The sequence below is a fragment of the Doryrhamphus excisus genome, chromosome 8 (genome assembly GCF_030265055.1).
Source record: "Doryrhamphus excisus isolate RoL2022-K1 chromosome 8, RoL_Dexc_1.0, whole genome shotgun sequence".
Lineage (NCBI taxonomy): Eukaryota > Metazoa > Chordata > Actinopteri > Syngnathiformes > Syngnathidae > Doryrhamphus > Doryrhamphus excisus.
In genome coordinates, this window is record NC_080473.1 from 14,755,063 (window position 1) to 15,255,156 (window position 500,094).

At 38.9% G+C, this 500,094-nt stretch overlaps 2 protein-coding genes, 1 long non-coding RNA gene and 106 other non-coding genes across 112 annotated transcripts; 93 read left to right on the plus strand and 16 right to left on the minus strand.

Annotated features, from left to right (window-relative positions):
* The first annotated feature begins 25,964 nt into the window (after positions 1-25,964).
* Positions 25,965-26,036, plus strand: trnap-ugg (transfer RNA proline (anticodon UGG)). Its single transcript has one exon. It is a non-coding gene; the product is annotated as a tRNA-Pro (tRNA).
* A 262-nt stretch (positions 26,037-26,298) lies between these two features.
* Positions 26,299-26,370, plus strand: trnap-agg (transfer RNA proline (anticodon AGG)). Its single transcript has one exon. It is a non-coding gene; the product is annotated as a tRNA-Pro (tRNA).
* Positions 26,371-27,970: 1,600 nt separating this feature from the next.
* On the plus strand, positions 27,971-28,042 carry trnap-agg (transfer RNA proline (anticodon AGG)). Its single transcript has one exon. It is a non-coding gene; the product is annotated as a tRNA-Pro (tRNA).
* Positions 28,043-29,522: 1,480 nt separating this feature from the next.
* Positions 29,523-29,594, plus strand: trnap-cgg (transfer RNA proline (anticodon CGG)). The gene has a single exon. It is a non-coding gene; the product is annotated as a tRNA-Pro (tRNA).
* A 263-nt stretch (positions 29,595-29,857) lies between these two features.
* trnap-agg (transfer RNA proline (anticodon AGG)) lies at positions 29,858-29,929 on the plus strand. The gene has a single exon. It is a non-coding gene; the product is annotated as a tRNA-Pro (tRNA).
* Positions 29,930-30,825: 896 nt separating this feature from the next.
* Positions 30,826-30,897, plus strand: trnap-cgg (transfer RNA proline (anticodon CGG)). Its single transcript has one exon. It is a non-coding gene; the product is annotated as a tRNA-Pro (tRNA).
* Positions 30,898-31,148: 251 nt separating this feature from the next.
* trnap-cgg (transfer RNA proline (anticodon CGG)) lies at positions 31,149-31,220 on the plus strand. Its single transcript has one exon. It is a non-coding gene; the product is annotated as a tRNA-Pro (tRNA).
* A 1,156-nt stretch (positions 31,221-32,376) lies between these two features.
* trnap-cgg (transfer RNA proline (anticodon CGG)) lies at positions 32,377-32,448 on the plus strand. The gene has a single exon. It is a non-coding gene; the product is annotated as a tRNA-Pro (tRNA).
* An 89,410-nt stretch (positions 32,449-121,858) lies between these two features.
* On the minus strand, positions 121,859-121,931 carry trnam-cau (transfer RNA methionine (anticodon CAU)). Its single transcript has one exon. It is a non-coding gene; the product is annotated as a tRNA-Met (tRNA).
* A 313-nt stretch (positions 121,932-122,244) lies between these two features.
* On the minus strand, positions 122,245-122,317 carry trnam-cau (transfer RNA methionine (anticodon CAU)). Its single transcript has one exon. It is a non-coding gene; the product is annotated as a tRNA-Met (tRNA).
* A 106-nt stretch (positions 122,318-122,423) lies between these two features.
* trnam-cau (transfer RNA methionine (anticodon CAU)) lies at positions 122,424-122,496 on the minus strand. Its single transcript has one exon. It is a non-coding gene; the product is annotated as a tRNA-Met (tRNA).
* A 341-nt stretch (positions 122,497-122,837) lies between these two features.
* trnam-cau (transfer RNA methionine (anticodon CAU)) lies at positions 122,838-122,910 on the minus strand. Its single transcript has one exon. It is a non-coding gene; the product is annotated as a tRNA-Met (tRNA).
* A 326-nt stretch (positions 122,911-123,236) lies between these two features.
* trnam-cau (transfer RNA methionine (anticodon CAU)) lies at positions 123,237-123,309 on the minus strand. Its single transcript has one exon. It is a non-coding gene; the product is annotated as a tRNA-Met (tRNA).
* Positions 123,310-123,436: 127 nt separating this feature from the next.
* On the minus strand, positions 123,437-123,509 carry trnam-cau (transfer RNA methionine (anticodon CAU)). The gene has a single exon. It is a non-coding gene; the product is annotated as a tRNA-Met (tRNA).
* Positions 123,510-123,630: 121 nt separating this feature from the next.
* On the minus strand, positions 123,631-123,703 carry trnam-cau (transfer RNA methionine (anticodon CAU)). Its single transcript has one exon. It is a non-coding gene; the product is annotated as a tRNA-Met (tRNA).
* A 338-nt stretch (positions 123,704-124,041) lies between these two features.
* trnam-cau (transfer RNA methionine (anticodon CAU)) lies at positions 124,042-124,114 on the minus strand. The gene has a single exon. It is a non-coding gene; the product is annotated as a tRNA-Met (tRNA).
* A 106-nt stretch (positions 124,115-124,220) lies between these two features.
* Positions 124,221-124,293, minus strand: trnam-cau (transfer RNA methionine (anticodon CAU)). Its single transcript has one exon. It is a non-coding gene; the product is annotated as a tRNA-Met (tRNA).
* A 2,891-nt stretch (positions 124,294-127,184) lies between these two features.
* trnam-cau (transfer RNA methionine (anticodon CAU)) lies at positions 127,185-127,257 on the minus strand. The gene has a single exon. It is a non-coding gene; the product is annotated as a tRNA-Met (tRNA).
* A 134-nt stretch (positions 127,258-127,391) lies between these two features.
* On the minus strand, positions 127,392-127,464 carry trnam-cau (transfer RNA methionine (anticodon CAU)). Its single transcript has one exon. It is a non-coding gene; the product is annotated as a tRNA-Met (tRNA).
* Positions 127,465-127,570: 106 nt separating this feature from the next.
* trnam-cau (transfer RNA methionine (anticodon CAU)) lies at positions 127,571-127,643 on the minus strand. The gene has a single exon. It is a non-coding gene; the product is annotated as a tRNA-Met (tRNA).
* Positions 127,644-127,768: 125 nt separating this feature from the next.
* trnam-cau (transfer RNA methionine (anticodon CAU)) lies at positions 127,769-127,841 on the minus strand. The gene has a single exon. It is a non-coding gene; the product is annotated as a tRNA-Met (tRNA).
* A 2,051-nt stretch (positions 127,842-129,892) lies between these two features.
* On the minus strand, positions 129,893-129,965 carry trnam-cau (transfer RNA methionine (anticodon CAU)). The gene has a single exon. It is a non-coding gene; the product is annotated as a tRNA-Met (tRNA).
* Positions 129,966-151,152: 21,187 nt separating this feature from the next.
* On the plus strand, positions 151,153-151,225 carry trnam-cau (transfer RNA methionine (anticodon CAU)). Its single transcript has one exon. It is a non-coding gene; the product is annotated as a tRNA-Met (tRNA).
* Positions 151,226-151,320: 95 nt separating this feature from the next.
* trnam-cau (transfer RNA methionine (anticodon CAU)) lies at positions 151,321-151,393 on the plus strand. Its single transcript has one exon. It is a non-coding gene; the product is annotated as a tRNA-Met (tRNA).
* Positions 151,394-151,499: 106 nt separating this feature from the next.
* trnam-cau (transfer RNA methionine (anticodon CAU)) lies at positions 151,500-151,572 on the plus strand. The gene has a single exon. It is a non-coding gene; the product is annotated as a tRNA-Met (tRNA).
* A 322-nt stretch (positions 151,573-151,894) lies between these two features.
* trnam-cau (transfer RNA methionine (anticodon CAU)) lies at positions 151,895-151,967 on the plus strand. The gene has a single exon. It is a non-coding gene; the product is annotated as a tRNA-Met (tRNA).
* Positions 151,968-152,088: 121 nt separating this feature from the next.
* On the plus strand, positions 152,089-152,164 carry trnam-cau (transfer RNA methionine (anticodon CAU)). Its single transcript has one exon. It is a non-coding gene; the product is annotated as a tRNA-Met (tRNA).
* Positions 152,165-152,252: 88 nt separating this feature from the next.
* Positions 152,253-152,325, plus strand: trnam-cau (transfer RNA methionine (anticodon CAU)). The gene has a single exon. It is a non-coding gene; the product is annotated as a tRNA-Met (tRNA).
* A 317-nt stretch (positions 152,326-152,642) lies between these two features.
* Positions 152,643-152,715, plus strand: trnam-cau (transfer RNA methionine (anticodon CAU)). Its single transcript has one exon. It is a non-coding gene; the product is annotated as a tRNA-Met (tRNA).
* Positions 152,716-152,821: 106 nt separating this feature from the next.
* Positions 152,822-152,894, plus strand: trnam-cau (transfer RNA methionine (anticodon CAU)). The gene has a single exon. It is a non-coding gene; the product is annotated as a tRNA-Met (tRNA).
* Positions 152,895-153,016: 122 nt separating this feature from the next.
* On the plus strand, positions 153,017-153,089 carry trnam-cau (transfer RNA methionine (anticodon CAU)). Its single transcript has one exon. It is a non-coding gene; the product is annotated as a tRNA-Met (tRNA).
* Positions 153,090-153,211: 122 nt separating this feature from the next.
* Positions 153,212-153,284, plus strand: trnam-cau (transfer RNA methionine (anticodon CAU)). Its single transcript has one exon. It is a non-coding gene; the product is annotated as a tRNA-Met (tRNA).
* A 106-nt stretch (positions 153,285-153,390) lies between these two features.
* trnam-cau (transfer RNA methionine (anticodon CAU)) lies at positions 153,391-153,463 on the plus strand. The gene has a single exon. It is a non-coding gene; the product is annotated as a tRNA-Met (tRNA).
* A 122-nt stretch (positions 153,464-153,585) lies between these two features.
* Positions 153,586-153,658, plus strand: trnam-cau (transfer RNA methionine (anticodon CAU)). Its single transcript has one exon. It is a non-coding gene; the product is annotated as a tRNA-Met (tRNA).
* Positions 153,659-153,780: 122 nt separating this feature from the next.
* Positions 153,781-153,853, plus strand: trnam-cau (transfer RNA methionine (anticodon CAU)). Its single transcript has one exon. It is a non-coding gene; the product is annotated as a tRNA-Met (tRNA).
* Positions 153,854-153,959: 106 nt separating this feature from the next.
* Positions 153,960-154,032, plus strand: trnam-cau (transfer RNA methionine (anticodon CAU)). Its single transcript has one exon. It is a non-coding gene; the product is annotated as a tRNA-Met (tRNA).
* A 122-nt stretch (positions 154,033-154,154) lies between these two features.
* On the plus strand, positions 154,155-154,227 carry trnam-cau (transfer RNA methionine (anticodon CAU)). The gene has a single exon. It is a non-coding gene; the product is annotated as a tRNA-Met (tRNA).
* A 122-nt stretch (positions 154,228-154,349) lies between these two features.
* Positions 154,350-154,422, plus strand: trnam-cau (transfer RNA methionine (anticodon CAU)). Its single transcript has one exon. It is a non-coding gene; the product is annotated as a tRNA-Met (tRNA).
* Positions 154,423-154,528: 106 nt separating this feature from the next.
* trnam-cau (transfer RNA methionine (anticodon CAU)) lies at positions 154,529-154,601 on the plus strand. The gene has a single exon. It is a non-coding gene; the product is annotated as a tRNA-Met (tRNA).
* A 317-nt stretch (positions 154,602-154,918) lies between these two features.
* trnam-cau (transfer RNA methionine (anticodon CAU)) lies at positions 154,919-154,991 on the plus strand. The gene has a single exon. It is a non-coding gene; the product is annotated as a tRNA-Met (tRNA).
* A 122-nt stretch (positions 154,992-155,113) lies between these two features.
* trnam-cau (transfer RNA methionine (anticodon CAU)) lies at positions 155,114-155,186 on the plus strand. The gene has a single exon. It is a non-coding gene; the product is annotated as a tRNA-Met (tRNA).
* A 122-nt stretch (positions 155,187-155,308) lies between these two features.
* trnam-cau (transfer RNA methionine (anticodon CAU)) lies at positions 155,309-155,381 on the plus strand. Its single transcript has one exon. It is a non-coding gene; the product is annotated as a tRNA-Met (tRNA).
* Positions 155,382-155,503: 122 nt separating this feature from the next.
* On the plus strand, positions 155,504-155,576 carry trnam-cau (transfer RNA methionine (anticodon CAU)). The gene has a single exon. It is a non-coding gene; the product is annotated as a tRNA-Met (tRNA).
* Positions 155,577-155,698: 122 nt separating this feature from the next.
* trnam-cau (transfer RNA methionine (anticodon CAU)) lies at positions 155,699-155,771 on the plus strand. The gene has a single exon. It is a non-coding gene; the product is annotated as a tRNA-Met (tRNA).
* Positions 155,772-155,877: 106 nt separating this feature from the next.
* On the plus strand, positions 155,878-155,950 carry trnam-cau (transfer RNA methionine (anticodon CAU)). Its single transcript has one exon. It is a non-coding gene; the product is annotated as a tRNA-Met (tRNA).
* A 322-nt stretch (positions 155,951-156,272) lies between these two features.
* Positions 156,273-156,345, plus strand: trnam-cau (transfer RNA methionine (anticodon CAU)). The gene has a single exon. It is a non-coding gene; the product is annotated as a tRNA-Met (tRNA).
* A 121-nt stretch (positions 156,346-156,466) lies between these two features.
* Positions 156,467-156,542, plus strand: trnam-cau (transfer RNA methionine (anticodon CAU)). Its single transcript has one exon. It is a non-coding gene; the product is annotated as a tRNA-Met (tRNA).
* Positions 156,543-156,630: 88 nt separating this feature from the next.
* On the plus strand, positions 156,631-156,703 carry trnam-cau (transfer RNA methionine (anticodon CAU)). Its single transcript has one exon. It is a non-coding gene; the product is annotated as a tRNA-Met (tRNA).
* A 317-nt stretch (positions 156,704-157,020) lies between these two features.
* trnam-cau (transfer RNA methionine (anticodon CAU)) lies at positions 157,021-157,093 on the plus strand. Its single transcript has one exon. It is a non-coding gene; the product is annotated as a tRNA-Met (tRNA).
* A 106-nt stretch (positions 157,094-157,199) lies between these two features.
* trnam-cau (transfer RNA methionine (anticodon CAU)) lies at positions 157,200-157,272 on the plus strand. The gene has a single exon. It is a non-coding gene; the product is annotated as a tRNA-Met (tRNA).
* Positions 157,273-157,394: 122 nt separating this feature from the next.
* On the plus strand, positions 157,395-157,467 carry trnam-cau (transfer RNA methionine (anticodon CAU)). The gene has a single exon. It is a non-coding gene; the product is annotated as a tRNA-Met (tRNA).
* Positions 157,468-157,589: 122 nt separating this feature from the next.
* Positions 157,590-157,662, plus strand: trnam-cau (transfer RNA methionine (anticodon CAU)). Its single transcript has one exon. It is a non-coding gene; the product is annotated as a tRNA-Met (tRNA).
* A 106-nt stretch (positions 157,663-157,768) lies between these two features.
* On the plus strand, positions 157,769-157,841 carry trnam-cau (transfer RNA methionine (anticodon CAU)). Its single transcript has one exon. It is a non-coding gene; the product is annotated as a tRNA-Met (tRNA).
* A 122-nt stretch (positions 157,842-157,963) lies between these two features.
* On the plus strand, positions 157,964-158,036 carry trnam-cau (transfer RNA methionine (anticodon CAU)). The gene has a single exon. It is a non-coding gene; the product is annotated as a tRNA-Met (tRNA).
* Positions 158,037-158,158: 122 nt separating this feature from the next.
* trnam-cau (transfer RNA methionine (anticodon CAU)) lies at positions 158,159-158,231 on the plus strand. Its single transcript has one exon. It is a non-coding gene; the product is annotated as a tRNA-Met (tRNA).
* A 106-nt stretch (positions 158,232-158,337) lies between these two features.
* trnam-cau (transfer RNA methionine (anticodon CAU)) lies at positions 158,338-158,410 on the plus strand. Its single transcript has one exon. It is a non-coding gene; the product is annotated as a tRNA-Met (tRNA).
* Positions 158,411-158,532: 122 nt separating this feature from the next.
* On the plus strand, positions 158,533-158,605 carry trnam-cau (transfer RNA methionine (anticodon CAU)). Its single transcript has one exon. It is a non-coding gene; the product is annotated as a tRNA-Met (tRNA).
* Positions 158,606-158,727: 122 nt separating this feature from the next.
* On the plus strand, positions 158,728-158,800 carry trnam-cau (transfer RNA methionine (anticodon CAU)). Its single transcript has one exon. It is a non-coding gene; the product is annotated as a tRNA-Met (tRNA).
* A 106-nt stretch (positions 158,801-158,906) lies between these two features.
* trnam-cau (transfer RNA methionine (anticodon CAU)) lies at positions 158,907-158,979 on the plus strand. The gene has a single exon. It is a non-coding gene; the product is annotated as a tRNA-Met (tRNA).
* A 317-nt stretch (positions 158,980-159,296) lies between these two features.
* Positions 159,297-159,369, plus strand: trnam-cau (transfer RNA methionine (anticodon CAU)). Its single transcript has one exon. It is a non-coding gene; the product is annotated as a tRNA-Met (tRNA).
* A 122-nt stretch (positions 159,370-159,491) lies between these two features.
* On the plus strand, positions 159,492-159,564 carry trnam-cau (transfer RNA methionine (anticodon CAU)). Its single transcript has one exon. It is a non-coding gene; the product is annotated as a tRNA-Met (tRNA).
* A 122-nt stretch (positions 159,565-159,686) lies between these two features.
* On the plus strand, positions 159,687-159,759 carry trnam-cau (transfer RNA methionine (anticodon CAU)). The gene has a single exon. It is a non-coding gene; the product is annotated as a tRNA-Met (tRNA).
* Positions 159,760-159,881: 122 nt separating this feature from the next.
* On the plus strand, positions 159,882-159,954 carry trnam-cau (transfer RNA methionine (anticodon CAU)). The gene has a single exon. It is a non-coding gene; the product is annotated as a tRNA-Met (tRNA).
* A 122-nt stretch (positions 159,955-160,076) lies between these two features.
* trnam-cau (transfer RNA methionine (anticodon CAU)) lies at positions 160,077-160,149 on the plus strand. The gene has a single exon. It is a non-coding gene; the product is annotated as a tRNA-Met (tRNA).
* A 122-nt stretch (positions 160,150-160,271) lies between these two features.
* trnam-cau (transfer RNA methionine (anticodon CAU)) lies at positions 160,272-160,344 on the plus strand. The gene has a single exon. It is a non-coding gene; the product is annotated as a tRNA-Met (tRNA).
* A 122-nt stretch (positions 160,345-160,466) lies between these two features.
* Positions 160,467-160,539, plus strand: trnam-cau (transfer RNA methionine (anticodon CAU)). Its single transcript has one exon. It is a non-coding gene; the product is annotated as a tRNA-Met (tRNA).
* A 106-nt stretch (positions 160,540-160,645) lies between these two features.
* On the plus strand, positions 160,646-160,718 carry trnam-cau (transfer RNA methionine (anticodon CAU)). Its single transcript has one exon. It is a non-coding gene; the product is annotated as a tRNA-Met (tRNA).
* A 322-nt stretch (positions 160,719-161,040) lies between these two features.
* Positions 161,041-161,113, plus strand: trnam-cau (transfer RNA methionine (anticodon CAU)). The gene has a single exon. It is a non-coding gene; the product is annotated as a tRNA-Met (tRNA).
* Positions 161,114-161,234: 121 nt separating this feature from the next.
* Positions 161,235-161,310, plus strand: trnam-cau (transfer RNA methionine (anticodon CAU)). The gene has a single exon. It is a non-coding gene; the product is annotated as a tRNA-Met (tRNA).
* Positions 161,311-161,398: 88 nt separating this feature from the next.
* trnam-cau (transfer RNA methionine (anticodon CAU)) lies at positions 161,399-161,471 on the plus strand. Its single transcript has one exon. It is a non-coding gene; the product is annotated as a tRNA-Met (tRNA).
* Positions 161,472-161,788: 317 nt separating this feature from the next.
* trnam-cau (transfer RNA methionine (anticodon CAU)) lies at positions 161,789-161,861 on the plus strand. The gene has a single exon. It is a non-coding gene; the product is annotated as a tRNA-Met (tRNA).
* Positions 161,862-161,967: 106 nt separating this feature from the next.
* Positions 161,968-162,040, plus strand: trnam-cau (transfer RNA methionine (anticodon CAU)). Its single transcript has one exon. It is a non-coding gene; the product is annotated as a tRNA-Met (tRNA).
* Positions 162,041-162,162: 122 nt separating this feature from the next.
* On the plus strand, positions 162,163-162,235 carry trnam-cau (transfer RNA methionine (anticodon CAU)). The gene has a single exon. It is a non-coding gene; the product is annotated as a tRNA-Met (tRNA).
* Positions 162,236-162,357: 122 nt separating this feature from the next.
* On the plus strand, positions 162,358-162,430 carry trnam-cau (transfer RNA methionine (anticodon CAU)). The gene has a single exon. It is a non-coding gene; the product is annotated as a tRNA-Met (tRNA).
* Positions 162,431-162,536: 106 nt separating this feature from the next.
* Positions 162,537-162,609, plus strand: trnam-cau (transfer RNA methionine (anticodon CAU)). Its single transcript has one exon. It is a non-coding gene; the product is annotated as a tRNA-Met (tRNA).
* Positions 162,610-162,731: 122 nt separating this feature from the next.
* On the plus strand, positions 162,732-162,804 carry trnam-cau (transfer RNA methionine (anticodon CAU)). The gene has a single exon. It is a non-coding gene; the product is annotated as a tRNA-Met (tRNA).
* A 122-nt stretch (positions 162,805-162,926) lies between these two features.
* Positions 162,927-162,999, plus strand: trnam-cau (transfer RNA methionine (anticodon CAU)). Its single transcript has one exon. It is a non-coding gene; the product is annotated as a tRNA-Met (tRNA).
* Positions 163,000-163,105: 106 nt separating this feature from the next.
* trnam-cau (transfer RNA methionine (anticodon CAU)) lies at positions 163,106-163,178 on the plus strand. Its single transcript has one exon. It is a non-coding gene; the product is annotated as a tRNA-Met (tRNA).
* Positions 163,179-163,300: 122 nt separating this feature from the next.
* Positions 163,301-163,373, plus strand: trnam-cau (transfer RNA methionine (anticodon CAU)). The gene has a single exon. It is a non-coding gene; the product is annotated as a tRNA-Met (tRNA).
* A 122-nt stretch (positions 163,374-163,495) lies between these two features.
* trnam-cau (transfer RNA methionine (anticodon CAU)) lies at positions 163,496-163,568 on the plus strand. Its single transcript has one exon. It is a non-coding gene; the product is annotated as a tRNA-Met (tRNA).
* Positions 163,569-163,674: 106 nt separating this feature from the next.
* Positions 163,675-163,747, plus strand: trnam-cau (transfer RNA methionine (anticodon CAU)). Its single transcript has one exon. It is a non-coding gene; the product is annotated as a tRNA-Met (tRNA).
* Positions 163,748-164,064: 317 nt separating this feature from the next.
* Positions 164,065-164,137, plus strand: trnam-cau (transfer RNA methionine (anticodon CAU)). The gene has a single exon. It is a non-coding gene; the product is annotated as a tRNA-Met (tRNA).
* A 122-nt stretch (positions 164,138-164,259) lies between these two features.
* On the plus strand, positions 164,260-164,332 carry trnam-cau (transfer RNA methionine (anticodon CAU)). The gene has a single exon. It is a non-coding gene; the product is annotated as a tRNA-Met (tRNA).
* Positions 164,333-164,454: 122 nt separating this feature from the next.
* Positions 164,455-164,527, plus strand: trnam-cau (transfer RNA methionine (anticodon CAU)). The gene has a single exon. It is a non-coding gene; the product is annotated as a tRNA-Met (tRNA).
* A 122-nt stretch (positions 164,528-164,649) lies between these two features.
* trnam-cau (transfer RNA methionine (anticodon CAU)) lies at positions 164,650-164,722 on the plus strand. The gene has a single exon. It is a non-coding gene; the product is annotated as a tRNA-Met (tRNA).
* Positions 164,723-164,844: 122 nt separating this feature from the next.
* Positions 164,845-164,917, plus strand: trnam-cau (transfer RNA methionine (anticodon CAU)). Its single transcript has one exon. It is a non-coding gene; the product is annotated as a tRNA-Met (tRNA).
* A 122-nt stretch (positions 164,918-165,039) lies between these two features.
* On the plus strand, positions 165,040-165,112 carry trnam-cau (transfer RNA methionine (anticodon CAU)). The gene has a single exon. It is a non-coding gene; the product is annotated as a tRNA-Met (tRNA).
* Positions 165,113-165,234: 122 nt separating this feature from the next.
* trnam-cau (transfer RNA methionine (anticodon CAU)) lies at positions 165,235-165,307 on the plus strand. The gene has a single exon. It is a non-coding gene; the product is annotated as a tRNA-Met (tRNA).
* A 122-nt stretch (positions 165,308-165,429) lies between these two features.
* trnam-cau (transfer RNA methionine (anticodon CAU)) lies at positions 165,430-165,502 on the plus strand. Its single transcript has one exon. It is a non-coding gene; the product is annotated as a tRNA-Met (tRNA).
* A 106-nt stretch (positions 165,503-165,608) lies between these two features.
* trnam-cau (transfer RNA methionine (anticodon CAU)) lies at positions 165,609-165,681 on the plus strand. The gene has a single exon. It is a non-coding gene; the product is annotated as a tRNA-Met (tRNA).
* Positions 165,682-165,803: 122 nt separating this feature from the next.
* trnam-cau (transfer RNA methionine (anticodon CAU)) lies at positions 165,804-165,876 on the plus strand. Its single transcript has one exon. It is a non-coding gene; the product is annotated as a tRNA-Met (tRNA).
* Positions 165,877-165,998: 122 nt separating this feature from the next.
* Positions 165,999-166,071, plus strand: trnam-cau (transfer RNA methionine (anticodon CAU)). The gene has a single exon. It is a non-coding gene; the product is annotated as a tRNA-Met (tRNA).
* Positions 166,072-166,193: 122 nt separating this feature from the next.
* trnam-cau (transfer RNA methionine (anticodon CAU)) lies at positions 166,194-166,266 on the plus strand. Its single transcript has one exon. It is a non-coding gene; the product is annotated as a tRNA-Met (tRNA).
* A 122-nt stretch (positions 166,267-166,388) lies between these two features.
* On the plus strand, positions 166,389-166,461 carry trnam-cau (transfer RNA methionine (anticodon CAU)). Its single transcript has one exon. It is a non-coding gene; the product is annotated as a tRNA-Met (tRNA).
* A 122-nt stretch (positions 166,462-166,583) lies between these two features.
* Positions 166,584-166,656, plus strand: trnam-cau (transfer RNA methionine (anticodon CAU)). The gene has a single exon. It is a non-coding gene; the product is annotated as a tRNA-Met (tRNA).
* A 106-nt stretch (positions 166,657-166,762) lies between these two features.
* trnam-cau (transfer RNA methionine (anticodon CAU)) lies at positions 166,763-166,835 on the plus strand. Its single transcript has one exon. It is a non-coding gene; the product is annotated as a tRNA-Met (tRNA).
* Positions 166,836-166,957: 122 nt separating this feature from the next.
* trnam-cau (transfer RNA methionine (anticodon CAU)) lies at positions 166,958-167,030 on the plus strand. The gene has a single exon. It is a non-coding gene; the product is annotated as a tRNA-Met (tRNA).
* A 122-nt stretch (positions 167,031-167,152) lies between these two features.
* Positions 167,153-167,225, plus strand: trnam-cau (transfer RNA methionine (anticodon CAU)). Its single transcript has one exon. It is a non-coding gene; the product is annotated as a tRNA-Met (tRNA).
* Positions 167,226-167,347: 122 nt separating this feature from the next.
* On the plus strand, positions 167,348-167,420 carry trnam-cau (transfer RNA methionine (anticodon CAU)). Its single transcript has one exon. It is a non-coding gene; the product is annotated as a tRNA-Met (tRNA).
* A 106-nt stretch (positions 167,421-167,526) lies between these two features.
* Positions 167,527-167,599, plus strand: trnam-cau (transfer RNA methionine (anticodon CAU)). Its single transcript has one exon. It is a non-coding gene; the product is annotated as a tRNA-Met (tRNA).
* A 122-nt stretch (positions 167,600-167,721) lies between these two features.
* On the plus strand, positions 167,722-167,794 carry trnam-cau (transfer RNA methionine (anticodon CAU)). Its single transcript has one exon. It is a non-coding gene; the product is annotated as a tRNA-Met (tRNA).
* A 122-nt stretch (positions 167,795-167,916) lies between these two features.
* Positions 167,917-167,989, plus strand: trnam-cau (transfer RNA methionine (anticodon CAU)). The gene has a single exon. It is a non-coding gene; the product is annotated as a tRNA-Met (tRNA).
* Positions 167,990-168,111: 122 nt separating this feature from the next.
* Positions 168,112-168,184, plus strand: trnam-cau (transfer RNA methionine (anticodon CAU)). The gene has a single exon. It is a non-coding gene; the product is annotated as a tRNA-Met (tRNA).
* Positions 168,185-168,306: 122 nt separating this feature from the next.
* trnam-cau (transfer RNA methionine (anticodon CAU)) lies at positions 168,307-168,379 on the plus strand. Its single transcript has one exon. It is a non-coding gene; the product is annotated as a tRNA-Met (tRNA).
* Positions 168,380-168,696: 317 nt separating this feature from the next.
* Positions 168,697-168,769, plus strand: trnam-cau (transfer RNA methionine (anticodon CAU)). The gene has a single exon. It is a non-coding gene; the product is annotated as a tRNA-Met (tRNA).
* A 468-nt stretch (positions 168,770-169,237) lies between these two features.
* trnai-uau (transfer RNA isoleucine (anticodon UAU)) lies at positions 169,238-169,310 on the plus strand. The gene has a single exon. It is a non-coding gene; the product is annotated as a tRNA-Ile (tRNA).
* A 24,997-nt stretch (positions 169,311-194,307) lies between these two features.
* lsamp (limbic system associated membrane protein) lies at positions 194,308-476,827 on the plus strand. 4 transcript variants are annotated; one of them, XM_058080762.1, is made up of 9 exons: positions 194,308-194,518; positions 341,666-341,744; positions 421,635-421,779; positions 424,309-424,396; positions 446,121-446,246; positions 458,366-458,497; positions 462,012-462,132; positions 469,247-469,395; positions 471,999-476,826. In XM_058080762.1, exons 1-9 carry the CDS (start codon positions 194,455-194,457, stop codon positions 472,094-472,096), a joined length of 1,002 nt encoding a protein of 333 aa, XP_057936745.1. In that variant the 5' UTR covers positions 194,308-194,454; the 3' UTR covers positions 472,097-476,826. The 4 variants fall into 4 exon arrangements, with proteins under 4 accessions (XP_057936745.1, XP_057936746.1, XP_057936744.1 ...); XM_058080763.1 differs by lacking the exon at positions 194,308-194,518 and adding an exon at positions 298,929-298,980; XM_058080761.1 differs by lacking the exon at positions 194,308-194,518 and having other exon boundaries at positions 341,335-341,744; positions 458,369-458,497; positions 471,999-476,827.
* On the minus strand, positions 363,703-365,890 carry LOC131134989 (uncharacterized). Its single transcript, XR_009131507.1, has 3 exons — positions 365,822-365,890; positions 364,094-364,130; positions 363,703-363,808 (listed from the first exon to the last, which is right to left on the minus strand). It is a non-coding gene; the product is annotated as an uncharacterized LOC131134989 (long non-coding RNA).
* Positions 476,828-481,773: 4,946 nt separating the features above from the next.
* Positions 481,774-498,346, minus strand: gap43 (growth associated protein 43). Its single transcript, XM_058080766.1, has 3 exons — positions 498,077-498,346; positions 489,671-490,289; positions 481,774-483,029 (listed from the first exon to the last, which is right to left on the minus strand). The coding sequence occupies exons 1-3, from the start codon at positions 498,104-498,106 to the stop codon at positions 482,950-482,952; spliced, it is 729 nt and encodes a 242-aa protein (XP_057936749.1). The 5' UTR covers positions 498,107-498,346; the 3' UTR covers positions 481,774-482,949.
* Positions 498,347-500,094: the final 1,748 nt, after the last annotated feature.

Below are 500,094 nucleotides of genomic sequence, written 5' to 3' on the forward strand. Positions count from 1 at the left end.
AAAAAACATCTTAAAAACTTTACAAACTCATTCACCCTGTACTTGGGACCCTGGTAAAACATCCTCACCCCCTAACCTCGACGCCTGTTATTATAGGTCCACTGTGTACTGAAAGGAACCACTAGATGGCAGTGTTGACACACGGGATGTAATGACCGGCCACAACAGTAGGTACACCTGTGCAGTTTAATTGAAGTGAACATCCGTATTATTTGTTTTACAATATTGAATGGTGCTGAGAGCGGTGTGTTAAATAAAGTAACCAGAACGGTAGCAGTATATTTGATCCATATTTTAAATATGGGAGGATAGGAGAAAAATGTAGTTTGTGTTGTATTGATCTGTAAGTGTGTGTGCACAACTATACTGTGTGTGTGTATAAAACTACTAATATTCATTCATTCATTTTCTACCGCTTTTTCCTCACGAGGGTCGCGGGGGGTGCTGGAGCCTATCCCAGCTGTCTTCGGGCGTAAGGCGGGGTACACCCTGGACTGGTCGCCAGCCAATCACAGGGCACATATAGACAAACAACCATTCACACTCACATTCATACCTATGGACAATTTGGAGTCGCCAATTAACCTAGCATGTTTTTGGAATGTGGGAGGAAACCGGAGTACCCGGAAAAAACCCACGCATGCACGGGGAGAACATGCAAACTCCACACAGAGATGGCCAAGGGTGGAATTGAACCCTTGTCTCCTAGCTGTGAGGTCTGTGCGCTAACCCCTAGACCACCGTGCCGAACTACTAATATGTTTTTTGAAAAATTATTTTTAATTGTATGCAAGGCAAGGCATTAATAGAGCACAATTCATAAACAAGCTGATTCAATATTCATTAAGTACCCCTACTGTGATAATTCCTCTTCTTCAGCACCAAGCATGCCATTTCACCAACATGCTGGCATCTGCAGCATATTTCTTTCCCCCAAACATTCTTATTGCTTCAATTATTCTGGACTCCATGTGTCATTATGAAGGTTGGCGAGATGCCGCTCCTCCTTTCTTACGTCTTTTGTCCGGCTGCCTCACAAGGTTAGACATACTATAGATGCTGTTAACTCCCCACAGCAGAGGTCAACCAAGTCTGGGAGAAAATCAAAGCCAGAGAAGAGTGGCATCTTCTTTGATAAAATCACATTCAGCACCGGAGTGAATGATTGAAAGTTGAGGTGAGAGGATAGAAACCAATTTTTGAAGGAGGAGAGGTTTTAAAAGTTAGTTCATAAGGTTGGAGGAAATAATTAAAACACTGTAGATAAAAAAAAGTCCTTGCCGCAGAAAGTGTAAGGAAGTGGAGGGCTGTGCTTTTGCTACCTGTGTCGTCAGTCGGGACCAACACACCAGAATTCTTCTCTGCGGTGAGGGTCAGTATTATTCTAACAGTAAAATTTAATTCATATTTTTTTGATTTTTTAGATTGAATGTTAGCCACTTGGGCACTAATTCACGGCAAATATTTTTTTTCTCCATTCTAGAACTACAGTGCATTAGTTTTTGTGCAACAACCCAAGAGTAAAGCTTCTTGGGTTACATACCCCACCCACTTGTACGAAAAAGAAGCTCTGAAAACAGGGTTTTGGCGCCCCACCCACGGCACCTGACACAGGACCAGGGGCTACCCCACCACCTTCCCATGAAAAGCCTGGATGGCATCAACTTTCCCCTGGAAGACCCAGAGATCACATCAAGAGATCCACTGTGTCACTGTCCATGGTGCTGAAACATTTTATAATGCCTGCTCAATATTCAGGTTAGTCAGTTTAGTGGTAAATAATATAAAGCAGTGCATTGAATTATTAAAAACTGATAAATTACACAATATTTTGGGTACCGTTTTTGTTGTTGCTCCTTTATTTTCCAAGGACCTTCAGTGATAATTTAGTTGTGTGTCTTCCCGCACAATACAGACAGTTGTCTCTATCCGGGTGCCCAAGGCCTGCAATGAATGAGCAGCTCCATGAAGCAATTACAGCAGAATAGTTCATATCAGATCAGTAACTCCATTTTGATGCTCCTATTTGGCACTCATTTCTTCCAGCTGTTTCAGTGAAATAGAGTGAATAACAAAATTATGCTTCCCTTTCTTTACCAGAAAAGATCAGTTGAGACTGGTGAACCTGTTATCTCCTTGACTGAGCCAGCCAAATTTCTAACAATTTTAGCGACCTAAAGTGAATTTCTCAGAAAGCTTTGATTTATTGAGAGCATGAAATTGGGTGGACTGAGACATTTACCATGCAAATTTGCAGGAAAGTCACTTTACTTAATCATTAATAGGTTTGTAAAAACTATTTCACAGCCAGCAAATTACATACCATCCATTTTCTATGCCGCCCATCCTCACTAGGGCCGTGGGTATGCTGGAGCCTATCCCAACTGAATTTGGGCGAGAGGCGGGGTACACCCTGGACTGGACTGGACCGGACTCACATTCATACCTATGGACAATTTGGAGTCGCCAATTAACCTAGCATGTTTGTTTTGGAATGTGGGAGGAAACCGGAGTACCTAGAAAAAACAAATTACATACCCCAGTCTGAATTTGTTGTGGTTATATGTGGCCAAAATACATTTATATTCACTTTTACACTGCAGAAAAGAGGCACTTACATCACAGTTCAACATCATTTCACGAGTAAAGCACAAAAATATATCCAATAATGTGATTTTGTGTAGTCAACAACAACAACTGTTATGATATAGCACTATTGACTAGCTGTTCAATTCTTTCAACCTTTGGCCTTCACATGCTGTAGTTCTATTCTGTTTTTTCTATATCTTGTATAAAAATACTGTACCTACAATATTCTGTAGAAGAATTGTTCCCTGCACTATAGCACAGATGCTTTTTTGCAGCAGTGACACAGCCTGTTTAAATAATTCACAACGTGTTCTACAGTTTTGCTATGCACTGTCTCTTAGTGTAAGTATAGTAAACGTTCACAGATATAATATATTGGATGTATGGGAAAGCACTCACCTCCTATGCTATCTGAATCATTAAGTGTTAAGTGTTAGCTCGGAACGCATGATCACAAATGTCCTATGGCATTCCCTAATGACAGTGTTCTTTCCTTAAGGCAGGGGTGTCCAACGTGCAGTTCTAATTGCGTGTGGCTGTTTTTTGATTGCTTCACGGCACATTCTAACAAGGAAACTAATAAAAAACCCAACAACGCAAACATACAAATCACCAGTCATTTTACAAAACAAATTATTAAAAGTTGCAATCTAACAAGAAAAAGTTGGAATTTGACATGAATAATGTCAGAATATTATGAGGAAAAATTATGTCATTTTAGGAGCCTAAAGCTGAAATATTAAAGAAATAAATTTTTTTAAAGCCATTATATTATGGGAATTTTAAATAAGTGGAAAACGTTCTAAAGTTATGAAAATAAAGTTGAAATATTGTGGGATTAAATTTAAATTTACAAGAAGAAAACTGAAATTGTTGAGAAGTTGGAAATATTGAAAAAAAAACACAGAAAAGAAAAAAAACAGCTGAAATTTTACAAGAATAAAGTCAGAATATTAAGAGAAAAAGGTTGTATTCTAATGAGGTGAGGGAAAAAAAGGTGACATTTTATGAGAATAACCTCACAACATTATGAGGAAAAAATAATACAATAGATTTAGTAGTAGTAAAGCTCACATGCAGTTTTTTTCTTGAAATATGTATAGGTTGTGAGTTGACATGCATCTTGCATCTACTCTTTCACCCCTGTACAAGTTTCCTGTGGAGCATTTATGTTGGTGCACTATTATAAATATCACTGCCATCCATCAATATGTTGAGCTACCCAGGCAACCAGTAAAGCAATGACGAGATATCATGCCATTTTATAGACTCCTAGTTGTATAACAACAGTTTTTCCACGCATGGGATTTCCCTTGTCATTCTTTCAAATCAAAATTCAGAGTGAATAATGTCTCTTTTATCTTCACAATATGAAGGAACAATCATAATAGCAGATTAAATGTGCGCCGTTCATGAACCCTCCACTGCTTAAAATACTCTGGTAGATTATTACACAAAAGATATATTATAGCTGCTGAAGGATCACCTCAGGGACGGTTATTAAAGACTTGCTGACACGCTTGAAGGTTCAAGGAAGATCAGCCCATGCAAAGTCCTTCATGTCGAATCATCAACCTTATTCATGACTGAAAGTGAGAGTTCAGAGGTCAGCGAGTTCAAAGCGGCCTGATTAGTCACTCCCAAGAAAATCATACAAGGCCTTGCAAAGGTGAGTCAGGTATGAGTCAGGTATCCTAGATGTCCCCTTTGTGAAAATATCTTTTTGATACAGCTTTTATCCTGGAAAATCGTTTTACAGCTGTACCTAATGATGTTGCCGTGATTTAAATCTTGGTTGAAGCTTTTTTTTTTTCCTCATAGAAATCTGTTTAGCATAAGAAGAGCAGAAAAAGTACACACCAAGGACACTAGAAATAAACTGTCAACTCGGCATCCTCTTCTGGAGTATACACGGGGTTGGCGTAGCGTTCTGCTTCATGATGTACTACGCTATGCTACATTCATTTCCGTGCGAGTCGACAGTTCTTATTCATTCATCTTCCTTGCTAAATATACAGAAGTATTGTTGATACCAATACTTTTATAATAGTTATTTAGTTAGTCAGGAGATTTAGAAGATCTGTGTCCGTATCTCTATTTGGCACGCATGGGTTTTCTCTGGGTACTCCAGCTTCCTCCCACATTCTAAAAATATGCATTTATACGTAGGTTAACATGTATGAATATGAGTGTGAATCCTTTACCCCTCCACCATACCCTATTGAGGCATAGAAAATGAATGAATGAATGAATGATTCATAATCAAAATAAAACATAGGATAACAGCTTTAGGCAAACAAAAGATTGTATCAACAAACATATCCGTTGACTATTTAACAAGATATACACACAACAGTCAAAGGACCTATTCCCTGACATTGTACGAGGTATCAACATTGATATAATATGAACTATGGTAATGGTAATGGTTTTATTTCATTTGAACATGCATCAGATTACAATTGAGTGCATCTCATAATCAGTTCACAGTTCCACATGTCCAAAAGGAGTAGGAAGAAGCAAAGCTTATTAAATCCTACCCCTCTATCTAGTACTTTTTACTTTTACTTTTTCAGTAACTGTTACATTTGTTCACTTCCTGCTTTCCTAAAAAAAACTTATTTTTTTAATTTTTAAAAATTTTTGATTTCATTTCAAACTTATTTTTTTAATTATTTTTCTTAAATTTTTATTTCATTTATTTTTTAAAATTTTTTGTCACGTACCAAAGTACGAGGTGATATGACCATACAATGACATAATGGGTACCATAGTAACTGTCAATATAGTGATATATATATAGCACATCATGTCCAAAAGGAGTAGAAAGAGGCAGAGCTTATTAAATCCTACCCCTCCATCTGGTACTTTTACAATCAGTAACTGTTACATTTGTTCACTTCCTGCTTTCCTAAAAAAAACTTATTTTTTTAATTTTTAAAAATTTTTGATTTCATTTATTTATTTTAGTCACGTACCAAAGTACGAGGTGATATGACCATACAATGCCATAATGGGTACCATGGTAACTGTCAATATAGTGATATAGTATATAGCACATCATGTCCAAAAGGAGTAGGAAGAAGCAGAGCTTATTAAATCCTACCCCTCCATCTGGTACTTTTCCTCCCACTTCCCACTTTCCTAAAAGATTTTTTTTCAACTTTATTTTATTTTTAATGTATTTATTTTTTTGTCACGTATCGAAGTACGAGGTGATATGAGCATCCAATGCCATAATGGGTACCATAGTAAGTGTCAATATAGTGATATATATAGCACATCATGACTGGTCCAAGACTCTTCATCCTTGTATTTAGCAAACATCAACTGCTTGTATTGTTTCTTGAATTGGCTCATCGTTGTGCATTGTACAACTATAAAATATTTGTTCAAGATAAATATAATGTAGTATTTACATATAAAACACATAAGAGGGGGTTTCAATGTGGTATGGCCTGCATAAGTACAGATACTATACAGTGCAACTAGTGTAATATTGTAGACTTGTTCTGTGTCGTTATTGTTCGCAGCCACTAGATGGCGGAAGTGACCAGACTAGGCGCGCACAAACCGGTTGTCAGATTCTACTTGTTTGATTGTTGTGCGGTTCGGGTCGTCCGTTTCACTTTAACAGACAGTTTATTGAGGGCAGACGGGTGGTGATATCTGCGAGGTCAACACCTCTGTCCGGGAAGTTTGATCTGATTTACGGCGTATGGCTCCCTTTGCGCTGTGTTCCTCTTTGGATTTCAAGGCAATATGCTTCCGACTCACACACCTGTGTGTGTGTGTGTGCACGTGCGTGTGCGCGTGATGGAGGCGGAGCAACGCCATTGGTTGTTGAGTATTCATTTGAATAACAGCTGTTGGTTGCTGCCTGACATTTATCCTAAAATAAAATAACAAAAATAAAAAGGAACTTCACAAACAACACTATTAGTATACATCTATCTAAGTGCTGTATCCCCCTGAGTGCTGTAAAAACAACAATGCATCTTTAATTTAACATTTTAATTAACTTACTCAGCAACCCGAACAGAGAGAACATATAAAAAAAAAAACAGATAGGGTTACATTTATCTGGATGGCACCGTGCATATGAATGGACACACAGTTCAATACATACTCGATGGAGGTCCACAATTTGTGGGGGTCAGGATCCGAGACCCCCTGCAAATAGAAGCACCCATAAAAATCCATATTATTGCACTAAGCCCTATAATATGCCTAACAAATTTGTTTCAAATTTATCATTTATTGTGGTTAATTGGTTTCAAACCCTGCTGTGATTAGTGGGATTATAAATGGAATATTTTCATAGTGGGCTGCACGGCGGACAAGTGGTTATCCCCCAGGCAACACAACTAGGAGACCCGAGTTCGATTCCACCGTCGGCTATCTCTGTGTGGAGTTTGCATGTTCTCCCGGGTTTTCTCCGGGTACTCCGGTTCCCTCCCACATTCCAAAAACATGCTAGGTTAATTAGCCACTCCAAATTGTCCATAGGTACGAATGTGAGTGTGAATGGTTGTTTGTCTATATGTGCCCTGTGATTGGCTGGCCACCAGTCCAGGGTGTACCCCGCCTCCTGCCCGAAGACAGCTGGGATAGGCTCCAGCACGCCCGCGACCCTCATGAGGATAAGCGATAGAAAATGAATGAATGAATGAACTTTTGACATTTCTGGTCATTGCACCTATGGCCCCATGGTGGGTTATTTAGCAGTCACACTTGTTACAACACTGTACAACAACCAATGTGAAATGTTGGTGAAAAAGATTGATGAAAACCAAATTACATTGAATTAAAATAATAATAATAATAAAAATTTGACTGTATTTCACTCTATGCATGCAGTGAATCTCTAGAAATTAAATTAAATTAGACTTAAACTAGTGAAATGTGAGGATAAGCGGTAGAAAATGAATGAATGAATATTTTCATAGTTACAGCATATACAGTAAAACATTCTATTAGAGCCTCCATTTTATCTGAGGACTGGAACACAAGCCATCCCAAGGAGAGCGGACATTGTCAGTGTTGTCGCTGTATCTATGGACGGAACTAGCATAAGTGCATAAGTAGCATAGTTGTGCATAGTAGTAGAACTAGCATAAGTACACATATCATGTGTATCATTGCGCCACGAAAACGGTTGCACACATCACAACCACATAAGGATGGTGAATGATGAGCAAAATACCCCAAAATGTGCAGTTCCCCTTTACTGTTCTATTGGTATTTTGAATACATTTGCTCACACTGACCAATGCTCCAGAAGATTTCTTATATACATATATATTTTTAGTTAGAAATTTCAACATCATAATCACCTTTGAGAAAGCACTGCTATCTTTTTTTTAAACCTTTATCTCATCGGGACGGAATATTTTATTCATTCCTGTTTATTATGTGACCTTGCACTCATCCCAGTCGTGATTGCACTAATAGGGCTGATTTGGCCCATTTCAAAGAACTCAAGGGTGAATCAATTAGCTTCTTTTGTCTCCCACGGGATGGCAGTACCAAGAACGTTGTCGGCCCTGACCGACATGTTGGATTGGATTCAACAGGACTCTGATGCTGGCAAGCAGCCTGGATGGTGTGAAGTGCCAGCGAAAAGGAGGGATGAGCAGGGTGCCGGTGTGTGAAGGGGAATAAATGGAATAATGGAGGAGAGGGCATGCAGGGAGAGGCTGTGTGGAGATACAGACTGGAACATGAATTAGTGAAAGATTAGTCAGTATCTCAATTAATTAGATATTCAGCTCTGTCTGCTCTCTGCATTTGTAATGTATGTGTTCTGGGCTGGCTTGTTGCCGAAATCTGCTTGATACAGTGAAGCTCAGATTAGGGCTGAACCATTTCAGTAAACTAAGCTTATTGTGTGGTTTTTACAAATAATATGATGTAATCATTTTTAATGCAGTGTATGACCAAATAATATTTATATATTTTATAAGAAATATTTTCCATAGGCTGAAATGTAATTTATTATAAGTCATGCAAGTCATGCTCATTACACAACCGTAAGAACTTTGGCCTCTGTGCACTGTGCAAGTCATTTTAAAGTCAAAGGTACTCGGACAGAATTTTTTTTGCTGACATCAGCCTGATGTTGAACATCAATATCGGATCGGGACATCCAGAGTATGTCACACCTTTACTTTTTGAGAAGTACTGTAACTATGGCATCGGTACGCTATTCTGGTGGTCATAACTAGTCATAACTGCAATACAAGGATGGTGCATTAGAGGGCAGTAACTCTTCATTCATTCATTTTCTACCGCTTTTCCTCACAAGGGTCGCGGGGGGTGCTGGAGCCTATCCCAACTGTCATCAGCCAATCACAAGGCACATATAGACAAACAACCATTCACACTCACATTCATACCTATGGATAATTTGGAGTGGCCAATTAACCTAGCATGTTTTTGGAATGTGGGAGGAAACCGGAGTACCCGGAGAAAACCCACGCATGCACGGGGAGAACATGCAAACTCCACACAGAGATGGCCGAGGGTGGAATTGAACCCTGGTCTCCTAGCTGTGAGGTCTGCGCGCTAACCACTCGACCAACGTGCCGCCCAGCAGTAACTCTTATTCAGTGGAAAAAGCACAATAGCCCCCATTTAAAGGGATAGTTCCGAATTTTTCACACAAATTTGGATGACACCACCCATAATTAGTGAAGTCTGTCAACAGCGACTACCCACTTCGTGTCTTGAGCCGAGTTCTGTCGAGCCGTGTCTCTACTTCCAAATCGGATTCGGGTCCAATATTTAAAAAAGATAATTACTGTTTATTATCAACTCCTATAAAGTTGGGGTCGCAGCCAGCAGTGGACATGCCTGGAGACGGGCCGTGAGTGGAATGCATTAAAACAGACTGTTTTGGCAGGAATCACGAAATTCAAAGAAATACAGCTGAATAGGTACAGATTCTGGAAAAACTAGAACGCGTTCTGTGCTGGTTATTGTGTGTAGCTGCTCTACAGGAGTCCAAAACTCAATAGAAAGGTCAGAAAAATGAGCATAATAGTAGGAATAATATTTAGGATCCATGGCTTTGTCTGCACTTATCTATAGTTTTATATTCTGAATTTATGTACGCGAGGTTATACTAAATCATTTATCAAGCATATTTAGCAAGTGTCACTATGAGAAGTATTTATCTTGTCTGATGCTGTGGTGTTTTACCCTGAATGCTTTATCAATGTCTCACAAAATGTTTTACAGGGATTGGTGCCTTGGTCAGGGAGAACCTATTAATTATTTTAATGATAACGAGCAAAGGTGTGAGTACAGGATGAGTTTTTTTTTCTCATTTTGTCATCCACTATGAAAAATGAAGTAGCCTGAAAAAGACACGAACACTCACAAAAAGAAGAATCCCTGTATACCTGTATGAAGACCTAAAACACTGTACAAGACAAAAAAAAATGAATCACTCACCATCAATATTAGCCCTGAGCAGTGAGTGTAAGTTGTATCATGTTTGACGTGGGTGATGAATGCAGCCCATCCATCCCACACCTTCTATGTCCTCTCTGCACAAAAGAAAACATTCCCTTTTCATCTGCCACCTTTCACCCCGAGGTGATGACACATAAAGGTTATTTGATTGCTTGAAATTTCAATGTAATCAAATACATTTGCTGCACAGTGTTTGGGTTTTATACAATGGATGGTCCAGAGGCGACAGACTATATTCCTTTGTATGAACCAATTACTGTCTCTGTGCTATTAAAAATTCCAACCATTTTAATCTTATTGCAATGAATATAAATAAAGCTAAAGGCTAAACAAGGCAACCGTATTGTGATGGGATTACACAACATTACAATTGTGGATTTATGACTTCTGACTAGCAGCAGAAGGGGCCCTGGCCATCTTGAAAGTAAAGTCAATTTTATTTTCCAAGTAGCGCCAGATCACGACTCAAGTCTAATAACGGGTTTGGATTCTGACAGGCCTCAGTGGAGGATCCTGGTTTTATTTTCTGTTTTTAAGAGAATTGAGAGACTTGTGCGTCAGTGACACATTTAACTGTCATGCATTTAGCCCGAGAGTACTTAAAAGCTTTTCCAAAGACAAATATGTCAAAGATGTTTGGATCTGGTTTCACAGCAAACAATACCCCTACTACTGCGGTTTTATTGGTATCAGCACTTTGAGATTTGAGCACCGGCTCCTGTGTGGAGTTGACGTACGGTCTCGAGGGAGTGCACAACCCTTTTGCTCCCCTCGCTTCTGCAATAGCTGTCATAGTGACCAAATGATAGGCTTTTGTTGACCGTCCTCAGATTGTCAGGGAGGCAGATGCACAAATCACATAGCTGACAGTCAAGGCGAGTACAAAGAGGCTCCAAAGTCTGTGTGTAAAGGATTTTTTAACACTGACTTCAAAGAGCGACAGATTTAACCTTTCCATCTTGTTAAAACATTGCACCAACCTAGGTAGGTGTGATTTCCGCGCCTGAATATGTTTAGTGTTAATTTGGAATTTCAATCAAGTTGAATCAAATTTTAAATCAATAGAATGTCAATGGTAGTGTGACTGCAAAGGGATGGAACATTTCCTGCTGCATATTGCAATACTCTGAATTGCAATATGAACTGAATGGTAACAAAGCTGTCAAACGTTAGCATCTTCAATATTTTCATTTATCGCTCTATCAAATCTGTTTCATTGTTGTATTAAGTGTACTTCAATTCAAACCGATTTAATCAGTTTCTTATCACAACAGCACTTTTCAGAGGAGACACAGCTTTTACAAAGAAGAAAAGATTGTGCATAGAGAGATTTCACACAAATTCATATTCTCCCATTCTGTGTGGAAGTGGTATACTTTTGGCTTCTTGCTTGGTTATTATTATTACAAATTAGCTTGCTGTATATGCTATGAGCATGGGCTGTTTCTTATTTCCCTGCGGTGATCCCATAGCCTACACAATGTGGTGTCAACAAAGAATAATAATTAATAATAATTAATAATAATTAATAATAATTAATAATAATTAATAATAATTATTAATAATTATTAATAATTAATAATAAATGATAATAATTAATAATAATTAATAATAATCCTGTGTCTTTTATTTTTCTCTTTATTTTAATTGGTTTTATTTTTTATACTTTTATTCCTTTGCTTCTTGTTTTTAATATTTTAATATCTATTTTACTATTTCATTTATTTTTTTGATCTTTTAGTTTTGGATTAAATTCAATTTGTACTTTTATTTATTGTATTTATTTTTACTCTTTATTTTACTAGTCTGTGCAGCACTTTTGTTTATAAAATGTGCTATACAAATAAAGTGGATTGGATTGGATAATAGAAGTGTATAAAGGTGACTATGTACCACTGTTGAAAAAACCCACACTGTTTATTTTCACTATTTTCTGGTGGTCCATTGCGTATCTGCATTCTCTAAGCCTCCAGATTAAGCAGTCGTGCTGCTCCCAGGAGGAGGTAGCAAACGCCACGGAATGTGAGAACACTCCTTTTGTAATAATGATGACCACATAATTTGTTTTTGTCTGAATATAAAGCGCCTATTTTCATTTTCCTGAGATTGATTTAACCGACGACGATGTGGAGTTTTACTGAAAACAATCATCTTTTGTTGATAGGGTTTGTGGAAAGGATGCAGAATAAGCACGCCACAAAAATCTGAGAGACCCGAGAGACCCCAACGACAACATTAATACCACAATAAAGTTGAATTAAATCAATTACTAACTACAAAAATTGATGTCAATTTGCTATGGCATAGAAAATGCATAATCAATACCTGTCCCGTCCTTCTATTTACTAGCAGACACATACTGGTTAAAATAATGCCGTCAAAAGTGTAACACTAATCACTAAATAACTACTCTGTTGCTATGTAGCCAGGGAACACAATAAAGCCAAAGATAGATCAAGATTTCTGTCTGTTTGTGCGTCAGGAAAAAGAGGAAAACCAGTAATTTGGAATACAATAATAGAATACATCAATAGATGAAGAAAACAAAAAGCTTGCTCTGACTTAAACACAAAAGTGTTTGTGTTGTGTGCCGGTTTGCTTGTTAATCAAGCCAGTGAACAAAAGGATGTCTGGGTGTGTGGAGCTCTCTTCACAGTACATGCCTCAAGTGATCTCTGCTTCCAGGAACATCATGTAATTCTGAACGATTTGCAAATGTGGGTGGGTGTGGGGGGGTTAAACTCACAGTCGTGTTGTTTATCATTAAATTAATGAGTTATTATTTCATCAATACAAAATGCATTGCCCTTCACTCCCTGGCATTTAACCCTTAGATGCATAAGTGGGTCAAAAATGAAATATCTTTGTAATGAAAATTTTTATTATTTCATATTCCAGGTATTCTTCAAAAAACACCTTTTTGATATCATGCCATTCACATTTTTAACTTACCTTTTATACATTTTAAGAAATTTTTGTTTTTGTGTTACTACCCCAACCTTCCACAAGTGGGTCGAAAATGACCTGGTCAGGTTGTTTTCTTGAAATATCTTTGTAATGAACTTTTTTTTATCATTTCATATTCCAGGTATTCCTCAAAAAACACATTTTTGATATCATGCCATTCACATTTTTAACTTACCTTTTATACATTTTAAGAAATTTTTGTTTTTGTGTTACTACCCCAACCTTCAATAAGTGGGTCAAAAATGACCTGCATGCATTTTCTATGGAACCTTTGATTCTTATCAACTCCTAAATATAATACTAAATATCATACAAGTGATTATTCATAACCAAAGTGGCAAAATTGGCATAAAAACGCAATGATTCTCATAAGGGTCATTTTTGACCCACTTATGGAAGAGTGTAGGGTCCAGTCACTCATGCATCTAAGGGTTAAGCAGGTTCAGCCAAATATATATACGTATATGAATATATATATATATATATATATATATATATATATATATATATATATATATATATATATATATATATATATATATATATATATATATATATATATATATATATATATATATATTTGAAGCTGTGGTGGAGGGCTGCATGTGAAGGCGGACTTCAACCGTTCTGTTATGACTTCATTATTTAACTTATTTTACTTATAAATTTCAGAACGGCGGAACTTCACATGCAGCCCACCACCACAGCTTCAAATAATCTCAGAGGCAACTGCAAATATGTGATACAAAAAAACAAACCAGTATCACAAGGTCACAACATTTAAGAAAAACAAAGTAGCAAACAAAAATAGGCAAGAATTGCTGGGTGGCACATAAATAGTTGCTGCAAGTCTGAGCTGCCCCATTTAGCCAGACTAGAGTTAGTCCCACCTTGCATGAAACATCTTTTGAGACAACCTGAGCAGTTCAGTTGCGATCAATTCAATGCCCTGAGAATTGCAAGTCGTGACTTCCATGCGAAGGTAAAATAAGAACAGACAGAAATGGGACGAGCAGAAGCAAGTGAATTTTTCACCTATTGTTGAAAATCTGGGGCTCAAATTGAACCTGCAAACTTGCTGACTTTGGAGATAGCATCAGATGCAGGACAGCGGGCGCGTAAAATGGAAGAGCGGAAAGTCGAAACAGTGGTATAAAGTTTTTGACTCCCAACACTTGCTTCTCCTAGCATTATACCAAAAGCAACTGCTGCTTCCCACAAGTATTTTATCACAGAAGACGTATCTAATTAGATGTTTGCAGAACTATAGATGCTGATTCGCTGTGTGAATGCACACAGACATAGCAATGTCACGCTCCGCTGGGTTCTGTTTGATGGGCTCTACTAGGGGTGCCAATACCCGGAAAAATAAATAAGGGGACACCTTGTTAGCAGGCCGGCCGACCCGACTGTGACCCCCTCTCTTTTAACTATTTAAACTTGAAAACCTGAAACAAACTTGATATGCTGTTTCATGGAAATTATGCTGGTCTATGCCGGTCAGTTCTGATCTATGCGGGTCCACCAGCTAAACCAGCATAGACCAGCGCCTATTTTCATTTTCCTGATATTGATTTAACCGATGACGATGTGGAGTTTTACCGAAAACAATCATCTTTTGTTGATAGGGTTTGTGTGTGTCTATGCTGGTCAGTGCTGGTCTATGCTGGTCCACCAGCTAAACCAGCATAGACCAGCACTGACCAGCATAGACCACCATCATTTCCATCAAACAGCATAGACCTTCATGGAAATTATGCTGGTTTAGCTGGTCAGCTGCTGATCTATGCTGTTCCACCAGCTAAACCAGCATAGACCAGCACTGACCAGTATAATTTCCATTGCTGGTCTATGTTGTTTTTTTCAGCAGGGTGTTGTCTAAAAAAAGTTCTTTATGTCTCACTGAGAAATTACTCTTTTGGTGATTTTGTCTTATATTAAAAATGACCTATTATGCTCATTTTCTGCCCTTTGTATGGAATTGTGGACTCTTATAGAGCAGCTGCACACAATAACTTGTACAGAAAATTTTGTACATCTTCCAGAAGGTCTATGCTATGGTCTATGCCAGGGGTGGACAAACTACGGCCCGGGGGCCACATCCGGCCCGCCAAGTGTTTGAATACGGCCCGTCCGTTCTTTCCAAAGTATTTCATTTAAACTCAACATACGAACTGGCATCATGGCTTGAGCCAATAGACCAACACTGACCAGCATAGACCAGCCTGGAAATTATTCTGGTCTATGCAAGTCAGTGCTGATCTATGCTGATCCACCAGCTAAACCAGCATAGACCAGCACTGACCAGTATAATTTCCATGCTGGTCTATGTTGTTTTTGTCAGCAGGGTGTTGTCTAAGAAAAGTTCTACATGTCTCACTGACAAATTACTCTTTAGGTGATTTTGTCTTATATTAAAGGGGACCTATATTGCTAATTTTCTGCCCTTGGTATGGCATTGTGGACTCTTATAGAGCAGCTGCACACAATAACTTGTACAGAAAATTTTGTAGATCTTCCATAAGGTCTATGCTATGGTTTGTGCAGACCAACACTGAGCAGCATAGACCAGAATGGAGATTATGCTGGTCAGTGCTGGTCCATCAGCATAAACCAGCACAAACCAGCATACACCAGCATGGTCCACCAGCAACTCCGGCACTGACCAATATAATTTCATGCTGGTCTATCCTAACTGCCCCTTTAAGATGACTCTCTCAACATGTGGAACGGCATCAGGGTCAGTTGTAATGTCTGCGGCGGACGGTGTCAGGAGATTCTCCAGCACTACATGCGACCTACCAGTGACTTTAAAGAGAGGCACAGCTGGGAGGGGACCAGCAGAGCATGATACACCGACAAGGTTGTGCGCCTTTACAGCTACCGACACGCACTGCCACGCTTCCAGAGGTTTCCTTGTTGGCTGGAAATATCCCACCAGTGAAAACACTCGACTGGCATTAACATCAACTAGTCATGGCTCAGCACAAGCAGGAGCTTGTCACATCAGGAGATGGGACCGTCCGTCTTGTTCTTATGTGACAGACTCCACTCTTTTGGCCTTATTCACTGACGATACAACAGCAGCCATGCAGTCAAGTAATATTCTTATGACGTTAACGGCCTGTCGTAACATCCGCTGATGTCACTTGTAAACAAACATTTAGTGGACAATTTGCACCAAAAGCTTCACAAAGGTCGAAAAAAGGGAGCTTCAACATATCAAACCTTATTAGCCACTTGAAACAGCACTATCACTATGTATGCTGTCCAGGGCTTGTTCCCATTGCCATGACATTTAAAAAGTGCAAAAAATCATAGCCCGAGATGACCTGAGTACTACAGCTGTCTTTACCATTTACTTTGAGTAAAACCCTTGGAGCCAAGCTTTGTACTTCTGAGACACTGATGGTCTATCCATTTTCTGTACTGCTTATCCTCACAAGGGTCGCGGTTGTGCTGGAGCCTATCCCAGCTCTCTTTGGTCGAGAAGCGGGGTACACTCTGGACTGGTGGCCAGCCAATCACAGGGCACATATAGACAAACAACCATTCACACTCACATTCATACCTATGGACAATTTGGAGTCGCCAATTATAACCTCGCACACACATGCAAACTCCACACAGAGATGCCCGAGCGGGGAATCGAACCCGGGTCTCCTAGCTGTGAGACGGTGCAGCTTAAACGAATATAATGAATAGAATAGGATGATTGGATGAATGTATCCAAACTATGGACTTTGTATGCGTCAGCTTTAACTTTAGATTCTATCAACACAAATTTATTGATTAACTGAATGACAATGCAACATATTTGGAAATTGCAGTTTGAGCGGCTGTACAATTTGATTTATTTTAGACGACTGGGATCGATACGATCTGCTAAATGAGGGATAAGCGCTATTATTGACATACAGACTAACATAAACATATGTCCTGCTGTGTGGCTTCACTATGAACCATGTGGTCTTTCGGAGCTGCCGGACACACAAATGCGTCAGGTCTGATTATGTTCCGCTGTGTCTCTCTCCTTGCCTGGGTTGATTCCGTCTGTGTCGGTCAGGGTAATCGGGGGTCTGGTGGACTGTATAATCACTTCCTGCTTGTTACTGTGGCATAGGTTTTTCGGAAACAATGTCGCAGAGCCAGAAAGTAAGATAAAAAGACAATGGCGATAAAACAGCCTGTGATGAGCATCACCAGTAGTCTTTTTCTGGTACAACCTCAGATAAAGAACTATGGGGCACCGAAGTAAAACAAACCTCCATCACAATCATTTAATGAAGGAAGAAATTGGTTTTTAGAAGAGTTTATTGTATCCAAGACTCACCCTCTAGTCTGTTCTGCATGGAAGCACACTAATGACCATCGGAGTGACTGCTTAACACAGACTGACACGTGGACCCGGAAAGAGGCGTGCGATCAATATTAAATCAGCAAACAGAACAATTAAAACCAAGGTTTGAGGTACAGAGTCCCATTTGTCTGTCCCTGACTCATACTCTATGAATCAGAAAGTAGGCTTCCATTTAGAAAATGAACAGAGGATGAAAAATTGTATGAAACCACAGTGCTAACATTTTTACCCCATTTCAACTGTTTCAGAACTGGCGGTTGATTACATTACATTAAGTGTACAGTCATTTTTCATTAGTTCCCTTCTTCTATTTTCAAATGTGTTTATAAAGATGACATGGCCAATTATGGAAATCATACAAAGACGTCATCTATCGCTGTCTTCACAAAGGAGATCACATACTGAAGGTATGATTGACTCAGTTAGATCAATATCTCAGGTTTCTAGCCTTTGGATCAGTGGAGAACAAATAGTTCAATAGTTGGAACTCGTGGGTACTTGTTGGGCACTTGGTTTAAAGTTCACTCCCAGATAGTTTGAATGCCTTTCAGACGTTGATAAGTCCTCTCTATTTCCAGCTGTGGCTTTTGCAAAGACCGGCAGCATGAACAATTTGCAAATCTTTGATCACATTCTTTAGAAGTGGAAAAAAAGGACGTCATCAAATTATCTTATGATTGCCGTGAGAATACCAAAATTCAGAATTTTTATCACAGTTTATTTTGCAAAAGAGAACCCAAGAGCAGACCTATAATATCTTGATCAAGGTGACTTGTCGGCAAGTTTCATGTTACACAGCACTTCAGAAGGTGTATGGTCAAATTAAGATGCTCCTGAAGACTTGTGGCATATTGATTAAGTGGCACATCAAGCAGGCATTCTGTATCATGATGCAGGTGGAAAACTGCTGTACGCTTCCGAAAAAGTGTCTTATACATAAGGATGGGTACCCTTCACATTTGGTAACGGTTTTATTTCATTTGAACATGCATCAGATTACAATTGAGTGCATCCCATAATCAGTTCCCAGTTCCACATGTCCAAAAAGAGTAGGAAGAAACAAAGCTTATTAAATCCTACCCCTCCATCTGGTACTTTTACAATCAGTAATTGTTACATTTGTTCACTTCCTGCTTTCCATAATACAGTTTAAGGTTTTTTTTTTTTGTTTTTTTTTAAATGTACCTCATTCCGAAGTACGAGTTGATATGAGCATCCAATGAATAATGGGTACCATAGTAAGTGTCAATATAGTGATATATATAGCACATCATGACTGGTTCAAGACTCTTCATCCTTGTATTTAGCAAACATCAACTGCTTGTATTGTTTCTTGAATTGGCTCATCGTTGTGCATTGTTTGATTTCCTTACTCAATCCAGTCCATAGTTTGATTCCACATACTGAAATGCTATGGCTAGCATAACGTAGTCCTAGCATATAAGTGTTTCAAATGTAGTTCTTCTCTCTTGTAGAGAAGTATTGGATGACATTTTTAGGTAATTTGATATTTTTAGCCTTATGCATTATTTTAGCTGTTTGAAGATGAACTATATCAGCAAGTTGAAGTATTTGTGATTTTAGAAATAAGGAGTTAGTATATTCTCTGTAGGCGGCATTATGAATTATCCTTACTAGCCTTTTTTTGCAGTACATTTAGCGAGTGAAGATTGCTTTTATAGTTATTACCCCATATTTCCACACAATAAGTAAGATATGGTAGAACCAGAGAGCAATAAAGAGTGTGGAGTGATTTCTGATTGAAAACAACATAACAACATAAGGATGGGTACCCTTCACATTTGAATCGATACGGTACCAACGCCGAAGCGATGCTAGAGAAAAGACTGCATCAGGATAATGAGTGCAATGAGTGTAATTCACGCAGCATAATGTAATTCAATTGCATCTTGAGTGATTCCAAATAGTATAAAAGGTTAAAATGTACACTGAAGAAAAATCAAACGCTCCACTGGAAATGACATTTACTGTTATTGCTTAAATCAAAGAGATTATGTTACAGATTACACGCTGATTTAATAAACACCAGAGGCAAAAATAGCAGTGCAAACATTTCTTCAACTCGTCTGACTCAGTCACAATGTCAACTAATTAGCCGCCTGCTTCTGTCGACATCCTGTCCGCCTGGCTGTCTCCTTTGATTTCACTTAGTTTTGGGGCATTTGCTGGTGTTTGCATCACTTGGTGTTTCACTAAGCGGGGAATGATATGGCGGGGACACAATGTTACTGAATTTTCTGTATGTGCTTGTACATGATTTAATTTCAATTTCAATGATACTAATTTGATATATGTGCAGGTGTAAATGCAATTTGTCAATGTTGGCTTATTTTATATGGAGTCATTTTACTACCGCAGCCAAAACCTACATATAACAATGTGGACATTGTAATTATAATATTATAATGTTATGCTGTTGGAAAGCAGAGAGAGCTATACAGGTGTAAATATTCTCATTCATCCAGGTAAGTGTATTATCAGGGCATTCAATCGATCCCAAGTGATCAGTTCATAATGAAAGACTATACGGCACACACACCAATCAGACTAGATAGGACAGCTCTATAGTCTCTACTGTCAGCTGGTGCTAAATCAGTTATAGAAGCCTACTCTGCTATTAGACGAAAGGGTTAACTGAACGTCTGCTGTAAAATAGACAAAATAGACAAAATAGATAACCCATCCATTAGCACTCTCTACAGGAGCAGCGTATCCTTTTTCCAGATATCAGCATTGTCTACCAAATAAAGGAAGACAAGGAATTTTGTCAGCAACAGATCACGAGCAGCTTTCCACCTTATCCCTCTGTGACTTCGCTCATCCTAATTGGCTGCCATCTCTAATGCCTTTTGACGACACAGCGACATATCAAACATTGAATATAACACGTCTTCTGCTAGTGATCATTAGTTTAACTTCCCATCCCATTGAAGACTGCACGGTTGAACAAATGCTGTATCTTATCTGTTAAATTAGGTTGACCAAACTTCCTGTTTTTTTTTTTTTGTACAATATGTAATTTGACAATGTGTGCTTTGAATGTGCTTGGAGTGTCTACATGTCAGTTCGTTTTTTTACTCTGTGGGAAAAAAAGGGGGTGAAACGATTCACAGAGTAATTTGATTACCTCTGTTGCAAAAAATGTTTTTTCTGCTTCGAGGAATTTGGACGCACTTACGTCACCCACTCTATTTATTGAGGAAGCGGAACAATAAAAAAAAAAACGACAAGGTGACGAAAGAGAAGGAAAACAAAAACATACAGACAAAAATGTGGAGAGCATGGGAGCATTTCAGAATAAACAGCAAGTCTGACGTGTGTCCATTGTATCCATGTATCGTCTTCAGCCGAAGAACCGAGACCAGCTAAATATCAATGAGGTTAACGTTAATATACCAACAACATAACGAGAGCTAGCTCATCTTAACTATGACTACTCTCGAATGTGTGACTATAGTTTATCTCAATGGTAATGTAGGCTGCACGTAGGTCGAGTGGTTAGCACGCAGGCTACACAGCTAGGAGACCCGAGCTTCGATTTTCCGCTCGGGAAATATCTGTGTGGAGTTTGCATGTTCTCCGGGTACTCCGTTTTTTTCCCACATTCCAAAAACATGCTAGGTTAATTAGCGACTCCAAATTGTCCATAGGTATGAATGTGAGTGTGAATGGTTGTTTGTCTATATGTGCCCTGTGATTGGCTGGCCACCAGTCCAGGGTGTACCAGGTCTCTCGAAAGACAGCTGGGATAGGCTCCAGCAGATGATAAGTGGTATAGAAAATGGATGGACGATGGTAACATGACTTCACACTTTGGTTTATTTCATCTTGAAAAAGACAGTACCGCTAAAAACATTTTTAAGAAATTGAATGATCATTTAAGAAATGATCTTATATTGTCTGTCTGGACTGTTCTTGAAAATACATCTCTTTGTCCAATTCTGTATTTATTACCATCCCCACATTTTGAATCCCAAATTTTTTGCACAATAAAAAGGTCACATATTCTGTAAAGTGAGAGTGAGACACGTATTCACTGTGGGTCTGCTGCTTCCTTGCATTGTGTACTTGTCTGCTCATTTCCTCTCTCCTTTTTGGTATTCAACACAGGCTATGAGCAGGTGAAACCCCACTATTCAGTCAGGTGCAAAAAATTGGCCTCTAAATCACACCCATTTGCAGACTTTTTTGCGTTTGTGGCCCCGGTTCTATCTCATCCTTGAATCAGATTGCCCTGTGACATGCCATCTGACGGTGAGCCTGATTGTGTTTTTGTTCAGTATATGTTCTAGCATGATACTTTCATGCCAATATTCTATTTGTTCATTTTGTTGGATGCCACATTTGTTGATTGTATGACTTAATAACGGCATAACTTAAAGTAATAATCTTAAATCTAAGGATGGTGTTGCATACAATGGTGTCAGACATATCAGCACACTTAAAATGGTTAAATCTCTTCAGGAGTATACTGTAGTATAATCAACCAGTTAATAGACTTAGATTAGTTTTTTGATGTCAGCTTGTATCTTGGTGGGTTTTTTTTTTCTTCTTGTGACGATCTCAGAGCCTGTGCTTCGAATGTGATTGATGTTAGTCCTCAACGACACAATCTGATCTTCAAAAAACAATAGTGTTTCCCCTGAAGGCAACACATGCATTCATACAGTGTAGACGGCTGTATTGTGATCACATAGTCACAGTTACATGTCACGTTCTTTCAGAATTGAAGGCTTAAGAAAGACTCCTACATAAGCCACATGGACAAAATATCATTCAATGTCATAATTCATTAATGAAATTCTAAATGCAACCATGTGTGAATAATATCAATACAATCAGGCCATTTAGTTATAAGATACATGCTTTTTCTATATGGTTTTCTTGGGGGAGTCGACCATGCCTTTGTCATTAGCAGTCCCTGTGCAGACGCCTCATGTCCCTCAAAGTGAAAATTCTAGAAAAGCACTTAAGGACTTTCACAACATCATCAGCTTGCTCCATAATAAACACCCATAGGCTTTCTATGTGTTCCCCGAGGACTTAAATCACACACTTTTACACCTGATAGACCACAAGTTCCACCGGCATGTCTCCATAGCAACCAAGGTTTTACAGCACACGGGTGTAATCAAACAGACGTGATTTGTATAAGGATTTGTGTCGCCACTGTGTAGTAAGAATGTGACGCAAAAAAACGCTATACCAATACACATCATTGTCTATATGCTTGTGTAATACACAGTAATAGTACTAGAATAGGAACGTGGCAAGAATAATTAATCATTATTTTTTTCATGAAGCATTGAAATTGCACTTTAAAATGAGAGCACCAATAATGAAAAATAAGGGGAAAAAATCATGTGTACCCTAAAACTAGGTCATAAATAAATAGGTAACTACAAAATAGACTTTTACCCTGTTCCTGGTTGTTTACTCTGTAAAACAACCAAAGTAACCTTCACATCCTGTAAATATGCAGGGTGCTTTGTGGTAATATGCTGCAGCATCGATGTAGTACTGTTGTACAATGCCACCGTTTGACAGTGTAAACATTGCACCATGTTGTCTGTTTTTTATGAGTTTGAAATGATCCCCAAGTTTTGACAGCTTCTGTCGTTTCCAGTCGTTCCCTTCTTCTTGCTGTTTTTATTTCAGCCATCTCTTTCCATCGCCACTTTGTCCATCTTATCTGTGCTGGAACTAATTCTATTTATTTAAAGTTTGGGTCAGTCCGTGTGGTCCAGATTTGATCAATTTTATTCACTCAAACAAATCATCAAAGCAACAACTGATTGAATCAAGTAAAAAAATATGCACTGTTAAATAAGGGAATTGAAAACTGTTATCATTTAATATAGATAACTGAGAACAAAAACAAAAAGCTTTATTTCTGGTGTGTTGCTGTGTGGTTTAGGCACGTGCAGTTAACGCTTGAAGGCTTCAAACATGCTCAGACTATGAACATGAACGCGAGGAAAGAAGGAGGCAAAGGGCATTTTGATGTCTTCTGAACCGCAGTGAAATATTTCATCCCTTCACACAACACAACTTTCTGTTTCCCTTTCTTTCTTTCTTTCTTTTCTTCTTTCCTGCGAGTACGATACATCCATCCAAGTTAAAAGAATAATTGGTCCCAAAGAAATTGCAAAATGAAAGGCAGGGACCGTCGTCCATAAATCATAATATGTCACCTCTGCCTTTCCCCCCCACATAGAGACAAGTTAACTGCAGGCATCCATGGAGCATCAGACATGACGGACTTTAAAAGGGACCTATTATGCTTTTTCCACTTTTCTGACCTAAAAATGTTTTTAGAATGTTGTATTCTTGTGTTAAACCATACCAAAGTTTAAGATCATGAGTTTTGCGCATTTGGAAGTGAGTCCTGAAAGAAGTTTGGGTTGGCTCAAAACGGTCGGTTTCTAAAGGCGTGGTAAAACTGCCCCTTTGTGACATCACAGAGGGACAGATAGTCTTATATATAAATTCTCTGCCCTACCCCAAGCTCTGTTCCTCTGTTTACTTGCTAGCAATGCCTCGTACGGGAAAGCCAGATTTGTTTCCGATTCCTAAAGACGCCACCATCAGGCACAAATGGTTGCAGTTCCTGATTCGCTACTAGCAAAAAAATGCATTTTAATCTGTCAACGGCATTTCATACTGGACTGTTTTGTGAACATGGACTAGTCGACAAACTTGCTGAAGCCCTACGCCTTTCCAACATTACTTGGTCGTGTGGAAGAGTCAGAAGGCCAAGCGGTAAGTAACAATTTATCAGTGTCAAAAGCGCTTGAGGAAGCAGGGATGCTAATAGCCTTTTCCCACCACAATTAGCGGCTCTTCTCGAGTTTTTTACACACTGGTAGTCCCGCAAAACACATTAGACATTACATATGCTGCAGAAAACCTAATGCTAAAATGGTACAGCTACTTACCATCTTAAAGTAACCTCTTTTCTTGAGAAAGACTGTCCAGTCTCTACCTCTAGATCGGTTTCAGGACCCAACACATATGGCTGTGTGGAACTCTATGCACTTGGAAGTATGACCAACCACAGCAGAGTGGGCGTGCCTGGAGCATCGATGGACGGAATACATTAAAACAGACATTTTTCGTGGGAAGCAAAATACAGCTGAATAGGTGCAGATTCTGGAAGAACTAGATAGCTTTCTGTTCCGGTTTATATTGTGTAGCTGCTCTACAGGAGTGCACAACTCAATACAAATGGCTGAAAAATGAGCATAATATAAGTGCTATTAGGAGTGTCATTAAAATTTCTTAAGATTGAATGTAAAATGATTTCTTGTTATGCGAGAAACCCTCACATATTTGAGGACAGGAGATTAAGATAAATGGTATTGGTACCATAAACATATTTATACTGTGCTTATCTGTAGCTTATCAGTAGCTGACAGTTGTCACTCGGTCACAAAGATGACAAACTGCACAACCTCTGATTGTTAAAGTGAATTGGTTTCTTTTTGTGTATAAGAATTAAACTTTTTTTTAATATTCAGTAAAACATGTCAACAAAAATATAATGTTCCTCTCAAAACATGGAGTTTAATCAAATGACCATTTTACACGTTTTGTGAAATGTTTCTCTCTAATATTGGTATACGAGGGATGTAATTATTTCCGGACTGTCAATTGTGTTTGTGTTATAATTGACATTTTATGGTCATGAGGTTTTTTCCGTTACGTCTCCCGTAGTGTCACCATATGCCATAACTGACAATTTGAAAACAATTATTCATTTTGCTCGATAGATGAAGTGATCCATTTGAATGCTCTGCAACACCTCAACCTGAATACATAGATTACAAACATTTTAACCAATTCTATAATACATTCCCTCATTCGGGTTTATGTTTTCCTGTGCCAATATTTTTCTCTGCTCTAATCTGGCTATTTAAGTAGACATGATATGATGCTGTACAATTTTGCAAATGGGAATATGCAAATAGATTCATGAATCAACATTTCCACTGGTTGTTGATAAAAATGCAATTATGTTATGCCGTTTAAATATACAACTGTCTCCCATTCTCCTTTTGTAATCACCTTTCAATCCTTCTTCTAAATGAAAGTAGTATTCTCTTAAAGGTGCAGCATTTTTGTCTTCAAAATAATATTTTTGCCAATGAAAAATATAAAAATAGCACCACCAGCTAGCATATGTTACTAATAGTGGTTTAAGAGAACAGGTTTTTAGATTTTCAAGTGGGCCCTGATTTGGAAAAGTTTTGGAACCCCTGGTCTAGGGGTATGAATCTTGATTTGGGTGTGAGAGGTCACGGGTTCAAATCCTGGACCAGCCCAAGCTTGACATTCTTACATTCTTGGATAGCAGTTTATTAGCCAGTCAAGGGTCTCTGCTGGTCATTCTCAATGACTGGAAGTAATATTTCATTTTCCAGATATCTAGGAAACAATTTATTACAATCTATTCTGGATAACTGAGGCAATACACTAGTGAAATTTCATCTTCCAGACATCTTCGAAACAATTTTTGGAGCAAGTGGGGTCATGGTAGTATATGTAGGGCTCGTTGGTCTAGGGGTATGATTCTCGCTTTGGGTGCGAGAGGTCCCGGGTTCAAATCCCGGATGAGCCCAAGCTTTACATACTTTCACAGTGACTGGAAAAGGCGGTTTATTTGCCAGTCAAGGGTCTCTACTGGTCATTTTCATTCACTGGAAGAGGCTACAGCAGGGCTCAGTCAAGGGTTGAATGGGGTATGTTCCTGCTTCCATTCAACTTTGTGGTGTATGTTATTCTGGATAACCGAGGCAATACAGACACACTAGTGAAATTTCATCGTCCAGACATCTACGTAACAATTTTTGGAGCAAGTGGGGTCACAGCAGTACATGCAGGGCTCGTTGGTCTAGGGGTATGATTCTCGCTTAGGGTGCGAGAGGTCCCGGGTTCAAATCCCGGACGAGCCCATACGTTGCAATCTTATGATCCATGATCAACTTACTACATTTGTAGTTTACTATAACCTTCATAACTGAGACTTTACAGACAATGCTCATTAGCGGCTTGACAACGGGAAGAGCCCATTTGATCCAAGTAAAACTTTAAATCATAAAATGACAGTTTTTGAGGGCGATGATTTTTGACAAAAATCATAAGGGGTATGTCATTTTTTTTTCAACTTGCTTCTAATGCACTTTTTTGGACAAAAAAGGGCAAAACCTCACACACACTCAACAGGGGCTCCAGAAACACCAAAAAACTGCATAAAATGCCAGTGTTTGAGGGCGATGATTTTTGACAAAAATCATAAGGGGTATGTCGTTTTTGTTTTTTTTTCCAACTTGCTTCTAATGCACTTTTTTGGACCAAAAAAAAGGGGGAAACCTCACACACACTCAACAGGGGCCCCAGAAGCACCCAAAAATAGCATAAAATGCCAGGGTTTTAGGCCGGTGATTTTGACAAAAATCATAAGGGGTTAGCATGTCGTTTTTGGGGGTTTTAACGGGTGATGCCTTTTTTTTTTTTTTTTTCAATTTACTTCTCATGCACTTTTTTGGAACAAAAAAAGGGGGAAACCTCACACACACTAAACAGGGGTCCCAGAAGCACCCCAAAACAGCATAAAATTGAGGTGTTTGAGGGCGATGATTTTTGACAAAAATCATAAGGGGTATGTCGTTTTTGTTTTTTTTCCCAACTTGCTTCTAATGCACTTTTTTGGACCAGAAAAAGGGGGAAACCTCACACACACTCAACAGGGGCCCCAGAAGCACCCAAAAACGGCATAAAATGCCAAGGTTTTAGGGCGGTGATTTTTGACAAAAATCATAAGGGCTTAGTATGTTGTTTTTGGGGGGGTTTAAGGTGTGATGCATTTTTTTCCCCCTTTTTTTTCAACTTGCTTCTAATGCACTTTTCTGGTAAAAAAACAAAAAAAACAAACAGGACGGCGATTTTTGACAAAAATCATAAGGGGTTAGTTAGTATGTTGATTTTTGTTGTTTTTTTTTATCAAATTGTGGAGTTATGGAGGTGTCTGATGATTTTTGATGACAAAAAAAGATTTTGGACAAAAAAAGGGGGGGAACCTGACACACACTCAACAGGGGCTCCAGAAACACCCAAAAATGGCATAAAATGCCAGGGTTTTAGGGTGATGATTTTTGACAAAAAATGTATGTCGTTTTTGGGGGTTGTCAGGGGTTAAGACCCTATTTTTTTCCAAGTGAAATTTCATTTTCCAGACATCTACAAAACAATTTTTGGAGCAAGTGGGGTCATGGTAGTACATGGTAGTACATGCAGTACATAATTTCACAGTGACCGGTAAAGACCGGTTGTATTTGCCAGTCAAGGGTCTCTACTGGCCATTTTCATTCACTGGAAGAGGCTACAGCAGGGCTCAGTCAAGGGTTGAATGGGGTATGTTCCTGCTTCCATTCAACTTTGTGGTGTACTCTATTCTGGATAACCGAGGCAATACAGACACACTAGTGAAATTTCATCGTCCAGACATCTACGTAACATTTTTTGGAGCAAGTGGGGTCACAGCAGTACATGCAGGGCTTGTTGGTCTAGGGGTATGATTCTCGCTTAGGGTGCGAGAGGTCCCGGGTTCAAATCCCGGACGAGCCCATACGTTGCAATCTTATGATCCATGATCAACTTACTACATTTGTAGTTTACTATAACCTTCATAACTGAGACTTTACAGACAATGCTCATTAGCGGGTTGACAACGGGAAGAGCCCATTTGATCCAAGTAAAACTTTAAATCATAAAATGACAGTGTTTGAGGGCGATGATTTTTGTTTTTTTTTTTTGTTTTTTTTAACTTGCTTGTAATGCACTTTTCGGGTCAAAAAACATGGGAAACCTTACACACACTCAACAGGGGCTCCAGAAGCACCCAAAAATGGCATAAAATGGAGGTATTTGAGGGCGATTATTTTTTGACAAAAATCATAAGGGGTATGTCATGTTTTTTTTCAACTTGCTTCTAATGCACTTTTTTGGACAAAAAAAGCGCAAAACCTCACACACACTCAACAGGGGCTCCAGAAACACCAAAAAACTGCATAAAATGCCAGTGTTTGAGGGCGATGATTTTTGACAAAAATCATAAGGGGTATGTCGTTTTTGTTTTTTTTTCCAACTTGCTTCTAATGCACTTTTTTGGACCAAAAAAAGGGGGAAACCTCACACACACTCAACAGGGGCCCCAGAAGCACCCAAAAATAGCATAAAATGCCAGGGTTTTAGGCCGGTGATTTTTGACAAAAGTCATAAGGGGTTAGCATGTCGTTTTTGGGGGTTTTAACGGGTGATGCCTTTTTTTTAATTTTTTTCAATTTACTTCTCATGCACTTTTTTGGAACAAAAAAAGGGGGAAACCTCACACACACTCAACAGGGGTCCCAGAAGCACCCCAAAACAGCATAAAATGGAGGTGTTTGAGGGCGATGATTTTTGACAAAAATCATAAGGGGTATGTCGTTTTTGTTTTTTTTTCCAACTTGCTTCTAATGCACTTTTTTGGACCAGAAAAAGGGGGAAACCTCACACACACTCAACAGGGGCCCCAGAAGCACCCAAAAACGGCATAAAATGCCAAGGTTTTAGGGCGGTGATTTTTGACAAAAATCATAAGGGCTTAGTATGTTGTTTTTGGGGGGGTTTAAGGTGTGATGCATTTTTTTCCCCCTTTTTTTCAACTTGCTTCTAATGCACTTTTCTGGTAAAAAACAAAAAAACAAACAGGGCGGTGATTTTTGACAAAAATCATAAGGGGTTAGTTAGTATGTTGATTTTTGTTGTTTTTTTTATCAAATTGTGGAGTTATGGAGGTGTTTGAGGGCGATGATTTTTGATGACAAAAAAAGATTTTGGACAAAAAAAGGGGGGAAACCTGACACACACTCAACAGGGGCTCCAGAAACACCCAAAAATGGCATAAAATGCCAGGGTTTTAGGGTGATGATTTTTGACAAAAAATGTATGTCGTTTTTGGGGGTTGTCAGGGGTTAAGACCCTATTTTTTTCCAAGTGAAATTTCATTTTCCAGACATCTACAAAACAATTTTTGGAGCAAGTGGGGTCATGGCAGTACATGCAGGGCTCGTTGGTCTAGGGGTATGATTCTCGCTTCGGGTGTGAGAGGTCCTGGGTTCAAATCCCGGACGAGCCCAAGCTTTACATAATTTCACAGTGACCGGTAAAGACCGGTTGTATTTGCCAGTCAAGGTTCTCTACTGGTCATTTTCATTCACTGGAAGAGGCTACAGCAGGGCTCAGTCAAGGGTTGAATGGGGTATGTTCCTGCTTCCATTCAACTTTGTGGTGTACTCTATTCTGGATAACCGAGGCAATACAGACACACTAGTGAAATTTCATCGGCCAGACATCTTCGTAACAATTTTTGGAGCAAGTGGGGTCACAGCAGTACAGCAGGGCTCGTTGGTCTAGGGGTATGATTCTCGCTTAGGGTGCGAGAGGTCCCGGGTTCAAATCCCGGACGAGCCCATACGTTGCAATCTTATGATCCATGATCAACTTACTACATTTGTAGTTTACTATAACCTTCATAACTGAGACTTTACAGACAATGCTCATTAGCGGGTTGACAATGGGAAGAGCCCATTTGATCCAAGTAAAACTTTAAATCATAAAATGACAGTGTTTGAGGGCGATGATTTTTGACAAAAATCACAAGGGGTTAGTAGGTGTTTTTTTTTGTTGTTTTTTTTAACTTGCTTGTAATGCACTTTTCGGGTCAAAAAACATGGGAAACCTTACACACACTCAACAGGGGCTCCAGAAGCACCCAAAAATGGCATAAAATGGAGGTATTTGAGGGCGATTATTTTTGACAAAAATCATAAGGGGTATGTCATTTTTTTTTTCAACTTGCTTCTAATGCACTTTTTTGGACAAAAAAAGGGCAAAACCTCACACACACTCAACAGGGGCTCCAGAAACACCAAAAAACTGCATAAAATGCCAGTGTTTGAGGGCGATGATTTTTGACAAAAGTCATAAGGGGTTAGCATGTCGTTTTTGGGGGTTTTCACGGGTGATGCCTTTTTTTTAAATTTCTTTCAGTATGTTGATTTTTGTTTTGTTTTTTTTATCAAATTGTGGGGTTATGGAGGTGTTTGAGGGCGATGATTTTTGATGACAGAAAAAGATTTTGGACAAAAAAGGGGGGAAACCTGACACACACTCAACAGGGGCTCCAGAAACACCCCAAAATGGCATAAAATGCCAGGGTTTTAGGGTGATGATTTTTGACAAAAAATGTATGTCGTTTTTGGGGGTTGTCAGGGGTTAAGACCCTATTTTTTTCCAAGTGAAATTTCATTTTCCAGACATCTACGAAACAATTTTTGGAGCAAGTGGGGTCATGGCAGTACATGCAGGGCTCGTTGGTCTAGGGGTATGATTCTCGCTTCGGGTGCGAGAGGTCCCGGGTTCAAATCCCGGACGAGCCCAAGCTTTACATAATTTCACAGTGACCGGTAAAGACCGGTTGTATTTGCCAGTCAAGGGTCTCTACTGGCCATTTTCATTCACTGGAAGAGGCTACAGCAGGGCTCAGTCAAGGGTTGATGTTCCTGCTTCCATTCAACCTTTGAAGTGTACTCTATTCTGGATAACTGAGACAATACACTAGTGAAATTTCATCTTCCAGTCATCTTCGAAACAATTTTTGGAGCAAGTGGGGTCATGGCAGTCCATGCAGGGCTCGTTGGTCTAGGGGTATGATACTCGCTTCGGGTGCGAGAGGTCCCGGGTTCAAATCCCGGACGAGCCCAAACACTGCAATCTTATGATCGGGTATACTTAAGGGCCTTTAAGTCACAGTCAGAGGTTGGATGGGGTATACTTTCATGCTTCCATTCAACATTTGTAGTTTACTATAACCTTCATGACTGAGACTCTGGTTTTTGACAAAAATCATAAGGGGTTAGTATGTTGTTTTTGGGGGTTTTAAGGGGTGGTGTTGATTTTTTTTTTGTTTTTTGCAATTTGCTTGTAATGCACTTTTCTGGTAAAAAAAAAAAAAAAAAACACAGGGAAACCTCACACGCTCAACAGGGGCCCCAGAAGCACCCAAAAATGGCATAAAATGGCGGTGTTCGAGGGCGATGATTTTTGACAAAAATCAAAAGGGGGTTAGTATGTGTTTTTTTTCAACTTGCTTCTAATGCACTTTTTTGGACAAAAAAAAGGACGAAACCTCACACACACTCAACAGGGGCTCCAGAAAGACCCAAAAACTGCATAAAATGCCAATGTTTGAGGGTGATGATTTTTGACAAAAATCATAAGGGGTTAGTATGTCTTTTTTTTTGTTTGTAATGCACTTTTCGGGTCAAAAAAACATGAGAAACCTTACACACACTCAACAGGGGCTCCAGAAGCACCCAAAAATGGTGTTTGAGGGCGATGATTTTGACAAAAATTGTAAGGGTCGTATGTCGTTTTGGGGGTTTTTAAAGGGTGATGCCATTTTTTTCTTTTTTTTCAACTTGCTTCTAATGCACTTTTCTGGTAAAAAAAAAAAAAAAACAGGGAAACCCCACACACACTCAACAGGGGCCCCAGAAGCACCCAAAAACGGCATAAAATGCCAGTGTTTGAGGACGGTGATTTTTGACAAAAATCACAAGGGGTTAGTTAGTATGTTGATTTTTTTTTTTTTTTATCAAGTTGCTTCTAATGCACTTTTTTGGACAAAAAAAGGGGGAAACCTGAGGCACACTCAACAGGGGCTCCAGAAACACCCATAAACGGCATAAAATGCCAGTGTTTGAGGGCGATGGTTTTTGACAAAAATCACAAGGGTTAGTATGTCATTTTGGGGGGTTTTAAGGGGTTAAGATCCTATTTTTTTTAAATGAAATTTCATCTGCCAGACATCTAGGAAACAATTTTTGGAGCAAGTGGGGTCATGGTAGTACATGCAGGGCTCGTTGGTCTAGGGGTATGATTCTCGCTTCGGGTGCGAGAGGTCCCGGGTTCAAATCCCGGACGAGCCCAAACATTACAATCTTATGATCAGGTATACTTACACAGTGACTGTAAGTCACAGTCAGAGGTTGGGTGGGGTATACTTTCATGCTTCCATTCAACATTTGTAGTTTACTATAACCTTCATGATTGACACTCGACAGACAAGGCTTATTAGAGGGTTGACCACGGTAAGACCCTATTTGATCCAAGTAATCTTTTAAATCATAAGCGGTTAGTATGTCAATTATTTTGTTTTTTTTTCTATTTGCTTCTAATGCACTTTTCTGGTAAAAAAAAACAAAAAAAAAAACTCACAGACACTCAACAGGGGCTCCAGAAGCACCCCAAAAATGGCATAAAATGCCAGTGTTTGAGGGCGATGATTTTTGACCAAAATCATAAGGGGTTAGTATGTCGATCATTTTGGGTTTTTTTTTAAACTTGCTCCTAATGCACTTTTCTGGTAAAAAAAGAAACAGACAAACCTCACACACACTCAACAGGGGCCCCAGAAGCACCCAAAACTGCATAAAACGCTAGTGTTTGAGGGCGGCGATTTTTGACAAAAATCATAAGTATGTCATTTTTTTGTTTTTTTTTCCAACTTGCTTCTAATGCACTTTTAAAAATATGGTTCCTTTTTTCCAAATATTATTTTTACAATTATTTTTTTATTGTAAAATATTTATTGCACGATTAAAAAACAAATATTTACAGGCCTAAGTAATAACCTATTGAGTGTTATTGACCTGTCACAATATTTTAGGAACCTTATACAGTTTATGTACTGTTTATAGGACAACGGTGGGCCGCGGACATTTTTTAGATTTTCCAGCTCGCCCTGACTTGGTAAAGTTTTGGAACCCCCGGGGCTAGGTCAAACAGTCGTCATGTACACTTGAAGACAGTTCCATTATTTCAACACAGTCACTTTAATTTCACAGAGCATTAAAGCCCCCGAAAAGAGTAATGATATGCAGGATACAGCCAGAATTAAACCCAAGAATAATGGGCTGACTTGATGCTCCTGGCCGGCTGTGTGTGAAGCTGAATTATTGGTACCGGGAGAAAACTCCTGCAAGCATGGAGGAAAATATGCAAACTCTGCATGGAGAGGTCGGATTCGAATCCAGAACCAACTGGCTATGAGGCAGATGTGCTCACCACATGCGTCACCGTGCTGCCCTGAAGATAATATTTTAATGGTAATTAGTAATGCAGTAGCAATTCAAAGTTGCACTAGATCTTCCTCCTTGCTTTGGATGCTTTCTACTGCTCCAATGCTTTCCACTGGCAATGCAAATGCAAGGTACATATGTGTAAGCTTCCGGAATACATAAATATAGACAAAATAACCACAAAGTACGGACTCTGTGTGTGACTGAAAGCGTATCTAATGTAGAGCATAAATTAGCCTTAAGTCCAAAACCATCTTGTGTGCCGCTCATGTCGAAGTGACAGCATGAGAACTTTATAAATTATTCGTGTGCACGTTCCAGCAACTGCATATAAACTTTCAGTGCTTGGTAAATGCAGATTTTTTTTCTGCACTCATCAGTAATGCTCAAAACTCATCTGGGAATGTATAATTAATGTTTTAGAGGATATAAACCTACTCCTGAGGAGAATGATGTGTTTATGAAACATCTCCTTAGTGTTTATTGCAAAATGCTCACCTCAGCCCTAGTTTAAGTAATAATGAGGTATTTCAGACGATAAAACATTTACTCTGAATTATGCAGTAGATTACTAAAGGATTAATGTGTGTGTTCGTGCTTGTGTGAATTTATACTAATAAGAAGTACATTTTTGGCAGGTGTTGTTAGTTGGATTATGGAATTAATTCACAGAATTTATACAGTAGAATTAGATAATGATATACAGATATTGAATGAGGTTGAACCGAATATGGTTAGCGTGTAACTTAAGAGATCTAATTAACAAAAACTTGTGTTTCAGTATTGTAAATGAATGGGGTCTTATTATGTGACACTCGGGTCAAATTTTAATCATTTTATTCTCAAAGAAGTCTAGCCTGCAACCACAATATCTGAGTGCACTCTCAGTGGACATTTCGCCAGAGTAGTTTTATGTCTAATTTAGAGCTTAGTCATAATTAAATTGGAGAAACCCAGGGGAAACTGGATTTTGTTGTTAATACTACACAGATCACTGGTTTATGTGGATTACGTTCGAATTCGGTATGTGTAATAGTACATTAGTCATCCTTTGTCTTTTGTCTTCAGTAGAGACACCCATCCCTTTTTTTGTCTGTTTTGGGGTGAGTCGAACTACCGTACTTGTTTACGTCCCATAAAAGTGAAGAAAGCATGTGACCTGAGAAAGCAGGGTGCCAACTGCGAAATTTTCATAAATAAAAAAATAAAATAAAAATAAAAATAAAAATAAAAATAAAAATAAAAATAAAAATAAAAATAAAAATAAAAATAAAAATAAAAATAAAAATAAAAATAAAAATAAAAATAAAAATAAAAATAAAAATAAAAATAAAAATAAAAATAAAAATAAAAATAAAAATTAGGAAAGCAGGAAGTGAACAAATGTAACAGTTACTGATTGTAAAAGTACCAGATGGAGGGGTAGGATTTAATAAGCTTTGCTTCTTCCTACTCCTTTTGGATATATGGAACTACGAACTGATTATGGGATGCACTCAATTGTGATCTGACACATGTTCAAATGAAATAAAACCATTACCATTACCAAAGTCCATGCTCCTTTTCCACCAGAGAGGTGATGTTCCATGTCCGCAAAACTAGATCTGGTCACCCAATCAACCAAAATTAAACCACCATGGGGTGTCCTAATTTATTCACATGACTATGTACTATAAGAAGGAAGTAACCTTAGTATGATAAACAGTTGGAAGATGCCCTGCGGCATACAATGTGGTCATCTGCAAGCATACATTTTTATTTTAATTTAAGTAGTTGGAAATGACAGATGTATGCTGGAAGCAAAACACACAAATTGCTTTATGCGGTACATTAGAAGCCGCCAGTATTTTGTTTCCTCATCACTCTCCTGTTGATGCTGGTCGTCTATGTTGCACTGTAGTCTAATATTGTAGATTAAGCCGAGCCCAGGAGGAGAAACGGGAACGCTGATTTGAGGCTCTGCTGGTATGATGATAACACTCATTTTGGCAGTATTGTGTGCTTGGCCTCAGTACCTGGAGGGGAGCACTGAAACGACACAGGTAGGAGGCTTGGAGCGAGAAATGGATTAGCAAATTACCATGTTGTGATTCAGTTTATTTTACTTTTGCAACTGTTGACCAAGACAAGACAAAACAATTAAAACAAGGCATGGGTTAATAAGAGAGGCCCTAGCTGAATAAATTAGTCCCCACATCCCTCATCTCATGGGTCTTTCAAATTAATTGGCACTACTGTGATAATTGTTACTTTTACCAGCAAAACCTCATGTGTTCTTTCTGCCGTTGTCTACAGAATCAATGTTTGATGTCAGTGTGTAGCTATGGTACTATTTGACAGCAGCAGGCCTGAAAAATGTCAGAAAATCCACCCCGTCTTGGGTTTGGTGCACCTCCCGGGCCAGAAAAGTGTTGTTTCAGAACCTTGAAAAAACTGAATTTGCGACAGCTGTACAACTGAAAAATGGACAAAAATTGACCTGAATTCCAATGGCTAGCCAACGTTGTGTGATAATTTAGCAGGCTGATTCTGCATAAATATTAAGTTCAAAACGCCAATTCACAGATGAAACGAGACTGAGCTTTTATTAGGGTTGGGTACAGGGGCGTGAAGGGCGCATGAATGTATGTAGTGCCTTTTGTAACAGTGTTGCAGACTCTTTGTTGTGCCCTGGTGGACCTTGGACAGCTCCATTGACCGATTTACAAATGTACTTGGGCTGCATGGTGTGCGAGTGGTTAGTGCGCAGGCCTCACAGCTCGGAGACCCATGTTCAATTCCACCCTCGGCCATCTCTGAGTGGAGTTAGCATGTTCTCCCCAGGCATGCGTGACTTTTCTCCGGGTACTCCGGTTTCCGGAGTACCCGGAGAAAAGTCACGCACATTCCAAAAACATGCTAGGTTAATTAGCCACTCCAAATTGTCCATAGGTATGAATGTGAGTGTGAATGGTTGTTTGTCTATATGTGCCCTGTGATTGGCTGGTCACCAGTCCAGGGTGTACCCCGCCTCTTTCCCAAAGACAGCTGGGATAGGCTCCAGCACTCCCCGTGACCCTCGTGAGGATAAGCGGTAGAAAATGAATGAATGAACAAATTAAATTTGTTTGTACCCTCGAAAGAATTGCGGCCTTGGTTTGGAGTTTCACCTTCACTAAGCTGTCTTTCAAACGTCGATATTTTCTATCGGCCAAAAATTGGTTTAAATTCCAAATTTTCCCACAACATAATTTTCTTCATTGTTCACTGTCATATTCATTGTTGAGTAGTACATAATACAACCCATAGGGGGCATCACAAAAAAAGAAATTGTACTTAAAAAGAAAACAAAACTTATACCATTTGTTTTTTTTTAACAAACAAGCATGAAATAGAAGTGGCAAAACATTTGCATTTCATGAAGTCATTAAATTCAGCTCATACTACTCTCTATGATAAACAGACTGCAGCATCTTTGAGAGATAAGGATGTCAGTATGTGTTTATTTGCAGGAGCTCACAGAGGTCACGTAGACATTTGGCGAATCTCGGTTTACCTTTGCTTTGCTGCTCTTTACTCTGACATATCTGTGAAAAGATGGAGCACATTTTTGTAGACACTTGGGATGGAAAATAAAGTGCCTGCACACAACAAGGTCACCATGAATACAAATGTGAAATTCCTGTGAATCTGATTTAAAACATTTATTGAATAAATCAGATATACAGGGCTCCTTCAGTGAGATTATTCCTTAACTTTTGTCGGAATTAAACTAGTGAAAGAGAGAAAAAAGTCACCACGTTGGAGGCATGCCATCATTAACACGTCCATGTGCAAAAGGGCAAAGTTTGAAGGGCAAGGTGTGGAAACGTGTGAGATCATTTACCTTTGCTTTTAGTTGACTTGGTGGCCGGGCTCAGTGACATCCAGAGGGAAATGCAGCGGGCGTTCTGGGAAGCAGAAACACTATCTCGTAGCTGCGATAATGATTCCACCGATTAGTGATATGCGGCATCCTTCACTCAGTCATTTCTCTTCCTCCGGTGTCTCTGTCCACTTAAAGTTAAAAATACAGACCCGTTCTGAAGCCATTTCCAAGTAACCTCAACTAAACTCTGATACTTGCCCTCCAGCCTTACTGCTGATTGATATGGAAAATGAAACCTTGTGAAAGTGAGCTGTGGATTGGACCTGACAGCAGCTTAAAGCAGTGGGCCACGAAATGAGAAACTGTACAAGGAATATATTGTAAAGAGGACGTTTGTTATATGTTCATACTATTTTTTTATTGTGTTTGATGCTGTTTGCTACTCACTATTACAAGATATAATAGTTATATATTGCATATAGATGAGGCTGGTGCCTGTGGAATGTTACTACTACTACTACTCCTACTCAGTGTGGCAGTGGTTCAGGATATAGAGCAGGAACGCCGTTCAATCCTTGCTCCATCCATCCAGTCATTGTTACTGTGTCCTTGGGCAAGACACTTCACCCACCTTACCTCCAGTGCTGCCCACACTGGTAAATGACCACAGGCATGAATTGGCCACCATGGTTCCGTTTTTGGGTACCTTAAAAGCACGATATAAAATCATTCCATTATTATTATTACTCTGGCTCTGAAGAGATTAAAAAAAATGGAGAATATATTACAACTGTGATTGGCAGGCGACCAGTCCAGGGTGTACCCTGTCTATCACCCACAGTCACTTAGGATAGGCTCCAGCATAATCCAGTGACCCACTGTGCATACTGTCCTATGGAACAAACAACCGAGGTGCTGAAACCTCAATTATCAAGTTCATTTTCATTTATAGTGATGAATTAATCAATTTATTATCGTCCCAGGCCTAGATTACACAAGACAGTTTTTTTTCCGAATGAGAAATCGTGTCACGTTTTAATCTCGTGAGATCCGCAATTAATTTCAGCACCGGTTGCAGTCAGCAGTTCACATACAATCACAATGACAACGAACGTCATATTAATTTTGATGTTGGTTTATTTGCAGCTGGTTGTTTCTAATCGTTTTTTTTGTTTTTTTTTAAAAACAGCACCCATTGAATGGAACAATACAATGAGTCCAAGAAACTCAGCAACTAGGAAGAAGCAAAGCTTATTAAATCCTACCCCTCCATCTGGTACTTTTACAACCACTAACTGTTACATTTGTTCACTCCCTGCTTTCCTAAAAAAAAAAAATAATATTTTTTTTAATTTTTGATTTCATTTATTTTTTTTAATTTTTTGTCACGTACCAAAGTACGAGGTGATATGACCATACAATGACATAATGGGTACCATAGTAACTGTCAATATAGTGATATATATATAACACATCATGTCCAAAAGTAGAGTAGGAAGAAGCAAAGCTTATTAAATCCTACCTATCTGGTACTTTTACAATCAGTAACTGTTACATTTGTTCACTTCCTGCTTTCCATAATACAGTTTAAGGTTTTTTTTTTGTTTTGTTTTGTTTTTTAAATAATGTACATCGTACCGAAGTAGGAGGTGATATGAGCATCCAATGCTATAATGGGTACCATAGTAAGTGTCAATATAGTGATATATATAGCACATCATGACTGGTTCAAGACTCTTCATCCTTGTATTTAGCAAACATCAACTGCTTGTATTGTTTCTTGAATTGGCTCATCGTTGTGCTAGATCATCAGTTCAACCAAGTCTGCATCAGTATAACTCATTTGGATGTGTCACCACTTTCATGAGGTCTTCTTCATGGAAGAAGAGACAGTTACCCTCACCCTAAAAATGAAATAATCCAGGAACAATCCAGGAACTACCCAAGTCTGCCATAAAATGTCATGGAAACTGCAGGAACACGAGCACAACTCAATGAAGTGAGAAGCTGCTTGACTGAAATACCAATGAATACAATCATTAAGGGCGCTAATTTAATGTGACATTTATGCTCATGATGTGTTTTGCAGGGTGTGCAGACAAGCAGGTGTGTGCACGTCTTCCTAATCGTAAACAACATCACTTAATTCGCCTGCAGTCCTGAACGGAGACTTTTCTTGACTGACATTTGGCCCGTTCTTGCTCATTACTTACAGACTTTAAGGATTTTTGACCAAAGCATAACGACTGACTTTCCTGAAGTGCTAAACAAATCCAGTGCATACCCAATGGATAATATAAAAGCTAATTAAAGTAATTAAAATTTTCTTGTCTTTATCGGATGGTGTTTGGCCCCTATTTTGCTGGGGTAGTTTGGCGGCGTTTTAAGTGTGAAGGAAACATTTGTTTGCAATGTCCTTTTGTCAGAAGTGTTTTGCAACATTGTCTTTCAGCCAGTGAAGTAAAACCTAATCCTTTCTGTTTTCACCTCCAAAATGGAATACAATACCAATTTTGGGTGGATTTTTTCATTAGCAGTCTACCAAAGTTTTAGAGCCATTTGGTCGCAGCTAATCAATTGGATTTAATTGAAATGACATCTCTGAATGGCGTGCTCTGTTTATTTAGTGTATCGTCTTGGAAAGGTAACCTATTAGACCCGACGGACCGCAGAAAGTTTCAAACAGACATTTCATATCACAAACATTAGTGGACATATGTTAAAAACAAATAAATAGTCCAAAACCAGCATATGTCACAAATAATTTCTTAAAGCAGAATCACTAATTTAGGATTTAATAAGCTTTGCTTCTTCCTACTCCTTTTGGACATGTGAAACTGTGAACTGATTATGGGATGCACTCAATTGTAATCTGATGCATGTTCAAATGAAATTAAACCATTACCATTACCATTACCATTACAATGTTACTGTGTTAATGTCATTCACATAAGCAGCCCCCCAATGACACACTCAGGTTTAAGGTTTCAGCTATACATTCATTCATTTTCTACCGCTTATCCTCACTAGGGTCGTGGGCGTGCTGGAGCCTATCCCAGCAGACTTTGTGCGAGAAGCGGGGTACTTTCAACTATACAGTACTATATAATTTATTAAAAATGTAAAAAAGAAATCAAGAAAAATTAATTGCTTTTTGATAAGTGTGCATGTCATCATCTTATTGCATGAAAAGCTACTTCACATGGAACCGTTGTTTAGATTGGTTGTAAGTTCAAGATCAGGTTAACATGCAGATGAGTTGAAAAATGTTCTTCTTGTATAGAATTGGTATTTGCTACGAATCAATATAAACAAGAATCGTAGGTCAACAGTTCGATTCCACAACACTCATGCAACCTTCAGCTTTAACAAAAACAGAAAACATTGCAGAGGAGAAAGTATCTTTGCAAAGTTTACAAGGCTTATACTGTATGACATATGCATTATCAGTTGAATACAAATTCCTGAAATATTTTAATACATATTTGAGCGAGACACACACCAGTCAGATGGCGGTACTTGAGCTGTCTTACCCTCTCTGACTGGTGAGTGTCCTACATAGCCTTTGGGCGTAGTACCTCATCTCGGTGGCGATATTGGCTTGAATGATGCCATGGGCGGATCGACACATTTATCAGGTCTCCTGATGACATAGTGTAGTCACTCATTCATTTTCTATCACTTATTATTCACTTATTGTTTTACATTCGCGCCTATGGACAATTTACAGTCCCCAGTGTACTTAATATGCATGTTTTAGACCCGTAGCAAACCCACACATGCAAACTCTTCACAGAGAGGTCAAAGCCATATTTGGCTGTGAGGCATATTTGAGCACCACACTTCTGCCATAATGTAGACACGAATTAATGAATTATGCAAATATTATGAATTAAGATTACATTATAGGAATATTTAAACTTCATCGCCTTCTCTTCAAATTTTGTAGTTTTTTTTTTGCTACAAATGCTGTATGGTAGGCATGCAATGTATTATATTCACCAAGTTGTGAATATGTTCCAGATCACAATATATTCAGTCATTGATTTTCTCCCAGCTGTCTTGGGGCGAGAGGCGGGGTACACCCTGGACTGGTCGGCAGCCAATCACAGGGCACATTAAAAATGTCATTTATTTCACTAGTTTAAGTCAAATTCTATTTAATTTCTAGAGAGTCACTGTACGCATAGAGTGAAATACTGTCAAATATTATTATTTTTTTTTTAAATTGAATGTGATTTGGTTGTTGTACGGTGTTGTAACAAGTGTGACTGCTAAATAACCCACCATGGGGCCAAAGGTGCAATGACCCCAAATTTCAAAAGTTCATTCATTCATTCATTTTCTATTGCTGGGTGCTGGAGCCTATCCGAGCTGTCTTCAGGCGAGAGGCGGGGTACACCCTCGACTGGTGGTGGTCAGCCAATCACAGGGCACATATAGACAAACAACCATTCACACTCACATTCATACCTATGGACAATTTGGAGTCACCTATTAACCTAGCATGTTTTTGTGGGAGGAAACCGGAGTACCCGGAGAAAACCCATGCACACATTGGGAGAACATGCAAATAGAGAGTGGAATTTTGAACTCAGGTCTCCTAGCTGTGTGGCCTGCCTTCAAAAATATATATTATTTTTAAAATGATAAGTAATTTTTGTTTCGATCTTGATCAGGTTTCATGTCCTCTTTTCCCCCTAAAATGCCCTTCTGCATGCATATTTTCTAAGAAAATATATTGTGCGGTTCACAGAAGTGAACTCTGACATTATCCGAGTAATCTAAAGTCGACAGACACATTTGAAAGCTGATCCAGTTTACCGCTTCTCCGTGACTACATTAACATCACCAGCTTGTTGCACAGTGAAACCATTCGAAGGAGATTGAGATCCTTTGATATTTTTCTATTTCGGAAAGTGTCTGAGTTTTTTGTGTGACATTCAATAAAAGGACTACGCAACTGTATAAACACATAGATTTGATTTATTGATTATGGTGTTGCTGTTGTGATTTTTGATGTGAATCAGGCTTAATGAGCTGCCTCCTTGCACTCCATTTTATTACTCACACACACTTTACACTGCTTATTAGTCAGTATAATCTTTAATTTCATAGTCAGCAGTGAAATTTTAACCTTCAGGGTTTATTTTTGTATTTTTTAAATGCCTCACCACAAATTAAATTAAACAATTACTAATTAGGCTGCACGACGGTCGAGTGGTTAGCGCGTAGACCTCACAACTAGGAGACCAGGGTTCAATTCCACCCTCGGGCATCTCTGTGTAGAGTTTGCATGTTCTCCCGGTGCATGCGTGGGTTTTTTCCGTTTTTTTCCCAAAAACATGCTAGGTTAATTAGCCACTCCAAATTGTCCATAGGTATGAATGTGAGTGTGAATGGTTGTTTGTCTATATGTGCCCTGTGATTGGCTGGCCACCAGTCCAGGGGTGTACCTCGTCTCTCGCCCGAAGACAGCTGGGATAGGCTCCAGCACACCCCGCAAGCCTCATGAGGAAAAGCGGTAGAAAATGAATGAATTACTAATTAATTACTAACACAAATTGTTCTTTTTTCATCCATGAATGTGATCTTTATATGAAGGCTGCTTAGTCATTAGTTATCCTCAAAAGGTGATAAACCAATGGATATTGTGAAGGCTGGATGAGGACACGTACAGTCAGATTTGTCACCCTCATCCATCAGTGGCAGACCAAAATGACCGAAGAAACCTCCGGTGTTGATTCTTACAGGCATTCAATGGTTCACAAGTAGCTGATAATGTTGTGAGGAGATGGAATGGGATTTCTAAATGCTATATCCGTACCAAGCTGTCTCACTGCCGGCCTGCATATTACTGTTGAGTGTGTCCTCTTTGGTTGCTGGAATAAATAGCACCATGCCAAGCCGAGTGTGGATATGTGAACATGAGTCATTGCATGGGTTTGTGTGTTGGACACTCAGTAAAATATGTTTTTTTATATGGCTGAATATGTTTGACTTGCAATGAGATTTACATCTACTTAATACATAATCATTAGGATACGGGATGGATGCCTCTCTGTTTTTTATACAGTATCACTTGCAGGCCCACGGGTTGCAGGAACTTGTTATTTTCCAGTAGAAAATAATGCAAATAGCGAGAGTCAATCAACAAGCCAAGGAAAATCACATTTTCTTTGTGGTTTGTTTTTACAGGGTCAGACAAAATGACCATCCATGCACGCTAACCACTCGACCGCCATGCCGCCCTACGTCCAACATGAGGTTGGACGAGGTGAGGTGAAAAAAAAATATATCCCATTATGTGTGGAAGTGGTACATTTTTGTCTTCTTCTGTTTCGAGGAAATACATTTGACACTAACCGGTTAGCTTGTTAGCTAGTGGCCATCTCAAATTTCTGCAGTATAAGAACTAAATGATAGGAGTGTGAAATTTGCTTTTGGGGGTGCTATTGTCATGTCTGAAGGGCTCTAATTTTTAATTTTTAATTAAGTTTGTTTCTGTCGGCTTTGTCCTTACAGAGTTGCCAAAACTGAACTTTTTGATCCGCATACTGTAGCTACAAAAATCTTAATGGTTTGCAGTCATCTATAGAACCAATTAACTACTATAAAGAAGGGACGACTGCAGTTTTTGACTGTTTATGTTTTACATATACATATTTAGGGTTGAGCCTCGTCCATTTGCTTCATTGCAGCAAAAGCGAATATATACATCTGCAAGAATTATCATGGGCTAAAAAACATTTCATGCAGCATTATGTTGAGCTTTTTTGGTGGCCCAACTTGCCTCCATTTTCTTGCTGATATTCCCTCCAGGATAGAAGTTCAAGCCAATCACTCTGATCCACTTCCAGAGGCAGCACTTAGCCGTGGTTATTATTCAAAAATATACAGCTGACATTAGCAAGATAATGTCGACATCAGACATGGGCAAACTACGTCCCGTCAAGCTTGGACGCTTCCAAATTATTTTAAACCATTAACGCTGAAGCTGTGGCCAGCAATAAGATTCGCAATGCTATTTTAAATTAAGTCTTGAACTATAGAAATTATTCTCGTGGTTTCACTGTAATTGGGAATGTACTATATACATATATATATATATATATATATAGTATATATATATATATACAAGAGCCAGGAAATGTTGAAATGATCTCACAACAGGCACAATAATAACATCCATCCATCCGCTTATCCTCACGAGGGGGCATGCTGGAGCCTATCCCAGCTGTCTTTGGGCGAGAGGTGGGGTACACCCTGGACTGGTGGCCAGCCAATCACAGGGCACATATAGACAAACAACCATTCACACTCACATTCATACCTATGGACAATTTGCAGTCGGCAACTAACCTAGCATGTTTTTGGAATGTGGGAAGAAACCGGACTACCCGGAAAAAAAACCCATGCACAAGGAGAACATGCAAACTCCACACAGAGGTGTCCAAGCGGAGAATCGAACCCAGGTCTTTCCGATCTCCTGACTGTGTGGCCGACATGCTAAGCACTATCCACCGTGCGACCCTAATAATAACCTAATAATGATAATTATAACACAGGCTACACTTGGGGCCTTAATTCAAAATTCAATCAAAAATGACCCATACTAGAATCAATGCATTTTTATGACAATTTTGTCATTTTGGTTACGAATAATCACTTCTATGATATTTAGTATTATATTTAGGAGTTGATAAGTTAATAAGAATCAAAGGTTCCTATTGGATTCCATAGAAAATGCATGCAGGTCATTTTTGACCCATTTATGGAAGGTTGGGGTAGTAACACAAAAACAAAAATTTCTTAAACTGTATAAAAGGTAAGTTAAAAATGTGAATGGCCTGATATCAAAAACGTGTTTTTTGAGGAATACCTGGAATATGAAATTATAAAAAATTTCAATACGAAGATATTTCAAGAAAACAACCTGACCGGGTCATTTTTGACCCACTTATGCATCTAAGGGTTAAGGTCCACTGGCGAACACATTTACTATTACACACATGAACAAGAATTTTATTTACATCTTAAATGGCTTATTGAGTCTTATTATGGCTACTGTATTGGGTAATAATACTAGTAAAATGCCATTTAATACCGCCATTACAACACATTAATCATTTTACTGCTTTTCATTGTGCTTGGTGTTTTTAAGGGTGAGATTTCTCACACCAAGCATGTAAAAACTCAAAAGGTTAATGTGCTTATTAGTCTGTGATTGCTTGGAGGGTCCCAGTTCTGATTCATAAAACTAAATTAGAAATAACATAGCTTGATCATGGTGAGCCAGTTTAGATAATTAACATGAACTATTCCCAATTATTGTTTTTCATTTCATACTGTACGATTGCCGCTATTGCAATTTTTAGAGTCGAGTGAAATATATATCATAGTTGTATTACGATAATTATACCACTTTTCAATTTTTATCCCATTTAATTTCTATCATTACTAAATTTTAGATTCTGACAATATATTTGTTAAGACTGAATTTAAGTTTAAATGATCGATATTGTGGCGCTATAATCTACACATGGTGGACGAGTGGTTAGCACACAGAAGACCTGAGTTCGATTCCACACTCTCATCTCTGTGTGGAGTTTGCATGTTCTCCCCGTGTGTGGGGAAAACCATCCACATTCCAAAAACATGCATGTGGCGTGCAGGAACAGAGGGCAAGGCTTCAGGTGCAATGTCTGAAGGGGTACGTAAAACGTGCCATGAACTGTGTGATTGGTGCTGCATAAACCATCCCATTCCTTGTAACAGTTACACACACTTATCAAGTAAAAGCTCTCCTTTGCGTCAGCTGCTCGACTTTCACAACTTGCTTCATATGACCATGACTTGTCCAGAATACTTATACTCTATACATCTGTCCCTTGAACTATAAAACACAAAAAAATCACCATGTAACCGTTTGCATGGCATCCACCGACCAAACAGCACAGAGCCAATATTTAGGGGTGACTCCAATCAACCTTGGCAGGTGTGGATAAACGGACAGATGGGATAATGTATCCGTGTGTGTTTCAGTCTCACTGTTTTTCAAGGGTAAACATCTTAAACCTCTAAATTGAAATCCATATCATTCTTGAGGAATTATTACTTAAGGAAAAAATGCACATTTTTATTAGGTAAATTTATTAGAAACAGTATGACTCCTAAAATAAATGGCCTCATTTAACAAAATTAAATTTGTTTTTGTTTTATCCTTGATTATGTGTATTAGTTTCTAGTCAGCAGCAATATTGCTATATAAATATGAAATCCCGCGGGACTGTGTTTGTTTGTATTTTTTTTGTCAGCGGACTAGTGCATGCAATGTTATTGCTTAATAGATTTGTACATAGTTTCAATACTTATTTATATGGAAATGAAAGGTAGCTCAGTCTGCATTTTATGTAAAGCATTTATTTTGAATTGATAAGTAGTCAAGCAAGGCACCTTCACTGCTAATCCTGTTGTAGAATACAATAAGAAAGAAAATAAGAGAGATCCTTTACATGTTTTATGAATTCATCTTTCTTACCCTTGGGGTTTATTCATATCAGTGCCAACTTTATTGAGTCTTTCCTCAGTCGCCCAAATCTCTCCAAGAACTGCAAGACTCTTTCATTCCCACATGAATCTCAGAGGAAGACGCTTTCAAATTCCGAATGTCTGCAACCCGCTGTGGAGTGATTGCTGCCGTTGAAAACAGTCCCAGGTATTTTTTTGATATTGGTGGATTCTTTCCCTCGTACTACGCGATGTAGAATATACCATTCTTGCTTTGTTTTTTTAAAAAAAGTGTCATTGCAACTTTCCATGTCCAAGCAATCAATCAGTCTCAATACGCTTGTTAAGTGTAATGCAGGATTCGGATGACAGAATTCACACAGGACGTCACCATCAGAGAAATATGTAATGTATGGCAGGTATACCAAGACGGAGGCAACATCTAAAGGTAGAACCTTCTAGGAATCACAGCTGCCTATTGTTAAAATAGTATCGTAAAACCTGTCAACACTGGACATATTAGGTTTTACCCAACCCTAAACCGTATGTTAACATAACTTCATTTCCACGATGACTACTTTGTAAATAGTTTTAATAAATAATAATACATTTTATTTTTATTTATAGCGCTTTTCAAGATACTCAAAGACACTTTACAGAAGAATGGAGTTGAATAAAAGCAAGTAAACAGAGTAAAAGATACATAAAAATACAACATTCATTGGTTAATACACAGTAAAAACATGAGTAAAAGCGGGGCGGGGCACAGCAGTATAAAAAGTTAGACATTAAAAACAGATTTAAAGAGGTGGGTTTTTAGTTGTTTTTTTTTAACTGGGAAGGTCAGGGCAAGCACGGAGTGAATGGGGCAAAGAGTTCCAGAGGGTGGGGGCAGCGATGGAGAAGGCTCTATCTCCCCAGGTTCTTGGTCTTACAGGGGAGTGCCAGGAGGTTGGAGTCTGATTGTGTGGATGGAGGAGGTCTGTGAGATATGGGGGGGTCAGATCGTGGAGGGCTTTGTAGGTGATGAGAAGAATTTTGAAGTGAATGCGTTGGGGGACGGGAAGCCAGTGGAGGTTTTGGAGGACGGGGGTAATGTGTTGACGGGAGGCGGGCAGCGGAGTTGTGAATATATTGTTGATATTTGTTGAGGGTTTTGGACGGTGTACCGTAGAGAATACTGTTGCAGTAGTCCATTCTGGTTGGGATGAATGCATGGATCAGGGATTCAGCGGCAGAGAATGTAAGTGATGGACGGAGTCGGGCTATGTTCTTAAGATGGAAAAATGCAGTCCGGGTTAACTGTTTGATGTGGGGTTCAAATGAAAGGGTGGGGTCTAGGAGGATACCAAGGGGATGGAGTGAGGGTGGCGCTGTCAAATTGAAGATATAAGTTATGGGTGGCTGTTGTGATGTTTTCGGGACCGATGATGATAATATCTGTTTTGTCACTATTAAGTTTAAGAAAATTTTGTTCCATCCAATTTTTGATATCAGCTAAGCAGTTGGTGAGGGTGGAGTTAATGTTGGAGTTGATGGAGGTGGTAGAAATGTATAATTGAATATCATCGGCGTAGCTGTGGAAATTGAGGCCATGTCGACGGATGATATTGCCAAGTGGAAGGATGTAGAGGATGAAGAGAAGAGGACCAAGCACCGAATCTTGGGGAACACCTTGAGGTAAAGGTTGTTGCGTTGTCTATGAAGATGACGGACTACAAGTGATAAGAACTGAAGGACATATAAAGAGCAATTAGAATGACAAAATAACAAAGAATGTAGTCAGACTAAATAGCCCACTGGCAATGACATTGTTGTATCACAGTCGATTGCACACTGTGCTTTGTGAATTTATGAAAAGTGAAAACCGCATAAAACTTCAGTGTAGTTCACCACAAATAACTGATTTCCCCCCCCCCCCCCCCTCGTGATGGTACTGCCTAACAACAGAGAAAACGGGGATGTGTCTGAGGCAGATGTTATTAGACAATCAAAACGAATCCCTAGACCGCGATCAAAACTTCTCTTTGATTCAATCTGTTCAATAGTTTGTGGTATAAATGCACAACATCTGCAGTGAGCCACAGAAACTGCTCACACAAAGGCTGAGCGAGGGCCCCTTTATGGTTCCTTGCAGATTTTAGGTTACATTAATTTCAGTAGCTCGTGACACCTGGTGGGATTTCATTATGTGCTTGTGTCTTACAATAGTTTAAGGGAAGTATCATGCAGGCTCTCTGCTCTTCTTTTGTCTGCCATTGCGTGTATTATATTCCATATTTTTAAAAGATTTCCCTTGACCCACCAGGAATGAAACTCACAGTATTAGTCTTTCTCTGCATTCCGCCAATGGAATGCCATTAGTTCATGCGGCTTTGAAAACATTACCTGTAAAAGTTTGCATGTTCCACCAGAGACCATTACTCGGAAGAAAGTTTGTCCTACTCCCATGGTGTGTTTTTTTTTTTTTTGGTCTTTCACAGACGCGATTGTAGCTGCCACTATAAACTCTCTATGGAAGAACAGCAGTAATGTGAAAATTTAGAATTTGTGGCCAGAAAAGTTTTATAGCAACTGTTACACCTCTTGATTTTGATGAGTTTGTGGAATTTTTAGAGCAGTGTTGTACGTATGTCTCAGTAATAGTGGTACCATGTGTCAAAAAATTGCTGCACGGTGGACGAGTGGTTAGCACGGGTAGGAGACCCGGCGTGGGTTATCATCGAGTACTCCGGTTTCCTCCCACATTCCAAATACATGCTAGGTTAATTGGCGACTCCAAATTGTCCATAGGTATGAATGTGAGTGTGAATGGTTGTTTGTCTATATGTGCTCTGTGATTGGCTGGCCACCAGTCCAGGGTGTACTGTGTAGGTTCAAACTACGGTGACACTTTTAAAAACACTTAAATACAGATATACAGAAGAGACAGAAAACAATATTCAAAGTTACTCGCAGCAAGGACAGTGAAACAACATACCCAGTGACATGCCGCTCCACTCTTTTTATTCTCCTTTCGGGGGTCCCCACTACATGGTCGTGCAACTCTGGGGGGGGGGGGGGCAGTTGCATGAGCTGTATTTGTTTGTCTATGTGTATGTGTGTATATGTGAGAGTAATTACTTTTATTGTTTTATGAGTTATTATATTGACACATTCTTGCAGGATTAACATGAGCATCTGCAGGGTTGCTGTTGGCGCATCCAGGCACCTCCAGGACCTGGGGGTCGCTGGGGGTCTCTGATCAGGGTCACGGGAACCTTCCTTTCCAGCACATTTCAGCACATTCAAACACTTTCTATTGTCTAAGCACATGGATATAAGGGTGATAACTAACACTGTATTCATTCTATCTACATTTTATTCTAACATGTACCCCGCCTCTCGCCCAAAGAAATCTGGGATAGGCTCCAGCATGCCCGCGACCCTTGTGAGGATAAGCAATATAAAAAATGGATGGTGTCAAAAAATCAGTCATTACAAGACTACACTGGTCCCACAGGAACAACTCTTAAACTGACAAACTTAGTGCCTGAGTACATCATCCCCAAGTCTTATTTCATCTCTTCAGACATTTATCATTGTGTGCAGCCTCTCAAACACAGGGACCTGATAACATGAGCACAAGAGACAAATACTGTATGGGTTTTGACCTTGAAATGACCAGGCACCAACAGCCTGAACAACAGGCTAAAGTACCTGCCAGCCAAACAAATCATGCCAGTGACTCACTGTGGACCCCTGATGAAGCTAAATGAATACTGCACTATTTCATCCTCCTGTAATAAACTGAAGTCGGCCTGGAAAAATATTTAATAAACACCTTTCAAAGTGTCTAAAACCTCAAATATATACCAGAAAATGTAATTTATTCAGTTCATGTCTAGGTTTGTTTTGGAATTGACTGAGATTTAATGTCAATATTTTGGCACTCAAAAATATAGTCACTTTAATTTTGTTCAAAAAACTTGTTTCTTGATATCTCTTAGTCCTTTTAGAACATTTTTCAAAAACAAGGATGAGAAAAGATATAAGACATGAGATCTTGTATGATTTTTAATGATGCTCAAGGAGTCTTGCTTTACTGCCGCTGCTACTATACCACTTTTAATTTCTATTTGATGTGCTGTGTTTTCCTCTTTTATCCCTTTTCTGGTTCTTTTTCTTGTTTGTTCTCGGACACCTCAGTCACTTATAGTGTACATCTGATATGAATTTCTATGTGCCTGAAGTTACATCTTCAGGCCACACATACAGTATCTAAACATAAATGGTCAAGACCCAAGCAAGATCATGCTCCTGACACTTGATGTTTAATTTTACGGCGCTTGGTAAAAAAAAGTTTAGACTCCCCTGTCTTCTACAGTATCCACCCAGACATTTTCTTCTGCTTACTGGGTCTCAGCAGTCTCAGTATGGGAGACATCCCAATCCCCAGCCACCTCCTCCGGTTCCACTACGGGGACAGTTTGAGGATATAACGCCTCCAGTATATCCTAGGTCTGCCCCGGGGCCTCCTCCTGGCTGGGCATGCCAGGAACCCCCCCACCGGGGAAGCATCCAGGAGACATCAACTGGCTCCTCTCGATGTGAATTAGCACTAACTCTATTCTGAGCTCCTTCCGGCTGACCGAGCTTCGCACCTTATCTCTTAAAGTGAGTTCCAGGCACCCTACGGAGGAAACTCAATTCAGCCGCTTGTATACACAATCATGTTTTTCTGGTCACCACTGCTGCAGCTCTGAAGACCCTATGGAAAAAGTCAGAAGTAGAGAGGGCCCAGGAGAGGGGCGAGCTTCTGGTCGTTATACTGTAGTTACAAGGAATCTCTTTTGAGACTTAATTAAAAAGACTTGGTTTCCTTCACTGATTTAAATGGTAGATTTTTTTGCTGAATGTTGCCGTTATATAGAATTTTCAAACAGTAAGAGTAATTATCTCGGGAAAAGAAACCAACTTCTTGCAAGAGATCACCAAGCACATTTGTCGGACACAAGCAGGACTACGTTTCCCAGTTATTTCTGCAGTGCCGCCAGGAAGCTCGTTCTGCCATACAAAGCTTCATCCATCATCATTTAGTCGCCAGTCATATGACATACAATGGTCGGGGGAGCTTGTCGCTTATCATCTTCACAATTGTAGGTCAAACATGACACAAAATTTGTCTCACAACGTCTGCCTTCAATAAGCACAAGCGAGACGGCAAAACAAAATAAATTATGTACTATAAACCAAATTACATATTTTATTTAGTTGACATGTTGTCGTGCACAATATTGTCGAATATGCATTTTCAGCAAGTCATAGGATTTGACAATGTCTCATGTCCTGCGATTGGTAGGGTGTACCCCGCCTGGGTCAGCTGGGATAGGCTCCAGCATACCCCCGCGACCCTAAAAAGATAAGGCTGTAGAAAGTCATGGTGTATAATAAATATTTCTGCACCATTAGATTACTATCGACATGCCGACCGTTACTGGCAGACTGAGCTGGATCAATGTTTGAATGAATGTGATTGGTTGTTTGTCTATTTGAAATAGAATATACCAAGAATCAGATGGGATAGGCTCCAGTATACCCTGCAACCCCATTTGTCATCACGCTTCTCCTGACTGCACGCCACTGAACCGCTGAGTTTTGCTGTGCCATTTCAAAACATAGTTTGCATGTTTGCGTTCTCGCATTTTTACACACATACATTGGAGTACTTCACACATACTGCACAGTATTGCTGTGAAGAAACACTCCACACATCTCTCAACGCTGTGACCGCAAATATTGAACAGATGGAACTAAAGCCACAGTCAGCAAAGTGACCTGTTTTGTTCACTGGCTATCTACTAAAGGAGCATTTAAATGTAAATAAAACCCAAAGCTAATGACTGCACACAGTCAGGCACACATCTGGTAAAAACAGAACATCCACATAAGTAAGGTGAGACTGGGCTGCATCAGGTTTTCCAAAAAAAAAAACAAAAAACGCATTTATTAAAAACAGAAAAATGAATAAACTTTGCTTTGGTTTTGATTTTCTACAATAAAAGCTCTGATAAAACATTTCACTGTTCTCAAATATCTTACTTTTTATTTTTCTACACAAAATAAGATGAAAAATAAATAAACAAATCAAGAATAAAGAAAATCAATCAATCAGCAATAAATAAATAAATATAATAATAACAATAAAACGGCAAATAATAAAAACTTAAGAAACCACATATAGTTGGTGGGTAGACAAATGATTTTTTTCAGATTAAAATGAACAAAGCATTATTAGAGCCCTGTAGACATGACAAAACACGACTATAGTCACATTTATACTTTTTTTTATTTACAACATATTGCGCAACTGCAGGGTCTTGAGACACATGCTAACTCGCAAACTTGAGAGCTAGCGACCTAAACGGTAGCCTTGAAGTTATTTCCTTTAAACTTAAATAGCCAAAAACTAACCACTTCCACACTAATAGGGAGGATAACTATTAACAGTTATTTAACCTTTAACATGAACATTAATCAAATGTAATAATTTTTTCTGGGTACATGATACCATACAGCATCCATATCAAACTTGCGCGGGCCGCACTAACATTAAACTTTCATATCAAGGCGGGGGCCTCAAACTAGTGTCCTGGCCGCGTGTTTGAGAACCCTGCAGTAGAGCATCCATCCATCCATTTTCTATACCGCTTATCCTCACGAGGGTCAAGGGCATCCTGGAGCCTATCCCAGCTGTCTTTGGGCGAGAGGCGGGGTACACCCTGGACTGGACAAGCAATGGACAATTTGGACCAATTAACCTAGCAAGTTTTTGGAATGTGGGAGGAAGCCGGAGTACCAGGAGAAAACCCATGAACGGGGAGAACATGCAAACCTAATATTTGGCCCAAGGGGGTGAATCGAATCCAGGTTTCTTTGCTGTGTGGCCTGCATGCTAACCACTCGACTACCGTGCAGCCACCAGCAAAGCATACACCTAAAAAAAAAACATGATAGAAATGCTCCTAAAAGCAGCAGACTCAAAGGATATCAGTCTTTAAAGACTCAAGACAGAATATTTGACAGCATTATAGAGCAACCAATGTGAAGTGTTTAACAAAAGCTATCTTTAAACTCACACATTTGTCCCCGCGATGGCGAGCCAATAAGTAAACAGTCGGAAACAGGTGGGATGTACTGTATGTGTAAACTGTGCAAATATACATTTTTGCAATGTTCAAAACTAGCTATGAAGGCAACACAAACACACAACACCCAATGCAGACAGTATGTATGAAAGTGTATCCATTTCACAAGAATGGGTCATATTTTTGTTTTTTTTGTTCTCAAGTAATTTCTGTAGCCTCTTGGATCTTAAGTGAATAATCATAATGCCCAAAGTGATGTCAGCAATTCCTTCGCCCACACTGTCCATGCCTCCTTTTTCTCTCATTTATGCTTCCTTCCTACTCTTTTTGCATTTTCTTTCTGCAGCTGTGTTATAATTTAGACTTTTCTGTTCTGCAATGAGAACTTCTTCTCTGGAGTTCAACATCTTGTAGGACCCTCGCAAATACAGGAATTCATTATTACACTATTATGTATCGTCACTTGGGATACAGGAGTACCAAATAATGCCACAACTGCTTCATGGATGCGGGAAGTGGTGACACCAATGTGTTTAATTATAATAAACCAAGGAGGAAAACTACTAACTTGGATAACGCACTTGGCAAAAAGCATACAATGCTCCAATAAAGGAAGAAAGCTACCGGCTGAACTAAGTAGATCCTTAACTCATCAGCACCAGGTGCAAAGAAAGTGCCAAAACAAAAGGTAAAGGTAAAGGTGCTGCCCATGGAACAGGAAATAAAAAGAAAACAGAACAGGGTCCAAAAAGTCTTGGCGGGGTGTGAAAGAATTCTTTAAACAGATGTGTTGAAACAGCATTGTTCAGCATCTTAATCTTAATTAATCTCAGGATCAAACTGTGCAGCTTCTCTTTCCCAGCAGTATGCTGAGTGCACACTGTGAGTCGGCTGTACAATTTCCAAATTGCTCCCCACAAAATGTATGGAATGACTAGACTAAGTGAGAATTGATCTGTAAGATCAATAAGATGCAGGCATTTGTTTCAGGAAATGTGTGCTCATCAGAGTAGCGGCCATTAATTTGACATATGAAGATTTAAATGACAGTTTTAATCTTTTTTTTTCTCCAAAGAGATCTTTGTTGTGGTTTCATTAGAGTCAATAAGTCACCGTGGAAGTTTTTGTTTTCTACTTGAGGAAACACAATCTATCTTTCCCGACATGTAAATGAATCTCACTGAAAACTGAGTTGGAGCAAATTGATCAAACTGCGTTATGTTGTCATAATCCCTTCTTTTAATTAATGGTAATGGTTTTATTTCATTTGAACATGCATCAGATTACAATTGAGTGCATCCCATAATCAGTTCCCAGTTCCACATGTCCAAAAGGAGTAGGAAGAAGCAAAGCTTATTAAATCCTACCCCTCCATCTGGTACTTTTACAATCAGTAACTGTTGCATTTGTTCACTTCCTGCTTTCCATAATATATATATATATATATATATATATATATATATATATATATATATATAATTTTTTTTTTTTAATTAAAGTAGTGACATTGGTCTGCTGATGTGACCAAAGGGTGAAATAATTTGGCTTCATGTTGCCAACCAGTATCTTATACTGGACAGTGAATGAGTGATGAGGAAGGAGAAGATTGAGTGTGTTTGCTCCTATATTCACTTGGCTTTGTCAGAAGGAAGAAGATCAATATAATATTACCGTTTGTGCATGTTTAAAAAGGCGAAACGCCTCCAAGTGTCCAAGACAAGCACAGGTGGGGAGTTTCATTATTAGTTCTCGTATTTAATCATTCGATTACTGTATTTTATGTCTTTCATGAGGCTGCACAGTGTTTAAGTGGTTAGCGCGCAGGCCACACAGCTAGGAGACCGGAGTTTGATTCCACCCTCGGCGATCTCTATGTGGAGTTTGCATGTACTCGGGTTTGCTCCCACATTCCAAAAATATGCTAGGTTAATTGGCCATAGATATGAATGTGAGTGTGAATGGTTGTTTGTATTTATGTGCCCTGTGATGGGCTTGCAACCAGTCCAGGGTGTACCCCCCGCGACCCTCGTGAGGAAAAAGCGGTAGAAAATGAATGAAGGATTACTGTATTTTATGTCTTTCATGAGGCTGCACGGCGTCCAAGCGGTTAGCGAGCAGGCCACACAGCTAGGAGACCCGAGTTTGATTCCACCCTCGGCCATCTCTGTGTGGAGTTTGCATGTACTCCGGTTTCCTCCCACATTACAAAAACATGCTAGGTTAATTGGCCATAGATAGGAATGTGAGTGTGAATGGTTGTTTGTATTTATGTGCCCTGTGATGGGCTTGCAACCAGTCCAGGGTGTACCCCGCCTCTCGCCCGAAGACAGCTGGGATAGGCTTTTTGAAGTGATTTTACCCTATAAACTTCCTATTAGCTTGTGTATGAATTGGACTTCAGAAATAAACTCGCCTTGCCTTGAAAGAGTCACGACTGACATTTTTAAGAGCCTAACCCTTTCATCAGCCCGTGTCACTTGAAGTTTTCTCATTTAAAGATATGAACGTATATTTGCAGTCCGCGAGAAAGTCAGGGATGACAATTTTAAAGTCACTTTCTTCCTTGATTAAATGCCCGTGTTCGCTGAGCAAGTACAGATTTGTTTTGTTTCTGCATAACAATCCGCCAGTAATTGCACACCATTTTCCCGTTTTTTTTATTCCAGTCAGCAAGTTGAATAATTTCTGAAGATTCCTTTTTCACTTCAGGCATGGGTTGGTCAGCAGAATGCAGAGTGCACTTCATGGCAGAATAGACTGTACGACTCTTTGTTGTGAAATTATAACAGAGAAAAACAACATTGGGTACAACTGAAGAAGGTATTGTTTACTGATAAGACCCCATCTGTTTACTGTCAAGTGAGCATGTGGGGGATTGTTTTTTTTGGACGTTCCTTGCTGAAACAGACTGTGTTTGTGGATGGATGGTGGCACCTTGCCCAAACAAATCCACAAAATTGCTGATGTTTGTGACAAGATTAAATAGAATGGAAGAAATCCTACTTCTTCTGTAAGATTCACATTTCAATTTCTGACAAAGAGGGTGTTTTTCTCCGAGGTGATCACATATCACAGAAACACAAAGCTGGTGGGCCCTTTCATGGCTGTCACTATTTTCTCTCATATCCTGCCGTACCTCATTTCTACATCACTGTAAGTGCCCCCGGTGGTGTAGTTATTTCTTATCACTCGCTGCTTTCCTTTTGCAGTCCAATGAAAGTGGGATAAACAGATGAGGGTTATACTGTTTATGTCATTCCACAGAAAGCCGTCTTCCTTTTGGCTTTTTGGATTCAGGCAAATGTCTCGTGTCCGTATCCTTATCCTGATTTAAACATGCGGACGACAATGGTGCTAGCAAGGTGTCTGTTTTTTACCCTAAATTGTTTTGTTATGGTACGTCACTTTGTTAAAGAAGAACTTCCGTCAATGTGAAGTGCTTGTTGTCAGCTGTTTTATCTCTGTAAACTGACCAATTTGCTACCATGTCCACAACTGTCTGTCAATGTGACATTCCAATAAAACCTACATCCCCACTACTCAATTTGCGGGGGCAAAAAAAAAAAACTGCTGTCAAATTGTAGCTGTCATATTTGTGTCAGTGTACAGCATGAAAACATGCATAATAGTTCAGTTTCAAGTATTTACTTGTAACCAACTGACTGAAATAATTGATTAAAAAAATTAGATGGCAATCTGATTGACGACATTTTTTATTGATTTTCGCAAAAATACAGAAGAATTAATACACTATTTCCAAAAATTCTGTTGAAATTAAAGTTGAAATGAAGTGCATTTGTTGCTACATTCTTACAAAAACTACTTACAAATTTTTTTTATCGCAGTTAATTGGTACCAGACCTGACCGTGATGAGTGAATTTACAATATTTTTGTAGTTACATAATAGAAAACTTTCAAAAAATTATATATTTTTAATTATAAAATCCCTCTAACCAACACATTCTGGCCCACTCATCTTTGCAGAATTGTTGTAATTCAGTCACATTTGAAGGTTTTCCAGCATGACGCAGCTTATAATGGCCATGCCAAAGCATTGCAATAGGACTCAGTATTCAGTATTTTGACTAGATCACTCCACAGCTGATGTGTCGGAACCATTCTCCTGCTGCAGAACCCAAGTTGGTTTCAGTTTGAGGTCACAAACAAATGACTGGACATTCTCAGTCAGGATTTTTTTGCTAGACAGCGGAATTCATGGTTCCCTTTATCACAGCAAGTCTTCCAGGTCCTGAAGCAGCAAAACAGCCGCAGACCATCACACTACCACCACCATATTTTACTGTTGGAATGACGTTTCTGAAAAGCTGCATTACTTTTAAGCCAGATGTAACTTTTGGCTTGTGTTGGGGATTATAAAGATGTTTTCTGGCAAAAATGAGATGAACCTTAATGCTATTATGTAACTACAAAAATATTCCAACATATTCCAAATAGGTAAATTCACTCATCACAGTCAGGTCTGGTACCAATTAACTGCGATAAAAAAAATTTTGTAAGTAGTTTTTGTAAGAATGTAGCAACAAATGCACTTCATTTCAATTTTAATTTCAACATAATTATTGGAATTATTGTATTAATCCTTCAGTACAGGGATGGTTTTCGCCTTGGAACTTTGCCATGTAGGCTGTTTTTGTTTTGTTAACACTGATGTTAACTGACACAACTGAGGCCTGCAGTTCCTTGGATGTTGTGGGAGTCTTTTGTGACTTCTTGGATTATTTTGGCTGCGCCTTAGGGTCATTTTAGTTGGTCGGCCACTCCTGGGATGGTTCACAAGAGTTAAATGTTTTTGCCATTTGAGGATCAAGGCTCTCGCTACAGTCCCATAGCTTTAGAAGCGGCTTTATAACTTTTTTCAGATTTTAATTAGTTAAATTAAGTTATGTTTTAACATGGGGAAATCACTTTTTCCCAACGAAATTTCGGCCCAAATTTTGCTCCCAAATCTGTACTGAGGTGGGACTCATCCCTAATTTTGTCCACACTTGCAAGGACAGAAGTTTGCCTGACGGGTGATCACATCGCGACCCTCAAACTCACCACACCCTGCCACCCTTACCCCCAAACGCCAATCTAAAGCTTTTCAAAGTGTCACCCTGGCTAGACATTTTTTGAGGCACGTTTTGCAAGGTGCAAAGCTTACATACATATACACAATATGTGTGTGTATATATATATATATATATATATATATATATATATATATATATATATATATATATATATACATATATATATATATATATATATATATATATATATATATATATATATATATATATACTACATATACACACACAGCCCTGGAACCACTTTCAAATTAACCTAGCATTCGATTAGATTGAACGCCACCTCAAGCAAAAGTGGCAGGACAATTTCAGGACAATTTGCATCAGATAGCAAAAGTGTTTTGGCTCCTCCACATCGATATACACAAAACAGCAAAATGTACTCTGACAGCGCCATTACCATCAGTCACACCTGAAAGCGGCGAGGCAGGGACCTCATCATGAACATTTTATTTAAATCAATGCATGCAGACCTCACTCATGTGTCTAATGGTTCTGGTGATAAGATGCCTTTGGACTACACAGTTAAGTGTAAAGATTATGGCTCTATTGCCACAACGGATTGACGAGTAGCGTGACGGATAATTGTTAATAACATTTACACACGCGTGTATTTATAAAGATCTTTAAAATAAAGTAGGCCACTGTGTAAAAAATGCACCGTACTGTATCTTGGCAGTGTCATACAGTATAAAGACATAACATCCAAATGCCATAGAAACATACAGTACATACATTCAGTACATAAATTGTCACATCAAACATTATTTTTACTGAAACACAGTAAAAATGGTAATGGTAATGGTAATGGTAATGGTAATGGTAATGGTAATGATAATGGTAATGGTTTTATTTCATTTGAACATGCATCAGATTACAATTGAGTGCATCCCATAATCAGTTCCCAGTTCCACATGTCCAAAAGGAGTAGGAAGAAGCAAAGCTTATTAAATCCTACCCCTCCATCTGGTACTTTTACAATCAGTAACTGTTACATTTGTTCACTTCCTGCTTTCCTAATTTTTTTTTTTTTGTCATGTACAGAAGTACGAGGTGATATGAACATCCAATGCCATAATGGGTACCATAGTAAGTGTCAATATAGTGATATATATAGCACATCATGACTGGTTCAAGACTCTTCATCCTTGTATTTAGCAAACATATTGTTTCTTGAATTGGCTCATCGTTGTGCATTGTTTGATTTCCTTACTCAATCCATTCCATAGTTTGATTCCACATACTGAAATGCTATGGCTAGCATAACGTAGTCCTAGCATAGAAGTGTTTCAAATATACTTCTTCCCTGAGATCATATTTCTCCTCTCTTGTAGAGAAGTATTGGATGACATTTTTAGGTAAAAAAAACATCATTGATGCTGCCAAAAAATGTCACCTGTTTTATGGGGCCGGCTCTACAGTGGGGCTTAACCCCCCTCAAATAAAAATTTTACAAGTGAAAAAAATCTCATCTCTGCCCAGATCCTGCGCATCATTGTAAAACACTGACTTTCCATTACAGTGATGGAGATATAAGGTTCACGCCCAACATTTTGTGTGTTCACAAAATGTTGTGAGTTTACAAGTACGTTAAAAATCCCATGCCCCACACTGCAAGAATGTAGTGTATGCCTCCTCTCACTTGTTGCAAATTAACGCAGCGTGTGCCTCATTCGCAACTACACAAAGTGGATAACATCGCTTATTAATTAGGTTTTTGCACATCATTATGTCTCCCAAGGGTAGGACAGGCTCTTCTGGTGGAAATGTGCCAAGAAAAAGAAAAAGCATCAACATTGAACTAAAAATAAACATCATACGAGAAACACCACCAATATCGGCCGCACTTTGTGCTCTTAAACGTTTGACTTTTGCGACCATGATTGAGGATACAGATGGAATCCTTGAGTATGTTAAAAGATCTGGTCCTATGAACGCAACAACTAAGCAGTGCAGCAGTGATCTTATTATTGGCTGAGAGACCAGAATGGCCTGGAAACCAGAATCAATACCCAATGAGGCTTATGTTGATTCAGGAGACGATGAACAGATTGCTTTACATTTTTTCCTGGCTTTCCTTCACTTCTTCTTAGCGACCAATAAGCCACAGGAATATAGCCAAGGAATTGGTCAATCTTTTTAATTAGTGTTTTATTTCATTGTTATAATTAATATTAGTTTTTTGTATGTCAGGTGTCCGTCATGTTCTGTGTAGACTGAGTGTGAGTCAGTTGATTTTTTTATAGACTCAACTTACAACAAAACTGAGCTTATATCACAGCCTTGTGAAAGTGAGAAGAACGATAACAGTCATACTAATACTTTAGAGTGATACTTCATCCCATTGGGGAAATGTAGGTATTTCTCACAACTTACACAGTACAATATACACAATACAAGAATAATAAGAATAAAATATAAGATAAAAAAATAAATAAGAAAAAAAAAACCTTAAACTGTATTATGGAAAGCAGGAAGTGAACAAATGTAACAGTTACTGATTGTAAAAGTACCAGATGGAGGGGTAGGATTTAATAAGCTTTGCTTCTTCCTACTCCTTTTGGACATGTGGAACTGGGAACTGATTATGGGATGCACTCAATTGTAATCTGAGGCATGTTCAAATGAAATAAAACCATTACCATTACCATTACCATTACCATAAAAACAATTTTTAAAAACTACAATGACTGATGTTACTGCTCCATCGCCGTTCTATACAGACTCGATTGCAAATTACATTAAAAAGGTACCCGTATATAAAATGTAGCATTTCTTAGCATTATTAAGCCAATCGAAACTCTAACCGACTATTTTTTGTCCATGAGAAATAATGGAAATCCAATTAATCTGTTCCAGAAAGCCAAAAGTATTAACACAAAACAAATGTAAGGGCAAAATTTTGGTGTACATTTTTGACATTAGTTGAAAACTGGGGCATACGCTACCCGAGCAACCACTAGAAACCAAGTTTAATAATGGACAGAAAAAAATGTTCTAGAGTCAACCTGTTGTCATCATAAAACCAGTGTTAACTGTAGAGATTTGGCTACATAAGCTGTCTGGGTTCCTCCCGAGTCAGCGCAGTGCACAAGTGTTAGTTGGCCATACACAAATAACCATTAGTCCAGTGTCTGGAGAGAACAGCTGACAGCTGATAATAGACTAGACTGATGGAGAGGACAGAGGAAAGAGAGGAAAGAGAGGCAGATGACAGTGGAGGAAATGGTAAAGACTGATGCTATCAGTCAAGGGGAAGACGAGCATGTGATTGTGTGGAAAAACAAGTGAAGGATTGCTGTGTCGCATCATCTCCTGGTGATGCCCTGTCATCCTTGACTGATACTGTCAAAAACCTAATTGCTGTGTGCACTTCACTCTGAATTCCAACAATCATGGGTATCCAGTTGTCATTGTGCACTTCATTGTTTTCACTCTTTTTCACCCTTTGAGAGTAGACTTTTTTTCCATTTTCTATACATTGACTTATTAATGACAAAGAGAGACTCGAAATATCACTGAAGACTTTCAAATGCCATGTCAGAGTAGCCTTGGAAACTGGAGTGTGCCAACAGACTTGAAAAATATGCAATTTTTATGAATAACTACTGAACTAATATTGATATCATTATGAGTCCCATTGCTAATCTTATGTTTTAATGGTCAAGGAATCTAAATATGTCGGTAAAATAAATGTAGGACAAATATGGTGTACATAACAGTGGGAGGAACATATCCAACAGCTTTTGGTAATGGTAATGGTTTTATTTCATTTGAACATGCATCAGATTACAATTGAATGCATCCCATAATAAGTTCACAGTTCCACATGTCCGAAAGGAGTAGGAAGAAGTAAAGCTTATTAAATCCTACCCCTCCATCTGGTACTTTTACAATCAGTAACTGTTACATTTGTTCACTTCCTGCTTTCCATAATACAGTTTGTTTGTTTTTTCTTATTTATTTTTCGTCTTATTTTTTATTCTTATTATTCTTGTATTGTGTATATTGTACTGTGTGAGCTACTTATGAGAAATACCTACATTTCCGCAATGGGATGAAGTATCACTCTAAAGTATTAGTATGACTGTTATCGTTCCTCTCACTTTCATTGGAATTGTGTGCATTTTCCTCTTGGAACTTTTACAATCAGTAACTGTTACATTTGTTCACTTCCTGCTTTCCATAATAAATTTTAAGGTTTTTTTTTTTTTTTAATAATATACCTTGTACCGAAGTACGAGGTGATATGAGCATCCAATGCCATAATGGGTACCATAGTAAGTGTCAATATAGTGATATATATAGCACATCATGACTGGTTCAAGACTCTTCATCCTTGTATTTAGCAAACATCAACTGCTTGTATTGTTTCTTGATTTGCCTCATCGTTGTACATTGTTTGATTTCCTTACTCAATCCATTCCATAGTTTGATTCCACATACTGAAATGCTATGGCTAGCATAACGTAGTCCTAGCATAGAAGTGTTTCAAATGTACTTCTTCCCTGAGATTATATTTCTCCTCTCTTGTAGAGAAGTATTGGATGACATTTTTAGCTAATTGGTGGTTTTTAGCCTTATGCATTATTTTAGCTGTTTCAAGTTCTCATTTAAATCTAGCGAGTGCAGTTTATATTCCGGTGCACTCAATAATGTTGACATTGCGGGAAATTAGCAAACAATATGTCAAAACTGGATTGATGAATTTTTCATAGGTCATTTGTGGGAACAGCCTCCTTCCCCCATGTGCATCGTTGTGGAGGGGACGTAAACTGTTTACAGATGGTGTCAATTAAGGTGGAAAAGGTGATGCATGTTCACAGATGGAAGTGATTAATGATACCTCGTGATGTTGATGAATGTTTTACTGATGAAGACTTAATGTGCGGTCTGACAGAGATGCTTCTGGCGCCTTATATGCTCATCTATTTAATGCATCAGATCCTGCTCTTGTTGGGTCAACACATGGTTGTAACAAATGTTTATAGAATGTCAATCCTGTTGCTTTCAAATGGGAGTTAATTTTTTCGACTGCCAACCCAACTTTCCCTCACTCACTTAAGCAGTTGTGCAAAACATGAGATTATTTTTAGAAATTACATATCTGCCTCATGGCATAACATAGTGAGAGCTGCTTCTAATGAGTTTACCTAATTCAGCAACAAGGGAGACACAACATTCCAAACAGTCAGTATGATGCAGTGCAGTTCCACACCACTTTAGGCTACAACCACAACAATTAGCATCTAATTTACTCTCTGACAGTGTCTGACCATTATTATCTTCGTAAAGACAGATTGAGTATTGATCACATCGGAGGGTGTTTTGAGGGTCGAACCAGACCTGGGAAAACTACCATATCAATGCATTAAGACTTTTAACTTTATTAAAAAAAATAAAACATTTAACACCGAAGCTGCAGGCAGCAATAGGATTTGCAATGCTATTTTAAAATTACTGTAAGTCTTGAACTACAGTTATCCCTCATTTCTCGCAGTTAATTAATTGGTAATTGGTTAATTGAAGACAAGGCAGGCAGCTCCAGCGTAAGTGACGCACAGGGACACAGAGGCAAGCTCAAAGTGCTACAAAAAAGGGAGATTTTATCATTTAAATGTTTTTTTTAATACCTTCATGTTTGGCTGTTTGTATGATTTTTGCTATTTTTTTTGCTTGATTGCAATACACACATTGTAGAGGTCATCGGAGAACGTTCACCTACAGTACATTCACATACCGTAAGTAAGGGGTCTCAAACTCAATTTACCTGGGGGCCGCTGGAGCTAGGGTCTGGGCGAGGCTGGGCTGCATCAGGTTTTCCAAAAAAAAACAAAAAAAAACAAAACGCATTTATTAAAAACAGAAAAATGAATAAACTTTGCTTTGGTTCCGATTTTCTACAAGAAAAGCTCTGATAAAACATTTCACTGTTCTCAAATATCTTAATTTTTATTTTTCTACACAAAATAAGAAAGAAAGAAAGAAAATAAATAAACAAATCAAGAATAAAGAAAATCAATCAATCAGTAATAAATAAATATAAGAATAATAATAAAATAATAAAAACTTAAGAAACCACATATAGTTGGTGGGTAGACAAATTATTTTTTTCAGATTAAAATGAACAAAGCATTATTAGAGCCCTGTAGACATGACAAAACACGACTATAGTCATATTTATACTCTTTTTATTTACAACATATTGCGCAACTGCAGGGTCTTGAGACACATGCTAACTCGCAAACTAGAGAGCTAGAGACCTGAACGGTAGCCTCCAAGTTATTTCCTTTAAACTTAAAAAGCCTAAAACTTACCACTTCCACACGGAGAGGGAGGATAACTATTAACAGTTATTTAACCTTTAACATGAACATTAATCAAACGTAATAATTTTTTCTGGGTACATGATACCATACAGCATCCATATCAAACTTGCGGGGGCCGCACTAACATTACACTTTCATATCAAGGCGGGGGCCTCAAACTAGTGTCCTGCGGGCCACATTTGGCCCGCGGGCCACATGTTTGAGACCCCTGCCGTAAGTGAATACTCCCCTCATGTATTTTTTTTTAACAGTGTCAAATTTGCCGTCCCCTCAGAATAACTCAATACACAGCAATTTATGTCAAAAACGCCAGCAACAAAAGTGAGTTCGAAATTGTGTTCAAACTTTCACGAGTTTCAGTCTCCTGACAGGGTCTTGAGCATGGCGTTCACTAGAGATTCACAGTTTGCCTCTGCAATCATCTTGACATGGTGAAGATGGTGGACACTCACTCCACGGATGCTCAATAGGGTTTAGTTGTGGAGACATACGTACCTGGCCAGTCTATCAGCTACACTCTCAGTTTATTGAGCAAGGCAGAGGTTGTTTGGGAGGGAATTTACAGTATTTGTTGAGAATGTACAGTATATGTACAGCTGACAACTTACCAGACTGTCAGAGTACATATGTCACAATCTCAAACTCACCTTATTCTGTTATGCATAGTCCATTGTAGGTTTGATACTTCATTACAAATTCATGTGTGCAGCATCTGTAAGATGGTTGACTTGGCGACTTGGTTATTTTGATGTCACATTTATCATATGGTATGAATCAGAGGTGCGACATCTGCTAATGATGCTCTGACCCCGTGGATTCAGGTTTAATACTGCCCCTGGTCTGGGAGTCTTCAATACAGAACCTGTCAAAATAAATAAAGTAGATGACTGCGCATCTCTTATCACATTTTAAGAACTACATCTCAGTCAGATTTTTCATCTCGGTTGTAGTCCCACCGGCTATAGAGAAGGTTATTATTCTCAGTGCTGGGACACATCGCATTTATTTCTTGGGTTTCTGGAGACATGCAGCAGCAGATCTGAAGAATGTGATTTGGCACCTGCTTCAGGCAATAAGGCAAATGACAACCAATAAAAAGCTGTGGCAGCTGTTCAGTAGCTGTAAACCTGCGAAAAAGCAAATTATCTCACAAAAGAAGAAGCGGGGAAAGCAAGACAGTAAGTTATCCTCTGATCCTCTGAGTATTTGGATGAAATGCATAACCAAGGAATATCTCATTATATGACAAATTATGATATCAATGTGGCAAGCCATACACCTGGATTTTTGAAATGTAGACTATTACATTTATTCATTCATTCATTTTCTACCCCTTATCGTCACAAGGGTCGCGGAGGGTGCTGGAGCCTATCCCAGCTGTCTTCGGGCGAGGGGCGGGGTACACCCTGGACTGGTGGCCAGCCAATCACAGGGCACATATAGACAAACAACCATTCACACTCACATTCATACCTATGGACAATTTGGAGTCGCTAATTAACCTAGCATGTTTTTGGAATGTGGGAGGAAACCGGAGTACCCGGAGAAAACAATGCACGGGGAGAATATGCAAACTCCACACAGAGATGGCCGACGGTGGAATTGAACTCGGGTCTCCTAGCTGTGAGGCCTGCGTGCTAACCACTTGCACGCCATGCGGCCTAGGTTACTACTTAATACATATTATTTTATTTGGTTGGTATTAATAACTTAAGCGGGACTTACATCCGTGTTACCAAACACAGGCATGCAGACCTCACAGCTAGGAGACCAGGGTTCAATTCCACCCTCGGCCATCTCTGTGTGGAGTTTGCATGCTCCGGGTACTCCGGTTTCCTCCCACATTCCAAAAAAATGCTAGGTTAAGTGGGGACTCCAAATTGTCCATAGGTATGAATGTGAGTGTGAATGGTTGTTTGTCTATATGTGCCCTGTGATTGGCTGGACACCAGTCCAGGGTGTACCCCGCCTCTCGCCTCAAGACAGCTGGGATAGGCTCCAGCACCCCCACGACCCTCGTGAGGAAAAAGTGGTAGAAAATGAATGAATGGATGAATCTTTATTTAGTAAAATGTCTCTTGCCTGCATGCTTACATTTGTGTGTGTATATTGGATCGGATTTCAGCTTTTATGTGTTGCCTTGCAGAGTTCCGAGTGCTGGCACGATGGCATTTAAACTATTAGTAAAGGCGCTATTATTTATTCAGCTTACAGGTCCAGGCCATGTAACTTTAAATATAAAGTTATATATACATTAAATATATTTAAATAAATAAACAAGTCCCTCCATAACATTGTTCATTTTTACTCAGGCACTGTTCAGGCGAACTTGGCTTCCACTCCACATAACTCAAACCCTGATTAATAGGTCCCCAAAGAACAAAGATAACAACGATCCGTAGCTATTCACTTTTCAGATGCCTTCACAAACACATTCAAATAATTGAGTGAACCATAACTTTTCCATGGGGATAACTAATGATTAGCTTCCACTTGTACTTTTCCAACTGTATCTACGCTTTCTTCCGTAATGCATTTCCTATACTGTGTGTTTACGTGTCTGTGTGACCGCAATCTAAAAACAGCTGTCAAGAAACAAGCAGAATTTGAGAAGCGCTTATTAGTTCCTGAGGGAGAACACTTTCTATTGGCTGACTACATGGTGGCTGAGGACTACCAGCCATATAATGAGGAAAAATCAAACAGGCAAGAAATAATTTGTGTAGTTCTGTCAGTGGATTTTAAATGATACTATTATTGTTAACCAAATGGTATTCACCAAAGGGACTTTTTGAAGAATACAAATCTCTCTGTAATGATGATTTATAAACAACACAGATGAATGGGTACTAAGCACATTTGTCTCATATTTTTATCATGACACAAATACAACGTGTATATTTTATTTCTTTGAACTGACGATCTGCTTATGAAAAAAAGAACACAGTTTTTCCTTTGCACATCGCAGTTTGAAATTTGCAGCTCCTTTCTATCATGGGTTTTGATAAATATATTAATAAATCATGCTGTTTCCTGATTGAGTATGGCCTATTATTATTAAAAAAATACATTCTTATGCAAATGTTATCAATTTTTGCAACCATAAAATGGCTTAATCAACAAAGTTACAAATTTAAGGCATTCAAAGCACGCATTCAAAACACGCATTCAGACGTTGATAAAATGTATTTTTTTGTCACAGGCTACGCTTATCCTTGCTAACGTGTGTGATCGCTCACTCTCACTTCACTTTCTTTTTATTTATTTTTTTCACTTTCTGGCATTTTTGTTTACACATTTTGCCTGGCTGTCACTGCCTGGACTCTCAATGTATACTGGTTATGCAGGACACATTTCTATAATAAAAATATTGAAATTGTCGTTTTGTTACAATTGTCATCTTGCGTTATTTTGAACAAGATTTTTCAGTGCTCTCAGCAACTTTGCCATTACATTAACAGTTTTGCAATGTTCTCTGTTCATGTTCTGCGGTTTTTTGAAAAAAGTTAAATAAATAAGTTAAGTAAATAATTCATAAAAATTTATTAATTGTAATAAAAAGAATTGTAGACACAGCAGCTCACCGCCACAGCTTCAAAAATCCTTTTCATAGTTTTCCAGCTCTGTATTTATTGACAAATGAATGTATATTTTTATTTATTTTTACTGTGGTTTTTTGCCTGAACAGAAACGCACAACTCGTTTGGAAGTTGTTTTCCCCCTTTTACTGTCTGCAGTGTTTTGTTATTGTTATTGAAAATGTAATCCTGCACCTTTCCAATCGCTAATGTACTCTCTTTGCAATTTAGTCCTCCAATGGCACCAGAACAGCAGGTTAATTACAATCAAGTTTCCCTTGTGTGCTACCTGAGGGCTCTAAAGGAGTATATGTGTTTGTGTTTATTGCTGCTTAGTGGCGATTTGTACTTTTCCACCAGGGATTTGTGGGTATTATCATCTGTGCTCATATGTACATACTCCACTTATTGAGCGGGTGCTTCCTGTGTAAAGTCTTAATAGCAATGTTGTGTAGTGCTGAGAAGAAACTGCTGAGTAAACATCAGTGGCTAATTAAACTGCAAATGTATTTTTTTTTAAATAGAGTTGTGGAGTAAATCTGAATAGTGTCCAAATACAACTTCTTCACTTCCGATCCGATATCGTTATTGCAGCATTGATTATTGAACAATATCAATGTCAATCAGATGTCAGCATGAATTATACATATAGTGGAACCTTGGTTAGCATCAGTAATTCGTTCCAGAAGGTCTGACTCTTACCAAAACAGACACTGCCTGGATCAATGGCTCTCTGTGACATCACAGTGAGCTAAATTGAGTGGAATAAATTAAAACAGACCACTTTAAAAATCCAAGAAAATGCAGCTGGAATAGGTGCAGATCTGGAAGATCTGGAAAGCGCTCTATCGTGTGTCGCTGCTCGGTAGGTCCGTTTTGAGAAAGCGGTTCAAACAGAGTGGGGAAGAAGAACAAAGAAAGAAGCCACAAACGTACCACTTCCACACAAGCTGGGAGGTGAACGTTTTTTTATTCACTATTATTTATTATAGTATATTATTTATTTATTCACAATTTATTCACAATATTGGAATGGACGATTGTACATATACGTAAATGAATGAAAAAGATACATAAACATGCGTAAACGTGCATGCGTGTGCGTGTGTAGAGTAAGAGAAAGATCGAGCAAAAGGGAGAAAAAAGGAGAGAATCCTGACGACATTTAAAAGGACATTTCCCTCTTTAATCTCTAAAGCTGTTACACCTTAACACTACTTTTTTGTGTAACCTCTACTAGTTTCCTGGAAGCACAGCCGCTAATGCAATCTGTTTCCATTCAATACATCAATCAATAGAAAAGGTGCAAGCCTGCTTTTCAGTCTTCAGACCCACACTAGCCATATATTAGTCACAAAATATGCATATTTAAGCCAATTGTACAGACATTTTGTCAGATTTAAGTGTTTAAGCATAAGCCATTGAGACTAATTTGTGAATGCAGTATTCTACATTGGTCACTAGGTGTCAGTAATTGTTTGACGAGAACACCACCGAAGCCCCAGATTTGAACAACCAGCTTTTATTGCATGTTTATATTATCACACAAAAATAATAATTGACAATGACAATAATCATCATAATAACACAGGGATTATTTCCTGTGTAGATGTCGCTAATAATGTTAAGAATAGCAGAATAGTTTAAAAGAGTTTAAAAGACCATAAACAGCTTTTCTATGCCACAACTCCAAAACTATTTTGTAATATAAAATAAAATAAAATAAAATAAAATATTTACAAAGAAGGAATCTTACTCCACGAAAATTCACTCTGTGGTTTGTTCTGGAACAAATTAACTGCGATAAACAAGGTGTACTGTGTACACAAAATAAACGGTAAACAAAAAAATAAATGGAATATGAAATGATAAACTCGACAAGAGTTTTCTACAAGATTCAGATTGTTAATTGTATTAAGTAGTTCCACTACTTGTTTGTCGATATTAAAAAAACTCTACCTTGTGGAATACTTGCCGTCTATTTGAACCCACAGTATGCAAAAGACAACAAAATCAAAGCTGGAATTCCTCAGTTCACAGGTTTTGGACAGGTGCGATACTACAGTGGAATCAAACTATGGAATGGATTGAGTAAGACCCTCAAACAATGCACAACGATGAGCCAATTCAAGAAACAATACAAGCAGTTGATGTTTGCTAAATACAAGGATGAAGAGTCTTGAACCAGTCATGATGTGCTATATATATCACTATATTGACACTTACTATGGTACCCATTATGGCATTGGATGCTCATATCACCGAGTACTTCGGTACGGGACAAAAATAAAATTAAAAAATAAAATAAAATTTAAAAAACTATAAAAACTATATTCGGAAAGCAGGAAGTGAACAAATGTAACAGTTACTGATTGTAAAAGTACCAGATGGAGGGGTAGGATTTAATAAGCTTTGCTTCTTCCTACTCCTTTTGGACATTTGGAAGTGTGAACTGATTATGGGATGCACTCAGTTGTAATCTGATGCATGTTCAAATGAAATAAAACCATTACCATTACCATTACAGTGTGAACATGCTCAAAGGCGCTCAGAAGTACAAGGATGTTCAAGTCAATTTATGTGTATGCTCAAAACACTTGAAAAATTAGGGGTGACATTGGGTTCCAGGAATACGTTCACTCGGATATCTGATCCTTTGGCCCTTATTTGTAGTAGTCAGTTTGCTATGGCAAATATTTCCTCTTAGATTTCTGCATGAATATCGATATAACGTCACATCCAATAATGCTGACCAGAAGGCTGCGGGAGAGTTAGTGACAGAAGGTATGAGCGCCAATACAGATGAGCTAGGACGTCAAAGCCAATGTTATTGAAACAAATGTTGATGCATCACATAAATAATGCTGGTAATATTTTTCACGAGACAAGTTATTAGATTGCAAACATGTCAATCACTTCTGGGAGGGCTTGTTACAGAAGAGATATTGGTCTTTTACTTACTGGTCACTGCTGTGTAACTGAATGTCATGTACTGTTTATGCTGGTCTACCAACTGTCCTGCAAACTGAGTAGTTTTAATATTATTGTGATTTTGAACTGGCCTTGCAGTTCACAGAACTCTTATTTCATGGTCTCTTCGTGGTTTCATATTATTGTTTTTTTTTATTGTATTCAAGGTGTCACCTCGTTTACTGAAAACAACCACCATCCAGCTGTTTCTAGCACTTATCCTGTTAAGCGTGACAAGGAGGCTAGAACCTGAGTGCGCCAATGTTAACATTTATATTTAATGTATTCATTTAATTAAGTAATTTCTAGAAGAGCAGTGTAATGTAATTGCATTGTGTATGCTTATGAATTGATTATTGAAATGAGCTCACCTGGTTTGGGAGATGTTGGCAATTTTTTTTTGTTTGTTTAATCATGATGACGCTCCTTTGCATAGTATAATTGTGTTGCAAATGCCATTTTTATGATGAGAAGCCAAACTTTGTATCCGCTTCTTCTTTGTTGGTGCTCGCCGACTTCTTCTTCGTTGGTGTTTGCAACTATTTCTGAAGTGAGCTTCAAAACTAGGAATCAAAATAAAACAATATGAATGATCCCGGAAGAATCGCTAATGTCTCGGTTCACTGATGCTCGAGACTCGATGCCCAACCCTAGTACCAGGAGTTGTTATGGTGATGACATGTGGTGTTTTTATTTATATGTTCCTATACTTATAAATTAATTGTAACAATTAACATGGATGCTTCTTGCCCAGTTTCAAACTTTGCAAGGGTAAAGTGATTTAATTCTTAGGAAGGTCTACTATGTGAAAGACGTTCTATGTTCTACCCAACAAAGCTAACTGGCAAGTTAGAAGTGGTGAGATGTACTGTATGTGTAGTTCTGGTCTTTTCTATCATTACAGAGTCTACTGGAATATGACAAATCTATTTCAGACCCCTCCGCTCACCCATTTTGACTGTGCATTATGCAAATATTCTCAAATAGGAACATTTTACAACCACCTATTTCAGGAGACATAAAACTTAACAGGCAGAGGACTCACACACTGAGTAATTCATGCCGGAGGCAACTGATCCTATTAACAGATTGGTATTTTACAAAGAAAATGTGCACATTCTGAAATACAGTGGGGGGAATAATTACTTGATCCCTTGTACATTTACTCCCGTACAAAGCCTGTGATTTTAGAGACAGTTACAGCCTATTATTAAAGACGATATAAAAATCGATAGGATTCAATCACTATCTCTCGGAAGCTACATGCGACTCGTGGGGTAATGATGAGTCTGAGAAAAGTGTGGGGTCAGCCCAGAATTACGCTGGAGGAGATGGTTAATGATCTCAAAGGAGTTGGCTGTAATGTATTGAAATCCTGCAGTTCCCCTGCTCAATAAAAAAACACGTGCAAGCTCGTCCAAGGTTGAACACCTGAATGATTCTGAGAAGATTTGAGCGTCAGCCGCTGAAACCTTAGGGATTCGGAGAGAATCAGTAATGTGTGCCAACATTGATGTCCAACTACAAGAAACATCCATCAATAAGTGTGCTTAAAACATTTATTTCACTCAAATATACATTTCGATACATTTCTTTGGATTTTTAGTTGATATTCAATGTTAAAATAAATGTATAAAAATGAGTGACAATGTCTTTGTAACCGACAACATGCTAATGGTCATTTTTTGTGTTATATCATACTCATCACTACACAATATGAGTGAATGTTATTATTGTGTTATTTTTGTGACTTTGTCACATTCTTGGCTATTCTATGCATTCACGGCTGTGTTTTTTTTGTGTGTTTTTTTTTGTATTTGGTTGCCAGAAAGGAGTCGGCACAGCCAAGATAGCGGCACTTCAGAAAACTCATTGGGGGACATTTGAAATTCACAACTTAATTTCAGAAGTTGGCGTTTGGTGGATGACAGTAATGTGAAAAAAGTTTTTATTAAGTGAGTACTTTAATTTTGCTATTGTTTTTTTTTTTACAAACATTGATGTCATAAACAATGTATTATGTATGCTGGAGCCTATCCCAGCTGTTGCCAGCCAATCACATAGCACATATACACAACAGCTCACATTCATACCTATGGACAATTTTAAATTTTTTGACCAATGGTCAATTAACCTAACATGCATGCTTTCGAAATGTGGGAGAAAACCCACGACTGGGGACAACACGAAAACTCCAAGTGGAGATTTGAACCCAGGTCTTCCCGATCTCCTGACTGTGTTGCCAACATGCTAACCACTCGTTGACCGTGCGGCCCAAACACTTGTAAAAAGATGTAACTGTATTTTGTGAAAACGGGACTGAACCCAATTAGACTTTATTATTATCCATCCATCCATTGTTTATGCCGCTTATCCTCATTAGGGTCGCGGGTATGCTGGAGCCTATCCCAGCTGTCTTGTGTGAGAGACGGGGTACGTTATTATTATGTGTCACTGATTTGTAGTGCAATATATTTACATTCCAGCCAGATTCATCCATGTAGTTTTGTATTGTGCCGTTAATCAGGAAAACATCACACCCTGTTCTGGAAGTGTGATCTAAGTAATTAGATCACATTAAGTCTTGTAATTTTAATAAGGATTTGCAATATTCAATGTACCATGAGAGAAAATGAGACAGCAAGATCGGCAAGAGGAAGAGTGATTGTCAACAAAATCAGGCAATGTTGGATTCTTAATCGAGTCACATCTCCTATAATGGATCTCATAGTCCCAAAGCACTAATTAGCTGTTTTGACTGCCTTGTTTCGGTGAAACGCACACAAGCCTCATAAATGTTCATCATTTGTGTCTGGGTGTGGTTAAAGCCTAAAGCTATTCTAAAAATGAGACTCTTGCCTACACTTACATTTTATTACAGTTATCACAATCTTTAATCCACCGACTGAAGTTATCTAAAAGCTGAATGTTATCTAAAGCTTTTTCCCCAAAGAAAGATTAAATCATAGATTAAACCACAATAATTTTTGGATTTTTCTCATTGAGGTCTTTGCATATAGTCCTGCATTGAATGAAAGAGAAAGGTTAACAACTGACATTTGTAGAACAGAAGTAGAACAGCGCAGAACACTCTCGCCACAGGGACTTTGAGCTGACACCAAATGACTTTTCTAACATTATCTAAAGCCGACAGGTTGACTATCATTAGCCACTGAGCACAAGTTCACAGGACAAGAGAAAGCTAATGACTGCATAAAGTACATATTCAACCGTCATCATTTCTTCCATGAATCTACTTCAAGACTATTTATTTATTGAGATCGAACTGTGGATCGACTTGATGATATAGGCTGGACAGCTTTGTACTTTATGTAGGTACTGCATTGTCATCCATCTTCCTTCCTTGGATAGATACGATACATGCGGTCATGAAAGGCTTTACGTTTATTGAGGCGAATCGGTTTTAGATATGACTGTGATAAGTGAATTTCCGCAAGGATTCTTTCTTTATGAATGGAATATTTTGTTGTTAGAGCATAGAAAACCCGTTTACAACCCCTTTGTCAGCTTTATATTCATATTACCTGATATACATTAGTATACACAATAAGCCATTGAAGACATAAATAATGATAATGGTTTTATTTCATTTGAACATGCATCAGATTACAATTGAGTGCATCCCATAATCAGTTCCCAGTTCCACATGTCCAAAAGGAGTAGGAAGAAGCAAAGCTTATTAAATCCTAGCCCTCCATCTGGTACTTTTACAATCACTAACTGTTACATTTGTTCACTTCCTGCTTTCCATAATACAGTTTACGTTTTTTTGTTTTAAATAATGTACCTCGTACCGAAGTAGGAGGTGATATGAGCATCCAATGCCATAATGGGTACCATAGTAAGTGTCAATATAGTGATACATATAGCACATCATGACTGGTTCAAGACTCTTCATCCTTGTATTTAGCAAACATCAACTGCTTGTATTGTTTCTTGAATTGGCTCATCGTTGTGCATTGTTTGATTTCCTTACTCAATCCATTCCATAGCTTGATTCCACATATTGAAATGCTATGGCTTTTTAACGTAGTAACGTACATAAGACTCATGCTTGTGCGTGGTGCGAAATTAAGGAAGTGATGTCGGCGGTTAGGTTGAGTTCAATCTTGATATACAGTAAACCTCGGATATATCGGATTCGGATATATCGGAAATTTGCTCACAACGGACAGATAAAAAAGAACCAATATTTCTGTAATGCATTTCCAATAAAAAAATCATTGCATACATCGTATTTTTTATAACGGATTTCGCCTATTTCGCATATACCGGATATAAATCCGATATATGCGTAAAACGGACATTTTCCGGTATACGCATATAACGTATTTCGCTTATATCGGACAAAACCAGTGGGAACAATTGAATCCGATATATCCGAGGTTTACTGTATTTTCATATCATCTGGGAGAAGCTGGATTATTCTTGGTTGCCTGCCACTCACACATGTGGACTCTCATTGAAGCTTTGTTTTATTTTTGGTCATTACAGCTTTATTGTTCTGTATTTTATTCTCAAGTCAATCAAAAGAAACAATCTGACTATCACCGAACAAGACACATAAGTTGAAACATCAAGACTGGGACAACAAATACTGATTTTCCAAAGATTTTTTGGACTGATGCAATGAGAGCGACTCTTGATGGACCAGATTGATGGGACACATAGCTGGACCAGTAATGGGCACAAAGCTCCACTGGTATTCAGACACCAGCAAGGTGGTAATGGTTCTGACATAAGCTGGTATCATTAAATATAAGCTAGTTGGAGGTTTGAAGACGGACTTAAAATCAACTCCCAGAATGACTGACACTTTCTTCAAGCGGTATTACAGAAAAAAAAAAAACCCTTTCATGAAAACCATGATTATTATGCGTGACAGCGCTCCATCACATGCATCAAAGTACTTCACCGCAAGGCTTTCCAGTAAAGGCCTGAAGGATGAAGAATAAAGACACGGCCCTATTCCTTACGTGACTCAAACCCTATTGATAACTTGTGGGCTCTTCTTAAACGGGATATTGACCATGGAGGAAAACAGTTCGCCTCTATAAACAGCGTCTGGGAGACTGTGGTTGTTGATGTATGAATAGTTGATTGTCAACATCGAAAAATCGCTATGAATGGAAAGATTGTTGTAACGGTTATTGACAAGAAGGGTGGCTTTAATGGTCACTGGACATGAGCAACCACTTTTTAAATGCTTTAACTTGATATTACATTTTTTTTAAACAAATGTGTTTTTGTATAATTTGAAACAAGGCTATTTTAGTATAACAAAAAAAGTGTATTACATCTGATCTTGACAGCTTACAGCAATGACATTCCATACAACATAAGAGATCAGAGATGTGTAAAAAAAAAAAATACACAAGACGATGGCATGTTGCGACACTGACCTGATGAAGGAATGTGATGAATCCCATGCAAACTGCATTAATTTGAAAAGCGTATTGGTCGAATGAGTGATTTTAGCTGATGATACAAGGAGCTGGGACCAAATTATATTGCGAGGAGGATGTAGTTCATGCTCGATTAGATTTGTATTTTGGAAAATGGGGTGTGACAACTGTCCTAAATGGACATCAGTAAGTATTGATGTCTTTGTTCCTTGAGAGATAAAAAAGAGATAGGCAGCTAAATTGTCTTCAATAATCAATCAAGTGTGTGTGTCGCATGAGTATTCTGTAGTCGTAGTAGTAGTAGTAATAGTTCTTTTTAATTATTCCAAAGGAAACATTTTAACAGATATATTGGTTATAGGTTAATGTGGTCAATTCAGAATGACTTTTTTTTTCTTCTTCTTCTTAATTTATTTCAGACATGCATACTATGTTACATTATTGTTTCTCACATATACACTTACAATACAATACACTTTCAATATCTATATCTATATCTATATATATATATATATATATATATATATATATATATACATACATACTCACACACCTCATTACTACACATGTCTGAAAAGGAGCAGGAAGAAGCAAAGCTTATTAAATCCTACCAAGGGGTACGATTTAATAAGGATTTTAATAAGCTCCACGCCAGAGCAGTTACCAATTCAATAAGTCATTTTTTTTTCCACACATATAATCACAGAATCTTACATAAGACAAAACAACAAAAGAAGAGAGGGAACATCGGACACCCCAGCAAAACCACAGGACATTGCCGAAACACACCACCAACCCCGCCAGCCAACCCACCTGGCCCCGACCCCCCTAGCCCCAGAGTGCACCCACCTAGTGCCCAGCACCCCAGCAGTCCCCGCACATCCCGCTGCCCTCCAATAAGAAGCCATTTTGGGTTCTCTCCGGGTACTGCGGTTTCTTCCCACATTCCAAAAACATGCTAGGTTAATTGGCCACTCCAAATTGTCCATAGGTATGAATGTGAGTGTGAATGGTTGTTTGTCTATATGTGCCCTGTGATTGGCTGGCCACCAGTCCAGGATGCACCCCGCCTCTCGCCCAAAGACAGCTGGGATAGGCTCCAGCACCCACTGCGACCCTCGTGAGGAAAAAGCAGTAGAAAATGAATGAATGAATTTAAAGATGATTACCATGAATAACACCAACAGGTGAAATTAAGGTGAAGGTAGATGGAGAGTTATTGTCTGTTTGGTAGCAATCAAATACCTTTGCTATTTAATCTCTGTAATTATACTAATATTGTGGCAAACCCTCTTTAACAAACCCAACAGAGATTCTCACACACGTCAATTAGAAATGTATTCCCATGGGATCACTAATAGCATCACATGCAGGCATTGTATATTCAGCTCCCAATCAGTGACTGTTGTTTATGTCCAGTAATTGACTGGCAATCACGGGGATCCGCTGTATTCATGTTTGTCTTATGAGTGGCAAAGTGTACAGATAGTAGGCCTCGAGGAGCGGACTGAGGATGTTGCAGGCGGTGCGGTTCCCCAGCTTAAATTTAAATTGAAATGAGTTTCTTGACCGGCTTGCCAGGGTTGATGTTGTTGCAGGTCAAACTGAAGTCGACAAACAGCATCCTGACATTGAGTCAGAGTTTTCCGGGTGGGTCAGAACTGCGGGAAGGGTCAGTGAGATGTCGACGGTCGATCGGTTGGACCTGTAAGCGAACTGGTATGGATCCAGGGTGGGAGGGATTGCAGACTTTGTTGTGGGTGGGCGAAAGTTTTCCCATTCAACAAAACTCAAGGTCCTTGCCCTTCAGATATGCTCCAAACAAATAAAAGAATCAAGTTTACCATCACTACTTTAGAACTAGCTATAGTTCATGGAAAGCGGTGCTGATTGTATCTGTCACTTGATATCTTCATTCTTTTGTGTTTTGTAAATAGTCAGTGGGGATAATACATTGTCACTGTCTCACACACACACACACACACACACACTCAAGGAAACCCAAGTCTATGCCTGCTTCAATCAATTCTTCACAAAGCACTGCTCCTAACCCATCAATCACCTCAGTAACCTCATCTTAATCTGCATTGGGGCTCACTAGAGGGGCATTCGACTGGGGCCTGGTCCCATAGCATTGCCTGTACGTTCCAGGACAGTTTCTCCCTGAATCATTTTTTCGCATTCTGTTCCATGTGCAGAATTCCCTGATTGATTTCAACCCATTGATCTTTTTTTTACTCTATGTCCATTTCTGGAGCTAAATAAATAATACATGTTTTTTTGCAGGTAATTTATTTTGGATTACCATCTTTGCACTTTCTAATACACTTTACAATTTCTAATAATGAACGAATCTACTGTAGATCAGGGGTCTCAAACACGCGGCCCGCGGGCCAAATGTGGCCCGCAGGACACTTGTTTGAGGCCCCCGCCTTGATATGAAAGTTTGATGTTAGTGCGGCCCGCGCAAGTTTGATATGGATGCTGTATGGTATCATGTACCCAGAAAAAAATTATTACGTTTGATTAATGTTCATGTTAAAGGTTAAATAACTGTTAATAGTTATCCTCCCTATCCGTGTGGAAGTGGTAAGTTTTTGGCTATTTAAGTTTAAAGGAAATAACTTGAAGGCTACCATTTAGGTCGCTAGCTCTCTAGTTTGCGAGTTAGCATGTGTCTCAAGACCCTGCAGTTGCGCAATATGTTGTAAATAAAAAGAGTATAAATGTGACTATAGTCGTGTTTTGTCATGTCTACAGGGCTCTAATAATGCTTTGTTCATTTTAATCTGAAAAAAATAATTTGTCTACCCACCAACTATATGTGGTTTCTTAAGTTTTTATTATTTGCCGTTTTATTGTTATTATTATATTTATTTATTTATTACTGATTGATTGATTTTCTTTATTCTTGATTTGTTTATTTATTTTTCATCTTATTATGTGTAGAAAAATAAAAAGTAAGATATTTGAGAACAGTGGAATGTTTTATCAGAGCTTTTATTGTAGAAAATTGAAACCAAAGCAAAGTTTATTCATTTTTCTGTTTTTAATAAATGCGTTTTTTTTTGTTTTGTTTTTTTTGGAAAACCTGGGCCCAGTCTCGCCCAGACCCTAGCTCCAGTGGCCCCCAAGTAAATTGAGTTTGAGACACCTTCTGTAGATGCTTCACTGACAATCTTCCATATGACTGGGATGTGGTACCCAGGTTTTAATGCAGAGACAAACTTTGCTGTATATTGTACATTTGGCAAAAATATATTTGCTTTCATTATTTTCGAATAAGAAGTGTGAGGCAGGTAAGAAATAAAGAAACATAAACACAAGAGAGCAAGTCCATGGTAAAAATGCTGCCCAAAGTAAACTGATGTCTGAGGTTTCTTTGATCCATCTGTATATTTGCATATTCATCTGCATATATACAACTTTTGGGCATATTGATGAAAGGGATCCTTTGTTTGGAGGCTATACGTATAAAATTAACACAAATAGCCAGGAGGACGATAATTCACTCAGGAGAGACACAGGAAGTAAGATAATGTCTCTAATTCTTCTCAAGATGTACGCAGGCAACAGCGTAAACATAAGTCATCTTTTCATACTTGTCATATGCCAAAGGTTGTGGAAAATTGAAATGATTAGCTCCTAGCAGAACCTCATGAATAACACGCACACTTTTCAGTTAATCTGCTTTTTCCAGTCATCCTCTGTGTGAGAGCCTCTCCTGTAGGCTTATTCAGTCCACCAACGCTGAGCACAATAGAGCTTACCCACAGCTGCACTGATAAGGACCTTTTCATGGTTGAAAGAACATTGGTTTCTTTACATCGTCATTGAGCCTCTTGCCATCAAGTAAATAGAACTGTGTGATGATAGACGAGCTGTATCAATAGACTACTGGAGACTATTATGTCAGATGCTTTTCTGGTCCAATATTCATTTGTGGTGAAGATTCAGCCACGTTCTGTTGAGCGGAACTGCTTTTCAGATGGTCATTGCATTGTTTATAGAGCAGCAATATCAATCACGTCGTTTCCTAGATTATTTGTGAGAACATACAGTAAACCTCGGATATATCGGACTCGGATATATCGGAAATTCGCTCACAACGGACAGATAAAAAAGAACCGATTTTTCTGTAATGCATTTCCAATAAAAATTCATTGCATATATCGGATTTTTTATAACAGATTTCGCCTATTTCGGACAAAATCTCCAGTCCCGTTCCAATGCATTTCCATTAAATTTCCCTCGCATATATCGGATGGCCGCTTCGTGGCGCTCTGATTCGCCGAATCGTGACAGGCCGCTATACGACGTCATTTGCAGCGTTTGCAGCGTTGCCTGCGCGTCCAGGTACATTGGAAACATAGTCAAGGAAGTGCCTTTTTATAACGGATAAAATCCGATTTACGCATATACCGGATATAAATCCGATATATGCGTAAAACGGACATTTTCCGGTATACGCATATAACGGATTTCGCTTATATCGGCCAAAACCAGTGGGAACAATTGAATCCGATATATCCGAGGTTTACTGTATATTCAATGCAGAATATACCATGTGTGGGTGCTGGGGGAGTGACTGCTGTGACTGAAGGTCCTCAGGTTTGATTATGATATGTTTTGCTGTGATTTTGTGATGGTTAAAATGCAGACATTCAATTTAAAACTTATATGTTTCACTTGTGAAATTCAGCATTCACGGTGTTGCAAATTTGCAAATATCTTTTCTTAAAAAAATAGACCATGCTATCAGAAAACACATCAAGTAATAGTTCTAAGTTGTGGTGTCCAGACCTGGAGCTCAACACTCTAAAAACAGTGGAGATGGTTGTGGACAATAGGAAGAACTCTCCTGTCCCCATCACCCTTTATGACTCTACGATTGACATTGTGGAGTCCTTCCGCTTCTTTGGTACCATCATCTCCCAGGACCTCAAGTGGGAGGCGAACATCAGCTCCCTCATCAAGAAGGCACAGCAGAGGATGTACTTCCTACGGCAGCTGAAGAAATTCAGCCTGCCAAAGACAACGATGGTGCACTTCTACACCTCCATCATTGAGTCCATCCTCACCTCCTCCATCACCATCTGGTACGCTGCTGCCACTGCTAAGGACAAAGGCAGGCTGCAACGTGTCATTCGGTCAGCAGAGAAGGTGATTGGCTGCAATCTCCCGTCCCTCCAGGATCTGTACGTCCTCCAGGACCCTGAAGTGTGCAGAAAGGATTGTGGCCGATCCCGCTCACCCCGGACATAGACTCTTTGAGACGCTCCCCTCTGGCAGGAGGCTGAGGTCCATCAGGACCAAAACGTCATGCCACAAGAACAGTTTCTTCCCGTCTGCTGTCAGCCTCATCAACAAGGCCCGGAACCCCCCCCATATTTTGTATTTTCATTTTGTATTTTCATTTTTTAATAGATGTGTCTGCACCTACTTCACCAAAACAAATTCCTAGTATGTGTTTGATCATACCTGGCAATAAACCATTTCTGATCCTGATTCTGATTCTGACTCTGCTGGGTTCTGTGTAAAAGGCGGATAAATCTTGCATCTGTGACGACTTATGTTTTCCTTGTCCTTACGTAGGCTCGCTTGGGGTACTGCTCCTTAGACTGTCAAAAAACATGTGTCCTGTCTGTAGGTGTGAATGGGAGTGTGAATGGTTGTCTATGTGTGATCCGGGTAGGTGAAGCACTGCTCACCTGTGCTTCTGCAAATCAGTATATATTTACTTTACTTAATTATAGCTTAAATTAGACCTATACCGGACACCGGACAAAAAAACAAAACCATAAAACCTACTCTGTGAACAATGTGGCCCAGTGTAGAAGAAATTTGTGAATCTACAGCTACGTAAGGTTCTTGTCCTCCAGAATGACCCCTTGATTTTGTTACTGCTACTATCAGAGCTGAATTATCTTAGACAAACAACTGAACAACTACTGTATGTCTCCCGAGCGCTCCTGCAGCCTCATTTCATTTTGTCTGAAGAACTCGGTTCCTGGGCTGGAAGACTCCTCGGCAATAACTGCTCCAGACAGGTCCACGATTGCACTGATTTGCCTGCCAACAAAAGCTGTCAAGTTGATTTCCCCTGCACCGTTCAACACCACTGAAGGTTGTTTGTTAAGAACAAGCATGTACAAACATGTTGTTCTACATGTACACACTTAATGCTCCATTATAGAAAGTTTGAAATGAATTACATCAATTAACTAACAGACCAGTCTGGATTGTGGAAATTGAATAAATCACATTTAATGTAGTGACAACAAAAGTTCTAAATGGCTGTGTTTGAGAGCACTTGTTTCATAATACAGCAGACTGGAGGAGCGTAGAATATGTAACAGTTGCCAGCTGTGTAAGAGTACATTGATAATACATTGTACATTGACAGCTTGGGCTATGAGCTAGACGGTTGGTGCTCTAGACTCTCATTCTACGGACACTGGTTCGAGTCCCGGGCGAAACGTGGGGCTGGTTGGACCAGTTGGGTGACATATACTGTCCACACAGCAAAAACATAAAGTGGACCTATTGTGCTCATTTTTCGACCCTTTGTATTGACTTGTGGTGTCCTATAGAGCAGCTACACACAATAACCCGCACAGAAAACAAGGATGAAGAGTCTTGATGAAGAGTCTTGAATCCTCGTACTTCGGTACGAGGTACATTATTTAAAAAAACAAAACAAAAAAATTCTTTAACCGTATTATGGAAAGATAAGATAAGATAAGGTAAGATAAGATATGCCTTTATTCGTCCCTCAGTGCGGAAATTTGCATTGCATAGCAGCAAGAGTACAGAATCAGTAGAAGCAGTACAAAATACACAATATAGAAAAATAAAAATATAAACAACCCAAGTATTAACAAAATCAACAGTTTTTTTCCCAGAGTTATATACAATACAGTATGTAGATAATATGAAACGAGATGAGATATATGACCATATATGACCATATACACTGAGATCTTGCTAGTGAGTTAATATGAGGCATTCTGGAAATACTTCACATAGAACTTAGTATATTGAAAGCAGGAAGTGAACAAATGTAACAGTTACTGATTGTAAAAGTACCAGACGGAGGGGTAGGATTTAATAAGCTTTGCTTCTTCCTACTCCTTTTGGACATGTGGAACTGGGAACTGATTATGGGACGCACTCAATTGTAATCTGATGCATGTTCAAATGAAATAAAACCATTACCATTACCAGAAAACGTTTTAGAATTTGTAGAATCAGCACCTATTCCAGCTGTTTTCCAGCAATTTCTCTGGGAATTCTTCACAGATCCCCCGGCCGGTGCTGGGTAAAATAACCGGGTAGAGTGAAGTCAGGACTTCTCTGCTGAGGCCGTTTCGTCCGCGACCCAACCCGAGATAAACGGGACAATATGGAAAAGATACATTGCCCCCCTTAGGGGAATTCAAATATACATGTCGTGGAACTTGCACTGTAAATGTAACTCAAGTATAGCTTGTAGCAGAAGCAGTTCTATAAAGTTTTTCTCAGCAGCTTGCTCACGGGCAACATAAAGTTGACAGAAGACCCGAGTTTCATTTAAATTACCTCATTAAAATCTAGGGGGTTTAGTACCAAAGTGCCACGCAAACACAGTGAGCTCCAGCAGCAAGTAAATGGTCTGTACTCCCCTCCCATAGTTTGAACTGCCCATCTCTCGCTAGACCTGCTGCGGATAGCAGCTCCTCAAATTATGCTATAATGCTTTGCACTGAATTAAACTTTAATTGGACTCATGCAGAGAACACTAACAACAACTCCCTCACACTTTTAACCTCTCACACATACTGTAGATGTGAACCGCTGCCGACTCACTCTAAATCATTTAGTGCCATGTGGATCTGCTGTCAGCCTCAATCTGTAAGCAGGACTGAACTGTGACAGCACTGGAGAGTGATAGAAAAAGTAATTGTCTTTCCCAAGCACCAAGGACAGACTGGCTATTAGATTTACTGGGTCAGGCTGCCAACTAATTACACCAATACATTGGGGATAAATCAATAAATTAATACCATACCACAAACACTACAGAGAGAAGATGCGGTAATTTCCCCATTCCAGTGATGTACTCAACCTAATGTGTTTTTTCTGTTACTGTTATCTTCTTCTATCATCCTTCCAGCTGGCTGCCGCCCAGTTAATTCCTGTCAAATGGCATGACACATTAGATCACTAACACATCTTCTCGAAGATTTTTCAATAGATTTCAAGGTTTGGTTTCCTGCTCATTTACATTCAGAGCGCATTTCTACCAGGCAGCATCAGCTTGGCACTGTGCTGCTCGGGAGTATTGTTTTGCTTCCAGACTATATATATATATACAAACATATGGATACTATATCTACTCAGACGGTCTAATAGCTGTGAGACTGGTGTGAAATGTGATTTGACAAACATGGAATCCGGTTTACCAAAAAAGAGAAACCTTTATTTAAATAGGCCCGGTTTGCATCGCTTGCATGGTCTATTAATCTGGGAATATTTTCTGCTCCGCTATCTTTCCTTAAAACCCCTCAAAATAGCCTCTCTTTCAGACAGGAATGTTACGCATCGATTCATGACTGCCCGTCAGCCCACTGCCCACTGGACTTGTTCATGCATCAGAAGCATTATACGTAGCACCACGTGTGTGCTCCACACTGATGCTCACCACCTGATGTTCCTCAATGCATGCCAACTAATCCCCAGCTGTAGGATTTGTTGCCAATCTTGGATGCTTTGGTGTGGAGATTTTGTATTACCGATATTTGTTGTCCTCTTTCTAACTATAGCTACAAAAAAAACATATTTTGGTGATGTTATCAGATGGTGCATACGGTTGGGAATGTGCATGTGATGCTGTCGGGGCACATTGATGGAAGATCACATTTTCTTTTTATTCTGTATGTACAGTATTTGTGAAGGAAATGCTGCTGTCAAAAGCACTGAAAAGCACCATTAGTAATAATTCAGGGTGTCACAACTTGACATGACAAGCGTTATTGGGTCTATGAGATGAAAAAAAAACATGCCAAAGTTCTGAAACCAATGCACACAGTGCGCCCTCTTCCCGCCTGTTTGGAAGACAGAGACAAGGAAAAAATGCAACCATTATGACCTGAGAATCGAACATTTAAAGAGGACAAAGGGCACGAGAAAGCTAACTATTTAAAAGCCACGTATTTAAATACTGACTATAGTTTTTCTTTTATTTGAGGAAAACCGACACATCTTAATGGAGGTCGGAAAAATGATCAAGTTAATTTTCATTTGTCATGTGATTCATTTATTTATTATCACTAGACAGTTACATACACTCTTCCACACTATGTGCATATGCTAATGGACGCTTCTCCACCCACTCAGACAAAGACACTATATGACTAAAAAACGGCACACTCCGTTCCAGCCGTTGTTCTCTGGAAAAAAAAAAAAAAACATGCCAAAGTTCTGAAACCAATGTACACAGTGCGCCCTCTTCCTGCCCGTTTGGAAGAGAGAGACAATGAAAAAATGTAACCAATATGACCCGAGAATCGAACACTTAAAGAGGACAAAGAGCACCAGAAAGCTAACTATTTAAAAGCCATGTATTTAAATACTGACTATAGTTTTTTTCATTTGAGGAAAACAGACACACATCTTAATAGAGGTCGGAAAAATGATCAAGTTAATTTTCATTTATCATGTGATTCATTTATTTATTATCACTAGACAGTTTCTTATTCTGAATGAGAAATCGAGTCACGTTTTAATCCCGAGACCTTGTGACAACCCTATTATCTACTCAACATAATGAAACTTTCAGAAAAATTCCAAAACCGTTGAGTAGACTCAAATAGTAAGGTACTAAATTTCTAAAGCAACAGCTTGAGTTGTTAAATGAAAAGAGAGTTATTTGTCTTTATATCCTCAGCCTTGAGCACATTGTAATTTGGATGCCAAAGTTGTAATGAACCAATTCAATCTTGCGGGTGTTTCTCTTGCAATGTAGTATTGCACTTTTAAAGCTTTATGTTCTCTTCTGAAGAAGTCTCATGGTTGCTTAGAATTTACAGGCAATGTCGCCACACTGTCTCAAAATGCCAGCATTTTTCCCCGAGTTGCTGCTCTGCGTGAACATCACCCCAAATCAATTGCCATTGTCCGAGTATTTAATATGTTAAACCAGACGCTGTCACAGATGTCATCTCACATCTAATTATCTGATTGTGGGATTCAATGACACAGTGTGAATGCAAATACGGTAATATTATTTTCTCAAAAAACGGTGATATTTTCGCTGGATTCCCTGTGAAAGGCAGAGGCAAATAGATATTATTATTGTGGTAATCTTTGCATAAATTAGGTTAAGTTCATTAATTAAGTTTTCCATCAATCTAATATTTGCCAATATTTTTTGGACGATTTCTTGAAATCAGCTACAAATGTTCCACTCAATGTACCAAATATCACATTGAGATGATACAGTGTAACAGCTCAATGTATTGTGAGCCTAGCAACTTCACATAAAAGCCTTCCGGACACACACATGTTCATGCATGCAATATGCCTCCTCCACTGGACCTTGCACCAAGTTGTCGGACTAGAGCTGTTTTATGTAGTCTGACCACCAGTGTTTGTCCAACCTGGTCTTTGAGCATGAACTGATGAAGCCTGCTTGGATGAGAGGGCAAACATCTTCCACCTGAACAGTCATGTTGCAATCGATTCAATGCCCTGACAATACAATGACCTGGATGAATGGCAATATTCACCGGAACACACACTCACTTAGATATGGAAAATTACTGGGAGCTACAAAATAGATGCATTGCTTTCCCTCACAGCAACTTAATTCATTTATTATGAACTCCTATACCCACTAAAATGTTGTTCGCAGTAGTCAGGAAGTACTTGGGGGAATGTGACCAATCAGATGAAATTAGGTGGAATAAATTAAAACAAAACGACAAAGCTAAAAAAACACAAATCCAAGGAAATATAGCTGGAATAGGTGCAGATTCTGGAAGATCTAGAAGTTTTCTGAACGGGTTATTGTGTGTAGCTGCTCTATAGTAAAAAAAAAAAAAAAAAAGAGCATAATAGGTCCCCTTACATTGAAAATCTATGAAATTGAGTGATCATTGACTACTTCTACTAATGCGGTCCCTAGTAATGCAGTCCCAAGTACGAGGCTACAAGGCTAAAGAGAATAAACAGACTTTACAGCAGCTTTTAATAGTTTGAATGGAAGAGTAGCAGTGTGGAACCATTCTGAGTGAGTCAGATTTAGTCAGAAAAAATACAAGCAATCGTCATCGACAATCTTCATATATGCTACACATGGAATTCCAACTACAGGTCACTGATGTTTCCAGTTTCTGTACAGTTAAGTGCTTTAACGCTTGGGGCATCGTTTGAGTTACTCAAGCCTCTGTGTCCGACAACATTCTCTTTCTCATACACAATTAATTGATCAGAAAGTAAATATTATACTTTGCTGCGTCAAATATTGGTTGTTTTCTAAATTTCTTTGTTGAATGGATAATCATATGTCAATATTTGTTTTGTTTTGGAATAGAAGACAAAATCTTGAACTTGTAATTTTCTGCAAAATTGCTGTGTAGCATGCCAATGTCATAGCTTCTCATAGTATATCATAGGTTTCATTAAATGGAATTGTACAATTGCAATTAGCACAATTGTGTCCGTGGCTGCAGAATACAGACAAAAAAATGTTCAAAATGGAATGGGCAGCCTTCTTTTGATGATATCTGGACTGCTGATGTAGACCCAGAAAGCAATGCTTGTGCAGCCAACCTATCCGTGTTTTTGTCAGTGTTACAGAGTATTTGGGGATGTTTTCACTTCTTTAACTTTCTTCAAGTATATGAGCAGCAAAACACTCATATATCAAACCTTCTCAGTAGAGTCACGTGTAATCAGCTGGGGGAATCTGGCAGGACAGACACCATAGGGATAAAGTCACTAGAAATAGACAGACTTTTATTCAGGGCAGCGAACAGAAAAAGCAAAATGGAGCAACATAGCGAATTAACAGCAAAGTACAAAAATCATCTACGCTTACTGTAATTCATCTATACTGTAATTCTAACATCTGGAGGTCACAGAAACCACATGTCCTATTAAGGAATTTGGAGTTGTCAGTACTGTCCTGTCTCACACTCTAGTGTCAGGTTTTTAAAATAGGGCATATGGATAGAGACATTTTTACAGCTCATTCTATACATTGCTTAAGGCTTAAATGAAATATAGGTCTATCTACCTACCTACTAAGGATTTCAATAGGGCTATATATTTTACAGTGATTAATTCGTGTTACTTTTGTCTGTCACTTCCTCTATAGCTACTGTATATCATTCGCAGAGGTCGCCAAGACGTCAATCATGATCCACCGGTCAATATTTGCGACTTTTTCATTCTATCATGAGAATATTAGAAACCAAAAAAAAAATTTTGTCCACTGAGCACGTCCGTATACTTCACGGCCGATGGTACCGCTGCGCACACACCGGCTCGTCTCACCACACAATCAACAAGCACCGAGTGACAAGTGTGCAGAGGTTGAGTGAGGGGAAGTGAGAGACCACAGCGATGTGCCTGCACACACAACATTAATTATTGCACATTAGTATGGCTCACAATTTGCCTTGGCTACCTCAAATTCGAGGAACAAATATAACTCTATAGATGTGCACCGCCAAAAAAAAAAAAAAAAGCTGCAGCGACACGGCTCGCGACACAGGTCATTAGGGCTGACTGCTGCAACACATTAACCAGCCACTCTATGTTCAACCACCATCGCTCGACCGCGGCAATAAGCCAAGTAGAGTTGTGGTTTGCTCGTGAAGTCAAAGCCAGTAGCTTGTTGGTGGTGGTTGGTGACTACTGACCAGGTGGTTGAAAATTTTTTGTTTGCAAATTGTTTTTTTGTATGATTGGATAAAAAGAAACACTGAATAATAACAAACATGTTTTTCTCTGTACGATCTATGAAATTGCAGGTAGAAGAGAAACTGTACTTAAAATGTATGCAGATGGTAAGAGAGAGCCGACCTCAATGGTTGGTGCTACTGCATTTTCATATGCAAGGCCCATTGCCTTTATTTGTCAAAGAAATAATTCCCTGACTAGATGTTGGGAGATTTGGGTTTAAGAAGGATGATCATCGCCTTGGGAAATCTAACCATTTTATGAAGGAATTACTAAAGTTGTTGCTGCCGAGAACAGTCAACTCATACAGATGTTGTCCTCACATGCACCAAGGCTGCCATCTTTGTTCAGGTGCCAATTAATCATATTCTCTCTCATTATCAAGCAGCAGCTCAATGATGCCAGGACGCTGGTGGTTGCTATTGTCACTAATGACGAGAGAGCTTATAGAGATGATCGGTAATAGCAAGTGGGTTCATGCATTCAGATCTGTTTCTTATTTTCCATAAGACTAAATAGATTATTGTGGTTCAGTACACCCACATCACATTACTTTTCAGTAGTTTCATTCTTCATTGCACTTTATTGCCCCACTCCTCATTAGCTCTTTAAACTAGCTTTACATTTTCTTCCTTCACACTGACTATGAAGAGTTGTTGACCGGATGACCTTGTTTCCCGAGAGATGTCCTGCACAAACCGGAACCACAGCGGGGTGGGCGTGCATGCAGGCGGACCGTGGATGAATACATTAAAACTGACCGTTTTTACGGGAACTATGAAATCAACAATAAATACAGTTGAATAGGTGCAGATTCTGGAAGAACTATAACGTTTTGTGTACTGGTTATCATGTGTAGTTGCTCTATAGGAGTCCACAACTTAATATAAAGGGCCGGAAATAAAAAATGTAATTTTTAATTAAAACTAATTCACTCAGAATGGTTCCGCACTGCTACTCTTCCATTCAAACTATTAAAAGCTGCTTGTAAAGTCTGTTTCTTCTCTTTTGCTTTTCTTCCTCGTACTTGGGACCGCATTAGTAGTCAATGATCACTCAATCTCATAGGTTTTCAATGTAAGGGGACCTATTATGCTCATTTTCCTCACTATAGAGCAGCTACACACAATAACCCGCCCAGAAAACTTCTACATCTTCCAGAATCTGCACCTATTCCAGCTATATTTTTTACATAGGGCCGGAAATAAAAATAATATTTCCCATTTAAAATAATGTGCTGGTGTCTTCATGTTGAACCAAGAATACTGTAATTACATCCAAAAATAGATAACAAAACTAAAATAACACATATGTAAACATAAGCAAAACATTTTTTCAAAGTCAGAAATTTAAATCACAACATATAACCACGTCATTTTTAACATGAAGGGGAGCACATTCAGATGTATAGAAATCTATAGATTAGTTTATAACCAGAGCAGTCCTCCCATGCTAGCTATTAAAAAAAAAATACAGCCCGGAGGCGAGCCATAAAATATGCCCATTATTTTGCAGTCTGTGGGGTGTATGTTACGTGTCTGTCCATCTCGTCCTTGTTGAGATTCTGAAGGTGCGGTGCATGTGTGTAAAGTTGTTGTTAAAGAGAGGATAACCTATTCTGGTGAAGCACCTAACTCTCTGGAGGTTCATGCGACTTGAGCTGTGTGTGGTCAAAGTACAGTTAGCGAGAATTCTTTCTAAGCTGTCAGCAGTCTCCCTGTATAGTCAAAATGTGTAACAGAGAGAAAAGAGCAGCCCTAAAAGCTGCTGACAGTTTAGCTGACAGCAAATTCTCCTGACTGCATGGTGGTAGTACTATTGTATTGCTCGTGGAACAGTCAAGCTGAAACAGAAGTAGAAACCAAATATTGTTAAAGGGAATATGACTGTAAGAGCTCTATATCGTGCTGCATATTTGCAATTACAGTACATTTCAGACGTAGGGAAGCTTTGAGCAACTCCTGCCATGGCAAATGAAACATAGACTGCATTATTCACTGTTGTGAATACTAAGTATTTCTTCATAAACTGAAACAGAACATTCATTCATACATTCATTTTCTACGCAGGGTGCTGGAGCCTATCCCAGCTGTCTTCAAGTGAGAGGCGGGATACACCCCTGGACTGGTGGCCAGCCAATCACAGGACACATAAAAAAAAATCTTAAACTGTATTTTGGAAAGCAGGAAGTGAACAAATGTAACAGTTACTGATTGTAAAAGTACCAGATGGAGGGGTAAGCTTTGCTTCTTCCTACTCCTTTTGGACACGTGGAACTGGGAACTGATTATAGGATGCACTCTATTGTAATCTGATGCATGTTCAAATGAAATAAAACCATTACCATTACCATATAGACAAACAACCATTCACACTCACATTCATACCTATGGACAATTTGGAGTCGCCAATTAACCTAGCATGTTTTTGGAATGTGGGAGGAAACCAGAGTACCCGGAGAAAACCCACGCATGTACAGGAAGAACATGCAAATTCAACCCAGAGATGGCCGAGGGTGGAATCGAACTGTGTGGCCTGCGTGCTAACCACTCGGCCGGAACAGAACATGTGATACTTTATTTTAGTATGCAAATTGGACAGAAAATAACTTGAATTTTTACCTGCTACGTCTACTATACTTGTGATACTCTTTTCAGAAGATCCATCCATCCATCCATTTTGCTCCGCTTATCCGGGTCCGAGTCACGGGGGCAGCAGTCTTAGTAGGGAAGCCCAGACTTCCCGGTCCCCGGCCACCTCCTCCAACTCTACCGGGAGGACACCAAGGTGTTCCCAGGCCAGCTGTGAAACATAATCCCTCCAGCGTGTCCTAGGTCTGCCCCGGGGCCTTTTCCCGGCTGGGCATACCCGGAACACCTCACCAGGGAGGCGGACTAGATGCCCAAACCACCTCAACTGACTCCTGTGAAGGAGAAGTGGCTCTACTCTGAGCCCCTCCCGGATGGCTGAGCTCCTCACCCTATCTCTTAGGGTGAGTCCAGCTTTTCAACTTTTCAGAAGAATGACCAATTATTACATGAATAATTTTTGGGGTCAAAAATCTGCACATTTTCAATCTAAGGGAGAAGTAGTGAGTGTCAAAGTCACTCAGTTCATCACAACCAGTAACTTTTTACATCTTATTTGTGCATCACAGTACCCCAATGTTGAATTAGCTGCTCTTTTGTTTGGACGTCTGTATCAATTTGCCATCATCTAAAGTTGTTTGCAGGTACTCAGGGTTTAGTACAAGGTCAACCTATGAGCTCCGTTGTGTTTGTTAGGTCCCTTCCCCCAGGTGCCAATAAGTTCTCTTCCTTACACTTTTTTTTTTTTTTTGCTGAGAAAACAAAAGCAATTGAAGCGCGATAACAGTCGGGTTGGATTGTTAACATCCACAATTGCTTCCAACAAAATCCCCTCAAATGGCTTCACTGACGCAGTCATCTTTCTCTACTCAAAGGTGACAAGACTGTGAAGTTTGAAGTCTCCAGAGCACTTTTTGGCAGACAAGACGATAGTTTTAATACTGCAGTTAAGAAATAATACATTAAAATCTAATGTGTGACTTTTAAGAGATTTATTCATTTAGTGGTGTGTGTGCACCCAGAGATATTTCTTTTCTCCATTGCTAAATAGCTACATAAAATCCATGTTACCTTCATCATCTCCTTCCCATTTTTCACATCAATTAATGTATTTTAAGTAATGTTAGTAAAAGGTTATTGAGTACACAAAGGACCACATAAGACTCTGGTTATGATAATTAGTATGGTTATGGTAATTAGTGTGAAGAAGATGAACTATATGTGTAAAGTAAATGCCAAAAACGGTGTTGAACACAGTCATTTTCCAAGGGGCTACGCTTTGTTCAGAGGGCAACCAGCCGGGACTGTAACGACTGTGGGACAAGGGTCATAGGCCTTGTAGTGATGGATTTCCGTCCAACATTTGTTTTCCAAGCTGCATCCGTCGCGGCTGAATAGAGCCTATAGGTCAGGGCCAGCTGTGTCCTATATGATGATGACGGATGGGAAGATGGGAAGGGAAGCCCAGGCACAACTTGTTGGAGGCTGGAGGTGACCCTACTGAGAGCTGGTGCTCAATGAGAGCAAACCACAGGTAGAAGGACAGATACGGGGTTATTCGTAATGTCTGAAGGGTTCGGGTTCAACCCTCAGCTTGTGTCTGATTCAAAAACAACATTAAGTCTGATCTGAACAGTACCTGTACTTAACGTCAAATTATACAAGACGTCTTCATGAAGGGACCGCATGTCAATCACCATCTAAAGAGCTTTCCACACTGGATGTATTTTGCGTTTTTGTAGATTCCGGACCTCTGCCTCATACTGTTTAAGAGGACTGAATCTCTTTGACGCCATCTCTCATCCAGGTACTTTTAATGGTAATGGTAATGGTAATGGTAATGGTAATGGTTTTATTTCATTTGAACATGCATCAGATTACAATTGAGTGCATCCTATAATCAGTTCCCAGTTCCACATGTCCAAAAGGAGTAGGAAGAAGCAAAGCTTATTAAATCCTACCCCTCCATCTGGTACTTTTATAATCAGTAACTGTTACATTTGTTCACTTCCTGCTTTCCATAATACAGTTTAAGGTTTTTTTGTTGTTTTTTCTTGTTTTGTTTTTTTTCTTCATTCTTCATTTAACTTAGCATGCATATTTTTGGAGTGTGGGAGGTGACATCATTTCATTCCCATTATGTCAATTGCCACAATTTTCGGTGTTTAACAATGTATTTATCGGTAGATTCTGCAGCAATCACAGGTTCCTATGCATTGCACACATTTGCCATTTCTGGTTACCCTTAGCATTTTTTATTCTGTGATTGTTGTCTTTGTGGAGACACTGCCTTGTTGAAGAAAATGACAAAGAATTACAAAACATTTTGTATGGAAGTTTAGTCCATTATTTTGTTATTATCCGTATTAAGAAAAAAACTACCTGCCCACATGCACACGCAAAACTTTAAAATATTTTTTTTTCTAAATTATTTAAATTATTTGTACAAATTACTGTTTACGCTGTACATTGTTCATATTTGATGTCATCTATTTATTCTCCACATTATTATTTATTATTTATTATTATACGGGAGCCAGGCAACGACATTTTGTTGGCAATTTCACTGCTGTGTTATTGTGCAATGACAATAAAGGTATATCTGTCTATGTTTTTAGACTTTGACGTGGATGCATGGCAGGTCGCAATTAGCACGTGAACCATAGTTTGTTTGATAGAATCCCTCATTTCTTCATATTTTGTCTTTCTCTCCTGACAGTGATCTGGTATCTTTTATGTGTAATACTGGATGAACTGGAAAGAGCAACGCTAGACTGTATGTATTCTTTTTTAAGCTAGACACAACATTTTGTGACCCCAAATGTTACCTCTGAAGACGTCCTCTCACAATACCCAAACCATGTAATTTCTGTTCTTAAATTAGTGTGACGAACATGTTTGGTGCCACTCAAGACTGTGACATTGATTTGGTACCTTTATGGCCATTTATGTGTTGGTCTTCTACTTGTACCTCTTCTAACTGACTCTGTCGTTTTTCTTGTTTAAATTCCAGCAGTCTCGCAACTGGGCGCAGTTATAAGACATGCCACATCCGTGTTTAATCACACCTTCGATGTCTGAGCGCCACTCGATGATTTTTCCTGCCAGAATCTTCACGCTAAGTGAGTTCTACTCTTCTGCATTTAGTCATATTTAGTGTTTTTAGACTATTCCTGTGTCATCCTGTTTGGCTACAGTAGTCAATTTTGTGTTATTACTTTTTCTTTATACTCCTTTTCCCACTGCGCACTCTTAGTTTGCTTACATGGCACTGTCGGTTTTTTGTTCCTGTTGTTAGAGGCTTCTCATTAAAGACTGTTGACCGTTGTCTTTGTATCTTGGGAGCCAATCTGGCTGTGCGTAGATCCCGATGATGCAGTCCTGGTGTTTTATTTTATTTTTGTTGGTACCAGTCTTGTCTGCAGAAACCTGACTGTTCTCCAAAACCCGAGTCAGTGCAGCGAAAGTGTTGAACCACTCTTTTGCCCTTCAGTGCCTGACATTCACTTTTCATTTTTCTGTGACACAAATCTTGCTTCATGTTGACATTGACACTGGTATTTGGGATTCTGAGGACACTTGAGACACAACAAACAACTAGTCCCTTCTGATTTATCAGTGGATGTCATCTTATCATGTTAGGGTGAAAGCTGACATATTTGATGGTAGAGATGCTTGCAGCGAGTATATAGATTTTAAGCTTCAGTGATCTGCTGTGAAAACTGATTGTGCTATTGCAGAAAAACAACCCTCAAATTTGAAAATGGATGTTTCACATCATCCAAAAAAAAAAACCGACTGTATGTGGCTGTTTGTTTTAGCACTATATTTATTTTTATCCGCCAATTTTCTGTACTGCCTGCAGCCCATCTCAGTTGACTTCAGGCAAGAGGTGGGGTACAGCCAGTCAATCACAAGTTTAGTCGATTCTATTTATGATCATTTCGATTTTTTTTTGCTGCCCCTTTTAGAAAATAGATTGACTTTTAACATTATTGTCTGTGAATTCAAGCGTCTGTGAAAGCCGTAATTTGTAGTTAATTTGTTAGATGTGGCCTTTGAGAGCTGTCATAGCACGACAGCTTCTGACAGGTAAACGTCATTGTTAACAAAAGTGAGATGAGTGGTGGGAGTTGATGAAAGAGAGTTATTCTAAACACAAACTGAGGAAAAATCCAACAAGTTATTGTTGCTGACTCATTGGCAGCTTGCAGCAGCTTTATGGATTTCAGATATTGTTGCTCCAGCAATGTGGAGCAGGTTTAACATAAGTGATGCTGATGGTTTCTGCTCCAATGTTTGCTGTGGTTCAAAAAATATTCAAAAAAGAAGTTCTACAACTAATCACACTTAAAATGCCATATAGTCAATCCCTCATTTGGTTTCATAATTCAGAATTGGATTGAATGTAGGATTGCGTCATAACAGAATATTTTAACGTCACATCTCATAACATTACTGATGTCTAGTAAACAGTATACTACAAGTAACTTGCTTTCAATATTTGTGACTAATAGGCCATAATCAACCAGAAAACATCAATCGCTAATTAATTTATTAATTCGTGAAGAAACGTGATATCATTAATATAGCAGAGGAAATATGCCATTGTAAAATTTAATACAACTTGTTCTTGTGTTTATTGCAGTAAATGTGTGGGAGGACATGAAGTGAAATTGGGGGTTCAGAGTTGGGTTTCTGCTTGCATGGGTTATGGCCATAACTTGTTGTAAGATAATTAAATCATGCAATACAAGACTGTTGTTCCGGCAATCAACTCTGGTGTTTCTCTCACTGAACATTAAAGTAACAGTGACAATTTTCATATTTTGAATGGGTCTTCTTAATGAAGGAATGCATGGCTCCGGGGCTATTTGCAGCCGACAACTTTTTTTTGGCTCTCAATAATTTTTTTTTGGTATTCAAAAAAAATATTTAACAAGAAAAAAAAAACAAATTAACAAACAAAGGGAAATCAGTAGTAAAATATTACATGAATAAAATAAAAATATTAACGGAAAAATAATTACCTAACAAGGGAAAGTTGTTATTTTATGAGGATAAAATAATATGAGGCAAAATAATATTGTTGAAAAATCATAATATGAGAAACAAAATATAAAATGCTAGAATAATCCTGTGCAATAAACCATGCAGTAGTAGCGTAGAGTTAGAAGTTGTTTTTATTTTTATTAATATGGGAAACAAACTTTTGAGAAATTAGGTGAGGGGGAAGTCATATGTGAATAATGTTTAAAAAAATGACAGAATTATATAAAGTTATATTGTGTTTATATCTGTATTTACAACATATTGATGGAAAATTTCATTCTAGAATTTTTCAGTCCATTTTTCAGACACCCCTGTCTGATTTTAGTTGATTTCATTTATTATTTTTGGAAAAAACTTTATTGAGTGAAGCCGTAAAATCCTAACTGCAAAGCAGTGCAGAACAACTATAGTCTTTTATGTGTACAAATAGCGTATCATGTTGCTTTCAAGCACGACTAAGGCTATGAATGGATGTGATCCACAAAGAGCGACAACCATAGACAAGAGGTCAGCAGAGCGAGAGGCACAGCACAAATACCCTGAATATGTTTCACATATTGTGACACTTTGCCAGAGATGACTCTGCAGCCAACAACCAACACCAGCGGAGACAACAGTGGCAGCAGAAGAACCAGCATGGACACAGCTGTAAAGGTGGCGGTGGGGAGATATTTTCTCTTTTGGACAGATGAGCGACAATGCACACCGCTGTGAAAATGACATTGGTTTCTTGGTACTGCACTTTCTAACCAGAAAAGCGACAGTTCACTTAGCACCATCTTCTCAAAGTTAAAGAAAGAAACCAAATAATTGATTCAGTGAGTCTTTGTTAACATTTTCAATGTACCCTCTCCATGTAGAACATTCATCCACTGTTTTGCTTATTTATGCCACCTACTCATGCGGCTCACCAGCTGTCCACCGACACATCCTAATAAGGACTCGTTGAAATAGATGAGTGCTAAGGGACAGCTATCTGTGTGCTAGAAGTGTGAGAAAATGCTCCCTTACTATTCTTTCCTTCACTTAAAACCGACAATGTGAGGTTAAGCTGACATTTCTTTTTATAGCCCAGTTATGTTTTGGTTCCGAAATATTGGACTGTTAATGGATCACAGGTGAAATTATATGAAGATAGCAATAATTCCAGCAAACTGCAAATAAGATCATTCAATGTACTCTGATTCAGGATATATCGGAAATTCGCTCACAACGGACAGATAAAAATGAACCGATTTTTCTGTAATGCATTTTTTTGTAATTCATTGCATATATCGGATTTTTATAACGGATTTCGCCTATTTCGGACAAAATCTCCAGTCCCGTTCCAATGCATTTCCATTAAATTTCCCTCGCATATATCGGATGGCCGCATCGTGGCGCTCCGATTCGCCGAATCGTGACAGGCCGCTATACGACGTCATTTGCAGCATTTGCAGCGTTGCCTGCACGTCCAGGTACATTGGAAACATAGTCAAGGAAGTGCCTTTTTATAACGGATAAAATCCGTTTTACGCATATACCTGATATAAATCCGATATATGCGTAAAACGGACATTTTCCGGTATACGCATATAACAGATTTCGCTTATATCGGACAAAACCAGTGGGAACAATTGAATCCGATATATCCGAGGTTTACTGTAGTTGGTTCATCTTTGAAAAAAGTAGAAACAGGCTTTTTACTATAGTTTAGTCATTTCTTGGCCCATTCCTGCGGACAGAACTGGTGCAGCTGAGTCATATTTGTAGGTAGCCTTGCTCATACACGCCTTTTCATCTCTGCTCACAATTTTTTTTTTTTATGGAATTGAGTGCATGGCTTTGTGATGGCCACTCCAAAAAGCATTGACTTTGTTGTCCTTAAATCACTTTGTGACTAGTTTGGCAGTATGCTGAAGGGCGTTGTTCCTTTGGAAGACTCATTTGTGGCCAAACTTCAACGTAATGGCTGATAGCTTGAGATGTTGCTTTAATATTTCCACATAAAGTTCTTTCTTCATAATACCATCCACTTTATGAAGTGCATGAGTTACTTCTGCAGCAAAACCAACCAAAAACATAAGTTGGGATGGTGTTCTCAGGATTATAAACGTGTCCTCCTTTTTTTCTCCAAAATGTAACAATGGTCATTACGGCCAAACAGCCACACCAAAGTATATCAATTTTTGGGATGTTGCTTTGTGGCATTGTAGCCCTTGATAACACAAGAATAACTAGACTGTGGATAATGACACACTCTTACAACCTTCAGCCATGGTCCTCACAACATCTTTAGTGTTGGTTCAGGAGTTGATCAGTACATTTCTGACCAAAATTTGGTCATTTCTGTGACATAAAACCCATCTAATTCCTGAATGGTATGATGTCTGGGCATCCCCATGTTTGGGAATCAAGTAACTCCAACCACTTCTGCTGATCATTGCAAACATCTTCTAGGGCTCACTTCCAAAAGTGCAAACCTCATTGTTATGCCTTGTAATTGTGGAAGCCTTGTAAAAAGAGCCTATGAACTTTGCGTTCATGCACAGTAAGTCCGGGGTCTCCAGCCAATAGCTCATACGCTGCCAGTAACTCCTAAACATTTTTTAACTGGCGCTCCCAAATACTTTATTCATTTATTATCAACTCCATACAACCATCCATCTTCTATGGTGTGTATCCTCACGAGGGTCGCGGGTATGCTGGAGCCTATCCCCAGCTATCATATAGACAAACAACCAATCACACTCACATTCATACCTATGGACAATTTGGAGTCGCCAATTAACCTAGCATGTTTTTGGAATGTGCCGGTAGTTGGGGTTCCCCTGCAGTATTGGATATGTGCTAAAGTACTACGACTTTCTTAGTGGACTGAAGTGTAACTGCTTATTGAGCAGGTTTTAAATACCTGTAAGCTTAGAAAGGCCCCCAGAGTGAACATTAAAGCGGAGAATTAAAGAGATTAGTTACCAGCCGCACAGTCAGTATCCTATAATTGTTCTCCACACGTCACATTTTTTTTTTTGGAATTTGTCATTGCCTTTTAATTTTTATGGCATTAAGTGTCACAGAAGAATGCTATAACATACATTCATATTTTACAATATTTATTATCCTAAATTCTCCCTTACAAATGTTTTAAACCAGACATGTAGAGAAATAAACCTGCACCTGCCACATATTTGTGCTTCTGCGATATTAATAATTTTTAGTGTGAGTATCTTCATAGAGGAGGAGAACGTGAACATTACCCTCTAAGTGCAGCACTGGTTATTCCATCCCTGCCATTTTAGTCCATATTGAAGTTGAAGTTGCTCCCAGTGTCAAAGCTCGCACCTGCTGTGTCAAAGTGAGCTTGACGCTTGAATGACTTTCAAATTTCAAAGGTTTTGCCTGATAAGGTAGAGAGAAGTGCAATCAGGTGAAAAATCAGCTCCATGCTAACAGCAGAGGCAGGAATAGTGAGATGAGTTGGTGATTTGGAGCAGCTGAGAAATGCCCGCAGAAGTCTGATTATTTGTTGATGAAAGAATAGTTTTGTGGCATAAGGCCGAATAAGATATAGGCAGAGGAATATTGAACTTTTACCCCTTAAATCTCAAATATATGTCATGGTTTTATTTAATTAGAACATGCATCAGATTACAATTGAGTGCATCCCATAATCAGTTCACAGTTCCACATGTCCAAAAGGAGTAGGAAGAAGCAAAGCTTATTAAATCCTACCCCTCCATCTGGTACTTTTACAATCAGTAACTGTTACATTTGTTCACTTCCTGCTTTCCATAATACGGTTTAAGGTGTTTTTTTGTTTTGATTTTTTTTTGTTTTTTTTAAATAATGACCATCCAATGACATAATGGGTACCATACTAAGTGTCAATATAGTGATATATATAGCACATCATGACTGGTTCAAGACTCTTCATCCTTGTATTTAGCAAACATCAACTGCTTATATTGTTTCTTGAATTGGCTCATCGTTGTGCATTGTTTGATTTCCTTACTCAATCCATTCCATAGTTTGATTCCACATACTGAAATGCTATGGCTAGCATAACGTAGTCCTAGCATAGAAGTGTTTCTTCCATGAGATCATATTTCTCCTCTCTTGTAGAGAAGTACTGGATGACATTTTTAGCTAATTGGTTATTTTTAGTCTTATGCATTATTTTAGCTGTTTGAAGATGAACTATATCAGCAAGTTGAAGTATTTGTGATTTTAGAAATAAGGAGTTAATATGTTCTCTGTAGGCGGCATTATGAATTATCCTTACTGACCTTTTTTGCAGTACATTTAGCGAGTGAAGATTGCTTTTGTAGTTATTACCCCATATGTGAAAAAACATGTAAACGTCCGTCAAATATAAGCATAATATATATATATACACATCCTGCAAAATACTGTATGCGACAAAAAATATCTTGCCGAGGTGGTGCGTTGTGAGGCATTTGGGGGGCGGGCAATTGGCAGGATGTGCTTAGTTATTGATGCTTGCGATGTGATCATGGGTCGGGCGGCAGCTAATGTGACCGTGACGGGGGTGAAACCCATCGGCGAAGCACAGAAAACCTCGCAGGCGGGAGTTGACGAACAGCTGCGACCAGCCACACCAATGAGCAAGACAGCCATATCCAGAGTCAATTGTACGAATCTCTGAAGGTTTGGATTGACTGTGTTGGGAATTTGGGGGTATCAAAGTAGTTCAGAGGAAAAGCGTCCAGTTTTGACAGTTTCGCTCTGGATGTGAATGTGTTGCCCACTGGTGCAGCCCCGCCAGCCTCCCGCGTGTCACGACAATAAGGTGGTAAGAGCCCGAAATGTGGTTGAATTCATCTGACTGCCTTTTTGGGACTGCTGGAGCGCAATCAAGCTGATCTCACATCGAAATTCTCTTTAAAGAAGACAGCTGATTCTCTCAGTTTCACCAGTGATTTTGCAAAAGTACTGTTACATTTGTTCACTTCCTGCTTTCCATAATACAGTTTATTTATTTTTTTTAATAATGCACCTTGTACCAAAGTACAAGGTGATATGAGCATCCAATGCCATAATGGGTACCATAGTAAGTGTCAATATAGTGATACGTATATATAGCACATCATGACTGGTTCAAGACTCTTCATCCTTGTATTTAGCAAACATCAACTGCTTGTATTGTTTCTTGAATTGGCTCATCGTTGTGCATTGTTTGATTTCCTTACTCAAAACTGCGCAGTGACTAGCTAGAGCTAGCGCACTGCTACTATTTACATCCATTCTCGCTGCCAGTCAGTATAACGGTGCATGTGTTGTGAGAATCATTTCACTGGCAGTCCAAGCTCTGGTATTGTTGAAGAGACACACTATCAACCGATTGCTTGACTGGCTATGCCTGGTGCATGTCTCGCCAATCGATTAAACAAATGATTTACGGCTGATTATGGATACAGGAGGCTGCGACTGACACAGGCGCATCTCTTCCTTGTCAAAGCGGATATACGACCGTATCCGGTATATCTTTCACAACCCTAGGATAAAAGTACAATTTTCGTTTTGGGTTGTTTGGTTCAAATTCCTCACATGCTACTATTTAGCCAAATAAGGAGGGTACAAATAAATCACAAGGCATAAAATTTACATTTAATTGCATGAGAACAACACAAAGAGTCCTTAGTCAGTCGGAAAAAGAAAGCTAGACAGCTGTGAAGCTTTTCATCCTGATGCCCAGATTAAACCGGTACTTGAGCTGCTTCCTGAAAAAGGGAGCAGGCAAAACAATTCAAAGAACTGCATAGGGAAATACTGTAGGAGAGGGCCATCGAGCCATTGATTCACTCGCTCTGTCAGTGAAACCAAATACCCAAACTAAGGAAACACGTGCAGTATATTCATGTTGTTGCATTCAAACATTAGGAAAAATGTTGCAAAGAATATATCTCCAATGATTCACAAAGATAATTATCTTCCAGAACATAAATGTTACACTCACACAAGTTAAAATGTTTCTATCAGTTTCTTTTTCACTGCCTTCTGAGAATCATAGTCAATTGTGTCAATAAACCGTAGGAAGAAGGAATCAATGCTCCGTGGTCTACCGTCTGCTAGTATCACCAAAAAAAGAACACTGTGATCTTGAACACTCATGAACATCTGTTATCTATTTAAACGGGCGTGAATGCAGATCAACGTTGCCAATCAGTGTTCTGTTTAACATTAATTGAGTGCAATTTGCTCAGATTTAATCTGGCATTGAGGTAAAACCACATGCCTTGCAAAAGCAACGTCAACAACAAGGTTTTATTTATTATCAATAAATCAGTGCACACTGTGCTGTAGTGTACTTATTGAAGTTGTGTTCATGACTGCTTGAATGGTTGACTTGGCCAGTCTAGAACCTTCTACTTCTTCAACAACCGATGTTGTGTTGGCAGTCATTACCTTTCTGCATAATGAAGGATTTCCCAATATGGTTTCTTTCTTTGAATTGCCAGGTTAAAAGGTACTCTTATAAAACCAAGGTGTAAATGAAAGATGAAATGTTGCTAGTTCTTTGTTTTTTGTTTTTTTTTAAATACATTTGTTTGTCCAATTCTCAGTTTCTGCCTCTGTTTTCCTTTATGGACATCTAATCTACCCAACACCGAGCCTCTCCATGTGGATTTTGAAATGCAGGTAAAAGCAGCTAATATGATAAATGCGCAAGTCCAGTTTTCCTTTAGGGTCTTTGCGTGGATGTTTAGCGTGCAACACACCAAGCCGCCCCCCCTGTCACATTTGGTTTGCAAGCCTGCCCCAATGTTGTTTTTGAAGTGTGGCAAATTACAAAGCTTTTGTTTTTTTTTTGTTCTTGTTTGAGTCTGTGTGTTGACAATATGGTCAACTAGTGTGATGAATTGCATTTGTCAGTTGCAGCTTGCTCGGTCACAAAGCTGCTTACAGGTTTAACCCAACAATCACAAGAAAGGCTACATCGGCACTAGACCTCAATTTAAAAGCGTATACACTTGTGTGTGTGGTTTTTTTTTTGTTTAAGTGAAAAAAGTTGCATTCAGCACCTTTAAAGACAGATTGTCATAAAATTGACATGTTCTGTAAAATGTTGGCTGTTTGATTTTTTTTCTACCATGATGGCACATAAATACAAAACAGGCTGCTCAGGGAGTCTATAATGACAACATACAGTTTTAGTCCAACGTTTACATACGTATCTCATCATAGGCATGAATGACACATTTATTTTGGTCCTTTAAATAATTATTTCAACCATTCCTTTTTCAGGCTGGAATTGCTATATCTGTATATTATACCTTGAGACACATTCATTTTTAGAAGAAAAATTAGTTTCACAAGGTTGACTTTATTTTGGCTCAGAATTATACAAACAGGCTCAAATGGATGGATGAATGGATGGATGTCGTTGCCTGGCTCCCATATAATAATAAATAATAAATAATAATGTGGAGAATAAATAGATGACATCAAATATGAACAATGTACAGCGTAAACAGTAATTTGTCCAAATAATTTAAATAATTTAGAATAAATAATAATAATTTAAAGTTTTGCATGTGCATGTGGGCAGGTAGAGGGGCTTATACATATGCATACGTTTATCTTTTATTTTTTTAATAAGTGGCGCTAAAAGTTAAGATTATGGTTAGCTTCTAATTAGTAATCATGGTTGACTCCGATTGATAGTTCTTCATGACAGTTATTAGTCTGGCAGCCCTCACTGAATCGAATTCATTGCTCAGGACATTCGGAAAGTCAAAGGGATGGTCAACTCACATTTACTGTTACTGCTTTATTTTTTATTTTTTATTTTTGCTGAAATTTTCATTATCAAAACAAAACTCACCAAGCATCTGTCAGTTTCAGATTCACCGTCTTTGATTTCTTTTACAGTATGAATGATTGAATCAAAAAATACAACCTGAAAAGGGAGACCTCCCCTCTGCTCATGTTTCCTTTGCAAATGTCTACTTTTAATTTTAATTAATATTTTTAATTAATTGAATTAATTACTTTTAATTTAATTAATCATTGCACACTCTTTGCAAATCCTATGAACTTCATTTCCCTCCTCATACATCAGTGTGTTTGCTATATGATATATTTAACTGAAATGGCAGATCCAAACAACCAGTGATTTATAACAGAAAGTCTTGAAAATTACCAGCGGTGCCCAAACATTTTTCATACTACTGTAATTATATTAAATTAGGCAATTATTACACATAATTCCTCAATAGTTGTGTTCATGGGTACTGGTAGAATGTCAATCCAAATAGCTACATAACAGTCATGAGGACAAAGTTCATGTATTACATCCAGTTAGCATTTGCTATCAAACATTACCGTACTAAAATTGAAAGCGGTTATGCAAAAGACAGCCAAAGTCAAGGCAACATATTCAAAAGGTTTCAGCAATGGGCACACTACCATATGATCATAAATAACATCTTTTTAAAAGGTATATGTAGAAACACTGATTTCTGTGGTGGAGTTCACGACGTGAAGCAAACAATACACTTTTTTCTATATTTATTTCTAACTAGCAGCTGCAAGTGAACAGATCACTTTTGTTACAGATATAGGCATCGTCCGCTCTGTTAGTTTATCCGTATTTTGAATAATAAAGATGAAAGTTGCATCTCTGTGTGTACCTTGCAATGCCGCGGGGGAGCCAACCTACACTTGCGACCGGCTGCAAACATCATTTTAGGGAGCCTCAGTTCAGCCTTACAGGTTATACTTGCCTCCTCACAAGTACGAGGGAGGATTTTCTGACATAAATGACGGCGCCAGGAGGCTGTAGGAGAGCCTGTCTTTGCTTTCTGATTGTGAACCCAACCAGCACCCCTCTGGGAAACTTTGATGCAGTGCTGTTTGTGAGAACCCGACCAGAAGAAGGACACACTCGCTTCTCTTCCTGAATTGTCAGGTGAGGGCACGGGTGTGCGTACGCTCCTATTTCCCGCACTGACCTTGTTTAAGCCTACAGTACCAACACCACCAACTGAAACTCATCCACTTCATCACAGTCGCCCAAAGCAATTTTTACACTTTTGTTACAACGCCATCTGGCCGACCAGTCTTAACTCGGCCGTGTTGCAGCGTATTCTGAAAATCTGTGAGGAATAGAACCACTAAAAGGCTTGCTGACAAACTCACAAGCTGACAATTTATTTACTGCTAACACCTTAAGAGGCATTAAAAGGCAGACAATCAGCACTCGGAAAACACAGTCATTTGCTTTGGCAGTCAAATTCACATCCATAACATAACGCATAACATCCAAACTTGCCTTGACAGGTAAACATAAAATCAAATTTGTGTGCAGTTGAGTCAATTTAGCCATTTTGTTTGTATTTTAGTTGTGAGTTATGAAATGAAAACAAAAGATAAATGTGAGCACCTGTTGGACTTGCAGTTTGGTATGTTTGTGGATACCAGTTTTTGTCAGCTTGTATGGCACACGCATTATGAAGGTTAATTCAATCCAATCCACTTTATTTTTTTTGCATATTTTATAAACAGAGTTTCCAAAGTGCTGCACAGACTAGTAGAATTAAAAGTAAAAATAAAATATAATGAAGGTACAAATTGAATTTAATCCAAAACTAAAAGATCAAATAAGAAATAAAATAGTAAAATAGATATTTAAAAAATAAAAAAAAATTAAAAACAATTTAAAAAAATGAAAAAAAAGTAATTAAAAACAAGAAGCAAAGCAATAAAAGTATAAAAAATAAAACCAACTAAAATAAAAAAGAAAGAACTAAAAGACACATGACCTTTTGACTCACTCCGAGTTAAAAGCCAGAGAATAAAAGTGGGTTTTAAGATGAGACTTAAACTTTCGATGTTGGGGGCCTTTTTTACTTGGGAGGGGAGAGTTCCATAGCTTGGGGCCAACCACAGAAAAGGCTCGGTCCCCCCTGGTCTTAAGTCTTGTCTTGGGCACCACAAGTTGGAGCTGGCCCTCGGACCTCAGTGACCGCGCTGGAGAGTAAATTTGGATGAGGTCCGAGATGTATTTGGGGGCCAGCCCATTCAACGCCTTAAAAACAAACAATTAAATCTTAAAGCGAACAGGTAACCAATGCAGGGAAGCCAGGTTCCTGATTTTCTTCTAGCACCCGTTTTGTTGTGTTTTTGCAACATTGTACCAAATGCGTGATTCGAGGTTGGGTCTAATCTATCCGGGGGTCTGTCAACTGTAGCATCTTCAGGCAGATAACGTCTGAGGTACACCCTCTTATCTCTTTGGGCTCTCTCAGGTCCATCTAACAGATTGCACTGTACTCCGGCCATAAGACAAGCCCCATTGAAGTAATTAGTTTTCTGTCAGTTGCTTAACTGCAACAATACAGCAATGCAGTGACTTATTTAGATACAAGAGGTGTCACAGTGTCAGAAGATATCTCAACACAATCCACCTCCAGTGCTATGAACAGACTAGACTACCATATACTGCAAGCTGGAGGTGACTTGGCTGGCATGAAGATGATCACTTACGAGCCATGCAGCTTTGCACTGTGAGCCTAAAGCTATGGTCAAGGACACAGAGCTGCCTGTCACAGCAGGGTGGGAACAGTCAGGGAGAAAACAAGCATTTTTCCCCCCAGAGGTGAGCCGCAAGAGTGGCCGTGTTTTGAATTCTGACATTTTTAAGCAGTCAATGAAATTGGATGTATTCAATTGAACAAACATATAGTGATGTATACACTTGAATAAGCATAACAGTAAAGAATACAACTTAATCTTCAAAGTGACCGTGATTAATTCCATTCCACCCGTTAAAGTCCTCCAGCTGTCTATATGTCCATAAAAGATTCTGAAAGATCCTCTCTTAGGCGTACGTTGTGCAGCCACACTCTTGGTCACCAAAATGCATTTCTTTCCCCCGGGTTCCCTAAAATCTAAAAATCAGGCTAGCATCCTACATAAAACACATGAATATATTTCCCAATGTTTACAATAATCACCCTAAATGTGTTGATTATGTATTCAGAAACTGGATGAGCAGACAGGTGTCAGGAAGTGTATATAATAAGCAAAGTAAAAGTGATGGACAAAAATGGCCCACTCACTGAAGGCAGTTTAAAAAGGTGTTCCGGTATGTTTTATTCAGCATTTTGTGATTGTAAAACTTTCTCTCCTTTGATCACACTCGTTCATTTTACTGCATCCTCTCATGTTTGCTAGTTGTATTCATTACAGTATATACAGCCATCAGAGGAATATGGACCCTCCAAGATAAACACTATATAAATCGCTGCTTGTAGGGATCAGCCATTTCAGTGAAATACTGTTGTTACAAAATAAAAATGAAAAAAAAACAAAAAACAAAAAACCTTAAACTGTATTATGGAAAGCAGGAAGTGAACAAATGTAACAGTTACTGATTGTAAAAGTACCAGATGGAGGGGTAGGATTTAATAAGCTTACACTTACTTAAGCTGACACTTACTATGGTACCCATTATGTCATTGGATGGTCATATCACCTCGTACTTCGGTACGAGGTACATTATTTAAAAAAATAAATAAATAAATAAATAAAAAACTTAAACTGTATTATTGAAAGCAGGAAGTGAACAAATGTAACAGTTACTGATTGTAAAAGTATCAGATGGAGGGGTAGGATTTAATAAGTTTGCTTCTTCCTACTCCTTTTGTACATGTGGAACTGTGAACTGATTATGGGATGCACTTAATTGTAATCTGATGCATGTTCAAATGAAATAAAACCATTACCATTACCATTACCAAATACAGCATATAGCAAATGAACACAGTGATAGAAAGAGATAGAGTTTATAGGATTTACAGAAAGTGTGCAATAATTATTTAAACAAAAGTAGGTAGGTGCCTAAATTTGGGCACGCCAACAAAAAAAATCAATATTTAGTAGATCCTCCTTTTGCAGAAATAAATGCTTCCAATGAGGGTCTGGATTCTGGTTGAAGGTATTTTTGACCATTCCTCTTTACAAAACATCTCCAGTTGAGTCATGTTTGATGGTTTCCGAGCGTGGACAGCCCTCATGAGCATTGTTGGCAAGAATCTGCTGATACTGACCCATGCGACCTTCAACTTTAACAAGATTCCCAGTACCTGCACTGGCAACACAGCCCCACAGCATGATGGAACCACCACCACATTTTACTGTGGGTAGTAAGTATTTGTCTTGGAATGCTGTGTACTTCATCCGCCATGCATACCGCCCCATGTTATGTCCAAAAAAGTCAATTTTAGTTTCATTGGTCCGCACTACCTTATTCCAAAACGACATGTTTGCACCTGTCTACTTTTGTTTAAATAATTATTGCACACTTTCCTTTCTTTAATAGAAATTGCTGATCAAAACAACATTTAAGGAAAATCGTGAAAATTACCAGGGGTGCCCAATTTTTTTCATAACAGTCTGTGTATGTAATATACAATATTTTTATATTACTAAAAAAAGAGTATTCGATCATAAATTCATACTTGCAAAAATCATCATCATTATTCCAAGCATGATGATTATGTTCTCTCAACTTCACAAATAGCCTTCTGTTAAATAATTGTTCATGCAATTCAAAACCAACCCCCTGATGCTGTATCATTTTGTTTATTGGCACAACCTTAGCTCATTTCATTTTGTTTGGGAATTTATCAGCTGGAAATATAATGTAATTAAAGTAAATCTATTACTAAATCTATCTAATCTACTAAAAGTATTGTCAACCATCTGTCCGGTCTCTGTGCTTTGGATTTAGGATCAGTTGGTAAAAGTTCAAAGGAGGAGTTCTTCAAAATACATCGCCTGGTCTGCGGCGTAAAAGGTCCAAAATTTTACAAAATTTTCGAACATGGCTTCTGCTGACGTTTTGTGTGTGATGTCATGACAGATGTCTCCACCACATTTCATGACTATCTGTGAAACTTGTGGTACTGTAGCAAAAGAGTGATTTGAGGCCGATTCCCAGTGAGTTTTGGGGGTCCATATTCAGAAAAATATAAAATATGATCTCTGGTCAAATGCCTAATGACAGCTGCAATGCTTTAGTATGCAATGCAATGCTGAATGCTTCTTCTAGAGCAGGGGTCGGCAACCTTTACTATGAAAAGAGCCATTTCACCCACTTGCCCACTAAAGAAAAATAGCCTGGAGCCGCAAAACGTTGTATGTTTAAAACAACATTGGAGGGAAAAAAAAAAGACGAGTTGGAGTACTCTTGCTAGTACTGGAGATAAACTTTTGTTTTTAAATGAGCTCTAATTTATTTTTTAGAATTGTCAAATAACTCATTAATAATAATTAATAATTAATAACTCAAATAACTCAAAGTATTACTCATTTCCCTTCATGTTAACCTGTCAGAGAGAACTGGATAGCATCCTGTCTGCTCATTCAGTCACCAGTCAGAACTCAGTCAGGATGCATTCATGGTCTCACACAAAGTTGGATTTTTGTAAACTCATAACGAAGATGTGCATTTTCACCACTCGGGTGCTTAAAAAATATTCAAGCATTGCAAAGGGAGCCGCAACAAAGAGACTGGAGAGCCACATGCGGCTCTGGAGCCGCGGGTTGCTGACCCCTGTTCTAGAGCATCTTTTCTAGTAAGTCTTTTCAAGGACTGCAAAAGCAAATGACACATGAAACTCTTGTGCAACCATGGCAATGTGAACCACAGATACACGTGGCTTCCTCTCTTCAGGTGTGATGGTGCTTCACAATCTTTACCTCAGCTCAGATATGAGCCGGGTTGTGAGCCACATGATAATAGCCTCAACAGAAAAGGCCAGTAGTGAGAGTCATGAAATTGCAGCTAGGGATACAGCCTGGGGTAGAAGCACTGTTCTATGGTGTAGCATTCTTTCATATCAGGTTAATGTCGGGATGAATTTGTTGACATGATTATTTTATTTTTAACAATGTAGTTTAGCATTGTGTGACACAATACACGAGTCTAACCTCCATCTTCTGCCCTTCAAACCACAACAAAACATTCTGTACAACATGCCACTACCACTTCCCGTATGCCGTTTATGAGATTTATGAGCGCATTTAATGTTATTTATCACAGATATTGACAGTTTTTAGATGACTGTGTGGAGAATTGTGTGTGGCAAGAAAAAAACAAAAAGCAAGTTTTTTACTGAACTGGGACTCACCAATATTCCACTCTGAAAGGAATTAAAAATAAAATGCGGTAACATGGATTTATTTGTGCAACTTTTACTCGAACTGTATGTGTACAATTTATTAACCCCATGGAACAAGCAACAGATCTGCTTCTTGCCTCAAATCAACTCTCCTTTCCACATCCTGTCTGAGCTGCTTGCTCACTAACGCCTAGCTGAGGACTCAAAGAACCCGGGCACTTGTGACTCGAGACTCACTCGCCAACTCCGCCATGAGGGGGCCAACAAATTAATGGTGAACCTGACATGGGCTCATGGTTTCAGCAAGTCATCCAACCAACAGCAGATTTTTGGAGAAATTTCCAGTGTTTTCTCCACCACATTCATAGAAAGTTATGACACACATGCCATTGTGTGGTTTGTGACTTTCTTTCTGCTCCTCTATGTCCTGCAAGGCCCTTTGAGACTCTCAACCATTGACAGTCTACAATATCCGAAGCTCCACAGTAGAACTCTAACTGTATTAAACTGTCAAGATGTCAATGGGCATTATGCAGGCCACAGACGTCGAGGGGTTTAACATACCGCCTGGCAGAGTAGAGGCATTGTGGAAGACTTGAGTGTCTTTCTCACTTTCCAGTTCATTTTGCATTCATTATATCATCTTTCTGTATTCTTATTGCTTTATTGTACATTGTATTGATTTCAATTCCATGCCTTATTGAAAGTTCTTAGAAAATCGCTCCTAATATATTATTATCAACACTCAATAAGTTGAGCTTTTGAGTTCTGTGCTTGTTCGTTGTGTTGATTAGCTCTTCAGGTATTTTTAAACCACCATGTGTTTTCACACAATTCAGGAACATTTGCAATTAAGATGGTTTTAAAGAACTTCTCAGAATATGAATTACATATTATGATGAATTATCTGAATTTGACATCATACATACAGTACATATAATGCCATTCTGTTTCATTATGTTTTAAAAATTACACAAAATTAAAATCAGTTCTGGCGGTGCGAGGTCGGTTGGTTGATTTTTGTTTCAATGCAGATCCAGTAGCTCTGAAGTTGGTAACCCGAGATTGAAGTGCAAACTGAACACTCGTTTTGTTGCAGTTACAGATTCGTTTGTTTTGATAAACGTTTCCACAACGAAAGCGCGATGCTCACCAGTCCAATTCATATGAAAAAGAAACGAAAAACAATGGCATCATAAAGAAACAAAGCAAAATGACATTATATGAAAAAAAATGGCATTACATGTACTTTTCAAAAATAAAAACACTTTTTTTTCTTTACTTTATTTGCCTTTTATTTAACCTACAAATGTGTCAGATCATTTTGCCTGACTCTGTATATTTATAAAAAATAAAGTGTTTGGTAATTCAAGCAAAGTTTTCCGGGTGATTTTATCTCACCAGCCAAATTAGACGAGAGCAGACGAAAAAAAAAAAACACTTGTGAAATGGAGCGCATACGAAACTACGAAAAAATATGAAAAATACGAAAAATACAAAAATTTACGATTGCAACGTGCATGCTGCAACATTTTGATAGGAGTGTAATATTTGACCATAGCCAAACAGGCAGAGTATACCTAATGTTGTGGCCAGTTAATCTGTTACTGTTACCACTATCTATGCACTGCCAACTAAAAACTAACAAAATAGTAAGTAGTAGTAATATATTAGTAGGTTGCACAGCTGTTTTATCATGACTTCATGGAATTAGACAAAAATACATTTGAAAGAAAAAAGCAGTCATGCTACCCTTGATGCATAAGTGACTTACATAACACAAGCTAGCACAGAAAATGTAGACACCTCCCCTGGTGCGCCGCCACACCCATCTCGTCAGAGTCCAGTCCACCAAATTACCAAATTGGCTGCGCACAGTGGTGCGCTGGACAAAATTCCCACTGTGTGGCTCGGCCACCCTGTGCCACTAAATTAGAGCCTAATGTCTGTACCACAAAATAATTACAGTGGAATTCTATATTGCACACAATGCATGCCCTTTACAATAGTCGACAGTATGGTTGTATGGAACCTTGGGATAGAAATATAATAGTAAGAAGAACTATTGTATTGAACAAAGGCCAGCAGCTGTTGATTGATCCATTGACTCTGTAGCTATAGTATACCATGCTATGCTATGCTGCTGTATGACAACATTCAGACTGCCTTTGTTGTACTTTGTTGAGGAGGTCACAAAACCCATGAACTGATGCCTGACTAGTGCAGATGTTATGCGCTAACGATGGATCTGCGCGATCGATCGATAGCGCTGCGCCCGAGATGGATCCATTGTTAGCGCAGAAATCGATGGCAGCGCTAAGCGTTGTTACTTACAAGAATCAACAAGAAGTCGATGCATGCAAATTTCAAATCTTTGATTAATTGTCAAGCAGTTCACTTTGTTACCGTTCTTGGCGGGGGGAGTGTGAACCCTAACCCTAACCCCCTAACCCCCTAACCCCCTAACCCTAACCCTAACCCTAACCCTAACCCTAACCCTAACCCTAAACCCTAACCCTGTCATTGTATGCAATTAGCAGGTCAACGGTTGTCATTATATCGTCAGCGCAGTGTCAAAGCATCGGTCTCCAGCGCAAGGCAGTTATATCCATCGTGAGTGCAGAAATCGATCGATTTGTGCAGATCCATCGTTAGTGCGTAATACAGACATTGTTTGTGTTAAGAGATACTGTATGTAAGATGTGGTGAGGTTCCTGGCTATTTCTCCAAATATATAGTGTTTCCTACCTTCCTTATCAAAGTGCTGATACTTGCCACTTTCTTTGGCACCATGGTAGGTTATTTTAGAGCTGTACTCAGTAAAAACGCGAGAGACTCGTTGGGTAATTGTGTTAGTTCGCAAATAACTAAAATAGATTAGATCTTGCACCAGGCTCTCCGATCAAGACTGACTGGTGTGCGTCCCACTTCCTCTTGGAGCATCAACTGATGAAGACTGGTCGGATGAGAGACGAAACATCTTCTAAGACAACCGGAACAGTCCAGTTGCTATCGATTGAATGCCCTGAGAATACAATGACGTCAATGACACAGAATATTCATAGGCAATTCCATCATTGGTGGTGCAGAGTTTGTAAAGACTGATGTTGACAGTAAACAGAAGTCCAACAACTCCTTGTAATTGTTAACGTTAAATCCTGTATTGCCAGAGCACTGAAGATATGTAAACCCAAATATGCAAAATCATCACGTAATTTTTCTTGAAGGTATTGTGGGACGCTGTATGAATACGACATAATACTATCTGGACGGTGACTCTCTCGGCAAGCTTTTAAAAATAAAGAGGTTACTCTATTAGCGTTATTAGACAAGGCTTGATAAATGATAGATTAGCATAATGCAGGGCGCCATAATTTGCTGTCATGAATGAATAGCCAGTCTGAGCACTCTGCAGCTCTCTCTCTGTTATGTCGGTTGATCAGAAGTACTTAGACAAATGTGTCAGACTCAAAATAACAATTTCCTGCCTTCAGTTATTGTGAAATTTTAAAATTCCACAATAACCACATAGGTGATATTTACACACAACAAAGAGAGAGTATCATCAATATTCATACATGTCCGTGCACATAAAAAACCCATATTTTAGAATAACATCAGACACAGGTGTCAATGTGAACAAATTATTGCTTCTATCCATAAAACATGTGCATGATTGTTGCGTTCCCGTGCTCAAGATAATGAGTTTGATAATGCCTCTTTTAATCAATTTACTGCAACATGACTGCAACCAGTGGAGAATCCGGCTCATCTTTTCTCGAGATGTGTCTGTACATTCTGTCAGACATTCAAAGCCGAATGGGCCGCCCCTGCATTCTACCCGTGTGTCTTTTGTGTGAAAGTTTAGGCTGCCTGTTACACTTTGTGTTATTAAGATACACAACATTTAGCAGACTCAAACACATCTATTGGCAGAGCTATGAAAAAAATCTTTCTTCAAAACCAATCATTTAAATCTTTTAGTACTGACCGTTGGTCTTGGCCGTGTTGACTCTGACATAAAAGAACACTTGTTTCTTGGAGACTTGGGCCTCATCAACAATTCAGCTTTGATGATACTTCAGATAACCTTCACACTGCTTCTGTGTTTGAGCTACAGTGGAACCTCGGTTATACTGTATCTCTATTCCAGAAAGTCCAACGAAACCCGGAACGTTCTCAAACCCAATACATTTTGAAAATGATCCATGCAAATGTAAGTAGTCCGTTCCAGACATCCAACATATTTTACTTACGTTGACAAAGGGATAAATAAACATTTAAGTATTAACATAACATAACATAGCATAACATTTACTTCGGTACGAGGTGCATTATTAATAATAATAATAATAATAATAACTATTATGGAAAGCAGGAAGTGAACAAATGTAACAGTTACTGATTGTAAAAGTACCAGATGGAGGGGTAGGATCTTTGCTTCTTCCTACTCCTTTTGGACATGTGGAACTGTGAACTGATTATGGGATGCATTCAATTGTAATCTGATGCATGTTCAAATGAAATAAAACCATTACCATTTCCATTACCAAGTCACTTTTATCTTGACTGATTACAGATTTTACGATTTTATGATTGTTGACAAAGACGGCTATTTGGCAGCTATGAGGGGGGAGGACAGATCCACTTGTACACCACCTTTGTGGCTTGTTTTGCTATGCATCATAAAGTCAATAGTGTTTCTCAACGTCATCAAAATGGAGCCGGACCAAAATGTCACGGACGGGCTTGGTGTGCTTTGGGGTTCGACCCCAGGATGCAGAGAACAGGATCATATGCAGGTAAAACGTTTAATTTAATGATAATAATTACAGCAGCAGATAAAGCAACACAGGAAGCAGACGGACAAACAATAATGATCCCACATTGGGAGAAGCACACACCTGAACTAAATAGACAGCACAAATTAGGGACAGGTGCGGGTCATAAGCACAACCAAGGCAGACAAGGCAAAACAGGAAGTCAACTACAAAACAAGAGCATCCAAAAACGGAAACTAAAGCCCAGAGAGGGAACATAGACAAACTTTTGTGAGTTCTTTTCCAGCCTTTAAATTTTTTGCAGCGGTAGATAAGATCCACAAGATTGTAAACAAATTAGAATTGGCCAATCATCAAGCCTCCACAACAACAGGCTTTTATTGCAGGCTTGATTTATCTCACAGTCTTATAATTAGTCTTATTATAGTCTTATTCTTATTTATTTATTATTTGGTAATATGGGTCTAAAGGTGACTATAGGGTTGTTATATAATGTCTAGAGGTCTCTAATAATGTATTTAGTATTTAGAAGGTGGTAAAGATTTTTTTTCTGCAACGACAAAACTATTCCATTTATAAATAAGGAATCCTTCCTTGCCTACATTCACTTATCACGGTTGGGTCTTTGGGTCTGGAACCAATGAACCTCAATAAACAAGGGATTACTGTAGTAATAAACAGGCAATGTTGTCCATCAAGTTTTAAAATGAAGCCTTGTAGCCAGGAAATGTAACTGATGTAGAAGGGGGTGATAAATATAAAGTACTATTAAACCAATGCAGGTCCATTTTCAGAAATAAAGTTACCACCTTTGTTTTAAGACACACATTTGTAGTCAAATCAGGAATCAGAAGAAAGGCTGTTAAAATCTAATCAGTTGACTTTATTGTTGCAACGGTAGCAGTGGTTGATGAAACACCTGCTATCTGCTTTGAATGTAAATTATATAATATCGCGTTTCAGAACATTCGATGGCACATAAGGCTCTTTCTGGGTGTAATAGTAATTATTTTTCCCAGAAGAGTGGATACAATTTAGATTGTTTGTGATTACTTCCACAGACCATATGTATTGATTTTCCAAACAGCGCATTTTCCTGTTTCAGACAATGTTTGTTTCTTTTTTGGCTTTTTCCTGATTACCGAGTCGCCACAGCGGATCTTTTTGATCCCCATATTGACTTTTGATACTGCTATTTCAAATGGTTGTAACTTAAAAATGGTAATAGATATTGGCATATTGTCAATGATAAAAAACATCAGTATGACCCAAAGTTTGTGATGGGAGTAAATTCACTTGTGTAATTTTCATATTATGACGTCACCGGGCTCTGAAATGGTATGATCCCTTTTTCCACCGTACCCAACAAGCTCTTCAAAATGTCTGATCCACTTGCCTGTCACGAAAAAACAGGCATCATCATTATCATAATTTACAGGGGGATTATTGAACACTGCTGTGTTCTACAAAATATTTCCTGCAGCATGTTCTCTCCTCTGGGATGTCCCTTCCTGCAAACCAGACCACGGTTAAGCCCCCAAAATAGGCTGCTTTGTGGACTTTCATTGTGTGTAGACGTTTATGCATTGCATAAATACTAGTGATGAGCTGGATACTTGCATTTTTGCCATACATGAGTAGGAAACAAGTACATTTCATCACTATCCATATTCATGTTTTAAAAAAATGCTCATTATGTATTCACTCTTTACATTCTGTGATTGGCCAGTCCCGAGATGGATTATGCAAGTGGTGGTCACAGAGGATTTGGTCGTACTGTATACGACTCGTTGTGTCACTGCTGGTGTTTTTTTTTTCCGTCTGCTCTGCAGGGGTATAAATAGGGGTATTCATTCCATGTGAAATTTGTTTAAGATACCTCTTGGATTGCCTGAAGTCTCCTCTCAGTGTCGCGTCCTTGGTCCCATCGTTTCAGTGTTGTCCCATAGCTGATCCGTAGATAAATTGCTGATGTCCTTCCTTTCTTATTTTCTGTCAGAACCAATGCCTGGAGCTGTTCTTGCTAATGTGTAACAAATGTCTCTGAACGTCCATCCTTCAAGTGCTTGTCTTCATTAGGGTCACAAGTGAGCTGGAGCCTATCCCAACTGACTTCAGTCAAGAGGCAGGGTACACCCTGGACTGGTAACCAGTCAATCACATGGCATATAACCAATCGAACCCGATCATTTGTATAACACATTTAAAAAAACAGATGATGCTTGCACAGTTAAAATTAAAATAATAAATATATAAAATAAATATAAAAAAACTGATTGCATAACTCTCAAGCTGCTTTAAAAGACAAGGAATCAGATAGTAGTTATTGTTTTCTCCACGATACACCCAGCTCACGAGGCAAAATTATGTAATATTGGGTTCATGAGGAAACATGAGACCTTTACCTTTGCGTTAACTGCAATGACACTACAATGACTGACAAATATGAAGTAACTTTGATCAAATGTACAATTGCTATGGCTTATACTTGGAGTCGCCAATTAACCGAGCATGTTTTTGGAATGTTGGAGGAAACTGGAGTACCTGGAGAAAACCCATGCACAGGGAGAACATGCAAACTCCATACAGAGGGTGGAATCGAACTCGGGTCTCCTAGCTGTGTGGCCAGCGTGCAAACCACTGCTCCACCATGTAGCCATGAGTTATTGAGATATTAATTTGAATGCACATTTTTTGGGAAATCATTAAAACAAGCGCTACAATCATTGAAACAATAGCTGGCTTATAATGAGAGAAGACATTAGGATATTTCATAGAGTTGTTAAAAAAACTGAAAACTTTTTTCGTGGGTGTATTAAAAAAACAAAAAAAACAAATGGAAATCAGAAATTTTCTAGCAAAGTCATATGCCGAAACGGATGGGTTGCATTTACTTGAAATAGTCAAGGAGGACTATTCACTGCCAACAGGAGAACAAGAGCTCCAGTGGTCATTAACATACAATACTGCTGGGGATTTGTACCCTTGCTGCAAGTGATACACTAACGGGGGGTCAGAGACACAGTGGCTAGTGTGCGGCAAAAATGTAGGAATAATACATATCCATGCACGGAACATCAGCTCTTCAGTTGATGTTCATTCATTAGAAAACTATAAAAACTGCCCAAAATGAGTTTGCAATGCCTGTGGTTTTTAGAACTCCACTGGGATAGCAGACTCGTAGAGGGATTTGTGTACTTATTTATTAACCACTCATTACCCGAGTGCAGATTAAACAAAGGTATTTGGAGTATAGTGCCACATCCATTATTACGTAACACATCTACAAACTACAGGAATTCAATGTGCGGTGATTTTGTTTGACCATTTTCAACCATATTCTTTCTCAGTTGCTCTTTTGGAAATCTGCCCAAGGCCAGTCTGGCATTAATTGTCTGCTGGGTGTCTTTGAACACAAGCCTGATTGTGTGCAATGCATATTAAAATAGGTTAGTTTTGATTCATAAAGGAATCCTTAAATTATGTGGGAGCAATTTGCACAGAGGTTTGACGTTTGCATATGAACAACACCACTATTATTGTTATAGAAATATATATGTTTGTTTTAAACAGTCAGTCTGTCACTATGGATTCCCAGTCATATGTGATACTAATCTTTTGCAGATAGCAATACTTTGTTTTAATTAACCACAGTTTTTCGATTTGCTATTTTTCATGAACAGGAACACATATGACAGGACACAATTTAGGACATTTTAGGCATTCTGGTTCTCCTAATTGCAAGTTGCCCCTTTGTTCATTCAGAAAAAAATATCAGCGCCAACCCAGATCGTTAAAATTAATATTCCATTACAAACACATATTTCTACGCACAGAGCTATAAATCTCCCTAATCATCTTAATAGGTAAGTCTTGATGAAACCAGAAGTGCATAAAATGTTGCATGATAGTAAAGAAAGCAAAAGTCTGATTTGTCATAACATTACCGGCCTCTGGGAGTGTGTATTAAAATTTATATTTGTGTTCAAACACAAACGACTGATTTTCATAATGAGTTATCATGCAATGATTGTACTTCTATCTGTAGTGTACTCTTCCAAAACAAAGTGCAAATGAGTGTTGTTTGACAAATGCACCACTGAATAATAGAGACATATGGTAATTTAATAAAGGCATTTGAGTTTCTGCCCCAGAAAAGACTTTCGAAAGCAACTCTCAGATACATTATTTTTGCAGTGAAACTGTATATTTTTAGTTGACTGAATGAATAAACTTAATGTATTCATTATTTAAAGAGAAAGGAATGTGCCTATGTATCACTACCGCCCATATATGACAACTGCTCTAAAATAACTGTAATATGTAAATGTAATATGTGTTCTCTATCTGGAATACTAAAGTTGTACAATAAAATAATGTAGCTGAAGTACCATACCAAGGTCCAATTGCATTCAGTGACTGGTGCTCATCTATGTAACATTACTGACACCTAGTGACCAGTGTAGAACACAGGGTCACATGTTACATATTTGAATATGTCTTCTGAATGCTTAGTACTGCATTTGTATTTTAGCACATTTGAAAATGTTTCATTTACCTCAAAAATGCATTGCACCTTTGCAAAAGTTATTTTGTCATTTATTTAAATCACAAATGTGACGGGCCTCGTAAAAACTTTTAACCGGGTCAAGCCAAGTATAACAACTTCAAGCTCAAAACATAGATGACTGTCAGGTTTAGTAAACCCAAACATCAAAATTTGGTCTGGCATTTTTCTGCAGTCTTTGGTAGCTGACAACAGTTGAAAACTTTTAACCGGGTCAAGTAATGGTTCAGGTCAACTTCAACAAATTCATGCTTGAAATCTCAAGGTTTGAAAAACCGAGAAGTCTACTCTCTGGCTTTATGATTTTAAAACACCTGCCTCATGTGAGGTTCGAACTCACAGCCTTCAGATTATGAGACTGATGCGCTGCCAACTGCCCCAACGAGGCTGGCTGACAACAACCTAAAAGCTTTTAATCGGTTCAAATCAATTTTAACAATTCAAGGTTTGAAAACCAGGACGTGAACTCTTGAGCTTTATGATTCTAAAACACCTGCCTTGTGTGAGGTTCGAGCTTACAACCTTCAAATTATGAGACTGACGCGCTGCCAACTGCGCCAACGAGGCCGGCTGCGAAAAGCTAAAAACTTTTAACAGGGTCAAGTCAATGGTTCAAGTCAACGTCAACAAGTTCATGCTCAAAATCTCAAGGTTTGAAAAACCAGGAAGTCAACTCTTGAGCTTTATGATTCTAAAACTCCTGCCCCATGTGAGGTTCGAACTCACGACCTTCAGATTATGAGACTGACGCGCTGCCAACTGCGCCAACGAGGCTGGCAAAGGACAGCTAAAAACGTTTAATCGGTTCAAGTCAATTTTAACAACTCAAGGTTTGAAAAACTAGGAAGTCAACTCTTGAGCTTTATGATTCTAAAACACCTGCCCCGTGTGAGGCTCGAACTCACGACCTTCAGATTATGAGACTGACGCGCTGCCAACTGCGCCAACGAGGCCGGCTGACAACAGCTAAAAACTTTTAACAGGGTCAAGTCAACGGTTAACAAGTTAACAGTTAACTTCAACAAGTTCATGCTCAAAATCTCAAGGTTTGAAAAACCAGGAAGTCTACTCTTGAGCTTTATTATTCTAAAACTCCTGCCCCGTGTGAGGTTTGAACTCACGACCTTCAGATTATGAGACTGACACGCTGCCAACTGCGCCCTGTACCAACAGCTAAAAGCTTTTAATCGGGTCACATCAATGGTTGAAGTCAATTTTAACAACTTCATGCTCATAATCTCATGGTTTGAAACACCAGGAAGTCTACTCTTGAGCTTTATGATTCTAAAACACCTGCCTCGTGTGAGGTTCGAACTCACGGCCTTCAGATTATGAGACTGACACGCTGCCAACTGCGCCAACGAGGCTGACAAGCAACAGCTAAAAACGGTTAACCGGGTCAAGTCAAGTTTAACAACTTCATGCTGAAAATCTCAAGGTTTGAAACACGAGGGAGTCTACTCTTGAGCTTGGTGATTCTAAAACACCTGAGCTTGGTGATTCTATAACTCTTGCCTCGTGTGAGGACCTTCAGATTATGAGACTGACGCGCTGCCAACTGCGCCAACGAGGCTGGCAAACAACAGCAAAAAATTCTAACCGGGTCACGTCAAGTTTAACAACTTCATGCTGAAAATCTCATGGTTTGAAACACCAGGAAGTCTACTCTTGAGCTTTATGATTCTAAAACACCTGCCTCGTGTGAGGTTCGAACTCAGGACCTTCAGATTATGAGACTGACACGCTGCCAACTGCGCCAACGAGGCCCTGTACCAACAGCTTTTAATCGGGTCAAATCAATGGTTGAAGTCAATTTTAACAACTTCATGCTCATAATCTCATGGTTTGAAACACCAGGAAGTCTACTATTGAGCTTTATGATTCTGAAACACCTGCCTCATGTGAGGTTCGAACTCACGACCTTCAGATTATGAGACTGATGCGCTGCCAACTGCGCCAACGAGGCCGGCTGACAACAGCTAAAAACTTTTAACCAGGTCAAGTCAACTTCAACAAGTTCATGCTCAAAATCGCAAGGTTTGAAACATCAGGAAGTCTACTCTTGAGCTTGGTGATTCTAAAACAGCTGCCTCATGTGAGGTTCAAACTCACGGCCTTCAGATTATGAGACTGACGCGCTGCCAACTGCGCCAACGAGGCCGGCTGACAACAGCTAAAAACTTTTAACGGGGTCAAGTCAACGGTTCAAGTTAACTTCAACAAGTTCATGCTCAAAATCTCAAGGTTTAAAAAACAGGAAGTCTACTCTTGAGCTTTATTATTCAAAAACTCCTGCCTCGTGTGAGGTTGCGCCAACGAGGCCACGTGTGAAGTTGAAACTCACGGCCTTCAGATTATGGGGCTGACGCGCTGCCAACTGCGCCAAAGAGGCCAGCTGACAACAACTAAAAGCTTTTAATCGGTTCAAGTCAATTTTAACAACTCAAGGTTTGAAAAAACGGGAAGTCTACTCTTGAGCTTTATGATTCTAAAATTCCTGCCCCGTGTGAGGTTCGAACTCACGGCCTTCAGATTATGAGACTGACGCGCTGCCAGCTGCGCCAACGAGGCCGGCTGACAACAGCTAAAAACTTTTAACCTGTCCAAGTCAATTTTAACAACTCAAGGTTTGAAAAACCAGGAAGTCTACTCTTGACCTTTATGATTCTAAAAAACCTGCCTCGTGTGAGGTTCGAACTCACGATCTTCAGATTATGAGACTGACGCGCTGCCAACTGCATCAACGAGGCCGGCTGACAATAGTTGAAAACTTTCAACGGGGTCAAGTCAGTGGTTCAAGTCAAGTTCAACAAGTTGACAGACTGACGCGCTGCCAAATGCGCCAACGAGGCTGGCAAGCAACAGCTAAAAACTGTTAACCGGGTCAAGTCAAGTTTAACAACTTCATGTGAAAATCTCAAGGTTTTAAAAACCGATAAGTCTACTCTCTGGCTTTATGATTTTAAAACACCTGCCACGTGACTGTTAGCTTTAGTAAACCTGAAAATCTAAATTTGGTCTAGCATTTGTCCGCAGTCTTTGGTAGAAAGACTAAATATCCATGGTTTCAGCAGGTGGCTTGGTAGAAGTTGAGTGTTTCTATATTTATCTATATTTTATACATGTGATTTATTTATCTTTAAAATAAATTATTGAACCTTCACGGCCTAGCATCATAATAAGTAACTTCCACCACATTTTGATGTAGGTGAGAAAATACAGTATATATGTAAATTTTGAGTGTGTCAATCCACCCTAACAAATGAGAAATTTCACATAAAAAACAGACCATGAGTGGAGACTACTTGGCTCGTGCAGTCATCTAAAATCCAATATTTTTTATGAATTCTGATTATTTTGATATTTGCCTCACAGGAGGAACTTAATGAAGATGCATCAACTTGGAACAACCACAGAGCCCGAGTCCACAACTCACAATCACCTCATGGATGTCCCCCCTCCCCATTTCGCATGCAGTCCCACATCTACAATGAAGCAGAGACTGTTCGCACCCTGTGGACTTGGATAAGGTTCAAGTCTGCCTTGAAGAGTGTGTTTTCAAAGACTTAGCATGTGATGAATATGTGTTTGATGTCTGTGTGGACTTGACGTCAGGGTGCAATCTCAAGATAACAAATGATGTGTATGAAACAGTTTACCTCTACATTAAAACAGAGAAATGATAAAGTTGTAGTTTTATATTTCATTAATATTATACTCACATATTACATTTCCGACATGTTTTCTAGAGTGATTTCAGGACAATTGCAAATTTACATAGTGATTACAATTATTCTAGAATCGATAAGTTTTAGCCTTTGACGAATGCATGTATAGTGTATATGTATATGCAATATTGAAGATGTACAAAATATATATTCTTTGGTGTCCATTAGGAGCGGTATAGAGAATGGATGGATGGATGGATGGATGGATGGATGGATGGTGTCCATTGACTGCATTTTTGGTTGTTTGAAGCATGTTAGAAGCGAATAAAGGTTATGACTTTATTGAATTATATATGCAAATATTTAAACAATCACACCACACGAAGCTGCACTTTTTTCTAACAGCAATTTAATAAAACTTGCAACGACAAGGAAATTTAAATAACTGTAATGTGATTTTTTGATAGATGGTGCTGAAAGTCGGTTAAATCAATGTCAAAATCAAAACTGCTCTCTTCTGGTTTGTTTTCTTCTTACAGAAAAACAACTGAACAGTCGTTTCACTCAAGTTCTGTTTTTCAAAATCCTTCTGGACAGTCACTTTCTGGATCCCCCTCCGTTTGTGATGCGTGCCAGTACAAATGTTTCTGAAATTCGACAAATTGCCACCATCCCATCTAAATGTTTGTTTGTTTCTTCTGAGCATTCTTGGGAAGGGCATGATGCTCTTTCTCAGGCATGACCCACTTTATTTCTCATGAGCGTTCACTTAAGTCTCTCAAAACCTTGGACTTATTCCTGTCGGATTCTTCTTCATTTCATCTGCAGCATCCAAAAACAGCCATACGATCAGTGTAGGATGGCAGAGTTTTATGATACTGGAATCAATCTAAAATTAAGATAGATTTGTTGAATCCTGAGGTTAAGTGCATTATGTTATCTTTAATGCTGCCAACTGCGCCAACGAGGCCCGCTGACAACAGCTAAAAGCTTTTAATCGGTTCAAGTCAATTTTAACAACTCGAGGTTTGAAAAACCAGGAAGTCTACTTTTGAGCTTTATGATTCTACAAAAGTGTGAGGTTCGAACTCACGACCTTCAGATTATGAGACTGACGCGCTGCCAACTGCGCCAACGAGGCCCGCTGCAGCACCTTTACCCGGGTCAAGTCAATGGTTCAAGTCAACTTCAAACTTTTAACCGGTTCAAGCCAATTTTAACAACTCAAGGTTTGAAAAACCAGGAAGTCTACTCTTGAGCTTGATGATTCTAAAATTCCTGTCCCGTGTGAGGTTTGAACTCACGACCTTATGAGACTGACCCGCTGCCAGCTGCGCTAACGAGGCCGGCTGACAACAGCTAAAAATTTGTAAGCGGGTCAAGTCAATGGTTCAAGCCAACTTCAACAACTTCATGATCAAAATGTCAAGGTTTGAAACACCAGGAAGTCTACTCTTGAGCTTGATGATTCTAAAACTCCTGCCTCGTGTGAGGTTCAAACTCACAACCTTCAGATTATGAGACTGACGCACTGCCAGCTGCGCCAACAAGGCCGGAGGACAACAGCTAAAAACTTTTAACCGGTCCAAGTCAATTTTAACAACTCAAGGTTTGAAAAACCAGGAAGTCTACTCTTATAATAATAATAATACATTTTATTTGTATAGCGCTTTTCAAGATACTCAAAGACACTTTACAAAAGAATGAAGTTGAATAGAGCAAGTAAACAGAATAAAAGACACACCAAAATACAACATTCATTGGTTAAAAAAGCAGGGCGGGGCACAGCAGTCAGATATAGAAGGTTAGACATTAAAAACAGATTTAAAGAGGTGGGTTTTGAGATTTGTTTTGAAGGCGGGAAGGTCAGGGCAAGCACGGAGTGAGTGGGGCAAAGAGTTCCAGAGAGTGGGGGCAGCGATGGAGAAGGCTCAGTCTCCCCAGGTTCTTGACCTTTATGATTCTAAAAAACCTGCCTCGTGTGAGGTTCGAACTCACGACCTTCAGATTATGAGACTGACGCGCTGCCAACTGCTCCAACGAGGCCGGCTGACAGCAGCAAAAAAATTGTAACCGGGTCAAGTCAATGGTTCAAGCCAACTTCAACAACTTCATGATCAAAATGTCAAGGTTTGAAACACCAGGAAGTCTACTCTTGAGTTTGATGATTCTAAAATTCCTGCCCCGTGTGAGGTTCAAACTCACGGCCTTCAGATTATGAGACTGACGCGCTGCCAACTGCGCCAACGAGGCCGGCTGACAACAGCTAAAAACTTTTAACTGGTCCAAGTCAATTTTAACAACTCAAGGTTTGAAAAACCAGGAAGTCAACTCTTGAGCTTTATGATTCTAAAACTCCTGCCCCGTGTGAGGTTCGAACTCCCGACCTTCAGATTATGAGACTGACGCGCTGCCAACTGCGCCAACGAGGCCGGCTGACAGCAGCTAAAAACTTGTAACCGGGTCAAGTCAATGGTTCAAGCCAACTTCATGATCAAAATGTCAAGGTTTGAAACACCAGGAAGTCTACTCTTGAGCTTTATGATTCTAAAACTCCTGCCCCGTGTGAGGTTTGAACTCACGACCTTCAGATTATGAGACTGACGCGCTGCCAGCTGCGCCAACGAGGCTGAGTGACACCAGCTAAAAACTTTTAACCGGTCCAAGTCAATTTTAACAACTCAAGGTTTGAAAAACAAGGAAGTCTACTTTTGAGCTTTATGCTGCCAACTGCGCCAACGAGGCTGGCAAACAGCAGCTAAAAACGTTTAACCAGGTCAAGTCAAGTTTAACAACTACATGCTCAAAATCTTGAAACACCAGGAAGTCTACTCTTGGGCTTTATGATTCTAAAACACCTGCCTCGTGTGAGGTTCGAGCGCACTGTGTTTATGTGCTCTTATGTGTGCTCTTAATTCTCCAACCAAGGAGAATTGTATGTAACTTTATTTAGTGATTCCATATTGTTCAGGCTGTCTTAAGTCAGATTGTGTGTTTTAGACTTTTCATCTCATAATTTTGACTTTCTCATCCTATAATTTCGACTTTTTTTTTCATCTCATGATAATGACTTACCATAAGGATACCTTTTTCAGTGGTGGAAACGGGCTTCCATAAGAAAAACCCTTCCTTGTGTGAAATTATAACTCAGAACCTTTAGATGAGACTGACGCGCTGCCAGCTGCACCAACAAGACTGGCTGTCAAAAGCTACAAGACATCCAAAAAAAAAACATTTTAACTTGGTCAAGTCGATTTAAACAACTTAATCGATATAAAAGGATTCAGGCTGTGAGATTGACGTGCTGCCAGCTGCACCAACAATACTAAGATGATTAAGAAACCAGAAGGTGTCAAAAACAAATTGGGTACTTGGTGAGGACAAATTAAACCACTTAGTTGATGCAGTTGTCATTACATAAAATTATTACTTGTCTGTGTGTGAATCTTGGCCCTGTGATTGGCACACGGCCAGTCCAGGGTGTATCCCAGATAGCTGGGATAAGAAGAATGATAATCCATGTCCCAAGAACCAGATATTGTTGCCAAATACCAGGCGCCCTCCTTAGACCTTTGAAATTAATATGGATTAATGAGAAGCTGCTATATTTATATTGTTTTGTTCAGCTATATATGTATGTGTGTAAATGCATTATCAGGATGCAGTATCCGTCTCATCCATAGCGGTCATCAAGAGCCCCTTTAAAGTCAGTTCTGACCTTGCCAATGAAAAAGGTGGGTATTTCTTAAACAAGAGGTGTGTTGCACAAAAAAGATCTGTCAGTGAGAGACTCCCAAATGTAATTACCGTTCTTTGTACTTTTTTCAACAACGTTGTTTAGAACTACACGTACAAATTTGCTGAGGGCTCCCAGGCTGCGAAATCTTTAAACTTGTTTAGTTTATAAGCAGAAATGAGTCTGTAACATGGCCAAAACAGTATTTGGTTTCTGTTCATTTTGCATTCATTTCATTTTTGCTAAATGCATGGCTGCATTAGACTCTTATCTCGAAGCTGCAGTAATTACAAATATTCAAATCATTGAAAATTATTGCAAACCTAACTTGTGATAATGTTATCACTTAAATGGTCTTTTGAATGCAAAATATATGCATGTTTGTCGATGAAATGTGCCAGGTTTGCAAAACAGGCACTATGATTACAGCAAGGGAAGAACGAGTACACTATTATCTGTATCTGTTCACCCATCTAAATTATCTGGATATGTATTCATACTCAGAGTGGGTGGGGCATAAACCAGGAGTGTGGTTTCATCAGAAATGTGCAGGGCTTGAAACTGTACTTTATTTTATATCTGGAATTGACGTGGATTGATCAGAAGTTGCTATATGTATTGTTTATTATTCAGCTATTTGTGTATGTGTGGAAGTGATCTTTGACCCTTTATTCTTTAATTATTCATATATTTCATTGAAATGAGCTGTGTGAAGTTAAAAAATGGCAATAAATATAACAATAACTTGTCAGCCTTGCTGACTGTATTTTTCTCAAACAAACTGCATTCAGTACTACAAGCAGTTTTCCAGCATTCCATGCAGAATGTACCTAATGTTGTGTCCAGTCAATGCAGGTCGTGTTACTTTCAACCGGGTCAAGTCAAGTTAAACAAGGTTTGAAACACCAGGACGTCTACTCTTGAGCTTAATGATTCTAAAACTCCTGCCTCGTGTGAGGTTTGAACTCACGACCTTCAGATTATGAGACTGACGCGCTGCCAACTGCGCCAACGAGGCCGGCTGACAAATGCTAAAAACTTTTAAACAGGTCAAATCAAGTTTAACAACTTCATGCTCAAAATCTCAAGGTTTGAAAAACTAGGAAGTCTACTCTTGAGCTTTATGATTCTAAAACACCTACCTCGTGTGAGGTTCAAACTCATGACTAAATACAGCTGGTACATACGTATATGTGCAGATTCTGGAAGATCTAGAAAGCTTTCTGTGCTGGTTTTCCTGTGTAGATACTTCATTGGATGAAACGACTCTATCCAAACGGCCAAAATGAGGACAATAGGTCCTGTTTAAGCAATGTTTAACGTTATACTAATTTTTTACTTTGATAAATCGCTTTTTTCCCAATCCTTGTTGACTTGGTAGGACGCTTATAAGATACTGTTGAGCATTTTTTTGTTCAGTTGTACAGTTCCACCTCTTTGTGTTGTTTGCCAATAAAGAGAAAGAACAAGTGTGTGTCTGTTGGAGTTTCACGTGCAAGACAATTACATTTTATATACAACTGATGATGATAAATGTCCTCTGACAGTTTAACAAACAAGCTGAGCCACAAATATAAAATGATTAATTATTAAAGGTGAATTAATCAAAATTGTATTATGGATTTCTGATTAATTGTATGCCTTAGTGGGATACATGCTCATTTGTTCTTAATTATTTATCCATGTTTATGTAAATGTCGTATGCATATTGAGTGATTCATGTGAAGAAATAGTAGTTCTCTGAAATACAAAGGATGACAAAGCTGGGTCATTTCGCTGGCAATATTATTTAGTCTATTAAGCTGACATCAGCCATGTGTTGTATCAATTATTTGTGGCACCTGCATACTGGTGGATGGGTGGATTTTTGTCATAAAAGTTATATATTACAGTCATGACAATGGTTTTCAGAGAAAAGATACAGTGTCGGGCAGCCATGGGACTTTGAAGATAAACCATTTTTGTTGTTGTTGCTGAATTTGAATTGTTGAATTTAAAATGGGATTAGGTAAGGACACAAACCTTTGTGTTTTCCAGTCCATTATTATAAGTACTGGAAAATCTCTTAGTCAATTCTTCTTTTCAGTGTCTTCCAACTTGTTTTTCTTCTGCATGACAGGTGTGACTTTGTGTCTGGACTTCCTTGTTTCTGCTACAATCTGTTTCCTAATGCAATGCCAGGGACCTAATTTGCTATTGCCTTTAGCGTAGTACAGTATTTACCTCAGCATACTGGGGTCAAGTAGAGTACTTACCCATGTATGTATGAAAACAGGTTCCAAAATGTTGTACACGTGTTGTTGAACTTTAAAGCAATTCAATTAAAATGTTGATGGGTTTCATTAACTTGGTGCAGCACTGCTGTAGTCTTGGGACAGTGTTATATAATAATATCATTTGTATGAACATGTTACTGTCCCAGCAGGTCAGACGAACAAAGACAAACACTGTGAGCCATGCAATTGCTGCATTCTCATATGAAACAAAATCTTAGCAATCTCTCCAAAAACTTGCAAAATTGTGCTGAAAACTCTTGTGATGTTTACAGGTGATGACACAGAAAGCAACATGGCGACAGCCGACCTTGCTGGATGTCGTACTGGGGTGATGTCACAGCTCAAGAAGCTACAGAACATGGGGCTGTCTTTCAAGGTTATTATCTTAGAGTGAATGCAGAGTCTCAGCACACCTGAAGATACACAGGTGCGTAGGAAGCAGGAGTAGCCAACAAAGTGTTCAAAAAGAGGTTCCCGCACACTGTGTCGCTCTCATTCATTAGTTTATTTAGGTAACGTTTCGGTCCGTTTGACCTTCATCAGACATATTAGATCCCATCTTCCGCCCTACACACATATATGTATGTCCCCGATGGGTGCAGGCAACCAATCCGGCGACCTGTTTTGATGAGTATCACCTGTCGAAGGGCAATAACATTCATTTAACAGGTGTACAGATTTTAACATAATATGAAGAACATTTTTTTAATACATAATTCAATTCAAACACAACTCACGAACACATGTACAAACAGGGGCAACCGTGCCAATGATTTAAAAACAGTTTTATGAATATCTTTAATAAAAAAATCAGTAAATACTCAACATCTTTTATAGAAAGAGGAGGGGGGAGGAAAGAAAACCCAAGCTTAGGTTATTATCTTGAAAATGAATTTTTATTTTTATTTTTATTTTTATTTTTATTTTTATTTTTATTTTTATTTTTATTTTTATTTTTATTTTTATTTTTATTTTTATTTTTATTTTTATTTTTATTTTTATTTTTATTTTTATTTATGACATTTCTCTTGGGGAATGTATCTGTACCCGTTTAACCAGCCTTTTACAGCCAATTATCTTGCAGTTCATTAATTAACCTTTTTGTGAAGGCTACAGGAGTGTGGCTACAGGAGTGTAATTTGTAAAAAAAAAAAAAATCACAGAAGGACATATAACTGACAACGCCTCATTTGGAAGAATTTAACTGTTAAACACGAGTCGGGGAGCGAAACTGAGCGATATGCATGCTCGGGACATTGAGAATGTGTTTGCAACATCAGGCTTTCTAGGACAGTGATGAATGGGATCAACAGCAGCGTGTTAGTTCAGAGTCAACATCAGAATGCGATGCTATGTGTGCATCCTTTCCGAGTGACAGTACGCCACCCACAGTACACACACACACATGTCCACTTACGGATGCATGAACATAAATCTGACCTCCCTGTTGAGACTCCCTGCAGAACGAACTGGCTGCTTAGATTTGCAGCCCCATTTTTGGGAACGTTATCCAGCATTCATGACTGTAGCTGAGGGAGTGAGCGCTTACTTTGACAATATTCCACAGTACCGGAGGCAACGGCATGTTACCTTTTGGTTTTACCTTATCAGCACATTTTCCGGTCATTTTAGTGTGATGAATAAGGTAACAGAGCCGTTTGTGACATAAATCAATGTTTGGTTTGAAAGGGCTCAGCATATTGTATTCTTGTTTTAATTCACATTTCAAACATAAAGTAACATTCTAATTCAGTATGCATGTTTCTATGGCATCATACATTATTTATAGAAACACATTTTCTACACCCTTGACACTCAGAACGTTTACATGTACTAAAAAAAAAAGTAGCATTAAAGCAATAATTGGCTGAAAACCAGCTTTTGAAAATAAATGTAAACACCTAAAAGATTGACAATACACATACAAACATTTGCAATCAAAGGGAGCTTTCTACACACGTGCCGGTTTCTATAATGTCATAAATTATATGTCCAATTTTTGTTCGTGATGAGTAGTCAACAACAATAACAGCAGTAGATGACATTAAAAGTAGTCAGTCAAAACACTGTAAAGATGATTTAATGGTGATTTAAAGCAAATTTCATTTAAACACAAATTTAAAAACGAATTAAAATGCTACCAACAACACGAAAGAGCAATGGAAAGTTAATGTAATGCGTCAGACCAAAGGTTTTTAGTTATGCCAGCTATTAGCGTCATTCTTTTTCTCTACCTACATAGCTGAATAAAGCAGGAGCTGAAATGACCCCAATCACCCTCTATTGTATCAGTACCGATTTATTTGGGGGAAATCTGACTCATTTGCATGTGTGCATGCATGTAAATATAATAATTAAGAGAGAGGTCGGCCACAGAGGTCGCCAACCCATCAATTGCAGTGACTTGCTGCTGTCTGGCTGAGCTGGGGCCTCAACAGCCTGCAGATGGTGCTTTTTGAGGTACAGTGATGGTTGGATATCGGGTGTCACATTGAACACATGCGATTGTCATGTTGGCGGCACGATGAAAAGGACTGTCGAACCACAGTACAAAGAAACCATCCCAAACGTTGGCCCGCCCGGGGATCACACATAGTTGTGGGTACGGCTATTTTGGTTCCTTGTTGGAGGCCAGCAGGGATTGCTGGGGTGCTGGGCATTGGATGATCTAATCTTAGTTCATCCAGTACTTTTCTACAAGAGAGGAGAAATATGATCTCAGGGAAGAACTACATTTGAAACACTTCTATGCTAGGACTATGTTAAAATAGCCATTTCAGTATGTGGAATCAAACTATGGAATGGAGTAAGGAAATCAAACAATGCACAACGATGAGCCAATTCAAGAAACAATACAAGCAGTTGATGTTTGCTAAATACAAGGATGAAGAGTCTTGAACCAGTCATGATGTGCTATATATATCACTATATTGACACTTACTATGGTACCCATTATGGCATTGGATGCTCATATCACCTCCTACTTCGGTACGAGGTACATTATTTAAAAAAAACATTTAAAAAAACTTAAACTGTATTATGGAAAGCAGGAAGTGAACAAATGAAACAGTTACTGATTGTAAAAGTACCAGATGGAGGGGTAGGATTTAATAAGCTTTGCTTCTTCCTACTCTTTTTGGACATGTGGAACTGGGAACTGATTATGGGATGCACTCAATTGTAATCTGATGCATGTTCAAATGAAATAAAACCATTACCATTACCATTTAGCATCCCCAATGACATCTTTAAACCAAACGTTGCACTATAAAAGGTTTATGGATAAAGTTTGCAAACTGATTTGACAGTATTTTAAATACTATCAGAATCAGGACGTATCCTGATGGAGATATAGTATGATACCACCGACAAACAGTTTTTTGTCATGCTTTTCACTGTCCATGTTGTTAGTTTGTGTAGTAGCGTTCCATCCAAACCAAACCATTGTTCATTGTTAGACCCACCTGTTCTAACGGTCCTTTTCCACTTTATTGATGCAGAGCTTAGATTATGTCTTCACCCAATACTAGCAACACAAATGCATCAGAGATTGAACACAGAAAAAAAATCCAGAAGGCTGTGCTTTGTGAAAACGATACGTGTCCAGCAACAGTCCGACAAACACGTTTATTTATGTACTAAAAAGTCAATGTTCAACGATATGTCTAAATCCTCATTGCAGTGAAGATGCTCACTGATGTATGCATTTGCATCGAAATGTATAGAAGGTCTGAAATTTCACTCAATGACCATCATTCACTCCATAAGTAAGAAGAAGACTTGAGTGAACCCAAACCAAAGACACAACACAGATCTTGTGGATAGAAAACCAATATGTATTGGAAAGGCTGACTGCAGGGATGATCTGGGGAATGACTGATCAAAATGAAACCCTCCTCTGTGAAAATGTTGGATTATATAGGAATATAATTATTGCACAGCAATTCAAATCCAATAAATGTGTAATGCAAACAGTTTAAGTTGATTATATCTTTCATTTCTATGCATTTTTAATCACCTTTTTCACATTCATCGTAATTTGAGTACAGATGAGCTCAATACAAATGTATGCAACCATTTTATTAGTAAAAGCAGAAGTCACAGACCATTATCAATATCATATTCAACGCATTAAATCACGTCCATCATTACATTGAATATGGAATAAGAAGCAGACAAAATGCATCATAATTTTCATGTAGGAATCTTTTGTCAGATCCAACCAGCATCCACTGAATACTAACATCTCGGTGCTATTTCAAAGGCTATGACCTCGGTCTTCAAGCTGCAAAAGAGTAAAATATTCGAGTTTGTATTTTTCTATACTTTCTGGCTCCCTTTATTCAACCCATGTTGCCTGCCGCCCGCCACGTGAAAATATGACTTGATCCTGAGGACTGCCAAACGTATTTGAGGCATATTCATCATAGAAAAAAGTGTTTCTGAAAAGCTAAATGAAACGTTTTATTGACTTGGTGATTCAGGTGTTGGATTGTTGGCAGTGCTGTTCAAATGATGCTGATTACGAGTGTGCTGATATATTGATCAACTTTTCAAGATTGTTTCAACAATTATTAATTTCTTTACCAAGGGTGTCACAATAAAAACCCAGCTCACAAGACGAGACGATGCATGATACAAGATGAGACTGTAACATTCATTTTAAGAGATGTACAATGAAAAAATATGAAAAATATAGAACAAATAACCGTTATAATATACTGTATAATAATAATACATCATCCATACTATTGCATTATTATGCCCCACCCCGCTTTTACTTATGTTTTAACTGTGTATTAACGAATGAATGTTGTATTTTAATATATCTTTTACTCTGTTTACTTGCTTTTATTCAACTCCATTCTTCTGTAAAGTTTATGGAGTATTTTGAAAAGCGCTATACAAATAAAATGTATTATTATTATTATTATTATTATTATTATTATTATTATTATTATGCAATATTTCCTTTACATTTTTTTATTTATTGATAAGACGGTCCCTGAAAAATAACCCATTTCCCAAAACACTGTACCCCATTTTCTTTATTTGGACTATGTGCTAAGCTTTTCTCGAATTGACAAATCTCATCACGAGACATCCCTACTGTGTACTCATAAAAACCCTCTATATTGTAGTTTTTGTTGAGATACCATTATCAAACAACTCTAAAAGTTCTACAATATGTAGCAATATGTACCTGCTAAATATCAAATACGTAACTGTGTCATGTCCTTCAAGTTTATGATAGCTGAGTTCCATCATTAATATTAGCTACTTACAGTATGCTGTTGATGACAGAAGTAGTTTCCTGCCAGAGAATCCTTCCCATCCTTCCCCTCTTATTATATTTTGATGAGCCGAGCATGTTTTAGATGCAATTATTTTTTTCGACTTAGCCCTCAATTTTCTGAGGTGCTTTACAGTAAATTCCTACTGCAATGGAATCCAGAGAGACACTTTTGAAGAAAACGAGGAGGCTCTGATAATTCTCTTTAATTAGATAATTGATGTGCAGAGGAAGGTTTCAATTTTTGCTCTTGCACCTTCAGTTGGCTTTCATCCACTGGTATGTGTGTGTACGTCTGTGAAAGAGAGATACAAAAGTTGGTTGATTGTGTCTGTGTGATTATTCATTTCATTGATAGAAATTGAGTTTTTATTTTTTTTAATGGTTTTATATGCATGCTATAACCATGTAGTAACAGGTGCATTTTTCATAACATGTAATACTTACAATATTTTGGCTAATTTTGGTCCTCTTAGGCATTACTGGAAATCCCTTGTACATTGATTTCACACCACAACATACAATTACCTGACACTACACCTTCCATCAACTTTTCCAAATTCATAAACAAATGTAATGATATTATTGAACCTGCAAAGGTTGAATCCGTGTGGGTGGGACAGCTGACTGAATGACAAAGTCATGTTTTTGCTTGCAGGGACACTCATTAAATCGAAAGTAGGTGCTGTTAAGGCAGATTTGAAGTAAATCACATACCTGCTCTGGAGTGAGATTGGTTCTGTCTTGGAGGCTGGAGTCCCCCGAGGGAACACACCCACCGGAGGCATAAATATGGGAACTCTGTACCAAAAGATTCAGAGCTGAAGAAGCCTTTCGGATTAAAGCTGAAACGTCTTCAATAACAAGAGGTGTCCTCCTGTCGCCTCCATTGCAGATTACCATGACCTGGATAATAACAATCGACAGAGTCGATCGCAGTTACAGCTGCATACATACAGTGCACTTGTTTTTTTACTCCAATTTAGGGACTAATTTACTTTTCTGAGGAAAATCCTCCAAAACTCTCAACTGTATTTCCTCTCTATATTGGTGTCATCGGCAATTTCTTGCAGCAGACACACATTTTTCCCTTTAAAGAATCACCATGAAAAGACAACAGGGTCATCTGCGTTCACCACTACTAGCACTCTTCATTGTTGTGAACTTTGCTTGGAAAAGAGAAGTACTTTAACAAGAAGAGAGGTGAAGCAGCAGCAGGCAAGTGAATCTTACAGAATTTCCGAATTTCACATGTATAGTACAAGGCGGCACTTTGGTCAGACTTAATGCTCTTGCATTTAATAAACTCTGCAAAGCCATTATATTAAAAGTGAATGGTATGAAAGGTGCTGTGAATGATAAGTTGGGGATAGTACTTCATACACTGCTGGCTTCCTTGTCTAAATGCTTCATTTGGCTCTGAGGTCAATTTGAACCTTGGATTAAGCGTTAATTACAGGCCGAATGAAGTGTGAAATAAAAATCAATGCTGTCCTGCACACAGGTTCTTGGTAACACATAATATCGAGTTATGCTCATGTTTATGTCATGTAACTATATACATTTAATTGATTATGTCTCAGCAACCGAGAGATACAAAAACTATAGCAATATAAAAAAGAATGTCAGTTGAGCCAGTTTATGCTGCTCTCATCGGTGACGTTAACATGGTGAGCGCTTTTAAGTTTCCTTGTCATTTTTCTAATTGAATCGTCTTCTTTTCTAAACACAAAAGACTGATGAGTCTTGAAAGACTATTTATTATTGTTATTTCTTTCTCGATATGTTGACCTTTCGACAAGCAACTCAGCAGTACTAAACTAAGCTAAATTATATATTTTAATACAAGGATGAAGAGTCTTGATCCAGTCATGATGTGCTATATATATCACTATATTGACACTTACTATGGTACCCATTATGTAGTTGGATGGTATTTAAAAACAAAAAACAAAAAAAAACCTTAAACTGTATTATGGAAAGCAGGAAGTGAACAAATGTAAATGTTACTGATTGTAAAAGTACCAGATGGAGGGGTAGGATTTAATAAGCTTTGCTTCTTCCTACTCCTTTTGGACATGTGGAACTCTGAACTGATTATGGGATGCACTCAATTGTAATCTGATGCATGTTCAAATGAAATAAAACTATTATCATTACCATTACAATATATAATATAATTTTATTGGTACAATTGTTTTGGAAAAATTGCAATGTTTTTTTTGGAAATAATCAATTATTAGGGGTCTCACAATAAATCCAGTGCACGTGACGAGATGGTACATGAGACTGGGTTTGACAAAACATTACATTACATTTCAGAAATTTATTTTTTATTTGTCACAAAAGAATACTGTTTCATTTTGTTAAAATTAAATTAATGACTAATTGTATCTGCTACTACTAACTATTTATGTTGATGTGTAATTAATCAGTTATGGGTTGTGTATGGGGACTTGACCAGACAGATTTTTTTTTCATGGCAGACACTATGAGGGCTAGTATTGAAAATGAATAATATATATTGTCATACTTTGCCATTTACCGTGACTAGAATTCCAACCACAGTCCCCTGTGCCAAGTGCTGATGTTGAGACCCACTACACCAACCAGCCGCTAAAAAAATGAACTTTTACATTATGCATACAGAAAGTGCTAGGGACTAAATGTAAGTTCCTTTTTGGCTAAAGTGCAGCATTAATAGTTCCATCTTGTAGTTGGACAATGCCAGTTCACTGTCTACATGTCTGTCTATTTACGTCAGGGCTGTCTGGCTGTTCTGTGATAGTTACAATTTAAAAAAACAACTACTTTATACATCCAATATATTTAAATACTTTGTATTTTAATTAGTTATTTGTATTAGTGTTTTAGCTTTTACATCCTAAACAGTAGGGATGAGCCGGGTACTCATTATTATTATTATTAAGCCACTAATTGGAGGCATCTAGCATCTGCATGTATGGCTAGGGTAAGCTGGCTAAAAATTACACCCCTCTTACTATATTGCAGCATACACCTTGCAATCCCATTTTTTTATAATAAAATACACTGTTTAACACAGCAGCACGATTGTGCATCAGTCACTGACTGTTTGTTTTGGGGTTTTTTTTTGTCTGCTTGATTGCTTTGTATCGGCGGCATCTAGCATCTGCATGTATTGCTAGGGTAAGCGGGCTAAAATATTCCACCCCTCTAACTATATTGCAGTAGACACCTTGCAATCTTATTTTTTAAAAATAAAATACACTGTTTAACACAGCAGCACGATTGCGCATCAGTCACTGACTGTTTGTTTTGGGTTTTTTTTGTCTGCTTGATTGCTTTGTATCGGCCTCATCTAGCATCTGCATGTATTGCTAGGGTAAGCGAGCTAAAATATTACACCCCTCTTACGATATTGCAGCAGACAACTTGCAATCTTGAACTTTTTTCCATAAAATACACTGTGTTTTTAACACAGCAGCACGATTGTGCATCAGTCAGTGACTGTGTTTGTTTTGGGGTTTTTTTTTCGTCTGCTTGATTGCTGGTGATATAAAGTCAGTTGGAAAAGATAATTCAGATGGGTAAACAGGATACAGATACAAATAGTGGTGTACTTGCTCATCCCTACAAAACAGCATAATATTGATGTAGCTACAAGTAGTAAGGTGGTGACTTCTTCGGTTTACATTCTGCACAGTTTTCTTTCTTTCCTGTTTTTTTCTTGTTCTTTCCTTTGTTTTTATTTGTTGTGCTTCCACACCAAATACTATACCCCACTATACCTTTATGAACCCTGCTCGTGCTGAAACAGATGGGGTCTGATTGATTATTTCATTAATTAAGACATGTAGCGCTTCAGCTTCAGCATCATGCATACATCTCTCGGGTCATGTATCGCAATAGTTTTGATACAAATGAAATCCGTTTCTATCCATCTGTGTATGGAAATTTAGTAAGAAAAACACACCGTGCAGCTAGCAGGGTGTTGTTCACTTTCCTATACTATCTTATATATATATATTTTTTTTTTTTCAATGTACTATCACCCTGTCATGCCTCTTAAATAAAGCTTGATAAGCAGTGGCACTTATTTATATGGTAATTCACCAATGAAAGACATCACACATAGACCTACTTAGGATGCAGTAGGATGGAAATTAGATCTGTTTGGTGACTCTTTGTGTGAGAGCAGATGAATGCGCATGTACTTTTTTTTTTTTTTTAGCTTAAGCTTCACTTATTATATGTCAGGTTTATTGTTTGGCATAATTTACTTTAAGATAACATTTTCCAATTGCGACACTGAGTAAGACATAGGTAGGGAACGCTACAAATGAAGTCGGCTTATTGATCATGGTCTCTAATGTGTCTGTCAGTTTTAGTTATCACAATATTGAGAAAATGTATTTGTGATGTGTAATCGCTGCCTTCATCAGTAATTAGTGCTCAGAGACAGTACATGCTCATCTTTCACTCACAAAGGCAGTGACAGGAAAAAAAAAACTTTATTTTAACATAAAAGTAGTTTTTATTTTATAAAAGGCTCTTTGCAGCCATTAGTTATTTTCTTTGCTTAATGCATTCTTTTTTCAATGTGATTTTTTATTGCAATGAAAATGAGTCAGACACACAACCAATACTATTTCAATCATTTATTGATGATAAAGGTTCCCGATTAGCCTACCTACTCCAATGGATTTGAGCTGTTTAGCAGTGTTCAATTAAGAACCAAATACAACAGCAGGATATCCGTACAAGATATTTATCAGACTACCATTTGCTACAGACACGTTGCTCTCTCTCCAACTTTCTTCAAAGAAGCAGAATCTATTTTCCTTATCAGTTCAACAATAAGTAGGCAGAAGTGAATGAATGGAGGAAGACATGCATAAAAGATGAGGAAGGCACTGAAATAGATTTTGCGCAAGCGTGTTTATTTGACAAAGGCTTGGCATTTGGTGACCAAAGGGTCCTTCCAAATAAACAGTGATTTGAAAATGTGGTTTAGGGCCTCATAAACAATGATAGGAGTTGGAGGAAAGATTAGACAGAATGTTCTGATGGGGACGGATAAAAGGTAATGTGAATGCAAACTATAAAAAGGGAAGTGAAGCATAATGGTAATGGTTTCAGTTTATTTTCAAGATGCATAGAAGGCAACATTGTGTTCTATCTCATGTTTGCAGTTACACATTTATACTTGTCTGAAGAGACATAGGGAGAAACAGAGCTTATTCCATTCTACCTTTTCTCATGTGTTCATCTCTTGTATTCAATATTTGTGGTTGGAATTTCACTCCAAAGTCAATCCCAGCCATTTTTCAAAAGCTGAATTATGGTTTCATGGGCTTTATAGACATGATATATACCAAAAAAATATTAGACTCATCTTTCATCAGAAATTTCATCAGTATTCTCTCCAGATTGTCCAGTAAGTAGAAGGCATTTTCTGATTCTTACACCTTAGAAAGCAAAGAGATCATGAAGAGAATTCAAATATGGTGGACTATAATAAACACATGGGTGGTGTTGGTCTGGCACTCCCTTTGGCTACAATAATCATCACCACAGTACAATAAAGTGCTATAAGACTTTTGTTTATCACTTAAGTAAACCTTATTTTATTCAGTTAAGAGCATTTTTCTTACAAACATTCATTCATCATTTAACACATCAAACACATCATCAAAGCAAAACATAAAAAACCCCAAAAGGTACATGTACATTCAGAGTGAATGGAGTCCATAATAAAAATACTTGAAATGATTACAAGGAATCAAATCATCAAAGTGGAGCTGTGATAACTGATTATTCCACTTGAAAGGTGCAAAAATCTCAAAAGCAATCTTCCCAACCTCAGTCCGAAAGTGGGATGGTAAGCGGATATTAAGGGATTATGAGCACACGTGGATTGACTGAATAGCTTAAAACTAAGCAAGTTTGTTTAATAAGCGAGAAGAATATGAAGAAAGACCTTAGAAATAAACAGTAAAAAGTGTTGCTTTCTTCTCGGAGTCCAGGAAGTCCAGCCGACATTCTGGTACAATTGACAGCGGTGGGTCATAAACCTATCACCAGTAATTACTCTCACAGCAGCATGATAAAGCGTATCTAGTGGTTTTAACTTTGGTGGGAAACCATGCAGAAACATGGACATTGTTGTTGTAGACGTCTTTACTTTTCCAAGTTAGAAAAATATTGTCAGATTTCCAGCTCTGCAAGGGACACAGTCAGGCAAGTCAAGACAAGGTGAACTTAAACGTACTTCAAACTCCAGTTTTATGTTCGTCTGCGGGACCATTAAGTTTTTGATCATTTTAAGGCTTGTAAACCTGAATGCTTGCATCAGTGCTCTGAATGTGCGATTTGATTTGCAAAGTGCTGCAATGAATTCAGTTTGTATTTTATTTTTTTTTAATAATGTTTGTATATGTTTATTTCATTATGTTCAATACACAAATTCACTTCCGGGGAACCATGCAGAAATCTGCGCAAAACATTCCAAAAGCTGTGACTATTGCCCGAAAAGTTTATGTCACCTCGGTGGTTGTGTGCGTATGTGCATCCTCATGTATATGAATCTGATTGTTTTGATGGACCAGATGGTCCGAAAATTGAGAGACAACTTAAAGAAAAGAAAACATTGAACTGAACTATGGACTCATGGAACTATGGTTCCATTTGAATGAATTCCATTTGCCATTATAGCTCCCAATCAGACAACATACTTAAATCAGGTCTTTGTCACATCTTGGCCACAGTTTTGCTTTTAATCCTGTAGTCACGTTATTCGCCTTAGTTGTCTTCCGCTTTTTCAAAGTCAGGTCGAGGGGTCAGCAGCCTAAGACGAGACGCACAGGCCTGCCTCTCTTCGGCTGCTTTGTACAGATCCTGCCAGTCAATCCTGGGGCATTCCCAAGGCCAGCTGAGAGACAGAGTCTCTCCAACTTGTCCTGGGTCTTCCCCGAGGAATGCTACTTGTGGGACATACCCTGAATATTTCACCACGAGGCGTGCAGTGGGCATCCTGACCAGATGCGCCGTAATGGATAAATAACGAGTATCTCGTTCATCCCTAGTTTACAGACCAAAATTCAACGATTAATTAATTGATGGGAGTGTGGCGCCATGAAACCATGGACCATGGGTAGTTTAAATAAGATCAAGGTTAGGGTTATCTCAATATCCCAATGCAGAGAAAGACACCACAATTAAAGAATATGTGTTTCATACAAAAAGTGTTCCAGCATGGGGTGAAAATACAACATAAAATGCAGAACAAAAAACACTACAGAAAAAATATGAGCGGAGTGAAAAGACACAAAGTAATAACAAAAGGCGCTGCTGAAAAAACGACAATCGAGAAAAAAGACTACACAATAGGTAGAGTGGAAAAAATACAACAGAACCAAAGAACAGAATGACCAGCAATACATACAACACAAGATAAAGCTACACATGTAAGGCAGTGAATGAAACTGATGTGCATGGAACAACGATCTGGCGTCAAAGACATCCAGGCGCCCGGCTTAAATACCACAGGTGAGGCAGGTGTGTGCAGGTTGCTCCTCCCGTTCAGGCAATGGTAATGGTTATGGTAATGGTTTTATTTCATTTGAACATGCATCAGATTACAATTGAGTGCATCCCATAATCAGTTCCCAGTTCCACATGTCCAAAAGGAGTAGGAAGAAGCAAAACATATTAAATCCTACCCCTCCATCTGGTACTTTTACAATCAGTAACTGTTACATTTGTTCACTTCCTGCTTTCCATATTTTTTTTGAATTTTTTTTTTTTTTTTTTTGAATTTTTTGGAATTTGTTTTGAATTTTTTTGGGGGGGGGTTCTTTTGATTTTTTTGGAATTTTTGGGGAATTTTTTGGAATTTTGAATTTTTTACATTTTTTGTCACGTACCGAAGTACGAGGTGATATGACCATCCAATGACATAATGGGTACCATAGTAAGTGTCAATATAGTGATATATATAGCACATCATGACTGGTTCAAGACTCTTCATCCTTGTATTTAGCAAACATCAACTGCTTGTATTGTTTCTTGAATTCGCTCATCGTTGTGCATGGCAAGGCAGTGCACTGCAACAAAATGCAGAAAGACGGCAGAACCGAACAGAACCTTGACACGAATATTGCAATTACATTGGATGCTATGGGCCAGGAAAAAAATCATCATTGACAGTCAACAGTTATTGCTGTCCCCTAACACTCTGCACATATTATTTACCAGCAAATAAAGTGAGAACGTAGACACTTGGACACTCCTCCAAAGGTCTAGCAGCCAGCATCAACAAATTATGACAGCAGAATAAAAAAGCCAATAATAATCAGAAAAGGGGGATACTGACCGAGGGTGAAAAATGAATGATTCTCACACAGAAATTGTGTTACTCTTCATACATTATTTTCTTCCCTTCCAGTGTAATTAAATGTCAGCAGTAACTAATGATGTGCTGCAGACTGTAAGTGCACTGGTTCTCAATAGCACTTGTGAATGCATGTTAATGGAGTGGCGGCACAAGCTGCACTGAGATTGATTAGCTGTTAAGACCTTTGTGGCGAGGACACAAAACACCATCAGACTTTTTAAGATGGGAAAAGCTTAGTGCGACCAGCCTGTCAGGAAGAACTCAGGAATAATATTTTTACTTACATGTTTTGCTCTGTCTTGACATCCCCAGGGGCTGCAGGGTAGATGAGTGGTTAGCATGTAAAACTATAATTACAAAATTATAAAAAATTTTTAAGTTAACTGCTGATTACATCATAGACAGTGGTTAACAGCTAATTTCAGGTTCCTGTTTCCATGTAGTGGTAATTTATTAGGATTCTAACAATCATTCATTCATTTTCTACTGCTTTTCCTGCACGCCATATTTTACCCTAACTGGAAAATGTACTCAAACCAAGGCGGAAATTTGGGGGTAAATTTTCAACGTTAACCTCAAAACATGCTTACCGTCCCATACTCTAACCAAGGTTCCAAGGACCTTTCCATGATAAATGATTTTCCGCAGTATGGGATTCAACATTAATAAATTGACTATTTTCATAGAGCATAGAAAATGTGTTTATGCATTCTAAATGCTATTTTTAACATTTTTGCATGTTAGCATGTTGTAGGAATCTCTGTGTAAACTTCTCTATGTGCAGTTTATATGTTCTCCTAATGCAGGTACTAATATTGCAGTAATATTTGCTAAACCAAGGACATTAACCCAGACCCTCGCTCCACTTTGCAACCTCCCCAGCACAGACTGGCTCTCTACCCTCGATGAACTGGTCACATAAAACAACAGGAATTTCTATCTTCTTCATGACAGGCTCGCTCCGCTAAAAGCAGAACCGTATTCTTCACCAATGCTGCACTCTGGTTCGCCCTCCAAAGGACGGCAACTTGAATGCTTCCACACAGAAAGTGGTCTCACTCTACACAAGGACATGTACAGCTGCCATTACAAAGACTGTCTGAACACCTCAATCCTCCCACTATACAACTCTAATCTGTCCTAAGAAAGGCAATTTAAAAGCACTACTTTCTCTTCCTGACAATGTTATGAGCTTACCACACTCACTTCCCACTCATATGGACTCATCTGCTTTTTTTTTTACTTTCTACTTTCATTTTTTTACTTCAAAAATTAAACACATTCGACAGCAACTTTTTCTTTCCTGCAGCCACAGTCTATCCTTCCTGTCTACCCATTCCCACTTGGGCATTCATTTTCGTTTTATGTTTTTTAATCTATATTTGTACTGCTTTTACTGGTACTTTTCTTGTTTTGTACGGTGTGCCAGTACACATCAAGCAGAGTAAACTCTTGATTGGCAGACAGTCAATCGCAGGTGACCTATGGCGGAACCTTGGTTATTGTCATTTGTTCTTTCCAGAAGGTCCGACTCTAACTGAAATGGATGATAACCAAAACAAATTTTCTCAAAAGAAGTAATGTAAATCCAATGAATCCATTCCAGAAAGCCACAAATGTTAACACAAAACAGGTATTTTTTATAGTATACTTTGAAATGCATCTACTATAAATGATGAATGAAAGATATCAATGAATATTTACAGTAAGGTCACTTATACCGTAATTGAAGAGGTACTTCTTGATCTGACTGTTCCCAAAGACACGATATGGCAGCGAATTCAATAATCTTCATCTTTTTCCTTGAGTTATTTATTGAATCCAATAATGTTTCTCAGCTCAGTAACCCAAAATGGAGCCAAAGAAAGTTGCAGGTGCCAGCATTTGATAAAGAAGGTGAGAAGCACTTTAGAATTCAATAAATAACCCATGACACAACACAAAAGGTGGTGATCATGCTGCTCTTGCTGCCATGTTGTATCTTTGGGAACAGTCACGTCTTCAGTGAAGGTGAAAGTAACCTTTAATATTGATTTATCCTTTTCAGTTGTTATTTATCTACATTTAGAATTGTTTTATGCATGTAAAACTAGAATTACAAAACTAGAAAATTACTTTTGTGTTAACATTTTTTTAAAGTTAACTGCTGAATGACATCATAGGCAGTGGCTAACAGCTAATTTCAGGTTCCTGTTTCCATGTAGTGGTAATCTATTAGGATTCTAACAATCATGTTTTGTGATAACAATACATAAAGAACACAGATGGACACACACAGTGTATTAACAACACGACAAGATGCACACCATATTTTACGCTAGCTGGAAAATGTACTCAAAAATTTGGGGCTAAATTTTTGACGTTAACCTCAAAACATGCTAACCGTCCCATACTCTAACCAAGGTTCCAAGGACCTTTCCATGATAAATGAATTTCCGCGATATGGGATTCAACATTAATAATTTTATTGTTTTCATAGAGCATACAAAATTAGTTTATGCATTCTAAATGTTATTTTTTAACATTATTAGATCCCTGTAGGCCTGAAATAACACGCTTATAGTCTTTACACCCCTATTATTCATTGTTTACAACACATTGCACAACTCTTATGCTAGCAAGTTACCAAGCTAACAAGCTAGCGAGCTGAACAGTCTCTAATTTATTTATGTAGGAGGAAACGCTCCCCCATGCTAACCATATCACCAGCTACCGACAGCACATCAGTCATTTGCAATTTGATTATGCGGATAGAGCAGTTATACTGTATCAGCACATTGTTTTGTGGCACACAGCTTTTAGATTTATGAGAAAAAGAGACAAATCACAAGATCGGTGGCTGCAGCTATGATTTGACATTTACCAAAATATAACATTGTAGTATAAATTTAAGGCTGTCAGTGACATTCAGGAAGCTTGGATCTTGAACCGATGACCATCACAGACCAGCATACTTTGTTATTCTGGTGAGACCAGCATACCAGTTCAAAAGCTGGTAGCTGGTCTATGCTGGGTTTCCTGCAGGGAAGATAAAAAATACAAATTTGATAAGAAGGTATGCAAATGATTCAATCCATAGTGCAAAGTCAATTCTTTTAATGTGAGTTTTTTCACCAAATTCAGAGGGCTTTATTAATCTTAAAACAACTACAGTGAAATAATAGTCTTTATACGGACTAGGAATGTGCATATACATTTTTTATTAACTGTTAGTTTTATAAGGTCAACATCCCCTTCACCTTTTCTTTATTTCATTGCATCAAAGTGGAAAGACACTCACAAACGCCAGGCAGTCACTCTAAAAGGCCCCAAACATTGAAATATTTCAAGTCACTGCAGAATTTAAGGAGTGACAAAATAGTTATGTCTCATTTCTACCTCTCACAGTACTGAAAGGAGTACCAGGGGCAGACTTCATAAAATAACTAATACTTGACAGCATCATGCTTACTTGGGTACCTGTGGTGACACCAATGATCTGATGTGGACTAAAACATTTCAAATACTTCAAGAAACTAACATTGATTAAACAGGAAATTTCCCTCTCGAATTGAAATGAAGCCATTCAGAAAAGTAGGCGCAAACGTTCTTTGGGAAGGAACGACATCAATAAAGAAAACCTACTGCATTACACTGATCGAAAGCAGCTTTTTAAAATGCACGTAAACACCTTCATGTAATTGCCTCCAACTCTGTATATAGTTGGAACACATGGACTCTTTGTTTGGAAACCAAATTCATCCTACTTGTGTCCCCTTTGATTGATCGATCACCGGAGTGGGCTTTCTCCACATGTGTCAGTTTGGCTGCCATTGCTGTGTCTTTGCAATTAAGGAAGACTGATAAAGCATTAAATACGAAGGAAAAGGAAAGAGAAAAAAAACTACTTTAGATGTGTCAGAATCCAGAGCTTGTTGGAATATGCCGGCTGGCCTCTGTACTAAAATACGAGCTTTCGCAACATAAAATTTGAGACACAAAAAAGTCATTTTTTAAAATGTACAGTAGATATCGATGTTTGTTCTATTATTGTCAACTTCATTATTAACGCTGAGCTGTGTGAAACAACAAAAACTGTCTAGTTTAGTTTGTCTAGTCCAGCTATAAAACATGCATATCATGAAGCATTTCTCAAACTTATGCTACTTCCATCAAAAACAGCACCATTGGGATGGCCGTATCTTCCAGCACAAGATTTGTGCTCCAATCCTCAGGTAAAAAATGCTGACAGCAAACAAACATCTTGTTCAGTCTTCATAGTAAAATTGAGAGCTAGTATCCACTCTCAGTTATGTAAATGGAACACTGTTGGTATTTTCTTTTTTTTTTGTTTTTTGTGTTTGGGCTTTAGCATCAAAATAAGTAAGTTCATGACATGCATTGTTAGCTTGCTCATACTAACTTGTTTTTTGTTAGTAGAATGCACAGAAACGGGGAAAAAAATATGTGTTCATTTTTCACTTAACAATTGTGAATGATGGGCAAAATTCCAATTACTTTAATTCAATTCAATGAAGTGTTAAAATACGTAGTTTACGTAATTTATTTCAGCCCACTGGTATGTAGATATGTAGGTGTCATGTCATGTCATGTATTATTCTGCCACTTATTAATTTTATTGTATCGTTAGTAAGCAGATAATGTAAGTTAGCCAAGCTTTTCTTTTTTTTTTTGCCGTGTGTGTGACCAATGGCGATGGTCCAGGAAGGACTCAGAAAAGAGCCATTGCTCCTTTACATTGAGAAGAGCCAATTGAGGTTGCTCGGGCATCTAGGCGGTTGCCTCCTGGATGCCTCCCTAGGGCAGACCTGGGACACGCTGGAGTGATTATGTCTGTGAATGCCTTGATGTCCTCCCGGTGGAACTGGAAGAGGTGGCCGAAGACCAGGGATTGTGGGCTTCCCTACTGAGACTGCGACTACTGTGACCCACTATTTTACGATGACAGAGCAGGAAAGGGCTGAGAAGAACTTTACTGTGAAATGTCATGTTAAGAACCATGTCATTCATTAATTCCACTGATATTTGTATACATTGTTTTTTATTCTCTTGGTAATGAGTGACAAAGTACATATATTTATACCGTATTCTGTATATTTTGTATTTTCATTTTTTAATAGATGTGTCTGCACCTACCTCACCAAAACAAATTGTGTTTATGTGTTTGATCATATAAGGGAGCAATACTTTTTCTCAAAATATGGGAAGATTCAGTTTTTCAAGAGATGACGTCAACCCTCCTGGTGGCTGTCTCTCGCAGGTCAGACCAAGTACTATGTCAGGTCTCTGGTTGCTGTAACGGGTCGGACTTTTGTCTTGTTGGTCATCTCTGACGACATCACACACTATAAGAACACATAACAACGCTTTTTTGTGCATCTGCCTCACAGTCAAGAAAGCTGGGTTCAATATCCATGTGGGGTTTGCATGCCATCCCCATGCTTGCGTGGCTTTTAGCTGGGTAATCCAGCTTCCACCCACATCCTCAAAACATGCATGTTTGTCAGTCGTAGCAAGTGTTATTTACTTTGCTGCTGTTTTCCTGGTAAAAAAGCAGCATTAGTCTCTTGGACGCATGCTTAATAAACTCAGTACGAGAACCCCATGGGGCTGAAGCTGAAGTTGTTTGAGTCAGTGAGAGACAAGAGATCACTAAGCAAACTGGTCCCCATCATGGACAATCCCTGTAATCCTCTCCATAACACTATGAAACAGAAGAGGAGCTTTTTCTGCAAAAGACTCAGTCAGCTCTCTGCTCTCGTAAACAATGGTTTTCGGTCATCCCTCATTCCGTGCACTATAACACTCCATTGTGTGTGAGGTGACACCACCATTATGTACAATAGATTCCATTTATACTGTATATCCAATTGTGTACACAAAGAACAAATGGACTGTGTTGTAAATATTCAAAAAGGTTTCAAAGTCAGCAATAAAAACCAGAAATATATCGGGCCAATTGAATTGATCTGAAGAGGAGGTTTTTGTCTTTGTGTGGGGCTCTATTAAGTCGAAATACTGCTTCATACTGTTGGAAACATTTTAAGTGGGAACCTTTGGATATTTTCCCAAACACATAAAACATTGTATGCACTTCTATATGAAACACATACACACAGTCAGTTACAAATATGCCCCCTTGAAATAATCATTGTCGGTTATATCTAGTCTGTTATTGTGGGGAAAGATAGTGTGCATGGTTTTCTGGTTGTTAAAATTGACTTGACCAGGTTTAAAAGTTTTTAGCTCCTCTCTGCCAGCCTCGTTGGCGCAGCTGGCAGTGCGTCAGTCTCATAATCTGAAGGTGGTGAGTTCGAACCTCACACGGGGCAGGAGTTTTAGAATCACCAAGACTTCCTGGTTCTTCAAACCTTGAGTTATTAAAATTGACTTGAACCGGTTAAAAGTTTTTAACTGTTATCCGCAGGCCTCGTTGGCGCAGCTGGCAGCGCGTCAGTCTCATAATCTGAAGGTCGTGAGTTCGAACCTCACACGGGGCAGGAGTTTTAGAATCACCAAGCTCAAGAGTAGACTTCCTGGTTTTTCAAACATTGAGTTGTTAAAATTGGCTTGAACCGGTTAAAAGTTTTTAACTGTTATCCACAGGCCTCGTTGGCGCAGCTGGCAGCGCGTCAGTCTCATAATCTGAAGGTCGTGAGTTCGAACCTCACACGGGGCAGGAGTTTTAGAATCACCAAGCTCAAGAGTAGACTTCCTGTTTTTTCAAACCTTGAGTTATTAAAATTGACTTGAACCGGTTAAAAGTTTTTAATTGCTATCTGCAGGCCTCGTTGGCATAATCTGAAGGTAATCTGAAGGTTGTGAGTTTGAACCTCACACGAGGCAGGTGTTTTAGAATCATAAAGCTCACTACCAACTGCGCCAATGAGGCTGGCTGACAACAGCTAAAAACTTTTAACTGGATCAAGTCAAATTTAACAACGTCACGGTGTTTTAAAATTGACTTGAACCGGTTAAAAGTTTTTAACTGCTGTCTGTAGGCCTCGTTGGCGCAGCTGGCAGCGCGTCAGTCTCATAATCTGAAGGTCGTGAGTTCGAACCTCACACGGGGCAGGAGTTTTAGAATCACAAGCTCAAGGGTAGACTTCCTGGTTTTTCAAACCGTGAGATTTTGAGCATGAAGTTGTTAAAATTGATTTAACCCGGTTTAAAAGTTTTTAACTGCTGTCTGCAGGCCTCGTTGGCGCAGCTGGCAGCGCGTCAGTCTCATAATCTGAAGGTCGTGAGTTCGAACCTCACACGGGTAGACTTCCTGGTTTTTCAAACCTTGAGATTTTGAGCATGAAGTTGTTAAAATTGACTTGACCCGGTTTAAAAGTTTTTAACTGCTGTCTGCAGGCCTCGTTGGCGCAGCTGGCAGCGCGTCAGTCTCATAATCTGAAGGTCGTGAGTTCGAACCTCACACGGGGCAGGAGTTTTAGAATCACCAAGCTCAAGGGTAGACTTCCTGGTTTTTCAAACCTTGAGATTTTGAGCATGAAGTTGTTAAAATTGACTTGACCCGGTTTAAAACTTTTTAACTGTTATCCACAGGCCTCGTTGGCGCAGCTGGCAGCGCGTCAGTCTCATAATCAGAAGGTCGAGAGTTCGAACCTCACACGGGGCAGGAGTTTTAGAATCACCAAGCTCAAGAGTAGACTTCCTGGTTTTTCAAACCTTGAGATTTTGAGCATGAAGTTGTTAAAATTGACTTGACCCGGTTTAAAAGTTTTTAACTGCTGTCTGCAGGCCTCGTTGGCGCAGCTGGCAGCGCGTCAGTCTCATAATCTGAAGGTCATGAGTTCGAACCTCACACGAGGCATGATTTTTAGAATCATAAGGCTCAAGGGTAGACTTCCTGGTTTTTCAAACATTGAGTTGTTACAATTGGCTTGAACCGGTTAAAAGTTTTTAACTGTTATCCACAGGCCTCGTTGGCGCAGCTGGCAGTGCGTCAGTCTCATATTCTGAAGGTCATGAGTTCGAACCTCACACGGGGCATGAGTTTCAGAATCACCAAGCTCAAGGGTAGACTTCCTGGTTTTTCAAACCTTGAGTTTTTGAGCATGAAGTTGTTAAAATTGACTTGACCCAGTTTAAAAGTTTTTAACTGCTGTCTGCAGGCCTCGTTGGCGCAGCTGGCAGCGCGTCAGTCTCATAATCTGAAGGTCGTGAGTTCGAACCTCACACGGGGCAGGAGTTTTAGAATCACCAAGCTCAAGGGTAGACTTCCTGGTTTTTCAAACCTTGAGTTTTTGAGCATGAAGTTGTTAAAATTGACTTAACCCGGTTTAAAAGTTTTTAACTGCTGTCTGCAGGCCTCGTTGGCGCAGCTGGCAGCGCGTCAGTCTCATAATCTGAAGGTCGTGAGTTCGAACCTCACACGAGGCATGATTTTTAGAATCATAAGGCTCAAGGGTAGACTTCCTGGTTTTTCAAACATTGAGTTGTTAAAATTGGCTTGAACCGGTTAAAAGTTTTTAACTGTTATCCACAGGCCTCGTTGCCGCAGCTGGCAGCGCGTCAGTCTCATAATCTGAAGGTCGTGAGTTCGAACCTCACACGAGGCAGGAGTTTTAGAATCACCAAGCTCAAGGGTAGACTTCCTGGTTTTTCAAACCTTGAGATTTTGAGCATGAAGTTGTTAAAATTGACTTGACCAGGTTTAAAAGTTTTTATCTGCTGTCTGCAGGCCTCGTTGGCGCAGCTGGCAGCGCGTCAGTCTCATAATCTGAACGTCGTGAGTTCGAACCTCACACGGGGCAGGAGTTTTCGAATCACCAAGCTCAAGGGTAGACTTCCTGGTTTTTCAAACCTTGAGATTTTGAGCATGAAGTTGTTAAAATTGACTTGACCCGGTTTAAAAGTTTTTAACTGCTGTCTGCAGGCCTCGTTGGCGCAGCTGGCAGCGCGTCAGTCTCATAATCTGAAGGTCATGAGTTCGAACCTCACACGAGGCATGATTTTTAGAATCATAAGGCTCAAGGGTAGACTTCCTGGTTTTTCAAACATTGAGTTGTTAAAAATGGCTTGAACCGGTTAAAAGTTTTTAACTGTTATCCACAGGCCTCGTTGGCGCAGCTGGCAGTGCGTCAGTCTCATAATCTGAAGGTCGTGAGTTCGAACCTCACACGGGGCAGGAGTTTCAGAATCACCAAGCTCAAGGGTAGACTTCCTGGTTTTTCAAACCTTGAGTTTTTGAGCATGAAGTTGTTAAAATTGACTTGACCTGGTTTAAAAGTTTTTAACTGTTATCCACAGGCCTCGTTGGCGCAGCTGGCAGCGTGTCAGTCTCATAATCTGAAGGTCGTGAGTTCGTACCTCACACGGGGCAGGAGTTTTAGAATCACCAAGCTCAAGAGTAGACTTCCTGGTTTTTCAAACCTTGAGATTTTGAGCATGAAGTTGTTAAAATTGACTTGACCCGGTTTAAAAGTTTTTAACTGCTGTCTGCAGGCCTCGTTGGCGCAGCTGGCAGCGCGTCAGTCTCATAATCTGAAGGTCGTGAGTTCGAACCTCACACGAGGCATGATTTTTAGAATCATAAGGCTCAAGGGTAGACTTCCTGGTTTTTCAAACATTGAGTTGTTACAATTGGCTTGAACCGGTTAAAAGTTTTTAACTGTTATCCACAGGCCTCGTTGGCGCAGCTGGCAGCGCGTCAGTCTCATAATCTGAAGGTCGTGAGTTCGAACCTCACACGAGGCAGGAGTTTTAGAATCACCAAGCTCAAGGGTAGACTTCCTGGTTTTTCAAACCTTGAGATTTTGAGCATGAAGTTGTTAAAATTGACTTGACCCGGTTTAAAAGTTTTTAACTGCTGTCTGCAGGCCTAGTTGGCGCAGCTGGCAGCGCGTCAGTCTCATAATCTGAAGGTTGTGAGTTCCAACCTCACACGAGGCAGGAGTTTTAGAATCACCAAGCTCAAGGGTAGACTTCCTGGTTTTTCAAACCTTGAGATTTTGAGCATGAAGTTGTTAAGATTGACTTGACCCGGTTTAAAAGTTTTTAACTGCTGTCTGCAGGCCTCGTTGGCGCAGCTGGCAGCGCGTCAGTCTCATAATCTGAAGGTCGTGAGTTCGAACCTCACACGGGGCAGGAGTTTTAGAATCACCAAGCTCAAGGGTAGACTTCCTGGTTTTTCAAACCTTGAGATTTTGAGCATGAAGTTGTTAAAATTGACTTAACCCGGTTTAAAAGTTTTTAACTGCTGTCTGCAGGCCTCGGTGGCGCAGCTAGCAGCGCGTCAGTCTCATAATCTGAAGGTCGTGAGTTCGAACCTCACACGAGGCATGATTTTTAGAATCATAAGGCTCAAGGGTAGACTTCCTGGTTTATCAAACCTTGAGATTTTGAGCATGAAGTTGTTAAAATTGACTTGACCCGGTTTAAAACTTTTTAACTGTTATCCACAGGCCTCGTTGGCGCAGCTGGCAGCGCGTCAGTCTCATAATCTGAAGGTCGTGAGTTCGAACCTCACACGGGGCAGGAGTTTTAGAATCACCAAGCTCAAGGGTAGACTTCCTGGTTTTTCAAACCTTGAGATTTTGAGCATGAAGTTGTTAAAATTGACTTGACACGGTTTAAAACTTTTTAACTGTTATCCACAGGCCTCGTTGGCGCAGCTGGCAGCGCGTCAGTCTCATAATCTGAAGGTCGTGAGTTCGAACCTCACACGGGGCAGGAGTTTTAGAATCACCAAGCTCAAGAGTAGACTTCCTGGTTTTTCAAACCTTGAGATTTTGAGCATGAAGTTGTTAAAATTGACTTGACCCGGTTTAAAAGTTTTTAACTGCTGTCTGCAGGCCTCGTTGGCGCAGCTGGCAGCGCGTCAGTCTCATAATCTGAAGGTCGTGAGTTCGAACCTCACACGAGGCATGATTTTTAGAATCATAAGGCTCAAGGGTAGACTTCCTGGTTTTTCAAACATTGAGTTGTTAAAATTGGCTTGAACCGGTTAAAAGTTTTTAACTGTTATCCACAGGCCTCGTTGGCGCAGCTGGCAGCGCGTCAGTCTCATAATCTGAAGGTCGTGAGTTCGAACCTCACACGGGGCAGGAGTTTTAGAATCACCAAGCTCAAGAGTAGACTTCCTGTTTTTTCAAACCTTGAGTTATTAAAATTGACTTGAACCGGTTAAAAGTTTTTAATTGCTATCTGCAGGCCTCGTTGGCATAATCTGAAGGTAATCTGAAGGTTGTGAGTTTGAACCTCACACGAGGCAGGTGTTTTAGAATCATAAAGCTCACTACCAACTGCGCCAATGAGGCTGGCTGACAACAGCTAAAAACTTTTAACTGGATCAAGTCAAATTTAACAACGTCACGGTGTTTTAAAATTGACTTGAACCGGTTAAAAGTTTTTAACTGCTGTCTGTAGGCCTCGTTGGCGCAGCTGGCAGCGCGTCAGTCTCATAATCTGAAGGTCGTGAGTTCGAACCTCACACGGGGCAGGAGTTTTAGAATCACAAGCTCAAGGGTAGACTTCCTGGTTTTTCAAACCGTGAGATTTTGAGCATGAAGTTGTTAAAATTGACTTAACCCGGTTTAAAAGTTTTTAACTGCTGTCTGCAGGCCTCGTTGGCGCAGCTGGCAGCGCGTCAGTCTCATAATCTGAAGGTCGTGAGTTCGAACCTCACACGGGTAGACTTCCTGGTTTTTCAAACCTTGAGATTTTGAGCATGAAGTTGTTAAAATTGACTTGACCCGGTTTAAAAGTTTTTAACTGCTGTCTGCAGGCCTCGTTGGCGCAGCTGGCAGCGCGTCAGTCTCATAATCTGAAGGTCGTGAGTTCGAACCTCACACGGGGCAGGAGTTTTAGAATCACCAAGCTCAAGGGTAGACTTCCTGGTTTTTCAAACCTTGAGATTTTGAGCATGAAGTTGTTAAAATTGACTTGACCCGGTTTAAAACTTTTTAACTGTTATCCACAGGCCTCGTTGGCGCAGCTGGCAGCGCGTCAGTCTCATAATCAGAAGGTCGAGAGTTCGAACCTCACACGGGGCAGGAGTTTTAGAATCACCAAGCTCAAGAGTAGACTTCCTGGTTTTTCAAACCTTGAGATTTTGAGCATGAAGTTGTTAAAATTGACTTGACCCGGTTTAAAAGTTTTTAACTGCTGTCTGCAGGCCTCGTTGGCGCAGCTGGCAGCGCGTCAGTCTCATAATCTGAAGGTCATGAGTTCGAACCTCACACGAGGCATGATTTTTAGAATCATAAGGCTCAAGGGTAGACTTCCTGGTTTTTCAAACATTGAGTTGTTACAATTGGCTTGAACCGGTTAAAAGTTTTTAACTGTTATCCACAGGCCTCGTTGGCGCAGCTGGCAGTGCGTCAGTCTCATAATCTGAAGGTCATGAGTTCGAACCTCACACGGGGCATGAGTTTCAGAATCACCAAGCTCAAGGGTAGACTTCCTGGTTTTTCAAACCTTGAGTTTTTGAGCATGAAGTTGTTAAAATTGACTTGACCCAGTTTAAAAGTTTTTAACTGCTGTCTGCAGGCCTCGTTGGCGCAGCTGGCAGCGCGTCAGTCTCATAATCTGAAGGTCGTGAGTTCGAACCTCACACGGGGCAGGAGTTTTAGAATCACCAAGCTCAAGGGTAGACTTCCTGGTTTTTCAAACCTTGAGTTTTTGAGCATGAAGTTGTTAAAATTGACTTAACCCGGTTTAAAAGTTTTTAACTGCTGTCTGCAGGCCTCGTTGGCGCAGCTGGCAGCGCGTCAGTCTCATAATCTGAAGGTCGTGAGTTCGAACCTCACACGAGGCATGATTTTTAGAATCATAAGGCTCAAGGGTAGACTTCCTGGTTTTTCAAACATTGAGTTGTTAAAATTGGCTTGAACCGGTTAAAAGTTTTTAACTGTTATCCACAGGCCTCGTTGCCGCAGCTGGCAGCGCGTCAGTCTCATAATCTGAAGGTCGTGAGTTTGAACCTCACACGAGGCAGGAGTTTTAGAATCACCAAGCTCAAGGGTAGACTTCCTGGTTTTTCAAACCTTGAGATTTTGAGCATGAAGTTGTTAAAATTGACTTGACCAGGTTTAAAAGTTTTTATCTGCTGTCTGCAGGCCTCGTTGGCGCAGCTGGCAGCGCGTCAGTCTCATAATCTGAACGTCGTGAGTTCGAACCTCACACGGGGCAGGAGTTTTCGAATCACCAAGCTCAAGGGTAGACTTCCTGGTTTTTCAAACCTTGAGATTTTGAGCATGAAGTTGTTAAAATTGACTTGACCCGGTTTAAAAGTTTTTAACTGCTGTCTGCAGGCCTCGTTGGCGCAGCTGGCAGCGCGTCAGTCTCATAATCTGAAGGTCATGAGTTCGAACCTCACACGAGGCATGATTTTTAGAATCATAAGGCTCAAGGGTAGACTTCCTGGTTTTTCAAACATTGAGTTGTTAAAAATGGCTTGAACCGGTTAAAAGTTTTTAACTGTTATCCACAGGCCTCGTTGGCGCAGCTGGCAGTGCGTCAGTCTCATAATCTGAAGGTCGTGAGTTCGAACCTCACACGGGGCAGGAGTTTCAGAATCACCAAGCTCAAGGGTAGACTTCCTGGTTTTTCAAACCTTGAGTTTTTGAGCATGAAGTTGTTAAAATTGACTTGACCTGGTTTAAAAGTTTTTAACTGTTATCCACAGGCCTCGTTGGCGCAGCTGGCAGCGTGTCAGTCTCATAATCTGAAGGTCGTGAGTTCGTACCTCACACGGGGCAGGAGTTTTAGAATCACCAAGCTCAAGAGTAGACTTCCTGGTTTTTCAAACCTTGAGATTTTGAGCATGAAGTTGTTAAAATTGACTTGACCCGGTTTAAAAGTTTTTAACTGCTGTCTGCAGGCCTCGTTGGCGCAGCTGGCAGCGCGTCAGTCTCATAATCTGAAGGTCGTGAGTTCGAACCTCACACGAGGCATGATTTTTAGAATCATAAGGCTCAAGGGTAGGCTTCCTGGTTTTTCAAACATTGAGTTGTTACAATTGGCTTGAACCGGTTAAAAGTTTTTAACTGTTATCCACAGGCCTCGTTGGCGCAGCTGGCAGCGCGTCAGTCTCATAATCTGAAGGTCGTGAGTTCGAACCTCACACGAGGCAGGAGTTTTAGAATCACCAAGCTCAAGGGTAGACTTCCTGGTTTTTCAAACCTTGAGATTTTGAGCATGAAGTTGTTAAAATTGACTTGACCCGGTTTAAAAGTTTTTAACTGCTGTCTGCAGGCCTAGTTGGCGCAGCTGGCAGCGCGTCAGTCTCATAATCTGAAGGTTGTGAGTTCCAACCTCACACGAGGCAGGAGTTTTAGAATCACCAAGCTCAAGGGTAGACTTCCTGGTTTTTCAAACCTTGAGATTTTGAGCATGAAGTTGTTAAGATTGACTTGACCCGGTTTAAAAGTTTTTAACTGCTGTCTGCAGGCCTCGTTGGCGCAGCTGGCAGCGCGTCAGTCTCATAATCTGAAGGTCGTGAGTTCGAACCTCACACGGGGCAGGAGTTTTAGAATCACCAAGCTCAAGGGTAGACTTCCTGGTTTTTCAAACCTTGAGATTTTGAGCATGAAGTTGTTAAAATTGACTTAACCCGGTTTAAAAGTTTTTAACTGCTGTCTGCAGGCCTCGGTGGCGCAGCTAGCAGCGCGTCAGTCTCATAATCTGAAGGTCGTGAGTTCGAACCTCACACGAGGCATGATTTTTAGAATCATAAGGCTCAAGGGTAGACTTCCTGGTTTATCAAACCTTGAGATTTTGAGCATGAAGTTGTTAAAATTGACTTAACCCGGTTTAAAAGTTTTTAACTGCTGTCTGCAGGCCTCGTTGGCGCAGCTGGCAGCGCGTCAGTCTCATAATCTGAAGGTCGTGAGTTCGAACCTCACACGGGGCAGGAGTTTTAGAATCACCAAGCTCAAGGGTAGACTTCCTGGTTTTTCAAACCTTGAAATTTTGAGCATGAAGTTGTTAAAATTGACTTAACCCGGTTTAAAAGTTTTTAACTGCTGTCTGCAGGCCTCGTTGGCGCAGCTGGCAGTGCGTCAGTCTCATAATCTGAAGGTCGTGAGTTCGAACCTCACACGGGGCAGGAGTTTCAGAATCACCAAGCTCAAGGGTAGACTTCCTGGTTTTTCAAACCTTGAGATTTTGAGCATGAAGTTGTTAAAATTGACTTGACCCGGTTTAAAACTTTTTAACTGTTATCCACAGGCCTCGTTGGCGCAGCTGGCAGCGCGTCAGTCTCATAATCTGAAGGTCGTGAGTTCGAACCTCACACGGGGCAGGAGTTTTAGAATCACCAAGCTCAAGGGTAGACTTCCTGGTTTTTCAAACCTTGAGATTTTGAGCATGAAGTTGTTAAAATTGACTTGACCCGGTTTAAAACTTTTTAACTGTTATCCACAGGCCTCGTTGGCGCAGCTGGCAGCGCGTCAGTCTCATAATCTGAAGGTCGTGAGTTCGAACCTCACACGGGGCAGGAGTTTTAGAATCACCAAGCTCAAGAGTAGACTTCCTGGTTTTTCAAACCTTGAGATTTTGAGCATGAAGTTGTTAAAATTGACTTGACCCGGTTTAAAAGTTTTTAACTGCTGTCTGCAGGCCTCGTTGGCGCAGCTGGCAGCGCGTCAGTCTCATAATCTGAAGGTCGTGAGTTCGAACCTCACACGAGGCATGATTTTTAGAATCATAAGGCTCAAGGGTAGACTTCCTGGTTTTTCAAACATTGAGTTGTTAAAATTGGCTTGAACCGGTTAAAAGTTTTTAACTGTTATCCACAGGCCTCGTTGGCGCAGCTGGCAGCGCGTCAGTCTCATAATCTGAAGGTCGTGAGTTCGAACCTCACACGGGGCAGGAGTTTTAGAATCACCAAGCTCAAGAGTAGACTTCCTGTTTTTTCAAACCTTGAGTTATTAAAATTGACTTGAACCGGTTAAAAGTTTTTAATTGCTATCTGCAGGCCTCGTTGGCATAATCTGAAGGTAATCTGAAGGTTGTGAGTTTGAACCTCACACGAGGCAGGTGTTTTAGAATCATAAAGCTCACTACCAACTGCGCCAATGAGGCTGGCTGACAACAGCTAAAAACTTTTAACTGGATCAAGTCAAATTTAACAACGTCACGGTGTTTTAAAATTGACTTGAACCGGTTAAAAGTTTTTAACTGCTGTCTGTAGGCCTCGTTGGCGCAGCTGGCAGCGCGTCAGTCTCATAATCTGAAGGTCGTGAGTTCGAACCTCACACGGGGCAGGAGTTTTAGAATCACAAGCTCAAGGGTAGACTTCCTGGTTTTTCAAACCGTGAGATTTTGAGCATGAAGTTGTTAAAATTGACTTAACCCGGTTTAAAAGTTTTTAACTGCTGTCTGCAGGCCTCGTTGGCGCAGCTGGCAGCGCGTCAGTCTCATAATCTGAAGGTCGTGAGTTCGAACCTCACACGGGTAGACTTCCTGGTTTTTCAAACCTTGAGATTTTGAGCATGAAGTTGTTAAAATTGACTTGACCCGGTTTAAAAGTTTTTAACTGCTGTCTGCAGGCCTCGTTGGCGCAGCTGGCAGCGCGTCAGTCTCATAATCTGAAGGTCGTGAGTTCGAACCTCACACGGGGCAGGAGTTTTAGAATCACCAAGCTCAAGGGTAGACTTCCTGGTTTTTCAAACCTTGAGATTTTGAGCATGAAGTTGTTAAAATTGACTTGACCCGGTTTAAAACTTTTTAACTGTTATCCACAGGCCTCGTTGGCGCAGCTGGCAGCGCGTCAGTCTCATAATCAGAAGGTCGAGAGTTCGAACCTCACACGGGGCAGGAGTTTTAGAATCACCAAGCTCAAGAGTAGACTTCCTGGTTTTTCAAACCTTGAGATTTTGAGCATGAAGTTGTTAAAATTGACTTGACCCGGTTTAAAAGTTTTTAACTGCTGTCTGCAGGCCTCGTTGGCGCAGCTGGCAGCGCGTCAGTCTCATAATCTGAAGGTCATGAGTTCGAACCTCACACGAGGCATGATTTTTAGAATCATAAGGCTCAAGGGTAGACTTCCTGGTTTTTCAAACATTGAGTTGTTACAATTGGCTTGAACCGGTTAAAAGTTTTTAACTGTTATCCACAGGCCTCGTTGGCGCAGCTGGCAGTGCGTCAGTCTCATAATCTGAAGGTCATGAGTTCGAACCTCACACGGGGCATGAGTTTCAGAATCACCAAGCTCAAGGGTAGACTTCCTGGTTTTTCAAACCTTGAGTTTTTGAGCATGAAGTTGTTAAAATTGACTTGACCCAGTTTAAAAGTTTTTAACTGCTGTCTGCAGGCCTCGTTGGCGCAGCTGGCAGCGCGTCAGTCTCATAATCTGAAGGTCGTGAGTTCGAACCTCACACGGGGCAGGAGTTTTAGAATCACCAAGCTCAAGGGTAGACTTCCTGGTTTTTCAAACCTTGAGTTTTTGAGCATGAAGTTGTTAAAATTGACTTAACCCGGTTTAAAAGTTTTTAACTGCTGTCTGCAGGCCTCGTTGGCGCAGCTGGCAGCGCGTCAGTCTCATAATCTGAAGGTCGTGAGTTCGAACCTCACACGAGGCATGATTTTTAGAATCATAAGGCTCAAGGGTAGACTTCCTGGTTTTTCAAACATTGAGTTGTTAAAATTGGCTTGAACCGGTTAAAAGTTTTTAACTGTTATCCACAGGCCTCGTTGCCGCAGCTGGCAGCGCGTCAGTCTCATAATCTGAAGGTCGTGAGTTCGAACCTCACACGAGGCAGGAGTTTTAGAATCACCAAGCTCAAGGGTAGACTTCCTGGTTTTTCAAACCTTGAGATTTTGAGCATGAAGTTGTTAAAATTGACTTGACCAGGTTTAAAAGTTTTTATCTGCTGTCTGCAGGCCTCGTTGGCGCAGCTGGCAGCGCGTCAGTCTCATAATCTGAAGGTCGTGAGTTCGAACCTCACACGGGGCAGGAGTTTTCGAATCACCAAGCTCAAGGGTAGACTTCCTGGTTTTTCAAACCTTGAGATTTTGAGCATGAAGTTGTTAAAATTGACTTGACCCGGTTTAAAAGTTTTTAACTGCTGTCTGCAGGCCTCGTTGGCGCAGCTGGCAGCGCGTCAGTCTCATAATCTGAAGGTCATGAGTTCGAACCTCACACGAGGCATGATTTTTAGAATCATAAGGCTCAAGGGTAGACTTCCTGGTTTTTCAAACGTTGAGTTGTTAAAAATGGCTTGAACCGGTTAAAAGTTTTTAACTGTTATCCACAGGCCTCGTTGGCGCAGCTGGCAGTGCGTCAGTCTCATAATCTGAAGGTCGTGAGTTCGAACCTCACACGGGGCAGGAGTTTCAGAATCACCAAGCTCAAGGGTAGACTTCCTGGTTTTTCAAACCTTGAGTTTTTGAGCATGAAGTTGTTAAAATTGACTTGACCTGGTTTAAAAGTTTTTAACTGTTATCCACAGGCCTCGTTGGCGCAGCTGGCAGCGTGTCAGTCTCATAATCTGAAGGTCGTGAGTTCGAACCTCACACGGGGCAGGAGTTTTAGAATCACCAAGCTCAAGAGTAGACTTCCTGGTTTTTCAAACCTTGAGATTTTGAGCATGAAGTTGTTAAAATTGACTTGACCCGGTTTAAAAGTTTTTAACTGCTGTCTGCAGGCCTCGTTGGCGCAGCTGGCAGCGCGTCAGTCTCATAATCTGAAGGTCGTGAGTTCGAACCTCACACGAGGCATGATTTTTAGAATCATAAGGCTCAAGGGTAGACTTCCTGGTTTTTCAAACATTGAGTTGTTACAATTGGCTTGAACCGGTTAAAAGTTTTTAACTGTTATCCACAGGCCTCGTTGGCGCAGCTGGCAGCGCGTCAGTCTCATAATCTGAAGGTCGTGAGTTCGAACCTCACACGAGGCAGGAGTTTTAGAATCACCAAGCTCAAGGGTAGACTTCCTGGTTTTTCAAACCTTGAGATTTTGAGCATGAAGTTGTTAAAATTGACTTGACCCGGTTTAAAAGTTTTTAACTGCTGTCTGCAGGCCTAGTTGGCGCAGCTGGCAGCGCGTCAGTCTCATAATCTGAAGGTTGTGAGTTCCAACCTCACACGAGGCAGGAGTTTTAGAATCACCAAGCTCAAGGGTAGACTTCCTGGTTTTTCAAACCTTGAGATTTTGAGCATGAAGTTGTTAAGATTGACTTGACCCGGTTTAAAAGTTTTTAACTGCTGTCTGCAGGCCTCGTTGGCGCAGCTGGCAGCGCGTCAGTCTCATAATCTGAAGGTCGTGAGTTCGAACCTCACACGGGGCAGGAGTTTTAGAATCACCAAGCTCAAGGGTAGACTTCCTGGTTTTTCAAACCTTGAGATTTTGAGCATGAAGTTGTTAAAATTGACTTAACCCGGTTTAAAAGTTTTTAACTGCTGTCTACAGGCCTCGGTGGCGCAGCTAGCAGCGCGTCAGTCTCATAATCTGAAGGTCGTGAGTTCGAACCTCACACGAGGCATGATTTTTAGAATCATAAGGCTCAAGGGTAGACTTCCTGGTTTATCAAACCTTGAGATTTTGAGCATGAAGTTGTTAAAATTGACTTAACCCGGTTTAAAAGTTTTTAACTGCTGTCTGCAGGCCTCGTTGGCGCAGCTGGCAGCGCGTCAGTCTCATAATCTGAAGGTCGTGAGTTCGAACCTCACACGGGGCAGGAGTTTTAGAATCACCAAGCTCAAGGGTAGACTTCCTGGTTTTTCAAACCTTGAAATTTTGAGCATGAAGTTGTTAAAATTGACTTAACCCGGTTTAAAAGTTTTTAACTGCTGTCTGCAGGCCTCGTTGGCGCAGCTGGCAGTGCGTCAGTCTCATAATCTGAAGGTCGTGAGTTCGAACCTCACACGGGGCAGGAGTTTCAGAATCACCAAGCTCAAGGGTAGACTTCCTGGTTTTTCAAACCTTGAGATTTTGAGCATGAAGTTGTTAAAATTGACTTGACCCGGTTTAAAACTTTTTAACTGTTATCCACAGGCCTCGTTGGCGCAGCTGGCAGCGCGTCAGTCTCATAATCTGAAGGTCGTGAGTTCGAACCTCACACGGGGCAGGAGTTTTAGAATCACCAAGCTCAAGGGTAGACTTCCTGGTTTTTCAAACCTTGAGATTTTGAGCATGAAGTTGTTAAAATTGACTTGACCCGGTTTAAAACTTTTTAACTGTTATCCACAGGCCTCGTTGGCGCAGCTGGCAGCGCGTCAGTCTCATAATCTGAAGGTCGTGAGTTCGAACCTCACACGGGGCAGGAGTTTTAGAATCACCAAGCTCAAGAGTAGACTTCCTGGTTTTTCAAACCTTGAGATTTTGAGCATGAAGTTGTTAAAATTGACTTGACCCGATTTAAAAGTTTTTAACTGCTGTCTGCAGGCCTCGTTGGCGCAGCTGGCAGCGCGTCAGTCTCATAATCTGAAGGTCGTGAGTTCGAACCTCACACGAGGCATGATTTTTAGAATCATAAGGCTCAAGGGTAGACTTCCTGGTTTTTCAAACCTTGAGATTTTGAGCATGAAGTTGTTAAAATTGACGTAACCCGGTTTAAAAGTTTTTAACTGTTATCCACAAGCCTCGTTGGCGCAGCTGGCAGCGCGTCAGTCTCATAATCTGAAGGTCATGAGTTCGAACCTCACACGAGGCATGATTTTTAGAATCATAAGGCTCAAGGGTAGACTTCCTGGTTTTTCAAACATTGAGTTGTTAAAATTAGCTTGAACCGGTTAAAAGTTTTTAACTGTTATCCACAGGCCTCGTTGGCGCAGCTGGCAGCGCGTCAGTCTCATAATCTGAAGGTCGTGAGTTCGAACCTCACACGGGGCAGGAGTTTTAGAATCACCAAGCTCAAGGGTAGACTTCCTGGTTTTTCAAACCTTGAGATTTTGAGCATGAAGTTGTTAAAATTGACTTAACCCGGTTTAAAAGTTTTTAACTGCTGTCTGCAGGCCTCGTTGGCGCAGCTGGTAGTGCGTCAGTCTCATAATCTGAAGGTCGTGAGTTCGAACCTCACACGGGGCAGGAGTTTCAGAATCACCAAGCTCAAGGGTAGACTTCCTGGTTTTTCAAACCTTGAGATTTTGAGCATGAAGTTCTTAAAATTGACTTGACCCGGTTTAAAAGTTTTTAACTGCTGTCTGCAGGCCTCGTTGGCGCAGCTGGCAGCGCGTCAGTCTCATAATCTGAAGGTCGTGAGTTCGAACCTCACACGGGGCAGGAGTTTTAGAATCACCAAGCTCAAGGGTAGACTTCCTGGTTTTTCAAACCTTGAGATTTTGAGCATGAAGTTGTTAAAATTGACTTGACCCGGTTTAAAACTTTTTAACTGTTATCCACAGTCCTCGTTGGCGCAGCTGGCAGCGCGTCAGTCTCATAATCTGAAGGTCGTGAGTTCGAACCTCACACGGGGCAGGAGTTTTAGAATCACCAAGCTCAAGGGTAGACTTCCTGGTTTTTCAAACCTTGAGATTTTGAGCATGAAGTTGTTAAAATTGACTTGACCCGGTTTAAAACTTTTTAACTGTTATCCACAGGCCTCGTTGGCGCAGCTGGCAGCGCGTCAGTCTCATAATCTGAAGGTCGTGAGTTCGAACCTCACACGGGGCAGGAGTTTTAGAATCACCAAGCTCAAGAGTAGACTTCCTGGTTTTTCAAACCTTGAGATTTTGAGCATGAAGTTGTTAAAATTGACTTGACCCGGTTTAAAAGTTTTTCACTGCTGTCTGCAGGCCTCGTTGGCGCAGCTGGCAGCGCGTCAGTCTCATAATCTGAAGGTCGTGAGTTCGAACCTCACACGAGGCATGATTTTTAGAATCATAAGGCTCAAGGGTAGACTTCCTGGTTTTTCAAACATTGAGTTGTTAAAATTGGCTTGAACCGGTTAAAAGTTTTTAACTGTTATCCACAGGCCTCGTTGGCGCAGCTGGCAGTGCGTCAGTCTCATAATCTGAAGGTCGTGAGTTCGAACCTCACACGGGGCAGGAGTTTCAGAATCACCAAGCTCAAGGGTAGACTTCCTGGTTTTTCAAACCTTGAGTTTTTGAGCATGAAGTTGTTAAAATTGACTTGACCTGGTTTAAAAGTTTTTAACTGTTATCCACAGGTCTCGTTGGCGCAGCTGGCAGCGTGTCAGTCTCATAATCTGAAGGTCGTGAGTTCGAACCTCACACGGGGCAGGAGTTTTAGAATCACCAAGCTCAAGGGTAGACTTCCTGGTTTTTCAAACCTTGAGATTTTGACCATGAAGTTGTTAAAATTGACTTGACCCGGTTTAAAAGTTTTTAACTGCTGTCTGCAGGCCTCGTTGGCGCAGCTGGCAGCGCGTCAGTCTCATAATCTGAAGGTCGTGAGTTCGAACCTCACACGGGGCAGAAGTTTTAGAATCACCAAGCTCAAGGGTAGACTTCCTGGTTTTTCAAACCTTGAGATTTTGAGCATGAAGTTGTTAAAATTGACTTAACCCGGTTTAAAAGTTTTTAACTGTTATCCACAGGCCTCGTTGGCGCAGCTGGCAGCGCGTCAGTCTCATAATCTCAAGGTCGTGAGTTCGAACCTCACACGAGGCATGATTTTTAGAATCATAAGGCTCAAGGGTAGACTTCCTGGTTTTTCAAACATTGAGTTGTTAAAATTAGCTTGAACCGGTTAAAAGTTTTTAACTGTTATCCACAGGCCTCGTTGGCGCAGCTGGCAGCGCGTCAGTCTCATAATCTGAAGGTCGTGAGTTCGAACCTCACACGAGGCAGGAGTTTTAGAATCACCAAGCTCAAGGGTAGACTTCCTGGTTTTTCAAACCTTGAGATTTTGAGCATGAAGTTGTTAAAATTGACTTGACCCGGTTTAAAAGTTTTTAACTGCTGTCTGCAGGCCTCGTTGGCGCAGCTGGCAGCGCGTCAGTCTCATAATCTGAAGGTCGTGAGTTCGAACCTCACACGGGGCAGGAGTTTTAGAATCACCAAGCTCAAGGGTAGACTTCCTGGTTTTTCAAACCTTGAGATTTTGAGCATGAAGTTGTTAAAATTGACTTAACCCGGTTTAAAAGTTTTTAACTGCTGTCTGCAGGCCTCGTTGGCGCAGCTAGCAGCGCGTCAGTCTCATAATCTGAAGGTCGTGAGTTCGAACCTCACACGAGGCATGATTTTTAGAATCATAAGGCTCAAGGGTAGACTTCCTGGTTTATCAAACCTTGAGATTTTGAGCATGAAGTTGTTAAAATTGACTTAACCCGGTTTAAAAGTTTTTAACTGCTGTCTGCAGGCCTCGTTGGCGCAGCTGGCAGCGCGTCAGTCTCATAATCTGAAGGTCGTGAGTTCGAACCTCACACGGGGCAGGAGTTTTAGAATCACCAAGCTCAAGGGTAGACTTCCTGGTTTTTCAAACCTTGAGATTTTGAGCATGAAGTTGTTAAAATTGACTTAACCCGGTTTAAAAGTTTTTAACTGCTGTCTGCAGGCCTCGTTGGCGCAGCTGGCAGCGCGTCAGTCTCATAATCTGAAGGTCTTGAGTTCGAACCTCACACGAGGCATGATTTTTAGAATCATAAGGCTCAAGGGTAGACTTCCTGGTTTTTCAAACATTGAGATTTTGAGCATGAAGTTGTTAAAATTGACTTAACCCGGTTTAAAAGTTTTTAACTGCTGTCTGCAGGCCTCCTTGGCGCAGCTGGCAGCGCGTCAGTCTCATAATCTGAAGGTCTTGAGTTCGAACCTCACACGAGGCATGATTTTTAGAATCATAAGGCTCAAGGGTAGACTTCCTGGTTTTTCAAACCTTAAAATTTTGAGCATGAAGTTGTTAAAATTGACTTGACCCGGTTTCAAAGTTTTTAACTGCTGTTTGCAGGCCTCGTTGGCGCAGCTGGCAGCGCGTCAGTCTCATAATCTGAAGGTCGTGAGTTCGAACCTCACACGAGGCATGAGTTTTAGAATCATAAGCCTCAAGGGTAGACTTCCTGGTTTTTCAAACATTGAGTTGTTAAAATTGGCTTGCACCGGTTAAAAGTTTTTTACTGTTATTTGCAGGCCTCATTGGCGCAGCTGGCAGTGCGTCAGTCTCGTAATCTGAAGGTGGTGAGTTCGAACCTCACCCCAGGAGTTTTAGAATCAAGCTCAAGAGTAGACTTCCTGGTTTTTCAAACCTTGAGGTTTTAAAATTGAACCGGTTAAAAGTTTTTAACAGGTGTCTGAAGGCCTCATTGGGGCAGTTGGCAGCGCGTCAGTCTCATAATCTGAAGGTCGTGAGTTCAAACCTTACACGAGGCAGGAGTTTTAGAATCATAAAGCTCAAGGGTAGACTTCCTGGTGTTTAAAACCTTGAGATTTTGAGCATGAAGTTGTTAAAATTGACTTGACCCGGTTTAAAAGTTTTTAGCTCCTGTCTGCCAGCCTCGTTGGTGCAGCTGGCAGCGTGTCAGTCTTATAATCTGAAGGTCGTGAGTTCGAACCTCACACGGGGCAGGAGTTTTAGAATCACCAAGCTCAAGAGTAGACTTCCGGTTTTTTTAAACCTTGAGGTTTTAAAATTGACTTGAACCAGTTAAAATGTTTTAACTTTTGTCTGCAGGCCTCGTTGGCGCAGTTGGCAGCACGTCACTCTCATAATCTGAAGGTCGTGAGTTCGAACCTCAAATTTAACAACTTCATGGTGAAAAAACGTTTGAAACACCAGGAAGTCTACTCTTGGGCTTTATGATTCTAAAACAGACTGTCAGCTTTAGTAAACCCGAAAATCAAAATGTGGGCTGGCATTTGTCTGCAGTCTTTGGTAAAAAGACTAAATATCCAAGGTTCGAGCAGGTGGTTTGGTAGAAGTTGAGTGTGCCCATTTTGTTCACCAATGAAGTCTACTCGTGGGCTTCATGATTCTAAAACTCCTGCCTCATGCGAGGTTCAAACTCAAAACATTCAGATTATGAGACTGCCAGTTAAGACTTCGCTCTATGTACTCCTTCCCTTTCGTCTGTGGAAAAATTGCTTGATTTGGGTTTTTCAAACAACTCTGAAACAAATGAACAAACGAGGGTGGGGAAAAATAAACACAATGTATAATACTGTGCATATTGAATTAATACCAACTGCAAATGTGAAGCAAACGTCTTTCCTTATTGTATAACTGGCATTGGATACGCGTCTATACAATACAATCTATCATGTCACATATTGTTTTCCTTAAGAACATGGTTACATTCTCACAAAAGCTTTTTTTTTTAATTTAAAACAAAACAGTACAGTGTAAGTATATGGATTATTAATTGGCAAACTTTGTTAGCTAAGAAAAAATAAGCAGAACAGGTGGTTTGGACTACTTTTTCCATTATTCATGGAGATCTTCTGTTCACACATCGATGGTGCTGGGTTGCACCTGCAAGAGGGTGAAAAATCCTTACAAAGCATGGATTTAATTCCTTCTTTCCTATATGTTATACATACATCTGTTCTCAGTTTGCCAATTTCTTGTGCATGCATACAGTGTCCTCTGGGAATGTCTGCAGTGTTAACAGTGTGCTCCACCCAGAAGGAGGGCTTCTATGATATCAACATGTAGCCCCTTTAATACACACTGCATCATTGTTAATGGATCTGTCCATCCATTCTTCTCAGTAGGGCCATGGGTAATCCGGTACCTAGCCTAGCTGACTTTGGGCACATATAGACAAACAACCAAACGCGCATATTTTGGAGTGTAGGAGGAAGCCGAACAAAACCTATGCAAACATGGGGAAACATGTAAACTCAACATAGAGATGTTCCAAGATACAAATCCGGATCTCCTGACGTCAACATGCTAACAACAAGGCCACCTTGGTACCACACTGTAATGGTAATGGTTTTACTTAATTTGAACATGCATCAGATTACATTTGAGTGCATCCCATAATCAGTTCCCAGTTCCACATGTCCAAAAGGAGTAGGAAGAAGCAAAACTTATTAAATCCTACCCCTCCATCTGGTACTTTTACAATCAGTAACTGTTACATTTGTTCACTTTCTGCTTTCCATAATACAGTTTATGGTTTTTTTTTTTATAATGTACCTTGTACCGAAGTACGAGGTGATATGAGCATCCAATGCCATAATGGGCAATCCATTCCATAGTTTGATTCCACATACTGAAATGCTATGGCTTTTTAACGTAGTTCTAGCATAGAAGTGTTTCAAATGTACTTCTTCCCTGAGATCATATTTCTCCTCTCTTGTAGAGAAGTATTGGATGACATTTTTAGCTAATTGGTTGTTTTTATCCTTATGCATTATATGGCTTATGAACAATGGAAATTGACGAGCAAAGATTTTTGAGTTGAATCTAATAAAATAATTTCACTTTTTTTTATTGCAAATGTCAATCTTGCAAGAGTTTGGTATAAGTGTATTTAGCAGGCTATGTAGGCGTACATTGTAATACAATATATGAACAATGTATACTGGCATTAACAAACATAATATTGTTATTAACAGGTGTATTATATGGTGTAGTTTGCATATTTAACAATGAGGTCTTATGAGCAAGTATCAAAACATCAATAATGTTATCAAGAGTCTGATATGCCTCTCTTGCCACGGTGTAATACATAATATGATTGTCATTCAAAGCAGAGGCATTCATAATCAGTTCAGAATCGTCATGGGGTTGTCACCGTGGAGTTACCTGCCGAGCTCGAGCTGCACTGCACTTTACATCCCTTTGAGCTCTGTGATGGAAATGATCTCTCTTTAATCCCATTGTTTTTCTATCACCATAAATAATGCAGTGGTAATGTGTTTTTCAGTGGAACCTTTTGGGGTCTGCTTGACTCAGAAATTTAAGTATTTAATCTAATTGAGTATACAAGTCAATATTTCATAATATTATAACGGGAAATGAATATTCATATCAAAAAGTCTGTAGGTTTTCTAAAAAAAACTGTTTTCTCCCTTGACTACAGAATATACAAAGATCTTTAAAAACTTGAAAGAAATGGAATGACACACTGAAAAATGTTTTTATTGATTTATTTATTAAATCATTCACTGTGTAGCTTGTTCAGAGTCACAGGTGCGCTAGTGCAGACTTGGTGCCAAAAGCTCTGAAGTCAGTCAGTTGCAAGGTATATACACACAAATAATAATCAAATAATAATCACACAATAAATGAAAATGAGTTAATTTTACGGGCCTCAATATATTTCCATGTCAGCCTGAGCACCATGCCACATTTGTTCCATAGAACAACGGCACAAACCATTTTGTGAGCCCCTTTGTCAGTAATACAGTCTTTTTGTCTCAGTGGGTTGTATCTGTACGTTACATATAAGTATAGGCAATATATATGTAATAAGTAATATTGCTAGATCCAGGTTCCACTCACTATTGGAACATCTTTTTGTGGAGTTGGCATGCCATTTTGTTTTTGTTTTTGTAAGCTCTTGTGTCGAGTTACCTCTGTTTATTGTGGCACCGGCTGCTGAAGCCCAAGCTTCAAATAGATTTAGCAACCTCCGACACTTTCTTATGAGGAGCTGGTGATAGTCAGTGGAGTGAAACCAGACAGACTAGAGGAGTCAATCAATGTTTGAGTCCCCTCTTCACCTCATTCAAGCCTTACACAACTACAAAGCAGGTGAAGAATGTCCAACACAATGTCTGTATATGTGTGGTAGGTGTGTGTTCGTGTGCAGACAAATCACTTGACAGAATTTAATTATCACTGCTCTGTTTGGACAAACACAGTGGCACGGAGAGATCCCACAGACGCAGTAATGGCAAGGAGAATCCGAATGAGGAGAGTTGAACAACATTGTTTTTATGGATGAATGTGTGTTTGTTTCAATATATGCACGTCCTTTTTAAAGTACAGTAAATATCTGCTTTTTGCAGTCATATTCTTGGACCACCGGCGAATGGCAAAGGAAATGCAAGTAATTAAAAATGTTAATCCTTCTTCCGTGAGTAGTTGTTACATTCCTAAAAATGTCTAATTTTGGCATGCCTCGCTCCTACCTCACCAAATCGTTGGCATGCTCCTCCAATTTTGGATCAACATTTGCAATAAAAGTGACTTTTGTAAAAAAAAATTCTCTCATCAATTGTCTTTGTTCACAATCCAGGTTGAAGCCATAAATATGTTTAATAATGCCCTTTCAACTACAAAATCTATTAGGTATTTACCACTAATGGTGATGATGATAGGTGGCATGGCTCACAGCTAGGAGACCAGTGTTCAATTCCAGCCTTGGTCATTTAAAAAAAAAAAAAAAAAAGCTGAATTAAATATATTTTTACGCTGTGCTGAATGAATGAATGAATGATTTTGAATATCAAGATGAAGAAACAGGTTGCACAGTGGTCGAGTGGTTAACGCACAGGCCTCACAGCTAGGAGACCCGCGTTCAATCCCACCCTCGGCCATTTCTGTGTGGAGTTTGCATGTTCTCCCGTGCATGCGTGGGTTTTCTCCGGGTACTCCGGTTTCCTCCCACATTCCAAAAACATGCTAGGTTAATTGGCGACTCCAAATTGTCCATGTGAGTGTGAATGGTTGTTTGCCTATATGTGCCCTGTGATTGGCTGGCGACCAGTCCAGGGTGTACCCCGCCTCTGCTGGGAGGCTGGGATAGGCTCCAGCATCCCTGTGACCCTTGTGAGGAAAAAGCAGAAGAAAATGAATGAATGAATGATGATAATGAACAGATAGAATCCAAGCTGGTAACCATTCATAATGGACTAAACCAATAAGCAAATTTCCTAAAAATAATTGTATGACTGTTTTACATGATAATTACATGTTGTTTTATGCAAAGATTTAGCTATTTGCAAAAAGAAGCACACTTTTAAGCAACATCATCACAATGTAAACCGAGTGGAATTACGTTCAGAATTTGCTCTCCTGGTTAAACAGATGTGCATCGTCTTTGTCCAGTCCTTGATGTTGGCCTCTTAAAACTTTCCAAATTGAGAGTTTCCCGGTTGTCCTCTCGCCCAGCTTGTCATCTGTCAGAGTTGAAGCTGCTCCCTCGTGGCCAGTCAATGACAGAACACACACCCTTCCCATATCAGATGAACCGCACACAAACTGACCTCCATTGCCCGTCTTTTTAAAGGAGGGAAATACATTCAGCCACGGCACCTTCACTGCACTACTGTCTGGCTCATCTGACTTAGAGCGCTATTCCATGATCTCTAAGTGAATATTCCAATTCTGAGAGTGACTGAGAAAAGTAATAACACACCAGTCGTGAAGGTGCAACATATATAGTTTTTATTGTGCTCTAATCAGTTGAAAAATGGTGCCACCATAACATTTGAGAATACCTAATACAATAAATGCAATCATGGCTTCTGTTTAGGTGTCCAGTGAAATTGCACGGATGTCATCTGACGGCGTATTTAATATCATATCATCTATCATATTATCTGGGAATTGCGATGATTGTCCTTGATTCACGTTTTTCTTTTTTTATTATTGTTGCTCAATGACAGCATGCCTGTTTAGTTCCATTCCCAAGATTCTGAAAATTAAGAAGCAAAACTATTATTACTTTACTTTTACACAAAAAAAAACTTTTATTCAAAAATTATTGTTTCAATTGTTTGTGGTTTGTTAAATTTGTTGTTTTTTTAAATTGTCTAATTCTTTAAATATGAAGCAATTAAATTGGAGGACAAATGGTCATTCCCATTTACAGTATTAGCGGCAGCTTTTCTTTTCCTGTCATTGTGCAGTCAATCAATATTGTGGCAAGAAACGACTTGGAAACGTGCAAAAATTCTAGCTAAACAAATGCCTTTCAAATCCTCACCCTCTATCACCTACTACAAAAAGTTGCCTAGATGTGACTATGATATTTTTGTATATATTTTTTTTATTTTGTAAATATTTAAAGGCAAAGCTTTTGTGTTATTAGTTATTAATTTCCCTTTTTCTCATTACATTATGCCGTTTACTCTTCCATCACAGTGAGCTTAGTAGAGGTAATAGAAGAGAGAGTGTTATTTCAGCTATAATTATTACCTGTTATTGGTATCGCAAATATACAGTAAATTCTGAATTGTAGGAGAAGGCATTCATGGATTCCTGTCAGGAAATAATGTAAGCCGACCATTTGCAGCGTTATTATTATTATTTTTTTGTTAGTGCACAAATACTCAACTAGAAACTCAAACCAGACAAATTCAACAAAATGCAAAGTTGAATAGCAGTGAGGCGTACAAACATATTCAAGGGTACAAAATGTACACATGTGCAAGGTCATTTAAAGAAACTCGCCTGGTGTAATTTCGTGGTGAAAAAAAGATTTCTATATTGTTCAGGCCGCTGGGTTGTGCCAGCATTTCTCTAAGCCACGTCAACATAATCAACACTCCTTGTCGACTTACAATAACACAACTTGGGTTCTCTATGCTGCAAGTTTTGAGGCTTCAGGTGAGAGGCGAGGTACACCCTGGAATGGTCGCCAGCCAATCACAGGGCACATAAAGTCAAACAACCATTCCCACTCACATTCATACCTATGGACAATTTGGAGTATCCAATTAACCTAGCATGTTTTTGGAATTTGGAAGGAAACCGTAGTAGAAAAACAAGAAAACTTACGCACACACAGGGAGAACATGCAAACCTGAGCGGGGAATCGAACCCAGGTCTCCTGGCTGTGTGGGCCACAGCTAACCACTTGACCATTGTGCACCATATAAAAACATAAACAGGTAAAAGGTGTTTAAACAGTGGTTAAATCAAGGAGTGATCTACTGTATTGCTTGAAAATGAAAGTAAGCAGTATACAACAATAGGCTGAAGTTTTAGTAAAGAGTAATCAATGATCAAGTTGTTCTTTTAGGAACTCAATGCTTATTCAACAGACCAGTGCCCTGCAGTAAATTGAGCTCCGCCGAGCCTGACAGAGATTAAAGAACATTCCAGGACAAAGAAATGGGAAGGAAGAAGGAAACCCTCCACAAGACAAGGCTTTGTCTCTTATTGACTGTAGTTGATCTGGGTTACTTGACAGGAGTCCTTTGTGATTTAAGTATGATGAAACGGAAGTGCAGGTCTAAATGAGGTAACACTTTCTCGGTGAAAGTTCAGAGAGAAAGTAGTATGACATTCATGGAAACATGAAAATGGGGGTGACTTAGTACAGCGCTTATAGTATGTAGCACACTTTATAGCGGTAAAAGTGCTTTTCCGGTAATGGTTCCTCTCACTAATATGTAAATATTATGTATTTATTTTTCATCACTGCTTCAATAACCTCCAGTGGACCAGTGGTCTATCGCTTCACTTCTTCTCCAACTCTCTGATGCTGATGCTAATGGAAGAACAAAACAAAATGGAAATTATTCATCACACATTTATGAATTTAATAATATTGGTTGTCATGCCAAAGTGAGAGAAAACAATGATTGGTTATTTGTCTTGTAGAGTCTTGTTGAGTCTTTACATATACTAAAACAACATACCTGTTGTGGCCATTTTTTATATATATACTGATCAGAACAGTGAATGTTGTTATTGTGTTATTGTTATGAATATGTCTTTCTTTTCTTTGCTGTGTGTCAATGTGACGTCACAGGCAAGATGTTGGTCGTGGTTTCAAACTTATTTTGATGAAATAAGCACTTGTATGTGTATCTTAACTTTAACTTTAATAACAAATGGAATGTTTTTTGTTGTTGTTTTTTTTTACACTCAAGTCTGAATTGCTGACCCAAGTAAAAACAGTTGTTCATGAGCTATTTTTCTGGGTTCCTGTCACTCTCAGTGCAGGCAGGTAGCAGTGGGGAGTGGAAGGCAAAACTATTCAAGCAATCTGAAGACTTACCAGGAAAGCACTGATGCAGTGCTTGTAAACATCACAAGTGACAATATGGAGCAAGAAAACAGAAGAGGGGGTCTGAAAAAGAGCAGGTAGGTGGTTGCTGGAAATGACTTGGCAAACTAACATCAAATAGAGAGGACACTGCTGAGACATAAAGCAAGGTTTTTGGACAATGTTCCGACAAAAAGATAGTAAAGTAATTCCTTGTTTATTTGGTTCCAGACCACGTAAGTGAATTCCTTGGTTATAAATCAATAATTTCATAGTTACTCCATAGAAAACCTGTTTGACAGACCTTATAATTAACCTGAAATCTGAGGTCCAGTGACATCTGCCCCCTTGCAAATCATGCTTTGTTTCATCCACTTGACGTGGTGGACATTTGATCCCGTTTGGGGGAGCGAGTATCACACCTGTAGAGGATGCTCCTCTGCCATGTGCTGACTCAACGAGGATTGATCCATATCCGTAACTGTACTCGAAGTGGGTGGGGAATAAACCAGAAGTGGGTGTGATTTAACCAGAAATTTTGGGGGCTGGATGGTGGTCGAGTGGTTTTAACGCAGGCCGCACAGCTAGGAAAGCCAAGTTTGATTCCACCCTCGGCCATTTTTGTGTGGAGTTTGCATGTTCTCCCCGTGCATGCGTGGGTTTTTTTCCAGGTACTCCGGTTTCCTCCCACATTCCAAAAACATGCTAGGTTAATTGGCCACTCCAAATTGTGCAGCATATTTTGCTTTTCTTCACACAGTAATCGACTCTTAGCTGCTGGAACTACATTTTCTTGATTTTTGACTTAACTGAGGTGTGATTTTTCTCAAGCTGTTGTGCTTCTCGTGAATTCCTGCCTCACATTTTGAAAAACCCGGCTGTATTTCATTGGATGTTTGAGCTTAATTGTTAAACAATTCATATAGTTGAATTGAGAATAAATACATAAATGCAACCAGTGACATAGTGGAGTATACAATATAATTCAGTTTTCTAATATTAATTGAGGGGCTGCACGGCGGTGAGTGGTTCGCGCGCAGACCTCACAGCTAGGAGACCAGGGTTCAATTCCACCTTCGGCCATCTCTGTGGGGAGTTTGCATGTTCTCCCCATGCAACCAGATACTCCGGTTTCCTCCCACATTCCAAAAACATGCTAGGTTAATTGGCCACTCCAAATTGTCCATAGGTATGAATGTGAGTGTGAATGGTTGTTTGTCTATATGTGCCCTGTGATTGGCTGGCCACCAGTCCAGGGTGTACCCCGCCTCTCGCCCGAAGACAGCTGGGATAGGCTCCAGCATGCCCCTGGGACCTTTGTGAGGCTAAGTGGCAGAAATTTAATAAATTCATGAATGAAGTCAAAACTTTGTTTTATTATTTGTAGTTATAGAGTTTGTCAGGAAGATGATTACCTGTCTATCAAAACCCATCAACTTTTATATCACGTCCCACAACAACAAAGTCAATTCGGAAAAGGTCATGCCAGTGTTTTTTTCATCTGTTGTCTGTTATATTGAGCTTATTTGACAATCATCATTAGCACCAATGCACTTTTTTAAAATACAATTTCAAACTTTGCAATGCTGTCCATATTGCTTGTCTTCTTGAAATTCTACTTGTGCTGTCTTATATATATTTATGACTCTATTTTTTTCTGGTGGTAATTTGTAGTCATGTACAACTGCACAGCATCATTAACAGGTTTAAGAGGACCAGTAATCATTCGGTTGATCATATATTGTGAATGTTTTTTTTTCTTTGTAAGGACGTTATTTTTACAACTGCATCTTGTTGAAAAGATGTTTGCTATGCACCGGCACAGATGTGCCTAAAAAGTGTCAGTGCCATGTTTTTCAGTTTTTGCTCGTCAACAAGCACAAAGTCTTGCATGACATGGAGAGACAGACAAGATTGATTGTGTAATGATGACTCAGCACCTTGTTGGGTCACTGTGTCCTGTACCCCAGACAAAAGCGATACAGAAATGCTGTACAATACAAGTTGGAAACATGGGAGAGTAAGACATACTAATAAATATAACCTTTATTTTGACCTGAACATGTTATCTCACTTTGATAACTCTAATTAAATGCAGAACCGCAAGTGATATTATGCAATCTTTACCATTAGGGCGCATTAAAGGTTGTTTAATGAAACCTGGCTAGCAGCCAGTGATGCTTTCAATGGGGCGGGGGGGTCAATGCTTAGTGACTCAGCTCTCCAAGTGACTGAGGGTGGGTGACACTAATATAAAAATATGTGAAACAATTAGTGCAGTTGCTCTGAGTCTGAGAGCAATTATCCTCTAATAAGCAAAGGGCAAATTTCTCAACAAGAGAGCAAACGTCTCTGGTGCCTACTTCAAGCACTTTATGACCATTTGGTGGTATATACTTTTTTCTGTTATAGTACAGCTTTTTGCCGTAAATCCTACCGTGTGCATGTGAAACTTACCTATTCAGTCTGGACTTTCAGGACTATGGTGGATCAACATGCACCAAACACTTCATGAGAGGTGCTCATTAAAGATTTCCTGTGACCCACTTCCCCTTGACTGAGTGTAACAAAACCTGGCACAGTTATTAGTCTATATCTGTCTCTGCATAGGTACTACCAATGATGACACAGTTCTCCCATCATTTTATGCAGCTGTGAAAACCCTGCCTGGAGAAGTCTGCGAGTATCACAATCCATTACTTGAGTGTTTCAGAGGTTCTTACAATTAGAACATGACTTCCTGGCTGGAAAGAGGTGATGTGGACAAGATAGCAACTAGATCATTGTTTTGCAGGAGGCTGTAAGGGTGTACATCAATGGATATTGTGCAGAAGTTGATTTATTTTAAGGGTTCAACTCGTACTAAGACACAATTTTAAGTCTTGGGAACCGTGTTAATCAGTTAATTTGCTGCATCAGTAGTTTACAATATTGTTCTTTCTTCATCAATCCATCTTTTTTCACTTAGCTGAGGTCAGGTTGCGGGAGCAGCAAGCAAAGCAGGGAAAACCAGACCAGATCCGGTGGATCCCGAGGCGTTCCCAGGCCAGTTGAGAGATATCGTTTCTATAACATGTCCTGGTCTTCCCCGAGGCCTCGTCATCGTCAAGTTCAATAACAGGAATTTCAAGACCGCCCTAATCCGGACACAAACTTTAATGGTACCAAAGTGGCAGCCACAAGTAAAGGATGGTGCCGTTATTAATGGCAGACTTTGTGATCGGGGCGCTATCTCCACTCCAATGCTCGCCTATGTCGTACAATGGGATATTCCCACTAAATATCCACTTCATCTCATTGAACACCCCCCTTGCTGTGTGGCCTCTCAAGTACAGGAGACCTCTTTCTATTGAAATACTTCCATTATCACGCATCGCTCTATATTAGTGCACATGAAAGAGAAACAGATATGGGTTCAGACCTGCAAATCACCATAAGAGATAAACCACCTTTAGATATAATGCTCAACAGTGTCGTGCAGAAATCTTTAAAAAACAAATAAATACATAATAAAAAAGTATTGAATGAGCGTCATTATATTAACATATATATATATATATATATATATATATATATATATATATATATATATATATATATATATATATATATATATATATATATATATATATATATATATATATATATATATATATATATATATATATATATATATATTTGAACGCACAGTGTTTTGTCTCTGCGTCACTATCATTTCCTTTTTGGTGCTGTTTACTCTTTTCCATTTTGACTGCATGGCGGACGAGTGGTTAGGGTGCAGGCCACACACACAGCTAAGAGTTCAATTCCACCTTCAGCCATCTCTGTTGCATGTTCTCCCCGTGCATGCGTGGGTTTTCTCCTTGTACTCTGGTTTCCTCCCACATTCCAAAAACATGCTAGGTTAATTGGCCACTCCAAATTGTCCATAGGTATGAATGTGAGTGTGAATGGTTGTTTGTCTATATGTGCCCTGTGATTGGCTGGCGACCAGTCCAGGGTGTACCCTGCCTCTTGCCCAAAGACAGCTGGGATAGGCTCCAGCATCCCTGCGACCCTCGTGAGGATAAGCGGTAGAAAATGAATGAATGATTTTTTTTCCATTTGACTTTTCGCTGTGGGCGCAGGGAGCTCACCTGTGGGTTATTGGCAATTAGTATTCTATTTAAGTTCAACTTGGGCTTCTGCTAGTTGGCAGATCATTGTCTCATGTGAGATGTTTGGACTACTGTCCTGCGTGGTGAGCGTTTATGTTGTCCTGACTGTGTTTCCGAGCCTTTCTGGTGTTGGTTTGATACTTTATTTCCCTGAGATTAATGCTGCTCCTAATGAGCTCACTTCCGTTAAATAAAGAGATTGACTGCATCAGCCATCATGTCTGTGCATTCTGGCGTCACTCTTCATGAAATGATAGTGACAGACAAAAAGATGAACATCATAAAGCACTGTCCTCCTTTTTCCATAGTGTTGTTTGTCATGCACTACTTTATACAATAAAAGACAAAAAATGGGTCAATGAATCCCGCAAGACTTGAAACAGTAATTCTTGAATAGAATCTAACTGAAGTGCAAAATATGTATGTTTCAGGAAAACAATTAGACTGCAACACAATCAGTCATTTGATCTATGTTGGGAAAGTACTCCGACAAGACGGATGGAAGCAAAAGAACTAACAAGTCTGCAGAGACCCAACTGAATAATCCTTCCGAGAGATATCCTTCTTTTCTGTTCAGTCAGGCCAGCTACTGCATGGAGGAAAACCAGGTAATAGATCAATATGATCATACTTTTGTATGATCATCATACTTTTTTTTTTTTTTTTTTCCAAGATGGCGGCGCCCTGTCCGGCTGCGGCTGCTTTGGCTCCTGGTAATACAGACACTTTATCAATAATTTCGCCACATAGATCAGTGTTTTCAGCATCAAATGCCCAGCGTAACAGTACTAGAATAGTATACGACAGACAGGCTATCCTTCGTCTGAGAAAAATCAGCAATTTGAAGCCCATAAACTTTGAAAGCCTTGATCTGCTACGCCAGTTAGGAATAACAGATCACAGTACAGACCGCCCGTGGAGACATCGAAGGCGATGCGAGAGGAAGCAGAAGCGGGGTTGTCGTGGTGGACTTACAGCTAAGCTAAAAGCGAACCCGTTCCGACCAGCGCTTCCATCAGTCTTGCTCGCCAACGTACGCTCCCTGGAAAACAAATTGGACTACCTGAAATTGGACTTAAGCACCAAACGGGAGACAAGAAACTGCTGCATCCTCATCCTCACCGAGACATGGCTCAACTCATCTGTCCCGGATTCCGCCATTAGCCTGGACGGGCTCACAACATTCAGGTCTGACAGGAGCCATGCACTCACGGGTAAAACCCGGGGGGGCGGTGTTTGCATCTATACTAATAACAGTTGGTGTAACAACGCTACCCTGGTCTCCAGTCACTGTTGTGTGGACATTGAGTTTATGATTGTGAGATGCAGACCTTTCTACCTTCCCCGAGAATTCACCAGCGTCACCATTGTTGCCGTCTACATTCCACCTGATGCTAACTGCAAGCAAGCCCTGAATGTACTCTACCTTGCCATCAGCGACATGCAAACCACACACCCGGACAGCGTGTTTATTGTTGCTGGAGACTTTAACCAGGCCAACATGAAGACGGTGCTTCCGAATTTCTACCAACATGTGGATTTTGCTACTAGAGGTGAGAATACTTTGGACTTGGCTTACACAAACATCAAGGAAGCCTTCAAAGCCGTCCCCCGCCCACACCTTGGCTCCTCAGATCACAGATCTGTTATGCTAATTCCAGCATACCAGCCCCTGCTCACCAGGGGAAAGCCTGCTGTGAAGAAGGTGAGGGTGTGGCCAGAGGGAGCTATGTCTGCACTGCAAGACTGTTTTGAGTGCACCGAATGGGACATGTTCAGAGAAGCTGCAACATACAACCAACACACCAATGTGGGGGAGTATGCTGCATCTGTAACAGGCTATATACAGTGGTGCATGGAGGAGGTTACAGTCACCAAGACGATCATCACACGGGCCAACCAGAAACCTTGGATGACTCAGGAGGTGCGTGAAAGACTAAGAGAACGCAATGCTGCGTTTAAATCTGGTGATGTGATGGCACTCAGATCAGCAAGGGCACATCTGAACCGTGCCATCAGAGTGGCAAAGCGTGCCCACAGCCGGAAGATCCAAAGCTTCTTCCAGGACTCCGGCAACACCAGACGACTGTGGCAGGGCATCCAGACTGTCACTGACTACAAAGCCAGACCTGCATCCTGCCAGAATGATATCAGCTTCCTCAATGAGCTAAATGACTTCTTCGGAAGGTTTGAGGCTCTGAACAATAACCCTGCGAGGAAGGCTACCCCCCACCCAGATGAACAGGCAGTCAAGTTTGACACTGCTGCTGTGTGGAGAGTCCTGAGGAAGGTCAACGTGCGGAAAGCTGCAGGCCCAGACGCCATTCCAGGACGGGTGATCAAGGAATGTGCAGACCAGCTGGCCCACGTGCTCACAGACATCTTCAACACCTCACTGGCCCAAGCTGTAGTCCCCCCGTGTTTCAAGTCCGCCACAATAATTCCAGTGCCCAAGAAACCATCTATTAAATGTCTGAACGACTTTCGGCCTGTTGCACTCACATCAACCATTATGAAGTGTTTCGAGAGGGTGGTTAAGGACCATATCACCTCCATACTCCCCCCATCACTCGACCCTTTCCAATTCGCGTACCAGCCAAACCGCTCCACTGAAGACGCCATCTCCACCGCTCTCCACCTGAGCCTGGAGCACCTGGAGAAGAAAAACACCCATGTACGGATGCTGTTCCTAGACTTCAGCTCAGCATTCAACACGATCATCCCCCAGGACCTGGTACGCAAGTTGGAGCCGCTGGGCCTCAAGACCTCCCTGTGCAACTGGCTGCTTGACTTCCTCACAGATAGAACCCAGTATGTCAGAGTGGGCGACAACACATCCAGTGTCATCTCCCTGAACACCGGCTCACCCCAGGGATGTGTTCTGAGCCCCCTGTTGTTTACCCTAATGACCCATGACTGTCGCCCCAAGTACAGCAGCAACCATATCCTGAAGTACGCGGACGACACAACAGTTGTGGGCCTCATTCAGGACAACAACGAACTGGCTTACAGGGAGGAAGTGCGACACCTTGTGGATTGGTGCAAGGCGAACAACCTGATCCTGAACGTTGACAAAACAAAGGAGATCATCGTCGACTTCAGGAGATCCAGACCCAGCCACACTCCACTCAGCATCAACGACACAGCCGTAGAAGTTGTGAACACAACCAAGTACTTGGGGGTGCATATCACGGACAACCTCGGCTGGTCACTCCACACCTCCGCTCTGGCGAAGAAGGCACAGCAGCGACTGCACTTCCTGCGGCGGATGAGAAGAGCCTCCCTCTCCCCTCCTATCCTTACCACCTTCTACAGAGGGACTATCGAGAGCCTGCTGACCAACTGCATCTCCGTCTGGTCTGGGAGCTGCAAGGCCTCGGACTGGACGTTACTGCAGAGAGTGGTGAGGACAGCGGAGAAGATCATCGGGACCCAGCTCCCCCCCATTAGGGAAGTAGCAAACAGCCGGTGTGTATCAAGAGCCCATCGGATCTGCTCTGACCCCACACACCCCCAGCATGGACTGTTCTCTCGCCTGGCATCGGGGAGAAGGCTCTGCAGCATCCGCTGTAGGACGACCAGGTTCAGAGACAGCTACTTCCCCCTGGCCATCAGACTGCTCAATGCCAAATAAGCCCCTCTATCTTACTTACATTATTATTATTTATTTTAATTATTTAAATTATTTGGGCAATTTACTGTTCACGCTGCACTTTACATTATGTTGTTCACATTTGGTGTCTATTTATTCTCCACATTATTATTATTGTTATTATTTATTATTACTTATCTTCTTTTGTGTCTGTTATATGGGAGCCAGGCAACGACATTTCGTTGGCAATTTCACTACTGTGTTTTTGTGCAATGACAATAAAGGAAGTCTATCTATCTATCTATCTACAAGCATTCCCCAACAGGATATTGACATCATAAACATTGGCATGTTAAATGCACACATTTTGACAGATGTATGAAGTAGTCAATGACATGCAGTCATACAGGTGATGATGATAAAAAAAATAATATTATATTGCACCTTTAGGTTGAGAGAGTGGACCGGGAAGTCAGGGCTTCCCTACTGAGTCTTGTGTCCTCACCACCTAGAACCGGATAAGTAGAAGAAAGACAGATAAAATAAATACTTGTTAATAGCGCTGTATGATTCCCATCATTTTTTGCAGATTTCTTGAAAAAATGCATGGCAGAAACCTCAGATAAGGCTGCCACAAGCATTTCTTCTCGGCTTAGTGCACAAGCCTACCATCTGAGTGCGCTTTTGGCACATGCCAGTTTCTTTTTGTCAGCATGTAGGCAATAGTATAATGTTGCAGAAACATTTATTACACAGTGTGACTTTCGACAGTTTAATTATTTTAATTGAAGTGAGACATTGATAGTCGCTAATAAAATCATCCTAAAGAGGCTCAGGCATGGGTGAGCTGCAAGGAGCTCGTCAGTGCCACCCTCCGTCGAGAGGAAGAGCCAATGTTTTTGTTTGTTTTTGGTTTTTTTCATGGTAGCACAAGCTAGAGAGCAGCAAATTGATTAAATATATTTTTATGCTGTGCTGAATGAATGAAGGATCAGGCTGACCATGGTGGACGAGTGGTTAACGCGCAGGGCTCACAGCTATGAGACCCGAGTTCAATCCCATCCTCGGCCATCTCTGTGTGGAGTTTGCATGTTCTCCCCGTGCATGCGTGGGTTTTCTCCGGGTACTCCGGTTTCCTCCCACATTCCAAAAACATGCTTTATTTAGGTTAATTGGCGACTCCAAATTGTCCAAATTCTCCAAATTATTTCCTCGCTAGCCTTTTGAATGTTAAGCTGCTGTGTGATGAGTTTTGCATTCGTTGGAAGACGACACTGTGATGCAGACTGTTCTATTGGTCAATGACATCTTGCCATTTCCAACGGGTTAACATTGTAGACATCGAGTGGTTAGCACGCAGACCTCACAGCTAGGAGACCCAGGTTCAATTCCACCCTCGGACATCTCTGTGTGGAGTTTGCATGTTCTCCCAGTGCATACGTGGGTTTTTCTCCTGGTACTCCGGTTTCCTCCTCCCACATTCCAAAAACATGCTAGGTTAATTGGCGACTCCAAATTGTCCATAGGTATGAATGTGAGTGTGAATGGTTGTTTGTCTATATGTGCCCTGTGATTGGCTGGCCACCAGTCCAGGGTGTACCCCGCCTCTCGCCCGAAGACAGCTGGGATAGGCTCCAGCAACCCCCGTGACCCACGTGAGGATCAGCGGTAGAAAATGAATGAATGAATGAAGATGAAGGATCAGGCTTCACAGCTAGGAGACATGAGTTCAATTCCATCATCGGCTATCTCTGTGTGGAGTTTGCATTTTCTCCCTGTGCATGGGTGAATGTCTATATGTGTCCTGTGATTGGCAACCAGTCCAGTACGTACATTGCATCTCGCCCAAAGACAGCTGGGATAGGCTCTAGCATACCCGTGACCAGAGTGAGGATAAGAGGCATAGAAACTGATGGATGGTAACCTTGTATGAATTGTTGGTTTAACACTGAATCCCACCGTCCAGAGCTTAGTCTCAATGACTCATTCCTCTTCATTTTCAGTTAATTTTGTAGACATTGTTGTAGAACTGCTGCTTGCAATAGAATACTGTTCACTGTGGATTATAGGCCCAGTAAAACTCAACAGCATGCTTTCTCTGGAACGGTAAATGCTTTGTACATCATGTCGTTTGACTACTCACTTCAGGGGCACTTTTTATTAAGACAAATTCATTAGGGAAACATCCCCGGGTTTTTAAAGTTGAGAGTTACTGTGTTGCTGCTGAGGGCTCAGGCGTAATGAGAAAAACAGCCATAAATCAAACTCTCTCAGCAGAGTCTAAGGTAATCAGCTGTGGGTCGGGGTGGGACAGAAACCTCTGGGATGGAGTCACTAGAAATAGACAGAGAGATGTTTTTTTTTTTTTTTTTAATTCAGGACAGCGCAATGGCAAAAAAGTAGAGCTGCAAGACTTATTAGCAGCTTAGTATCACTGACTTGCAGAGTGTGAAACCACTTCTGTGGATTCACTTCTTGATGTCATGTGCTGGATTTATACTATTGAGAAAATCAATCAATTACTTTATATAGCGCCAAATCACAACAGTTATCTCGTGGTACTTTTACACATGGAGGTCACGTACATAAATGAAAAACAGAGAGCCAACTCCCTCAGGGGAAGAAAGCTTGAACAGAACCCAGACTCTGTGGGGCGGCCATCAGTCTTGACCGGTTTGGTTAAGATAGAGTAGAGGGATAGATGGTAGATCAAGCCAGGAGTCTTAGTCTTAGTCCAAGGAACATAGGGAAGTGTCACTGATACATGAGTGTATCGGGGGTCAGTCCTAGCTATACGCGTTTGCATAGAGGTAAGTTTTGAGTTGAGTACCATAGCAGTACCATATGGCACGCGTCTTGATATTGTCTTATTATTATGGTAATGATAATGGTTTTATTTCATTTGAACATGCATCAGATTACAATTGAGTGCATCCCATAATCAGTTCCCAGTTTCACATGTCCAAAAGGAGTAGGAAGAAGCAAGGCTTATTAAATCCTACCCCTCCATCTGGTACTTTTACAATCAGTAACTGTTACATTTGTTCACTTCCTGCTTTCCATAATACAGTTTAAGGTTTTTTTGTTTTGTTTTTTTTAAATAATGTGCCTCGTACCGAAGTACGAGGTGATATGAGCATCCAATGACGTAATGGGTACCATAATAAGTGTCAATATAGTGATATATATAGCACATCATGACTGGTTCATGACTCTTCATCCTTGTATTTAGCAAACATCAACTGCTTGTATTGTTTCTTGAATTGGCTCATCGTTGGGCATTGTTTGATTTCCTTACTCAATCCATTCCATAGTTTGATTCCACATACTGAAATGCTATGGCTAGCATAACGTAGTCCTAGCATAGAGGTGTTTCAAATGTAGTTCTTCCCTAGATCATATTTCTCCTCTCTTGTAGAGAAGTATTGGATGGCATTTTTAGGTAATTGGTTGTTTTTAGCCTTATGCATTATTTTTGCTGTTTATTAATACACAACATGAGTCCGACTGTCCTTTTACCAAAACCAGAAGTCAGCTGGTCGCCTGGCTATGATGTCATGAGCGGTTGACTCTGTACATCTTTGTTAACTAACACAGTTACGCCACAAAGCTCGGCTTTTCTTATTGATCAAGGCTGCAAAATAATCAAAAATTGAGCCAAAGAAAGTTTCCAGTATTTTGATAAAGAAGATTAAAATCAATGTTTCAACAAATTCATGTCAATATAAGGTTTCCCCTTTCAATTGTCATTTGTATGCATTTTTGGGAGTACAAAAAAGATTAATTGGTTTTTCATCCTTTCCGTATGTTACGGCATGAGTCTGCAAGGAATCGATGATGGTAATTGAGTTTCCACTGTACATGTGTGTCTACTCCACAAAACTCAAAATACATAAACTGACCACCAAAATCAGAAAGGTCATTCCCTTTATCAAAAAAAGCTGTTCAACTTTTGGTATTTTCAAACAATCAAGGACATAATAGTGGGTTGTAAGAGGTTAAATATATTTATTAAAACCTCTTTGGGGAAGTAAGTGCCCATCACACACAGAGGGTGGTTCGACTGCTTTCCTGAGGCTGTATGTTTCAAAAGCTGACCTGCTGTGTACGATATTATTGGAGGAAGGTGACCTCAGCACTTCAACGTGATATTCTCAATCAAATCCAGTATAAACATAATTAAGTTCTTGAGCCTGACTGGCACGGATGTTTGCAAAGGGAGCACTCCCTCACACTCCCTGGATGTTTGACCTATCTCCACTTGGCATTTTTTGACATCCTTGGGTGACCTTTATATGTGCTGTCTATCTTGTTAACATGTTACAAATAAATGTTGATATTTGTCACAATTTGAAATTAAACTTTGTAAAAATGTTGTTCAACCTGAATAAAATGGTTTATGGCTTTCATGTCCGTCACACGTGCTATTATTTGCTGACAGTAAACATAACTAATATGCTTGTGTGTGTTACGTGGGGCATGACTTCCAATGTTAGAGCAGGAAGACGGCAGAATGTATAGATTCAAATGTTAGCTATCCCAAACCAAGGCGGACAGCACCTTTTACTTAAACTTTCTGACTCAAACTAGTACACACAAATTTACTACCATCTGGAAACTTTTGTGGCAATATAGTACAACAGTGGTCCAAATGTACAGTTATTAGACATGTAGACATTTATTTTACATGGAATATTTAATTTCCCAAATGTTCAAAATGTCGACCTTCAACCTTGCAACAATCTTCATATCTGTCCGAAACACTCTGACACACACTCTGACACAAATTCTAATCTCCATCCTCATCATGAATCTGTAATGAAATCTTTCAATGCATTCACTGTGTGGGGATTATCTCCAAACATGTTAAGGTGAAACAGATAATGAAGTAACTGTGACCCTACTTCTGGCCCTCCCTGTATATAAAAATGCTATTGAATTATCATACATGTTTTTATTGTGTGTGCTTTTTTTCATAAATCACTGAAACAACCTCGGACTTGCCCACCAATGATCACCAAAACAAAATAAAATGAAACTGTTCACAGTACTAGTCAAAAGTCGACACACAAAAAAGATGTATTCAAACCTTTGGAGAAGTTGTTGGTGCCGATTTGTCATCCTACCCCAGGGCAGCTGTGGACATCCCCAGTGTGCGACTGCTGAATGAATATATAATCCGTTTTTCGCTGTACAGTGCTTTGGGTGTCTTGAAAGCCGCTATGTAAAACCAGTATTATTATTTTCATATCTAACATTCTCATTGGAGCCGCAAAGTGAACAAGTGGTTAGCATTTTTGAATGTGGGAGGAAACCGCAGTACTTGGAAAAACATGCAAACTCCACACAGAGATGTCCGAGGGGGGAATCAAACCCGGTCTCCTAGCTATGTGGCCTGCACGCTAACCACTCAAAACAGCGAGACAGAAAATTTATGGATGGGTGGATGTTCTCAGCGGAAACACCAGAGATTTTGCTGAGTCTCTGTCCTTGGTGCTGAAAATGAGGTGCAAAAGTGTGTGGGACTACAGTGGAGTGAGACTTAAAATAAGACTGACAAAGGAAAAAGCAGTACTCAGTATTGCCTTCAATTGTCCACTGAAGTGATTACTGGACACGCTCATCTGTGCGAATTGTAAATGTGTTAAATGGGACCTATTATGCTTTTTCAACTTTTCTGACCTATAAATGTTAAAATGTTGTATTATCGTGTTAAATGATACCAAAGGTTCAGATAATGAGGTATGCATATTTGGAAGTGGGCCCTGAAAGAAGTTTGGGATGGCTCTGAACCCTCAGTTTAAGATTTTTTTCTAACACTGGCTTTGTGAAGTGACAGTGAACTGGGCTTCCTTATATGGGCATGCGCTGTAGACCAGATAAGCCTCCCCACGGCTCTGCTTCGAGGCAAGCTTAGGCAGGAGTGGTTGCAGTTTAAATTGTTTAATTAATACCTTTGTGACATGTTGGTCAAAAACCATTATTATATGTGTAAATATGGTATATCCATATCTGTAATGACATACAGAAAATTGAAATGCATTAATCTCTCCTTTAACACTTATCCTCGTTAAGGTCACAACTGAGCTGGAGCCTATCCTAGCTGATCTAGTAGGATATGTGAGCTACACATGCTAGACACTAGTCTGTTGTGCTGCCACAGACTTAAAATCCAGATCAAAATAAAGAATGTATCAAGACACTTTGAGGTCAAAGGCTTTGAACTTTAGTGTTCAGTAAGACTTGAGTGCGCTCCACTCTTTGAAATGAATGATGTTTTTCTTTAATGAAGGCATGTAACGGGGAATACACCATATTAAGAGAATGATTAGAAATATACAGTTATTTTTCCTCCTTCAACATTGGTGTGGTGTGTGTCGTAATTCAGAACTATTAGTGTCCCAAGCTAATGGGGACCCATTTTGTTACACATGCATGAACCTCTCATCCATCCATAAAATAATTTCTCATTAAAAACAATCATCACTGGAAAGTAGGGTATATTAACAGAGTTAATTTCCGGAAGATATGATTCAAACTAATTATTTCTTGTGTTAGTTATGTAATGTCATTTTTCAGAAAAAAACGACATTACATGTTTAATATAGTAATACATTGTCAATATTGTAGGTATTCCCAGCATGAGGCTCCTGATTGAGAATCAGTCCATGCAGCTGAATAAAGTAGTGATCTTAGAACATTCTCAACAGATACTCAACCTTTGGATTGTCATTGCCATGAGTGCAGTGGGTCTATTGGTAGTATTCTGCACATTGCATGGCATGTTTGAGCCCAGGTTTTTCATAAGTTCTGTTGTCATTACATTGAGCAGGCGACTGAACCCACAGTTGGCTCCATTGTTCCATCATTAATGTGTCTTTGAGTTGCTTACATTCCTTTTATGGCAGCATACAGAATTATTATTGAAGCGTTGTAAATTTCACTCTCATTAATCACAATTTTAACATAATTGTGTAATGGCAATCCAGCCTGAAGAAGCAGGCAATCCTATTTCTACACAAATAATTAATGAAAAGAAATCAAGCATATCTACAGTGAATTATAGAACTTCCAAATGTTTGCTGATCCAAATAACCAGTATATAATAACCAAATAACCACTGTATATGTGCTCAATTTTATTGCATTTTTCTTGTTTCAGTTTCAATTTCAGGCTGTACAGTACAGATAAATTAATAGATATTATCAGTTTCACTTAGATTTTAAATCCGGGATGTGAAAACATTTCTCTCTTTTTGGGGGGTGGGCGTGTGGGGGAGCATGACCGAAAATGTTTTTTTTAACAGGGATTTTTATTTGGGATTATTGTGCCCGTTGCGAGATAATTCAAACCTGCAATAAAATCCTGTTGTTCCAGCAATCAATGCTGGTGATGGTGTGTCCCACAGAACATTACAGTAAAATTACTGACACCTCATGACTAGTCATTGAATGCATCTTTTGAAGGCCTTATATGTGTATTTTAGTTAATAATTGAGAATGTATAAGCAAAAAAGAGTATAACATTCACTTAATATGCATATGTTTTGACAAATCATAGGCTGTTTTCAACCACTAAACGACATGATTCATTAATTAATTCAACATTGATAAACTGTGATAGTGTGAAGCCATGAAATCCAATGTGGTGAAGTACGATTATATGTTGCTCAGCTTAAAATGCTGAAGATTAAACCAGCGAACTAATGTACTGTAGCAAAGGAAGGGTAGTATGGACAAAAGAGAAAACCGAATTGCATGGGACATCTAGGTCTTAAGTACTTTTGGGGACTGGCCAGGTTCACCCATAAATGCCAACAAACTCCACCTACCATGAACTAACAATACGGCAGACTATGACAAGAGGAAATATTACTTACACCCACACAGCACACCCAACTAGAATGTGGTTCCGAGATATTCATCTTTTCTGTGGGTTCTTAAGATGCGTAACATCAAACCTAATAATGACTTGCTTATATTGTGTTTTATTATAAGCAGATTAAATAGGATGTATATTTCTTTGTACTCCTGTTTTGCATTCAAAAGCAGTGAAATATAACCATATGAATCATATGCAAATATTATGTTTTCATCTCCATTTTAAGCGTTAGTTTGGTGGGTGCATGATGCAAAAATTGAATTTTCCATGAAACTTTGTAGAGTGCTGAGGCAGGGGTCAACTCAAGGAAAAAAATACTACATATATTGCATTAGCATTATGTGTGTGTCCTTGATTTTTTTCACAGCATTGTTCATTGATCCTAAAGACAATACTAAGGTACATAATGAAGTACATTAGATTTCTGCTATTCATGGGGGGTTCCCTCCCCAGGACCATCAGTGAATGCCAAAAAAAAAAAAAACGAGACTGACTGATAAAAATATATATATAAATATATATTTAATTCTGTTGGATTGACTTTGATGTTCTCCACAATTTCTGATCAACATTTGCAATAAAGGTGACTGCTGTTGGATTAGATTCAGTTCCTAAAAACCCTATCCTTCTCTTTTCAATTGCTATTGCTCAATCGGACACAATTCAGGTTTATATAAGACATATGGGACGAGTGGTTAGCGTGCAGGCCACACAGCTAGGAGACCCGAGTTCAATTCCACCCTCGGCCATCTCTGTGTGGAGTTTGCACGTTTTCCCCGTGCATGCCAGTGTTTTCTCTGGTTAACTCCCACATTCCAAAAACATTCATTCATTCATTTTCTACCGCTTTTCCTCATGAGGTACGAGGGGGTGCTGGAGCCTATCCCAGTTGTGTTCGGGTGAGAGGCGGGGTACACCCGGACTGGTGGCCAGCCAATCACAGGGCACATATAGACAAACAACCATTCACACTCACATTCATACCTATGGACAATTTGGAGTCGCCAATTAATCTAGCATGTTTTTGGAATGTGGGAGGAAACCGGAGTACCCGGAGAAAACCCACGCATGCACGGGGAGAACATGCAAACTCCACACAGAGATGGCCGAGGGTGGGATTGAACCCTGGTCTCCTAGCTGTGAGGTCTGCATAAGCGGTAGAAAATGAATGAATGAATGAATAAGACATATGTCTTTGGACACTCATGGAAAATATGTTATCTGTTACAGAAGAGCCAAATACACGGGCACACATCAATCATGAGAACACATTGCTGAAACATCGAAAAACAGGAAAAGGACTGCCCAACATCTGATTAAAAAGTAGATGGACAGTTTGGGGAAGCTTTACACAGTGTTTCGAATGTCCTGTCATCAATACAAAATCAATGCAACCCTGGACGGAAATAAATGTTGTAGCTTGTGGAAATGATGTTCCAGCAAATACACAACATAATCAAAGATAAAGGTGGTCCACAGAAATAGTCACTGAAAAAATATATGTGTGACCAGACGGTGTAGAATTTGACGTTGAACCAAATTAGGAATACACAGCTTTGGGAAAATGTATGTTGACTATTGCGGTGACACTCATAATAAGACGCAAAAAGTCTATGGTGGGGCGGCACGGCGGTCTAGTGGTTAGCGCGCAGACCTCACAGCTAGGAGACCAGGGTTCAATTCCATGCTCGGCCATCTCTGTGTGGAGTTTGCATGTTCTCCCCGTGCATGTGTGGGTTTTCTCCGGGTACTCCAAATTGTCCATAGGTATGAATGTGAGTGTGAATGGTTGTTTGTCTATATGTGCCTTGTGATTGGCTGGCCACCCCGCCTCTCGCCCAAAGACAGCTGGGATAGGCTCCAGCACAACCCCCGCGACCCTCGTGAGGAAAAAGCGGAAGAAAATGAATGAATGAATGAAGTCTATGGTGACCGCTCACGCGCACGCGCACGCCCCGGGAGAGCCGGGTTCCGGTAGAGGTCGCTAATATCTCAGTATATGTGTGTGTGTGTGTGCGTGTGTGTGTGTGGCAGCATCGCAGGAAGGAGTGACAGTCTCCGTCCACAGTTGGTCTTTCCGTCTCTCCTCACGGCTTCGGCTGCAACGCTTTTTCCCTTTTGTGGAAATTAACCTCGAAGCGTCTACTGTTTGAGCACTGAGCTTTTGGACCGGACCAGAGGACGTCATGGCTTACTTGTGGATACACACCGTGTGGATTCCCGGGGTCGCTTTCCTCTTTGGATTTCAAGGCAAGGGAACCTGTTATGATATACGTAGCTGCATTTTAATTTATTCGTGGAGGAAAGTCATTAGTACGATGGTTGGTTGGTTGTGCGCCTGCTTGTGATGCGAGTTGAGAAGTGGTTTGAGTTCATGCAAACACACCTGTCAGCTATTTAGCGTATGAGCTAGTGTGATGCAAACAAAGTTGCTGGGTTGACACGTACAGTAGTGTGTGTGTGTGTGTGTGTTTGTGTGTGTTTGTTTGTGTGACTATGCATATCACACCACTTTTGTCATTTCCTCTCCAAAGCAAAAGGGTTGTCCTGCAGTATGTCCGATTTTTTTTCTTACAGGACCAATGCCATTTCGCTTTGCGAAATAGGATTTTCTGAGAAAATCAGACTCTCACTTTCACTTCTGACGTCTGCAACACATGTCATTCGTGACCTCTTATCATATCCGTGGACTTGCTTTTATGCTGTCGTGATTCTGTTTTTGTCGCTCTTGTGTGTGTGTGTGTGTGCTGCATGATGCATACTGTGCAAGGACTACAATGAATAACTTAAGTGAAAGCTGAACCTCCTCCTGGCCACACAATCCAAATTTGGATTATCACCCCAATATGTACATTTAATACATACCTGCATTTCACATGTTTTTGGTAATGGTAATGGTTTTATTTCATTTGAACATGCATCAGATTACAATTGAGTGCATCCCATAATCAGTTCCCAGTTCCACATGTCCAAAAGGAGTAGGAAGAAGCAAAGCTTATTAAATCCTACCCCTCCATCTGGTACTTTTACAATCAGTAACTGTTACATTTGTTCACTCCCTGCTTTCCATAATACAGTTTAAGTTTTTTTTTTTTAAATAATGTACCTCATACCGAAGTACATGGTGATATGAGCATCCAATGCCATAATGGGTACCATAGTAAGTGTCAATATAGTGATATATATAGCACATCATGACTGGTTCAAGACTCTTCATCCTTGTATTTAGCAAACATCAACTGCTTGTATTGTTTCTTGAATTGGCTCATCGTTGTGCACTGTTTGATTTCCTTACTCAATCCATTCCATAGTTTGATTCCACATACTGAAATGCTATGGCTAGCATAACGTAGTCCTAGCATATAAGTGTTTCAAATGTACTTCTTCCCTGAGATCATATTTCTCCTCTCTTGTAGAGAAGTATTGGATGAAATTTTTAGCTAATTGGTTGTTTTTAGCCTTGTGCATTATTTTAGCTGTTTGAAGATGAATTATATCAGCAAGTTGAAGTATTTGTGATTTTAGAAATAAGGAGTTAGTATGTTCTTTGTAGGCGGCATTATGAATTATCCTTACTGACCTTTTTTGCAGTACATTTAGCGAGTGAAGATTGCTTTTATAGGTATTAGCCCATATTGCCACACATATTTCTTTGTTTACCTTGAAAAGTGCTAAACATTATTGTAATGACAGCTGAACCTAGAACATTGTCAACTGTACTTCAGGATAAAAAAAAAAAAATCAAGATTTTGGTGACGGCCACTGTGACTTCCCATCCAGTGTCCCACCACCCAGCGGAAAGCAGGAAGTGAACAAATGTAACAGTTACTGATTGTAAAAGTACCAGATGGAGGGGTAGGATTTAATAAGCTTTGCTTCTTCCTACTCCTTTTGCACTCAATTGTAATCTGATGCATGTTCAAATGAAATAAAACCATTACCATTACCAAAGCGCTCCACAATGAAGTGAACCCATTATTCATTCACTCCTCAGTCACACACTAGTGCTAATCTATATCTGTAGTCACAGATACCCTGGGGTACTCTGATGGAAACCACACATTCATTCGCACTGATACACCGATGTGGGCAGCACAGTGGCAAGGTGGATGATAGTGACTGGGTGCAGGGAGAAAACGAGAACTCTTTATTCAGCATCAAATTATTTACTCTATTGTACTTTTCTTTGTCTTTTTGTCATGAATTTTAGAAGGACTAACCTCAACATGTGTCTTTCAGAGAAGAAAAAAAATATGCAGTACACTGTTGGATGTATCTAACATTACCAAGTATTTCAGTGCCATGCCAGCAGGAGATAATATGGCACTGAGCTAGTCGATAACTGTCGGTAGCGACGTGGATGATTAAATAGAAGCAGTATTGATTGAAGACTGTGCTAAAGCAATCTTGGATTGTATTTTTTTACAATCGGCTTTTACATTTTGTAGTATACGACCCAAATAAAAAATGTGTTTTCTCTCCTTAGACCCAAACCCTCTAGGTCACCTATGACAAAATATTTTTTTTTGCTTGGCCAAGAGTCCACTCCAGCCCCAAATTATTAGAGGGGATTTTGTGTAATACTGCTGACAAATACACAAAAACAACAAAAATACTGCAAGAGGAGCAATGAGCTTAGAGCAGGATTGTTTTAAATGCCTTTATGTTTTGTCTACTTTTATAATTAAATGGCAGCAATAAATCAGTCCTCAACTAGGAGCTTGCATGGGCACAGGCAATGCACAATGATGGATTGCGGCCTGTGTTAGAAAGCAAATGGTGTCTAAAACGGGAGTGTCAATGTGATCGAAACACATAGAAGTACTTTCCTTGGATTACCTCGTAACAGCACAAATGCGGTGATACACGAGATGTGCTGCCAGGCGAGGCAGTGAGGCTCTGCCTCTTCTGTCGTGATGAAAATGTAAAAAAAAGAAACAAAGCATAACAATTGTCCATTGAATTGTTATAAATGTAGTTGTAATGTTTTGTAACTGTTTTTAAAAATGTTCTTAAGTAAAATTCACAAAAATTTCCTGATCAAATCTGAGATCAGGGTGCGCCGAGTGCACAATAATCCCTTGTTCATTGTAGTTAAGACCTGACCGTGATAAATGACTTTCCGAAAAGTATGATTCCTTAATTATAAATGCAATATTTTTGCATTAAAAGTGTAGAAAACCTGTTGATGACCTTCTGAATGTAGTTTTTAAAGGAGACTAATTGCACATTTTTCGGCCATATGTATTGAGTTTTCCATGTTGGCTAAAGATAAATGTCAGTTTATTAGAAACATGTTCCTTTTTAACCTATACAGAACTTAAAAAAATAAACTTCAGACGTTATTTCTCAGTTCGAGCAAGAGGTGTTAATTGGTTGGCTTCGGTTTCTCTGTGTTCTGAGAAAGTTGTTTTTGTGTTCTGGTATCATTCTCAGTCAAAGCCATATCGGCAAATGACCAAACGTATGGAAGAAAACCTGTATATATTTAGAGGAATGAGCTGGAAAGGAGGGGAATGACGATCAGTGATGAAGATCAACAGAACAGATGTGCGTTCATGAAAGGGTATCAGGTGGGAACTGTGAGGATGCAAGGAATAGTTGTGAGGAAGATGGAAGAGTTTAAGTACTTTGAATCAACTGTTCAGAGAAACGAATAGTGTGGAAAAGAGGTGAAGACTCGAGCGAAGGCAGGGTGGAGTGGGCGGAGAAGAGTGTCAGGAGTCCTTGGTGACAAAAGAGCTGAAGATGCTTAGATCTTCGTTGGGAGGGACGAGAATGGGCAGAATTAGAAATGAGCAGATCAGAGGAACAGGCCAAGTTAAATGCCTGAGACACAAGGTTAGAGAGGACAGACTGAAATGGTTTGGCCCTGTGGAAATGAGGGAGTGCGATTATATTGGTAGAAGGATGCTGGAGATGGGGCTGTCGAGGAGGAGACGAAGAGCACGCCCAAAGAAGAAGTTTCTAGATGTTGAGAGAACATTGAGGTGATAGAATAGAATTGACAGAGGAAGATGCAAAGGGCATGTCATCTGATGTGGCCACCTTTCATGGGATAACCTGGAAGTTAATCTAGAAGATCTTCTTCATGCACTTCACCGATTCGTAATAAAGTCGTATATCCAAAACACAGCAGCAAATCTGACAAGTACAATTTGTCAGAAGGCCCAAAACATAACATAGACTGTAAAATCCATGCAATCAGCGGAAACACTCAACATCAAAGTTATCAGGAAAATGAATATCAAGCAGATTGAAGGCTTTTATCAAACATTCAAGATCACTCAGTGAGTACATCAATTAGAATACAGTAGTACACGAGCGTCTGGACTCATCGTATATGCCTTTTATTCCATTTCCCCAGTTTGGAGATTATTATTGACTACTCCAATAAAACTGTCACATTTTACAATCGTTTTCTCAATCGATCTTGTCTCAACAGCTTTGCATGTGGCTGTTGCGGAGCATGTATCACTTTCAGTGGTTTGTATCTGCTGCTCCTATTTATAAAGGGATGGCATAGTCCTTATGAGGCAGAGAAAACGTACACATTCTTTCCCTTGCACCTCCACTTAAATGCTTTCACGGTTGGTGGCATTTAATACATTTCTGTAATACTATCAAATGTCATATTAGATTTTCATTGAGGTGCATGGCTGTCTTTATGTCTATCTTTATAGTAATATATATATATAGTAGTGAAAGGCATGTTTGTGATGCGAGGAAATTACTAGCTTCCTGCCTGTGCCGCGCTGAGCATTTTAAATATTCCAATATCCAACCAACCAGGCAAGTATTACACTCTGCTGTTTGTTGATTGGACAACAGAGAATTGTTACCTCTGTGTAACAATTACATGGGTGGAATGGTGAGGGATGAAAACAAAAAGTGCAATTAAAGAAATACTTTTGATTAAGGAAATCATTTCATGACATTGTGTTGCGTGTTTACTGATAACGCCGACACTCAGCCCCACTCCATTTGTAATTATCTACACTGTCTTGCTGCTATTGTGTCACACGATTTACACAGCTAACACAGCTATCGGTGTTCATATCTTTAGCTATTCATTCATGCATTCTCTTTATCACAAATCCAGTGCTGGGAAAGCTTGGGACTTAAGCTTGTTTTATGTTTCTGTGTCGAGGATTGCTCCTTCCTCTACAAACCCTCGGTGTGACATGCCATAAACATCTAGCCTTGCATCCTGGCGACATGAACCGTAAAAGCTGTGATTGGTAGCTTTTGGAAAACATCATTCAAAGGGCTTTCAGTATATTTTAACTCAGATTAAAAAAAAAAAAATCCATAAATCCATAAAAATTTAATGCGCCTGTGTCATGACCAATTATGCAAATCCATTTTTAAATACCACTTGACCTCATCAGGGTCACCGGTGAGCCTATTTCAGCTTATCCTGGGTGAGAGGTGGCGTAAATCTCAGAGTGGTCACCAGTCAATCACAGGGCACATACGTATAGACAAGCATTCAGGGGAGAACATGCAAACTCTGCAGCAATACCATCCAACAGATTTAAACCCACATCTCAAGAAGCAGATGATACCCCGTATTGACTCTTGGTGTCTGACTCATGATGATGTATGTTGGCCCACCTTCGCAAATTGCGACCTATTTAAGTCATATGCGCACTGCACTATAATATCTTAAATCACTTAGCATGTTGCAGCTTGCATTGCGAATAGGTCAACATTTCCAAAAGGAGTTGGAATAGGCGATGTTATTTTTGTTCGTCTATCATATATTTAGTTTTATAAATTGTTTGTGTTGTGTATTTTGTATTTTTTTAATGTATTTTTTTCCTTTTGTCAGCCATAGCTGTTCCCTCTTTCCCTTCTTATTAGTGACTTATCTTAATGGACAATTTTTGTCACAAACTGTAGATTCTTATAAAGTGTTTTGCACATCATTTCATTATTATTAATTATTTTATTATTAAAATATTATATTCATTATTGACTATTAATTGATTTTCCAATTAGTCTTAATGGACAATTTTTGTCACAAACTGAAGATTCTTATAAAGTGTTTTGCACAGAATTTCATTATTATTAATTATTTTATTATTAAAATATTATATTATTATATTCATTATTGACTATTAATTGATTTTCCAATTAGTCTTAATGGACAATTTTTGTCACAAACTGAAGATTCTTATAAAGTGTTTTGCACATCATTTCATTATTATTAATGATTTTATTATTAAAATATTATATTATTATATTCATGATTAATTATTAATTGATTTTCCAATTAGTCTTAATGGACAATTTTTGTCACAAACTGAAGATTCTTATAAAGTGTTTTGCACATCATTTCATTATTATTAACTATTTCATTATTAAAATATTATATTATTATATTCATTATTAATTATTAATTGATTATCCAATTAATTAACATCTATTTTGGTATTGGATTAATTGTTTTGTGATTTTAAAATGTAAATTTCCTCTGTTTTCAGCTGGTCAAAGGGGAACCGATGACTCAGTTAAATGAAGCAACAAGCTTCAGATTCATAAACTAAGAAAATAATTGCTAGTGCCTAGTGTATTGTCACAACGGACAATTTTTGTGATAACGTCGTGTTGATTATTCGAAAAGTTGAAAGTTGGATTAGCTTTATAGGGACCACAGACAGGGAGAATCCCCCCTCCAGGATGACCAGGCTGCAATGTATGTTAAGTGGGCAACGTATGACACATAATGAATATTTACAAAGTTAATTCAAATAACATAATACTCTAGTTCATAGATGTAGCGACATCAGTAGAGTTAGTCAGCCGCGGGTCTTGGGATGATCCGCAGCCAAAGCGGGGGCCCTCCGTGGCAGCACCTCAGATGTTATACGATGAGTTGTCAGGGTGAGTTCCAAACAGACACAACCTCAGCTTCGATCATCATTAGCTGCCCCTCATCTCCAGCCAGAGAGGGAGTCTCTCTGTTGTTTTCCATTATGACGATGTATGTGAACTGTAACAATTAGTCAGCATTGCTTCAAACAAAAATTACTTGTGAGGATGTTTTAACGAATTATGAGATTGAAACTTTTAATAGGTTAAGTTTTCAACCATGCATTAATTAAAGATACTCTTATACAAATCTGTCATTCTAACAGCACCACCCAGAACTGTAGGGTTACTGTAGGCTTCATTCTCATTGAAGTGAATTTCTGAGAAAATTATTTGTTTTTGTGCGCTTTAGGTTCTACCTCATTAAGTCTTTCAGGATAGCTGGATTTAAATGAGTCAAGTGATGGTGAACAAATCCTGTGTGCAAATTGCTGGACAGCTGGGCAGGCGGCACTCAATGCAATGATCAGAGCCAAATGCAGTGATGAGATTCAGTCACACAGTCAGTCTTTCTTTTTTTATTTGCAACTGGAAACGTTTCAAATTTAATCTAATTTGGACTGTACTCCTGGACATATGGGCCATATGGAGATTTTAATACAAATCAGCATAGTTTTCCAAGATCAGAGGCAGAGACATACATGTATTAGACCGGTCTATGTGGAGAACATTTCGGGCACATAATATTTATTAAGAGCACTTTTACCGATGCTTGGTAAATGTCTGATATTACTATATTGAATTTTGATTTACGATAAAATGTAACTCCAATTAACTTCAGAAGACCAATTAGAGATCTTTTATTATACAGTATGTTGTGGAGTTTTAAGTCTGAGCTCTGAAAAATGTGTCCTAGTCCAAATTTGTCCAACCACAAAACAGCATGATGGATGACTGCATTGTAAATCCCGAACCATTTAGTCATATACATTCTGGGTGTCTTATTCTGTAAAAAAACATGTAAAATTCAACAGGATTTATTGAGTTTGTCTGTCAACACACCCTGGTACAACAATGTCAGATGTTTAACGAACTCCTGGAAATGAGGAACCAAGCACATTTAGCCCGACTGTACCACACTTTTACAGCAAAAATAAGGTAAATTATTCTTGGTGGACTTTTAAAATTGTGGGTGTTAAATAATTGCATATGTTAATAGTAGGCCTTTATGCATCCATCCATTTCCTATACCGCTTATCCTTATTAGGATCCCAGGGGGTATGCTGGAGCCTATGGACTGGTCGCCAGCCAATCACAGGGCACATATAGACAAACAACCATTCACACTCACATTCATACCTATGGACAATTTGGAGTCGCAAATTAACCTAGCATGTTTTTGGAATGTGGGAGGAAACCGGAGTAACCGGAGAAAACCCACGCATGCACGGGGAGAACATGCAAACTCCACACAGAGATGCTCAAGCGGAGACAAACATTATTGCTTAAAATTACCTGCTTCTTTGAAATCTTTAGATTTCACTGGTGGTTATATTTACAGCTAGATACTGTATACACTATATGCAATTTCATGGAATTCATCCAATTCATTAAATCCAACAAGTAACGTTTCCACACAATTTAGCAGCTTAAAATACAATTGTGAAAGGTGTGATCAGTAGTTGCGTTACTGCTATTGTGGTACATAAGCGTCGCGACACAACGAATACATGTGACGGTGTAACAACTTTAGCATTTAACATTTTCTGTTAAATGCTTTTTTTACATTTTGTTTTCCTTCTCTTTCATTGCCTTGTCGCTTCCTCTCGAAGTCACTCTTCCAGAGTCTTCAAACACCCGCTTCCTTCTTCATCCTTTACGTGGGTGAGGTACAAGCGATTCCTCAAAACAGGGAAAAAAAAAAATATCAAATTTTTTGTAATCAAGGTATTTGAATAATCGTTGCAGTGTGCAGTCATGTGAAGAAATTAGAACACTTAATGCCGTACCTCTTCTGAACCGCTGCATACGCAAGCGTGAAAATATGTCAAAACATGCACCACTGCTACGTTACCGGTGCTCTTATTTCTCTGACAAATACACTTTGGTGTGCCGTCAGGGCCTGCAAAGCAAAGTCTGAGTTGAAGTCATGTGTTAAGAGCCACATGGTGATATAGTTTTACTGAGAATTTTTGAGCATGCAGGAAAAATAATGCATTTGTAACTTGGCTTTACAGTCTTCTGAATCACTAGCTCTTTACTATTTTGTGCAGTTCACTAAGATCTTCCCACAAGCTAATATCAGGTCAGATTGTGTAATGAATGTACATACTGTATATTGTGCTTATTTTACTGTGAAGCTACTGGATACATTTCACAAAACATGACATGAAAATAAATTTATATTGATCAATATATTTCATGTTTTTTATCATGACAAGTGAGGATGTGCCTCCCCAATTTGCGCCACCCTACCTTCATCCCGTCACTTCAGTTATAGCTCCATAGCCTGAGTCATGGTGCAAATAGTGTACCGTTTGCCAAATACACATTTTGGTCTAGTCTTAGCCATGCTGCCTTAAAATATCATAAGATATCCATGCATGTTCATATCACAAAAACAAGGTTCGTGTGTCGACTTTTATGTATGTCACATTACATTCGATAATCATGACCATTATTCCTGGTCTCATATTGTATTCAGTGATACCCTGCTGGAATATGTCATGTTTACTGACTTCGCCATTGTTGTAGTTAATGAGTACAAGGTATTGCTACTGTAGGCATTTCTCAGGAAGAAAAGATGATTGGTCCTTGTTCACAACCAGGATAATGCCCTTGAATAGGACTATAGTGTATCATTTGATACATTCGATGAACCCACTGAGAATGAAAAAAAATAAACCTACTCAGTATTTTGTATGAAAACAATATGGACACATACTGAGTTAAATATTAACTAGCATCATTCAGGAACCTTTCAGATTTATTTGTGTGCGTGTGTGTGCGTGCGCGTATGTGCAGCATCTACTGAATAGCTGAATGGAAGCAACATCTGGAGTTATTTTGAACATCATAGAATATTCTACGTGCCTTGTGTGTATAACCTCAGCTGTAGTCTGGTAAGAAAGCAGGATGGTGTATTGTTTCTTCCTCTTTGTCACTTGCTATCAGGTTGGACCGGTGTCATTTGTGGCAACACAGTGCAAAGGTGGTTAAAACCAAGAGGTTTTGGTTTGAATTTTTGACTTTTCTGTGTGCATATTTCCTTTGCTTTTATGAATTTTGCCTGGTTAAACTGGTTGTACAGCGGCCAGGAAGTGCAAAACATCATAACGAATTGTAAATTTTCCATTCTTCTGTGTCGAGGGGCCAGCAGTCTCAGTAGGAAAGTCCAGACTGTTTGGTCACCGGTCTGGAGGACACCAAGTGAATAGGCTTGACTTAACTCCAGTTGTCCAAGGACTGAATGGTTCGTAGCAATGTGCCTTTCCAAGTCCACAAATACCGGTTGGGCAAACTCCCATGCACCCTCCAATACCCATGCAAAGCTGTAGAGCTGGTCCAGTGTTCCACGACCAGGACAAAAACCACATTGGACTCCCTGTAGGTGCAGTCCGACCTGTCTCTCCAGCACTCTGGAATATTGTTTTCTTTAAATGATAAAGTTTAGGCAGACCAAAAACCACGCTCTATGGCCACACCAAACTCGTCCTCACATTGGTCTACCGGTACCCGTCGACTGCTTCTGGAGTCCGACAAGCCATTCATGCTCCATAAGACTTCTTCAGCTTGACGTCGCCACGACTGGCACTAGCCATCTTGCGGCCACAGTTCCGATTGGCAGCCTGAGCAATGGAGGCACAGAATACAGCCCGTTCTGACTTAATATCCTCGTCCTCGCACCGGATGCAGGCGAAGCTCTGCCTTCGCTGAGATTTGAAGGCTTGACAAACAGTAGACGGGAGACATTCCCAGCACACCTTCACTACATGTCAGTCCAGCCATCCTCCCCTGCCATCTAATCCAACTCATCACCAGGCGGCGATCACTTGACAGCTCAGCCACTCTCATCACCCGTGTGTTCAAAACATGCTGACGATAGGACTACAAAGTCAAGGGTGTCCTGGTGCCGGGTGCGCTTATGGACATCCATATGTTTGAATATGGTGTTTGTTGTGAATGAACAAGCTGTGGTTAGCACAGAAGTCCAATAACATCACACCACACTGGTTCAGCAGGGATACTCTTCCCAAACCTGGAGGCGTACAACTCTTACATTGTACCTGATGCCTGGTTGTTCCAGCTGGTAGTTGAACAATACTTGCATCCAATAAAAACTTTATACATATATGTAAAGAATTTTTGTGTTTTTATTAGTTATTAAAATCAACATTTTTGTTATTTTTAAGTTACATTATGCCTTTTTGATAATTTTTCTACTTTTGCTTGGTTTTGTGTTATTCTATTTCTGGGGAGTGTCTCCAAGCCCCTGACCGGGTTGCAGTGTGGAGGTTTTATAAACCCTTTTTAATATGTTTTTATTTTATTTGGGCAAATATATGAAACATTACAGTGCATTTCTTACATCAATCAAAATATAACTTTCCATTATTTACATTTGTATTCAACTATCTGATCACAAGCCCAAAAAGGAGTAGGCTGAAGCAAAAGCTTCTAAATACCTACCCCTTTTTGCAACATATAATCATGTTCATGCCACAGTCTTGTTTTCCCCTGTTATTATTATTATTGTTATTATCATTATTATCATTATTGTTATAATCTTTATCATTATTACCATTACTATTGTTATTATTATCACCATTATTATAATCATCATTAAAATTACCATTTTCATCATTATAGTTGTAACAAGTTTTGGATTTTTTAAAAATGATTTAATTTTACAGACTTCATTGCTTATTGTAGAGTGCTGTATCGTTCCATCTGTTGTTTTCTGAAATCCGCAGTATTTATGCTTTTATTGTCAATTTATTAGCCCACTTTTACCCCATAAGTGTAACATTTACATATCGTTTTCTGGATTGCATGTGAAAAAAAAAAACAAGAACTTGAGACTGTGTCTGAACAGGTGACCAACTCAAACATCAGTTTCTTCTTGTTAAGCCCTACCTTGAGGTTTTTAGACGTGCTTTTAGTTTGTGTGTGTCTAGTCTTGTGCATTAAAAAACAAGAACCCGTCATACCTGCATACATGTTATTCCTCATACCTGAATATCCCACTGACAATTGATTTGAATTTAAATTTAAATTACATTAAATATTTTACTAACATTGTTTGACGCGACTTGGAAAGTTCATTATGAATAACAAAATACTTGACTATGAATTGTGACTTACTTTTTTCTTACACTTCACAAGAACAAACATGGCAGCTATGTTGTGAACAGAAGCTGCGGGTAATTAGTTTGCTTAGTTCATGAGTTGTTACCGGAGAGGTCAGTGGACCGAGAGCCTCTTTTTGACAAGTTTTCATATGACCTGTCAGTCTACCTGTACAAGCTTACTTTCATCTGTCAATTTCTCCTGCTTCTTTTTTGTCAATCCGGTCTCTCACACACACACACACACACATTCCTACCTTACATGAGGGGATTCAGCTGTCATACTAAAAGGGTGACAGTTTGGAAATATACTGTAATAATAGCTGTCAATCTACCACATGCTTGCCACTTACTTTTTGACTTCACACTCAACACTTCAGACATTAACCTTTTTCCATCATACGTGAGTACACTGCTGAGGTACTACATATCAGAACATTTTTAAAAACATTTTTAAACCTGCTTATTGTTTAATATAGTGTATTGGGTCCACATTTCTCTGTGAACTGGGTAGTAAAGACTTGGCTAAAATTAACCTTCCTTTTATGTTAGCTTTCTGGTATCATCTCTTATGTATTAAATCAGCTATAAAATACACTAAAAACACTAAGTTACCATCAAATTAGCTTCTCGTGTCTTGGTTACCTTCTTAGGCTTCATTAATACTTTTGGTGTGGGCATGTAGGCTTTTTTTGTCACTATACCCCTCGATTTCAATTTCCAAAAATGGTAAAATGAACCTCAAAAGAATCATATTAATAAATGTAATTATTAATTAGTTAATTAATTAGTTTTATTTATTTTCTCATTTTAGTATTAATCACTAAAGAAACATCTATAGTGTTCGGGTGAATTTTGACCCATATATATTCATGTCAAGAAAAGGTAGAAAAAGTGATTGTTTTCAGCAACAAAACTTTAGTATAAACTGAAATCAAAAAGCAGAACAGGTCCAGATCTTGGTTCACATTTTTTCCATGATCCAAATTGTAAATGTGAAATCAGCCAATCAAATGAGTGAATTCACCTCACATGTATACTGGAAAAGCGGTCAAAATGAGAATCCCCTGAAGCTTACATGATGAGAAGAGGAGCTGGTTGTCATTGTGTTGGCTAATTGTACACTTATGATTTCAGTTTTGGCTCAAAATATTGCTTTATAGTCATATTATTATAACCCGGTCGAATCCGACCATAACAATACAGTGGTCATAATTTCAACCAGATCATTTTAAAATGTAGTAAAAATTATTTTTTTGGTTTTATTTGGTTGAAATAGAGTTTCCTGACAAAGTCAAAAAGCCCTGATGCAATAAACAAATGTTATGTGATTCTTTTTATGCATTAAAATGTAAAATACAAGAAGAGGGTTAAAATGATTTTTGATTCATTTGGATAAAATGAGTTCTACTGCTGCAGGTTCCTACAGCTTTTTAACAAATATTAGTGTTTTTTAATTGTTCTTCATTGCATCACTTTATATGTCGCTACTGGTAATCGGACACTCCCTTCTCTTAAAGTCCATTATCTATAGCAGATGTGGATTTTATTTCAGGTTTACTGCAATTCAAAATCCAGACACTGACACAAAGGTGAGAAACCCAGGTGGGAAAGGAACTTTAGGAGCGTTTATCCGTCTGGATATCTATGAAGGAATCTGCAATCACCCTTCCCTGAAGCGCTTCTACTCCAAGAGTGGTTCACATGCCTGCAGTGAAGAAAAATGTGTTCAACCTAAACTTAGAGAAAATAATAAGTAATCAATAATTCTCAAGTTGCACTTGATGACTCTCTGCACAGTCTTCCCAATGATAATTAAACCAATGGTTCTCTATAGGCCACAATATATACCTACGCTGAAAGAAATTGTTTGTACAATTAAATGTGGCTATCTTTACTACCTGGAAGGTTTTTTTCATCGTTTTCACATTCTCGTTACTACTGTAGATAATTTGCAGTACCTTGCTGTATTTTGATTTAAAACATGACCAAAACTTATTTTCTAGGCACATTGATTTAGCCCAGGTGCTTATGTGACTTCCGTGAACGGCAGCATTTAACACTTAAATCTCAGTTGACAGCAAAGGTGCATCTTGTTGAGTTTTCCTTGCCAAATTGAGAGCTAGGCATCAACTCTTCCATCTGTGAGTGACGCTGAGACGAGCGGCTAGCGAGGCGTCATGTTTCTCTGCCGGATAAATATTGTTTTTTTGTGTTTTCTGTTATACAGTAAACCTCGGATATATCTGATTCAATTGTTCCCACTGGTTTTGTCCGATATAAGCGAAATCCGTTATATACGTATACCGGAAAATGTCAGTTTTACGCATATATCGGATTTATATCCGGTATATGCGTAGATCGGATTTTATCCGTTATAAAAAGGCACTTCCTTGACTATGTTTCCAATGTACCTGGACGCGCAGGCAACGCTGCAAACGCTGCAAATGACGTCGTATAGCGGCCTGTCACGATTCGGCGAATCGGAGCGCCACGATGCGGCCATCCGATATATGCGAAGGAAATTTAATGGAAATGCATTGGAACGGGACTGGAGATTTTGTCCGAAATAGGCGAAATTCATTATAAAAAATCCGATATATGCAATGAATTTTTATTGGAAATGCATTACAAAAAAATTTGTTCTTTTTTATCTGTCCGTTGTGAGCGAGTGATTTCCGATATATCCGAGGTTTACTGTAATAACAATATCACTGCATCTTGGTTAATATACAACTCAGTTATGTAAATGGCTCACTGTTGTAGTTTTTATTAATTTTATTTTAGTGCTTTAGCGTCAAAATAGGTACAAAGTTCATTGTCAGCTAGCTCAAATAATTCGGTTTCTCTTGTTAGAATGAAAACCAATAGGGAAATAAATATTTGTTGATTTTTAAGCATAAGAATTGGGAATGATGAGCGAAATTTGATGGGAGTAAGATTTAAGAACATATTTTGGTACAGCTGCACCAGCTGGGATGTAAACATAGACATAGACTAGACATAGACTTTCTTTATTGTCATTGCACAATAACACAGCAGTGAAATTGCCAACGAAATGTCGTTGCCTGGCTCCCATATAACAATAAATAATAATGTGGAGAATAAATAGATTACATCAATTTTGAACAACAATGTACAGTGTAAACAATAATTTGTACAAATAATTCTGAATAAATAACAATAATTTAAAGTATCTGTGACTTACACAGCGTAGAATACAACAGCATTTTGCATTAAAAAGCCATTTCTTATCATAAAAGCATGGTACCATATACCTGTATGTATATGGGGCTAATATATGGATATGTATGTTATGGCTGTTGTCTGAATGAAATAAAGAAACTGAATTATAGAGCCCGGAGCTTCTGCAAATGTGCAAATTAGGCTTTAATTAACAGGGCTAATGAAGTGTGCCAGAGAGATTGGAGCCCTTTCTGCCCTGAGTTATCAAGCGCTTTGCAATAATCTTGGCAAATTTGAAACTACGTTAATGAATAATTTACTCACACGTAACAATGTCTACGCTTATAAAATGTTTAACCATTTATTTTCAGACTACATTTAATTAAGGAATGGTTTTCAGGTGGGCAAAAACAGTGAAAGATGAGTGAAAAGAAAGACAGTTGGTCCTACTTAGGAGCAGTGCTGTGTTCAGACCTGGCAAGCTGGATGTTGTTTTCACAAGAGGTCCCTAAACCGTGGATATAAAAACTGATTTACAGGGGATTACCTTTTGGACACGATCAACAGGGGGTGGGGCAAACATAATCCAGACACAGTTGATCAGTTTGCTAAAACAAATGATGATATACTGTATATCGGATAAACAAACACTGTAGAAATGTGCAGTTAGCTCCTCGGCAACAGTGCACTGGATGCAGTAATTTATTGTATTTACGATCAAAATCTGTCAGTCTCAAATTCTTGTTTTTTAATGCACAAGATTAGACACATGTAATCCAGAAAATGATATGTAAATGTTACACTTAGGGGGAAAAAGTGGGCTAATAAATTGACAATAAAAGCACAAATACTGCAGATTTCAGAAAACAACAGATGGAATGATACAGCACTCTACAAGAAGCAATGGAGTCTGTAAAATTAAATAATAATAAAAAAATCCAAAAATTGTTACAACTATAATGATGAAAATGGTAATATTAATGATGATTATAATAATGCCCCCCCCCCCCCCCCCCCCCAAAAAAAAAAATGTTTGCACTACACTTTGATTTTTCACTTTTGTCACTTTTGGGAATGCAAATGCCTTCTACTATCTTAAATGGTTTGTTGCCGTTATAATCCTTGTACCCCAATGTATGTGTGTACTCATAATAATACTGCATGAATTACATTACACATATACTGTACATACTCTCACATACGTTTCCACTTCTTGTTCCTGTCTGAACTGTTTGTTCACTAACACCGAACCAAGCAGTCGAAGAAGCCGTGAACTGGCAAACCCGGACTCACTTGCCAAGGCCACCATAAGGGAACCGACAAGTGAAGAGTGAACCTGACGAGGGCTCACGGGTTTAGTGAGACGGGCATGTGGACTTGTTCCACATATGCAAGTTTTTCGGGTGACATATGTGAAATTTGTAGAAAGGTGCTTTATTAAGTTTGGTCAATTTTCTTACTGATATAGTTAATTTTGAAACAGTTAAAATAATACATAAGGCTAAAAATAACCAATTAGCTAAAAATGTCATCCAATACTTCTCTACAAGAGAGGAGAAATATGATCTGAAACACTTCTATGCTAGGACTACGTTAAAAAGCCATAGCATTTCAGTATGTGGAGTCAAACTATGGAACTTCGGTATGAGGTGCATTATTAAAAACAACAAAACAAAACTTAAACTGTATTATGGAAAGCAGGAAGTGAACAAATGTAACAATTAATGATTGTAAAATTACCCGATGGAGGGGTAGGATTTAATAAGCTTTGCTTCTTCCTACTCCTTTTGGACATGTGGAACTGGGAACTGATTATGTGATGCACTCAATTGTAATCTGATGCATGTTCAAATGAAATAAAACCATTACCATTACCATTACCATTTGTTTAAGGGTCCGAATTGCCAAATCCAAATGTATCGCTGCAATGGGCCAACCATCTCAATGAGGTATTTGCTTAGTGTGTATATACTGTCTATGGAATCGACGTCTCAAGGAATTGACTTTACCATCACTACTGTATATGGCCACTTAGAATATTGACGTGGTTCAGAATCAGATCATTCTCTTGGTCTTAACTAAAAAAAAACCCTTCTTCCATGCCTCTATTTATAACCACTCACTCCACGTATCAAGCATTAGAGTATGAATAACAGCTGAACACAAGGGAGCAGTTAAAGTCCGGCCGTCAAGTAAAAAAAAATGATTCACGTCACATTTCTGACAGTTACAAATATTTTAAAGTGTCCTGCAACTGAATCACTGTGGGGGAAACACGTGGCACCGGCAGGCACTCCGTCACAGAGCATTGCCGCACTTCTTTTTTTCTCCAAAATTAAACACTCGTAATAAAAATACCCATAAAAAGTAAATCTGTAAGACAGTTGGTTACACACCACTTTTATAGTAGGAGAGTACCTTTTCATAAGATACAAGCATAGACAACATGGTTAAGCAGTCAAAGAGTTAAGATATTCATATGAACATGTTTATTTGTTTTAATGAAATTGTAAATGCAGCGCACATGATAGTTATTTAGTTAGATAGCTTAGTTTGCCACAAGCCTTAAAAAAACAAAACTAAACATAATGTTATTTCCTTTTGTATTAGTATATTGCCTAATGTTAGGGAGGGGAAATGTGGTGTGTGTGTAATAGTATTACACACACAGGAAGTGGAAATGACACTTTCAAAGTAAAATATTTCAAAATTAGGGTATCCGTGTATACTGTATAGTATGCAATGGGTGGCACGGCGGTTGAGTGGTTAACGCGCAGACCTCACAGCTAGGAGACCAGCGTTCAATTCCACCCTCAGCCATCTCTGTGTGGGGTTTGCATGTTCTCCCTGTGCATGCGTGGGTTTTCTCCGGGTACTCCGGTTTCCTCCCACATTCCAAAAACATGCTAGGTTAATTGGCGACTCAAAATTGTCCATAGGTATGAATGTGAGTGTGAATGGTTGTTTGTCTATATGTGCCCTGTGATTGGTTGGCGACCAGTCCAGGGTGTACCCCGCCTCTCGCCCGAAGACAGCTGGGATAGGCTCCAGCACCCCCGCGACCCTCGTGGGGAAAAAGCGGTAGAAAATGAATGAATGAATGAATGAATGTATATGCAATAACATGGATAATTCTTACAAAGTAGCTCCAGATAGATCTCTGAGATGTTCACAAACTCTCCTCTATTTTCTATCATTCAACATGGGACTACCCAGCATGCTGTGCGGGCACTGAATAACATTATAATAGTTATTATGTATCGTGATATACTTCATTGCTTTAAATGTGTTATTTTGTTACTCACCACACATGTATGTAAATATGTCGTTCTGTTTGATGACCACCTATAAATGGACCGCCAATCAGCCAAATTTTTTAAGCCAATGTGGCCCACGAATCAAAAGATTTACCCTCCCCTGGCTTATAGGCCGGTGTTCAGAACGATAACTCACTCCTACTTACTTATATTTACTGTTCCTTACATAAGTATCAGCAGGAACCCTGATTGTTCACAACAGCAGTGAAGACCTTGAAAGAAGCCAAGTTGACCCTTCAGAAAAGCCTTTTTGAAATAAAATGAAATTGACATTTTATACCTCAATATACCCCATAATCCCCTTTTGAGAGTTCAAGCTGACAAGCAGTAGGTTGGGAAGTATTTTTGAAAACACGTGCATGCACATATACAGAGTGATTCATATATCTGTATTTGTTCGCTCAGTCTTGAAAGGCCACATGTACTGTGTGGACACGACTTTTGAGGCAAGTGATGCCGCATTGTTGCCAAGATTTAAAGCAATACCGGTTCTAGATGTGCACCCTATTTTACCATATTTAGTTTGTCCTAGATGTCCTTTTGTCTTCTTGGTGTGTATATAAGGCACACACTGTGTGTAAAACAAGCCAAAATGGACGTCTTACCAAGACAACTACGAACTGTAAGTAGATGGGTGGACGAGGTGACAGTTCTGCAGTGAGCAAGCAGGTGACTGTGGCTTAGCCACTGTTCACTTTGAAGCAGGATGTGGGTCAGAAGGTTTTTGTGTGGGTGGAGGTAGCAGAAGTAGTGACCACGGGAAATGAGACCTGCACAGCTGACAACTGAAGAAAATGGACTAAAAGTGCCTGACAGGCAATTTACTAAAATTCAGAACATGGATGTTTCAAGCACATCTCTGTGTGGAGTTTGCATGTTCTCCCCGTGTGTGCGTGGGTTATCTCCAGGTAATGCATGTTTTTTCTCCAAAAACATGCATGTTAGATTAATTGAAGACTCTAAATTGTTTCTATATGTGAATGGTTGCTTGTCTTTATGTTCCCTGTGATTGGCCTGAGGAAAAAGTGGCATTAGAAGATGGATGGATGGAAGTTAACAACTCATCATTAACAACATAGGTCATTTAAAACTATCAGTGTTTGTATTCTGCTAAAATACAACATGTTTTTTTTTCTGAAAACGCTATCAGGTACAGTACATCAATATTGGTAATGGTAATGGTTTTATTTCATTTGAACATGCATCAGATTACAATTGAGTGCATCCCATAATCAGTTCCCAGTTCCACATGTCCAAAAGGAGTTGGAAGAAGCAACGCTTATTAAATCCTATCCCTCCATCTGGTACTTTTACAATCAGTAACTGTTACATTTGTTCACTTCCTGCTTTCCATAATACAGTTTAAGATTTTTTATTTTTATTTTTTTAATAATGCACCTCGTACAAAAGTACGAGGTGAAATGACCGTACAATGACATAATGTGTACCATAGTAAGTGTCAATATAGTGATATATATAGCACATCATGACTGGTTCAAGACTCTTCATCCTTGTATTTAGCAAACATCAACTGCTTGTATTGTTTCTTGAATTGGCTCATCGTTGTGCATTGTTTGATTTCCTTACTCAATCCATTCCATAGTTTGATTCCACATACTGAAATGCTATGGCGAGCATAACGTAGTCCTAGCATAGAAGTGTTTCAAATGTACTTCTTCCCTGAGATCATATTTCTCCTCTCTTGTAAAGAAGTATTGGATGACATTTTTAGCTAATTGGTTATTTTTAGCCTTATGCATTATTTTAGCTGTTTGAAGATGAACTATATCAGCAAGTTGAAGTATTTGTGATTTTAGAAATAAGGAGTTAGTATGTTCTCTGTAGGCGGCATTATGAATTATCCTTACTGACCTTTTTTGCAGTACATTTAGCGAGTGAAGATTGCTTTTGTAGTTATATATTGAGACTAACATAATAAATTTTGAGACGCTAGTCAGGTTCCAAGTTCTAATTTGTCATCCAAGTAGAAATTAACCACTATGGGTGTAGGTCATGCAGTTAAGTCGCATTGTTGGAGAACTACATCTTGCTAAACAACAATCATCCATCAGAAAAATTGTGGTTAATTACATTTAAAATCTCCATCGTAGGCCAAATTTATATATAATATAAGTTTGTATGCCACATCGTGCTATGTAAAATCTAAATCTATTTTATTATGTTTTTTTTTTTTCTCTCTGATGAAGTTTATGACCACATTTCACTGTAATTATTTTCTTTTTGCATCCATTCTATCAAATTTTAAATTAGGTAGTTTTTCCAAACATTTACTTAATAATTGATTATGTAAACTACGGGGGTTGTTCATACATTTTAAACAATTTGGCCTTCAGTGTTGTTCAATGATAGAAGTGACATTTTGACATCAATTTCGGTGTCACTATTCATTGACGTTACATTTGTTAGTTTGCCCTTCAAATGTTTTTAACCGTGGGGAACATCCGACTCATTTATCATTGCTGTCTGATTGTAGCCTAAGTCAAAGCAGTGTGCCCCCCCCACCCCCACCCCCACCCCCCAAGCTTTGCTAAAGCCATTAGCTTCCAGCTAGTTGATTAAATGTGGCCATTGATTTCTAGAGGAAATGAGTCAAGTCCAGCATCACCTGATGAGAGCTGCCAGCTCGCAAATGGGCAGAGAAAGAAAGCTTGTGGGAGGTAAAAGTCAACATTAACAATTGTAGTATGAGAGTTTAATGTCAAATACGGACTCATACTGAGAGACATACAAGTTATTGTTCCTGACTCAGTGGCGGCTCGAGGCAGTCCGAATGTTGCACAAAATGCTGCTCCAAATGAAATATTACATAGATATTGCCCTTAAATTGTTTGATTTTACATTGAGCGCTCCTAGAAAATGAGGTAATTATTTGCGCGTATACTGTTTCAAATCACTTCACAATAAATTATGTCTCTTTAAAATATAAATAATACAGAAATAATAATAATAATAATACAGAAATATTTCAATATTGAACAAAGCAAAATTTGTTCTCAATCAGAAATCACTCCACACTCTTTATTGCTCTCTGGTTCTACCATATCTTACTTATTGTGTGGAAATATGGGCTAATAACTATAAAAGCAATCTTCACTGGCTAAATGTACTGCAAAAAAGGTCAGTAAGGATAATTCATAATGCCGCCTACAGAGAACATACTAACTCCTTTCAAGGAGTTAGTATTCATGAAACAATACAAGCAGTTGATGTTTGCTAAATACAAGGATGAAGAGTCTTGAACCAGTCATGATGTGCTATATATATCACTATTTTGACACTTACTATGGTACCCATTATGGCATTGGATGCTCATATCACCTCTTACTTCGGTACGGGACAAAAAATAAAAAAAAATAAAAAATTAAAAAAAAATGGAAAAAAATGTATTATGGAAAGCAGGAAGTGAACAAATGTAACAGTTACTGATTGTAAAAGTACCAGATGGAGGGGTAGGATTTAATAAGCTTTGCTTCTTCCTACTCCTTTTGGACATGTGGAACTGGGAACTGATTATGGGATGCACTCAATTGTAATCTGATGCATGTTCAACAATGAAATAAAACCATTACCATTAAATGAAATTATGATGCACCCCCTTTTGTGATACTGAAAACAATATTTATATATTTCCTCTGCAAGGGACAATGTAAATGGTGTTGCTGCCGTGTGTTGCTCAGAGCAAGAAGCCAGACTTGGTGCCCATGATGTTCACGTTATTGATGTCTTTTATTCTGAATTCACGTGGTAGGCATCAGGTAAGGCTCCGCTTGTGGATCTGAGCCACAAACATGTGACAAGACACAGCAGGCGGCAGACCAGAAGAGACACAACATCGACTGACAAGGTTGCACATGAACACCGCTACACATTGCCGGGGGTTACCCATCTGTCTGTTAGAAAGACCCCCACCATTGAACCAGCTGCTTGGCATTAAGAGCCTCTAGCAATGGTGAATGACAAGAAGCAGCCTGTCACAACAGGAGAAGCCAGGATGGCAACTGTTGAGAGTAAAGTATCATAATCTTCCCCAAAGGTGAAAATAAAAGACTGGACTATGATGGGAGTGAAACATGACAAACTGGCACATGTGGGTCTTTGGGTCTTCAGCTGAGAAGTGAACTACATGAAGAAGAATGCGAGGTCGGTGAGATTGGCCATGAGGAGAAATTGCAATTGGTCATTCATCAAATAATTCAAAAAAGCACCCATTCGATTTTAACACACCGTCCATATCTTTGTACTTTATTGTAAACACAAGATGTATTTGTAATTAAGCCTCTTCCCACCAGCTGTACAGGAACTTATTTCTTGGTAACTGTAGTTCCTGGACCTAAAAGGTTCTTGTGGCCCTTCGTGTTTACACAGTAGCAAGATTCCCAGAGCATTTGTGTAAATCATGCTGTGACGCTGCTGAAGCATCATGCTTGACTGGGTTGCACTAGGTAATGGTAATGGTAATGGTAATGGTTTTATCAGATTCCAATTGAGTGCATCCCATAATCAGTTCCCAGTTCCACATGTCCAAAAGGAGTAGGAAGAAGCAAAGCTTATTAAATCCTACCCCTCCATCTGGTACTTTTACAATCAGTAACTGTTACATTTGTTCACTTCCTGCTTTCCTAATATTGTTTAAGGTTTTTTTTTTTTTTTTTTTTTCCATTTTTTTAATTTTGTAATTTTTTGTTCTTTACTGAAGTAGGAGGTGATATGAGCATCCAATGACATAATGGGTACCATAGTAAGTGTCAATATAGTGATATATATAGCACATCATGACTGGTTCAAGACTCTTCATCCTTGTATTTAGCAAACATCAACTGCTTGTATTGTTTCTTGAATTGGCTGATTGATCCCCAGAAATTCATTTTCGTTCACCCTTTCAATGTCCGCTCCGTCTATTTGTATTTGCTGGTGCGTGTCCTTTCTGCTGTTACCAAACAGCAGTTAGTTTTACTTACTTTTAGTTTTACTTAGGTTCAAGGACAATAGAAATTTAATGTACTCTTATTTATAAACAATGGTTATCAAAAGTGACTCTGCTTGGTATTTTCCCATCCTTGCTTCCTTGTTTAAATTGAAGGGGATGATAAGACGTGTTTTTTATATGTATTTATCAACAAAAATAACCACTATAGACTTGACTCAACAGTTCTTCAGCGTTCCCCATGAAGACATGGGTAAACTATGTGCAATGCGTTGGAGAACGAAAGCTGTTAATTAAGTCCAATCTGGATAAAAGATAATCACTGGGTGTTTTTCACAACAAAGCAATGTGTTACCTATGTAGATGTACACTATAGAATGCTAGCAACATATTGGCTATTTGCATTAGGCGGTGTTCCTCCCAGCGGAACTGATGTGCTGTGGATGGTTATGGATCAGGTCTAAATGCGTGTAATCCAACTGAGCCCTGGGGTAGGTGCTTAAGAGAGGGGAATGAAGCAAAACTTCAATAAAGAGGCCATGCAAAGCTGATTGCACTTCACAAATCATTAATTGAATGTGCACCATTGCAGTATTGTTCTTCACGTGGGTTGCATTAACCTATTGTGACAATGGCCAAGAAGCCATGGCATGGAGCGGGAAAGGGGGAAGAGAGACAGGAAATAAGGTAGCAATATTACAGATTTACTGCCTTCCTTTAGATTGTTATACGGGATGTTGTCCTTTTCTCTCCTTGGCTCATCCATTACATATATATATTCCACTTTTTTCACACTGACCAGCAATACGAAAACAGTGCAACGTTCCCAGCTTTTATTGGCAGTGTGAAAGGAGCTGTAGATATAGTTCTTTGCCTTGGTTTTTAAAAAAATATATATTTCATTTGCATACATTGCTTGCTGAGGAAAATGTGCATCTGAAAAATCTGCATTGCTTCAATAGAGCGTGTACATGTAGAGATCATACGTGATCATACTGGGATCATGTACTGGGTTAAGAAAAGAGCTAGAACTAAAGAATGAGAAAAATGTCCAGCACCTGATAATGGGAGACTTTCTGACATGTTCCACATTACACAATGCATCATTTCCTCTGTATTGTCATGTCAGCCTTCAAAGCAATCGCTGGTGTCAGTGGGCCACAAGGTGTTGCAATCCTGTAATGATGGTAACCTTTCCAAATAGTCAGTTTTAGCCTTCTTTAAAACATGCAAGCAATATTTATGTGTATCACATTAATTGCCCTATCGTCCCTTGTTGATGTCTAGACTAAAGCAAACCTCAATCATTACATTTTCCCAATGGGCTTTTAGGGGCAATTGTAAACTCATTCAGCTACTGGCTTCTGTCTTTACCCTGATCTCTCCATCACCGTTTTGTTCCATAATAAGTGTGAGAATCTCTGCATACTCCGGCTTTCTCCCATTGTCCAAATACATGCATGTTGCCTGAATTGGAGATGAAATTTGGGGATTGAAGAGAGGCTTCTGGAGCTGAATGTCAAGCTAGAAGGTGGGTGGGGGGAGCTAGCGCAGAGTCAATAACAGACATGATAATGAGCATATCAAATAGCAGTTTCTTCTATCTTTGTATTTCTGTATTTGCTTGATGCAAGCCTATATTTTGAGCCTTTATGGGCAAGGAGCGGATTTTCCCAACTTGGTTATTTTTATTTTTATTTTTATTTTTATTTTTATTTTTATTTTTATTTTTATTTTTATTTTTTTTATTTTTTTTTTTTTTTTACTCAAAGAACTTGGTTCTTTGAGTAATGAAAGGAGACAAACAACATCCGTTTTGGATTTAATAACTTGTTGACAGCCAGAATGCATTATTTTAAGCATTAAAGTAATTTCTCAATGAAAAACTCATCGCTATTTGCCAATTTATATCCCGATGGTGACTGTTTAAGTCAGGCACACCAGCTGTAACATTGACTCAAGCAACTCACACAGTGATTCATCAAACCTACACGCTAAATATGTTTTATCACAGAAATGCAGCTCAATGACCTAAGAAACAAGTTTAATATCCAAAGACAATGGAGAGCAAAATTGATTATTTCCCAAGATTGATGTGTCCTTCAGGGAAAACCCCATTTTAACAAAGCAGTTCAGAGTGACTTTGAGAATCTACAGGAAAAAAAAGCATTGTTTTGATGTTGAATTTAGATATTCACACATTACGTCTTTGTATACATGAAGTGTTTACAAGAAGCTTAAATTCAATTTTGCACAGTTTCTGCCACACAAGAAAAGCGTGCTTTGCTGCTGTTTTGTTGGCGGCTCAACCTGAGTCAGGAACAACATGTGCTATCTTTAAAATGATCATGGCGCACTCTGTTCTTGTCACATCTAATCACAGGAAGTTGATCAGCTCAAAAGGTCAGACTAATGTGTCTGACCTAAAGTCACTGGTCATGAATCTCAATCCCTTGACAACATTTGAGGTTCTGTAGGAAAAAAATAGTATTTTCTCCAACCGGTATATCATTTTAATGGAATCAAAAGCTCGACACATCTTGTATGCAGTTTAAAGAGATGGGAAATGTGCTCAGTTATTGGTTTTAGCAATTCTTTGGAGCTCCATTTGACATCATTGCATTTATTGTCTGACTGGTGTTTTTTGGGGAGCCTCAATTTCTCAGAAATAGTCAAGCACATCATATAAAATGTGGTTGTTATGAGAGCTGGAGCATAAGGAATAATACATTACTTCCTGTTGTGTTTATTTGTCTGTCTATGCACCAATGTGGTATCCTGTTTGTTTTATGCTGATTTTATGGTTGCCTTGTGATGCACTGTTGAGTTTATTATTTTATGCTGCTTGTCACACTTCCACTGTCATATTTCCTACAAAAAGTGATGCACACAAAGTGGACTTGGACCATGCAGTGAAAGATTTGACCACAGCGGCAGAGTAGCAAGTGACAGTAGTTCATGTTATCGGTTATTCAATTCATATTTCTGCAATGCAATCTGAATAATGATCCTCGGTTGAGGCATCAGTGCGCTCCTTCCCCTGCAAATTTGCCCTCATAATGTGACATGCACCTCCAAAAAAAAAAAAAAAAAATCTAACCTTGCACTGAGGCGACGTGGACCATAAAGGCCGTGATTGGTCAGCTTGCGGTACATTATTTCCTGTGTGTTAATGACTCGTTCAGAGGGCATACTGCCCACCTCCACCAACACCTTCTCCACCACCTTTGCGTTGATTGTTGTAACGCGTTCTCCCCTTCTCTCTTTGATATCATCATTTGTTGCAACAAAGGAAGCAAATAAGCTAAATAGTCGAGGATACGTGCTTGCTATTACAGCTGGGGTGTCCAAAGTGGAGTACTATTTAATTTATTCAGGGTTTGCATGTCTGTGGCCCTATTTAACTTTTGGTTTCCATGTGTAAATTGACCATACAGTCATCCCAAAATTTGTGGTTTTTCAACAATTAATTAATATACATAAACAACGCATCACTGTATTTGAGAAAGTGATTATCTGCCTCTATGGCTGTGTTTACACTAGTAATACCAATAGTAGTACTACGTCTGGACCTCAATAAATCAATTTGGTGAACTGAGCTTTCACACTAAAATTATAACACTTAGCCCCAAGCACAAAAGATAAGCAATATAAAATATTTCTCAATTGATGAATTATTATCTGTTGTGTGTTTTCATTAAAATTCCAAATGTGTGAATGTGGAAGAATTTTGAGAGTATAATTAAAATAAAATCCCCATCCTTTATAATCTCTATGGTAATGAATCACATTAAAACCGGTGTTTGTATTCTTTTAATTCGATTTTAATTGTAGTTTATCAATTCCTAATATATTTCTCTTTGTCTATATACAATGGATTTTTAATCACAGGTAAAACAAACCTTCTTCTCCAATTAATAATGCAGGAAATGGGGATGGGGGACTTTTGCACGTGTACAATGAGTTGCCAGATCCTCTATTTGGCCCCACTTGTCTTTTTACGTGACCATGTTCTTTCTTGTCTCAATATTCAAAAGCTGAATGTAATAGAATGCATTTTATCTGTTGCATAATCTTATCTGTGCTCGTGCAGCGTTGGTTTTCACACCTTGGACTCCAGATGAGTGTTCCCATCGCATGCATTGGAAGCCATATCAGTTTGGATCGTGTGTCTGATTGCTTTCAAATACATTTTCAGGATGCTGAAAGGGTTTGTTTATGGCAGGGGTGTCCAAACCTTTTCCACCATGGGTCACAGAAAATATTTAAAATACTTTTGCGGCCACATTGATACATTTTGTACATTTGACTTTCCCAAACCAATCCAATGTAGGTTAATGCATTGTAAACTAAACGAGATTTATTATAAAGCATTGACAAAGAGATGATAAAGTAAATGAGTGGAATATGTAATAATATATATTATAAATAATTCATTTTATTTTTAGAATATGCAATATATGCAGTACCCAACAAGCTGCTCCACTTTGGACACCCCTAATGTATTCAATTGTGTCATGTAGGGTCCAAGGAAAATGATGGTCAAGAAGCCTCTTTAAGTCATCAAAGAAAGCTCTGATACATAAAATACTGTATGCGTACCGTATATACAGACATGAGTATCAGTATATGAATGGCTCGCCGTGCTCAGTTGTCTCTGTTTGGTCGTACTCTGTGCACAGACTGACAGGAGAAGTTGACATGAACATGGTAACAAGTCTACAGAGACTCCTCCAGAATATCCCAGAAGAGCCACTGAGGTTTCTCCGTTTTGTCAATAAAGAAATTCTACACGTAACATGCAGCAACCGCATACTGGATTGTGGAAAGTAGCATCTTCACAGGTCTGATCACAGTTCAGTTATATTTACACATTATAGAGGTATGTGAATGATTTTAAATAGACTTATTCTTCTAAGACATTTGAATAGGAAATCGATATTAAAGACAATATAAAAACTATGTGTCATTGTTTTAGATAACCAAAGTGAATTAATGCAAGGATAAGATCAGCATAGTAGGGATGCTTGTTTTGCAGTGCATCGCCATTTTTGGCTTAGAATTGATATCATGATTCACTAAGATTATTTTTCTTAAGCCTGTCCTTTACCCTTCTCATATCATGATTGGTTTTTCAAAAATATATTTGTTTTGTGGTTGAAATATGGCCTACCAGTAGAAAACATATGCACATTGAGGCAAATTGTATGCATTTGCTGTTTGAATTAAGTATTTTCAACCATACAGATTGGCTAATTGAACTAAAACACATATATAAGGTATTCAGACGATGCATTTAAAGACACTGTCAATGGTATGTAGTATTCTCCACTGGCTATCTCACAAGAATCCCGAATAAAAACATGGGCTACTGTTGGGAAGGGCTAGGATTAAATATAAGCTCTGTGGTTGAGTGTCTTCTTGTGATTCGAATGATGGAAGTGGGTTTTTGACTGGACGACCTGTCCCAGATAGCTAAACAAGTTGATAGATGTACTTGACTATTCCTCTGAATAAGCACAATAAGAAAAAAAAATCTTCTATCCAAGCCCCCCCAACATCCAGATATAACTTTTGGTGAGGATTCTCTTGCTTGTTCGTGTTTCCTGATTGCTGAAGAAGTCTTGCCCACAGTCACTTGAGCATCAAGAACAATCACAGCTTCATTGTCGAACTTTACTTTGCTTAAAGAGACAGCCAGTCATAAGTTTGTCAGGGAAAGTTGTGTTTGAAAAAAAAAACTGCAGGGAACCCCGCAGGGCCTTTTGTGCAGTCATATTGGATCTGTTGGGTTGAGAGATTCTGAGGATTTCGGGACTGCAAAATGGCAGACCCACCACAGACATCTTTAAAATACAATTCATTTGGATCAGGTTTTAAAAAAAAACTTTCTTATTGAATCTCCCCAATATAAAGTTGTGTTTTTTCAGATAAATGCCGATACTGTACCAGAAGTTTTTTTTATCTATTTGAAGTCATTTTGTGCAAATGCATGATTTAACCTCCTCTCAAAAATACATTATGGTTTAAAAATAGAATATATTTTTAGTCATCACACCACTGGCAGTGTGGTCATCAGTATCATAATATTTAACAACAGCTCTATCTTTTAATAGTCCACTTCACAGAGATGACAAAAAGAGATACGGTGAATGTGGAGGAGTGGGAGAGATTTAATCCTGTGTGCTCCATCCTCCCATTCTCTCACTTCACGGTTAAATCCTTGTTGCATGAAGAATAGTGGTGTGACAGTTTAATAAAGTTAAAAGGTTTCTGCTTTGCCGATTCAAATCCACACTTAAGGCTGTCATGGTCAGATATCCATCACAGCTGCGGCTGAAGAGTCGGGAGCAGCTTAGTACACTTTTATTATTTTGTTAAATGTTATTTTATTGAGGTCATTATTTTTGCCTGATTTTACATTAGTTAGAGCAGACACAGTTAGGTTAAAACCATTAATTTCAGCAAAACATTATATTTTGAAGGAAAGGAAGCTCGTAATTGCACACAAATTACAGTAAACCTCGGATATATCGGACTCGGATATATCGGAAATTCGCTCACAACGGACAGATAAAAAAGAACCAATTTTTCTGTAATGCATTTCCAATAAAAATTCATTGCATATATCGGATTTTTTATAACGGATTTCGCCTATTTCGGACAAAATCTCCAGTCCCGTTCCAATGCATTTCCATTAAATTTCCCTCGCATATATCGGATGGCCGCATCGTGGCGCTCCGATTCGCCGAATCGTGACAGGCCGCTATACGACGTCATTTGCAGCGTTTGCAGCGTTGCCTGCGCGTCCAGGTACATTGGAAACATAGTCAAGGAAGTGCCTTTTTATAACGGATAAAATCCGATTTACGCATATACCGGATATAAATCCGATATATGCGTAAAACAGACATTTTCCGGTATACGCATATAACGGATTTCGCTTATATCAGACAAAACCAGTGGGAACAATTGAATCCGATATATCCGAGGTTTACTGTATAACTGAAGCACAAATTAAGTGAAACAATTTGAAAATACATTTTTTTTTCTTCTGTGTGTCTGAATTTAAATTTGAGGAAAATGACAGGAGAGTGACAGGTATAGCACGTTTTGCGCATTGCTCCTCATTTCTCAGCGCACAGCAAATCCATGCAGGGCACAAAATAAAATCTAACCTGAACTCATTCATTTTCTACCGCTTTTTCCTCACGATGGTCGCGGGGGGTGCTGGAGCCTATCCCAGCTCGGGCGAGAGGCGGGGTACACCCTGGACTGGTCGCCAGCCAATCACAGGGCACATATAGACAAACAACCATTCACACTCACATTCATACCTATGGACAATTTGGAGTGGCTAATTAACCTAGCATGTTTTTGGAATGTGGGAGGAAACTGGAGTACCCGGAGAAAACCCACGCATGCACGGGGAGAACATGCAAACTCCACACAGAGATGGCAGACGGTGGAATTGAACCCTGATCTCCTAGCTGTGAGGTCTGCGCGCTAACCACTTGCCGCTGTGCCGCCCCCAACCTGAACTGAAAATGAAAAAGTTGTTCTGTGCCAGTTTGCAATGCAACTCAGTGAGTGACAACAAAGATGGAGACTCCCTAGCCAATAATGTGATTCTTTTTGCACGTATTTATTGACCCAACCAATCAATTAATTAACAGTTGTTTTACAGTGGAAGTAAACAAAACTAAATGCTGCTTCCTAACTCTGGATTTATGCAAAATGAATGGTTAGTACCCCATTATTGACTTTTATCTCTGATTTTGATGCACTAGTGTTTTGTTTTGTTTATTTTTTTGCTTAACAACTTATCCGCCTGCTGTAGCCTGACCGTTACCATCACTTTTTGGTGCTTGGATGTTTGTGAATCGGAACTTGGATTGTCTAGTGTCTGGCTTGGATTTGGTGTGGGAGACCACTTGAGTTTGTCTGCCAACTCACCAACAAGACAAATACTGGCTGATTAGCCACAGCTACCAGCAGGCTAACTCCAATGGCATGGAAACAGATGTTATGCTTGAATGTTTTTATTGTTGTTTTTTTTAAGGTTAGTGGTGCCGATTTTCCAACGACTGTATTTGGCTAATTTTTAAACAACTTGCTGATTGCCATTGTTGAAAGTCACTATACGGCAGCAGAGCTCTGTGCTCTCTGCACAGTTTCTCCCACTTAGAAATATGTTTAAAATAGCCGTAAAATAAGTCAATATCATTTTCAACTAAACATGCAAGGTATGTTATGGTGTGTAATTACTTTGTAATCAATATTAAGCTGTGCGTTTGGATTTCCACTGAGCGTTAAGTGTTTTTGTGAGTAACACTCTTTCTCTCTGCAAGTTTGGTGTACACACATATATACAGTATGCCTGTTAGATAAAAACATAATATCAATTGAATATTAATAACACTCCTGTTCAAGATTGTCAAAGGGAAATCTTCTGCCAGCTCAAAAAATAGAGTGACAAGTCACAATTTAATAGAACTTGCATGCCAGGAGATAAATAAATACAAGTGGAACAGATGATTCTCAAGAAAATGTCTGAGTATTTATGGTAAAATATTAGTTAATATAGGAAACCACATATGCAGTCCTCCAACTGTGAGTGACAGAGAAAATAAAGACTTTAGAATTACGTAGAATTACGACAGCTTCTGCTTGGCAACAGCTGTTCAACTGTGTCGGAAAAAACACCGGGAACACCGAGGTAGGTTGAATTGCAAGGTTTACTGCGCGTAAAGCACTTAATGTGCGGTTGCAATTATGCTTTGCGCACTTCCACTTCCATATTACGTGTATTATCATTCATAGTGATGCCACAGTTCACTATCACCATATTTTCCATGGAGACAGCTTTTCTCCGAAGTAGAAATCTTGCCATGTTTTAATCTTGTGACACCCCAAATAAGTCATATGTAAAAAAAAATATTTTTTTAATGATATTTCTTACTCTGAACTTAATTTTTAATGCTATTAATGTCTGATCTTTTGGAAGGTATATCTACATTTCTGTGTTGACTGAGTAGTTTAGATGGTAAATTCCAGACAGAAAACAACATTTAAAACGGCACCAAATGCTCGTGCTGGCTGACATTTGGCTATGTTGGATGACTATGGTGGCTTTGTACCTTTTGTTTTACAGAGCGATTTTGGCTTATTGAGCTGTGTGTTAGTGGTTTCTTTCAAAGTACGGTTATGTGGAGCAGTTTTGAATTATAAACCATGTTTGCTACTGTGCTAAGAAGCATGTACCTTGGTTGAAGGGCCTTTTCTATACAAATGTGCTACTTGTGTTTTTGCCTGGAGGCTCCATGAGCATGGAAAAAAAACAGCCTGAGGAAATAAAGCAGCCTATGCTCGTACTATTGTATTTACGTTGTATTTATTGAGACTTTAACAAAATTCATGAAAATAAAGCAACTCAGAACTTATACAACCATTTTAATATTTACCATTTTACCACTGCATTGCCAAATTATTTTATTTTAAAGTCAAAAAACTTTCATAATAGTTGAGTTTATTTCGAACATGATTAGCAAAGTCACATTTATCATGACTAACTGTTCCTACACAACACCATGCAGGACTGTATTGTGTGTAGTACATGTTATTATATTCTACCTAGTTAGGAGTTGCCATTTTTATGGTTATATCCACATGATACAGATATTAAAAAAAACAAAAAAACATGTGTTTTGACCTTTCACATGCAAAGGCAAGTTTTTTCTCCTTAAAAATGTAGCTTTTTCATTTCTGTCAAACAAATTACCTTATAATTGTAAACATTATTGAGCAACAGAACATAAAGTTCTAGATTTATGGCTGTTTTGGTTTCATTCATTCATTATTCACCGTTGTTTTGTATTATGCATATGTTAAACTGCAACAGAATTCCACATTGCATATAAACAATGTACTCACCAGTGTTGATAGTGTGTAGAATTACAGGAGGTAAGATTTTTTTAGCCACATTTTTTGACATCTACGTATGGACAATGTTCAAAAGCATTCAGTCACAAATATATAGCATGAGCTTTTATTCTTGTCACTTAAACAGAAGCAAAATAATGCAATCATTCGTGCATACATATACCACATACTATGCAGTGAGACAAGAGGTGACAGGACAGGATGATTGGGCAATGAAGACGGGGTTCGGTTTGGTACTAATACTAATACTACTGGTACTAATACTTATTTGTTCCCCCCCAAAGAGTATTCTTGACACATAAAATTCAGAAGCCATTAAAAATATCACATTGAACTTGACTGCACTTTGCTGCTTATGTCATGAAATAAGACATTGTTACTTTTTAATTTGTTATTCTGATTCCATTGTCAATAGTCGGAGTATGGATGGTTTGATGTTGATAATATATTGGAGGTGTAAAACTCCCAATTTGAAGGGATGTCATAAAAGGAGAGGAAACTAAATAGAAACAGCAACTTTGCCCTTTGGGATTGATTTGGACAAACCATGTTGATCCAAGGAGCCCTCATTGATTCTAAAGTGTCATAACTTCACTGGTTCAAGGCAGCAATCCACTTATCTGTGGCTAATCTGCCAGAACAAGTAGGAGATTTGGTAGAGCACTCGGGTAGCAGCAACACTCGCCCCTGTCATATAAACATATATTTAGTTTTCAATGTGAATTATATAAAAACACATGGATACTTTATGTAGGTATTCCTTCAAGTAACTATTTACAATTAGTCAAAGCTTGGTTAGCATCATTAATATTTTTTTTTCCATAAGTGGTCAAGTAAATCCAATTAATCCATTCCAGAAATATATGAATATTAATACAAAATAGTTTTGTATAGTTTTCCATGCAGAAAACACTTATACAAAACGATTGAAAGGGATAAATGAACCTTTAATGTCTCTTTTACCTTGGTTGAAGGTGTGATTGTTGACTCATATGGCGATGCGGCTGCAAGCTCCACTAGAACACGACCTTTGTGGTGTGCATTATGAGTTATTTTGCAGCCATTTCCAAAAGAAAATCAGAGACTTGTGGTGTAACTGTGTTTGTTAGCAAAGAACTACAGAGTCACTTGCTGATTTCCGGTTCTTGTTATAGTTTATAGGCTGCTAAAAACCTTGTGTTCCATAAAGATACATTAAGAACACAGTTGGACGAATGCAGAGTATTAATAACACAAGATCTGTGCCATAATATGCGATAACCCAAAAATGTATGCAAACCAATGCAACATTTTGCTGTAATTTTGCAAGTTTCCACTGTAGTTTATTTGGTTTCTGCTTCAGGGCCCCTCTGACAGTCATGTCATTTAAAGTTAAGTGACAATAAAAAATATATATATGCAGTATGTACGGCCAGTGAGCTGAAACTCAGCATTCAGTTGAGAGCCCCAATTATTGTGTTGCATTGAATAAGGTCATTGTTGAGCTACAGTCTGTCCCAAATGACTGTGGGCAAGATGCAGGGTACACCATTGACTGGTCACCAGTCAGTCAAAGGCCACATATAGCAAATATCCATTTTCAGCGATGGGCAATCTGTAGTCTCTAATTAATCTTGCATGGATGTTTTTTATACTTTGAAGCAAGCCAGGCTTCCTGTAGAAATCTCAGCCTTGCACAACTAGAACCCGGAACTTGCTTTCTATTAGGCAGACTTTTTTTCTCCCTCAATCTCAAAGTTGTGAGCCAATGTCAAATGAAGTAGTGACGAAATACCCTACTGGGGGTGAAAAAACCACTTTGTGGAGGAAGGTCGTTTTTTTTTTGGTCACTATCCAACCCGTGTATGCCTACCCAAAAGTCTTGTCTCATTTCTTGTTAAACCACAGTCCGATAAAGTTACTGCATGACTGCAAACATTGCATTGATTCGTCTGTTGATCACACAATCCATCATTCCGTCACTTGTGAACACTCGGCATACTAGAGTCCTTCCAAATCATCATCAAATAGCAGAAATTAAATCTTAAAGCCACTTAAATGGACACCGTGTGCCTGTTTGCTCCATAAAGTACAGATGATGAACAGAGCTGGGCAGGGCAGCTTTGGCGTTCACCAAACTTTTACCCCTGGTAACCCATCAGCACCACAACTCACCCACCAGAGTTTAAATCTCAAAATCTTCTAACCAATGAGGATACATTTATTGAATCTATTTGAGCACGAATACCCATGAAAGACACACCACAAAGGCAACGATTAGCAGCAGCGTTTTTTTTAAGAATGCTCAATGTTTACCCTACAAACTTAATCATGTTCAAGGTTTTTTTGTAATCAATCCACGAGGCAACTTACAATCCTTTTTTTTTTTAGATTTGTACAGCCCACAGCCATAAAAGAGAATGAAACAATCACAATCACCATTCTGCTAAATGTAATTATGTGTCTGCGTCAAATGCCTCCAGGTCTGCGTGGTGGAGCGAGGGGAATATTTATCACAGTTTTCTTTCAAGTCATGTGTTTTTAGCTGATTAGAAGAGGACATACAGACCTTTTTTGTTCATTTATTTTCAAAGATTGACTATCTGAAGGTATGTACGCATAATTTATAGCAGGCGTCCATCTTTCTATTGGGCCCTCAGAATAAAATAACTCAGTTCAGTATAGATTCCTGGACTAAATAAGTAAAAACAATCTGTTGAATGGTTTCCTGGACAGTATAATGACAAACCCTTATGAAGTATTATTTTAATATCATGAATATCATGGAGGTGGATTGTTTTATTGTGAAAATCAGACACCACCCAAAGTTCTAGCTGATTTCCTTCAAATTCGTTTTTCACTGCATAGCACAAGCACAGACAACATTCATTGAGGATATAAAAGGATGACTTATGCAACAGCCCCTGAACACTCCCAGTTTCTCTTTAATTGCCATTGTTCACTCATTACAAAGAAAGCTAACAAGCTAAATACAGTAAACCTCGGATATATCGGATTCAATTGTTCCCACTGGTTTTGTCCGATATAAGCGAAATCTGTTATATGCGTATACCGGAAAATGTCAGTTACGCATATATCGGATTTATATCCGGTATATGCGTAGATCGGATTTTATCCGTTATAAAAAGGCACTTCCTTGACTATGTTTCCAATGTACCTGGACACGCAGGCAACGCTGCAAACGCTGCAAATGACGTCATATAGCGGCCTGTCACGATTCGGCGAATCGGAGCGCCACGATGCGGCCATCCGATATATGAGAGGGAAATTTAATGGAAATGCATTGAAATGGGACTGGAGAATTTTCCGAAATAGGCGAAATCCGTTATAAAAAATCTGATATATGCAATGAATTTTTATTGGAAATGTATTACAGAAAAATTGGTTCTTTTTTATCTGTCCGTTGTGAGCGAATTTCCGATATATCCGAGTCCGATATATCCGAGGTTTACTGTACATACAACAATGGTTTTCCACACGCAAATTGCAGGAAATACATATTTTCAAAGGGAATGTTTGCAGCACAGCAGGAGCTGCAGTGTTGAGACTCTGTCTCTATGGTGCACAGCGGATATCTGTGGCTGTGTGTCGTACAGACGGCACAGTAAGTTCCCACTCGGCGTCCTTCCCATCCCGCTTAACCTTGACAAAGTCACCGATAAACATGGCAAGTATCACATGGCAGACAAGAAATCGAGGTGCATGATGCACACACATACTGGGTACATTGTATTATTTTTTTAAAGCCCCACGGCCCACTGAAAACGGCTGTGCGACCCACTTTTTTGGGTCACAACCAACCAGTTGAGAATGGCCGGCAGACAAAGCTCCCACAAGTCCTTATCCTGACTGCACCACACCGCACCTTCCTTACGTTCCAATCTTTGGTGCACACCATCCTTGTGCCTGAAGTCAGCTGAAATAGGCTGCAGCTCACCCATGACCCTAATGAGGACAAGCGGTATAGAAAAATGGATGGATGGTTGGTCACCGCCATGCCACATATCTGATTTGTGGCACTTGGAAGCAAAGCGATTACAAATTGAACCACACTGTCAAACTCCAACCTTACTCATTATGGTAGCCTATGTGCATGATTAGAGTGTTTTTAGCGTGAAGCCTTTGCTGTCCCCATGATGTCCAATATGCTTTACTAATAACTCCTTACAACAATCTACAGTAGATCTAAGGCTTCACTGATTAACAAGCACAATTTCTCATTTAGCACTGTGAGATTAATCAGGTTATTTCACCAACCAAGAAAAACTCCTTGAGCTTCAATTAGATGATCACAGAACCTCAGGTCACTCTTAGTCGTACGCACTCTGCTTTAGAGTGAATAATTTACAGTGCTGATTTCAGACCTTTCATGTACATTGTACTTGGTACTTGGTCCACTTTTTTTTCACTTCTTAGTCGTCGCTACTGTGAGCTTATTTATTCCATCTTTTTACATTCTACTTTGGTTGCTGTCTGTCTCTCAAAGACACACTTTCTCTCAATTTAGCCATATAGATGAATACACACACACACACACGCAGTCGGGTACCCATGGGATGTTCTTCCAAAGGGACATGCATGTTCTACAGTGCCAAATGAGCTCTCAGAAGCCAACATGTCAGTTGATGCTGAAGTTTAGAGGCTCTGGCCTAGTAGAACTCACATTTAATCAAAGCGAGGCTCAGATCAAATATAACTTTCATTTAGAGAGCAAACATTCACACAGATTCACATTCGCACTCTGCAGCCAATTAGAGGTGCATTGTTGTTTTGTGGTTGTTGGAGATTTGTATTAGTGTTGGTGCAAAAACTGAATCAATCACAAAATAGAAAATCACAAGGGATGATCTGATCGGCCACCAATCAGTATCTGACGATTTACGTTGAACAATATGTGATCAGTATATGCTGATCAGTACCTTTCAAAACCGATCACCGACTGTTCATACTATTTCAGCCTGTGTTGGCTAATATTTTGATTACATTCCCTCCACCTTTCCTTTACACTGAGCGACAGCAAACCAATGGTAATGGTAATGGCAATGGTTTTATTTCATTTGAACATGCATCAGATTACAATTGAATGCATCACATAATCAGTTCCCAGTTCCACATGTCCAAAAGGAGTAGGAAGAAGCAAAGCTTATTAAGTCCTACCTCTCCATCTGGTACTTTTACAATCAGTAACTGTTACATTTGTTCACTTCCTGCTTTCCTAATATAGTTTAAGGTTTTTGTTTTGTTTTTTTTTTTTAGAATAATGTACCTCGTACCGAAGTACGAGGTCATATGACCATACAATGCCATAATGGGTACCATAGTAAGTGTCAATATAGTGATATATATAGCACATCATGACTGGTTCAAGACTCTTCATCCTTGTATTTAGCAAACATCAACTGCATGTATTGTTTCTTGAATTGGCTCATCGTTGTGCATTGTTTGATTTCCTTACTCGATCCATTCCATAGTTTGATTCCACATACTGAAATGCTATGGCTTTTTTAACGTAGTCCTAGCATAGAAGTGTTTCAACCAAAACAAACATGTCTGCTGTTTGGAGCTTGTGGATCACTATGCCATTTGTGAGCGTGATGTAAAGTTTGCATCCTGCAGCACATGACACGAAAAATATCTTATGGGGGTAGAGCATTAAAAGGCTTTAACTTCAATCCAGCATTTGAAGAACAAACACGTGGAGTATGGTGAATTTTCAAGGCTCACTGTGTAGCATCAGTTAGTCAAATGGCAGCTAACTACTAGTTGCGTTACAAGTAAACATATGGGTCAGCAGGTATAAAACTGACATTCATCAGTTGTATGAATTTTTTTTAATATGTAGCACGGTGCCTTGACGTGACACTCCAGACAACGGGAGAACATTGAGTACATACATAAGAAAAAAAAAAAAAACTATGAACGTTAGCAGACAAAGATGAAGATCATTAAGAAACAAATTAGTGATGGATGGAAGAACGCGGCATGCTGCTAACTGAATGCTCAAACGAAATGTGTCCTCATTGACCTTATTGTGAGAACTACAAGTCATTGCTGCAGGTATTTGCATAACTAATCAGTCAAGGGTTTTACTGCCGGCATTGTGAACTCTGATACTCACACATTTAATTTAAATCACAAGGTGGTAAGAAAAGATGCACACTTTGGCTTGGGGTTATTGTATTAATCACGAAAGGCTTACATACTGTGAAGCAATTAAATGTAATTGTGGACTTTACAATGTACAAAAGATTACTTTAAAGTCAATGTCTCCATCTAATATGCATATGAACTGAATATTCATATAAATATTAGCAAATATTTTTGGATAGTAACTGGCAAATACACTGTTTTTTTTTTACACTGTTTTGTAATTCATAGCTAATAATTAGTTTATGAGAAGCCACTAATGCTTCAAATATACTTTATCCCTTAATGTGGCCCTTACACATTTTTTTTGGCGGACTATCAGTGTTTAAAAAAATTCGGGTAGACCCACTGATTGTGGTGGGAAATGGCTATTATCAACCCCAGACTCGGTGAGCTTGTAATTTGCACCCAGCTCCCTCTATAATGCTACACAGACAATCGCTTTTGTTAAGACAGTGATAAATTGTTACTTAGAGATTACTCTGACTCTTCGACACAACCAAGTAACATTAAAAAGGTGTCTGGCTTCAGCAAGTTTGTTGGCTAGTCCAGCTGCATAACGGCCCATGTTCATAAAACAGTCCTGTGTGAAATGCCGTTGACAGATTAAAATATTTTTCTTTTGTTTGGGAATTTGGAACTCCAACCACTTGTGTCTGATGTTCGGAATTGTGAATAAATGTAGCTTTCCCTTAAACCTGAAGAAACACTTCCTGGGAGACATTGCTAACACCGAGAAGCAGAGCTTGAGGGAGGGCATAGAGGGTATCAGACCTACAGTGCATGCCCATATAAGGAAACCCGGCAATCTATGACATCACAAATCGGTAGTTTTAGAACACCTGCTGAAACCAAGCATTCAGAGCCATCCCAAACTTCTGTCAGGGCTCACTTCCAAAGGCGCAAACCTCATTATCTGAAACTTTGGCATCGTTTAACACGAGAATACAACATTCTAACAACATGGGCAAAAAGGTAGAAAAAGCATAATAGGTCCCCTTTAAATGGTTATAACCTAAAATGTGTTTCTCTCTATTCCGACCGTAGTGCAGTGAAGTCAGAGGGTTATTTGGGAAAGGCTGTTGCATGTGATTTGGCTTGGCGTTGTTTCATCCAACTTTCCATTTGCCACACTCAATTAGGACACAGGTAATAGGCGGCCTAATGTGTAGCCTTAATTTTTATGCCAATGAGTGCATGTTTGTTTTGTTATGACCAAGCTGTTCTATTTTCTTTGTTTATGCAGCGGCATGGTGCTATGCAAGACAATTTTTAGAAAGTATAAAATCTTTATTCCAACCAAATGCGTCTATGCAATACTACAGAATATTGTTTATGACTGCGATAAGAAACCATGTAATATGGTTAAAATTTGCAGCACATAAAGTTGATAAGACAACTCTTTCCACTGAGGTCCGCATTCCGATTAATCAAAAGATGTGGCGGCCTTTGTGAGATTCTTGATGATGTCTACAGGATAAAACCAATGCAGTGTACATATATACAAAGAAGTTATGTTTTTAAAGAGAAAACGGCCTGCATCTGGCTTTGTGTAATAAGTCATAAGTATATTACTATTGGCACCAGGATAAATATATTTTTTTTATGTCTTTGCAGTGCACTTTTTTCAAATGTATGCATATTTAAATTTATAAAATGTACACATTTTATTTATATTATTTATAGTACCGTGACTATAATATGAACACAAATACTATTACTTTTGAAATTTTTTGTTCATTCTTTATTTCGAATATCATCCAAAGCACAACAAACCAAACATAAATCAACACAAATAAAAATACCTATGTACATAAAAAAACATACACACGTTCGAAAGGGAACGGGAAGAAGTCAATACTTCTACCAGAATGAAAACCCCACATCCAAGCACCCAACATGAGGCACCCAACTACGTGCCAAGAGCAACCAGTTCATTACTAGTCATCGTATCGTACATAGTCCTGTACAAAAGAAAAAAAGAATGAATTACATTGTCATAGACTAATGATACATGTTAGAAGCTTAGACAGAATCAAAGAATTGATTAGAATTATTCATTTGCCTTTGTTGATTTAAAATTCCCTTTATTTGATTAATAGACACAATTTGCAGATTAAATACTTTTACTTTTGACTCTCTGGGCATCGAATGCTAATTCCTAGTTAGTAATTAGGCTCTATGACTTTGTGACCACGGGCCTGTTCTTAGCTCCCAGCATGTCTACATGATTAATCACATCTTCGTCCGCCTTCAAATTATGTTCTTTTGGAGAAGATTGTCCAATCACGCAGTAACTGATAGAGCAACGGAACGTAATAGAACACAGAGAAAAGAGAGGGTGAAATGGCTGAATGGTCAGTAAAAGTAACATATTCCCTACCCTCGGTGATCCAGGTAGGCTGCACTATGGGGGCAGCTGTGTTTCATCCCTCCTGTGGGTAGGCAGGCATGTTGGAGATTTGCACGGAGCTCAGCGGACCAGAGTGAGTCCAGTGTGTCCGGGCAGTGTGTGTTGGGGTTAGAGTGCCTCCACTGGGACACATTTCCTGCTATTAGTCCAGGCTTTTTGGAAGGAAGAAAAATGAAACGAGAGTAAGACGTGGTCGGGAGAAGGTGCTTATTTCAAGATTCCTGAATGTGAATCATATGATTCTGCAGTGTGATTACATATATACTGTATTATGTGTGTCAGGTTGTAGACGTCTTCTTTTATTATCGTCACTGCACCTGTCCCCACTTCCCAGATGGATGCTACCCAGCTGCTTAATGATGCCAGATTTCCCACATGGGCTCTGGCTAGACCAGCAGTTTGTGTGCAGTGACAGTCTTGTAAAAGCACTGACACACTTGCCTGCACGCACCTTCTTTATGCTGGAGTGCTGTGTAATTATACAAACATGGCACCCTTGACGGCTCAAATTAGGCTCACTATAACATGTAAGACTTGATGATGATGATGATGTGAAGGTGAAAAAAGATGCGCTGTGGTACCTCGTTTTCCATAGGATTCGGTTTTCACTGAAAATTATTGTCAAAAATGTCTCTTTTTTTACATGCTATCTTGGTCAAATATTCATTAATTCATTCATTTCATGTATGCTTATATACCTACCAAGCATTGATCGACGTGCTAAACCAGCGTTACTTTATTTCCATCCCGTATGAAGAAGAATGCAAAAAGAGGGGGTGCGCAAGGAACTACACGGTACCAGATCCTCCCGACCTCTTTGATGGCCACGTCTGGCCATTTTTCTGTACTTGAAACACAAGAACATCATTCATATTATAGTCACGGCCTATCCCAGCTGTCTTTGGGCGAGAGGCGGGGTACACCCTGGACTGGTGGCCAGCCAATCACAGGGCACATATAGACAAACAACCATTCACACTCACATTCATACCTATGGACAATTTGGAGTCGCCAATTAACCTAGCATGTTTTTTTTTGGAATGTGGGAGGAAACCGGAGTACCCGGAGAAAACCCACGCATGCACGGGGAGAACATGCAAACTCCACACAGAGATGGCCGAGGGTGGAATTGAACCGTGGTCTCCTAGCTGTGAGGTCTGCACGCTAACCACTTGTGCGCCGTGCCGCCCTTGGTCAAATATTTCATCTAACAGAGTCATTCATAAGAAACAACACTCTAGCATCACAGCCACACGGAGGTATACCAGGTCTGCCCGCTTATCATTCCGTGAGTTCTGAAAGAAAGAATACCGCCCACCGGTGACTCTTTTTATAAGTTATTAATACGCTGCGTGAGTCCAGCAGTGTTTATAATGTATCTTTATTACAAAATGTGCCTGCGAGTATTTTCTCAACTCCCACCTGGAAGTCATTGTCGCCCAGCCGTTGAACTTTGTATTGTTTTTCGCATTTATTATTTTTCGCTCTAAAATGTGATGTTTGAAATTGAATACTTGGACTTACATTATTTCTTATGAGAAAACAGTTTTTTGACAGAACATTTTTTTCCAGATAGGCACTTGGTGTTGATGATGTATAGTCTTAACAGTATTTGAGTATTTGATTCATTTCAGTGGACTCTGATTCGTTGATTATCAACCGTAATTAAGATTCTGAACATCGTAAATTCCGGACCATTGAGGACAACTGAATAGTAATACCAACTGAATTTAAAGAAGAACAACAAAAAAAAAAAATGCATCTGTAAGCCACAGGTGCCCACATTGTACACATCGTACCATGACATATTTACACACACCACACACCTTGCAATCCTACGTACACTCAGTGTTCCCAGCATCACTTATTTACTCTGATAAGTGAGATGTGAGGCACTTTTTTCATCAGCGGAATCAGAATCGTACACTTTATCAAACGTACTTAAGATTTGTCAGATCAAAACATGATAGCTGCATAAGACTTCAAAACATGGTTTTAGCGTTCACTTCACCATTCCATCTCTGTGTGGAGTTTGTATATTCTCCCCGTGTGTTCATGGGTTTTTTTTCCGGGTACTCCGGTTTCCTCCCACATTCCAAAAACATGCTAGGTTAATTGGCCACTCCAAATTGTTCATAGGTATGAATGTGAGTGTGAATGGTTGTTTGTCTATATGTGCCCTGTGATTGGCTGGCGACCAGTCCAGGGTGTACAGGTGGGATAGGCAGGGAAGACAGCTGGGATAGGCTCCAGCATGCCCGTGACCCTTGTGAGGATACAGAAAATGGATGGCTGACGTTTGCTTAAATATGCATTTGACTACTAATCTGCTGTATTCAACCACAAAACAGCATAATTTATTAATACATTTTTTAAATAACCGTAATAGAGTGAGTCGTTAAATTCAAACTGCAAAGTTGCGAGTTGCTTTACAAACATATGACCATTTATCAAGAGATCTCATTACATATGAGGAGACCACTGAAGTCTAGCGACCACAGTCGTTTTCAAATGTGAGGCTAGTTGGAAAGCGAGAGAAACTGGGGGGGCATTTCCCACACTTTTTCTTTTTTTTTTTTTTTACAAACACAGAGCTATGTAGTGTGAAATTGCCAAGTGGTGTCTGTTTAACTACACTGTGACTGTGAGTCCCGTATCCATGGTAACTCAATCATGGTCGTAAGAAGTTATACCAGCCACCAGGGACATCTGTTTCTTAGTCTGACATTACATTTTATGGGTGAATTGCTACGGTACCCCTTTTGTTAAATGAAAGAATTGTTGCCAGGTCTAGAAAAATGTCCCTCATCCATGTCAGCAATTTATTGCAAAATAGCTGTAACCAAATTAGGCAATCAAGACGAATTGCAGTTTGTCCTGGAAATTAACAACATACTTTTAAAGATGTTCATTAAGAGTCATTAAGGGTTGTTTTATCTTCTTTTATCTAATAGTAAAGAATCCCTTTTTTGCACAGTTAATGAAGATACACCTCAAAGCTATAAAAATAAATAATACCGGTCCAGGGTAATGCAGCAAAACCGACTGCCAAGTGAGGAGCAGCAAAGAAATCGCCTTTCAGGTAGTATTTCAGAGCCGGAGATCCGAGTTTACTGCTTGTGAAATGTAACAACATGAGTGGGAGGTGAAGATATACAATGTTATTAATGTGGCCCCGAAGAAAGGTGCAGTCCCTCCTGTCTCTCACGGTGTCACATTTGGGCACAACTCCTGTAATCACCTGGCGAGAATAATAGCTCAATAATCATTGAAAGTCATTGAATTGCAAATTGCATGTTTTTGTTATATTCTTATTTAACGATATTTACCAAAGCACATGCACATTGGCATGTGCAAATGTGGACAGATGGAGGCACATATACTGTACATTGCTTGTGAAATGGGTCTCTTTTTTCTTTTTTTTTTTTTCAAGAAGAAACTGTGGTGAGATTTACCGCTTATGCAGCTCTGTGAGTTAATGAAGGACTGATGGGACTACAGCTTCACTTGTCCCCATTAGAATGCACTCTGTGTTGTCATGAGTAGGAAGTGTTCCCTTGCCAAAACCTCCTACTCGCCTTATGCAATAGAATGAAATCTGCTAATTAACAGTCAGTTAGCTGCACATTTCATTGATATCTTCTATCTATCGATCTATCCGGCTATATATTTATCTATGTTTATCTATTTATCTCTGTATATATGTTGCTTTGTGTCTATCTATATTGTTTCTTTCGTTTACCTCTCATGCTTTAAGAGAGCAGAGGACTGTAACCTTGAGTGTGTTTCCAGCATAGAAACTGAGACTACTTTCTCATTCACAGTGTGTGCTGCAGTAATGTCTGTCACAGCCCATTTCCCACTAGAATAGGAAATGCCGACTGACACACAGCCCGGGATTAACATTAGTGTGTGTGTGTGTGTCATTTATTATTGTTATTATTATTATTATTATTATTGAAGTCTAGCAGGAGTCATGCAATAGTGCAAAAAAAAAGCCAAATCTTAAAAAAATATATTCTTATGGCATTGGGTATGCAGTTGTGGAACTGTTGGTCTTCCTGGTGAAATACATAAAGAAATACATTGCGACGTACATGCAAAAATGGACAAAATTGCAACAGACTCACATGGCCCGCACGTATTTTCAACCCAGCACGGAAAGCACGTCGGAAGAAAAATGGGATGCAAATTATTTTCTGCGTGCACGCAGGAAAACCTCGCACTGTGTGGCCGCAATGCAGAGAAGGCGTGCATGACCCTTACGTACGTATGTCGCAAGTTACAAATACATTGTGTACATTGCCTGGCAACAGCGGGGGTACTCCTCCATGGACACACGGCGGCTGCACACATAGCATACCCAACATGAATGCACCTTTCCCACCCATGAAGGGCGGCTCTTCCTGCTTTACACGCATGGTCAGCGCCACATTAACCGTGAAACATAGCTTTAGAATTTTGAGTTCGGCTTATAGACAATAGGAGCAAAAAGAAAAATGTTGAGTCCACTTGAGACAATATTTATTACATTCATATGTCATAGTTATTTCTATTACATATTTTCACATTATTATATTATATTTTCAAATTATTCTTATTTGTAATTTAAAGAATGGCAGATTTTTATTTCATTTTGCATTTTAATCCCTTACTGTACTGAAACACACGTTAGGCCGTCTACATCCACAGTGCCATTTTTAGAGGCCCAGTGAAGTACATTAGGCAGATAAATCCTGTCGATTATGGGCAGCGGGTGATTGTGGAGAAGAGGATATGAAATCTCCCTACATCACCACATCTGACACACTGAATGTCATTTTAATCAGTCAGTCACAGTCTGAGCCTCCCGTCTTTAACCTCCTCACCCTTATGCTTCTTTATCTAAGTATCTTTGATTTTAATGCAAAACCAATGTAGTCATATCTATCGGTGGCAGAACTTGACTCGTTAAATTGGCTTCTCATATCTGTCACTGCCATCCTGCATCATTCCAGGACGTATAGTACATAAAACAGGACTGTCAAGTATTTTTTTCATGTCGGCATGGTGATATTGGGGCGTCATGAAACCTCTTAACAGAATATTCTGTACTAGAGCTGCAGATAACAATTATTTTCTTCGTCAATCTGAAGCTCGTTTCAATTAATCAGGTAATTGGTTAGGCTCTAGATGGACAAAATCAATATGAACCAAACACAGTTCATGGTTTGGTCTGCTTGGGTCTGCTTTGGTAAGATTTTCACACTTTGCACGGTGATCGAGTGGGTAGTGGTTCGCTAGGAGACCCAGGTTTGATTCCCTGCTCGGGCATGTCTGTGTGGAGTTTGCATGTTTTCCCCGTGCATGCATGGGTTTTCTCCGGGTACTCCGGTTTCCTCCCACATTCCAAAAACGTGCTAGGTTAATTGGCCACTCCAAATTGTCCATAGGTATGAATGTGAGTGTGAATGGTTGTTTGTCTATATGTGCCCTGTGATTGGCTGGCCACCAGTCCAGGGTGTACCCTGCCTCTCGCCCAAAGACAGCTGGGGTAGGTTTCAGCACCCCAGCAACTCTCGTGAGGCCAAGCGGTAGAAAATGAATAGATAATTATTCGTAAGGACATTTTGCAGAGTTTATATCAGGAAATGTAGAACAACCTAACCCTCAAGATAATCCTGAAGTTTGTTAGCGGATGCCTTTGAAGCATAAACAGCAGGTGAAATTACAGCTTTTACTGCTAAAAGGAACTTGAAAAAATGATGAAAATTAAAGAAATAAGTGTTAGAGATGTTTTTTTGGGGGGCGGTTGATTTGGCATTCTCGGTTGCGGGCGGGTTTCCTTCCTGGGTCGGCTGATGTGTGGTCCCCGTCATGGGGGAATGTTGTCATTCGGCCCGCCGGCGCTCTGTCTCCGGCCAGTGGGGCAGGGCTTGCTGGGTGATGGTTTCGAAAAGTGTAAAATATCCGACCCGTGGCAAATCCCTGAATGCATCTATACTGTGTTCTGACTGGTGATTGGATGATTAAGGGAAGGGGTAGAGGTGTCAGCGTGTGCGGGTGAGACATGAAATTTACAGTATGTTGAGTGTGCTACCCTCATGGTAAACTATCGAAAACCATGAATCCATCCCGATGGATCGTGTTCGATGCCAATGGCGCTGGTTTATTACCTGTGTACTTAATCTGGATAAATATTCCAACCTTAAGTACATCTATAGTCTATGATATTCTATGATACTCTACATCTTAAAGCACCATGTAAAATAATCACGAGTCTTTGGGAAATTACCTGAAAATACAAGCCCCTTACAGATTCCCTGTGTCTCGTATACAGAACAGCAAATTCATTACAAATGTTCACCAGGCAATTTTCCAACTGTGGCGGTAGAGCCACAGCCGAGCCCCAGCAAAGATGCTCCGATTGAGTGTGTGGTTGAACACCCAAGAATGACTCCTCCAACCCTCTTGTATTTAAGCAGCGTCGCTCTCTGACAAATATTTATGAGTCACACCAGACGCTGGCGCAGATGTCGTCACGCGTCTGATTGCATGGGGTTGTATAGCTGATAGAAAGCGTACACAGCTTGGGCAATATTATGCTTATCGGTTTGCTATATAAAAGACACCATATAATGTACATTGTGAATGCACCTCTCACAGTTCAGTTTATCTTATTATGAAATAAAAATTAAATTGATTTTAAAGCTAAATAGATGTACTGTCTTCTGAAACTAATAACATTAACTCAATCCGCAGTCAAAGCATCCTTAGTTTCATTTCTATAAAATTGTCCCTTGAGAAGATATACTGAATAAAAACAATATGTCTGAGGTGCACTCCCTTCCTTGAGATACTGTACATGTGAGATCTCTAGGAGATACAACTTTATACGTGAAGCTTGCCTTGAAACAAAATACTGTTGACTCCAAACATCATATGACACCGCCAGAGCACATACTGCATTTATATAATGCAAAAATACATTGAGTAATCATCCTAAAATGCACAAAATTAACCTTTTTGAGGCTAAAGACCGACTCGAGATCCTTATCACAACCATTATACTTACACTAATATACACCAATTTAAATATAATATTTAGATATTATGTAAACCAAGTAAACCAATCCATCAATATAAATCCATCCAGAATCAGTGGTCCCCTTGTCCTTGTTTCCATGCAACTGGGCGGCCCCATCTCCAGCTGTGTTCCTTATGTCCAGTTTACTGTGTAATCTTGTTTTTGGTGCTGTCACAGCAGTAAACCCAGCTTCACAAAGATATGATGTTGGAAAAGGAAGCCAAGCTTTTTTGTGGCAGTGTCAGGATATTCTGCCTTTATTCCACTTGAAATGTGCACCGCGGTGACTCGTCGACTCTCGTTAACAACTGTGCCTTGACATGCTCTGCTATTTCTCTGAAGTTTCCCCACCTTTTTGACTGTTGATTCTGCAGAAACCTCACTGCAAATGTACTTAGCAGCAAGGAAAATCAACTCCTGGCCTAGCTTTAGCAATAACGGTTAGCCACAAAGAATGATGCTTTCAATGCAAACACATTAGTTGAAGTGTTGGCCTTCATTAATTGCTTCTGTCCTTCATGTTCATGTTCTTTTTCTTTCAAAATGTTCCAAGGCCTTGTCTTTTAATGAAGGATGCTTGGTGTCAATGTGGCGGAGCAGTTTTGAGGGTTCCGTGGCTTCGTTAGCTAGTCTCTCATCGCATCGGTGTGGTGTGTGGGATTCGCCTGCTGCGTTCACACTGCAGGTCAATTCAGATTTACAGTACCATACAGACGACGGCCCTCCGTCATGAGGGATGCCCGCTGCAACATCTGCACCTAACCATCCACCGTTTGATGAAAAAGCACCCCAGATCATGATGGACAACCTGGTCATGACAGTAACGTTGGAGTCCATCTGGACTGTCAAGGTTAAATTTTTTCTCATCACACAATACAACGTTTTTTTCCACCTTTCAATGTCCAATGTTTGATGCTGCCTGGCAAAGCCTAAACAGGCACTTTTGTTGCAACTTGATGGTTATCGCGCTGCAGTTGGCACCAGTAAGGGCTTTAATTTGGGTCGAGGACCACCTTGTGTCTCGACGGACAGCCAATCAGATCCTCCGGCTCAGCACAGGTGTAATTTTTGGGGGTCTACCACTTTTTTTGTTTTGTAATGATCAGGATCTTTCAAAAAATGTAAATGACTGATGACTGTGGCAATGGCACGCTACTGGATGGTCGCGATCCATGCGATGATGGTATTGGTAAAATGAAAAAAGGGCCTATCTCATCCCCTATTGATGTCACAATCCGCACCGTTGCTTATGTGACAGTTCTTTTTTTCTTTTTTCTTTAGTTCTATTTCTTGTGGATCATTTTTAATTTGTTTATTATTTATATTTGTTTCTCTATATTTTACCCTCCCACATACTCATGAGACACAGGAAAAATTAACCTGACCATTTTAAGGAATGCTGCTACAGTCTGACTTGTTAATCTGTTAATCTGTCATTTTTTTCCCCCCAGTAAATCTAATTCTTGAAGAATATTCACAAGAGTGGAGAGAATTTCAGTATTTCACTGACTGTTTTTGTGATATGCAAGCATTTATTACAGAGGTTATGCCCAGACCAGTCGAACCTGCTGGGTGCTATCATTGTCTTCGATGTTGTGTTAGGAAAATATATGACATTCCTGCTCCTGGAGTAATCCTTATTGACGGTTATGGCGTCTTACTGACACTACAACCTCACATTTGCTTAAGGAATCGGTTATTTTTCTATAGGCTGTTCTGCTTTGCATAGGGTGCCATAAGTCATTGCACTGCTAAAATCACAAGAGAAGAAGAGCATAGGTGATTGTTTACACCAGCAAAGAGACAAATTGACGCGATGACGCAACTCCTGAGCACAAACCCCCAGCAGGTAGAACCAGATTAAGTAGCTGTATTGTAACACTAAAACCCCATTTTTATTTTCAAAATGTCATGAAATTACAGTGTTAAAATAACCTTGTTTATCACAGTTTATTGGTTCCAGACACAAGTACGAAAAGTAGACCTGTAAACAGACCTGTAAACATTTTACTAGTTAGAGCAAATAAACCTGTTTATGACTTTCAAAATATGATTTTTTTTTACCATTATTAGAGCCTCGTAGGCATGGAATAACACATTTTTAGTCACCTTTACACTTCTATTATTCTTTGTTTACAACACATTGCTCAACTGTAATGTGTAGGCTACGGGATCACTGCTGGGACACCAAGCTAACTTGTTAGCCTCTCCAATTTACTTATTGTAAACATCAAGTATTTCACATAGAGTAGGGTAGAAGGACTAAGAAGCCAAAACTTTACCACTTCCACACAGAATGAGAGGATATGTGGGAGGAGAACTATGTTGTGTCAGCTATGCCATGGATGACTACATGCAGTGAAGGTAATATAATATAATGCTCCTATTGGTCAGAATACTACACTCTTAAAAATGCTGGGTTAAAAACAACCCAATATGGGTTTTCCCAACCCAGCGCTGGTTAAATATTGGACCAACCTCACGTTAGGTTATTTTAACCCAACAAGTTGGGTTGGGGCGGCACGGCGGTCTAGTGGTTAGCGCGCAGACCTCACCGCTAGGAGACCAGGGTTCAATACCCACCCTCGGCCATCTCTGTGTGGAGTTTGCATGTTCTCCCCGTGCATGTGTGGGTTTTCTCCGGGTACTCCGGTTTCCTCCCACATTCCAAAAACATGCTAGGTTAATTGGCGACTCCAAATCATAGGTATGAATGTGAGTGTGAATGGTTGTTTGTCTATATGTGCCCTGTGATTGGCTGGCGACCAGTCCAGGGTGTACCCCGCCTCTCGCCCGAGGACAGCTGGGATAGGCTCCAGCATCCCCCGCGACCCTAGTGAGGATAAGCGGTATTGAAAATGGATGGATGGATAGGACAGTTTACTTGATATATATCACAAATTCTTAACCCAACAATTGGGTTGTTCATATGACCCAACGCTGGGTTCATATTTACTACACTGCTGGGTTATTTCAACCCAGCAAATTGGGTTGCGAATATACCATATATATATATATATATATATATATATATATATATATATATATATATATATATATATATATATATATATATATATATATATATATATATATATATATATATATATATATATATATATATTTATTTTTATTTTTATTTTTATTTTTATTTTTATTTTTATTTTTATTTTTATTTTTTAACATAATGGAAATCCCAACCCAGCAGCAAATAACTTAGCACCCAACAGAGATAACCCAGCGAATTGGGTTCTCAGAACACCCAATTCAATAAAAATTACCCAATTAAATGACCCAACAGGCTCAACCCAGCGGTTGGGTCAAAAAACAACCCAGGATTTTTAAGAGTGTACATATAACTTGTTCTGCCTCTGATTAGCAGCATAACTACAAGAGTAAAAGCAGATGGCATTTAAACACACATTAAAACGGAACGTAAGAGCTGTGTAAATCTTATCCATTGGACCCGACAGCTATGACAAGTGACAGCTATGGGCATGTAGCGTTCCTCTACCTTCATAGCTAAACCAGCCAAAATTACTCAAATCGTCATCGAGGCGCACAGTGTTAGGCCAACAATGGAATGAAATGGTGTGAAAAATGGAAAGACTGAACTATTTCAGGAATCAGACTATTTCCGCGCATGTAAATGTACAGAGTGTTCCCCAGCATTTGGGCTCCAGCCCATTTCATGTGTTTTCACTGCGCTTAAACAGTGTTCTGTTACCGCATCTTCTTTATTGTGTGTATTTACTGCAGCATGACCAAGCACGCAGTGGGCTTGGACTTTGTGGATTATTTTGAGTCTGTCGAGTACGTCTCAGAGCGCTCAGATGAGCCAAAACAGGCCAGACTTTAGGTGTCAAGTGGGCTCAAGCGCAACACGAATTGACTAGTGAGAGTGATTTGTTGTTGTCTCACCTCAAAATGAGTCGGGGTCATCCAACGTCAAATCATTAGTTCCGCTTGCTGCTTTTCGAACACACACACTAAAAAACTTATGTCTACAGCTATATTGCTATTTTAAAAAAAACAACAGTGTTATCTCATACAGAAATCGCACTGTAATGTGTCTTGATGTAAGAAGATGCGGAACAGTTCTGAAGCTGTTTGTAATGAAACATTCATTAGGCTTTAATGTCTTCTGAAAATCATCGGTGTGTAATTGTACCGCAATGTCAATGACAATCACAGCTGCTATTTTGCCACGTGATGTATCACTGCCGCCTTAATTGTTATATTTTCAGTGTTAATATTCAGTCTGGAACATAATGAGCAGCAACTTTTCAATATCAGCCGAATGACAACCGAACGTCTGTTGTTCGCCGTGTATGTAAATAATTAGCACATGTAGATGAGCGATTTCGTGATCAAGCAAGTTTTAATATGAGCTGTCACTTCAACAGTTTCGTTCAGTTCCCGCAGATTGCTCTCAGCCTCGTTGGGCCTGGCGCTGTCACTCGAATGAGGAGTGAGGAATCAGGAGGAAGTGGAGGAAACATCTGTTGCTACGTGGATAGATACGTAGATTTATAGCGTTCCCTTGATGATGCACAAAAGACTTGGTGCAACTTAGTTTACATGCAATATAGTAAAGACCTGTAAACAAACTTTGGCGTTAAGGACGTCATTTGTTTGCTCCCATAATTCCCGTAGCTTGTGAACAAAAGTTATAGAAAAAAAATGTTAATTAAAATTAATGTAACCCTCATCAAACAGCTCGGAATAAAATCAATGCGCTGTCAGAGAGAAAGGATTTTTCCAGTGGTGGGCCATCAGGGCCAGCAAGCTACTCTCTGCTGGCCTACACATTATCCGAAGCACTGACCTACATTTACAACTTCAATAGTAGTATTTGTTGCATGAAATTATCCAGTACGTACGTATATGTGGGGTTATTTTGTCCAATAAATTTAATCTTATATGTGTTTCCATGCCGATGTAATAATCTGCCCAGCGCCTTCAGAATAGGGAGTGCTCACCCATGTCACGTTACGCTCACTCAATCCTATTAGCAATGGCGGTGTTTCTTTAACCAGTCAGATTCGCCTCACAGGGCCAACTTGCTAGTCCATAATAATGTACATTCTCTGGTTGATCAGAGTAAAGCTGTTCGATTAATAGAATGTAACAATCTGGAAAGAAGGACTGATTATCAACCTTTGTGGTAAGTGTGATTTTATTATATTTTTTAGGTTTTCGTGATGTTATCTATGAATTATTGCTTCGGAACTACAGTAAACCTTGGATATATCAGACTCGGATATATCGGAAATTCGCTCACAACGGACAGATAAAAAAAGAACCGATTTTTCTGTAATGCATTTCCAATAAAAATTCATTGCATATATCGGATTTTTTATAACGGATTTCGCCTATTCCGGACAAAATCTCCAGTTCCGTTCCAATTTCCCTCGCATATATCGGATGGCCGCATCGTGTCTTTCTCCTGGCTCCAGATTTAGGACAAATATAAAAGTGAGTGACGTCAATAATACTAGCACAGCAGTGAATGAGATCTTAACCTCACTATTGGAAATAACGTAGGCCTGACGGGCGTAACAGGGCCTAGCTTAATTAACAATTTGTTATGTTCAGAGTCCAATAAAGTTAAATTCTCATTACCTTACGTCTCTTTTCATTGCCCAATCCAGGTACATTGGAAACATAGTCAAGGAAGTGCCTTTTTATAACGAATAAAATCCGATTTACGCATATACCGGATATAAATCCGATATATGCGTAAAACGGACATTTTCCGGTATACGCATATAACGGATTTCGCTTATATCGGACAAAACCAGTGGGAACAATTGAATCCGATATATCCGAGGTTTACTGTACTTAGATAATGGCTATATTTACACACAGTCAAATAACCCTATCAATGTAAACACCAATAACACTTTGGAAAAACCTGAATATTACCTCTGGGTTAGTCCTTTTCTAATCTGACTATTAGGTCATGTATACAGGATATACCCTTTGAAAGGAATATTGATTTGTGTTCTGCGTATGTTCCATCCGAAAGGAATCTTGGGTCTTTCACAGGAAGTATTGAATATGAAAACATGGCAGCACACAAAACTGCACATTTTTGGAGCGAGGAGGAAACTAACCATCTCATTAATGTAGTGAAAGACAGAAACATGTTCATGTGCTTTATTGACAAGTAGTACCGGTCCCGGGTATTTCATTATACACCTTGTTCGTGTTGTTTTTGTATACAGGAAGACAAACCGAAAATGACACGCATTGCATCATGGCGTTCTCCATGCATCGCTGTTTTGATCGGGATATACAGTTACCATGTAAACCGGAATAACCCTGTTTGCTCAGGCATGTAAACGGGTTATCCCGAATGTTTCACAAACCGGAATATTGACCTTAACCGGAATATTGACTTCATGTAAACATAGTGAATGTTGTTTTTAAAAGGTTTTGGAGTTAAAGACATAGACACACCCTCCCCACATTCTCTGTCAGAACCCGGTAACACCTTTGACAAAGGTGGTGCAATTAAGGGTAGATGCTCCGTACCATGGGGATATTGATTGGCCGAGGGATCTATCAATGACAATGTAACCGTCTCCCTCCCGATTGCCGCATCCCACCTCTCAGGAAAAATAGGTTCTAATAAATGTCTGACGAATTGGGTGCAAGAGGCAATGGGACGGGCTCGAGTAACCTTAGTGGAGTGGTTGTAATATCACTGAAGACAAGTTTGCCATGGGTACATTCTTCAGGCTGTTGAAAAGTTGATTTGATAATATTGTTTATGGGATAGGATGTTGCTGTGAAGCTGTTTGTCATTTACTTTACGGCCATTCGATGCCCCATTTGAGTGTGGGCATTGTTGTACTGTTGTATTGTTGTTCAATTGATAAGGTCAGTCCAAAGAGCGAAGGTTGCAGTGTTTTTGACTATTCCCTCTGCAACTAGAACATTCTGGAATTTTATTTTTTGCATGAGGAGGGATAGTACAGTTGGTCACCCCGTTAGCACTAGTTTATTTAAAGAGGGTATCCATTGTTATTTTCCAGTTTGAGTCTAGAACTCCATACTGTATTAATCTGTACCAGCTGCTTCACTGGTTTTCATCAACCAATTTGTCAACGGGTTCCTCATTTTCCGTCTTCTCTTTTCTCCTTGCATCTTCTTTTTTCATTCCATGTTCTTTCTCTCTTATCTCTGTCCCCTTTCTCCGTTTCCTGGTCTGGTCCTCAGCCCACCCTTGACTACAAATCACCAGCTAAATTGTCTTACATTTGTTTCCAGCTCCACCACATCTTCACTGTGGGGACGCTCTTGACAATCGGTCGTTTCTGTGCGACAAAAAAGACACTCATGCTCTTTTCAGCCTTGACTAATCCTCACACAAGAGTCCAGCCTTGTCCCTCTTTTGCCTGCTTTGAACACATCGCCAGTCCTCCCCATCTTGCTCTTACTTCATAGCTCTATGCTCTGGCTCAGAGCCTCCTCACTCATTCAATAAGTACTTGTGTACACAAAACCAATTCTGCAGCCGTGAACATGTTGTTCCCGCAGTCAGTTAGTGGCTTTTGTTCCTGAATCTTTAATCAGGATAAATGTGTAGCCAGTAGCAGGGTTGCTATTATATTTGAAGTTTATACTTACAGTGTTACAGCGATTATTTGAGTAAGCTGAGCAGACTTTGGATTTATTTCTTCATATAACATAACACTAACAAGTTTTTGAAAAAAAAGTGTTTTTTTTTATTTTTTAATATATCATCTTCTATTTGGAAAACACTGAAAAAGACAAACAACATTAACAAGCTTTTTCACTGATTAAAAAAACAGCAGGCCATTCCCAAGCCAATGATGTTAATGGAGAAACAAGAAAGGAAAAGTCAACCAAGGTTTTGACAGGAGCTACTTAAAATATGGTTATGTTGTTTCCAGGCATACTAATGCGCCAAACAACTTGTTCCATCATTTATGTAGGAAATATCCAGAAGCTCACACAGTGTCATTGTTGCTGCAATTCCCATTCCATTGCACAACGATGAGCCAATACAAGCAGTTGATGTTTGCTAAATACAAGAATAAAGAGTCTTGAACCAGTCATGATGTGCTATATAAATCACTATATTGACACTTACTATGGTACGAGGTGCATTATTTGAAAAAAAAAAACAAACAAAAAAAAACCTTAAACTGTATTATGGAAAGCAGGAAGTGAACAAATGTAACAGTTACTGATTATGATTATGACCCATTATGTCATTGGATGGGCATATCACCTCCTACTTCGGTACGGGACAAAAAATTAAAAATAAAAAAATAAAAATAAAAAACCCTTAAACTGTATTATGGAAAGCAGGAAGTGAACAAATGTAACAGTTAGTGATTGTAAAAGTACCAGATGGAGGGGTAGGATTTAATAAGCTTTGCTTCTTCCTACTCCTTTTGGACATGTGGAACTGGGAACTGATTATGGGATGCACTCAATTGTAATCTGATGCATGTTCAAATGAAATAAAACCATTACCATTACCATTACCATTGTGGAAAACTGGATTTCTAAAGCAAAACAAGCCTCAGCCAAACAGACAGTAAAAACATACTGTGGCCTGTCACTCACACACCAAACCACGGCACTGTCTTCTTGTCTCCGGAAAACAAACTCCAGGATCACACCAATGGTGGCTGCGTAGGCTGTTCGTTTTGTGTGTTCTGTAAAATGTTTCATATTTTCCTCTTTTTTTTTCTTTTTTTTTTTAAGAGCAGTGTGCACCATTCCACCGCCGCTATGTGCCTTAGCTCTCATTTAATCCAGTGTTGTTTGATCTTTAAATATCACATTCAATGCTCAGATGCATTATCGAATATGTTGCGCTCAGCAACCAACCCCCCCACCCCGCATTTGTCCTGCATTGTCCAGCGGGCACCCTCTCATGCAGAGAAATACATTTTGAAGTCGTTTTCATGTCAGTCGAGACACCGCTGTACTTCATGGTCAGTGCTACACTACAGAGGAATTTTCTCCAAGGCTATCGTCTGGTGAGAGCAAAAAATAAGCAATTTCCATAGTGCTGCCGTTTCTTTGGGATTACATTTGTGTGCAAATTGAGCCAACAAAAAGAGGAGGAAGGGTGAAACCAGAGAAGCAGAAAGTGGTGCAAGATAGTGTAAGACGAACAGAGAAAATTGTAGATTCTAAATATACTGCATCAGTTATACTAAGATAATACTTAATTTTGTTGACCTTATTACTTTAAAAAAATGTATGGTATCATTATAAACGAATGGTATGTTTATTGTTGTAGTGACCTGATTATGTGTAAATTTAAAAAAGCCATTTTTTAAAATCTATTTTTACAGACACATCTCAAATACTGGTGGGCGAGTGGTTAGCATGCAGGCCTCGCAGCAAGGATACCCGAGTTCAATTCCACCCTCGGCCATCTCTGTGTGGAGTTTGCATGTTCTCCCCGTGCATGCGTGGGTTTTCTCCGGGTACTCCGGTTTCCTGCCACATTCCAAAAACATGCTAGGTTAATTGGCGACTCCAAATTGTCCATAGGTATGAATGTGAGTGTGAATGGTTGTTTGTCTATATGTGCTCTCTGATTGGCTGGCGACCAGTCCTTGTGAGGATAAGCGGTAGAAAATGAATGAACTGAAATACTTTCTGCTAGCTTGGTGTTGATGCTATCCTCTGATGTTGTATTAGCATTTGCAATAAAATTGACTGTATTCGATTAGATTCATCTCCAGAACCCTCCCTTGCTCTCTTCAATTGCCATTGTTCACTCACTAGTGACACAACTAGATTTAAGCTCTAAATATGCCTCAAAAACTTCTTAAAATATTTAAAGTATACACACATGTTGATACTCACTACTAATGAAGTGAATGGTGAATGGATGTGTTTGCATCCCGTCAGTGACATGATGAGGTAGAAAGGCTTTACAGGATTTGAGTGCACACCATCGTCTTCTTTCTGTCTTTGTGAAAATACCAGAGCTAATTTTCCTGTTTGAGCGCCAAAATATTTCCACCCTCCATATTCCTCTTTTCAGCTTTCAATCCCAATTTTATGCCTCTCTAGTTTTCTGACTTGTAGTGATATATACCATGTTTCACAAAGCCCAGATAAGGGTTTTTCTCTCCCTTCCCGAAATTCACCTTGGGTTTTTGATGACGACTGATGTGACATGGCTTGCTGGAGCTTGAAGCTGTTACAATGATCCACTCCACTGAGTTGTAGGATGCTATTGTGAACCTCAGATTAATAGCAGTGACATGAACATACCCCTCAGTCCTGCTCATATCTCATCGGGTCTGCTAACATTGAGTGTAGTCCAAACACTTTGGTCTGATAGGTTCGAGTGGGCCTGTGTGATTACAGTGGACAAGGCTGGGTTCACCTTTATTTGTGTTGTCTGTCACTGCTTTGTCCAGCCGTGTATTCACCTTTCAAAATGGTTTTACCAAGCCATAGTCGGACATTTGCAACTAAATGGAATTGTTGCCCATTTGAGTTTTTCACTTTCTGTTACAGTTTCAATTATTAAAGACTCTTGTCATCAATTGAAGTAAAAAGTATGCGGTGACTGATTTTTACAAAACTATGCTGAGACCAGCCATGTTGTTTGGTCTAGAGACAGTGACACTGAGGAAAAGACAGATGCTGAGGTTCTCATTGGGAGTGACCAGGATGGATAGGATCAGGAAGATGTTAGAGGCCCCTAGAGGTCAGAGAGGCCAGACTGAGACATGTCCAGAGGAGAGATAGTCAATATATTTGTAGAAGGATGTTGCCAGGTAGGAGGCGTAGAGGAAGACCAAAGATGAGGTTTATGGATGTAGTGAAGGAGGACATGAGGGTAGTTGGTTTGAGAGAGACAGATGCAGAAGACAGGGTTGGATGGAGGAGATTGATTTTCTGTGGACCCCTGAAGGGAAAAGCCAAAAGAGAAAGAAGAAGAAGGGTGGCTGACTTGAGATTCTCACAAAATATACTGTATTTAAGTACAGTGTTTCCCATTAATTAACTTATTGGTTGCCAATCATCAATAAATGTGGACCGCCACAAATAGATTTAGAGCTACCTGTTCGCCCTCGCTCATAAACACATTCATAAACACATTCTAAGAAGACGGCACAGGAGGGATCAGTTTAGTGACTTTGTTGCTATGATGCTATATTTTAGCAAATAATCAGAGCACTTTAGATACTCAAAAAAACGACTCGTAACAAATCAAGTCAAGAGACTTGATGACTTTTGCATCAAAAAGGTCTTCTATGAGGAGCTATAGACTGGAAATGAACAATTCCACTACCTCTATAGGTATAACAATGATATCTAACATCTGCCATCTTTTTCTGCACCAGCACCAATCCCAAATCTGAGGGGGTTATTCATCGGCCGTTGTGTTCCACTTTTGTATAAACTGGTGTCAAACACTTGCAATGCAATGCTACGCAAAACTGTGATGGAAGCACATCCTCTGTTGGCGAGCATATAACCTTAGAACCATGTTCCATTTGCTTCTTTGAGATATGAAACATAAAGCAAAACAACTTCATGTGTTATCTTGAGACTTGATACATACGAAAGAATGGCAGGTACTGCAAGCATGTGATATAAAAGAAGGTGACTCTTGTTGCAGCTGATAAAGACAAAAGACTGTTCATGCCTCACTATTCCACGACTATAAATCTGAAAATTTTCACCTGAAAATTTCATCATATCTCATAGTTGAAAGACAACAGAAGCAACAGAACCATTACCGTGGGCCACGTCTCCTCTTGAAAAATGCTTTAACACATCGGCATACTTCAATGTGATTGTGATGCTTGGAGGACATCGTTTTCTTTCAGCGAAAGCACAGACACATTAATGTGACCTTTCTGTTCTGCTCTGACTTTATTGAACAAATATTTTGCGGAATATAAATAACTTATATCATTAGTCCAACTGATTTAAAGCTGTCACGATGCATTAATGTGTGTGTGTGTGTGTGTTCTTGTTCTGAAATGCTAAATAATATTTTTCAGTTTCTGTCGCCTTTCTCCAATTTGTCCTCACCCTGAAAAAAAATAGCACAGCATTTTGGCAGTTTCAGCAGTCATTAATATGATTTCCTCCATCTTTAATACAGCATCCAATCCAGCAAATTTGCCCCAAGCATGTTTTAATAGCTCTGGATTCAAAGAAAGGGTATCAGTATGCCAACACCCTACTGGGTTATTGTATCTGTTTACCGTCTAGTATGAATGTGTGGTATCTCCAGTATGACATTTTTCCTGCAATAGGTTGAGTTACGACCTCTGCCCAGGGAAGTCATGTTTTTACCGCCATGCATGTGTCAGTTGATGTGTATTTCTACGTGTCTACAATGGAAATAAGTCATTAAGTTAAAATACATCAGTTATGGAGATATATAAATGAATAAATTTAGCATAATTAGATGCTTCTATGTCTGAGAAATCCTATTAAATTTGATTATAATTTGTTATGCTTACAGTATAAAGGATTGTGTTAGGCTGTGGTTTCTTTAATCCACGAAACATTGCAGCAGTGGATCAAACCTTACGACTTTTTCGCCATGTTGGGGTGGTGGGTGTTTGTGAGGGAATGATGTCATCATGTAATTTGCATAAAGATACAGGGGAAGGGGTACCAGGGAGGGTACCACCACTTAGAGGGGCATGACGCACACACTGACTGCAGCAATTCAAAGCTATATAAAAATATACTATTTGAAAAACTGTTTTTTTTTTCTATTTCGGAGTATTTTTGTCTATTGCTCATTTTTTTATCAACAATTCACAACCGATTAAAAATCTGAATAAAGGCTCAGTGTCTATGATAGGTATTACAATCTGGTTTTCTACTAATCTTTTTTTTGTACTCAAAACACTTTTTTGAACTATTTTTTGGGGCATGTTTCTGCGTGAGGTGCGAACTCTCGTTCGAACTAACTATACTTTGAAGAACATTGTGTTGACTCTTGCACAGAGTTTGAGTTCAGCCCAACACCAAAACTGGTACACAGGTTATTGTGTGTAGCTGCTCTATAGGAGCCCACAACTTGATACAAAGGGTCGAAAAATTTGCATAATTGGTCCTTTTTAAAATCAAAACTATGTAAAATTTATCCTTGCAAAGTACAAACCAATCATTTATCAAAACAAATAATAACAATTAAATAATGTAGTGTTTTTATGTCAATGTTAAACCTTTAGATTTCATGAGATTCCAGTCAACAGTATCCTGTTTCCATGAAATATACCCAAACGTATTATTTTGTTGCAGGTTTTTCTTCATAAACTGAAACAGAACAAGTTATACTTTATTTTGATATGCAAAGTAGTTACAAAATAATGTTAATATTTGTGTGTTATGTCACACGTTTTTTTTAGCCCTTTCAGGATAATGTCCCAAAAGTGACTATGACACTTGCATGCAATTGTAATGGTTGTTGTAGCAGAAAGGAAAAACACTTTGGCAGAGACAAAACATGAATAAAGGTCAGCAACAAAATCAGTCTAAATACTAAATAGAAGTGTCCCAACACTGTCAAGTCTTCTTATTTTCTAGCAGACCAAGTATAATGTGTGTTTAGAGGCGGTGTCACGATGCATACCGCCATTTACGGCCAGTTTTAAGATTCAGCGACAGCCCCATTATATTATGTTTATATGCGAAGGCAAACAGGTAGCACCAAATCTTGAATCTAATTAATGTATGGGAAACACTGCATTTTCTATACTGTCACAGAGCTCCTCCTATTGGATATGACCATGAAATTACTTGTTTGAGTGTTTATACTTTCTAAGGACTTTCTGCTACATCTGCTTGTAGATGCAGGAGTAGATTGTTTTTCCGGTGAAGCTGCTACTGCATTGATTCTGGGAACAATCCACTTGAGTTGATGACGGCTCCCGTGCAAGGAAAAATGACACAACTTTTGAGCATGGTGATGAATAAATGTGTGGTTTTGGAAATGGAACACCATTGCCAATTTATGCTGTTATGATTTCTATGTGAATAGACACTTGATTTGATTCATGTCTGTACATGTAATATGTTGTACATTTTCGCCTTCCTGCTGGGTGTGTGCCAAATAGTTACCACGTTGTGATGAAGTGTTGGAACGCGTACTTTTTTCATTCAAAAGATAAGGCACATTGCAGTTGTGATAATTGTAGAACAGCATTACCCACCTCTGCGAATTCTCTCTATATAAATTTACTTTAAGGATTATACGACAAATTAATAGGCAAAGGCAGAGAGCACTTTCTATACTGTATGTACGGTATTGCAATATGTGTGCAGTTCTTTTAGTGCAGGGGTCTCAAACCCAATTTACTTGGGGGCCACTGGAGCTAGGGTCTGGGTGAGACTGGGCCGCATCAGGTTTTCCAAAAAAAACCAAAAAACACATTTATTAAAAACAGAAAAATGAATAAACTTTGCTTTGGTTCCGATTTTCTACAAGAAAAGTTCTGATAAAACATTCAACTGTTCTCAAATATCTTACTTTTTATTTTTCTACACAAAATAAGATGAAAAATAAATAAACAAATCAAGAATAAAGAAAATCAATCAATCAGTAATAAATAAATAAATATAATAATAATAATAAAACGACAAATAATAACAACTTAAGAAACCACATATAGTTGGTGGGTAGACAAATGATTTTTTTCAGATTAAAATGAACAAAGCATTATTAGAGCCCTGTAGACATGACAAAACACGACTATAGTCACATTTATACTCTTTTTATTTACAACATATTGCACAACTGCAGGGTCTTGAGACACATGCTAACTCGCAAACTAGAGAGCTAGCGACCTAAACGGCCGCCTTCAAGTTATTTCCTTTAAACTTAAATAGCCAAAAACTTACCACTTCCACACGGATAGGGAGGATAACTATTAAAAGTTATTTAACCTTTAACATGAACATTAATCAAACGTAATAATTTTTTCTGGGTACATGATACCATACAGCATCCATATCAAACTTGCGCGGGCCTCAAACTAGTGTCCTGCGGGCCACATTTGGCCCGCGGGCCGCGTGTTTGAGACCGCTGTTTTAGTGGAAAAAAAATTATGCTGCAGGATGCCACTGCTTTATGGAATTACAATGCAGTAAATTTAATTTCTTTCATAATCCACTAGGTTGAACAGATTTCTCGTTACTAGCACCTTGACTTAGTTAATATTGGAATGAGTGCTTGATTAAGTTGTGTGAAAGAGCGGATTGTTTCATTGTTGCAAATGGAAATAGTTTTCATTCCTCATTCCTAATGTGTCCGCACTATGTTGCATGCTACCATTACTTTAATACTTGAGGATTTTCATAGTTGTGCCCAAAAATATCATACAGTACCTTTATAACTCCACTAAGAGAAAACAAGCTAACTTACTGAAGATAATAAGACACATTACATCCCATTTATGCCAAGGCCCGTGGAAGAGCAGCCACAATTTTGGGCTGGTTGTGTTTCCAACTGATGGTCCATCCATTTATTTACCCGAACTGTAGCGGTAGTTTGATAAATCCAGCTTTCATACCGCAGTGTCTCATGGGGACATGCCACAGCTGTGTATAGACTGTGATGTTTTGATATTAAGGGTCATATTGCTTGCAGGCTTTGGCCTTGTGTCACAAATGGCTTGAGGAAGGGATGGGATGCACAGCAAGTGAGCAGGGGGGGTCACGGGGAAAAAAGACAGAAGCGCTGTCTAGGCAACAATATGTATGCACATAGATACAGATACATTTGCATAGTTTGCTGCCGGACTCCCCACTGAAGTAAGAGGAAATATGACATCGCAATGTTTAACCATACAATGGATCAATGATACCCTCTTGCTGTGTGTTGTTGTTTTTTTATGATTAAAATACAGCCGTTATAAATGCTATTTTACATGTCACGCAGGAGCAGAAAATTGGGCGGGAGTTACAGAAGAAGAAAAGAAGGTAGAAGAAAAGAAAAATTATTGCACAGTCGAGTGGTGAAGTTAAACTGAACGATGCGGCAGCATAGCTAGTATCAAAAGTGTGGACTCACTTTGACTTTTATATTTGGGATATAAGATAAATGTTTAAAAAATGTTTAAACATAAATGTAATTGTAATTTTTTTATTGTAATAATATACAACAGGCTAAGTTAGGAGTCACCAAGGTTTTTTTTCCTGTGAGGAATACTTACAAAATGAAAATGGCTGAGAGATACGCATTTTTTTAGCTTAATTCAAGCCAAACAAAGACGAATATGCTTGTTTTACCAGAACCTGAACAAAATGCTGGAATCCACCACTTGTGTTTTGTATTTCACAATGCATTTATTTCTAGTTTTCTCACATTATCAATTGAAAAACCTGAATGTAAAGCAAGTTTATCCATCTCTGCTGGGTCCCTCCAGTCGCATCCGCTGCCTTCTGAAATCTGATATCAGTGTACACAATGCCCGTTTCAAGCGCGTCACATTATCCAGAATTCTGCCTGACGGAGGACCACATTGCGAGCCTCAAACTCACCACAACCACACCCCAAATGCTGCACCAGGGTGCAAAACTTGTATCACTCTCACAAAGACAGGAAGTCCCACACATGGCAGACATGCTTGTTTTGGAAGCTGCAGCGAGGGCGGAGCTAATCGGCATTTCAAAGCAAGTATCGGTCGATCGGTGATCGGTGGTCGATCAGTGATCGGTGGTCGATCGGTGGGTGATCGGTGGGTGATCGGTGGGTGATCGGTGGGTGATCGGTGGGTGATCGGTGGGTGATCGGTGATCGGTGGCCGATCGGTGATCGGTGGCCGATCGGTGGCCGATCGGTGATCGGTGGCCGATCGGTGATCGGTGGCCGATCGGTGATCGGTGGCCGATCGGTGATCGGTGGCCGATCGGTGATCGGTGGCCGATCGGTGGGTTTTAACCCATTCTTTGGGTTATATGCTGCAAAATATAAACCCATATTCAATACCGCTTGTCCTCATGAATGTGGGAAAAAATAAACCGTGAAATTCTTTTTTTTCTTTTTGTTTCACGCTATTACCGTATCAAGATATTATCATTATCATTATCAGTATCTCGTGTGATACCCAGAGATTCCCAGCTCTACTCAAAATCCAGATTCACTTCTAAGGGTTGAAGAGTTTCTGACTTCAAAGCTTCTGCTGAATTTGTGCTGGTAATCCCACATATAGAGACAGGAAGTGGCAACTTACCCAACGCTGCATGCATGGAAGGCAGGTGTCTGTTCTAGACAATTTATCTATAGCAACAGTTGCGGCTATTTCCTATGACCCCCCCCAACCCCAGAGCAGCATCTATTTTTTGAATAAATAACCTTTTGACAGTTTGCATTGGCTGTTGAAATGACATCCCCTTGCCACTTCTTCACTTCTTTACTCTTCACTACCCCTGCTACTTTGACTCTGGTACTTAAGAGCTTCAAAGGATGCCTACTTATCGGTTAGCTGCAATGCTCAGTTTCCACACCAGGTTTACATACTGTATATACTACACCATGGATGGATCTCATGTATTTTATTGCAACTTGCCTCACTACCCTATTCTTTGTCCCTCGTTCTTGGAGTGTTTTTTTTTTTTTGATGGAAGTTTTGACTCAAGGAACTAGGAGCTTGGAAGTAAAGGTACAAGAGCCACTTTTTCATTACTTTTATCATACTGTATGATAGTGTAATTTCAAAAAAAACACAAATATATATTTTTTTCTTACTGAGGTTGTTTTGTGTACATGAAGCTAACAGTGGAGATAATAGGCAGACTTATGACTTGACTGGACAAGGGACGTTATCTATCAGAGCAAGGACAGGGTTTTTTTCTGTCAGTCATTACTCCGGTTTTTCATTTTGTTTCCTCACTGCTTCTCTGACCTTTACGAGCCCTCATTGGCTTTTGACACTTCTTATGAAGACACTGTTGAATGTGAGGAAGTTACAGAACAGTATGTTAGGTGTTAGAAAATGAATTTGGTGTGGGAAGATATACTTTGTTATCCATTGGGGATAAATAGTGCAATCTTTTGTTTTATTCATGTTTTCATTTGTTATGGGAGCAGTGTGCTTCATTTTAAGCCATTATTATTGTTACTCTTTTAGATTCAGTTGAATAGCACAGTGCAATGTGATGTGGCAAATGCCAAAAATACATTCTGTCATTCTGGCTTAATTTATCTGGATTAACTTGACGAAATTTTAGGATTGATTTTAAGATTTTATTGTTTGTTTTTAAGGCGTTGAATGGGCTGGCCCCCAAATACATCTCGGACCTCATCCAAATTTACTCTCCAACGCGGCCACTGAGGTCCGAGGGCCAGCTCCAACTTGTGGTGCCCAAGACAAGACTTAAGACCAGGGGAGCCTTTTCTGTGGTTGGCCCCAAGCTATGGAACTCTCTCCCCTCCCAATTAAGTCTCGTCTTAAAACACACTTTTATTCTCTGGCTTTTAACTCGCGAGTCGTATGGTCCTGTGTCTTTTAGTTCTTTTTTTTTAATTGTTTTTTTATTTTTTATACTTTTATTGCTTTGCTTCTTGTTTTTAATATTTTAATATCTATTTTACTATTTTTTTTCTTAAATTATCTTTTAGTTTTGGATTATTACTTTTTATTTTACTAGTCTGTGCAGCACTTTGGAGTGAATTGGATTGGAAATATAGTTCGCCGCTGCAACCAAACACATTAGTGTTATTTTTTTAATGCAATTTGAAAACGTTTTGAATTGTGTAATCTTTGACAACTTCTCCAATGTCAATGTTGTCCCTATAACCAAGATGAAAATAAAAAAAAAAAACCTAGCCTTTACAGGCATACCTTAGCTTTCAATGATCACCAAAGAAAGTTCTGCCTCATCATAGTCCCAGAAAACAAAACCTGAACACACTTTTCCAGAAGCGCAATCCCAGGAATAAAGCAATATTTTGTGTTTTTTAGCTGAAGAAATTCACCAAACAAATCCGCTTCATGCATGGCCGCACAGGGATTTTTTTAAAAGTACATTTATCTGGAAAAGCGTGAGCCATTAGCTGACCATTTTGTGACCATTTACCGCCATGAATATTCACAGACAGCAAATTTGCATTTAAATTTATACTTCTCTGATCATTTGGACAAGGACTGGTTTTGAACTATTGTAGAGAATAATAGGAAGGTAATTGTCACTCCAGGCAGTGTGTTGGTCCAGCTATGACTGTGTGAGCCATCTTTTCATATTTATTTCAATTTTGTGGCCCTGGGAGAATGATATATTGCACATGTGGATGTAAAAAACATGTGTCACACGGCTAATAGATAATTATTACATTATTAGATCTGCTACTTAACCTGCTCTAGTCTATAAAAATGCAACTTTAAGTACATCATACACGTGTTTTCAGTCGGTTTTACAGTTGGTCCCATATCAGCAAAAAAAAAACATCAGATTATATTGGCTTGGATCTAAAAGTCGTCCGTGTGGCAGACATTTTTGTTAAATTTTTTGCAAAAGATCTTGCAACTGAGTGCAAAACTTGTCATGCACGTTTTCTCGTGGTGGCACAGAATATGACCAACCTCATTGCACATTTGCAGCAGCATCACAAAAAAAAAACCTATAAAAAATTTACATCAATATCTCTATCAGACAATAGTCAAGCTGCAATATTGGTGATATATTGCAAGTGAAAAGTTGTATCAAGACACTCTTAATATTATCTTGGCTAACTGGTATTAAATATGTCTTACCCAGTATTTTTAATAGTTTATTAAAAAAAATCTGTCACTGTATAGTTCAGCAACACATGCAGGAGCTGTACGTTTTATCATTTTTTCTTCAGCATATTGTCTTACCCAGCATAAGTGTTGCTGATATTATGTTGTTGTACCTAATGTACCATATCTAATACGTCAAACACTTCATTTGTGTATAGTAAAATGTGGATAAAATGCATCTCCACCTTTAAACTGTCAAAGTTCCAGCGTCAAGGCGAGATTATGATGAAAATTATTCGAATTGTGGGATCTCTGAGACCTAAATAAGACAAAAATAAACAAACAAAAAAGAACATGTCAAAGTGTATATAACATAAACAGTATTTAATACACACATACAAACAAAAATGCATGTAACACATGACTTTATAAAGTTTGCTTGGAGAGGTGGATTTATAGTCATTTAAATAGTCATTTAAAGCAATCCAGAGATTGATTCGATCTAATCAATTCAGGAAGACCACTCCACAGGGTCGGAATGGCAACGGTTCGATCACATTTTGATGAATAATTTGATTGTTCAGGTCACAAGGTTGTCTAGGGAAGTAACCGGTAAGAAATACAACTGGGAGATATCGTTGATGCAACGACACGTGGGCTTCACAGCATCCTAAAAAGGTGTCTAGTTTTGATTGGCATCCATTGCAAACATGTGGGTGTGTGGATAATGCGAGACAAATGGCACACGACAGTGTTGTTAAACAGGCTTCTAGATGTAAGCAATATGACTAATACCCGTATGAATAAGCATAAAGAACACAAAGAAAAGCATCATATTTAAAAGCAACCGTGAAATTGTTTCCTTGACTATCACGGTCAACAGTAAAATAAACATTCTGCAAAGTTTATGGTGTACATGTAAAAATCTTTACTTCAGTCGTTCCTCAAAGCCTTAAATTAAATGATAAACTTCAGTTTGAGTTATGAGTGGAAAAAGTTAGGGCTGTATTAACTAAGGATTTTCATTGTTGAATTTTGTTTGTTAGATTTTTTTCCATAGTTGACTAATAGCCATTTCTTTTAAGAGCAGCGCTAATTGCGATCACGACACATAAATAGATCTCATTTATGACTTTTTCCACCCACCTCAAAGAAGCAGGCTAAAACATTCAGATAAACAAATGAACATTTGTTGTTAAAGATGTCATTTAATAGCCAAATTTCTTGCATTAAAATTCAGTGTCGGGATGTGAAATTATGTTGACATAACAGCCATATTACCCGTTTCAAATGATCTCGATTGATATGTAAGAAGTTGATGACAGAAGTTGGACTTCACATCCTGGAGTCATCTTTAACCTTTTCAGAAAACTGATTATTTTGTTTTCTAACCATTATGAGCCAATTATGTACCACTGAATCGAATCGTTCAACAGTTGACTATTTCTAAGACACTCCCATAAATAACACTGTTTTTATTCTTTAAACACTTTTAAACTGAAAAAAAAAAAAAATTGATCCATGGAGGAAAGGCATTTCTGATATCGGTATATCACTTTTTGACCAAAGGGTGGTTGCTTTGCTTTGCTCTCGTGGTGCTGAGCTCTGCACCGTGTCTCTCAAAGTAGAAAGCACACTGAGCAGTGATCTGTTAGAAGTCTATTGATCGGCCCAGTAGTCAAAGAGATGATTCCAAAAACATAGCCGTTTATGTTGAGACTGGGAGCTATACGCTTAGTGACTTAGTGCCGGATGTATTGGAGCTAGATAAAACTCTGCACTGTTAAAAATAAAATCACAAATTTCATGGTAAGATGAGACAATAGCTCATCTAGAGCATCGTGGGAGGAGGATGTCGTCGAAATTGACACAAAACAGATGATTGAGAAACATATCTATATCTTTTTGCAACCAGCTGTGGCGATCCTGGTCGGGAGCTGTCGCTTTCTCTCGCCCTGGACGCGGTCTATCGTCTATCGGCGTTCATGCAGGTTTCTGATTGTGGGTTTGGAACGCCGACCTCCACCATACCAAGTGCCCAGAGACGTTCACGTGATAGATGTGGCATAATTCTGTTCACTCTACTAACAATGCTGGCCTGTTTTGGGCCTTCATGAAGGCCTCCAAAACCAATCCTCAAATTATGAGTATTGAGCAATGTGTATTTGGACCAAACCATGTACAATGAACCGTGACAGCATCACAACTCATCATTATCTCAACTACCCAAGCACTAAATCAACAATAAATCCACAAGGTATAATTAAAAAACCCCTACAAGTAGAAATACACATACATTACTACCTCAAAGTTTAGGTTGACTGTCAGTATGTTATATACTGCATGTCTGTATGTCTTATTGGGCTTCTTGAGGGTAGCTATGTCTACTGACAGCAGGACAACAAATATTTAATAAGGTTAAAATGAAACAAAATAGCAACTTCTCCCAAAGGCTTCCGACTCTGATTCATTTTTCTGTCTATATTAGTTTTGCTTTCCCCCACTAGGGCATACTTAGAATTCACATTTGTATGTGACCACATCCATCTCTGCATCTATACTGAGAGTGTTTTGTTATGTACAGTCATCCTTCATTGATCGCAGTTAATTGGTTCCAGATGGACTGTAATTAAGGGAATTTTGTAGGATTCCTTATTTATTTAGTGGGATTCCTTATTTATTAATGGAATATTTTCTGACTTAAAGATTGTTATTTATTTTTAATTATGATTATGATGATTATTATTGTGCTCTGGGGCTTGTCTCACACCGTAAATTACATTACCGACACCTATTGACCAGAGTAAAATACCGCAATATCGAAATTTGAATGCATCTTCTTCTGCTTCAAATGTGTATTTTAGTTAATTTAGCATTTTTTCATGGTTGAAAATGAAAATGTAAGCAAAAAATACTGAACATTTGTTTAAAAATGTTTTGACTTACACTAAAACTCGATTTACTTACTCATTCATAACCATAAGTGAAAGGCTGTCAAATTTTAATTCATTGTTGTAAATTGTTTTTGTCAATGGCTAATAAAGGAAACTAAACCTACGGTGTGTGTACATGGGGATAAAGGATTGACGGACTATCGGCACGCCAAGAGCTGTGTAACACATCTGTCAGTGTAATGAATTAATGTGCACTTGTTCAAAGTGTTTCACTTTGATAAGTCATTTTTATTCTAGAATTGCATTGGTTCAGGTGGACATGCAAAAAAGAAGCAACTCTCATTGCCAATTAAACATCTGTCCCCTGTCAATGTCCTTCTGATGTTCTCATTTGCAGCAAATGCTTAATATTCAGATGCTGTATAAAATAATTTCCATGACTACGGTTGTGGGATTTGAAGGCCACCAATGGCCCCTCTTCCACAGCCCATCTGAGACCTCAGCATTAATATTTATAAAAGAATTTGAATAATGTGAATTCAAATGACAAAACGCAGTTTTGAAAACAGAGCAGTGGAACTGACAGGGATGTTAGAAATACAAGTGACAGTAGGATATTTCTGACCTGAAATCTGACTTTGCCAAAAGTCCGGGCTCGGAGTCATTCCGCCCGAAAGGAGTAAACAAGTAACAACAAACAAAATATGTGCTCTGCACTCAATAACCGATGGAGAAGTGACCAAGCATCAAAGTAAATGTACTAGAGGACTAGGTCACTTCCTATTTTCCTACACTGGGCTCTAACTTCGTGGCGCTGCACAGAGTGACTGAGCATGGCGCACCCCAGGCAGCGGTAATTTGGTCCAGCGCACCTCTGTGCAGCCAATTTGGTAATTTGGTAGACTGGTAGGGAAGGTGTCCACATTTTCAGCTTGCCGCAGTGCGCTGAAAGCTCGCCAGCTCCGACCTGGTCTATTATTGGCGCAGCAAAGCGCACCCTGTACAGTGGTAAATTGACTCACACACCACCAAAAAGTGTTGGGCATATTGAATGTACCATTACAGCAACCGCTATTTAATGTAATTATTTAATGCCACTTGCGCCGGTGGGAGGGATGGCGGCGTGGGTGCGCGGCGCTGCGCTACTCACGAAAATTATGAAACGCCCTGGCCACACCCCGTTGGCGCAGTGCCTGGTCTATAAAATTAGAGCCCACTGTATCTCAAGTCAGTTCAATCTCGTAGTCCCTCTCTGCTCCGCATGTGATGCAACAGCAGAGGCTGTAATACATACAATTTCCCACAAAGTATAAAAGGATGGTGATGAATGGAGCATTGGAGTTCCAGTCCCAAAGGATCACGGAAAAGAAAATGAGATTAGGTGCCACTAAGGTGAGTGCTACTCTCAAGAAGAAAGAATGGAGAAGGAAAAAAATGATGACTGTACAGCGAGTAAAGGATGTCTCTTGGGGGAATATGTGAGAAGATATGGAGTGTATGTTCTCTGTGAGGCTTTGCTGCCATCTGTGTGGATCTGCCAGACAGCAAAAGTACATCCGATTGTCTTGATATTTCCCCCAGAGATATGGAGTTGAACCTTGGTTAGCGCCATCAATCCGTTCCAGAAGGTCTGACTTTGCTTGCTAACCGAATCCATGTTTCCCATCAGAAATAATGTAAATCCAATTAATCTATTCCATAAAACCAAAAGTTTTTATTCTGTATTCCCGTAATGGAGCCAAAGAAACCTGAAAGTGCCAGCATTTGATAAAGAAGAAGAAAGAAACTTTTGAATTCAAGATACATATAACTCATCGGGAATAATGATATCTGTGTTGATCTTGCTGCCACGTCGTGTCTTCAGCAACAGTGATTCATGAAGGTTAAAGTAATGTGAATTTTTTTATTTATCCCCTGTAAAAACTATAATTTTAAAACCGTCAACATTTTTGACATTCAACCACTGACAGAGCGGACTTTCAGTTCTTGTTTCCATGTTGTGGCAAGCTAATAAGATACTAACAAGGCTGCTTTGTGATTAAAAATACATTAAAAACACAGTTGAGCGCACACTGTGTATTAACAACATGACGAGGTGCGTTCCTTATTGTACACTAACAGGAGAATGTACGCAAACCGAGATTCCACCGTCCACATTACACCCCAGGAACAACATTTGTAGTTTTTTTTTTTGCGATTTCTGTCCTGCTCGGCCTTTCATAACTGATTGGTTGGCGCAATTATTCTGTGTACTGCAAATTTTTAGGATTTTTACCCGTTATTCACAATCCTTTCCTTATGTGAAACATGAACACATATTTATTCCCCTTTTCTGTGCAGTCTAGCACGAGAAAACAAGTTATATTAGCTGGCTACTAACGGCTATCATAGGAAATACTTATTTTGACGCAAAAAACTCACAAAAACGGCAACGGTGTACCATTTATATAACGGACTTGTATATTAACCAACTTAGAAAGATATTATTATTATTGTAGCAGGTAGGTAGGTCAGCTGACAAAAACATCGCTAATGCCGAGAGTGGTAGCAGGAATATATAATAATAATAACACAGGAATAGCAGCATACCAGGAAGTATCTGCGGGAGAGTCCTCTGCAAAACTGCATTGCTTATAGATAGATAAGACCAGAGAATACAGTGACCTGGATGAATGATAATATTCACAAGCATAGATGTATACTTTGTATCTACAATCTATGTAATAATAGCAGTTGAGGCAGCAGTAGTATTCAAGATTCCACTATAAATGACGACGATGGTGATAGCTGGGTTTGCTTGAGAGATAAAGAAGAGTATCACAAGTGGATCCGATATTTTGATGAGCTGGTATCACGGAGAACGGCATGTGACAAATTCAGAGCCTGGTGATGACATAATATGCAAATTAGAATAGTGAATTTTAATATTTTATCTCTAACCATTTTCAAGCTACAACCTTTTGAAACATTAATGTCAAAACTGAAAATAAAACCCTCTGGGGCCTGAGGGATAATTTGTGACAAGGTACGAGGATGTTCTGCTGTAAAAATGGCACAACTGTGGTGAAAACGTCGTCCCATCAATATTCCGTGTTGGAGGGGTAGTATCAGAGCTGCAATAGAGGTTGGATGAAGTTTTTTTTTTTTTCCCCCACACCCAACATTGTTGAATTAACCATCAGTTACTTACAAAGTATATTTTAACATACCAACATGACTACTTAAAATTGTCAGAGTCATTTAATGTGAGACAACCTTTGATGGTTTAAGTAGCTAAACAAACAAGTCAACAAATATGTGACACAAAACTGCACGGTGGAGGAGTGGTTGGCGTGAGGGCCACACAGCTCGGAGACCCAGATTCGATTCCCCGCTCGGGAATCTCTGTGTGTAGTTTTCATGTTCTACCCGTGCATGCGTGGGTTTTCTCCGGGTACTCCGGTTTCCTCCCCCTAGGTACCTCCCAATGACGGCATTGTTAGCTGTCTTATAGGAACTTGTTTTTGCTCGTTATAACGCACACAAAAAGGATTGTGGATGAAAAAAGTGCAATTTTCCTTTAAATGTTCTGCACAATTGAAGAGACTAGTGTGAGGCAATTCGATTTTCAGATATGTGGCATCTCTTATAGCTAGGAGACCCGAGTTTGATTCCACCCTCGGCCATGTGTGGAGTTTGCATTTTCTCCCGTGTGTGGGTTTTCTCCAGGGACTCCGGTTTCCTTCCACATTCCAAAAACATGCTAGGTTAATTGGCCACTCCAAATTGTCCATCGGTATGAATGTGAGTGTGAATGGTTGTTTGTCTATATGTGCCCTGTGATTGGCTGGCCACCAGTCCAGGGTGTACACCACCTCTTGCCTGAAGACAGCTGGGATAGGCTCCAGCATGCCACGACCCCAGTGAGGATAAGCGGTATTGAAAATGGATGGATGGATAGGACAGTTTACTTGATATATATCACAAATTCTTTATTCTTGTACATTCTGGATCTGATTTGCTCCTGAAAAGGGACACAAGCACATAAACAGATTGTATGACACTAAAATAAGACTAATAATTCCAGGTTGACTCTTAGAATTCTGGCTGAAATATACTGTATATTCTGGCCCACCCTGCCAATTTTGTTAATGTTACCCCCAAGTCAAAAAGTGCCCTAGGAGACAGCATAGTTGTTACAATATCCCGCTTGGCTGGGTGCTATGTAAAAAAAATAAATGTTGGATTAATGTTGTATCCGACGCGGCAGTTTGGCGGCTTCCACAAATATTGCAGAAAATTGCATACTATCCCGAAAGGCTGGAAACTCCTGTTCTTGCGTGCCCTGGATACTTATAATACATGGTACATTTTATTATACAAGTATAACTGTTGTTTCCAATGTTCAGCAACTTCATAAAACGATTGGAGAAGAGCCAGAGAATGTTGTATACACCGGTGTATATATGTACCTGGTATTTAGGAGGGATAGAAAAACTCACATTTATGTGGTTATAGAAAGAAAACAAGTCCAACAATATTATGGTAATGGTATTATTTCATTTGAACATGCATCAGATTACAATTGAGTGCATCCCATAATCAGTTTCCACTTCAAAAAGGAGTAGGAAGAAGCAAAGCTTATTAAATCCCACCCCTCCATCTGGTACTTTTACAATCAGTAACTGTTACATTTGTCCACTTCCTGCTTTCCATAATTATTTCCATTTATTATTGTATTCAATACATATTGCTGTGATGACCAAAAGACAGAAAATGAACATTGCAGCCTTGACTGTTGTGTTTCCCTCGTGTGTAACTAACTGTCTAAGATAAATACATGTTATTCACGCTTTTAATGCATCACAAACGTCCTTTTTGAAGATTTCATCCCAGCAGCACAAAAGTAAAGAGAAAAAGGTGGACTTTATTGGGTGTTGTGTCACCTGAATAAAAATGAGCCATTTTCTTCTTCTCTTTATCTTCATCTTTTGTGGCAAAGAGAGTGTGTCTTCAACACAATGTACTGTGCATAATGAGTTATTTAAAGCCTCTTCAGATTGACCACCCCGCTAGACGCTGAATTTATGTCCTTGTCCCAACCTTCGCAAAGAAGCAGAATCCATTTTCTTTATCATTCTGCACAGGCACAATGAGATGAAAGGAAGAAGTTACCTGAATGAATGGAGGAGAACAGAAGAAAAACAGAACACATGCCCACGGAAATGCTTTTTTTTTTTCTCCCCAACAATAGCTTGGTCGTTATAGGAGAGACGGCCTTAATGCATACATAATACGGGAAGATTTAGTTTTGACCTGATTAAAAAAAAAAAAAAAAAGCCAGGGGCCTGATATCTAGTGTAAGGAAATGAGTGAGTGCTAATGCAGGAGAGAAATGGATTCAGAGATGAAGGTGGTTTGTTGAATGATAGAAATGATATGTTTAATTTGATTTTCTGTGATTTGATACATTTAAAAAGAGACAAAGAAAAAAAAACTAAGATAATGGTGACAAAGCAACAAATAGATGACGATGATGTCTTTTGGAACAGAACAAGTACAATAATTTAATTGTGGTTAGCGTGCAAGCCACACAGCTAGGTGACCCGGGTTCGATTCCCTGTTCATGGATCCCTGTGTGGTGTTTGCATGTTCTCCTTGTGCGTGGGTTTTCTCCGGGGTCTCCTCCCTGGCTTCCTCCCCCATTCCAAAAACATGCTAGGTTAATTGGCCAAATTGTCCATAGGTATGAATGTGAGTGTGAATGGTTGTTTGTCTATATGTGCCCTGTGATTGGCTGGCCACCAGTCCAGGGTGTACCCCGCCTCTTATATAGACAAATAGACAAACAACCATTCACACTCACATTCATACCTATGGACAATTTGGAGTGGCCAATTAACCTAGCATGTTTTTTTTGGAATGTGGGAGGAAACCGGAGTACCCGGAGAAAACCCACGCATGCACGGGGAGAACATGCAAACTCCACACAGAGATGGCTGAGGGTGGAATCGAACCCTGGTCTCCTAGCTGTGAGGTCTGCACGCTAACCACTCGACCGCCGTGCAGCCCGCGTCTGTATTCATTTAGCGTTTTTAATTTGATGTTGTTCCTGTCTTTGTTTTACATGACACATAATAAAGTAAATCACTATAATTTACATATGTTGTGCTGATTTGTTGCTCTTTTGAGTGACTAGCTAGCACGCCGATAATTTAGATAGAATTAAGATCCATTCACATCTTCAGTCATGCTAAGTTACGGACCGTACACAACAGTCATTTCGCCGACAGCCCAGGCTCTTGCACTATTAATCTAATTAATTTATAACTATTAACCACAATTATTGATTAGTCGATCCGGGAGGCTGCAGACCCGCATCTCTTGCTCCACAAACCCCATACTTACAGCCACCCCCCTCCCCACAAAGCTCATGTGGACCGGCTGGTCAAACTCCTATAGACCCTCCAGTAACCTTCATGCCGCTCCACAAGCTCCACATCATCTCTATACCACTCTTCTGTAGTAGCAGCTCCACCATTTGATGACATCCCCTTCTCTTCTTAGCACTGTGTAATTATCCTGGAGTGTACGTGTGACGTTGTAGGTTTGACATTAGTTCAGCAGTTACCCTGATTCCAACCAAACCCTCCGGGTGAACATTTGCTCCATTTGAAATCTCAATGACAATTCAGAAAGTAAAACGCTCTTTCTTTCCATCATCAAAAGGAAATTGGCCGCGTGGGCATTCTAGATGCAAATTGGAATTCATTCCATAGACTGTACCCACTGAACATGTGGGCTTTGTTGTAAGGCCGGTTGAGTGTAAATGTTATAAATGTACATTGTTGCATAATCATTTGGTTAATGCAATGTGTGATCATTGCTCCTAGACACAGAACGCACATCACAAGCTTAGGATACTGGGATTTACATTTAAAGAAATACATAGTAGAACAAAAGTGCACTTGAGATTTCAGCAAAGATAAAAAGGAAAGTTATGATAATTATACTGACATTTGCCCCAGTGGAGGAAGGTCGGAAAATCTATGCGGAAAATGTATTATTATTATTATTTGTACAAATTACTGTACAAATTACGCTGTACATTGTTCATATTTGATGTCATCTTTTTATTCTCCACATTATTATTTATTATTTATTATGTATTATTACACGGGAGCCAGGCAACGACATTTCGTTGGCAATTTCACTGCTGTGTTATTGTGCAATGACAATAAAGAAAGTCTAAAATGAACAGAAACACCCCTCTGTAGTGACAATAACACGGTCCAAATACCTCTCTACTGTATGTGTTCAACTGTAGTGGATTATTTATTTACACTAACTGACGTGACTGCTGCAATAAATTAAAAATGCATCATTGATGGAATTTGTCGAGATCAACATCTGACAGCCTCTAAGTCCCGTGAACCACTACTTGTAGTGATAATAGGAAGATTTGGAGTATGAACTGTGAAATTACTGCTTTATCTGCCATTTCCCTGTGCGCTCAACTAAGAAATTACATCAAATTACTCATTTATCAGCCTCACTTTAGATTATGGGAACTCTCAAATTCCCTCAGTGTTCTAGTTCCATTGCCTTCATTGTGTTGAAGCTAAACTATACTTACACATTTTACTTCTTTTACTTTGCTCTTAATGGCATTCATGGAGAATTTTCCCATCAGCCAAAAATGTTTTTTTGTTTGTTCATTGAAAACCTTGTTGAAAACTAAGTATGCCAAGTTAAAGCAGTGGTTTGAATGGTAATTCCAACCCATCCTTACTGTGCCAAGCCTTATGCCTGGGTGACCTTGATGAAAACATTGTCACTGTCATCATGCCATGTGCAACAAAAATACAGAATTAACTTCAAGAGTACGATACATTTAAAAAAATACTAATATTTGTATCATTTTTTGTGCTTTTCTCTCTGTTCTAGGTAAGTGTTCCCAGCAAATTCAGGACAAAAATAATGAAAGCTGTGTAGGAGAGTATCTACTATCTTCAGCACAGCATGCTCTCTATCCAATGGAATAAAAGGTAATAAGAAAGATAATCTACATAAACAACATGCGTCCTCAAGATTGATGGACTTCTATATTTATAGTTACATAGTCATAGCTCTACATTCTGATCCAGCACCAATGCATCAAAACACTGGATATGAGGTCACCAAATGTGAGGGAAACTAGTCTATGGTCAGCAAAACAAAACAAATCTGAAATATGATAATGGTTTTATTTCATTTGAACATGCATCAGATTACAATTGAGTGCATCCCATAATCAGTTCACAGTTCCACATGTCCAAAAGGAGTAGGAAGAAGCAAAGCTTATTAAATCCTACCCCTCCATCTGGTACTTTTACAATCAGTAACTGTTACATTTGTTCACTTCCTGCTTTCCATAATACAGTTTAAGGTTGTTGTTTTTTTAATAATGTACCTCATACCGAAGTACGAGGTGATATGAGCATCCAATGCCATAATGGGTACCATAGTAAATGTCAATATAGTGATATATATAGCACATCATGACTGGTTCAAGACTCTTCATCCTTGTATTTAGCAAATGTATTTTATTTATTAATGTATTTTATTAAATTTGATTAATTTTTTTTAGTTTTTAAACATTTTTTTAACTTTTTTATTTTTTGTCCCGTACCAAAGTAGGAGGTGATATGAGCATCCAATGCCATAATGGGTACCATAGTAAGTGTCAATATAGTGATATATATAGCACATCATGACTGGTTCAAGACTCTTCATCCTTGTATTTAGCAAACATCAACTGCTTGTATTGTTTCTTGAATTGGCTCATCGTTGTGCATTGTTTGATTTCCTTACTCAATCCATTCCATAGTTTGATTCCACATACTGAAACGCTATGTTTTTTTAACGTAGTCCTAGCATAGAAGTGTTTCAAATGTACTTCTTCCCTGAGATCATATTTCTCCTCTCTTGTAGAGAAGTATTGGATGACATTTTTAGCTAATTGCTTATTTTTAGCCTTATGCATTATTTTAGCTGTTTGAAGATGAACTATATCAGCAAGTTGAAGTATTTGTGATTTTAGAAATAAGGAGTTAGTATGTTCTCTGTAAGCGGCATTATGAATTATCCTTACTGACCTTTTTTGCAGCACATTTAGCCAGTGAAGATTGCTTTTATAGTTATTAGCCCATGTTTCCACACAATAAGTAAGATATGGTAGAACCAGAGAGCGATAAAGCGTGTGGAGTGATTTCTGATTGAGAACAAATTTTGCTTTATTCAATACTGAAATATTTCTGGCCACCTTATGTTGTATATTTGTAATATGAGGTTTCCAGCTAACAATTAAATACACTCGGTAAACTGTTAAAAGCTTTTATGCGATTTATATCCTGTTTGTTAGAACTCACCTGGTTGTTTGGACTTTAAAAATCATGTTGTTTTTGATGCGACTTTCATGTCGCGGATGTCATGTACACGTCACGTACAACCGAGGCATGACTTTGTTCTGTGCAGTCAGAAGATTTTAAATCAGAAGTCCAGTTCACCTCTGATTCTTCACATAAAGTCTGGTAATCACGTAAGCGTGTGCCCTTGGATCCACTTTCAGCATAGCTAAAGTAATTTATTCCGCAGAGTCATTAATTGTCACAATCGAGACTGGCCTGTTGCATTTCTTTGTCAGAAAGAGAGGCGAAGGGTTCTTGAGCTGAGTGTTTGTCTGCTGGCTGAAATGATTATGAAGGGTCTTTCTCTTCCTGCCAGGACATAATGAGCTCTCTCACATTCACTCGAACCTCCACCCAGAACCTTCTGAAGGACGTACTTTGCAAAGAAGCACATCAATCTACCTGCTTACTTCTGTTGCTCAGAGTTGTGGAACTCTCGTCCCCGTACCGAGCTGCTCCCTTGACTCGCTGACACTCTCCTCCATCAGATGCATGCTTCACGTTGTTACAGTACAAGCCGCTCCATCAAAGCATCTGACTTGCATAAACAGAATGCTAACCTCCCACACTCGCTCACGAGGAGGTAGCGACAAGTAAACAGAGAAGTCAATCACCGGGGGGGTTACTTTAATTCCAAAAAAAAAAAAAACATGGATGCAGGATTGTATTATAACTGAAAAATGTCAGTGAACTAAAACGGTGAGAAAAATTCTCTCGGGCAGAGAGAAAGTAACAAAAGTCCAAATCTTTTTTAAATTGCCATGAAGTATGCTTCAAGTGTTTATGAAATGTTGGCATTTCAATGTTATATTAAAACTCATCCACTCATCCTATTCCTCAACTTGATATTTAAGTCTATATTATTATAAAGTTTATTCAAGATGGCAAATGGACCCACAGTAAATTTAGCTTATTATTTCATTTTGTTTTATTATATGAAGTTATAATCCTGTCTGTGCTGTCATTTGTGCAGGTAATATTCAAATATGCTACTCAGAGCTTGACACTCATATAGATACAGTATATTATATCAGATATAATTATGAAAACTGTCCTTCAAATGACATTAATCGCATTTTACATTTTGACAGCAGAAATTAAAATGGATGGATAAAAGGGCAAAACGTCACGTTTCCAAACTTTAACTGCCATGTCGTTTATAGTAATACTGATACTTTGTTGCTGTTTTAATCGAAAGTAATGAATCTGACAAATGGTGATGAACAGCATGCTATGCGGCGAATATTAATACCCATCATTCCCGTCATTCGGTAGGTTGATTATTGGCAGCAGCCTGTCAGTTAATATAAATGTCAGGTCAAACCAGATTAAAATGTTGCAAATTACTTTATTCTTAGACGCTCAAATTAGATGGGCATTTGTTTTTTTTTGTTGTTTTTTTTTTTTATCAAGTATGATGTCTCATTTCCTCAAATAGCAAAGTATATAACATGTTTATTAGTTTCCTTGTCACTGCTGCTGAAATAAATACCAAAGACAGTCCGTCTCCACATGAAGCCGATCAGTCCAAAGACACAGGTTTGCTATTGTGAGATGTTCAGAGGCAAATAACTCAAACTTCACCTAATTAACAAATTATGATGCATTCTTTTAGAATTGTTTTAACTGGAACCATTTGGGCAACCGAACTGAGAATCAAAGAGGTTGGGCAAACAGGGCACATATAAGCAAACAACCATTCACACTCACATTCATACCTATGGACAATTTGGAGTCACCAATTAATCTAGCATGTTTTTGGAATGTGGGAGGAAACCGGAGTACCCGGAGAAAACCCACACATGCACGGGGAGAACATGCAAACTCCACACAGAGATGGCCGAGGGTGGAATCGAACCCTGGTCTCCTAGCCGTGAAGCTAGCCGTGGACAGCATCATGGAGTAAGATATTTGCCAGGAATGGCAGAGTTGTTTATAGCAAAAAAAAAAAAAAAAAAGAGCTACAGGAGACAGGAAAGAGTTGAAGGATCCAGTCAAGGAAAGTTTAGCGCCTCACAAGAAATCCCTCAGCGGTTAAGGCCTAAACCAGCGCATAATCTTAGATTTAGCCTGAGCCTGCGTAAGTTGAGAGCTTTATCGAAAAGGAAACCCACTTTCATTGCATGTCTACCTCACAAAACTAAGAGAATTTGGGTCCTAGCCGGATCACTAAAAGCCCCACCCATTATTGTGTTAGTAATTGCTATGTTTTTAGTAGACCGATAAACACTGTTGATTAACGACGTCTTTGATTGTGGAAGTGGTAGTTTTTCCATCCATTCAGTTTCTATGTCGCTTACCCTCACTAGGGTCGCAAGGGGGTACGCTGGAGCTTATCCCAGCAGTCTTTGCACTCCAGTCAGAGTACACTCAACCAGTCAATCACAGGGCACATATAGACAAACGACCATTCACACTCACATTCATACCTATGGACAATTGACAATGTAGAAGAACCAGGGCCAAATTCTGGGGAAAAAAATTGTGTAGCGCTGCAACTAATGATTATTTTGTTTTTCCATTAATCTGAAGTGTGTTGTTTTGATTAATCAAGTAATCGGTTAGAGGCTGCATGGCGGTCGAGTGGTTAGTGCGCTGACCTCACAGCTAGGAGACTAGGGTTCAATTCCACTCTCGGCCATCTCTGTGTGGAGTTTGCATGTTCTCCCCGTGCATGGGTGGGTTTTCTCCGGGTACTCCGGTTTCCTCCCACATTCCAAAAACATGCTAGGTTAATTAACCACTCCAAATTGTCCATAGGTATGAATGTGAGTGTGAATGGTTGTTTGCCTATATGTGCCCTGTGTTTGGCTGGCTGGCGACCGGTCCAGGGTGTACCACACCTCTCGCTTGAAGACAGCTGGGATAGGCTCCAGCATCCCCCGCTACCCTTGTGAGGATAAGCGGTAGAAAATGAATGAATGAATGAAAATAATCGGTTATGACCTAGACCAGTAGTGTCAAAGTGCTGCCTGACGGGCGGCCATTTGACATGTCGTCAGAAAAAGACCTGAAAAAGACATAAGAGATCATTTAATAAAAAATAAATAAAGAATAGAGTTTATCTGCCTATTAATCCTTGCATTGACTGACATTGGCCAGTCGGTTGAAAAGGAAAGAAAACATAAAGGACACAAGCAGAGGAGGCAATGTTCATTCATTGCAGAGGCTGTGGGGGTGGAGGGGGGGGGGGGTCGCTTACTGTCTGAATGTAAGTAGCTGTCAACTCCAACTAATGTAGCTGCGTAAATCACCCAGAATAAACCAAATACAGCACCGGGGTAGAGACGTTCTTCACAGGATTTATCGTGCTGCTGAACGATGGAACAATTAACTGTTTCATAATATATGACCAGACTTTCAGCAATGTGATGTCAAGTGTGAAATGCTGCACAGAGAAACAGTGAATGGCAAACGACAAGACAACAAACAAGAACAAGAAAGCAGGGTGATGCATAAACATGTCTCTGTTTGGAAGCGATTTCAACTGATTTGTCACGGAAGCTAATTGAAAATACTTCCATAAGGGTGCGGAGCCATATATACTGTTTACTGTTGAGGTGTTTACTATACTAACGCATCTTCAACACAAACACACAGTCATGACATGTTACACACGGCTACCAACATCAGCACTCTGAACAGAGAGTAGGATTTAAAGGCTTTCGGGGGAAGCCTCTCCTCTGATACTACCAGGTTTCAAAGGAATGATGTTTGCTATTCATGCTCAACTGCCAGTGGGTGTAGATCAATGACGTGCAGCGAGGTTTTTTTTTTTTTGCTGCTGAGACACTGACTTTTTATTTTAAACTTGAAATTCTTGTTTTCCAGCCATTTTTAACACGGGTTGCTCATTATGAGCTATTCATTCATTCATTCATTCATTTTCTACCGCTTTTCCTCACGGGGGTGCTGGAGCCTATCCCAGCTGTCTTCGAGTGAGAGGCGGGGTACACCTTGGACTGGTCGCCAGCCAATCACAGGGCACATATAGACAAACAACCATTCACACTCACATTCATACCTATGGACAATTTGGAGTCGCTAATTAACCTAGCATGTTTTTGGAATGTGGGAGGAAACCGGAGTACCCGGAGAAAACCCACGCATGCACGGGTGGAACATGCAAACTCCACACAGGGTGGAATTGAACTCTGGTCTCTGAGCTGTGAGGTCTGCACGCTAACCACTCGACCGCCGTGCCGCCCTAGGTTAATTCAGTGAGTTACTAGGGTGCTGGAGCCTATCCCAGCTGTCTTTGAGCGAGAGGCGGGGTACACCCTGGACTGGTGGCCAGCCAATCACAGGGCACATATAGACAAACAACCATTCACACTCACATTCATACCTATGGACAATTTGGAGTCGCTAATTAACCTAGCATGTTTTTGGAATGTGGGAGGAAACCAGAGTACCTGGAGAAAACCTACGCACACACAGGGAGAACATGCAAACCTGAGCGGGGAATCGAACCCAGGTCTCCTGGCTGTGTGGCCACAGCTAACCACTCGACCATTGTGCGGTCGTATAAAAACATTCATTCATTCATTCATTTTCTACCGCTTTTTCTTCACGAGGGTCGCGGGGGGTGCTGGAGCCTATCCCAGCTGTCTTTGGGGCGAGAGGCGGGGTACACCCTGGACTGGTCACCAGCCAATCACAGGGCACATATAGACAAACAACCATTCACACTCACATTCATACCTATGGACAATTTGGAGTGGCCAATTAACCTAGCATGTTTTTGGAATGTGGGAGGAAACCGGAGTACCCGGAGAAAACCCACGCATGCACGGGGAGAACATGCAAACTCTACACAGAGATGGCCGAGGATGGAATCGAACCCTGGTCTCCTAATGAGCTAGTCACTTTGGGTAAAAATGTTTTCAAATACTTAATCTCATTTTTTTATATGTATATAAAACTGAAAACCAGTCCTTCTTAATTTTTTATTTTGGTTTTAAGAGTCTATCTGTAGAAGTGTAGCATCAAAAAGCAATCCCCCAACATCACCTTCATGGTGCGCCGGAGTGCTGTGCGCCTCACCTATGACATTTTATGACAGTTTATTGTCCGATTAACAATCATGATGTCAATATTCAAGACATTATAAGGATGTGGAAAGTCATGGTGTATAATTAGTGTTTCTGACAACAATATATTGGCAACATGCTGACAAACAGAAATGGCCACGCGCCACACTAGCCGGTTTTATGGAGGGTTGCACAATCAGGGTAGGCGTGGCTTGTGATTCAGTGATTTTTACTTAAGAAAATGATAAAACCCCCGGACGCCTCCCTGGTGAGGTGTTCCGGGCATGCCCAGCCGGGAAAAGGCCCCGGGGCAGACCTAGGACACACTGGAGGGACTATGTCTCACAGCTGGCCTGGGAACCGCTTGGTGTCCTCCCTGGAGCTGGAGGAGGTGGCCAGGGACCGGGAAGTCTGGGCTTCCCTACTAAGACTGGTGCCCCTGCGACCCGGACCCGGATTAGTGGAGGAAAATGGATGGATGGATGGAAAATGATAAAACCGATTGTAATTATACATCCCTCCATTCATTTTCCTTACCCAAGTCAGGTTGCGGGGGCTGAAGCCTAAACGGGGAAGCCCAGACTTCCCTCTCCCCACCAACTTCACCCAACGCTTCCCAGGAGATGCAACCTTTCCAATATGTCCTGGGTCTTCCCCAAGGTCCCTTACCAGTCGGATATGCCCTGATCACCTCCCCAGGAGAAATCCTAGACTAGATGCCTGAGCCACCTTTACTCCGAGTTTCTCCCAGATGACAGTGCTGCTCACCTTATCTCCAAGAGAGAGCCCAGCAACCCTCCAGAGAAAACCCATTTCGGCTTCCTGTACCTGTGATCTTGTCCTTTCTGTCACCACCCAAAGCTTGTGATCATGGGTGAGGGTAGGAACGTACAGTAGATGGACTGGTAAAGTGAGATCTTTACCTTCCGGGTGAGCAAAATCTTCACCACAACCGACCGATGCAGAGTCACACCAAACTTCTGTCGGTGCAGGATCTCATCCCTGACCCGAATATGGCACTCCACCTTTTTCCGTGTGAGTGAGAACCATGTACTCGGACTTGGACGTGCTGATTATCATCTTGGCCGTTTCACAGTCGGCAGCAAACTGATCCAGCAGGAGCTGAAGATCACGGCTGGATGAGGCCAGCTGGGCCACATCATCTGGAAAAAACCGAGACCCAATCCTGGAGCCACCAAACCGGATGGCTGCACTTAGAAATTCTGTCCATAAAAGTAATGAATAGAATTAGAATTATACAATACATTTATGAAACAGTTCAATGGGCAAATATGGATATTTACTTTACTTTTGTTTTTTTTTATTTTTCATGATGACTCACCTGCCTTTTCTGATCGTTCGTCGTTGTCGATGTGTTGAATCCTTTCCCCTGCTCTGCCTTTGTCTTCCACTGTTTTGCCAACAAGTTTCAAAGCTTGTTGTTTTCCCTCTTTTTTTTTGTTTCAACCTCCACAAATACACAATCACCAGCTGCTTGAGCAGCTGCACTCTGCCATTTCTCTCCTTTTTCGTCCTCCCACATTGGCTCTTTTTGTCCTCAACACAAAATATTTCAATATCATACTACACATGCACACACACTTGCATGCAATGTATTTCTTTGTCAGAACAAGATTAAATCTATTAATATATAATTATAGATTAGTTACTTTTGCACAGTTTTATAGAATGCAAGACCTGTATAAAACGTTTGGTTTTTCATAAAGATAATCGTGCAAAATTTCAATTACCAATGAGTGGAAGCCATGTATGTCAACACCTGATGTTCCTCACTATGGTTGCGGGTATGCTGGAGCCTATCCCAGCTGTCTTCAGGTGAGAGGCGTGGTACACTCTGGACTGGTTGCCAGCCAATCACAAAGCACATATAGACAAACAACCATTCACACTCACATTCTTACAATTCAGAGTCGCCAATTGACCTAGCATACATTTTTGCAATGTGGGAGAAAACCCATGCATGCACGGGGAGAAGATACAAACTCCACACATTCATACCTGAGCGGAGAATCGAACCCAGGTCTCCTCGATGTGTGGCCTGCATGCTCACCACTCAGTCATATATATGTATGTGATATATTCACATTCAAAAGTAGCCATTGGTACTTGGATCTTCACCAGACACAATAAACTTTACAATAAACTGTTGGAAAGTCCAGACATTTTTTTTGGCGAACGCTACACAGAATCAACATATTAATCTGACTGTCCTCCTAGTCCACAAGCATCAAGGTGGTCGCTTCCAGTGTGTTTAACTCATTGCAGACCTGGCAGAAGGCCAGCCTCACGTTGGCATGGAAGAGATGATGTCACCGTCCAAAGCAGTAAAAAGATAATTGGTGTGAGGAACACTGGCTGCTCTGATATAGAGCCAGTTTATCTTTTTTTGCTACTCATATTTTCCAAAACATACACGGAACTTCAGGGAAAAAGAGTCTACCATCTGCAGTAGCAGCATGGATCATGACACATAATCATAATCAAATATGATAGAGAAAAAATTAGTTTTATTGTGATTGATGAAAGAAAATGTGTTTATATATGTTAAAGACCATTATTTCTAAAATCACAAATGCTTCAACTTGCTGATATAGTTCATCTTCAAACATCTAAAATAATGCATAAGGCTGAAAACAACCAATTAGCTAAAAATGTCATCCAATACTTCTCTACAAGAGAGGAGAAATATGATCTCAGGAAAGAAGTACATTTGAAACACTTCTATGCTACGACTACGTTATGCTAGCCATAGCATTTCAGTATGTGGAATCAAACTATGGAATGATTGACTATTGGATTGAGTAAGGAAATCAAACAATGCACAACGATGAGCCAATTCAAGAAACAATACAAGCAGTTGATGTTTGCTAAATACAAGGATGAAGAGTCTTGAACCAGTCATGATGTGCTATATATATCACTATATTGACACTTACTATGGTACCCATTATGGCATTGGATGCTCATATCACCTCCTACTAATTTTATTTTATTTTATTTTATTTTATTTTATTTTATTTTATTTTATTTTATTTTATTTTATTTTATTTTATTTTATTTTATTTTATTTTATTTTATTGTTTTTTATTGTTTTTTAATGTCTATTTAACTTAAATTATATTAGGAAAGCAGGAAGTGAACAAATGTAACTTACTATGGTACCCATTATGTCATTGGATGGTCATATCACCTCATAGTTCTGTGCGAGGTAGATTATTAAAAAAAAAAAAAACCTTAAACTGTATTATGGAAAGCAGGAAGTGAACAAATGTAACAGTTACTGATTGTAAAAGTACCAGATGGAGGGGTATGATTTAATAAGCTTTGCTTCTTCCTACTCCTTTTGGACATGTGGAACTGGGAACTGATTATGGGATGCACTCAATTGGAATCTGATGCATGTTCAAATGAAATAAAACCATTACCAAAATTGAAGGACCGCACTGAGAATTACCTGGTCTCAGAAAACTCAAGATGGGTCGTGACATTGACCCAAAACACACAATCAAGACAACAAAGGATTGAGTCAAGAAGAAACACATTACGATCCTGAATCAGACAAGCCAATTTCGTACATAAATCCCACAGTAAATCTGTGGCGGGATCTTCAAGTTGGAAATCTGTAGCCTTGAAACCTTCAGATGGTATCTGTAAAGAGGAGTGAGGAAAACACTCAGCATTAGTGAAGGTGGTGCACTTGTGTGGGGTTTGTATTCTCTATCCTGCTGTGACAGCCATATGGTTAGAAATTAGTCTGATAAAGTGTGTTTTATCTGTAGTATTAGATTTATCCCCTTAATCCAATTACATTGTGTGCTTTTAAGGGCGGGTGTTGTTTAGCTCATCATATCAATCACGTTATCTGTATGAATTTAATATTGTGTGTCAATTATGGCATTTTTTACTGTATTTTATCAATAGAAAAATAAATGACCGGACATGAGATGTTTATATCAACATCTCCAAATGAACTGAAACTTTAAATCAAACTAAAGGATACCATTCATTCATTCCTTTTTGGGGTGCTGGAGCCTATCCCAGCTGTCTTCAGATGAGAGGCAGGGTACACCCTGGACTGGTGGCCAGCCAATCACAGGGCACATATAGACAAACAACCATTCACACTCACATTCATACCTATGGCCAATTTGGAGTGGCCAATTAACCTAGCATGTTTTTGGAATGTGGGAGGAAACCGGAGTACCCGGAGAAAACCCACGCATGCACGGGGAGAACATGCAAACTGCACACAGAGATGGCCGAGGGTGGAATCAAACTCTGGTCTCCTAGCTGGCTCCTAGCTTTTTTCATCCACAATCCATTATGTGTGCGTTACAATAAGAGAAAACAAGTTCTTATGAGACAGCTAACAATGCCGTCATTGGGAGGTACCAATATTTTGACTATGAAGCCAAAACAAACTTATATCTTGTGATCATGCATTAAGTACATTGATGATAATGTAATACCTACAGTATATTTTGATGATTGAAAACATCACCAAAAATTATTTCCAAGGCAAATCGATTTCACATAGCCAAGAAGCTATCGCAACTTCCATCAATGACGGCAGTATAGATAGAAACAGGCAACACTCACAGTGTCCTCTCTCATTGGGATGGCTGTGTCTTCCAGCACAAAACATGTGCTTGAGTGAAATTGAGAGCAAAAAAAAAAAAAAAACACTGAAAAGCTGAAAAATTATTTTACTTGTTGGAACGCACAGAAAATGTTTCACGGATTTCTATATTCAAGGATTGTAAACATGGGCAATTTTTTTTTTAAAGTGCAGTTTTCCTTCTCACATCTAACATTAACCATGTTGTTATGAAGAATGTGAGGTTGCATTCAAAGACACCACAAGTTGAATTATTGAGTTCACAGTACATGTTTATTCTGGAATTTTTGTACTTCTGTTGTAAGACTTACGTAAGTGAGTGATAAGAATATCTAGTTATTTTTTTTCTTTGGATTTCTTTCTTTTTCTTTCACGCATAATAAAGACTTTGTTGTGATGTCCGGAGTTTCCTTGAATGCACCTTGCAGTAGTCTTGTGACAATGCGGAAATATTGTTCTGAGGATGAACGGACGGGATGTGTGTTTTTGAGTTGGAGATACATATATGGTTTTGGAATGATGTGTTCAGGTGTGAGCTGTGTTTAGGTCTAAAGGTCTAAAAGAGCGTCAGACTGTGGGACACTGCATTGTGTGTCCATCTGCCATCATTGCTTGCCATATTGCACAGGCATTCATGCCACAAAAAAAAAGTAATTAATTAAATAAATTTGTTACCACTGTTAACACATTATTTTAGATAGCCCTAGTTTTCTTTATGGTTTACATTTCCATTTTACATGGAATGTTTTTTTTTATTTTTTTTATAGCTGTCATGTCAGGATGCAATGTGCATTGTGAAACTGACACTGCAATAGTTGCATTTGCCGTAGGAAATAATAACGTGACAATATGGGATTTTTATTGTACTCCCACATTCCCAGTTGAGGAACGCAGTTGATATTAAGCAGGCCGATCCTAAAGGGACACTATCCTTCTCATTTCAGACGCTTTTAAAATTATATTGGATCCCGGTGGGGCACTACAGTAAGTTCCTGGTTTAGGAGTGGCATCAAATTTTAAACCAGTTATAGCTTGAAACAGACTAACAACATTATAAACATATACCTAAGTCAGAGGAGCAGAAAATGTAGGATGGGCCACTTCAAATATCATTTTACGAATCTTGCTTGTGCATTGTTTAAGTTCCTTACTCAATCATTTCCATAGTTTGATTCCACATACTGAATAGTCATATCAATCAAATATTATTGAAAATGGTAGGAAATATATTCCTTATTGAGTCATGAAAACATTAGTTTTATCTCCTTTAGATTATTGCTCAATTATTTGGTCAAATACAAAAGAGACTTAAGGAAACTGTACTTTTTTAAAATTTTGCATGTTCTCCTCGTTCATGCGTGGGTTTTCTACGGGTACTCCGGTTTCTTCCCACATTCCAAAAACATGCTAGGTTAATTGGCGACTCCAAATTGTCCATAGGTATGAATGTGAGTGTGAATGGTTGTTTGTCTATATGTGAAAAAAACTGTATAAAAACTGAGGCATTTTTTCCCCATAGGAATGAATGTAAATCTAATTAATCTGTTCCACACACCCAAAAATATTAACAAAGAATGGATTATTATAGAGAATAATTATATGTTGTGACCCAGGTTCGATTCCCCCCTCGGGCATCTCTGTGTGGAGTTTCCATGTTCTTCCCGTGCATGCGTGGGCTTTCTCCGGGTACTCCGGTTTCCTCCCACATTCCAAAAACATGCTAGGTTAATTAGCCACTCCAAATTGTCCATAGGTATGAATGTGAGTGTGAATGGTTGTTTGTCTATATGTGCCCTGTGATTGGCTGGCCACCAGTCCAGGGTGTACCCCGCCTCTCGCCCGAAGACAGCTGGGATAGGCTCCAGCAAAATGAATGAATGAATGAATCCCCAATCCTTATGTGAGACATAAGCACATCGGTCTTTAGCTTTTCTGTTTTTTATAATGACAAAAAACAGCTAAAAAAAAGTCACAGCTAAGAATGCACGGAACAGGAAACACCTATTCCGTTTATAAAACCTTCTGAAAGAACTCAAAAACCGCCAACAACACACCATTTACACATTATGTGACATGCATGTTAATCAAGCTACAGCGACATATTATTGACGCTGTTTTGTCAAATAACTATTCCAATGCATCTTGAGAATTGCATGCTCCACGTGTTCTTCTCTATGTGCTTCTTCAGCTGTAAACCCGATTGAAAGGAACAAAGAAAAGACCCACTAGGGCAGACCTGGGCAAATTAAGGCCCGCGGGCCACATCCGGCCCTTTGTACGTCCCTGTCCGGCCCGCGTGAGGCCAATCATAAACACCATAAATTAAACTTTTTTTTTAACTTTTATTTTGAAATTTTATTTTGAAAAGCGTTACGTCGCTACGTATGCACGTCGTAGACGTAGCACCTTCACTCGCGTATACACGTGTGTGAGTGAAGGTGATGCTGTTCGCGAGGTTATCCCCAAGATGTCGGCACACCCCAAGAAAAGAAAAGTTGATAACGAATGCCGTATTTTCAACAAAACATGGACTTCCAAATATTTCTTTACAGAAAGTAAAGGCAAAGCAGTGTGCTTAGTCTGTGGTACACAGGTTGCTGTGTTTAAAGAATATAATTTGAATCGCCACTACACCACCAAGCATGAAGATAAATACAGAAATCTGTCTGGTGAAGAGCGTGCAAGGGAGTCTGATGCATTGCTTGCAAAACTACAAACCCAACAAGGATTTTTCACTAAACTTCACACTCCCAGAGATGCAGCCGTCAGGACAAGTTATGTCATTTCTCACAAAATCGGCAGAAAAAGTAAGGCGTTTTCCGACGGAGAGTTTATTAAGGAGTGCTTATTGGACTCTGCTGCGCTGATGTGCCCAGAGAAAAAAGGCGCATTTGAGAACGTTTCACTCTCCCGACGCACTGTAACGAGGCGGATTGAGGACATCGCGGGGAACTTAGAGCTATTCAAAATATTTAATTTAAGTATTTTACAATGAAAGAAAGTTGGTGGCCCTCTGACACAATTCAGGCTTCTCATGCGGCCCCTGATAAAAATTAATTGCCCACCCCTGCACTAGGGGAACGCTTGCTCTGAATGGCCTATCACTCGTGGTCAAGAGCTCCGTACTGTGATTGACTATACTGTAATGACGCGTGCATCGCCTTATTCACGTCTCCTCACAGTCATAGTTGTTCACATGTTGGACCATGCAAGCGGTTGACTTTAACGATGCTAAAATGCTGCTGCAGTGAGATGATGAGATCAAATGTGTTATTTAGAGATCAGAGTGGTAAGCTTTCACTTGGATAACAAAAAAAAAATGAAGCCGAGTCGATGGACCGACATTGAGGGCTTGACACTCTGAAAGGACTTTTAAAGGAATACTGTCTGTATTGAACAGAAACATGTGAGGCAGCTTATTGGCCACGGAAAACTTTTCTTTTTAATGAATTAGTTTAGGCAAAAGGGCATTCTAGTATATATACATATAGACAAACAACCATTCACACTCACATTCATACATGGACAATTTGGAGTCGCCAATTAACCTAGCATGTTTTTGGAATGTGGGAGGAAACCGGAGTACCCGGAGAAAACCCACGCATGCACGGGGAGAACATACAAACTCCACACAGAGATGGTCGAGGGTGGAATTGAACCCTGGTCTCCTAGCTGTGCTGTCTCGACCGCCGTGCCGCCCTAGGTTAATTCAGTGGTTCTCAATTATTTTCTGTCATGCCCTCCCAGGGGACAGAAATGTTTTCACTCTCCCCCAATTTGAAATACAATTGAGAAAGGAATAATATTTATTGATTCATCTGTACTGTACAGACTTAACTCAAAACTGAAAGCAGGGTAATGCAACAGAATGGAGAGCTGTGAATATTTAGGAGTCAGATTTATGTAAATGTTGGCAGGCTTGGGTTAATTACAGACTGTTAATTGTCCATAGGTATGAATGTGAGTGTGAATGGTTGTGTGTCTATATGTGCCCTGTGATTGCCGGGCGACCCATACCGGGTGTACACAGCACCAAAGACAGTTGGGATAGGCTCGGGATCGAGGTATATAGGAAAAGATTTCATGGAAAAGGTTTAATCAAGAAGTGAATATTGTGAGAACTATGAGCAGTAAGGATGCAACAGCTGAATGCCAAATAAGCCCCTTTACCTGCCCACATGCAAAACTTAAATTATTATTATTTATTCTAAGTTATTTAAATTATTTGTACAAATTACTGATTACGCTGTACATTGTTCATATTTGATGTCATCTATTTATTCTCCACATTATTTTTAATTTTTTATTTTTTATTTTTAATTTTTTATTTTTAATTTTTTATTTTTAATTTTTAATTTTTTATTTTTAATTTTTTATTTTTAATTTTTAATTTTTAATTTTTAATTTTTAATTTTTTATTTTTTATTTTTTATTTTTTATTTTTTATTTTTTATTTTTTATTTTTTATTTTTTATTTTTTATTTTTTATTTTTTATTTTTTATTACATGGGAGCCAGGCAATGACATTTAGTTGGCAATTTCACTGTTGTGTTATTGTGCAATGACAATAAAGAAGGTCTATGTCTGTCTAGTATGGGATACAAAACCGAGTAGTACATGCGGCACTTGAGGTAATGAGGAACTTTAAAATAAAATAACTATCATTGTGTTCAGACTGTTACTGTTATACTTACACATTCTCAAAATTTGTCCAAATTGCATCGCAGGGGCCATTTTCTGCCCGGTGCTTGCTCTTTATTGGCACGTGACTTTTTCTACAATTTGCTTTGTCAGCTAAGTTTTTATAGCTTATTGGACAATGCACTGACCTACATTGGTTTGGTTTTATTCTTAAGGTACACATCAAAGTGTCCTACAAATTTTGTATATATAATATATATATATATATATATACAGTCCCTGACAAAAGTCTTGTCGCTTATCCAAGTTGTAGGAACAACAAATAATAACTTGACTTGTAGTTGCTCAATTGGAATCAGAAATGACTTATATGAAAGGCAAAGCCCTCTAGATTATGCTTTTTATATAAAAATAAAGTTTTGTACCATTCATTGAGTTTTATCATTTAATTAGGACATAAAGGTCAGATTTTGCTTGGACAAAAGTCTTGTCGCATACAAAAAAATGTAGAAATAATACATATACTTAATGTTGAATACACAAATATGCTACAATAACATCAGAACATAAAGTCATTGTACCTTGGAAAAAAGAATTAATATTGTGTATGGCTTCCATGAGCTTGGAGGACTGCATCCATACGTCTTGGCAATGACTCAAATAACTCATCTGGAATGGCCAAGAAAGCAGTCTTGCAGGACTCCCAGAGTTCATCAGGATTTTTCGGCTTCATCTTCCAAGCCTCCTCCTTCATCTTACCCCAGACATGCTCAATAATGTTCATGTCTGGCGACTGGGCTGGCCAATCCTGGAGCACCTTGACCTTCTTGGCTTTCAGGAACTTGGATGTGGAGGCTGAAGTATGAGAAGGAGTGCCATCCTACTGCAGAATTTGCCCTTTCTTGTGGTTTGGAATGTAATGGACAGCGAGAATTTCTTGATATGATGTTGCCATCAACAGCCAACAAAAAAATCGTGTTGCATTTGCCAAGGCCCACAGCTTGCAGAAAGGATGGACAGTGGAAAAGTGGCAGAAGGTTGCTTTTTCTGACGAATCATCCATTGAACTGCATCCCAATCGCCGCAAATACTGCAGAAGACCTGTTGGAACCCGCATGGACCCAAGATTCACCCAGAAAACAGTCAAGTTTGGTGGAGGAAAAATCATGGTTTGGGGATACATCCAGTATGGGGGTGTGCGACAGATCTGCAGAGTGGATGGCAACATCAACAGCCTGAAATATCAAGAAATTCTCGCTGCCCATTACATTCCAAACCACAAGAAAGGGCAAATTCTGCAGTAGGATGGCACTCCTTCTCATACTTCAGCCTCCACATCCAAGTTCCTGAAAGCCAAGAAGGTCAAGGTGCTCCAGGATTGGCCAGCCCAGTCGCCAGACATGAACATTATTGAGCATGTCTGGGGTAAGATGAAGGAGGAGGCTTGGAAGATGAAGCCGAAAAATCCTGATGAACTCTGGGAGTCCTGCAAGACTGCTTTCTTGGCCATTCCAGATGAGTTATTTGAGTCATTGCCAAGACGTATGGATGCAGTCCTCCAAGCTCATGGAAGCCATACACAATATTAATTCTTTTTTCCAAGGTACAATGACTTTATGTTCTGATGTTATTGTAGCATATTTGTGTATTCAACATTAAGTATATGTATTATTTCTACATTTTTTTGTATGCGACAAGACTTTTGTCCAAGCAAAATCTGACCTTTATGTCCTAATTAAATGATAAAACTCAATGAATGGTACAAAACTTTATTTTTATATAAAAAGCATAATCTAGAGGGCTTTGCCTTTCATATAAGTCATTTCTGATTCCAATTGAGCAACTACAAGTCAAGTTATTATTTGTTGTTCCTACAACTTGGATAAGCGACAAGACTTTTGTCAGGGACTGTATATATATATATATATATATATATATTATTATATATATATTATTATATATATATATTATATATATATATTATTTTTATTTATTTATTTATTTTTTTTAGAAATACCTGCCAGTAAAATATAACTGTATTTGCATTTTTCATATCTATGGAAAATTTGGAGTCGCCAATTAACCTAGCATGTTTTTGGAATGTGGGAAGAAAACCCATGCATGCACGGGCAGAACATGCAAACTCCACACAGAAACACCAGAGGGGGGAATCGAACCTGGGTCTCATAGCTGTGCGGCCTGTGCGCTAATCAGTTGTCCACCGTGCAGCCACTTGCAAAACCCAACCCTATAAATAACATAATAAGCCAAGTATGGGTACTTACCACTAAAGATACGTACAATAAGTGATCAGAAGGTCTATTGCAGAGTTGACATTTTAGTATTTAGTTATTTCTGGCCATGTAATGATGATGACAAATATTAATCCGACAGTCAAACTTGTTGATCACTGATATCAGGCATCATAACGTAATCCTCAAAAAGTACTTTTTGAGTCATTCCAATTGTGATCTCCACCACCCGGAGTGACCTTTTCAGAGAATGACCAGCTGTGTTTATTTTGTAAAGTCACTTCTTTTCACTGACGGCCATATGGTCAGCGTGTCACACACAATAGTTACCTTTGACACTTAATAACCTTTAGCGGGGTTATTTCCACCACATCCAGACAGGTAAACGTAACAATGAGGCAATGCTGTTTTGCGTGTCTGCAACTGTTCCTCCGCACGTTGGCTTATGTTCTTATATTACACTTTTCTCCACAATCTGTCTTCAGTGGCAGTCCACTAAAGAAGCTCATTGGCATTGCAAAATACCCCCCCTCCTGCCATGATGTGTGCGTCTGCCAGTGTTTGAGAGAGGATTGAAAGAAATGAATGTGTTAGCCACCGAGAGGGGTCATGCATTATTAAATGTAGCATAAGCGTGGCGTTGCGCGCTGACATCTTTTTTTTTTTCCCCGTGTATTTACCGTTCGTAATGTATTTGTTGATGTGAGCTGATGTCTTTTTATTCAGCTCCATATGTTTTGTATAGTAGTGGCAGGTTGTTTTTTTTTTTCTGTAACATGACTTAAGTAGACAACAAAGATACACATTTGTTGTCGTACACTTAATCAATTCATGCATGCACTTTTTATCTCTCTGAAGGATGCTTTTTGTGATTTGGCAGGCTTTTAGTCACACCAACATTCATCTACAAACCCGAGCACCTGTTCATGCATAAAATGTCCTCTCTGCTGACAGATTACTTAAAATGAACCTGTTCCACTTTTATTGAAAGTGTCTGTCCATATGATATTATACGGTAGATACACGGAATAGGGAACATTATGTTTGCACACATTTTTGGGCTTGCGCTTACTTAAAATACTGTCAATAGTATCAGATGATGGGTGTTCTAGCTAATAAAACACCCCTGATAAGAAGTATTTATTGGTATCTTTAGTGTATCTCAAAATTCCAATGCCCATCCGGGTTGTACTCTTTGTGTAACCTGGGGTGACAGAGCCTTCTCCATTGCTGCCCCCACCCTCTGGAATTCTTTCCCCCCATTCGCTCCGTTCTTGCCCTGAAAAAAACAACTAAAAACCCACCTCTTTAAATCTGTTTTTAGTGTCTAACTTTTTATTCCTGATTCTAAGTATATTTTACTTTGTTTACTTGCTTTTATTCAACTCTAGTTTTTCTGTAAAGCGTATTTGAGTATTTTGAAAAGCGTTATACAAATAAAATGTATTATTATTCATTCATTCATTCATTCATTCATTCATTCATTCATTCATTCATTTTCTACGAGAGGCGGGGTACACCCTGGACTGGTGGCCAGGCAATCCCAGGGCACATATAGACAAACAACCATTCACACTCACATTCATACCTATGGACAATTTGGAGTCGCTAATTAACCTAGCATGTTTTTGGAATGTGGGAGGAAACCGGAGTACCCGGAAAAAAAACCCACGCATGCACGGGGAGAACATGCAAACTTCACACAGAGATGCCCGAGGGTGGGATTGAACCCTGGTCTCCTAGCTGTGAGGTCTGCGCGCTAACCACTTGACCGCCGTGCTGCCTGTATTTTTATTTTTATTTTTATTTTTATTTTTATTTTTATTTTTATTTTTATTTTTATTTTTATTTTTATTTTTATTTTTATTTTTGTTTTTGTTTTTGTTTTTGTTTTTGTTTTTGTTTTTGTTTTTGTTTTTGTTTTTATTTTTATTTTTATTTTTATTTTTATTTTTATTTTTATTTTTATTTTTATTTTTATTTTTATTTTTATTTTTATTTTTATTTTTATTTTTATTTTTATTTTTATTTTTATTTTTATTTTTATTTTTATGTACAACCCAAAACAATTTTTTTTGTTTTGAAAATTTGGAAAATGTCCTGTTTGTCATCAGGCCATTAAATTGAGTGCCAACAAGGTACTGTGCTGTATATATTGCCAAAAGCCAAAGAAAAAGCAAAACAAATGCACATGAGTTAATCCTCTGACACTCGTTGAGTCTGAAGTTCCAAAAAAATGGAGTTCTTGCATTTTTAGAGGGCATTAATTTTGTCTCAAAATTAGGGGTTAAATTCTAAAACCTAACAATCGTTTGACCTCAAGTTCCTGTGTTGTTCTGTTTTTCTGATCATTTTCATGACGTTTTTTTTTTTGTTTTTTTTTGCTTTTGGAAATTGAGGATAGTATTTTGTAATATAACATTTTCAACTACACCAGTTGCATTTCATCAAAAAACACTATATTGACTGCTTTATATAACGATTAATATTGAAAAAGGTCACTTCTCATGTTGTTATATGTGAAAAGGAATTGCCCATCCCCGGTGTAGTAGTTTATTGATTTAAACATTTTCATATTTCACGGTATATCCAGAAACTGCATTCAGCCAAGCTGACTTAAGGGGAAAAAAAACACGTCTACGTTATTAGTCTCTGTTCGCAGGAGAGCTACTGTATTTATTCTGTATATTTATTACTCAAAATCCTATTGACCCGTGTTAACCCACCTACCAAGATATGATCACCTCTGCTTTTTTTCTCAGTCTGATAGAAGTTTGTTGGAAAAACAAGCAAACAAAAAAAAATGGTTGAGTCATTGTCCTTTTAGTATTTGTGCATTCATAGCAACATGCCCAAATACTATATATATATGCATGTGCATGCTTGCTTCGATCAAACTCACCTTTGCTACCCGCAGGGCTGGAAGGTGATCCTGTAGTTGAAGTGTCCCTTATCAGAGCAGTATTGCATACAAGCTTTGGGACATAGATTATATGAGAATAGTGTTAATTAATCGATACCGTGGTGGTGCATATGTGCTTTGCATGACTGATTCACAAGGGTTAATGTCCATCACGCAAACAAATGGCTTCTTGTGGCAATATTCATATTAAGATATGCCTTTAAGAATATTAATCTTAATTCATATTCATGTATGTTCATGCAGTCGAGGCCAGATAAAGCAATTAATATACGTATGTAAGTGGTAAAATATGTTCATGAGGTTTTATAACATGAATGTTGACCATGATTTATGTTTGTATCTACTAGTACACTGTCTGCTTTCTTATTTAAGTCTGTTTCATTGTGACTTACTTCATAAAATACATACATTTTGTGCAGGAACAAAGAACATCTATGAACATTGATGACTAATAAATAACCAGCTGATGCAACATTAACAAAAATATATAGAGATCTGCCACAAAATCAGACGTTTAAGGCCGCAACAATGACAAAAAAAGCCAGCGAAATCCTGTAGGGACTGAGTTGTTCCTCTACTGTTGCATAATTTTTGGTTGAAGGGGTGCAGCAACACAATACAAAGTGGGAGGCTCTACTGACATCCAGTGGCCATTATGTGTCACTGCATGTTCTCATGATAACTTGTATTAAACCACAACATCTTTGCAAAGGTTGGGTGCTGTGACAATTTCCATGATTATTATTATTTGGGTATACAAAAAAAAGAAGTTATATTTAAATTCCAAGTTAAAGATACAAAAAGATGTGTCCAATTGTTATTTTACACAACAATTAAGGATATCTTACCGTCCCCTTAATCCTTAGATGCACGAGTGACTGGACCCTACACTCTTCCATAAGTGGGTCAAAAATGACCCATACTAGTCTACATACTAGTCTACTCTACTACTCTATAGAAAATACATGTGGGTCATTTTTGAAATTATAAATTATAAAATTATAAAAGGTAAGTTAAAAATGTGAATGGTATCATAGCAAAAACATGTTTTTTGAGGAATACTTGGAATATGAAATGATGAAATATTTTCATTACGAAGATATTTCAAGAAAACAACCTGACCGGGTCATTTTTGACCCACTTATGGAAGGTTGGGGTAGTAACACAAAAAGTAAAATTTCTTAAAATGTATAAAAGATAAGTTAAAAATGTGAATGGTATGATAGCAAAAACATGTTTTTTGAGGAATACCTGGAATATGAAATGATGAAAAATTTTCATTACGAAGATATTTCAAGAGAACATCCTGACCGGGTAATTTTTGACCCACTTATGGAAGGTTGGGGTAGTAACACAAAAACTAAAATTTCTTAAAATTTATAAAAGGTAAGGTAGAAATGTGAATGGTATGATAGCAAAAAAATGTTTTTTGAGGAATACCTGAAAATATGTAATGCTGAAAAAATTTTATTACGAAGATATTCCAAGAGAACAACCCACTTATGGAAGGTTGGGGTAGTAACACAAAAACAAAAATTTCTTTTTTTGCATAATTTTTGCACAATAAAAACATATCTATCAGATTCCTTGAACATGAGCACCAAATTGGGTTAGGCTATGTCAGCTACCTGTGATAGCGATGCTATATTTTATATTTTAAATTTATATTCTCGTGCTATGCTATGCTATATTAGCTATGCACTCAAAGTAAATTACCATAATACAAATTTGGAATTATTTAGGGATAGGGATATATCATCTTGTAAAAACAGATACACATTGATAAGGCAGGCACTGCATCTGTTCCCACAGTGAAATATTGTGTGTGTGTGTGTGTGTGTGTGTGTGTGTGTGTGTGGATGCAGAAGGTACTGACACTGTCAGAAGTGAAGTGATGAAGGCGTCTTCATTCAGCGCACAGATGAGTTTGAGTACACATTGTAGTCATTATACACAGCTCAACAGGCGTCTTTGAAAACTACTTCTCACACACACACGTGCACAGAGGAGCTCATTTTTTTTTCCTTTTATCCGTCTGACGTTTCTATAGCAACAGGAAGCAGGCTCAGAAGTGAGACAATAGATTCAGGCATGTCAAGTTACAATTCTAAAAAAGAGCACAATTCTATTCAAGAGTTTGATGTATTCTCTTTCATATGATCGCTTCCCGAGTGCTGTATTGTGACATTTCTTTCACAAATATAATGGAAATATTGAATTGATGGATACTGTATAAAACCAAACCCGCAACCTTCAGGTTGAGATACCGATACTCTACCATCTTCAAATTCAGTTCTGTCTTTTTAAAATGAGTTTTCCCATTAAAATATTATTGTGACAACCATCCCCATGTCAATATGGGTCTCATTTCAACCCAACATGATAATGGTATGATAATGGTAATGATAATGGTAATGGTAATGTTTTTTTTTCATTTGAACATGCATCAGATTACAATTGAGTGCATCCCATAATAAGTTCACAGTTAAAAGGAGTAGGAAGAAGCAAAGCTTATTAAATCCTACCCCTCCATCTGGTACTTTTACAATCAGCAACTGTTACATTTGTTCACTTCCTGCTTTCCAAATAAAATAAAATGAAATAAAATAAAATAAAATAAAATAAAATGAAATGAAATGAAATGAAATGAAATGAAATGAAATGAAATGAAATGAAATGAAATGAAATGAAAATAAAATAAAATAAAATAAAATAAAATAAAATAAAATAAAATAAAATAAAATAAAATAAAATAAAATAAAATAAAATAAAATTTTAATCACGTACCGAAGTAGGAGGTGATATGAGCATCCAATGCCATAATGGGTACCATAGTAAGTGTCAATATAGTGATATATATAGCACATCATGACTGGTTCAAGACTCTTCATCCTTGTATTTAGCAAACATCAACTGCTTGTATTGTTTCTTGAATTGGCTCATCGTTGTGCATTGTTTGATTTCCTTACTCAATCCATTCCATAGTTTGATTCCACATACTGAAATGCTATGGCTAGCATAACGTAGTCCTAGCATAGAAGTGTTTCAAATGTACTTCTTCCCTGAGATCATATTTCTCCTCTCTTGTAGAGAAGTATTGGATGACATTTTTAGCTAATTGGTTGTTTTTAGCCTTATGCATTATTTTAGCTGTTTGAAGATGAACTATATCAGCAAGTATTTGTGATTTTAGAAATAAGGAGTTAGTATGTTCTCTGTAGGCGGCATTATGAATTACCCCTACTGACCTTTTTTGCAGTACATTTAGCGAGTGAAGATTGCTTTTATAGTTATTAGCCCATATTTCCACACAATAAGTAAGATATGGTAGAACCAGAGAGCAATAAAGAGTGTGGAGTGATTTCTTATTGAGAATAAATTTTGCTTTGTTCAATATTGAAATATTTCTGGCCACTAGAATTAAACCCAGTCCGCACCTTCTCTCAAAATATTTACAGTAAGACGGCACCAAAATAATGTGGCCTATTTGCACACTTCTGGGGTAAATTGTATGACTCCCATATTGTAAGTACAGCATTTCAATAGGAAATAGTAACCACTTGGAGCAGATAAAGTTTTATTGCAGCCACTGTTTCAGAAAGCAATAAGTTATCGAACCCCATCTAGAATACTAAGTGAAAACACTGGTCGGGGAACTGTAACTTTACTTATAGAGAATATCCAAGCAAAAAATGATGTACTGTATTTTGGATTCCCAGGACAGATAATTTATCTTGTGTACCAAGGGAAACATAAATCATGAAGGATGCAGACACAAGGCTTCCCATAGAAACAAAAAAAGAAGACTTGTAGGACCGCAAATAACCAGCAGATGTCTCCCTTTTCCCAAGGAACTGACAGCAGCCCCCATGCTGATCTTCATCTTTTATTCCCTGTTATCAGAGAGAAGTCTTATCTAGAAGATGAGGTACTGATAAACGCCTAAGTCTGCCTGCACTTAGCCGGCCCAATTTGATGGATGGGGCTGATCACAGATCTCCTGATGAAAGAGGTTGGGAAGTTTTCTGATCCATTTAAATCTGCCAAGTCCAAATCATTTCCCCTCTTGTCTGTTTATTGACTTTATGGGAGAAAACGTAGACTCTTTTTGTTTTCTGAAAGAATTTCAGCAATTACCGATTGCTCTGTACTGATAGACCCTATAATAACACGCCTCATTTTAATATTTGTAATTATTTTGGAGTTATTAGTTAAACGATCAGAGTTATGAACTTAATGATGATGTTTTGGCTGGAGACTACTTCCATGCTTATCCTTTCTTCTTGTGAAGGAATGTTAAATAATGCATTCTGGCTGGTTGGACAGAGCTAAGAGAGATATTTTTTATGGTTTTGGCTCTGCAACCCAATTACATCAACACAACAGTCACATTGGTTTTCTTATTTTTGAAAAAAAACAAGTCTCAAATTTAAGTCTGAAAACTTCAAATATGTCAAACTGCATCATATTTTGATGTGTTCAGCTGCCTCGACTGTGTGTGCAAATACACAGATCACTAAAATCATCCATCAACCTGTTTTTATTCTTTTCTTTTCTTTACCGCCAAGAAAGGTGCAAAACACTTCCTGTGTGCCAGTTGCCGTTGACAACTAAAATAAGTCTCGGACTTGCAAAGTGTCCTTCGGCGATGCTGTGATGAAAAGTTCAATTGACTTGAGACAAATCGGTGTAGTCAGCCTGTGGCTCTGTGTGAGGGAAACAATTGGCAGTTGATCGCGGTGGCGTGGTGTGAGATTGTGGTCACGTAAAAGTCAACTCATTTCCTTGTCTTTTTGGCGGGGGAAAAAACACAATAATAAAGAGAATATCGAATAATTATAATAATCTGAATGAAAAACAATGAATAAATAGGAAATATATCACATTGAGTGGAGCAATCTTTCAGTGGGCATGATGAAGTTCAAGTTCAAAAACACTATTTATCCCCAAGGGGCAATTTAAAGGACATATAAGAATAAGAACATTTGTTTTTTTTTACAATATTCCATACAATTTTCATCACATCTAGACTTGTACACATCATATTTGTGCATGTCACTGGCTTACTGATGCATACAAATATGTTTTAATGCATCTGTTGTAATGCAAAACATACAACTTCTTTATGGAAGGACAGCAGTGACAAGCATCTTCCATCTTACGTATACTCCACCCTAACAAGATGAGGACCTCTGGTATTTAGGGAAGGCGGTCAAGATGTGGTCAACAGTCCAAATTCTTAGTCCTATGACCCCTGCTGGGATGATGAAGTTGAGTAAAGTACTGCAAGCAACTCCCGTATTACTTTTTTTTTCTTAATTTTATAGTTCAGTTAGCAAGAATAATGACCTCAGATTTATATTAAAGTCATTACATCTTCTTCTTTCTCTTTGGGCTTTTCTCTTCAGGGGTTGCCACAGAAAATTAATCTCCTCCATCCAAACCTGTCTTCTGCATCTCACACCAACTACCCTCATGTCCTCCATAAACCTCCTCTTTGGTCTTCCTCTACGTCTCCAACCTGGTAGAATCCTTCTACCAATATATTCACTATCGCTCCTCTTCAGTCTGGACTCTCTGACTTCATCTCCAATGTCTCTAACTTAATACATGTTCACATGATCCTATCCATCATGGTCACTCCCAATGAGAACCCCACCATTCTCATCTCTGCTACCTCTGGTTCTGCTTCCTGTCTTTTCCACAGTGACAATGTCTCTGACAATATAACAATACAGTAAACCTTGGATATATCGGACTCGGATATATCGGAAATTCGCTCACAATGGACAGATAAAAAAGACTTGATTTTTCTGTAATGCATTTCCAATAAAAATTCATTGCATATATCGGATTTTTTATAACGGATTTCGCCTATTTCGGACAAAATCTCCAGTCCCGTTCCAATGCATTTCCATTAAATTTCCCTCGCATATATCGGATGGCCGCATCGTGGCGCTCCGATTCGCCGAATCGTGACAGGCCGCTATACGACGTCATTTGCAGCATTTGCAGCGTTGCCTGCGCGTCCAGGTACATTGGAAACATAGTCAAGGAAGTGCCTTTTTATAACGGATAAAATCCGATTTACGCATATACCGGATATAAATCCGATATATATGTAAAACGGACATTTTCCGGTATACGCATATAACGGATTTTGCTTATATCGGACAAAACCAGTGGGAACAATTGAATCCGATATATCCGAGGTTTACTGTATAACATGGTATTCTAAAATTATATTACTGGCGACATACTGAGAAACAGATTCTGTCAGATGCCGTGGTCCGACTCAGATGGTAGAGAGGAGATGCTCACGGTGCCCTTATATTTACAAATACACAAATAAATTCAACATCGTCATTCACCACCACATAATCTGATGACTATGTTGTCGGCGATGCAAATTATTGTCAGACATTTAATGCAAATGTCGCCATGTGCCCGCTAACACGAGCAACCCATTGCATTGCAACATTGAGAGTTCCGTGTGGGAATGAACTGCAGCAGATGAGCGCAACGGAAGAATGGCAGCGTAATGTATCAGTGCTTCAATTGCACATCGCAGCTCTATGGATGCACTTAGTTGGTAATCTCATTCCATTGGGTGTTCCACGGTTATAGCTGACCCTGACCTTTTAAGCAGTGGCGTTCCAAAGTATTCCACCTGGGTGTTATTTCTACTCTCCCTGAGGGCGCCTCGGGGGCCTCTGTGCTCCATCACTTGTTTTTTTTTTGTTTGCTGTTTTTGCACAGGATGTCGCATAGCCTGCAGTACGACCACACCATCAAGTTCATTTTTTTTTTTTATTGTATTAGTACTGGAAGCAATAAAGTTAGAGTTTAAGTTTTGCTGATGTGCTGTATGTGTCGCTTTCTTCTTGCTGTTGAAAAGCGAGGCCTTACAAAACTATCTGACCCCACAATATTAACCAGTGACAGCAGTACAGAACGGGGTGATGCATGGCTCGGGCATGCAATCACGCTTGAGCCGTGTGAAAGGACTGTGAAAAAGGCCAGAACTCCAGTAGCAAATGGATGCACCCTGCCAACCTTCTGTGTGAATAGAGGTGGAAAGTGTGCTTGCAAACAACAGGTCCTGATTGAAGTCAAAGAGCAAGGTTTTCTTTGTAACCCTCTCGTGAACCCACCTATTTTCCAGTACTATTTTTTTATACGTCACAGTTTGTCCATTTGTGGGGGAAAAGTTGCTATTCTTGTAATAATATTCTTTTAATAGTATTTTTTTGTTTATATTTTCACAATGTGTGCAGAGGGCTATTAAAAAAAAAAACTGTAACAAGCCACAAATGGCCCCTGGGACACACTTTGAACACCCGTAATCTAAACATTTAATTTCAAGTGCATTTCTTATTAGTCATTTATGTGACTTCCCGAGCTCTAAATGATTAGGTTTGTTTGTGCGTCGCTCAGATGAGTGCATTCATGATATGCAAATGTCTTTAATCCTGAAGTGTTAATATGGTTCGTGTTTGCCAGTTATGTAACCTTGTGATTGTTTATGGAAGCCTAACATTTGTGCATATTTCTTTTACCGAGTAATGTGAGCACCCGTTTTTTTTTTGTTTTTTTTTCCTTTGTTTGGAGGTGCACGATGTTCCAGGTTTTTTTATGAACTACACAACCAACCAATTCCCAAAGATTAGCTGCTCTGATTATGAACCCAACACATCTAGACCCGTGTCATTTAAATACACTGTAGTGGGTGGTGCATTAAAGTATTATGTGCTTTTATGTGGGTAACAGCACGGCTAATAGAGTGGCTTAAAGTTCTAGTCATATAATTAGCAAGGATTAATGGTTTGGTCTATCATTAATTTAGTCAGTGAATAGCACCTCATCTTTGTCTTACCAGCCATTCAGAGCTCAGAAAGACATGTTTTGTGTATATTTTACAAGGTGCCTAAGAAAAATGTAAATACTTTGTTTTTCCATAACAAAGCAAGGCAAATAAAGCCTACTCTGAAAGACCGTCATTTGGTTTGTTATTTTCTGTGATACCATGAACGCACCAGTTGTTTTCGATATATTATATTCAGCCATCTTGAATCACACACCCAACATCGAATCTTGTAATACAGTCGTCCCTTGCAGTATTGTGGTTCGATCATCAGTCCCTTTAAATCAGGGGTCTCAAACATGCGGCCCGCGGGCCAAATGTGGCCCGCAAGACACTAGTTTGAGGCCCCCGCCTTGACATGAAAGTTTAAAGTTTGAAAGTTTGAAAGTTTGCGGCCTGCGTAATAAAAAATTATTACGTTTGATTAATGTTCATGTTAAAGGTTAAATAACTGTTAATAGTTATCCTCCCTATCCGTGTGGAAGTGGTACGTTTTTTGCTATTTAAGTTTAAAGGAAATAACTTGAAGGCTACCGTTTAGGTCGCTAGCTCTCTAGTTTGCGAGTCTCACCCAGACCCTAGCTCCAGTGGCCCCCAAGTAAATTGAGTTTGAGACCCCTGCTTTAAATATATATACTTTATTTTCTGACAGGAACAAATTCATAAATGATTGTTGTTTTGCTGCCTATTATTGGTCAAAACACATTGAAATACAAGTGAAATGTAGTATTCTGGTCTGTAGGCGGCAGCAATGACAATAAACATTGAAGCATTACCTTAAATTATATTACCTTAACCCCACACTGAATCTGTTGCGACCACCAGACGCATTCCACAATATTGAAATCTCTGAAATTATTTCCTGTCAGAATGGTTTCAGTTTTTAGACAATGCGGTTTTACACACAAAAAGGGTTAAAAACTGAGGTACTCGGGTATTGTACAACTTAAATCACTCATTAGAGAGTAAACCCATACCGAGGCCTGCTTGAAAAAGTGAAAAAAGGGGGAGTATTTGTGTTTGTTTGCAAGCTATTTCCTGGTTCATTGATGACACACAAATCGGCAGCGGTAAAATCAAATGACTGTATGACTTTTTCCAGACAATGGTTTTGTATTTTTTTTTAAAACTGCGATTATTTATTGTTTTACTTCTGTGGATGCTGTGGAAAAAAAACTATCGATGCACTTATACTTTTACACAGTAGACTACATACAGTACTAGCATGCATTTATCTGTATTGTGTATGAAAAGGAACCTGATTTGGGATGTCTCGATACCATCTTTTCATGTCTGATACTGACACTGCTCCATTTGATATCAGCCGATATCAATCTGATACTGATGCAAACCGTTTTTTTCTCATTTCTTATTCTTGCAATAGATTTGTATGCACGTGCTTGGCACAATATAGACATTTTAAAACCACCATGTTTAAACTGTGCAACAAATAGTCTGCTCCCCCTGAAGGAATTAATCAAATTGCTCATACCTCAAGTTTTGCAATATTGCTGCTGCTTTTACTGAAACTTTAAATGCACATAACTTTTAATAGCATTTTTGATTGGTCCTCGGACCCAGCGGCACCTTTCAAGAGTTCAAAATAAAATTCAATACAAATAAAGTGAAATACGTAAAAGTTTACATTATGAAAAATGTATTGGAATTAAAAACTATAATGAGATACTTCACAAAAATTAGCCGCAATGATGACAATAACTTACATTATTATACCCTAACATACAAATAATGGCATATTGCTTCTGAAGATACTCATAATTTAACATAAATGAAGGTACATCACCATGAGAGGCAGATTGTTTTTCAGAAAAATGAACATTTAAGCGATCTCGGCTGTCAGTCGGCTCTTCCTTTCACTTTCACGGCTGCGTTGAAGAGTCTGTCACTCTCCAGACTTGTTGAAAGTGCACAGAGAAATCTGCAAATATGGAAATGACACAAATGATTACCGTGGCTCACTTTTCTTCTGAGCTCAAGTCCACTGTAAAAAAAAAAAACAAAAAAAAACTCTCCATACTACACATCGTTATGCTTTTGCAAATATTGCATGATGTGGTGTTGAACTTTTCATTACCGCCGCTGCCTATTGATGCACTTTGTGTGGCAAAAATTGCACCCTTTCTTCTTAAACTCCACACAGCTTGAGATGACAGCTTTTGGGGATGTGTATGTGAAGCTAGGAGGTTCAGGAACATAATCCGGGCTTTACAACTGTGTTAGGGAGTTAGTGTGCTCCAGTAAAGTTTACGGCATGTCAGTCGTCAGCATTTGTGTGATAATTTGGCTGCTTGGATTTGATCAGACGGGTTATATATATATATATATATTTTTTTTTTTCTTATATTCGATCCAGTAAACCGGGCCAATATCGGACTAGTCTGCAAGGTTCTGTTCTCCACAATGCCTTACTTACTAGAGAAACATTTTGTATTTTGCCTTTTATAGCCCAGCACTTTTTAATTGGCCGGAAGGGATCAGGAGCTCACAGTTTACATCCCCCCTTTTACGATTTTGCACTGAGGCTGTGAACAGTCTAGACAAGAAGTATCAAGTTCACCATACATGAGTTGAATGTCATACTGAAACAGTCCTAAGTACTAAGTCCTAAGCATAATATACTTGCAGTAGTGTCCCATCAGTTGTCCTGTTAATTCAATCATTTCTGCTCAATGCGTGTGTTTTTTTTTAATGAAAATTGTCCATATTCCGGTCTGCACGGCGGTCTAGTGGTTAGCGCACAGATCTCACAGCAAGGAGACCTGAGTTCAATCCCACCCTCGGCCATCTCTGTGTGGAGTTTGCATGTTCTTCGGGTACTCCGGTTTCCTCCCACATTCCAAAAACATGCTAGGTTAGTTAGCGTCTCCAAATTGTCCATAGGTATGAATGTGAGTGTGAATGGTTGTTTGTCTATATGTGCCCTGTGATTGGCTGGCTGGCGACCAGTCCAGGGTGTACTCCGCCTTTCGCCCGAAGACAGCTGGGATAGGCTCCAGCACCCCTCCAGCACACCTAAGCGGCAGAAAATGAATGAATGAATGTCCATATTCCTACTTTTTGAAAGCTGCTTTAATGCAAACAGTAACATTCGTGCACAGAAAATTGTAAGGAGACGAACCTTGGACTGCAATGGGCAAGATGATCTGTCTGAAGTCCAAAGTGGGTTCCCTCATTGAGTTATCGTTGGTCGATATGGAATAGCCACCCACGAAAGCTTTAAATAACCAATCGGGATCTTAGCTAATGCAGAGTTGACCCAACTATATCAACCCAATTGTGTTCAGATTCCGGATACTTTTCTGTTTGTGTTCCAATGGCACAACATATGAGGTGTTCCAGGACTGTTGATGTTGTTAGCATTCTTTGATATGAGAAGCATCAGACACTGCAAGCTATTGATGCGGTGCCAGACAATCAATCTATCCATCTACAAAGAGATCTCGCCGCGTTTGCTTTGTTCGGTACACCATGACAATGTAGCTGCCCTGAGCATCCAACAGTTCCCATCCGAGAAGATCAACATCGTGGTAGAGCAACCTCCCCACCCACGACCTGGATGCGGAAGCTTAATTGGATCATCAAGGGGAACTGTTTTGAAGATGGTGATGACATCAAGATGGCCGTGATGATTGAGCGGCAAGCGAAACCACGGAAGAAGTCCATGAAGGCATGACGGAGAAAGCAGGGAAGGTGTCTTGGACTTTAGAGGAAAATTAGTAGTTTGGATTTGAAATCAATATTTTTGACAATAGTACTGGAACCTCTGACACACACTCTTGAATATCATTTATATTTTCACGTCTTGTCATTGATGGCCCAAGTGTCCTGATTTTCAGTCATCTTCATCTAAGCAGTCTAAACACATGGACCCATACTCTCCTGAACAAATATCGATAAATGTTTTTAGACTTTTATCGTCCTTTCACTGTTCAAGAGTGTATTTCTTATGTTACCTATTAATACACAACGGTCTGGGTTGGCGAAAAACCAATTTACTGCATTCCTCCATTCTCTCGAGTGTTGCCATCGGTTTGACTTCTCTTCACCGTGATGTGTTCATGTCAGACTCTGTGCTTGGCATTGGCTTTTTTCCGTTTTTGAAAGGCTGACAGTAGAAGAGCTTAAACCTTCACGAAGGCTTGGTGAGGGAACACCGGGAAATCTCTATCATCTGCTTCCTCTCAGTTATGCTCTCTTCTTCTGCCTTTATTGCTATCTCGGAGCAGTGATCTCATCTCATCCGTCCATCTAATGCTGTGACCGTCTCTCAGCTCTCGCTCAGTCAAATGCTGTAGCCATCACTCAGCACTCTCCACAACTCCTACCGCCTCAAATGTCACCCCCAAAATCCCCTTATTTCTTTTCTAAATGGCGGCGTCTCACACCAGCGATGATGAAACGTAGTAAATACCACCGCTGGGGAGTATGGATGCCACGTTGCATCAACCTCACCTTGTATGTATATGACACAACTATCATCTTTCAGGCTGAGAACTATTTCTATTAATAGAGATGTCTGACAAAGTCAAGTGTAACAGATTGAGGTTTGTTATTTATTTTATTTTACTGCACCATTAAAGTATTAAACTATTGTGCTTTTTCCACTTTTCTGACCTATAAATGTAGTTAGAATGTTTTTTCTCGTGTTAAACCATGCCAAAGTTTCAGATAATGAGGTTTGTACATTTGTAAGTGAACCCTGAAAGAAGTTTGGGATGGCTCAAAACGCTCAGTTTGAAAAGGCGTGGTTTAACCGTTCCTTTGTGATGTCACAGAAAGCCGGACTTCCTTATATGGTTCATAGTTAAGAAGCACTTGTGACCAATCACAGCGGAATGGGTTAGGGAATAAATTAAAACAGACAGTTTTGTCAGGAAGCACAAATCAAAGGAACTACAGCTGGAATAGGTGCAGATTCTGCAAAATCTAAAAAGTTTTCTGTGCGGGTTATTGAGTGTAGCTGCTCTATAGGAGACCACAACTCAATACAAAGGGTCAAAAAGTGATCATAATAGGTCCCCTTTTAAAGGTCCAGTAATGATAACACCCTTATAAAACAAAGTTTCAAACAAAGACATCAACATGTACGGTATGTTATCAACTTAATCCAAGTCGAAACAGACAGACGATTCTACATGACACGATTGCCATTTACTGTAAACGAGAAAGGAAAGGAATTGAGCTTTCCTGATCAGACTTGATTGGATTACAATCTCCATGCCAATCTCCCACTGGCAATGATTTGAACCCCGCAAGACCTTGTTTGTGAAATTAATGAAGCTCCAGTCACAAATTATGTGAACTGACTATGAACTGGAATAGATTAGATATCATAATATGACGCTGATAGTTGAGACATTAACATTCTTTAGTTTTTATTATATTTATTCACAAATTCATTTTAATTGATCGAGTCAATTGGTTTGAGACATGTTTTTTTTTTTTCAATAATCTGTGCTAGGAATTTTGGATACACAAGTACCCAAAATATTTATATCTTTATGATAATTCTGTAGTTATTTAGTATGGAGTAGGAGTTTACAAAATATGGCTTTAAAAAAAATCCTTCTCCCTTTCCGCCAAAGTGCACAAGACAATATTTTTTGGTAAATCAACTCGGTGAGACTATGATGCAACTCTTTGTTCCAAATGAACAGCGACATGAAAAATGTGTGTATAAAGTGTAACAAAGTGTGTATATTTTTTTTCCACAAAACTTAAGCCGACAAAAATATATGCTGGTTTAAGCGAAGTGACAGTATAATGTAGACTTTGTGTAGTATAATGTGTGTATTAATTGTCTGGATAGCAGATGCATAACTCTATATACTCTGTATATTGAACATATCAGTTCAATATAACCAAATGCAGTATTCCCAGTACATGTGTACATCTCAGACAATATTGCTTTGAATGCCATCTAATGTATCATTCTTTTATAACCCTTTCTATGACTTCTCTTTCTCTTTTTATAAAAAATGGAATAATCCGGCCTTTACTACATCAACTGCTAAAAATGAGTCTATTTTACTGCGATATGAGATGAAATACAGTTCTTATCTTTTTAATTATTTTATATAAAGTTACAAGAAGTGAAAGCTGCCTTTTTGGTGTTCCTCAACAGAAGAGATGTAATTATGCCATCAAAAGCAGGAAACATCCATTTTTAATCTCGTCTTTTGATCAGTCTGATTGCAAAAGTGTTTTATCATTTTAGCTTTGGTTCGCTCTGAATGACCAAGTGCGTGAACTTATAAATTAAATATGGATCTGCTTGTGCAAAATGCTCTTGAGCAAGACTTTCCAAATTCCGTCGTGACATCTTGTGAACTTATTCATACTTGGGTGGCACAAGATGACATTGAAAAATTTGGAGTCATAAAGAGTACGATAAGGTTGAAGCTGATGCCGAATAGCTTATTCCATTCAGTCCAGAGGTTATCCCCTTACCCGAACCCACTACAATATCTGCAGTGTTATCTTTGCACATCAAAAACTGGCTGTGTTTCTGCTGTTTTTAGGTTTCATAGTACTTGCTGACAGACTGTGTCCAAAACAACCGGTATTTTTCTTCTGTTTAAAAAACAACACATATGTTCCGCAATTAACAAAGCTATTAGTCCAATGGTTTTACAATATAATTACAGACTTTTAATGATTTAACAATAGTTTCTGTACTTCTTCACCTGCTAAAAAGCAGAGCGCATCAATAATGGATGAAGACACAACAATGCAGACTCTCAAGCAATCCATACAGTCAGTGTCTCCTTATCGTGATCTATGTAGCTACATGGCGTGTATTGGCAGGGCAGTCAGAAGACTGCACTCCTGTGTCCTTAGATCAGAGAATGATACATTCGAGCACAAAAACGGGTAAACACAGGCTGAACATAATGTCAAAAGAGTGGCCCTCAGCAGAACTAAAGCTGAAAAGTCTACCTTTCAGTCAAACCCACAATGGACACTTTTACAAATAATTACAAAAAGTGCCTATGAGAAAAATATCACAAATGTCGGCATTGGTAGAATAAAAGTTCATTAGTAATAACAAGGATGACTTCCAGATTGCAGGTCTATTACCCCAGTTCAATTCCATCCTCGGGTTTTCTCCGGGGACTCCAGCTTCCTTCCAAATTCCAAAAACATGCTAGGTTAATTGGAGACTCCAAATTGTCCATAGGTATGAATGTGAGTGTGAATGGTTGTTTGTCTATATGTGCCCTGTATTGGCTGGGCACCAGTCCAGGGTGTACCCCGCCTCTCGCGCGAAGACAGGAAAAAGCTGTAAAAAATGAATGAATGAATGAATGAATGATAGAAGAGGCTGGGATAGGCTCCAGCAACGCCCGTGACCCTCGTGAGGAAAAAGCGGTAGAAAATGAAAGAATGATAGAAGAGGCTGCACGGTGACTGAGTGGTTTTGCGTGCAGGCCTGAGTTCGATTCCACCCTCGGGCTATCTGTGTGGAGTCTGCATGTTCTCCCTGTGTTTTCTCCGGGTACTCCGGTTTCCTCCCACATTCCAAAAAGTGTGAATGGTTGTTTGTCTATATGTGCCCTGTGATTGGCTGGCCACCAGTCCCTGCCTCTCGCCCAAAGACAGCTGGCATAGGCTCCAGCATACCCGTGACCCTTTTGAGGATAAGAGACCATTGATGTACTATGAGTATTTTTTTTAACAGTGTGATGGTATGCGTTTTAATTACAGTGAAATGATGGATGGTTAAAAATTTTCATGGTGCTGTCACTGACATTGTTACAGTGTATAATAGAGCCTTTAGTCATCTAATTGTCTATATGTGCCCTGTGATTGGCTGGCCACCAGTCCAGGGTGTATCCCGCCTCTCGCCCAAAGACAGCTGGGATAGGCTCCAGCACCGTCCGAGACCCTCGTGAGGATAAGCGGTAGAAAATGAATGAATGCAGGTCTATTAGTCGTGGACTGGATGTCCACCCACCCATCCGGTTTTTATACTGGTTTTTATGTCCTGATGTTGTTTAGACAAAGGAAAATCAGCTTTAAAGACAAATCCATCTGTATATCCACATTGTCTATGTGTCTGCAGTAGCAGTCTGTTTGGTTATGAATCTGTCTCTGTGTCATCTTGATATTAGATATATATTTCTCTATACTTTCCGCATCTTGGATGATAATACACTAAGCCTCTCTTAGCTTTGTAGTTACCAAATTAGCACAGGTTGCAGAACGGCTCATTAAATACATTTTTGTGTTCAAACAGTTTTTTTTAGGACTACTGTGGGGAAATTGATCATTTTGGTTGTGACTTATTCACCAGCTCTTATTCTTGCTGAACGTGTTGATAATCTTTTCTACATTTTTCAGTAACTGCAGTTCAAGAAGGAATGGTTCATACATTTTTCTGTCTATTTCCTGTGGTTTCTTATCTTATCTAGAGAGCACTCTTACTTTGTTCATCTGTCTCAGACACTGGCTTAGCTCCTTCTGAGTTTTTTTTTTTTTTCCTCAGGTGATAGTAGTCAGTTTGAGATGAGGTCTGCACTTCTCCAACACGTTCAATTTCCCACATAATTCTTACCAAAATATAAAATACCTTTGAAGAATTGCCCAGAAAAAGGGTGGAGTGCATCTCTCGGTCAGGGATGAGATCTTGCCCCAAGTAGAGGAGTTTAATACCTTGGGGTCTTGTTCATGAGTGAAAGAAGGATGGACCGTGAGATGGACAAGCAGATTGGTGCGGTGCAGACTCTGCATCGGTCTGCTGTGGTGAAGAAGTAGCTGAGCCAAAAGGCAAAGCTCTCAATTTACCAGTCGACCTACTTTCCTACCCTTATCTGTGGTCTTGAGCTTTTGGGTATTGACTGAAAGGACGGGATCGCGGGTACAAGCAGCCAAATTGAGTTTCCTCCATGGGGTGGCTGGGCTCTCCCTGAGAGATAAGGTGAGAAGCACTGTCATTCGGGAGAAAGTCAGAGTGGAGCCGTTGCTGCTCTGCATTGAGAGGAACCACATGAGATAACTCACTCATGTGGTCAAGATGTCTCCAGCACAGTAATACTGTTGTCAGTAAAACAGTTACTAGTGGTTTGGGCACTGGGGGCAGGTGCCGGGTCATGTCGGAATATGAAGTTCTCCATCTCCAAATAAGGTTTTCTTCAGATTGAAGTATGAGGTGCGGTAATATTCCCTGGTAGAAATATACATTGATAAAACAAAGTGGACCAAAACCAGGGGAAACTTCACACTGGGCTTTAGGCAGCCTTTGTCTTCCAGACCCGAGGATCTTGATTTCCAAATAAGAGACAACATTTGCTTTTGTCAGCGAACAGGACCTTAGACACTAGCCAACAGACCAACTCTATTTATCCAAAGGTCAGACGTTATTTTTTAAAATTAATATTCATATTAATATTAGCAAAGAGTACTTTGAGACTGAGTAACCAAATACCACCATACACATGGATTTGGGGGTTTTCTTTAACTCTACGCCAGACAAATCTAAATTAAGACCAAAAATATGTTCACTGTATGCACAATGAACCTACAATAATTTGAATTGAATTATATTACGGAAGAAAATGAACTTTTACACAACATAATAATATTTTGACATGGCTCTGTAAAAGTATTTTTCCTATCTTTGGAACAAGAACGGCCTCTGTCATTTGTAAGGGAAATGAAACTCATGAAAATTAAACATAATCAATGCAGTCCTCAAGTATTTAGCATTAGGTATTCAGCAAAGCATTAACTGAAATCAATAATTAATCACACTAGCATCACAAGCAGCTCCGGTGTACTTTTCATACGTTTATGATTCATTTGCAGCGGCGCCTCAAGTTCAACGCGGTCACCGGTCACAATCACGCACACATGCAGTACAGTCGGTCCATTCCTTTTTTATTCGATAACCACCACGTTTCATAATAGAAATCAATGCAAACACGTCTAAATAATCTACAAAGTCAAAACCAATGACACCCTCGCTCCCTCAATAGTACATTGTGTATATAATCATGATATGTCATTTATGTGATGTCATTGTTAATGATACAGGGGGAAGAGGAGAATAGTAAATATGCAAAACCATGTAAATACTGAAAGTACATGTTTAAGAAAAGGCTGTTTAGTTGTTATAACAAAATGACAAAGTATTGTCATGCATATGCATGTTTTACATTAAGTATATAAGAGATTGAGTAAGGAACTCAAACAATGCACAACGATGAGCCAATTCAAGAAACAATACAAGCAGTTGATGTTTGCTAAATACAAGGATGAAGAGTCTTGAACCAGTCATGATGTGCTATATATATCACTATATTGACACTTACTATGGTACACATTATGTCATTGGATGCTCATATCACCTCGTACTTCAGTATGTGACAAAAAATAAAAAAATAAAAAAATTAAAAAACTTTAAAAATGTAAAAATTTAAAATTTTTAAATTTTAATTTTTTTTTAATTTTAAAATAAAAAAATAAATTAAAAATGTTTTTAATTAAAAAAATTTAAATAAATAACCTTAAACCATATTAGGAAAACAGCAGGAAGTGAACAAATCTAACAGTTACTGATTTAAAAAAAACTTAAATTATGTTAGCATAAAAAATCAAATTAAAAAAATTTAAAAATAAAAAAAACTTAAATTAGATTAGGAAAGCAGGAAGTGAACAAATATAACAGTTACTGATTGTAAAAGTACCAGATGGAGGGGTAGGATTTAATAAGCTTTGCTTCTTCCTACTCCTTTTGGACATGTGGAACTGTGAACTGATTATGGGATGCACTCAATTGTAATCTGATGCATGTTCAAATGAAATAAAATCATTACCATTACCATTACCATATCCTGATTAACTATGCTCATCAGTACACAGCATTGTGGTCTCATGATTGTTTGGATTTTTAAAGTTTTCCCTTTGCTTTCTTGGGTTTCTGGAGCTTTTTTCCACAGCCTCAAATTACATACAGGACAGTGTGTTCACTGAAATTGTTCATATATGTGGCTGCGACTTCTATCTGCCAGCTCCGTAATAGACTGATGATCAGACCAGATACACGCTCTCTTCTCCAAAACCAACTAGCACAGGCTAATTTTCTCAATAAGCTCACCAGATGGGTTTAGAATGTCGATTGTGTGTGCGAGAGAGAGCGAGGGACAAAGACAAACTGAGACAATCTCGGTTTCTCAGCTGCAAAGCTCGCACTGTCACGCAGGCATGTCCGCTCAGTGCTGTAACACAATCAGCAAGACCAGTGCTGAACATCTGTGGAACATATGAGAGCCAAATCTCTTCACTGGGATACGGTGACCATGGACACTCTACCATATGGACGAGCTCGGGTTCTCTAATGAGGCCAAATAGTGATTGATGTGAGCAGTCACAACGCAACAATCTGTGCATAACCAACTCGGCAAAGGATGCTCGGTCACGGCCAAATGAACAAATGAAGCATCATTCCACTGTCAGTGAAGATGTACAACGTCGGTTGAAAGCACAGATTAAACCGTTTTTGCAACTCTTATACAAACAAACACACACACGGCATCTGGTTTTGGAACATGAAGTTTACACTCCTGTGAATAGACTTTGACGAGCTATTAATATTGCAAATATTATCTTATATACAGTACATTGTTTAAAGTGTGTTAGTTAATGCTGCTGGGAACGGGTTTCATTCCCGGCTATTCCTCGCTGTGCTAACCCCTGATGGGAAAAGGCAAAATATATCCATGATTGTTGTTGTCATTTTCATAATTAATTATATTAATCAGAATCAGAATTTAAAAAAAATATTGCCAGGTATGATCAAACACATACTAGGAATTTGTTTTGGTGAAGTAGGTGCAGACACATCTATTAAAAATGAAAATATGAAATTTAAAATATAAAATATACACAACAAACAGTATAAACAGTATAAAAAATTAAAAAAAATAACAGTATAAATATATGTACACAGTCTGTTTTTTGTTTGTTATTCTGGAAGAACTTTCTGATTGTTATTTCAAGATTATTTAATTTTATTGGTATGTCTCAGTATTGGTATAATTCAGGCATGTGATTGGAAAGTCATGCCTAATTCTCGAAATAATCTGTTTTTCTGATTAGCTTGCTACATAGCACTATGCATATAATTATATTGTACACTTTACCTTGTGACAATCATATATTCCAGCCAAGTAATAAGGCCACCTTGCCTTGGGGCGTGACTTGTATTATTATTCTAATACAGTTGTCCATCACTACATCACAGTTCGAATTTGGCCGCTTCACGCCATCACATTTTTTTCTGAAATATATCAATTAGTACTCAATTGGTGATGAAACTATGGGAGACAACTAGTTGTTCACCGTTTTTTGTGATATCAGTTTCCTTCTTGCACATACCGTTGCTGATGTTGCAAGCAACTCTTCACATTTCCATCCATCATCCGCATATTGTTTTTAACAAATTATCAGCACTTTATTTTTGCACCATGGTTGACTGAAAATTCAGTATATTGTAGCCGCTTTGATTGATGATCACAAAAAAACATGCACTTGGAAAGAATCATCTTTGTCCCAAAGAGTTATTGTCTTTGGAAAATAACACCGTCAACAACTTTAAAATAGATAGGTCTAATTCATCACTGAAGATATTTACATTAACATTTAAAACGGGATTAGATTGCTGCAGAAATCACAAGGGAAGAGCTTTTCATCACATCATGATGTATTCTATATTCTCTGGAAGAGAAGAATTATTATGAAAATATGCTAATAATTTTTACTGCATCAACCGCTGTAAGTCACTGCGGCATTGTATTTTTGCATAACTGCTTTGGCTAAGCATTTTCTGTTTAGCCCTTTTTTTTTGCAATGTATGGTAGCCTCCACGGTCGTAGAGTATTGACCTGTGTGTGATACTTTGCAGTCTTAAATGTCTGATTCTGTGGCAAATCTGTGCAAACTTTGCAATGTTTTGAAGCTTACTTTTTTGTCTCCCAAACCGAAGGTTGGAGGTTCGATCCTCTCTCGCTCCTTGATCATGTTGAAGTGTCCTTGGGCAAAATAGCGAATCCCCAGTTGCTCTCCATGCTGTGTCATCAGTTGGTAAACGTGCTAGCAATGTCAAAGCGATTTGAGTGTCTGGAAAAGTGCTATACAAGTGAAAGACCATTTACCGTCAGCTGTTTTAAGAGTTCTGTCGAACTGTTTTACGGATTTTGGGTTACTCAGGTGAGAAACACTATTGAATTCAAGAAATTCAACTCCTTTCACCCTGCCGCACAATTGTTTCAGCGACTACCTTCTGGGCGGCGATACAGATGTATCAGGGCACGGACAAACAGACTAAAAAACAGTTTCTTTCCTCAAGCCATAATCTCCTTCAACAAGACCATGTAACCAAGGCAACCAATTGTCATCTACAATGTAGACCCTTTGTTATTTATTATTATTTATTCTTCTAATTTCTATATTTTGTACTGTCATACTGTCTTGCACTGAAAATGGAGCTGCTGCAATTTAATTCTACTATATGTAAAAGGACAATAAAGGGCATTCTGATTCTGATTCGGATTTTTAAATAATTAATCGCAAAACAGGAAAGTCCTGGTAGAGTCCAAAGTGCTCTGAACCAAGCATTCCACCGTGTAGTCCATGGATTTAAGCCATGGTTGACTTTCCTGTCCTACGGAAGATACAAGAACCACATTGGTAGAACATCTGTGGGAAGTTGAGCATGGATGCGTTCAGCTCATTATGTGTGTGCACTGAGAAAAACGGAAAATACACGTCAAGATAAAGCATCTCATCAAACATGTTGTTAAAGTTACCACGCTGCTCCCAGATGGAACTGAGTACGATGCTAACTTGCTAATTGGGTCAAATTATTAAGTTTCATTCATGTTCATGTTAAAGGTTAAATAACTGTTAATACTGTACATTTGAATCTGAAAAAAATAATTTCTCTACCAACTGTATGTGGTTTCTTACGTTTTTCTTATTTGCTGTTTTATTATTATTTTACTTATTTATTACTGATTGATTTATTGTCTTTATTCTTAATTTTGTATTTATTTTTTTATCTTATTTTGTGTATGGAAAAATAAAAATTAAGATATTTGAGAACAGTGGAATGTTTTATCAGATATTTTGGTGTGGAAAACCGGAACCAAAGTACTGAAAAAGTGTAGGGTATAGCAGAAGCAAAAGCATTGAAGATAGTTTTTTTTTATTGATTTTTTTTCCAGTTTTTAATGAATGCATTTTGGGGTTTTTTGGAAAACCTGATGCGGCCCAGCTTCACCCAGAACCTAGCTCCGGTGGCCCCCAGGTAAATTGAGTTTGAGACCCCTGCCCTATTTCCTCTTTGGTTGGTTGCTATGTTTATTAAAATAAAACTAGTATGACTCATGTTGTCATGGCTCAGTTGTATAAATTTTTCATGATTTTTATTAAATATTGATTTGTTTTTTTTCTGTGAAGTTTTCAGTTTTTCTGCAAACTCATCGACGCTTATTGGCTTCCACTACTGTTTTTCAAAAGCTTCTTAGATCAGACCGATGGTTAAAAAACAAGAGGTGTTGGCACAGTGGCTTGCAGGTAACTCCTCACTAAGTAAGATCCTGTTCTTCGTTGGTGTAAAAGTACAAGGCTGACAGAATCTTCAAAGTGTTGAGGATCAAAGAGTCCCCCTCTGCTTTTTTGAGTGATGGCGGTGGGATTGTATCCACAGGGTTAGCAAGGGTTTGCCTGCGTTACACCTTTTTTTTAAAATTTCTTTCTTACGAGCTCCCATGGTAGTGTGTTTCTTTCTCATTGTTCCTCCCTTCTTTTCCAGTTTCAACTTTACATACTGAATCTTGCATCATCGCTCCTTCTTCTCTGAAGTTTCCTTGCTGACAGGAACGGAAACCAACTTTCCAATTTACCCTGGTATTTTCAACTACAACCTTGCGTAAAAAGGTTCTTTTAGCGGCTTCCAGGCAACCACTAGGATCTTTTTCAATAGTTCCTGGAATTATTTGGCCATCTGTGCGCTGATTTTTGGAACACACTTGTAGTTTATCCAGTTAGCTTTCATGTTTAAGGCAGTCTGCAACTGCAAACCTCGTTAGGAATTCTGAAAAGTTTCATTTCAAAATGTGAGGCAACAAGAAGAAGACGGATGATGGCAACTTAACACAGCCGACTTTGTGGAAGAATAGTTGACAAGCTGATGTATTTAAATGTAGGATGCATTTCATTTTACCACTTAATTCATTTAATATTAATCTTCGACGCAGACTCACCTGTCAATAATGGTAATGGTTTTATTTCATTTGAACACGCATCAGATTACAATTGACTCCAATTGACTCCAATTGACTCCAAAAGGAGTAGGAAGAAGCAAAGCTTATTAAATCCTACCCCTCCATCTGGTACTTTTACAATCAGTAACTGTTACATTTGTTCACGTCCTGCTTTCAATAATACAGTTTAAGGTTTTCTTTTTTTTTTCTTTTTTAAATAATGTACAGTAAACCTCGGATATATCGGATTCAATTGTTCCCACTGGTTTTGTCCGATATAAGCGAAATCCGTTATATGCGTATACTGGAAAATGTCCGTTTTACGCATATATCGGATTTATATCCGGTATATGCGTAAATCGGATTTTATCCGTTATAAAAAGGCACTTCCCTGACTATGTTTCCAATGTACCTGGACGCGCAGGCAACGCTGCAAACGCTGATATATCCGAGGTTTACTGTACCTCGTACTGAAGTACTCGGTGATATGAGCATCCAATGCCATAATGTGTACCATAGTAAGTGTCAATATAGTGATATATATAGCACATCATGACTGGTTCAAGACTCTTCATCCTTGTATTTAGCAAACATCAACTGCTTGTATTGTTTCTTGAATTGGCTCATCGTTGTGCATTGTTTGATTTCCTTACTCAATCCATTCCATAGTTTGATTCCACATACTGAAATGCTATGGCTAGCATAACGTAGTCCTAGCATAGAAGTGTTTCAGATTTAGTTAGAATAATTGTTGTCATTCTTGTGACAAAAATGTTTTGATTTGGCAGAATGACAGAACGTCAACATCTACCGCAAACATTATCCCCATTAAATTAAACGTTTGCGTCATTAAATCATGGTCATTTATCATACAGATAATATTACTTCTTCTTCTCCGTCTTTCCACCATTTGTCTGTTTTAGTTTTGGAAAGTCCTCCTGCCGCCTCTTAACAGTTTTTCACCTTGGGATCTCTCTTAAGGTCTAAGATGCTTTCTGAACTACTTTCATCTTACCAACAGGAAACTCTATGACAAATCTTAGAATGACATCAGATCTACTTTTAGCTCAAGGAGCTTTGTGAATTTGGGTCCTGGACCTTTGATGGAAGAACAGTTGTCATTGCTTTTGTCAGAGAAAGGCAATTTTTTGCAGCGTAGTGGTGCAAAATAAAACAGATGTGTCCAAATGTGCATTTGTTGATGTACCAGAACAAAACAGAGCAGCGTGAAATTGTGTGTATGAATTGTTGACTTAATTGGTGTTCATAAATCTGATGACAGAAGAAGAAAAAAAAAGCTGTTGTTGTGGCTGGACGAGTCTGTTAAGGCCTAAGATGCTTTCTGAATAAACTTTTATCTTACAAATGGGGAACTCTAAAACAAATCTTCAGTGAGCTTGATTTTTTTTTTTTAATGACATCCCTCAGAGCTACACTTTTAGCTTCAGGATGGTTTGTGAATTCAGGCGGTGGACTTTTGGTGGAAATTGGTCTTCTCAAAATGAAAATATTTTTTATTGTCTTTGTCAGTGAAAGGTTCCACAAACTAGACGTTGTTTGCAGTGTAGTAATGCAAAGTAAAACAGACGTGTCCAAATGTATATTTTCTGATGTAACAGAACAAAACAGAGCATATGTATAAGAGTTTTTGAGTGAATTGGTGTTCTGATGGCTGGAAGTTCTACTCCAAACAAACAACAGCCTCCTGCGTAGGGGAAGAATGTGTCAAACCGTTTGTCCCCAGGGTGAGAAGGATCAATTATGATCTGACTAGCACACCTCCGAGTGCTGGAGTCCTGCAGCCAATCACCTTCTGAGCCCAATGAGCTACCGTCTGTGGTTGCCGTCCTTGGCTGTGGCCCCAGTGTACCACATGGTGATGGAGGAGGTGAGGATGGACTTGATGATGGCCGTGTAAAACTGTACCAGCATCTTCAGGAAGAGCTCCATCTACTGGGTCTTTTTGATGAGGGACCTCATAGTCGGCTCCCATTTAAAGTCCTGTGTTATGATGGTTTTGACTTTCCTAAAGTCCACGATCATGTCCACAGATTGCGACTGTACCAGGACACCAGTCGATCTAAACTCCCTCCTATAGACCAGACTCATCACTGTCCAAAATGAGCCTAAAGAAGGTGGTGTCACTCGCAAACTAAATCAGTTTTACAGACTGATGGCTGGAGGTGCAGCAGTTGGTGTATAGGTAGAAGAATAAGGGGCAAAGCACACAGCCCTGGGGGCATCTAGCCTTGATGGTCACAGAGACCGAGGCCGTTTTCCCCAGCTGCACATACTGCCTCCAGTCCGCCACACAATGCCGAGTGAATTTTCCTGTTTGTTCAGATACGTATAACGGAAATATGTCTTTTTTTGTTCACATACAGTACATGCTTCATGTAAGACTCTAGGAGTGAAAAGCTGAAGCCCGAAGCTGTTATGACTTTTTCATGTTTTCTCACACATTCAAAGCAATCTATACTGTCCTAATTTATCTTGGAAATATCGGTAATGTGACTAAAGTAATCCCAAAGGTGCTTATCTCATTTCATCTGCGTCTATCTCAGCATCACAGAGTCGAGCAGAGCCTATCCTCGCAAACCATCTTGAAATGCACTCGGCAAACAGGGACTGTGGCTAAACGTAATGTTGTTTTTCAGACGGGGGGGAACGCTTAAACAGCTGGGAAATAGCTGAACATTGAAAAGTCAGCGAGAGGGGTGGCGGAGGTGGTGAGCAGTTTGCAAAAGACAGAGTAGCAAGAGGGAGCTCGAGGGAAGTCATAAATAAATGAGGCTCAGCCACCGAGCTGACTGAGAAATCTGTCTGCTTGGATGCAAGGGAGTTTCTGACTTGGTACCCATGGATTATCTGCGAATGTGCTACTTCAGCTAAAACAGAGTACAGAGAGAGAGAATTTTGGGCATACTTTATGATTTCTGGAACACTGCAAAGATATGATCATATATATTTTGTAAAGTCATAAATGCATATGGTGGTCTCATTGTTTTAACAAGTGGTTAAACCTGGAAGCATCAATTGTCACTTTAGCAGGCAAATCGCAAAGAACCTACCATAAATTAGGTATGTAAACAAGCTAACAGCCCCTTCTATCAGCTTCCCTCCCAATATAATTATGAGTGTATTACGGCTATAAAAGCAAACCAGACACACCCTCCCTCGCCCCCAATCCACTTCACCCATTTTCACTGCTGACATATAATAATCAGAGCATGAACCATGAGCAAATTTTGATTATATGCAATTTCATGCATTATAAAGCCATTTGAATTCATGCAGATCCGAAAATATATATATGCGCCTACTCCAATACAAATATGTCAATTTTATTGTCTTTTTTTTATTTAACTTTATGGGTCTCAAGGTATGGTGGATCAGAATCAGGAAGCAAAGATGTGCGAGAGAAAAGTAATGGAAGACAAATGAAAGTTAGGCAATATTGTGAGTCTGTTGTTATAAGAATTTAGTAGAACTTAAAGTAAACTGGTACCTTAAAATGAGGACCACCTTAAATGATGTATGATTTGTGCAACTTCCATCCATCCATCCATTTTCTATACCACTTATCCTCACTAGGGTCGTGGGCATGCTGGAGCCTATCCCAGCTGTCTTCGGTACACCCTGAACTGGTTGCCAGCCAATCACAGGGCACATATAGACAAACAACCATTCACACTCACATTCATACCTATGGACAATTTGGAGTCACTAATTAACCTAGCATGTTTTTGGAATGTGGGAGGAAACCGGAGTACCCGGAGAAAACCTGTTAGAATAAAATGTAGATAGAATGAACATAGCGTCAGTTATCACCCTTATATCCATTTGCTTAGATAATAGAGAGTGTTTAAATGTGCTGAAGAAGGAAGGTTCATGTGACCCTGATCAGAGACCCCCAGTGACCCCCAGGTCCTGGAGGTGCCTGGATGCGCCAACAGCAACCCTGCAGATGTTCATGTTAATCCTGCAAGAATGTGTCAAGATAAGAACTCATAAAACAATAAAAGTAATTACTCTCACATATACACACATACACATAGACAAACAGATACAACTCGTGGAACTGCCCCCCCCCCACCCCCTTTAGAGTTGCACGACCATGTAGTAGGGACCCCCGAAAAAGAATAAAAAGAGAGGCGCGTGAACTGCATATTCACTCTCTCCTCGCTGCGAGTAACTTTGAATATTGTTGTCTGTCTCTTCTGTATTTCTGTATTTAAGTGTTTTTACAAGGAGTTTGAACCTGACAAAACCCACGCATGCACAAGGAGAACATACAAACTCCACACAGAAATACCCAACCAGGGAATCGAACCCTGCCTGCTAACCCCGCCATCCACCGTGCTTCCAATTTGTGTGATTTTTTGTGAGAATTACGCCTCCAAATTCATAGCCTGGGAATGTCATTATCTTGCAAGACATCTGCTAAATTGCACAAGTCTTCAGCAAATCTTGCGACTCTTCCCCTCAGTCGACCCGGTGCTTTTGTTAGGGTGCTTGTTCCTCTTGGCTTGATAGGATTAATGAACATTTTGTGAACAAATGGCTTTTGGCTTTTCTGTGACTGATGCTGTTCATTTTAGTTCCATCTGTGCTGGTTGGCAAGAAGGACTACTGAGAGAAGATGTACATGGTCTTGAGCTCTATGGGAAGTGTATTGAAAGTTGTCTAAATACAGTAAACCGGACATATTCAATTGTTCCCACTGGTTTTGTCCGATATAAGCGAAATCCGTTATATGCGTATACCGGAAAATGTCAGTTTTACGCATATATCGGATTTATATCCGGTACATGCGTAAATCGGATTTTATCCGTTATAAAAAGGCACTTTTTAGACTATGTTTCCAATGTACCTGGACTGGGCAATGAAAAGAGACGTATGGTAATGAGAATTTAACTTTATTCGACTCTGAGCATAACAAATTGTTAATTAAGCTAGGCCCTGGCAACGCTGCAAATGACGTCGTATAGCGGCCTGTCACGATTCGGCGAATCGGAGCGCCACGATGCGGCCATCCGATATATGCGAGGGAAATTTAATGGAAATGCATTGGAACGGGACTGGAGATTTTGTCCGAAATAGGCGAAATCCGTTATAAAAAATCCGATATATGCAATTAATTTTTATTGGAAATGCATTACAGAAAAATCGGTTCTTTTTTATCTGTCCGTTGTGAGCGAATTTCCGATATATCCGAGTCCGATATATCCGAGGTTTACTGTAGTATTACTGCACAATTTGCCATCAAACTTTGAGCGACCCTTAGATTTAGACACTTAAGACCAGTTCCAAAAATGCAAGAATTGACATGTTGCACTTTTGGATCTTAAAGAGGTTCTAAGTGCAACTTCAAACTGCAAAAAGAAAAAAATCGGGCGAGACCTTTTTTTTTTTAATTTCTTTATTGCTTAATCCTCGGTCCACGTGAAGGTTGTTACAAGTGCTAAACGCAGTCCAATAATCAGATGACATCTGCAAGATAAATAATAATGTCTTTCAAGGCCTTGTCTCCTTCAGTGCCACAAGATTGCACAAGAATTTGCGCCGGAGCACCAAAAAAGGGCCATTAAAGATGGAAGAACGTTTTTATCGCTGATGAAAAAAAATAACCTTGACGGTCCTGTTGGCTTCCAACATTACTGTCATGACAAGGGCATCCCACCTGAGATGTTTTTCAAACGGCACAGTGCAGGCAGCGCCATCATGATGTTGGTGTGTTTATCTTGGCTTTGTGACGATGTTGCAGCAGCCATGATATTTGGTCTTTGGGAATTGTCATGTCAAAAAACACATCTTCAATGAACCTTGAATATTCTTTTATGCATCATTTATATGTACGTATTCATATGCATTTTGAATTAGTTCTGTGTGTAAAACTAAAGTTACAAAATTTCTGGCTTTCTGGAATGGATCATTAACATGATTTCTTAGGGGAAAATTGATTCGGTGAGCAACCATTTTGAGCAGAGTCAGACCTTCTGGAATAAATTGATGGTTCCAGAGTATATACTCAGTATAAACTCAATTCATTTTACAGAGTCAAGTTCTTATGAATCACTCACGGTTACTCCATTCACTTGAATCACTTGTCACAGAGCGTATTTGCAATGAGTCGCACATGCTCAACAATTTCCATTTCTCGTGACTTGTCCCGCATGTTACCTTGTAGCTGCGTATCAGAGGTGAGCAAGTGGACGATTTAACTGAGACAAGTAGACTTGTGTCCTGGTTCAATAAAAAACAGTTAAAAAGTTTTGAACGTTTGCTCAAAGTCAACAGAGACAAGCTCTACCTTACCTGATGAAAGATGAAAAGAACAAGCAGTATAAAAAATTGATGGATGGGATAATTTTGCAAGTAAAAAAAACTCCTTATAACAGTATTAGTTCTTTTTCCAGGATGGAATAATAATGCATCTTCAAAAACTTTGATTTTATAAGTGATGCTGAAGGTTCCAGAATATTTTTTCAACTTGACAAGGCCAAGCCCTATCAGCTTTACTCTGCTTATTATGGTTGACTGCTGGTGGCAGTGTCTCTTTGGCAGCATCATTTTTTTTTTTTTTTTTTTTTTTGTGAGCACTCACTGGATCAGCAAATGCCCCGAAAATGTGAAAGTCCAAGTAACTCAGTAAAAACCTAAAATTTACTTGAAGAAGACCCAAAATTCTCAAGGTCATATGAAATTTGTAGATGCCAACTTTGACGAGCCTCTAGTGATATCTACCGATTCTAGCCAGAATGATATCAGAAGCTTGTTGATGGCTACAAAAAAAAAAAAAAAATGTCTGGTTGAGGTGAAATTTGCCAACTGATAATTAACAAAGTATTAGTGGTGGTGTGTGCATATATTTGAATTTGAATCTATTCTATAATCTTTGAATCTACAATTTTCTATCTTTTGTGACTCAGGGGTGCAACTAACAATTATTTTCTCAGTCGAATAATTTGAAGCTTGTTATTTTTGATTAATTGAGTAAATGGTCAATCCTGAGAAATTGAGTTATTAAATAAAATTAAGTAAATTAATTAATTTATTTTAAGATAATTTATCTTGCCTTGGCTCTAAAGGACATAAGGCCATCTCCATGGACCTTAGTATCCCAGTTTCAACAATGCATAATATTATAAGAAGTTTTCCAAGCATGGAAGTGTCACAAACCTCCCTAGATGTGGATGTGAAGGGAAAAGAAAAATCAATGACAGAAGCCATAGAAGCTTGGTGCGATTTGTGGAAAAAAAAAAGCATCACGTAAAATATCCAAAGACCTGCAAGCTGACCTGAAACAATCTGGGCTAATGGTTTCTACTTGCACGATTCGCCGCACCCTAACCCAAGCAGGACTTTATTGCGAAGGCAGAGGAATACCCCATTACTGAAAAAGAAGACATAAAAAAGAACATCTGATTTTTGCCAGAGAGTCCCTGAACAAACCACAATCCTTCTGTGGACAGACAAAACAAAAAAATAGCAACTTTTTGGCAATGCACACCAACAATTTTATTTCCAGGCAGCAAAACGAAGCTCACAGGGAAAAGAACAGCCTCCCAACAGTTAAGCATGGAGGAGGATCCAAAATGATTTTGTGCTGCTTTGCTGCATCTGGTACTGGAGGCTTTCACCGTATCACAGGAATCATGAAATCAGAGGATTACCCAGGGATTTTAAAACATAATATGTGCTACCCAGTATAAGAAAGCTAGGTTTGAGTCGAAGAGCATGGGTTCTCCGACAACATAAAGAACTAAAGCACACATTTAAAAGCACTCTGGAATGGTTGAAAAGGAAAAGTGGACTGTTGTAAACTGCCCAGCGTTGAGTCCTGATCTTAATCCCATGTGTGAGCTTAAATCTGCCATCGGGAAAAGGAATCCTGCAAACACTTGCTTGCAGATTGAAGAAATTGCAAAGAAAGAGTGGATGAAAATACCAGCCAAGAAGTGCAAGAAGCTTCTAGATGGCTACAAAAAGAAGAAAATCATGCATCTATTTCCACCTCTCAAAGTATGTGTGTGATCTCTCAAACCCGTAGTGTCTGCTCGATGGGGTAAGATTTGACTTAGACTAAATTTAGTCCCGTCGCTTCATAGCGATGTCAATAATAAATTGCTTGTTAAAAATGTGAAAAGGAAGTGTGCACTGCAATCAAATATGCGTTGAAAATGCCAAATATAATTGCGCTCCTTTAACTTCAAATCACGGTATAATTATATTTCCTTTCTTGCATTACTTTTACTGTTCGACTTTTGAGAAGTTTTATGGTTTCATGTATATTTTAACACATGTCTGTAGCAGACTCAGTGGATTTCATTGATGTTATTTATGGGCCAGCGAGTGCTGCAGTAGTGTTTGTTTCCTCCCTCTTGCTGCCTCAGTTCTCTCCTGAATTGTAATAATGATTTTAGCAAAGAGACTTAAATATGAGTGGCATGCTGACCGCACACTAAGAGAACAAAGTGGGGAATGTTTTTGAGTCATAACTTAACATTTTATTATAGCGTACTAGTGTGTGATTTGAACTTAGTTGTAATTTCCACCCCTGTGGATGAATGGTCATTAATAGTTAAAGCTAGGAAATGGTCTTCTTTGTTAATTTTTTTTTAGCATTTTTCTTGTGGGTAGTCATAAATGTGTGGCATATTTCAGTGGAAGAACACAAGCTTGCTAGGAGTTTCCTATTAATACTATAAGAGTATTTATGGACGCATATAGTGCTATATACAGTACCTACTGATTAATTTATCCCTTAAGACTAGGTATGTTTTTTTCACAGAGCAATCCTGCAAAATCGGCACATTGTACTGCGTGTTCAGGCCATCAGAAATGACGTGTGCTATCAAGTTTAGCTCAAAAACAATTTTACATAACGAAAGAGAAACAAGTTCTCCGTGCTGGTCGCTGGTTTCCTGTGTAGTTCGCTACAAAAGTCAACATAAATGTGCTCTCATGGATCCGCATGTCTGGGAGTGAGTGTGAGAGGCAGCCTTAAATCCATGTGGGTTTTGTGATGATTTTGTGTCTCGCGTCCCTAGTGGCCATCATGGCCGCCAATGCCTGGTAGGCCCCGTCAAGAGTCTGCGTCTTGAGTCTACACCGAGAGCCAGCCCAGAAGCAGTCATGCTGAACATGTGACAGCGTAGGTTGGGATCTGAGCTACTGCTTTGTGATGCACACAGCATCAATGCTGGTCAGAGTCCACTTCCATATATCAATCACCAGGTTGTACATCCCCAGAGATGTGTCAACAGGTTCAGTGACCTGCACAGTCAATAGATTTTATGAGTGAATTAATACCACTACGCGTAAATGACAAGTAAAACCACATGGTAGTCTTTAAACTCCGGACTATACCAAAATAGGTTATTACGTAACAAAGACAAATCACTCTATCTTTATCAAAGGTGCCATCAGAGACATTTTTGAAAATGTAAATTTCCCAAACATCGAACCGACAGCACTCATGCTCCTCCATTTTCAAATCGCCTCTCCACAACTCACCTTGCCCTCCCAACTATGATGATAACAAATGTATTCACACTCCGGCCTATGTGCAAACTTCGCACATTCCACCTTAAGTAAAAATGTGCATACACAATTCCCCCTCATGTCACCCCCTCACCACGGCTCCACTTCACTACTGAAGGTCAATGCAAAGTGACTCATGAATGCGGCGTCCATATTTAAAGCGCCTTGATTGCATTGTTACGTGGCTGCTCTCATTCCGAATCACAGCTGTTAAGAAGATGACAAAGGCGAAGAAGCGAAATTACGCAGTAATGGAGGTGGAAATTCTGAAAAAAAATATAACAAACTGATGATGCAATGTCAGCAGACATTGCGTGCAAATTCGGAACAGCTGAAGCAAGACTGAAGCACTTGAAATTTAAAAAAATCAAAATTTAGAATGAACACATGAACTGTTCAGATGCTGAATTTTGACTGAAATGCTGTGGAAATACGCTAAAACGTAGAATGAAAGTAAGAGTAAATTGGTAGTTTGAGCTCAAATCAGGAATGGAACCAACCCTCTTTGGGTCGAGAGCCAAGCACTCGGCCCGGTGTGCTAGACAACTTTTCTTAAGTCGCAATAGTGTATGACAAATTCCTTGTTGTACTTGAGCAATCCATAATTACCCGTACAATGTGTGCAGTTTCTTCCTGTTTCCGTGTTTTTTATTTCAATATTTTGCACAATAGTTCCATTGTCAGGACTGATCAGTGTTGGGTGCCAAAGCAGAGTGCGCTCATTCTTTTGGAGACTTGAGTTGTGGCCAAGTGTTAAATATCAGGGAATGCCAGGGGTCAACTTTGTCAGAGTTGAACTGAGGCTAATGTGATCACAGTTTGGATTGACAACAGAGACGTCGGTTGGCAGCAGGCGTTGCATTTAGTGTGTCAGAAATGACAAAAAAATCAATCACAAGTGGTAACATCCAGTTATTATTCAAACTGCGTATCAGTTGAGCTGCATTTGTTTTTAAATCACTTTTGACAGAACCGTGAATTTTAACATGGCCTGGATCACTACCTGCTTACTTACCTATCGTTCGGTAAATGAATGCAAAAGTAAGCTACAAAGAATTGCACATTTCAAACGGTAAAAAACAACTTTCATTTTTCTGCACTGCATACTGAAATAAAAATAATACAACATTAATACCACGTTATCAATCAAAACTACATGTAAGTATTAAAGGGACAGTTCGGATTTTTTTGACATGAAGTTGTATGACATACCCATCAGCAGAGTAGTAAATCAATGGGCATTTACCCCCCACCCCATCACAAAAATACCTCCATGCGGGCCTGTCCATCTTGTGTATTTGAAGAGGATGCTTGCATGTTCTTCCTCTGTGGAACACACAAGGCATTTTTGTGATGCAAATGTATTACTCTTTTGAACACATATTGTTTTGAGAACCCCAGCGACTACCTGGAATTACGTTCTTCATCACTGAAATCCGAAATTGAAAATCTGAACTATACTTATACTACTGCTGTGATTGAGGACAAGTAGTGATGACTGATTGTGACTTTATTTGTACCTAATGATGTGTCTCATGGTTGCACTATGGTTGATGCTTGATGGTTGCATCAATCTTCGAAGGTCTAAGTTCGGCTAAATCAAGTAAACTTAATAGATTCAGTTGTTGACCTCTGATTTACATCAACACATGGTACTGCAGTTTGTTGTAGTACTGTAGTGTATCTGACTTTGTACAGTCAAGAAGTGCAAAATTACATTGTATGGTATTCCATGTGTGAATATTCTTCTTTGACTTATTCAGCTCCCATCATGGCTTGTGCTTGCATGCTGGGTGTCATGAGGTCCTGCTTAACACCAAGGAGATCCATTTCTATCAAGGGAAGGAAAAAAGTACATCTATTTCAGTTGGTATAGTGAAGTCACATTAGAGCTATTATGGCAAATACTGGTTTTTATGTAATAACTTACCAGTAATGACTTGAATTCTTAGCATGGATACGTTTTTGGCATTTTTACTGCATGTGAATTATTACTGGTTTTGTGAAGATGAGGAGATAAAATATGGCACATGGGGATTTATACAGAGGACAAGAAGATAAGGATGTGTTGCAGAAGAATATTGAAATGGAATTTACAGGTAGGTTCCTTCCTCCTTGCTTCTGGCTTCTTAATTTAGAGAACAGGACTAATGTAGATTAGAGAACTGAGATTAGAAGGAAGGGCCTGCAGATAGGCCTTTGGCTCTTGAGTCCTCAGAGAAAACCGAAGCCGGGGAGTCCATACCAAACAATGAGGCAGGTCTACATTATTCATCTCAGGGAATGGAACACAAAGGCAGTGAGTGTGTTTGCCCTTCAGGCCTTTTTATATTTATAGTTTTACATGGAGTTTATCAGGAAGTAGCCATAGGTTTTAATCATTTTGGGGTAAGAACAATGCATGACTGCTATGTATTAACCCTCGGTCCATCTACAATTTTGGAGATGCCAAAAAATAACAGGAGCTGGATGATAAATTACCCAACATCCTTTCGTCATTTGAGGTCATGTACAACAGGAACATGGTAAACAGGTAAACAGTTGGTGGGAACCTTTACGTTAAACACACTGCTTAATCAGTCAGCATTATAATGATGGCTGATGATAAATGAAGTGGGAATTAGCTATAATTATTATAGTGCTTTTAATTATTCAATAACTTATTTTATTTTTTTTATTATTTTACTCATTTTCTTTTCACCATTTTCACATATGTTATATGTTTGTTTGCTTTTTTCTTTCTATATTATTCTTATTATAATTCTTATATTTAATAATTTAATTTAATAATTTAATTTTATAATTTTATAATTTTATAATTTTATAATTTTATAATTTTATAATTTTATAATTTTATAATTTTATAATTTTATAATTTTATAATTCGTATTATAATTCGTATTATAATTCGTATTATAATTCGTATTATAATTCTACTATATGTAAAATCACAATAAAGGGCATTCTGATTCTATATTAGCTTGGCTATATTGTAAATCACACCTCACCTCAATATACTTCAGAGTTTAAAGTACTCTGAACTTTAATGGAAATGAATGGTATTGCAGATCACTACTCAAAACCAAGCTTTTTATGCTTAATTATGTCAAGTATATGTTTTTCTGTCTCCGCTCTTGGAGTATTGTGTCCTTGCAGACTCTGCCTACCCCTTTATTTCAAGTCCGGTCCTCATCGACATTTCGTATCTAAGGCTGTACACCCCTTTGTAGTTTCCCCTTGATTTAAGGAGAATTGGGACACCGCTTGATTCTCGTAAAACCCTGTGGTAAGGGGTAAGATAACGGGTAAGGGGTAGAATTGGGATTTAGCCTTCATCTTTGATAAACACTGCAGTTCTTTCTGTTCAGAGGGATGAGCATCTTGGAACGATCAGTACTCTATCCTTGGAATTCATCTTGTTACTCCTTGAACATATTACCGCTACGGCTAAACCATTCCTGCGCACCAAGATCTTTGTATGCCTGAACTCTTTGATAGAACTGCGGCGCAAGAGGACAGATGACCCTGAGAGACCAGCTCAAAGCAATTCTTTTCCAAGAAAATTGAGAGAGATGTGGTGGGGTAACGAATGTGCGCAGGCTTTCCGTGCTGTGGAGATGGAAAGCATTCAGGGGCAGAAAGTTGAGGTCAGACTGTGGCAATTTACAGATGTACTGCGACTGACAAGCTAGCCTCTTAGGGAATAGCATTTTATTTGACTACACCTGAATACAATATTTTAGGTCATTTGCAACTCAATGAGGGAGCAGCACAACAGCGGTTCATTTAGACATCTGCTCACATGTGAAATCAATCACATGGCACCTGGAACTGTCAAGGTTAGTTATGTATGTAAATGGTTGTTGTTGATTCATGTGTAGGTCGTACCATTGCATAAAAAAACACTTCCTTTATCTTGACTTGATGCCTTTTTTATTTGAGAAGCAAGATATACATAAAACTTTCCATTTGTTTTTAAGCTATATCAATTAATTTCCACCTGCACATGGTGTGTGCATGCCCATATAAGGAAGTCCACCCCTCTGTGACATCACAAAGGGGCAGTATTTACGACGCCTTTTGAAACCTAGCGTTTTGTGCCATTCCAAACTTCTTTCAGGACCCACTTCCAAATGTGCAAACCTCATTATCTGAAACTTTGGCATCGTTAACACAAGAATGGAACATTCAAATTTGCAGTTATAGGTCAAAAAAGTGGAAAAAGCACCTCTGTGACATCACAAAGGGGCAGTATTTACGACGCCTTTTGAAACCTAGCGTTTTGTGCCATTCTAAACTTCTTTCAGGACTCACTTACAAATGTGCAAACCTCATTATCTGAAACGTTGGCATCGTTTAACACAAGAATGTAACATTCAAATTACAGTTATAGGTCAAAAAAGTGGAAAAAGCATCATAGGTCCCCTTTAACACTATACAGTGCACATGACTTGTCAACAATTTCAAGGCTATGACTTTGGACTTGACAACCTGTGAATTGAGACTAGAGTTGGCCTTTCATGTCTCCACTTGGAGACTTTATTTATTTAGATTTATTTACTCGGGACTTTCAAAAACACTGACTTTCTCCTACTTGTGTTAGCAACCTTTGAACCAAAAGCTAGTTTGGTTTAGCTTTCTGCTGACAACAAAATGAGCAATATGAAAGGCCTCAAGCCACTGGTCTTTATGCTGCATAAACTGTATATTTTTGTTTGTGTACGGTCATCAGGCATACTGCTGAGTATGTGACCAGCCATCCCTTTTTTGCGTATACATGCACTTTGCTGCCAATACTGTTAGGTTTTGATGGAAAATGCCATAGTAAATTATGTACAGTATCCACTCCTTTTACCATAAAGTCCGGATAAGACTTTTTTGAATTAGTTTTCCTATCCAGAACATGGCCGTACTCTGTGTGTATGCGTGTGTTTGTGTGCCTGTGGTGGGTGTCTGGTTTGCTGACACAGCCTAATGTGATATAAAGCACAGTTGGCTTATACAGGGCCAAGGATTGCCTCATTGATCTTCTATGGCTCACAAGAACTGAGTTCCATTTGTTTTCATGTGAAGCTTAGCACAGTAGAGGTGGATGAAGAATCAAAATCCAATTATAGACCTCCCTCTTGTTAAAACTCTCCTTCTGTTTGGCTTTCATTGGCAAGTACCATTAATCTTGGACCTGAACATGCAGAATGTGTACTCTATATACAAATAGTTGTATGGAATCTATATTTACAGTGGTTTGCTGCAGAAATAACAATATTTAGACATAAAATACACCCTGTAACGCAGGGGTCTCAAACTCAATTTACCTGGGGGCCACTGGAGCTAGGGTCTGGGCAAGGCTGGGCCGCATCAGGTTTCCCCCCCCCAAAAAAAACACATTCATTAAAAATATACAAACTTTTTCAGTGCTTTGGTTCTGATTTTACTACAATAAAAGCTCTGATAAAACATTCCACTGTTCTCAAATATCTTAATTTTTATTTTCTGCACAAAATAAGATGAAAAATAAATTTAAAAAAATCAAGAATAAAGAAAATCAATCAACCAGTAATAAATAAATAAATATAATAATAATAATAATAAAACGGCAAATAATAAAAACTTGAGAAACCACATATAGTTGGTGGGTAGACAAATGATTTTTTTCAGATTAAAATGAACAAAGCATTATTAGAGCCCTGTAGACATGACAAAACACGACTATAGTCACATTTATACTCTTTTTATTTACAACATATTGCGCAACTGCAGGGTCTTGAGACACATGCTAACTCGCAAACTAGAGAGCTAGCGACCTAAACGGTAGCCTCCAAGTTATTTCCTTTCAACTTAAATAGCCAAAAACGTACCACTTCCACACGGATAGGGAGGATAACTATTAACAGTTATTTAAACATGAACATGAATCAAACGTAATAATTTTTTCTGGGTACATGATACCATACAGCATCCATATCAAACTTGCGTGGGCCGCACTAACATTAAACTTTCATATCAAGGCGGGGGCCTCAAACTAGTGTCCTGCGGGCCACATTTGGCCCGCGGGCCGCATGTTTGAGACCCCTGCTCTAACGTGAAGTCTATCTTGTATGAAATGTTTCCCACTGGGATTATTGCATCATACACTGATCATGGACTTTTTCAATGACCAATGTGAATCTTCCAGAACTATGGCCATATAGTGCAATTCCATATAAATAGTCTTTATCTTTATAGTCGTATTTTTGATATAACTATTTCATTTGATCCCATTATATTGTCAACATGCAATATGTTATTTTGTCCCCATTATCCTGCTAGCCTGGCTAAAGGCCTGTTGAAGATATAAGGATTTCACAGAAGACGCTGATTATTAAAAGTACCTCTATGAAATCCTAGCTGGATTTTTTTTTCTTTGTCGCCTCCATAGCCCTCCATAAACAAACATTACCATCGCTCTACAGTTACTTCACAGGAACTCTCTTTTCATGTGCATATGCACATCATTTTGTCTGATCAAGCTATAAAGCCACTGCTTTGCATTCTGCTAAAGCTGTTGGAGAGTCCTCCATATAACTCTGGGTTATGTATCATTTAATATGCCGGTGCTGGAAACGGGGCTTAGCAGCATTGTCTTGCAACTTTTCATTCTGGCTGCTGTGCAGAACTAGGTTTCAACTCGTACTTTTGAACGCCAGAAGAATTGATACTGGTACTAATGGTAGTAATGTTATATACTAATGATTTGCATGCAGCTTTAGATAGTAAGACAAGTAGTTAGGGTTGTCTTCAAATATTGGACTATTTGACGATTTGATTCAGAGGAGTCTAATTTATTTATCAGACAAATATGTGATCAAGACTGTATCAGTTTTCTATATTGAGAAACCCACAGCTGCTGCTGAGCATACATTTTACATAGAATGTATTTGTTTTAGCTATAAATAACCAATTTATATGCACAATAGGTGTAACAATTGGAAATTACGTAAAAATGTCCAACTTGTTAGCAGCTTCTTACATATCATGCAACAACAACCAACACGAGTATCATTTAAAAAAGGTAAGGCTGTTACACCAACTTGATTTTATGTCTCAAGTGGGAATTTTAATCCAAGAAATGAGACTGCTCACCAAATGTGACTCCATTCGATTTAATTCTATGGTTATATGTTTGTTGTTGTAGATATTAATCCTATATTATAAAATAATGATGCCAATTATATGACAATGTCATTCTTAAAGTGTTCTAAATATGTAAATAAGCACATCATATCTCCAAGCATGCTGTAAGGCACTGGCAAAAATAAAGTCAACAGAATAAAATGTCAAATGTATTTATTGTTTAGACACAGAACAAAAAGCTTGTTGAATGAACATCATTGATGGATGCAAATGTATTTTACATAGTATATTTTATATGTATAATTTTCATGTTAAATTCAGAAAAGTTTTAAAGTTTTATTGTATACTCTGTGATGACAAGAAAACCCTAACCAATGTCAAGAAACTATCTATCTATATAAAATATAACCATGAAACACACGTCTTAATCTCTTGTCCGATTAATATAACACAATAAATCGTGCAAAGTTCCTTAAATAATGACACATCTCCTCCAAGCACAGATCAGTATAGAACTATTTGTGACTATTTTATCTTGGAAAAGTAAACAATCCCATACTCAAAATGTCATAACACCCTAGGGGTAATCGTACATTTCAGATGCAAGTGAGCCCTGAAAGAAATTTAGGATGGCTCTGCATGGAAGTCCTCAGGAGCACTTGGGAGTGTGACCAATCACAGCGGAGTGGTCGTACCAAGAGAGTGGTATGAGGTTGAGTAATAAACAGACTGTTTGGTTCGGAAGCAGGAAGTCCATGGGAACAATGCATAATGTGGAGCAGAACCTGGACGATGGGGAAAATCTTTCTGTGCAGGTTATTGTGTGTAGCTGCTCTACGGGAGCCCACAACTCAATACAAATGGCAGAAAATGAGCAAAATAGGTCCCATTTAAGATACTGTTTCTGAACACTTACCATGTTTGTTTGTTGACTGTTTCAGCCTGTTTCTTTGAAGTGAGAAAATGTCACAAATGAGATCTATTTAGTTGCAGGGATCCCCATTGGCTGTGCTGTTCCAAAAAAAAAAAAAAAAAAAAAAAAATTGACATTAGTCGACTAGACTACGAGTAAAATGTAAGATTGGACTATGAAAAGGCTTAATCAAAGAAAACCCTAGAAGTGGTTAATGATGGATGGTACTCTGGTTAGCTTTGTAGCCTCAAAGCAAGACGGTTCCATGTTTGAATCTATCTGTTTAAAAGCATGTAGCAATCATCATCTTTCATGTGTTCTTTGATTCCCAAAGGATGCCATTATCTATCAGTTGTGAATTTGGATGTAATGTTCCTTTTATCTGTTCTCTGCGCTGTAAACACGGCAAATTCCAACATGATCTGATGAGATCAAGTCCAACTGTGTTCGTAATATATCTTTATTAGAAAATATGTCCGTTAGCTTTTAAAGCAGATGTCATTATTCCCTATCTATGTCACTTTTCTATGATGTTGTCACTGGTTGAGGTTGTAGTTCTTTGCCAACCAACACAGTTACACCACCAGTCTGTTTATTTCCTAGTGCAAAATAGCCCACAATCATGGCCTCCTTTGTCAACAAACAATGTTCATTTATCCCTTTCATTTGTTATTTCGATGCATTTTGAATGAACATCTTTGATGGATGCAAATGTATTTTATAATTTTATAATTTTAAAATATTGTATAATTTTCATATATGTTAAATTCAGAAAAGTTCTAAACTAAGTTTTATTGTATATATATTATGTGCAATGACAAGAAACTATCTATCTATATAGAAATATAACCATGAAGCACACGTCTTAATCTCTTGTCCAATTAATAATACACAATAAATCGTGCAAAGTTCCTTAAATAATGACACAACTTCTCCTATTTCGATGCATTTTGAATTTTTTTTCTGCATGTAACGCTATACCTGTTCTTTATTAAAAGTTTTTTGTGTTCATAAAAAACTTTTTTTAGATCTTTGAGTTCAGCTCATGAAAAATGGGAGCAAAAACAGTGTTTTGTCTATGTTTTTGTTGAGTATTATAAAAAAATATACTAATATTAATAGTTTGGAATGTTGTACACCGTGTCTTATGTGTCAGCGTGAGGGTGTATGGGTCACTGTCAGAAGGGTAGACGAGATTATATTAGGGTGAGTTTTGTATCTGATGGACTGCAACCTTCTACCAGAGGGGAATGTTGAGGTGGGAAGAAGTGTCACAATCTTTCCTGCTCAACCTAATGTCCTACAGACATGCAGGTTGGCAGACTACAGCGTATCATTCACTCTGCACAGAAGGTGACTGTTCGCCGTGTGCCAGATGGTAATGGAGGAGGTGAGAATGAAATGATGACTGCTGTGGAGTCATCGTTGCTGGCAGGTTGAACTTTCCACCACAGGGTACAATGTACCTCCTCTGTGCGTTCATTTATACAGCTTCCCCTTTCTGTTCTACGGCTTCATCTTAAGCCCGTGCGCGGGGAATGATGAGAATGGAAACAACTGGGTCAGGAGTCAGCAGAAAATAATGTATTTAATATGCCGTGCAGATAATGAGACCAAAAATACTTCAAAGTTTTTTTGTTTTTTTTTTAGGGTAAGTTACATTACACTCCATACCAATTAAATGCTTTTCTTACTTTTCCGGTTAGAACTGGATCAGACTCAATAGCTTTAAAATTTATGTAATCTCCCCCACAAAATCATAATTAGCTTCAGACAGTCTCATACACAAGAGCATTCAATGTTTTTTGGCATTGGGATACAAAGACTGCTTTTTTTATATAAGTGAATGCCTTCGAGCATAAAGCTACTTTTAATGCTGATTACGATGCTGGGACAACACTCAGTGGGAAATATAACATTTGAATTATCTTAGTATTTGAAATGGAACAGTGTTCATGTTCATGTTTGAATTATATTTGGAAATATATTATATTATATTTGTTACTATCTTCTGAAAAGAATTTTTTTTTCTGGGAATATCTTTTACAGATATGTAAATCATAAAAACACACCATAAAGGAGCATTATTAGACTTATACTTACCACTATATTGATGCAGGCTTCCCAGCAAATGTATTCCCAGTAAAAGTAGTAGATGAGTGTTTTACCTACCTGTTATGCTGCTATTTTAGTATGTACCATGAGATAAGATAGTGTTCTGCATAATAATGATATCCAGATGTGTAGAGATTTTTTTTCTCCCTCTTTTCCCCCTTGCAATATTTTTTGGCACATTATTTTCATTCCATTGTTGATTTATTTTGAAATTGTTGGCTACATTTTCCTTTGTAGAGGAGAAAAAAAGCAATGTTGAAGAAAGACATAAGCCAATTTGCAATTTTTGCAATGTTTACTTTGACACTTTAGTCATTCAGTCATACCTTCATAGCATTATTAATAGACCCCCAGTAGCATCTGCTCCTGTTAATCTTTAGTATGTTGTTTATCGTTGCTCATCTGCAATATGATTTGGTTAATAGGGAAAATCTAAAGCAAGTGATAGTCAACCCAGCTGGAGGGGAATGACACCAAGTGTGGACTTAAAGGGGAACTACACGTTTTGAGGAATTTTCAATCATATGTGAAACATTGTAATGCCAGAAAATAAGTTAATCTGAGCTAGCTAACAATACACGTCATTGGGACACACCTATTTTGACTACAAAGCCTTCTATATAAAAAAAAAACATCAATGTTTTATTGTTTTATATACATGTTGTGATCATGCATGAACACGTACATTGATAATAACATTTACTACAGTATATTGCCAAATTTTGATGATTTTAAGCACTACCGGAACGTCTTTCCTGGGCGCATTCATTTCACGAACCCATTGATCGGAACTAACGCTACTTCCGTCAACAGGGTAAAACGTCTTGTCCCACCAGCAGAGAATCATTTTGCTGTGAAACATACACACACACACACACACACAAAGGAGTTACTTACAATGTCTGCTCTCATTGGGATACCAACCGGTGGAATAGCATCAGTAGTATCTTTCAGCACAAGATGTGTGCTCCCTCCCTAAGGAGTAGCTTAAGGCATTGTGAGTGCGGCTGAGACGTCATTCACAAAGCCATTAGCGAGGTGTTGTGATACGCCGCCAGAAATGTGGTACCCTTTGTTAGCTGCTACAATCACAATATCGCTGTAGCTGGGTTAATATACAGGGTAGTTATGGGAATGGGACACTGTTGATGTTTTTTTAAAGGTTTTTTTTTTTTGTTGGGGCTTAAGCGTCCATGACATACATTGTTAGCTAGCTCGTATTGACTGCTTTTCTCATGTTATAATGCACAGAAAAGGGAAAGAAAGTGTTTACGTTTCACATAAGGATTGGGAATGATGAGCAAAATTCCCCAAAAAGTGCAGTTGCCCTTTAAGGCATCTAGATAGCTAGATAGGTAAAAGAGTGCAGCATATCATGAAAAATAATTTTGTGTTGTGTGGGGATATTGTGAGATGCAATGCAGACGTAAGCCATTGTGACTATTTTTATTGTTGTCGGTGGAAGTGATGGTGGTGGTGACGGGTGGCAATAATAATGATAAAGATGGTTGCTGCTTATTTTTATGCATGTTTTGTGTTGTTTTTTGTTTGTTACAGGATGTTTTATATTTTAAAAAGAAAAAACAAACAAACACACACAATTACTATTTTACACAGTTATTATTATTTTGGTGTTGTATTTGTGTTTCTTCTCTTCTTGATTGTTTTGTGTTGGTTTTTATCTTCTTGGATGTGGTGGAGTTTGTGTTATTTCTTGTTATTTTGCTTTGTTAATTAAATAAATTGAAAAATAAATGAATAAACACAGTACATTGGACAGCAAAAAAATGTAATTTACCAAGAATTGTTTGTTTCTTTTGGGTTTTTTCCTGATTACAGAGAATACTAATGAGAATACTAATACAATTAATCCATTACCATTACCAACAAAGAATGCAGAAACTCATTCAATAGTGTTTGATGGTTGTGTCTATCTTTAAATGATCTATGAGTGACTAAAGGCAAGTTCCATAATGTGAATATAAACAAATATTGTACAATAATTGTTTGTTTATCACGGTTAATTGGTTCCTGTGTGAATTTCTGCTAAGTAGGATTCCTCATTGATACATATTTTTGTAGAGTATAGAAAATGTGTTTACAACGTTCTAAATAAAGTTTCTAACATTATTAAAGCCCTCTAGACATAAATTAACACCCCTATAATATAATCGTTTTACCAAATATAGTAAACAATATAATATAAAATGTGCCATATAAGACTAGTGCTTGTGTGTTTTGCTATAAATGTGTTTCCTAGGGTGGGGAGCGGCGGGTGGATAGGAAATAATGTGAGTGGTTGCGAGTTTAATTTTAGCTTGGAGTGGGTTAGGGTCGCAACAATAGCTTTTGTTTATATGCTAGTGTGTCTCACCGCACATCACAGTAACTTTACTGACAACCAGTGTAGTATACCACATATCATTCAAAGTGTTTTGGCAAATTCGGGATGCCTTTTCTATGAGTAGCCATTTCTATGCTTAAAAATGCTTAATTTAAGCCAAACATATGTAAAATTCACTTCAGCATGCATAAAAAACTATTTCATTAATAAAAGAAAAGAAACATAATCTTTTTAATGAAATAATAACATTTATGGGCTGCACAGTGGTCGAGTGGTTAGCGTGCAGACCTCACAGCGAGGAGACAAGGGTTCAATTCGACCCTTGGCCATCTCTTTGTGGAGTTTATATGTTCTCCCCGTGCATGCGTGTGTTTTCTCCGGGTACTCCGGTTTCCTCCCCCATTCCAAAAACATGCTAGGTTAATTAGCCACTCCAAATTGTCCATAGGTATGAATGTGAGTGTGAATGGTTGTTTGTCTATATGTGGCCTGTGATTGGCTGGCCACCAGTCCAGGGTGTACCCCGCCTCTCGCCCAAAGACAACTAGGATAGGCTCCAGCACCCCCGCGACCCTCGTGAGGAAAAAGCAGTAGAAAATGAATGAATGAATAACATTTACGGGGCTGCACGGTGGTTGAGTGGTTAGCGCAGCTAGGAGACCAGGGTTCAATTCCTCCCTCGGCCATCTCTGTGTGGAGTTTACATGTTTTCCACGTGCATGCATGGGTTTTCTCCGGTTTCCTCCCACATTCCAAAAACATGCTAGGTTAATTAGCTCTCCAAATTAGCACTCCAAATTGTCCATAGGTATGAATGTGAGTGTGAATGGTTGTTTGTCTATATGTGAACTTTGATTGGCTGGCAACCAGTCCAGGGTGTGCCCCACCTCTTGCCCGAAGACAGCTGGGATAGGCTCCAGCACCCCCCAAAATGAATGAATTAATAAAATTTACAGTATTATTAGTTGTTGCAATGTAGTTTATGTGCACATATGAACTGATTTATTCCTTAATTTACTGCAATTAAACAGCTGCAATTATAGGGGTGCTTAGGACCTTTTGAAGTGGGCTCAAGTCACCCTAAAACGGCTAAGCAGACTCCCGTATTTGTACTGACCACTCCTACAGTACATCGGGGGACCTCGGGTGGAGCTGTTGTCCCGACCAATCGGGAGCATCTTAGGCAGACGCTGGATAATCAGAGAGAGAGAGAGACGGAGGGAGATCTCAGCACTTTAGGAGAGTCTTTACGCAAAAAAGCATTGAACATCAGTGGGCTATCAAGCGAGGACAACAGTGCACGACTTCCCCCGTTGAGTACTGCATTTATTGGACTCTGTTGGACTGTTTTTCTGGGAGTTCCGGACAACAACTCTCATTCCTTCCTTTACTCTCTTGGATGTATAGCGGCTGAAAGGAACGCTGCACGGCTTGTGAAAATGCTCGTCGGACGCAAATCGTGCTGGAGGCAGTTGCAGGCTGCTTTTTTCAGACTGCTATGCCTTATTCCCACAGGATTCCCCGTCCGGAGTGTGGATATGCAGCGGGCCACCGACAACATCACTGTTCGCCAGGGCGACACGGCCATTATAAGGTAGGAAGACCTTTTCTAACTTTGGCTGGCGGATGCAGCGATGCATCCTTTAGCTATCGCTGTTTATACTCATCAGTTAACAGAGATTGTTTTTTTTTTTTTTTGCATGATCATTATGCAACCAGTAGAATTATTGTGGTATTATTTGGATGTGCATCGAACTTTTTTTTTCTCATCAAACCTCCCCTGCTGCCGGTTGAAGCAAAGACTACCCAAAGGGTTCCATTAGGAATATATAGTACACAAACTGGATGTCACATTAATCATAAGGAAATATCTTTATAAGACAAATTGTGATTGCAGGAAAAAGCCGATTAATTTACAATACATGTGTCATCTGTGAAGTACTGTATTGTCGACTTCACTGTTATTTGTAGTACATTTTTGTCCGTGTAATACACTGACATAATCACTTCCTAGACAATACAAGCTGCCAACGCTTTTGGACAGATGTCAGGGATCACGTGATATATTTTTTATTATTTATTTACTTATTTGTTTTTACAAACATTATACTTCCATGCTTTTGCACTCCATTCACTCCAATGTAGTAAAAGTCAAGATTTGGCATAATTGAGCACTAGGTGTGCATGTTTATTTTAAATCCAATACATGTTCAATTTAATCTAGACTATTAATATTCATTGCTGATTTGAATGCGATTTTAAAATTGGCCACATGGGGTCCCAAAGTACAGGAACTTGATTATTTGCATTTGCACTCAGGAGAGGCTGCTAGCAATTTACAGTAACTCCATCAATCTATGTTCTGTTTTGTTTTGCCTTCATTAGAGTTGGATTTGAGCCAGAGTATAATTTAGCTGAATTTGGGTGAGGGGGAACACTCTGCACTCTTTAACACCCAATCACAGGACACATATAGACAAAAAAACAACAACCATTCATACTCATATTCACGCTTATGGACATTTTAAAGCAGGGGTGTCCATTCTATCGATTCTCTGCTTCTTAAAAAAGTGATTGGAGTGCATCGTGGGTCTCTCCTTAACCAGTAGAGTAGTATTTTGGTAATGGTAATGGTTTTATTTCATTTGAACATGCATCAGATTACAATTGAGTGCATCCCATAATCAGTTCCCAGTTCCACATGTCCAAAAGGAGTAGGAAGAAGCAAAGCTTATTAAATCCTACCCCTCCATCTGGTACTTTTACAACCAGTAACTGTTTTTACAATGGTCTTGGCAATGTGACACTGATGAGACGGTAAGCTCCAGGAAGTACGCTGTCAATGCAAACGTGTGTCTATATCGTCTCATTTATGTCTAAGATGGCTTATTTTCGATGTATTGGGTAATACTAGTGTAAAGGTGACGAATCAAAGGTACGAACACTCAATGTTTGAATACATGTATCATTACATATCTAAATTCATGTACAAATACGAAGCCGCATAAATTATTAGATTCATGAATGTAACCTTTTGTCACACAGTTGAAGCCTGCAAAATTTTGGTTACAACAAAATATTATGGTCATGGTAATGGTTTTATTTCCTTTTGAACATGCATCAGATTACAATTGAGTGCATCCCATAATCAGTTCCCAGTTCCACATGTCCAAAAGGAGTAGGAAGAAGCAAAGCTTATTAAATCCTACCCCTCCATCTGGTACTTTTACAATCAGTAACTGTTACATTTGTTCACTTCCTGCTTTCCATAATATAGTTAAAGTTTTTTTTTTTTTGTTTGTTTTTTAATAATGCACCTCGTACCGAAGTACAAGGTGATATGAGCATCCAATGCCATAATGGGTACCATAGTGCGTGTCAATATAGTGATATATATAGCACATCATGACTGGTTCAAGACTCTTCATCCTTGTATTTAGCAAACATCAACTGCTTGTATTGTTTCTTGAATTGGCTCATCGTTGTGCATTGTTTGATTTCCTTACTCAATCCATTCCGTAGTTTGATTCCACATACTGAAATGCTATGTTTTTTTTAACATAGTCCTAGCATAGAAGTGTTTCAAATGTATTTCTTCCCTGAGATCATATTTCTCCTCTCTTGTAGAGAAGTATTTGATGACATTTTTAGGTAATTGGTTGTTTTTAGCCTTCTGCATTATTATGGAGCTGATATGCAATCGCTGGTAAAAAAAAAAATGTATTGCATATTTATGTAAAGTTGTTCCTTGTGTTTTTTTAGCACCCATATTGTAAAACGTGAATATAAAATATGGGGACAGAAATGCAGGAAGGGTATGTGGAACCCTTCGGCTTGTAATTTGTTGAACTGAACCGTGAATTTGATTCCATAAACCAGGTTGTGTAAAAGCTGAGGGAATATTGATGACCCCGGGGTGCAATATGGCCTCTGCTCCTTTCGAGCAGACTGTGGCTGCACAGGTGATACTGGGGTAGAGGTGGGTGGTGGTGTGTGGTGCTGGAGTAAAAAAAAAACTAACAAAAAAAACAGTCTGTAAGTGCTTTGACAGAGCCTACAGATGCGAGGCTAGCTACTGAAACCAAAAAGGCAATGCGATTCAAGCAGGGGCTCTGAGCTGTGACGTGCTGAATGAATAAGCAAATAGTTGATTTCCGTTGTGCTTAAAACTTTCCAACAAGCAACACTACCGCATCTTTACATCAGCCACCAATGTGGCGCAATTGTCACATTTAAATGATCAGTATGTCTTACAACAGGGGTCTCAAACTCAACTTACCTGGGGGCCACTGGAGCTAGGGTCTGGGCAAGGCTGGGCCGCATCAGGTTTTCCAAAAAAAAAATACAATAAAATACAAAAAATATACAAACTTTTTCAGTGCTTTGGTTCCAATTTTCTACAATAAAAGCTCTGATAAAACATTCCACTGTTCTCAAATATCTTATTTTTTATTTTTCTACACAAAATAAGATGAAAAATAAATAAATCAAGAATAAAGAAAATCAATCAATCAGTAATAAATAAATATAACAATAATAATAAAACGGCAAATAATGAAAACTTAAGAAACCACATATAGTTGGTCGGTAGACAAATTATTTTTTTCAGATTAAAATGAACAAAACATTATTAGAGCTCTGTAGACATGACAAAACACGACTATAGTCACATTTATACTCTTTTTATTTACAACATATTGCGCAACTGCAGGGTCTTGAGACACATGCTAACTCGCAAACTAGAGAGCTAGCAACCTAAACGGTAGCCTTCAAGTTATTTCCTTTAAACTTAAATAGCCAAAAACTTACCACTTCCACACGCATAGGGAGGATAACTATTAACAGTCATTTAACCTTTAACATGAACATTAATCAAACGTAATAATTTGTTCTGGGTACATGATACCATACAGTATCCATATCAAACTTGCGCGGGCCTCACTAACATTAAACTTTCATATCAAGGCGGGGGCCTTAAACTAGTGTCTTGCGGGCCACATTTGGCCCGCGGGCCGCGTGTTTGAGACCCCTGTCTTACAATATACGGTATTTTATCAAAGCTAAATAAAAAAAAAATTAAAATAATGTCTGTCACTTGGAAAGATTTGCATATAGGGAATGCCTCTGACTGACCTGTCGTTGATGACAAAGACTATAATTGTGTGGGAGCCTATTCGTCTATAAACCAGCTTCATATGTAGAGCCTTAGCTGTTCTTAACCTCTTAAATCTCTGTGCTGAAGAAGGCTGTCAATGGTTTAATCTGACAATGATTATTGGTTTTACAGGCAGGCGCTGTATTAGACTTTGATTAACATTTTCACACATGTGCAGTGTGAAGTGCTTTTGAGAATCCATGAGGATTGCGTAACTATTTGAATAGTGCGTCTGACTCGAAAGATTACAGAAGGTCTTCTATTACTCGACGAGCTCCTCGAACATTCTGATCATTTGAATCTGCTTATCGTGACATCTGCTCCTGGATAGCATGGTCGCAAGCCACAGCATATTAAATCCAGACTGTATATCCCAGCAGTTGTTTTCCCACATAAACCAGGGAAAAATTACATGTTTTCAGTATTGCGTCAAAATGCAAAAAGGAGAAAAAGGAGCGAGAGGCAAAAAATGTAAACAAAAACATGTTATCACGGTGAATTACATGTAATCACAGATGAAAATAATAATAATAAAGAATGTATCTACAATGAGAAGGGAAAATCTCATTGTGGTAAATGATTAGCTGCATAACGACAACAATGACTTCATAAAAAAAAAATGGGCCATTATTAAAAAATAATAATATACAGTCAGAAAACATATATTTCTTTATTACTATGTTTTTTATCATTAGAATATTAGCTCTTAAACTTACCAACAAAATTATCAGATTGCTATAATGTATGTATGTTTTTTACAGAGGTGTTGAAAATGTTTCCCCAGCTACTTTGATGCTAATGCTAGCATAGCACTTGATTTCAGACAATGGTCATCACATTGATAGCCCGTCAATAGCAGCCGTCACTGAAATTTTGTCAAAAACTAGCGGAGAGAATTGTGAATATATTACCCAATTTGTTTTTTTTTTATTCAACTACACAACTACAACTACAGAAAAGTATTCAAACACAATAAGGATTCTCGTTATCGGCAAAAATGCATTATCCAAAACAGATACCCGTTCATAACGAGTATCACATACACAAAAGCACAATATGTATACGAAAAACTGCAATGAAAGTCGTGGTAATTGGATACTGGGGACAAGTCGACTGAAGAAAACTGAGGGGAAAAAACAAATAGATTTTTGGACTTCCCGGCAGAGGGTAACGGTGCTAGATAATTTGTGATGTTGGACCCCAGGGAGTCTCCCAGCAACTCAAATGTGAGTGATGTTTTTTGGCGGTAAAGGGTCTCCTGTCACTCAGTCAGCATTTTTCTCCTTCTATGGTTTTCGTTTGTAAGAAGTTTGAAGTGGAAAAACACACCAATCGAGAGCTATACACAAACAAATGAATGAGAATAGTTGGAGTTAGGGTGGGAGAAAGAGGGTAGGGGGAGGGACACAGTATTAGTACAATCAGCACAATAATCCCTTCTGGTGTAGCCCAGGCCAACGTCGGATTTCCAATGCAATTTCATTTTCGCTCATCCCACAGTGGGCGTGCTGAGTGGCTGCCAGTTGAGTCATTATCGTCTTGTCCCAGTTTTGATTTGGGACAGTGGCGGGAAGGGGACAGTGCTCAGGGATGTTTTTTTGTGTATAATTTCCAATCCTACCAAGTTCCGCACAAAGTTTTGTTGAATAGTTCTCAATAGTTCCGAAGTCTTTCATCTTGGTCACTAGGATCTGACACTCTACAGTCCAAACTCATAAGTCTCAACCAAATAGAATAGTCCGACGCTATATTTTAGGTCCCTGTCCATTTGTTTGCTGTTTGGATGTTCTTCTTGCACACACATGCACACACACTACACAATGCATCATGTATTTTTAGGGAAAAAAAAATCCATGAATAACTCAACAACCTGAAATGTTTTTGTCACAACTCAATATTAAACCATCAGTGCTACATAAAAGCAATTCCACTCAATTTAACTATGTTGTTGTGCAAGAAAGAAATACTCAAAGTGCATACTAAGTACTTCAAATGCTCAGCAATTCCTTACAGTGACTGGCTACTTATAGGCAATGCAGTGAAGTTAAAGAGTACGCTCTTAGAAAACCTCCTCTTTAATTACTGGGTTGCAACCACATGACCGAGGGGCAGTTTGTGTCAATTCCGGTGTTCAGATGGAGAGCAAACATTGAATATCTTTGTACAGTGGTTGGCAGATTCATGTTTTGAAAGGAAAAATGCAATTCTGGTAATTGGAAGGACATGTGGCTTAGTAATGCCTTTAAAGGAGATGCTTTTTTCCACTTTTCTGACCTACGAATGTTGTTAGAATGTTAGATTCTCGTGTTACACAATGCCAATTTGCGCATTTGGGAGTAAGCCCTGAGAAAAGGTTGTGATGGCTCTGAACGCTCGGTTTAAGAGAGAGGCTCACTGTGACATCACAGTTTTCATCAAAGACTTCCTAGGTCCAAACTGTATGCCTGCCCCCCTCCCCACGCTGCTGCACTATTTTGTTTTGGGAGTATAACCAATCACATATGTATGTATATGTATGACCGTTGTATGTATGACCGTTTTGGAAATCTAAGGAAATACAGCTGGAAGAGGTGTAGATTCTGGAAGATATAGAAAGCGTTCAGTGCGGGTTATTGTGTGTAGCTGCTCTACAGGAGTCCAGAACTCAATACAAATGGCTGAAAATGAGTATAATACCACTACCCCTTGAAAAAGGTATTGGTATTTTTGAAGTACATAAAGAATGAGCTTCATACCGTCAGGTACCAGGCTACCGTCTGGTACTTGCTTGTGGTGCTGGCTGCTCAACATTATCATCATTGTCCTCCTCATTGCACTTCCTTTTGGCAGAGGGGATCACGCTGGCAAAGTACAGGTCATGGTTGGGTGGGACAAAGTCTGGATCCGCCACATCACCGTGTTCCTAATCATACTAATAGCAGGGTGGGTTGGCACAATCACAGCCATCTCCCTTAGACGTTAAACAGCAGATAGCCGGGGGCTGTATTATGGATGTTTATGGCATTCTCAGTTGGTTATGACATCCCATGTATTCTACCCCTGCCTGCATTGTATAAGGCACTATTCTATACTTCTGCACAATATGGAAGCGAAAATCCATGGCCGTACAAGGCACGTAGCTCCAAAACACGAGCGTGAATAAGAAATGAATCGGTACTGAGACAAAAAGAACCAAGCACCAGCTAATGGTCGACAAGACAATCACTGAGGACTGCAGGGTCAGACTTCTGCACTGCCTGGATTGACTACAAGAAAGCCTATGACTCAGTGCCAAACAAAACGAGAGCCTTTAATAAGGACACAATGAAGCCGTGGAAGAGGCCCACTCAAAGCCGGTTGCTCACATACCGCGCCATGCTGTGTTTTCATTGTAATAACTTACTATTTGCTAGTTCTAATACTTCTACCACCTACTGCCGGTTTTCAAGTTATGTACCGATGTCGTCGCCCACACATTACCATTATTCATGTCTACCTTTTAAAAATTCATCACTTATCAACAGCCTTCTTGTTAGCATCTACCGTTGGGTTTGTAGAGCATGCCACCTGACCCAGAAGCATATGGTGCACTTCATTTTGCCGTCATTGTTTGATAAGTACCCCTTTAGCCGTGCGAGTACTGTGATGCGCTCAGTATTTCAACCTATGGATGTTCTCTCATCACTCAAGAACAGGCGGCGTCAGAATTGTGAAATCAACTCTCTTACTATCCAGATGCATAATATTATAATACAAATATTGATGCAGTTTGTGTCAAAATTGTTAAAATGAAAAACATGAATTTTGAGTGTATTACAGTGTTTTAATTACATGTTAGTTGCATCTCTGTGAAATAAACTTATATAGATACAACTGTTGTCCGTTACTTGAGACTATTATACAGCATTTTAAAGTAAAATAAAGATATATATACAGATATACACAGTTTCCCACTTCACCTCACACTTCCATGCAGGATGTACAGTCACAAGTCTTCATTTTGAAATCATTTTGAAAATGTCCCAAGTAATGTATTTAGTTGTAATTTGATATATTGCATGTTTTGAAATCAGCTACATTGTATTAAGTTAGTAACGCAATGCATATTTGTATATTTGTCTTATTTCCGCTGTAGATAGAACCCCAAAAATCCCATATCGGCCGGGCTCTACTACTAACTACCCGTATGAGAACAACTAGTGCAGATAGTGTGAAGAAATGACTTTTATCAGACTCTTTAACAACGTATACGGTCTTACAAACCATCTTTCATAAATGCATTTTTTAATGCCTTCGGGACATATGAATTGTTTATATGCCTGCAAAGAATTCTATAAAAAATACATTATATAGTGCAGATCATAGCGTCTGGCTTTCTGGTACATAATTATTATTTGTGGTGCTCAGAGACAGTGGAACATATGCTTTTATTTTCAATTCTAACTGACTTTATAAACCTTATTTTTTCCAAAGAAGTCATGGCCAAATACACCAAAAACTACAAATACATGGTCAAAAATGGCCGCATTGTTGTGCTCTTGCTGTCTAGATTGTACTGTGTACAAATGTGTACTATAAAAACAGACTTTTGTCTTTTCGTGTTGCTTTTTTCATAGTACAGTAAACCTCGGATATATCGGATTCAATTGTTCCCACTGGTTTTGTCCGATATAAGCGAAATACGTTATATGCGTATACTGGAAAATGTCCGTTTTACGCATATATCGGATTTATATCCGGTATATGCGTAAATGGCATTTTATCCGTTATAAAAAGGCACTTCCTTGACTATGTTTCCAATGTACCTGGACGCGCAGGCAACGCTGCAAACGCTGCAAATGACGTCGTATAGCGGCCTGTCACGATTCGGCGAATTGGAGCGCCACGATGCGGCCATCCGATATATGCGAGGGAAATTTAATGGAAATGCATTGGAACGGGACTGGAGATTTTGTCCGAAATAGGCGAAATCCGTTATAAAAAATCCGATATATGCAATGAATTTTTATTGGAAATGCATTACAGAAAAATCGGTTCTTTTTTATCTGTCCGTTGTGAGCGAATTTCCGATATATCCGAGTCCGATATATTCGAAGTTTACTGTATGTCATTTATTTCAAATGTAGTATTAGTTATAATTTGACGCAAACGTGTTACTTGTATATTACCGTGACCGTGACCCCAATTCCATCTGTTCATCGATCATTTTATATTGTCAATCATTAGGTGATCTATGCTAATCATTGCAGCAGTCACACCCATATTGCAAATGTTGATCTGAAATCGACAAGAGAATGTCAACATCAAACTAGCAAGTGGGTTTGGAGGAGGAGTGGTGTGAAAATTTAACATTTTTATGGGCGTCCCAATTACTTTTAATTATTTGCAGATGGTTTTGGAAGGCGACCCCTTCAAAGATCTGGGATCTACTTTATCATGATAAAATAATTTGACATTTTGTAAATGAAGCGTATTTGAGAAAAACTCACATCGGACTTACTCCATGCGTATGTTTGGTTTTTCTTCTAACTTTCCCACCCAAGTGAGCAAAGTGCTCTACCTCAGGCTGTCCCACAATGCTCATTGGCCCGGATTTCAAGTACCAGTTATGGCTTTTTGAGCCATATCTGTGTCATTTTTTCATCTCATTGTGATGAGACTACACATAAGAAAGTTTTTATAAGAACAGGGATTTTCAGCTTTATGTCAGCCTACTTCGGCGCACTTTGAGTGGGAGTAGCGACTAGTACGTCTGCCTGCATATGTGGTGATCTACTTAAACCGTTGAATAAACCCACTCCATCGAACATTTACTCAATTAAAACTGGTGGTAACAATATCAGTAGAAAATAATGAAAATAATATTTCCAATGACGGTTGATGATTGTCACACACTATGATAGGGTATATTTGCATTTGAATTATCACATTGGACGGTGGTTATTAATCATTATATGTGAGATACCAACTGTAATGTAATTAATGATTGACTGTTGTGTATAGTTCATGCCAAAAAGAAAATAAAAATATATGTACGTATATATATGTATGCATATATACACAGTATATATGTATATGTGTGTACATATGTATATATATACATATATACAGTATATATGTATTATATATAATTATATATGTATTTTTAGTTATGAACAGTAACATGGGATCATACTAATTTACACAATAACATGACATTACTTTGTCAACATGGTGGCGGATTTACAATTCTCTGCTTCCTGTATCGCGGACTGAGGAGCGAACGCTTTCATTACATAACATGTCTCCAGCTTAGCAAGCTTAGCTGTGGGATTTCCCAGTAAATGTGAACTGTTTTGGTGTCTTTCCATTTATATAAAGGGACATTATACAGCGTATAACTAGAAAGGATGGATCACATTACAGTCATTGCGCATGTGTGCGCATATTTTTTCAAAAAAAGGCACCCTGAACACGCTAAACATGCTCATCGTGTTTTTTTCATTATTTTATGTAATAAATATACAACTCTGAGGTAAATGCACAAAACAACACATGATGCCTAATTGACAATAATATGCGAATGTACCAGGGAATAGTTGCGTCCCTTCGTTATGCACTGTGCCATAAAAATCCAAGCGAGCGTAAAACGATATTTATCACCTTTCTCAAGACCTTTCTTGATTATGAGTCCAAAAGCAGATTGACACGGTACCAAAACAACAGCTCTATTTTTAGTCCTAACTTGTTGAAACCAGTATAGTATAGTGACGTGATTATGTGTACTGATTTTAGTGTCATGGTTTAAGTTGTAAGCTTAAATTTGCTGATTTTTGCTTCGGCAAGACTGACTCAATAAGCAAGGTAAAGGTAAATATAACCTTTAAAGTGCACAGAACTACACCAAAGTTGATGTCGCAGTTTCTCATAAATAAATTATAGCTGTGCATGGCCAAAAGCTTTAATGGTTTATTCTATTGACCCTTTCTTAGCCGCTTATTCTACATGGATTTGAGAGACCACTGGTACAAAAGAACAACAACTAATAAGGCCAATCACATGAAGTGTCCCATATGTGCCACTCCTACATCATAATACCGCACCTCAATACATGACAAGCAAGCGGTGTCACATACTGGAGGCATCCGGGACAAGGAATACATCCTTGTCATCAAAGTCCTTTGTTGGCTTTTTGAATTTTCACAAATTGGACCCAGAAGGTCTACTGCATAGTTATTTGCAACCATCAAGTCAGATTTGTTGCATCCACACGTCAGTGTTCTGTGCTGACCTGTCTGCATAATATAGCAGTGCAAGCTCCGGTAGGTACGTATGTACACTAGTGAGGAGGAATACCTAGTACACAGTATGTGCAATGGAAAACAAAATGAGAAGCAATATTTATCCATGCATGAACGAGTGATACAAATAGGTATATTTTGATTCACAGCGATGTCTGCCCGTCTTCATGACATCAACCGTGTCGTGCTACAAGTCACATATACGGCATTCTGATATCAGATGAAAATGACCAGAGTTCCACACACAAGCATCCAAACAGAAGACAGAAGAAACAGAAATTTGCAAAACGGGGTATGCGGTGTGAAAAAATTCAAAGTTCTGCAAAGGTTTGTAAGATCACAATGTAATGTTCAGTAGTGTAACAAACTACCACAACTAACTGACTAAGCAATAAAACCAAATGATAAAGAGGGGCTAAAGACTTTAGATCGGGGATGCCTGCACTTTTCCAGCCTGGAAGCTACTTTTTATGACGACCAATCCCCGAAGATTGAACATAGAAACATAGAAAATATATATAGAGTATATTTACGATCTTAATAATATGAGTATTTATGTACGTTGTTGATATATGTGCAAATCGGATTTTATCCGTTATAAAAAGGTACTTCCTTGACTATGTTTCCAATGTCCCTGGACGCGCAGGCAACGCTGCAAACGCTGCAAATGACGTCGTATAGCGGCCTGTCACGATTCGGCGAATCGGAGCGCCACGATGCAGCCATCCGATATATGCGAGGGAAATTTCATGGAAATGCATTGGAACGGGACTGGAGATTTTGTCCGAAATAGGCGAAATCCGTTATAAAAAATCCGATATATGCAATGAATTTTTATTGGAAATGCATTACAGAAAAATCGGTTCTTTTTTATCTGTCCATTGTGAGCGAATTTCCGATATATCCGAGTCCGATATATCCGAGGTTTACTGTACCTCTTACTATAAAACAGGAAAACATTTACCGTAATAGACTGTGTTTTCTTAAACTTTGAACCCTGCAGCTTATGTTCTCATCTCGTGACATCTCCTTTACTTTAGAACTATGACTAATTGTTTAAATACTGTGCCAGTAAGTAAATTAGGAGCCAATCACGAGATATAAGTGAACTCACAACGAGCTTGTCAACCCATTGGAAATTGCAGGAGGTCATTACTCAATATAACAGTCTGATTCATGGTGATTGTGACCGATGTAATGGGCACCCCTGCTTTAGATGAACAAGACTGTAATAAAAAATTGCATGGAGCAAATATCTGTCTGAGCAAAACGAACAAGAACAAGTTTATTTTCCACAAATAAGCTTTTGTGTCTTGTTTTGCTGACTTACCGACACCTTGAATGTAAGAATAATGATGATTTGATCCATTAACTATTCATCAAACATACACCTTTTTGCAGAAGACAAAGACACATGTCAGTTCGGTTTGTGACACACGAGTTGACACGAAAAAACAATCCTCTTCATATCTGGTTTAGCAAGTGATAAAGACAGATATGCAGAAAAAAAAGAAAGGAAAGACATTGATCCCTGAGTGGGCGGAAATGTCAGGGTGCTCTAGGCAATGCGTTTTGTATATGTGGGGGCTGCTGTTTGTGTTGTTTTTCCCACGTGTGTCCATTGTTCAAAAACACCTTATTTGATACCGCACCCCACCATTTATTTCCCTGCATTTATCCAGTATTTTTCTCCCACTCTATTCTTACCATATATTCTGTCTTTGTTTGCTATCGATGCATATTATATACTGTATGCAGTGAACCATATTCCCATTTGAAGTCATGTGATGTGGATTTTTTTTTTATTGCATGAGAAGCAGAATTTGTCATACTCAAGCTTTGTCAATGGCCTCTGTTCTTGTCCCCTGGCTTCCTCCAAGCAGAAGCTCCTTAATTGACAGCTTGGTCAGAGTCCCATCCATTGTTCCAGAACAGGGCTCGGCAACAATACACTACACTATATGAGTGAAGGCTGACTCTGTGTCCCCAATGTATGTGTATGCACGCTCACATTCAATTACAGGGCTTTACCAATTTGTGTTAGCCTGCCAGGTGCTTGAGTCTGACCTAGAAAAGAATGGGTTGACTGAGAGAGCCATAATTAAACTTAGTCATAAGGAAAGTCACTTCTGGGACATGAAGAGTTCCATCCTCCACACTATTACTGGGCAGGAAGAAGAGATCCTACCAATTACGACCCCTCATTTCAGCGCTGTTAAAGCTGGCTCAGTCACCGCTGCTGCTGAGGACGGTGTTTTTTAGCATGTAGCCTTCAATACACAAACACACCTGGAAGTCACTTATTTCTTATTATGTCTAAATTATTTTAAATGGAAAATGCACTTTTTTATCTGTTTTTATATCTTTTGAATTCACAGAAAGGCATGTTTTTGTGTCTCACCTAAGAATTGTGGATGATAAAAAATAAAAAAAGGTATCAGAATGCAGGTGGTACTTGTGTTCCGTTCCTAGACTGCCATCTAAATTTGCTTTTAGTGCCGAGACTCATAACTAGCCACGTATCCATGGACCCAAATATTCCGCTTGCATTCGGTTTATTTGCTCAAATGGAAAGAATTTAACCTTTGTATGCACCTCATTCCGAAAGAAAAGTGCCAATCCGAATCCAAACAGAGGTGGAATATTCCATTCCCCGATCCCATTGAGGTATCTTGTACCCACTCGAACAGAAAGTTGTCAGGGTGCGTTCTTCTTCGTCATGTTCTATTGGTTATGGGCCGTTGGGAAGCAGCTTTTGGTGTCCATCTAAACGCTTCAAAAATCTATTCAAAAGTCCAGTTTTCCTTCAAAAATAATATATATCTATATAAAACATGTCCTGAGTTTAATTATAAAATATTAGCAAGATTGAATATTCTCTTTTCCTTTAAATTTATCCCTTGTGCGTTCTTTCAGCACATATTCAAATATGACGTAACACGCAGCTGGAGACGTTCTTCAGTTTTAAAAATTGAGGCAATCAATCGGAACTGGACTGCTGCGGAAAGTTTGTCATTGAATCCAAACTACACGGACGAAAAACCTGCAATACGGAGTTATTCCAATCAGCGAAAGAAAAAATCGGGGAAGCCATCATCACGTGATGTTAATGTTTATGTTTTACTGGGCATGCCCCATTGACTGTTGTGTATGATTTTTTGTAGATCCGATATTAGAATATTCCTTTCCATGTATACCATTGTTTTGGGAAAAGTCATTTGGAAAGATTCCATTGGGAAAGAGGAAAAACTCCTCATGTAAACGTGGCTACTGACCACTCACAAGGTGCAAGCTGGTCCTCGTTTATGGTGTTCCGAGTTTTTCCCTTTTGCGGTTACATACAAAGTTAAACAGTGTGTGAAAGTCAAATTAGATGCTCTGTGGTGAAATTAATTGTATTTGTCTGATAAATATTACAGCTACAATGCTAATGATTAAAATGAAAACTTACTAATGTTAAAAAAATGTTTCTGTAATGTACTACAACAGCATGTAATTTATGAGAGTTAGCTTTTTTTTATACGAAACACACACATTGGTTTTCTAATGTGATTTTAAGTTAGGATTATGTGCTCCATTTTATATATAAAGGCTGTTATGCAAATCTCTTGCATCATCCAGTATTTTTCTCACCATTAAAAAGAACCCAATAAGAGGGTACACTCATGCAGAAAATGTTTTATTCCTTGTGGTTATGCAGTAGGAAGGTTCCAGCCAAAACAAAAAAACAGTTTTGATATTCCTGCTGTGGTCTCATTGCGTGCCTGCAGGTCGAGATTACTGCCAGATGCATTGGCCATTTTGACAATTTCCCTAAAATCGGACTAAGCTCTTGTAACACAGCACATCATATGTGCCTTATTTGGGCTGTGATAATCCGTCCCCGCTTACACAGGTGACTACAGATTGTGAGTGACATTATTTGAATGGAAATATTTGATACGTTTGTCGAAACGCGTTTGTAAATAATTAGATATGAATGCCTACACTGCAAATATATGTGTGCATGTTTGTTTTATACATCTTTTTCAGTATGTGTAGCAACATCTTGCACTTTAGGAATGTTTGTGCCATATACTGTTGATATACGTATCCTACTGAGATCATTGGGCAAAGGCGGGTGTTGAATCCATGTGTTGTTTTTGTGTGATGTGCTTTAAAAGGGAGCTTTGAAAGAGAGTTTACAACCCGTGTAGCAGGCGATATACATTGTGCATTCTTTGTTGATGTATGCATTGGATGGGATTATCTTTGAAGAAAGAACATACAGTATTTGCACTTCAGAACAGTTTTGGTGAAGACATCTTTGTTGTAACTGATACTAGTTGGGACACAGTTCTTTGTCTTTACTGAGCCCCGTGAGATCATTTTTTACAGAATCTCATTATGCTGGATCACATTTTAAGCATGCTTAGGCTCGGGTAGACATTGTCCTTTCATTTGCTGTACTATAAAGGGATGTGAAGTTTTTATCAATCCCTTTGGTATAACATCCTAATTGGCTTGGTGTGTTGTATCCAGGTCAGAATACAGCAGGGACAAACTGAGTGGGCAATCTAGCCTTCAATCAGATAAGCTTAAAGGCTTTTGGGAAAAAAAAAGTTGAACTTTTGTATAGGTATGGCCTGATACCATTTTTTTCATGTTTAATTGATACTGTCAAGTTCCAGTCCAAAACCGACCTTCTTTTTTCCTTACATGATATACTATTAGATTTGTATGCATGTGCTTTTCTTCATATTGATATTAAAACACACAATGTTGAAACTGCCACAAATATTGTGCTCAACTGAAGACAGAAATCCAATTGCCCACAACTTGACTCTCATTGTTCAATAGTGCTGCTGCCTTTGTGTGGTTGCCATATTTACCCATCTGGCCTCTCATTTGTGATTCTTCGCAACGTGGAAAAAATCCCTGACTACTTTTTGTAATCGAGGTATTAGTTTTAATATAACCATTTTATGTCTGACATTTTTAATGATTTCTTTTGTGCTTCCTCTGGAACAAAAGGGAGTGGTGTCATCTGCAAATAATACCAAAGTCATTCATAACTTGTCAAAGATGTCATTGATGTACAAGTTCAACAGTTTTGGTCCCAGTATTGACCCATGGGGTACTCCACAAGTAATATTTAAACTTGCAGATGTGTGTTCTTCTAGCTTTACATATTGCTTCCTGTCAGTAGGTTTTGACCCAGTTCAAAGCTAATCCTTACCTCTCTAATTTAGTTATTAGGTTGTCATGATTGATTGCGTCAATGGCTTTTGTCAGATTCATGAATACTGCGGCTGCACTTTTTCTATGATTTATAGCATTAGAGTTTTACTCCGTAATTTCAATCATTGGCATTGAGGTTGAAATGTTGGCTCTGTATCCTTATTGACTTTCTCCTAGTAAGTCATTCGTATTAATAAATTTGTCCAACCTGCTATTGACTGTGAGCTTTTTTCATTTCTATGAGGGAATTTTACAGTCAGAATGTTACATTACTGATGTCTGTCAGCGGTTGTGCAATGTCATTGATTGCACATTTTATAGTTTCTATTTCGATTCCATGACAATCAGTTGATGTTTTTGCTTTGCAGTCATTGACAATATCAATGATTTTTTTTTTTTGTCACATCAGTGAGAAACATGGAATTTGGATTCCTTTCTATTGTTTCATCATTTTTCCTGAATTTTGAAATTCCTTCTTCCAGTTTCGGACTCATGAATGACGACTTCCTGTATAGTGTGTTCTTCTTCTTCAGTTGTTCAGTTCAGTTGTTTGTCCACAAACAGAGCCACGCCTCCCCTCGTGTCGTTCCTGTCCATGAAAGTCTTGCGAATTCGCACGGATCACGGTTGCCCCCTACACTACACGCCATACGCTTAGCTGTTTGCGGTCCAGCAGGTGGACTGCAACTGTTTCAGTGATCACACGCCCAGGTCCTACATTATAGTGACCTACATGCAGTAGATATTATTGAACTAGGTTACTGCTAATCAACGATATGCCCCGAGCATTGTCAGAGAGTGTGTGTGTTTGTGTGTGTATACACGTGCAGAAGAGAAAATTGACTGGGTGAAATTTGGATAGATAGCTAGCGGCTATGTTACTCAGTCTGCCAACTTGTTGTGTGTGTGTGTGTGTGTGTTTTCAATTACAGCAGTTATACGGCTGTACTGTCAACCTGTGTAACTAGTAAACCTGATCCTTATTAATAATCTTTAGGGCCCTATGAAATCTGTTTCATTTTTTCCAAATTCTGTTTGTTTTGTTTTAATTTTTGAAATCCCAAAATGCAAAAAATCTTACATTTATTGATGCGATGCAACATTGGCCAATTTTGCCCAGTACTGTATCTCAGAGAAGGATGTGACTAACTGTTCTAATGGTATGTCAGCCTCTGCACACATCCTCAACAAACTGTAATGCAATGCTTGTGGTTAAAGAAGACATAATCACCAATGCAATTTCAATTGCAATATTAATAAGCAAGTAAGTAAGATTACCTTATTTTGCTTACACAATTACACGATAGGCGGCAAAAGCACTTTTTTTTACCCTCTTATCTTGACTTTTTATTGGACCAGTGTTCTGCTCACCATATACTGTACACAAAGCCCTACCATTGATGGTAACACTGTGTGCCATTTGGTGCAGCAGAAATTGAACAGTGGTTGTGTCAGTTCCGGTTATGCTCGGTTCCGGTTACTGAAAATTCCTACTGTGTTCAGTGTTTACATTTAAATAAATATTTGTTTAAACTTGAGACCTGAAATATTTGTTATCATTGTAATTTTGTCATATAAATTGAGGGAGCAAAACAGTATCGGCCATCGGCTAAGGGTGATGGGAAAAAATTGGTAGCGGCATCGGCCAGGAAAAAAACCATATCGTTCAATCCCTACTCAAAACCGCCAAAATACTATATTACACGTTATCATGAATGTACCTGTTAATACATGGTTACAGCATGTACTTGTTCAGCGGGGGGTAATTAGTTCATACCACTTATCCTCAGCTCCTTCTGAATCAAATCGCCACATTTGGTGACCCTCGACGTGAGTAATATGTCGGCCGATGGAATGACGACACGTGTGCCTTAATTGAGTTCAGCCACATCATACGTATATAAGGAAACCAGTTTTAAATTAAATCTTTAAATTAAATGTGCATCCCTTTTGAAGGAATCAAATGGGAACTCTGTGACTGTGACTGTGACTTTTTCATACCGCGGTATACATTGAGACAGTTTTTTATATAAACATCAAAACAATAGCAACCATACGGGAGCATTGCTTGTGGTATGAGAAGCTCATACAGCTAAGCTAAATCATCCACAATCCATATGTGTACACACCTGTTCCGCTCACAAAGCCTGCTATTAAAACCCCCCAAAAAACCTCCAACAACGTTTTATGGTTTTATGTACATGCTGTGACCATGTAGTAACAGGCACATTCACGATAAAGACACAAATTTGTATTCATGTCTTACATAAAGATTGTGCATGATTGGTGATGCAAAATTCCCAAAAAAGTGGCATTTTCAAATAAGAGGTAGTCCTGCGCGACACTTTCGGCTTTTTCCTGATTATGGAATCACCACAGCGGATTTTTATTTTTTTCATCCGCATACTGATTTTGACTTGAGCACTTTATATTCTGAATGCCCTTCCCGACGAATACCAATGATGCTTACTAGTGGAGATTTGAACCTGGGGTGATTGCTCCGAAGTCCAAAACGCTAACCACTACGCCACTACTCCTGCGCTACACATTTTTCTCTAAATGCAACATGCAACTAATGTAAGTACACTGGGAGAAACAATAACGTTGCCATGTGATGTGTACCCTTTTTGCGTCACAGTACAACACAATTATTCACGTCTCCTTCCCTGTGACTGTGTTATGCTAATGGTAGTATAATGGCCTGCTGCTGTTTGAGTGGCTAGCTGAGTTTCCCTGAATCTTATTGCCAGTGAGCTGTAATTGTTTTGGCGTCGTGTTAGTGTGACATAGCGGTTGTCAGCATGCATTCATGTTAAATTGCACTGCATGACATGTTGTTCTTTGTGGGAATTATGACGGGGATTAATAAAAGGGAGGATGTATCTGTTTAACCTTTTTAAGGGCTGTTGAGTTGTTTTTTTTTTTTATAAACGTTTGTAGACTTCATCTATTCTGTTCTAGCTTTCATATGCCACCAACTTGCACCTCTCATTCCCTCCCTGTCACAGCCTTTGATGCATATTTGTTTGATTATTTTTCCTTTTTTTGTTTGAGACTGAAATTATTGAGAGTAGTGAGGAGAGAGTTTGTGGCATGTTTTTATGTTTTTTATGTGGGTGGCGAAATAAGGCTGCCACCTGCACATTGTATTTTGCTCACAGGGTACTATATTTTTCTCCAAATGCCCATTAAAGAACGTAAGGCATGAAAGCTGCTGCTGCCATTACATCGTAAGGTTCATATTGGCTCTTTAACGTCCTTAGCCTTTTTTTTTTTTAGCGCTTAAAAAAGCCTTTAAAAAAATCATAGACCAAGTAATATAAGTAAGAGCTTGGTACGCAAGTGAAAGTTATGCTGGAAAATATTTTCTCCCTTTTTTGTTGAGAATTGAAATGTTCTACTACCGAAAGGGATGTCTTTTGAAAAATGGCTGGGATTAAATGAGTTAAAAATAAAATAAAACAGACAAATTACATTAGCATGAAATGACGTCCGAAAAACGGAAATGACACAATACATTACCTCATATGTCAACAGTCAAACGAGGAGCCGTCATAACCTGAAAACTGTTTTAAAATAGTCCTACTATAAGTTATGTGCCAAAAAGAAATTGTGATTCATATAGCTGTGTGGAGGGCGGCACAGTGATCGAGTGGTTAGCGTGGAGACCTCACAGCTCGGAGACCAGGGTTCAATTCCTCCCTCGGCCATCTCTGTCTACTGTTTGCATGTTCTCCCCGTGCATGCGTGGGTTTTTTCCGGGTACTCCGGTTTCCTCCCACATTCCAAAAACATGCTAGGTTAATTGGCGATTCCAAATTGTCCATAGGTATGAATGTGAGTGTGAATGGTTGTTTGTCTATATGTGCCCTGTGATTGGCTGGCCACCAGTCCAGGGTGTAACCCGCCTCTCGCCCGAAGACAGCTGGGATAGGCTCCAGCACCCCCGCGACCCTCGTGGAGTAGAAAATGAATGAATGAATACAGTGAAGAAAATAAGTATTTGAACACCCTGCTATTTTGCTATTTCTCCCACTTAGAAATCATGGAGGGGTCTGAAATTTTCATCGTAGGTGCATGTCCACTGTGAGAGAGATAAACTAAAAAGAAAAATCCAGAAATCACAATGCATGATTTTTTAACAATTTATTTGTGTGATACAGCTGCAAATAAGTATTTGAACACCTGTGTATCATCTAGAATTCTGACCCTGAAAGACCTGTTAGTCTGCCCATTAGAAGTCCACCTGCACTCCATGTATCATCCTGAATCAGATGCACCTGTTTGAGGTCGTTAGCTGCATAAAGACACCTGTCCACCCCATACAATCAGTAAGACTTTAACTTGTAACATGGCGAAGACCAAAGAGCTGTCCAAAGACACCAGAGACAAAATTGTACACCTCCACAAGGCTGGAAAGGGCTACGGAGCAATTACCAAGCAGCTTGGTGAAAAAAGGTCCACTGTTGGAGCTATCATTAGAAAATGGAAGAAGCTAAACATGACGGTCAATCTCAATCGGAGTGGAGCCCCATGCAAGATATCACCTCGTGGGGTCTCAATGATTCTAAGAAAGGTGAGGAATCAGCCCAGAACTACACGACAGGACTTGGTCAATGACCTGAAAAGAGCTGGGACCACCGTTTCCAAGGTTACTGTAGGTAATACACTAAGACGTCATGATGTGAAATCATGCATGGCACGAAAGGTTCCCCTGCTTAAACCAGCACATGTCAAGGCCCGTCTTAAGTTTGCATATGACCATTTGGATGATACAGAGGAGTCATGGGAGAAAGTTTTATGGTCAGATGAGACCAAAATAGAACTTTTTGGTCATAATTCCAATAAGCGTGTTTGGAGGAAGAAGAATGAAGAGTACAATCCGAAGAACACCATCCCTACTGTGAAGCATGGGGGTGGTAGCATCATGCTTTGGGGGTGTTTTTCTGCACATGGGACAGGACGAGTGCACTGCATTAAAGAGAGGATGACTGGGGCCGTGTATTGTGAGATTTTGGGGAACAACCTCCTTCCCTCTGTCAGAGCATTGAAGATGGGTCGTGGCTGGGTCTTCCAACACGACAACGACCCGAAGCACACAGCCAGGAAAACCAAGGAGTGGCTCCGTAAGAAGCATATCAAGGTTCTAGCATGGCCCAGCCAGTCTCCAGACCTGAACCCAATCGAAAATCTTTGGAGGGAGCTCAAACTCCGTGTTTCTCAGCGACAGCCCAGAAACCTGACTGATCTAGAGAAGATCTGTGTGGAGGAGTGGGCCAAGATCCCTCCTGCAGTGTGTGCAAACCTGGTGAAAAACTACAGGAAACGTTTGACCTCTGTAATAGCAAACAAAGGCTACTGTACCAAATATTAACATTCATTTTCTCAGGTGTTCAAATACTTATTAGCAGCTGTATCACACAAATAAATTGTTAAAAAATCATGCATTGTGATTTCTGGATTTTTCTTTTTAGTTTATCTCTCTCACAGTGGACATGCACCTACGATGAAAATTTCAGACCCCTCCATGATTTCTAAGTGGGAGAAATAGCAAAATAGCAGGGTGTTCAAATACTTATTTTCTTCACTGTAGCTGTGTGTAAATATTTTACACTTTCCTGAATTTCTTGTTTTTCTGACTTCCATATACTGTATGTTGCCTGTAGAGAAGAGTTTATTACAGCCTCATATGGAATTAACAGTAATGATAATAATTCTACTGAAGCAATGGGCTAGGAGTGTCACAAAAGGAATCGTACATCCGCTTGTCATGGTTTGAGTCCGGAACCAATTAGCTGTGATAAACAAGGTGTTACTTCATGAAGGAAAGACAAATAATCACAGCTCTGCGGTCAGTGTCGCCACTGACGTGAAGTTAGATTTTTTTGGAAGATTCACATCCAGGAGTGTTTGGAGGGGGTGAAGCCAGCCGCAGTCACCTTTGCTGTCTTTGTGCTGCTGGACCATAATTCAGGCTTTAGTCTTCTTCTCTGCCATCCCTTCTTTACTTATTTCAGTGACTCCCTAGAGGGTACATTTTAAATGTAAGAAAATTGACTGCATCTCTTCGAGCAAAAGCTTCAGCTTGGCAGTTAAAATTAGTTTATTAGTTATTTAAACCAGAATAGCACTAAACTACAATTTGATTATATTGAATGAAACAGGATATTTGACAGAGCCGTAAAATGTTTGTGCATATACATTTTCCTGTAACACTGAAAGATATCAACTATGTAATTTCCATGGGTATATATTGGAAATAGCATGACCTGAAAAAAAGAAAATCCATTATGTTAAAAATAAACCTACCATACAAATTTGGGACTTGACATTTTCTTCTTTTAGACTGTAAACACACAAAATCATCAGGGTATCAAATAATTATTTCTCTCACAGCCAACAATCCATAACTACTCCTGCAAATATAAACCTCGGTATTAATAGTAATGCACTCCTGAGCTGACCCATATGTGTTCTGTCTGTGGCCAAATCTGCCAAAAAAATGAAAAAACGACCCGATAGAGGACTCAACTGTGCAGGATGACACCCGTTGTTTTATGAGTACAAAAGTAAAAAAATAGGACAAGGGAATAAGTTATCTATTATATACCCTGAAATTGATTTCTAACCTATTTCCTCTCCATAGCGGCATGGTGCCATGTTGAAAAAGTAAATACTGAAATAAAAGCCTTCTAAAATTATGCTTGCAGATGTATGTATGCTTTCCCCTGTGATGATCTTTAACCATCCTTTGCAATTATCCACGCTGAGTATTTCTTCCAGGCCTGCCCTTGTCGCTTGGCTGTGTCCACCCACTGTGGCCGTAACTACCGGATGTCAGTTTGTTAATGAAAGGAGGAGCCTCTGTAGCTGTAGTGATAGGTGACGGACCCTGGCCTTTCACTCTGCAGGCTCTTATAATTGGACAAATAAATGAAAATATTAATATGTATTTGTGAGTTTTTTGGGGGGGGCAGGATTTGAATGTACATTTTCACAACTATCGTATTTTCCGCACTATAAGGCGCACTTGAAAATGAAAATGGATGATGTGTCTTTTAATGGAGTGCGCCCTATATGTGTTCCAAAATCTGTAAAAATGCTGTTTTTTTTAAGTGCTGCGCTTAAGTGCTCCGCTTAAGTATAAGAGAACTACACGTAATACACACAGCACGTATCCTAACGGGTCCAACAACACTGCTACTATCTCTCCTGTGAAAGTTAAGTGAAGTGAATTGAGAGGGTTAAAAAGTGACGTTTGCCCCGGCGACTACGGACTACCTAACAACGACAGACTCCGACAATGATGAGTGGAAACCCACTGGCAAAATTGACGTGATGACAGTGGTTACACACCACAAGTTGAATGGACTATCTAACAACGAAAGACTCCGACAAGGATGAGAGGGACATGTTTGAAATTGACATGGAGGACGCGCCGGGCGAGTGGAGCTTGGGCTAAGAATAAAGTTTTTTGTGCAGCGTGTAATGCTAGGGGGTCAGTACATACTGGTCACCTGTACATTATTTAAAAAAAAAAAAAAAAAACCTTAAACTGTATTATGGAAAGCAGGAAGTGAACAAATGTAACAGTTACTGATTGTAAAAGTACCAGATGGAGGGGTAGGATTTAATAAGCTTTGCTTCTTCCTACTCCTTTTGGACATGTGGAACTGGGAACTGATTATGGGATGTACTCAATTGTAATCTGATGCATGTTCAAATAAAATAAAGCCATTACCATTACCATTACCCCGTAACTAAGTTGAGAGTGTTGCCACCCAAACGGTTCAGGCAGTAGGAAGAAACCTTTTGTTTTCGTTTTTGGCCCAAGATCCCCTAATTGAGACTGCGCCAACGCAGGTGCGGAAAATACGGCAATTAAATGTGGCTTTTTGGTGAGTCACATAAAGCGGGCAATTTTTTGTGTCCCTTTTAGTCTTTTAGGCTTTCCGCCCTGGAATGATAAACTGCTTTTATTTATTTATCTAGTATTTTTTACCCAAAAAAATAGCTTTATGAATTAATGTGACCTACCTCTGAAGAGAGGCAGATTGCCAAGCCGGAAGCAGAGTGGACCGCAGAATTAGGACAGACAAGAGGAACAGCAAAGCTTGAGAGTGAGAAAAAATGTTGGATTTCGTGTGCCTTGCTGAGCTGATATTGATTAGATAGTTCTTTCATTAACCGGAATAGATGGAAGGCTGACTTATTGGGGCATATGGTTAGCTCCAGCACTGGGTCAGATCATAGATTGCCCTCATTAACACGAGACGCCGCTGGTTGCAGTGATCACAGGCTCAGTCTAATGACATAATCTACTTAACTGTATATCAAAGTATAAAACGGCCAAAATATTGGAAACACTGACTGATATTTTGTAAGATTTTCTTGAGGTATCAAGGTTGGAAAATAAATAGCACACATTCATCTCAAAGGGTTTTGTTGAAATTGAAAAACAGGACCAACATTCTCTTCAATCGTTGGATGAGCTTCACAATCCTGTATTGTAAACTTCAAGCTATACTGTAGAAATCCTCCCCTGAGGACTCTAAGTGGGTTTCGAATAGAGAATCTTAAAGAACCAAATTATAGAATGAGAACCAGATTGTTTATTCCTGACAACAATACCTAATACAGACATCCGGGCTTATCTGCAGTCCCTGTATGCCTACAAGTAAGCGGGTCTTATTACAGCGCAGCTGCAAAAAAGCACCCTTCCTTTCCCTGCCCGGCCTTTTATACACTCGAGAGTGGAGTCCTGAGGCTGGAGTCCTGGACCAATCAGCTTTCGCCACTGCCCTTGCTTGAACCGCTTTCTGTTTCTCTTTTCGTTTGTTCGCTGTGGCATCAAGGCATCTTTCCTTTGCAGAGGTCATATGCGTACTTGATGTTTCCACCTTAACCGTCAGATGTCACGTTAGTCCTCTTTTTAGTATCCTTTGTATTTGTGAGACTATGTGTTTGCTTTTATCTTTAGCTAGCAAAATTTAGCAAATACCTTCAATACTAAATGGAGTTACAGAAAATAAAAGTGCAGTAATCCCAGATCCCAGATCAGATAAGTTTTTGTGTGGTAATATTTATAATCGAAAGCATTTTTAGTCAGCATAGAACATCTGTTTACAACCTTCTAATTACATTATAAATATAACATTGCTAGAGCCTTCCAGACATGAAACAGCACCCCTATAGTCACCTTGACACTCCTATTACCCAAAGGAGTTGACGTCATAGGAGTCAATAAGCCATATAAGGCACAATATATATCATAGACACATAGGTAGACTTCTTTTTGTTTTTTTTTGAGGTGGTTATTGTCTCATCAGTGTAACATTACTGACACTATTTGTATTTTAGTTTAGTTTACTTATACTAGAATGTAAGTAAAAACTATTCACACTTTTTTTTTATTTTACATTGCCATAAAATAAAGTCTAGTAAAGTTCTGAAAGTTGTTTTTAGTCTCCTTAAAATAAAGTTTGCATTTCAACTAAATGGCAACACAAACATCATATCATGAATATCCGCCCCTGCTGCTTTTTATTGCGTTATCTCATTGGAAGGCTCTTTCGTTGTCTCCTACTCCATTAGCTGTCCATTTCTTTATATTCTCGACTGTACAGCCCTTTACCCTGGAGCTTTATGTCCTCCAACTGTCACTCCGCCTTTCAATGGGTCCCGTTGTACTATTGTAGCATGTGTGGGGGGAAGTAGACAGTGATTCTGTCGAAGGGAGGCATGGCAGAGCCTGCCCATTGTGACAGAGAAGAAGGATGGAGGTGTCTAAGCCATTACTGGCAAGGGCTAAGTGGTGCCATGCTGTCCTACTGTCTGGCCATCTTAGCGCTTGGCTCATCTCCCTCCCAAGTCATTAAAGTCTCTGTCTTAGCTGTGAAATAAAGGCCCTATCACTAAGGGACAGTCAGGTCCATGTTCCATCACGTTTATTGCCCCTTTATCACAAGGCTCTTTGTCCTTGTCCCCGTTCACAGCTGACGCAGTCATAACCATGACAAACATGTAAAGTGAATAAAATCTCTATTGAAAATATATAGCGACTTCACCTCGCTGGTTCCCATCCCATATCGACTCGTAATTGCTTTTTTGCTCCCTGAAGTGGACCATAAGGCAAATACTATATAAACACTGTGTCTGCAATACGGTATTTTCCAGACTATACGTCACTTGGGAGTGTAAGTTGCATCAGTCAAAAAATGTGTCATAAAGAGGAAAAAAACACAAGTCGCACTTACCAGTATTTACGATCATCAAAGCAAGCTTTTTTGTAGGAATCTCATGGAGCCTCTCCTTACAACATTAAATTCACAGAAGAAAAAAAGAATACCAGAAGGAGCAAACTTGACACCGACAAGAACACACACTAAAGCTACAGAACCTGAAATACGTCATTTTGTAAATATATGGATACATATATAATACACTGTAGAAATGTACCAAACAGCTGTATTTTAACACTACAAATTCTTTTTTTTAATACAAAGGGAATATGGCCATATAGACATGAAATAACACCCCAATAGTCACTTTTCCACTCCGGTTATTCTTTGTTTACACCACATTGCGCGGAGTACGGGAACACTGCAGGGACATAAGAGACAAAAATAACAAAATTTTACCACTTCCACACAGAATGAGAGGTTAAATGCATTGACTTCATGACGTTTTGACCAGAATACTACATATACGTAACTTGTCTTTAACTATTATTTGACTAATAATAGGCCAGCGATCATTTTTTAATACATTTTTGAAAATAGATTGAGGCGAGTGATGAGACATCTGTGTGTGTATAAATATATATATATATATATATATATATATATATATATATATATGGTGTATAAGTCACACCTGATAGGAAATCACATGAGCTACTGTATGTCAAGTGGGACATGCTGACGCTGTGTTTTAATTAATGAGTATTTAATATGTCACACCAGACGATGGCACATGCACTGATTTCAGGATGAGCGATTGCGCTCAAAAATAATTTACAGTTGCAATAACATAACGCTGCCATCATTAGGTTCTGTTTTAAAGTTCTGCACGTCTGATGTGGCTGTTTTGTGGCATACTTTTTGTATAAGTGACTGTGGGTCCAGTTTGGCGAAGGTGGTTGTTCTGTGCCCCAGTGTACCAAGCGAGGTTTAAATATAGCGGATACCAGCTGGCCAACAGTCTTGAGAGTCATGCTGGACATCCAGTTTGGGCTTTTCGCTCGATGGCTAGTGCTCTCAACTCAAAATTCCGAACACGAGACTGGCTGGACCAGGCATGTTTCAGATATATAATTGGATGTGCTTCGCGTCGGCTTAAGCTCACCTTTGGGACGAACAAAAACAGACAAGGTGGGCCAGCTACTCCCGTGCAATATCATTAGACCACATAAATCATTTTTTGGTTATTGAGTGGAAGTTGCAACTTCATATTCAATGAAAAATGCATTCCCAGCAGGTGTAATGGCCGGGTGTCCCAACACTATTTCCTTGATGAGTATTCCATTTAAACCTTAGGCTATTTCTGGGACAGCAGTGTAGTAATACAGCATCATAATTAGTAGATAGCTGATTACTCTCTGCTTGACCCAAGCTTGTTGGTGCTCTTCTGGGAACAGGAGGAGGGGCAACAGTAGAGGAAGGAAAAGAGTAATTGTTGGCTGGAGAGCAAACCCTGCACTGGTGTATGAATGAGGTGATTAATATGCAAGGAATGGAATGCCGCCCCAATGCCAAGCTTGGAAGGACTAGGAGTTGTTCATTTACTCCGTGTGTGTGTGTGTGAGAGAGAGAGAGAGAGAGAGAGAGTGAGTGAGATAGAAATAGCCAAAGCAAGCTCATAGATTCTCAAAGAAAGCCTCTGTTGAAGCAAGGCAGCAGTATAAACTGACTCACAACAACAGAAGGGAACTGAAAGACTTTCTTCACTTTGAAACTTCATGTCGGGAGTCATTGAAATTACAGTGGGGGACACATATTACATTTTTCTCCCTAAATGCTTCATGGTGATTTTGCCTTCCTCTTTTCTTAAGTTTTGTTTTACTTTATTGGTAGCAGAACATTGCTGACCTTTTCTTACTCAGACTAGTTATAACAATATTATTAAACAGGGGGCTGCATATCTTTTCCTAAACACGTTGTACAGTAAACCTCGGATATATCGGATTCAATTGTTCCCACTGGTTTTGTCCGATATAAGCGAAATCCGTTATATGCGTATAGCGGAAAATGTCCGTTTTACGCATATATCGGATTTATATCTGGTATATGCGTAAATCGGATTTTATCCGTTATAAAAAGGCACTTCCTTGACTTTGTTTCCAATGTACCTGGACGCGCAGGCAACGCTGCAAACGCTGCAAATGACGTCGTATAGCGGCCTGTCACGATTCGGCGAATCGGAGCGCCACGATGCGGCCATCCGATATATGCGAGGGAAATTTAATGGAAATGCATTGGAACGGGACTGGAGATTTTGTCCGAAATAGGCGAAATCCGTTATAAAAAATCCGATATATGCAATGAATTTTTATTGGAAATGCATTACAGAAAAATCGGTTCTTTTTTATCTGTCCGTTGTGAGCGAATTTCCGATATATCCGAGTCCGATATATCCGAGGTTTACTGTATTCATTTTCCAGTCGAATTAGCAGTGCACTCAAAAGACTAACACCAAGTACAGTCTTACCTGTCACCTTTGTTGCACCCAACCGTGTTGCAGAGTAGAGCTCATGACCACGGTGCCTTGCTCATAACCCTATCATATTGCTTTCATTTGGACAAATGAAACCGCAGCACCAATAACACACTTTTACACATTCACGATAACATCCCGTCAGCATCAAACTCAGTTGTCTTTATCAAACATACAGTATGCTGTCACTCAGTTCTGTAGGAATATTTCAATACCTCTGACTTCAGCTATTTGTGATAAAAAAAAAACCACACTTTTTTTCTAGAATGCATGAGGCGCGGACTGACTTTGCCGCTACAGCTATCAACATGTAAAATTCTTGATGTCAGCAATGCACATATCCTACTCTCAACAAGCAAACAACATTTCACGTTGTCTTTGGAATACTGTGGGTTTACACGTCTCCCTGCATCTGACGACCGTGCTGCACTGACACACACGGTGTCTATTTGTACATGCCACAAATCTACACGTCAGCATCTGATGCTGACAGGAAAACATGCAAAAATATGCAAAAAAAAAAAAAATAGAAACATTACACACAAATATTTTCTATGGTCCAAAAAAAACCATGAACACTTTACTTTGTGTCCATGCATTCACTCAAGTATTTTGAAACGTCATAATTGGCTTGTCAATCAACCTGAACACAAATCCTCACAGAAGCTGTTTCGCTAATCTACTTTATTGATCAACTAAGCTGTTGATCAAGTGGACGTTTTTCATTTAAATTGGTTACATTAATGGAGATTCATAATGACAGTAAAACATTACCGCATATGAGTATTGATCAAAGTTATGATATGGCCCAAAACAAAATGAAAGCCACGCCATAAGTCTAAAGAAGATTGTCATGCCATCTATAGGAAGTGGAAGATCTATGAAGATCTATGCTAAGATCTGCTCAGCAGCATTGTTTTGCAAACAACACTGACATTGAAACAGGAGTTGGGAACAAGCACAGATTCATTGATTATGCGGTCTCTCTTCAAAAAGCAAGACTTCCAGACATTAGAATACCCAATACCCATTGCACGTTGGCATTCAAATATTGATTGTGCAATTGGCACATATAATACATTCTGAAAACGGCATACTAAAACATTCAGAACCCCCTGCAGTCATTTATTTTTGTTGGGTTGGTACCTTATCTCAGTGGAAACATGAAAATGTGTTAGAATACTCCTGCACACCAACTCTTGTTGGGGTTTTCAGACTGAAAAGCGCTCATCCATCTTTTATGCAGTGCAGTGCACATGAACATCTTAAAATGGTCTCAGTATGGTGTTTGAGAATACCAAATGATGATCTACGCGGATCAACATATCCTACACTTGTCATCTGTTGGTAGCGAAACTGAACTGATAAGAAGAGTCCCGTATTCATTATGCAGGGGGCAAACAATGCGCTTTTATTTTGAAGGCTTTAGGGCCTAAGATCGATAGATCTTGCAATTGAAACTATTCCCTTGGTCTTTATACTTACACAGCACTATGGTTTTGGAGGGTTTGATTTTTGATGGAAATGATAACCAAAAATATGTCTCGCTTTTTGTACGCTCCTCCTGGAGCCTATCCCAGCTGTCTTGAGACAAAGCATCCATTTTATTTTTTGTCTGTTAATTTATAATATTTGTTTGTTTAATTAATTTTATTCAAAAAACTCTTCACGTTGCAGTTGCATTGTTAAATCCTCTTGAGAAATTAAAGTTCATTGCTTTTGATACGGTGTACTCGCATTATTATTATGCCATATATTATTATTGGATTGATATAAAAAAATGGTCTCAAAGTAATGTTGACAATAATACGATATATCTGCATTTATTGTCCAGTAAAATGTGTTGTCCTGACAGGTCTATGTAACATTAAAGTGAAGTAAGATAACAGTCGTTAAGTTAAAAGTGGGTGGGGGTTGGTCTGACAATAATTGTCAATGACGTGTGATAAAATTCACGGCTGGTGAGGAACCGACGCCTTGTGTGCAAATTAAGTGATGTATCTAAGAAAATGTAAAAAAGTGTTGGAATCATTCAGAAAATAAATTCAGGACAAATATGAATATTTGTATTTTATCATTTTTTTTTTTTTTTTCATCATGACAGGTGACGCTTTGCCTAAACTGCTTGCCCTGACCGCAGGTCACAGCTAATTGTTCCTTTTTTGAATACCATACAAAAATGCCAGATGATTAAGACTTTTGGCATTTAATACAACTCACATTGCGTGTGTGTGTGTGTGTGCGTGTGTGTGTGTTCTGCCCCATTTGATGTGTGAAACATCTTCAGAGGAGTATGAAATATGTGTCCCAGTGGCTGGCTGGCTGGCTTTGTAAATTTTGATGTGGATTTTGCAGTAACAGCGATGAGATTAAAATCTAAATCGCTGGCCCAAAGGCTAAAGTAACTACATATTTGACCAGGGTTGACCCCCACGCATGTAGCCAAAGCTGCTTAGAGCTGATGATACGACGGAATATAATCACAAGGGGATACTTAAAGTACATCAGTGTGTTAAGTGTCGTGTATAATTTTCCAATAAATAAAGATTATATTCCACTTTGATTAGTAATGCCATACAAACTATCATATGAACATTATTTTTTATTATATTATTTTATATATATTATATATTTTTCATTATATTATTTTTATCATTATTATATTTTTTAAATTTAGTAATGCCATACAAACTATCATATGAACATTATTTTTTATTATATTATTTTATATATATTATATATTTTCTATTATATTATTTTTATCATTATTATATTAAAAAAAAAGATTAACGACACATCTTTTTAATCAGGTTTTTAACTAATATTTTTAAACTTTTCTTATGTTTTTATCTTTTTAGTCCTATTTTATGCTTTTAGTTTTTAGCTTTTAACTCCAGTATTTCCTCAGGGGGGGTCCTCCACACTGGGGGCTGTGTCGGGTCTGCTGAGGGGGTGCCATCCTTGGGTCCCCTCGACCCGGCCGGCTGGGGGTTCCTCCCTTTAATGTGGAGGTCCGCCCCTCTGTCGGAGTCGGAGGGCCCGGGTGTGGACGACCCCAAAGGTGGCGTTCCCTTGATCCTCAGTGCCATGCCATGTCTCCCTACTGTGTGTGATTGTTGATTGTGTGTGGGTGTGTGTGTGTGTGTTGTATGGAGGGTGGCAGGGAGGGGCTTTCTTAGTATTTGTATTTCCATTTAATTGTGGTAATTGTTTTTAATTATGTAAAGCACTTTGTGTTGCATGTCTTTGCAGGAAAAGTGCTATACAAATAAAGTTGATTTGATTTATTATTGGATTTAATCCATATGTGCGGCAATGTTTTCAATACATGAAAACAATCAACATCTTAACCATACTGTTGTAAATTACTCACTTTAGATCGGACTAAAGCAAATAAAATCCACTTGATCTTGGGTTTAAATGAATAATCCAATCATGGTCTGGGTCATTACAGTCAAGGCAGATGGAAAAGTGTCAGGTGAGCGCCGTGTAACTTTCACTTTCAAGGACACCGCTCCAATTATCCTCTTAGTGGAGGAATCTATCAATAACGGTGAGGAATCACCTCATGGTTTAGAAGGAAATATGTTGGAGCAGAGAAACGACAATGCAGCCCATTTCCTCTTTCTTTTAGCCATCCATTGTTGAAATTGATTGTTCTGCATTGGTCATTCCCAAAGGAGCCATTTGGACATTGGGTTCTTCAATAGTCTTATTCTTACACACACACACACACACACACACACACACAGATATGATGTATAGCTTCTATGACCGAGGAAGCACCTTTGGTAGTTGATTTATCCCATTTTCAAAAATTAATCATTTTTCACTTAATTGCGCATGTGCATGAGTATGCTAATCACTGAACATCTAGTCCCATCACATACTGATAGTTGGCGAGCTACGCCCTTACATTCAAATGTGCACACACACACACACACACGGTTGTTAACATATTTGCTGCTTATTAAAATGTTTCAGCTGTCAGTCCGCTGCTTCCCTGCCCCCTTAAGGCTTTTTTTTTTTGAGTATTTTTATCCTCTCCAGGACCATGGAGGACCACACACTATCAGTTAATTAACAATTTAGCCAGACCAACACCCTTGTAATCATCTACTTAGCGTTGAGGGACTGACACCAAGGAGGATAGGAATCGGCAGAATATGGCGATGAAACCAAATGAAAAATAAAATGACCAGCAAGAGAGAGACACAAAAACGGGCACACGTATTGTACAGGTGACACCTGGTACTGCACAAAAACTTGACACACAATGTGAACTTCAGAGTATTTGTGTGTTATTTCTAGAGTTTATCATCGAAATTCGGATTTGGAACTGACACTGATTCAAAATCAGAAATATGCCGTAATGTCCAGGTTATGCGTTACTTTCTGGATTTCTACTAATTTATGTTTGAACTGTTTTTTTTTGCTTCTGCATAAGGCAAAATGTATTACTGCTGTTCCAAAAGAAGACATTGTTGTGCCTCACACAGTTTAAATTCGGGTCCATTCACTACTGTTTCTGTTACGTGCATTTTGGAGCACGTTTCTGACATTTTATTGTAAGTTTAAGGCATGTATAGTGATAGAAGTAGATGACATAGCCATTTATATCAAAGCGATACTTTACTTACTTAACTTTTGCTTGTTATGTCATGGTATGTTGGTATTCTATGGTTTAATTGTGTGGTTTGGACCTTTGGAAAGGACAGTGAGTGTGTCTGTGTGCATTTGTGTGTGGGTGTCGACCCTGACGCCGTGCACATCCGACATAACTCTATTACTCATAGCTCCCTCGAGGCTGAAATCAATCATTGTCGTCAATAAAGACTGTACCAGAAAGCACCCATCAGCCTCGGGGTGTGGTCGCAGTGTCAGAGGAGCTTCCCAATCAAAGATGTTCTTTTATCACTGACCGCACCTCCAGAACTACTGGATGTCAGTCAGCCTTTAATCCTCTTATGCAATCGGTGCTTCCCATGCTTGGTGGATAAAGGCTCACTGTACAGCCGGCCAGTGGAGACAGACAACACATTCCACAGACAGATACATGCATAGAGCAACATTTTGGCATTGTTGGTCGTAGTAACAGAATTGGCCAATAAAAATGCAATCTGGAAAAATTGGAATTGCATTGGCCTACAGTTTATTGAAGATAATACAGCAATACAAAAGTAAAATGATCAGGTTAAGAGTTGTTACATCTGATTTAAAAACAGTGACAATGTCCAATGCTTTCGAGTTCTTTAGTTCCAAGAATTTCAACAAAATGATGAAGGGGGCTCAGGTCCTCCAATTTCAATTTATCTTGAAGAACGCCTTTTCACCCCAGTTCTGTGTTGATGGTAACCTATAATTTAAACCATACCCATCCCTATCTGTGGGTTGTTTTTATTGAATGGGTATACAAAACCAACTTAACGACAAGTTTCCACAAGATTATGCAGAGGGACGCAACATGAGTAGTGGTATAACCCATCCAAACATGCTGGATGTTGCAAATGTGGATTGATTTGTTGGTTAAGTAAGGCATCTAATTATTTTTACACTGCATGTATTTATAATTGTGTTTAACAATCATGGAAATGTGGATTTTCCAACCCTGGCAAGTGTTGTTTTTATGCAACTTGTTATGCTGCCATGTTTGCATGGTTCTTTCAGGACAATATGCTACCTGTGAAACAATTTCGACGCAGGACAAGGTGAAAATTAGTGGGGAGATTCCAAGAATAACAGTGAATGTTTCTGTAAATGTGTTGGTTCTGGCCAATAATCAGTAAAATTCATCAAACCTGGAGCTGAAACTCTGTGTTTCATGTTGTTGTCAACTGCTATGAGAGTCTTCTTCAACTGCTGTGAGATGTGATGGGAGTGAAGAAGCCTCCCACCCGTGCCCACCACTACGACCGAGATGCTTGATCATGTACTCTCAGATATCACAAATGCATCACTGTGAGAGGTGTTTCAGTACATTTCTGTACCACTGTGACATTTAAAAATGGAATGGAATAATTTCGTAGTTACAATCTTGTAAATACCGTTTTTACCGTTACTAGTGCCCTCAAGACATGAAATAACACCCCTATGCGCTTGTGTTACCCAATATAAGAGACATCCATCTGTTTTCTATGCTGCTTATCCTTGCTAGTGGGTATGCTGGAGCCTATCCCAGCTGACTTTGAGAGGCGGGGTACACCCTAGACTGGTGGCCAGCCAATCACAGGGCACATATAGACAAACAACCATTCACACTCACATTCATACCTATGGACAATTTGGAGTCGCCAATTAACCTAGCATGTTTTTGGAATGTGGGAGGAAAGCGGAAACGGGAGAAAACCCACGATGGTAAAGTGTCACTGTGGTGTGGGCTACATCCGCAACAGTAGCCCGTATTTGCAGGGCTCTACATTAAAAACAAAATTGACTTGCCCATGGGGAATCCTTAAGGTGAGAACGACTTGCCCGAACTTGCCCCATGTAAAATGAAAAGACTGCCATAATTATATCATCTAATACCGCGGTCTAAATAAACAATTCTGATTGGTCCATTTCATGATTTGCAAGGATTGGTTTGCAAATTACCACCGGAATTACGCAGTCCGTGTTTTACCAACACCCAACAAGAACCGCTTTAAAAAAAAAAAAACTCTTGGCAGTATGGCATGCCAAAGTACACTTACCCGATGGGAATATCACTGATTGGATTTACTTGCCCAAATTTTGTTTTAACTTGCCCCGGGCCATCGGTACATCGTTATTGTTGAGCCCTGATTTGGCATTTTTATTAGATTTGTTTTTTAAATGTTGAATTAAATTCTGGTTTTCTGGTCTGTTTGTCGCCTCCTGAGACACTTTTGCACTGCACAAATTGCTCCTACTTTTGTCTTCTGTTCGTGTGCAGGAGCTGCACTGTTTATATGACACAGCGCTAGGCTAATTGACTCATGTTTTAACAACTGCATTAGGTTGTTACTGTGCTACCGTTTTTTGGGGTTATGCACGTTTTGGCCAATATCACACCTATACCGAAACGGATCATCCCCAATTAAATGGCATTGTTTGTATTTTTATTTAATTAAGCTTACACATTTATTAAGTGTTGTGGTTGGTGAGTGTACAAAGACTCATGACATGCAGCAATATGTGTTATACTATGCTGAGATAACTGCATTGTATGCAATTACCAGAATTGTGTTCTGCTTTAGTAAACAGTTTAACCTTTAGAAAGGCAGGAAGAAGTTGCACTGCTGTTGCATTATCACAAACATAACCATTACTAAAAAAAATAATACATATAAAGCTATTCCAAACTGGACTACAATATACTTCTCTTAAAATACTGACACATTTTAACATTTGAACATTTTAAGGTCTAATAAGACCTGTCACCATTAACACATTTTTTTTACACACCACACATTATAACCATTTCATGCACTTGTACGCTTCGCTGTGCTCAATTTCCATCTACAATCCTTATGTGAAACATGAACACACGCACACGTCTTTGCCTTTTCTGTGCGTTCTAAAAAGAGAAAAAGCACCAAGCAGTTAATGATGCACGTAATGGGACACACCTATGCTCACTATAAAGCCCTGCAAAAAATACAAATCAAAAATCAACTCGGAAAACACCAGCAATGTTCCATTTATGTAACATGACCTGAATATTAACCTAGCTAATGCTTGTAGGCGCTAATGCTGAGGAGCTAAGTAGTTCTGGCATAATGACACAGTGCTGAGTTGCATGGTTAGCAGTGTGGAGAGTAGCAGTGAAAGCCATAAGTTGTGGCTGACAGCATCTCCTGTGTGAATGTTTTTTCTGTGTCATTGCAGTGGTCTTCTACTACACTGACCAGTAATGGTAATGGTAATGGTAATGGTTTTATTTCATTTGAACATGTATCAGATTACAATTGAGTGCATCCCATAATCAGTTCCCAGTTCCACATGTCCAAAAGGAGTAGGAAGAAGCAAAGCTTATTAAATCCTACACCTCCATCTGGTACTTTTACAATCAGTAACTGTTACATTTGTTCACTTCCTGCTTTCCATAATACAGATTAAGGTTTTTAAGTTTAAGTACGAGGTGATATGACCATACAATGACATAATGGGTACCATAGTAACTCAGGAACGTCAGGAACGTTAAATTGATGACGCAATAGCCACCAAGTATCTGCCACTGCTCATGTTTGAGTGTATGTGATGGTCGTATCTTTGTCTGAGACATCTTATTTTCTATTATTCTGAAAGCTATTTTGAGTGATGCAAGTGTAAAAAATACTATAGGGGTGTTATTTTGTGGCTAGAGGGCTCCAATAATGCTAAAAACCACATTTAGAAGGTCTTAAACAGTTTTTATATGCTTTCTATTCACTTATTGCGGTTGGATCTGGAACAAATTAGCAGTGTGGAATAAACGAGGGATGAATGTTGTCATTAAAGTTAAATTTAAGCTTGCCAGGTCAGTGTCACGATTACTGTCAAATTCACAAATGCTGAAAGTTTGGCCTCATTGGAAAGTACATCTAAGTATATGTACTGCATGTGCTGGGAAGTCATATGCATGATGATTTACACCTCCACCGTCCAATGTGGTTTGACTCACAATTGATTTTGAGGCGCCTCTTTCCAATTTCATGAGTTCTGCATCAATTTCAAGATATTTCATATGTGCGTATCATGGATTTTGAATCAATGCAATTGAATCAATAATGAAACAATTCAAGTACCAGAACCTTCTCATCAGTGTTATGAAGGCACTGACTCATTTACAGAGAGATTTTTGCTAAAGCAGTTGCATGGTAACGTAGACCATGACCACGTAGAGAGCTAAGGCTTCCTGTAGGGACATTTAACATCTCTTTATTTTCAATTTCTATGTTTGCATTTTGTGCACGGAGTTCTGCAGTAGAGTTATAGAGAAGGCTTGGGTTAAACCTACACAAATGTCATGGCACATGAAGAGCAGCAAGCATATTTCATATTTGTATTGTAGAGTGCGTGTTATTTCGGCCTTCAAATTGACTGTCCCTATCTCCATTCCTATAGCTCAGTCATTGCATTATTTTTGAAGAGGATTGTGGATTGTGGAGCTATTACTCACACAAATTCTTCACTCAGCATTAGTGTTTTATCTCTGTCACATTCACCGATAGACTGATCAGGAGCATCATGTTTCATGTGATTTTTTTTCTGCTGCACTCGGAAGCACCAGTCAACTGAAGTGTACAATGTAATATATGCATGTCTTACATATGAAGATATATGCAATGTAAGCGTTTTAGCATATAGTTTTAGGACTTTTTATTGATCGCTGGTGGTAATGTTTTATTAAGCGCAAGGAAGGGCGGAAGCTGCTGTCCCTCACTGTTTATTCACCCTCTTTCAGTTGACCTTTTACGTTTGTTATTGACATGGCAAGACAGAGCTGGGCCGATCTAATCTGGCATCCAATAGGTAAGATTTTATATGGCAACCATTGGTGATTTACATTTATCATTGTCTTTAGTTTGTATGGTAACGTGTCACCCAATTTATATGGTTAACTAATTACAAACCAATATAAAAAAAAAAATACAATTACACTTGTGACAAAATAAAAATCCTGTAAATCAGTGAAAACAAGAAGTAAATAAATAATAATTGTAACAATGATAAATAGATAGCAAAAACAATTATTTATATAACAAAATAATAATAGTAACAATAATACATAGATAGGATTAATGAATTATAACAATTCAAATAACCACACACTTTGTATTGTTGCACATATTTACAAGTATACGCAAAACTAAAATAAACAAACATTATTGGTTATTATTTAAAATAAAATTAATGAGGCGTTACTGCAGGGGTCTCAAACACGGGGCCCGCGGGCCAAATGTGGCCCACAGGACACTAGTTTGAGGCCCCCGCCTTGATATGAAAGTTTAAGTTAGTGCGGCCCGTGCAAGTTTGATATGGATGCTGTATGGTATCATGTACCCAGAAAAAATTATTACGTTTGATTCATGTTCATGTCAAAGGTTAAATAACTGTTAATAGTTATCCTCCCTATTCGTGTGGAAGTGGTAAGTTTTTGGCTATTTAAGTTGAAAGGAAATAACTTGAAGGCTACCGTTTAGGTCGCTAGCTCTCTACTTTGCGAGTTAGCATGTGTCTCAAGACCCTGCAGTTGCGCAATATGTTGTAAATAAAAAGAGTATAAATGTGACTATAGTCGTGTTTTGTCATGTCTACAGGGCTCTAATAATGCTTTGTTCATTTTAATCTGAAAAAAATCTGAAATTTGTCTACCCACCAACTATATGTGCTTTCTTAAGTTTTTATTATTTGCCCTTTTATTATTATTATTATTATATTTATTTATTACTGGTTGATTGATTTTCTTTATTCTTGATTTGTTTATTTATTTTTCATTTTATTTTGTGTAGAAAAATAAAAATTAAGATATTTGAGAACAGTGGGATGTTTTATCAGAGCTTTTCTTGGCGAAAATCGGAACCAAAGCAAAGTTTATTCATTTTTCTGATTTTAATAAATGCGTTTTTTTTTTTTTTTTTTGAAAACCTGATGTGGCCCATTCTCACCCAGACTCTAGCTCCAGTGGGCCCCAGGTAAATTGAGTTTGAGAGCCCTGCGTTACTGCATATTTGAATCAGCGTGAGCTTTTGATGATATAAAAATATTCACAGAATACAGATACCGATGACCCCTGCTTCATCAAACTAACATCAATCTAATCGTTATGTTTTCGTATTTCATATATGTAGCTGCGAATTGTCTATCAACTTATATTAGCAGAGCTATTGCTTAATATTATCAGCTTTATCGGTACGACATCATGATTCCTCATATCAGCTCGATAATTTTGCCGAATTTGTAGTATTGTTAAAGGTTCATATGCGTACCAATGCACTCCTTTTGCCGTTTTATCATTGTTGACGTTGAACTCAGTTGAAGTCAAACATTCACTCCCCCTCTTCTTTCCGACTTATCCTCTTTTTTCAGCTCTTCTCACCTACTTCCTATGCAGCCCCTCCTCATCCTACCTGTCCTGGGTGAAGCTTACTCATTTTTCCTTCCTTTATCACCTCGCTTCCTCCTTTTCTCCCCAGGACTGTGGACCCCCTTTGGATTTGCTCTGCAAATTCCTGATTCCTGTTTCCATCGTTTCCTCTCTTGCACGTCAACACTCATCATCAGTACAGGAGTGTGAGATGAGACACGTAAACATGCACACACACTTGACTTCTTGCCTTCTCTCACCTGCGGCTATATTCACACGAATAGTTTTACAGACATACCCCCCCCCCCCCCCCCCCTCTGGTGTTGAAGGAGGCATGAAGTCCTGACCTGTGGGAAACATTGAATATGATATGATGATACAAATGAAAAATGGCAGTCTCTTTTTCACCTCAGAAATGTGTAGCACGAGATCCTGCAGATGACATGTTGAAAACAGCGTCTGCCTCTGATGTGAATTATATCCGGCAGCGGAGACTGGCACATGCGTGGCACGTCGTCTCGGATCATTGGTTAGTGGTAATGTATAGTACATGCAAAAGGAAACGAGTTTCCAATGGCATCATCTAGATACAGTATTTTTTGGACTATAAATTCCTCTGGAGGATAATTTGCATTGATTTAGAAATTTCGCAAAACATCCATCCACTATGCCGCTTATCTTCACTAGGATCGCGGCGGTATGATGGAGCCTATCCCACCTGTCTTCAGTCAAGAGGCAGGGTACACACTGGACTGGTCGCCAGCCAATCGCAGGCAGCCAACAGCATCCATCCATGCATTTTCTATACCGCTTATCCTCACTTGGGTCGCGGGCATGCTGGAGCCTATCCCAGCTGTCTTTGGGTGAGAGGCGGCAGTGAATCACAGCACCGAGGAGGAGATAAGCAACAAGGCAAGGAGAGCAAGGAAGGAACAAGCAATCACTATGCTGGACTTAACCTCTGAGAGCCTGGTCTTGCATGCCATCAGCTTTCCACTCTCTGATTTTATGAACAGTTCTTGAAAAAATCTCAATTAAAAGCCAATTAGAAAGACTTCAGGAACATATAGAATTATTATTTTGGAGGGATGTGTGAAGCTGCTGCCAAACAATAAATAATTGGGACATCCAAACTGTGTAATTGAAATTCGACACCATTTTTCTGCAAATTATTCCTCTACTTCTTCATATTACGTCTATTTTTTTTTTTTGGCCGCTAACTCCTCTCTTATTGCTGAACTGATTCAAACCAATATAATGTCAAAATGTTCAGCTTTTCAGGACATGTTGGCCATCTATCATATTTTCTGTGACAGTATTCCCTTTGAAAATTAATGGGCAATTTATTTGGGTCCCCCTACTGCTATTGTGCCTATTCTACAGGGTAACATGGCTCAGGAGGCAGAGTGGTTGATTCCCAACTCAATGTTTTCTGGATCGATTTATTTCATAATTATACAACAACAAGCATTCCCTATTTTATTCCAACTTTTCAAAATGTTCATATTTTATGTGTGGAGTGGTTAGCGTGCAGACCCTGGGTTCGATTGCCCACTCGGCCATCTCTGTGTGGAGTTTGCATGTTCTCCCCATGCATGTGTGGGTTTTTTCCGGGTACTCCGGTTTCCTCCCACATTCCAAAAACATGCTAGGTTAATTGGCCACTCCAAATTGTCCATAGGTATGAATGTGAGTGTGAATGGTTGTTTGTCTATATGTGCCCTGTGATTGGCTGGCCACCAGTCTAGGGTGTACAGCGCCTCTCGCCCAAAGACAGCTGGGATAGGCTCCAGCCTGCCCGTGACCCTCGTGAGGATAAGCAGTCCAAAAAATGGATGGAAATTTTCTAAAAACTCTCCCATTTTCTGTCCCATTCGAAAGTGAATAGACAATTTCCATATCACCCCCTATTGGTGGAAATAAATTTTACATTTAACATTTTACTTATTTTGTGCATGACGACATGGGTCGTAGTGTGGTCGTCTCGCTCAACCTGATGGTTGCTGGTTTGATCCTCAGTCGGTGAATGGATTTCAACACATTTCTCGGATATTTCAACATCCATTCTACCTTTCAGTTCAGCTTCAGCATTTCGATATTCCCACACTATTTCCCCCTGAAATTTCTTCATCTCGTTGTAGTTGTAATCCACATGAGTTCCATATTTAACCGTCGTGCTTTTCTCATGCGCGACTGTAAGAAACAATAATAATGGAACTCGACAGCAACGTCGGTATTTTATGTTTTCATTTACATACATGTCAGACGCCAAGGTTTAAACGAGTCGTGTCAGCAAATAGAACGGCTGCATCATTAGATCACTGTCAAATGAAAAGAGTGCATATCCGAGCTGTGTGTCTCTGTGTTTTTTTGTTGTTGTTTTTTTTTATAGCTGCGGCTGTTCTATTATTGCTCACACTTTTAAGAAAAGTCTGTTATGATTTGAAAAATATGTGTGTATACCAGGATGGTAGTCAACAATCTTTTTTTTGCATAAGTTAGCCACTTTGATATACGATATATACCATGACATTTGTTCTTCCTTTCGTCCTGAGTCAAGAAGGAAATGACATGTGACAGCACAGCAGCAGCCTTTCACAGGTTGGTCACAGGCTTATTGATTTTTCAACGTCCCTTCCTTCTTTCCAGCAGTGCCCGATAGAAGTTGTCAGACCCTTTCATCGTTGGCGTATGCGTTCTTACGTGTGCGCTATCACAGTGCAATTGTTGAAGGTGAAGCTTTAGGATTATGTGTACAATGAAATGTTCAGTGCCAGTGCTTGTCATCCCATTGAAACGTATGTACTGCAGACAGAATACAGACACTGTCAGCTGGTTCCAGCTACAATTTAAAGGACATTTTCAGACTGATATCACCCAGTCAAAAGTCTAAAGTCTTTAGTCACACAGGGTTCAAAACCTCAATAGAGAGGATTCATTAATTCATTCATTTTCTACCGCTTTTCCTCACGAGGGTCGCGAGCGGTGCTGGAGCCTATCCCAGCTGTCTTTTGGGTGAGAGGCGGGGTACACCCTGGACTGGTCGCCAGCCAATCACAGGGCACATATAGACAAACAACCATTCACACTCACAAGCATGTTTTTGGAATGTGGGAGAAAACCCACCTCCACACAGAGATGGCCGAGGGGTGGAATTGAACCCTGGTCTCCTAGCTGTGAGGTCTGCGCGCTAACCACACGACCGCCATGCCGCCCTGGCTTGAGCTTGTGAAGTTAAAATAATTAAAAATATTATTTTAAACTTGTATTGATACTTGTTTTGTATATTTCTTGGGTATACCTTTTGGTAGTTAAGTTGCTGTGTGATGATTTTAATCAAAACTGACACCGTGAATCAGATTGTTATATTGAGTAATGACCTCCTGAGATTTCTGATGGGTTAACAAGCTTTGTCAGTTTTTTAAATAAGGAGTTCCCTGGTCCTCATGGCGTGGACATAAGCAGCTTATAGTCCGAGGCTGTTTATACACTAGGATACACTAGTCTTGAATATTTTCTATTGTATTTAAACGTCAGTTATAAAAGTCATCATCGTAATGGTAAGGTAAAATAATTTTTTTCCATGAAAGTTCAATACTAAGCTCGCTTTAATCAAATAAAGATTACCTACTGAGATTACCTACACCCACCTTGCAAAAATGCAAAATGGTTCATTCCGCCTGGGAGGACTCATGAAGCAATTAAGGGTTGCTATTGCATCTTATTGTGAAGTCACTCATTGGAACACATTGCTCTGAGCAACGTACCATAATGTCCCCAAAGAAAATAAAATCAGTTTGCCAGACAAAGCAACGGAAATCATAATAGTTGCTTCATTTTTTATTTGGGGGCGGGGGGAATCATCTATATGCCTGTCATCTGATATCCAATACTGTGAATTTAAACTTAAACCAACATAATTCACATACCATAGGAAAACATCTCAATGATAACTACACTACAGAGTGTGTTTATGGGGGCAGCGGGGGTGGATTTCAGGTGGGAGTGGGACCCCCCTCAGGTTTATGTAGGGGGCCCGGAATTTGCTACTAAACCCAAATAGGCAACCATTCACAAATGTATTTAATTCAATTGAATCGAATTTGAACAAATTAATTGTAGTCAAATCAGCCTTGATAATAAAGAAAGTCGAGTGTCCATAAGTACAAATTATTTAAGCATATTTAATTAAATATCAGCTCTGTGAGGCACCATGTCTCTGACTTCCTCATTAACCTTCCATGTTCGGTAAGATGGACAATAACCTTTTCACAAGTGAATCAGGTAATGCACTTTGCCATTCTGTTATTATTGGAGATTGTGTGCGGAATGTTGTTATGCTAGGTTTCTGCAAGGCTTATTATTTGCGCTGAACCTGTGGCCGCGGTTACCTTATTAAAGTACATCGGTCTGTTTACATCTGTTTAGGCATGTCATATCTATGTATGCGCTTCGAAGCCATGCATTAAAAGAACATTGAAACCAATTTAAGGCAAGTCCAGTTTATTTGTAGAGCACAATTTGTACACAAGATCAAAGTTCTTTACAAGAAAAAAAATGCTAAAATCAAAAATCATTCCATAAAACACAAAAGTAAAACTTAATTAAAACTGTAGATGCAATACTTTCTTGTCATATGGACAGCTAAATAGAAATGTTCTCAACCAAGATTTAAACATTGCCACAGCCTCACCGCGTTTTTAGTCCTGACTGTCGTATTTCCTGGTTCTTGAATATACTGCAACTGTTAGCCGTTTAGAGCCCATTGAGAAAAGTGTGACACTTGTCTAGCCTACTGCAGATGAAGGCATGGATTAGTCTCTGTAAATCTGGTTTAGACATTATTCCCTTGATTTTGGCAGTGCTTTTTTTTGGTGAGAAAAAGCCGCTCATGTCATTGATTCAATGTGGCTGTTAAAGTTCAAGTCTTAGTCCATTATTAAACCAAGATTTCTAACTTGATTAAATTAGATTTAAAGAGAGTTTTCAGGTAACCGATGCTACCTTCTCTGTGTTTTTGTGGGCAAGAGACAATAATTTCAGTTTACATGGAGAACATTGTTTTGGATTGCATAATTTTGATAGGACACATTGTAACTGAGTATTAGCTGGCCGAAAGGAATCATGTACACATTGAACAACAGGGGTCCCCAGGACTAACCCCTGTGGGACACCTCACAGATCATAACCAGTTTACCACTTCCAACAATGCACATCCTGTCCTGTGCGGATCTATAAATCAGCGTTTATTGTCAACTCCTATACAATTAGTGGCACAAACCGGAACCCTATCTATGCACTGGCGGTGTGACCAACCACAGCAGAGTGGGCGTGGGTTGTATATTGACGGTTTTTGTGAGAACCACGAAATCCGAAGAAATACAGCTGAATAGGTGCAGATTCTGGAAGCACTAGAACGCTGTCTGTGCAGGTTATTGTGTGTAGCTGCTCTACAGGAGTCCAAAACTCCATACAAAAGGCTGAAGAAATTAGCATAATAGGTCCACTTTAAGTGTATTATTGCAGACTCGCTATCGGGTTAATATTACAGTAAACCTCGGATATATCGGATTCAATTGTTCCCACTGGTTTTGTCCGATATAAGCGAAATCCGTTGTATGCGTATACCGGAAAATGTCCGTTTTACGCATATATCGGATTTATATCCGGTATATGTGTAAATCGGATTTTATCCGTTATAAAAAGGCACTTCCTTGACTATGTTTCCAATGTACCTGGACGCGCAGGCAACGCTGCAAACGCTGCAAATGACGTCGTATAGCGGCCTGTCACGATTCGGCGAATCGGAGCGCCACGATGCGGCCATCCGATATATGCGAGGGAAATTTAATGGAAATGGAAATGCATTGAGCGAATTTCCGATATATCCGAGTCCGATATATCCGAGGTTTACTGTAAAATATTTATTTTATTATTTAAAAACATTCCAAGGTTTGCTCACTCCTTTGTCGAGTTGCACAAGTATCTGTGTAAATGGTATTTTACATTGGCCGATGCTCCTAATAACAAACAAAGGTTGTATGACTTTGCTCAATGATAGCCGTGCTCTGGCTTTTTTTTATCTCGTTCCTTTGAAATCAATACTCTGACATTACAGCAGTCCTAGCGCGGTGCAGGGAATGTCCCAGGCATTGTAAAGATCTGTCAGCGGCTGTTCCTCATGGTACAGGAAATCACCAGAAGCAGCAGAGAAGCCATACTGTCATTTATATCTGTAATGCCCCACAGGAACCTGAGATGAGAAGGGGAGAGAAGTTGAAAGGTCATCCCTCTTGAGAGAACTAGACTATCACAGGGATTTCACAACCAACCTGACCGGGAAATGACTGCTTCTGGCAGGCCGCTTCCTTATGTGGATATAGCTGGCCAGATATCAGTAGGAATTATGACGTTGGCTTCGGAAATTTGAATTGAAAGCAATCGAGTTATGCCTTCTTAAATATGCTGCAGTACACTGACTATTGGTAAAGAATTTGTGGATGAGTACTTCACCTAAAATGGAAAGTTTAGACGTCAGTGACCTGCACACATTATTAGTATGTTTACTAACAAACATTTCCTCTCTTATCTTCTATGTCCATTGGGGAACGTGTGTGCATCATTCACGTGAATGTTCCAATCCTTGCACAAAAACGCCTCACCGCAGGTAAGTGAAAAGTTGCTTTCTGTTACGATGCTTTTCATTTATACTGTATGTCTTTCATTCATTCATTCATTTTCTACCGCTTTTCCTCACGAGGTACACCCTGAACTGGTCGCCAGCCAATCACAGTGCACATATAGACAAACAACCATTCACACTCATAGTCATTTAACTATAACCACGCCTGTTGAATTTTATTACAGTAAACCTCGGATATATCGGATTCAATTGTTCCCACTGGTTTTGTCCGATATAAGCGAAATCTGTTATATGCGTATACCGGAAAATGTCCGTTTTACGCATATATCGGATTTATATCCGGTATATGCGTAAATCGGATTTCATCCGTTATAAAAAGACACTTCCTTGACTATGTTTCCAATGTACCTGGACGCGCAGGCAACGCTGCAAACGCTGCAAATGACGTCGTATAGCGGCCTGTCACGATTCGGCGAATCGGAGCGCCACGATGCGGCCATCCGATATATGCGAGGGAAATTTAATGGAAATGCATTGGAACGGGACTGGAGATTTTGTCCGAAATAGGCGAAATCCGTTATAAAAAATCCGATATATGCAATGATTTTTTTTTGGAAATGCATTACAGAAAAATCGGTTCTTTTTTATCTGTCCGTTGTGAGCGAATTTCCGATATATCCAAGTCCGATATATCCGAGGTTTACTGTACCAATGTTTTTTTTTGAATGACATATATGTATAGCAGATGGCAGGCTGTTAATTTCAAACAGTTCTTTGAAAGATACTTCTTCCAGGATATTAACCAGAATGTCATCAGAATGTATTATAGAAGCTTCTGTAAACATGTTGATGACAGAGACGGTCACTGCCTCACCTCATTTCTTCCATGTCTGAAAAAGAGTGAGTGATTTTGACAACAGAAATCATCAAAATGATTGGATTTCCTCACACAAAAATAATTGCAAAAATATTTTATGGCACAGACCAATGGACACTGATGTGATGTGAAAAAAATTATACATTTCTCTATCTATGTTTTGCATCAAAATAATTTTTACAGTGTGGGTATTCAAAAAAAAATAAGTCGATGTTGAGCATAATGCTGTATAACATTCAGCTGTTTCCGTGACATTTAGTTAGTTGCAAAGGCCAGAAGAAAAAATGTTGTCAGACATCAGTCAGGGGAGTTGCAACATATTTTCTCGGATATATATGCCTATATATTTTCTTGGATATATACGACCGCTGTGGAACCTCCAAACTAAAATGGTGAAACCAAGGTAGATCTGTTAGCCCTCAATTCCAAAAGATATTTATGTTATAAATAAAATACAAATACAAGACCTTGCCACAGTGAAGTATGATGTTGCAGCATCCTACACCTTAGTTAAATTGTCGGAGTACAGTACTTAACGGTATATAATAGTACAGTCACACATTATTTGGTTAAAATAGATTAAAGATTAAGTCGGCATATACGTATTATTTTTTCTAATTTTGATACAGATCTCAATGCAACTCAGCTTCTGGGAGGTTCCATTTGTATATCTGACAGTGCGGACTACTCAATGTGTAATATTTGTATTAATTGCTCAATACATATTTTTAAGTCACATAAGAATGACGGTTCTCATTGATGTTCCAAATCTCAAGCTGATGCATAGATTTTTGATTGACGACTACGTGCCTAGGCATCGCCTCTCACCTGAAAATGTTGTGACGGCCAACGCGTGCATGTGGACAGAGATGGGATTTGTGCTGTGTGCTCCATGCTCATGCATGCATTCATGTCAGCGTTTTCCCGCGACACTTGGCAGCATGCTGATGAGTACACAAGTCCGGGATGGAAGTGCTTCACCACCAGAGCAGAGCTGTTCATTTAGATAAGAGCAGCAGTGTATTTAGGACATGAAACAGAGGGTTTTTGGCCAATATCACAGGATCAGCAACAGTCCTGGATTTGCCCGTATTTCTGAGGGAATTTAGTCGAGAAACTGGGACTAATCCTGCTTGTAAAAAGTCACAGGTAGAAGGATTAGGGAATGTTTTTGTTATCTTCCCAGCATAAAGGAATTATTGGCAAAATGACATATCTCTAAGTGTCTCTTTGTGTTCTGGTGAGTGAGCTGGATTTCAAACAATCGGTGGAGATAGCTGACCTTCAGTTAACACGCTGTATGCTTAGGCTCACACGCTGGTATTTAAACCATTTGACGGCAGATCAGAGCAACTCATAGCGGCAGGCATCTGATTCACTGAATCAACAAAAAAAAAAAAAAAAACGCTTCATTCATCTTCACACATCCTCTATCCTGTCTCTTAAATTTGGCAACAAAACAAGCTTATGGCGCTACTAAAGGTAAGGCTTGAATGGCGACTAAAAAGTCGTCTATTTAAAGATAATCCTTTTTAGCCTCTTTCAGATGCTGTTAAATGTTATACAGATAGAAATATCTCCATGAAAACAATCGAACAACATGAAGGGGAAATGATGACATTTATTAATGTTGCTGCAGAATAAAGATACATCAGTGTTCCGCTCCTTATTCTGTTCAGCGTTGTTTAGGGACTCTTCCTACGTCACCGCTACCCAAGTCTGTGAAACTTTGCATCAAATACACTATTCAATTTGTTTTTATTTTCTTAACATTTTAAAATATGACATTTAGAAAGTCCCTAAATTGTATTGCGTTACTGTTTATGACATAATAAAAAAATATGCACAAGTTGAATAATGATCGATTTCATGCTGATATAGCATGGGTGCCCATTACATTGATTGCAAAGGTAGTGTAGGTCAATCGCATGTGTCACCCATATCGAAAAAAATGTCAGCAGACATTTAAAATCTCCTCCTGATTCACTGATACGCCTCCGCGGCAAATAAGTGGTGAACATTTTTCACATTTTGTGGAAATATGGGGTAATAACTACAAAAGCAATTTCACTCGCTAAATGTACTGCAAAAAAGGTCAGTAAGGATAATTCATAATGCCGCCTACAGAGAACATACTAACTCCTTATTTCTAAAATCACAAATACTTCAACTTGCTGATATAGTTCATCTTCAAACAGCTAAAATAATGCATAAGGCTGAAAATAACCAATTAGCTAAAAATGTCATCCAATACTTCTCTACAAGAGAGGAGAAATATGATCTCAGGGAAGAAGTACATTTGAAACACTTCTATGCTATGACTACGTTATGCTAGCCATAGCATTTCAGTATGTGGAATCAGTCATATCACCTCATACTTTTACAAATTACAAAATTTAAAAATAAAAAAAAAAAATTAAACTATATTAGGAAAGTAGGAAGTGAACAAATGTAACAGTTGTGCCAGAGTACCAGATGGAGGGGTAGGATTTAATAAGCTTTGCTTCTTCCTACTCCTTTTGGACATGTGGAACTGTGAACTGATTATGGGATGCACTCAATTGTAATCTGATGCATGTTCTAATGAAATAAAACCATTACCATTACATTGCTGAGACCTTTTTAATATGTTGCCTTGACTTTGGCTGTGGGCCACGCGGTGGACTAGTGGTTAGCATGTTGGTCACGCAGTCAAGAGATTTGAAAAATCTGGGTTTGAATGTCTGTTGGACATCACTGTGTGTGCGTGGGTTTCCTTCCATATTCCAAAAACATTAATTAGCGACTCTAAATTGTCCATAGGTGACAATTGGTCATTTTAAAGTAAGTATTGTTAAGTAACTTTTGTGGCATTTGTGTTCCACATCTTTTCATTTTAATGCCAGAGATAAGAGAGAAACCTGATGTTTGTGACATTTTTGAGAGGGCACCTCGTGACTTCAGCGTACACCAGAATAGCAGTCAATTCCTGCAAGCGCATATGTCCACTGTTACGTAAGTGGTTCCACCAAATGTTCTGTCTGATTTAACCTGGCATTGCTCCCTGTATTAATCCTGCAGATGGCCTCCAATCACACATCTCGATGCCATGAAACGCACACATTCAAAGATTATTTTGGTGCGCTCAACTATAAAGACTCTGTCCCATAACAATTCTGTCATCAATCATTGTCATATGGTGGAAAATGAACATTTTTGGCCATGGATGGTAGATAACAAAATGGTACTCGAGGACTTTAAGTCACACTTTTGGGGGCACATTTATTTGATAAAATAAGAGACCATGGCAGACATTTCATTTTAAAAGGCAAGTTATAGTAATAACCATAAAATGGAGAACAACAAGTGAAACAGCTGTGTATTAATGTAATGTGTACGTGTTAATGCATGTATATCAAAACATGCAATGTTGTTAGAGCTTTTTTTCATAGTCGAAATAGCAATATCCCAATGACAGCATTGTGAGCAAGCTGATATTAACTCATGTATTTTCTCATGTTGTAATGCACACAAAAGGGAAATAAATATATCTTCATGTTTCACAAAGTGATTGTGAATAATGGGCAAAATTCACCAAAAAGGGCAGTTTCCTTTATAAGTTTGCCTTAATGACTGAAAGCACCGAAAAATGGCTGCATTTCAACATCCAGTTTGTATCTTTGAAAAGGCCAACTTCCGCCCATTGCCTCATCACAACAGCTCCACATTGCGCATTGAAAGCCATTGAAAGGCATTGAAAGGCATTGAAAGGGTGAATCATAAGGGATCATAATAGCTGGAAAAAAATATACAACATAAGATGGCAAGAAATATTTCAACATTGAACAAAGCAAAATTTGTTCCCGATGAAATATCTCTGGTTTTACCATATCTAACTTATTGTGTGGAGATATGGGGTAATAACTATAAAATCAATCTTCACTCGTTATATGTACTGCAAAAAAGATCAGTAAAAATATAGTTAATTTTCAAACAGCTAAAATGATGAACAAAGCTAACAAAAACATATAAGGTAAGATTTAATAAGCGTTGCTTCTTCCTGCTCCTTTTGGACATGTGGAACTGTGAATTCATTAATGTGATTTATTGTGATTTATTCCATTGTATTTTGATGCATTTTCACATAAATGTAAACATTACCATATTTGGATCATCATCATCTTGTAAAACTATTATTTTGAAGTATTCTGTCTGTCTGCCATCACACTTTGAAGTCATGGAAAAGGAACTTAACTGAGTCCCATAAGCGGAGAGAGAGCCTGACATGAAATATATCAGTATATAACATGTCATTGTTGCCTTTTGTTGTCAAAATGTTGTCATGTTGCGTATGGTGCATTCCGTGAATAAAGGCGGATGAGATGTCCGCCTGCCCAACAGCCAGAAAAAGCCAAAGACTCAATCATAACTGTACCATAGGCAGATGAAAAAAAAACACCAGAGACCTTTTAATGGCAGACTTTGGCAGATGTAAGGCAGAGATATTCAAAGTGTGGTCCAGGGGCAGTTTGCGACCACAGTGTAGAAATAAAATAAAATAAAATAAAAACAAGAAAAGTACAGCAACAACAAATAATGTGAAGAGAAAATGTTGACATAATGATAATAACACAATATATATGACCTTTTTTAATCAGTTTCATTTGAGTTAATTATGTGCACTTTACTTAAAAAAAAACAAATACAGCTTCAATGTAATTCAGTCATAATGTTATGAATATAGGGTCACCGTATGCACAGCTGACCAAAGTAGTAACACATTTTGACCATATCTGACTTCATGTGCGATCCCGAATCGTGCTGCGGGAATGGCTGGAGATTAGCCCTGATTAAAAAGGGAAATCAGTTAACTTTAGCACCACCCCCACATCCTATTCAGTTTCCCTCCTAATTAAATGCAGCCATGTGGAGCTGGGGCTTGTCAAGCCTGACACTCTCTAGGGCCCCTGATGTACTCCAGAAGCCTGCATATCAAATATGTAAACCAATTTCGATAGCAGACTGATGGAATTAATTATGTCCCGCTTGTTGAGTGATGAGGCTACATGAAAGTTAGTGTTGGCAATTATTTTTGACATTAATGGAGCCGGGTTGTAATTCTTTTTTTTTTAATATATGTGATTAGTTGAGTAGACTTGTGTAGAGAAACATGTCAATATTTTGTCACTTTCTTTCTATCAGCGTGCGACATTGTGTTGCAGACCAGTTATGTATTAATTATTAAGACCTGTCCCTTTAACGAGGTTGGTTAGAAAGCAACCTGAAATGGCTGGTTGCAATCATGTGACGTAGAAGTAGTTCCTGGTCTAACAGTGAAAACCCCCGGAGCTGACACACAATGTGACATCACATATTGGCGTGGAACAGATACCTAACCCGAGTCCACGCCCTGCACGAATACACAACCCCCATTTTATGACCTGGATCAAGGGCCGCAACAAAAGTACGTAGATACACCTTGGGGGCCACTATAGGTAAATGTTTGGGTGAGGCTGGGGCATAGCAAACAAAGACCCAAACCAAAATGAAGACGAGGAGTTGCAGGTTGTCCTCCACCCGGAAGGAGAAGGACAGGATGATGAGTTAGCAGCTGGGGCTTCAATCGCCTCTCAACTTCTGGGCGCCAGAGGTGCTCCAGGTCACCTAATCAACCAACTGCACCTCCAAGAGGCCCCTTGGGGCCGTTACACACTAAAAAGGAGCGCTATAGCAAAATGTAGGAGGACATGTTCCCTGCACTTTTTCAACCGGCTGTAGTTGTTCATTGTTCATTGTCTTCGGGCGAGAGGCGGGCTACACCCTGGACTGGTGACCAGCCAATCACAGGGCACATATAGACAAACAACCATTCACACTCACATTTGGACAATTTGGAGTGGCCAACTAACCTAGCATGTTTTAGGAATGTGGGAGGAAACCGGAGTACCCGGAGAAAACCCATGCATGCAAACTCCACACAGAGATGGCCGAGGGTGGAATTGAACCCTGGTCTCCTAGCTGTGAGGTCTGTGCGCTAACCACTCGACCGCCGTGCCTCCCCTCTGTAGTTGTTATCATCCACAATTAATGTTACGTTATACGATATTAAATGGAGTTTGTCGAGCACTAGGACCGAGCAGAAAATGATTGCTCATTTCCCTTTAGACCGCCCACAAGCTCAACGATTGGCTTAGCCCTTTTTGTACTAACGTATAATTGGTCGTCTCTATTGTTACTTTGTGAGCGACTGGGACTTGCACTATGCATTATGTGTAGGTCAAACAGGTGAACATATACAGTAAACCTCGGATATATCGGATTCAATTGTTCCCACTGGTTTTGTCCGATATAAGCGAAATCCGTTATATGCGTATACCGGAAAATGTCCGTTTTACGCATATATCGGATTTATATCCGTTATATGCGTAAATCGGATTTTATCCGTTATAAAAAGGCACTTCCTTGACTATGTTTCCAATGTACCTGGACGCGCAGGCAACGCTGCAAACGCTGCAAATGACGTCGTATAGCGGCCTGTCACGATTCGGCGAATCGGAGCGCCACGATGCGGCCATCCGATATATGCGAGGGAAATTTAATGGAAATGCATTGGAACGGGACTGGAGATTTTGTCCGAAATAGGCGAAATCCGTTATAAAAAATCCGATATATGCAATGAATTTTTATTGGAAATGCATTACAGAAAAATTGGTTCTTTTTTATCTGTCCGTTGTGAGCGAATTTCCGATATATCCGAGTCCGATATATCCGAGGTTTACTGTACAAAGTCACCTGAAAAATACATTGATTGACAATGTATCATATGTTCTATAACACATAACCACATACAGTAAAAAAAATATATCTCAGTTAGCAAAAGTAGCCTGTATTTGTAGCCCGCGACCATGCACGTTCACCCTTATTTGCACGTAAATATATTTTAAAAATCGATTTACCTCACCGACGCATCACCTGTGAGTGCACTCGTTCCAGATTGTGGTTCATCACCTTGCACTCCGTGGCAAAATGAAGTCTTTAATTGAGAGCAAGCGAGTAGCATGTCTGTGCCATTTTGGCTCCACTCCAGCCAGCAGCCTGTGAAATCGACTCTATTTCACACCTGTATTTCCACATCCAATTCACAGACCTGAAGAAAATAGCATGTCATGCCTAATGACTCGGCACCTTCTCTTTTGCTCGCTGAAAACACCTGAAAATATACGTATACATTTCCTTATTCATGGCATTTCTTGTTTTTCCGTATCACTGTACCTCTGTTATGGCTCAGAAGCGCCAATCATTGGCAGCTGAGGCAGCAGCGACGCACAGACAGGGGGGGACCGAAAGAGAGATGAAGCGAGGTGTCGGGGGGGAAAGTCGCTGAGGTGATGCTCTGATTTATTTTTAAATGAGTCTGAATTTCTGCAGTCATTTGTTTTGTTTAGTTTGTTAGGTGCTTTTAAAAGACGGAGCATCGCACCTCAGTCGCTGTACCACAGATAGATGGATGGTGGATCCGAGCAAATAATCAGTTACTTTCTGCTGGCTGCTGGGGTTCTTTAATCAGAGGGCCTTTTTTTGCCCGCATCATCTTTTTTTGTTGTTAGCCTTTTGCTTTATAAGTTATTTTTCAATTCGAATACCTGATCCCAAAATGTATGGAATTTTTTTCGTTTTTTTTTGCAAGAGGCAAAAAGCGGTGATGATGCAACTACACAATCAAAGAGATCATGTTTGGTGTAGTTTTATGCTGTAAAAACGGCCAAAGTGCTGTAGCAAATGTGAAAATTGTAACTAGTTCTTGGTGTTATATTTATAAATGTATTCATAAATAGTTTTTTTTTTTTTTCATGGGGCTGCGCAGTGTGCGAATGGTTAGCGTGTTCGATTTCAATTTGTTCAATTTCCTGCTCAGGCATCTCTGTGTGGAGTGCATGTTTTCTCCGGATACTCCGGTTTACTCCCACATTCCAAAAACATGCTGGATTAATTGGCCACTCCAAATTGTCCATGGGTATGAATGTGAGTGTGAATGGTTGTTTGTCTATATGTGCCCTGTGATTGGCTGGCCACCAGTCCAGGGTGTACCCCGCCTCTCGCCCGAAAACAGCGAAGTGTTTTCACTTCCTGCTACAGTGTGGCTGTTTTTACAGCATAAAACTACACCAAACATGATCTCTTCGATTGTGTAGTTGCATCATCACCGCTTTTTGCCTCTTGCAAAAAAAAAATAAATAAATAACTTCACTGGGGTCCAGCATACCCGCGCCCCCAGTGAAGATAAGCGGTATGTTTTTTACATGTAAGTCCATCATTGTGTTTTTGTTGTGGCATGCATGTTTATATATTTTGGCTAAATATATATGGCTAAAATTGTGTCAAAGTGAAAATTCTGCTTGAAATGTATCATCACAAAAATCATGAAGAAATCCAAGTTGGAGTTGGAACAAAAGCGGGTATTATGTAAATGATAGAGCAGGAAAAAGAGGCAAGGATTTGTGCTTTTACAGACTTATTTCATTCCTCTCGGGTTCTCCTTGTCTTCTTCGTAGATGCTAGTGCCAAGGCAAGATGAAGTTTTTTAATTTTTATTCATCAGAATTTTCAGCAGATGTTGCAACCTGATTTTTAATGTTTGAATATGTATATAGTTATTCGAGTTTAGTAAAGCGTTCATCACATTCTGAAGAATATTTCACTTTTTTTGTAACACTTGCACCCACTTCAACATGGCTGCTGTATTTTATCATATTTCATTATTCTTATTTCTAACCGAGCGATGAAAACGTTTCAGCCTGCAGCATTTTTTTTACATGTTAATTATTTACGAAGACAAGTTCTTGTGAATTGTTCCCATGTGTCCATTTTTTAAGACGTCTTTATCTTGGCGTGCTATATGACAATTTCATATTTTTGTTTGTTGTGCTGCCTCTCTTTGCCTCAGCTGCTATGACAGAAATAGATTATCAGTGAAATGAAATTATTAACATTCATAGGCATGACGTGAAGTGAGTTGCTTGAAGGGCATTTTTCCCATCATCCACCATGCTTATGTAAGACATGGACACAGTATATATTTTCTGGGCCTTCTAAACATGTAAAAACAGCTAAATAGAGACATGAAATTATCGTGCTATATTCATGCTGTGACCATGTAGTGACAGGTACATTCATGGTAACACGTAATACTTGAAGTATTTTTAGGTATTTTGGTCCTTCTAAGCATTGTTTCCCATTTTTGTGGATTTATAGATACGTCATTTTAGCTGTTTTTATATCTTTAGAATGCATAGAAAAAGATGATGGGCAAAATTCTCCCAAAATAGTGTAGTATCTTACCTAATATCCCCAGGAGCTGCGGACCATCCTGAAGTATTTCTTAGTCCTGTTTTTGCCGCCACTTAACTTCCAAACTGCAAGGTAAAAGGAACTATGTTGTACAGAGTTATGCTTTATTTATTTGAATAAAGCAGAAAAGATGCTTATACAGTTTTACTGATTCTGCCATCTGGCAAGATTATCATCAGCACAGCTTTTCTCCTCGAACGCCATTATAGGAGAAGAAAGTGGAAAGTGTGAATTGTGAAAGTCAACCCACTGCTACACATTTAGAAAATTGCAAGAATTTACATTTTGCACTGTTGGATCTTACGGAGGTTGTAAGTGGAGCTTCAAAATGCAAGAAAGAGTGAGACAAAAACAGTTTTGAGTAAGCAATTTATTACAAACTGAAATAGGCTGTTCATCTGATGAAAAGTTTAAGCAAAAAAAGCTAAAGAAAATGTGTGGGAATGTCACTCCTAGTGGTGAAGACGGTCTGATCCCATGTCTGGAACTGATGTCCATTTTTGTAAACTTTCATTGCCTTCATTGAGAACATGCACGATGGTCCAAAAGAGTGATGTTATTCTTATTGAAAAACCCAATCATTACCATACAAATAAGGACCTTCAGTCATGAGAGATGCCCCACATAGCCAGTTGCCGTATGACGCCCCTGCACAAACTGAAGCTCCACTGTTTCATTGAAGGAAAAAAGCACCCAAGATTACTATGCCATGTGGAAAACATCTCAGGTGGGATCTCCTTGTCATGCCTGTAACGTTAGAAGCCATCGGTACCATCAAGGTGGCATGTTTTTCCTCATCTGACAAACTTTCCTAACTTTCAGTATCCCATATTTGGTGCTCTTGTGCAAATTCCAAAAAGGCAATTTTGTGCCGTTGAAGGAGATGAGGCCTTTGAAGATGTTTTTTTTGTTGTTGTTCTTAAAAGTCTTCTCTCGCAGATGCCGTCTGATGGTTATTGGACTACGCTCGGCACCAGTAACAACCTTCATTTGTGCCGATGATTGTCCCATGTCTTGACGGACAGCCAGTCAGATACTGTGGCTCAGGGACGGCAACATTTTTTTTTATTTTGAGTCTGCCACTTATTTTTTGTTTTATAACGCTCAGGGTATTTTGAGAAGTTTCATAAGACGGTCTTTCTGTAGCCAACCTCAGCAGCAGTGGCGTGCTGCGAGATGCCTTGCTTATGCAGCTCAGACAATCCGACGGTGTTCACTGAGAAAAATCATTTTTGGCATTGCCATTAAGAGATCATGACAGAAGTGACATTGAATCTGAATTCTTGACAATATTTCAAAGACTATGGTCTTAAGTTTTAATCAGCTGATGGACTTAGAATCTTGGGACCTCCAGTCCAAAATGTAAATTCTTACAATTTTTCAGCTGGTCTTAAAATTGTGATCACGAGTGTGTTTTAGTCAAAAGTCTAATGGGAGGAAAGCCTCAGTAGCTTCTACTTGATAAGAATCTCTTTTATGGACATGTGTTTTCCTGACCTCCTCTCTTTAAAAATGCATCGAAATTGGATGGTTGATTGGTCGATGATTGTTTCTGTCTTTCACTTGCCCACATGCTGATTATTATTACTTTCCGTGCAGGGAACCAGTTGAAATTAGCTGCCAGTGAGACAATAACCACACAATACTTTGTCGGGAAATAATTGTTATCCAATAGGTATTCACAGTGAAAGAGAATGATACGTTATATATGTTAATATATGAGATCCTAAATGAATGTTTAAACATGTTTTTCACCGCACTAGCTTTATAGAAGGAATGGCCGACGACAGGTCGACATCAATAAATTCCCATTTGCTGAACCAAAATGATAATTCCAATGCTCAACTAAAACAACATTTTGTCGAAATAATGCCACCAATTTTCCAACAGACGATGTTCATTCAGTAACATTACTACTGCAGTTCAATACTACAGTAGTTTGGTAGATTTGCATTGTTTGTTACATCCAATACATTCAATACCTAGTATTGTATTTTATTTAGGGATGTTCTATCATATTGGTTGGCCGATAGCAAAATGAAACATGTTTAAGAGATTTGATATTTATTTTGGGCTGCACGGCAGTCGAGTGGTTAGCGCGCAGACCTCACAGCTAGGAGACCCAAGGTCAATCCCACCCTCGGCCATGTCTGTGTGGAGTTTGCATGCTCTCCCCGTGCATGCGTGGGTTTTCTCCGGGTACTCCGGTTTCCTCCCACATTCCAAAAACATGCTAGGTTAATTGGCCACTCCAAATTGTCCATAGGTATGAATGTGAGTGTGAATGGTTGTTTGTCTATATGTGCCCTGTGATTGGCTGGCCACCAGTCCAGGGTGTACCCCGCCTCTCGCCCGAAGACAGCGAAGTGTTTTCACTTCCTGCTACAGTGTGGCTGTTTTTACAGCATAAAACTACACCAAACATGATTGTGTAGTTGCATCATCACCGCTTTCTGCCTCTTGCAAAAAAAAAAATAAACTTCACTGCGGTCCAGCATACCCGCGACCCCAGTGAAGATAAGTGGTAGAAAATGAATAAATGAATGATATTAACTTCAAGCTAAGTGTGTTCAATATGTATCTGTTTCATGTGTAGTGGTTAGCGTTCTTTGGAGGGGATGCCTTGGGTTTGAATCACAACAATTGAATCATCGGTATTCGCCCAGAAGGGCATCTGGAATAAAGGGCTCAAGCCAAAAATCAATATGTGGATTCAAAAAAAAATAGATCTGCTGTGGCGACTCCGTAATCAGGAAAAAAACGAAAAAACAAACAATGTATCTGTTTCATAAGTGTCATAATCTTTTGTATGTAAACATATTTTAAGCACTCACGGTAACTCTGTCAATTGGTCGCTGCACTAGGTTGACATTTGCAGGAAAGTTATGGCTTTTATTGTCACGTAAATCCATCATTTTTGTAGCTTTGAAGATATTTTAGTGCCAATAGATCAGACTGCTGGGGATTGTATAGTTATAAATACATCAACTTGTATTAACTACCCTTGAATATCACTAAGTAAGGTAGTAATATGTCTGGTTTCTCCAATTTCCATGAGATGAGCCTCTTACCCGACGCTGCTATAAACCTGAATATAATTTCAGCTCCCAAGGTTAGTTTGCAGTGATTTATCTGACTTGGCACAAGATGCCATGGCTCTTGCAGAGTATGTGCTATTTTCACACATGCCAAGCTTTGGCAGTTTTATTCCCTTTGGAAGGTCTGAGCATCAGAATGCCAACCGGGGGCAGCTGAGTCCATGCTTGTGTCAAATACCGCATACACATACCGAATACAGCCGAGGGTGTGGGTGGCTGAGATGAACCATTTTAGGGACAGTGGAAGAGCCGCAACTTCTAAGTCGAAGCAAATATGCACAAGCGCAGCATCTGACAGCCCACCTCTGCCTGCGAGGCATTCCTTTTCAATTTACAGTGCAACAGTCACAGGTTATTATAAGCTATCGCACAAACACAACATTCACTGAGAAAAACGGGGCAATCACTCTTTCTGGCAAACAGAAGCTCCCTCCGCAATCGTTAATATATTTCTATTACTGCTGTCATGCCTCGAGCTCGAATTAGCCACCACCTCCATGTCAACACGCGTATGAATAGTAGTGGATCAGTCTGCCAGTCGGGCGGCGCAGCGGTAACTAATTACACGAAACTTCAACTGGACTCAAGCAATTTTGTCATAACCTTTTATTATGATATGACCGTACATTTAACCTATTATGGCCATTATGGACAGATTCCGTTTAAAGTCCACCATAGTCTGTTCCATGATGCTGGATGACTTCCAAATTCATTCATTCATTTTCTACTGCTTATCCTCACAAGGGTTTTTATTTTTATTTTTATTTTTATTTTCTGCCGCTTTTTCCAAGAGTCGCGGGGGGGTGCTGGAGCCTATCCCAACTGTCTTCGGGCGAAAGGCGGGGTACGCCCCGGATTGGTCTCCAGCCAATCACAGGGCACATATAGACAAACAACCATTCACACTCACATTCATACCTATGGACAATTTGGAGTGTCCAATTAACCTAGCATGTTTTTGGAATGTGGGAGGAAACCGGAGTACCCGGAGAAAACATGCAGACTCCACACAGAGATGCCTGAGCAGGGAATCGAACTATCGAACACGCTAACCATTCGCACACCGTGCAGCCACATGGAAGAAAAAAAACTATTTATAAATAAATGTATAAATGTAACACCAAGAACTAGTTAGTTAGTGCAACAAAGATGCACTTCTGCTACAGTGAGGCCGTTTTTACAGCATAAAACTACACCAAACATGATCTCTTCGATTGTGTAGTTGCATCATCACCGCTTTTTGCCTCTTGCGCAAAAAAAACCAAAAAACACTCACACTCACATTCATACCCATGGACAATTTGGAGATGTTGGAGGGAGCCGGAGTACCCGGAGAAATCCACATACACACAGGCAGAACATGCAAACTCCACACTGAGATTCCCGAGAAGCATCCACAACTTAAATAAATAGTGGCATTGAACACAATTTTTCTTCACAGGTTATTAACACATTAACTTTGACAGCCTGATTCATAAATTAAAGAGATGCTTTTTTTGGCCCACTGTTGTTTAATTAGATTCAGGTTGGTGCAAATCTACATATCTTAAATTAAATGAATTTGACTAATAGATTTTATTTTAAAATGCTGTTGTGAGAGGATGTTTGGTCCTTGTCAGCCCTGGGTCTTCTGTCTTCTGACATTCATATCAAGTAATCCTTAATGTCCTCTGTGTGCATACAAATAACATTCACTAATCCACAAGTTGGCAAAAGAGTATGACACCACCCTAGAGTCAGAAGGTAGAAAATAAGAGCTTTGCATGTCTCCTTCATTATGTGTTTGGAATTAAGAAGAGTCTACTGTATATGAAGGGATGCTGCAGAAAAAATCATACAGAGAATTATTTACAAATAAGACAAGATACGGTATCAGGAAACAATGGACCTTTGCAAATTTGTGTTTTTCATTCTTTCAGAATTCCTAGCTTATTGTGGTTAATGGGTTCCAGACCCAACTATAAGTGAATTTTCACGAAAAATTATTCCTTATCTATAAATCTTAATCGTTAGAGCACGGAGAATCTGTTTTAATATGAGTTTTAACATTATTACAGCCCTTTTCAGAAATGAAATAACAGCCATTTAGTAACCTTCACACTCATATTACTTAATAATATATATAATCAGAGAAAATAAGCCATTTGAGACATAAATAAATCTTAAGATAAGATAAGATATGCCTTTATTTGTCCCTCAGTGGGGAAATTTGCATTGCACAGCAGCAAGAGTACAGAATCAGTCAAGCAGTATAAAATACACAATATAGAAAAATAGACAATATAAACAACCCAAGTATTAACAAAATACATATCAAAATACATATTTTGTTAAATAAATCTTGTGCTTGTTCGTGTGTGTTCCAGACGTGTGGACATGATGTGACAGGTTCAGAGTCGGGTTTTAGCTGGATTACGTCTGCAATAGTAGCCTGTGTTATTATTATGATTACCATACTAATATTATGGTTATTGGGTTATAATGATTGTGCCTTTTGTGAGATAATTCAAACCTGCAACAAAATCCTGTTGTTCCAAAGATCAATCATCCGAAGTCCAACGCAGCCCCGCACACAATGAAAGTTCCTCCTGCACTAAAAGTGCTACGTAGTGTGTGCATGCTCCAAAATCCTTACTGCGGTGATACTCATCCCCAAACTTTGCCTACACTTGCAAGTACAGTGCGTTGGGACCGGGGCTTTCGTTGGATGATCAAAATCACGAGCCTCAAACTCACCACACCCTGCCAAGTGTTCGGCCCCCAAATGCCACACCAATATAAAGCTTTTCAAACCTCGGTGAGACATTCTTGAGGCACGTTTTGGAGGATGTTTCAGCGAGGGCGGAGTTAATTGGTGGAGGGGAACTGCGTTTTAAAGCAAGTATCAGCCGATGTAGATACAGTCCCTTTTTCACCGATATCTGTAGCCGATCGATCGGCGCACCCCTAATCTTGATACATGTTCCCTTTCTCGTTCCCTGTTGTGTCTCTCATATTGTCTTCGTCTCCTCTTGCATTATGATCAACTCGAAGCCGCTGCAGCCTCGAGGGCAAACGCTTTTACTAATCAATTCAGGTTGAGGCAATTTAGCAGAGACATCTGTGTCAGTGTGCCCCAGCCTCTATTATTATCAGCACATATTTGCCCTGTGTGCTTTATATTTAGCATCAAGTGCCAAAAGCAGCCATTGAAACCATTAGGTGCAATTAAATGAGGTCAGCAATGGGTGAAGGTCCACTAGATTGTTGCCAAGCACACAGAGCTGCGTATGATGTGATCCACTTGGTGGACTTGAAGTTATGTGTAGGGATCGACCGATATGGTTTTTTTCCAGCCGATACCAATACCGATTTTTTTCCACCACCCTTTTTGACCCACTTATGGAAGGTTGGGGTAGTAACACAAAAACTAAAATTTCTTAAAATGTATAAAAGTTAAAATGTGATATAATAGCAAAAACATGTTTTTTGAGGAATACCTGGAATATGAAATGATGACAAATTTTCATTACAAAGATATTTCAAGAAAACAACCTGACCGGGTCATTTTTGACCCACTTATGGAAGGTTGGGGTAGTAACACAAAAACTAAAATTTCTTAAAAATGTATAAAAGGTAAGTTAAAAATGTGATATAACAGCAAAAACATGTTTTTTGAGGAATAGCTGGAATATGAAATCATGAAAAAATTTCATTATGAAGATACTTCAAGAAAACAACCTGACCGGGTCATTTTTGACCCACTTATGGAAGGTTGGGGTAGTAACACAAAAACTAAAATTTCTTAAAATGTATAAAAGGTAAGTTCAAAATATGAATGGCATGATATAAAAAACATGTTTTTTGAGGAATACCTGGAATATAAAATGATGAAAAATTTTCATTACAAAGATATTTCAAGAAAACAACCTGACTGGGTCATTTTTGACCCACTTATGGAAGGTTGGGGTAGTAACACAAAAACCTAAATTTCTTAAAATTGATAAAAGGTAAGTTAAAATGTGAATGGCATGATCGCAAAAACATGTTTTTTGAGGAATACCTGGAATATGAAATGATGAAAAAATTTCATTACGAAGATATTTCAAGAAAACAACCTGACCGGGTCATTTTTGACCCACTTATGGAAGGTTGGGGTAGTGACACAAAAACTAAAATTTCTTAAAATGTATAAAAGGTAAGTTAAAAATGTGAATGGTATGATCGCAAAAACATATTTTTTGAGGAATACCTGGAATATGAAATGATGAAAAATTTTCATTACGAAGATGTTTCAAGAAAACAACCTGACCGGGTCATTTTTGACCCACTTATGGGTTAAACACGCCTTTAAATAGCATTATCAAGTTTAAAATGAATAAATATTCAACCATGTGCAAAACATTTCTGTCGTAGTTTAAGTTTATCTAGCATCGATGTGATGACTGCTCCTCCGCAGCGTGACGCGAAATGTTGTCAAAAAGATACTGAACTTGAACAACATTTCAAACACTGAAATCATCACCAAGCAACAAGAAATCAGCAACGCTTATGGCTCACACACAACACCTCCACTGGCCAGCCTGTGTCGTGTTGTCTGAGAATGAGGGATGAATAATTGAAACCCACTAGTCTGGTTCTTTTACAAGCTTTATTGGTGTGTAAGTTACTTTTGGGCTTGCAGTGCCGACGAGGCAGCTGTAATTGTTTATTCTGAGTGGAGTAAGTGCTGGTGTTCCCTTCATCTCATCGCCATTTTATGACACACACGGACACACTGCTGCTTTACACAATGCAAGCACTCGGGAAGTTAGAATCAGCTGGAGTCTGCTTTGTATTTTTCTGGATGCCTATTCACCTCTGCAATTAAGTCCCCATGCTTTGATTTTGGAACCAAAATACTTGTTTCGAGGTGTTGTTTCTTCACATTTTTTTGTACCGAAGCTCTAACAAATATGAATTGATGATCTTTTCTTGGCACATCACAGCAGATACCACGGAAATATTCCTCCTTGGGGCTGTAATCAGTTTAGAGGCATGTGGGCAATGTGATTGGTTGATTATATTAACCTTTTAAAACTGCCAGACCCCAGTACAGTGGGCAGCGTGCTTGCATTTGTGTTGCTGTGGTAACTGCTATGCAACTTTTGTATCAATATACAAATATACTGAAGTTTAGAAAAACAGATCACACAGCGACTCCAAATTGTCAAAATGATTTGTGTACATTTACATGCTAGGGACAGTATACAAGCTATTAATGCCAGTTATATTTTCTAGGCCCAACACAAAAATATGTATGCATTTTAAATCATCATTGTAAACAATATAAAAAAATTTCAGTCACATTTTTTTTAATTAAATATTAAAAAAAGACAAAAAAATTATTAATATATATTGAATTAAAAGTTACTATATGTAGTGTTCTGGTCATTAGTTGTCAGTATTGACAGAAAACATTGGTAATGAGATATTACATCACTTTACCTTCACCTGCATGTGGTCAGTCAAGGCATCTCTGACATGATAGAAAAAAAGTTATCCTCCCATTCCATGTGGAAGTGGTAAATTTGTTGCTACTTATTTTGTCTTTTTCACCTACTTTCTTTTAAACCCTTTTAGAATGAATAAATTGGAGGCTAACTAGTTAGCTCGCGAGCATGCTATGCAGCCGCTGCCTCCCCTTTGTGTCCGTGCGGTGATCCAATACCCTGTGCATTACAGTTGAGCAATGTGGTGTAAACAAAGAATAATAAGAGTGTGGTGTTATTTAGTTATATCGTTCTACAAAAATGTAGAACGTTATTGACAGTCATTATTCCCAGGGTTTAGTGGGCTACATCCGGCCCCCGGGCCTTCAGTTTGACACACATGCTCTAAGTGCCATTTGGTCTGGTGATAATTTGCAGGGTGTGAAGGGTTGCCTGTCTTTTTTTGTTTACCAGCGACCAATAGAGTGTAGCTGGGCTAGGCTGTAGCCTCCAACTATTCTGTGGTAGAAAACAGAGGGATGGATCCTCCAGGATGCCATGGTAATAATAATGCCCTTTAATATCAGTTCGGGGGCATGTTTCCCGTGGCATTTAACGGTTCTGACAGCACCGTCCAAGTTCCTTGACCTAAAGTTAGATGTGAATGTAAAGAGGTGTGGCAGCTTTGACTAAGCCTCACAGGCTGCTTTTTGTAGTTTAATAATTGGTTCTCTCAGGAAAGGACATCAATTCGTCATTTGTATTTATTGAAACGGATATGTTTATATGTCCTACTGTGTATTACATACAGGTATTATTAGTATTTAGTGTCTAATTACATTTTTTTTTCTGGTTTAAATCCATATTTATGTGCTTCGTTAGAACTTCAGATAATGGAGCGATAATCCAGATTTTGAACCCAATGCACAGAGAAAATAGGCCAACCAACCAAAAATAATCAGCATGCTTTGAAACACACATTAGTATGGATTATCCCGCTTATATCATATTCATGCATTATGTATTTTTCACTGTAATAGACTAAAATTAAGCGTCATTAAAAAGAGGGAAAACAGTGTGGGATTACTATTGAACTCGTATTTAAAAGAGTCCACTATCTTAATGACCGATCCCTGCATGGTCACCGATGTAGGTGGTAGAGGTGTCCGCCGAAAGTCATCAATCCCAAACTACTTTGTCTTACTGTGTGTGCCGACGGTTACGTGCACAGCAGTCAATATAAGCCTGCCATGACTGCAATGTATTCCCGATCGTTCCCCTCAGACATACAACCCATGACTGTGGAGAACATCTGCAGACGTTGTGTCTGAAGTGAACAGTGCGAGAGCATCGTCCCTGGGGAGTCCGTCTGGGACAGTAAGTGGAGGTTCGGTGAGGTTTGACCATAGGTGAGGTGTGAACTGCTGACGCTGGTGTGAACTGCTGGTGTTGGTTATGGAGTGGGAGGTGCAGTAGGGCCAGAGTCAAACCTGAGATTCAATTTGTGGCCTACTCCTGGTCACCAGAGGTTTGTTCCAGTTTGTTTTTGTAGTCCTTGTTGTAACTCCTAATCTAAATTGAGGTCACCCATGGATACTTCTCGTCTTTCTGAGTGGACACCCTTCTTCACTTTCTTCTTCACTATTTGAATCAAGGTAATATGGTATTATGGAGGGAACGTTGATAATAATGAAGAAACCACAAGTCTAAATTGCTTTTTGCATTCTTAATTTCCGACTTTTTTATTCTCACAAAAAATACATGATCTGCATACACATCCTTTTCTGACAGCAACCTTACCCCATATTGATGCAATCCATTATACAAAACATGGTTGCACTTACTTCTTTTTCAAGGTAGAATGAGCTCCATCACTAGACCAGAACCATTCATTCATTCATTCATTCATTTTCTACCACTTTTTCCTCACTGTTTTCAAATCTTATTTGTTTTTATTTGACACTTTTCTGCCATCACCCTACTTGTGTTTTGCCAACTGTGAATTACGTTGGTTTCTCAACTTCAAATGTCCTATCTATGTCATTGTAGGGTCACATCACCTTGTACTTCGGTATGAGGTACATTATTTAAAAAAAACAAAAAAAAAAACTTAAATTGTATTATGGAAAGCAGGAAGTGAACAAATATAACAGTTACTGATTGTAATAGTACCAGATGGAGGGGTAGGATTTAATAAGTTTTGCTTCTTCCTACTCCACTTACTATGGTACACATTATGTCATTGGTTGGTCATATCACCTCGTACTTCGGTACGAGGTACATTATTTAAAAAAAAAACAAAAAAAAACCTTAAACCATATTATGGAAAGCAGGAAGTGAACAAATGTAACAGTTACTGATTGTAAAAGCACCAGGTGGAGGGGTAGGATTAAGCTTTGCTTCTTCCTACTCCTTTTGGACATGTGGAACATATCACATCAATTTGCTGTGAAATATAATATTCAATAAGGGGAACTTTATTAGTATGTGCTATGCTAATCGTTTTGTTATTCCAAAAGTAATACCTTCCTGATAATTCTGGTTTATCAAGAGAATTAATGTTTACAATAATATAGCTATTGGCGATAGGATCTATGTATGATAAAGTCTGGGAAAAGGACACTGAAGGCATCACTTGCCTCTTTGTACCGCCACAGTGCAAAACCACAAAGCAGCATTCAATTGGATTTCACTGTAAGTGAGCATGTGGGTCCATTTTCTCCCAATGGAGTCATGCTTAATGGGTCCTGGGGAACTCCTCGTGGTAAGATAGATGCTAGGATGCTTCATTTACACCACAGCAGTCATGGCTGACAACCACAACATCACGAGGGTTGGAGAGAGTGAATGGAAAAGGAGAGAATTTTCTGCGATGATGGAGACAGCCGAGAGTAGTGATGGAAGCGGGAAGAGACACTAAGTTAATGGGCCATAAGAGATACTCTGGGGACATATGATAGATAGATAGAAATAGACTGGAGACTTTAATATCGTCTTATATACGCACCTGATATTGGTCTATTTATAGTATTCTGGTGTGTGTAGGAATATTTGTCCATTTGTCCAGAAGAATGAATCAACTGATTATGAAGTGTGTCGGGCTACCTTTGTCTCAGACCAGGGGGGCAAAAACGTAGAGTGGTGGGTGGTGCAAATGCGTCTGCTGACATTCATCCCTGTTACAGTCTCCCGCTTGCATTTGTCACAGTTTCCGCTTCAAGCTATGATTGATCATGCACACCAACGTACATGAAAGGAACGTAGTCATGTCATTGAGATCACTCCTCGTCAGTTCATAATAATTGCCTCTTTTCAAAACAGAAAAAAACTGGTCTGTTAATAGGGGTAAATCATTTATTTCATTAAATAACTTAATTTACGTACATTTAACGATCCTAGTTCCAGATTAATCAGCACTTTAATTTAAACAGCAGAAAGGACACGCACCAGCAAATACAAATAGACGGTGTGGACATTGAAAAGGTGAACGAAAATTAATTTCTGGGGATCACAATAGATGAAAATATGAGCTGGAAACCTCATATTACAAATATACAACATAAGGTGGCCAGAAATATTTCACTATTGAACAAAGCAAAATTTATGGTTCTACCATATCTTACTTATTGTGTGGAAATATGGGCTAATAACTATCTAATAACAATCTTCACTCGCTAAATGTACTGCAAAAAAGTAAGTCAGTAAGGATAATTCATAATGCCGCCTACAGAGAACATACTAACTCCTTATTTCTAAAATCACAAATACTTCAACTTGCTGATATAGTTCATCTTCAAACAGCTAAAATAATGCATAAGGCTAAAAATAACCAATTAGCTAAAAATGTCATCCAATACTTCTCTACAACAGAGGAGAAATATGATCTCAGGGAAGAAGTACATTTGAAACACTTCACCTCCTACTTCGGAATGAGGTACATTATTTAAAAAAAAAAAAAAAAACCTTAAACCATATTATGGAAAGCAGGAAGTGAACAAATGTAACAGTTAGTGATTATAAAAGTACCAGATGGAGGGGTAGGATTTAATAAGCTTTGCTTCTTCCTACTCCTTTTGGACATGTGGAACTGGGAACTGATTATGGGATGCACTCAAATGATCATGTTCAAATGAAATTAAACCATTACCAATTTACCGTGGATACACACCATATCCAGCAGAGCTCCCTGAGTCCAGGACCACCACCTCTAGGAGCAGGCCTTGGGCAGATCATTTAGCATTTAGCTCCCTTTCTGCAAGCAGACAGGTCAATGTAAGCATCACCTTACGCCCAATCGATGCTCTCTTGCTGCTAGAAGTCTATTTCTCGTGTATTGAGGTATTAGTTTTGTTGAGGTTACACTGTCATCACTCATTCACTAGATAATATACATACTGTATATACTTTCTTCCCGAGGGAAATCAATATTGGAATTGAATCTGCAAACGCTGGCAACACTTAGTGCACTTACCAAATTGAGGGCATTTTTTTAATCTTAAAGAGAGGCATTATAAATTACATCGAGTGATGCAGTGCTGTTCAATACCACGATAAAGTACGCCTAAATACCAGAAAAACATTTTGTGAAATGAATATATCACTGACAGCATCAATCAACACAAAAATATAACCTTACTTGTTAGAATACTTGGACAATCAATAACGTTTACTGCATGTTTTCCTACTGGTCTTGTTGACCTGTTTTTATTTTTTTCTATAAGCGGGAAGTATTGGATAAGGACAATCTTCAGTAAAGTAAAACATTATTTTCTGCTCATTGCTGCTTAAAAATTAAAAAAAAAAAAACCTAAGTCGGTGTTTCTGGTGCTAGTCTACCCTAATTAGACTCATTTTGGTGTGTGTATTTTATAACCTGTGGTTCTGTAAAACACGTTTTAAACGATTTTCTTCAAGAGGAACAGACAGATATTTAAAAGGTAGGAAGGATTTTTAATAAGTCTACTCTGACATGACAGATAAAGTACTACGTTGGGATTTTCCTTCCCAGTAGTTAGTAAGAATTCTGTAAAATTGGGAACTCATACGCTTGACACAAAGTGTTAGACTCTTCATTAGCCAAGGACCTGAATGCTGGAAAAGCTGACAGTGCCGTCATAGGTTGAACTCTTGAACTCTTTCACCAAAAAAATGAGGTGTGATGATGTCTGTGCGTACCAGTGTGCGTATTTGTTTGGTGCACAACTCCACAGTAATTAATGCAAGCGAGCTATTGAAGCAACATTGTTTATTTAATTAGTAAAAATTGTTTGCTTGAGCTAATTTCATCAATGAATGTTGGAAATGATGCGTCTTGTGTTTTCACAATTATGTTTTTGTCCAACATTAGACAGATGGTCATTGATTGTTTTACTGATGATTCCTTGTACTTGATGTTGTCGCTTGATGTCATCAATCAATCATCCAAATAGAAGAGAAACTTCTGTCGTATTTAACTTGAAGACACATATTCATATATTTGCCATTGAAAACCAGATAAATCCAAGTAGACATCTCTGCCATTTTGATAGCATTTAGTTTTAATCACCTTTGCCACAAGAGCCATAGGCTATTAGATCTAATCAGTGACATGCAGCGAGGTTCACGGGTGGTGTGGTACTATCTCCTTTGGAGTTTTTCTTAGTACAGATTACTTATGAAGAGGACAAAAACAAAAAGAAGGCGATATTTCAGTTTGGTTAAAAGATGTTTTCAAATAAGGTTGCACAGTGTCCGAGTAGTTAGCGTGCAGGCCACACAGCTAGGAGACCCAAGTTCAATTCCACCCTCGGGCATCTCCGTGTGGAGTGCGTGGGTTTTCTCCGGGTACTCCGGTCTCCTCCCACATTCCAAAAACATGCTGGGTTAATTAGCCACTCCAAATTGTCCATAGGTATGAATGTGAGTGTGAATGGTTGTTTGTCTATATGTGCCCTGGGATTGGCTGGCGTCCAGTCCAGGGTGTACCCCACCTTGGATAGGCTCTAGTATCCCCCACGACCCTCGTGAGGAAAAAGCGGTAGAAAATGAATGAAATAAAAATAAAAATAAAAATAAAAATAAAAATAAAAATAAAAATAAAAATAAAAATAAAAATAAAAATAAAAATAAAAATAAAAATAAAAATAAAAATAAAAATAAAAATAAAAATAAAAATAAAAATAAAAAATAAAATGGCCATCGATAAGGGTGATGGAAAAAAAACAGTATCAGCATCGGACGGAAAAAAACATATCGGTACCATATGTGCTCTGTGGTTGGCTGGCCCGCCTCTCGCCCGAAGACAGCTGGGATAGGCTCCAGCACGCCCGGGACCATTATGAGGATAAGCAGTAGGAAATGAATGAATGAATGTTTTCCAATACTTCTTCGTCTTAAAATGAAACCTTGGTCAATGATAAAAGTCATTAGTCATTAGTGAAACATTTCATTGGCCACATTCATATTTACAGTATTTTATGTGATTATTTGTTATTTTTAATGTTCTCTCTGACTCCCCTGACTGTACGTGACTGGATTTAATGTGTACCAATATTATAACATTGAGTTGTTATTCATGGCTGTGTTTGCATCGCAAGATGCCTTGTTTTGATGTGACATAATAGATGAACCGGACATCGACCACCACTGAGGGGAGCACAAGCCTCAACTCCTGTTTCTGACCTGAATCATATTCATAATCAACAACAGTTGTTGTTCAGGTGTTACGGAGTGCTTAATGCTAGTTTAGTGGCTCTTTTCGCTGCCTTAAGTCAACTATGTTCTCCAGCCTTGAATGTGTTTCAAACTTAAGTAATGTAATTTGGCCTTGAGCTTGATGCCAGCGGCAAGTAAAGAGAAGTCCTTTTGAAATTCATATATGAGGTTTTGGGTTCATTTGGCACTAAGCATTTAAAGCAACGCCAGGATAAAATGTTGATGGTTGTCTAAGGGTAAACTAACACTTAGGCATTTGAATCATTCAATCTCAACCAAACATGGTTAAAATTACCTTGACTGACTTAGCAATAGAAACAAATCTCGGTTTTCATTCCCATTTGTTCCAAACGTAAAAAAAAAAAACGAAACATGAAAAGCGAGGAATTTTTTTCCAATAGCAAATAATGAAAATCCATTTAATTTGTTCCAAACAGCTGAACGTGTTAATAAAAAAAACACGTTTTCTAGTGAATAACTATAATTTTAAAAAATTAGATTAAGAAATCAATGCAAAATAATTCTAAATGACAAATGGATAGAACCTATTGTTGCTGTAGAAAAACCGATTGAGTCATTAGCTTAGCACTTTGAACCATTTAACGACTTTTCTCTCTTATGGAAGGTGATAAGAGCTTGTGGTTGGTACATGTGATTTTCTGCATTATTGTCACATGGTACACAATAAATTATCCATTTCCTGTGACAGATAGAAATGGAGCAGTCTTGTCGGGGTTTTTTTGCCATGACTGTAAATGTTCACATTTTGTAAATTTTGACTTGTTATCTTCTATGTTTATCTTCTTGTTTTCTTAATATACTCAAATTTTGAGCTGTGTTTCCAGTCAGTGGGTGAAATTTCAAACCCACAACCTTTTTGCTTTGACAAGGCATGCCACCATGTTGCTCTATTCATGCCTATTCAAACGTTAATCACAGGATTTGCAATAACCACACACAAGGCATGGAGAGCCTCGGATAGATCAGCACTGCGATAAAAAACATTCATGCGTTTGTTCTCTTCCAAGTGGGAGCATGCTATTCCCTTTCTGCCTCTCTGTTTTTTTTTGTTGAAAGAAAAACTCAATACTACAAATATTTCCGAGCTTACAAAACTAATTACATAACCCTCCCATTTTTTGTGTCATCGTATGTTCCCATCAGGCTTAATTGGCATCATAACGTCTCCTGTTTCTCCCGTCCAAATTATTACCATGCAAACGACCGAAAGCTATCAGAGTCTGGGAGATTGTTTGTTTATGCTTTTATGTCAGGTTCTTGAACAGTTAGGATAATAAAACATACCGTGGCAGAGTCATTATCTCTAATCTATTGTTTAACCTTGTTTATGCGGATTATGTCCTCTGTTTGCATGCCGCCATATGTGGTGTGAGCTCAAGACTTGTTTTAGTTAACCTTCCTCTTGCGTTCGCTTTCTGGTATCATCTCTTATGTTAACGGGTCGGTTTTGACCCATGTATTAAATCAGCTATAAAATACACTAAAAACAATAAGTTACCATCAAATTAGCTTCTCATGTCTTAGTTACCTTCTTGGGCTTCCTCATCCATGAAAATGTTGGTTTTAATACTTTTGGTGTGGGCATGGAGGCCTTTTTTGTCACTATTTGTCACAGCATCAAAAGAATATTAATAAAGTGAAGGTTCTTTTGTTATCTGGCTATTACTGAGGGCTCTTAAATCAATTAGTTTGATTTTAGTATTAATCACTAAAGAAACATCTATGGTGTTGGGGTCAATTTTGACTCATACAGTAAACCTCGGATATATCGGACTCGGATATATCGGAAATTCGCTCACAACGGACAGATAAAAAAGAACCAATTTTTCTGTAATGCATTTCCAATAAAAATTCATTGCATATATCGGATTTTTTATAACGGATTTCGCCTATTTCGGACAAAATCTCCAGTCCCGTTCCAATGCATTTCCATTAAATTTCCCTCGCATATATCGGATGGCGGCATCGTGGCGCTCCGATTCGCCGAATCGTGACAGGCCGCTATACGACGTCATTTGCAGCGTTTGCAGCGTTGCCTGCGCGTCCAGGTTCATTGGAAACATAGTCAAGGAAGTGCCTTTTTATAACGGATAAAATCCGATTTACGCATATACCGGATATAAATCCAATATATGCGTAAAACGGACATTTTCCGGTATACGCATATAACAGATTTCGCTTATATCGGACAAAACCAGTGGGAACAATTGAATCCGATATAGCCGAGGTTTAATGTATATATTAATGTCAAGAAAAGGTAGAAAAAGTGATTGTTTTCCGCAACAGAACTTTAGTATAAACTGAAATCTTTTTCAACTGAATACTTAGAACTGAAAACCTTTGCCATAAACTTTATAGTCATATTATTATAACCGGGACGAAACCGACCCTAACAATACAGCAGTCATAATTTCAATTTTAAAATTTAGCACAAAATTTTTTTTGGTTTTATTTTGTTGAAATACAGTTTACCAGACAAAGTCAAAAAACCTTGATGCAATAAACAAATGTTATGTGATTTTTTTTTTTTTTATGCATTAAAATGTAAAACGGGACGGTGCCGACCCTAACACAAGAGGAGGGTTAATAGCATTATAAAGTAGTCGGAGACAGATTTTTTTACAGGAATTGTGGGGTCAAATTTTGGCAATATTCATAGATGCATCTTAAATCTCAGATCTCGTTGTCATCATGAGTAAGTGTTTGATAGAATAATAAATAAATGTAATTAACAACTCCTTTCTGACCACATATCAAAGCCACTCTTTGCTACCTTTTTTCATGTCACTGTTCCTCGGGTTTGATGTGGACATGTGCAGGTTATATAATTATGTAATTAATGGGTGCCGCGAGGATAAATACACATTTATAAATCATGAAGACATTTGAAAAAAGTTTTGAAAAAACAACCACGTCAAGGAGCGTATGATGTGTGAGAGATAAAGATTGGCAAGTAAACAAACAGGTGAGCTCAGCAAAGTGGGATATTGATGAGAATAACGAGTGGTGTGGCTGCCTGTCAGTCTTTGCACATCATTCCTCTCATTACGCTTGCACTCGCCGCTATACTCCGTCGGTCCTCCCCTTCAGCTAGCCCACGGGCACGGATCTATGCATCCCAGCCCTCCTGTCAACAAAGCCCCACTCGGCAGCTCTATAGTCCAGGCATCTGTTAGCCCACACAGTCCCCTGTCGGACATTGCCTATCGACCACTTCATAAGACATGTATAATATAGAAAAAACGCACATAAAGTATGGATACAGTACTGTAAATGCCAGTGATTTTGACATGGTAGAATAGTATGGTATTTATTAATTTCAGACAACAACTTGCATTAAAGAACATCCCATAATCGTTTTTTGATTTTGTTTTTCGGGGATTCCACTAATATTACTTGTAAGGAAATAGTCGGCGTTAGTCCAGGTTTGCTTGAAGAGGTTGAACTTGCATTCAGATTTGATTCCGGTCCAACAAGACCGATCACACACCTTGACAGTCTAAAGCAGGGGTCTCAAACTCAATTTACCTGGGGGCCACTGGAGCTAGGGTCTGGGCAAGGCTGGGCCGCATCAGGTTTTCCAAAAAAAAAAAAAAAACGCATTTATTAAAAACAGAAAAATATACAAACTTTTTCAGTGCTTTGGTTCCGATTTTCTACAAGAAAAGCTCTGATAAAACATTCCACTGTTCTCAAATATCTTCATTTTTATTTTTCTGCACAAAATAAGATGAAAAATAAATAAACAAATCAAGAATAAAGAAAATCAATCAGTAATAAATAAATATAATAATAATAATAAAACGGCATATAATAAAAACTTAAGAAACCACATATAGTTGGTGGGTAGACAAATTATTTTTTTCAGATTAAAATGAACAAAGCATTATTAGAGCCCTGTAGACATGACAAAACACGACTATAGTCACATTTATACTCTTTTTATTTACAACATATTGCGCAACTGCAGGGTCTTGAGACACATGCTAACTCGCAAACTAGAGAGCTAGCGACCTAAACGGTAGCCTTCAAGTTATTTCCCTTCAACTTAAATAGCCAAAAACTTACCACATCCACACGGATAGGGAGGATAACTATTAACAGTTATTTAACCTTTAACATGAATCAAACATAATAATTTTTTCTGGGTACATGATACCATACAGCATCCATATCAAACTTGAGCGGGCCGCACTAACATTAAACTTTCATATCAAGGCAGGGGCCTCAAACTAGTGTCCCACGGGCCGCGAGTTTGAGACCCCTGGTCTAAAGGAAGTGAGTGTGACACGGAGACAACTGTTCTGACCGAGTTTTGGGAAGTTATCTTCTTTCCGGCAGGTTGTCGATTATCGAGAAAAAGAAGCGGGTTCAGCCGTCAACGTTCTACAGTCTGCAGGTCTTTCAAGGCGCGCATTTAGAAAGAGGGCAAGGGTTAGCAAAGACATCTGAGGCATCGAGTAGATCAATGAATTCCATTTGATTTCTATTTATTTCGGTCAATTCCTGCGTCATGCTTCTATAGATGGAAAGATTAGAGTGGAGATGAAACCCACAATTGGTGAAATGACAAATTAAAGAAGAGAAGCACAGCAAAGGCGGGGAGAGGAGGGTTGAAGCTTTCGATGCTTTAGTACCTTTAGACTGCAGTGTAAGTATTTGGGTATGGACGTCGGCCTGTGTGTGTTTGTTAAGGCTGTAAAAGGACATACAGTCGATGTCATTAAATTAACCCGGAGGCTATCCGGTGTTCTTTTCAAATTAACCCAGGTGAGTTGAGTCCAATAAGACCATTAACATATTGGGTTCATCGACAGTATAAAATTTAATTGTTCTTGTTTAATTTATTCCTAATGACCTCATACTAAACCAACCCAACAGTCTGAAATAATCTTCTTATTGATAAGAAAGTACAGAATCATAATCAGATTTTTCCACTAAACCTTTTATACCCAAGTGTTTAACTAATTATATTAATAATAATAATAATACATTTTATTTGTGTAGCGCTTTTCAAAATACTCAAAGACACTTTACAGAAAAATTTAGTTTTTCTGAAGAAAAACATAATACCACACAAAGAAAGCAGACCCGTGCCCTCATCCTGCGGGGACTGTTCCACTTTGCCAAAAAGTCTCAGTCCACTTCCCTTCTGGTCTACGTTCTCGACTTCAAACATCAACACAACAGCATTCTCATCTCTCCCAAGCTGAAGGAGTTGCTCAAATTTGCATGTAAATCCACTGTCAGTTTACATTACGATTAATATCTCCTCCTTTCTGACATCTCACTTTTATATTTATTCATCAGGCAGACACACAGATCATTTTCCACCCTTGCTCATTGGTCCGTGGCGGACTGCACTGACGGATGTGTCCATACACCATCCGCAATAGTACTACCAGTGTCATATTTGTCAATCAAATAACGGTAAAATACGGACATGAAAGAGACGGAATGAGTAGAGGAGTAATAAAGTAATGGTAAGTGAGATTAATTAATCACTCCTGATCTAAGATCAAGGGAACATGCTGGATGGTCCAAAATCCAGATGGTCCAATGGTGTTTCTGAAAGGAGTACTTTTGTCAGGCGGTCGTCGTGATCTAAACCGTTGTCAGTCATGACGGATGCCCCCTGCAACATCTCCACATAGCCAACCGCCGTTTGACACCCCTGCACAACCTGAAGCTAAATTCAGGTTACATTTTTTTTTCCAATTAGAGAATAAAACTTTATTCCACCTTTCAATACCCCATTATCCTGCGCTCTTGTGCAAATTTTAATCCGGCAATTTTCTGGCTCTGAAGGAGACGAGGCATTTGAAGACATTATTAGTTTTTAATACCCTTCTCTCACAGATGCCGTCTGATGGTTATTGTACTTCGCTCGGCACCAGTAACAACCTTCATTTGGGCCAAGGATTGCCCTGCGTCTTGACAGACCTTGTGTAGCGAAAGACCTTGCTTGTGCAGCTCAACAATCTCACCGTGTTCTTTTTTTTTTTTTGAGAACATGACATTGAATCCACATTTTTGATTCTGACTTTTAAAGGCTGTGGTCTTAATCTTGTGTTTAGCTAATGAGATGGACAGTCTAGTTCAGTGTAATGCTCGTTAACACTTTTTTTTTGACTCACTCACATTTATTTTATTTTGTGCATTTTTGAAGCTCTCCTTCAGGGGTCTCAAACACGCGGCCCGCGGGCCAAATGTGGCCCGCAGGACACAAGTTTGAGGCCCCCGCCTTGATATGAAAGTTTAATGTTAGTGCGGCCCGCGCAAGTTTGATATGGATGCTGTATGGTATCATGTACCCAGAAAAAATTATTACGTTTGATTAATGTTCATGTTAAAGGTTAAATAACTGTTAATAGTTATCCTCCCTATCCGTGTGGAAGTGGTAAGTTTTTGGCTATTTAAGTTTAAAGGAAATAACTTGAAGGCTACCGTTTAGGTCGCTAGCTCTCTAGTTTGCGAGTTAGCATGTGTCTCAAGACCCTGCAGTTGCGCAATATGTTGTAAATAAAAAGAGTATAAATGTGACTATAGTCGTGTTTTGTCATGTCTACAGGGCTCTAATAATGCTTTGTTCATTTTAGTCTGAAAAAAATAATTGGTCTACCCACCAACTATATGTGCTTTCTTAAGTTTTTATTATTTGCCGTTTTATTATTATTATTATATTTATTTATTTATTACTGATTGATTGATTTTCTTTATTCTTGATTTGTTTATTTATTTTTCATCTTATTTTGTGTAGAAAAATAAAAAGTAAGATATTTGAGAACCACTGAATGTTTTATAAGAGCTTTTCTTGTAGAAAATTGTAACCAAAGCGAAGTTTTTTATTTTTTTTTTGTTTTTAATAAATGCGTTTTTTTGTTTTTTGTTTTTGGAAAACCTGATGCGGCCCAGTCTCACCCAGACTAAAAAATAAAAAAATAAAAAAGTGGAAAATGTAAATCCTCGCAATTTATTAACTGTTCTTACAATTTTGATCAGGGTGATCAATTAAAATTGACTAGCATTGTTTATTCAAATCCTACAGAAAAGTAAAGACACCTTGGGGCACACCAAAGTTGTGCAGACATACAGTATCTACTCAGAGTGTAAACAATCAATTCCAGGATCAATGAAGTAATAAATAAAGGTAATCACGGTCTGCCTGTGGCAAAAGTTTGGACAAGGATGGCATAAATCTGAAAAGCAAAGGTGTGCTTTTGTGCTCTAAGTGTTTTATATTATAATGTGATACTTTAACATCAAGTTGGGAACACGATGACCATTTTCCACTTGGACAAAGATTACTTCTGTGACCAATATTTTTAATATTTTCTTTCCAACCGGTCTCTAAAGTAGGTGATTTTAATGATTAACCCTCCTCTGGTTTGAGGGAAGGACCTCGTCAATTAAATCACCTGATGGAGAAACTGGTTGGAAAGAAAACCTGCTGTGCTTCGGCCCTCGGTTAACACATGTGGTTAGAACAGAAGTTTGTTTATTTATTTGATTATGGCGGTGCATATCAATGAACATATGAGCAAAAGCAAGGCAGTGAGTATGCCAGAATTACTGCAGCTGCAGTTGCTAAATTCCATCTGTTGTCCTAAGGCAGGCACCATAAACATACATTTATAAAGGACACCAACATAAAACACCAGAAAACCAAAAGATATAACTTACAGGTCCAGTTACAGTAAACATAAAACGTTTTAATTGTCATCAGATCGGAATGGACATTACTAATTATATAATTTTGACTCTTTTCGTCTTTATAAAAACTTAAAATAATGGAGGGGCAAATTCAGAAACATTCAGAAACCTAATGACAAGACAGACGGGCACGTTGCCAACCCTCGGGTTGTGATTGCATTCTCGCTGTTAATTATCAGTGCAGTAACTTCATTAAATGAACTGGAGAATTCAGTAAACAACAGCATCCCTTACAGAGAAATCAGGTCTCATCATTCTCTCCTCACTTTCTCTTTGCTGTGCCCGCAGGTGTTATGTCGATGACAAATCCTCCAAGGTGGCCTGGCTCAATCGATCAAACATCATCTTTGCTGGCCAGGACAAGTGGTCTTTGGACCCCAGGGTCGATCTGGTTACTAAAGGACAGCTTGAGTACAGCCTACGCATACAAAAGGTAATAACAGGGACCTAAAACTAAGTAAATCCACATAAGGGAACATTATGCATAGTCGTGGAGAAAAGGAAAGAAAGTGTCTGGTAGCATCACATATCAAGAAGTGAATATGCTGTCCCGTGCTTATTCATACCAACTTACAATTCAGGTCACGGCAGTTTACTTTCACTTTACTGTAGGTCCCTGACAGCTATTTCTGTGGCTTGTAAATAAAAAAGGAACAGTATTACTTACTACTTATTTCTTAGAATTCAATCACTGATGTAGCGGCCTGTGTTCATAAAGTATGTATGTATTAGGTTGATGCACTGCCAATAGTACGTTTATATTTAATACTGTCCCGATGTGATCAATCAATTCAAGCTGTACTGTGTATTTGTTACGGTTACAACTATTTACTTTTGGAGCAACAAGAAGCAAATCAGCAGGTTTTTTTTGTACATCTCAAATTCAAGGACAACTGCTGGTATCACCACGCCCCTCAATGGGAGTACCTTTAGGTTTATAAAGTAATAAACCCCAAAAACTATAACCTCATATTACAAATATACAACATAAGGTGGCCAGAAATATTTCAGTATTGAACAAAGCAAAATTTGTTAACCCTAACCCAGAAATCACTCCACACTATCTTACTTATTGTGTGGAAATATGGGCTAATAACTATAAAAGCAATCTTCACTTGTTAAATGTACTGCAAAAAAAGGCCAGTAAGGATAATTCATAATGCCGCCTACAGAGAACATACTAACTCCTTATTTCTAAAATCACAAATACTTCAACTTGCTGATATACATAGTTCATCTTCAAACAGCTAAAATAATGCATAAGGCTAAAAACAACCAATTAGCTAAAAATGTCATCCAATACTTCTCTACAAGAGAGGAGAAATATGATCTCAGGGAAGAAGTACATTTGAAACACTTCTATGCTAGGACTACGTTATGCTAGCCATAGTATTTCAGTATGTGGAATCAAACTATGGAATGGATTGAGTAAGGAAATCAAACAATGCACAACGATGAGCCAATTCAAGAAACAATACAAGCAGTTGATGTTTGCTAAATACAAGGATGAAGAGTCTTGAACCAGTCATGATGTGCTATATATATCACTATATTGACACGCACTATGGTACCCATTATGGCATTGGATGCTTAAAATTGCATAATGCATTATTAAAAAAAAAAAAAGTAAATGCCCCTGTTTTTTTGCTTTTTTTTTGGTGAATGTATTCGATTAATTCAGTTTATCAGTTGAATTTCTTATGAATAAGATTATTTTATATTTATTTTAAAATATATATATTTAACCACATTTTTTCTCAAGGTTTATTACACATCAACTGAATTGTTTCAAGCTTTTTTGTTTTTTAAATATTGATCTTTTTTAGCATTTAGCTCATGAAATCCAAAAATCCATGTGTCAAAATATTTTCATCAAAACAATTTTGAAAAATGGGATTTACACAGAAATTTCAAACCACCAATGAAAATTATGTTTTGAACCAGTCATGATGTGCTATATATATCACTATATTGACACTTACTCGTACTTTAGTACGAGGTACATTATTTAAAAAAAATAAACATTAAAAAATTAAAAACTATATTTAAAAAAAAACTTGTACTTCGGTATGAGGTACATTATTTAAAAAATAATAAAAATAAAACCTTAAACTGTATTATGGAAAGCAGGAAGTGAACAACAGTTACTGATTGTAAAAGTACCAGATGGAGGGGTAGGATTTAATAAGCTTTGCTTCTTCCTACTCCTTTTGGACATGTGGAACTGGGAACTGATTATGGGATGCACTCAATTGTAATGTGATGCATGTTCAAATGAAATAAAACCATTACCATTACCATTACAATGTTTTACAATGTTTTACAAAATTTTTACCTCTTTGCCATCCTGTGTGTGGGTGCACTCTCCTTGTTCCATGTAAATACTATGCTTTGTCCAGGGATAGGATGATGAATCCTATTGGTTGTTCGTAGCCGCCAGTTAACTCTGACTTAGCCAGGTCCACTCCTCTAACTACAAGGCCTAACTCGCTTCACAACCAGGCAACCGCGTCCTGTTATGGGGAGTTTAGCGTGGCGGATTCCTCCACATATGGCTTCCAGCTTATGGGGACGAGGACAATCCCTTGCGACTGTCCAATGTGCCGAAGCGGCCAGGCATAGAGGAAGAGAGAGAGAGAGAGAGAAGAAATATGCAGCTTGGGCTTTTATTTACTCAAAACCACAGGGATTTGTGTAAACACGGAGGCCAGCTGTCAAAATGCAATTCCCGGCAGAAGTCGATGCAGCAGTGGAGGATCATGGGAAATTATTGGTAATATTAAAATCCTTTGTTACAATGAAAGCATTGCATCTTAGTTTGGGGTAAAATTTCACAAAAATGGCTAAGATGTTAAAAATGTGTCTTTGCTTTTGATGATGTTTCACAATACGGATGCCCTTAATGATGTTTTTTGTTGACATGATAGCTACAAAAATGTAAACTAATCTGCTTCCTGTCTAGGTGGATGTGTATGACGAAGGGTCGTATACCTGTTCCATACAGACAAAGCAGCAGCCTAAGCCCTCATTGGTCTACCTCATTGTACAAGGTAAGCTACATCTACTTGAAAAAAAATGACTTATGTCACTTATATATGTCAAAATTGTAGCATTAATAGCATTGAGCTATAATAATATCCAGTTGATTTACACCAAGCGGCACAGTGATTAAGTGGTTAGTGTGCAGACCTCACAGCTAGGAGACCAGGGTTTGATTCCACCCTCGGTTTTTGCATGTTCTCCCCGTGCATGCGTGGGTTTTCTCCGGGTACTCCGGTTTCCTCCCACATTCCAAAAACATGCTAGGTTAATTGGCGACTCCAAATTGTCTATAGGTATGAATGTGAGTGTGAATGGTTGTTTGTCTATATGTGCCCTGTGATTGGCTGGACACCAGTCCAGGGTGTGAGCGGAAGAAAATGAATGAATGATTTACACCATATATGAACCAAAAACATACAACATAAAGGTTTTAGCATGGATACTGTAGAGTATGGTGGTACTGATGTAAAGCAGAAAGTGGATTCAATCATGATCCAATCTGGATTGGGCCAAAACTATTGTGGATTATGCTAGAAAGAGAAGCCAAACAGGTTGAATTAAAGCTACCAAAATCAGACGAGAACGTCAACCTCAAGATATTGGGAAGATTTTTTTTTTTATGGTTATATCATATCATCCCAATATTTTACTTATGGTAATATAGTTCATATTAAATATATGTTATTGTAAATCAAGGGAATTTATGACAAATTGAACAGTGGTTGGCTGCACGGCGGTCGGGTGGTTAGCGCGCACACCTCACAGCTAGGAGACCAGGGTTCGATTCCACCCTCGGCCATCTCTGTGTGGAGTTTGCATGTTCTCCCCGTGCATGCATGGGTTTTCTCCGGGTACTCCGGTTTCCTCCCACATTCCAAAAACATGCTAGGTTAATTGGCCACTCCAAATTGTCCATAGGTATGAATGTGAGTGTGAATGGTTGTTTGTCTATATGTGCCCTGTGATTGGCTGGCCACCAGTCCACGGTGTACCCCGCCTCTCGCCCAAAGACAGCTGGGATAGGCTCCAGCACCCCCGCGACCCTCGTGAGGAAAAAGCGGTAGAAAATGAATGAACCAAAAACATACAAAATACAGGTTTTAGCATGGATACTGTAGAGTACAGTGGTACTGATGTAAAACAAAAAGTGGATTCAATCCTGATCCAATCTGGATTGGGCCAAAACTGTTGTGGATTCTCGAGAAGAGAAGCCAAACAGGTTGAATTAACTGAAAATATTTAACGGGAATTATGCCAAAAACTGATGGCTACAAAACGTGGCTGGTCAGTGTTTTTTTACACCAATATTTATTAGTTCTCAGATTGTATTTTTGTCAAAATAATACTAAAAACTAAATGATGAGTCGCAATTTCAACACAATGGCTGACCACGGATCTTCTCATGCGCCAATGAATGTGCAATATGAACCATTTATTAGAGTATTCAAAGGTCAATATGCGAATCGATGTCTTTTTCCTAAGATCTATAGCGACAAATTGCCTCATCTTCCTTGACTACATTGTGTCCGATTATTCACTGCTTGATCTTCGGAATGTCCAATGTCTACATCCAGACTCTGTACCAGGAGTCTCATTTATCTCAGCTAATGCAACGGCTACAAGCAAACATTGATTATTTCTTTCATTCCCTGCTCTTTTGTCCGCCGCTGTGCCTCCTCCGACAGTCTCATTCCATTTTATTGCCCTTGTGATGCTGTGCCGTTGTAGCCCGCTACTACGTTTTGTGACATCTTCTCCTCAAAGTAGATTTCTGGGAAGTCTGTGAATATGCTTTTTCCACTGGCATGTTCTTGTAGATAAGCTGCAGTTGAACCGTGGCTACGTCATTCAACAAACGTGCAGCCCAAGCAGCGCAAACGCTTTAATGTTTGGTTGCATTTCACGGCAAAGAATAACACCAGGGCAACTTTACAGTACTTGCAAAGTGGATATTTCATCAAAGGGAGGAAATACTACAGAGATGCAGAAACATTTGCACACTTTTGACCAAATGCCGCGTTTTCGATCTTCACCAAGCAAGTTAAGTTTGTGGTAAAAGGCTTACACACCTGTTTGCCACAGTACAGTAAATGCCCCTGGTTTTTTTTGTCGAATGTATTTGATTAATTCAGTTTATCAGTTGAGTTTTATATGAGTAAGATTATTTTAATTTATTTTAAAATATATATATATTTAACCACATTTTTTCTCAAGGTTTATTACACATCAACTGAACTGTTTCAAGCTTTTTTTTTTAATATTGATCTTTTTTAGCATTTCGCTCATAAAATCCAAAAATCCACGTGTCAAAAAAATGTAATATTTCATCAAAACAATTTTAAAAAATGGGATTTACACAGAAATTTCAAACCATCAATGAAAATTATGTTATGATTATAACATGTTATGTTATGATGTGCTATATATATTACTATATTGACAGTTACTATAGTACCCATTATGTCATTGGATGGTCATATCACAGAGTACTTCGGTACGAGGTACATTATTTAAAAAAAAAATGTAATTAAAAAATTAAAAAATATATTAAAAAAAACTCGTACTTCGGTATGAGGTACATTATTTAAAAAAAATAAATAAAAAAAAAACCTTAAACTGTATTATGGAAAGCAGGAAGTGAACAAATGTAACAGTTAGTGATTGTAAAAGTACCAGATGGAGGGGTAGGATTTAATAAGCTTTGCTTCTTCCTACTCCTTTTGGACATGTGGAACTGGGAACTGATTATGTGATGCACTCAATTGTAATCTGATCAAATGACCATTACCATAATTATGTTTTAATTACTGTATATCATCAATACTTTGAGGCTCCTTTTGCACGAATCACTACCAGTTACTAGTGGTTTGGGCACTGGGGGCAGGTGCCAGGTCATGTTGGAATATGATGGAAGCATGAAGTGCTGCAAGATTTCCTGGTAAAACGCTGCATTGACTCGGCTCTCAATAGAATAGAGCATTGTTTTCCAAAGCAGAATAATAAAACCCTAACCTCTTTGGAAGGTGGCTTAGTGCGACCCTTGAACATCACATGACAAAATCTAAAGCTGTACCACGATGAAAGTCAATTAAACCTCCATTCTTCTTTTAATGACTTTCAGTATGCTGTCGGTGTCAAACGTAGCCCCCAGTAATGGACCCGGTTGCAGGCTCACATAACCAAAGTTGACAATTTTCAGCTCGCAGGGATGGCAAAATAATTGGAAAACAAATGATCAGACAAAGCAAATTTGCTGTACGGGGAAAAAGTGGTGAACTGGACAAGGCTCGGATGAGAAAGCACCAGGGGTCACGATGCATGACTTGAATCTTCATATCATAGCATGTGCTCCGACCGGTACAATTACGTTTTTATTAAACATGGACCAAGTTCATCAAATGACTACTGTGTGTGTGTGTGTGTGTGCGTGTGTGTGTGTGTGCGTGTATGCAGGCATATTCAAATAGATGAATGAGTTTATGCAATGGAAAAGGATCAACCTTTGACACTTGGACAGTCACCCGGTAAAATAACCATGAAGAGATGTTGTCCGTGTGCAATGTGAATAATCTGTCATTCTATTCACTTTTAAAAGTAAATTATTATGTTTATAACTGTCTCTTATCGTGGAACCGCGGTTTTCGTTTGCCTCAGTTTTAGTAGAATACATTTTTCGACTAATATTATTTCCAAAAATATGTCTCAGTCTAGACTGTCCCTGTTATTGTACGGCCAGACTTTTATTCTAGTTTAGTGATTTAGTTTCTGTGAAGAATAGGACACCATAGACAGATTAGTTCCATGAGTTTGCCATGACTTGTAATTGTTTTATTTACTTTTGTATTTATTTCTGTATTTATTATTTTTATGTTTTTTTTTTTGTGGGGTGGGGGTTGTATTTATTTTTGTATCTCAACCCAACCGCTCGAGACAAATAGCCGCCCCACAGAGTCTGGGTTTTGTCCAAGGTTTCCCAGAGGTTTTTTCCTGTGAACTTCATGTGTAAAGTGCCATGAGAAAACGGCTGTTGTGATTTGACGTTATATAAATAAAGTTGAATTGTCTATATGTGCCCTATGATTGGCTGGCCACCAGTCCAGGGTGTACCCCGCCTCTCGCCCGAAGACAGCTGGGATAGGCTCCAGCAACCCCCGCGACCCTCGTAAAAAAAAGCGGTAGAAAATGAATGAATGAATGAATTGAAATACAACGCACGCCGACCGATGAATAACTCGGTATCTGTCTCGTTCTTACTCTTATAGAGTCTTCAAAAAAGTGATATCATTTATCCATTTCATTCATAATTTCTCTTTTGCTTTCAACAAGTCAAATATTTCAGTAATGGCGGTCATGTTGAATTTACAGTACAATCATCTGTACTGCTTTATTTATCTGAACCATTTCTCAGCAGCATTCTTTTTATTTGTCTGCCTAATACTGCACCACAATCAAACTTGTGTATCAAATTGTGATCCAATTTCCGTGTTTTTTTTTTAATTCCTTGATTAGCTGATTTTATTCAGCATGTCTTTAAATCTTGTATTCACTGACCTTTTCTGAGATTATTTGATTAAGATATCGAAATATTGCTGATTTAATTTCAATTAATTTAAATGTACTATTGTTCTTGTCAAACACAGAACAGGGCAGCAAATACAATTCATTATCATCATACTGTTGACGTCCCAGTTTGTTATTTTTTTAGTTTTGTCTTTACGTTTTTGTAACCAAATGTTGCTTCACAATCCATTCTAACTCTTGTAACGGTGTGGTCTTTAAGAAACTAAAACATTCTAAAGTGCGGCTTCCCGTAATGCGGGTGTTGCCTCGCTCGTGCAGACAAGTGTGTGGCTGTGTGATTGTGTGCATACCCTTCTCAGCTGTCTGGCCAAGGAAGTGAAGTGACCTTTTAAGAATCATCATGGGAACCTTTCAGTGAGGCTTTTGAAGCCACTTCCCTTGTTTCTTTTTTTTCCGTTTTTTAAACTTGTGCAGCCATTTGGGCAAGTCGTATTGTTAATTCAAATACCCTTACATGCACATACACATTCGCTCTATGTGTTGAAAAATGTGACGTATCGCCTCTGTTGCATAGTCTGTGTTTAACTTTATTCATTCATTCATTCATTTTCTACCACTTATCCTCACACCCTGGACTCGATTGGTCACCAGCCAATCACAGGGCAAATATAGACAAACAACCATTCACACTCACATTCATACCTATGGACAATTCTCCATGTTTTTGTACTGTTTATGCCGCAGATGTTTTTGTTACCTATAATACGGACCAAGCCTGACGGTGCAGGTATCGATTGTTTTCTCATCACATACATACTAGACAGAATATTAGTTGTTTTGCTACAGGCCAAATGTGTTTATTTGACATAAGATTAGATTTTAGGTGGTCCCTCCTTATTCCTTATTAGGAGGAATCAATGAAGCCTTGACTTACTAAAAAGAAACTCCTCAATAGTAAGCTCTCTCTCCAGCCTTCCATTGAAGATGACATATTTTTACTGAATGTCAAGGACGTTCCAACCGCTGACCTAGCCTTGAACAAGAATTTTACATGATGACTAATTGCCAATGGCTCTATTATACACTGTAACAATGTCAGTGACAGCACCGTGAGAATTTTTAACCATCCATCATTTCACTGTAATTAAAACGCATACCATCACACTGTTGAAAAAAATGTACTCATAGTACATCAATGGTCTCATATCCTCACGAGGGTCGCGGGCATGCAAGGGCAAGAGGCGGGGTACACCCTGGACTGGTGGCCAGCCAATCACAGGGCACATATAGACAAACAACCATTCACACTCACATTCATACCTATGGATAATTTGGAGTCGCTAATTAACCTAGCATGTTTTTGGAATGTGGGAGGAAACCGGAGTACCCGGAGAAAACCCATACACTCCATACGAAGATGCCCGAGGGTGGAATTGAACTTGGGTCTCCTAGCTGTGTGGCCTGCACGCTAACTACTCGGACACTGTGCAACCTTATTTGAAAACATCTTTTAACCAGAAAACCCACTCATGCACGGGGAGAACATGCAAACTCCACACAGAGATGACCGAGGGTGGGGAAAGACAAAATAAGAAGCCCAAAAGTTACCACTTCCACACAAAATAAGAGGAGAACTCATTATTTTTCTACCGCTTATCCTCACGAGGGTCGCGGGGGGGTGCTGGAGCCTATCCCAGCTGTCTTCAGGCAAGAGGCTGTGCACACCCTGGACTGGTGGCCAGCCAATCACAGGGCACATATAGACAAACAACCATTCACACTCACATTCATACCTATGGACAATTTGGAGTGGCCAATTAACCTAGCATGTTTTTGGAATGTGGGAGGAAACCGGAGTACCCGGAAAAAACCCACACACGCACAGGGAGAACATGCAAACTCCACACAGATAGCCCGAGGGTGGAATCGAACTCAGGTCTAATAGCTGTATGGCCTGCACGCTAACCACTAGGACACCGTGCAGCCTCTTCGATCATCAATAATTCAAAATCACAGTGACACAATATTATGTGACAGTTGCAATAAAACAAAAAATAAATAAAAATTTCCACGTGCGTACTTCAGTCAAGCTAGGACATATTTAATTTGGGTCATTGGTAGTGTAAAGGTTCACGTAGCCGGCGTTCTTGCAGCCGGTGCTGGATCAAGTCCCATTCCATTTGCTGTTTACAATGGCCTTATCATTGTCTAGCAAACCGTCCAGAGTGTAGTCCTCCTTTCTTTCCATGTCAGATGGGATAGACCAGTCTCCCCTGTGCCTCAAAACAAAGCATGAATTGATTGGTTTATTTACCAGTAATCTAATGTGTCCATTTATTTTTTATTTTTGTCAAGATGCAGTGTGTTACCTTTTTGGTGTTATATGCATGTACTGAAAAGCAATACTTGCATAAGAAGTAGAGGCATCTCGGCTCATTATGCCAGAGTGAAGACCAACAGCTCGGCACAGCCATATTCATAAAGCCTCGGGGGGGAAAGGGTTCCACACAGATTTCCCTCCTATCGTTGAACTCTCATAATGAAACTCCTTGAAGTTTTAATGAAAGCAACAATTCACTATTCCCCGTTCCTCCTTCGTCCTCGAGCATATACTGAAAAATATAACTACAAACCTCTTTAATCTTCTTTATGCTGGGCTGCAAGAGGTCCCCTCATGCATTTAAATGGGACCTTCCGTGGACACACATGATAACAGCGGTTTTGACAATGGCTGTGCGTGAACCACTACGCTTTTATTTTCAATCAACTTGCCATCTTTGACACTTCCATTTGCTTTTTATTCCTCACACTCTCTTTGTGAACTCACCAGTGTCATTTCCCAGCGTTTTTCTTTCCTGTCCGACACTCGGACACCGCACCGCACGGTCAAGATGCTCCTCACCCATCTGCATGTCTGTTGAAGAGAGATGGAGTGGCACAGTAGAGCATCACCTTACCCGCACCTCTAGGGAGGAAGTTCAAACGTTTAATGTCTGAAATTAAACAGTAAAGGTCACACCATTGTGTTGTGGGGGTGGGTGGCACAGTTGTAAGAGTGAAACCATTTTTACCTCGACGTTGTGCTTTTTAGTGTTACTCCCTGGTGTGTCTTAATAGAATCCTGAATGCTTTTATCCTGTGCCTTTACTGTAGATTGTAAAAGTCACCTATTTTTATGTACTGGTATATTCTAGTGCAGGGGTCTCAAACTCAATTTACCTGAGGGCCACTGGAGCTAGGGTCTGGGCAAGGCTGGGCCGCATCAGGTTTTCAAAAAAAAAAAACGCATTTATTAAAAACAGAAAAATATACAAACTTTTTCAGTGCTTTGGTTCCGATTTTCTACAATAAAAGTTCTGATAAAACATTCCACTGTTCTCAAATATCTTACTTTTTATTTTCCTGCACAAAATAAGATGAAAATAAATAAACAAATCAAGAATATAGGAAATTAATAAATCAGTAATAAATATAATGATAATAATAATAAAACGGCAAATAATAAAAACTCAAGAAACCACATACGTATAGTTGGTGGGTAGACAAATGATTTTTTTCAGATTAAAATGAACAAAGCATTATTAGAGCCCTGTAGACATGACAAAACACGACTATAGTCACATTTATACTCTTTTTATTTACAACATATTGCGCAACTGCAGGGTCTTGAGACACATGCTAACTCGCAAACTAGAGAGCTAGCGACCTAAACGGTAGCCTTCAAGTTATTTCCTTTAAACTTAAATCGCCAAAAACTTACCACTTCCACACGGATAGGGAGGATCACTATAAACAGTTATTTAACCTTTAACATGAACATTAATCAAACGTAATAATTTTTTCTGGGTACATGATACCATACAGCATCCATATCAAACTTGCGCGGGCCGCACTAACATTAAACTTTCATATCAAGGCGAGGGCCTCAAACCACATGTTTGAGACCCCTGTTCTAGTGCATGTTTTGTGCAGGAAGTGCTTGCAAGTGCTGGTCATGTCATCGTCTGGTATTTCAGGTCAATTCTACAGCTAAGCTAGGAAAGGACTAACGGTTAAATGTGCAGTGCACTTTTTCTATTATTTACAAGCATGGAAGATTTAATTCTCATTGACAAGTATTAAAATGGAGTTTACGTGTAATTGTCACTGTTAATCTTATCATCTTATCATCCCTGGCGAGGGGACTTGACTTTAACCTGTGCGCCTCAGGTCACATGCTGCATTCTTAACCACTTGCACACAGTTGCCAGAAACCTCGCCTGCCAAAACTGACGCTCAAACCCCCGGACACCAAGATAAGATGGTCACCTAACCGACTCTACCGATTGTGTTTACATGACAGCGTGCAGGTTGCACTTGACCGGCTCGTCTACATGTGTAGATGTCTGCCGTGTCATTTAGTTCCAATGCAACCTCAACAAAGCTGATGTAGCGTTTCACTTTGCAGGTATACATTTGCATGTGTTATTTTAATATTTTTGTTTTAGTATCGGAGTGGGTCAATTAAAAAATATGTAATGCAGCAATATTGTAGTCAGGCATTAGTCAAGGGTACACCCTGGACTGGTGGCCAGCCAATCCCAGGGCACATATAGACAAACAACCATTCACACCCACATTCATACCTATGGACAATTTGGAGTGGCTAATTAACCTAGCATGTTTTTGGAATGTGGGAGGAAACCGGAGTACCCGGAGAAAACCCACGCATGCACGGGGAGAACATGCAAACTCCACATAGACATGGCCGAGGGTGGAATTGAACTCGGGTCTCCTAGCTGTGAGGTCTGCATGCTAACCACCCGTCCGTTGTGCAGCTAACCACTGTTCAATTTAAATTCCCTTGATTTACAATAACATAAAGATATATTTAATATAAACTATATTACCATAATTACAATATCGGGATCATTCATTACATTTATACAGTGTACAAAAAAAAAAAACCTTCCCAATAGCTTGAGGTTGACGTACTCGTCTGATTTTGGAGCAGCATTTCCAATAAAGGTGACTGGAATTATTAGATTACATTCATCTTCAGAACCCTCCCCTTCTCTCTTCAATTGCCATTGTTCACTTGTGACACAATGTGGCTTTATGCCCTAAAAATGCCTCACAAACTTATTACATGTATTTAACAAATTTAATTCCAGTAACAAATTGTGATTATGCAGCATATTAACTTGTTTTTCAGCTTGCTGCAAGTTTTGAGGCCAGATTGACTGTCGAAGTGATTCGTTATCTAAACTAGTATTTATGTTCTAGTATTCAGCACATAATGTAACCATGGGGCGTAGAACAAAGTTTTTAAATCTTAACGCTTGTATTGGTACATGTAAATAATACATTATACATCACATATTTAGAAATTATTAGACTTCATGTGGCAAAAACAGCCTCAATTTTTAACCAAAAAAATGAGAGAATTTGCATATGTTAGTAGCAAAGACCCTCTCTAATAAGTCAGTCATCTCTCAGCCCCAAGCAGCAGCCTGTTATCACATAAATGCAGCAAAGAATTGAATATGAAAAAGTCCTCTTGGTGGGTCTTCAAGAGTTGGCAATAGTTGGCTCCAGCCTGGCCGCTGTGGTAAATAGCATATGGGCTTGTTATATCTCTTCTGAGCCAGAAAACTCTCCCCTAACCCCAAGCACCGTGTTGCTCATTAGTTCAAGCCAAAGCCGAGAAGCAGTTGCAGATGGAAAACAAGAGACTGAGAAGAGTGGCAGTAATGAGGCAGGAGATGGAGGAGATGGAGTGACAGCAGACTAAACCGGTGGAAAAAAAAAATGCAAGGCGGGGATCTGCCAGACGGTGAAATAGACACACCGAGGTTAGCCGTGGTCGGCCCTCACCAGCCGCTAATACTTAAAAAAAATATTCATTTTTTGTCTACGTTACTGGGCTGCAGTTAACAAAAGATAATTGACAATCCATATGGAAAACATTTCTTTACTTTTTATTGTGCATTCTAGCACAGGAAAACATTGTTATGTTATGTATTGTTATAATAATACAGTAAACCTCGGATATATCGGATTCAATTGTTCCCACTGGTTTTGTCCGATATAAGCGAAATCCGTTATATGCGTATACCGGAAAATGTCCGCTTTACGCATATATCGGATTTATATCCGGTATATGCGTAAATCGGATTTTATCCGTTATAAAAAGGCACTTCCTTGACTATGTTTCCAATGTACCTGGACGCGCAGGCAACGCTGCAAACGCTGCAAATGACGTCGTATAGCGGCCTGTCACGATTCGGCGAATCGGAGCGCCACAATGCGGCTATCCGATATATGCGAGGGAAATTTAATGGAAATGCATTGGAACGGGACTGGAGATTTTGTCCGAAATAGGCGAAATCCGTTATAAAAAATCCGATATATGCAATGAATTTTTATTGGAAATGCATTCCAGAAACAATGGTTATTTTTTATCTGTCCGTTGTGAGCAAATTTCCGATATATCCAAGTCCGATATATCCGAGGTTTACTGTAATATATAAATATATTATTGTTATAATAATATTGACGTATTACGTCATGTTCTCTGATTGGTTTATCGTTGCCAGCCTACGTATTATGTTCCTGTGTCAGTGGGAAGTCAATCAATCAAACTTAGCGCTTATGAAAGTAGCACAATTTTTTTTTTTTACTGATTTTAGAACTCACTGCAGGCATAAGGCGCACTGGATTATTTGTTGATTTTTGGGAAAATTCAAGGCTTTTAAGTCCGCCTTATAGCGCAATGTATATTTCTCCTGCATCGGAATTGAACTGCCTTATAATTCCTTCATCACACACTTTGTCAGCCTCTCTCTTTCTCTTTTGTGTGTGTCACTTAACCGTTGGTTTGTGCTGTCCTCTTCTTCATGCAGTATTATTGCACTATTTCACTTGTACTTCTGTATAAGTGACAAGAATAAAGGACTACATCGCAGTAGTCCAGCCTTTTGAAACCCGTTGCTGAGAGTGGTAGTAAAATCCACTGGCGGACTCGAGCTCGATCGAAAGCTGCATTATATGCATTTTTCCATGTGTTTTTCTTGGTGGGGCATGACATGCAAAACGACTGTTCTGAAGCATATGAGATGTTGCAAAATTAGAACGTGACCATAAATTAGCAACAGGATTCAAAACGCGACAAAAAAGCTGCACCTTTTACAGTACAATGACATTATTTTTCCTTACAGCTTTTGTTTTGGCTTTCATTAGATCGTGTAGGAGAGTGTTTATGTAAGTGCACTAAATTGACATTTGAATTTGAATAATTAAGAGGATTTAAAAAAAGCAGGTCTCCAGTGCAGTAGAAAAGGGAAATACAAATGTAAATGAAGTGAAAGTATAATAAATGGCAGGCTTACAGGCGACAATGTAGTAGATGGAATAGCAGCAGCAATGACACAACTGGAGGCTGCACATGTGTATTGTTGTGTGTGTGTGTGTGTGTGTGTGGTGCACCGTGAGTGTGTCAGGTACTCGGGCCCGAAACAGCTGTTCATTACTTTCCACACAGTCGGAATTAACAATAGTTGAGAGTGTACAAACAAAGACTCTTTTCAACATTACACTAAAAGCCTTTCTGGACTTTTTCACCCTGTACATCATCAAATGACACCCACACACACTCACAAAAATACACACTGTATGTACTATAAAACTGGTGTTTGTTTTTTTATTTGTTGTTGTGTGTTTTCTGGCTGGAAATGACTGATAATCAAGAAAAGTATTGTTGGAGATTTAATATACTTTTTTTTACTTTGCAAAAGTAAGAGGCAGAATTGAAGCGTAACAAAGGATTTACAACATTTAACATGTGTCTATTAAATACTCTGAGTAGAGCAGGGGTCTCAAACACGCGGCCCGTGGGCCAAATGTGGCCCGCAGGACACTAGTTTGAGGCCCCGCCTTGATATGAAAGTTTAATGTTAGTGCGGCCCCGCGCAAGTTTGATATGGATGCTGTATGGTATCATGTACCCAGAAAAAATGATTACGTTTGATTCATGTTCATGTTAAAGGTTAAATAACTGTTAATAGTTATCCTCCCTATCCGCGTGGAAGTGGTAAGTTTTTGGCTATTTAAGTTTAAAGGAAATAACTTGAAGGCTACCATTTAGGTCGCTAGCTCTCTAGTTTGCAAGTTAGCATTTGTCTCAAGACCCTGCAGTTGCGCAATATTTTGTAAATAAATAAATTTTAATCTGAAAAAAATAATTTGTCTACCCACCAACTATATGTGGTTTCTTAAGTTTTTATTATTTGCCGTTTTATTATTATTATTATATTTATTTATTATTGATTGATTGATTTTCTTTATTCTTGATTTGTTTATTTATTTTTCATCTTATTTTGTGTAGAAAAATAAAAATTAAGATATTTGAGAACAGTGGAATGTTTTATCAGAGCTTTTCTTGTAGAAAATCGGAACAAAATCAGTGAAATGCCCGATGTATAGACTTGATCGATGCTGTCATAGACACAGTCACCAATACAAAATTAAATTAAAATAAACAAATAACAAAAATTAAATACATTTTTCCCATAAGAAACAATGCACATCCAATTCATCATTTCATTTTATAGAGAATAATTATAGTTTAACATGCACTTTTTTTCATGCCATACTGGGTTACTTTGCAATCGTGCTCAGTAAAAAAACATTTGAATGAAAAGCACTTGAATGCCTCATCAGTACAAGCCGTGCAGTACTTTCATCATGTTGATTTGCAGTGATCATGACTGGTTATTGGTTCATTTAACCTCACTAATCAGTAATTGGCCTCCAAGCAGTGATCATGTGAAGCCTTATAGACGATTAACACACAGACGGACTAATGAAACATCGTATTTGCGAGTGGCTGCCGCTGTGCAGTTGGCTAGAAAGCGGCCTGAAACTGCTGAAGAACAAAGATTTTCAAGAATTGCTCAGCAATGGCAGCCGTTGCAGGAAATCGGGATTGTTTAGACAACTTTTCCGCCTCCCACCGAAAGTTGGCTTGAACTTCTTGGCAAAGCCTCTGCACTCTGTTAATGTCAAGCTTCAAGTGGAAAGTTTCTCTTGAGGAACTTTTACAATTTATCACAGCAAGATAAAGCTAAGGAGATATTTCTTTAAAGTGAAGTTGTTGTTTTTTTTTTATTTATATATTTTTTTAATGCAATAGAAAGTAACGTGTGCGTGATATAAAATAATTGACAGTCTCATTTTTCAAATGTCACTTTGTGCATTCAGTGCATGGAAATGTATGGGGTCCTAAATCTTTCAGAAATACGTCGTGCACTCGTATCCGCGCCTCAAGCAGACTTTAGTCATCAGTCCCTTATCTCTTACTGCTTTTGAAAATCTTTTGAAATCATCACACGCCGTGCTGCTGCTCGCGGCGATGGTTACGGTTAGGATGCGGGAGAGGTACTCGTACATTTCTCTCTGTCAACACTTCCCTCATCGACCTTGCTCCTCTCATGTCTGATTTGCAAGGGTTTGCGCAGAGGTGGACGGGCTCGGTGACATTGCAAGATCATCCGAGCTTGTTCTCCGGTAGCAATGTCAATCCGGCTCTCCGGCCTTTGCGTTCAGACTCCCTCTCACTGTTTGTGTATTGTTTGTGTAGCAGCAGAACAGATACCCCGAGGCCTCAGATCAAACAGATTGCTGCTTCTCTGTATTTTTCATTTGCTAGAATCATACTGTTAGTTCCAGAAGTATGTAGTGATGTACAGTTTAGGATTTTTCCCGATGCACCGACCACCAAAACGGTGGCGTACTGGATGCTTGACATGGTAGTCAAATATCCGAATGTCAAACTACTTGTGCATGTGCATTAAATACTAATACAATCCAAATCCGCCTAGTGATTATGTACAATACAAACAATATAGGACATTTTATCAACACGAGGTGTCACCGATACTTTGATTTACAATTCAATGCAGATTTTTGCTTACCAATTTGTTTTCCTCTGACAAAAAAGTCCTTGATAAGGCCTGAGTGTAAAAAATTAGCACTTTTATTTTAGCTTTCATATCAATCTCTTCTTTGCTTCTGGGCATTTTTCCTCTACCTTTGACCTTAACTGGGCTAAGAGCGTGATTTATAGCTTCTACTGTCTCTTGACCTTGAATACTCAAGCTTCCCTGTTAGTTGCTTGGCACCTGATCATCATTTCATCGTTTAAAATAAACAAGTATGCACGATTAATTAGTGCTATCCAGAGATTAATTAATTATATTTATTTTGATGTGAAGCAAAGCCGGCATATAAGTCTATCTTTATCAGTGGTGCTATCGGGTAATTTTTTAAATCAAAATTTTGCATTAGTTGCACAGACCACTCTCACATGATCCGACATTTTCATGTCTCCTCGCCGCTCCTCGCTTTGCCCTCCCAACTAAAGTGAGAGAATATTAGCTTATGCTAAACAAGCACAAACGCCCGTGATTTATAGCTTCTACTGTCTCTTGACCTTGAATGGTCCAGCTTCCCTGGTAGTTGCTTGGCACCTGGTCATCATTTCATCGTTTAAAATAACCAAGTATGCACGATTAATTAGTGCTATGCAGAGATTAATTAATTAGATTTAGATACTTTAATGTGAATCAAAGCCGGCGTATAAGTCTATCTTTATCAGTGGTGCTATCGGGTCATTTTTTAAATCAATATTTTTGCATTCGTTGCACGTCTCCTGGCCGCTCCTCGCTTTGCCCTCCCAACTAAAAGTGAGAGAATATTAGCTTATGCTAAACAAGCACAAACGCAATGATAGCCTATAATTGTCCATCTAAGGATTTGAATGACCATTTTGAAGTTAGAGATTAAACAGTAGATTAACGTGAATTAAAAATGTTCAATGTAACAGTAATTAATTAGTGCACTAATTTGACACCCCATACTATTAATGACTGGCCAGCAAATCTACTTGTTAACAAAATATCATTTTCAACACCTTGAATCTTTTAAATGTAATTATGCAAACATAAGTACTGTAATATTGCAGTGACTGCATATGCAATTGTAAACAAGTAGTATTATTAAAATCTGAGTACTGACTACAAACACCATAGTCAATGTGATAAGTGCTTTTAATGTACTTTTTTAGAAAAAAAGCTTTTTCAGCTGACCTTGTATTAAAGCGAGCAGGTACTGTATTGTAATTGGCAGTAAAGCTTGTGAGCACTAAAAGCCAAAGAGCTGCAACTGCTTTCTTCCGATTATCGTCTAATGATTTCAAATTAGATGAACATAATTGCATAGCTATACTCCACTTGCTGCCACATCACTCCTGAAAATGTCACATTGATAGCCAGCGGGGGGTAGATGTAGGAGGGGGACGGGAGCGTCGGGTGGAAGAAAAATGAAAGCATGAAAATAAGGCCAACATTTAAGAGACTGAATTTCCATCATAGCTGTGATTTTGTCTGTTTTTGCTTGAATGATAAAAAAAAATAAAAAATCTACAAAGGTTGTTTTATCTGCAGCCATGTTGGCGTCTGGTCTTATTTCATGTTCAATATCTCATCTCAAATATTTTAGACAACAACATGTCAACATATTTTTAAATTGGCTCACTGATATCTTGAAGATACAGTACATTACCTTGGAATAAATTGGTCAGCATGGGCCAAGAAATTCATATTGAGAGAAAAAGTGGGTACAAAACACGGTGATACTGTTTTTTGTTGTTTCAATCACTGAAGAAAATTGTCTATTCACACAGACTGAAGTAGTACTGACAGTATACATATTGTACACTCACCACAGGAATGCCTGTCATGTACATTTCTGGCCCTGATTAATTTATTATATGATTTTACAACATTTCATCTATAAGTCATCTCCTATTTTTAGAGAACAAGACTTTTGTCCACAGGTTTTAATTCTTTTACATTTATACAGGGTCAAAGTTATGAATACATGGTCATATTAATATTCAGGTTGATGTAAAACCCACTTGGAGCCATAAAACCAATTTTACCGCTAAATTGAAGGTAACGCTACATACAATATTTATACATATTGTCACGATCCTTTTCTGTCATCTAGCAATTAATTATGTTTCTTAAGCCTTCTCCACCAATTTTGGTCGTCACCGGCTCCATCCGGCCGATGACTTCCTTATATGGGCGTGTCCGGGTACAAGCCGTACAAGCTGAGTGGGACCAATCACAGCGGGGTGGGCGTGCCCAGAGGTGCACCATGGTGGAATAAATTAAAACAAACCATTTTAGAAATCCCAAGGAAATACGGCTGGGATCGGTGCAGATTCTGGAAGATCTTGAAAGCTTTCTGTGTGGGTTATTGCGTGTAGCTGCTCTATAGGTGTGTGCTGAAAAGAAGCACATTAGGTCCCCTTTAATACAAATGTTTATTTCAATGCTCAACATGGAAAAGATGGCAACAAAAACAAAAACATCTCATTTAAACAAAAGAGTCCAATCTGATTATCAACAAAAAAATTACCCAACCAAATAAAAAATTCAAATGTGCAAAACTAAAAGAAAAGCAGCAGTTTTTGGCTCATGTTTAGTGAAGATTGGCATTTAGAAACAATGTTCCACACCTGTAGTCTGGTAGATGGTAGATGGTAGCAATTTTCTTTCAGCATCTCTCGTCTTCGTCTCTCTTGTACGTTTACCCCCTGCTGTGTGCGTAACCTCTCCCTCCCCCATCTGCTTCGTGCCGACACATATGGGACCACACATGCATTGTGCACAGCAGAAGGACGAGAAAATAATTTCCCGTTTGCAAAATGTGCATGCTCTCAGTTTAAATGTTTAAAAATTTGCACTTTTACTCTCCAAAATGTTGACAAGCTTCTACTAGTTCAAGAAAAAAATGTCTTGTGAATGATAATTAATTAATTAATTAATAACACAATAAACTAGCAGAAGGACGAGAAAATAATTTGCCATTTGCAAAATGTTCTCAATTTAAATGTTTAAAAATGTACACTTTTACTCTCCAAAATGTTGACAAGCTTCTACTAGTTCAAGAAAAAAATGTCTTGTGAATGATAATTAATTAATAACACAATAAATGAGCAGAAGGACGAGAAAATAATTTGCCATTTGCAAAATGTTCTCAATTTAAATGTTTAAAATTTTACACTTTTACTCTCCAAAATGTTGACAAGCTTCTACTAGTTCAAGAAAAAAATGTCTTGTGAATGATAATTAATTAATTAATTAATTAATAACACAATAAATGAGCAGGAGGACGAGAAAATAATTTGCCGTTTGCAAAATGTTCTCAATTTAAATGTTTAATAATTTACACTTTTACTCTCCAAAATGTTGACAAGCTTCTACTAGTTCAAGAAAAAAATGTCTTGTGAATGATAATTAATTAATTAATAACACAATAAATGAGCAGAAGGATGAGAAAATAATTTGCCGTTTGCAAAATGTTCTCAATTTAAATGTTTAAAAATGTACACTTTTACTCTCCAAAATGTTGACAAGCTTCTACTAGTTCAAGAAAAAACATGTCTTGTGAATGTTAAGTAATTAATTAATTAATAACACAATAAATGAGCAGAAGGCAGAGAAAATAATTTGCCGTTTGCAAAATGTTCTCAATTTAAATGTTTAAAAATGTACACTTTTACTCTCCAAAATGTTGACAAGCTTCTACTAGAAAAAAATGTCTTGTCAATGATAATTAATTAATTAATTAATCACACAATAAATGAAAATGAACTTTTGCCGGCATCAATGTATTGCTTTGTGCAAGCGTTTCTGTTTTCCTTCATTGGTTCATTGGTTTAGTTCCATAGAACAATGGCATGAATGGAGTGAGCCCTTTTGTCAGTCATACAGTTTTTCTCGTTGGGTGGAGGCGGAGTCGATAGCATACACACACAGCGCAGATGAGTATAAGATTATACCAATGAAACTTATAGATTGCAGTGGATGTTATATTTGCCTCACGGTTATCCTAACCCATTCCCATTTAGATGGAGTTGACAGGGTCATCGGAATATGGGCAGTTTCCAGTTTCCAATATGTTGTGTTTGTGAGGAATAATTCCGCAGGTACAAGCATCGTAGTCAACCTATCAACAATCTCCGCCCATTTCTGTCTTGTTTATTAATGGGGCTAAAAAGCCAATTGGATTTTTTGTCATCTCCATCCCAACATTCCCGTCTCTTATGAGGAAAACACATCTTCATTCCGGCTTGATCATTTTACTAAGACTTCATTTCAAACCCTGTTTGCCCATTATGACTCCTTGTCAGTTGATATTAAAAGGAGTGTGTGGATGCATTGTGGAAGTGTACAGTGTGTGTATGTGTGTGTGTGTGTGTGTGTGTGTGTGTGTGTGTGTGTGTGTGTGTGTGTGTGTTTGTGTGTGTGTTTGCTCGGTGGGTTGCGTAGCTCTTCAGGTTAGTCCAAATTAGGATGTTTGGATGTTTGAATATTTTATTTAAATGGAGGATACATCCCACAACCAAAAACAAAAAAGAGTTAGAAGGATCACATTGAAAAAGGGTTTTGTTTGTTTGTGTAAACGTATTAGCAATTGATGTGAAACGAAGAGGAGCTAGGATTAAATCATCTTTGCTTATTCCTACCATTTTTTTGGAATCGTTAAATGGAACATAAAGTATTCTAATGTAACCTGGAAGCATATTTGAGATGAATTAAACCATAACCATGATTGATAACCATCATTGATTAGCTTATAAGCAACATGCAGCTTCCAGTCGTCCCTGGTTTATTGGAGTTAATTCAGACCGTGATAAGTGAATTCCGTGATGTAGGATTTAATATTAATACATTTTCATTGTTAGAGCATAGAAAACCTGTTTGTGACTTTTAAATGTTTTTTTTACCATTATTAGAGCCCTGTATACATGAAGTAACACCCCTATATAGTCACTTTTCCACTCCTATTATAATTTGTTTACACCACATTTCTGATGTGCAAGCTAGCGCGCTAACTAGTTAGCCACCGTTTTTATTTATTCTAAAATGAAGAAAGGGTTTCTACCAGATTAGGGAAGAAGTACAAAGTAAGACATTTACCACTTCCACACGGAATGGGAGGTTTTTTTTCATGTCAGGCATGCCATGGCTGACTACATGCAGTGTGAAGGTAATGTAATGTAAGGTAATACTATGTCTCACCAAAGTTTGTGACCGAAATACCTGAATTGTATGTCAATATCTTTTGACAAATAATGGGCCGTAGTCAACCATGAAACAGCTATAATTTATTACTTAATTTTTCAAAGCTGTACCTAAACTGAGCTAAAGGAATGGATGGCGATTAACTCCTGGGTGTTAGCATGTTAACACGTGATTGGCCTTGACGTTATTATACTTCTGTGCCAGATGATTCACTGAAGGCACCATTGTATGCTGCAGGGGTTGACTATGAGAAAAATCTAGGGTGAGCAGCAGGAGGGAAGGAAGTGTAATGCTGGGTCCACGTGGACTCTTGGGGAGAAACACATTGCAAACACAAGGGGGGGGGGGGTGGTTGGGAAATAATGAATCTGATAAAGAAACGCTGCAACATATTTTTTTTTCCTCCATACGTATGTTTATCAGTTGGGGATTTGTACTGTATCTGTCACTGACTTTAATGACTAGCGGTGTGCTGTTTACTGAATCAAAAACTGCCAGTTACATATGCAAGAGATCCACCAAATAGTACAAATCGGTTTGGCTTACCTGGGTTGGTGTATTGAGGCTCTATCTGGTAAAACCACTATTGCAAGACCAATATTAACTTCTTACCTTAAGGAACAATGTTATTGTATTTATTGTATTTAATTATTTCACCCATCAATTTGGTTGCGGACATTTCCTCGCTGATTTTTTTGTTGTTGTCTCGTTCATTAGAATTAACAATAGGCACAAACTACTATTTTTGTGTGTAGTATTCAAATAAAGAATATCCAGTCATGGAAAAAAATATTGGAGAACTTTGTGTTTTCTGTTTCTTGTAAATTGTATTGATATACAAATATATCAATGGCAGCAAAAATAGCTTATAAGAGTTTAATTTAAGAGCTGATACTGTATATATCCATTTCCACGGTTTTCTTGTTAATAATCACTTTAGTTGTAAAATCAATAAAAAACTGATAAATTACTGTAAACTCTTATTGTTGTTGTGATCATTAAATTTGTCAAAAACAAATGTAGCTTTATTTGTAGCAGGCATTAAAATTAACAAGAAACTGAGAAAACAACGGTTAGTGTATTCATTTTTCCTATTTTTAATGACAAATGTGCTGTAAGTAGAGTAAATACTTATATGTACTGATGTACTGTAGTACAAACGCTTTTTGCATTTTGTTTTAAACTTGCTTTAATGTTCAATTATCACCTGAAAGTCCAATTATTTGAATGTTGGTAATATTTATTCGATTCACACCCTGAGCATAAAATGTTATGCGTTAAGAATTTAATTAAATTGCATGCAAACCAACAGAAGTGACGGTATAATCGATGCAAATAGTGTCTCATATCCAGGGATTAAACTACCTCCTGTCACAGTTTTTTAAAAAATAGTCTTCATTTATACCCTTTATTTATGTTTCCCTATTCTTCAAAATCAAAGTGATAGATCATTCTGGTGTAATATGTGCATACATGATATATATTTCCCTGCCAGTTCCCCCCCACAGCTTGTAAAAACAATGATATATGTTCTCTACGTCCCAGCCAATATATTGCATCTTAGCTGCTGACGCACTTGGAAAAATAACCGCCGTTTCAGGAAGATCAAATCTTCAGGTGGAATAATCCCAGGCTAATTTTGAATACAGTGTACTCACACAAATTTACCATAATTTCACTTTAAATTTCTTTCTGGAGATTAAAAGGTCTGGAATAGGAGATCTAGTGAAAGTTTAAGTGTGAGCATCTCAAAGAGCTTTGAAAGTGTTTGGAAAAACTAAAACTCCACGGCAGTTTTCAGAAGTCTTCTTTTCACTAAGAGACTCAAGGTTAACTTTTTTTTTTTTTTTTTGATTCCATCATTGTTCATAGCCAAGCATTTGTAGATGTTAGCAGCTTAAAGCAGCTGGCGCCATCAAGCAGCACTAATTGTAATGGAAAAGTCTGAGTGGTAAAACCTTTTTCGTAACTGTGAAAAACAAATGGACAAAGAAAGGCAACATTTTTCCAAAGCTTTGTAATGTCAAATGATGCATTTACATAAACAGCAGTTGTATTGTTTTTTTGTCTGCAGTTCCAGCCAACATCTACAAGATGTCAGAAGACATGACGGTGAATGAGGGCAGCAATGTCACACTCAGCTGCTTGGCCAGCGGCAGGCCGGACCCGCTAATCACTTGGCGGCTTCTCAACCCCTCAGGTAAAAAAAAACATACAAAAAAACATCCATTCAGCACTCATCATCGAGTCTGTCATTCTGGATTCTGGCCTACACAAAATCACAGTATTTCATAACGTAGATCAGGGGTCTCAAACACGCGGCCCCCGGGCCAAATGTGGCCCGCAGGACACTAGTTTGAGGCCCCCGCCTTGATATGAAAGTTTGATATGGATGCTGTATGGTATCATGTACCCAGAAAAAATTATTACGTTTGATTAATGTTCATGTTAAAGGTTAAATAACTGTTAATAGTTATCCTCCCTATCCGTGTGGAAGTGGTAAGTTTTTGGCTATTTAAGTTTATTTTTCATCTTATTTTGTGTAGAAAAATAAAAAGTAAGATATTTGAGAACAGTGGAATGTTTTATCAGAGCTTTTCTTGTAGAAAATTGGGTTTTGCGTTTTTTTTTGGAAAACCTGATGCGGCCCAGTCTCACCCAGACCCGAGCTCCAGTGGCCCCCAAGTAAATTGAGTTTGAGACACCTGACGTAGATGGTATAAATGAATGTTCAAATATATTTTTATTAGGAACATATCCAACTCTCAGCTCTCAACTCAACCATTCCTTAATGTGAGATTTATGTAAGACTTGAATAAAAATGTCCAAAGTACAATATGATTTTGAAAGAGTTTGGACATATGCATTTGATATGATTGCATTCTCGTCATGTCCTTTACAGACCACCGTCAAACTCATTGATTCTTTCATTTATCCATAATAGAGATGTCTGATAATATAATCACTTCACTGATATTATATCAGTCGACTGATATAATCAGCCAAAATTGGCATAAAAATGACATTAGTTAATCGTTTCTTCTGCCAATAATGACACTGACGGCCAAGTCTGCTAGCTCAGTAATGTTGTAAAGTTTTTGCTTTGGATTGTAAATATTCAATTTTCAGCCTTCAATACTTCAAATTGAATATGTTTCATTCATGCTGTTTTCATGTGATCCCTGCTGAATCAACCCATAATGTCACTAACTGAATTTCATCCTTTGCACTTTATACCGATGTTTGTGCCGCATGGAAATGTGCAGCTTTACAAATTGTACCATTGCCAGCATTATTTCATTGGATTCTTATGTTAATTTATTAACAATATTAATGTCTTACTTGTTGACAGTAGGAGGGCATAGAGTAAAGTAAATATAACACTTTTTCCATAACTTACACTACATATTGTAGTATGTGTTTATGTTTATTTTTTTTACCTGATATTAGTTTGAGGGAAGAGCTTCTGTCTATATTGGTATCATAAATAAAAGTTACAATATCAGATATTGGTAAGATAAGTAATTTATACATTACTGAGATGAGAGACACATATACTATAGACACTGCAAAATTATCCAATCAGCTTTTTCCAAGAATATATATACAAAATAGTTGTGCTTGCCCCTTTGGTGTCTGCAATCAACCTGGCATTTCTTTTGGAATGTGTGAGGAAACTAATAAAGCCATGCAAGCATTGAGAAAACATGGACACTCCAAAACGAGAGATTAGAGTTGAGATTCAAATGCAGAACTACCAGGCAGCTCCCCTGTCAATAATTCCTCATTCTTTATTCCATATGTGAACGAGCAGGCTGGATTCCTGAAAGTCCACTCGGGCGTTGTTGGCTCCACGCTATTTGCAAACAAAACAACTGTTGTTACAGTGTTGTTGTTTTGTTGTTACGGTATCTCCCCAGGATCCATGTGTCGAAGCCAGTATGATAGCATGTGGGGGGGGGTGCAGAGAGAGATAATGATGTCTGGCAGCCTGGGGTCTCCCCGCAGTGCTCCTTCGCCTGTCTGGGCAATAACAAAAACTTGCTCAGCTAACGAGGTCTTTAAATATAGACGGGTGTCAGATTTGAAGAAACGACATGACGTGGGCTGCCGTGCTCAAAAAGTTCAGACTTTTACAAGTTTTTGTATGTAATACAGCTCTGTCATTCCTAACATCAAAGTACAAAGTACTAGTGTCTTTTTTTTTATGGTATCACCTTTTAGTTTTTACAATTCATGATATGTTTTGGTCAAAGTGTTGAAGTATCAGCGTGTGCTCTAGAGAACTAGTTTCGTACAATGCAGGTATGCTAACCTCAAAGCCAAACACAATCTCATTAGGTGTTTATATGCATGTTACAAAGCTAGCTTTTATGCAAAAATTAGGCTTTTTAATGCTTATAAATGTACCGAATGTCATGGCAATAGACTGTAAAAAAAATGATTTTTCTTTTTAAACAGCACTGGAACAATTGTCACTTGTTATTCAAGTACCATTTTATACATCACCCTGATTCTGGCATTGACTGTCTAATGAAGGAGTCAGCAACTTTTAGCATCAAAAGAGCACTTTTGCCTCCTTTTCCAGTAAAAAAATAAAAATAAATAGTCTGGAGCCGCAAAACCTTGCACAGTTTAGAAATTTCCAAAAGTTGGAATGTACAACAAAGACTTATTTATACATATTTTACATTTTTTGCATGAGAGGTGATGATGCAACTCCACAATGATGTTTGGTGCAGTTTTAAGATGAAAAGACGGCCACAAGGTGGCAGAAGTGCATTTTATAAGAGCTCGTTCTGCCTCTTTCCCATCTGCCATCTTCAGTCTGTACAGTCAGAACTGGGGACCTGAAAGCTGGCTTTGAGGAAAAATTAAAAAAAACACAGCCTTTTTAACGACCAGGATGTCTACGAATTTGATTCTGAAGACCTTGGGAAGATTACGTTACCTTAAGGATTTCCGCAATGGGCACCACTGATATGGCACATATTATTATTATTATTATTATTATTATTATTATTATTATTATTATTATTATTATTATTATTATTATTATTATTATTATTATTATTATTATTATTATTATTAGTAGTAGTAGTAGTAGTAGTAGTAGTAGTAGTAGTAGTAGTAGTATTATTAGTAGTATTATTATTATTAGTAGTAGTATTATTATTATTATTCATACACTGTATATTGTTTTCACAGAATTATTTTTTTTCATGCACTGTATATTGTTTTCACGGAATTATTATTGTTATTATTATTACTATTATTATTATTATAATTGGGTGGCACGGCGGTCTAGTGGTTAGCGCACAGACCTCACAGCTAGGAGACCAGGGTTCAATTCCACCCTCGGCCATCTCTGTGTGGAGTTTGCATGTTCTCCCCGTGCATGCGGGGTTTTCTCCGGGTACTCCGGTTTCCTCCCACATTCCAAAAACATGCTAGGTTAATTGGCCACTCCAAATTGTCCATAGGTATGAATGTGAGTGTGAATGGTTGTTTGTCTATATGTGCCCTGTGATTGGCTGGCCACCAGTCTGGGGTGTGCCCCGCCTCTGGCCCGAAGACAGCTGGGATAGGCTCCAGCACCCCCGCGACCCTTGTGAGGAAAAAGCGGTAGAAAATGATGAAATGATTATTATTATTGTTATTATTATTATTATTCATACACAGAATATTGTTTTCACATAATTGTTATTATTATTATTCATACATCATTATTATTATTATTATTATTATTATTATTATTATTAATACACTGTATTGTTTTCACGTAATTATTATCATTATTATTATTTTTTTTCATACACTGTATATTGTTTTCACGTAATTATTATTATTAGTAGTAGTAGTATTATTCATACACTGTATATTGTTTTCACGTTTAAAAAACAATCATTTCCAAAGTGTGATGGATTTTCCTTTACCATGGCGATGTACCACAATACATTACAATAATGTACAATAATACAATAATGTAACCCTGTTGAATCCTACTTACCTACGGTCAGGTCTAGAAGCAATTAACCGCAATAAATGAGGGATTACTGCATTGTCAAGTGTACCAACCACTTTAGCACCACTTTAGACTTTGTTGTTCATACAGCTGCTATCGTGCCGGAATCTATCTCTGCTTTTTTAACCACTCGGAATGAATGCTAAAAGGTCAGAGAGAGACTCTCCTGGCTGGTGGTAGAATGGTGCCTCCCTGCCGAGCACACTAGGGGTCCTGATGGAGCCGCCGGTCAGTTCCTTAGTGGGTACCTCGTAGGCCACCAAAATAGAAGTCAAACACGTTTGAGAATGATATTTCACTCTGGTTGATTCTGGTATTGCACAGCATAGAAAGGAGCCATGCAGAGTGGAGCAAGTGAAAAAAGCTTTATGATCCTTAGGCAAGGAGAAAAGGAATAAAGGAAGAAAAAAAGAGTACATGGTGTGGACAGGGTTTTTTATGCTAATGGACAGCTATTCTTATCATTAGTTATAGAAACATCTATACCCATTTATGCATCTTAACCTCTCTGGTCATCTAATGCCGCGGGGGACACGACTGAACCTTTGATGGACTCGAGCAAAGACACGACCACACATGTCAGCATCTTGTAAAGAAAGACGTCAGACCATTTAAATTCATGTCATAAGCAGTCACTTCATCTTCATTCTATAAAAAAGCGTCACATAGTTGGAAAACGGTTTGAATCCCTCAACACTTGTTAAGTGTCTATCATCAGTCATGTTTGTTGAGGCCGTGTCCTTGAGCAAGTCGTACGGCAACTCTCGAGCAATTCAACTGACTAAGCTCGGAATCCCTACCACGGCTACAAAAGACATCTGCAAAGATGTACTGATTTGGACCACAGCCCAAACTATTATGCTCTATGATACAGCTGAATATTGAAGTCATAACCCTTTTAGAATAGCTCTTGGCAGGGCGTGCTTTCAGAGTTTTTGATGCTGAGTGCCCTTGACATCCCTGCTAAACCGGGCCGCAGCGGTGCCGGCCATGTTCCAAGACAGGGCTCAGTAAAAGTCCCCCCTGGATTATCACCTCGTCTGGAAATCATCCTCTGTGCCGCTTATTTCTTTATAACTCATCTATCAATCATCCTCACTTTTCACTCACTTCGGTATTTTGTTGCGTTTGTGCTTTGTCTTGCTCTCCAATGAGGACAATGCAGCTACACATGCAGCTCACATACACTTGTATGTGGACGTGGTATGGACGTGTTCCTCACTGAACTTCCTCATGGTGTAAATAAATGTTGAGTGTCGAGTAAGGTGCTAACGTATCCTGCTCAAAGTAATCCGCTCAAACCTCCCCCGCAGGTCTCCGGCTGTGTCAAACCTGTACAAATAAATAGCATCCATCATTTCTATAGTGTAAAAGTTCAACTACAAGAGACCATGCGGGGGCATGCCGGGAAAGAAGGGCAAAATAGTGTAGTTTCCCAGGTGGAAACAGGAGGGTTGCCAGGTATGCTGAGAACAGCCTACAGATACACCATGATCGTGGTGACAGCAGTTTGGCTCGCTTTTGGTCGGCCTGATGGATTCATCGATGGGTCTGACTGAGCAGTAGATCTCACTCACGTTGCTTAAAGTCACACCACTACACCGACTCAGCACTTTGGATATTTTTTATATATATAATATCCTAAGGCAGACCAGGGTTCAATTCCACCCTCGGCCATCTCTGTGTGGAGTTTGCATGTTCTCCTCGTGCATGTGTGGGTTTTCTCTGGGTACTCTGGTTTCCTCCCACAAAATGTGAGTGTGAATGGTTGTTTGTCTATATGTGCCCTGTGATTGGCTGGCCACCAGTCCAGGGTGTAGCCCGCCTCTTGCCCGAAGACAGCTGGGATAGGCTCCAGCACCCCCCGCGACCCTCGTGAGGAAAAGCGGTAGAAAATGAATGAATGAATGAATATCCTGAGGCTGCACTGTTGGCGAGTGGTTAGCACGCAGGCCACACAGCTAGGAGACCCGAGTTTGATTCCACCCTGTGTGGAGTTTGCATGTTCTCCCGTGCATGAGTGGGTTTTCTCAGTCTACACTGTCTCCATTATTGTACGGCCAGACTTTTAGTCTAGTTTACTGACTTAGTTTCTGTGAAGAATGGGACACCATAGACAGATTAGTTCCTTGAGTTTGCCATAACTTGTAATTTTTGTATTTACTTTTTAATTTATTTCTGTATTTATTGTTTGTATATATTTTTTTGTGTGTGGGGGCGGGGGGTTGTACTTATTTTTGTATCTCAACCCAACCGCTCGAGACAGATAGCCGCCCCACAGAGTCTGGGTTTTGTCCAAGGTTCCCCAGAGGTTTTTTTCCTATGAACTTCATGTGTAAAGTGCCATGAGACGGTTGTGATTTGACATTATATAAATAAAGTTGAATTTTCTATATGTGCCCTGTGATTGGCTGGCCACCAGTCCAGGGTGTACCCCGCCTCTCGCCCGAAGGCAGCTGGGATAGGCTCTGGCATACCCGTGACCCTTGTGAGGAAAAGCGGTAGAAAATGAATGAATGAATATGCTGAGGCTGCACGGTTGGAGAGTGGTTAGCACGCAGGTAGGAGACCCGAGATCGAGTCCACACTCGAGCATCTCTGTGTGGAGTTTGCATGTTCTCCCCGTGCATGCGTGGGTTTTCTCCGGGTACTCCGGTTTCCTCCCACATTCCAAAACCATGCTAGGTTAATTGGCCACTCCAAATTGTCCATAGGTATGAATGTGAGTGTGAATGGTACTAAATACTCAAAAACTACACTGAGCATTTTATTACCTTGGCTAAAAAGTAGCCTGTGGTTCTGTTCTTATACTGACTCATTGGAATACCTCAGCAGTGTACAGAATCGTACAATAAACCGCCAGACAAAAAGCTCTATGAATGCGTACTCGTATCAAAGCAGAAGTAGAGAGTGTAACAATTTGAGAGCATGAAGATATGGTTCAGAAAAACAGACTACTTCACAGCTCTTCTATGCGTATCATTTCTCAGTTGAAAAAGCAGCAACTGATATCTTGTCGGGTTCAGCACCGACAGCAAATTGTTTATGTAAAAAGTCTATGTTATGTTTATCGCATGCTATATACAGACCAGCAGTAAATATTACACTGGTGGTGTTGAACAATAAGAAGGAAGCATCTCCAAATGTTCTTGAGTCAGTTCAGGTTTTAGAGCTGGGGTGGCAACAGCTGCCCGAGAGGGGGCCCCAAGGTGATTTTTTTTTATTTTAAATAGAACATGTTATATAGTTGTTGACAGCTCATGATTTTTTAAGAATCTTGTCCATAGGTATGAATGTGAGTGTGAATGGTTGTTTGTCTATATGTGCCCTGTGATTGGCCGGCAACCAGTCCAGGGTGTAGCCTGCCTCTTGCCCAAAGACAGCTGGGATAGGCTCCAGCATCTCAACAACCTGCGTGATGATAAGCGGTAGAAAATGAATGAACGAATGAATGAACGAATGAATGAACGAATGAATGAACGAACGAACGAACGAACGAATGAATGTCCATAGGTATGAATGTGAGTGTGAATGGTTGTTTGTCTATATGTGCCCTGTGATTGGCTGGCCCACCAGTCCAGGGTGTAGCCTGCCTCTTGCCCAAAGACAGCTGGGATAGGCTCCAGCATCCCAACGACCCTTGTGATGATAAGTGGTAGAAAATGAATGAACGAACGAACAAACGAACAAACGAACAAAGGAAGGAAGGAAGGAAGGAATGGAGGGAGGGAGGGAGGGAGGGAGGGAGGGAGGGAGGGAAGGAAGGAAGGAAGGAAGGAAGGAAGGAAGGAAGGAAGGAAGGAAGGAAGGAAGGCAAAAACGAACGAACGAACGAACAAACGAAAGAATGTCCATAGGTATGAATGTGAGTGTGAATGGTTGTTTGTCTATATGTGCCCTGTGATTGGCCGGCCACCAGTCCAGGGTATAGCCCGCCTCTTGCCCAAAGACAGTTGGGATAGGCTCCAGCATCCCAACGACCCGCGTGATGATAGTGCATGTAGTATTTATTTCTTAAAGCCTCCATAGTATTATGTCAGCAGTATTATCAGTTAAAATGTGACTCACACTGTTGATGTATTTGCAATTCATGGCATTTTTGCTATAAGGGACATGCTCGCCATGATATTATAATTAAGCTTCCAGCGGAGTTTTTATTATCACCACAATGACGAATGTTTGATGAGGACAGTCAGCAAGTAATTAAGTGATGACCCATCCTTTCAGTCACACTGATAGAAGACCGTGTATGCATTTGATAAAGATACACACATGCACAGTTAAAGTTCCCGAGGGATGTGTATGTTATGGTCGTATACAAACAAATACAGGAAAAAAAAGTCTTTCATGTAACCCAACTATCAAGTCAGCTGCTTAACATAAATTAGCATTTGCAAACTAAATGCAGTGTTTCGCACAGTGGAGAAATAATACTGATGAATGATGCATGAGGATATGCAAATGATTATATTTATTTCCCTAACAGAATTGGCCGGTTTGTGTTTCACAGCCTCCACGCTATCACCCCACCCCACCCCGCCCCTCTTCCATGCCTGCTTTGACTCCTGGTGGCAAGGCACATGTTCGCTTGCCACCGCCGCTCCTCCTGCATGTCTTCAGAGTTCACAAATTGATGTGGAAAAACTTGCACGGCAGCCTAAACCTGCCTGTGCCATGCAAATTTAGATCCAGCAGCCACTTAGGAGAAGTGTGCTTCTTCCAGGACCTTTAATTCATCCCTTTTCTTTCAAGCTGCTGATGCTGCCAACTCCCAAAGCATCCGGCTTTCTGCACGTTAATGTGTTGTAAAAACAACTAAATGCATTGTCTTGCTGGAATTGCTTCATGTCAAACTGCATACCAAATTAAGGAGTGGCGGAAAAATAAATGGAAGCAGACACCCGCATCGAGGTGAAAGACAAGTTTAACATTCCATCTGATTTCTTGTCACCGCTTCGAAATAATGGCAGTCGAGACGAGCTGTCAGAGAGGCTTCATGTTTAAGTGTACGCTGTAAATGTGTCCCATCGGGGAAGTACAGTGCATTACGTCGTCCGTCCTTCACCTCCATGTTTTGTCCACACACAAGTAACGGTAATGGTAATGGTAATGGTAATGGTAATGGTAATGGTAATGGTAATGGTAATGGTAATGGTAATGGTTTTATTTCATTTGAACATGCATCAGATTACAATTGAGTGCATCCCATCAGTAACTGTTACATTTGTTCACTTCCTGCTTTCCTAATCGTTTAATTTTTTTTTTATTTTTTAATTTTGTAATTTTTTGTCAATCAGTAACTGTTACATTTGTTCACTTCCTGCTTTCCTAATATAGTTTTTTTTTTCTTTTCATTTTTAAATTTTGTAATTTTTTTGTCCCGTACCGAAGTAGGAGATTATATGAGCATCCAATGCCATAATGGGTACCATAGTGCGTGTCAATATAGTGATATATATAGCACATCATGACTGGTTCAAGACTCTTCATCCTTGTATTTAGCAAACATCAACTGCTTGTATTGTTTCTTGAATTGGCTCATCGTTGTGCATTGTTTGATTTCCTTACTCAATCCATTCCATAGTTTGATTCCACATACTGAAATGCTATGGCTAGCATAACGTAGTCCTAGCATAGAAGTGTTTCAAATGTACTTCTTCCCTGAGATCATATTTCTCCTCTCTTGTAGAGAAGTATTGGATGACATTTTTAGTTAATTGGTTATTTTTAGTGTTATGCATTATTTTAGCTGTTTGAAGATGAACTATATCAGCAAGTTGAAGTATTTGTGATTTTAGAAATAAGGCGTTAGTATGTTCTCTATAAGGCGGCATTATGAATTATCCTTACTGACCTTTTTTGCAGTACATTTAGCGAGTTAAGATTGCTTTTGTAGTTATAGTTTTAAAGTTTTTACCCCATAAAAGCAATTAAGTCAATAATTGTCAAGTCAATATGGATTGTATTCAAATAGTGTGGAGCGCTGTTTCATCTGGGCTCAGCAGTACGAGAGTCCAGAACGCTGTCCATCGAGCGAAAAGCCTGACCTGTCAACTGCAGCAACGTACACTCACATGATGTTTAGTCCTTTAGTGTAGTGGACAACTGTATTTTTGAAAGTAAAAACAGAAATAGCCCACCGGGAAAATAATAGCCGGTCGGCCCCCGGTAATGGTCGAAGGTCATGTCCTGTTGTTTATTCTGCGTTGCAACTTTAAACCGAGTCTCCTCACTGAGCAAAAAGTGATTGTTTGTCCTCCAGCCAGATTTAGCAGTATAATATAGATGTCAATCTGTGTAATGGAAGGCTTCATGAAGCTTTTGCAATGCGCTCCCTTTAGTCACTGTCTTCAATGCCTGCTGGAAACCTTCAAGGTGTCTTTCTGCCCATTCGTGCATGCTCGCTCCAAACCGTAGCGACATTAAGCCACCGCGTACCTCGCTTGCACACATATACGCCACACGCACACGGAATTCCCTTCGGACAGGATTACCTAATCTGTCTTCATTACACTTCATTAAATAGATAATATACACTTCATATGCAGGAAGTTGTATTCTCCTGCGTGTGCCGACAAAGATGTGGCAAATGTTGCATTGTCATTAAATATTTCCTCGGAGAGTCAATCACGTCCATCACGCTTTGATGATATCGCTTTCGCAACACACCGGGTGAAATCATTGACAGTTAAATTGCCCGATTAAACGAAGAACCCAGTTGCTTCCGCACATCTTTCATTTAAATTATCTCCACCGCTCTGTTCTTCTTTTTGGGTCCTTGTACCTCATGGTGTGTTCTCTCTCACCCCTATTATCCGGAATTCAGATGAATAGATCGGATTACCATGGCAACACATTGGCAGTCTTAACATTTACGTCTTCATCAATGTCTTTTCTGGCTCTTTGTACGCGGCAAGTTTTAGCTAAGAAACAACATTGGTGACACATTTGGAAAGTGGGCAAGGGTGCGTATGATTGGCTTGCTACCCCAAATTTGTACGACAGTCGCTGTCCGACAAGTATTTTATGTCACGACAAACACTGTCTGATAGCTATTTAGCTGAAGGTTATGCTGTATGTCCATCATTTTCTACCGCTTATCCTCACTGGAGCCTATCCCAGTTGTCTTCAGGCAAGAGCGGTATAGAAAATGGATGGCTGGACAGTGAGTACTGTATTATGGAAAGCAGGAAGTGAACAAATGTAACAGTTACTGATTGTAAAAGTTCCAGATGGAGGGGTAGGATTTAATAAGCTTTGCTTCTTCCTACTCCTTTTGGACATGTGGAACTGGGAACTGATTATGGGATGCACTCAATTGTAATCTGATGCATGTTCAAATGAAATAAAACCATTACCATTACCATTACCATTACCATTACCATATTTGTTGATTTGTGTCACCGTGAGTGAGGCAGTCGTCTGGACTCTAACGACTTGCAAGTCATTTTGCTAGCTTGTATGTTAAAAGTTTATATTAAATACTTTGGAAGCAACTGTTGGGCCGCATTCAAATGCTTGGTGGGGCGGATGTGGTCCCGGGGCCGTAGTTTGCACACCCCTGACTGAGATTTTCAGTTAATTTAGAGCTGTGAAGCTTGCAGTTAATAAAATACAATACAAAGGGGCATATTTCACACATAGTCACAAAGGTGATTAATCACGATTAATTACTTTGAAAATAAATTTTAATCATTTAATATTATACATTATACATTATAATATAATATGATAATATTATATTATATTATTTATAATATATAAATAATTATATAATATATAATTATAATATATTATAATATATTATAATATTACATTATAATATTGATTAAATAAATGACTTTTGAACAAAATGATGCTTCTACAGCACATAGACATACGACATTACACATCATTCCAAATGAGATGTTTTTGTTCAGCCTATACACGGCCTAATGTCGCTAATGATTACAATTAATGATTCATTAATGATTAAAGTAATGATCAATGTGTAAAAAACGTGCATCATCTTCATTTTAATGATGCCATCCTTCATAATGTAAAGCAGAGGATACAGTATTACAGCTTATTGTGCACTTAAATATGAAACATAGGTATTCAGCCATACTATTATTCTCTCTCAACTGCGAATTTTTCCACATTGAAAGAATATTTGAATGCATATCACCAAGGATGAATCAGGGCTCGTCGTGGCTTTTCACCCACACCGGCTCTTCACATGAGTAGTGGTTTCTAGCTGGTGGAAGTGGAAAAAACTCATTTATCTAATGTCCTTTTTTTCTCTTTCTGTGCAGCAGAGCCGCTGGAAGGCGAGGAGTACCTGGACATCATCGGAATCATGCGAAACCAAGCAGGTCGTTATGAATGCAAGGCCAGCAATGATGTCGCCACGCCGGATGTGAAATATGTCAACGTGATCGTCAACTGTAAGTAACCACGGACTGGGGTCGGAAGCCCTGATCAGCATTCTTACCTACGTATGTCAAATAAAAGCAATGGAGGGAGGAAAAGGTTGGGATTTGAACAACATAACGTGGGAGGGTCTGCATCATGAGTATTGTGTAGAACACTTCAGTCCTGTTCAGATGAATGTAACTCTGATTGGAACTCATTTTGCGGTTTCTTTGCAATAAATCATCATTTTCATTTGCATTTAATGAGACATAGAAGCTTGTTTTGAAAAACCATCATGTCAGGCCCAAAAGTAGTCTTTTTTTTTATTGGTTGGCTGATTATCATAGTGAAATAATGAAAGCGATTTTCTGAGCAAATGGCCTTTCTGATTCAGGTGCTGCTTAACCTTCCTCTTGTGTTCGCTTTCTGGTATCATCTCTTATGTTAACGGGTCGGTTTGACCCATGTATTAAATCAGCTATAAAATACACAATAAGTTACCATCAAATTTGCTTGTTTACCTTCTTAGACTTCCTCATTAATAATTTTGGTGTGAGCATGTAAGCTTTTTTTTTGACACTATACCCCTCGATTTCAATTTCCAAAAATTTTAAAATGAACCTCAAAAGAATCATATTAATAAATTGAAGTTCTTTTGTTACCTGGCTATTACTGAGAGCTATAGAATATATCTGTTAAATCAATTAGTTTTATTTATTTTCTCATTTTAGTATTAATCACTAAAGAAACATGGTAATGGTAATGGTAATGGTTTTATTTCATTTGAACATGCATCAGATTACAATTGAGTGCATCCCATAATCAGTTCCCAGTTCCACATGTCCAAAAGGAGTAGGAAGAAGCAAAGCTTATTAAATCCTACCCCTCCATCTGGTACTTTTACAATCAGTAACTGTTACATTTGTTCACTTCCTGCTTTCCATAATACAGTTTAAGGTTTTTTTTTAGTTTTTTGTTTTTTTAAATAATGTACCTCGTACCGAAGTATGAGGTGATATGACCATACAATGACATAATGGGTACCATAGTAACTGTCAATATAGTGATATATATAGACTCCCCTTGATCCCACATCTATAGTGTTAGGGTCAATTTTGACCGATATATATTAATGTCAAGAAAAGGTAGAAAAAGTGATTTTTTTCAGCAACAGAACTTTAGTATAAACTGAAATGAAAACGCAGAACAGGTCTAGATCTTGGTTCACTGTACTTCTTGCCATTCTTTCCATGATCCAAATTGTAAATGTGAAATCAGCCAATCAAATGAGTGAATTCACCTCACATGTATACTGGAAAAGCGGTCAAAATGAGAATCCCCTGAAGCTTACATGATGGGAAGATGAGCTGGCATTGTGTTGGCTAATTGTACACTTATGATATCAGTTGCTGCTCAAAATATTGCTTTATAGTCATATTATTATTATAACCGGGTCGAAACCACCCCTAACAACACAGCGGTCATAATTTCAACCAGACCATTTTAAATGTATTATTTGGTAATGTTTTATTTGGTTGAAATAGAGTTTCCCTGACAAGTCAAAAAGCCTTGATGCAATAAACAAATGTTATGTGATTCTTTTTATGCATTAACATGTAAAACGGGTCGGTGCCGACCCTAACACAAGAGGAAGGTTAAATGTATATGACACATTATCTAATAATCTAAGAACCACATGTGGTCTTCTCTTGCTAGTGTATTGATATTTTTATTCATATTTAACATCATTTACTTTATACGTCTTTTCACCTGTGTCCGCTTTTCAATCCTGTATATGACAAAGGAACCTGTCATCCGTGACATAGCTTTTCTTTTGTCCGTCTCTCTTTGTCAATCGACTTTTATGTTGGACTTATTTCGGTGAAATATGGTTGTGTGCAGCAAAACCGATTGATCCATCGGTGCTTTTCTCGGAACACATAGCTTATATATCTTACAGAGACACTGGAGCGCCTGAGGGAAATGTGTCCATCATGCAGCCGCAGAAAAAAGTTTGCTGAAGCTGTTTATGCCTAAAAACACTCACACGCGGTTTATTGCTTGTTTATCTTGACTTGGAAAATTAATTGGCTCATTTGGTTTACGAGAACCAATAGAGTGTTTATATCCGAATGGAAGAGGCAACAATCTGTATTCTACATACTCGCATAATTACATATACATAATACAATGGTATCTCTAGAGTGCAGTTTAAAAAAGCCCGCCTTTGCAGAGATAACGCCAATAAAAGTAATTCATTAATTATATTATTCATAACATACATTCATCTTCCGCTAATCCGAGGTCGGGTTTGCGGGCGAAGAAGCCCAAGCAAAGAAGCTCAGACTTCCCTCTTTTTGGCCACTTTGTCCAGCTCCTCCTGACAGATCCTGAGGCGTTCCAAGACCAGTTGAGAGACATAGTCTCTCCAATGTGTCCAGTCTTCCCAGAGTCAACCAGTTTGATGATTGAAGTCGTCGGACTTACGGACACAAGTTTTAGACACTCGGGTGAAGAGAGGGTGGAGCTGTCAACCGATCACCTGGTCGTGACTTGGTACTTTGGATACCGGTCAGATCTGGTAGGCCCAATTTTGAGAGTCGTTTGGGAACGTCTGGCAGACTCCTTTTTCTGCCACGTTCCGAGTCAAGTCAAGTTTATTTACTATATAATCCTAAATCACAAAAGAGTCAACCAAGTTTAAGTACCCTCGGGGTCTTGGGATCACTCTCCAGTACTCCTTCTAAGGACGCCAGGGGGGGTATTTTGAACTGCAGTTTGTTGTATAAGCGCAAACAATAGTCAGGACCCATCCCCCCCCCTGGTTAAACTTTAGTGTACAAACCCTGACCCTGAGCACAATTGCCACCCCCGACTGTTGCCTCTTTCTGCTGACAACACCAGAGTGGAATAAAGTCTAAGTTCCAGAACCCCCCGAGGTGAATCCAGCTAATAACTATCTGGAACTTCTCCACCTCACCTACCAGCTCAGCTTCCTTCCCCACCAGAAAGGTGACATTCCACCTGCCGAGCCCCAGCTTCCGCAGACGCCACCCAGCTCACCCGGCCCCTTTGAGCTCACCACTCATGGGAGGGGGTCCACATGTTCTCTCTTCGGGCCCCGTGGGTGTAGGCTTGCCCAGCAGATGCTCGTCATCATGATGCAACTCCAGGTCTGGCTCCAGAAAGGGGCCTCGGTGACTCTTCTTTGGGGTCCGTTGACCCACTCTTTGTCTGGTGCTGGTTCTGGTTCTCAAATATTTTTATTTTTATTTTTATTTTTATTTTTATTTTTATTTTTATTTTTATTTTTATTTTTATTTTTATTTTTATTTTTATTTTTATTTTTATTTTATATCATGGACTTTTTGAATGCTTTGAATAATGCCGGTGGCAGCAACTCATACAGTGGTTTGTACAGATGAATTAAAAAAATCAATTTTCTCCATTGTATCTCAAATCAAGCGGGGTTTTAAAATATAAAAAAATAAAAATATGGTAAACAAAGAACTGTAACTGATGTTATATTGTCCTGTGACTGTGCAGACCCTCCAACAATAAAGAAAACTCAGAGCTCGGAGGCCCAGATTGGCCGCATGGGGACTCTGCTATGTGAAGCCACGGCTGTGCCCACACCGGAATTTGAATGGTACCGGGATGAAAAAAGGTAAATACATTTAAAAATGCATATTTCTGACAATGTCAAAATGTATTTATTTATTCCATGCATCTAGTTTGCGCCACTGAGTTGCAGCTGGAGTGAGATATGCAAGTGAAACATACAACAACACTCACTTTATATCTAGTATACTGTACATCTATTAAATTAAGAGTCACAGGAAGCAAGTCTATTTTTTTATTACAAACAACATTACACTCCAAGTTTGGCAAAGTCAAACACACTTAATTATAGCAGCAGTGATTACCCCCATTTATCACACGTGGTCATAAGGCGAGCCAGGGAGGGAGGGGGCGGAGAGGGGGGGGGGGTGTTTATTATGCACTGATCCTCCTCTATCTATCTCCTCTATAGCTTCCTGGGTAGAGAACACTTTCTTCCTCACATAAAGAGATTACAGCAGCCAAAACATTGATGAGAAAAGCCTTCATAAGCTCTTACAGTTTCCATTTGAAGTTTGTACTTTGTGGAGCGTTTATGTTTGAGGTACTAACTCTTACAGTCGTCCTTTTGCTACTTTGCACTTTCGGTCAATCACGTTTTTTTTAAAAATAAATTCATAAATCATGCTGCTTTGACAACCAGTCCAGGGTGTACAATGCCTCTCGCCCGAAGACAGCTGGGATAGGCTCCAGCACCGCCGTAACCCCCGTCAAGATAAGCGGTAGAAAATGAATGACTTTGCCTTTGAATATGGCATATTATTAGTCCAAAATATGTTTATTTAAAGTAATGTTACATGTTTTCTTGCAGAAATGAACCATTTACAAGCATAAAAATGACTAAATACAAATACTAAAATACAAATGTAAAGTATTCAAAACCATAGTAGTATACCATACTACACTAGTTACTTGGTCCCAGTAATATTACTGTAATGTTGTATGTAACAACAGGCTTTTATTACAGGTTTAAAGTATCACACAACATGCACAACAATCCACGGCAAGAGGAAACTCAACTCTGAACCCCTAACGTCACTTCCTGTCCGCCGCTCACTCTGCTCTGCTTGTGAATAAAAAAAAAATAGTTTAAATTATAAATTATTTTCTTTTTTTATGTATACTAATTGGATAATACAGGTGTAAAGATGACTATAGGGGTGTTATTTCATTCTAGATGGCTCTAATAATGTAAAAAAAAAACATTTAGAAGGTCGTAAACAAATGAAAAGCGAAATTAATCGATTTTTAGTACCTACAGTGACCAAGTAAACTGGGGTGAGCAGAAAACCAGCACAGTTCTACTCATCATGGGAATCGGTAGGGTACGTTTTGCACCATAACGACGATCCAAACAATACTTCTAATGTTTGATAAACCATTTCTAACTGGGACACGAATGAATTAATTATTTTTCTCGTACACTGCTGTGACAGTCTATGGCTTCCCTGTCCATTATTGACCAAATGTGGCTCGAGTATCATGACTTTATTCCCTGGAGTGTTCTCTCCATCTACTTATCAATAATCAATTTGCACCCTCCGCCAGTTCAGCCGTTCAATTTTAATAATCCAACTTTAATTTTTTACGGCTTGATTTGTTATCTGATAATGATCCGTTCTCTCATAAAGACGAGCTAAGATGTCGAGAAGGGATATTATTCCAGTGTGAGGCAGCTTATGTAACATTGTATAGCAAGTCAGCAATAATTGCACCGCAATATGGAAGTCAGATGCTGCACTCTCGTTGCAAAATTGTGTCATCATCAGCAGAGTTTCAATTGTAATGCCAGACTCTTGACAAGGACGAAAGTGTAATACCTTCCACAATAATGACTGCCCGGACACCCTGGTTTTGGAAAAACCCAAGAATTTCTTTTTTTTTTTTTTAGTGTGTGTGTGTGTAGAGTCCAGATGCTAACTTTCTCTTCTACTCAAAGGACTGCACTATAACTTTGCCAAAGAGAGAAACACGTCACAAATGATACCACCGATAAGGTCTCTGAAGTAATAGGCCTATCACACATGTAGAGAAAAAGATTTATGGTCATAGAAATATTTGCATTATCTGTTGTTGTCAACCTCCATATATCTCCACTTTGTCCCCTGGAGGATTTTGGCGATGTGCCTGTTCGCCTTACTTTCTCCCTCTGCACCAACTCCAAGTCATATTCCAGTTTCTCCTTGGATGTTAATGTTAATGCACCGTCATAATAGCATTCATCATTGCCTGGTTAGTTGATTTTATAGTTTAGCGCTCCGGCATTAAAGCTAATGCACTCTAGCCTGCTGTGTCATGCAATATTAATTCCACTTTTATGATGATGCTTATTTCCTGTTTTGCTTTTAAACTGTGGTGGGAATCCCGAATGCATTCGTTATCGGTGAAAAGATGGAATATCTGCTCATGAAACATGAAGTCTTCCCGCGATATTGAAGCATGCAGAATTGTTGATATATTTTACCTACACCTGCTTACACCCGGCTGACGTTGAGTCTAAATGCATGGATGGATGCTTACACCCACGCTGTTTAAATTATAGGCGGGCCTTAAAAAGCTGGATTTAACAAGCTCACTGTATTTCACATTTATTGTTTTTTCCTCAATCCACCAGAAAAATGTCATTGTCGAAAATACCACGTCACATTTGTCATTGTGTATTTCCACTGTATATTGTGTCGTTATATCTGGGATATGTCGTCTGCCATCATACCAGCAGCATTTTTGTGGCCGATTCAGTGCTTCTCAAATAGTGGGGTAGGCTCCACTGGGGGGGAGTGCCTTGAACCGGGGGGCAGGGGGTGTGGTACGACTTACAATTTGACTCTTAAAAATGTTAAAAACAACATCCACCCATGCATGCTGGAGCCTATCCCAGCTGACTTCGGACGAGAGGCGGGGTCCACCCTGGACTGGTGGCCAGCCAATCACAGGGCACATATAGACAAACAACCATTCACACTCACATTCATACCTATGGACAATTTGGAGTCGCTAATTAACCTAGCATGTTTTTGGAATGTGGGAGGAATCCGGAGTACCCGGAGAAAAAACCCACGCATGCACGGGGAGAACATGCAAACTCCACACAGAGATGGCCGAGGGTGGAATCGAACTCTGGTCTCCTAGCATTTTTCACATTACATACATATGAAGTGTTAAGGATATAGTTTATTACAGTGCAAAGGCAGCTGTATCCTAGCTGTGGAAGGGTAGATGACGTCATCGTCTAATTTGCATAATTAGCATGAGTATGCAATTTTTATGGATTCCCACACATCTCTGTGGAAAGTTTGCATGTTTTTCCAGTGCGTGTGTGTTTTTTGTCCAGGATAGTGGGCTTCTCAAATAGTGGGCTAGGCTCCACTGGTGAGGTGCGTTGAACTGTCGGGTTGGGGTGCGGTACAACTTGCAATTTGACTCTTAAAAATGCCCCATTCGGGGAAGCTGGAGCCTATCCCAGCTGTCTTAAGACGAGAGGCGGGGTACACCCTGGACTGGTGGCCAGCCAATCACAGGGCACATATAGACAAACAACCATTCACACTCACATTCATACCTATGGACAATTTGGAGTGGCTAATTAACCTAGCTTATTTTTGGAATATGGGAGGAAACCGGAGTACCCACGCACGGGAGAAGATGCAAACTCCACACAAATCGAACCCAGGTCGCCTGCGCGCTAACTATTCGGACACCGTGCAGCCGCCAAAATATACCCATTCAACAAATTTTAAAAAAAATGACTGATTTCCAATGGGAAATAATTCTTAAAGACTTTAATTGTTTGAGCCTTTCTTCAAAAATCACGCCTATTATTTCTGCTGCCCACATCTGCATCGACTTTGTATCGTAATTCAAAATTAAACTCAATCCGGTAATATTTGAAGCATTTATTTGTTTAGGCGTTCTTGTGTTTGCAGGATTAAGACATGTTAATTACATTAATGTACATTACAAAAAGATCTTTGTAATGAATAAAAAGCTCTTATATCCCTTCATCTATTTTCATATAGCGATTCAAAGTGATCTTGACAGCCAAAAGCTCTGACATGTTTGTTGTTTAGTCAGGTGATCCAAGGCTGTCATGCAACCGCCGAGCTTTTCATCATTTCTGGTTCACAAGTCTCAACAAAACACCGCGCTTGATTTCATTTGTCACCAGCTTTGAATCATCACCGTGTGTCGCCTTCTGTGACAGGCGGAGATAATCAACTTTTGATGCACCCGCATGCGACAGGACAAAAAGTGTCACAGTAATGATTCACTCTTCGTTCACGTCTTCCAGCTCGCCAGCGCAACTACTTCTACTACTTCTTCCATCTAAACTGGGGGATCAAATCAATGAGGGTTATGGTTTTCATGCAACATGAGCTGATCTCAGTGGAGCTCAGCAGATCTCTGCTGCCCTCTGCCTGTGGAAATAAAAATAACAGGAAGTGCGGTGTGAGGTCAAGCCATCAATTCTGCACAGATGGTCCTCATTTCAGTCACTGGTGAGCAGGAGCCTATCCCAGCTGACTTTGGGACAAGAGGCGGGGCTGTAGCTAATGTCACATAATTCACTTAGTAATAGTGAAACGCAGGCCACATAGCTAGGAGACCCGTGTTCGATTCCCTCGTCGGGCATGTTCTTCCTGTGCATTCATGGGAATTCTCCAGGTACTAAACATAGCTAAATGAACCCAAATATTAAAATTAAGCATTGAAAGACATGAGGTGATATGTAGTATGTAGTATTCTCCACCGGGTGGCAGTAATGTTACATAAAGAAAGAACAAGGCGCTCTCTCAATGCTGACGTGTGAGTTTTAACATGCTAGGTTAATTGGCCACTCCAAATTGTCCATAGGTATGAATGTGAGTGTGAATGGTTGTTTGTCTATATGTGCCCTGTGATTGGCTGGCCACCAGTCCAGGGTGTTTTCCCCCGCCTCTTGCCTGAAGACAGCTGGGATAGGCTCCAGCACCCCATGCAACCCTCATGAGGATAAGCAGTAGAAAATGAATGAATGAATGTACCCTATTTTATCATGCAAATGTTACCAGAACAATAACTGTACAGTAATTAAGTAACTCATTTATCACGGTTAACTGGTTCCAGACCCGGCCATAATAAGGGAATTTCAATTTGTGCAAAGTAAGATTTCTTATTTATAAATGGAATGTCTCGATAGTTTCCATAGTAGAACATGTTTATGACCATTGTTAGAGCCCTTTAGTTATGAAATAACACCCCTATAGTCACGCATAAACTCATGTTACCCAATGTTGTGGACACAATTATAGAAAATAAGCTGTTTAAGACTTTGTATTTTTGTGTGTTGCTGTCAATATTGTCCGGTGCCAGGAGAGGACAGAACAGGCGTTGGGGATCCGGGCTAGCGTTTTAGCTTGGGCCTGGGTTACAACAGGGGTCTCAAACTCAATTTACCTTGGGGCCACTGGAGCTAGGGTCTGGGCAAGGCTGGACTGCATCAGGTTTTCCAAAAAAAAAAAAAACGCATTTATTAAAAACAGAAAAATATACAAACTTTTTCAGTGCTTTGGTTCCGATTTTCTACAATAAAAGCTCTGATAAAACATTCCACTGTTCTCAAATATCTTAATTTTTATTTTTCTGCACAAAATAAGATGAAAAATAAATAAATCAAGAATAAAAAAATCAATCAATCAGCAATAAATAAATATAATAATAATAATAATAAAACGGCAAATAATAAAAACTTAAGAAACCACATATAGTTGGTGGGTAGACAAATGATTTTTTTCAGATTAAAATGAACAAAGCATTATTAGAGCCCTGTAGACATGACAAAACACGACTATAGTCACATTTATACTCTTTTTATTTACAACATATTGCGCAACTGCAGGGTCTTGAGACACATGCTAACTCGCAAACTAGAGAGCTAGCGACCTAAACGGTAGCCTTCAAGTTATTTCCTTTCAACTTAAATAGCCAAAAACTTACCACTTCCACACGGATAGGGAGGATAACTATTAACAGTTATTTAACCTTTAACATGAACATGAATCAAACGTAATAATTTTTTCTGGGTACATGATACCATACAGCATCCATATCAAACTTGCGTGGGCCGCACTAACATTAAACTTTCATATCAAGGCGGGGGGCCTCAAACTAGTGTCCTGCGGCCCACATTTGGCCCGCGGGCCGCGTGTGGGGACTATTGCACCAGTTGCAAGATCATTCAATCTGCAAAAATCCAGATTATTTTAAACTAACAAAAGGGTATACTCAACCAGGAAACGGTGATTATATATTGATAGATTTTTGAAAAACCACAATAGAGCGTAATCTCAAAATTTGAAGCTGCTTCATAAAATAATTAGCAGAAAGGTTAATGAGCCAAGTGTACTGTATACTACGTGAGTCAGAGTGGTACTAATTTAACTATATGTTAATATTGTGATTTAGTTTGGCAGAATTTCGCTTCGACTGGACTTATTTGTATTGTAAGCGTACCTAATAGAGTGTCTAGCGTGTGTAAATGCCGCTGCCCTTATAAATCAGTGTCAACTTAACTCCCCTGCTACTGTATTACAATTTTTTACTCTAATCAGCGGAGAAGATAGCTTTCAACTCCCAGTGGCGCCGTGTATTATCAGGGTCCCTCAGTATGTGCGCTGGGACGCATTTTTCATCACGCACTCTCGAGTCGTGAAGATAAGGCCCTTGGAAGATGTTTCAGGATCCAAAATGAGAAACCGGATTTATCCACATCCGCACTTATCATCACACGCTCCTCCAAAGGTGCCCCGGTGGGATGTACCACGACTTAGTGAGATTTTTTTTTATTTTATTTTATTTTTTAGGTTAAGTATGTGTCAGCATAAACTTGTGTTGCCCCTGCTCACATTGCATTTACTGCAGCTGACGCACCTTTAATGACTCTTTTCTTGTGTGATAGTGTATTTAGCTCATCAGTATACTCCGTACAGCCTGACTTATCAAATTGCATTGATTTCTTGGCTCTAAATTGGGTTTCAAACTTGACATAATTGAGTTTTGTGAAGCTCGGAGTCATGACGTGAGCAGCATATTAAATCTTTGCACTGACAATGCCAACCATGCCGCAGTTTGGTTTATGTGATGTAAAATGCCTCATTATACTTTGTACTATGTTTCTGTTGCAGACTGTCCAATACCCAGGGCATCACTATTCAAGTTCTTGGCACTAGTACTATTCTCATGATTCCAAGTGTCACTGAAGAAGATTATGGGAAATATACCTGTGTGGCCTCAAACCGACTGGGTGTCCAAAATGCCAGTCTCTTCCTCTACAGTGAGTATAATTTCCTTTTTTGCTCAAGTTTGCTCTCTGTGTTTGAATAAATTAATGTAGATGAGATTTAAAATGAAATTAAATTACTTTTATCAGTGTGTCAAACATTCATATAAAGCAGAAAAAGTGATTTTTCTTTTAATTTTTTTAATGTCATCAATCATTGTAGTGTAGCACACAAAATACAACAAATTACAAAGTGCGGTGCTATTACATAATGACATAACAATGTATTACCTTTTACATAACGCACCTTTATTATATAATGTGGTGGTATTGTTTCATCTCACTCTGTGGGGTGGTTTGTTGCATCTTTGTCGCCATCTGGTGGACAATTGATGTTACTGCCGTTTAAAATCATACAATCTTTTTCTCCAGAACTATTTAAACTGAATAAAAACTGAATAAAATCATTTAATCAGACAAACCGAGACCAACACCAAGGCTGAATAAAACCAGAGGAAGACTTTTATGATAAATATACATAAAGTGAGGGAAATGGTAGTAGAGAAATACTTCCTGTTAACAACATCGACTCGTCTTTCATACAAATATGAGTATAAAAATGAATTAGCGTTCATAATAGGACTGCCTGACACCCAAAGTCAGCTGGGACAGGCCCCAGGACACATACCCCCCCCCCCCACTGCCCTAATGAGGATTAAGTGACATAGAAAGAAAAATGACAAATTAGTGAATGAATGATCAGAAGCTTGTTTTTTGATGAATCAAGTAGTTCGACCAAATCAAATATGAACTAAACACATTATTTTTTTTTTTTGTGGTTACTTTTTGTTTCGTTAAAGGAGAGCATTTCTCTCATGTATGTGTTTTGGAGGCTTGTGTGTGTTTTTTGGCATTTATAGTTTCCTTCTGCTTGTGTTTTCATCCTGCGGCGTTAATATGATCGGAGGATTTTCCAGTTACATGTTTTTTTTGTTGTTGTTAGCGTGTTTTTGTCTTTGGATCATATCTACGTTTGGACGTCACTGCGTGTCGGCCAGCTCCGGTGATAAATTGTGGAGATGTGGGAATCTGGTTTGGCAGAGTTTTTGTGTTTTGCTTTTTTTTTTTTTTTAATACTCGTGTTTGGCAGTTTGGACCCGTAGTCTTTCTGCTGAGTGCTGCCAAAACAGACGAGTCAGGAATCTAACACATGTTGCTGTTGTACTTACTTTCTGAATGTGGCGGGGGGTTTCGAAGGGTGAGGCTGGTGCCCGAAGACGCAACAGCACAGGAAAAATAAAGAAAAAAAAAACATATGTACAGTATTTGTCAAATATGCTAAGCTAACTTCAGTTATGTCAGAAGCAAAATGAATGATTTTTTATCTCAAACCGCGAGCAAGTAAACAGAATCTAACATCCCTGGTTGTTAGTGGTTCATTGGGTTCAGACACGACTGTGATAAGTGAATTTCCGTGAAGTAGGAATCATTCATTCATTTTCTACCGCTTATCCTCACTAGGGTTGTGGCCATGCTGGAGCCTATCCCAGCTGTCTTCATGCGAGAGGCAGGGTACACCCTGGACTGGTGGCCAGCCAATCACAGGGCACATATAGACAAACAACCATTCACACTCACATTCATACCTATGGACAATTTGGAGTCGCTAATTAGCCTAGCATGTTTTTGGAATTTACCATGTTACATGAAGAAAACCCACGCACACACAGGGAGCACATGCCCGCGGGGGGGAATCGAACCTAGCTGTGCAGCCCCTTATTTATAATTATAAACAAAATATATTTGTAGTTAGTAACAGAACCGTTTTTACGACCTTCTAAATTCAGTGTTTAACTTTATTAGAGTCCTCCAGAAATGAAATAGCACCCCTATAGTTGTCTTTAGTATTACAAAATATAGTACACTTAAAAATATAAAATTAGACGTAATATAAACTCACACGTCAGCATTGAGAAAGCGCCTTGTTGTTTCTTTATGTAACATTACTGCCACCCGGTGGAGAATACTGCATACTACATATCACCTCATGTCTTTTAATGCTTAATATTAATATTTAGGTTCATTTAGTTATGTTTATGCTTGACAATTGGAAGTACAAAGTGGCTAGCGATGACTATAAGGCCCCTTGGCCCCCAAATACATCTCGGACCTCATCCAAATTTACTCTCCAGCGCGGTCACTGAGGTCCGAGGGCCAGCTCCAACTTGTGGTACCCAGGACCGAGTCTTTTCTGTGGTTGGCCCCCAAGCTATGGAACTCTCTTCCCTCCCAAGTAAAAAAGGCCCCCGAGTCTCGTCTTAAAACCCAATTTTATTTTCTGGCTTTTAACTCGGAGTGAGTCGTAAGGTCCTGTGTATTTTAGTTCTTTGTTTTTATTTTAATTGGTTTTATTTTTTTTTTATATTTGTATTGCTTTGCTTCTTGTTTTTAATATTTTAATATCTATTTTACTATTTTATTTCTTATTTGAACTTTTAGTTTTGGATTAAATTCAATTTGTACCTTTAGTTATTGTATTTTTTTTTGTGCTATATAAATAAAGTGGATTGGATATAATATAAAATAGTACTTAAAACAGACTTAATTGTTAATGTTTATGAAGACATGCTCTAGTTTCTCTCTCTCTTTGTGTACAGGACCTGGAACAGGCCGAGATATCAATGGCTCTGCCTGCGTCTGTCAATCACTGTGGCTGCTGCTGGCCTGCTTCGCCTGCCTTTTCTTCAAGTGTTAATACCTCTCCTTTCCTCCTCCTCCTCCTCCTCCTCCTCCTCTTCCACCTCCTGCTCCTCCCATTTGGCCTTTCAACCTTTCCTTCCTTGTTCTCTCCACCAACTCACCAACATCCTTACTGCTACCTGATCACCGACCTTCCAGCCCCCAGACTGTTTGCATTATTACAAAAACCTTATGTGCTGGCGAGCACTGCTTAAAGATATTACGTGTGGGGTCGTGAGTAAAAACGTTATAGAAGCAAGAAAAAAAACAGATATGAAGGACGGAACAAGCAAACAGTGCTCTTTTTTTTTAAAATGTGTTGCTCTTTTTAATATGTATGCACTTCTTTATTTCTGCTATATCTTGTCTGTGAAGTGTGGGTGGGGTTTAGCATTTGCTGTACTGTCGTCATGGAATTGAACACTGAGGTACCCCGCTTGGGTGGATACCAACAATCATTTGTAATGAACTGAAGATTCCCATAGTTAGATTAGTTCACATTCAACAGAAGAGTTTATTTAGCGTTAATGAGATGCAAGAATCTGCCAAATAGCACACAAGGAGAAAGTCGGAGTCGGATCAAATTGTTTCCGAATGCAGCGTCCATGTGGTCATATGGAGATCCGCTAGACTGGGAATCGTTCAGAGTGGAATCGGGTCTGATTCTGAATACTCTGCAACCGTTATTGCACCAGGCCACTGTTATTATTACTGTGAAAATGGAAGAATAAATGTTCATTTGACGCAGTACATTGAGCAAGTTTACAAAGACAAAGACATGATGGTAGCTTTAGTTTAACAGAGAGAGACGGTATCACCAAAAATCTATGAAATGCATTAAATAAAGATTATAAGTTCATTTGTAATGTATTGACCAGTGATTCATAAATGGCCACGATGCAACAGGAGACAAAAAGTGAGCAAAAAATATGAAAAGCAAATGATCCCTTTTGCTGCATCTTCTTATTTTTTGGAACAACAAGCTACATTCACAGCCACTCCTCTTATAATGTTTATGAGCAATGGCCCACAGGTAGCGCTAAATCGATTTGACACAAACAAATGAACATACAGCCGTCCCTCGTTTATCGCTGTTAATTAGTCCCAGCCCTGACTGACTCCTGAATGCATTAAAATAAAGGTTATAAGTTCATATGTAATGTATTGACCAGTGATTCATAAATGGCCATGATGCAACAGGAGACAAAAAGTGAGCAAAAAATATGAAAAGCAAAGCTGCATACTCTCTTTTTTGGCAACACTGATCCCTTTTGCTGCATCTTCTTATTTTTTGGAACAACAAGCTACATTCACAGCCACTCCTCTTATAATGTTTATGAGCAATGGCCCACAGGTAGCGCCAAATCGATTTGACACAAACAAATTATTGTACAGCCGTCCCTCGTTTATCGCTGTTAATTAGTCCCAGCCCTGACTGACTCCTGAATGCATTAAATAAAGGTTATAAGTTCATATGTAATGTATTGACTAGTGATTCATAAATGGCCATGATGCAACAGGAGACAAAAAGTGAGCAAAAAATAAGAAAAGCAAAGCTGCATACTCTCTTTTTTGGCAACACTGATCCCTTTTGCTGCATCTTCTTATTTTTCAGAACAACAAGCTACATTCACAGCCACTCTTATAATGTTTATGAGCAATGGCCCACAGGTAACGCCAAATCGATTTGACACAAACAAATGAACGTACAGCCGTCCCTCGTTTATCGCTGTTAATTAGTCCCAGCTCTGACTGCTATAAGTGAATTTCCGCAAAGTAGGATTCGATAATAAATTGAATATTTTTGTATTTAGAGCATAGAAGACCTGTTGATGACTTTCTAAATACCGTATTTTCCGGACTATAAGTCACACTTTTTTTCATAGGTTGGCTGTTCCTGCCACTTATACTCCAGAGCGACTTATAAATGAAAAAACTGTTTATATTACATAAACAGTGGACACCTTTTCTGTTCATGTTTATTTTTTGTGTAGCTGAATAAGCATTGTGTTAGCATATCTTACACCTATTCAGCCTGTTCTCTATTCTTTTATTGTTTGAACTCGCCTTCCAAGATGACGTAATGTCTGTTTTGGTCACATAATTTGGAAAATAATTTTTTTTTTAAATGCCACTTATACTCCAGTGTGACTTATGTATGTTTTTTTCTACCTAATTATGCATTTTTGGCCTTGTGCAACTTATACTCCGGAACGACTTATAGTCCAGAAAATACAGGATTTTTACCATTATTAGAGCCCTGCAGACATGAAATAGTACCCCTATAGTCACCTTTAAACTTCTATAATTCCTTGTTTGCACCACATTGTGCCATTACTGACACTTACTTATAACTTGTATTTCAATATTTTGAACAAAACAAACAAAAAACGCGAACTGTGAAACGCTGATTGAGTGATCGCCGATCAAAACATGACTTGCTGGAGGAACAGAGGTCAGATGTTTCTCATACTCAGTCACTAAGGTTCCACACATCTCAGTAGGCATTTTAGTCCGTCCAAGATTCTATGGTACACGACCCCTGAATGCAGTAAGATCTTCAGAGAAGCAGCCCCAAAGCAGAACGTTTAGTTTAGTTGGGGGTCAACATTTCTCCGCCTTCAGACAGTTGATTGAGTCAAAGAGCTCAATTTCGGTCTCATGTGACCGCAGCACATCTCCCAAGCTTTGTCGGGATAGTAAACTTCAGACAAGCCTGTTCATGCGTCTTCTTCGGTCTTGAGCTCCCAACTCCCTTGAGATCAATTACTAGTTCCTCGTGTATACTTCTCACATTTATCAGCATCATCTTTACTCCACGAGCTGAGGTCCTGCATGGAGTTCCATGGAGTTATCGTGTATTTCTTGGATTTTGGAACTATTGCTGCAAAAGTGGTGTCTTTGTCACCAAGATTCTTGCTGAAGAGAGAGACCGGGCTATCTGGATTTTTGGAATTTTTTTGTTGATATCCTGTTTGTCTCTGTTACAATAAACCTACAATACAAATCTTGTCATGTCTTTGTAACAGGGGGAACTCCATTTCCCTCAATGTATGTGCAGATGAAAATGTAGTATATACAAGAATATACTTAAAGTGACATTGCCCTCTACTGGCTTGGGATGCATATGCATTTGTGTTTGCAGGTCTGTCTGGAGTGGGGTCTGTTTTCACACGGTTTATGGAACCGGTCAAAAACATGAAGGAAAATATTCCAGTTTTGACTTAATAATTTTGATAAGACACGCTCTCTGAACCTGCAGAGATCAATACTAGTATCTACTCTGATATCACACACATCATGTCAGTACAGGAACCTTAGAAATCCAATACCTGCTATCTTACTTGTCTGTCACAGTCATACTTTTGAATTAGTACCTTCTGTTTTGCTTTAACACACACCAGCAGCAAAGCAAGAAGGTACGCTATAGTTATGGGGCCAAATGACTTAATACATGAATAAACATTATTAGGTAATTAAGTATTGATATCTAAAAGTCATGTGATGTCCAGTCATCACTAGTATGAATGTTTTGTGAGTGCAAGGTTTTCTTTGCCACTAGTAACGAGTGGCTAGCACGCAGGCCACACAGCTAAGAGACCCGAGTTTGATTCCACCCTTGGCCATCTCTGTGTGGAGTTTGCATGCGTGGGTTTTCTCCGGGTACTCCCACATTCCAAAAACATGCTAGGTTAATTAGCCACTGCAAATTGTCCATAGGTATGAATGTGAGTGTGAATGGTTGTTTGTCTATATGTGCCCTGGGATTGGCTGGCCACCAGTCCAGGGTGTACCCCGCCTCCGCTTGAAGACAGCTGGGATAGGCTCCAGCATGCCCGGGGACCCTCGTGAGGATAAGCGGTAGAAAATGAATGAATGAATGAGTTCTCCTCCTATTTTGTGTGGAAGTGGTAACTTTTTGGCTTCTTATTTTGTCTTTTCCCACCCTCGGCCATCTCTGTGTGGAGTTTGCATGTTCTCCCCGTGCATGCGTGGGTTTTCTCCGGGTACTGCGGTTTCCTCCCACATTCCAAAAACATGCTAGGTTAATTAGCGACTCCAAATTGTCCATAGGTATGAATGTGAGTGTGAATGGTTGTTTGTCTATATGTGCCCTGTGATTGGCTGGCCACCAGTCCAGGGTGTATCCCGCCTCCGCTTGAAGACAGCTGGGATAGGCTCCAGCATGCCCGCGACCCTCGTGAGGATAAGCGGTAGAAAATGAATGAATGATTTGCACCTCAAATTTTGACTTCCTTGTCAGGTTTTTAGTCAGCAGGTACCTTGAACGTACCCATTATGTTGTGTTCATGAAAATCAGTGTGCTTATACCCACTTATACCCACTCCAAATACAGACATGCAACTACAAAATGCAATAATTTGCGATAAGGGATGATCTGTTTTGTTTGCTTTATCCATAAAAATGTGTACTTTCTTCCAATCATTGAATCCTACCAATTTATTATGAGGATGAAAAACACAGTATGTCACATCATGTACACAGTCACATTTTGTATTGCGACTGTTTCCGTAACAGGAAGTAATGTGGAACTATTTGATGAGTTTTGGCCTCTGCTTCCCGGCAGCTTGAACCTTCACATTTAACTCAAGACTTTCTCTAATGTGGATCACAGTTTGCATAACAAAGATAGGTGACTGACAGTTATCTTTCCTAAGAAATGATATAGAACATCTATGATATTATTAGTGATATTTTGGTGTCTCATTCATTTTAATTCTATATATATATATATATATATATATATATATATATATATATATATATATATATATATATATATATATATATATATATATATATATATATATATATATATATATATATATATATATATATATATATATATATATATATATATATATATATATATATATATATATATATATATATATATATATATATATATATATATATATATATATATATATATATATATACACACACACATACGGAGATTTCTTAATACTGGTAATCAAGATAAACCATCCCCCATTTAAATAAAAGGTATTATGTGGGTATTGTTTTACCTGCCTTTGCTTGCCTGGGTAATGGAATGTCAATCTGGGTTGGAAAAATTCATAATGTGATCAGCAAAAATGAATGTGTATCCCCTTGACGGGTCCGACCTGTCTGTCGATAAACAGCTGACATGGCGATGCTGTTGTGTCATTTCTTTTCCCGGAACCAAGTGTTCAGCTCAGGTCCATTGCTTGCTGTTCGCATTTCCACCATTACTACAACTGCTGGGGGAATTACAGTACTGTAAAACACTTACTACTACTGTAGTTAGTGTAATATTGACAATATTTTTACCTATGACTGTGTGTGATATTGAAGGGTCTGACCCGGGTTTGGATTCATAGGAGAAGCATAGGAGATGCATAACACATCTTTAAAAGAGAGACGTTTGTTTTGAATGTGTTCATCATCCAGCACCATTTCTGTTTTTTCAGGCATTTTTCACCAAGCTAACATCTCCACTCAATGTAATGGTGATTAACTGGGATCTTAATTTAATATAACATTTCATTTGTTTACTTTACAATTATGGTAACATGTTTTTCTCATGTTTCTAAATGGTGCAGCCACCTTTAAAAGTACTTGGCAAAGTTTTTGAAGGAAGAGACCCCAACAAGATTACCAAAGAAAAAAAAAACAAGTTGTAATTATTAGTGGACAAAACATCCGAAACTATTGGGTGTAATAAGAATGTTCTAAACCTACTTTACACCTCATTTCCAATACGTTTTCTTTTGTGCGGTTCACAAACATGCCATGTTGATATTGTTAATAATACGTTGAAAGCTGTCATTATGTGACGATTGTTATTCTTTTTTTCGTGCTACTCAAACAAATAAATATTAACCAGAAAACTAATTTTACCTCCAATCGCTTCATCATCAAGTCAGTTTTATTTATTTACATAATGCAGAATTCCCAGAAGAAGTTATATCGAGGTCCTCATATATTAAAATGTTGTCCATTATCCACAATCCTTATTTTAGAAATGAACTGTTGTCATGAGGTAGCTAACAATGCATGTTTTAATAATAGTAATAATAACGGATTAGATTTTATATCACACTTTTCAAGGTACCGCGGTGCTTCACATTGAAGTGAACACATTATTCATTTACTCCTCGGTCACACACTGAGGGTGGTAAACTACACCCGTAGCAACAGCTGCTCTGGGGTAGACTGACGGCTTCTCCGACCACCACTAAACATTCATTCTCATTGATACACTAATGTGTGCAGCACTTAAGGAAAAGTGGGTGAAGTGTGTTGTCCGATAATAAAAACAGTGGCTGGGTGGAGGGAGCGAGAACTGGTTTCTGGACAACTTCTAAGTCCTGAGCCCCCACCGCAACTAAATTTAAGTATTACTGGAGCTTCCTTCCTGGAAACGTTGATTGCCATGGCAGACTTGGTCAAATTCGCCATTGACTTTTTACTTTTACATCACCAGGCTGAGTGTTGGGCAAATCCAGCTGTAATGAAACACTAAGTCTTTATCGTATCGCTAAATGATTTATTGACAAAACCAGAATAAACCAGTCACAATGTCCGCTCTCACTGGGATGCCGACTGATTTTTGTGAGTGAGGCGCTGTGTTACTACACCAGAAAAGTACTTATTTGACGTTAGCTCCTATAATAATAATAATAATGTCGCTGTAGCTCGGTTAATATGAAGATCATGTGATGTAAATGGAACATTTTTGGCATACTTTGAAGTTATTTTAAGGGCTTTACAGGTGGAATAGCGGCTTCCCATTACCTGCATTGTTAGCTGCCTGAACACATAAAAAAAGATAAAAATGTGTGTTCACATTTCACGTAAAGATTGTGGATGATGGACAAAATAAAGTGGTAATGGTCATGGTAATGGTAATGGTAATGGTAATGGTAATGGTAATGGTTTTATTTCATTTGAACATGCATCAGATTCCAATTGAGTGCATCCGATAATCAGTTCCCAGTTCCACATGTCCAAAAGGAGTAGGAAGAAGCAAAGCTTATTAAATCCTACCCCTCCATCTGGTACTTTTACAATCACTAACTGTTACATTTGTTCACTTCCTGCTTTCCATAATACAGTTTAAGTTTTTTTTTGTTTTTTTTTTTTAAATAATGTACCTCGTACCGAAGTAGGAGGTGATATGAGCATCCAATGCCATAATGGGTACCATAGTAAGTGTCAATATAGTGATATATATAGCACATCATGACTGGTTCAAGACTCTTCATCCTTGTATTTAGCAAACATCAACAGCTTGTATTGTGCAGAACCAACTGAAACTGTCTAGTACTCCCTTGAGTTGAGCGGTGGGGTGGTATGAGAGAACAATGGTCAAATACCACATCTAGTATAAATACCCATGTGTACGTAAAGTTTAGACATTTTTATTAAGTTCATGAGTCATTTCCATTAAAACCGTACCACATGGATGTCTGCTTGTGTTCATGCAGGAGGGAACCCATCCATTGTTCACTGGGTAGTTGCTTCGGGTCAATCAAACGGTCCATGCGTGGATGTGAAATTGAAATTGCCAAGGGGCAAGTGGGTGCAGTGCGGCAACCTTCTCTCCTTTTTTTTTTTTTCCCTCTGTGTGTATATACGATGAAATGTTTTTACGGTAGAATGTTGTAAAATCAGCAAATCAGCAAATTCAATCTGAAAATGTACCTATAAATATTTTTACTTAAAGACTCAATCAAAGTCATGAAGGCACAGCCATGTCCCACTTTTCGCTATTTCAGTTGACTTTATTCTAGCATCAGGAAACAGGTTTCTTAATTTTCACAAAAAAAATAAAAATAAAAGTATGTAATACTGTAAAGGTAAATGAGAATATGTTCATAAAATAAATCAGTGTTATGTATTTGAATGTGACTAGCGATGTCGCGTAACTTCTTTCAGAATCTTCAATGAAACTGTTGTGTTTATTACCATGTAACATGCTAATAAAAGAAGATATGTATTGTTACATACGTTTGTCCTCGGAAAATCCTTCACTGAGTGAATGTTTCTGTTCATCGTCCTCTGATTTTTTATGATCTTGAAGATGATGCAAGCAAAAATCATCATGCAGACATGACCGTATAGGCTCTTTGGTCTTTGCCAAAGTCCTGTCAATGTCCTGTCAATGTTGCAGGTCCTCCACGAGGTGTCATGACACAGCAAATTGTCGGCCCCCATACATAAAGATGAATACGCTTTCATAATGATTACCATATAACTGTGAAGGTGAAAAAAAGGGATGCTTCAGCTTGAAAGAGTAACTTTGAAACTGTAGTTTCCCCTTCGAAGGTCCGAATCAACGTGACCTTGAAGCAGTCCACATCACTTTCGGTGTTCAGATGGGGGGGGCAAACATTCAAAATGGCCATAAACACACTGATTAACTGTGTGGAATAATGTAAAATTTTTCATGGTTTAGGTCAATAATAAAGAAAAAGTCAGACGTGTAGATTGGCTATACTTTCCAAGATACAGTATTTTGTGAAAATGGGAAATTTATGCAAAATAAGGCAAAAACGGTAGTCTAACAGAACATAAGCCTGTCTGCACATTCCAATACATTAACGTTCATTTTAACATGTCTAAAGTTTTGACAAAAATGGGCTCTATTTTTGTAGACCAGGCGTGGCGCAGGACAGCGTGAACAGTACACTTTGCAAATTTCATGAGTGGCGCAGTACAGCGCACCAACGCCTCCGTCCCTCCCACCGGCGCAACTTTGTGGTAACATTTTTAGGTGTCTGAAATGGAAATTTTGGGTTGATTAGAGTCTGTTTTGGTTTGATTCCGACTTTCTGGAACAGATTAATGATGTTAACTAAGTCTTTCCAAAACTGTGAACCTACATAATCGGTGTAGATCATAAAACATATAATAGAGATTGTGCCGTAATGGCATTTTTCTAAATAAATAATGTAATTGTTTTTTTATGGTACATATGTTCATACATATGTTGTTAAAAGTGATTACAAGTCGTTTAGATGAATAATTAATGCTTAATGTAAGTTTTTATTTAATAAATATGATCGCTAAAATGTACTTCCGGTTCTTATGACGTATTTCCGGTGTTGGTTCCGGTTTTCTTGAGTACGAGAAGACAGCAATGCCTTTCATTGTCGTGTTCAACGTTGTGTAACCTGCATCTTTATTGAAAACACTGAAATCTAATATCTATATATCTACATATACTGGTAACATAATTGACGGGAAAATTGTTTGAGAGAAACCGTACTAGGCATAATTGTGCTGCCTAAAAATGTACAACCATGAAAATATCTTTCCTAATTAATGTAAACACTACAGCATTATACTTACAGTACATCAATTAATAACATAATCATGTGTATCCGTTGGTTTTGGTTGGTTAGTCTACAACGATTCCGGTTAATGTCTCCCAGTACTAATCTGTTGTTCGGTATTTGGATGTCTTCCATTGCAATAATAGTTATGACCACTAGGGGGCGCTTGTCATTTAAATTTCATTAGAGGTAATTTTGCCGTTTTTCAAGGCAAACTCGCGTCTGAAATGACGATAAATCATCAATAACATTTCCCAAAATTATGAAATATTTGATATCAGTACTCCAACACCACATTATTTCAGCCTACAGCAGCTTTTGACACAAAAAACACAGTTGATGATAATTGGCACATTTGCTTTATTTTGAAAACAGACATTGAAACCATTTTTCTTTTTTTTTTTCCTCACAAGTTGGAACTCTTTGATAGGTTAAAATTGGACATTGCACTCACTGGAACATAGGAAAAGTTTTTTTTTTGTAATTGTTGTTTGCTCATTTGTGATTGCTCTTTTTTTTGTGTGTGTTTTTTCTTGACATCTGTGCATGAGAATGACTCCAATCATATCAACTGTCATAACAACACCAAAGACATCAAAAAAGAAGCCGCCACACCTCTTCAATTTTTCATCATTGCGGAAAAAAGTTCCTCTCAGAGAGAGTTCCCATCATGCATCCGGTTCGATGGTTCATGCTACTGCTCTCATATTTGGTTGTCTGAATATAAATTGTCTTGTGGAGACATAAATACTACAGCAGATTTCTAAAGTTTATTATACGATCATGTCACTTCAATGGCGACAGGTCCTTTTTCTGCCAACAAGTGTGCAGACTGTTTGTAAAAGGGGTGTAAAGCCTGAATGAGTCAAGCGGAGTAAAAGAGAGTAATGTTATTGTACTATAAGTTGTGTTTGTATGTGTAGTATACATCTCTCCAACTGGAAATGGGACACATTTATTGATACATTCTTATCATATCATATGTTGGTGTTTTCAGTACACTTGTAGCATAATGAAAAGTGGAGTTGCATTGTAAAAACCAGCTATTTTGTGCGTGCACTGGTAGAAGTAGAACGTTACTGGCAACGTGTATGGAATGAAAGGATATTGCAGAGCAAACAAAGATGAATTTATTTGCTATGCATTATAAATGTGTGCATGTCCAGTTGGGAGTTTTTTTTTTTTTTTTAATCCACGACCAAATCCTTTACAATACATAGTAAAAGATGTACAAGTCAAATCTTCCTCCTCATCAGCATCACAATCATATTTCAGAATCATCATCAACAACAACAACATCATCACCACGTTATCATAGTATTAGCTTGAGCCAAAAAACTTCACGCTGGAAACTCCCCCAACATGAGAAAATCATTGCCACACAAAAAATGACAAATTAAAAAAAAAAACAAAAAAAAAAATAAAACGGACTGCCTTCGCACTGGGAAGGCAAAGAGTAACCTTTTTAGATTTTTGTTTTTCTGTTTTTCTTCATTCTGCTTGTAGGAGAGTAGATTTGGCCTCAGTCATCCTTGGACTCAGCGGCCTCTGCAGATGCATCTGCTGGGGTGTCGCCCGCTGCTTTGGACTCCTCTGCAGCATCTGGGGGAAGAGGGGAGGACAGGCAGGAACAGACTTTTGAGACTTTTCACAATAAAACTCTATTTGGGCCTTGAAAGACTTTGCATATCACTTGTTCTACGTTAATTTTATATATATATCTCTCTATACATACTATATTCTATATATATACACACAGGCTGTAAATAATGAAAAAGAAGAGTGCTCCTGATGGTACCATGAATTATTTAAAGCGACAGTATCCAATCTGTCATATCTGATCCGGTGTGATGGCCGCATGGTATACGAAGGAAAAAAAACATCCAGCGGTGATCTAAAAAGCTGATACTTGGTGAAAAAAAATATTGTAATCAGTGTACTGTAAACTCCGGGGTATGGCCACGCCCACAAAATGTAGCGAAAAAATATATCTATATATGTACACATACGTATAAGCTGCATGAATTTGAAGTTCCTTACTTTGTTGAAAAACTATTAATACTTTTTTTTTAAAGGTAGCTAAGAAATATACAATACAAGTACCAATTGTAACGTTTTCCCATAATGCATTTCGTCTGAGCAAAGCATTTGGAGCATCATTGGAGGACTAGCGGCTTAGAAAACAGATGGATTTATTGATAGCATTGCAATGCTGCCTCTGTCCACCAGAGGAAGCCAGAGCCCAAAGGGTGGCTGACATCACTGCAGACGGCGCACTAATCTTCCATTCCATCCTTAAAGGGCAACTGCACTTTTTTTAATATGATCAAGCTAACAATGAAAGTCATGGGAAATACGAATTTTGATGCTAAAGCCCTTACAAAAAAAATAAAAAAAACAGCATTAATGTTCCATTTGCATAATGGACTTCTGTATTAAATAAGCAACAGTGATATTGTTTTTGTAGCTGTCCACCTGACGAACAACCATGAAGGTCTAAACTCCGATAACGGTGACAATCACAAAAAAATGCTAGCGTATCATATGAGGACCACCAATCACTATCCAAAGATAACGGTCAGAAATTTGGAATTTACACCCAATTACACCCAATTGTATTTTATATTGGTGTTTTTTATCTTCTGTACAGCGACTTTGGGTGTCCTGAAAGGTACTTTGAAATAAAATGTATTATTATTATTATTATTAATTACACCCAGTTTTCACCCAATGATCCGGATGCAACAAATTACCTGCCAAATCTGCCAAAAAAAAAAAACATCTCAGTAGTACTCGCGTGTGGACAGGACCTGATAACAACCTTATTCAACCAACCTCAGAGCATACTGTTGATGTCATACGCTACAATGAGAGCACACTCTATTCTGAGAAAGAAGAGACATTGAAGGATGACATCATTACGTGTGTCCTCCACTTGCTGAGAATGAGCACAAAGGGGAAGCGGGCCCATCATGATGTCATGTGTTAGCGCTTATACATTAATGCATGAGTAGATATGACTCAAGACATCATGAGTCATAGCAAACTTACAGGTAAAAGCGTAATTAGCCAATGGCCGCAGTCTGAGACATTGAAATGTAAAGACACTTTGACTCAACTGAATAAAAAGATGAGATCATTGTTTTCCAGAATGTGGTCTTGATTTTTCAAACTGCCAGTAAAAATCCTCATCATGATGTATGTATTTATTATCAATACCGCTGGAGCCTATCCCAGATTACTTTGGGTGAGACACATGGTACAAAGTGGACTAAAATACAAAACTAATTTAAATATGAACTTTAAAAACTGCCTTTTAAGTAATCTGAATACAAAACATCTAAATCAGGGGTCTCAAACTCAATTTACCTGGGGGCCACCGGAGCTAGGTTCTGGGTGAAAAATGTGTATGTATTTATGTATGTATGGACATTTATGTATATTTTTTCTTTTTTACTAATTGATTTTTTGTAGTGAGGGTATAAAAAACCTTTGTATGACCTTAAAAAATTTTTTTTTGAACATTATTAGAGCCCTCCAGACATGACGTAGCACCCCTATAGTCACATTTACTCCCATATTACCTATATAGTAGATATAATAATGGAAAATAGGACCTATTAGACACAAATAAACATAGCATTGAGAGAGTTCAACAATTTTTCATGAGAAGCCCAAGCCGGGCCGCATCAGGTTTTCAAAAAAAAAAAAAACGCATTAATTAAAAACTGGAAAAAATCAATTAAAAAAAACTATCTTCAATGCTTTTGCTTCTGCTATACCCTACACTTTTTCAGTACTTTGGTTCCGGTTTTCCACACCAAAATATCTGATAAAACATTCCACTGTTCTCAAATATTTTAATTTGTATTTTTCTATACACAAAAAATAAGATAAAAAAATGAACAAATTAAGAATAAAGACAATAAATCAATCAATCAGTAATAAATAAGTAAAATAATAATAAAACAGCAAATGAGAAAAACATAAGAAACCACATACAGTTGGTAGAGAATTTTTTTTTTCAGATTGAAATGTACAGTATTAACAGTTATTTAACCTTTAACATGAACATGAATGAAACTTAATAATTTTTGCCAATTAGCAAGTTAGCATCGTACTCAGTTCCATCTGGGAGCAGCGTTGTAACTTTAACGTTGTGACGTGTATTTTCCGTTTTATTCCAAATCATTTCCTGCATTTATTTGTACCCGGCGTCATAAGCCTTTAGCTTCATTGCTAATCCAAAGCAAAACAGGGCGGGCTAACAGGGTAGGGTAACAGTATGGGTGGGGCAAAATCATGTTAATTGTGTCCGGTGTGCACACGGCTTTAAGCTGTCATTTTAACATTAAACTTTTGGTATCAAGGTGGGGGGCCTCAAACAAGCGTCTCGCGGGCCGCATTTGGCCCGCGGCCGCGAGTTTGAGACCCCTGATCTAAATATTTGTAATTGCTCAAACAAAAAATAAACCTAAATGAGAACTGAGACAAATATTGTACAGTACTGGTACCACTAAGTACGAAGCAAATTTTGCATAAATCAAGCATTTTACGCATAAAATACAAGACATTCATAAGAAGTATTTAAAGAAGTTGTGATCATATGTAGTTCTCTACATTGGTCACTAGGTGTCAATAAGTTTACCATAATGTTCTGTGAGACACACAAGCACCAGAGTTGATCTCCGAAACAACGGTCTTTTATTGCAGGTTAGAATTACCACAAAACCGGCACATTAATCCCTAACATGGGCCGTTGCGGTCCTAAACCACGGCAAGGTAAAAAAAACTCTGAGCCCCTGACATCACTTCCTGTCTGTCCCCAATGCATCAAAACGCATCTACAACAACACACATGATGACTTGATGTCTGAAATTGCTATTTTTCTGTTATTATGCCGACTATATGTAATAGATGCTAATGGGGTGCCGCAAAGCTCTGTCCTGAAACCACTATCTTTTGGTTAATGTATGTGCTAACAGAAGCATAGTATAGATTTTCACTGTTCCGCAAAATACATCAAATTCTATTTTACATTTTCTCAATCTCAAACACTTTGTCACAACATAAAGTACAACATCTAGATTGGCATGAGTATTGTACGATACCTTGTTGTGGAACTTTAATCTTGGCATTTTCTGCAGTGCTATCATTGGTATCATTGTATTTTTAACAATGCAGTTTGTACTCTTACGCAACAAAATTACACTTAGATGTACAAAATAATCCAACTCGAACAAAAGTTATCCAAATTATTTTCCATATGTTCAAGTATGTTAATCAAGCAGATCGGTGCCAACAGTTCTTACTGTTTGACAGACGTCCCCGGTGTGGATCGTGACCGGTAAGGATCATTAATCATTCATTTGAATCCAAACACCTGTTATCCGCGCTCCGCTCTACGCAGGCCAGCTTTCCCATGGAGGTGGTAACTATGACAACGCAGAGACAGTGCTGCTCCATGACCTAGATTTGGTGCAGCTCCGTTAGTGTTGGTCTGTGTCTGTAAATGTGTGTGTGTGGGTGTGTGTGTGTGTGTGTGTGTTTCCCACTCACACCCCCACCTATTCCAAGACTGAGCATGCTCCATTCACTGTACCTGTCTGACCCACATTGGGAAATCCTTGGACAACAAATATCTGTTCTGGGAATGCATCAACCAGTCACCTCTCTGTATTACACATAAGGCAGGGAGATGTCGCTGTTTTTCTGTCTATTCAAACGAGAGTGCAATATGTGTATGTATTTATGTATGTATGTACATTTATGTATATTTTTATTTTTTACTAATTGTATGACCTTTTAAAAATGTTTTTTTAACATTATTAGAGCCCTCTAGACATAACGTAGCACCCCTATAGTCACATTTACTCCCATATTACCTATATAGTAGATATAATAATGGAAAATAAGACCTGTTTTTCTGTCTATTCAAATGAGAGTGCGTATGTGTATGTATTTATGTATGTATGTACATTTATGTATATTTTTTTCCATTTTACTAATTGATTTTTTTGTAGTGAGAGCATAAAAAACCTTTGTATGACCTTTTTAAAAGTTTTTTTTAACATTATTAGAGCCCTCTAGACATGACGTAGCACCCCTATAGTCACATTTACTCCCATATTGCCTATATAGTAGATATAATAATGGAAAATAAGACCTATTAGACACAAATAAACATAGCATTGAGAGAGTTCACCAATTTTTCACCAGTTTTCTCACCAACATCTAGTTCATCACTGCACGTCTCATCACTTCCTGGTTGTCTTCTTCTATGGACTTATTTCCTAAAGGTTAGCTGTAATCTAGCATGGATTATGTCAATGTTGTCAGTAGCCCACACTCAGCGTAGCGCTACACAATACAACGGTCGCTACAGTAACATCAGCGACACCTAGTGACAAGTGTAGAATACTACATATCACGTCCAAGTATTTTCTATGCCGCTTATCCTTATTAGGGATGCGGGGGGGTATGCCGGAGCCTATCCCAGCAGGTCAAGGACACATAAAATGTGCTTAAATTCAATACCAAAATAGCGATAATTTATTTCATGCAAGGGACGACTGTATTTTTGTGTTTTAAATCTTATGTGATGTGGTCCTTCATGACAAAAAAAAAAAAAGTCTATCCCATTCTGTTCCTTATCTGTGTGGCGTTTACATCTTGCAGGATGAGATGCCGGCTGTGTAATCTACTACACGGCTGTGATGTCTGTGTTAAACAGAGAACGGCGGGTGGAGGCCTGCCAAACGGCTTTAAATCTTTAAGTCATGGCACATTGCTATTTCCTGTGGCGCTTGCCAAGTCCGCTATAGGAAAGCCCATCAATTCTTGTTTATTGGACTTCTTGATTGTGAAATGTCAAGGATCATTTTTGTCTGTGGACTTATTGTATTTTCTGGACTATTAGTCGCTCTGGAGTATTATAAGTTTGTTTTTTTTTCATTATAAGTAGTATAAGTCGCACAAGGCCAAAAATGCATTATTAGGTAGAAAAAGGCATACATAAGTCGCACAGGAGTATAAGTCGCATTTTTTTCGGGTAATTTTAGAACAGCCTGAATAGGTGTAAGATATGCTAACACAATGCTTATTCAGCTACACAAAAAATGGTAATGGTTTTATTTCATTTGAACATGCATCAGATTCCAATTGAGTGCATCCCATAATCAGTTCCCAGTTCCACATTTGTTCACTTCCTGCTTTCCATAATATGGATTAAGATGTTTTTTGTTTTTTAATAATGTACCTCGTACACCCTCGTGAGGAAAAAAGCGGTAGAAGATGAATGAATGTACATCGTACCGAAGTATGAGGTGATATGAGCATCCAATGCCATAATGGGTACCATAGTAAGTGTCAATATAGTGATATATATAGCACATCATGACTGGTTCAAGACTCTTCATCCTTGTATTTAGCAAATTTATTTTATTTATTCATTAATTTTATTAAGTTTTATTAATTTTTTTTTAGTTTTTAAACATTTTTTATTATTTTTTTATTTTTTGTCCCATACCAAAGTAGGAGGTGATATGAGCATCCAATGCCATAATGGGTACCATAGTAAGTGTCAATATAGTGATATATATAGCACATCATGACTGGTTCAAGACTCGTCATCCTTGTATTTAGCAAATTTATTTTATTTATTCATTAATTTTATTAAGTTTTATTAATTTTTTTTTAGTTTTTAAACATTTTTTAAATTTTTTTATGTTTTGTCCCGTACCAAAGTAGGAGGTGATATGAGCATCCAATGCCATAATGGGTACCATAGTAAGTGTCAATATAGTGATATAAATAGCACATCATGACTGGTTCAAGACTCTTCATCCTTGTATTTAGCAAACATCAACTGCTTGTATTGTTTCTTGAATTGGCTCATCGTTGTGCATTGTTTGATTTCCTTACTCAATCCATTCCATAGTTTGATTCCATATTTCCACACAATAAGTAAGATATGGTAGAACCAGAGAGCAATAAAGAGTGTGGAGTGATTTCTGATTGAGAACAAATTTTGCTTTGTTCAATACTGAAATATTTCTGGCCACCTTATGTTGTATATTTGTAATATGCATAAACATGAACAGAAAAGTTGTCCAGTGTTTATGCAACATAAACATTTATAAGTCGCTCTGGAGTATAAGTGGCAGGAATAGCCAACCTATGAAAAAAAGTGCGACTTATAGTCCGGAAAATACATGAATATTACTGTTCCAAGCGTCCATACCTTTATCTTTTGTTTGGTCAGGCTCCTCCTTGTCAGCCGTCGGACTGACAGCGGCAGGCACATCGGCTTGTCTGGCCTCCTCCTTCTTCTCCTCACCCTTCTCCTCCACCTTTTCCTCGGATGTAGCTGTGGTGGGACTCTTGGCCGCTTCCACCTCTTTGGGCTTCTCTTCAGCTTTTTCTTCGGCCTTTGACTCCTCTTTGGGGGCCTCGGAAGGCGCCGTAGGGGAGACAGCAGCAGGTGCCGCCGCTACAGGAGACGTCGCTGCTCCTGCAGGAGACGGAGCGGCAGCTGCCGGCGAGTTAGCAGGCTTTTCCGCCACCGGGCTTTTGGCTTGGCTCGTTTCCTCCTCCTTTTTCCCCTCCTCTTCTGCAGCATTCTCCTCCTTAAGCGGGGACCCTGCCGTTTTCTTCACTTCTTCTCCGCCCTCTGTTGCTTCGTCTGTAGCAGCAGGAGTATCTCCATCCTTCTCTTCCTCTCCATCTTTCATCTTTTTCCGAGTTATGTGTCCACGGAAGCTGGCCTGTATTTTGGTGGCAGCCTTGTGGGCCTTGTCTTCCGGTTTGTTGGTGGTGCCATCCTGCTCAATCTTCTGATCCGCCTCCTCATTTTTCTCCACCTGGTTGCCAAGAATGGAAGTACATTAAATATCGAATGAAGCACAGATTGATTACTAATAATTAAATAATGGATAGAATGGAAGGGTTAGAGAGGTGTGGACAGGGTCAGTGAACTAGTACTGGCTTATGTTTCTGCTCTAAGTCTAATCTAGAAGTACTGGCTAATGGTTCCAGGAGTACTTTAGTGAAATACTATGTAAGAAGGGATGAGGAACAGGACAGCATACAAGAAGTTATTAGAAATGGTCCGTTGTATTACCTTTGGAAAGTGGATCCAAAGCTGTCCGTCAAATAGTGGGTTGTGTTATGACTCATTTAAATCTAATGAAAAGAAATCAAATCAAATAAAGAAAAGAATGATGAACACTGAAAATGATTCAGTACATTCAAAATAAATGAGCAAAGAAATCAAGAAAAAATATTATTGGAACACTTTAAATAAATGTGAATACGCAACATGAAGCAAACAAATTGACATGCAAATCAATAAGCATTCATGATAAAGGTGCAAAATCAATTTATTTTTGTGGTTGTTGTTATTTTCTTTGGATTAAGTCCGACTGTTAGCAATGATTTGTCAGGCGTGAGCGGCAGATGTGACAATTTCATGGGCCATGGAGAGGATATTTATTGCCATTGTGAACGGTGACAAAACATGGAAGGACACATGTCCCCGAGGGGGTGGGGGGGGGGGGGGTTGATTGCTTCCATAATTTGTTGCACGGTCCAAAAAAATAAACCTCACCGTCTACTACAACATCCAATATTGAAGTTATTCTCCGAAATAACGAGTCTTTGCACAGAGGCTCCCTCTCACCAGCCGCCTGCTTCGATCTCTTCAGCATTCACGACCATTCCCCTCCCAACTATCAAAGGTTACCGTGACAACCAGAGTGCTAACTCATCACAGCGCAGTGTGCCTGGTTGGTGCAATGAGAGACTAGCGTGAATGGCAGTGTACCTGACCCCTCACCAGCCGATAAAAAAGCACAGATAAAAAGCAGTGTGCTTGGCTAAGTAGGGCTTGTGTGCAAGGTAGGGTCATAGTGCAATGTCTTTATTTCATTTTTTTTTTTTACAGTTTCTGTCTTTTTTTTATAGTTTTACAATTATAGATTCATGTATAAAGCTATTCTAAATGCATATAAATTACAAGGTAAATGAATATTTAAGGTTTTCCCCGTCAAAGAAGACCCAAATACACCACACCAAGACCATTTTCTAGTTTTGTCGTGAGGTATTTCTTGAATTTGACACAAATTGTCACAATTGTGAGAAACACAATTTAATAATGTTTCTTGCCTTCGAAAATCTGGCGCTTGTAACTTTTTTTGTCGTCATTTTGAGAAACAATTTAAGTGAGAAACAATACTGAATTCAAGAAATAAGTCATGGCAAAACAAGAAGGTGTGCCGTCTCGCTGCTACATTGTGTCTTCGGGGACAGTCACGTCTTAAATGAAAGCAAAAGCGATCTTAAATGTTCATTTATCTCTTTATACATAAAACTATTGTTGTAAAACTACACCACACCAAGACCATTTTCTAGTTTTGTCGTGAGTTATTTCTTGAATTTCACACAAATTGTCACCTAATTGCGAGAAACACAATTTAATAATGTTTCTCGCCTTCTTTATCAAAATGATGGCGCTTGTAACTTTCTTTGTCTTCATTTTGAGAAACAATTTAAGTGAGAAACAATACTGAACTCAAGTAATAAGTCATGGCAAAACAAGAAGGTGTGCCGTCTCGCTGCTACATTATGTCTTCGGGGACAGTCACGTCTTCAATGAAAGCAAAAGCAAACTTAAATGTTCATTTATCCCTTTATACATAAAACTATAGTTGTAAAACTACACCACACCAAGACCATTTTCTAGTTTTGTCGTGAGTTATTTCTTGAATTTGACACAAATTGTCACAAATTGCGAGAAACACAATTTAATAATGTTTCTCGCCTTCTTTATCGAAATGATGCCGCTTGTAACTTTCTTTGTCTTAATTTCGGGTTACAGTATTTAGGTGAGAAACAATACTGAATTCAAAAAATAAGTCATGGCAAAACAAGAAGGTGTGCTGTCTCGCTGCTACATTGTGTCTTCAGGGACAGTCACGTCTTCAATTAAAGCAAAAGTGAACTTAAATGTTCATTTATCCCTTTATACATAAAACTATAGTTGTAAAACTACACCACACCAAGACCATTTTCTAGTTTTGTCGTGAGTTATTTCTTGAATTTGACACAAATTGTCACATAATTGTGAGAAACACAATTTAATAATGTTTCTTGCCTTCTTTATCGAAATTCTGGCACTTGTAACTTTCTTTGTCTTCATTTTGTGAAACAATTTAAGTGAGAAACAATACTGAATTCAAGAAATAAGTCATGGCAAAACAAGAAGGTGTGCTGTCTTGTTGCTACATTGTGTCTTCGAGGACAGTCGGGGACAGTTACGTCTTCAATGAAAGCAAATGTTCATTTATCCCTTTACCATAACTATAGTTGTAAAACTATAAAACATGCATCGCCTTAATATTTTTGGCTTTCTGGAATGGAAATAAAAACATTTCTTAGTTAGACACCGCCCTTTTGGAACAAATAAATTATGCTAAAAAAATTCCATTGTATCAGTTTCATGAGTCTTGTTTAAGTCAGTGACTATGAACAAGAGATTACAACGTCTGAATGCATCAGTTCGCTTTGGTGATTCAGTGGCGATGTAGACTTTGTCAGACAACTGCCTCTGTGTGGTGTCACATCCGAGCGACATGATTTAGGAGCTGCAGGGCCGACACCAGCATGTCATCTTCAGGGTCACTGTGTCAGCTCAATATTGCACCAGTGAAGCCAAGGTGCAGCTGTGCAGCTTTATTCACATTAAGCCTGAGGGTTCAGACGCTATAAATCTGGCCATTTCCTTCACTTTATTAATATACTATACCATCGCAAGCAATTTCGTGACATATAGTGCCTTGATATATAATACTCTATGGTTGTACAAAACACCTTAAATATAATGATGGGTGTTTTAAAGTCCAACACTTGCTTTGCAATGTGGAACTAAAACACCAAACATGGTAACAGTAATGGTAATGGTTTTATTTCATTTGAACATGCAGGAGATTACAATTGAGTGCATCCCATAATCAGTTCCCAGTTCCACATGTCCAAAAGGAGTAGGAAGAAGCAAAGCTTATTAAATCCTACCCCTCCATCTGGTACTTTTACAATCAGGAACTGTTACATTTGTTCACTTCCTGCTTTCCATAATACAGTTTAAGGTTGTTGTTTTTTTAATTTTTTAATTTTGTAATTTTTTGTTGAAGTACTCGGTGATATGAGCATCCAATGCCATAATGGGTACCATAGTAAGTGTCAATATAGTGATAGCACATCATGACTGGTTCAAGACTCTTCATCCTTGTATTTAGCAAATTTATTTTATTTATTAATTTATTTTATAAATTTGTATTAATTTTTTTTTAGTTTTTAAACATTTTTTTATTTTTTATTTTTTTGTCCCGTACCAAAGTAGGAGGTGATATGAACATCCAATGCCATAATGGGTACCATAGTAAGTGTCAATATAGTGATATATATAGCACATCATGACTGGTTCAAGACTCTTCATCCTTGTATTTAGCAAACATCAACTGCTTGTATTGTTTCTTGAATTGGCTCATCGTTGTGCATTGTTTGATTTCCTTACTCAATCCATTCCATAGTTTGATTCCACATACTGAAATGCTACGGCTAGCATAACGTAGTCCTAGCATAGAAGTGTTTCAAATGTACTTGAAACCCTGAAATCATATTTCTCCTCTAGTGGGCGGCATTATGAATTATCCTTACTAGCCTTTTTTGCAGCACATTTAGCGAGTGGAGATTGCTTTTATAGTTATTAGCCCATATTTCCACACAATAAGTGAGATATGGTAGAACCAGAGAGCAATAAAGAGTGTGGAGTGATTTCTGATTATATTTATTTATTATAAATTATTATAAACGATAGCAAATTAGGAGTATTACTGCAAAGCATGCGCATACCCTGTGTGTAATACGCAGTCTCTGGTGACTTATTGGGCCTTTTATTACATATGATCTCATTGGTGCTTACAATTGGCAGAATTTGAGCCAAGCACTTAAGTCTAAATAGAATGACTTACCGGCCGCGTACAATGAATCAGCCATGGAGAGAACAAGACAGCAACGGATGAGGGTGTCTGAATATGGAGGTATGACATCATTATTGGAACGGAGGGGGGGGGGGGGGGGGGGGTGCTCAGCTACTTTAGAGATTAGGGTGTGTGAGTGCAAATGTAATAACGTGCCAGCGGTGATCTCATGAGTTTATGAGGATGAAGGGGAAGATCATTGTCCTGGTTTGAGGCGTTTGCGGCATCATCGTTTGCATTATTGATCATGGATGATCATGTACAAAAAATTATCTCCACGTACAAAAAAATGTTTTTATGGACTTTAATGATTTAATGCGAGCATGCTTTGATTTAGTGAGAAACCTATGATAAATTATACAACATAGAAGCTAAAACGATTAGCCTTATGGCTTGGGGTACATTGAATATATAATCATAAACTCTTCTAGTTCCCAAAGGGATGTAGTTGTGTGGTCTCTCTTTACGCCATCTAAACTGCAAATCTGCATCCTGACGACTGTGACTGTTAATTGAACCCCGGTCACGTACCTTCCTGCAGGCACCCCCCCCCACCCCCACCTCTGTATCAGTGCGGCACGCTTTTTCATTCACAAATCTCAAACTGCACTTCCCAACGGTACAGGAAGACCACTCCCTTCGAGCTACAATAAAAAAAACACTACTAATTTACACTCATGGCTTCATATTAAGATAATATATTTGCATTTTCTGATTCATCAAAGGAATAATATGAATTGGCCTGTGGTTTTATGCATTATAATAATTTCAAACTCGGTGTGCGTCTCCAGGAATAAGGTATGATGGTACCGATATGTAATAGAAGAGTTATCATTTTGGATTATTAAATGAACTGCCAGTCTCCCGTTTAGATTCTGATGATTGATGGGACTCAGAGTGTCTTCAGTCCATTATCTGACCGCTGGATGTGTCCGTTACATCTGCAGTCTGTTGCGCCCTCCATGTCCGCCTCTAGCCCTTGGGTGGGTACCAGCTGTGGTGAGAACCACACCCAAGAGTCGACGGCCCGTAGCGATTGATCTATAAGTGTGCACACAACGCCTGTACATACGTACACATACATACATGCACCATCCCCCAACGGGGACGTGGTATCAATCCGCCACCTTCTCATTGCCTCATTGCCGGGGCCACTGGGGACTTGTTTCAGGAAGCGTGTAAGGGGGGCGGTAGGGGGTGGACGACAGTTGAGTGTTGGGCTGAGTGATGGTTGAACTCCCGCACAAGCACTTATTACAAAAATTACAAAAAGAGAGAGGATTGCTGAATTTGATTCCGAGTGAGACAATTAATTAATTTATCAATTAATCTAAATTAATTCAGTTTCTGCATTTTGTCATGGTACAAAGCAAAAAGGATGGGTCATATTATGTAAGCTAAGCTGATGTAAAAGCGGTCCAGACACGCAGCAGCACAGACCAACGGTGAATATCTCCTCCATGCCGTCTTCAGCCATCCTCCCATTCTCTCTCTCTCTCTCTTTTTCTCTCTCTCCTCCCCCTGTCTCGCTCGCTCACCCAGGCAGACTCAGCGGAGCACCACACCCTTTTAGTCAGCTATCTCCTGCAGATGAGTTGAGAGCAGCTCAGGTGGCGTCGGCGATACCGACGGCCACGGCCCTCTTAAGTCGACACCTTCACGTTCCCCTTGCTTTCTGCTGTCAATCAATGAGTGATATTGCAGGATGCACAGCTTCCTTTTGGACGCGGAGACACAGCCATATGCTGGCGTTATTACATCCTCTGAAAAAGCCTTTAATTCAATTACATAGACTCTCAGTCTGAACAAAGGCTCTGCAATCGCCACTGATCAGACGCAGGGGCGAGGGAAGAGGAGCTGGAAGTGGGGGAGGAGAATAACAGGAGGAAAAGAGCTGCTTTGGACATGATATGGTGGACCAGTGGAGGATGTAAGAAATGTGTGGAAGTGCTATTTAAAGAAAAGATAAGTATCATTTATGAGTTGGGATTCCGGCTCGTATTGAAAGCGGAGGCAGACATGACAGGCAGGTATGTTCAGGCGGGATTAACACAAAAAAATGGTGGCCGGGGCGGAGCTGAAGAGAAGCTATTATATTGGATTTGATAAAGGTTCTGCTTCTTGGGTGGCTTTTAGTGGAAACGTGGAAATGGAGTAATACAGACTTTAGCTCGATGCAGGAACCTAATCCTGCTTTTTGCAACCCAAATAGGTTAAATTTAGTCAAAGACAAAAGATAAACCTTGCAGCCACTCCCCGTACGACCTGTCCATCAAAGCAGTGTCGGAAGATACTCTAAGTGTTCAAATCCCAGATGGATATTTGGCGGCACTCATGCTTGAAGCAGCCTTCTGTGGGGGAAAGCTGGCTAAGAAGCCGGTGCCTCACCCACATGGCCGCAGTGTGCAGCGTGCCGGCATTTTTTTTTTCTCTCTCTATCCACGTTTCCGCCCCTTCTTCCACACCTCCATCATCCATCGTTCTGCTAGCGTCTACCTTCATTTCCTTTCCTGCCTTCTTGCACGCTCACTACCTTCCCCCCACATACATGAAGGATCATTTAAAGCACAATTTTACCTGCTGCACCTCTCCCCACTCGCCCCACTGAAAATGTCCATCACTGTCTTCTACTTTTACTGTCACTTGATTCCAATCTTGTCTGCCATAGTTAATATGACTCATACAGAAATTAACGAAGCAATCAAGTAGCATCTAAATCTAACATGTCAGGAATCAGATCAAAATCACATCTCATTTAGGATGGCAGCAGTAAAATGGCTCAATTAATAATAATAATTTTTAAAAATCACTATAATTTGGCCTAGAATAGTGCATCCCTATAATGCACTATTCGAACCCGACCGCTTCCATGCAAACTACCCAACAGCACTCTTTCACACCCTTTTAAATGAGTGCACACTTCATTGTATCGTCTCTTGGCAGTACCCACTCATAAAGCTGGAGGGCTATGCTAATCTATTTAGAGTCATTTATTCCCATTGTAATCCCCCGAGGCCGCTGACATGATGGTGGTGGTGCTCACTCACTCTGCACCCCACCCTTTTTTTTTTTCTTCTCCTCCTCACTGTGGAAAATATACTTTCTTGCGTTACTCCACATTTTTGCTCAAGACAATAGAAAGTGATCGAACCCCACTGTGGAGGCAGCAGTGAAAGTTTGCTGCAATTAACGGTGCGTTGAGTTTTAACGAAGGTCCCCCTTGTGAATGGGTGTTTCAGAATAAACGAGCAATCAAGTGTCTTTCAATAATATTTCACTTTTTATAAGTGCATGATCAATACCAGGGAATGCCCGGCGGCTTCGGATCAAGTTACAGTCTTGAGGCTGCAAATACAGTGTGAGGTCTGAGAGGCATTGAAGGCAGCATCCATTCATGCAAGGTAATCACATCAACAAGGCGTGTCTGTGGAGAGACAAACCAGGACCCCCCCCCCCCCAAGTCAAAGCAAAAATGACCCCAAGATTCTTTCTTAATGTTTGCCCCTTAATGACTGCAAAGCAACACTCATAAAGTTCAAAGTTGAGATACAGCATTTTGTCACATGATCAAGCTGAAGTAAAAAAAAAAAAAGCAAAGATAAGCAGTTTACCGGTTTGGTTCTTCTTATGCAGCACAGCATAGTTGTTGTCGTAGTATCCTCCCTTTTTCTTCTCTGCTTCTTTCTTTCCCCTTTTTTCCTTTTCTCTTCTCCACTCTCTCTCTCGCTCTCTCGCTCGCTTTCCTGCACACACACACTCACTCTCTCTCTCTCTCTCTCTTTTTGGCTGTATCAACAGCTATGCTGCCCAGTGCATTTACTCATCCCAGTCTGCACACACACGCTCTCTCCCAGTCAGTCTGCCTGGTTGCACCTATCTCTCTCTCTCTCTCTCTCTCTCGCTCGCCCCTCTCTCTCTCTCTCGCTCTCTTTACTCCATCCCTGACAATGCCTATAGCCCGCCCTTTAACAACCCCACCCTTCATCCCTCTCCCGACTTCACCGTATCCCCCCCCCCACTCATAAAGATGATCCCCCCACCAACTACTTTAAATCAGCACTCCTTTATATATATTTATATTTATATATATATTATATATCGACCCCACCCAAGGCCTTCCTTTTTTTTAATATTTTCTATTGCAAGTCCTCGCTTCATAACTATAACTCAAATTATAATTATTGATTGTGTCTTTTTTTCTTGCCAGCCTATGTTATGTACTTTGGATCTGCGATCAGCATCAAGAACATCATGAAAATCATGAAATCAGCATCGTGAATATCATGAAATCAGCATCGTGAACATCATGAAATCAGCATCGTGAACATCATGAAATCAGCATTGTGAACATCACGAGATCAGCATCGTGAACATCATAAAGAGCTCAACATCCAAATTGCCAAAGCAAAACCAAAGTATGTTTCCTGTTTCCACTTGCCAGTAGAAAAGTGTGAAAGCCAGCAGTGATGATGGTGCATGCATGCATGCATGGATGCATGGATGCATGCATGCATGCATACATACGCACACAGCACTCTTAGGACACGTCACCCGCACCATCATTCCTACCCACCCACCCCCACCCCCCCTCATACCCAGCGCTCTGTTCTCATGGAAACACTAGCAGATAGACTTGGAGAGCAGAGGAGGAGGAGTGAGTTTGCGTGTGTGTGAGAGAAAGAGAGAGAGAGATGGAGAGGAAAGGATGAAGGTAGGAGAAGGAAGCAAGAAGGCCGGGTGTGGCAGCCCCCCCACCCCCCACCCCCATTTTTCTCCTTTTTTTGCTCATATTTTGCACTCAAGTCTCATTTAATGTGCGTATATTCATGTCCACATTTCTAATGATTAACGTACAGTAAAATAGGCAAACACCCACACTCTTGTTTGTCTTTCATAACACACAAACACACAGTGTAGTGTCACAGGAGCCCCCGCCCCCGCTCCGACACCAGTGAGTACGAGCAGATGCTACAGACACAAAAAATTAGAGTGGAGCATGGACAGACAGGGGGAGTAGATGAAGAAGGAGAACGAGTCGTGCTCTTCGGCTCCGTTACGGGATTATTTCACATGCGCGTCACTGTGGGGAAATTATTGACCTGCAACCCTTGAGCCACAGCCTTCCTGCTTGTTGCTGCGGTGCTGGAACAGACACATCCGTTAAATAGCTCCGATACAGCATCACTGTGTCACAATCTTTGGGAAAATGTATGACATCAGATACTGTAATACAGGTTCTACTACAGTTTCCCAGCAGTACCCGGTTTTACTTTGAGTTGGCAAGGATAAAAATGTCCTTTACTGATGTCACTAATGGACATTATTGAAATGATCATCTAATTATTTAGACATTTGTCTTTATATTGGGAAAACTTTACATCCGTGGTCTCAAACATGCGGCACACGGGCCAAATGTGGCCTGCAGAACGCTACTTTGAGGCCCCCGCCTTGATATGAAAGTTTAATGTTAGTGCACCCCGTGCAAGTTTGATATGGATGCTGTATGGTATCATGTACCCAGAAAAAAATTATTACGTTTGATTAATGTTCATGTTAAAGGTTAAATAACTGTTAATAGTTATCCTCCCTATCCGTGTGGAAGTGGTAAGTTTTTGGTTATTTAAGTTTA

Excerpts from the sequence above, each read along its gene's own strand:
- lsamp (XM_058080760.1), top strand. The coding sequence starts at position 341,590 with ATGCTCGTCGGACGCAAATCGTGCTGGAGGCAGTTGCAGGCTGCTTTT. Across the intron at positions 446,247-458,365 it reads GCGGCTTCTCAACCCCTCAG|CAGAGCCGCTGGAAGGCGAG; the intron begins GTAAAAAAAAAC and ends CTTTCTGTGCAG. Across the intron at positions 469,396-471,998 it reads TGCCAGTCTCTTCCTCTACA|GACCTGGAACAGGCCGAGAT; the intron begins GTGAGTATAATT and ends CTTTGTGTACAG.
- gap43 (XM_058080766.1), bottom strand. The coding sequence starts at position 498,106 with ATGCTGTGCTGCATAAGAAGAACCAAACCG. Across the intron at positions 490,290-498,076 it reads GCATAAGAAGAACCAAACCG|GTGGAGAAAAATGAGGAGGC; the intron begins GTAAACTGCTTA and ends CTTGGCAACCAG. Across the intron at positions 483,030-489,670 it reads TGACCAAACAAAAGATAAAG|ATGCTGCAGAGGAGTCCAAA; the intron begins GTATGGACGCTT and ends CTCTTCCCCCAG.